This window comes from Pongo abelii, chromosome 10 (genome assembly GCF_028885655.2).
Source record: "Pongo abelii isolate AG06213 chromosome 10, NHGRI_mPonAbe1-v2.0_pri, whole genome shotgun sequence".
NCBI classification, from domain to species: Eukaryota; Metazoa; Chordata; class Mammalia; order Primates; family Hominidae; genus Pongo; species Pongo abelii.
In genome coordinates, this window is record NC_071995.2 from 38,789,565 (window position 1) to 39,366,280 (window position 576,716).

At 36.7% G+C, this 576,716-nt stretch overlaps 1 protein-coding gene across 2 annotated transcripts; it reads left to right on the plus strand.

Annotated features, from left to right (window-relative positions):
* The first annotated feature begins 272 nt into the window (after positions 1 to 272).
* Positions 273 to 392,246, plus strand: PDZRN4 (PDZ domain containing ring finger 4). 2 transcript variants are annotated; one of them, XM_002823105.5, is made up of 10 exons: positions 273 to 1,064; positions 3,387 to 3,473; positions 5,189 to 5,296; positions 323,659 to 323,915; positions 327,027 to 327,129; positions 370,333 to 370,431; positions 373,357 to 373,419; positions 381,237 to 381,338; positions 385,468 to 385,584; positions 390,023 to 392,246. In XM_002823105.5, exons 1-10 carry the CDS (start codon positions 417 to 419, stop codon positions 391,547 to 391,549), a joined length of 3,111 nt encoding a protein of 1,036 aa, XP_002823151.4. In that variant the 5' UTR covers positions 273 to 416; the 3' UTR covers positions 391,550 to 392,246. The 2 variants fall into 2 exon arrangements, with proteins under 2 accessions (XP_002823151.4, XP_009245893.3); XM_009247618.4 differs by lacking the exons at positions 273 to 1,064; positions 3,387 to 3,473; positions 5,189 to 5,296 and adding an exon at positions 254,711 to 255,031.
* Positions 392,247 to 576,716: the final 184,470 nt, after the last annotated feature.

Here is a 576,716-nt window from a genome sequence, read left to right on the forward strand (position 1 = left end):
TTAAAAGTTGCTTCTCAACATTAGCGCTGTACCCATCACCAGCCCTGCCCAGGGCGAGGCGCCTCGATGCTTGAAGTTCACTGTTCAGGCAAAGGAGAACACAGTGTCCCCAAGGACCATTGTAAGCTGGGCGGCCAAAATTTGAAAGAACATAAATCGCAGAGCAGCGAAGGAAGCGGGGGTCTCTGGAGGTTACTTCTATTAGCGTCAATACGGGCGAAGTCAGGGGACCTAGCAGGAGCCTGAAAACTTCAAGCCAAACAAACTCTGAGATCACACCTCCCACCCGCCACCTCCCTCCGACTAGCCACTGCCGCCGCCCAGAGACGGCTGCCCCGGGGGTGGCCCAGGAAAGGCAGGGGGGCTCGGAGAAGACGGACTCTGCTTTCGCTCCCCCTTTCTTCCCCATCCCTAACATGGGCTTTGCCCTGGAGCGCTTCGCAGAAGCCGTGGACCCGGCTCTAGAGTGCAAACTGTGCGGCCAGGTGTTTGAAGAGCCCCTGTGCACGCCGTGCGGGCACGTCTTCTGCGCCAGCTGCCTGCTGCCCTGGGCGGTGCGGCGGCGCCGGTGCCCGCTGCAGTGCCAGCCCTTGGCGCCCGGCGAGCTGTACCGGGTGCTGCCGCTGCGCAGCCTCATCCAGAAGCTGCGCGTCCAGTGCGACTACCAGGCCCGCGGCTGCGGCCACTCGGTCAGGCTGCACGAGCTGGAGGCGCACGTCGAGCACTGCGACTTCGGCCCTGCCGGCCGCCTCCGCAGCCGCCGGGGCTGCGCTTCGGGGCTGGGCGGTGGGGAGGTGCACGCGCGGGGGGGCTGCAGTCCGGCACCCAGGGCTGGCCGGGGCGGGGGCGCGCGCGGGGGGCTGCCGGGCGGCCGCTGTGGCCGCGGGCGGGGACCTGTGCCTCGGATCCTCGACTGGAGGCGGCGCGAGAAGGCGCTGCTGGCGCAGCTCTGGGCGCTGCAGGGCGAGGTGCAGCTCACGGCGCGCAGGTACCAGGAGAAGTTCACCCAATACATGGCTTACGTCCGCAACTTCGTCGGCGACCTGGGTGGCGGCCACCGCAGGGTAAGCAAAGGGGGGTGGGCACCGCGGGCATGGTCGATTGGGGTGGGAAGAGGAGCGATTCTTTCTGACGCTTCAGGATTCCTTTGGAATTGGGCATCCTTCCTCACTATGCAGCAGGAAGCATCCACACCGTGATCACACTTTCCTGTCATTATCTTACGAATGGATTGGCATCGAAGTTAAGGATTGTCCCTTTTCTAATTATATTACGATTGGAAAGAGTTAAACAGATTCGATTCTAACTTTCCCCCGGGAAAGTAGGAATTGGGAAAACTCATTTTCAATCCAGACTCTCGTTCTCCATCTTTCACCCTCCTGCCCACCGTCTCTGCCTATTTTTTGAACACTTGTCCCGTGCCTGAAGCAAATCCGAGAAGGAAAGACAGAAAGCAAAGACTTTCCCCGCCCAGCCTTTCCTCTCCCGCGGCCGCCAGCATCCCCGCGGCCCTGGCAGCCGCACACCTGGGACTGGTGTCAGTGTTGATGACACTTGCGCTGCCACTGCCTGAATCAACCGCTTTCTATTAAGTTGGGGACTGTGAGGCACGTCGGGGCCAGGACAGCCTCAGGAGTTGAGAGATGGGGTTTCTTAGACTTGCAGAGTTCTTTTCATCACTCTGACTTTCCCTAAATAAGCCTTCCTTGTCATTATTGGTGGAGAGAGAGAGAGACAGATTGAGATTGTGTGTGTGCGACCTGGGAAGTCCAGTCCGAGAACCTCCATCTGTGGTCAGACCGGCCCTGCGAGCCCCCAGGCAGCGGCTGTTTCCCTTCTTTGTCTAAGCTGCTGGCCCCGAACTGCGCTCCTGGTCCGCCCGCCCGCTTTCAGACCGAATAAACAAGCCTCTTTGCAGCACCCCGTGTGAAGAGGCTTGTTTATAAAGCTGTTACTTCTCTCCTGGAGGACTTCTGCATAGTGTTTGACATTGTTGGTCGCTGCCATGGTGAGCAGGGATTTAGCAGAATTTGCGCTCCATTCAAGGAGCTGTTTTCATTCTTCAGCACTCCCGGGGAGGAGCAACCCTGAAAGACTCCCATTTGGGACTGGCTGCTCCACACTGCCTCTAACTCAGGCACTGAGTTTAGAAGCGCCTGTCTTGAACCTAAAAGAGAAAATTGAAGTGAGAGGGACTAAAATGTTTCTACCTTGATGAATGGAAGCACACTGTGTATTAAACGACCGGTTTCAAGGATTATTTCTCTAGTTCATATATGCATATACATATACGCATATATACAGGTAAATTTACAAAATGGGAGGAACCAGGGAAAAGCACAGATAGAAGCTTTGTATTACCAGTCCAGGTTTCAAGGTTGTAGAAAACCAATGGTTGAAGGAAAGGAGCAACAGCTAGAATAATATTACAGAAAAGTCCATGCAACAAGTCAAGCTATGATTCTGAGAAGTGAGAAAAACTGCCCATGATTTGCAGACTAGCCAAAACCTTCTATGTGTTCCTCAGAAATGTTTTTCTACTACCAGTAGGGGCTGCTCTGCGCATTGCCTGGGAAAATATCTTGATGCTGATAGTAGTGATGATGATGCATATGGAATGTTATCATTCAGAAATAGTTTCCAAGTAAAGGTTAATAACATCTATAACCATGTATAAACCCACCTAGTCCAGCACTAATTCATCCTATGTTTAAGTTAGTCTTTACTAATAAACATTGTAGCTATAATTCATATTTATTTTACTATTATTTGGCCAGCAGGAAAAAATACATATTACTTTACCTAGCACAAACCCTTATTTTTTTATTCTGCAGGAATTATGCAAAACCAAATAGGAATATTATTTAAAATTAGGACTACAGTAGCCTAACAGATCCTGCATTACAACAGCAACATGAATATTATGACTAAAATTTATAAATAGTTCCAGTGTTTCTTAAATTCCTTAAGACTTTACAAAATTAAAATTTTACACTATTGATAATTTATATTTTACTTTTCTGTAATGGAGGGAAAAATAAAGATACTTCCAAGGTTTAACCAGAAATCTGTTTTCAATTACAGCGATATCAGATTTAGATACTGCATGAGGATAAAAGAGCTGCCTGTCTCAAAATGCAAAGCCATTTAGTAATTTTTGAAAATAGGGTTTTTTCCCCTCATATGGAAAGTTGTTCTTTTTCAAATACATACTTGCAACGTAAGTATAGGAAAATGTCAAACTTCTGCCACATTCAACCATCCTTAATTTTAAAGTTTTCCTCTTTTCACATGTCAGTTAACTTACGGTACATAAAAACTTATTGTAGGATTTATTTTTCTTTTATATTTTTACCTAGTTAGTCATTTTATACATTTTTTTCTAGGATGGAGAACATAAGCCATTCACTATTGTGTTAGAAAGAGAAAATGACACTTTGGGATTCAATATTGTAGGAGGTCGACCAAATCAGGTAAAACACCTTGTTAATGCATTACTCATTCCTTAAAATAAGCATTAATAAGCATTACTCGTTGCTTATAAAATAATAGAGGACTTAGCTTTATTTGTGGATTTTGAGTAAGAAAAACAAGTGGTTTAATCTTTAAAATTATGCTTGTGATCAAATATCAGATTTCTTAATGCAAATATTCCAGTACATACCCAGATTTTATTTATTTATTCATTTATTTATTTTGTTTGTTTGTTTGAGACAGAGTCTTGCTCTGTTGCTCAGGCTGGAGTGCAGTGGCATGCTCTCAGCTCACTGCAACCTCTGCCTCCTAGGTTCAAGCGATTCTCCTGCCTCAGCCTCCCAAATAGCTGGGATTACAGGCGCCTGCCACCACGCCCGGCTAATTTTTTGTATTTTTAGTAGAGACAGGGTTTCACCATGTTGGCCAGGCTGATTTTGAACTCCTCACCCCAAGTGATCCACCTGCCACTGTCTCCGAAAGTGCTAGGATTACAGATGTGAGCCTGGCCCTGATTTTATTATTTTTTAATTTTTTAATTTTCACCATGACTAGAAAAAGGTGGTTAAGTTTTAAAAAATGATGTTCTTTAATTTTTCTCAATAAACTGCCATGAAATTTTTGCATCCTGCATTGCAGATGTTGTCCAAGGAAACTGTCTTAGTATTGTTGGCCATATGCTCTGTTTAGGTAAGGATGGCAGTGACATATTTCTTCCTCGTGTTTAGTATTTTGAAAACCTAGCAACTAATGACTGCTGTGCTTCTCTTTTTAAAACAGTCCTCATTTATTAAGATGAAGGCCTTTTCATCATAGCATTTTCGTTATCATTTTCGCCAAGGAATATTTTTATAGATTCTATTTTGGTATTTGACATTTAGATGACATTGGGCCTTTTTAAAAAGTCTCTTAAAATTCATGATAAGGACAGCTAAAGAGATATAACTTTATTTAACCTGTCATGAAGTCAAATGACATTTAAAATTATATGATGTATTATTATAGGATGTTGGATATTTTTCCCTAAATAAGCTTTGGCTTCTTGTGACTGGCTAAAATGTCCTATTTCTACCATATTGGCTGTGTTTGAGGTTTAACTAATCATGAGTCACATTGCACCTGGAAATATGTAACAATGAGTTTGCATGAATTCCCTTTTGCATAGGTTCCCTTGCAGTTTAGATGTGATCTTTTGGGATTTTACACTTGAGTAAGCTACCAGTGTCTCCTGTGAATAGACACAACTAGAGCTATGTTTCTAAATCTGTCACATAAAAAAGCTAAATTACGTTTCAAAATGTTACCACATCTCAAACCAGTCATACAGTGGGAACCAGATACATGTTTTTTTCCTTCTTTAACCTTATCACCCTTTTACTTGCTGTATCTCTTTAGAAGTGAGATGTTTTATAAATAATACTTAAAAGCCAGTTTATTTCACCATGTACATGCCCTTTCCCATAGCTTTTTTATGTGAACTCAAAAATGTGAAGTAAATAGATAATCTTGTCAGAAACCCTGGACTCATTCATTAAAACTGCCACCTTGATTAATGACTAGTTGGTGTTAAGTAAGTTAAAATTCTGTGCCAAATCCCCAGCTAAGAGAGTTGCATGTTTACAGAGGATTGGTAATGTTACATTTGGTAAATTGTCCTTAATAATATTTAAATTTTGCTTACATCTTTCTTCTGCTAACGATTTTTTTTAAATAGAATAATCAGGAAGGAACATCGACTGAAGGAATTTATGTTTCAAAAATTTTAGAAAATGGACCTGCTGACAGAGCAGATGGCCTGGAAATTCATGACAAAATCATTGAGGTAAGACAATGATAAAACACGTATATGATCCATGCAAGAAAGATTTGGATATTTTAAGTTTCCAAATTTACCGCTTTACCTTGATGTGGTGCTTATTAGAATATACATTCTTAGTAGCAGTAAAGGCATTATCGTTTTTACTTTCTTACAAAAAATGTAAAAGTCACTGGGAGAGGTGGCTCATGCCTATAATCCCAGCACTTTTGGTGGCTGAGGCAGGAGCATCACTTGAGCTCAGGAGTTCGAGACCTGACTGGGCAACATTGTGAGACTTTATCTCTACCAAAAAAACAAAACAAAAAAATTAGCTGGGCATGGTGGCACATACCTATGGTCCCAGCTACTCAGGAGGCTGAAGTGGGCGGATCACTCGATGTTAAACCCAGGAGGCCAAGGCTGTGCTGAGCTGTGTGTAGGCCACTGCTCTCTAGCCTAGGCAACAGAGCAAGACGCTGCCTCCAAAAAGATGTAAAACTCTATTATGATTCTATATAATTCATTAGATATTGTCATGAAAGTATAAAATACCTGGAGTTTTCAAATGTGTTAATGAATACCTCTGTTTTAATTAATAACTTGTGTTTCCCATGAACTATGACATCACTTGCTTGATTATTAACAGATTAATTATTATAACATTTCAAAAAAGGATGATAAATCTCTGTTGAGGAACATTTCTGATGAGGAACTATGACCATATTTTAAATTTGTAATTAATATTTTATATGTAGAGTTTGGAATAAATTATACAATACCTTTAATATTTCTTAGTGTAATATGGCTACCTTGTTCCTGTCATTCTCTTTTATATGAAAGGAAAAGAGAAATACCTTTTTTTCTCTTTGTTGTGAAAACCTGGTGTGAACTCTTTGTATGTTGTAACCGTATTGTTGTATTTCGGGGTGATAAAGTGATAAAGTGATTCCGCCTATATGCTAGTAAAATTGGGTTATGATAATGAAATTTTATGTCCCTGCCATCTGCCATCTCTGTCCTTTTGACATTTTATTAACTGGTTAAGATAATATTACTTTTTGTTGCCAAAAATGATTAAGTTACTTTTATCAGTGAGTTTATTTCCAATGGATTAGTAAAGGTATAAATAGGAATTTGGAAGGTTTACTTGACTCCACTACTGTTTTTAAAAATTCTGTTCACTCTAGGCTACATAATCACTAGTGCTATCTTTCTGAATATTTATGTAAACTATCAGAATGGAGGCAGATTTTCTATATTAAATTTTGAATAAAGTTTTAGATTTTCATTCATCCTCTGTGCACTAACCAAAGTTGAATTTTTAATGACTTGACATAGAGTACGAGTGAAGAATATAGAGGAGCCAATAGTTAGTTTGCTGTTTTGGGAAAAAAGAACACAACATTTATAAATTAGCTGACTAGACAATTTAGAAAAAAAAGAAGAGTTATCTTTTGCCAAAAAAAACCTTGATTTATATCTAAAGAGGTCTCTTGTATCAAGATTTTATTCTTCCAGTTTTGTTGCCAAGAAAGTGCAGACCTACTTTCGCTGTTGCTATCCAGTTCATCTTGACAATTTGTCTAGTGGAAACATTCACATGCTGTAGCTTCTAAAGTTAGAATGTGCACGTATGATCTAAAGGGCAACATACTTTAAACAGAAGATTGTCCCTGTTACTTTCCGCATTATCTAAAAAACATATTAAGTTGTCCAGTTACCAATGGAAAATAAATTCCTACATTTGATATTATTAGAAGAACTGATGGAACTGAATACATATATTGTTACACACACACAAACACATAGACACAACAGAAATACGTATTGGAAATTTAAAAAATAACTTATTCTAGCTAGGTGACGTATTATATATGCTTCATTAATGTTACATTAGAAAAGAAAAAGAATTTTTTTATACTGTCATACAACAATTTGGTTACAAACCTATTGATTTTTTTAAAGAGGTAATTTTATAAAACTATGGTTGAAAAATCAAGTGCATCTAGACACCTATATAGTACTGTTACTAATATATGTCAAATTAACCTTATTTAAACCCTGTAAGATAAAAAGTAAGGGGATCAACCATAGAAATTCAAATGAAACTTAACTAGCTGCGGTATTATTATTCACTTTCATTTGCATGTATTAGCAGTTAATGACTAGAGCTTGAAGTTTGTCTCAGTGATATAGATTTTTCAATGTGTCTTTTACACCAGGGTACACTGATTTTATGTATATATGCTATAGTTCTAGAATGGATCAATGTGACCACATTTGCAGTTAAGAAATGGGTTAGATGATGTGCATATTTCTAGAATGTTGTGTGTTAAATAGCATGAAATATTTTAGAAAGAAGATTATTAGAAATTGCTCTTGCTTAGTTGTTCAGTGATGCTATCAGCTTTTTGAGTGAATAGATATTTGTGTGACTTTAATATCTAGTTAAACAAGAAATGTGTTTTTTCTTGTGCATATGTGTGTGTTGTAAAAGATCCCTATGTAATCATTAAAGTTAGAAATATTTGATGCTTATCCATTATTTTAGTTTCTCTGTCATTATGATATCAATCAACTTTAAGCAGTGTTTAGCTAATGGGAAATTGAGAAGAAATCTATCAATTTAAAATATGCAGATGCATATTTTAAAACAGATTTTTAAAGTAAAGATAATAATTTATTTTCTGTTTTGTGATCGATTTGTTCGTTGAAAAAATTTAATGGATCCATTTTTGAATTTCAAATGGTCGTGCCGATTTAAACCTGGTGCAACAAATAAGTTTGTTAACAGTGTAAAGGGTACAAACTAGTTCATATATTATAAAATTATCCATATGACTTATGCACAATCTGACACATTACTAAATGCTTTGAATTTACTGATATATAACTGAAATAAAAAATAAAAACAATAAGAGATTCTATGGTTTATATATAGTCAAGATATGCTCAAAAATACTTTGTGTAGCTAATTGCTTGATGCACACATACAAGTTTATGAATTGTCTTTAAAAAATAACAAAATTTTCCAAAGTTGTTCACTTGAAGAGGAAGTAGATATGTTAAAGGTTTTGTTCTGTTGATGGTTAAAAAGATTTTATAAACTCTAATAAATATATTAGTTATAATAGTTTTGCCACAGTTCAACAAAGGCTAGTAACATGTATTATTTTTTAATATTTGCATTCTATTGATAAAATTCAAGAATAATAAAGGAATAAAAAATTACTGTCATTAGGTAAATCTATGTCATATTTTTCACATAATATAAGGCAAGTTAATTTTTGGAGTCAGTCTCCACAAGCAACTATGTTAACCGGTTTCTAGCTATTTCCACATCCATATTTGTTAAACTATTTATGCTTGTAAATTTTAAAAAATCAGTTGTGATATTTGAGTTACACTAGGTGTCAAAATATCACTGGAGACTAAAAAGGCAGAAGATATTGTTGAAGGCATTTTGAAACATCACAGAAATTCACATATGCCAAGAATTCACCACAGTATACAGCTGAATAAAAGCATGCTGTTTTTCATTCTTTCAAGAATCAAAGGAATCACAGAAAATCCCTGATCCTATCGAAGGTTGGGCACAATTCTGGAAGAAGGCATGACCATTGCTGTAGTTATCATCATGTTAGGATGCCTAAGTGGTATGTGGGAGGGAGTTGAGAAACAAAGTTCACTGTTGCTTTTAGCATCGATTCCTCTATTCTTTCTTTCTTCTTCTTCTTCTTCTTCTTCTTTTTTTTTTTTTTTTTTTTTTTTGAGACAGGATCTTGCTCTGTCACCTGGGCTGGAATGCAGTGGCATGATCATAGCTCACTGCAGCCTCTACCTCTGGGACTCAAGGTATCCTCCAGCCTAAGCCTCCCAAGTAGCTGGGACTACAGGTGCACCCCACCACACCCGGCTAATTTTTTAAAAATTTTCTATAGAGATGGAGTTTCACCATGTTGCCCAGGCTGGTCTTGAACTCCTGGGCTCAAGTGACCTATCCACCTTGACCTCCTGAAATGCTGGGATTACAGGCATGAGCCATAGTGCCCAGTCTCCTCTCTTATTTCTATGATGCTGATAGCAGGCAAGGCAACCATAACTCCAGAGTGGGAAAGGGTGGATAATCATTCATGGCTCTTTGTTTACACTTTCTTCTCCCAGCACCCCCCTAACCCCTACAGCGCCAGGTCAATGTTGTTCGAAACAGTGCTGGAGGCACAGTGCTTCTCTCAACTTCTGGAGACCAGAGTGGGGCTGAAGGTCTGTGGAATCTTTGAGATGAATAGCTCAGAGCATAAAGCAGAGGATTTTTTTTAGTGTATATATTAAAATCTTTTTATTTTATTTTTTACCTTGAAATTCATAATGCAATGCAGCATAAAAGGCATTTTCCTTTTCTTTAGAAATAGTTCCCACATTGAAGTGTCAGTGTAGCACTTTCCATTAAGTGCTGTTTATTACCAGAAGAAAGAGTTTCACAAATCAGAAACTTTTTAACTATTGCCAGACTGCCAACTACACTTTCTTTTATTTCTGTAATGTTATACCTCTGCATTCTGTGTGGTCACTACCTGTACTACTAAAATGAAAATCTTTGGTAGTTGTCACGTTTATTTAGCTAACACTCTGCATAGTCAGACTGCAGCTGTTAAAGCAGGAAAATTAATTGCAGTTCAGAGCTAAACATTTAGGAATGTTATTGAATCAGATCTGCAAGGTGCTACCTCTGTATATACCTAATGAAACACTATACCTTACTATCTCACAAAGCAATGGTGCTAATTTTTTGATGCATAAGAAGCATTTACAAGTTTCTATAGGTCACCTGTAAATCTGCTGGGCAGTTCGTTTTTTGACAAATTTATGTCTAATTCAAACAGCTAAATATCACTAATCATAGAGAAATGCAAATTAAAATCACAATGAGATACCATCTTACACCAGTCAGAAAATGATTATTAATAAAAGTCAAAAAACAATAGATGTTGGTGAAAATGCAGAGAAAAGAGAACACTTATACACTATTGGTTGGAATGGAAATTCGTGTAACTCCTGTGGAAAACACTATGGCGATTTCCCAAAGGATTACAAATAAAACTACCATTTGATTTAGCAATCACACTACTGGGTATCTACCCAAAGGAACAAAATCATTATATAAAAAAGACACCTGCAGTTGTATGTTTATTGCAGCACCATTCACAATAGCAAAGTCACGGAATCAACCTATGTGTCTATCAGTGGATGATTGGATAAAGAAAACATGGTGTGCATATATACACCATAGAATACTGTGCCACCATAAAAAACAAGAATGAAATTGTGTGTTTTGCAGCAACATAGATGGAACTAGAGGCCATTACCTTAGGTGAAATCACTCAGACACTGAAAGTCAAATACCACATATTCTCATTTAAAAGTGGGAGCCAGACAATGTGCACACATGGACATAGACAGTGGAATAACAGACATTGAAGATGTGGAAGGGTGGGAGGAGGGAAGTGGATTGAGGGCTGATAATTACTTAGTGGGTACAATGCACCTTATTCAGGTCGTGTTTACCTAAAAGCCCAGACTTCACCATGATGCAATATATCCACATAAAAAAACTGCATTTGTACCCCCTAAATCTATAAAAATAACAAATACATTTTAAAAAGAGTGTAAATGGACATTACCACCTTGCCTTAGTGAAGTGACACTGTAGATTTATTCAGTGTACCTGTCCTCCTAGAAGTTAGTTTAATTCATGATTACAAATCATTAAACTGGGTAGGGTAACAGTAGAATCTGTGGATGCAGGCAGCCTCATAGTTTCAGGAAAGGATGCAGGCGTTAAACTGGATTTTGGCCCTGAATTTGTGTCACATTTTCACTCAAAGATTCTCAACTTTTCCATTTCTCAGTTTCTCTCCTGTAAGTATAAGTGTCACCATAGACAGTCCCTCAGATTTTCCAACTAGGTGGTCATCGTGGTTTTGCCACGTCACTGAGTTTTTATTATTAATAAACATTGTTTTATGTTAGCCTACAAAAAAAGACTGGAAAGATCCTTACACCGTTGAGCGTGTTAAGCACTGTTATATCCATTTTAAATTTCTAAGACTTGAACTTGTGTTTGACTTGTGAGTGCTAAACTCCTGAGAAGGGAAACAGGGCCACCTCTTTTTACTGTGCAGCTTGCACACGACACAGTTGGATTTGGTGTTCCTGTCTGAAGCTCTCAGTATGGTTCCCATTCTCCTCATCATTCTGTGCTATAAAAATCTCATCAGTAACACCTGTAACATTATTTTGATTCATTTTAATTTGTGATCCAAAGTTGCTTTTAGGTAAAATTCCAAATTGGGGCCTTAACGTACTGGTTTTTGCCCTTCTTTTCTTCCTTTCAATCATCCTGGGCACCTGGCAACTCCTTTCTGTCTTTCTTATTCCCCCGCAACATTTATTGTCAGGAAAGAATGTCCTTACATTCACTTGCACCATTTGAACCATATATGTTTGTTCCATCATAGTATCCGAAGTTTAACTAGAGATGATGCCTTAATGACACCTAAGCTTTTATCATTTTCACCTGGGCCTGCACTGTAGCTTCTTGAGAAAACTTTCCTTTCTTCCAGCCTCTGCTATCTATAACTCCACTTGTTTTCTACCCTCAGCAAAACTTGTCATTGTTTTGCTTCTTTTCTTAGGGGCCTTTATTGGCATTATATTTTCAATTGGTTAAATCCAGGTTTTCTTCATGAAGCAAAAATAGCCGTTTGAAACCCTTACTTTGTGCAATTTTTTTAAAAAAAACCCTCCACTATTGTTTTGTGAAACTCCTCCCTTTTCCTATAGACAGGCCTCTCTGCTTTTATTTGTTGTTTTCTGTCTAACTGGCATTCTGTGCCACAGCCTTCTGTAGCTGACAAACTCCTTTGTATCCTCAAATATCCTCTACTCCTGGAAGCCCTTTGCAATCCACTAAGCAATACTATCTTTTCTTCTCCATTGTCAATAGATCTTTATACCTCTCACTTTCATAGCATTTTCATGTATTATGATATATATTTATTCTTTGATATTCTTTTCCCCCAAAAAATGTTATGGGTTTCTTAGAAGTGGTTTTAGTATTTTATTGAACTTACTATCTTCAGCATCTCTTTTGCTCTCAGCATTGTGCCTGGGAAACTTCAGACATTCTGTGAATTTTCTTTGAATGATGGACTAAATGAATGGGTGAATCTCAAGATCAAGGTTTTAGGCATTATGGTATGGATCCAAGAGTTTTTCAACATCCCTGAAATTTTTCCAGGTGGGCAGTCCCCAAAGCCTCTCCCATAACAGCCGATTCCTTCTTGCCATATATTTATTATGAGATCAATCAGAAGTTGAAAGATTATTGTTTCTTAAGTTGTGAGATCTTGAAAATCTAGCCACAATGGATCAAAGCAATTGTATCTTTCTAGACTGTTTCTTATAGCCTATAAATCAAGAAAGAACCCAAGTCTACAAGGCAATGTTTGAAATTCTGTTCATGTAAATGCTTAAATCGGATCTGAAGACATGTGTGCTCACCTTCACCCTCCTGCAGAATGTTAGTTATTGAACTTGAACAACCCTGGTAAAGCTGCCTGAATTTACATGCTTGCCTGCAAAGCAGATGTGCAGAGAATGGCACTGGACCAATTATGAAATTGAACAAAAACATGATTGACTGCAGAGGAACTAAAAAGATGAAAGATATTTTCAATGTTTCCAAGCCTTGTAAATGATCTTGTGAAAAGACCAAAAGAGCTGGAAGCTTCCTAGAGCACTGGGGATGGCACCGGAGCCTCTTTGAAGTCGTCTTGGGGAGAGCTGCTTGGAATAATTACCAGTAGCCCCAGCTGTGAGGCATTCTGAAGAAGCTTAAGGCACAGCTCACTGAGCTTGATGCTGGGAGCTTTTCAAGGCAAGTTTAGAGAGGTTGTGCTTTCGTAAGTATATGCTGTTGTATTCCTGGCAGATTTTAGTGTTTCTATAAAGAGACAAGAATAAAAACTTTCCCAGTCTTTTCTAAAAATCATTATTCTTCCCAATGTCTTGAGAAAGTGTCACAAAGGATAGAAAGGCAACTGACATGGGTTGGGTGGATTTGGTGCCTGATCCTCTTAAGCCTATGAATTATTACAGCCACATCACAGTCCCATGGCTTTATAGACAGTACTTTTAATCAGCTTTGCTCTTCTTTCTTAAGCAGATAACAGTGTTCTTAAAAAGAATGTATCACTTCTTTTATAATCAGCAACTCAGAGGTGATTCATTGTTATCTTCATATCAAACACACCCCAAAGAATAAACATTATTCATTATGTGGTTTCAAATATTTTAAACAATTTTGTAATCTTGTAAAAGTAGAGCAATAAATCTTTAACTTATAAGATTAGATGAGCAATTGACTATGCTGCTTAGATAAGGAAATAAATATTTTTCATAGAGTATGATGCAATTTAGTATAGAATACCTGACAAAATATACAATGTTAAATGAAAATATTGTTATTTTTATGTAAAATTAGGTGATTTGATGTTTTATTTGCATAATCTATTGCATTGAAGCTAAGGGAAACAATAGATTTACTCTATGAAATCATATTTCAGAAAAAAATAGTTAACAAACATTTGTTAGTTGTAGAAAAGGTAGTTGTCACAGTGAAATTTGCTACAAATATGATTCATGAAGTACATAAACACATGTTTAAATGATAATAGGCTTTTGTTGATGAAGGTTGAAAAAAACCTGTTATTGACTGGAAGTACCTTAAAGAGCTTATAATCAAGATGGGAAGATAGTCATACATTAATTAAACAAGCAACAGCAAAACAAAACAACAACAACAAAAGGAACACAGAATGAGTGATTGGCATAGAATCGCTACTAAGAAGACTTCCTTGGTATTCTGGTAGCCTAACAGCTTTAAGCTTTAAGCGGGAATGGTACTTGAAAGGACTCTTACAGGAAAAGTCAGAGAGGGATTAGGAGGTGAGAGAGGGTAGAACAAGAGCTTTCCATATTTAGGAAGAATGCCATGAGTCAAATGACAAGGTAGGACTTGTGTGTCTTGCTTGGCAGCCATTTGGTCGATTAACCTGAAAAAATTATAGCTAATACGTATTGGTTATTATATGTCAAGAATTCTTTAGGTTTTTTACAGGTATTAATTCATTGTATCCCCACAACACTCTATGAGGTTGGTACTGGAGGTATTAATGGTGTCCCATTTTACAGATGAGAAGACTGAGGCACAGAGAGATCAACTAATTTGCCAAGGTCACACAGTAAGAGCTCCTGTATCTGTGCCTTCAACCATTGCTTAATACTACCTATTATTAAGAATTATATAAGTGATTCATGGTAGATAATCTATGAAAAGTCCGTTGAAGCCAGACTTTGAAGAAATTAGGGAAAGGCCTTGCATGTTTGTCTAAGGAGTTTGCTTTTTATGGTATAGGCAACAAGGAGTCAGTGATAAGGTTTGAACAGTGGAATGACATGGGCAAAGCAATAATTGAAAGATTAAATCCCAAAGTAAATTTCACTGGGGTATATAAATAACTTGAAAAGTGAAAGAACTTGAGATGGGATGCTAATGGTTGGGTATCACAGTTGTCCATAGATGAGGTAGTAAGGGCTTGTAGCAAATAAATGCAATAGAAAAGTACCAGAAGTATCTTGAACATTTTCCCTTGTCTTCACTTTCCAACAGTATGCTCATCATCATCGCATATCAAGAATGTAGTTCACTACCACAGAGGTTATGTATCCTTTCTTTTATTGTCTTCATTGCAGACTGTGTCATGGTGTTTAGTATAAATAGACTATGGAAATCCATCCCCTATGTCTGTTAGGAAGTCATTTGATGGTATTGGTTCAAAGAGGTCCTCTAAAAAGTCTTGAGAGAAAGATGGAGAGAGACAAAAGGCTTGATGGATTACCCTCTGGACAGGAGAGTTCCTTAAGAAGAACTAGGGTGTTCAAGCATTGTTTTCTACTGCAGGCTTGTTAGAAAAGATCTTGCAGTGATACAATGGGTGTTGGAAGTACTAGGCGAGTTTGGAGCCTGTATTAGTCCATTCTCACACTGCTATAAAGAACTGCCCTAGACTGGGGAGGTCTCAGGAAACTTACAACGATGACCAAAGGTAAAAGGGAAGGAAGGTACCTTCTTCACAAGGCAGCAGGAGGGAGAATAAATGCAGGAGGAACTACCAAACACTTATAAAACCATCGGATCTTGTGAGAACTCACTCACTATCACGAGAAAGCATGGGGGAACCACCCCCCTGATTCAGTTACCTTCACCTGCTCTCTCCCTTGACGTGGGGATTATGGGAATTACAATTCAGGATGAGATTTTGGGTGGGGACACAGCCAAACCATATCAGAGCCTGTTCACCTTTTAAACTTGATTTGATATAGTTAGAAGTACTATTGACACTGGAGTTTTTTCAGACAAAATTTTCTCTCAATCAAATATGTCATCTTCCCTCTCCTAGAATATTGCAATTTACTTCATATGATTTCTTATCCACCATTTCTGTGCTCTGTCAAATCTGTCTCTATGCCAGTACTACTGGAACTATCTTTGTTAAAAGACATTTAATTATTTTATTTTATTTTTGTGATTCATAGACTATAAGATAAAAATGGATTACTAGAAGAAAATGAAATAAAATGAGACAAAATGCTACCAGGACCATTTTTTATTATGTATTCATTATTATTAGGTTCATCAGACATACATTTATCCTACCAAGTTAACATAAATTATTCTAAATTCTTGCACTCTGTTTCTGTACTTATCCTGTCATAGATTAGTAACAAACTGTTCGTGACCTAGCACTGGTCTTTGGTCCTTAGTCCACTCTGAGTAGCACTGCCTCTCACAGCAGCCAGAGAGATCGTTTATGAATGCGAATTACATCTTATGACCCTTCTGTCTATAATTCCTGAAAACCTTCCCTGCGCATGGGATAAAATGTAAGGTTCTTAACCTATTCAATGAGGTCCTGCCTCCTCTGGCCCTCGTCTATAAATCCAACTCCTTTGTCCACCCTCCCTTTAGCTCATGTTGTTCAAGCTACACTGGCTTTCTCTTTCAGTTCCAGAATGCACCCAGCACTTTCCCGTCTCAAGGACTTCTCACTGGAATTCTCCTTCCTCTCCTTTAACCTCACTAACTTCTACTCATTCCTTCTACTCAGCTCAAATATCACCATTGCAGACAAGCCTTCTCTGACTTTCCTGTTTAAACTCTAATCCCATGTGATGCTCTTTCATATCGCCTTCTCCTGGCATATCATAATTAGAAATTACCTGTTTCTTTTTAGGTAAATGTTTATAGACGATCACAGATCATAAGTGTCTAGTGCAACAAAAGATCAGAAAGTGAAGTTATGCACGAGGCCAGCACCCAGATCAAGAAACAGAGCATAGCAGGCATCCCCAAAACCTTCCCTTCTTCTCCTGTTCCTTCATTACCTTCTTCTACATTTTGCCTATTTTTGACTTTTATGTAAATAGAATCACACAATAGCTATTCTTTAGAGTTCAACTTCTTTTATTTAACATTATGCTTGTGATGTCCACTCACATTGCTGCATGTAATTGTTCATTCTTAGAGCTGTGTAGTATTGTAGCATTTCACTATATGACTTTACCACAACTAATTATGAATTTTACCTTCAATGGAATGGTCAGTTCTAGGCCATTACAACAGCAGTGCTCTGAACATTCTTGTTTTGTGGACGTATGCATGTATTTATGATATACACACAAACACATTTACGGGTACATTTGCAGGGTCAGAGGACATATAAATGTTTAGCTTTAGTCATTACTTCCTAACAGATTTTTCAAATGGCTTTAGCAATTTAGATTCTCATCAGCAGTGTCTTAGAGTTTCCATTGGTCCACATACTTGCAAAGATTTGGTATTGTGTGTTTTTTTAATTTCTTCCATCTGGTGAAATGGTGTATGCTGATGACTCTGGCATTTCCTTGATGTCTAATGAAGTTAAATAAATCTTTGAATGTGTATTGGCCATTTCAGTCTCCTGTTTTATTAAGTACCATCATGAGCTTAGAAATCCTGCCTTTTGCTGTGCCTTTGACACCCAGTGGCACTCAGCAGGCACTCAGCTATTTAATGAATACATTAGTACTATTAACTACAAGGATAAAGCAAATCTAGCCCTGCTATTAAAACTCTGTGCTGATATCTATGAGGTGTGCAATAAATATGTACTAAATGCATAAATAAAAGTTTCCTAAGTTTCTTTCAAATACACATCTATCACAAAGCAATTAAATGCTTCCTATCTTACTTGGTTTTCTCTCGGAGAAAGAGAAGTAATTCTGTGTTTCTTTTGACATTATCGTGTTTGATCATCTTGGCATGCTCAATTTTTAATGTTATTCTTTTAGAAGGACCAGTATTACAACGTCTATTTTGCTTCACAATTCTTTGTTATAGTGTCACAAAGATTAATATGATCCCTAAACTGATACTTTTGGCCTAGATACACTGTGTTACAAATCCTTTCACTTTTTCTGAATGTGTGGGTGTTATTTTTTGAGAGACATAATTCTTTTCAACAGATAAGGATGATCAAAGAAGAAAAATTCTTTGTTTTTCTTCTTACCCAAACTTTCACTTAGAGGACATTTCTTTTTGTAACACAGAACTTTATAATGCATATCTTTTCTTAGACAGGTGTAATTTTTCTTTGGCTCCAAATTAAAATCCAGTAATGTCACATTCTACTGATTCAGAATTCTGTCATTGAGGCATACTTAGTTAACCCTAAGATAAAGTTAGATTCCCAGACATACAGCTGGCAAGATAGAATTTTAGAGTTGAAAAAGTTGGTTGGCTCAAAATTATCTAATAAACAATTGAAAAATAATTTTCATGTAATTTTTATATAAAAATGTTATATTTACACATTATGCTATTAATATTATTCTAGGCATATTTATATAATTAAATATCTTATAATGTGGGATCATGAACTGCCAAATAAATTGTCTTACTGTAATTCATAAATAAATATCTAATACAGGAAGTACTCACAAAATATATCTCAACACATAATATAAATTATATACCGAATGGCTGTTATATTCGATCAGAATGGTAAGGATGATGATGGCTATAAAATAGCTAACATTTATAAACTCCTTCTTGTGTGCCAAACACTAGGCAAACAGCTATGTGTAATAAACACATTGGTGCAATTAAAGGATTCCAGTGAATAGCAATAACTTAAACTTTGACATGGTCAATTTCATCAGAATAAACTTCATTATGTCTGAAGAGGAAATATGGCTGGTTAATATGAAGGAATAGTAAACATGCTGTAACATGTAGTGGAGACCTATGGAGCTGATGACTACGACTCTTCTTTAAGCCAGGCAGTGAATTCAAGTGAATTATAGTATTAGCCATGTTTACAGTTTACAAAAAAAAAAAAAATCAATGAAATATAGTGATCATTATGTGTTTTCTTGTGGCACTTGGAGTTTGTAATAGCTTTCATTATTTAAAGATCCTGAAACATTTTGTGGAGCAGAGTTACAGATACTTAGTCATCCTTAGCTCTGAGTGTCCTGTCTTTTGTTTTAAGCTTTGTAAACATTAATCTCTTGTCCACTATTGCTTCTATTCCCAGGATTCAACTGTTAAATCCCAGGATTCATAATCTATTGGAAATATCTGACCGCCAAAATAGAAGTCTTTAAGTGTAAGCTTTACAATTAAGACTTGACTATTTGGTTCAAGGGAAATATTTAAATCCAATTCTGGGAATAATTTGAAGACATTTTGCTGCTTTGAGAGTGATTCCCAAAGTTTAATATTTCGGGTGGTTTTCTACATGAAATATTTTCACTAAAGAAATCTTCATCTTCATGTATATTGTCTCCATCTCTTTGCTTCTAAGGGATTTTTCAGTAATATTTGCATCAGTTTAGGGATTTAACTTTTAATCTTTGTCAATTATTTTAATCTTTGTCAAGCTTTTAATCTTTGTCAGTATCAGCTGAAGAAACTTAACCTTTTAGAATGATCACAACCTAATGCATTTGCTTATCGTCTCTACCATATTCAGATTAATTCCTTACATGGAAGTGGTTTTTTAATATCAAAATCAAAGAAGAATATATATTTTTTGTTTAATAAAAGCTTGAACCTCTAATCTGTAGGATGCATGCTAGGTAGTACTTTCTCCTTCCTAAAAATAACTCAATAGTAAGAAGCCTGTTGTTTATTCTCTGGGTAGAAGGCATTATTAAGGAAACAAAGTGAAGATTGTTAATTTTAATGAACATTTTTTCTTGTTCTTTGTGTTTTATTCCTTTTCTTTCCTTTTTTTAAAAAAATATTGTTAGGAGGAAAAAAGATTTTCCCGAAGTTTTACACATAAAAGATAATGAATTTTCACTTTGTTCATGCTATAGGAATTTGGGATTGTGAAGGTTAAGTTACATGAAGTTAAGAAAGTGCTTAACATGGTTAATTTCTCTGTGTGTATTTGTGTGTGTCTGTGTATGCATGCATGTGTGTTTTCTTTTTCTTTGCCCTGTTTGCAAGTAATGCATCAATACTTTGTAAGATAATTTTTTAATTTTTAGTTTGGAAACAGCTGCTTGGATACTACCGGAGTGGCTAACTTCATAAATCATGAGAAGTGGTGGTTTATTTTGAATGGAAATGAGTTTTAAAATCAACAGTTACTTTGTTTAGCTTTCTAAGAGGTCATTTAGGCACAGATGAAGACATCTGAAAATTAGGCCTCATTTTCTTTATCCATAAGCACAATGTCAATGGCAAGTTTTCTTTTTTTCTTTTTCTTTTTTAATTTTATTTATTTATTTTTTATTATACTTTAAGTTTTAGGGTACATGTGCACAACGTGCAGGTTTGTTACATATGTATACATGTGCCATGTTGGTGTGCTGCACCCATTAACTCGTCACTTAACATTAGGTATATCTCCTAATGCTATCCCTCCCCTCTCCCCCAACCACACAACAGGCCCCGGTGTGTGATGTTCCCCTTCCTGTGTCCACGTGTTGTCATTGTTCAGTTCCCACCTAAAAGTGAGAACACGCGGTGTTTGGTTTTTTGTCCTTGCGATAGTTTGCTGAGAATGATGGTTTCCAGCTTCATCCATGCCCCTGCAAAGGACATGAACTCATCCTTGTTTATGGCTGCATAGCATTCCATGGTGTATATGTGACACATTTTCTTAATCCAGTCTATCATTGTTGGACATTTGGGTTGGTTCTAAGTCTTTGCTATGTGAATAGTGCTGCAATAAACATATGTGTGCATGTGTCTTTATAGCAGCATGATTTATAATCCTTTGGGTATACACCCAGTAATGGGATGGCTGGGTCAAATGGTATTTCTAGTTCTAGATCCCTGAGGAATCGCCACACTGACTTCCACAATGGTTGAACTAGTTTACAGTCCCACCAACAGTGTAAAAGTGTTCCTATTTCTCCACATCCTCTCCAGCACCTGTTGTTTCCTGACTTTTTAATGATCGCCATTCTAACTGGTGTGAGATGGTATCTCATTGCTGTTTTGTTTTGCATTTCTCTGATGGCCAGTGATGATGAGCATTTCTTCATGTGTCTTTTGGCTGCATAAATGTCTTCTTTTGAGAAATGTCTGTTCATATCCTTTGCCCACTTTTTTGATGGGGTTGTTTGTTTTTTTCTTGTAAATTTGTTTGAGTTCATTGTAGATTCTGGATATTAGCCCTTTGTCAGATGAGTAGATTGCAAAAATTTTCTCCCATTCTGTAGGTTGCCTTTTCACTCTGATGGTAGTTTCTTTTGCTGTGCAGAAGCTCTTTAGTTTAATTAGATCCCATTTGTCAGTTTTGGCTTTTGTTGGTCAATGGCGAGTTTTCTATAGAAAGTGTTCAAGAAACAATATAAGTGAATAATGTTAAATTATTATTGATATCTTTTGGAAGGGAAGTGTTAAAATATAATTAAAATTTTACAACTGTTTTAAAAATTGAAGAAAATATTATACTTTAGATGTACTCTTCATTTGTAGCAATTGATGAACATTTTTAAAATGTCAAAATATAAGAAATACTTTAATTATTTTACTTGTGTACAGTTATTGAAAAATGAAACCATGGTGAAAAGATGTTATTAAAACCCACTATTTCTTTTGGAGGAGAAATCTTGGAAATTTTGAAAGCCACATATAAATGTGAACTTACCTAGAGTCCAAAATATAACCTGTGGTTTTCCATATTTTTTGTGTATTTCCTGTCATGGATTGGTAGGTAAGGATTTTGCTAGAGGTTTAAAACCCCAGAATTGCTGAAACCATATCTAAGGTTTCAAATTAGTTTAGAACATTTTACCAACAGACACTAAAGTCCAAATACAGTTAACTCATTTTTATTCTAAATCATTGAAATCTATTTCTGTTAATTATTTATAGCTCTTCTCTCTAAGTCAAGCTGTTATTCAAATGTAATTTCTAAAACATTGTCAGTTTTATAGATAACTTATATCTACACAATGCCAGAGAATACAAATAAATCTTAAATTTAAAAAATCCCAAGACAGTATTTCATGCCCTCAGGAAATACCCGAAGTTGAAGATAAGTTATTTCATTGCCAATATTTCCAGCTGCCAGAGTTGCCACACCAGGGTACTTTATATATAATTACCTTATTGAAAGAATTGTCAATATCCCTTTTGTCCCTGAGGGCAAAAACAATCAGAAGATGTTGAAAGATGACTAGATTCTAGATTGGTATTTTAATTTTCAGAAGCCAACCCAGTCCTGGGATTGTTCTTAGAAGATAACTTCAGATTATATTGCTTTGGTTTATTTTAGGAGAAAATCTGTTGTAGAATATAAAGGAGGTTCTTATCTCTTTTATACTTGCCCATTACTTTTATTTATTTTCCTTTGTGGCACTTACAGAAAGCCTTGTGGATAGATCTGTTTTTTTTTCTAGTAATTCCTACACTGTTGAAGAAGCTTTTCTCTGAGGTGCTCATGTATTATCATTAGCATGATTAGTGTTAGTCACTTAAACAGAGAGATATGATCTTAATCAGAAAACTGTTATCCTGAAACTGCAAACCTAGTGAAATACAAGGAAATTCACGAAGAAGGCCACCTGTAGACACACTCTGCAGATTTGATAATTGGACTGTTTAGGCAGGAGGCACAGAAGCCTTTATGTATATAAATGCAATTTAATTTGATGAGCTATATGAAAATCAGTTTAGGCAAAATAAAAGCCACTTATACTAGCTAAAATAGAAATGAAAACATAGTTTCAGGATTATAGTTTTTAACGAGACCACAAATCCATCGCGAGGCATTTAATTGTGCATTGAACTGTAGATGTTTAACTGTCAGTGGCTTTTTATTGGTCCCTTTATATGATACCAGGTTTCTTTGTATATTATTTCTAAAACAGGTATATTTGCCTTAGTTTAGTTTTATGGAGAAACTCCCTTTGCATATTTTATTTTATATTCTTGCCTGTCACTGTACCCTGGAACAGAATCAACCTTTATCTGGGCCCTGTACCTGTCAGCCTAATGGTGAGAGGGCTCAATCTCATGTTAACTCAATCTTGCCTTATACCAGTACATGTACCAAAATCTCTGTGGGCCCTAATTAGATTATATTGTCATTAGAGGGACATAAACCTTCACATGGATATTTAAGCATTTGTTTTTCTCAGACCAAAGTATTGTTGTTATATATAGACATATTACAGTATCAATGCAATATTTTACTTTCATTTGTTTCTTAGTGTTTCTGCCTTTTCTGTTTGATTTGGTTTGTGAACTAGGAGTTAAGCAAGAAGCTTCTTGTTCAGAGGTAGATTTTTTTCCCTACTATTTTTATTTACATACATCATTCCAAGTGGAACACCCATATCCTCTAAATATGGAAAAGTTGACAGCCCCATCTTATTTTTGATGTGTTTTATATAAGAATACTTGTCTGGAATTAAATTGATAACTTCCATGAGGAGTACATATTCGCTAATTCTCTTTTTTAAAATATTAATTTTATCACAATAAATATTTGCCTAGCTTTTGCTATGAGCCAGCTACTGTGCTAATACTAGTTACACTACACCTAAGACACTGGAATTATGGTAAAGTAATAGAGACAAGTTAAATAATAATTTAGAAATTGTAGTAAATGTATGAGGGAAGTTCTAGCTGTTGTTTGGGGAAATAAGGGGTGTAGAGTGGGTGGTTTTTATCTGAGAGATCAAGGATTTTTTCTTTGAAGAGTGACATTTATAGCATAACTAGAAACATGACTAAGTGTTAGCTAGGCAAGGATTTGAGGACTAAGCTTTTTAAAGAGACAGATGAGTGTGTGTGGAAGCTCTGTGATAGGAAAAAGCTTAGTGTATTATAGGAATTGAAGGAAAGGTGATGGAAGAATGGCTCTCAGCAAGGATTGGAGAGTGGGAGGGGCTAATTATTGGAACGTCTCTTAAACAGGTTGACTACACATCTGGGGTGCCCTTAGCAGCCTTGTTGATCTGGCAAAATAATTACTAATACTCCTAGTTAGTCTCAAATGTGCCCCAATTTGATGTTAAATCATATCCTCCCCCATTTATAAATCGGGTTTTCTTTTTTCATTCCCAGAAAAAGAGGAACCCATTAAAGTATTTAAGCAGGGAAGTGACATGATCAAATTACCATTTTAAGAAATCATTCTGCTGTAATGTTGCAAGTGGATTTGAGGAATCCAGATGGAAGTGGGAGGCGGGCTAGTCAGCCAGTGCAGTAGTTCAGACGCCAGATGGCAGTGGTTTCGATGAGGGGTTTGGCAGTGGAGAGAAAACCCATGGCTTCAACATATATTTCAAGAACAGACTGGGAAGTCATAAGCAACAGGCATCCTCCTTTTGGTCTAACAATAATAATGCTACTCTTCTTCATTTTAATAAACAGTCGTGAGCACATGCAATGCCCACACTGACAGTTCACTTGTACTGCCATGGGTTTTTAGTTTCTGTTACTGGTTGGGCCAGTAAAGCCCTTTCCTCATCCCTCTTTCTGCTTATCACTAGAGACAGAAACTAAAAACTATGGCTTCAGGCTGCTGAAAGCCTAAAATAAAACAAAACAGAACAACAACAAAATAAGGCAGATTAGACAAGCTTGCTTTAAGTGACTTCCTGATGACACATAAGGGACTCAGTTTTTTCAGCATTTTGTGTTTTGATTAACCTGTAACAAGGTTTTGGAAAGCATCATTGCAAATAGTTGATCTAAGAAAATAGCACAGAGCATTGGTTTGGAGCCCAGTCTCTGGAGTTCAGTGGCCTGGATTGGAATTTCAGCCCTGCAACCAGCTGCTTCTAGTATAGAAGAGTCACTGACCCTCTGTGGTCCTCTATGTCCTAATCCCTAAAATAAGGATAATAACAGTGCCCACCTCAGAGTTGTTATCAAGATTAAACGAGTTAATATTTCAAAAAATTTAAAGCAATGCGTGACACATAGCCACCTGTGTAAAAATTTTGTTAAATTATTAAAACTGGGTGACTGTATGGTTTGTACTGCAGCTTGATCAGAGACGTAGTGGGATAATTCTTGACCTGACTATCTTATGTAAACTATTGATTATGTTATCTTCTGGATATATTGGCTTATGCCTCTAATCTCAGCACTTTGGAAGGCCAAAGCAGAAGACTGCTTGAGGCCAAGAGTTCAATACCCGCCTGAGCAACATAGTGAGACCCTGTACTTAAAAAAAGAAAAAAAGTTAGCCAGGCATGGTGGTACATGCCTGTAGTTCCAGCTACTTTGGAGGCTGAGGCAGGAGGATCACTTGTGCTCAGGAGTTTGAGGCTGCAGTGAGACATGACCACCCCACTGCACTCTAGCCTGGGCGATAGAAGGAGACCCTGTCCCCTAAAAAAAAAAAAAAAGTTATCTATTTGGGACTGTTGAGAAATTCCTGAAACATAAATAATAAATGATCATCTAGATCTGAACTTGAGTAGAATTCTGGCTAGAATAAATAGGTAAAAGATGAAAGAAAGGGTTATATTTTAAAAAGAAAAATGTGTGTAGGCTTAATTTCTTCAGCCTATTTAGCATATGATTTTCTGCCTAGACTAAAATTACAACTACATTTATGAAATGTTAGAGTTGAAAGCCATTATAAATGACTTTTTTTCACATTGTCTTACTGTGGAGATTAGGGCTTAGAGAAATTAAGCAATTTACCTAAGATCCTATGACACAGATCAAAGTTACTCAAAATAGTTATAACAGGTAATAATAAAAGATTTCAGAAGTCTGTGACTCACAAATTTGATCATACTTTGGTGATGCTATATAATATATCCGTTTGAGAGAAAAAAATGTCTGAAAAGCATTAAATGTTCAAAGAAGTGTTTTATAGCTGGTAAAGTCTAATACCCTTATTTTGTGGATGATTCTTATGAACTATAAAAATCTGTGAGATATAGTTGTGAAATTAAGAGACTCATGAGAGATGTATACGTTTTTCTAGGATGGAAAATAGCCTTCAAACACAGTTGCATGGTAGGCCACTTCTGTGATATGGAGAATAGTGAACTTGCTTTCCTGACCAAAATGTTCCACATCTCACCAATTACCTGGCTTGAATTTCCACAATTAGGGATGCATTTGTTTAAGTTTTGAGGATATCTTGGTATTAAGGAATGGCTTAGAAAAATGGAAATTGTTTACTGGGCTTTCTCAATCTCAGCATGTATTAACTAAGGACTTCTAGGGAAGAGGTTCTAAAACTATAGTATAGAAATTATATATGTCAGATTCTTGAGGTACTTGTTAAAAATGCAGATTCCAGAGTTCAATCCCAGACCTACTGAAATAATCTCTAAGGTCTAGACTACTCAGATCTATACATTGTTTGCTTGATGGTGTTCTTGAATGCCATTTGAATATCACTTTATAAATTATTACGAATGATATGTTGAAAGTTTGTAATAAACAAAAAGTATACAATTTTGTTTTCACTAGTAGAATAGTAAAGCAAGTACCTTTAGTTTTATTTGCATTCTGGCTGATAATTCACTGTCATTAGAATCTCAACAGATTGTCTGCCATGATGATTACATAGATACTGTAGGATTTTTTTTTTTTACAGGTAATTGTTATATCCACTTGAAGTATAACTTGCAAATTTTTCACCTTAGGCAAAGACTATCTGGGTTTATCATTTCACCTCTCATCCTAATACCAATTTTCTCCACTTTCTCTCATAGTGCTCTAAATACAGTGCTTTGAGTCTACCACTTGTCTTTGAAAAAGCCTCATAAACATGCTAAGCCTCCATAGTTTTTTTTTTTTAATCTGTCATTGAATTTAATTTGCTCTCCTAAATCTCAGGATAGTGCAAGGATTTAGTTAGGTAATTTACATGAAAGCATTTTGTAAATCATAAAGTGTTCTACAAATGTAATGTACTATTACTAGTTAAGGACCTAAGAAATACCTGTTACCCCTGTGATCCTGTCAAACTCATTCTATCAATTTCTTTTCTTTCTCAGAACTCTGGTCTCAGTGATACTAGTTAGTGAATTTAATTATGTTAAATAAAATTTTAACTCTGATACTAATAGGTGACATCCATTTCCATAGGCCAAATCCAGATTGAGTACAGTCAGTACAACGAGTACATTCAAAGTATTGTTCTGGACATTATAGAGAAATAATGAGTAATCTAAATGTTCTTGATAATGTTATATAGATTTTTAAAAAGAGGAAATAAGAAATGCAAGCAATAATTATGCAAATTCTTACATAATCAGTGTCATTAACAAGATAGAAGGTACTGGGGGTGAAAGTTGTTTGTTTAAGGGAAGAAGAATAAAATTAAGTTTTAGGGAATCAAGGATTCTATATAGACCTTGAACGATGGGTAGGATTTTAGAAGCTTGTGTTACAAAGAGTTTGACTTGAATACAAGACAGAAATCATTCCTAAAACAATTTTAGCTGTAAAATTTTGAGACTTAAAACCAGGAAAATCTTTGAGTATCTTTTAAATTAACTATTTTCATTTAAAAAACATATAGTTCATCAGATCTGAAAGCCTGCATATTCCAAACACTAAACTTACATCCTTTTTTGCATTGGATTATTCTATAGTAGGCAACAATTGAGTAAAGTATTCTGGGCCTGTTTATTTGATCTGCTCTGATCAATTCATCTAATTAATTCATTTGATTAATCATCTGATGAATTCATCTCAGAACACAGACCAGATATCTGTCATCCTTTCTTTTTTTTAGGAAATATGGAATCATCAAGCATTACATTAAAAAATAATCACCAAATCAACCTGCTGAGTTAAATTAATGTCCCTCTATTCTTCTTAAAAAGGAGGCACCTGCCTTACTAATGTTCATAATAAATTCCTTGTATAGAAGAGTTTTCTTCATGTAGAAATACATATTTGTCTCATGAAGAAATCAGCTCCCCAACATCATATCCTTCTCAAAACAAATAGGTGGATTTCAGCTCCTTCCCTTTGTTGTAAATGATCCTTTCATATCCCTTGTTTGCCTGGTCAAAACTGATAGGTTAGAAGCTAGTTTAAGCAGCAGATGAGGCAATAGTGTGCTTAAAGCTAGAGCGGTGTCTGGACTGGACTTTCAGTCTTCAGGTTCAAGCAGCTCCTGAAGTAGAGGCCAATGTTCCAAATAAGAGCAACTCAATGAACCATTTTGTCTTTGTTTGAAATCTCTAAGGCAGGGCTGGCTTCATGGATGAGTACTAAGCAGCTACAAAGGAATCAGGTTTAGAGGGGTCCTGTCCTTATTTTAATGCTCTGCTGTCACCATCTTGAAATTCTTAACGTTTTTGAACAATGATTTTCCTGTTGTGCTGGGCTCTGCAACCTGGTCCTGCTCTAAGGCTTTCATCCATTACTGCAGAGCCATCTCAAAACAAAATAAAAGCACCAAATGAGTGCTGTCATTTTTTAACATGAGAAAAAAAATAGCAGGTTTCAGAGATCCAATCAGATAGTAATGCCAAATTTTCCCCAGGACATTCCCATTAAAAGGACAAAGTTTATATTTGAAACAGTCAACAAAGACGTAGTTAGGTCTGATTGTTAAAAATCAGTTTAGCCTGAAGGAAGACTATTCTCTGGGTAAAACAGATCATTTTCTCTTCTCTACCACAGCCTCCTCTCCTTCTTCTTGCTTGTTTCCTTCCTTTAAAGGAAACATAGACACCTTCCATCCTTGGCCTGCTTACTGTGGGCTGCCAGCAAGATAGACAAGGCTACATTTTGGCCCTGTTTCCTTTCTAAATCCCATCCATAACTTCACTGAAGAAATACTGAAAAAAGATAACACATTATTCATATAAACTTCCCACAGAGCACTGCCTTCCCCACCAAAATGGAAAAGGACTTGGAATGTACAAGTCAGATAGCAGAAAGCCAAAAGGCTGTGGAAATGAATTCATTCACTGAACTGAAACTTTTGAGGGAGGCCAGTTTTCAAAAGCAGCCTTCCAAGTCTTTCCACCATTCAGGCTGCTCCCTCTGCATAATGAACCTATTAAAAGAAATAAGTCAATTTTTAAAAAGCAGTGATCTTTCTTTTGTCTGATTTGTGGCATAATTCAAGTAAAAGCCTCTTTTCCTTTTGTCTGTTATATGAATCTGTACTCCTCTCCTAGTTCATTGCTTTCTTTCATTTTCACTTCAATTGATACCTTGTCCCTTGGTGAGGGGAAGGCAGGATAAAGAAGATAGGGCACATGAGAGAGGTTCTCAGAGTGTTAAAGAAATACATCAAGGGCTGACAAATGCAATTCTGTTTCAGAGCAGGCCTGATCACTGATTATGAACATTTTAAAGGTGAAAACGTTCATTTTGTACTATTAATCTGCTATAGCAAATTCACTTCTGATTTGCATCTCATATTCCGGTGCTTCTGTTTCAAAAAAATTTTAATGTCTAGGAAAATGCTCATTGTATAAAACTTTTATCATATACTGACATACCCCCTGTAAAGAGTGTTCTTTCTAATAACAATTGTTGGGCATAATAAGTGACTCCTCAAGAAAGACTCTCAAATAATTCGGTTGTATCTGTTAAATAAAATAATATAAAACAAACTGTTAAAAATCATTAACTACAACTCACTTTCAGCAAATATATATCACAAAGATTAAAGTATATTCAAATATTTCCTATCCATTGCTCCTTGCACATTTTCAGTTCATTTCTGTTCCTTTATGGCAAGTTCAAATATTTGGCTACAAGTGAAGAAACTTTAACTGTAGAAGTGTTTCCAAATCCTTAAGCAGCTATTTATCTTTACACATAAGCCTCTACATTATTATTCCAATAGTTAGGAATATTATTTTTCCTAGAATATTCCTAGATATAGGAATATTATTTTACTAGGAATATTATTGTTCCTAGAATATTCCTAGATCTAGGAATATTATCTTACTAGGAATATTATTATTCTTAGGTAAAGGAATAATAACGTAGAGACTTAAGAGTAAAAATAAATGGTGTCTGATTTAACATACATTTAGAGAGGGTACCTTGTTTACAGAGATACAGATCCTGCCTTTCAGGGTTCAAGGTGATTAGAGAATTACAGCACTGGGTTTTTCACGCTGTGATGAAAGCTTAAAGAAGATACCCTAGTTCTAGCTGAGGATGGTAGGAAGAAGCCAGGGGAAGAAGACTGAGAAAGTTCACGGGGAGCATGATCTCTGACCTGAATTTTGATGATTGAGTAGGAGTTCAGTCAAGATTAGAGGTGAGAATGTTAGGGAGAAGAAAACTGCATAGTCTTAAACCTCAGATTATATTTACTGCAAATATTATCTTTTTGTAAATATTTTACTATTAAAAATGGAGATGAAGGAGAAAGAATAATCTAGCGATAATGCTCTAGAAGTTGAAATGAGGCACTTCTAACAGTGGGAGTAAGCTTCACTTCTTTGCTAATCAATTGCAGCCTTGGTAATGTTCTTAATAATCTGAATTTTAAACAGCACAAATATTTGAAAGAAATATGTGAGGTGAGGTATTAAAGCTGCCTCCCGAGAAACATGAGCTTGCCTTGAAGAGACACAAAGTTTACTGTTAGATTACACACAGTAATACTTCACGAAGTGTATGAAGAAGCAACCTTGATATGATCATTGAAAATTAGCTGTGGGTATTTGCTGGTTTTGCAGAAAACTGAATCTTTTTCTTTAAATGAATATCTCAAAGCTATGTTATGCATTCCACAAATTTTATTAGGAATTCCATATATTCAGCAACAATTTTAAGCTGCTGTAGCTTCTGCTACTGATATAACAAACAACATTAATTGGGAAAATTTTGGCGACTCTTCTGTGTCAGGTTAACCTCAAGATGTCTGACTCTGCTCACGGGGAGGGTAAATCCATGGGAGTGCTTTCTGTAAAGGCAGAAAATGCAAAGGAGACAAGACTAGTCAGAAAGGTCTGTGCCCAGCAATAAGGAGAACATAGAAGCCAAGCTCCAAGAGGGTATGAAGATTTTTATGTTGGTGGCTTTTCCCCCACCTGCCTCTGTAAAGTCTGTATTAGTTTGCTAGGGCTGCCATAACAAAGTCCCATAGACCGGGTAACTTAACAGAAATGTAATTTCTCACAGTTTTGGAGGCTAGAAGTCCAAGAACAAGTGTCGGCTGGGTTAGTTTCCCATGAGTCCTTTTTCCTTGGCATGTAGGTGGCCACCTTCTTGCTGTGTCTTCATGTGGCCTTTCCTCTTGTGTCTGTGCCCTAATCTCTTCTTAGAAGAACACCAGTCATATTGGATTACAGATCACCCTGATGGCCTCACAGAATCTTAATTACCTCTTTAAAGACCCTATGTCCAAATGCAGTCACATTTGGAGGTACTGAGGATTAAGGGTTTCAACATACAAAGTTGGCCAGGGAAGGGGATATAATTTAGCACAGAAGAGAATCCTCACTACTTAGAGGAAGGACCTGCCATCAAGTAGCACTCAGTAACATGATTTTAAAATAAGTGTTTGAAAGAACAAAGAAATGGCTCCAAGAGGAGCTGATGCCAGAAGCTGACTTGGATAGTGTATATAACTAGACTCTGGTAAGGAAAAACATAGTGAATTTGTAGTCAGTTCCATAGCCCTAAAAGGCTAAGTAAGTGGAATGAGGGAGAGGTTATGGAATAAACCAGGCAATTCAGAAAAATGTTAGGCATAAGTCAAGAAGGTAGATCCATAATAATGAAGTCTTAACCTTGACACTAGTTAAATGTGAGTACTTGTGGTTAGCCCAACCATAAGCTGGAAGCAAAATGAAATACTATAGAGAAAAGCATCTATTTTAGGCTCCATCTTTCTACATACACTGCCTATAACCCAGTTATGGCTGAGGCAACATTGTGCATTTCTACCTTGTTTCATTTTTCTGTGGACATAAAGGTGGGACCATATGACTGAGTTCTAGGCAAAGGAATACAAATGGAAGTAATATTGTTTCTAGGCCCTGAAGCATCCATGCAATTGGCCTTGCTCTCTCTCTTTCCTGCTCACATGTCAGGAAACAAAGGACACTGGAAGGAGGCCAGATTCCAGAGTCCTTGGAGAGGGGCTACCCAGGAGAGCTCTTGGACTGGGAACACCCACTTCAGACTTTATGTGATCAAGAAACAAACCTTTAAGGCTTGTTAAGTTAATGTTAAGTCCCTGAGATTTGAGGGTTTTTTGTTACAGCACTTACTCGTCCTAACACAGAAATTAGTACTGTGAAGTGGGTGTGCTATTGTAACCCAAATATATTGCATCAACTTATATGAGGCACATGGGGTAGAGGAAGCTGATAACCAAGGCTGAAGCAATGTTAATCCATATCCTTACAGGCAACACATTTGGTGGAGCATTATATGGAAGCTAGACAATATATCAACAGCTCTAAGGAAAAAGGTTGAAAAACAGAACCTTATTAGTGTGGGTTTTTTTTTATTACCTGTGTTTGGCAAAATTTCACAAAAAGGAAATGAACTCAGGAAAGAACTGGCTAGTTTATGAGCAGAACTGATAAGGAATTTTTAAAAGTGTAGTAATTGAAGGCTTTTCAGGCTTTGAAAAGCCAACTGCTTCTAGATCTCAAGCAGTTAGCGGTCAAATTACGGTGACTCAGGAGAAAAAATCTGATTAAGGGTGTGTGTGGCCTTCCTTTTCAAGTCTCATAGACTTGAGTTGTCCTCAAGAAAGTTAAGTGATGAGAAGGAGGCAACGGACAAGAAAGGAGAGAAAACTGGGCCCCTAACTTTCCTGGCACAACTGACAGCTTTTAAAGCTCCAGTCCCCTACAGGGGATACTCATCAAGACATATTTTTACCTTGGCCAAGAAAAAAATACTAGACAAGGAGAACCTTTTAGGGTTCAGAGCCAAGGCCATGGACAACAAAGAACAAAGTTTGTCTTCTAAGATATAATGTGGTAAAAGAAACAGAAGCAGCATTGCAATGCTCACAAATTATTCCTTCACGTGGAGTTGATGGTGGTGGTGGGTTAGCACCACCAGAGTTCCAGCATATGACCAGAGGCCCTCTGTGCTGCCTTTTCTGTATGGAGCACATAGTCTACCATGCAGACTATCATAAACTGTGTTTGCATCATAGGCCATGGGCCATATGGTATTTTTTGCTAGGCATGGACATTTGAACTGCAGCTCATTTCCTGATAATGGATACTTATTTAACTTTTTAAAAAAATGTTTGTGCACATTTTGGAATGTCCTTTTTGGCATTTTTTTTCCCTGTCCACCTCACCTATTTAGACTGCTATCTGCCCTTAGGCAGCTGTGATGTACAGATTGAGAGGGAACAGGTTGCTGCTGTACTCGGTCACACAGAAATGAGAAAACTCATTTCATATAAAATGAGTTTTATACTAAATTTCATGAGGTTTCTCTGTTAGAGTTTGTCTAAAATGTAATGTACTACTATTATTTCTCTTTTTTTTATTGAGATGGAGTCTCACTCTGTCGCCCAGGCTGGAGTGCAGTGGCGCAATCTCAGCTCACTGCAACCTCCACCTCCCGGGTTCAAGTGATTCTCCTGCCTCAGCCCCCCAAGTAGCTGGGATTACAGGTGCACACCACCACGCCCAGCTAGTTTTTGTATTTTTAGTAGAGATGGGGATTCATCATATTGGCCAGGGTGATCTTGAAATCCTGATCTCAACTGATCCACCTGCCTTGGCCTCCCAAAGTGCTGGGATTACAGGCATGAGCCACCACACCCAGCCTATAATGGATTATTTGTAGCTCTATAGAACTACTATAAGCTGTGTTTCTATAGTAAGAAACCTCTTAGATAGAACCCACGGTATCTATGGTGTATATCCTATAATTCTTATCTTGGCTAGAACTACTCATTTTTAGTAGCTTATGTTTGGTAACCAAATTACAGATTTAAGGTTCCATTTTTGCTTTATTATTAGCTTGGTGCAAAAGTAATTGCAGTTTTTGCCTTTTTTTTAAATGGCAAAGCTTACAATTACTTTTGCACCAGTCTAATATAAAGAATGGGTAAGGCTTGCACAATGGGTAGGTACTACAATATTTATTTGGCTCTTCTTAGACTCTATAAGAAGCAACACCTTGAAGGTACTCATTGTAAGCATGTGATAGGTTTATTTGTATCCAGAGCAGTATCATCAATATTTGGAATATAATAAGTAAATTACTTTTATGATGATTTGTGTATGTATACATAAAAGAAAAGATTAGTCTTGTCAGGTTCTCACTAAAATTTTCTAAATTCCATTCATCCCTATTTCTCCCTGTCTCTTCCTTCTCTTCTCTACTCCTCCCTCCTTCTCTACCCAGCCCATCTATATGTATTTAGTTCAGATAATCACACAAAGGAAACAAAGATGAATAACATGTACCTCTTGCTCTCAAATCCTGTAGACACAGAATACACTGATTGTGCTGTTTTATTTAAAAAGTGTAATCTTTTGCATTCCACATACAAAATTCCAATTCAGAGTAATTTTTGTTTTTAAAATGTTAAAAATAAGATAATAATATTGGTGCTAGGAGCTGTTGAGCCATTAGGTCTTGAAGTGGTCATTTAGGACAGTGAGCTGAAGTAGTACTCAAGCCTGTATTCACTTACTGCAGCAGAGCTAGCAAGAGGCGAAAAGAGCTGACAGCTCCTCAGCCCCATTTTCTCTGTGGAATGGCACTGGGCGATGGCCAGGTGGGTGCAGCACAGGCAGGGGGAATTGTCTCACTGCTGAGAAACCCAAAAAATAAGGCTCCAGCCCCTTTATGACCCTGTGGGTCCAGGGCAGGGTTAGAGGGAAGGGCTAGGAGTGGAAAGGTACAGAATCTCAGTGGAGAAAAGTGTTTCAGCCACGGCCTTCCGTTAAAGAGGCCTCTGACCAGAAGGGTCCTGGACACGGTAGGAGGGGACTAAGTTCTAGAATGCAACTCTCTGCAGAAAACTGCACCAAGTTTGGTGTGGCCAGAGCAGTTTGCCCTTGAGGCCTGCCAGGCAAAGCTTTCCAGTTGCCTATGGTTGCCTCTGAGAGGTCACACATAGGATTTTGTCCTGGAGCTGGGCTCTCCAGGAACTATCATTTAATGAAAGCTCACTACGTGCCAGTCTGTGGCATTCAATCCTCATGGAAGCACTTGAGTTGGGGACTTTATTAACCCCATTTTACAAAGGGGTAAACAATGCTCAGAGAGATTATGTTACTTGCCCCATATTGTGCCACGAATCTCTTAACCAAAGGCCAGCTAAAGTGTGACAGGTTATAAGCCATCTATTGATACATATTCATAACATCATTTTTTGTTGCAGTCTTGTACATTTATTGTATTAAATATTACTGCAAAAATTAATAGCTGAGGTATGAACAAGAGTGGAACTTTTCCTGTGCATGACACTTGATAAACTTACAGGTTCAAATGGCTTTCATGAGGAAGCGATCAAGTGATAGTGCTTTAAGTGGAGTTAAAGAACAAAGTAAAGAGAGAATCAAGAGAATTTCTGTTCTGGGAAGTAGACAATTGTGAATATTTTCTGATCATGGAGATAATTCCAATTTTATAGTATAGGTAAGAAAATCTGAGTTTGTGTCTTAGAGTAATTTATCTACTTTAATCCTAGAGATGGGACAAGAAGTCAAAATTCCTGACTCTTAGTTCAATACACCTTTTATTATATAACAACAAGAGCCGCAACAGCAGTGGCTATTGCTAATATTCCAATTGCACAGATGAGGAAATGAACACTTTAAGATCAGTAGTTTCATCAGAATTTGAATGCAGCCTGATTAACTCTAGTTCTCATTGCTTTAATCACTACATAATAATACCCTAACACTGCCCCATCCTACTTTAGTAATAGAGATCATATTTTCTTAAGCATAAATCATAATACCCGGCCTGAAAAATAAAAATAGAATACTTAAAGAAAAATAGGAACAAGTTTTACTTATTCAAATGATCATTATAACTATATACAGTTCTCCTGTCTCCAGAGTATAAAAAGTCATGCTATTCTGAGAAAAATATAATATAGATTTCATTTATTCACATTTTTATCAAGAAATAGTACATTATGAATTAATTATTGGACTTACGTTATCTTGTTGATGATTTTTCACTGCCAGAATTTGCAGTTATTTGCCACATTAAGTTTCAAAGCTAAATAAAGACAGCTGTAATTTCACTCTATAAACAGGAAGAATAATATCTTAATACTTTAAACTCTGGGTGGTTGCGTCTGATGTAATAAATTGAAAGGAAGAAAGCTAAAAATAAAGCTCTGAATCAATGATGTAATAATGTATTTTATCATTCATATTGGGAAGTATAATTCACTTTATATTACATTGTGTTTTTTTTTTCTGATCTCATCCGTCACCTGTATTACCTTTAAACCAAACACATATAATTGTGGAAAATTATCTTATAATTTAGTGCTTTATACTTAAATGCTTTTGTAGTAATTTTTTAATTTAGCTAAAGGAGCACAAATATTTTCAACAAATGTTTACAAAACACACCTATTTTAATTTCTCTCTATTTTCTTTCTGTATCAAAATGGATGATTCCAAGTGGTAAGATGTTAAGAGACAACTGAATATGGGTGTGGGGGATCTAGAAACTTTATCCCTTATCTCCAAGTCAGTAACCAATACAAGCCCCGGCCATTTCTGTCATCAATTGTGTCATATCCATTGTCTCAGCTTGTTTTGCATGTTAATTATAACAGCTATAAGGTGTGGTAGGAGTTGGCATCTCAGAATTTCATTTTCATCATGCCTTCTCCTACCCTTCTGAGCTGTTCTGGAGCCAGGCACCCCCCTGGAGTAGGTAACTCTTGTCAACAGCACACTCCTGTCTCCACTTGAATTTTTTTTCCTGCTATTCTTACCTCTCCAGGCATTCTTTCTGGTCAACAATTTACCCATTCTGAGTCTCTTTGTCCCACAATGTGGTTAAATGATGTCTTGAAAGGTTTGTACTAATCATTTGGTGTCTTTTTTTTTTTTTAACACAAAGTCCTTGAAATTGCCTGGAGAATGATGTGTGTCATATGTTGTCCTATATGTGTTACAAACTAAAGACCTCTCCCTGGCCCATTTGCTCACCAGCTTCATGGCTTTGCTCCAACATGAGGTCCGTGGCGAGCATCTGCCTGATCACCCTCTTTAATTTGCAGCTCTCCACCTCTAGCGCTTCCTGCCACCCTTCCCTATTCTGTTTTTCTCCATAGTACTAGCATCTTCTAACGTACTGCATTATGTACCTAGATTTTTTTTTTCCTATCTACTTCTCACTAGATCAGAAGCTCTTTGAGGTCATGGATTTTGGGGTTTTGGTTCACTGCAAAGAACTCCAGAGCCCAGAGCAAAGACTGGTACCTAGAAGCTGTTCAGTAACTTTTGTTGAAGGAATAAGGAATTACAGAGGAACGAAGCTTTGATTAGATTCCCAAAGGGGTCCATAATCTTAAAAAAAATGAAGGTAAGGAAACCCTGACTTAAGGTGTTCATTCATAGAGTCAAGCACGGAGCCTCCTGATTTTAAATGTAGCTCTGATGTATAAAGCAGTGAAGGTCATAAAAAATGTGTGTGGCTTAAATATTGGCCACATGATTCAAATTTGTAATCTATATTTCAAGGTATTGCACCTGCCATGCATTCTGGTATTTTAATAATGTTAAGGCTAGAAAAACTGTTAAGGCCTAAAGAAAATACCAAATAATCAGTGGCCAGATATCATAATATTGAGCTGTGACGACCCTCTGAAGACCTATGTATAGCATTCTTTCTGATTCTTTTTGTGTCAGTCAAACTGACTTTCTATTGACCAGACTGTACTTGCTGTTTTTACTATCTAATACACAGGTTTCTTGCCTGTTTGTGTCATGCAGTTGCAGGATATCCAAAATTGCAAATAGGCATATGCATCTTAAACGGATAACTTTTCCCTATCCAAATTGGTAGAGTTATTCAAAACTATAGACAAATACACATATTTAAAATGATAGCTAGGAGTTATGCTAATGTCAGATTATTTTTCACAGTAAGTAAAATAAGCATAATGGTGAATTAAAAAGATAGATGTGTGACATTTAGGGAATGAGAACTTTGTTCAGTCAAGTGGTATTCAGAAGTAATTCTGATTAAGTTTGAGGTTTGTTCTGTTTATCTTAAATCAAAGAACTAAAATCCACAGTGATTTTGAATAACCCCATTGCTTCTCTATGTCTTGTCAGGGCCAATATAGAATTTGCAAATGACATAACCAGCTGCAAACTGAGACATCAGGCCAGGTGCAGTGGCTCACACCTGTAATTCCAGCACTTTGGGAGGCCGAGGTGGGAGGATCACTTGAGCCCAGGAGTTCAAAACCAGGGCAACATGGCAAAACCCCATCTCTACCCAAAATACAAAAATTATCCAGGTGTGGTGGCACATACCTGTAGTCCCAGCTACTTGGGTGGCTGAGGTGGGAGGATGGTTTGAACCCAGGAGGCAGAGGTTGCAGTGTGCTAAGATCATGCCTTTGTACTCCAGCCTGGGCAACAGAGCCAGACCCTGTCTCAACAATAACAACAACAAACATTAAGACATTGATGCTACCAGGATCTCTAATGTGACCATATGCATATGAGATATATGCTGTTTGGTGTTTAATGAACCACAGCCTACTTCTCTCCTGTGTGAAGGGTGATAATGAAACAAAATGGCCAAAAGTAGAAATAGAAAGGAAAAGCAAAAGTCGTGTCTTAAGAAAACAAGCAAAAATCTACACACACACACACACACATATATACACCAAAAGGGTTGAAACTGTATATTACCATACTCTAAAAATATAATTACTTTCAGAGATGTTTACCAGTACTATTTAGTTGACTGATTATATTATAAAAGAAAAGGTCTTTGATGCCATCCACACTAGAAATAAAGTGTTACAAGAAATGACAAAATAAAATGGTACAGGAAAAGACAGTCATCTGAATGGAAGTGATATGGAGCCATAAAGACTGAACACCACATCTACTTATTACAGAAAGTTATGAACAATTCTCCTCCGAATCTGCCAGAGCCCAGTGAAGATGTTTTCAACTGTTTCTCCAATCACTTGAACAGTGGCAGCCATTCATCAGTACATCACCATTTATGTCATCATAATTATCTTAAAGCACAGAAGGGAAATTCATAAGGGTTTCTTTAGGCTGGAGGTTAATTTTAATTAAGTATTGGGGCAGAAGTCAGACTTACTGACTACAGAATAATTTTTTGTGCTGCTCTGAGAATTTGTGAGCATTCAAGAAAGTTCACAACACCATTAGTATTATATGAACCATCTATTTAACTTGGATATAATAGGTCAAAAAGAAAAAAGACTGACTCTTGGATTTTGAAAGGCCTTTTGCCAAAAAAAGGAAGTGTACGGTGGCTTAAAGTGTTAATTGGGTTAAGGATCCCAGGAGAATGTTATCATCTTCCTAAATAAAAAGGCTACCTTTGTTCTGGGTATGCCACGCTCAGGAGGCTACCATGCTCTGAGTTTTATGAATCAGACAATTGTAATATCATTGCCAAGTATAAGCATGAGTTTTCTTAGAAAACAAAGTTCAGATTGACAGCTTCCTTTAAGTAGCTCAAGGAAACAATGTTCCTTAGTACTTCATTAGCTATTTCTATGAAATTCAATAGTATATGTAATGAACTGAGGTGATTTGATTTTCTCAAACTCTTTGTGTTTTTATATGTGAAATAAATGAATTGTTTCTACAGAGATAATCTCATAGAATTTAAAAATCAGACAGAAGAAGTGTTTATGCTGGAGTATCAGCCTGGATAGGATTTAATGCTTAGATTCTTAAAGAATTCTGAAGATATGATATCCTTCTTTCCAAAAATATAAATTTTCTCCCTGAAGTAAACCTATGACCTCAATCAAATTGTGCATGACGCAGTGCTTCATAATTTCCCCCATTCTTTTGCTAATTCATCTAATTGCACATTATTTCATCCAATGTTTACACTGATAACCTGAGACAGATGATCTGTCTCGGGCTATCAGTGTAAACATTGGATGAAATAATGTGCCTGTTTAACTTAGTAATGGACCACGCAAAATATGAACCTGAAGATGCTCACTATGGCACACGCCAGAATTGTTTCATGAAAGAATCTTCTAAAGTTCCCTATTCAAATAAAACAGAGTGCCAGACAGGATTCTTAAAAAGTCTTATAACCAAAAATTGCAGGTTCAAGATCACAACCAAAATTCCTTGTGCACTGTGATTTCTGTTAAATCTGCTTTCTCATTAAACAGCAGATTCTCTGCATTTCAAGTAAGCATGAGTAGCCTGTTACGATTGCACACTACATGAATACTGCTTGACCCAGACCCCACTCCCTCAGGCCGTGACCTTTTCCTTGTCTTACTCCCTATCTGCTATATCAAAGCATAGGAATAGATGCAGTTCTGGTATCTGCTTTCCTTGAGTTTCACATTATTCTTCAAAAGAACTCCACGACCTCTGGCACCATTGGATGTGGTGCCCTTGGATTTTTTCATTTGTAACCCTTCTTGTGCTGGCCTTCAGAAGTCTTGTGAATGAATGCTCAGGGCTTGGGGCCTGAGAGATTTCCCATTTTATTAACAGCCTTTCTCTACCTTCAGAGTCCAAGATGAGGTCAATGACATTCTCTACATTTCTTACTAGGAAAAGATTCTCTTTTGCCAGGCTGGAAGCTAAAGGATGATCCAACTGTACATTTTTTTTTTAAATACCATAATTTTTGTTACACATAAAGTTGGTGGACTTAGTGGTTTTTCCCAAGTTTCCACAAGTGGCTTTTGTCAGAGCTGGTTCATGACCTGATTTGTATTGCTGTGTTGGGGATTTCCCTATAATCCAACAGTAATCATTTTTCAAAACCATCTGTGTCTCTCCTGGAGACCAGAAATCACAAACCGGATAACATTTTTGAATATAGTGGACATTGCTGCTGGGGAGGGCACTATGTCAGCACAATTTAAAGTAAGCTACCCCCTCTCCAGCTTTAAGTTGATCAAGCAGAGTACATACGCTCTTTAAGTTCTGGGTAAGGGATAATGTGTTCCATGTGAAAGTAGGGAGGTTTTTGAAACTTTATATTAGAGGACACTTATACATCCATGATTGCCTCAATTGCAGATTTTTAGCCCTGACTGCCTTCCCAACCCCTCTACTTATCACTGGAATGTGTTCAGGCAGGAGAACTGTAATAACTATTCATTACTCTGAAGAAATAATAACTAGTAACTGCATCTTCTGTTAAAATACAAAACGAAAATCATACCACCCAATTAAAGGTCATATTTGTGATTTCTAGATTATTGCTTTGCTGGATTATCTTTATTTCTGCTTCTCTCCATTGGCATGTATCCCAAAGAATGTATCATTACTGATAAGTTATAAATGCAATCTGTTAGAAATAAGGATGGCCTGTTTTAATAGTAGTGTGGAATCAATAACATCCTATTCTTCCTTCCTTGGAAATGGTAGATACCACATAAAGTGTATTTCATCTATATCACTGCACTTGAAAATTTTTCATCTTTTTTGAAGTCATTTGTTATTCTTAGACAGTGTTTCAATTATTTTAGAAATTTTCAGAAAAAAATAGATTTTTGTCTTTCATTTCCAACTCTTATACTTGCTTTTATTTGTAATAGTCACATGCATGGTAGTTTTTTTATATTAACATACAGCTAATCTCTTTTTTTACCCAGAAAACAGGAAAATCTGTATTTCAGTCACATTCAAAAATAACAATATACTCTTTGTTTTGTCTCTGAGCTGCCTGAATCTGTCATGGCAGGATTAATTTTAAGTAATTCCCATCACTCCCCCTGTGGTTTAATGGAGTGTGTAGGTGTGTGTGTACACATGTGCATGTGTGTTTTCAAAAAGAAATATCAAGGATATATCAAACAGAAATTCATTCATGAACTCACATTGCCTCCTATAGTAACATGATGTATTGAATGAAAAACACTCATTAGGGCTAAACAGATACACGGAGTTAGGAGCTGATTTAGACTTGATAAGCCCTTGAGCAGTAAAACTGCTCTGTTGCCATTCCGGGTTTTATAAATTTCTCAATCGCTTTATTCAGGATTTTTATTAGAGAAAAATATATGTATGTTAACATGCCTTTGTGCCATCAGCATTAAAAACTCATTTGTTGGCATTTACATTGCTTAATTTTCCAGTGACACCATTCATTGCAGAAAGGATCAGATTTGGTCTGTTGTGACACACATAACAGCAAAAACACTGCAAGAGAACATAGCTAACTTGCCAATCTATTTGACTCCCATGTTGTTACAGTGATGGTGGCATGCAAATAGATTTCCCTGGAGGTAGATTATTCCAGAGTGATGGTTTTTCCTAATTATGTACTGAACGGCATGGCATCTTTTCTTAGACTTTATAAGAATTTACTTAGTCATTTTTGCCGTTTCAAAATTATATTAGTTTCATTTACTTTTACTAAATAGTGATGACAGAAAAACCTGAAGCTATTATTTTATAGGGCCCAGCCCTAACTTTGCTATATGACAGTGAATAATTCTCACATTTTCTGAACTGTGATTTCCTTATTTGTCAATTACAGTTACTAAACTACATCTTTAGTTGTGGTCAGTTCTAGTACCAAAAATTTATGGTTCCATGAAAACAGGCTGAAAATTCTTACTGTTGAAGTTATTCTGAAAAAGACAGGATCATTATACAGTAGCATTTTCAAACTACTATGGCACTGTTTATAACTAAATTTAAAGTATATTAAATTTAAAAATCATTGAAATTATAATTGTTTTAATAAGTGAATTATTTGAAGATTTACTTACATTAGTTCTTTGTTTCTAAACAAAGACGAGGTATATTAAAAAAAATTTTTGCCTATTTCTAAAAGGCCAGTTTTAGAAAATTACAAAGGTATGTTGTAGAACGCCATCTGAAGCAGCAGACCCACTGAGATTATAAATCAATTAGGGAACTGCATGCTAAAAAAGTAAGAGCTGAAATTTAAATCCCTAAGTTTTAATGAAGTGCTGTCTTCATATACTGTTGCAGAATATTTATTTTCATAATAAAGCAGGTGTAAAGTGATGCTCATATAGCCTCACCTGCCCTTCAGCAGAGGATGGTAAACAAGGAATGGCATTATTATGCTTTCCTTGGTTCACCATACACTGAATGTGCAATGAGAAAAAAAAATTCCTTTGCTATTTTTCCATATGCAGTTCCTGGATCTGTAAGCGGGTGTTCATCACCTGCATCCTCAAGGCCTAGAATTTGGCAGCTCATTGTGAAATTTATATGGTTCTAGATGAAGTTTCTCTTGTCCTTACATGTTTAGCACATCACGAGAGGGATAACAAAGAAATCTATTTCCAGGTGTAGCAGAGATGCACTCTCTGATTGGCCCCTGTCAGAAAGCCATATTGGCCCTTTGAGGAATATTCATTTTAGTGAATTTATTGCTCCTTGATTAATAGAAACCTCAAAAAAGCCAACCTTTGGAAAGCATCTGCTTGATAATATATGCTGATAGTTTTCCTTTAAACCCCCCAATTTATAGAGCTATTACTAAGATTGTCACTGTATTTTTCAAAATTATCTTGGCAAGTATTGAAACCTGTAATTTTCTTTACCTTCAAAACATGTACATAAAGAATACCTTGTCTGAATTCATACAGTTGGAATTCTCATGTAAATTAGGAATATGAGCAGCCAGGATTAAAATAAAAACTCAAGACCATTGGTCAGAAAATTTATCTTAGAAAAGTTCAAATCTACTTTTCAGAGCTTCAAAACAGAGAAATCTAGAACCTAGGCAGAGGGTATGGGTGAATTCCATTTATAAAAAGGGACTTCCATAATCACAACGTGAAATAATTTTTGTGGAAAATATAAGATTTTCATGTTATCACCGATAGAGATATCTAACTAGAAAGACAGACTGTTTAATGATGGTTTCTGGATTCCTGGGATAAGAGTTTGTAGTCACATTTGAGCACATAGGAAGTTTTTGCGGTTCATCTAAATGTACATATGTGTCATGTATGAGATGGAATAATCACATGCATAAAAACCCTAAAGGACAACGTTTTCTTTTCTCGGTTGCTCTTCAGTGGTTATACAAATGTGTCCTTTAAAAGTTGATTGGATGAGAGCTGTATTTTCTAGCTCATTGAATCTCCTGAAATTGGAGATGGTTATTTAACCCTACGACAGATGGAGACAGCCTGTCTCAGCCTTCAAAGATGAAATGTCAATGAGCACGAGTGAATAAATATGAGACTAATTGAAGTGGACCGGCTGAGAGACTGAGGAAGGATGCATTCCTGGCACTCCTCAGACCCCAGCTTTTGAAGCCAGCCAACAGTCTGTGTAAATGACCCCACTAACCTACACCGGAAGGGGTTAGAAGGTTACCTAAACACACAGTCCTTTAGAAACCTATTAGAAACACCTTTCAGAGCATTGAAATATGCTGAATTCCTAAATATGCCTGGTCTGTCTTATCAATTATAAAGTAAGAATTAAAGAATACTGGTTTTGAGATGAGCACTGTAATTTTATGTTGTTCAGATATAAACTTTTAATGTGGTACAATCAAATATGAACTCTTCAACTTGATAGCAATAGGTATGGCTCAAGCCCTAGGACGTTCTCACCTGATGTATTATTGTGCCATTGAGTTTCTTTTGCAACAATATATACCTTCTAGGAAAACAAGAAAAAGGCCAAAAAATGAAACAAAACTAAAAACAATATGGGTTTAAAATTTAGCTTTTCAATATTACAGTTTTTCATAGAAAATATTAAACTAACAAAGAAGAGAATCAATTATATTAACTAGGGCCACACATTCGAAAAGCCTAGAAGGACCAGGCAGATTTCACTCCATGAAGGATCAGGGAGTGAGTGCACACAGTGTGCTTCTGAATGGTGAGGATTTTGGGGAACTAGACACATAAGTTAATTTAAAAGCATGTGGGCCCAGAAATGCTAGACCTTATGTTTTTCAGAAAAAAATAGAAACCTAAATTTAGATGTAAAACATCTCAATTTTTAAATGCTGGTTTGAAAATTTTAAAAACCCTCTATGAAGAACCAAACCACATACACGCAGGCCTCAGGGGACATTTGGCATACAGGCAATCAGTTTACAACCTCTGATGAAATGCACAGATACACACAAACTTAAAGCTTTGTGTATCACAGGCACACCAAAAATATTTGTTTAACCAGCTTGAACATTACCAGGCATCAGCACTACATAATTTAATTTCCAAATGTCTAACACTCATTTTTTTCATTGTTGAACTTTAAGTTAAATTAAAGCTAAAGAGTTATATTTAACTGTGTAAGTTAGTAACTTAGCCATTTCGGGAATCAAATTAATCCAAGAGAAAATAAACTCTACATTTATTTGAAATGTTTTTTACAGTCTGATAACCCATGTTTACTGAGCACCTAGATTAAAAGACATTGAAGAGTGATTGAATACAGTTTCTAACCAAAGAAGTTTGCAATCTAGTGGATAAGAAAGACTACCTTTAATATAACACAGATAAAAGTAAATGTACAAATGTCATGAGGGACAGAAGAAAATTGTCTTATTTGTGCCTTCATAGCACAAAGGCAGGAAAGATTGATTCTTTGCAGGGATCAAAGATCAAAGAAAGCACCTTGAAGGAAGTGGCATTTCAGATGTGTATGACAGAGTGAGACATAGCAGAATTGGGGGCAGGGTGCTTCACAGTACTTGGACTGAGCATTGGGAAATCTGGCATGGCTGGAGCACACAGGAAACAAAGTGAAGGTGAGGCGGGAGGCTCATTTAGGGCAGGATTACAGAGAGCCTTGGGTGTCATGTTGGTGCCTGTTTTAGGATTTTACAGAAGGAGAAGAAGATAAGGCTGGTGCATTGCAAAACAAATTAGAGATGAAGGAAAAGAGACTAAGAGAGAAGAAAGATCAGTTAGGAGGCCATTTCAATAGTATGGGCAATAGATAATGAGGACTTGAATGGGAGTGGGGGAGTGGGACTCTGAAGAGGCGATAGATTTGGATGTCATAGCATATGACAGTCTGGGGATTGTTTTTTTGTTTCTTTTTGCCAATATGGCAAGTGAAACAATTAGACCTAGATCTTCATTTTTTTCTTCCCACTTTATTAGCTCATCATTCTGTCTGAATTTCAGCACAATCAATAGAATAAGGAAGGTGTGATAAGACCATAGATACTTGGATTTTCTTTCATAGCCCAACAGCAATTTATATTTTAAGCTTCTGCATCTATTTTATTTTATATATGGGGTTTATTGAAGAGGTGGCTCCAGAGAAGATAGAAAATGTCTTTTTCATAATATTATACTCTAAAAATGGAAGACTGATAACATTTCAAATGTATACACAGGAAACATTTAACATAAATAACAGATGGCAAAAAAGGCAAGAAGGACTAGAATTCACAAAACTAACTTGCATCTTTGGAAAAATAAAACATGAAAATAAAAACATAATTAGGTGATATTAACTTGTAATCATTATACCTTCTTGGTATTGGTGCCCCCTCATAGGCACTTCTTGGGAAAAATGGGAATCTAGAGTTTTCAAATGAACAGAGTACACAGTCCAGAAATACTTGATGAAATAAAGTAATTATTTCCTAATATTTTAAAAAGAAATGTATTTCCTAATTTTTTCTTATAAAATGGAAGTATAAAACACCTGACAAAATTAAGGTCACTAAATATGGACACATTTGTAGCAAATACCTTTATGGATCATATTGGCCATGTTATTGCTATAGATGTTTAAATAAATGTCTCAATTATAAGCTTTCATGATTTTATTGCTACTGTATTCCCAGTATGTGTTGCTTTGTAATGTATGGTAAAATAATGTAATTTAATACTTAAACATTTTTGTCATGAAATATTTGCCCATACCTATGTCCTGAAAGGTATTGCCTAGATTTTCTTCTCAGATTTTTATAATTTTGGGTTTTACAGTTCAGTCGTTAATCCATCTTGAGTTAATTTTTGTATAAGGTGTAAGGAAGGGGTCCAGTTTCTATTTTCTGCATATGGCTAGCCAGCTCTCCCAGCACCATTAATTAAATGTAGAGTCCTTTCTCCATTGCTTGTTTTTGTCAACTTTGTCAAAAATCACATAGTTGTAGCTGTGTGGTCTTATTTCTTAGATCTCTATTCAGTTCCATTGGTCTATGTGTCTATCTTTGTAGCAGTACCATGCTATTTTGGTTATTAAAGCCTTGTAGTACAGTTTGAAGTTGGGTAGCGTGATGCCTCCAGCTTAGTTCTTTTTGCTTAGGATTGTCTTGGCTACTCCGGGCTCTTTTTTCTTTCCATATGAATTTTAAAATAGCTTTTTTTTCTAATTCTGTGAAGAATGTCAATGGTAGTTTAACGGGAATAACACTGACTCTATAGATTACTTTGGGCAGTATGGCCATTTTCACAATGTTGATTCTTTCTAACCATGAGCATGGAATGTTTTTGCATCTGCTTGTGTCCTCTTTGATATCCTTGAGCAGTGGTTTGTAGTTCTCTTTGAAGAGGGCCTTCACTTTCCTTGTTAGCTGTATTCCTAGGTGTTTTATTCTCTTTGTGGAAATTGTAAATGGGAGTTCATTCATGATTTGGCTCTCTCTGCTTGCCTGCTGTTGACGTATAGGAATGCTAGTAATGTTTTGCACATCGATTTTGTATCCTGAGACTCTGCAGAAGTTGCTTATCAGGTTAAATTTGACAAATGGGATTTAATTAAACCACAGAGCTTCTGCACAGCAAAAGAATCTATCATCAGAGTGAACAGAAAACCTACAGAATGGGAGAAAATTTTTGCAACCTGTCCATCTGACAAAGGTCTAATATCCAGAGTCTACAAGGAACTTATACAAATTTAGAAGAAAACAAACAACCCCATTAAAAAGTGGGCAAAGAACATGGACAGACACCTCTCAAAAGAAGACATACATGCAGCCAAAAAGCACAAGAACAAAAGCTCAACATCACTGATCATTAGAGAAATTCCAATCAAAACCACAATGAGATACCATCTCATACCAGTCAGAATGGCTATTATTAAAAAATAAAATATAAAATAAAAAATCTCAGAATGGTTATTATTAAAAAATAAAAAATAAAATAAAAAAACAAATGCTGGCGAGGTTGTGAAGAAAAGGGAATGCTTTTACACTGTTGGCGAGAGTGTAAATTAGTTCAAACATTGTGAAAGACAGTGTGGTGATTCCTCAAAGACCTAGAGGCAGAAATACCATTTGACACAGCAATCTTATTACTGAGTAATATACCCAAGGGACTAGAGGTCATTCTATTGTAAAGATACCTACATGCATATATTCATTGCAGCACTATTCACAATAGCAAAGACATAGAATCAACCTGAATACCCATCAATGATAGACTGGATAAAGATAATGTGGTAAATATACACCACAGAATAGTGTGCAGCCATAAAAAGGAACAAGATTATGTCCTTTGCAGGGTCATGGATGGAGTTGGAAGTCATTATCCTCAGCAAACTAATGCAAGGACAGAAAACCAAACACCACATGTCCTCACTTATAAGTGGGAGCTGAATGATGAGAACACATGGACACATGGGGGCTGAACAATACACACTGGGGCCTGTTGGGTGGAGGAATGCTGTAGGGAGGGACAGCATCAGGAAGAATAGCTAGTAAATGCTTGCCTTAATACTTAGGTGATGGGTTGAACTGTGCAGCAAACCACCATAGCACATGTTTACCCATGTCACAAACATGCACATGTATCCCTGAACTTAAAATAAAAGTTGAAGGAAAAAATACTATAGGGCATAAATCTGCCACCTGTTCCGTTTTCCCAATTTGGAAATAGTGTGACAACATAGGGAAATTACATGCTTTACTGTGTTCAATTCATTTACCAAATATTAGCTGAGTGCTACCAGGTAAAAGGTGCCATATGCTATTGGGGGTAAGAAAGGTGACAAAAGACACATCAAATAAGTCATTTTCAAGAAATTGAATTTTATTTTACGATGCTTTAGAAAATCAAATTGTCCTTTCTTAAACAGCTTATATTTTCTGCTGATTCACTGGGCAGCATATATACTGGAGATGCTACAGGAGTAAACAGAGTTGTGTAATGTTGGATTTTGAGGAATATAAAAGCACATATTTAAAAAGACAAATGTTAAAAATGAAAACCTTGAAATGGATTGGGCTAAAATGTTTTCAGAGAAAAGATGTTTGATAGTATTTTAAACCCTGATATATCCATTATGAGAATCAGTTTTCCCTTTTTAGGGAGTTCTAATGTGTACATTTTTTTAAAGGCACATATTGCCCACTTGGGCAGCATGGAGTAAATCACTGAAGCAGGCAGCAGTTCATGTTGCTGAAAATGTGGCAAATTGTACTGCTTATTGTATTTTCTTTCTTCTCTTTGCTCACTGCTTTGAAAATTTGTCCTTGTAAGTATTGCTATTATAATTGAATTCACATTAATTGTAAGCATTTGACAAATTTCTAGCTAATGTTTGCCAGAAGTCTTTTTGAGGGTGATTATTCCTTAGTATTTGTTTCTTGATATCTCCATCAATGACATAATGAGATTCAATTCCCATATGTGCATCCAAGGACCACACAAGGCCCTGTCTCAAAACATAATGGGTGTAATAACTGTAGTTTTTCAGCATCATACTAAAAAGTAAAAGGCTAAAATCTAAATTTTAGAGGTGCATCTACTGGAAGTAGCTGAAGAGGCATTTAATGTATACTTTGTATCTGCTTTTGGCTGCCAGATATGTAGTTATAATGAAGACAGTGAACGCATCAATAAAATGACTCAAACTGGCTGCCACGTTGTCTTAGTCTGTTCAAGCTGCTATAACAAAATACCATAAACTAGGTGGCTTATAAACAATAGAAATTTATTTCCCACAGTTCTGGAGGCTGGGAAGTTCAAGGTCAAGGTGCTGGCAGATGCGGTGTCTGGTGGGGGTTCACTTCCTTGTAGACAGGGCCTTCGTGTTGTGTCCTCACATGGTGGACGGGGCTAGCTAACTCTCTGGGATCTCTTTGATATAAGGGCACTAATCCTATTCATAAGGGCAAAGCCCTTATGACCTAATCACCTCCCAAAGACCAACCTCCTAATACTATCATCTTGGGGGTTAGGATTTCAACATATGAATTTTGGGGGAACACAACATTCAGACCATAGCATATATAAACTACTTGTCTCTTGATCTACTAATTCTGTATTGATTATGGATTATGAAGTTTTAGAGTGGTGAAACTTCAGTGTCTATTTTACTCCTCCCGCCTTCTGACCCCCAGCTCTTTTAGCCCTTTCCTTATTCTTCCAAGTTGAGTATCCCTTATCCAAAATGCTCAAGACCAGAAGTGTTTCAGATTTGGGATTTTATATATATATTTTGGAATATACCTTTATCGGTACAGTATCCCTAATCCTAAAATTGAAAATTGCAAATTCTCCAGTGAACATTTCCTTTGAGTACTTTGCTGGTGCTCACAAGGTTTCAGATTTTGGATTTTTTGGATTATGAATGCTCAACTTGTACAGATAAAGGATACCAGGGATTAAGATCTGGAGCTATGATATACTGTGTTTGGTTGTTGATTTTGTTGTGCATCTAGATTTTTGGATTTGTTAAAAGGGGTTAGGCAAATTAATCCAAAAAGACATTAAAGTCAAACTGACTTAAAAATCAATCCTTAAGTGAAAGAGCATGGGCTTTTGTTTCCAGATTGTCTTGGCCTGACCCTTTGTTCTACCACATACTGGCCCAGTAGTTATGGCTGTTACTTATCTCCTCTGAATCTCAGTTCCCTCATCTATAAAATGGGGATACTAACAAATACATTGCAATATTGTTGTGAGAATTAAATAATACAGTAAATATTAAAACAATATAGTGCAAGGTCTATAATAGGAATTACAGACATTTTTTTCCTTTATAAACCATTGGTGGTTTGACCTGTGTTTCTTAAGATAACATTAAAACTTTATTAGTATTCATGCTTTTATTATGATCACTGAACGCTTTCCTGGGACCAGCCTAGATTGTTTATAGTCTCAGCCACTCTTAATATTTCACAACTCCACACTGTTTAGTTGAGTTAAGCTAGAACTAAGTCTGTTAGAACTCCTTTCCAGTATAGCTTTGGCCTAAGAAGAGCAACAAGAGAAATTTCTGCCAGATTTAGAAGATAGAATGAAGCAACAGCTATGTTTCACTCTTGGAAATTTGGTAGGGTCACTTGCAGTTGCAGCTCACACACAGTGTGAGAGATCTGCCTGCTCACGTTGTTGGCAGGAGGCAGCAAGCAAGTGGGTCCAGAGTTCCTCTAACTCCTGCAAGATTTTTCAGCTTCTCCAACTCGTGAGCCAGGTATGTGTTTAACTCTGTGATGAAAGTGTCAGCATCTCCCACACGTCATATGGAAATAAAATTTTTAAATACAAATCTTCAGGATTCCTTAAACCCTATTGAAAAGAAGATGTCATACTGATACCTACTTTCTAGTTCATTGTCCAAAACAGTTGATTGATATGCTAAAAATAAACTTCTCAAGGAGGGAAAGAGAATTTCAAATGTGATTTCAGAGACAGAGTTCTGCAGTCCATCATCTGATGATTTGAACATTTACAAAACGTATCTCAATAACTTAGGTTAATATGTATATCCATAAATGTTATATATTGGATGTGATGTTAAGAGTACTTCGCTGGTTGCACAACTATCCACATAATCTCTGATGGAAGCACTGGACAAGGGAGCTCTAAAACTGTTCAGGATCAACACAAAGCACTCTTGTTATTCCAAATTGTAACACAAAATTATTAAGAACTATTAAGATTGGGAAGCATTTTATTCTTGTTCTTATGGACACACACACACACACACACACACACACATACACACAAAGTTGATTGGATTTCAGATAGGGTTTTGCCATATTGCCCAGGCTGACTTCGATTTTTTTCTTGCTTCACCCAAAATGTCAGTTAGATAAAACTTCCGCTGCAAAACATGACTTTCCCTTAACACGTTCTTGAGGATGGAGAGCAGCTGTCACTTGCTGTAGGTCTCCACAGCTGTGGAGTTAATGCACTTAGCAAAAAATTGCAGTGCCCTTCTAAGCATAGCACTCAGCATAGCCACTGCCCAGTGGTAAATAGAGTTGGCAGAAGCATCTTTTTCTTAATAAACTTCTGACTCCTCTTTTTCACCTAATTGCAGTGTGTGTTGGTCCTAATGCTTTCGTCGTATCTGATTCTAGGTAAGATTCTTTTCAGTATTTTCCTTTGCTGTTATTTTCTTTGTCTGTTACTTCTGCCTTCTATATTTTTGGATCAAAAAGTTTTTCAGTGTAGAGGAAAGCAGAGTTTTCCCCTATGAAATGGAAGTTTTCCTTGTATCTCTTCATTTTGCCTGAAGAATGTTCTTGTTACTGTCAGCAGATTGCATATGGAGTGAAAAGCATAGCAAGATATAGGGAGACATAGTCGAGGTCAGACTTCTCTAAGTAATATTTTCAACTTTAACCTTTTACACAGACATTACCCCTTGGATTTGTTTTAATTTTTATTAGTTGGGGCAGCTTGGTTAATTGTTCTGGTATTACAATGAATAATTACAATTTAAAAAATTAATAAGTTCAGTCAGTTAAACAAGGAAAAATATTGATTTTAAAATACTTTAGGTTTATGACCAGATTTCATGAGTTGTGCCAAGGCAATGACAAGGCAACTAGCTGAGAAGCAGAAGTTATTATTCATGGAAGTGATATCACAGCATTTGAATACGTTAAAAATATTTTCAGTTAGTCCATATTTAAAGCCAGACAGATCTATTGGAGTCCCTTTCTGTTCACAACTACAATTAACATAAATATATTAACAACAAATAAAATAAATAAAATAAAACTATCTTTCAAACTTTAATTTGAGGTAATGATTTTTCTTAATATATGTTACAGATTCAGGACTTTTTCATTTCTCTATGGGATAGCACTGCCCGATAGCTAATTCACAGCAGTAGAATATCATTTCTATTTATAATATATTAGATGTAATATAGGACTTTATATGAAGACATGATATCCCTATAACTAATGTCCTATTTCATAAGCTTAGCTAAGATATTCACTCAAACATCATTCATTTCCCTCTCATATTCCCAGTCTCTCAATGTGCCTCCAGACTGAGTACTCTGATGGCTTTTATTTCCTACCTCTCAGATGATCTCAGCCAGATCCAAGGCTGGAGGAGCCTTTATGCCTCCTAATATTTTATGGGTAGGTCTGACCTTTATCCCAAACTCCATCTTCTTTCCCAGCATTTTCAATTGGACATCTAATAGACATCTCAATTTCCCCATGTCTCACACTTTTGATTTCCAATTCCTGCCCCCAAAATACTCCCCCAACTTGGTAAATGGCCATTCTGTTCTTCCAGTTGCTTAGGCCAAACCCTCAGAGTCACCCTTGCCTCCTGTTCCCACATCTTACCTGAGATTCCATCTCACCATCTACACTAAGCCATTGTGTCGCTCTCCTAGAATATTTCAATAGCCTTCTAACTGGTCTCTCTCCCTTCCTCTTTTGTGCCACTAAGGTGTATTCTCCATACCACAACCAGAGTGTTCCTGTGGATGTAAGTCAAATCATGTTACTCCTCTGCTCAAAGTTCTTCAACGAGTTCCCATTTTCCTCAGTAAAATCCGAAGTTCTTTCCTTGGCCATTGTTCTATATGATCTGCTCCACTGCTGCATCTCTGACCCTACCTCCTACACCTCTCTCCTTTGCTTACTCCACCCTTGCCAAACCAGAACCCTTCCTGTTCCTTCAGCAGGTCCAGCAGACTCCCACCTCAGAGTGTTGCCCATGCCAGGCTTGCCCCTGGAAGGCCTTCACCCAAGCATACCACTGTCTTGACACTCCCTTCACATTGATCTCTGGTCCAACAGCACCTTATCAGGGAGATTTTCCTCAATTATCCCACATAAGATAGCATTCCTAGTTACCACCCTGGGCACTGTCTAGCTAGCATCTTGGCAGTGTGTTATTGTATTTCATAGCATTCTCATCCTCTTGTGTATTATATATGTATTGGTTTATTGCACTTCCCCGAGCAGAAGATTTCTGAGCACAGGGACTTTGCCTGTTTTGTTCATGACATCTCTAGAACCCGGAACAGTGCAGCCTCCTGTTAGGCATTTAATACAAATTTGTTGAATGAATAAATGAACAAGTGAATTATTTTATCAACAAACACATATCGACTATATGCCTGATACTATTTCAATCCTTGGGGATTCAAATGTTAATAAAATAAGAGCTTTGCCTTCAAGCAGGAAAGGTGGACTAGTACTAAATTAATTAGAATATGATATGACAACCCCTCTAGTAGAGTCCTATAAAAAGTTTTGTATACACTGAAATATATATGGATAATATAATAGGATATCTAGGATTGGCTTCAAAATGATATGTGGTGGAGGGAATGATTTCTATACATGAACAATGTGTTCATAAATGTTGAATCTGGGTAATGGGAATATAGAGATTCATTCTTTCTGTGTTTTAAAATGTTCAAGATTTTCCATAACAAAAAGTGAAAAAAATCTATGGCAATATAATGGATGAAACAGTAACTGTTCCTATGCTGACGGGGAGTCTTTACAGAGGAAACAGTATTTAGACTGAGTCCTCAAGGAAATCAAAGCAAGAACTCATTAAAATGGAGAGCAAAAGAAGGGCAGCCCCACCCTTATGTCACATCGGCCCTGCAAAGAAACAGAACAATGCCTGGGCTACAAATTAGATGTGGCTCAGTCCAGTTGGGTGATAGAAGGTGAGTTAGAGGGGTAGTCTGGGGAAATAGCGAAGGATTTTGTTTGCAATGTGGAGGCATATGGAATTATTCTCTAGGGAGACAAAAGCCATCTGAGATTTTTAGTCTTCAAAATTTAGGATGGTAATTAATAGCATGCAGATTGAGGAGCTTTGGGTAGACAGGAGACATGTTCCAACTGCAGGGAGATTTCTCGGAAAAATAAAATGTCTTCTTGATAATTTGCTCTGATGTCATTTGATTACATAATTTCAATATTTAATATGAGCTCTGTCTGCATAGATTTTTTAAAATTTGTGTTTTATCAGCAATGAATATGATTTTGATTAGTCCAATATACTCATCAAGGTTTTAAAACAATTGTACAGTTAATTGACAGTGTATTTCAACTGTAAAGTTAATTGTACAGTTGATGGACAGTGTATTTCACTCTATATTGAAAAGCTGTCATTACAAGATAGTTAAATTTTTGGCAACAGATTATGCTGTGTGGATAGGTATGGATGGATATTAATCTAAATCCAATCCTCTTGAGGAAATTCTGTATAAAAATATTCTTTTTGTTATTGGGTTCTTTCATGTGCAGAGGAAGTTTTCATCCAAAACATTTGGAGCTTGTTGCCCTGTGACATTTTTGTGACACTATTACTATATCTAATTTTTTTCAGTTAACTTGTGGTGGTTTGTTGGAGCTATAGATGAGGTAACAAGTTCCTGGCATTTTGGTGAGATCAACTGCAGGGGCTTGACATCACAATCAATTTTCCTACAGCAACTGTTTCTGCTCTCATGTTCTTTATCTTATGAACCTTCCCATTCAGTGGGAATTGTAAAACAGCAAATTTGAGTTCAACTCTGTTATTTTTAATGCCTTGGGACCACTAATGAGTCCTGTTACGCCACCGAACATGAAATACAGTGAAGAAAATGACCTCTGCATTGCTTTGGAAGCTAGAAGCATTGCTCCATACAGATATTCTATACAATTAATTTTTTTTCTATTTACTCTGAAAGGTAAAGAGATCATTCTGTATTGAGTCTTCAGCTAGGATATTTTGCCTCACTTTGTTTTCAGGCCTTCAGGACTTTCTATGTCATTCATCCATCCCTTTCTTCCTTTTTCTTTCTTTCAAATTCAACAAATATATTGAGATCCAATATATCCAGTGTTCTGTGCTAGGCACTATGAGGACTATAATGCTGACGGAATCCCAGGGTCAAATAATTTAAAATTTAGTAAAGGAATTAATACCAAAATAATCATGGTCTAAGGTACAACGTAAGTAACAATGTTTGAGAGCACGGAGGAATGATGTATCACAGCTGGTGGAGAAGAGAACTCTGGAAGTAAGATGCTTATTGTATTGCCTACTACATTATCTCTTAATTAAGGTATGCAGACTGGCAGAACTAGCATTACCTGAGAAGTTGCTAGATAGGCAGATTTTCAGGCCCCAGTAAAACTCACTGAATCACAATCTTTGAAAGTGTGGCTTCAGAATCTGTGTTTTTTTTAACTTTATTATTATCATACATTAAGTTTTAGGGTACATGTGCACAATGTGCAGGTTAGTTACATATGTATACATGTGCCATGCTGGTGTGCTGCACCCATTAACTCATCATTCAGCATTAGGTATATCTCCTAATGCTATCCCGCCCCCCTCCCCCCACCCCACAACAGTCCCCAGAGTGTGATGTTCCCCTTCCTGTGTCCATGTGTTCTCATCGTTCAATTCCCACCTATGAGTGAGAACATGCGGTATTTGGGTTTTTGTCCTTGCAATAGTTTACTGAGAATGATGATTTCCAATTTCATCCATGTCCCTACAAAGGACATGAACTCATCATTTTTTATGGCTGCATAGTATTCCATGGTGTATTTGTGCCACATTTTCTTAATCCAGTCTATCGTTGTTAGATATTTTGATTGGTTCCAAGTCTTTGCTATTGTGAATAGTGCTGCAATAAACATACGTGTGCATGTGTCTTTATAGCAGCATGATTTATAGTCCTTTGGGTATATACCCAGGAATGGGATGGCTGGGTCAAATGGTATTTCTAGTTCTAGATCCCTGAGGAATCACCACACTGACTTCCACAATGGTTGAACTAGTTTACAGTCCCACCAACAGTGTAAAAGTGTTCCTATTTCTCCACATCCTCTCCAGCACCTGTTGTTTCCTGACTTTTTAATGATCACCATTCTAACTGGTGTGAGACGGTATCTCATTGTGGTTTTGATTTGCATTTCTCTGATGGCCAGTGATGATGAGCATTTTTTCATGTGTTTCTTGGCTGCATAAATGTCTTCTTTTGAGAAGTGTCTGTTCATGTCCTTTGCCCACTTTTTGATGGGGTTGTTTGTTTTTTTCTTGTAAATTTGTTGGAGTTCATTGTAGATTCTGGATATTAGCCCTTTGTCAGATGAGTAGGTTGCGAAAATTTTCTCCCATTTTGTAGGTTGTGTGTTCACTCTGATGGTAGTTTCTTTTGCTGTGCAGAAACTCTTTAGTTTAATTAGATCCCATTTGTCAATTTTGGCTTTTGTTGCCATTGCTTTTGGTGTTTTAGACATGAAGTCCTTGCCCATGCCTATGTCCTGAATAGTAATGCCTAGGTTTTCTTCTAGGGTTTTTATGGTTTTAGGTCTAACATTTAAGTCTTTAATCCATCTTGAATTAATTTTTGTATAAGGTGTAAGGAAGGGATCCAGTTTCAGCTTTCTACATATGGCTAGCCAGTTTTCCCAGCACCATTTATTAAATAGGGAATCCTTTCCCCATTGCTTGTTTTTCTCAGATTTGTCAAAGATCAGATAGTTGTAGATATGCGGTGTTATTTCTGAGGGCTCTGTTCTGTTCCATTGATCTATATCTCTGTTTTGGTACCAGTACCATGCTGTTTTGGTTACTGTAGCCTTGTAGTATAGTTTGAAGTCAGGTAGTGTGATGCCTCCAGCTTTGTTCTTTTGGCTTAGGATTGACTTGGCGATGCGGGCTCTTTTTTGGTTCCATATGAACTTTAAAGTAGTTTTTTCCAATTCTGTGAAGAAAGTCATTGGTAGCTTGATGGGGATGGCATTGAATCTATAAATTACCTTGGGCAGTATGGCCATTTGCATGATATTGATTCTTCCTACCCATGAGCATGGAATGTTCTTCCATTTGTTTGTATCCTCTTTTATTTCATTGAGCAGTGCTTTGTAGTTCTCCTTGAAGAGGTCCTTCACGTCCCTTGTAAGTTGGATTCCTAGGTATTTTATTGTCTTTGAAGCAATTGTGAACGGGAGTTCACTCATGATTTGGCTCTCTGTTTGTCCGTTATTGGTGTATAGGAATGCTTGTGATTTTTGTACATTGATTTTGTATCCTGAGACTTTGCTGAAGTTGCTTATCAGCTTAAGGAGATTTGGGGCTGAGACAATGGGGTTTTCTAGATATACAATCATGTCATCTGCAAACAGGGACAATTTGACTTCCTCTTTTCCTAATTGAATACCCTTGATTTCCTTCTCCTGCCTAATTGCCCTGGCCAGAACTTCCAACACTATGTTGAATAGGAGCGGTGAGAGAGGGCATCCCTGTCATGCCAGTTTTCAAAGGGAATGCTTCCAGTTTTTGCCCATTCAGTATGATATTGACTGTGGGTTTGTCATAGATAGCTCTTATTATTTTGAGATACATCCCATCAATACCTAATTTATTGAGAGCTTTTAGCATGAAGCGTTGTTGAATTTTGTCAAAGGCCTTTTCTGCATCTATTGAGATAATCATGTGGTTTTTGTCTTTGGTTCTGTTTATATGCTGGATTACATTTATTGATTTGTGTATATTGAACCAGCCTTGCATCCCAGGGATGAAGCCCACTTGATCATGGTGGATAAGCTTTTTGATGTGCTGCTGGATTCGGTTTGCCAGTATTTTATTGAGGATTTTTGCATCAATGTTCATCAAGGATATTGGTCTAAAATTCTCTTTTTTGGTTGTGTCTCTGCCAGGCTTCGGTATCAGGATGATGCTGGCCTCATAAAATGAGTTAGGGAGGATTCCCTCTTTTTCTATTGATTGGAATAGTTTCAGAAGGAATGGTACCAGTTCCTCCTTGTACCTGTGGTAGATTTCGGCTGTGAATCCATCTGGTCCTGGACTCTTTTTGGTTGGTAAGCTATTGATTATTGCCACAATTTCAGATCCTGTTCTTGGTCTATTCAGAGATTCAACTTCTTCCTTGTTTAGTCTTGGGAGGTTGTATGTGTCGAGGAATTTATCCATTTCTTCTAGATTTTCAGAATGTTTTAACAAGCTGATATTTACACATGCTGTACACTCCACTGACCACTGAAATTACCCAATACAAGTTGATTGATTGCTGATTTAATTTGGGGGGTTCCTTTAAAATGTTTTATGTGATGAGCAAATGTTCTTCCTCTGTGGTAAGGTTCATTGCCCTTTTGACTCCAGTTCCTGGGCTTGGCTTTACTTGTGACCAGCTTGGAGAAATACAATAAATCTCTAACATACTAATTATTATATGTTTCTTGGCATAGTAGGCTTGGATAGAAGATAGAATGTACCTTGATGTAACAATTTTTTTAAAGTGCCCATTTATGTCCCATCCTTTTAATAAATACTTATATTTCCAAAATATTTAAAGACTTTAAAAAAGAAAAATAGCATTTGTGCTTAGGGTAGCCAGTTTTGAACACGGGTATTTGGAAATTGATTTTAAAAGATCTATGCTCAAACTAAGATTTTAGAAGATCCTGATTTAAGTTAATATACTTGGGACATGAATACAATTATCAGGCATTTCAGCTACAGAAAGCAATGGCATTAATCCATGTGATGAAAGTTCACAGATGTGCAAGTTATTGGACTGTTGTTTTAGGCAGTCATGGTGAAATGAGAAATGACTTGCACAAAGCAGGCTGCAATGAACTGAAATGATGCTAGTTGTTGCAGGCTCACTTCACCACTTTGTTCTGATATTTAAACCAATGTTGCCCAGAGGGTTAGCAACTATATTTAGAAAATTATTATTTACCTATTTGTTTTGATTCAGCAAATAATAGTGTGTGAAAATTATAGATATGCCTCAGCTGGCATGTTGCTGAGTACTTTTAGAGTCATACAGCACAATACCCAAAGTGTTAGATGAAGCTTACAAACCTAAATCTTATGGGTTATCAAGGCTTTCTATAATGGAATCCAAAATTTTTTGGCTAAGAAACATTTCATCACCATGCACATGCACCATAGGTTTTATGAATTACACATGATATGCTGAAAACAGAGACTTACTGCAAATGACAAGAAAAGTAACATTTTAATTGCTTGAAAGGAAAATGTTTACTTAGAATTCAATGACTAAATCCAGTAAGTTAGCGTGTAATGGACAGTAATAGCCAAGATTTTACCCTCCTACTCAGGAAAGCCAGTGTGAAATTGTGAGTTTCGAATGGCTGTAATTAATCATTATGGTAGACTGTCAGAAAAAGAACTCAGGTCATTTATGTTAATGATTGCAGTGTGCAGTTTTTGACATATACTGTGGGCTCTGACATATTTCATATATAGCAATTAACCAAAAATGCAAACATCTGGAAAGCATTCTACCAGCATTCTTAGAAGTGAAATAAATTTTAAAATACATATTAAAAGATATCTTATTATAAATAATTGCATTGTGATGTAGCATTTTAAAAATAAACTAAAACACAGATTATTTGCTTGGCATAATGTAATTATCCCCAGAGTAATTTATATAATGTCCTTAGTAATTACAACCTGATTACAAAGTAATATTTGTCTGGTAATAACCAGAAAGCATTTAGATGTCATGGTTATTATATGAACCATACATGCATAGTACTTAGATAGATTTAGTGAACATTTATGATTTCCCAGTATTTATCTTAAATTACTCTGAAGTAAAAGCTTCTTGGTTATTACTAAACAAAAATGACCATGTTATACATGCATATGCACATGTGCATGTGTGTGTATACACACAGAGATAGAGAATCAGTTTCAAAAAGATAATTACAAGACTCAATGTCCGAACATGCAGGTAGGTATGAAAAAAGTAACGGGTTTGCCATTACTTTTAATGGCAAAAGTCGCAAGTACTTCTGCATTGACCCAATACCACAAAAAGTACATTGTTAGTATGAACTATTTTGCATGAAGAGGTATCTTGTCACTAATTAAGACAAATTCCTGTATTGAAGGTGACTCGTACAGATTGTATACAGCATGTCAAAAGAAGTTGTTTTGGAGAAAATAAATTCGTATATAGGAACTTGCACACCATTTGGATGCCAGACAATATGGCAATGTACTGCTGTAAAGCCTGTGGTCTAGCTTTGTTGCTGAATTGTGAGGATTTGGGGAAGAAGGGACCTGAATGAATGGCTTTGAGGCTGGAGAGAAGTTAGTAGTAGAGTGACAGGAACATAATTGTGATGCCTGGAATACACTACTCCCTTGCTATTGCAGTTTATTTTCAACCTTAATTATTTAAGAAGCATAACAATGGATTTATCATCATCCAAGAGTGCTTTGCTGATGACTTACTGGGGCCTGAAGTATTATGCAGCCTTCCTTTGATTTGAAGACTTTACACTTTGACATGTTCTGTTGACTTACTCTGCACTAAATTGCCAACTGTAGAAGCTAGTAGGAAGGTACAGAAGCAGAGTTCATTCGCATTCATAGGTATAGAGTTTGGATTTGGCAACTGAAGCCTTTCCTTCATTTATAGTGAAGGGGTATGTGTGTATGTTTAAATTTCCCCATGAAGTTTTATGGGAAATCAATCTAATTTATGCACACTTTTCTCCAGGAAGCATAGTCGTGAGACAGAAATCTCAATTAAGGGGACAATTCTTTTAGACTGATCCTTTGTAGATTTGTCTAGATGGTATAGACAACTGTGGAGAAAATGGGTATGGTAACTTGCATACTTGTTTGCCCTTGACTTAGGTGTTCAGACATATCATTGTAAATGCGTTACAAAAGTGTCTTCTGACCACTCCAGACTCTCAAAGTATTATTTTTTTGTAACTAGTCTGTACTTCTGGTTCATTCCATGATTTAGCAAAAGCGAACAACTAATTTTCAGAAAGAGTTCTGTGTTATAAGAAAAACAATTGTTATGAGTACAGTCTTGTTGATTTGCTCACCTCCAAAAACATTTTCAAGAAAGGCAAGAGTACTAACAAGAAATGCCTTGATTATTCCACCACTATCTTGCTGTCTTTTCATATGAGGGAACTTCAAATAGTTGTAGAAAAATGAAATTAAAATACAAAAATAAAAAATATAAACTATATTTCTCAAAATAAGCTCCACCAAGTTCAAGATACTTTTGTAAGCAATGATGCCAGCCTTTTAATCCATCCCTAAATAACTAAAAGTCCTGGGAATTTAACCATGCCAATGCTATCTTTTTTACATTATTAACTGAAGAAAAATGGGTGTGCTTGACAGATTTGTTAAGCTTGGAAAATGAAAATAAGTTTGGAGGAGCCAAATTAGGACTGGAAGGTAGATGCCTAATGATTTCCTATTGAAACTTTCACAAAGTTGCACTTATGTGTTGAGAGGAATGGGCAGGAGCATTGACATGGTGGAGAAAGACTAGTAAATCTTTCCTGGGCGTTTTTCTGCTAAAGTTGTGGCTTTCTCAAAATATCTTCATAATAAGTAGATGTTATTGTTTGTCAACCCTCCAGAAATTCAACAGGCAAAGTTCCTTGAGTATCACAAAGAACTGCTTTTGCTCTTGACTGGTCCACTTTTACTTTGACTGGACCACAGCCAACTCTTGGTGGTCATTGCTTTGATTGTACTTTGTTTTCAGGATTGTGCTGGTAAAGACATGTTTTACCTCCTGTTAGAATTATTTGAAAAACTGCTTCAAGATCTCGATCCCATTTGTTTAAAATTTCCATTAAAAGCTCTGTTCTTTTCTGCAGCTGATCTGGGTACAACAGTTTTGGTACCCATCAAGTGGAAAGTTTGCTCAACTTCAATTTTTCAGTCAGATGATGTAGGCTGAACCAATTGAGATGTCTGTGGTGTTTCTGCTTTTAATCATCAGTCCTCTTCAATTAAGGCATGAAAAAGATGAATTATTTTCCTCAAAAATTGATATGGTAATCTGCTGCCATGGGCTTCATCTTCAACATATCCTCATCTCTTCTTAAAATTTGTAAACTGCTTGTTTCTTTGGGGGCATTTTCCCTATAAACTTTTTGTAAAGCATCAATGATTTCACCATTCTTCCTCCCAAGATTCATTATAAATTTGGTATTTGTTCTTACTTCATTTTAGCAGAGTTAATATTGCTCTGATAGGGTCTCTTCAAACTGTCTTATCCTTCTTAGTTCTTCAAACTAGATTCTGTTCAGACATGTTATAAAAAGTTAGTTTATTTTTATGCAAACAAATTTGAAATCCATGCATAATTTTTTAAATAATACACATTTTCCATGAACTGTTTGAAGACCCTTTGTATATGATCTATGATAAATCATCCAACATCTCATTCCCCTCTTACCTGAGTCATTCACACTAGCCTTGTGTGGTCAGATTACAATACAGTCAACAAGTCATTAAACAAAAATTTACACAACAAACCAAATTATAAAAACATTATATTTAAAATAAGGCGAGGCATGGTGGCTGACGCCTGTAATCCCAACACTTTAGGAGGCTGACGCAGGCAGACTGCTAGAGGCCAGGGGTTCAAGACCAGCCTAAGCAACACACTGAAACCCTGTCTCTAAAAAAAATACAAAAATTAGGTGGGAATGGTAGTATGTGCCTATAGTCCCAGCTACTCAGGATGTTGAGGTGGGAGGACTGATTGAGCCCAGGAGATAGAGGACGCAGTAAGCCATGATCAAGCCACTGCACTCTAGATTGGATGACAAAGCAAGACCCTGTTTCAAATAAATAAATAAATAATAAAATGAAGTAAAATAAGCATTGCAATACAATGGAAACCTTTGGCAATGTCTTATAAATACTTTATGGTATGATCAGTAATTCTACTCCTAGGTATTTAATACAGAGAAATAAAAACACAAACATAGGAGGGTGCTCTTTTGATAATAGCAAATATCTTGAAGTAACCCAAATGCCACAAACAGGTAAATGTTTATACAATGAAGTACTACTCAACAACAAAATGGAATGACCACTGATAGAGGCAAATTGTAAATGTTATCCTGAGTGATAGCAGGCAGACACAAAAGTTTCATTCACAAGAAACACTTAAATTTTAGGCAAAACAGGCCAGGCGCAGTGGCTCATGCCTGTAATCCCAGCCTTTTGGGAGGCCGAAGCAAGGGGATCACAGGAGTTTGAGACCAGCCTGGCCAACATATTGAAACTCCATCTCTACTAAAACTACAAAAATTAGCTGGATTTGATGGCACGCACCTGTAATCCCAGCTACTAGGGAGGCTGAGGGAGGAGAATTGCTTAAACCCGGGAGGTGGAGGTTGCAGTGAGCTGAGATTTGGCCACTGGACTCCAGCCTGGGTGACACAGTAAGACTCTGCCTGGAAAAAAAAAAAAAAAAAAGGCAAAACAGTCTTAACAGAAAGCAGATCAATGATTGCCTGAGACTAGGGAGTAAGTAGGAAGAATTTACAATAAATGAACATTAGGAAATATTTTGAGGTGCTGAAAATGTTTTAGATCTTGAATTGTAGTGGTGGTTAGTTGGGTGTACATTTTCAAATTATCTACTTAAAATGGGTGTGTCTTATTGTATGTAAATTCTATCCCAACAAAGTTGATTTTGAAAGAAAAATATGAATATTGAGTGTGTAAGAACAAATGAATATGTAGTGAGATGAACATGTGGGAAAGAGCAACACTTGGAATTGTGTGGCATTAGTGTGGGTATTGAATTGAGATAAAACTGTAGAAATCCCATTCTATTGGTTGTCATTTTACTTTGTTGATTGTTTCCCTTGCTGTGCAGGAGCTTTTTAACTTGATGTCATCCCAGTTGTCTATTTTTGCTTTGGTTGCCTATGCTTCTGAAGTCTTACACAAAAAGTCTTTGCCTAGCTTAATATCCTGTAATGTTTCTCCCAATGTTTTCTTCTAGTAATTTCATAGTTTCAGGCTTAGAATTAATCTTTAATCCATTTTGATTTGATTTTTTGTGTATGGTAAGAGACAGGGGTCTAGTTTCATTCTTCTGCATACAGTTATCCAGTTTTATCAGTGCTATCTCTTGAAAAGACTCAAAACCAAATACAGTATCATCTCACTCCAGTTAAAATGGCTTGTATCAAAAAGACAGAAAATAACAGAGCCTGGTAAGGATGTGGAGAAAGGGGAACCCCCCTTACTGTTACTGGGAATGTAAATTAGTAAAGCCAATATGAAGAACAGGATGGAGGTTCCTCAAAAAACTAAAACTAAAACTTCCATATGATCCAGCAATTTCACTACTGGGCATATGGCCAAAAAGATGAAATTCAATATATCAAAGATATACCTGCACTCCCATGTTTATCACAGCACTATTCACAATAGCTAAAATATGGAACTGTGTGTCCATCAAAAGATAAATGGATAAAGAAAATGTGATACATATGCACAATGAGATATTATTCAGCCACAAAAAGAATGAAATTGTGTCATGTGCAGCAACATAGATGAAACTGCAGTCCATTTGCTAAGTGAAATAAGCCAAGCAGAGAAAGACAACTATTGCATGTTCTCACTCATATGGAGAAGCTAATAAAAGGGGACCTCATGAAGATAGAGGGTAGATTCCTGGCCACTAGAGGCCAGGAAGGGAAGAGGGAGAGGAGAGATAAAAGGAAATATATATATATGTGTGTGTGTGTGTGTGTGTGTGTGTGTGTGTTTATTACCTTTGAACTATACACTTAAAAATAGTAAAGGCAGTAAATTAAATATGTGTATTTTACCTTAGTGAATATATATATAAAGTAAAACTATTTCAAAGGAAAAAGGAAAAAAAAGTATACATCAGCATTTTCTTCTATACTGCCAGAGAGATCAGAAGCAGCCAAAGTTTGTTATTTAGCATAGTGAAGATATTACACTAAACACTTTATATGCATAATATTATTTAATCTTCCCCAAATACCCAATAGGTAGGCTTTAAAAAACAAAGCTTCAGAAGACTAAGTAAGATACTCAAAGTCACATGGCTAATAGGTGGCAGGGCTAGGATTTGAATGAGACTGACTCAAAACTATAAATGCTTAACAGTTACACCCAAATGAAATCTTTCTGAATAATAGTTTCTTATATAATTATGGGAATGTTGATATTTAGTGTTGTTTCAATAAGATACATGTAAAAGCCTGTTGCAAATTAGAAGTAGACCACTATACCCATGCTCATTTATGTAATAAATATTTCACCATTTCCTATGTGCCAGAAATTATGCTGAGTATGGGAGACAAGACAGACCCTCTGTAGTCCCAAGTCTGAAGATGCAGGCAGTAAAACAAAGAAATTAAAATGCTGTGTAATGAATGAGTCACAGTGCTGTAAGACCACATTGACTAGGCAGCCGTGCCCTTGGAAGTGGTGATGTCTAAGTGAGAACTGATAGATTAGTAAGAGGTTGCTCTGGCCAGGCATAGTAGCTCATGCCTGTAATTCCAACATTTTGGGAAGCAGGAGGATCACTTAGGCCAGGAGTTCTAGACTAGCCTAGGCAGCATAGGGAGACCCAGTCTGTACAAAAAATAAAAAATAAAAAAAATTAGCCAGGCATGCTGGTGCAGCTACCTGGGAGGCTGAAGTGGGAGGATTGCTTGAGCCAAGGACATTGAGGCTGAGCTGTAGTCACACAACTGCCCCCTGGCATAAAGAAAAGAAAAGAAAGAGAAAAAGAAAGGAAAATGAAAGAGTTGGCTCCCTGGGTGTGGGAAGGGGACTAATTGATGCAGGAGTGATTTATGGGAAATCTAGGGGACAGAGTTTAGTGAGACAGGTGTAGGGGGGCCAGAGTATAGAGTGCACAGTGGGGAAGTGGTGAGGGAGAAGGCTCAAGTGATCAGCAGGGTGGCCAGATCATGCAGGTCCTTTAGGTAAGACAGGTATGTTTGTCACACCAACCAGAATATGTAAAGATTAATACAGAGTTTGATAATTAGCCAAGGCAAGAGATCTAAATTGGGGCTGTTCATGGCCTGATGGTGACTCCATAAACCTTAACAGGAAGTTTTTATTTTTGTAAGGGTAGTAGGAATAATTGGAGAGTTTTAAGTAGGGAAGTAAAACGATTGGATTACATTCTGCCTTCTATCATGTCTACCAATATGCCTTGAGGAGGATGTTGAGGGAACCTGTTTTTATTACATTTTAACTTCCCGAAGTGTACGTACGAAGGCTTCTACATTAGTCAGTTTTTGTGTTGCTATAAAGAAATACCTCAGGCTGGTTAATTTAGAAAGAAAAGAGGTTTAATTGGCTCATGGTTTTGCGAGCTGTACAGGAAGCATGGCACCAGTATCTGCTTCTGGTGAGGCCTCAGGAAGCTTTTACTCATGGCAGAAGGTGACGGGGGAGTCAGCCCATCACATGGTGAGAGAGTGAGCAAAGAGAGAGAGCAAGGGGCAGAGCCAAGCTCCTTTGAACAACGAGCTCTCCTGTGAATTAACAGAGCAAGAATTCACTTACTGCCATGGGGTGGGTACAAAACCATTGGTGAGAAATTCACTCCCATGACCCAAACACCTCCCACCAAGCCCAATTTCCACATAATTGGGGATCAAATTTCAACATAAGATTTTGGAGGGGACACACATTAAATCATATCGGCTCTTGAGGATTCACATTCTCTGTGGAAATTATGGTCACTGAAAGACTATCAAGAAAAAAAATTTTTTTTAATGCATTGACAGGCAAGTGTGTAAAGATAATTTTCAAAATAAAACTATTTATTTCCTAGTCATATAAAAGTAATTTTATTGGTATTCTAAGTAAAAGGGTCTGTAAAAGGAAAAGGAAAACAATTTTCTGAACAGGATATTTTAAAATGAATAAAAATTTCTTGAATACTTTCTAAGGTCCAATTATCTCAGAGTCAAATTTTGATGATGTTGTATAATGTAAAAGAAAATATTTAAGATTGTTTGTTCATTAAAAAAAATTTAAGAAGTGTGGCAAAAAGGGAACACTTAAATACTTTTATGCTCTGAGATTATGTCTCCATTCAACTGAATATTCAATAAATAAGTATGGAATAGCTAAAATGTGTTATAGAAACCTGGAGCAACATATTGATACCCCTATACACAAGCCAACATTTACTTTCTCTTTTCTATCCTCTTGACGTAAGGCAAAGAAAAGTTGAATTTTTAGGGCTTCCAGAACTGTGAGGAATAAATTTATGTTGTTTACAAGATACTCACTTTATATAGTATTTTGTCATAGCTGACTGAACTAGGACACACATTCATTTGGCTGGATCATGACTGTCTCCAGACTTTCATATCCAAGTGTCTACCTGGCTACCTTCTTGTGTGTCTCCAGCCCTTTCTAACTCAAAAGGTCCATCTCAATCTTCTGTTTTTCTAACAAATCTGTCATCTGCTTATCTCAGGAAATGGTATGTCCATTTGTCCAATTGAATAAGTCATAAACCATCTCTAATTAATCAACTGGCTAGCCCCATCTCTCCATATTTATTGCTTATACATATCACCATATTTCTTTGTTATACATATCACCATATTTCATTGCTTTTCCCTTCTAAATATTTCTTGAACCTACTCACTTTTCTCCACATTCTCCAACCCAGCTTAGGCTACATTAATTTATCACCTGGACTGTGCCTCTTGCATCATCTACTTATACTCACTTCCTCTCAGTACCCCAACCAACCTATACTCCAAATTGCAGCCTAAGTAATGCTTTTCAAATGTAGATCTAAATATGCTCCTGAAAACCCCTGAATGAATTCTCTTTCTTCCTAAGATAAGCGTAACTACTTAGCATGGTTTTCTGGAAGCTGGGAAGTCCAAGATCATGGTACTAGCAGGTTAGATTCAGGTGATGGTCCTCTCCCAAGTTGCAGATTGCCGACTTTTCATTGTGTCCTCACATGGTGGAAGGGGCAAGGCAGCTCAGAGGCCTCTTTCATAAGGGCACTAATCCTGTTCATGAGGGTGCTTGCCCTCATCACCTAATCATCTCTCATAGGCCCTGCCTTCTAATACCATCGCCTTAGTGATTAGGATTCAACACAGATTTAGAACATAGCAATGGTGAGTCAACTGCATAGGAGAGGTAACTGAAGCCTTGGGTGTAAATGGGGTGCCCCTGGAATAGACCTTAGAGGAAGAAGAAAAGAGTCTCCAAGAAATTCAATATTTAATGGCCAGGAGAAGTGGAGAAAGCCTTTGGATACAAAGAAGAAATGGCTAGAGAGGAAAGAGTAAAACAGGGAAGTGTGGTATCATGAAATTCAGTAAGTGATTTGCCAGGAGATAGGGTCTTTCAATTGTGTTTATTTTGAATGAATTTCACTATTGCTCTAGTTGGAGGAAATATTCTCAAATGGAAATTGACGGTGATTTATTTGCCCCTTTCGCCTATTCACTCATTTTATTTGTCTTCCTATGAGTGGGACAAACCACAGGTGTCTTAAAATTTGCCTGTTTATAGATTTAACAGTAATATTAGAAGGTAACATTAATTCAGCACTTATGTACCTCTGATAATGCTTTTGATGTTATTTAACCTATTCAACAAACTTTAGAGTAAGTAATATTATTATCCTTTTTATAAACGAAGAAACAGTACCAGAACTTGAGTGATCTGGGCATGGTCACATAGCAAGTGATAGGGCCTGGATTTAGACACAGTGAGCTACTTCCCATGTAATAACTTCTAACTGAGGGTTACTCCATCACCATTTGTCCTATTAATGTGAAGCTGGCAGAGATTATACTGGACAGTTGGTATGCTCTAAGCCCAAATTGTTTTGTATTGTGTTGTAAATTGTAAATTCTATGTTTCTATTTTTTCTTCTAGTATCCAAAGGAAAATATTTGTATCTTGTTTAATTTTTAGCCATTTGAATGAATAAAACCTATAGCCTCAATGTTTTTATTTTGGTAAATAGAAGGAGGGAGGAAAGGAGAGAAAGAGAGAGAGAGGAGGTAGAAAGAGTGAGACAAAGACAAATACTAGAAATAAAATGCCTTATTTTACACATAATCTGGAGTAAGAGTCTGGTGATAGAAGTCATGTTTGTATAGATTAGCTTTAAGAAATCTTTTCTCTCCCCTATTAAAAGAAAAGGGGGTAAAAAACAACTATTCTGTCATAAATATCATTTTTAAGCCATAAAATACATGATGAAAATACAAAGACTAGTCTCTTAAAATTAAGTACCAAAAACATGAAACTACATATAATTTATGTATTCCACAAATATTTATTGAGTGCATACTATTTGCTTGTACACTATTCTAGTGCTAGGGATGTAGTGATGAACAAACACCAAATTCCTTGCTCTTACGGGGTTTATATTCTAGTAGGAGAGATGATCAATAAATAAATAAGCCCATGCAGAGGTTACTGCTGTCTTTTTGGAAGAATCAATATCGTGAAAATGGCCATCCTTCCCAAGGTAATTTACAGATTCAATGCCATCCCCATCAAGCTACCAATGACTTTCTTCACAGAATTGGAAAAAACTACTTTAAAGTTCATATGGAACCAAAAAAAAGCCCGCATCGCCAAGTCAATCCTAAGCCAAAAGAACAAAGCTGGAGGCATCACACTACCTGACTTCAAACTATACTACAAGGCTACAGTAACCAAAACAGCATGGTACTGGTACCAAAACAGAGATATAGATCAATGGAACAGAACAGAGCCGTCAGAAATAATGCCACATATCTACAAGTATCTGATCTTTGACAAACCTGACAAAAACAAGAAATGGGGAAAGGATTCCCTATTTAATAAATGGTGCTGGGAAAACTGGCTAGCCATATGTAGAAAGCTGAAACTGGATCCCTTCCTTACACCTTATACAAAAATCAATTCAAGATGGATTAAAGACTTAAATGTTAGACCTAAAACCATAAAAACCCTAGAAGAAACCCTAGGCATTACCATTCAGGACATAGGCATGGGCAAGGACTTCATGTCTAAAACACCAAAAACAATGGCAACAAAAGCCAAAATTGACAAATGGGATCTAATTAAACTCAAGAGCTTCTGCACAGCAAAAGAAACTACCATCAGAGTGAACAGGCAACCTACAAAATGGGAGAAAATTTTCGCAACCTACTCATCTGACAAAGGGCTAATATCCAGAATCTACAATGAACTCCAACAAATTTACAAGAAAAAAACAAACAACCCCATCAAAAAGTGGGCGAAGGACATGAACAGACACTTCTCAAAAGAAGACATTTATGCAGCCAAAAAACACATGAAAAAATGCTCACCATCACTGGCCATCAGAGAAATGCAAATCAAAACCACAATGAGATACCATCTCACACCAGTTAGAATGGCAATCATTAAAAAGTCAGGAAACAACAGGTGCTGGAGAGGATGTGGAGAAACAGGAACACTTTTACACTGTTGGTGGGACTGTAAACTAGTTCAGCCCTTGTGGAAGTCAGTGTGGCGATTCCTCAGGGATCTAGAACTAGAAATTCCATTCGACCCAGCCATCCCATTACTGGGTATATACCCAAAGGACTATAAATCATGCTGCTATAAAGACACATGCACACGTATGTTTATTGCGGCATTATTCACAATAGCAAAGACTTGGAACCAACCCAAATGTCCAACAATGATAGACTGGATTAAGAAAATGTGGCACATATACACCATGGAATACTATGCAGCCATAAAAAATGATGAGTTCACGTCCTTTGTAGGGACATGGATGAAATTGGAAATCATCATTCTCAGTAAACTATCGCAAGAACAAAAAACCAAACACCGCATATTCTCACTCATAGGTGGGAATTGAACAATGAGAACACACGGACACAGGAAGGGGAACATCACACTCTGGGGACTGTTGTGGGGTGGGGGGAGGGGGGAGGGATAGCATTGGAAGATATACCTAATGCTAGATGACGAGTTGGTGGGTGCAGCGCACCAGCATGGCACATGTATACATATGTAACTTACCTGCACATTGCGCACATGTACCATAAAACCTAAAGTATAATAATAATAATAATAATAATAATAAAATAACAAAAAAAAAAAAAAAAAATAAATAAATAAATAAGCTAAGAGATATGTCAGGTGGTAATACATACTGCAAGGATAAAGCAAGATAAGGGGAAAAGGGAATGATGGAGGTGCTGTCTGATTAATGTTATGAGTAGTGATGATGATGATGGAGATGGTAAATACAGACTTTAGCTCATTTTTTGGCTCTTATGTTGGTAAAGACACTAGTAAGTAGTACATGGAGGGGGGCACTGCAATTCATTAACACTCACTCTCCTTTATCATAGATTGAAGCATCAATTTTGAAAACAATTGCATACATTTAGAAATTAACCTGCATTTAAATACACACATAAAAGACACAGGAAGCAAACTGACCAAAAGTATAATGGATAATAATGGCTATCGTTGGCTGATTTTTATTTTCCTCTGTATATTATAAGCATTTTCAACTGGTCTTATGATGCATACTTTTATAGTAACAATAACATTAAATATGTTCATATTTAGCCTATTGAGGAGAAAAGACAGAGTGGAAAGGGAAAGACAGGAGAAAATAAAGAAGAGTCAGAGAGACACTCATAAAAACAGACATGAAAATACAAATACATAGAAACCGTTCATATTAAGAAAAAAATGCAGAGTGAGGGACATGCTTACGTATATGCTCACACAATATCACCGTGTTTATAGTCTTTTAAAAACAGTCACTGAATATTGTAATACTGCATTTTAACAAAACTAGCATGTCAACAAACACTGGCACTTGAAAGTGTTTATTTGTGTTGGATGAAATTAGACTGAGGGTTGGATCTGCTCCTGGTGGTAGAATTAAGTCAGTACCTGCTTAGGCTCTCAGATGACCTTTGTTGCAGACTCTAACCACATCTGTGGACAAAGACTTCAAGACACAAGAGAAACAAGTCTGAAAACTATGTTAAGCATTTAAAATAAAAAATAAAATCTTAAAAAAAATATGAGTATATTGGCCGGACTGATTACTTTGCATCATGTAATTAGTTCACAAATGAGTTTTGTCTAGAGGGCTACTTTTAAACTAATCAGCTTAGTTTTAGCTCTCTCTTTTAGATATCTTCATTGGTAACTATTTCACTTACTAGGATTATACATTCTATTTATTTTGCAAGCAAATCTATGGAAATCGAAGTGTCAGTTATAGATATCTTTTTCATCTATATTTCTGATAAGAGAGAATGCTGACCTGGAAGGAACAGCTTAGAATCATACTAGGACATTTCTACTTTATTGTAGAATACTGTTGGAAAACTTATTTGTTTGGAGTATCTGGAAGCAATCTTTGGAATTGTTTTGTATTAGGTTAATGAAAATAATCTAATGCATTTTCTATCAAAAATACTGAAAGCAATTAAATTCACATTTCAAAAGTAAGATCTTTCAGACTGTTCTTTCTTTTGGCCAATTCTTTGGATCATATTTTTAGAAAGATTTCCTTTTCATGTGTTTTATTTTTTATTTTTTGACTTATGTATTAGGATAGGAACAACAATACTTCATTCATCCTATTTTCTAGCAGCATTTTTGTATAGTTTCCCTAACATAACAGCAGAGATGTGTGGAGTGGGGAGTGTCCACTAAACAAAGGGTATGAGAAGTGCCATCTTTTGTGGGTGGTCTCTGATTAAACAAGCAGTGCAATTGAGTGGAATTGTGAAGGTTTATTTTATTTCAAAACTAAAATAAACTAAGGTCTTAAAGAAATTCAGAATGTAGCATATGTAAGTTATGACTCCAATTGTACATCAGTTAATATAAAATTATATTTTTTATATAACAGCATTGTGAAACTAAGGTTGTCTTATTTAAGTATTAGTAAAGACACATTTCTTGATATTAAAAATATTATTTGCTACATTTTCAGCAAATAAGAAGGAAAAGTTAATGTTTTGTTAGTTCCATCAAAATACTTAATCGATCGTCTGTTGTGTCCACTATGAGTCTAGACAAGGTGATGCTATTATATTTTTTAAAGTCAGTAATAAGAATCTTATATAAACTTATGTACAATTGAAGTTATAATTTGGATTTTCTATAGTCTGAACTTCCTTAGTTTCACCCACAGAGAAATATTAATATTTCTCACACTTGAAATATCTCTGACAGCAAATAACGAGCTTCTAACCCCATGGTTCTGCTGATTTTCTACAATATCACCCCCTGTAGTCAAGACAGTTTTAAATCTTGTGTTTTATGGAAATCAAATTCCATGATTTATCTCTCCTTTTTAATTAGAAAAAAAACATGTTTCTATTAATTGAGTTAAATTGGTGATGCAGAAAGATGCACTATATTTATTATGTTGCCTCATAAATTCCGTAGCACATCCCAGTTTTAAAAGACGTAAGATTCTCTGTCCTCTTGGTTTATTAGGGATGTGCAAATTTTCTAGGGGTTCAGGAATTCCCTAGAGTTTCTCATCCTAATTTATATCAATTTTTATTAGAAAAAAAAAAAGGACCTTTCGTTGCATTTCGAAAACGTATTCAGAATATTTGTGAAGAATGTAAATTGTAGTATTTAGTAGTGGGCAGTTACAAATTTCTTTAAAATATACCTAAGGGAAAATGTGTAAGCCCCATTCCATGTGGATTATTTGTTAGAAATCTAATAACTTGCGATAAATGAATTCTGCTTCATCAGAAGTTGAAGGCTTAGTCAAGATTTAGGAATTAAAGAAATTAGATTTCATTCTTCTACAAAGGCAAAGTAGTTCTATTTCTCTGTTTGTTTGTTTTCTTTTTTTTTTGAGATGGAGTCTCGCTCTGTTGCCCAGGCTGGACGGCAGTGGCGCGATCTCGGTTCACCGCAAGCTCTGCCTCCCGGATTCACGCCATTCTCCTGCTCCAGCCTCCCGAGTAGCTGGGATTACAGGCGTGCGCCACCTCACCCAGCTAATTTTTTGTAACAGGGTCTCACCGTGTTAGCCAGGATGGTCTCGATCTCCTGACCTCGTGATCCACCCGCCTCGGCCTCCCAAAGTGCTGGGATTACAGGCGTGAGCCACCGTGCCCGGCCTCAAGTAGTTCTATTTCTCTTTTTATTGTTTTGAAATCTCTTCAGTTCTACCAAATCCAATAATTTACAATGAAGTGTAATGTAAGAAAGAGGAACGCATTCTTATGCCGGCAGATCCATGCCAGAGAACACGGGATGGGGAGAATAGTATCTGTGGTGGTGGACAAGAATGGGAAGGGTACAGAATGGGCAGCCTGAAGTCCTGAAGATGGGCTTACTGGCTCCCCGTTAAACTCTGGACATTTGTCCAGTGATTGCAATTTCTCCTCCAGTCTTCATCCTTCCATTGCCTCCCCGTGATTCCATTTGTACTCCTTCATGCCTCCCAGATGACTGGTTCAGTTCCCTAAATTAGCGTCTTCTCCAAAACCAGGACTTCTGGAACTCTTTCTCCATTTCTCAGTGGTGCTGATTGATGATACAGTGCTGTAACATTCATTATAGTTTTGCCTGCTGAAAGACCATGACCACAATCTGTCTATGGCCATGCACTGAGATAAGCAGTCACCTATGTGTCCACAACGTTCACTTGCTGGCCCTTGTCTGATGTGTTATCATACATTTGGTTCTGTTTAAGAAGCTTCTGTTGAGTGTCTTCATAAAATGGAATGCCCGTGGCCTGAGTATACAAAAATGAGTAAGCCAAGGTTTGTGATTTTTAGAAACTTTCAAGTAAGTGATGGAGCTGGAAAAAAAATCAGTTATTTTGTAATGTATAATTCTTATAATAATTTCTTATGCAATAGCATCAGTATGGTTGTAGAGGTACAGACTAAAAGATACAAAGATACAACTTCCATTGAAGACATAGAATTTGAGATAATATTTGAAGGAAGATTGGATTTTGAAAGGGTGAAATTGCTATTGGTTAATAACCACCATTAAGTAAAACTATAGAAGTGATCACTGACAGAGAAAACTCAAGGGGAAACTAGTCATGGGCTGAATACTGTTTGTTTAGATATGCTAGATAATTTTAATAGTGAAATATCATTTTAGATGGATTCTATGTAAAATTATTAGAAGGTAAATGTAGATCACTAGAGCAAGATAAGATGTCGGCGTTTCTAGAATTAAATTGAAGACAAATCTTAAAGATTAATAGGTCAGTCAATTAAGTTACCATTTTTAGCCTGATTTTTGAAGTAGGGATAAAAACTACTGTATATATGTATATATATATAATATATCTCACTAATCTAAACCACATAGTATATACTATTTAATAAAATATACATGGTATAGAAGATTACCTCATGCTTAATATAACTTCAGTGATTCCTCGAAATTATTACTGATTCCTTTAGTGAAGTCTCAAAGCAAAAATAATGTGTGTGTGTGTACACACACGTACATGTATCAATGAGACATATAAAATGAAATAGTCATGCTGATATCGTTTTTTGGTGGTGGGGGGGGATGCATGGATAAAGCCTTTTTATCAAAATGTATCTTGTATTCACTTAAAGAAAATGAAAACAGTTGGGCACGGTTGCTCATGCCTGTAATCCCAGCACTTTGGGTGGCCGAGGTGGGTGGATTGCTTGAGGTCAGGAGTTCAAGACCAGCCTGGCCAACATGGTGAAACCCCGTCTCTACTAAAAATACAAAAATTAGCTGGCGTGGTGGTGCATGCCTGTAATCCCAGCACTTTGGGTGGCCAAGGCAGGCGGATCACTTGAGGTCAGGAGTTCAGGAACAGCCTGACCAACATGGTGAAACCCTGTCTCCACTAAAAATACAAAAATTAGCTGAGCATGGTGGCACTTGCCTGTAATCCCAGCTATTCAGGAGGCTGAGGCAGGAGAATCATTTGAACCTGGGAGGCGGAGGTTGCAGTGAGCTGAGATCGCACCACTGCACTCCAGCCTGGGCAACAGAGCAAAATTCAGTCTCAAAAGAAAATGAAAGTAGAGTCTATCAATAAGTTAAAAGCAAAATGTTGGTAGAAAATAAGAATTAGCAATCACATGAATTTTTGTGCTTATATTAAATTTAAAAGCAAGTTACTAGTACAAACTATACAATAAAATATTTATCATATATAATCCCACATCTTAAAATACAAGAAGGAGGCTCCTCCTTTCCCCTTGTATTGATAATAGGTTTACATTTATCCATCAACACGCTTTTACCTCTGTGATCAAAGGTAAAATCAAGCTGTGGTTAAAAACTGACTCCATGAAAAACACACCTTTGACTTAACCTTTTTGTCTTTTCAATTTCAGCAATATTTGAAAATATAAAAGTATAGTTAATAATATGTGCAGACTTATAAATTTACCAATTTAAGGAAAGAGAAAAAAACCCTATCGAAATTCTGTCATTCAGCTGCCATATAATTACTTAAGGCTGTAGGTACAATGAATACATTGTTTTTTATATGATAACAAAATAATGAAAACATTTTATTGGCAGAGCTAATTGTTCTCTAACTGCAAAGACTATCAAGTGACTTTGGCTTTATGAAAGTAAACTTCAACCTGAGTGTATACAACTTACAAAATGATGACATTGTTTTTTAAAATCATTATGAATAAAGTATCATACCAATAGTAGTTAGAACTGAACTTAGTTATAGCTCTTGGAAATTTGTTATCACCGTTGAAATATGTTCTTTTTCTTATTTTCTTTTTATCTACGTAGTGGTTTGTAGTGGTTCAAAAAATCCATTAGAGGGCAATATAATATTGCTCTGAAGCTGAGAAAATATACTAGTGAAAGAACAGAGTATTACTCTGCCTCTCTGTGTGAGTTTTGAAAACAGCCTTCTTAACAAAAGGTATTATTTAGTTCTATGTTTTTTTATTAGTGTTTTATTTTTCTGAAACACAAACCATCAGCTGAATTTTAATCTTTTATTTATATTTAGAGTTGTAAAAGAAATTATTCTAAATTTGAATTTAAATTTTAAAGGTGTATATTTAACTTGATAAATACAAATAGATGGTGCAGTAAATGTCCCTTCTACAATTGTATTGTAGAAAACCTTTTTCAGAATGAAATCATGTCATTTGAAGCAAACTGGATGCAGCTGGAGCCATTATCTTAAGTGAATTAACGCTGAAACAGAAAATCAAATACCACATGTTCTCACTTACAAGTGGGTACTCATGAACATAAAGATAGAAACACTAGACACTGGGGACTCCAAAAGTGAGGAGGGAAAGAAGGAGGAGAGAAAGGAATGAAAAACTATCTAGTGGGTACTATGTTCACTATTTGGGTGATGGGTTCAGTTGAAGCCCAGACCTCAGCATTGCACAACATATCCATGTAACAAACCTGCACATGTACCCCCCCGAATCTAGAATAGATTGTAAAACAACCTTTTTATCCACAATATAATGTAAAATGAGTTCTTAAAAGTGAATAACAAACTTGCTTGGAATTTAAAAATTTAGAGATCTACACGTATAAGTGAAGAAATCCTGGGCTTCTTTTCAAAGTTGATCATTTATATTAAAGAACATATATTTTACATGCATGGTTTATAAATGCAAGACTTCTACTGGATCATCAACCCAAGTTATATTCCTAAGTTTGAAAATACACCTGAACTCATGTAACCAGTTTATATAATTTAACATAGCTTTAAAGTTTTATTTAATTCAAATATAATTAAGAGTTAGTATGTTGTGGATATGGTTTTACTTTAAAAAACCATTGTATGTGACACCAGAAACATAGCAAGGACTGATCTCAAATCCTGTCTTAAATCCTGCAGGTTAGATTAAAATATATTGCATCAAAAAAAAATGAGCATTTAAGGAAAACACTAGGCATTAAAGAACTACATTAGGAGTGCTGCTTTCTTCAAAATCTATGAGTCAGTCCTCAGCTGTTTCTTAGTATAGGGGCAGCTGCTGACTGACCCAAGGATGGACTAGACAAAGGCCATTCACACTTTTTTCTTAGCCAGATCCATGTACCACTTGTTCTTAGTTATTTCATTGCATCATATTTTTAACTTAAATCAATGTATTGTAAATGATACTATTATCAATTGCAAACCAGAATGATGTGCCATAAATATCAGGGTACCATAAAAATAAACACAGGGGAAATAGTTTACATTTAAAAAAAGAAATTAAACAATAAAAATAAATTATGATGGCCCTAATATCTATGTAAAATGCATAGCTGAAAATAAGTTATTCAAATCAAATCCTTTTTCTTCTCGGTTCATAATAAAATGATTTGCTTTCACCCAGTGTTGCTTCATTCATGACTTAAAATGAGATATTAAAATCAATAAGTTAATTGCATTTTTTTCCTCTTGGCACTGATACTAACTGAAACTGAGAATCCCATTTTACCTGTGCACCTAGTTGGATATTGGGAGCTGGACTGCAATTTACATTTTCAATTACAGTCAGTGGTCCTCTGCGCAGTAGGAAGCAAATATGAAGCAGGAAGCTAGATCCCAGGCTACTCTTTGACCCAGGTCAGGAACTCACCTTAGGAAAAGATATTCTAAGAAATCTAAGAAATTATTAAAGAAGAATGGCACAAAGACCAATTCTGGCAAGAATGGAAGTGGGGGTAGTAGTTGGTTGTTCTAACATTTTAGCTTTTTAGTCCACTCATAATCTTAGACTGATCTGTTTTTTAAATCAGTGAAGGCTGTGTAAATATCCAGAATATGTTTGCTGGGAAAAAATATTTTTGTTCTAAAATAGTAAAATATTTCTTGTGAAAGTATTCAATTATTTTATAATTGATAAATAATGCTATCTTTTATAATAATACATCAGTTAATAGTTGACGAATAGTTCTTAAGATAATACCATAAAGCTAAATACTCTTTCCAATTTTTTCACAGATTTTGTAGTACATATTTCCAGAATTCTATCAGGTTGTCCATCCGTCTGTCCATCTATACAGTTAGACGACCAGCCCACCATCTCAGTGCATCAAAGCATTCTTTGCTCGTGAAACTCTTTGGTTCACGGGCTCTACAAACTGCTAGTTAAAAATAACTGTAGTGTTGGTCTATGGACTCTCGAAGACAAACCTATCCAGACTTTGGCTATCATCTTATATGGATAATGTGAAAACTGCTTAAGACTTTCAGTGTATAATGAAACAAAAATATACTGTAGTGGATTTGGATAAGATGGCAAATACTTGGCACACATAGTGTATTACCCCTCCTGTGCCTACGGCAGACATTGCTAATTGATCATTCCTACTGAAATTGCTCAGAACCCATCTCTAGACAGCTATTACCAATCAACTGGAGCTGGCATGTTACTTTAACCTGAATGCATTCCTATATCTGGAAGAAGAAAAAAAAAAAAGACAAAGGTAAGAATATGGAACAGAAAAAAACAGAAGAGAGAACCAGGGTTTTCCATTGAATCAGAGGTTAGAAATGTCCTTTCTCTATGATACTGATAAAAATTGGAGTTGCAATAAAAGGAAGAAGAAAGGGCCAGGTGCAGTGGATCATGCCTGTAATCCCAGCACTTTGGGAAGCCAAGGCAGGTGGATCACAGAGGTCAGGAGCTCGAGACCAGCCTCGCCAACATGATGAAACTCCATCTCTACTAAAAATACAAAAAAAAAAAAATTAACTGGGTATGGTGGTGGACGCCTGTAATCTCAGCTATTTGAGAGGCTGAGGTAGGAGAACTGCTTGAACCTGGGAGATGGAGGTTGCAGTGAGCTGAGATCTCACCACTGCACTCCAGTCTGGGCAACAGAGCAAAATCAGTCTCAAAATAAAACAAACAAACAAACAAAAAGGAAGAAGAAGGTGTGAGTAAGAAAGTTGCTCTGTTAATCCCTTTCACCAAAGAAAAAGAATCCTAACAAAGAAGCCTGTTACTAAGGCTGCCATTGCTTCCATGGTGCCCCAGGGGAAGCCAGAGACCTCTACTCTGAACTACTCTGATGTTATTAAATTAAATTCAACAAATATTTATTAAGCAACATGATGCATACTATGCATAGGTTTCTGCTATACTAGGTTCTGTGACAGATACAAAAGAGGAATTTTTTTTATTTTTAACTTGGCTCCTATGTTGTACAAGTCACATACCAGGTAATTAACATATTTTGTTTAAACCCCCAAACACCCCTAGGTCCAGGTAGTGTTGTGTCAACTTTACAGATGAGGAGACTTGAGAGAAGTTTAGCAAATTGCCAGTAATCAAACAGCTGCCAGATGAGGCCAGATCTCACACAAAAATTTATAGTCCTTCATATTGTGTTGCCTCACATGGGCAGAAAGATAGTTTCACTTGTGTTTTTACCTGTGTCTGGATTCACTGGAAATAACAAAAGAAGCAAGAGAACAGAGATGGCATAGTCTGCCTCCTGTTCACATGTGTTTTCTTGACCAAACAAGATAGGCTCCGAAGGATAAAGGTTAAAAAAATTAGAATTACCAGTGCTAGACTTTTTAACATGGTCTCATTATTTGGTTTTTAATTATTTCCAGATACAAAAAACTTGACTTTTTCCCGCTAAGACAGTTGTCTGTTAAACTTTACTGTAAATATAATTTTAGAAACTTAAAAAGAACCAGCACATTAGGAAATCACATCATAATTTCCAATTAAATACATCATTCTTTTCCAACGTAAAGAATTTTAGAGTCAGACTAATGAAATCTCCATTTTTTAGCAATGTTAATATTATTCTAATGGAGTACCTTTCATTTGAAGAGGTTGGTGTGTTTCTAAAAGTTCAAATTAAATTGGAGAAAGGACATTAGAGGGATACGAAGAACAAATCATTGAAGGATAAAAACATGGAAAATTGCATGATTGAAACTAAGGGATTTCATTTTGTGCCTTGCCTTATAAATTATCAACTGGATAATACAATTCTGTATAGTAACCCCCAATCATAAATTTTTCACTTGAAATTGTATTGTCTGCTACACCTAGCTCCTGCCTTGAGCTTGGAGAGCAAACAAGGATATTTAGGTTTAGCCTAGAGCAACGTAAAAGGAAATGGAATAAAATCTTCTCCAGATCTCTGTGTAGCTAGGGGCCTACAGCAAACAGAATTGAGGTTATAATGGTTCTGAAGCTAAGAACAGTATTGCTAGTGTCCATGAAAATGGAAAGCAACTATAAAAATGATTGACACATTCTATAAAGTAGACTTTCACTGTCAATCATCTAAATATGATTCATTAATCATACTATAAGCATTTGACAGCTGACTGATAATAACAAATTCTCCCTAGAGAAAGCTACATAGAAATTTGAGAGCAGCTTATAATTGTTGATACTATTTAAGCTGGATGTTATGTATCATACAGGAAGCAGATACCTTCTTGCAGCCCAACATAATTGATTCCAACAGAACCTTGTTACCACAGTCAGCATTTCATGGCTTCTGATGCATTCCCAATTACAAGGGAAAAAAAAGAGAGAAAACAACAGTTCTGATCTAAACTAAATAAATTGTTCAAAACAGACTTTTTGTAAAAAACAATTTTCAAATTATTTCAGCAATTTGAGAGCATTAGTATTACAGGGCATAAAGACATGGCCAGGCCTGGCGTCAGTTTCTCCATGTTTCTAACAGCCTGCCCAGATTCAAGACTCTATATGCCATATTTTGAAGTTTTCCACTGTATCAGACTGTGTTGTTTCTTGAGGTATTCCAAAGAAAGATGAAAAGCCAAACTTTAAATAAAGAACACGATGGAAAGATTAAGGATGTAATAATAAAGACTTGCTATGCACAGACCTGTGGGTTATCCTTGGGGAAGAAATGAAGTCAACATCAGGTTTTAAACCATAATAAGCATTCTGATACACACACACGATATGCTAAAATATTTCTATGAAGTCAATTAAATGCCATATAAGATGAAATGTCTCTCCCCCTACCTCTCTCTTCTGCTTTGTCTGTCTCTCTCTGGTTTTTTGAATAAATTCTAATGGGTCACTGTGGTAAAGTGGACTGAGGTAGTAGTCATATAAACCTGGGTTTGACTTTAATTTCACGTTTGCCCATTTAACAGCTATGGGTGAGTCAGTTACTCATTTCTAAAGCAGTGATAATTATTTTCCCATCACCACTTGTTATAAATTAAATGAGCTAATAGATGTAACAATAGATTTTACTCAATTAACTCTGCGATTATCTGGGATAATTTTTGGATTGTAACTATTGTGTCTGTGTGTGTGTGTGTGTGTGTGTGTGTGTATTTAGAATTAGATTGTTAATGCATGTAACCTGGCCATAATTTGAACAACTTATAGAAATAAAGATTAATAAATTTTGTAGCTAGAGAAAGTTGTTAGAGAAAATTGAATTCTATCACTTCATAGTAAGGGGAACTAAGTCATAAAACACATAGATGGCTTGTGTAACAAAAGGCTTATTTCTTTAAAAAATCACGTTTATAGAACATTTGGCTTTCTCAAAATTTCCACTTGCTTTCAGTGAAGATACAGAATTGGAATCTTTATTCCATCTTATCTTCACTGCAGTCAGAATTCACCATTTTAATCTAATTGATTAATCATATGATAAATGTACTTACTTTTGTAGTAACTATTTCTTGATATTTTTATATCCTAACAGGATAGAGATGCAGCCAATTGGAAGAAATGATGCAGATTACATGCAAAAATTATTCACTTTTTATTAATTTGTTAGTTATGTAGAAATCTCAAAATAATTATTGTATGTATACCATCATGAGAGTGTTAAAAACTCAGTATATGTAGTGGGGAAGTAATATTTTAATGACAAATACTCTTTCCTAAACTGATTTAGTGAAAAATTTGTTTAAAAATAATACAATATAGTAAAGTTGATTATTAAAATGTCAAAACTTCATTTTTACACAATGAAATTTTATTTTATAAATCTGAAATATAGTCTTTGTAGCATCGCATATATGACTAATTCTACTTGACTTACATAATTTCCTTTTATATTATTTTTCATTTTGTGTTTTATATTATCTAAACCTCAATGTATATAATATATTCTTATCTCATCAGCTTAAAACAATATAGCTATTATTTTTTCTTGAATGACTGTATCTAGAGATTTAAAAAAAACTAATTTAATAAATCCACTCCTCCAACACAAAGCACAAAATAGAAACAGGATACATTAAATATCCTCCAAGTTTATTGTTTTATGAATAGCTGATTCTCATTACACTTAGCTACTTTCCCTTAGGTACAAAAAATATGGGTCAAGTCCTATTTTCATGGCCCTATTAAATCACAATTGCAGGTACCATTTTTAGGCATCTATAGCATTGTTTTAAAGGTATCTTTCATGTGAAGGTAGTTTGAAAAGTCATTCTTCCCTGGATTTTGCATAATTATTTTCTCTTATTCCAAAACTCAGAATTTTTGGTCTAGTCTGTTTTAACCACCTTGAATCTTGCCAATTAAAATGCTAGCCTCCTGGCCCTAACTTCCTTTCCCTTGTTCCTAGCAAGCATCTGTTTTTCCACATTCTTGTATAGTTTAACTCAAAATGCCAATCAGTGATGATTGATCACATTTTTCAGACAACAGCCTGGACCCTGATTCTGCACTCCACATGCATTTGCCATTTTGATTAATGAACATAAATCAGGGGTGACAATTCACATTTGCAAGTGGATGGAAAGAATTATTAGAAATGCAGCACGTTAGTAAGCAAAAGCTTCCCTTCATTCTATTACAATTGCATTGAAAACAAATACACTCCCCTCAGAGGACCTTGTGGTTATCATTAGGGAATATCTGAAATATGGAAATAAAACACATGCTGCCAGGCCTGTTTTCATTATTTTGATCTCATAAAAGATCTTTATATTTCAATACTGCACAGGCAACAGATGATTTTGCAACATCATTTCTATGTTTATATAAGCCTCTACTATATAGAACATCTCAAAAAGCAATTCTTTTCTCTACCAAATAGATTACTTTTTTTGGAATGAAAGAATGGCAAAAAAAACATTTAACTTGTTTCCTTAATTCAATAAACAATAAAAATCAAAGATTTTGTCTATGTCCATTCAATGAATTACTTACTTTTTCCCCTCCACTAATATTTACTTTAGGAACATAAAATTCATAAATAAATAACCTCTTTTGGTTTTAAAGCCAAAGTGCCAATGATATGTGGTGAATCAGCCTAATGTCAACTGGTAAAAATATTGTTTTCTTTGGCTATGAAAATTTCTAACTCAGTTGAGACATACAGATCAGGATCTTCAAATAAAATATTCCTAAATGGAATAGGTATGAAATATACTTCACAGACCATATGCATTGATCCTAAAGTGACCTGTTTGACTTATTAATTTTAAAGCATCATTACTATAATGGCCCATTTATTGTATTAAATGAGTATTAAATCTTTGCAGCTACTTAAGACTGCTTTTAAGGGTCACAGATTTAATTGCCTCAATAAATATATACCTATACTATCAGTTATTTCTATCTTCTCAGGAGGCAAAGGCACTGGTGTGTTTAGTAAGTATAATTGACTCTTTTAGTAAGAAATGGATACACTTTTAAAGCACATGTATCAAGACTGCCAGAAAAAAATTTAAAACTTTATCGGCAGTTCAAAAGTTATAAAAATATTTACCATGCTTGAAAAACATTTCTATCTTTATTTTATAATAACATATTTACTTAGGAAGTGCTTTGCTTTCTTTCCCCTTTGTGGCATCAAATTGTCAATTAAAGGCCTCTAGAGTGACCATGGGATGAGTTGGTTAAGTTGCTGTCCAGGTGGGAGAACAGCAAAATAGATGCTGTTGGTTGTAACTCTGAATTTCCAGAAGTCACATTAAAGTCCTAATAATCAAAATATTTAGGAGAAAATTGAATTCTGAAATCAATTAGAACTATAGTCTTGGCAGTTCCTGAAAGGCGCATTTCCCTGATGTTTTGCTTAAGCTTGTCTGGGCTTCATTTAGTAGTCTGTTTATGTTAAATTTAAGCAATCATGGGTATGGAAAATGAATAAAGTGTTGACTATCCATTTGGATCAATTTTATTCATTCAAAAATGTACATTTTAATAAAGTAATGTTAGGCACTATGGATAGAAATATCAAAGAGGCTCAGTTTCTTCTTCCAAAGTGTTCCTAAAGAAGGAAATAGACATAGAAGGAAAGCAAGTTATAATCCAGTTTGATAAGTAGAGTAATGGAAGATTGCATGAGACAGTATCCTGGCAAGAGCAAGAATGATCAAACCTGGTTGTGGAGAGTGTCATGAAAGTCATTATAACCAAATCTGAAAATGCAGTTCCCCAGACACTTAAAGAAGAAAAATGTATTCTGAAAAGAAGAAACAGTGAATTCAGGACAGAGAATGAAACAGTATAGCATGATAGAAACTACAACTAGCCTTAACTGTAACTTACATATAGGACCTCTCCCAGAGATGGGAGAAGTGATAAAGGGTGAAGCTAGTAAGGAACTTGTATGCTCAGAAGTTTTGACACTACTCTATAAATGATGTAGAAGCCAATAAATGAAGTGTTTCACTAAAGAAAAAGTATATTCAGTCATAAATTAGCAATTTTAGGAATTTTTACAATACCTAAAAAATGACTGAACATAAAATCTTATTTTTAATTGATAAAATATGTTTTCAGGTTTACCTGCAAAAACTATGGTTGATTTGCAAACATGTCTTATTATAGTAGAAAATTACCAAACATATGCTATTTATCATTAAATGTACCTTCATGGCAGCAGATGCCAAAGAACTAGTTCAGCAATTATGTCTTAATATCATCCCATTATCATTTATCACTTTTCTTAACGCATCAAGATCTAAAGTCCTTGAAGGCAAGCTTGGTCAGCAACCATAGAAATATGGGGTTCATTTTGTCTTTGCTTTGTCATAAAAGGGGTCTTGCCTTCTTCTATGTGGGACATGGCATTTAAGTTAAGTTCATATAACCTTTTAAGTAAGGACATTATATATTTTTTTCATTTCGTACTGGGATAACTACCTCACCAATAAGTGGTAGAATAAATTGTAGCCGCATGTCAAAATGTAGGTCATCCTAATGAGTGTGTGTAAAGCTGGTATTTTCCTTTTGAAAATGTCAGGGTTTTTAAAAAGCAGAACAGAAATGTTTTATTAATAACCACTCTGTGTATTGTGTAGTTAAAATTGTTGACTATATAACTTCTTTCATACCGAGCATTATTTAAAATAATGAATCTTTCAAAATTTAAATAGATATGGCATAAAGGTGCAATTTGAAGGAATATATAGATTTGATCATTATAAATGGAAAACGCTTAAAATGCTGAGCTTGTTTCTGTGTTTAGCGAACACCTCCTAGTTTAAGCTAGAAAGAAGGATTGCCTGAATTAATGAAAGTTCTGAATTAGAAAATACTTTGGAAGCAAATACAGTACCATAGACGCTCAGGGACATTAGAGGCCTTTCTTTAAATACCAACTAAAGTCTATGTAACATTGACATTATCTCTACCTCTTGTATCCCTAGACACCATTGAAATACCTGAATCCATGGTGGAGAGCAGATCTCCCAAGACAGCCTGCTTCTTCTTCAGATGATTCCATTAGGAAAAGTTTTCTATATTTTGCCAAATCTATCATAGCTAGCATTCCCTGGCTCAAACTTTGCCTGGTGTGGTCATGAAGTATACACCCTTCAAATATCTGAAGATAGTTAAAAAATAATTCCCTTCCTGTTTACTGAATCACTGGACTCGCCATTAGGGAAATGTGGTAGGAAAAAAAATGCTCTGAAATCAGCCAAATATTTGCAAAGTCTCCCATTGAATAATTATAGACAGAACAATTTTGGCTGACAGTATAATTAGGCAGATTCAGGCCCAAGAGCTCATTGGTGGGTCAGTGTCGGACTAGGGACCTGATGCATCTATGTAGTCCAGATGCTACAGGGATCAGTGCTTTAGACTAACATGCTGAACATTTTAACTCATGAATAAGCTGAGAGGTTTGACTGGCATGGGATCAAACTGATGCCAGAAGCAACTCTAGAAGGGAGAGTGGATATGCCTAACGACAGTTATCCGAGGGAACTGTGTGGCTCATTTCCTCACTTAATTAAAGTCTCTGATAAAAAGTCCGTATTTCAGATAGCCTCTGTCTTACCATCTTATAAAATTAGCATTGTTCCCCATCATAACTCTCTAACTGGCTCATTTTTCTTCATAATGCTTACTACCACTTCTTGTATATTTATTTATCAGTTTACTTGAACTAACCCACTAGAATGTAAGTCCCAATATTTTATAGTTTTCACTGCCAAAAATTCAATCTTTCAGTTCTTTCCCATTAAATGACTTCAAGGCCAAGTTGTTGGCAGGATTTTTGCAGTGGCCTGAATAGCAAACTTAGAAGAAGTGAGCTCAGTGGAGTGACAGGGGAGGCAGGCAGGAAATAGATCCCCTCTGCTCCACATCTTTACACACTGCATGCTAGGGTCTGTGCTAGGCGGTTGGTGTAACTTTTATTTATCTCCCTTAAAATTTTATAAGAGTATACTGTGGAATTTTTTTAAAAAAATAATCATTTCTGAGGGATTATTACATATAAGGCTATAGATATATAGTAAGTAAGGGAGATAGGATTCAAACCCAAATATGGCCACAAGAGTAGGAAATAATTTTTAATATCTGACTACAAAGGTTTCAGTGATGAGTATAAAGCATTTCATTTTTTAAAATAAAAATGGAGACTCATTGAATCTAAGGAAATAATTTAGAGAAAATGTACAGGCTGGATGTGAAAAATGAAGGTGATTTTAAGGGATGTGAGACTAGAGAAGACTATGATAGTACTTGTGAGTTTCGGAGTTGGGTAAATGGTTACAGGCAGAGGAAACTCCAGATTTATATGCTTTTCTATCTTGGTAGATGTGGTTAACTAGCAGTAGTTTCATAGTTGTTAATGAGAAGGGTGAATGGTGTAGGAAGCCTAGGACATTCTTGATAGGGATGACAGCAATCCCAAGGGGCAAATATTGGTCCTTGGAGGGCAAGAAAGCTTACATATTACAATGGTTTGTGGCCCTCCAAAGAACGGCAGTATGTAAACAGATATACAGCATATTTGTGGTATTAAAATTTCATACGGAAGGTGGTGGGGAGATAATGGGAACCAAAAAGAAACAGGGACCTAATACAAGAAAGAAGAAACCATACAAGAAAATGATTTCTACAAATAAGCTGTTCTCTGGTGTTTCAAGAACTCTTTTTAGTATATTATAGTTTATTGTAGCAGTTTAAGGAGTAGACCTTGGCCTCAGATAGATTCAGATAGACCTGGGGATTATTTTATACATGTCATAGTTCATATATTTATATGAAATATGAATATATTCATGAAATATGAAAATATATATTTCATATATTCATACATCATATTTATACATGTCATTTCATATGTGTCATAAATTCTGCTAAGTGTTTCCCAGTATACATTCATTGATTAAAGCCTCGCAATAAATTTATGAGTTCTTTGAATAAAACTTGACCAAAGTCACACAGCTCTTAATGTTAGGGCCAGCAATCACTATGAGATTTATTTTTCTAATAAACTGGGAAAAGAAGGTAGTCATACTATTCTGCAGGTTGCAAGAATCACATCAGCTAATGTGTGTAAAGCACTAAGCACAGTGCCAGGCAGGAATGTTACCTAATCTTATTATCTATCTGTGGTCAGTACCCTCTATTTGTCTGGATAAACCAGAGTCAGCAGTATTTACCATTCTTAGAGACCCAGTTCTACTTTAATAATAATGTTATGCACATTGGTTAGCTAGTGTGACAAATGTACCACACTAATGCAAGATGGTAACAAGGGGGGAATCTGGATATATGGAAACTCTCTGTACTATATTTACCACTTTTCTCTAAATCTCAACGTATTCTAAAATATAACAATTCTTTAAAAGAGATTCACTTCTAGCAACAAATTGAGTATGTTCTTTTAAATTGCAACTTTAAAAATCAGTTTCATAAATTCAGCAGAACAATGAAAACGCAAAACAAGCAAACAAAAAACAGTAATGAGCGTGCACAGGAATTTTAAACATTCTATATATGAACCAGCAGATGGCAGAGTACGCAAGCGTCTGAACTTGGGTACTAAAACCCTGCTTCCCATCAAATGAAGCCTTTTCATTTTTCACATAGTTTTAGTTAATTTATAGGGCCAACGATATAAAATCCTGCTGCCCTTAACTACAAGGCTGTTGCTGAAAATAAAATGGGCGTGAGTTCTGGGTGGATTTTTTAGCTCACAGGCACTGCAGAGGTGAATTTCCCACTGAGGAAAGCGGCAGCTTTCATTCTGAGCGTTGTGAACTCAGCTTATGCACCAGTGCAGGTATGATGTCTGTAAACAGATGGCCGGCCTTCTTATCCCAATCTCTTTCTCACCTTATGCTCACTGTGGTGATATCTCACCTGGTCCAGGTGGGTGGATGATTGACTCTGTAGACCAGACTAGCTGGACTAATCAGTGATCCCCAGCTGTGCTGACACTAATCTAGAGTTACTGCTGGAACAAAAGTCTAACCTCCAACTGAAATAAGGTTGGTGAACAGCTCTTGTTGCAACGATTGAAGAGACTCTGCTGCTCTTTGGTGTGTAGGAAAAGTAATGTTTGTTAGAGGTAATCAATTTCTCTTTGGTAGATTAGCGGCTATAAATAGAATTCACATACAGAGGTTCCATATGGATAAAGATGATTTTCTTTTCTTATGTCTAGGGGAGAGGAAGATAATTTATGTGAGCAAGTGAAAGGTAATGTAGAATAAAAGCGATATTAGTTAGACATTTTAGTCCTCGGCAAAGAATTTAAGGCTAATGGCCTCCATCTGATCCAAAAGCCAATTATGCTAATGACGCTCTTAGATGTAAAAGCTGTAGCTATAAGTCAACACAGACCTTTGGCACTCAATATGTTTGCATGGACACTAAGATGATTCTTTTGCTCCTATTCCCTGGCTGTACTCAAAATTCAAATCCCTTTTACCTTTTGTTATACGCATGACTTATAAGATAATAAGACTGAATGAGAGGAGGCTTTTTATAAGGCCATGATTGGATATATCCTCCAAGCTGAGTCTTATGTTATATTCAGAAGCCATGGAAGAAAAACATAGACACAAGATACCATAAAAGGTTGTCATCTCCCTATCCAGGATAATGTTTTTCACCAAATTCAAGGAGACTTTTTAATTTCTTTTGTGCAGAAGGTTAATCACTGAGATGGGTTAATGTACACACATTAGTTAATCTTAGCAGTCCATTAAATGAACAGGTTTATTGACTTTACAAAAGATTACTTTCTGTAACGATTACACTGAAAGAGCAGAACTCAATATGGTACAATATAAAGCATTATTTTTCCTTCCACTGTCCCTAAAATCCTGCTAGAGGGGCCAGCTATTTCTGTGCTTCTGATGAAAAGTGAAAGCAGTCCCATAGCTTCAGTAACTTTTAACTACAAAAACAGTCTCTTAATAATCAAAATTCCCTACCTCATTCAAAGTTAAACCTTGTCCAGTAGTTCCCTTGAAAGTCCTTTTACTCAAGACAGAGATAAGGGAATAGTGGAAAATGCTACATCACTACAACTGTTCCTAAGGAAATTCTATTCCATACACTCCCATCCTTTGAACTTTCTAATTTCTAAATATCTTCTTAGTGCGGATTGAATGGAGGGTCTCAGTATTTGTTTTGGGATGCCATTTTAGCAAGCCCTGCATGGTGATGGAGCCCCTACTAAGGATGCATGGATAATGGCCCTTATCTCAGCCTTTCAGCCTTCAGCTAAAACAGAAAGAAAAAGTCCCAGTTAAATATCCTGCCATATTTGTAACTCCAGAAGAATTTTTGGGACACTAAAAATAAAGGCAGGGTGACATAAAAATAACAATGTTCTAGGATTCTTGTTAAGTGACTCTCAAAGGGCAGTGGGAAACCAGTTACAAGCAGGGTTTGGGTATACAGTGTTTTTCAAATGTTTGGGTTGGTAAAGTTTGAGAACCAATGCTCTTTTATACTTCAAACAAATCAATCATTCTTGACATAAGTCATTTATGAAATAAGAATGCTGAACTAGAGAGATTTATAAGATTCCCTTAAACTCAAAATTATTTAAGAACTTTCTTAAGCAATCAAAAAGAGAAAATAAAATTGTCAAAATATTATGTCTAGTCATCTCAGCTTTGATTTTGTTTACGTGAAGTAGGCAGGCAGTTTTTAAAACCTAAAAAGCTAAAACGTGTTGGCACAATTTATTAACTTAAATGAGAAGCAGCGTCTTCATTTTATAAAAAATGACAGTTGTGGTATTTAAAGATGGGTAGTGGTTTCCAGCAATAAGTAGGAGCCACTATTATTGAATAATTAGTTCCTATTTTCGTTTTTCTAGGAAAGCTTGTATTTATTTATTTATTAACCTAAATAAGTCTCTGTGTCCTCAGATAAGAATATTAATTGATCTGGCTCCAGTCTGTGGGAAATGTGAATTTCCTTAAAACTGAAAATGTAGAAATCAAACATATTACTATTTTAAGGAAGTACTAATGTTTTCAATAGAGGGAAAAAGACATGGGTTGAAACAAAGAACTGGAGTTGGAGATAATTATAGTAGTATTGAGGATAGCCTATTAAGAGACAATAATGATTAATAAAAGGCCACCTGCAAGGCATATAAGAAGATTTTTAAAACTTGAAGACTTCTTTTTTCCATCAGTCTATAGAACTGTAAGGTCGAAAACAGCAACATAGGAAATTCCTGGGCAAGACAGCCGAATAGGAACAGCTCTGGTCTGCAGCTCCCAGCAAGGCCCATGCAGAAAGTGGGTGATTTCTGCATTTCCAACAGAGGTACCCGGTTCTTCTCATTGGGACTGGTTAGACAGTGGGTGCAACCCATGGAGGGCGAGCAGAAGCAGGGTGGGGCATCGCCTCACCTGGGAAGCACAAGGGGTCGGAAAACTCCCTCCTTTTGCCAAGGGAAGCCCTGAGGGACCCTCCCGTGAGGGACGGTGCTATGCAGCCTAGATACTATGCTTTTCCCAGGGTCTTTGCAACCCACAGACCAGAAGATTCCCTTGGGTGCCTACACCAGCAGGGCCCTAGGTTTCTAGCACAAAATTGGGCAGCCATTTGGGCAGACACTGAGCTAGCTGTGGGAGTTTTTTTCCGTACCCCAGTGGTGCCTGGAATGCCAGCAAGACAGAACCACTTACTCCCCTGGAAAGGCAGCTGAAGTCAGGGAGCCAAGTGGTCTTCCTCAGCGGATCCCACCCCCATGGAGCCCAGCAAGCTACAATCCACTGGTTGAAATTCTCGCTGCCAGCACAGCAGTCTGAAGTCAACCTGGGACACTCGAGCTTGGTGCGGAGAGGGGCGTCCGCATTACTGAGGCTTGAGTAGACAGTATTCCCCTCACAGTGTAAACAAAGCTGCCAGGAAGCTCGAACTGGGTGGAGCCCACCGCAGCTCAGCAAAGCCACTGTAGCAAGACTGCCTCTCTAGATTCCTCCTCTCTGGGCAGGGCATCTCTGAAAGAAAGGCAGCAGCCCCAGTCAGGGGCTTATAGATAAAACTCCCATCTCCCTGGGACAGAGCACCAGGCAGAAGCGGTGGATGTGGGTGCAGCTTTAGCAGACTTAAACGTTCATGCCTGCAGGCTCTAAAGACAGCAGCGGATCTCCCAGCACAGCGTTCCAGCTCTGAGAACGGACAGACTGCCTCCTCAAGTAGGTCCCTGACCCTCGTGCCTCCTGACTAGGAGACACCTCCCAGCAGGGTTTGACAGACACTTCATACAGGAAAGCTCCAGCTGGCATCTGGCAGGTTCCCCTCTGGGACAAAGCTTCCAGAGGAAGGAGCAGGCAGCAATCTCTGCTGTTCTGCATCCTCTGCTGGTGAAACTCAGGTAAACAGGATCTGGAGTGGACCCACAGCAAACTCCAGCAGACCTGCAGAAGAGAGGCCTGACTGTTAGAAGGAAGACTAACAAACAGAAAACAATATCATCAACATCAACAAAAAGGACAACCATGCAAAAACTCCATCTGAAGGTCACCAACAGCAAAGACCAAAGGTAGATAAATCCACAAAGATGAGGAAAAACCAGTGCAAATAGGCTGAAGATTTCAAAAACCAGAATGCCTCTTCTACTCCAAAGGATCACAACTTCTCGCCAGCAAGGGAACAAAACTGGACAGCGAATGAGCTTGATGAATTGACAGAAGTAGGCTTCAGAAGGTGGGTAATAACAAACTCCTCCAAGCTAAAGGAGCATGTTCTAACCCAATGCAAGGAAGCTAAGAACCTTGATAAAAGGTTAGAGGAATTGCTAACTAGAATAACCGTTTAGAGAAGAACATAAATGACCTGATGGAGCTGAAAAACATAGCATGAGAACTTTGTGAAGCATATACAAGTATCAACAGCCAAATCGATCAAGTGGAAGAAAGGATATCAGAGGTTGAAGATCAACTCAATGAAATAAAGCATGAAGACAAGATCAGAGAAAAAAGAATGAAAAGGAACGAACAAAGCCTCCAAGAAATATGGGACTGTGTGAAAAGACCAAACCTATGTTTCTCTGGTGTACCTGAAAGTGACAGGGCGAATGGAACCAAGCTGGAAAACACAGTTCAGGATGCTTTCCTTGCCTGATTGCCCTGAGGGATTTTGTCACCACCAGGCCTGCCTTACAAGAGCTCCTAAAGGAAGCACTAAATATGGAAAGGAAAAACCACTACCAGCCACTGCAAAAACATACCGAAATGTAAAGACCATTGACAGTATGAAGAAAGTGCATCAACTAATGGGCAAAATAACTAGGTAGCATCAAAATGAGAAAATCAAATTCATACATAACAATATTAACCTTAAATGTAAACGTGATAAATGCCCCAATTAAGAGGCAAAGACTGGCAAATTCGATGAAGAGTCAAGACCCATTGGTGTGCTGTATTCAGGAGACCCATCTCATGTGCAATGACACACATAGGCTCAAAATAAAGGGATGGAGGAATATTTACCATGCAAATGGAAAGCAAAAAAAACAGGGGTTGCAATACTAGTCTCTGATAAAACAGACTTTAAACCAACAAAGATTTAAAAAGACAAAGAAGGGCATTACATAATGGTAAAGGGATCAATGCAACAAGAAGAGCTAACTATCCTAAATATATATGCACCCAATACAGGAGCACTCAGTTTCATAAAGCAAGTTATTAGAGACCTACAAAGAGACTTAGACTACCACACAATAATAGGGGGAGATTTTAACACCCCACTGTCAATATTAGACAGATCAATGAGACAGAAAATTAACAAGGATATTCAGGAGTTGAACTCAGCTCTGGACCAAGCAGACCTAATAGACATTTACAGAACTCTTCACCCCAAATCAACAGAATATGAATTCTTATCAGTACCACATTGCACGTATTCTAAAATCGACCACATAATTGGAAATAAAACAATCCTCAGCAAATGCAAAAGAACGGAAATCAAAACAGTCTCTCAGACCACAGTGCAATCAAACTAGAACTCAGGATTAAGAAACTCACTCAAAACCATACAACTACATGGAAACTGAACAACCTTCTCCTGAATGACTACTGGGTAAATAATGAAATGAGGGCAGAAATAAATAAGTTATTTGAAACCAATGAGATCAAAGACACAATGTACCAGAATCTCTGGGACACAGCTAAAGCAGTGTTTGGAGGGAAATTTATAGCACTAAATGCCCGCAGGAGAAAGTGGAAAAGATCTAAAATTAACACCCTAAAATCACAATTAAAACAACTAGAGAAGCAAGAGCAAACAAATTCAAAAGCTAGCAGAAGGCAAGAAATAACTAAAATGACAACTGAACTGAAGGAGATAGAGGCAGGAAGAACCTTTCAAAAAAATCAGTGAATCCAGGAGCTGTTTTTTTGAAAAGATTAACAAAATAGACCATTAGCCAGACTAATAAAGAAGAAAAGAGAGAAGAATCAAATAGACACAATAAAAAATGATAAAGGGGATATCACCACTGTTCCCACAGAAATACAAACTACCATCAGAGAATACTATAAACACTTCTATGCAAATAAAGTAGAAAATCTAGAAGAAATGGATAAATTCCTGGATGCATACACCCTCCCCAGACTAAACCAGGAAGAAGTCAAATCCCTGAATAGAACAAACACAAGTTCTGAAATTGAGGCAGTAATTAATAGCCTACTAGCTAAAAAAGCCCAGGACCAGACAGATTCACAGCCGAATTCTACCAGAGGTACAAAGTGGAGCTGGTCCCATTCCTTCTGAAACTATTCTGAACAACAGAAAAAGAGGGAGTCCTCCCTAACACATTTGATGAGGCCAGCATCATCCTGATACCAAAACCTGGCAGAGACACAACAACAACACAATTTCAGGCCAATATCCCTGATGAACATCAATGCAAAAATCCTCAATAAAATACTGGCAAACCGAATCCAGTAGCACATCAAAAAGCTTTTCCACCATGATCAAGTTGGCTTCATCCCTGGGATGCAAGGCTGGTTCAACATATGCAAATCAATAAATATGATCCATCACATAAACACAATCAATGACAAAAATCACGTGATTATTTCAATAGATGCAGAAAAGGCTTTCAATAAGATTCAACATGGCTTCACGCTAAAAACACTCAATAAACTAGGTACTGATGGAACATATCTCAAAATAATAAGAGCTATTTATGACAGGCCCACAGCCAATATCATAATGAATGGGCAAAAACTGGAAGCATTCCCTTTGAAAACCGGCACAAGACAAGGATGCCCTCTCTCACCACTCCTATTCGACGTGGTATTGGAAGTTCTGGCCAAAGCAATCAGGCAAGAGAAAGAAATAAAGGTCTTCAAATAGGAAGAGAGGAAGTCAAATTATCTCTGTTTGCAGATGACATGATTGTATATTTAGGAAACCCCATCATCTCAGCCCCAAAACTCCTTAAGCTGATAAGCAACTTCAGCAAAGTCTCAGGATACAAAATAAATGTGCAAAGAAATTACTAGCATTCCTATACACCAATAACAGACAAAGAGCCAAATCATGAGCAAACTCCCATTCACAATTGCTACAAAATAATAAAATACCTAGAAATACAACTTACAAGGGATGTGAAGGACCTCCTCAAGGAGAACTACAAACCACTGCTCAAGGAAATAAGAGAGGACACAAACAAATAGAAAAACATTCCATGCTGATGGATAGGAAGAATCAATATTGTGAAAATGGCCATACTGCCCAAAGTAATTTTGATTCAATGCTATTTCCAACAAGCTATTATTGACTTTCTTCACAGAATTAGAAAAAAACTACTTTAAATTTCAAATGGAACCAAAAAAAGAGCCCATATAGGCCAGACAATCCTAAATAAAGCTGGAGGCATCACGCAACCTGACTTCAAACTACATTTGAACCTGACTTCAAACTACATTACAAGGCTACAGTAACCAAAACATCATCGTATTGGTACCAAAACAGATACATAGACCAATGAAACAGAACAGAGGCCTCAGAAATAATGCCACACATCTAAAACCATCTGATCTTTGACAAACCTGACAAAAACAAGCATTGGGGAAAGGATTCCATATTTAATAAATGGTGTTGGGAAAGCTGGCTAGCCATATGCAGAAAACTGAAACTGGACCCCTTGCTTACACCTTATACAAAAATTTACTCAAGATGGATCAAAGACTTAAACATAAGACCTAAAACTTTAAAAACCCTAGAAGAAAACCAGGCAATACCATTCAGGACATAGACATGGGCAAGGACTTCATGACTGAAACACCAAAAGCAATGGCAAAAAAAGCCAAAATAGGCAAATGGGATCTAATTAAACTAAAGAGCTTCTGTACAGCAAAAGAAACTATCATCAGAGTGAACAGGCAACCTACAGAATGGGAGAAAATTTTTGCAATCTATCCATCTGACAAAGGGCTAATATCCAGAATCTACAAAGAACTTAAACAAATTTACAAGAAAAAAAACAAACAACCCCATCAAAAAGCGGGCAAAGAATATGAACAGACACTTCTCAAAAGAAGACATTTATGTGGCTAACAAACATATGAAAAAAAGGTCATCATCACTGGTCATTACAGAAATGCAAATCAAAACCACAATGAGATACCATCTCATTCCAGTTAGAATGGCAGTCATTAAAAAGTCAGGAAATAACAGATCCTGCAGAGGATGTGGAGAAATAGGAACACTTTTACACTGTTGATGAGAGTGTAAATTAGTTCAACCATTTTGGAAGACAGTGTGGCAATTCCTCAAGGATCTAGAGCCAGAAATACCAAATGGTATACCATTTAATTGCATTAAATGGTAATGGGTCAAATGACCCAGCAATCTCATTACTGGGTATATACCCTAAGGATTATAAATCATTCTACTATAAAGATACAAGCACATGTATGTTTATTGTAGCACTGTTCACAATAGCAAAGAGTTGGAACCAACCAAATGGCCATCAACGTTAGACTGGACAAAGAAAATGTGGCACATATACACCATGGAATACTATGCAGCCATAAAAAAGAATGAGTTCATGTCCTTTGCAGGGACATGGATGATGCTGGAAACCATCATTCTCAGCAAACTAACCCAAGAACAGAAAACCAAACATCGCATGTCTCACTCATAAGCAGGAGTTGAACAATGAGAACATATGGGCACAAGGAGGGGAACATCACACAGTGGGGCCTGTCAGGGGGTAGTGGGCAAGGGGAGGGAGAGCATCAGGAGAAAAACTTAATGTAGATGATGGGTTGATGGGTGCAGCAAACCACCATGGCACATGTATACCTATGTAACAAACATGCACTTTCTGCACATGTGTCCCAGAACTTAAAGTATAATTTAAAAAAGAGAAAAAAAATAAAATAAAATACCAAAGTGGTCAATAAGAAACAAAAATTGAACTCCCGATTGCTTGATGAATTGGGAATGTGACAGGAGGTAAGGCTGCCCTTCAGTATGGGCAGATCAAGAGCTGCCACGCTAAGGAGACTATTCTGCCTAAAATTCTGTGTTACTATTTTGTATTTAAGTATGCTGGTATATTAAAAGTGTACATATTTGAAAAAAAAAAGCAACATAAAATCTTTTAGGTTCTAAGATAGACACTAAAGAAGAAGGCTGATCTCTCAGAAAGTCCTATTTTTCCTTTACAGATCATTTTCCTTCTTCTTTTTTTTTTCTTGTTGTTGTTGTTGTTTTTGTTGGGAGCCTACTGCAGACTTTAGCAGACAAGGGAGAACTACGCCACTCTCCCAACCTCCTCAGAGACTCTATTTTTTAAAAAACATTCCCCAGCTAATCCCTGACCTGGTTTGCATGATCAACTGGGAACACATTATAAGGTCTGTGAGGAAGTTTGTGTACAATGGCTGTTTCACAATCCCATTTCATTAAAAGAAGGCAAGCTCTGTTTAAATAACATTTCTGGTCCACTCACTATTCTTGGAGGCACAAGTGGCTGTCTCAATGTGTGAATGGATGTGTCAACACCAGGAAGAGTAAATGTTTGGGTGTTCACTACAAGTCTTTGCTTTGGACATTGCTGTTGTTTGCAGAAGACCCGTAGGGCAGAGAGGCGCTGATTTCATAGTAGCAGCTTAGGATTTCACAGTGGCAAATGACTCTGATGATGTATTATGACACACCCCATACATGTGAAGTTATGACTGTTTACATTTTAAAATATATGGGATATTTTTCTATGTTAATCATTTAATTTTTCACACCTTCTTTTCATGGTCTTTATGTTACCTAGGCTTGGAAGTGATGTCACTTGTTTTTATTTTTTTAATCAGTATAGTTTTCTTCCTTAGACATAAAAACACATCAAGATAGCTTTTGTAGCCTTCTCATTCTAATTAATGTCCGCAGATGACCCCAGCCAGCAACACCTTTTGATGTAGTGATATGCAGAAATAGATCATTGTCTCCAAGCATTATTTAAATCATTCAAAAATCTTCTATATAAAACTGCAATTTAAACTCCAGAAGGTTCACTTGGAATAACAGAAAGACTAAGTTAGAAAGAGACAAACCCGAGTTCTAATCATCGTTCTGCTACAGCCATAGTTATGGTTCTGCTAGAGGCATAGCCTAGAGAAGACTTTTCATGAGCTCAGATTTCTAACTTGTAAAATGAACTGGCTAAACGGATGAACTCTAAGATCCTTTTTAGCTCAAAATTGTATCAAGTGAATTCTTGGTGTCTAAAAGAAACTTGCCCTTATTAAAAGTATCAATTCTACCCAAATTAGCTTTCATTCATTACATTTAAACTATTCCTTTGTATATGGAGTTAAAATAGGAAATTACTAAATTTGTTTGCAAAGATCCGAATATCATTTGTCTATGCAGTTTGACTACTTTAATGTGAAAATAACTTGCAGAACTGCAAACTGCAGAGGAAGTCAGAGTTCATAGAAAATCTCTCGCCTTCTTTTAGGACCTTCTGCTCAGAGTGTGTTTTTAGAGTTAGGCACTTCACCATCTGAGGCAAGAAAAGAAAGAGAAAGCAATCTAATCAAATAGAAAACTCTGAGAAGAACTCTCCTTTCATAAATTAGACTTCCTGTTCTTTACTTGAGGATCTACAGTTTCGACAGAAGCCTTAGTGTTTAGTGTAAACTCCCCAACCCCCTTCAGTGAATTTGGGTAGAAAATTAAACATATTTCCCAGGACTGTCACCAAAGTTTCTCCCTTATGTAGCACTGACATTTCTTCAAATCTCCTCTAAATATTATGAGAGAAGGAAGTGGCCTTTTGTTTGGAATGCTAGTTGTGACTTAGGATTATCAGTGAAGCCCCTTTGTTTGGGCTTTATTGAAGCATGTCAACAGCTGTCAGCAATAATACTTGCTCCGCCTGCTGCAACGTGATGTACTGATGTGTATACAACAATATATTATAAATTGAAATAAAATATGCATTTTTTCATAATTTATCAGCATTATGATGGCACAAAAAAGGCAGTCTTATGAATAATACAGAGCTCTTCAGCGGGCATTATGTACTGTAGGTAATAAATGCAGCCTCTCCCCTGGACTGCTGGGAGAGTTGTAAAGCAGAATGCTTTAGTTCAGCCCTGTGATAATAAATCATTTTAGTATGTCAGTAGGCCCTGGCTAACTTTTACTCCTGAGGTCTGAAAGAATAGTGTGCCATACGGCTCTGGATGGTTTCTGAAGTGTTTAGACTGGCTCCGATTCTCCTGGGTAATGTTTTGAGTGAGCGATATGGTTAGATAACAAGTGGCAGTATTTCTCAGGTATCAATATTGTGATGCCTCCTGTTGTTTTATTGCCTGGAGTGGCTGATTTTGTCCTAATTGGAACTGTAGTTCTCTTTGTATCTCTATTTGCAATATGGTGCAGTGTTTCTTTAAAAAAATAAAGTCATTCTGTAATACTGTGAAACTGCTCGAAATGGCTTCACCCTGACTCTTAGTTTATCTTTGCATGGATAAGAAATCAATAAATCCTCACTGTTGTTATTTTATCCTCTTAAAAATACGGATACCTTTCTAGGAACTGCTTTTCTTGGTACCACAGTGGCCATCGGTTCACCATGACCTCATTTATTTCAAATGGTAGCAAGCCAGCCTCATTAGTAGCGAATTTAAATTGATTGTGTAGGATTTAAAGAATTATGTTTATATAAACTTTGTTCAAATATCCAAGCCTTCTGTATGTATTAATTTTTCCTAGGATAACAGCAGGCATAATGGTTTATACATATGTTGACAAGGCCCATTTTAAATCACTCTTTTGGCTGAGAATATACACCTGAAATTTTAACACATTACAGTTTTCTCCTATGGTAACAAAGATCTGAAAAAAAGTTATCAGAAACACTAGATGGAAAACAACAGCTGCTCTGAAGGAGGTGAGACAGATATTTCATTTTGGCATTATTTTATTATGTTATGACTGTGTAAATGAATTCTGAACAAAACTTCAGCCGTTTCTTTTTGATGCATAAGATTGCTTCCCAACCCTCTGCTGTCTTGAACCAAGTATCCATATATTAAGTTCATGCTCATCCATGAACAGTTAAGAAAACAGTGATTTGATGCATCCACACAGTACTTTTTACTGCAATGTAATAGTATGACTTATAACTTAAGCTCATTTTAAACATTCAAACTAATTAGAGTCATAAAACTATAATAATAGTACATTTTAATCCACTGGTATATTAACCAATATGGGTGGAGACGTTTTCATACAAAAGACTCTGAACTAGTCCAGAAAAATATATGGATTGAAATAGGTGGGAAATAACAGTTCAGGCCCACTGCTCCTTCATGTCCCTGAAATATAAATGCAGGGACTATTAGCAGCACACCAGCTGAGCTGCATGAAGATGGTCAATTTCTAAGGAAACTAGAATTGATGTAATAGAGGGCCTTTTGGACCACATCAACTTGACTTCATTTTGAAGTAAATATGTAACCAGTGCAGCTTGCAAGGCACGGCATGGCTTTCACGCATTTCAAATGGTTTGTGTGTGGCCTCTGTTCTGCCCCAGCGGGTCCTCTGAGCTGGCCCCTACAGAAGAGATTGCTGCAGTCCAATATAGAGATTAGGAAAGCATGAAGCACTATGGTGACAGCAATTTTGAAGACAGATGCCTTCTGTTTGTCTCCAGATTGGGGATAGTGAAGAAAATAGCGGTGCAAAGTTCTTTGCCATTAACTTACCTCTTCCATTTGCTTTGTGAGTGTACCCTAAAGAAGAAAGTGGAATTCTGACTGCATAGTGGATCTCCAGTATTTGTTATGAAAACCTTGGAAATTTTGACAGCAAGTAGGGCATGCCATCAAATATTAAGCTTAAGGCTATCTATTGATTTGTGAGAAGCCACTGTGTATATAGGAAGTACTGGTGGTGGGCCTTTCCTTTAGGTTCATGTGTAGTTGGCGATTTATTCGATGCTTGAGATCCATTGTGCTTTGGAAGAGAATCCTCTTAGCATCCCTACCATAAGCTCAGATGAAAGATGATTTAAAGTTCTGTGGTTGGCTAACATGCATTGTTTCTACTTAGGGAAGACAGTTTTTTAGTAAAAAACTTTCAAAGCAAAATATCAAATATGCTTTAATAGGGAATTTTATACCTCATTGAGTGAAGGCTTTTAAAAAAGTCTTTGATTCAAAACATCTTTTGTTTGGAAAATAGAAATTCTGAAGCTGGTTGCTCTGTGGAATACACTTTAAAAGAAAAGTTAATAGGTCACTGATTTATCGCATTTTCCAGGAAATTCCTTTTTGCCATTTTATTTAGGAAAATGTAAAAGAAACAGAAAATTCCTTCACATATATGAAAAAAAATCACCCTTTGGGAAAATTATACACCTTCATACATAGGTGTTCTAGAGCACACACATTCTGATATATATATACAAACACTTTAACTTGGAAGAAAGATCTAGAAAAATACAAAATCTAGTATTGGTATTTCTTAATGAGCTTTCATAGAATAATAATTCTGAAATACACTATGACTAAATCTATGAGGTATGATTTCATATATTTACCCTAGTCTCAGAAAAATAGGTATTCAACAATCTTTTGGAGACGGAATAACCGGTCATTTTTCATGGTCTAATGAGGTATTTATTACCTTTCCTGGGTCTGCCATGAATAGCCCCTTTAGAAGTTTCAAATTTCTCATGTTCATTTACAAAAATTCACAATTTTCTATGTCTAAGTAATTTGATTCATTTCCTTAAACATTCTTTGAATCCTATATTTATCTCTTTCTAAATTGAACAAAACATACATTTAAATGAGAGAATGAAAGCCTCCTTTTTAAAGATGTGGGATCTATTTTGTTTGCTTCCAAAGTTGTTTTTTTTTTTTAAAAAAAGCTACAATTAATCTTGGGTAATGTAAATTCTAAGATGGAACTTATAAAACACTTTCAAGATGTCTGAATTATGTTATCCACTAGATTATATGTACTTTTTGCACAGATATAATAAAAAGATATAAAAATTTTATTTTACTTGGTTTCTAGGAACATTATGATCATTGAAAGTGTTGAATAATTTCTGAGATATTAGTGATCAGAAACACTATTATTTGTTCTAATAAAAAGTGTTTCTGAAGCATAAGATTTAAATGGAAGGGCCAGGAAAGTCATAACCTTACCTTAAATTTGCTTAGGTGAAGGCCTTTGTGAGCATTGTAGAATTTCTTGGATGTAGCCAGAATTCAGTTTTACCCCTAGTTTCTTATTTAGTGGCTATATAAACTTCTCTATATACTTAAACTCTCTGAATCTGTTTTATTATCTGCAAATTGGGAATAATGACTTTCAGAGTTTCTGGAAAATTTGAAAGTACTCAATAAATATTCTTTTTATTTATTTACATGTCATAAAATCATTATTCATCCTAAGCCTCCCAAAGCCAAGAGTAGCCCTTAAACACAGTAGGTAGCCCTTAAACACACTATAGACAGGTAATGTTTATAGTTATTGAGTGAGACCAGAACTACATGAGTCTTGGTTTGTACTCCTCATATGCTCAAGTTTTATGAACAGGGGTTGTGAAGAGAATAAGATTATGAAGGAAATAAGACAGCTCTGTAAACACCATGAGGAGGATGTATGGCAGGGTGGGCAAATCCTGCAGTTATTCTTCTCCATAGAGACCCCCTAATGTAGTCATTTCATTTCCAAGGAGGCACCCCATTACCTCAAACCTGGTACATGAGATGCAACCTTACTAGGAGTCTCAGCACAGGAACCCTGAGTACCAAACTGGGAGGAAGCCAGGACCAGGATAACTGGAAATCTGCTAGCATTGGGAAAACAGGCTAACGGATCTGCGTCCACCCAGGTTGTGTTTGGCAGTCTTCAGCAAAGGTGAATCAATTAATCAGCAGGCACACAAGCAACAAACAAAGCATGAGTAGCAGGCGTTAGAGAAAAAAGTGGGTCAGGCATAATAGTTCTTAGGCGAGAAAGAGATGTAATCCATATTTACAACTATGAAGTTATAAATTACAGTGAACAGAAGGACTGAGGAAAATGGGAAGAACAACAGGTTTAAGCAAACAGCTAGAGAGAGTCGTTCATTCCCATCACAAGGCTCAAAAATCTTTATGAAAGGGGAGAATACCGTTCCAGATCTTGGCCTTCTAAGGATCATCATTTGTAGGAAGAGCTGGTTTCATGTTGCTGGAGAGCACATGTGTGCAGGAAGTGCAGACCAAGAGAAAAAATGGCAAAGGTGCAGAGGTCAGAGAAGGAAGTAATAAGGCCCCTGTAAGAAACATTCACTTACAAATTTCATTGTGTTTTTGAAGTTACCATTTGAGGTTTTTTCTTGATTTGATTCTTACATTCCAGGACCCCCCTTTGACTGGGTTTGTGTTTCCTTTTGCCACTCGTTTGGGTAGAATTAGTGTCTGGAACCCCAGATAGCCCAGATATTTATTCACTTTTTAAGTACGCATGATATCACCTTGGCCATGCCTGGAAGCATGAGACTTCTTTTTAGTTCTTAAAATGACATTCTAAGTATGCTGAAGCATGCTGCTAATCTGTTGTCTTCATTCTTTAAGGAATTTGGAGAAGAATGTTCACTTTAGTAAGATTCAGCAAACTTGGAAAGTATGTCCCAGAGAGTTGCGCATCACACTATTATGAGTAATGTTTTAGACTCTATATTGACAAAATTGGCTAAGGGTTTTAATAAACAATTCCAAATCCTCACTATTATGAAAAGACCAATGTGAATGTTTCTGTTCAGGCAGCTCTCTTGGGAGGCTCTTTTCTGCGATACGGCTCGGAATTCCGGGGTCCTTGCATGCTATGGCTCCACTAACATCTTGGAGGCACACACACCTTGCTTCTGGCTGCTCACTCTGGGCAGGCTGGAAGTGAATGGGAGATAGGAGGGACACTGGAGAACAGGCCATTCAGGTTATTTTATGCAAGGTGGGGCTCCATGACTAACTTCTGACTGGTGGAATGTGGGTAGAGGACACGTAATTAATTGTCCTAGGCAATGTAATTTTCCTGGTGCTGATGAGGAAAAAATATGGACACACATGTAGCATCATATCTGCCATAGCCTCTATAAAGCTTAGCCCTCTCCACTCAAGTGACTGAGCTAGCTCCTTCCCCACTCCAACCTTCTCTGGCTCTCTCCTACTACGTGCGCTCCTGCTCTGTCAAGAGCCATCACCTAAACAGCCATAAAGCCAGTGGCCCCAACTCTCTCCGCCACTATTAAGAATGAATGTCAGAGCAAAGTGCCAGCAGTTTCGCAGATTTCCTTAGAATCTTTAACTGTTCTCCTCCTGTTTTGAAAAAGCAAACTCACCATTAATGCATATCCCTGGTACGTTGTACTCCAAGTAGAGGCAGAAATAACTCCTCCTGGCAAAAGGAAATCACCCTGGAAATTACCAGAGGATGTGACAGGGATTATTTAGTGTAATGGCTGAAGGTGTTTTCAGTAAAATGCAATGTATGCTGTGTTCCCTGATCCCATTTGTCCTCTTAAAATTAATTTCTGTAGTGTTTCACAGTTACCTGTTTAATTATTCATTCTAGATGTCATGGAGAATGATACAGTACTGCAAAATAAAGCCAATAAAACAAGTTTCTAATGCTAAATATCAAAGCTGGAAAATATGACCATTACACATAAGCAAGAATCTGTCTTCTCTTTTCATAAGTATTCTACAAAGACATGCCATTCAATAAACAATAGGGTTGCTTGGATTAATTTGAAGATGTTTGCATAAATAGGCTCAGAGTTTTATAGTTATGTTGTTGTGGGGTTTTTGTTTTTGTTTCTTTTTTTCCTCTACAGTTTGTTTGTTTGTATCACAAGAGTACGTGTCTCACAGGCAAAATATTCACCTTAAACTTTCATGCCATTGAAACTTCCCCTTCTCTTTGCAGTATAGTGTTATGGGAGATGCATGAACTTTCAAAGTCAGGCAGACCTGGGTGCAAGTCCTGCCTTTAACACACTTGTTGTGCAAGTCACTTGCCATCTCACAGACTGTTTCTCACCTGTAAAATACACTTCCCAATGTTATTATGTGTATGAAACTAAGTGCTGTAGAACAAAATCTGAATTTAGCATACTGACTTGCCTCTTTCTTAAGCAGAGATTAATTTCTACTAATAATTTTATATGAACTATAAATGGCAAGGTTGATTTCAATGGATAAAAATATAAGAACAGTGTGAAAACTGCGAGGACTTTATGAAGACTCTTAAATGAGGGAAGGGGATTCATTCATTTTAAATATTTAACATTTAAAATTATTTTACTTAAAATATTATAACAAAGAGAGTACTTTGAAACTAAGTTTCTTTATTAAAATAGAATAGATTACAACTCTATTACCTTAAATATTACCTCTTTTTATACCTGAGCTCAACGAATCACATTTCATCAATGAGAATACTTAGAAATTAAGGCAGAGCTTTGCATATTATAAACAGGATTACAAAAACAATTTTCTAAAGTCCTATTGTAAACCTGGAAGATAAGGTTTAAGAGATCTAAGAGATCTCTTCAACAGAAAAACTTAGAAGAACAACTCAGGAGGCTAAATATCCTTAACATAAATTCTAAAAGGAGAAAAATTAGAAAATGGAGGAAATTATCAAGTAAATGAACAAAGAAAATTTCATAGAGCTGAATAGAGACATGAATCTTCTTCAAAGAGCCTAAAGTCTTCTAGAAAGGGAAACGTGGTCATAGACATGTAAAAAAAAAAAAATCGCAGTAGCTCTGATTTCTCATCAGTACCACTGCAGAGACAATGGAGCAATCCTTTCAAATTTTGAGAGGTAATGTTTCAAACTGGAATTCCATACCCAGTCAAGATGTCTTTAAATGATAAGGTCAAAATAAAGACAATTTCAGAAATTCAAGAACTTCAGAAGTTTATCTTCTACTCACCTTTTGTGAAGAAGTCACCTGAAGGTGTACTCTGGCCAAACCATCATGAAAATTCAGAAAAGGATTCGAGATATAAGAAACACTGGAAACAATTCATTGAGGTCAATTACAAAGAGTTCCCATATTGTCATCAAATCAAAAATAGTCCCCAATTTCAGAAAATGTAAAACAAAGAAAGAATATAAATTGATTTAACTCAAAGATAAAATTACTAAGAAGCTAGAAATTGTTAATTGTGAAGGCTCTTTTTTTCTCTGCAGGACAAAAGAAAGGCAATTAGGAAAGTCAGAAAAAGAACAAATATACAGAAATGCACTATCCCTATACCACCTCCTCACCAAAATTAAACAGTCAAAAACTCCAAAAGAAAATAATGGCCTAAATATGAGAGGGGTATTCAAAAAGTTCTTGGAAAATCTGTATTATGAAAAAATTATTCATGGATTTCAAAATTTTTGGCCACAAAATAAGCTCATATGAATGTGTTATAACATGTCTGAACAGGATCTAGTTTGAGGCACCATGAAGGGTAAGACATCAGTTTCAAAAGAGACCCTATCAGAGCAGCACGAATTCTACTGAAATTGAAGCAAGAACAAACATCAAATGTATGGTGAAGCTTGGGTGGAAGAATGGTGAAACTATGGATGCTTTGCAAAAAGTTTATGGGGACAATGCCCCAAATAAATCAGCAGTTTACAAATGGATAACTTTTTTTAAAAACAGATGAGACAATGTTGAAGATGAAGCCTGCAGGCACAGACCATCCATTTCCTCAAAAATTAAATTTTTTGAGGAAAAATTTCATCTTGGTTGTGCCATAATTGAAAAGGATCTATGGTTAAAAGCAGAAACAATAGCCCATACCATAGACATCTCAACTGGGTCAGCTTACACAATTCTGGCTGACAAAAGTTGAGCGAATTTTCCACCTGATGAGTGTCAAAATTGTTGCACCCACATCAGCTGCAGACAAGAGCAGAGCTTTCAACAGAAATTTTAAACAAGTGGGATCAAGATCCTAAAGGATTTCTTCAAAGAACTGTAACAGGAGATGAAACATGGTTTTACCAATGCAATTCTGAAGACGAAGCACAATCAAAGCAATGGCTACCAAGAGGTGGCTGTGGTCCAGCCAAAGCAAAAGTAGACAGGTCAAGAACAAAGTTCTTGGCAACATTTTTGGGGGGATGCTCAAGGCATTTGGCTTGTTGACTTTATGAAGGGTCAAAGAACAGTAACATCTTCTTATTATAAAGGTACTTTGAGAAAGTTAGATGAAAGTTTAACAGAAAAATTCCCAAGAAAGCTTTCCTCTTTCCTAGAGAATCCTTCTCTACCATGACAATGTTCCTGCTCATTGCTTTCATCAACAAAGGGCAATTTTTCAAGAGTTTTGATAGGAAATCATTAGGCATCCACCTCACAGTCATGATTTGGCTCCTCTCTTTTTATTTTCTAATCTTAAAAAATCTGTAAGGCTGGGCATGGTGGCTTACACCTATAATCCCAGCAACCTGGGAGGCTGAGACAGGAGGATCACTTGAGCTCAGGAATTCAAAACCAGCCTGGGCAACATGGCAAGACCTCATCTCTACAAAAAATACAAAAATTAGCCAGTCATGTGGCATGTGCCTGTAGTCCTAGCTACCAGGAGGCTGAGGTGGGAGGATCACTTGAGCCCAGGAGGTTGACACTGCAGTGAGCCATGTCCAGCCTGGACAACAGAGCAAGACCCTGACTCAGAAAACAAAAACAAAAACAAAATCTGTAAAGGGCATCAATTTTTCTTCAGTTAATAGTGTAAAAAAGACTACACTGATGTGGTTGAATTCCCAGGATGCTCAGTTTCTTAGGGATGAACTAAATGGCTGGTAACATCACTTATAAATGTGTCTTGAACTTGATGGAGTTTATGTTGAGAAGTAAAGTTTCTGTTTTTTAATTTTCATCTTTCAATTCCATTTTCCACAAACTTTTTGAAGTCCCCTTGTATAACAAACCAAAATATATCATACTTTTGAGCAGTTGATGGAATGTAAGGAAAAAAAACATTTAATTATAATATTAGAATATTTGAATTTTAAATAGGACAGAGATAATAACATTGGACTAAAATAAATTTTTAAAAATCTGACAGAACAAACAAAATCTTTAAGCAAGGGGAAAGTGTATGTCAATGGCCCTAGTTCTGGCCCTGGTCCTGTCCTTGACCCCAGCTTCACTATGTGTCCACAAGAGTGCTTTCACTGGCGCTGTGACTTTTTACAAGCTAATGTGCAAACTAAGGCCTATTCTCTGAATCTTATTTTGGACTAGTTCTGACACCACTAAAATTGAGGGCAGACAGTAAACTAGTGCTGGCTGGCCTAAAAGGTGCTAGGACATTGAAAAAATGGTTTGTTAAAATGTAGCCTGTTTACCAAGTGCCACTGGTGGGACATATAAAATATTACTCTTCAGTGGAAAGGGGAGAATCTTTCCTTCCCCTTCATTCTCCAGCCAACCCCAGTGGAAAACAGCTACCCATAACTTGTGCCCTAAGCCCTTGTCCATGTGGTTCCCAAGCACTCAGTCATTTAGTTGGGGTAAAAGAATACAAAAAATTAACCAAACTGATTATTAGGCTAAAAAAGAAAATGTGATATTTAATTACAGTCATCCTCTAAGAGACACAGGAATCCAGAATGGAGAGGAAGATCGATTAAAACAATTTCTAAGCAACCTGGAGAATCCCGTTTTAGGCTTAGTGCTGTGTTAACACAGTGACAGCTTTGAAATCTCCGAAAGTAAATTTGTAACTGTTTTTCCATTATCCCTTTCCGATTCCATTCCTAGTCTGTCCTATAGAATACAGAAACCAATTTATATTTTCTAGTCCAAACCTATGTTTTAATCTTTAATGATCATTTTTATATTATAGAAACAATGTTGGAAATTAAAATTCCCAATAATCTTACCCCAGGGAAAACACTATTAACAGTTCTTAATATATATGTCAATATATATGTTAATATATAGGTCAAATATATTTTAAGAACTGAACTTCAAAATTGCTCCCAGTGATAATTTGTAGTGCTTGAAGATTATTTTTGTATATTCTCACATTTTGCTATTTGTATATTATACATTCTTTCCCTGTTTTCAGGCTAAGAATGTGCTATTCTGGTTGAATAATCCTGCATTAATAAATTTGAAGACTTAACAATACCAAAGCTGCACTGCCAGTCAAATTTGCTTTTTGTTTTTAGATATCTGCATATACTTCATCCCCTGTGATACTAGTGTACAGATTTTTAGGTTTTATTTTATTTGTTTTATGAATTTTTTTAAATGATATGCTTTCTGTGGTAAATTTCTTTATACATTACCTGATTTGGATTGGATGAGAAAAGCTGTCTAAAGGAGCTAGGATATCAATTAGAATGAAGTTCAATGTATAAACTAAGGCCTATTTGCTGAAGCTTATTTTAAATTAGTTCTGATACCATTTACATTTCCAATACCATTAAATGAGCCAAACAGGTGAAATAGAACAGTACAGTATCTCCTAGAAAGAAATATAAATGTTCTAGATTATAATTAACATTTGAATTTCTATTATCTATTGATTAATAAGATTTGGGGAGAATATTCTTTTTCTTTGAGAAAGCAATATATACCCCTTCTACACTTTAAAGTGGTTTAGTGGTGATCAGTTCTCTAAGGATTCACTCTCATTGCTGTTAGAGCCCCAACAATCTGTTGTGTGATCACTGCATCCCCCTTTGGCCTTGTTTTCTAATTCCTATTATTCTGCGGCCCTTTTTTTCTGATGTCATCCACAGAGTGCTGTCTCAGACGCCAATGCCAGAGTTGCTCCATACATGCTTCAGTTAGAGCAATAAGCAGGCAGTGAGCCTAGGTTCTTGGAGGAATTCTTCATTTTACAACATTCTAGGGCAAATAATTATTAAAAATAAAGAGAGCTAGCCATTTTCTCGAGCTGCTTTAAGCCCTAAAAATAATCAGTCAAAAACTTTCTCTGAAATGTTCTTGTTTTTGGTTTCAGAGAGTAAAATGAAAGAGAGAGAGAAATTGAAAGTTTCTGCAATTAAGCCTTGGTCTGGACACTCTTTCTCAATGAGTAGAGTTAGATTTTTCCTCTCTTTTGTAATCCAATGAAATCATCAAGATTTCTTGAATCTCAGAATGCTTCTGTTGGACACACAATTTGTGTGTAGTTTATGTTAATTATTGGTTCTGAGTTCACATCCAAGTTGATGCTAGCTATTTTCTTGCCTAGAATTCGTTTATTTTATAATCTCCTGTTTTTTTAGGCTTAGATGACATGCTTATAATCTTTCATTATAGTGACACTATCAGAGACAAAATTGCTATTCCCTTTTATCTGCTGGTTCTTCTAGAGTAAAACTTTCAGAGTAGTTGTTCAGGTAATAAAATTATTTTAATTTAATCTTATGGGAAACAACTGTAAATAATCCTTCTATGTTTTTACTTTATAAAATTGAGTTAGTTTTCAAAGCATATTTCACTGTGTATTTGTGTTTCACAAGAACAGACTCAGCAATTTCAGTCACTAAAAGCCATTTAAGTATATTTATATATTAAGATATCACACAAGTTATTTTTTATCTTTGTAGTGCAATAATAGTTGACAGACAATACTATTTTATGATGCTTTCATGAACAAAGCTTCTTTCAAAAATACATGCATGTCACCATTCCCTATTAAAAATAGACAGTGCATATATCTTTATTCAATTGTTTATCTATTTTTAACTCTGAGTATCTTCTACTGGTATTATTCCAAGATAAAGCTTATAATATTTATGAAGGTATAGATGTATTTATTTGTGTCATATTTTATATAATGTATATTGTTATCTCATCTTTAGGTATATATTACTGATAAGTACATTCTAAAACGGAAAATTCTATGTAACAATGATAGCAGTGTTACATTGTTTTTGCATAGCTCTTTCAGCTACTCTTTTAATATACATTTACTTTTGTCTTCCAAAAATCTTCTGAAATAAGTGTATTTATAATTATGCACCTTTGTTTTTGAAAACAAATGTACTATGTCAATAAGTGATATACCAAAGTCCCAACTCCTGATAAATTTAGTACTACAATTAACACGGTTTTCCTGAATCACAGTTCAATAATGTTTCAAATGCAGATATTAAATAACAGAGTTAAAATAACTCTTAATTATATTTTGAGATATATATGTATAACATTTTTATGTGAAACGGTTTAATAAACTGTCTGGCACACCCAGAAATGTGCCCAATTAAAATCAAACACATATTAGAAATATTTCATAATATGTAGGTTTTATTTTTTCCCTTGTGATCATTATCTCTTCTTTGAGAAATGACCTCTAATAAAGATATTAATTTGGCCTCAGGATATGTGTACATTAAGGAAATAAAAACCTCAAGCGTTCTCCCTATTATATCGATAAGATATTTGTCAAATATCCCTAGGGCCTTTCACATACTGGTCAGCTGTACCCAGAGATCATTATGAAAACTTCCTGTAGCTTTACAATATAACTTTGTGATTGTTCAGAGCTATTATATCTTCTAAGACTTCCTTGTGTTTTATGGAAAGCTTCAGGGAAAATAAATATGTCTTTCTAGACCCAGAACTTGAAATGACAGTGGACTCAAGAGATCAAGGTTATCAAAACAGGAGTTCTGTGTTATGGCTTCTGTTTATCTGCAGGAAAGCAGCCAAGGTGAAAGGAGTTGTTGTTATTTTTAAAGTACTGGATTATCTATAAGGGGAATTTCTTATCATTATAGATTATTTTTGTTTCCAATTCTAAATGTTGACCTTATTTTTGATATCATCTCTGTCCTCTGACAGTTATTAGCTTATAGATGATCGCTGGGAAATATCCCCAAACTCATACACTCTTTAGGTTATTTTGAATATTTGGCTTTTTGCTTTCAAAGGGGGATGGGGGAAGAGGCAGAAATGATGAGAAAGGAAACACAGACATCATGCCCATTTGAATATATTCTTTTCTTCCAGATACGCACTGTGAGGATCTCTAATGTTTTACATTTAATACATTTAGCTTTTCTCAAATTTTCAATATTTGAAAATTCCCTTTGTTATTCTGCAGAACAGAGGAATAACTGTATTATTGCCATGATGAGGACTGTTGTTTCTATTTCAGGTGTGTAGCAAATGAAATACGACTATGAACAGATTTCATGATCTTTACATAAGATATAAGGATATAAGGATAAGACATAAGGATATAATCCTTATAGAAGAATGAAGTCACATTATTGGGATTCTATGTCTTCCTGTACATAATTCAGAAGTTTTTAATATCTCACTAAATTCAAGAGCTTATTGCAGTTAATCATACTACATATTATAACCCCCAAAAAAAGATAATGCTAAATCTAACAGCTATTTTATAAGCAATGCTTTCCAAACAACTTGTTTTTTCCTTTTTCACTGCGGCATAGCAAGAGAAAACAAGGTTAGTTAGTGGCTGGCAGAATTTAGGTATCAGGATGCCTGGCACCAAAATGTGGATGGAAAGAGCCCGGGATTTGCTTGAGTCTCACAATTCTAGATTTGAGATAAAACCTTCATAATTTTAGCCATGTGGTCTCAGGCAAGTTATTTTGCCTTCTTGAGTCTCACATGGCTCATCTCTGAAAGTGACCTAGTATTAATTTTCAAATCTGTTGATGTCATTATTTGAGATAAGGCATTTTAAATATCCATCCCAAGTCCATAATATAGTATTGGTTAAATAAGCTTTTCTCCTCTGTTATCAATTATAACATTAATAGAATATTTCATATAACATTTGTGTATGTGTGTATGCTTGTGTGTATATGTGTCTGATTATATATGTGCGTATGCATACACGCATGTGTGTATATAGATGTTTATATGTGCGTATATTTTTGTATGTACATACATACAGAACTACTCAGAATATTTAGACTGACCTCAAATATAACATTTCTTTGAAGTTTGTTTAATCTTAAAAAATTGTGTACTTTTGTATTTCTACATTATTATATATTTTGTTATTAAAATCATATAGCCACAATCACCACTTGTTAAAATGAAATTGTCACTCCAAAAGATAATATTGATATTGTAGCTTCTTGTGCATTTTGTTCACCAAAGTATATCCAAGGGAAGGGGTGTACACCTCAGTTTTTAAAATACAACATCAAGTGATATTTCCAGGATGTTTTGTGTGCAGAATTTTTCTTAGGATATAATGATGTACAGGATTAAAGATGTAAGGATACTATTGAGAACCACGTGCTCTTTATATACCTCTCATAGACACTTAAATTGTTCTCTAGGGAATGGGTTATAGAATCAGATTCATAATCCGGAAAGGAAGTTAAATTGTTCCATTCATGCTGAATTTGCACAGTGCGTTTTGGGAAAAGAGTTTCTTTATATTGTTAAAAATTATTCATTTATTCAATGAGATGTCACAGCCTTGTAGAAATGTTTTCTGTATGTCATTTTTTATAACTCTTAGTTTATCAATTGTTAATTTTGCACTCCTCCCCCATCCATAATGGATGACATGAGATGTACCTAATCTAAGTGAACCTTAGAATCTAAGGGTATCCTAAAGAGTAAATCACATTATAAATTTTTCTGTCCAGGAGAATACTATTTTAGTCCTGGCCTGATTTCATATATATATATAAAATACACACACACACACACACACACACACACACAAACATACGCTACTCAGACACTCTTGTGTTGAAAATCTAAAAGCTACAAGTATTTAGTCCATAATACTGGCCCTAGTACTAATAGAGTGGAGTCAGTGAGCCGTGGCACACATGATCTGAAGAATTACCCACTAGAAGCACATGATCTCATGGCAGGATAAAGACGGTCTTCAGGGAGACTCCACAGTAGTTACAATGATTACTACAAGCCTTCTATTTTTATAATGTTGTCAGTGTTGGCCAGTAAATCAGTAAAACCACCAGTCAGACCATGCCCTCGGCAAAATATGATGTGGTGTAATTACAAAGGAGATTTTTAGAGAAAACCCTCCTGAGTCCTTTGTGCTAAGTGCCTAAGGGTGATTTCCAGCTGGCCTGTGGTTTGATCACAGTTATGTACGATCTCATGCCTGCGGGCTTCGCAGAAGTTTTCTCTATCTATGAACCATATTCTAAAACTTTTGCGTCTCTGCATAGGCCAAAGGCTACATACATCTAATTATAAAAGATGATGTTTAGAAATAAAAATACTGAAGAACTCGCCTCTTTCCTCTGGAAATCTCATATTCAGTTAGGTTTCCACAAGACTTCATCTAGCTAAGCACTCAATATATATTATGTTTTATTTAAATGTTGGAGGAGCTATGTCTGATTTGTCATCATCTTGCTTACTTGAAAATAATGCCAATACTGTCAGTATTCGAGCATGTGATTGAAAAGATTCTTGCAGACCTGTGGCATGCACCTAGGCTTCCACATGTCCACCAAAGGCTGGTTGCCTTCAATGATGTGCTTTTGCTTTTTCAGACTGGCTAAGATCTGAGTATGCTCAGAGTTCTGGATACATTAGGGGGCAGATTCTTTATTGTCACTCTGTGTGACTGGAGAACTGGGGAGGTTGTTTATCGCAGACACGCAAGTGCATGACCTCAGCTTTTATAATTCATTTGACTCTTGTTTTAGTACCTACTGTGAACAAGACACAAACTCTGGGCTCAAAAATCTCATGCTCTAGGTAAGGAACACAGACATATAAAGATATTATGAGACTAGAGCAGCTTTCCCTGAGGAGGTCAGAAAATCCTTCACAAAACCTGAAAAATTCTGTCTTGAGGGATAAATGGGAGTTTGCTGGGTAGAGAAGGTGAGGAAATGCATTCTGGTGGTGTATAGTCTCAAAGCATGGAAGAGTATGCTGTTTACATACTTTTTAGTTCACAAAGTGCTTTCCTATATGTCATATGCTTTAATCATTCACCAGCTTTGTATGATATCAGATCAAAAGGAGTTAAGCGATTACGCGGTCACCGGAATGATAGGTATCAGACTAGAGTTTGAATTAATCCATTTCTTCCTTGATTTAGTGCTTATCTAAATCTAAAAACTAAAAATAAACCTTGATTTAGTGCTTATCTAAAAGCAATGTTTCTCAAACTGTTTTTTAAATTATCTTCACCTACGAAGCTTTTTCCAAACTTTCCCCCACTCAGTGCTCTCTTCCCAGGAATTTCAATACCTCAGATATATCATACATTTGTTTTGTACTTCAGCCTTTTGGAGGGCCACAAATCATTATAAGAGCTAAGATTTCTTCAACCCCTTCTTAAGAAACAAGTTTTGCTACACTGAAGGTGATATCAACCCCAATGAGAATGCATGCTTTAGAGACATTCTGTCAAATGCTAGAGATATAAAAATGAATAGGATATGGTTCCCTTTCTAAGTAAACTCAATGACTAATGGATAAGAGATGCAAGCAAACAAATCATTTCAATAGAGAGTAGTGAATGCAACAATAGAAGAATGCAGCAAGCACAGAATGCATGACATTGCCTTCCACTTTGGCTGAGAGCAGTTAGAGGAGACATCACAAACTTCTTTCATAAACATACTACGTAACTGCATACTGCATAACATACTTCATAAACATACTACATGGTTGGGTCTTGCAGTATGGGAATATGACTATTAGGTGGGTTAAAAAGAGCACAGCATTGCAGACAGGCGAGAACAGCAGATTAAAAGGCAAAGGTGGTGTGGCAGCTGGGCCAGTTTTGGAGTCTGCAAAGAAGTTAGGAGGAGAGGAGAGGCTGGGATGTGTAGGGCTCATGACATAAACCGCAAGAACAGACTTGCAGTAGAGGGGTGACATTATCAGTTTTGTGTTAGAAAAATCATTTGGGTGTTTTGCTTCCTATTCAAAGTGGCTGAGGAAAGCCAACACGTTTCACTCTTTTCCCTCCTGCTAAAATACTGTTGAACTTACACACATACAACAAATCTACTGCATCTTTGGAAACCTGGATGGATGCCATCAATAAACCAGAAACAGTGAGAAAACATGGGAAGACTTGGGAAAACAAGTGGATTAAAACACTTAGAACAGTGCCAAACAGGCAATAAGTACTATTAAGTGTTAGTTATTTATCTCAATCAACTCGAGCGGCTATAATAAAATACCATAGACTGAGTAGATTAAACAACTGATGTGTATTTCTCACAATGCTGGAGGTAGGGAAATCCAAGATCAAACTGCCAGAAGATTTGGTATCTTGTGCGGGCTGCCTTGTAGGTGAGTCCTATATGGCAAAGGTAGTGAGGGAGAGAGGTCTCTTCATCTTCTTACAAGGGCACTAACCCCACCATGGTCACTCCATCCCCAGGACCTCATCTAAACCTAATTACCTCCCAAAGGCCCTACCTCCAAATACCATCACATTGAAGATTAGGTCTTCAGCATATACATTTGTTTGGCGGGGGGGGGGGGGGGACATGAGCATTGAACCAATAGCATTCTTCCCCTGGCCCCACAAAATTTGCGTCCTTCTCATATGTAAAATACATTTGTTCCATCTTGACAATGTTAAGACAAAGGTCTTACATTATTCCAGCATCAACTTTTAAGTCTAAAGTCCAGAGTCTCATCTAAATATCATCTAAGTCAGATATGGTTGAGGCTCAAGGTACAATTCCTCTGGAGGCAGAATTCCTCTCCAGCTATAAACCTGTGAAACTAGTAAGTCATGTGTTTAAAAAACACAATAGTGGGACAGGCATAGTACAGGCATTCTCATTCCAAAAGGGAAAAATCAAAAGGAAGAATGGGTCCCAGATAAACCTGAAACTTAACACAGCAAATTTCATGAGATCCTAAGGATTGAGAACAATCGTTATTGGTTTAATACTCAACCCTCCAGGCCCACTAGGGTGGCAACATTGTCTCCACAGCTCAGGGAGCCACCCCGCAAGCGGTGGCTCTCTGTGGTGGCCCTGGCTATACCATGGCTCTGCTGGGCAGGGATTACACCCTCATGGCTCCAGGCAGCCCTGCCCCATGGCTTTGACCAGAGACTGTTGGGTCTGTTGAAACTGAGGTGGTGGCCCTGATGATCTCTGAATTGTCTTTGGGGCCATTCTTTCCTTTTCTTGAAAAATAGCACAAATTTGTAGCTGAATATTTTTATTGCCGTGTCCTGTACAGTCAAAGAAGTCTGACAGCCATCCTTCCATTCCATCTCCCTCCATCCCCTTCAGTTCTAGCTGGCAATGTTTCGACTGGGGTGGGTGATTCTGTCCATAGTTTACAACTCTACTAATCTTTGTATCCAACGGTCAGTCAGTCACAACCTTACTGTTCTTTTCTGAACATGCTTTCTCATTTTTTGCGATACAGATAGGCCGAGAATTCTCCAAATGTTTAAGTTCTGGTTCCTTTTTGCTTAACAATTTCTTCTTCAATTCATTTCTTTCTTCTTGAGTTTTGCCAGAAGCAGTCAGGAGAAAACAAGCCACTCGTTCAACACTTTCACTCCCAAGTTCTGCCTTCCACAAAACACTAGAACACAAAAACAATTCAGCCATGTTCTTTGCCTCTATATGATGAGGATCACCTTTTCTTCATTGTCCACTAAGATGCTCCTCATTTCCATCTGAGACCTCCTCAGAACGGCTTTTACCATTTACATTTCTACCAACATTCTGTACATGATTATTTTCATATTCTCTAATAGATGAAAGCTTTCTCTCCAGCTCTCTCTTTCCTTTCTGAGTCCTCATCAGAATCACCTTTAAATCCCTTTATGGCAACCCTGACATTTTCTATCATGCACCTTGAAATGAACCTGTATTCATTACCTGGTTCCAAAGGTGCTTCAAAATTTTTTTCAGTATTTGTTATAGCAGCACTCTATTTCTCAGTACCAATTCCTATCTTATTCTGCTTGGGGTGCCACAGCAAATACCATAGACTAGGTAGCCTAAACCAAAGATACTTATTTCTCACAGTTCTGCATGCCGGGAAGTCTGAGATTAGGGTGACAGCATGGTTGAGTTCTGGTGAGGGCTCTCTTCCTGGCGTGCAGATGGCTGCCTTCTCATTATATATCTGTACACTACCTCTTCCCATGACCTTTCTTTGATGAGTGCTCAGGGCAAAAGAGCTGTCTCTCTCTCTTGTTCTTCTTAAAAGGGACTAATCCCATCACAAGGGCCCTACCTTCATGCCTCATTGAAACCTAATTACCTTCCATAGGCCCCACCTCTGAATACCATCACATTGGAGATTAGGGCTTCAACATAGGCATTTGAGAGGGACACAAATGTTCAGTCCATAGCACTATTATTTAATGGGCATAGTTAAGAGGCCATAAGTAAAGCAAAAGATGAGGAGATCCTTACATGAAGAAGGAACTTTGGAGAGCCAGACTTTTTTTTTTTTTTTGGTAAACATTTATTTGTATTATACCACAACAGCTTCACAAAATGTGCTATTTTTTTCTTACCACATTTCTTCCAGAACAATCTTTTCACTCTTGATTACATGTGAAATCCACTCTTGATTACATATGAAAACATATTTGGTCAATTTGAAATCATAATACTTTACACGTACTGATACCTTGCGATGTGTCAACCATTGGTATAATAGGTATGTTTTATAGATATTATTTCATCTAATCTATACATCACTTCTGTGAGATTATTGCTGTTATACTGCCCACTTTATATATGGAACAAAAAAAAACAACTTTATATATGGAAGAAAAAGCAAAAACTAAAGCTTAGGTTAAGTATTTTTCTCAAGCACCTGTAGTTATTAAGTGGTTGAATTTAAAATCATGACTCCATAACCATAGCCCTTCAATATCTGTAATGCTGATGTATATATATTATTATTTTCTAACATTCTAACATCAAAAATAATTTTTTACTTAAAAATTCATAACGTTTCTATATTATTTTTAGCTATTAACATTTTTCCCTTTACCTTTTATTAAGGTAAAACTAAAAAAATACTTCTGGCCTCATGGATAATATACGTGTTTTTGAGAAATGGAAAAGGTAAAAGCATTAATATTTATTGTCTGTCACTATGTACAAGACCCAACAGTGGACTCTTTCTTATATCCTCTCATTTAATTTGCACCTAGACTTGTGACGTGACATTAAGATCCTTAAATATCAGTTGAGGAACCTGAGATTTGAAGATGTATAGTTCTCACTTTTTTATATCACATTATTCATATGTGTAAAAAATGTTTACCTTAGCATTCTATGTTTGAAAAAAGTGAGTCAGTTGGAAACTAGATTATAATGTCAGAAGCAAGAAGTCTCAGGAGGCAATACCAAAGATGAAATCCTGAGACAATCTCAAATTCCAAACTGAGCACTAGAAATAAATCTCATATTGTCAACTTGATTGTCTTTATAAATAGGAGAAAACAGAAGTTTAGACAATGGCAAATGTCAAATAACCCAAGAATATATTTATATCTGATTTTAAAAGCTTTGGGGTATGTGTTTGTGTTCAAAAAGAGCATGTACTTATATTGGAATACTTAAGTGACAAATATTCTGGAAATTGTTTTTGAGGAAAAGAGTTTACCCAGTGAAGTTAGATTCATATTGTTTGTTTTTATACTTTACACAGTATTTTGGGAATAAAGAATTCTATTCATTATTTTCTTCCTAAGAAACCATTATGCAGAATGTGATTTATCACACTCATAAATATGTTTATAACAAATTACCTCAATATATTTTATGTTCACATTTCCATTTGGGAAAAAAAGCTTATATTCCTATTTAAAAGTATACATAAAATAACTTCCAGAAGGATTAAAGACCCAAAATGAGAGACCTAGATTAAAGACCTACAATACTCCCCTCAAAAACAATACTATAAAAGTACTAGAAGAAAATACAGGATCTGATGTTTCATATACTTTCAGTAGTGAAGGCCTTCCTAAGCACAAGAAACCTAACTTGAAACTTGAAAATTCTAAAAATAAAAGTAACCGTCTCAGTCAGTTTTGTGTTTGCTATAAACAGAATACCATAGACGGGCTAATTTGTAATGATCAGAAATTTATTGACTCACAGTTCTGGAGGCTGGATAGTCTAAAATCGAGGGGCCAGCATCTTGTGAGGCTTTCTTGCTGTGTCATTCCATGGCAGAAGGACTGAGAGGGAAAGAAAAAGAGACAGATAGAAAGAGAAGGGGGCTGAACTTGTCCTTTTATAAGAAACCCTTATAAAGTCTGAGATAACAGCATTAATCCATTCACTCTACCCTCATGGCCTAATCATCTCTCATTAGGCCCCACCCTCCCAACATTGTTGCACTGAGAATTAAGTTTTCAACACATGCTTTTTTGGGAGACATAGTCAAACCAGTAACTATAAGTAATATTAAAGTTAAAAATATGACTGTTAGAAACTATCTGCATGATAAATAACAGATAAAGTTAATGGCTGTAATATGTAAAGACTTGATATAAATAAATAAATAAGAAAAAGTTAAACGATCCAATAGAAAATGAGGCAAAGCTAGTAGCATCAGGTAATACTGAATAATGGTAAAAAATATTTTTAAAAAATACTTCACACTAATGATCAAATAAATGGAAATTATTGATTATCAGACTGACAAAAATGAACAGAATATATACAATATCCAACATGGTTGTAGAAAGAAAAAGCAAGCTATCTCTTTTCACTATTTGAGAGACTGTGTCTTCTTTTTTTATTTTTTTGAGACAGAGTCTTACTCTGTCACCCAGGCTGGAGTGCAGTGGTGTGATCTCGGCTCACTGCAACCTCTGTCTCCTGGCTTCAAGTGATTCTTTTGTCTCAGCCTCCCGAGTAGCTAGGACTACAGGCACATGCCACCACACCTGTCTAATTTTTGTATTTTTAGTAGAAACAGAGTTTTGCCTTGTTAGCCAGGCTGGTCTTGAACTACTGGCCTCAAGCGATCCACCCTCCTTGGCCTCCCAAAGTGCTGGGATTACAGGTGTGAGCCACTGCATCCAGCCTTGTGAGGAACTTTCATTTTTGTTTGTGTGTGTGTGTGTGTGCATGTGCATATATTTAAAGTGTTACTAAAATTTGCACATTATCAATGTCCATTGGGGATTAAAAATAATAAAGTGATAGGTTTTACATGTTAACAATCTGTAGAATTTTCTAAAGATCATATCTCACTCTTAACCTCATCCTCCATTTTTTTTCACCTTGTGACTTTCAGTATTAAAGAGCTCTATTCAGTTGCTCTTAACCCTTCCACACTTGCAAAGAGGATTTAGCCTGGATCACAGTTTCATTTGCAAGTGCTATCCTTAGGACCTAAGTACATTATAACTGCATTGAAGGTTCCATTATCACAGCTTGACCATGCCAGGCTTTATACTGTTGCTAAGTAATCAGGGTCAATTGTTGCTCTTGAGGATGAAGGACAAAATATTTCTTAAGATAAAAGGAAAGCTTTACAGAAAAGCAAAGGCTACTTTTTTCCCCCACGTTATCCTATTTCTAAAACACTACCATGTTGTAATATTTTATTCATGAGACAAATTCTTACAAATATTTTGTCACTTTCTTTAGTAACTTTACCTTAGAATCCATTTACATTTAGGGCAAGTGGTTCTAACAAACATAAAAGGGTTTTTTGTATGTTCGTAAAGTTCACATAGGATTAAGGGAAATACACAGATCTAAGAGTTAAATCTCATGAGCATATGAAAGTTCTACTATCAGCTTTCTCTGATCTAGAATGTAAATTAGGTCTGCTAATACTGCATTTACTTCAGCACAGATAACAACTATTAAAAAATCTTTTTTATATCTGCAAAACTCTTACTGTACCAAATCATCAAAAATAGATGAAAGCATTAAACAATTTGATTATCCTTGTCAACAATTTAGGACGCTATATAATTTTTCTCCAAAACTAACACTCTGGTACCACATCATTATATAGATTCATTTGGTTTTAATAAATTGTTTAAAAACCACACAGTCAATAAATATATATGTTGGGTATGATGTCTATGCTATACGCAATGAGAATTTTTTTTTAGAAAAAAAAAATCCCCGTTAAAGTCTTATGTGGGGGAAATTATGCCTTTGCCTATGAAAGTTAATCAGCAATACACAGTATAGGAGTTCAGAATGAGGCAGTGTGATGCCACATGCTTGAATTTTCAGGATGTAGAAATACCCGTTTCACATCAGTAAGTTCAGGTGGGCCTGAATATCTGTAATTTTAAAGGTCCACAAAGTGATTTTGCTGTGTATCCTGGGTTGAGAGCTACTGCATTCAATAATGTTAAGACTGAAATATCAGGATTCATTGTGATGAAATTAGAAATTATGTCATTAGTACTTCAGAGACTTGACTTCCCAAATTTCTGCCTACTCTTACAGAACACAAAATGTCCTCATACAATGTCAAACTTCAGTTGATTATATTCAAATTTGAAAATATGTATGAATCATTGACTGTTTTACTTGCTGTATGAGTTATTGATGCTCTGTAGAAACAGAAATACATTTATATCAGGTGTAAAAATGTGTGCATTTGACAGAGACTTGATAGGTATCATGTGACTTTTAAAAGAAAACATGTTAGAAAATTATTACATATATTACAAAAGAATGCTTAGCTTTATAAAAAAGTTATTGCAATTTCTTTTAAACATACTGCATATAAAAATATCTGACTTGAAAAAAACTTTTTTCTTTTTAAAAACGACATTCTTCGCTGCCAATGATTTGGCATAGTACTTTTTATAGCTACCAGGCAGCTGAGTGAGAGGAAAGCTTAGGTTGATCCTGCTGCTAAAATCACGTTTTTCTCAGTCAGTCTTAGGGTTCTTTTTCTACCATGCCCAAATACTAAAACTTAAATAGTATTACTTAAAATACATGTGCACAGTGCATTTCATTTTGTCCAAAGTGTCTTCATGATCATTATATTTCATTTAGGGTTTCTATTTTTTTTCTGAGTATTTTTATATTTATGAGCAGCTTTCCTTCTTTGCCAAACTGCTTTTATGGGGAAGAAAAAAAAAACACACATACACATTTCGAGTTTCTCTATAGCAAAAAGAGACTTCCAAAATCATTCCACTGAACTTAGAATGTGGCAAACGCTGGGTTTGTTCTTTTAATAAATCCAGGTCTTGTAGTATCTTCATTTGCTCACTTGACTTTGCCTATCTGTACATACACTGCTCCTGAGGCTGGGCGTGTGGCCTTCTGTATTAGTCTGTTCTCATGCTGGTAATAAAGACATATCCGAGACTGGGTAATTTATAAAGGAAAGACGTTTCATGGACTCACAGTTCCACGTGGCTGGGGAGGCTTCACAACTATGGCGGAAGATGAAGGAAGAGCAAACGGGCATCTAACATTGCAGCAGGCAAGAAAGAACATGTGCAAGGGAACTCCCCTTTATAAAACCATCAGATCTCGTGAGACTTATGCACTATCACGAGAACAGCATGGGAAAGTCCTGCCCCCGAGATTCTTTTACTTCCTAGCAGGTCCTTCTCATGGCACATGGGGATTATTACAATTCAAGGTGAGATTTGAGTGTGGGCACAGAGCCAAACCATATATCACCTTCTTTTCTTCTTTCTCTATATTCTATTCCCAGGCAATTTCATTCACTCCTGCAGCCCCTAGAGGCTGGCAACTCCAGTGTCCATTACGGCCAAATCACACTGCCCTTCTTAGTGTTATGCCCAGAAATTCCGACTGTCCACCAGACATCTCCATCTGGATGTCTCATAAGCAACATAAACTCAGGACACTTATTGCCTTATTTGCACACTCTTCATTCCCCCTGTATTATCCATCTATGTGAACTGGAGCGTTATTCATACCATCTTCCAAACCAGAAATACAAAAATTATCCTATTGATTTAGAACCCAAATCTTAAATACCTCTTAAATCACCCATCACATATTCAACACTTACTCCTAACCCTTTTGTAAATCTCTTTCCTCCTCCTTCCCACTGTGCTACCACATTAGTTCACTGCATCACCGTCCTTCATCTGTTACAAAAGATTTAAAATTTTCCTTTCCAACTCCACTTTTTCACCCTCCCCAATTTTCCTTTTGCTATTGTAAAATGCAAATATGCTTTTATTATTTATTTGCTCAAATTAAAGCATGCCTTACTGCTTTGAACAATGTTCGAACTCACAAGTTGCTCTTGCTGGCAAACCCAGATTATCTCCAGCGGACTAGTACTATTGGAAAGACCCATGTGGGTCATTCTGCTGTACCTCTGCTCATTTGTCCTGGTGCCGAGAAGGCCCCATCCCTTTCAGTCTCCCCAGCTTCCCTGAGAACTCCGCTTTTCAATATTCACTAATAGGCACCTCTGTTGAGATGCCTTTCTTGACTCTCCAAGAGAAGGAATTCTTCCTCCTCATTGAGCCCCATCCATGGACATCAGCCATAGCATCTGTCCATCACATTGCTGTGTGAACTTCTCATAAGTCTGTGCCTCCAATAGACCAGGTACAACTCAGAGGCAGGGCAGGAGGAAGTGTTACATCTACTTTTTATTGCCAGGTACAAAGTCAGCATTCAGTGATTTTTGACACAATGAATGATTTTGAACACCTTTAATTTCATTGTACCATCTGTATTCTCCAAATCTTGGTCAATTTTGAAGAGGAAATTGTTGAAGGCTGTGTTTTGTGTGTATCTGTGTGTATAAACTGAGAGTAATGGGCTTCTAATGCCTTTTGTCTTTATATCAGGAGATGTATGTTTATTCACTATGTGTTAGAAAACAAATCCTTTGAGACCGCCTATTACATCTTGCCTTGGAAATTACCACTTATTGTTAATAATTTGATGGCTCTATAATTAGACAAGCTCCAGAAATGAATTCAGGTTTTATTATTATAAGTATGAACAGCTTTTAGGTAAGGATAACCTGTAGTAAGTAATTGTGTTTTCTCAATACCCTCCTCTTCCAGCAGCCCAGATGCTGTCAAGTTCTTTTCATAGGTGATGCCTATAGAAGTTGAATTTGGTTTATCATCACAGCAAGTTAAGTTTCTGATCCTCCAACCCTATATTTTTCCCTCCTTTCCTTTCTCATTCATTGAGGATCAGCTAAGTATTAGGCACTCTCCTTAGTGCTCATGATATCAAGACTAGTTCACAGTCCCTATCATAGAGGTGGTCACAGAACAAAGACTTTGAAAATTACAATACATTGTAAGTAGTACAATTTAAAGATGTAGAATATGCTGTGGTAGCATAGTCCAAAAAGTGTCTATGGAGGAGTCTGGAGCCTTCACCAAAGAGGCTGAATTTTAACTGAGTCTTGAGTATTGAGTAGAAATATTCCAAAAGGAAGAAGGAAGAGGGCAATTTCATGCATGAATAAAAATGTAGACATCAGAAAGAATGTGGAACATTTGGGTAAGAGTGGAATGTTTGCGTGGCTGAAATGTGAAGGTCTAGTCGTTTGGGTTTGTCTTGTTTTGGTTATTTTTTTTCTTTCAGTAGGATTCTTTTTGCTTTAGTTTTTCCCATTCAGATATTCCCAATATGGAGATATGTAGACTGTTCACTATGATTTTTTTTCTTTTACACGTTTTTTTCAAGTTTCCCTATGGTACATGTCCATTGTAAGTCTTTTTAAACAGAATAAAGTGCTTCTTGAGATTTCAGAATTCAAATATCCATGTAAAAACTAGCTTTAAGTCATCAAGAATGATAACTCATGCAGACAGAGGTCACCTAGGAGAAATTGTGACTCTAGGTGATCTGTTTGCATGGTATACAGTGGTGTACACTAAGCCAAAACCATATTCCTAAATGTTCAGGGAAATTCATCTGTCTGCATTTCTTACTCTTTCTGAATTCCACTTGGTTATATTATCCATATTTTCAGTCTGAAAGCTTATGAAGCCAAACCTACAGGAAACAAGTGAGAAGATGTTTCATTGTGAAGTGACATTTTATGAACTCTACTTGTCCTTTTGCTTATGCATGCCTACTTCATAACAATGAAAAACCTCCTCTGCTGACCAGTATATAAAATTCAGTTTGGTTTATTATTTCTACTGTCATGATCACCATAGTGAAAAAGCCAACTGACATTTGATTTTTTTCCCACTCTTGTTTATTATATTATAAAGCTTTGATCCACACCACTGGCATTTGACCTTTGAATTAAATGAAGATGCATATGAAAGGTATGAGAGCACATAAACACTATAACCCCTTTTTTTGAGTAAAATATAAAAAATTAATATGAGCATAAAGATTCCAATATTATTTGTTACCATTATAGTTTGATTTTTAATCTTGGTTAGTATAAAGCTATAATTCTTGTGATTTTCTTTAATATATTGTAAATGCAGTTTTGATATAAATAAGCTTGTAACACTAGGAAAATGAGGAATGATCCAGTGATAGGATTTTAAACAGTATTATGCAGTACTTGTAAAGTACAGTGATTATTCTAGAACTACGTATAAGTACTATGTAGGTGAATTGCCCTGCCCTTGTCCTAATTTATTATACTCATTTAAATTGTATTGCAAGTTGTTTTTCTTTTTTTCTGTTGTTCTAGCTTTTTAAATTGGAAAGGTAGAAAGTCCTGGTCAGAACCTAAATTTGCAACCCAACATAAATCAAAGCTCCATTCTCCAGTCTGAAAGCTCCTGCCCCCACCTTCACTCTCAGTGACCCTGTGAATGTAACCTTTTCAGAGTGAACCTTGAAGCTGGTCTAGACAGCATGTGACTTATGAAGTGAGGTAGGGTGAAGTGTCCAGGGAGAGAGGCAAATCCTTCAGAAATAAGTCTTAAAATAATGTATTTTCTTTCTTGGAACCCTAAAACAGGTAGAAATGTAACGCATTTTCTTTTTTTAATAGGAAAGCTGTTGATTCCAACTTGAATGCTGCCTCTTTCTCCTGATATTCGTACCTAGTGATCATAATCTATTATTACAATGTTTCTGTTTTTCATGTATTGACCCCTCTAGTTTAGAAGACATCCCAGTATAAATAAATAATCCTGGGTAAGAGGAAAGCATATATTAAAATCAAGATAGGGAAGCAATGAGGAAGAGGATCTGCTTTTTCTTTCTTAATAGTTGGAATGGTGCTTTCATTGTATGATTAGTATTCACCATGAGCAAATAATCTAGGAAGCATTTCTAATGAGCAGCTCTGAGATCAGTATGATTACTAGAGGAAAAAGGCAAATGTGTGTGTGTGTGTGTGTGTGTGTGTGTGTGTATAAAATAAAAACTGTAGCCCAGAACAATGAATTTCCTACAAGTATAGACACAACTAAATATTTATTATAACCTATGAAAATAATACAAATGTCTATTTCAAGAGGATTCCAATACATGGCATCAATAGAAGTGGTTGTATCATGAGTACCCATGTTTGTATGGCTTATAAGATCACTAATAGTCTAGCTTGTTAGTACCTTTAAGCAATTTAATCCAATTACCTCCTATAAAAGAAACTGAAATCTTATTTCTTATGGCATTCATGAACCCACATTTGATAATATCATTTTAAATTCTGATACTTTCAGTCATGCATTGAGATTTGCCTAATATTTGCCAGAAAACCTGGCCTCCACCTCATTGACTCCCCTCAAGGTTTCTGTGAGTCTGTCTGTTTTCCTATCCATCACATAAGGGCTAAGGCAGGTATAGCAGCTTGCCCTGTAATGGTAGAAAAGCTTTTAATTATCAAGTACCCAATGTCATTTGCTCTTTTTGGGAGTAAGGGGGTGTTATATTAGAGTTCTCCAGAGAATCATAACTTACATAAAGTATACATATATATATGTAGTATATTTGTATAATATAGAGAGAATATATCTATGTAGTATACAAGCATGTATATTTGCATAATATTTAGAGAGAGAGAGAGATAAATAGGTAAACATCTATCTACCTAGAAACAGAGAAAGAGATAAAAAATTATTTTAAGGAATTGACTCACATGGTTGTGGGGCTGTCAAATTCAGTATCTGCAGAGCAGGCCAGCATGCTGGAGATGCAAGGAAGAGTTGATGTTGCTCAAGTTGGAAGTCAGTCTGAAGGTAGAGTTGTGTCTTCCTAAGGGAAGGTCAGTCTTTTTTCTCTTAAGATCTTCAACTGATTGGATGAGGTCCACCCACAGGATGGAGAATCTGCTTTACTCAGAGTCTACTGATTTAAGTGTTCAGCTCATCTAAAAAAATACCTTCAGAGATATCCAGACTGGTATAACCAAATATATGGGAACTGTGACTAGCCAAGTTGACCCATAAAATTAACCATCGTGAGATTGTTTTTTTCCTTTGTGAAGCAAAAGCAAAACAAAGAAAGAAACCCTGTGGAAATTATTTTAACTTAAATTTTGCTCATAGTGATATAATTAGTATGAATAATTATAAATTAGAATGAACAGTGCCCCTAGTGCACTAAGAATTTTTTTCTAGTATTTTCAATGTGACACTTTTGGACAGTTATACATGGACTCTGGGCTCCACCTTCTCCACTGTTCTCCACCTGCACACACTGGGAGAATTGAACATATTAACATCAGGGTAGTAACTCACTACAAGAGTGATTTTCAATCGCTTCCTGTTTTTAACCACTGATGTATCCAAATCTGGGAAAAGATAGTAGCAGGTGGTGTGAATGTTCAGGCAGGTTTTGTAAGTTGAAAAAACCACAGGCAGGTGATTTTGATGTTCCCCATGGAGGCATGTGTAGCCCTTCATTCTTCTCATTGTTGTATCCCTTAAACAATAGGTAGTTTACTCATTAATGTACTTTTCATGAAATTGCTTATTTATATTTATTGAATATCCCATTAAAAAACAACCCTAAAAGAGAACAGAGCTGCTGGAAAACTTTGTTGTTTAGATAGTTTATTATTACCTAGATTTGAGTCTTGGATCAGTTTTCAGAAGATAATCAAAATGACCTGGGATTTAGCATGTTTTCCTTCATTGTTTTTCCTAGAGACATTTTATTTAAGTACCTATATATAATTCTATTTGCTACCTTCTCACTATGACTACTCCATCAAAATCATTTCCATACTCTAATATGCATTAAACTTCAAAATTAACTGAACCCTTAGAAACTACTTTTATGTTTAGAAATGATGCATGCTTATTGTAGAAAATTGGGAAAACAAAGAAGAAAATAAGAATTAACTACAATCCCAACACCCAGAGACAAATAACAAGTTATTAATATATTGTGGTGTCTCACTGAGCTTCTGCATATGCCAGGTGCTTGTGGTAAGTCAACATGGTGAGATGTAGGGACCCCCTAGCCACATAACATCATCCACCATGCCTAACAGCCAAGAGCATTTGTATCACACTTTACTTTCTGCAGTTGTATAATGAAAACAGCAGATTTATTGGTTGTGCTTTTTAAAACTAAGCATACCAGATTCTAATGATTTTCTCCATCACCTCCCTTCCCTTCCCACTTCTGTTTGAGAAATTTAAGTGTAATGTGAGTGGGGACAGGGAAACAGGAGTAGGAAGTCTCTTCCTGTTCTGACTCTTTCACTTACAACTGTTTGATGATGGATAGATTATTACCTCTCTGAATCTTATTTCAGAGACATTAATAATTATCATTTAATAATTTGGAAAGTCACAAGGATTAGAAGGAAAGATCATGTAAAATTCCTTGTACCATGTTTCTGGAAGAAATAAGTAACTTCTTCATGCCGGGACCTACTTTAAACCCTATCATGTATGTTGCATAATTAATTTCTCAGAACATCTGTAACCTAAAACAAACATACAAATTTTCACATGCAACTTGAATGCTTCAGACCTCACTAGTTCAAATGAGATCGTGGTCACATTAATGCCTAAATTGTGACACTTATTTCAACAACAGAGACCTTAACCTCCCTTTGAAGTCTTCCTCAGCCTCCCTAAGATTTCACAGAGGGTTTTTGGAAGGTTTATTCATGTTCTGTTGCTCCAGTTGCCTTTGATGCACCCCGAAAACTGACTTAAGCCTCCAGTAGTGGCTGTAATGATGAATGCCCTGGGTACTGAAGCTGTGGGTGGACTGCTTCGCAGATGTTGAGAGAGAAACCTATGACCTGCTCTCACTCTGTCGTGAGCTAGGTCACTGGGGGCCTGGGTTCTCAGTGTTTGTGGCCACAGTCTCACAGCCTCCCATGAATACAGTCCCTTCCTCATCATTCTGCACAAACTGCTTGCTTCAGAGACCCTTAAAACCAGCCACCGCTCCTCCTCAATGCCACATCTGCTGTCTCTCCACAGCACCTTGGCACAAATCTCTTTCCTCCTCCTTTAACTGAAAGGCAAAAGCTCACAAGCACACAGGCCCTCTCATGAATAACCTGCCCACCAATTCCAAAATCAGCCAGGGTTTAAACTTTCTTTTCTTTTCCCAGATAAGACACCTTGTTTCTTTCAGATAATGTAACTGAGGTTGAAAGTCATTATTAAACGTTCCTAGAGGTAAAAAACAACAAAAACAAAAAACAAAAACTATATATCTCACCTGCAACCGTGTGGTTGCACCCCAGGTGCAATATACCTGCAACCTTTGCAGAAGTATATTGCCTGCCGCCTGTTTTTTAAACGTATGCTTGCCCTACCCTTTTCTACAACAAGAGCCACTCCATCTCTGCTGCTTGTCTTGGGTTGGCCACCTCCTATTGCTTCCCAGCAGCGGCAGCTGTGCAGTATGACTTTAGACTGTGCTTCTGCATGTCTTTAGGCATTTATCCTGCCACCACTGGGCCTTGCAGCCTCCCTGCTTGGCCTGTCTTACAGCTGCTGTCCCAGTGCCTGCTGTTATCCATCTTCTGCACAGTCCCACCTAGGGGCTGAGGTAGCGAGAACATCGTTTCGGCACTAAGGCCTTGGCTGTGTTCCAGGTAATTGCTGGTGGTCTCGCCATCCCACTTCACATTCCTTGGCTTGGAGGGGTTTCTGAGAATGCTATTGGACTCGCAGACCTGTGTGGGTGCTACCAGTTTCCTTAGATGTGCCCCAGGAGCAATATTAGATCCTGTGTTGACATTTCATCTTTCCTGTTGTGTGCTGACTAAATAGATTCCACTTGTTTTCATTTTGTCTATCAATAAATGTTTGGATTTCTTGCTGCTGAGAACTCAGTTATGGCCATCGGTTTTATATCTTAACAATTCAAGAAGAGCTTTGTTATCTGGGATATTGTTAGAACACAGGACAAAACCCTATTCACATTGCCTTGAGGTGTCCTCTTATCAGTTCCTCCTTTCTAGCAGTGGACCTATAACTGAATGGGGAGACCCTGGGCACCTGGTCAGAAGGGAGACACGCTTATTTCCAGTTGACCTCAGGCTGTCCTGCAATCAGAGACAAGCAGATGTCAACAGTGAAATAGTTGACTCAGCACGGTTTTAAAAGTCTTAACATGTGAACATTTCATTGAATGAAGTAGGAAGTGACAATAAAAGAAAAAATCTCATCTCTCCTTTTGAATGTCAATCTGTGAATTAAAATTCAGCAAAGTACATGAGTCAAGTTAATCAGAATAAATAATCTTATAACTATAAAAATTTCAAGAAGAAATCACACCACAGAATTAACACCAGTTATCTGTAGGTGGTAACAATTTTATGTAATTTTTATTTTGTTCTTTTTGTTTGCGTGCATCTTCTAGCATTTTCACAGTAAATATATATCATTTCTATAATAAAATATAATTATATATTACAACTTTTACAAGTTTGGATAATCATACCCCTGAAACATTTTAGTATAAAGTAAAATCTTCATTTTTCAGCATAAATTTCTAAAATTTTTCTCACATACTGGGAAACCCAGTAGTGAACTAAACAAAAACTTCTCATATGCACTTTTTAAAAATAAGGTGTCTGCTGTTTATGTCACAAAATCTGGATTATGCAGCCCTTTAGTGTTTGAGTTTTCCATCTGCTCTTTTATTAAATTAGATAGGTCATGGGAAAGTGGTATGCCTGGACCACACTGCCTCAATGGCACAGAAATGCCTTCACTGAGTTAAGATTTAGTGATATATTCCCTGCTTCTAATCTTAGGATCATTTGAACATTATTTCTGGGTCTGTTTTTAATGCTGTAATTTATAATATTGCCCAGATTTCATTGATCTTTACACACAGCCTGATGGAGAAATTTCCTTTGTGACATTATTCCTAGTAAACAGTGTGTTTCTATATGCAGATTTTGTGTGCTCTGTCATGGAAAAATAAAAACTAACCCAATATTATTTCAATTACCTCAGTTCCTAGAAATTCTAGTCAATATCACTGTTCATTTTGTTCATAACCTATTTATTCAGCTCACTTGTAGCATCTACTCCTTTGCTTTGTTTGTTTGTTTTGGTTTTGGATTTTTGGATGGAGTCCGATCAGTCTTAATCACTGTTTTTTAAATAAATATACTGTCTCATATTGCCTTAGGAAACAAAGACATAATAAGACGATGATTGCCTGTGTAAATGTGACAAACTAACTTTTAATTTCCTTGAACAGAGATGCTATCATCGAGGATATTTTGGAACTATTATAACTTTCTAATTTGAATAATTATATTGGGATTTATGGTTGGAAAACTTACTGTTTTCTCCTTCATTTAGGTGGATATGTTTATAAACCAATCAAACTACCTCTCCACCCAGAAAGCATATTAGAAATTATACATTTAAAACTGGTTCTTAACACACCTCTGGGCTGGTCCACCAATGTTAAGATTTCCTCAATTTTTGTTTTGTTTTGTTTTTTGAGACAGTCTTGCTCTTCACCCAGACTGCAGTGCAATGGCGTGATTTTGGCTTACTGCAACCTCTGCCCCCTGGGTTCAAGCGGTCTTCCTACCTCAGCCTCCCAAGTAGCTGGAATTACAGGCACGTGCCACCACACCCAGCTATTTTTTTGTTTTTACTAGAGGCAAGTTTTCACCATGTTGGCTAGGCTGGTCTCAAATTCCTGACCTCAATCCGTCCACCTTGGCCTCCCAATGCTTGGATTACAGGCTTGAACCACTGTGCCCAGCTCCTCAAAATTTTTGTAGGCAGACTTTGAGGATTCCTACTGGGTAATTTTGGATCTCATACTAGGAAAGTACTCCAAACTGTATAGCTAGATCTCATTTTATACAATGAGTGTATTATGAAATGTTGTATAAAACGAACTTTGGAAACTTAGATTTTCTTTCCTTTTTTTTTCTTTTTGAGACAGTGTCTTGCTCTGTCACCCAGGCTTGAGTGCAGTGGCAGGATCTCAGCTCACTGCAAGCTCTGCCTCCCGGGTTCACGCCACTCTCCTGCCGCAGCCTCCTGAGTAGCTGGGACTACAGGTGCCCACCACCATGCCTGGCTAATTATTGTTTTTTGTATTTTTGGTAGAGACGGGGTTTCACCGTGTTAGCCAGGATGGTCTCGATATCCTGACCTCGTGATCCTCCCACCTCAGCCTCCCAAAGTGTTGAGATTACAGGTGTGAGCCACTGCGCCCGGCCAGATTTTCTTAAAGTTATTGGAAACATCCTCATTTAAAGGAATCTGAATTCTGAATTATGATCTCTTTCTTGATTTCTTTCCTTTTTTCTTTTTTTTCTTTCTTTCATTTTATTTTCTTTCTCATACATCTTGAAAAAAAATCAGATTGTTTTAAAATCTTGAAAATGGTATCTACTGGATTGGTAGAGTAATTAAAAACATGGCAGAGGGCAAATAAGGCCAATCCAGTAAAGAAATGTGTTTCCCCATCCCACTCTGGCTGGCTGGTGATGAAGGTAGCTAGGTAGCTAGATTAGTGGTTGCATTACTTTTCTTTAGGACTTTCTGGATCTTATCAAAATATTGCATTTCCTTTACGCCCAGCAGGATAAAGTTCTCTGCTTTACTCCTAAGGTTAGCATCTCAGTTGCAGCTTCAAATTGACAGGACTATGCTGGAACAGTCTTCTATGGAGAGGACATGCCTTAAAGGAAATATCTAAATAAAGTAATTCTTCATTTGTATTGGAATGAAAGATCAAAGTCAGTTTTAAAAATACAAATAATTTAGCTTCTTAGTAATATATGAAAATATTGACCTCATTCTTACATTTACATAAGACCTTTAGTTGAATTTGATAGACATCTAAAAAAAAGATAAACAACAATAAAATAGAATAAAGCCCAAAAGCAATGAAGTTATTGAAATTGCTTCCAAGATAAACAGAAGATGAAAAAGTAATATTTTTGCCAGATGAAGAGATTGATCTTCTTATAGTATTGTTCAGGCAAATAAAAGCAAAAAATAATCATAACCAAGTTGTAGAATAAGAAGAGTATAATAAATTTTATATAATTTGAAATATATGCTTTAAAACAGTCATAAAATTATTTATATTATCCAAAAAGTATGTCACTAATACAGTAACAAATGCTATAGTTTGAACATTTAATTTTTTCCTTTCTAATAATGAATTATAAAATATCTAAATATTTTCTGCACATTTATATGGTAATACACATTAGTTTTATTTTATTAATAAGTACGGTTATAAAATTTCTTGTAGAGATGTGATTTATATTAATTTTTTAAAATGACAGGTTAACCTGAGTTAATATATTATTATTAAACTCAAATAGAAAGCAAGTTATAAACATATAATCCAAAACCTTAGCTGTGTGGCCCTTAAACATAAACAACTGTTTAGGTTTATTTCTTTTGAATTCTAGGTACTTAGCTGTTATAAGACATTCATATTCTTATAATTGAACTTTCAAAACCCCACTTGCAGTAATGTATGAAATAGGATGTTGTTTGTCACAGTTATTGTTTTCAATATGATGCTGTGATTCATTATGATATGGAGTGATTGCTTAAATAAAACATATCTAAATAAAAATGATCTGATTTTTCCTTCTTTCATTCCTCTGCATGAGATTTTGCAGATACCACCAGCAAGTTATTAAATGTCTCCTTAAACATCCCATTTATATCTTACTTTACAAAAAAAAAATCTGTGCAAATTTCTAGGTAAAACAAGTGTTTGAAGATTAGGCCATACTTTAAAATCAGGAAAGAGATTACTGTTTTAATCAGTAGTTCAGCTTGTTGAGCTATTGAAACAACTGCATATTCTAGTACTTTTTGAGAAACATTATGAAAGAGCAGAAATTATACAATTTATATGAAAAACACATTTTAATTGAAGAACTGTCTATCCATTAACTACATATTTTCTCTTGTGTCTTTGAGAAAATAGCAATATTTTTCCTTTACACACAGATCTCTACAATCCAGCAACTGGTTTGTCATACATGTGTCATCAATAATAAGTGACTTAAAAGAACATTATGGTGTGTATTTCTATAAATCCAGATAGGTGTTAGGTTGGTGCAAAACTAATTGTGGTATTTGTCATATATTCTAGATCTGTGTGCTTTCCAACTTAGTAGTCAATAGTCACAGATGGCTTTTGAACAATTAAAACATGACAATTGTGAATTGAAAAGTGCTGGATTTCAAAGACTTGGTATAAAAATATAAAAATACCTTATCAATTTTTATATTGAGTACATGTTGATGTGAGACTATTTGGAGTTAAATAAAATATATTAGAATTAACTCCAACTGTTCCCTGCTACTTTTTAAAAAGGTAGACACTAGGACATTTAACATTTGAAATTACATATGTGGCTCTCATCTGTGCTCACATTATATTGCTATTAGATAGCATGGGTCTAGATATCTCCAGTCTATCTATTTTATCAATTAATATAGTAGAGCAAATATCTCTCTTAAACTGTGGACCAACTATGGAGATATTTAAATGTATATAATTAATGTTTGTGAAATAATAAGTATTATACCATGATTATTACCTTTTTCTCTATAATATAGTATCCTTGATAATAAATATTCCAGTGTCCAGGGTTTTTATTTTAGGTCATATCATTATGTAATAATTCAGTGGCATTTGAATCCTTACTTCAAAAAATTAGCAAAACTCATGTTAGAAATTAACATTTCTATGAAAGTTGTTTGTACCAATGTGTTTAGATGGCATAATTTGAGGATTTTACTGAAAATGAAATGAACCAAGATTCATTTGTATGCATTAGTGATTACAGTATCTTCATGCTTATTGTCCTCTTTAACTGGATTATCAGAGATGGTATAATAATCAATTTTAAAAACATGTAACCAGCCATCTCCGAGGAAATAAGATAAGACGGGTTATACTAGGGAGGAGGATACCAAGTCTTGGAAACTCAACAAACTCAAGTCAACAGCAAGGAGGTTGACAGCTATGGGAAGCCAGTGAGGCCCTTCTAGAGAAGGTCAGCTAAGGGTTAGTTAAGAGCAACACTCAAGGCCCAGAATTTAGAGTTTCTGTCAAAAATCATTTACTAGAGAGTTTAACTATTGATCTGTCTCAGTTAATGTGATTTTCGAACCTTAGATACGGTGAAATTAAAAAGTCAGAGTGATTAAAAAAGACATTTATTTTAGCAAACAAGCATTATTCCCAACATGGGACATACACTATGATAAGAAATAAATAGGTTTAAAGTGCATGTCTTGGAAAAATTGAATACAATAAATATATTATCAAATAAATTGAAAAGGCCTTCCAGAATAATTCCATTGGGGATGTTTTTGACTCTTTAGTTTCAGGGATAAGTGCTCTTCCACAGCAGTGCTTTCGATGTTTCTCTTCTCTTTTTTTTTTTTTTTTTTTTTTTGAGACAAGGTCTCATTCTGTTGCCTTGGGAGTACAGTGGCATGATATGGCTCACAACAACCTCAACCTCCCAGGTTCAAGCAATCCTCCCACCTTGCCCTCCTGAATAGCTGGGACTATAAGCATGTGCCACCACACTTGGCTAATTTTTGTATTTTTTTGTAGAGATAGGGTTTCACCACATTGCCCAGGGTGGTCTCAAATTTCTGGGCTCGAGCGATCTGCCCACCTTGGCCTTCCACAGTGCTGGGATTACAGGCATGAGCCACCGTGCCCAGCCTCTTTCAATGTTTCTTGACCATAACCGGTAGCAACGCACTTACATGACAACATACACACACAGTTTACCTAACCATATTGCAGTGGTGGACTTTGATCGTTTCTGTCCTATTTGCTTTTATTTTCTGGTTATGATCCACTAAATGAGCTTCAAAATCCGTTAATTAAAAACACATCTTGATATTTTTAAAAATCACAAAAAATTGTTCTATGTGGATATCAGGTGGCAGGAGTCACAGAGCAAGGTTGAAGATTGAGCAGCAAAGGATTAAAAAGTGAGTAGAAAATTTGGCCCACTTGGGATCAGGATACCCTGACCTTAGCAAGGGCAAGAGGATCAGGAAGCTCTAAGCAACAAACAATGGTTATTAGCATCAAGCGTAATTCTGGTGCAGGCAGTTATCTTTGACCCAGTATATTTTCCTCCATGAAACCACAAGAGTCCTAACTAGATGCATATGATAAGGTAAAATTTATTCCTGCTTACAGTTGGAAAATGAGGAAGCAAACAATTCCCACAAGAGCAGAGTATAATTTAAACACCTAAAGAAAAAGTAAAATATCATTAGCTAAACTGAATATCATATATAACAGGTTATCCTGGTGTTAATAAAGTACATGGACAAATAAGTTCAATTAAAATAAAAGGAAATAATACTGAATGACATATTATTTGCTCCCGAATGTCTGAACTGAATTATTTCTCTCCCCATTTTTTTCAATCAGTTTCTCTCCAGGGCAATATAGTCATTGACAATCTCTATTTCTCTTGAAGATGCAATTCCTCTTTCTTTCTGTATTCCCTGGTTTTCTCCCATTAAGAAGGCTTTGTTTCTTTCTAATTTGAGTGCATATTCTCCATTGCTAACTTGGAGTGGTAAGTGCAGCCTCGAGCTTACATTGTTCAGGCCATTTTTTTTTTTATTTCTCTCTCCCCCAATAGCCCTTTCTTTCTTTCAGCTGTTAGCTATTGGCAGAAAGCTTGAGCATATCCTCCTGTGGGTTTGCTCCTTAGGGGACTTTCCTTTTGCAGTTAATCCACAGTGCTAAAGCACAAGCCTCTCTCTGTTCTTTTGATGTTACTTCTTTGCAAAATCTTTTCCATCTGTACCTAAGACACCTAAGCTATAGCACATTGTTTGGAATTTACAGGGCAACTGTTATCACTGCTAGAGTATGCACCTTGATTTCTGCTGCTTTAATTTTGGGAAAGTGGTTTTAGCTGTGAACATCTATCAAACGGAGAGGCCTGTTCAATTTGAATAAAACCTATGTGTAGCTTGTGAAGTAGAGGATAAACAGCAAAAAGCATGTGAGCTCTCAGCACACTCTTGAAAGTGCAGAAGGCCAGGGGCTTAAGGCTGAAATGGCTACTATCACTTTTAACTTTCTGTTGTTAAAGAACTCACAGTCACCAGTCACTACAATCTCTCCAGTGGTTCCTCTTTAAAAATGAACTCACATGGTATTTAACTGGGATATAAAATAATGTTAAACTGCTCTCTCTGTATGTTGGTATATGTATGTGCGTGTCTGTGTGTGTGTGTGTGTGTGTGTGTGTGTGTGTGTATAAGTATACAGATATACCTATAAATGTGAGATACTTTACATATCCACTCCTCTACACATACTTATGCATTCAAATATATTTGTTTTAGTCTTACTGAAGCAAGTAAAATATTTTTAATTTTTTGTTTATGCTGGGACACAGCTGATATTAGCAAAACTACACTAATGAAGTCAAATACGAAAAAAATATGGTATATATGATTAGGAATTCAAACTGTATTTAATGGGGCTCAGAAGACAAGAGGTAGTTTACCCAACTATTAACTATGCACTATAAAAGAACAGTGAAAGATAAAGCTGAAAACAAAATCTAAACTTTAATTGTAAATATACTTATTTTTAATCTTTGATCAGAGTCATTGACATTATACCAAAAGCAGATTAAGATTGTTTGGGGGTTCTTTGATATTTGATGGCTATGCACTAGATAAAACATGTCCAGAAAAATATATTGTGTATATAATACTGAAAAATATAGAACAATAGCCTGGGCAACATAGCCAGACCCCATCTCTACAAATAATAAAAAAGAAATAGAATAGCCCAGTTTGGTGTCACATGCCTATAATCCCAACTACATGAGAGGCTTAGGAAGCAAGACCGCGAGTTCATGGTTACAGTGAGCTATGATAATGCCACGGCACTCAAGCCTGGGCAGCAGAGTGACACCCTGTATCTAAAACAAATAGAATATTTATACAATTGCATATTTGGCAGGTTTGTTTATAGAACAGCTCAACTTTTTTTAAAAACGTTGGTTGTTAAAAATCTGTTTATATCTGTCTGGATCTCCCCTAAAAAAGAGGTGTCTAAGTTCTTTCTAAGAGCCCATCAGCATGGAGGATGGTGCTGCTTTCACTGATAGACTTAATATTTCCATACAGCAGTCTTCTTTCCAGAGAAGGATAACATGTATCTGTGACTCAAAACAAACAAGTCTTACCAGACTCAGGAAGATAGGAGACAGACATTTAAGCATAGTTGAGTGGATTCTATTTTGTGACTGGGAGTGAAGCTTTTCTGATTTGTTACTTTGTTTATTGGCCAGGAGGAGAAGATTTAGAGTACAGTATTATCAACAGTACTCCAGGAAGCAGCTTTCACAGAGTTCACTAATGCCTTTTGTAACTTAAACAAATTTGGGCACTATAAAACAGAATGGAAGCAAACTTGGGCCTGAGGTGATTGTCTTCTCTTTAGGGTTTGGACTTGTTCCTCACCTCTATTTCAACTTTAAAGTTCTTCCTCTGCAAGTGAATCTAGGGGTAAGGTTAGAATCGTATTGCATCTTCTTGACAGCATCCGCTGCTAGTTATTCGGTATTATAGCTTGATGTTCATTTGTTTGGGAAGCCTCAGAGATGAAAACCTCCTTTGAAGCATTCCCAGTTGCTTGTATTGCACATACCCATACTCCGAAAGTAGGTGAGACTGTATTTAATATAGGAATGTGTTTTCAATATGTTCTTCCATGGCTGAAACCAACTTTAATATCTACACGTCTAAGCTGATACTTTCCATATGTTAATGCACTATGTTTTCTCCATGTTATGTTTTTGAAAAGGAAAGTTCATCAAAGAGTAAATATTTGTCAAAGCATGTGTTTATAAATCCCATGGTAGCTGGTGAAATTTTCTTCTGCTTAGTTAATTCAGCCATCTTAGTCACTTTTAATCAGTCCCGTAATTATGTTTTCAAGTCGGTTCAGCATATTGTTTATGACAATAAATTTATCTGTTGTCATTTTTGGTGTGAGTGTATGTGTAGTAATGTAATGTTAATCTGCATTTTTTTCTTTAATATAATTGTAAAATAATGCTAAAATAATGACTACTAAGAACAGGCAAAATGAGATTCTTAATTGCTGATTAAATTCCTTTTCTAGGTTTTTTAATGAATGTTGTTTCATCTGACGTTGTTTATACAAATTCAACTCCATTAAATTTATGAGAAAATATATAAAATCATCATGCAAAGAAAATATTTCTGTAGAGTAAACCATCATTCAAGCCAAGTACTGTTTTTTTACTCAAGTTGATCAGACCTGACACCTAAGGATGAATCCTCAATCCTCCCCTATAATCTTTTATACCTGATTCTCTCATGATAGCCACTGGACATTCCTCGCCTGAAGGCTGGATTTTGATTAGTCTGAGAATTATAGCATACAGAGATAATGTGCTTTTTCATGTTTCCTCAAGAGAAAAGCTAAATCATTTAAAAATCCTTTGTTATGTGATTTTCCATAACAATGAATAATTTAGGATCATCATGTATTGTTTAAACAATTTTATGTTACTTTTATGCTTCCAGAATTAGCATAGTGAGTGCTACTCTGGAGGACAAAGTACAAAGTATTTTAATAAAATCTGAATGAGTTAAACCATTGATAACCCATGTTGCGGAACTCACGAGTTGTCATTGATCAAACTTCTCCAATAGAAAAAAGAGTTATCTTGACATTCCAAGTGTTGCTAAGACACCATTCTGGGTTTTAAGTCTTCCAGCTCTTGAACCACCTGACCTGGCTATGACACAAGTCTTGAGCAATCAACTTCACTTCTCTGTATCTCAGTATCCTCATCTGTAAAATGGGGATATTAGAATCAGTTTAAATCATATAACTTGCAGTTCTGTAGGTCTAATACGGTAAAAAACATACAATTTTCTATGATCTTCCCTAATAGTACCTATTCCATAAAGCTCATGAGAAAATTAAAACATCTAATGTGTCTAAGCTCTTAGCACAATATAAATATGCTAGAATAAGCTTCTATAAATTTTAGTTACTATTCTTACTGTTATTAAAATAAGAAAAGCCAAAAAGTATTAGGTCAATATGCAAGTGAAGAAATACATTCAAAATAATACTATCCAGCAGCCAAAGTAATTCAGAATAAGTTATTTTTTTTAAGTTTCTCAAAGTAAGAATAATTAGCATTTATTTGCCATTCTGGAAAAAAAATGTTGAAACAATATGCATGACTTTGTATGCATTCAATGCAATAATCTTTCAAGAAATCACCCCAGAAATATTTTGATACTGCATTTAGCTCATATCATTAAAAGGTTTTCAGTATCCAGCTTTAAATTATAACATTATACAGTTTTAATATAGTTCTTTTCTTCCATAACAATTGAGACCAAAAAGCTGAGAGAATTACTGAAGTGGATTCAAACTCAAAATATCTAAAATCTGAATCGACTTTGGGGAAGACTAGCTAACATCGCAAATTGCAAATTCATCCAATTGATTTTAGAAGTATAATCTATTCAATGAAGCAATCATAATAAATTCAGAGGATATTTAATCTCTGAGAACTTGAATTTTATGACTGTGAAAAGCTGAGAAGTAGCAGGTATATTTGGATAATATTTCACTTATTCTACTGCATTAAGACCTGTCTTATGGTTTTAAAGATGTTAAATATATTCTTAATCATTTTCTATATTTCGGTAGGTTTATCTGACCATTTACAGATGAGTATGCCTATATACAAATATGTCAATGACCACATAAACCTAGAAACAATTACATCTCTCAAAATGTTAATGGATATGAAGGACTAAAACTATTGGATTTAACTTAGAAATAGGAAAAAAGAGCTTGAAAGAGAAGCTGAAAAGGACCCTAAGCACCTGTCAAGAGATTGGCATTTACATTTCTTAGACGTGAAAGGAGGGAAAAAAAGAAGCTCTGTGGGTATATAAGTAAGTTTTAGATCTGGTTATAAGGAAGTTGGCATTCAGCAATTTCTATTTTCACAGTAAAATATAAGAATGGAACTGTATTAGTCCATTTTCACACTGCTGTGATGAAATATCTGAGACTAGGTAATTCATAAAGAAAAGAGATTTAATTGACTCACAGTTTCATATGGCTGGGGAGGCCTCAGGAAACTTACAATCATGGTGAAAGGCACCTCTTTATAGGGCGGCAGGAGAGAGAATGAGAACCGAGCAAAGCAAGAAAAGCCCCTTATAAAACCTACGATTCAATTACCTCCCATCCAGTCCCTCCCATGACACATGGGGATTATGGGAACTACAATTCAATGTGAGATTTGGGTAAGGACACAGCTGAATCTATCTGGAGCATTATCTAAGAATGAGTCAAAGAGCTAGGGTAGGAAATGAGCAAAAATAATATTTGAAATAGTCATCTGTGGTAGGAAGCGAGAGAGGTTAATACTTGAAGTAGTCATCTCAGATATCGGGAAGTAAGCTTAATTGAGAAACAGAATTTCTGGTTAGTATTGAGAGCCCATTTGACATATAAGGTCATGAAGTGAAAACAGTATGCCAGGTTGTACAATTTTCTCCAGTTACACTCAAGTACCTGGGAGGGAGCATTAAGACGGCAGATGGTTATGTTCACCTGGAATGTGTGTTTTTCAAGGAGAGTACAAAGGAGCAAGAAAGAAACTGTGTATCTGATATGATTCTAATAATGAACTTTTGCCTGTAAGTTGGAGAAGTAAAGTTAGGAGGAAGGTGAAAGAAGATAAAAACTCAATGGTTTAAATGTCTTTAGGACCATAATATTGTAAGGAAAGAACTTAATGGAATCAGGAAGAGAGAAGGAGAGGAAATGTGGTCCCAAGGCAGAATGTTTTCTTTCCAGATTTCGTGATGGTGCCGATTCTGATGATGATGAAGAGTGATCAGGTCATCAGGAGAAAGGATATGGGAGATATTGTGATGGGAAAGATCCTCTGAAACAAGAAGGTTAAGAACCTTGGGGTCTTGTGATTGCACGGATCAGCCTACTGGCTGAAGTTTGTATGGTAAGGAAGAGTGGGTCCAAAGCAGAACTCATTTGTGAATCAAGAGGAATGACCAAGAACTGAGTACAAACTACTCCAAAGGGGTAGTTTGGAGGGCAGTATAGCAAGTTTTACAAGAGGGAGATTAAAAAAAAAAGGAAAAGATCTGGAAGTGGCAATAAGTAGAAGGAGGGGGCATAGCAAAAACAGTTTCTCCCCCTCCTTATCTGAAGTGTGTGGAACCACAATGACAATAACAACAAAATAACTACTGCAAGTTCAGTGGGAGCCAAGTTACTATTTCAAATGCCTTGCATGGATCCACCCATTCCATCATTACAGTAACCTACTGAGAAGTAAGAACTACTGACACTATCCACAGTTTAGTAAACTAAGGCAACAAAATTTAAGAATCTTTGCCAAGGTCACACATGCTAGTGAGTGATGGAGCTAGGATTCAAACCTGGCAGCCTGACTTCAAAGCCTGCACCTGTACATCACTGTGCAGCACCTTAAACCTTAACTGGAAATTGAGAAAATCAATAACTCTGTAGGAGAGTATGTTCACTGAGTTTCAGATTGCTCTGGGACTATTTTGGTAGCAATGAGCTAAGGTTCTGAGACAGGTCATCGTGGGTCTCTGGGATTTATGCTGTAGACATGGAGAGGCAGTTCAGCTCTCCCTGTAAACCTTCTTTCTCAGCAGCTGTGTGGTCCAGCACAGCAGCTTCTCACTACCCTCACGACTGCCACCCCCAACTTGAACCTGGGTAAAGTCCTATCTGCTTTGCTTGGTGAAATTCAAAATGATGGAACAGACTGCTTGCTCCATGAATGGGGAGAGCTTGGCTCCTCAGTGGTCTGACAGCAGGTTCTGCCATGTGCTTCAGACCAGGGTCATTGCTTATTGCCTTTGTGTTAGATTCTGAGTTCCAGTCTCAAGTTCTACCTCCTGTCCAATCTTCAGCTAATCCAGGTCTTGGACCCTCCTTCATTCTGCTTTCACTCCATTCTCCATAGCAAATCCCCAGAATGACATGCAATTTGACAAAACAAACACACATTCTGGAATATCATTTTATGCCTAAGGCATTCCACCAGAAAATTTCCTCAGTTCTCATAGACTATTGAGCATTAACTGTTTCCAAATACTATCAAAGAGCACAATTTTGTGAAGAGCTATGCAAAGGCAAGCACATCATGATTTGTGGAGTTTATCATATTTAACTTTGCCTTTATCTGAGTATCAGAGTTTCTGAAGAATCTGTGTTAGCTCAACCAAGTTACTTTTCATACTTAGTTATTTTTGTGTGCGCAAACATACTGAGAATTTGAACAATTAAACATTCTACAATCCTGGGACAAAGCAAAATTTTCCTCTCTTTCTAATTCCACTGGGCTTTCAAGTTGCTGACAGGGATCCTTATTACCAGCTGACTACCACTCTATTGACAGTATTTTTGTTATTGTTTTTATTTATGCACACCTCTTGGGCAAAGGGCACCCTTCTGTCTGCAAGACTCCAGTAAACCTTTGCCTCTTCATTAGCATTTGAATCTCTGAGCTCCTATAACAAGGTCTTTGCCAGCCTCACACCAGTCTGAGTCCCTCAGAACAGAATTTTTCACAGGCCTGCTTGCTTCTGCCTTTCATTATTCTCAGATCTTTTTGGTGTTTTTGCTTAGCTTGGTTTTGTTTGCTCTTGAATACCAAGAGTCCATCTTTGGTAGCATACTAAATATAATGAAGCTTTAGAAGTATTCAGTGGGGGACATTAATGAAAAGTTAAAAAAAAAAGAAAGAAAGAAGCCAAATTGATGACTGTTGTTCTAAATGCAGATGGCACTGATTCGTTTGCTGAGATCCTGCTCTGAAATAAGCTCAGCACCATCACCTCCTTATCTCAAAATCAGCTTTCGTGCCAGACATGATGGCTAGGACAATGCAGATGGCTCTGGAGCAGGAGCTTCTCTCAGAACCCAGTCCTTATCACGGCTTTGACTGGCAAAGGCTGTCATTCATTCTGTCACTCACAGTGGGGACACAATGGATCATGTCTGCCTTGCACATCATAGATAACTAGACTAACTGGGGCTGGATTTAATTCCTTGGTTAAAATAGAGGAGAAGAGATAAATCATTGATTATAGAATATCTGATTTCCCTTTAATTCACTTGTCACTGAAACTGTAACCTTGTGTTCTAGATTGGTTAAATTTGTCAGCATCCCTAATAGAAACCACTATTGTAATAAGATTTTTTTTTCAAACTGCTATATATGTAAAAGTCAGACTGAAATATATGTGAGTCTTTCAACCCTGTCTGTGACAGTCTTTTCTTTGAAAAGCAGCAGTATGGTTTTGATGTGCTTTGGAATTCTTATCCTAACATTTTAAAGTAAAATGGGCATTAATTATCTTGATAGAGCATCCTTGAAAAAACAGGTTAGGTAAAAATGAAAATATAAACATATTAAGTATAAAGGTATTTTAGGTGAAAGTCTACTGTTTATGCAATATTCTGGATGGTGACAAGGGGGGATTCATTTACACATCTAAAGCAGCTTAGTATATTGACAAAGAAACTGTTTGAAACAGAACTATAATAATAATCACTATTTGCCTATTTGCTATCATTTTCTTTTTCCTTTTTATTTATTTATTTATTTTTATTATTATACTTTAAGTTCTAGGGTACATGTGCACAATGTTCAGGTTTGTTACATATGTATACATGTGCCATGTTGGTGTGCTGCGCCCATTAACTCGTCATTTACATTAGGTATTTGCTACCATTCTATGTTATTGCACATCACAAATGTTGTACTTTTTCTTATATATTAATATAATCAGATAGAAGGAGCAATAACTCTTATCTAGGTTAATTATTGAGTTTTTGAAAAACTAATTAATGATGTCAGACCTGATTTGCTTTGTTGTTGAAGGAAGGTTTTGAAGATATTAAGATATGCAAACACTCCGTAGTATACAATAAAACATATTTATAATGTTTGCCCAGGATATTAGTTTTTCACTGGGTTACAGCATTGAGAATGAAGAGGCTAATATTACTTTGTGGACCTTTGATCAGTAGTGGGAAAATAGTCACAATATTCAGGAAAAAACACATAGAGTTAACATGTCCAAGATGTATACTTATGAATTTTACTGGAGCAGCAAACTGTGAAATATAACTCTTGATTTCCTAAGAAAATCAACATGGTAGCTTTACCTCATTATTTAATTTTGTGTCATATTTTATGCTTTTGTTGTAATATAATTTATCCAAATAATTTTAACTATAAAAGGTCAGTGCACTAAAATGAGAGTTTCTTTAAGAAATAGCATTCTGGTGCACAGAACAACTCCTTTTAGGATAAGGCATATAAAAAAGTTTTCTTTCAGAAATAATCATAGCCCTTTCTAGGTTTATGTATCTATATGCAAATTAAGGAGGCATTCCTCCTCATTTAACAATTCTTATTCAAAAGTTTTTATTGCATGTGGAGGCAACACAATACATTATCCTTACTATTCAACAAATCTGGCCAATAATATGCCAAATCTTCAAAGTATCCTCTATAATAATGTATGTATCAATGAACGGCTAATTCATCCTGGCATATGTGATTCAAAGAGAAGGAATAAAGAGAGGTTGCTAAGTAGATGCTTTGGGAAAGGAGAATAATGCACTGCTTTTGTAGTGACAATTGTATGTCACTGGCTAGCTCAGTTGCTGAGCTAATTGCTGAAGTTGATTACTGCTGAGTCAGATACTCATCTCTCATCCAATCAGTGGCCAACTCCATGTAAACACCAGACTGACATTTCTTCCCAGAATATAGTTCTCCATATAAGGAAGTGTCAACCTAAAGGAGAATTTGAACGTGGTAGCCATGCGACTGATGTGTTCAGAACATCAACTTTCTCTGTACATGCAATGTCATAACCACCCAGTGGGTTCACCTTGCCCGCTGCCTAGACAGAGCCGATTTATCAGGACACGGGAATTGCAATGGAGAAAGAGTAATTCATGCAGAGTGGGCTGTGCGGGAGACCGGAGTTTTATTGTTACTCAGATCTGTCTCCCCGAGCATTCAGGGATCAAAGTTTTTAAAGATAATTTGGTGGGTTGGGGCTTGGGAAGTGGGGAGTGCTGATTGGTCAGGTTGAAGATGGAATCATGGCGGTTGCAGTGAGTTTTTCTTGCTGTCTTCTGTTTCTGAGTGAGATGGCAGAACTGGTTGAGCCAGATTACCAGTGTGTGTGGTATCAGCTGATCCATCCAGGGCAGGGTCTGCAAAATATCTCAAGCACTGATCTTAGGTTCTACAATAGTGATGTTATCCCAGGAGCAATTTGGGGCAGTTCAGACTCTTGGAGCCAGAGGCTGCATGACCCCTAAACTGTAATTTCTAATCTTGTAGCTAATTTGTTAGTCCTGCAAAGGCAAACTGGTCCCCAGGCAAGAAGGGAGTCTTTTTGGAAAAGGGCTGTTATCAATTTTGTTTCAGAGTCACACTATGAACTGAATCCCTTCTCAAAGTTAGTTCAGCCTACACCCAGGAATGAACAAGGACAGCTTAAAAGTTAGAAGCAAGATGGAATCGGTTAGGTCTGATTTTTTTCACTGTCGTAATTTCCTCAGTTATAATTGTGCAAAAGCGGTTTCAATGTGACTAGGGGGATTTGAGAATTTTAAACTTTTCTCCACTCGAGAAATGGGACCACTGCTCTGCTTTCCTATACCTGTCATGTCTTTCCAGTTTCTCAAATGGTACCCACAGGTACCATGTCCAGGTCAGAGCTGTGACCCTAAAAGAAGAAGAAGAGTACCACCAAAAAAGGGGAAGATAAATGGACAACCAGATGCGAAGAGGATGGGACCTCCAACCTTGCCCTGAACATTGCTCTCCACTGTGAATTTAGGGATGGGAAGTAAAATTCAGAATTCTGAGAGACAGACTGGAGGAGCAATGGAGCTTGCTCTTAGATTTTGATTTTATATGTATGTTGGTTCTTCAGAGAAGCCCAGTGGAATTTCATAGACTTCCAGTTTGTTATACAATAATTATCATCTGATCTCAGTTGTTATAATCCCTGCTGGTCTTTGTCTGAGCCATTCCTTTATTCTCACGAAAACTTATCAGATGACCTTGATCCCAGGGTTCAGCTTCCTTGATCACCTGCAAAGATGAGGATGAAGTCATTCCTTGGAATCTTGCAGAGATTAACCATCTTTGACACCAATCCTCTTCGTAAACGGACCAAAGCAATACTATAAAATGAAGGATGCTGGGCCATCAACATAGATGACCTCATAGAGGCCACAAGGTCCATTCTCTTCCTATGTGCTGTCTTTTTTTTTGTTTTTGTTTTAAGAGATGGGGTCTTACTATGTTGTCTAGGCTTGACTCAAACTGCTGGGCTCAAGCAATCCTCCTGCCTCAACCTTCCAAGCAGCTGGGACTACATGTGCATGCCACTGTGCCCAACCCCTATGTGCTGTCTTTGTAGTTGCTTGCTAATATGGTCTAGATGACTATTTATAGTTAGAAAATCAATGGAAGGAACGTTTTCTGTAACATGTCTATATCTAAGTATGTGACTATAGTATATAATTTTGTTATTTCAAAATGATTAATATCTATTCTGATCTTTTAGTGTTCTATTTCAGTAGTAAAATGTAACCTGAAAGTACAATTAATTCATTCATTCATATAGTATTTATCCAGTGCCAACTATTCCAATTCTTATACTTCTTCATATTAGTGAAATTTGTAAGCAATATATGAAGAATAGCATTATGAATTTTTAACAGAATGTCAATATTAAGGTAAAATGCTTATGGCCTTATTTTTCCATTTTGAATAGTATTCAAAAAATAAATCTCAGAGATGAAATAAATGAAAGAGAGATTTTTAAAAACAATTCAAAAGATCAACCAACCAAACAATTGGTTTTTTGAAAAGATAAAGAAAATCAACAAACCTTCAACTAGACTAAGAAAAAAAGAGAAGACCCAAATAAATAAAATCAGAGATGAAAATGGGACGTGATAACTAATATCACAGAAATACAAAGGATCATAAGAGATTATTAAGAACAACTATATGCCAACAAATTAGAGAACATAGAAGAAATTTGTAAATTCTTAAGACACATACAAGCTACCAAGATTAAAGCGTAAAGAAATAGAAACTCTGAACCAACCAATCACAAGTGAGAAAATTGAATTAGTAAACAACAACAAAAAAATCTTTCATCAAAAAATCCCAGGAAATATCCAGGACTAAACATAACAAAAGAAGTGAAAGATATCTACAATGAAAACTAAAACATTAATGTATGAAATCAAAGAAGGAACAAAAAAATGGAAAGACATTCTTGTTTATGGATTGGAAAACTCAATATTGGTAAAATGTCAATACTACCAAAAGCATTCTACAGATTCAATATAATCTCTATCAAAATACCAATGATGTTCTTCACAGAAATAGAAAAAAAATTCCTAAAATTTATATGGAACCACAAAAGATTAAAAGCAGCCAAAGTCATTCTGAGCAAAAAAAACAAAATGGGAGGAATCACATTACCTGACTTTAAATTATGCTACAGAGTTATGGTAACCAAAACAGCACAGCCCTAGCATTAAAAACAAACACATAGATCAGTGGAACAGAATAGAGAACACATAAATAAATATATCCATTTACAGTGAACTCAGTTTTGGCAAAGATGCCAAGAACACATGTTGGGGAAAGAATACTCTTTTCAATAAATGGTGCTGGGAAACTTGGATATCCATATGCAAAAGAATAAAGCTAGACTCTTCTCACAATATACAAACATCAAATCAAAATGAAGTAAAGATTTAAATCTGAGTCCTGAAACTAATGAAACGACTACAAGAAAACTTTAGAGAATCTCTCCAGGACATTGGACTGGGCAAAGATTTCTTGAGTAATACCCCAAAAGCATCAGCAACAAAGCAACAAAGCAAAATGGACAAATGGGACCATATCAAGTTAAAAAGCTTCTAAACTTTTTAGAAGCTTTTTAGCTTCTAAACTAAAGAAACTATCAACAAAGTGAACAGACAACCCACAGAATGGGGGTCGTGAACTCTCCATCTGACAAGGAATTAATAGCCAGAATATGTAATGCACTCAAACAACTCAATAGAAAAATATCTAATAATCCAATTTAAAAATGGGCAAAGGGGCTGAATACAGATTTCTCAAAAGAAGACATACAAATGGCAAACATGTATATGAAAAGAAGATCAACATCACAGATCATGAGAGAAATGCAAATCAAAACTAAGATGAGATATTATTTTACCCCAGTTAACATGGCTTGTCTCAAAAAGACGGGCAGTAATGAATGCTGGTAAGAATATGAAGAAAGAGGAACCCTTGTGCACTGTTGGTGGTTACACCATAAATTAGTACAGCCACTATGAAGAACATTATGAAAGTTCCTCAAAAAACTAAAAATAGACCTCCTATATGATCCAGCAATTTCACTGTTGAGTATATACCCAAAAGAAAGGAAATAAGTTTATCAAAGTAATATCTGCACTCCTGTGTTTACTGCAGCTCTGCTTACAATAGCCAAGATTTGGAAGCAACCTAAGTGACCATCAACAGATGAATGGATAAAGAAAATGCAGTACATGTATAGAATAGAGCACGATTCAGCCATGAAAAAGAATGAGATTCTGCCATTTGCAACAACATGAATGGAACTGGAGGACATTATATTAAGTGAAGTAAGCCAGGCACAGCCAGACAAACTTCACATGTCCTCTCTAATTTGTGGAATCTAAAACTGAAAGCAATTGAACTTATGGAGATGGAGAGTAGAATAATGGCTACCAGAAGCTGGGACGGGTAATGAGGTTGGGGGTGAGGAAGTAGGGATGGGTAATGGGAAGAAAAAATATAATTAGATGTAATGAATAAGATCTAGTATTTGATAGCACAACAGGGTTACTACAGTCAACATTAATTTACTGTACATTTTTAAATAACCAGAGTATAATCAGAATGTTCATTACACAAAGAAATGATAACTGCTTGAGATCAAGGATACCCCCTTTACCCTGATGTGAATATCATATATTGAATCCCTGTATCAAAATATCTCATGTACCCTAAAATATATGTTGCTACAACATACCCAGACATTTTTTAATGAAAATAAAAGCCCAGGACCCATTGGCTTCACTGCTGAATTCTTCCATACATTTAAAGAAGAACTAATACTAAGTCCCCTCAAACATTTCCAGAAAATTGAAAAGGGAGAAGCACTTCAAAACTCATGAGGCCGTATTACTCTTATTCCAAAACCAGACAAGGGCACAACAGAAAAATAAACTACAGGCCAATATTACTGATAAACATAGATACAAAATTCTCAACAAGATACTAGCAAACTAGCAAGCAGCACATTAAAAAGATAATTCAGTGTCACCAAGGGAGATATATCCAGGGATTCAAGGATTGTTTGACATGTAGAAATCAATAAATGCATTAAAACACATTAATAAAAAGACAAAAACATATGATCATTTCAATAGATGCAGAGAAAGCATTTGACAACGTTCAACATCCTTTCATGATAAAAAAAAAACTCTTAAAAAATTAGGTATGGAGAATACGCATCTCAACACAATGAAGGCCATGTATGACAAACCCATAGCTAACATCATACTGAATGGGGAAAAGCTGAAAACCTCTAAGATCAGAAACATTACAAAGGTGCCTACTTTTACCACTCCTATTCAGTGTAGTATTGAAAGTTCTAGCCAGAGCAATTAGGCAAAAAAAAGAAATAAAAGGCATCCCTATTAAAAATAAGAAGTTAAATTGTCCCTATTTGCAGGAAATGTGATCTTGCATATAAAGTATCCTAAAACACAGAAAAACTGTTTGGACTATGACATGAATCCAGTAGTTATAAGAAACAAAATCAACATATAAAAATCAGTAGCATTTCTATGCACTAATAGTGAACTACCTTAAGAGGAAATCAATGAAACAATTATATTTATAATAGCTACCAAAAAAAATAGCCAGGAACAAACTTAACCAAGGTGAAAAATCTCTTCTCTACATTGAAAACTATAAAACATTGATAAAAGAAATTGAAGAAAACACAAATAAATGAAAAGATAGATTTTGTTCATGGATTTAAGGAATTAACACTGTTAAAATAGCCATACTACCCAAAGTGATCTACAAGTTTAATGCAATCATTGTCAAAATACCAATGACATTTTTCACAGGAATAAAGACAAAAATTCTAAAATTCATATGGAAACACAAAAGACCCTGAACAGCCAAAGCAATCCTAAGCAAAAATTAAAAAGCTGAAGGTATCACACTACTTGACTCTAAAACATACTACAAAGCTACAGTAACCAAAACAGCATAGTACTGACATAAAAACAAACATATACACCAATGGAACACAATAAAAATCCCCCCAAAAAATTTACACACTTACAGCCAACTGATTTTTGACAAAAATGGCAAGAACATATATTGGGAAAAAGATAGTTTATTCAATAAATGGTGCTGGAGTAATTAGATATTCACATCCAGAAGCATGACACTCAACCCCTACGTCTCACCATATACAAAAATCAACTCAAAATGGGATTAAAGACTTAAATATAAACTCCAAAACTATGAAACTACTATAAAATAGCATAAGGGAAATGCTTTATAACACTGGGCTGGGTAAGGATTTTTAAAATAAGGCCCCAAAAGTGTGGGCAACAAAAGCAAAAATAGGCGTATGGGACTACATCAAACTAAAATGCTTTGCACAGCAAAGGAAACCCTTAACAGACAACCTACAGAATGGAAGAAAATATTTGCAAACTATAGCAAACTATACATCTGACAAGGAGTTAAAATCCAGAATATATAAAGAACTTAAACAACTCCACACAAAAAATATAATAATCAAATTTTTTAAATAAGCAAATGAACTTAATAGACATTTCCCAAAAGAAGACAAACAAATGACCAACAGGTATATGAAGAAAATGTTCAACATAACTAATCAGGAAAATGCAGATAAAAACCACAATGAGATATCACGTCAATCCTGTTAGAATGGCTACTATCAAAAAGACCAAAGAAAATATATATTGGCAAATATATGGAGAAAAGAGAACACTTACACACTGTTGGTGGGATTGTAAATTAGTACAGCCACTATGAAAAAGAGATGGAGTTTTCTCAAAAAATTAAAAAATAGAACTACCATATGCTCCAGCAATCCAACTACTAGATATTTATCCAATGAAAATGAAATTTGTACATAGAAGACACAACTACACTCCCCTGTTTATTGTGACACTATCTACAATAGTGAAAATATGGAATTTACCTAAGTATCCAACAATTAATGAATGGAAAAACAATAAATGGATAAAGAATATGTGGTTTAGATACACAGTGAAACCCTATTCAGCCATGAAAAAGAATAAAATACTATCATTTGTGACAACATAGATGGGCCTGGAGGATATAATGTTGTGAAATAAGCCAGACACAGAAAGACAAATACTATTCAGAGTTTCTATTTCTTTCTAATTTAATCTGGGAGGGTTGTATGTTTCCAGGAATTTATTCATTTCCTCTAGATTTTCTGGTTTGTGTGCATAAAGATTTTCATGGCAGCCTTAAATGATATTTTGTATTTCCATGGTATTGGTAGTAATATCTCCAGTTTCATTTCTAATTGAGCTTACTTGAAACTTCTCTCTTCTTTTCTTGGTTAATCTCACTAATGGCCTTTCAATTTTGCTTATCTTTTCAAGGAACCAGCTTTTTGTTTCATTTACATTTTGTATTTTTTTGTTTCAATTTCTTTTAGTTCTGCTCTGAATTCACCACTGAAGAACTCATCCATGTAACCAATAACTACCTGTACGCCCAAAACTATTACAATTTTAAAAAGTTTTTATCATGGAAGAAGAGAATAAAGCAGTGGTTACCAGAGACTGGAGAGGAGAAGTGGGGGAGGGGAGGATAGAGAGAGTTGTATACCAGGTACAACGTTGTAATTAGATAGGAGGAACAAGTTCTGGTGTTCTACTGCACAGTAGGGCAACCATTGTTATCAGTAAGTATTGTATATTACAAAAAGGCTAGGAGAGAGGCTTTTGAATGGTCTCACTACAAATGAATGATAAATGCACAAGGTGATGAGTATGTTAAGTACCCTGATTTGATCATTATACAACATATATATATATATATGAAAACATCAAATAGTACCCTATAAATATGTATAAGTACAATGTGCCAATAAAAACAAGAAAGTTAAAAAAAGCATCTCAATTTATGTAAAGATATCATAGATTTCGGCAGCCTTATGGTATATTAATCTCAAAATAATTTTATCATAAAATGTAATTATGTTAGGTCTAATAAAATGCAATGCATACTATAAAATTGTATACTTCAGGTTTCTACTCATTTTTAACACAGATATTTTATGTTTCTTTCTTCATGTTAAAGCAGCTTCCCTGAGTTAGAATCTGTACTGGTAATCAAATAAGTTGATTATATCATTCTGTTGCAGTAGAATAGTAGGCAGAGTTCAATGAGGCTTTTTATCTTAAATTATATTTTCAACTTGACCTCATTAAATTTTTTTTCTCTGTTTGTCATTGTTAGGCTTACTGTTTTTCGTATTTCCTCTCAGCCCCTTTACCATTTTAAAAGTGTCTTCGGAAATAACTCTTGCCTGGACAGTTCATTATTTCTAATACTGACAACATATCAAATGCCCTAGTGAACTGATTTCATTGTGCCTCATGACCCACTCTTAGACAAGCTCGGGTAGATTTCCTAGTTGCTGATTAGTTTTTAGAAAATCATTAAATGTCAAAAGCTATTTTCATGTTCATGTTTGTTTTCAAATGTATTCTTAAACTATCTCTAGGACAGAAAAACTACCACCGTCTAACAAATGAAAAAAAAAACAACTTTCTTGCCTAGGCTTTGTTTTTTAGAGTAGAGAGATAAATAGGAAACTGGGTGAAATGTTTTCCCTAACATAGGACCTACATCACTGTTGCAGTGAAGCTGATCTGTTTTTAAATACAATGCCTGTTTCTGTGCACTTTTATAATAATTAATTTTTCATCTTTTGATTTAAGATATATATATCATATATACAATATATGATATACATAATATATATATCATATATACGATATATGATATACATAATATATATATCATATATACGATATATGATATACATAATATATCAATCATATATACGATATATGACATACATAATATATCATATATACGATATATGACATACATATCATATATACGATATATGATATACATAATATATATACCATATATACGATATATGATATACATAATATATATACCATATATACGATATATGATATACATAATATATATACCATATATACGATATATGATATACATAATATATATATCATATATACGATATATGATATACATAATATATATATTTAAAATTTTACATAATTATCAATAGGGATATAATTTTGATTTAAAATAAAATAAAATTAGTTATTATAAAGTGCATCTTTTCAAACATGTTTCAAGAAAAAACTGTACTGAAATGTAATCAGATGAGCAATGCTATTAGACACAACCACTGGAGAGTCTAAAGCAACTCATAATGAATTAAAAGAAAAGGGCCATTAAACTGGAGAATCCCAACAATCAAGCAGAGACATTTCAGGCTCTTAGGCATCACTGCTGGAATAAATATGTTATCACACTAAGCTTTTATGAAAGGCTGTTACATTTTTACCAACTTTAATCTGTTTCATTTTTGTGTTTAAAGGATGGGAGTTGCATTAAAATAAAAATTCCATTTGGGTTATTATCTCCCCAGCTGTCTTTACAGACCATGGGGCTGGCCAGAGAATGTTCTCATTATGTGTGGCGAGCAGTTAGTCAGTGATTGATGCTGCATTAATGCACGGCACAGACGCGTTCCTTTTGTTACTGAATATTAGACAAATTAGTTCTTACAAATTCATGACCCACCCTCCCCCTCCTGTCGGTGTGTCTTCCTCCTCCCTCTTCTCACTTCTTTACTGACTCAACTACTGTGGATGGTTAATACTGCTAATAACTTTCAGTGAGAATGAACTAAGGCATCAGGAGGAGGAAACTGACAAAGGAAAGGGCTGAAAACAGACATTGATTCTTACAGGCAAACAATATACAAAGGGTTCTAGTCATTTTCTGGGATTCCTCAGTGCAGTAATGACAAATGAATGTTTTGTTGTCCCAGTCCCAAATTAATTTTTCCTCCCACTTTTGGTGAGGAATCATTTATCTTCTCAATTGCTTTAAATCTACTTCTGTTAGGATAGAGAGAGATGAGTTGCAAAATAATTTGATCTAGACAGTGTTTTTATCCAGGAAACAAAGCGTGGGGATGCATACACCTTTCTTCCTCTTGCCCCCAATTTTTGTATTGGAATTTTTCATTGAACTTTTGAAATTCCAGTACAAATATTAAAATTGAAAGATAAACTTCTGCAAATGATCACTGTTTTCCAATTGGATTGTGTGTCATATATATTTATTTTGAAAGGGTATGACAGTGAATATCTAGTATTTAGAGTTCTGATAATATATTACATGCATATTATTACCAATAATAATATTAGTTATTATTCTTATTAAAACTTGCATTTTTAGTGTTTACTGGAGGATATTCATTCTGTGTTAAACTTCATGTTTTCTCATTTAATCTTGAAATGGTCAATTTCCAATGGTACAGATGATGAAAGTGAACACGAGATTAAGCCCCTGGTCCAATGTTTCCTAGTTAATAAGCAGATCTTGTGCGCATCCCCTGAAAAGGTGCAGTATGAACTATATTTAGTTTATAAATTGGGCCGGGCATGGTGGCTCATGCCTGTAATCCCAGCACTTTGGGAGGCTGAGGCGGGCGGATCACGAGGTGAGGAAATCGAGACCATCCTGGCTAACACGGTGAAACCCCGTCTCTACTAAAAATACAAAAAATTAGCCGGGTGCGGTGGCGGGCGCCTGTAGTCCCAGCTATTCGGGAGGCTGAGGCAGGAGAATGGCGTGAAACCGGGAGGCAGAGCTAGCAGTGAGCCGAGATAGCGCCACTGCAGTCCGGCCTGGGCGAAAGAGCGGGACTCCGTCTCAAAACATAAAAATAAAATAAAATAAAATAAAATAAAAATAAAAATAAATTAAATTAAAATTGATTTTGTTTTCAAATTCTATAATATTAGACATCCTTGAAAGTTCCTTTAAACATTATTTTTTAGTTCTCTAAATTTTAATTTTTAATATAGTAAATACAGATTTATCAGTATTGCTGTATTTATTTGGCTTTGATATAAACAATGTAACCGAAAGCTTGATGATGGATGGTACTAAATAATTTTTTTAAGCATACAGTTCAGTGGTTTTGGATATGTTTGGTTTTTTGGTTTATTACAGCAATCTAGTTTTAGAACATTTTTGTCCTTCCTAAAGAAACCCCATACTATTAGCTGTCATTCTCTATTCCTCTAACCTCTCACTAATATACATTTTGTCTCTATAGATTTGCCTATTCTGGGCATTTCATATAAATAGAATCATACAGTATATGGTTGTTGGTGTCTGTTTTCTTTCACTTAGCATAATGTTTTAAAGGTGCATTGATTTTCTTGCGTATATTTGGTACTTCATTGGTTTTTATTGCTAAATAATATTACATTGCATGGATAAATGATATTTAGTTTATCTATCAGTTGATAGATATTTCCAGTTGTTTCCACATGTGGCTATTATGGATAATGCTGCTGTGAACATTCATGTATGAATTTTCGTGTGGATATTTGCTTTCATTTTCCGTGGGTATATACCTAGGAGTGGAATTGCTGGGTCATGAGGTTAAACTCTATGTTTAACCCTTTGAAAAACTGCCGAATTGTTTTACACAGCTCCATCATTTTACATTCCCACAAGCAATGTATTGGGATTCTAGTTTCACCATATTTTCTTCAGCACTTCCTATTGTGTTTTTTATTATAGCTATCTTTACGGGTATGAAGTGATATCTCATTGTGGATTTGATTTGCATTTTGCTAATGACTAATGACACTAATCGTCTTTGTCTGTGCTTATTTGCTAGTTGCATATCTTCTTTGGAGAAATGTCTACTCAAATCCTTAGCCTACTTTTAAATTGGGTTATTTGTCTTTTTGTTGTTGACATGTAAGAGTTCTTTAGATATTTTGGGTACAAGTTCCTTATCAGATATGTGCTTTGGCAAATACTTTTTCTTATCCTATGGGTTGCATTTTCAGTTTCTGATGATATTTTTAGCTTCACAAGTTTTTAAATTTTGACAGTCTAACTAATGTATATTTTCTTTTGTTACTTATGCTTTAAGTGTCATATCTAAGAAAGCATTTACTTATCTCAAGGTTACAAAGACTTACTCCTAGGTTTTCTTCTGAGAATTTTGTAGCTTCAGCTTTTAAATTTAAACATTTAAACATTTAAAACATCTGTAAAGTGCATCTTATGGCATAGACCTAATTCTTTCTGGTTTGGTCAGATATATTAGTTAAGTGAACAAAGTAAATATTTGTAAGTAACTATTATATAGTTATGATCCTTTCCTAAAACATGATGCGAAATTTGCCCCTGAGGAATTTTGCCTAATAAAGAGGAACAGACATGACACAAAGAACTAAGATGTCATATTTTACTTTAAGTAAAATATGAAAAGGACCACATGAAATGTAATGACCATGTGTATTGGAAATTCAAAGGAGAAAGATTATTCCTGGTTATAGGAAGTGGTATTATTCATGATTTTTATCTTAAATTAAAAATAAAGATAAAGTTTTGGGAGATTATCCCTTAAGTAGTAAAAATCAAATAAATCATTGACTAGTCCTACTTGTATTTAGGTTTCTGGAGTGTACAGCATTGCTGATCTTAACTATTCTGTGCTGTAGAGCAGCACTTCTAAAAGTTTGGCTAGCAAAACTCTGGGGGCCCCTGGGACTCTTACAGGGGATCTGCTAAGTCAAGATAATTTTCATAATAAGATTCAGGTATTATTTGCCTTTTTCATTGTATAAGTATTTTGCTGATTATGCGGAAGCAATGATGGATAAAACTGCTATGCCTTAGGTTGAATTAAGGCAGTGGCACCAAACTGTGCTAGTAGTCATATGTTCTTACTACTACAGATTTGCAGTAAAAGTTAAAAAAATAAAATGAATGAATGAAGAAATGCCAGTTTCATTTAAGAATGTTCTTGATGTAGTAGTAAAATTATTAATTTTATTAGATCTCAATCCTTGAATACATGTCTTTTTAATAGTTTGATTAAATGGGAAACATACAGAAAGCACTCTGCTGCATACTTAAGTGATAATGGTGGTCTCAAGGAAAAGCATCTGTGTGATCGAGTTGCAAGCTGAATTACTCCATTTTTTTTAAATGAAACACCATTTTTATATAAAAGAATGACAGACAAGCCATGGATATTGACAGAAAAGCTACTGGGTTCAGATTTCACATCATAGCTCGCTTTTAATAAATTTCTATTTGTCAAGTTTTGGTGTAGTATCAAAGAGGAATATCCACAGTTATCTGTAAAAGCTATTAAAATGTCCCTTTGTGTTCCACCTATGTACCTATATGAATCTAAATATTTTCCATATAAATATTTTATTCTTGTCATGATTTTCTGTTTGGTAACATATATTTATTTTTTGTTGAAATGTTATTTATGTTAGCCTGTTAAAAGGTTACTAGGGTCATTCAAATAAATATTTATAAATTTTAATTTTTTACACAATTTTTTACACAATTACTATCAAGAGGTATCACCTATATTAACAAAAAGCTCTTTGGAATCTTCAGTACCCTTTTAACTGTGTAAAGGATATTCTGTGAATAAAAGTTTGAGAGCCACTGTTGTAGATTAACTTCTTTTCACTGTATTATTTAAGAGTAGTCTTTCAGACTATAACAAGGGAAATTTCCACTACAATTTAGTCAAGTGAAATACTTTATATATACTAGATTAAGACATGTGAATTGAACAAAAGAGAAGACTGAATTTAGGATATTCTTTGTATTATCTATAGTTAAATTTTATAGTCAAATTTGAGATTATTATAGGCACCCATTTTACCATCCATGTTTATTTTTATCTGTATATTTTGTGCTGTCTTTCTATGTCTCCATTATAAAATAGGTTATTGAAATAAATAAGTATTAATTTATTAGGCTTTATGTAACTGAAAAGACTCACTATTTATTTGCCCTTGCATTTCTACCTCTTCTAATAATCCATGTGTCCTTCTTTTTTATTTATTTATTTATTTTATTTTTTTTATTATTATTATACTTTAAGTTTTAGGGTACATGTGCACAATGTGCAGGTTAGTTACATATGTATACATGTGCCATGCTGGTGCGCTGCACCCACTAACTCGTATAAACATTAATGAACTCTATATTCGACATCTATTGACTTCCTAGTTTGTACCCAGCACCGCAAGAGAATCTTGTAATATAATAATGAATAAGGAGCTTCCTTGCTTGGGAGGAGACTTATTGTATTTATGTATTAAATACATAATTACAATGAGGTGTTTCATAACAGAGGTATATATACATGGTATGGGGAAGCAATAACAAAAATGCAGTGGTCATTTCTTCCTGCAGAAGTAAAAAAGGGCCTCATATAGGGAGTGTCCTTGAGCTAATTATTGAAAAATTATATGAGGAATTATAATATAATATATATGAGGAATTGAAAATAACACCACATGGTTGGATTAAAGGGTACAGGAGCAACACAATAAAAAAATGAATAGTTTAGATTTTATCCTATCTGTAGTAGAAAGTTGTTGATAAGGCTTGAACAGATATAATTTATATTTTATTTAGGTGAGTCTTCCATCAGTTTGGTGAATGTATCATTCCTTCATTCTGTAAATATTTCTTTAATTTCTCCTATGTGACAGGTACTGTGTTCAATGCTGGGATTATAAAAACAAATAAGACATATCCCCTGCTATCAAATCGCTCTAATGTGCTGTTAGATTATCAAGTGTGCTCCCATGGCTTACTGATACAATTAATATTAGTTCCTAGTACTTTGGGCAAGTGAAGCAATTCCAGAGTTTAGTGTTTTTCATCAACCTGTAATGCTTGTGACTTTGTTGCCTAGACAAGATGGCACTGGGAGTTAACAACTGTTTGTATTAATCTTGATGAATGTCTATAGGAAACTAAATTTTAAAAGTCCTTAAAGCACTCAAGGTATCAAACAAAAAAGATGTCCTCAAGGATTCAAAATAACTTTATTATTTATGAAATCTCTCAAATTTGATACATGCTAGTGAAAGAATGCAAACAATGACAAAAATAATAGGAACAAATACAAACGCATTCTCAAGAGGGTTGTATTCTAGTATAAGTTGAATATGAGTGCCTGATTTTCAGCTTAATAAATTTCTGCCAAAATGAAATATAACACATAGTTTCTTGCAAAGCATGCAGGAAACAATAGATATAACTTTCAAAAATACAGTAATAGTAGCTTAGAAAGTTACATACATGTTTTGAATATATCCCCCCAGTCATGTTGGACATGTTCTTATATCCACTTTATGAATCTAGAAACTGAAGATGACATCAATCCAAAATTGGACTTGAGTTTGTCTGACCCAGAAGCAGCCTCCCTATCAGGGTAGAAACAGCAGTCAATACCTCCCTACCTTCATCTGCAACACACCTGAGAGGGACCTATGCATCACAGTGTAATTTGATTGGAAAGTATTGAAACTTTGATTCTAGATAGGCTTCAATATCTGACAAAAGTCTAATCAAAAGGAAGTGGAATACATGCATTTCTTCAGGAGTTTTGGGTTATGGACGCTATTCTGGTTGTTAGAAGCATCTTAAATTTTTAACCAAAAGTCAATGAAATATATGACTTGACTTTTACCTACAGAAATCTAGCATGAAGACATAGATTAGAGTCATTACCTTCTAGGTGATAATCACTTTAGACATGACATGATGTCAGAAATTCCAGAGGAATATTGTTACCCATTTTCTTAAAACTAAGCAAAGCAAAACCAAGCAGGAGTACTCTTTATTAGGTAGTAGTATGGTGTTGTAGGTAAAACAACTTCTTCTGTAAAGAGATTGAAAGTCAGTGGGGGATTCAGACATATAAATAGATGAAAAGGTAAGAGGAGTGTATGAGTTCATTCTTGCACTGCTATGAAGACACACTTGAGACTGGGTAATTTATAAAGAAAAGAGGTTTAATTGGCTTATGGTTCTATAGGCTGTACAGGTTTCTGCTTCTGGTGAGGCCTCAGGAAACTTATAGTCATGGTGGAAGGTGAAGGGGAAGCAAGCACATCTTCACATGGCCAGAAGGAGAGAGAGAGAGAAGGGGGAGGTGCTACACACTTTCAAACGACCAAATCTCATGAGAACTCTGTCACAAGATCAGCAAGGGGGAAGTTCACCCTCATAATTCAGTCACCTCCCACCAGGCCCCTCCTCCAAAACTAGAAATTACAATTTGACACGAGATTTGGGTGGGGACACAGAGCCAAACCACATCAAAGAGAATAAGGCTAAGGACAATAATTTGGAGAACACTCAATATCAAACAGGTGTATTGAAGTAGGAGAAGTATTTTTAAAAGTCTCAAGAGAATAAACTGGGCATGGTGATAAGTGCCTGTAATCCCAGTTACTCAAGAGGCTGAGATGGGAGGATTACTTGAGCCCAGGAGTGTGAGATCAGTCTGGGCAACAAAGAGAGACCATTGTCTCAAAATAAATAAATAAATAAATAAAATTTTCAAGGGAATAAAAATGAGAAAGTAGAGCTGGGAAATAAATAGCATGAAAACTAAGGAGGTGACTATTTGAAAAAAGTGGGAGTGTATTGGATTACACCTTGTGGTCATGTAAGATACTTTCTGACAAGGATGCACTGGATTTGGCAAATGAAAGTTACCTAGTGAACTCAGTATTAACAGATTAAATGGAGTGATGGTGCCAGCTTGGAAAGTGAGCATGGGCTACACTTTTAAGAAGCATGGCTGTGAGAGGAATGAGAGAAAAGGAGGGTGTCATCCTGCAAAGGACAGACTGTCAAGAAAGTGCTTTTGTTGATTTAGATGGAACAGACTTAAGCATGTCAGATGCTAACAGTATGAGCCAGTGGCAAGGGAGTAGTGGGTGATTTATTTGGGTGACTGGCAGTTCCTGTTCTACTCAGGATAAGAGACCTTGAGTTCTTTTCATTTATCATGGCATTTCTGCCCCTGGTAAACTTATTGTTGTCAATTCTTTCACTCTATGTATTCCAGAATTTCTGTTACGTGCTTTAAAGTGAAACAAAAAAATTATATGAGAGTATAAGTATTCTAGAAGCTTATTATGATAAGGCCTTGACTAATAGGAAATCAGCTCACTTATTAACCCAATTTTTTTCTGCACTTTTCCTTTTTGTATGAATGAGAAAGTACGTGGAGGTGGGTGATTCAGAATTTAATTTAAAACCAGCTTCCGGGCTGAACAGGCAATCAGTAAGCATTTCTTATGTGTTTGCTTCCCCAAAGATACAATGATAGGTGTGAGCATTGATACAAAGAATTATAGCACATAGTCTTTATTGTCATGAAGGTTGCAATCTGAGGATATAAAACTACACATGTGAAAAGGTAGCTAATAGTGTGACAATATAAATGACAAAGACCATAATGAATAATATGGATTAAATGCAATGGGAATTTAGAAGAGATGAATAACACTGAGTTAGAGTGTTCTAAGATAACTTCTTGGACAATAGAGTTGACAAGCAAATCCTTAGGTTGGGTAGATCTGGGAAAACGAAGAGAGAAAGGCATTTCATCTAAAATGGAAGAAATGTTTGTTAATTAGGCACTTATATTTGTTGGTGATATACTAGATATTTTAATATGCATATTCATAATTATTTTAATTATTTGTGAAGATGAGACAGAATAGGATTTTTTTTTTGCAATGACTGAATGCACCATAACTTAATGGGTTGATGGTTTCATTAGTTAATCCTAGAATTCCACTCTCTCACTTGCTCACCCATTCACTTTCTCTCTCTCTTTTTATTTTGATATATTTTCTGTTTTTCCCGGCATCTGAATTCCTTTCCAGTGTTTGCAGAATTTCCTCCTATATGAGCATTGGTAGGAGTCAGACCTTACTTACTGCTTTTGAACTTGTCAAGTCCAGATGCATGCTTATCCAGTGACTTTATAACAAAAGATAGGGCACAGACATAAGTTCAGCTAAAGTATATGACTTGTCTGGGAACTTGGAATCACAACCCAGTTGTAATGAGACATGAATTTGGAGAACAAGGGCACCTACATCCAGTCTGTGTAGTAGTGATGATAATGCATTTGGTGTCGACCTATAGCAAGCAGTATTGGTGAGGAGGTGTGGCAAGCTGTGGCAGTGGTGGAGGCAGAAGTGTTCTCTCTAGAATGGCTCAGGGGCTGCCTGGCCTCTCTTGTTTCATGTCCATTTTCTAAATCAATTCTCTTGCCTCCCTAACAACTCTGTAAGCAACCCAGTAATTCTTCCAACAAGTGGCTTTTCTACTTTAACCAGTTAGAATTTTCTGTTGTCTTCATTTAAGAATTATAACAAGTGCAAGAGTTTAGGATGAGATTATGAGGGCTTTTCATATCAGCCTAAGGAGTTTGAACTTTAATTTATAGGAATTATCCCAATATGAAAGTAGTCGTAGTAGTATTTTGAGTAGTAGGATGGCATTACCTAAGGGATACTTTATGAAGATGAACATCAGTGTTATGTAGGATAAATAATTTGAGAGACGGCAACTAGAATGATCATACAGGAGAAGTGGGCCATATTAACAAGGCAGCTGGCTTGCATGGGAAAAGGTTAGACAGGTTGAGTTTGAGTAGATGCAACAAATATATAATTAGGCGATAGCAATATGAGATTGAGCACAGATTAGAGAAGTGATAATCAAAACCTTAATAGTAATAAGGTATGTGTCAGGTACTTTTCTAAGCAAATGGGTTATTGCACTGATGAAGAATTGTAGAGTATTGATCCTCTCCATAATCTTTCCTGACATGCCTGAGGGCTAACATATAGACCACACATGGAGTCTCTGTTTTCAACCTTGCCTCACTTATAATATGTATTTGCATCAGAGGGAAGGAAGCAAGTGTCCATTGAGAACAACCCAAAGATTATTAAATAAGCCTCTCCCTCTTCAGTCCCATACTGAATTCATATGATTTTACCTATGAGTCTCTTTTTTTGGAAAGTGAAAAAAAAAGGACAGAAACAAATACTGGCTACATTTACATTATGGGCTGATAGAAAGAAATTGAATTTATAAAAGAAGGAGAACAAGAATTATCCAAGAAGTATCAGAATTGCCAGAACTCTTGGCAGCTGAATTTCACATCCCTGTTTTAATCTCTGGAGGCCTACCCAGAAGTGAGGAAGGCTATCATAAGAAGCAGAAAATACCAGGCTTAGATAAAATGATTCCTTTATTTTACATCTAAGATCCTCGCACTGCTGAGTAAGAGTTTTAACCCCATTCAATTAGATATTAAAGGTTGGTATTGCTCATACAGGACGCTCCTCTGTCACATTCCTGTAGAATAATTCAAAAATGTAACTTTCTGGACCTCCTGGAACAAAGGGCAAGTAATATCATACATACCATTACAAACATGACCGAAGAATTCAATGTATATTTCTATGTTACTGTAATGCAGTGGAATTGAGGCAAGGTAAATTCCATTTTAGTAGATGCAAAGCACAGAGAATAGTGGGGAAAGCCCCACACTATTTAATCAAGAGTCTTGTTTTGCCACCGACTAAGTGTTTGCTTTGAAGATATTCTTGCCCTCTGTTGGCCTTTGTTTTCTTATCTCTTAAGTGAAGAGATCACTGAGGGCCCTTGGGGAAAGGACTGAGAAATTGGAACTCTGGTTCAGGAAAATAAAATTGGCTACCAGAGGGAGGGAACAGATGATGCTGCAAGATGAAATTGCAGCCTTCATAGCAGAAGTTGAGAACAGTTGCTACTTTCCTTAAAGGTCATCGTTCATATTCCAATACGAGTGGGGCGGTGATGACACATTGAGAACCTGTTGTCTTTGTTAGGATGGGCCCTACCCTTTTCTAGCAGTTATCTGTTTACCTTTTAATATAATTAGGCAGAGCAGATTGGTATTTAGTCTTGTTCTGACAACAGCAAATTAGGCTTAACTCTTTAATTACAATGAGAAGGAAATCACCTTTCTGATATCCTTCAATTAGCTCAAGCAGCTGTTAAGTTATAATTAAAATTTCACATGGATCATTTGAGTTCTTGGAATGTTTCCATTTAATAACAAAACATTTGCATATATGCATTCAGTTTTTAACAACCTTTTCAAATCTGTCAATGGTAAACCAAGAACACTGATACTGTATTAAACAAAATCTTTGTAGTCTTGTAAGCAGACAGCTGGGTCCCACAACATGAAAAATGGAAATAGAAGAAGGTGATCAAAAAGTATTAGTGTCTCCAAGTTTTCTGGAGCTTGTTCAGAGAATTAAACTTTTGCTTCATGCGTAGTTATCCAAGAGGGAGGAAAAAAAAAAAAAAAAAAACACTAACCCGGAGAGAGTGGTTTTTTGGTGCTTGACAAATGAACGCATGTATTATGTGCATGCCCTTACCCAGTACAATGACAACCACCCCCACTGTGTCTTTACAAGTGGGTCTTGCCTCTATAGACTTTCAAAAGTATAAATGTGAAAGCAAAAATTATATGTGAACATTCAAAGATCCTCTTTTGTTTTTATTTAGTTCTGAGAATTGAACTGACTAAAAAATTTACTCTCTTTGAAGTTGCTCTGGCCATTATCTCTCTGATACAGCAATGGATTCAATGATCTATGTAGGACCAAGATGTAAGAATAAACATAAACTAAGCACACTTTCAATTTAGAAACTAAGAATCTTTGAAACACTACATGCTAGCTAAATTAAACTGCACTCAATTGAAGAATCATAAGAATATTTTTTAAATTATGTTTAAAATTTTGAATTAATGGCGATTGGATCCAACATTAGAAAACTGATTAAAACAAGGGGAAGTTAAATGATTGTTTCCTCTTTTTAGATATAATTTATGTTTTCTATTCTTTAACATTGGCAGGAGGAAGTGGTAAAAAACAACAATAACAATGTTGGAAGATGGCAGGTTTTAGAATCTATACTGAAGGCCTTAAGCAGGAGTGTATTCATGCTTATTCCTTGATAGTCTACATTGACAAGAACTCCATATTGACTAAGAACTTAATGATGTCTTCCCAACCATCAACCTGTATTGTATGTTATTGAATTTCAGCCACCAAGATAATTGTTGTCTCCTGGAATTAAAGAAGCACATAGAGAAAAGAGATGAAAGAACAATGTCTGATACCATAATTATACCAGTGTGCACACTTTTGGGGGCTACCAGCTGTTATCAGCACATTTTCCATCTGCCTTTCCTAATTTTACTATGACCTTTTAAAACTGATTTCATCTGGTAGAGACTTGGATCTGACACCATCACTGAGTCAATTTTATCTTTGAACAACTAAAGGGAAGAATGAGTAACAAGTGGCATTCTGTTCAGAAAAATGTTCCAAATTAGTATTTCATTATTCTTTTGTTGGGAGACCTCATTGTTGAGTGATTTTAAGATTCATTTCAAGTACTTAGGTTTACCAATCTGCAAGTCCACAGTTTACCTCAGGGAATCAGGGTTAGAACTAATAAACTCTCAAGCTGTTTTCAGAGGGGAATTATTTGGAATGCTTGTTTAAAGGTTTTTAATTTTTTTATGCAGATGAAAAACAGAACTCTAAAAGGGCAGTTTTATTAATTCTGGCTCCAAAATCTAGAAAGATTTACATTAATTTCCCCTCTCTCTGTCTCTTTCTCTCTCTGCCTCTGTCTCTTTCTCTCTCTGCCTCTGTCTCTTTCTCTCTCTCCTTCTCTCACACCCACACACACAAACACGAACACACACACACCCCTACATGAAGGCCATGCTCTAGAATATCAATATGTTTAGAACACTTACTCTGTGCCCTATACTACTTGCTATCAATAAATAATTTATTCATCCCAACAACCCAACAAGCCAGTTTATATTACTATATACATCTACGTAAGAGAAAACTGAAGCCATGGAAAGTTAAATAAATAGTGCTTGACCTATTCTAAGGCCCATTCTCTTCACCAGTATGGTATTATTTTCATTTATTCATTAATTAAATAACTTAGTACCTTCTAGGTCTCAGACTTATCTAGGAGCTAGGCATACAAAGATGAACTCAATGAACACGGTCCCTGGCCTCATGATGTTGACAGCATATGAGTAATTTTCTCCTTATAAGTTGATCTTACATCAATGAGTAATTCCTACATTCATAGGCTTTAGCTTAAGTATATACTGTACCTAGTATTTAATGAGGCTGCTGAGGCCTGCAATAATGCACACAACTTTTTGAATTTTGTGAGGCAATAGGTTTTGGCTCATCTCTGACGACCATGTTAGCCTTGGCTGGCTGTTTGAGTGGTAGCAACGGCTATGCAGCCACTAAAATGTTCCAGTACCCAGCTATTAGATACAAGATCAATCTCTGAATTGTTCCTGGATATCCCTCAGTTTTCTAACAACCTGTATCCCCTCTAGCCTCTCTCTAAGGGAGGAACACTCTCCCCAGTCCCTGATAAGTGAGAAACAGGCCATATGCAACCCAAGAGGAAATTTTCATGTCTTTCACTTCAGCCAAGACATTGGCTGATATTGTTACTCTGCCTCTTGCTTTGGAGACAATCGTAAGTGAGGAAGTGAGGATGTGAAACGTGGGGACAACTAGCAGGTCTGAAAAAATTCCATTTTGAACCATGTGAATTTGCAGATTTGTGATAATGCCTCAGAGAAGCTTGTTCCCTTAGTAGGAATTGATGTTCTTCTCAACACAGGAAGATTATGAGAGGTTGACAAAAAGCACAGCCTCAAAATTGTGGCCCTTTGCGTAACAGCAGCCACCCCAACTAGTTATGTATGCTGAAATGAAGAATTACATTTAGGTTTACCAGAACTCTCATATATATTTCCTCAGCATAGAAAGAGAATATTTTTATTAAACTCTATTTTCTTGTATTTAACCAATAAATTTCCCAGTTATTCATTTTATTAATAGCATCATTATTATTCTGCCTTTTCCTGAAATTTTCAATGTGTCAAGAAAAATGTCCTGGACAATTTCCATACTCTTACTTTCATATCTACTCACTTTTTTCCATTGTATAGATGAAACTAAAGCTGAAAAAAAGTTGATTTGCCCAATGTCACCAGCTAGTAAGTCACAGAGTTGGGGAAGAATTTGAGTCTGTCTGATTTCAAACCCACTTACCTTGAACTAATCTGAATGACAAGACTGTCCTGCCACAGCTGTAAATCACCCATATGTGAAACTTGAATATATTTAACAACTTTCAGTGCATCTTATAAAGGTTTTCCTTTGACTCTAAAGCACAGAGCCATGGATGATTTTATTTTGTGTATACACTTTCATCTTCCAGTTGCTTGAGTGATTTGCATGCTCATTTACATATTGTGAGCACATGTCAAAGCTAGGTTATGATTCTTTCTTTTAGCAAAGGCCACTCAGTAGAGATTTTATTTTTTCTACTGGGTTCCATTACTAACATTTCTAAAAAAATTGGCCTTTACTTATTAAATTTATTTAAATTATTTAATTTAATGATTAAAGGTCTGGGGTTGATTTGTCTAACAAATTTCAGAAAATTGTTTTAATGATACCACTTCAGCCCATTTCTATTTTATTTACATTATGTTGTTAACTGGGTGACTTACCGCAAGTCCTTCCTTCTCTCTGGCCTTTACATTTCTCTTTCAGAATTATTATTCCTGCTACTTTCTTCAAAGGCATTTTCAATCACCAAACCTCTAACATTTTTTTTATTCTTAGAAGGAAAGAGCTGATTAATTGTATTATGGTTGAGAAGAGTTTGGAATTGAAATGGAAAAAAACTAGAAATCTCTTCAATAGCTAATTTGGGCTAGAAAAGGGACACTTCTGTGTTCAAATTATTACATTAATATATCAACTGATTTGCCCACCTCTTAAATACTTTCAGTGCTGCATTCTGAAAAGCAATCTTCTGTAGGCAATCCTCATTTGGAGTTAAGAAACAGAACCTTTATTTGGCAAGCTAGGACTTACTGCACTGACATGGTTTGGTTGTGTCCCCACCCAAATCTCATTTTGAATTGTAACTCCTATACAAGTGGGAATTATAATTCCCAACTGTAATGGAATCATGGGGCAGGGGGGGTCTTTCCCATTATGTTCTTGTGATAGTAAATAAGGCTCATGAGATCTGATGGTTTTATAAATGGGAGTTCCCCTGCACATGCTCTCTTTTTGCCTGTCTCCGTGTATGACGTGGCTTTGCTCCTCCTTTACCTTCCACCATGATTGTGAGGCCTCCCCAACACTGTGGACCTGTGAATCAATTAAACCTCTTTCCTTTGTAAATTACCCAGTCTTGAGTATGTCTTTATTAGCAGCACGAGAATGGACTTATACATGTACAAAGCAAGGTACCTTATCTATTGTATTGTAACTGTTAGTCTGTTAGGTTTCTCCTAGAAGTTTTGTGTGACAATTTAAAAACTCATTTCTAAGAAGAAGCAGTGGATCTTGCTATTCATAGGAATACTAGGTGAAGTTTTCCATAGGGGGATAATCAACATATGCCTGCACACTCGTCCTTTCTAGTTCAGCTGCCTCTTTGACAATTATTTTAAGCATCATCCAATGTGACAATTATAATACATTTGGTTAAGATTGTTGTGTGTCTTTTTCCTAAGATGATTAGCTCCATGAACATAGAAACCATGAATTCTATTTCTTTTGTATTCCTCCATAATACCTAGCTATTAGCATAGCTATGCTATGCTATGTTCATAGAGCTATTATGTTCATAGAGCTGAACATACTGTAATCTTCTAAGAACTATTTATAGGATTGGATGAAATTGTGTCAGAAATGTTACTGATTTCTTTTGCTTAACTCAAGAAACATCCATAATCAATAAAATTATTATAATGGTGCTGGAAATTCAAATATAAAATAATTCTTAGGCAATGTTTAGGACACAAGTCTCCATCTCTCATGGTGCTTTAGCTATTGCCTGGAGAATCTTTCACAAAAGTCTAGGACCCACTCCCAGACATTCAGTTCCAGCATATTTGGGGTGAGTCACTGGCATCTTTACTTTCAAAAATACCACAAGTGATAGTAACATGCAGCTAAGGCAGAAACCTACTGGTTTAGAATGACCACAACCTATGCTATAGAAATGATCACAGAACACTGCATAGTGAGCTATATGGCTTATGTGGTGCAAAACAAATTAATGAATAATTGACTTGCATTTTATACATTTTTCATAAACTGAATAGACTAAAGGTGTAATTTTTATATTAGTAAACTACCTGAAAGAAGCTTGATTAAAAATTACCTTTTTTATATTATAGACCATAACCGACACAGGAAGAGCATGGAAAAGTTGCCATCTGAAATAACTAATGTCTATATGCCCATTGATGATTATCTGCCTTCTGTTGCATGAGGTTTTCTACCTTATTGCAGGGTTACCAAATTAGAGCAAAAAATATCCCAAAAAACCTATTTATCATTCCAAAGAATAAGTAAAGTGTGTCTATGTGTGTGTGCGTGTGTGTATGCTTTGGAACATATGCATGTACATATATGCATGTGCAATATATACAAATACATGCTTACACACACATATTTATACATCTTACACAGATTTTCCTTTGGCTTTACAGCATGGATTTCCTTATTTAGTTTGAGTATTTTTGTTTTCCATTTACATGAGAGATTAGTGTGCTAGTTTACAGATTACAGTTTTGTCTTTCAAGAATAATTGCTCAGTAGAGACAAAAGTATATAACAAAAGTACATAAACAAATAATTATAGAATTGGCTTTCAGTAACTTCTTTCTATTCCATTTAATTTTAAAAGAAAGTCATTGGAAATGCTAATGAAATATATTTGGAAGGTTTCCTCCTAATACAACACGGCAAAAGAACATAATTCCTGCCTAAACTCCACTTTTAATTTTTACTTAAAACATGCAGATAAAGATGCTTGTCCCTGAATTGGTATTGAGCTTGCTTGTTATGAGTTATGAATGTTTTAGCAATAAAATTTGGCTTTCTGGAACAAATTGATGTTCAAACTTGATTTTATTAGTGTGATTGAACATTGTGGAACTAAAACAGGGAAATTTCTGCATATTGCCACAATTTGAGGCCATATGGATCATAAACTTTTCTATTTATATTTCACTGGTAGACATAAATGACATTATCTCATCACAAAAAAAAAGAAGCAAGGAATACACAACTGAAGTTTAGAAACGTACGTCTTGCTACTGAATGTCAGATAAAGGTGAAGCTTTTAAATAGAAGGCCCCTTGATTTAGTACCTTTAATGTGCACAGGAAGGGATCTGCACAGCACATCATTAGTGTGACGGGGTGAAAGGGGCAACACGTTTCTTCTGTTACTGTGGAAAGAGGATGAATCTGGCACAGCTCTGATGTCAGAACCTCCATCACCTTTCTCACAGATGATGTAGATTTTAATTGTACTCGGGGCTGACTCGCATCGCACCAGCTCCTACGTGACATTGAGATGGATGAAGCCATTTGTTGGCATTATCAGAGCCAGCTGTGTGCTTGGCTGCAGCTACAGTAGGCATTTTATCTCATGCATAATCCTCTCATTGAGAGGGGATCACAAACATCTGAACCATATGGCAAATAATTTTATTATGATCAAAAAAGGACTCTTGAAGCTAGTTAAATAGAAGAGTCCTTGAAATTCAATCAGAAGAAGTTTTATTTTCATGTTGCACCATCATCCTAAATTAATTGTTAGTACTGCCACAATCATCAAGTAGAGCCCAGACTCCTCCACCCACCCTTGCTTGCAAAGTGAAAATAAACTTATAATTACTTTATTTTGCCTGGATTTTTTTTATACTTCTCAATGTGGGAGAATTTATTTTGATCCACATTAGAGAAGAGAATCTGGATTTCAAAGACTAAAGCTGGCTTCTGATTAAAAATAATAATTTAAAAAAAACTCTTCAAATATAAGAACCTTATATCAAATGGAATAAGCTTGAATTTTTGTCCTAATTGCAGCTCTCTTAAAAGCTACATAAGATGCAGGCTATATATATTTTTTTTCTTTAGGGAAGTAAAGTCTTAAAGAAAATCTATTCTTTCACAGGGTAGCCTAACGATCCTGCAAGTTTAGCATATATCTATCTTCAAAGGAAAGGAGCAAACTTGTCTTTTCCACATGGTGGACTTTCCTGCACACTGTCAAGGAGATACATAGGTCTCCATAGCAAAGGCATGTAATCCGCTGCCCTTCTGTCCAGGGAAGTGACGGGAAGCAGCTGCTATGGAACAAGATGTGATCTAGTTAGGAGGAATTGTGTGAGGCTGTGGCAAGCAGTTTAGTTACTGCCTCACACCAGAATGACTTCTAGCTATGATATTCCTATATTAATTATGACTTTTATTAATCACAAAGGATGTTCCAAAACTCAAGTTCAAATGTTACAAGGCCATAAAATAGCAACTTGCATAATCTTAGCTTGTCTATGATGTATATGTTCTGTTCCTTTATTATAATTTTTCTTTCCAGAGAAAAGTACACAAGATTTGGGCCTTAGGGCACCTGTTAGTGATATGAAGCTGTAATCAGCAACTTCCACCCCACAGTTTGAGAGCATGAAGTATCACAGGGTCCAAATGGCAACAGCTGTCTTATCTAGAGATTAGTCTTTTATTTGGTATTTTATTGACAAATAATAAAGCTAGTAATTGGACTGGGAGAGGAATATAGCCACCTAATTTAGAGGAAGTTTAATTTTCTACTACTAAATGCCTGAAACAGCTTTTTGTTCTTATTACCCCCTCATGACTGAAGCAGAGGAGCTGGCTGAATCCTTAAAATGGTTTCAAATGTGCATTTTTACCTTCATTATTTAAGAACATATTTGAAAAAATATGCTTACTATGAAATATGATAGTGATTCCTTAAGAAAAAATAAGCAAACAAACAAAATAAACAACACTGTGGAATCGTGATTGTAAAATCAAGATGCATTTATTCAGGCTGCATTTGTTCAGGATGCATTTATTCAAGTTGCATTTGTTCAGGTGCATTTGTTAAGGATGTATTTATTCAGGATGTAATTGTTTGGGATGCATCTGTTCCGGATGCATCTGTTCAGGATGCATTTGTTCAGGTTGCATTTGCTCAGGATGGATCTGTTAAGGATGCATTTATTCAGATTTCATTTGTTTGGGTTGCATTTGCTCAGAATGCATTTGTTTAGCAGGTCCCTGTCCCCAGCAAAGGCACATGGGGCAGGGCCATGTGTGCTGGTAGAAAGTGTGAGCAGAAAATGACGAGTACCTTCCAGCAACTGCCAGACACAGGCTTTCCACATTGAGAAAGTGGTTAAACGTGTATAATTCCTCATCTTTGGAACTTCTTCAACTTAGCAATTTAAAAAGAAAGAGGAGAGAATAAAGAAAGAAAATAATGGCACCGGGCCCTTCATTTGCTTGTCTATTACGGAAGTAGATGTTGTTGTAAGTTCAGTGTTGTAAGTTCACTTTATCATCTTTCCAGTTAATATAATAATACAAGGAAGAAGATCATGGAATTTGATTGCCCTCTGACAAAGAAAAGGCATTTGGTGGACTTATAGTGTCACTCAAGTCAGCTTTGTTAGTATGGAACATCCAGTGTATTGGCCAGCTAAATGAAATGTGTCGTGAAATGTGTCATGATTTTTTCTGGGATAATTCTGGTGCTTTTTAAATTTACCTTTCCCACAGTAATCATTTACACAGTGTTTCATAATTATTATCCAGTAAGCTTTCTCAAAGTTTTTTTCTGAGTGGCAGAACCTCAGTCTTCAATGCCATACTACATACCTCATAGGGATTTTGCTGGCAATGAAGGTTGTAGATAAATAATGGATGAAGTGGGGTGACAGGGCCTGAGCACTTGGGCTTGACAGATTATCTTTTGATGTATTACAATTAGATATGCATCAATGTCACCTCATTTATTCAACTAGTAAGAGTGCATAACTCTTTGAAAGTAGATTTATTAAGAGCTTTACTCATGTCTTTTCAAAATTTAGAATTGATTTTTGAGCATCTCTAACAGCTTTCTAAATCATCTATCCTTTACAGTTTTTAAGTTGAAATTTTATGAAAATCTCTACTGAACAGGTTCCATTTTTGGTTGTGTGTTTTATTTGTGCTCAAGGCAGTTGCTAGATGACAGATCATCTTGTCATCAGCTGGTCAACAGACTGAATTGGCCTTTGGGAAGGGGGAATATAGGATTCGTAGTATGGGAATCATAGGTACTGGTGGATAGCAAGTAGCAGACATTGTAATAAAGATTGGTTATTTCCATTAGCAATTTTGTACACATGCATTTCAAGTAGGGATTGTCTTATTCTTTTTGAAGAAAGAGATGCCAGTGGGGAGAAAAAAATAAATCCTGGATGTCAACATGCATTTTCTCTGTTTCTAGATTATACAAATGTAGTTTTTCTAGCCCCCTAGGGTGAGTTACATAAATTAGCAGTGACCCACATGCCTAGGACCTAAAACTGCTGGGGCAGTTGCACCTCATTGAATTTTGCAAAGTCTTACATATTATCTAAGTTTCAGATTTTTTTTCTCAAAAACTTAAATTTGTGTCAGGTTTTTCTGTTCTCTTAGAGTTCAGTAAAATGGGAAATAATAGAAGATATTGGGGATGGCCAAGAAGAGAAAAAATGCTATTCTTCTATGTGAATGAAGCCCATACTGATTTACTGTTATGGACCTAAAGTTTCTAGCAAACTGTTTTTCTAGCTTAGCCTCGATCATATTAAATCAAGTAACTGATTGTGCACATGAGCACATACACTGGTTCAGCTATTATAATGTGTGTTTTTTTTAATTGTATGTTCTATTTAAATAGATGTTTCTAAAATAACCCATGTGATTGCAAAAGACTCTCAACCTCTCAGGCCAGAGTAAACCTCACCTTACAGGAATTCAATTCTTAATTTGACGACCCTCTCTTGTATAATTAATCATTATGAAATAAATTATTTTGATGCCCTTTGAATGTTTTATTTTTAGCAAAAGAAAGGGTGTTGTGTTGATGGATAGCAAGTAGCTACAAAAGCAGAAGAAACCCAGAATTCTCAAGATTATCAACATATTCCCTTTCCCCTCTTTGAGCCCGAATCAGTCTCTCCAGGGGTCTGAATAAACAAACATGCTTGTCACTGTAGAACAACTTTTACATTCTTCAGATAAGGACTCAGCTCAGTTTGGGGTCAAATTATACTGGTAGCAAAGCTGATCAGAGCAAACAAGGTTTCAGAGGATTCACTCACTCTTGTAAAAGCTGATTATAATTGATGAATGACCAGCTTGCTAGACCCTGACAGACTGGTTGCCTGGCCTTTGCTCTCTGCCAGTTCAAGCCTTACAAGTGTGAAATAGCCAATTACTGAAATACCTATTGAAAGTAATAGGCCAATGAGCAAATTGCTACTGTGGGACATCGTGGCAGTAGAGATGGAAGGAGGCCAAGATAAAGTTCTGCTCTGAGCAGCTGCTCCCACCACAGATTGCTAATACTATTGGATGACCAAAAGATGAGAGCAAGGTATTTTCCTATTCAAACTGCAAGTGTCCTGCCTTGTATTGACTTAAAGTTTATGATGCATGATACCGTCTTGTTACCCTGGCCCTAATTTGCAGAAATAAATCCTCCTTTTAAAAGGTAGTTAAATAGGTAATAAGGATAGTCACGGCCATAGATTTTGTGCAAAAGCATTAAATACAATTTTTGCAGGGAATGAAAAGTCATATAGTGTGCAGAGTGTTAATACTTGCCAGCCATTTGCTATTGACAGAACAATTTATCTTGATAAAGGACAGTGAAAAATTCCAATCTATTCACTGACATCACATTATCAACAGTAATATATGACTGCATCTAAATATAAGGTTGAGCTCTGATACAGCTGAGAAGTTCCTGGTTATTTTCCTGTAAATATATTGTGTACTGGACAATGAACAAATGACACATTTACCATGTAATTGGATAACCTATTTTTATATGAAATTTAAAATTTTACTGTGTTTAATGGAATATACCATAATGTTTCCTTTTGGGGTAACCTGTTTCTTTAGTAAGACTTTAGCAATAAAATGGGTATTAATGGGTTTGACAGAGAAGAAAGGTTAGACAAAGAAAGGTAAATTCTAAAATTCTACATAAGGCAATAGATCCTCTCGGCATTTACTACCATAAGAAAATTGCCTTAATATTTACTATAAATTGTAATCACATTATAGTTATTATAATAGACTATATCTTTTTGTAAGATTAGGAAATTGCGAATTGCATTTTAATTGAAAATGTCTTTGCAAATTGCTCTAGCACAAGTCTGAATTATCTGAAATGTGCCTGAGTGGGCTACAATGCAGTTGGGGGATGAGAGGGTGCTGGGGTGGTGATACGGAGCATGGATAGTCCTATGAGACTGGTAAAGGAGATTAGACCTAGGGGGAGCTGTTTGAGCCCATTCCTCCCTAGGCTAGGGGGCATGCAACTTCAGCTCCATGAGATTACAAGAGGCAAAAATATAGACACACGAATCCCCTGATGTACAACACCTTTGTCCCTTACATTCCCTGGTACCTGTACTTATAAGGCCTCAAATAGGAATCAAGTCTATCATTGCTTAAGATCTGAAACTTGAGTTGATTGGTAGAAATGTTATGTTTCCAGCCAGGTGCGGTGGCTCACACCTGTAATCCCAGCACTTTGGGAGGCTGAGGTGGGTGGATCACATAAGGTCAGGATTTTGAGATCAGCCTGACTAATATGGTGAAACCTCGTCTCTACTAAAACTACAAAAATTAACCAGGCATGGTGGTGCTGTCTGGACTCCCAACTACTCAGGAGGCTGAGGCAGGAGAATTGCTTGAACCCAGGAGGCAGAGGTTGTAGTGAGTCGAGATTGCACCGTTGCACTCCAGCCTGGGTGACAGAGCAAGACTGTCTCAAAATAAATAAATAAATAAATAAGAAAGAAAGAAACGTTATGTTTCCTAGCAAATCTGTGTAGAAGCCTACAGTGTCTCATCGGTGCACATTCTTTCTTTCTATTTGTCCTTCATGAACACTTTCACAAGATGAGAGCTTCTTGTTATTGCCATAAAATAGCTTGGGGGTAATTTGTGTGTTCCATTTGGATTATAGCTATGAAAAAGTTGAAATAGTTTACTATTTTTAACATATTATTCTGCCTATTTTCAAGAAGATTTGAGGAATCTATGAATTAATTATAATATAAAATCTCATTATTTAGTTATTGAAAACAAAAACAAGGAAAAAAAATCCTAGAGCCATGTCCAAAAGGCAGAAGGATTCTTTGAGAGAAACATCTTGGAATCATTGGCACTGAGTTTAACAATCTGGTTTTGTGACTGCTGAGACAACAGCTGAAACCTGTATGCACCATAGTACAGAGTAGAAAATACGATGTCCTCTTTTTTGCAATACTTACAAAAACCACTTGAGTTACCTCCCTATCTAATTAGCAGGGCACTTGGCTTTCCTCTCTTTGTCTCCTCTTGGTCAAAAAGCCCAGTCCTACTTTTAAAATCAAAGTAGAGAAAGATGAAAAATAAGATCATTCCTCACCATTTGCCTGCCTTTACTTCTGTCTGCCACAGGGTGCCACTGTTGAAAATAGGACCTGTACAGTTTGTTGCCACTCTGTCCACAGCTGTGATTATGTCCTTGCTGGTCCAGATCTCTGTGCAGGACAGGATGGTTTCTCTAGAAAAGATAGTCCCACTCTGTTGAGCATTTCCAGTATTTTCTACTCTTGACTTTATGCTTCACTTTCAACCATTTCCCCCCAAGCACACCTAATAGTGCCAGAGAATAAATAGAAAGGTGCTTCAAACTCATGTACATGAGAGAGTCATATAGCTGTTCCTCATTGAGCTGTGGAAGAATGAGTATTTGGTGAGATTTAAAGGAATTATATACACACACATACACACACACTTAAAACAAGCTGTCAGCTGTTATTTCCCAAATAACTCTCAATCAAGACAACCCTGAGATTGAGCACAGAAGCCCCAGTCTAGTCTTCCCCGTTTTCTCACCTCTAAGTTTTTTGGGGTGGGGGCTTTTGTCATCTTTCTTTCCTGCAGATTTCAGTTGGCATTATCTCACTCCATGCAAAACATTATGATATTATTTGTTCTTTAAAGGAATGTTTAGATCTTTATCTATTCCATTAAGGTGCTCCTGTATACATTAGCTCATCTCCTCCCAAGTGAAGAGCAGTCTGGGGAGCCAAGGGGATGGTGGTCAGTGGCTGCTCCCAATGAAAATGTAAAGCTCTGGCTACACTTTTCTTATGGGTGTCTCCTAGGACAATGGAAGTGTACTGTATTATATTTACATAAGTAAGACAGTTACCCAAGATTGAACCAATCTTGAAGGTAACGTTCCATTTTCACTTTAAATAAATCACTTTTAAACTTTTCTTGCTAAAAAGTACTGCCCAGATTGTACTCATTTCCTGTTATGAAAAACTTTTTCATAAAGATAATTATTTTTGTGTGTTAAACTCAACTATTAAGTGGTCATATAAAAACAGTATTGAGTAATCTAATGACCCTGTCTTTATTATAGCTTATTAAATGAATTTTGTTGGGAAGGGAAGATAATGTTTCTAGGTACTATAAACAGCATCTCATTTTACCTGCACTACTTTTTTGTCTGTTTTCAGTTTCTCAGAATGGTATGATAAAATCTTACAGTACAATTGTGGATTTGCCAATTCTTCCTTGTAGTTCTCTTAATTTTTTTCTTTATGCCTTGTAAGAATATGTAGTTAAGTGGATATATGATCAATACAGTTACCTTTTCCTCTTGTACTGTTCATTTCATTTATAAGTAAAATTGTTCTTTGTTGCTAATAACCCTTTAAACCTATTTTGTTTGTGCTTAACATCGTATCAATTCTCTTTTTAATTTTCATTTCATTAATATTTTGTCATTTCCTTTTCTGTCAAACTTCTTATGACATTAAGTCTTTAAGTGTGTACATTTTCTTTTGTGTGTGTGTGTGTGTGTTTATTTATTTATTTATTTATTTATTTATTTATCATTATTATTATACTTTAGGTTTTAGGGTACATGTGTGCAATGTGCAGGTTAGTTACATATGTATACATGTGCCATGCTGGTGCGCTGCACCCACTAACTTGTCATTTAGCATTAGGTTTATCTCCTAATGCTATCCCGCCCCCCTCCGCCCACCCCACAACAGTCCCCAGAGTGTGATGTTCCCCTTCCTGTGTCCATGTGTTCTCATTGTTCAATTCCCACCTATGAGTGAAAATATGCGGTGTTTGGTTTTTTGTTCTTGCGATAGTTTACTGAGAATGATGATTTCCAATTTCATCCATGTCCCTACAAAGGACATGAACTCATCCTTTTTTATGGCTGCATAGTATTCCATGGTGTATATGTGCCACATTTTCTTAATCCAGTCTATCATTGTTGGACATTTGGGTTGGTTCCAAGTCTTTGCTATTGTGAATAATGCTGCAGTAAACATACATGTGCATGTGTCTTTATAGCAGCATGATTTATAATCCTTTGGGTATATACCCAGTAATGGGATGGCTGGGTCAAATGCTATTTCTAGTTCTAGATCCCTGAGGAATCGCCACGCTGACTTCCACAATGGTTGAACTAGTTTACAGTCCCACCAACAGTGTAAAAGTGTTCCTATTTCTCCACATCCTCTCCAGCACCTGTTGTTTCCTGACTTCTTAATGATTGCCATTCTAACTGGTGTGAGATGGTATCTCATTGTGGTTTTGATTTGCATTTCTCTGATGCACAGTGATGGTGAGCATTTTTTCATGTGTCTTTTGGCTGCATAAATGTCTTCTTTTGAGAAATGTCTGTTCATATCCTTTGCCCACTTTTTGATGGGGTTGTTTGTTTTTTTCTTGTAAATTTGTTTGAGTTCATTGTAGATTCTGGATATGAGCCCTTTGTCAGATGAGTAGGTTGCGAAAATTTTCTCCCATTTTGTAGGTTGTGTGTTCACTCTGATGGTAGTTTCTTTTGCTGTGCAGAAACTCTTTAGTTTAATTAGATCCCATTTGTCAATTTTGGCTTTTGTTGCCATTGCTTTTGGTGTTTTAGACATGAAGTCCTTGCCCATGCCTATGTCCTGAATGGTAATGCCTAGGTTTTCTTCTTGGGTTTTTATGGTTTTAGGTCTAAGGTTTAAGTCTTTAATCCATCTTGAATTGATTTTTGTATAAGGTGTAAGGAAGGGATCCAGTTTCAGCTTTCTACACATGTCTAGCCAGTTTTCCCAGCACCATTTATTAAATAGGGAATCCTTTCCCCATTGCTTGTTTTTCTCAGATTTGTCAAAGATCAGATAGTTGTAGATATGCGGCATTATGTCCAAGGGCTCTGTTCTGTTCCATTGATGTATATCTCTGTTTTGGTACCAGTACCATGCTGTTTTGGTTACTGTAGCCTAGTAGTATAGTTTGAAGTCAGGTAGTGTGATGCCTCCAGCTTTGTTCTTTTGGCTTAGGATTGACTTGGCGATGCGGGCTCTTTTTTGGTTCCATATGAACTTGAAAGTAGTTTTTTCCAATTCTGTGAAGAAAGTCATTGGTAGCTTGATGGGGATGGCATTGAATCTATAAATTATCTTGGGCAGTATGGCCATTTTCACGATATTGATTCTTCCTACCCATGAGCATGGAATGTTCTTCCATTTGTTTGTATCCTCTTTTATTTCCTTGAGCAGTGGTTTGTAGTTCTCCTTGAAGAGGTCCTTCACATCCCTTGTAAGTTGGATTCCTAGGTATTTTATTCTCTTTGAAGCAATTGTGAATGGGAGTTCACTCGTGATTTGGCTCTCTGTTTGTCTGTTGTTGGTGTATAAGAATGCTTGTGACTTTTGTACATTGATTTTGTATCCTGAGACTTTGCTGAAGTTGCTTATCAGCTTAAGGATATTTTGGGCTGAGACGATGGGGTTTTCTAGATATACAGTCATGTCGTCTGCAAACAGGGACAATTTGACTTCCTCTTTTCCTAATTGAGTACCCATTATTTCCTTCTCCTGCCTAATTGCCCTGGCCAGAACTTCCAACACTATGTTGAATAGGAGAGGTGAGAGAGGGCATCCCTGTCTTGTGCCAGATTTCAAAGGGAATGCTTCCAGTTTTTGCCCATTCAGTATGATATTGGCTGTGGGTTTGTCATAGATAGTTCTTATTATTTTGAGATACGTCCCATCAATACCTAATTTATCGAGAGTTTTTAGCATGAAATTGTTGAATTTTGTCAAAGGCCTTTTCTGCATCTATTGAGATAATCATGTGGTTTCTGTCTTTGGTTCTGTTTATATGCTGGATTACGTTTATTGATTTGCATATATTGAACCAGCCTTGCATCCCAGGGATGAAGCCCACTTGATCATGGTGGATAAGCTTTTTGATGTGCTGCTGGATTTGGTTTGCCAGTATTTTATTGAGGATTTTTGCATCAATGTTCATCAAGGATATTGGTCTAAAATTCTCTTTTTTGGTTGTGTGTCTGCCCGGCTTTGGTATCAGGATGATGCTGGCCTCATAAAATGAGTTAGGGAGGATTCCCTCTTTTTCTATTGATTGGAATAGTTTCAGAAGGAATGGTACCAGTTCCTCCTTGTACCTCTGGTAGAATTCGGCTGTGAATCCATCTGGTCCTGGACTCTTTTTGATTGGTAAGCTATTGATTATTGCCACAATTTCAGCTCCTGTTATTGGTCTATTCAGAGATTCAACTTCTTCCTGGTTTAGTCTTGGGAGAGTGTATGTGTCAAGGAATTTATCCATTTCTTCTAGATTTTCTAGTTTATTTGCATAGAGGTGTTTGTAGTATTCTCTGATGGTAGTTTGTATTTCTGTGGGATCGGTGGTGATATCCAAGTGTGTACATTTTCAACATTAGATTTTAATTGTTTTTAATTGGATTCTAACTTATTTTAAATTTAGTTTCAGAATCTCTGTCTTTATGCATTTATATCATTTTTAAATAAAGTATACATGTAAGTCATAGAATATATTTAATTCAAATTAAATACAAACCAGAATAATGTTTGCTCTTTAGAAAGTAGCAGTTAAATTATTAAAAGGAATTATTGTCTGAACTTAACTATACATCTTTTTATTTTTTATTTGCCATGTTCTGTCTTCCATTTCACCAACCCGTCAATTCTTCTATATCAGATTAATCAAAATGTTTTAATCCAGATCTACTCCCATGATTCAGATATTAAGCATCTCATTTTCATTACTTAGTAATTAGTCTTAAAACTTTTGTATCTGGAATAATTTGTGTATTTCTCTCAAAGGACCTTAGGATATTTTAATTCTTATCCACCATTTTAAATTACACATTATTTTTATCTATTAATTTCCCCTTGTTTAAAATGCCCCTAAACTAGTTATAATTGATGTTTTTACATTCAATGCTATTTGAAATCATCACCATGTTTACCAATTTGCACTTATTGTTGCTTCTTTTATCTCGATTCTATTCCTTCCTTCTAGAATCAATTTTCTTCTCAATGAATAAATATCATTAATTCTTTTCACCACATCTACATGAGGCAACTTCTTGCATTTTGTTTTTCATACTGAAAATTTATTTATCTGATCACTCTCTTATACAATAAATTAACCAATAATAAAATTTGTAGTTGACAGTTATTTTCCCTTGGTCCTTTAAAAATATTTGTCCATTATTTCTTATTTCTCACTTTGCTAATGAAAAGTCTTTTATCAGTCAAATAACTAATTCTGCCTTTTCTCTCTGTTGCTTAAGATTTTTCACTTTGTCTTTGATGTCTTACAGTTATACAGCACTATGTCTAAAGTGTGATTTCTTTTTGCTTATCTGCTCAGGGCTTGATATTTTTCTACAATGAGGAATCTTATGTGTATGTAAATCTGGTAAACTCATAGCTGTTATCATTCTCCTGCATTTTCCCAGTTTTCTTCTTCTGGAACTTCTTTTAGGTTTATACTAGATATTTTTAAACCATGCATATCTTGGTCTTCATAATTACCTGCTTTTAATCACTCTGTATTGCCTTCTCTTTAATTTCCTCATATCTATCTTCCAGTGTATGCATTCCTCACTTTAGCTATTTCTAATGTACTCAAAAAAATTTCATTGACTGTGTTCATTTTTATTATTCTATTTTAAATATTCCCTTTTATTTTTTAAGTTATTCTGCTTTTTTCTTATAATTCATGTTCAATCATTTACTTCTCTGATTGTTTTAATCATATTCTATACTGTTAGATTCCTCTATTATATGCACTTTCTGAAATTTTATTTTAGATGATTTACGGTATCAACTGGCTCTCCATAAAGTAATTCATCTCTCCATGTATATTTACAGTTTTTAGTGAGCTCTTATTGGATGATTTTTATGTATAATTCTAGAGTATGATTATATATTACATATAAATATATATCCTATATATATTAACTATTACTCTAGATTGATTTTTTTAAGTTGGCATATTTATATCCTAGGACCAATCTTTCACTACTTTTTATGTTAAATTTTTGGTTTGAGATTCTATAACTATTATATTAATATAAGGTTGACTTCAAATTACAAACTCTATATGGCACTGGCTTGGAATTTTGATTTATCAGAAGAAATTTTACATTATTTTTTCATTGTTTTCCTCTCAGAATTCCAGGAAAATAGCAGGCTTCTTTCTGCTATTCTGAGTCAGTGAGTGAATTTTTTCTGGTCTTTTTTCAGAAAGAAGACAGCCCTACAAATTTCTGGTTCACGTAAGATTTAAATCCAACTCCTTGTCTCATTTGAGACCAAAGCATTAAAATACTAGGTCCTAGATTCTGTAGCCAAACAAAAAAAGAAAGAAAAACTAAACAACAACAAATAACAGAGTCTGTAACTGCCTGAGCTATCATGGCATCCACTAGAGGGTTTAGCTTTTTTGGTTTTCACTTCATTTTTGCCAAATGTTTATTTGTTTGTTTGGTTGATTGGTTGATTTGGTTTGTTTTCTGAACTTGCTATGTACTTAAAAAAGTGTTTTCTTATACACTATCCAGCATTTTAATGTATGTGTTGTGAGAAGTGAGGTCTCATTGATGTAGCCCACCATATTTCTAGGAGACCTCCTTTGTTTTATGCATGATGAATGTGAGATATGCCGTTAATGTTCACCCAAATTAACCTAGCTAATTTATGTCTGGCGAGGTGGCAGGTCATCCAAATCTGGCTTCAGTACACTTTCCCTAGTTTATTCCCTTTATTCCCTGCAAATCTGTACTCCTACTAGATGTCGGCCTCCTGAGGTATGTATTCACCTTTGTATTTCCACTTGCTGTCTACAGTGTGGGACTTAGTATAAAATTTTATTGGTAGTCTTTTAAAAAATTTTCCATATAATTTTTCCCCTAAAGGAAAGATGTAAAGCTATGCCCTATAAGGGATTAAAGGGGGAAAAAAAAAGAAAGATAAGATCCTTAAAGTGCTTCACATTGAGTACAGATGGTAAAATAACCAGAAAATTACAGTGTGGCCCAGCCTTGTAATTATAAAACCTGGTATATAAAATGTGATTATTATGCATTCATTTAGAAACTATTCAGTGTATTTCTACTATGTGGTGGATGTTATGCTAGACTTTGGTAATATAATGTGAAAATGATAGTCTGGAAAAGCAAACAGTCTAGTCGGGTGGAAATGTAGATAATAATTAAATAGGCAATCATAAGACTTGGTGATAAATATTGCTATGGGAATAAGAACACAGTTCAATGTCAAAGTGTGGGGCAGTTGTTATTAAAGGAATTTAAGTAAAACTTCTCAGAGGAACTTACATATAATGGAAAACTGAAGGATGATAGGGATGAGCCAGATAGACGAAGAGTCAGGTATACCATAGATATAAACTTGGTTCATGTAGAGGGAATAGCATTTTTAATGGTAATAAAGGCATTTGCATAACTATTCACATAGGTAGCTAAAATGTTGACTGAGGAGTTGGGGGTTGAGGAGGTGTGATCACACTTAAGTCTAGAGAATAGGCTAAATCATGAAAGATCTCATAAGCCATTTAAGACAGTTTAGACTTTATCCTGAAGGTGCTGGAGAAACATGACAGGGATTAGAGAAAGGTTATGATGGGATATTTTAATTTGGAAAGAAGTCTATTCAGGATGAATTTAAAAAACTTTTACCCACCACAGATATCGGGTGAAATTCAGCCCCGATATTTCACGTAGGTTATTTTCTATTTTCCCTAAATATTGGCTGGTCTGAGAAATAAAGGGACAGAGTACAAAATAGAGAAATTTTAAACCTGGGTGTCCAGGGGAGACATCACATGTTGGCAGGTTCCGTGATGCCCCCCAAGCTGCAAAACCAGCAAGTTCTTATTAGTGATTTTCAAAAGGGGAGGGAGTGTACGAATAGGGTGTGGGTCACAGAGCTCACATGCTTCACAAGGTAATAGAATATCACAAGGCAAATGGAGGCAGGGCGAGATCACAGGACCACAGGACCGGGGCAAAATTAAAATTGCTAATGAAGTTTCAGGCACAGATTGTCATTGGTAACATCTTATCAGGGGACAGGTTTGAGAGCAGACAGCCAGTCTGACCAAAATTTATTAGTTGGGAATTTCCTCGTCCTAATAAGCCTGGGGGTGCTACAGAAGACTGGGGCTTATTTCATCCCTACAGCTGTGACCGTAAAAGACAGCCACCCCTGAAGCGGCCATTTCAGAGGCCTACCCTCAGGGACACATTCTCTTTCTCAGGGATGTTCCTTGCTGAGAAAAAGAATTCAGCAATATTTTTCCCATTTGCTTTTGAAAGAAGAGAAATATAGCCCTCTTCTGCCTGGCACACCAGCAGTCAGAGTTTAAGGTTCTCTCTTATTCCCTGAACATTGCTGTTATCCTGTTCTTTTTTCAAGGTGCCCAAATTTCATATTGTTCAAACACACATGCTCTACAAACAATTTGTGCAGTTAACGCAATCATCACAGGGTCCTGAGGTGACATACGTCCTCCTCAGCTCATGAAGATGACGGGATTAAGAGACTAAAGTAAAGACTGGCATAGGAAATCACAAGGGCATGGATTGGGGAAGTGATAAGTGTCCATGAAATCTTCACAATTTATGTTCAGCGATTGCAGTAAAGACAGGCATAAGAAATTATAAAACTATTAATTTGGGGAACTAATAAATGTCCATGAAATCTTCACAATTTATGTTCTTCTGCCATGGCTTTAGCCGGTGCCTCCATTTGGGGTCCCTGACTTCCCACAACACACAGGTTCTTGGGCTCCCATGAAGTAGAAATTGACATGAGGTCAAGCAAGTTCCCCAGACAGAGCATTATTAGGGACTTATGCTTGGACACAAGGAGACAGCGCTGGAGCGAGCATTCTCTGGCTACCTCCTTGAGGACAGGTCTTTGCAGTGTTTTAGGAAGGGTGATGTGAAAATGCCTGAGGTACATGAACAGTCATTACATGTGTGGGGTGGAGCTCAGAGTATGCAGGTACAGTGAGAAATCATGTTAGTACATACATGATGTGATCAAAAAATGGCAGATAAGCCCCTTCCTGGGAGGGGAGTTTAGTATTATAATGAAACATGGAATAAAGGTAAGTCATTTTTCTGGTCTTGTGTGCATGTGGGCAATGCAGGGATAGTGACAGTGCATGATCTGGTAATTGCTGGATATGGAAAAAAAATGTTAGTGGGGCTGGGGGCTAAATCCCTGTGAGGGCCGAGTCTTGTCCCACTCTGTCTCAGAACTCTACAGGGACAGTGACCTCACATGCTCTTGCAATAGATCAGCAAGGGTTTCAGAGAAGAGCTTATTCTAGGCTAAAAGGATAGCAGTAGATCTATAGAAAAGTGGGAATGTTCAAGAGATATTTAGGAATTACACTTGAAAAAACGTGAAGATTGGTTGAAATTAAACATGAATGGAGGGGATAAATTGAAGGCTGCCTTTGAGGTTTCCTTAGGGAAGTTGGCTACCATCTCTAGAGCTCAGGAGAAAGATCTGTCCTGAGAGTATCAGTTGGGAGGAAGGACATTGTAGTGGTTCTTAAAATATGTACACAAATTCTTTTACACTACTCTCTTTAAGAGGTGAAGTTGTAATTTATTTCCTTTTCCCCTAAGAATGGGCTAGACCTAGTGACTTTCTCCTAACAAATAGAACAGGGCAGAAATAATGTTATACCTCTTCTGAGATTAGGTTATAAAAAGACATTGGTTTTCATTTTGTGCTCTCTCTCTCTCTCACTCTCTCTCTCTCTTCAAGTCACTTGCTCTGGCAGAAGCTAGAGACCCTGTAGAACAGTTTCGTAGAAAGGCCCATGTGGGAAAGAATGAAGATCTCTAGCTAACAGCTGATAGGAGCCGAGGCTGTAAACAGTAAATTCTCCAGTCTCAGTAAAACTTTGAGATGACTACAGCCTCAGTCTACAACTTGATTACAACCTCTGTGAAAACCCTTAATTCAGAACACCCAGCTAAGCTGTTCTCAGACCCCTTACTCTCAGAAACTATACAAGATAATGTGAATTGTTTTAACCTATCAAGTTTCAGGGTAGTGTGCTATTCAATGAGAGCAAATACATACATTCAACTTATGGGAAGGATGATCACATACAATTTTGTAAGTAGAATGGCATTTGAGCTATAATTAGATGATTGATAGAATGAAATTTCAAGAGGAGGGGATCTTGAATAACATTATAATTTATTAAGAGCTCTCTATATCCAAAGCACTATTCTCAATGAATTGCATGTACTAACTCATTGAATATAGCAATCCAATAAGCTAGATATTATTATCCCTCCTTTACAAATGAGGCAATTAAAACCCTGAGAAGTTAACAAACATTCTTTCTAAATATTCTGTTTCATTTTCAAGCTTTATTGAGGTATAATTCACAAAATTGTATAAAGTATACAATATAATGTTTTGATATACCTATATATTATGAAAGGATTATCATAATCGAATTAGTTAAAAGATCTCTCACCTAACCTAGTTACCATTTGTGTGTTTGTGTGTGTGTGTGTATTTGTGAGGTGAGAACATTTAAGATCTACTCTGTTGGCAAATTTCAAATGTAAAAAAAGTATTGTTAACTTTAGTCAGCATGCTGTGCATTAGCTCCCCAGAGCTTCTGCTTATAATTTTGTATCCTTTGAACTTCTCATTTCCCCCAAGCCCCATCTCCTGGCAACACCCATTCTACTCTTAATTTCTGAGTGATATTTTTCAATTCCACATATAAGCAAGATTATACATCATTTGTATTTCTCTGTGTGACTTATTTTACTTAGCATAATGCCTTCAAGTTTCATCCATTTCATCACAAATGGCAGGATTTCCTTATTTTTTTCCTTGGATATGGCTGAATACAATTTGTGTGTATGTATTGTCTATGTATATCTCACAATTTTTTAGTTTGTCTTGGCTATTGTGAATAATGCCAACTGAACATGGGAGTGCTGGTATCTGTTCAACATACTGATTTTGTTTCCTTCAGATTTATACCCAGAAGCAAGATTGCTGGATCATATGGTAATTCTATTTTTAATTTTTCGAAAAGCTTCATACTGTTTTCCATAATGGTTGTACCAGTTTTTATTCCCATCAACAATGCACAAGGGTTCCCTTTTCTCCACTTCCTTATAAACATTTGTTATCTCTTGTTTTTTTTTTTTTTTTTTTTTTTAGATAATAGCCATCCTAACAGGTGTGGGGCGAGAGTTCATTGTGGTTTTCATTTGTATTTCCTTGATGGTCACTTATATTGAATATCTTTTCATGTATTTATTGGCCATCCATATGTCTTCTTTGGAAAAATGTCAGTTCAAGCCCTTTGCCTGTTTCTTTAATTGAATTATTTGCTTTTATTCTATTGAGTTGTATGAGTTTCTAATATAGTTTTATTTTAACCATTTGTCAGGTATATGGTTTGAAAATATTCTCTACCATTCCATTGGTTGCTTTTTTATTTTGTTGATGTTTTTCTTCGTTGTGCAGAATCATTTTAGTTTGATATTGTCCACTTACTTACTTTTGCTTTTGTGGTTTGTGCTTTTAGTTTCATCTCCAAAAAGTCATTGCCAAGACCAGCGTCAAGGAGTTTTTCCCCTGTGTTTTCTTAAAGGAGTTTTGTAGTTTTATGATTTATATTTAAGTTTTAAATCTATTTTGAGTTAAATTTTGTGAGTTGTGTAAGATAGAGGTTCAATTTCATTCTTCTGCATGTGCATATTCAGTTTTTCCAACACCGTTTGTTGAAGAGACTATCCTTTCCCCATTATGTATTCTTGGCACTCTTATCAAATATTAGTTGACTATATATGCCTGGGTTTATTTTTCAGCTCTTCTTTCTGTTCCATTGGTCTATGTATCTGTTTTTATGCCAGTATCATACTGTTTTGATTACAGATTTGTAATACAGTTTGAAATCAGGAAGTTTGATGTCTCCAACTTTGTTGCTCTTTCTCAAGATTACTTTTACTATTAGGTGTCTTCTGTGCTTCCATATGATAGGACTTTTTTTTCTATTTCTGTGAAAAATGTCATTAGGATTTTGATAAAGATTGCATTGAATCTATACATAGCTTTGGGTAGTGTATGACTATTTTTACAATATTAATTCTTTTGATCCATGAATAGAAGATAGGTTTCCAATTGTTTATGTTGTCTTCAATGTCTTTCTTAAAAATTGTAGTTTCCTTGGGAGGCCAAGGCGGACGGATCACAAGGTCAGGAGATCAAGACCTTCCTGGCTAACATGGTGAAACCCCATCTCTACTAAAAATACAAAAAAATTAGCCGGGCGTGGCAGCGTGCACCTGTAGTCCCAGCTACTCGGGAGGCTGAAGCAGGAGAATGGCGTGAACCTGGGAGGCGGAGCTTGCAGTGAGCTGAGATCATGCCACTGCACTCCAGCCTGGTCAACAGAGTGAGACTCCGCCTCAAAAAAATATATATATATAGTTTTCAGTATACAGATTGTTCACCTCTTTGATTAAATTTATTCCTAAGTATTATAGATTTGAGTCTATTGTAAATGGTGTTTTCTTAATTTCTTTTTCAGAAAGTTCATTGTTAGTATACAGAACTCTATTAATTTTCTATGTTATTTTGCATCTTGCAACTTTAATGAATTCATTTGTTAGTTCTCTCAGGTTTTTTTGGTGGAATCTTTAGGGTTTTCTACATATAAGATCATATTATATGCAAATAGAGATAACATAATTCTTCCTTTTCAATTTGGATGCCATGTATTTCTTCTTCTTGCTTGATGCTATCGCTAGAATTTCCAGTACTATATTGAGTAGAAGTGATGAGAGTGGGAATGCTTGTCACTTTCCTGATCTTAAAAGAAAAGATTTCAAGTTTTCATTGCGAAGATGATGTTAGCTGTGGATTTATCATCTATGACCATTATTATGTTGATGTACATTCATTCTATATCCAATTTGTTGAGGGTTTTTATCAACAAAGAATGTGGAATTATGCTATATGCTTTATGGGCATCTATTGAAATTATCATTACAGATTTTCATTCTTCTTCCTGTTAATGTGATGGGTTGTATTTATTGACTTGTTTATGCTGAACCGTCCTTACATTCCAGGGATAAATCAAAGCTGATTATGGTGTATGAGACTTTTAATGTGCTATTGAACTCAATTTGCTATATTTTGAGGATTTTCACATCTATGTTCATCAGAGATATTGGCTGGTAATTTTCTTTTCTTGTATTGTCTTTATCCAATTCATATCAGGGTAATAATGGGCTCATAAAATGAGTTTGGAAGTGCTCCTTCCCTCTTCAATTTTTTTTTTTTTTTTTTTTTGAGACAGAGTTTTGCCCTCACCACCTAGACTGGAGTACAATGGCATGATCTTGGCTCACTGCAACCTCTGCCTCCCAGGTTCAAGCAATTCTCTTGCCTCAGCCTCCCAAGTAGGTGGGATTACAGGTGCATGCCACCATGCCCAGCTAATTTTTCTATTTTTAGTAGAGATGGGGTTTCACCACATTAGCCAAGCTATTCTTGAACTCCTGACCTCAGGTGATCTGCCCGCCTCAGCCTCTGAAAGTGCTGGGATTACAGGCGTGAGCCACAGCGCCCAGCCTCTCTCTTCAATTTTTTTGGAGAAGCTTAAGAAGAATTGGCATTAATTATTATTTAAATGTTTGGTAGAATTCATCAGTGAATACTGGGGATACTGGGACTCTCAGGGAATAAATTATTTGGCAAAGTTCACATGTGTAGTAATCTATAGTCTATCCGTTTTTCAAAGGTGCTATGTGGTTTGGGCTTTTCTTTCTTGGGAGGCTTTTGATTACCAATTAAATTTCTTTATTCATCATTGTGCCTTTTTTTATGATTCAGTTTTCACAGGTTATATGTTTCCAGGAATTTATTCATTTTTTAGGTTGTCTAATTTGTTGATATTTGTTCATGGTAGATTTTGATGATTCTTTGTATTTCTGTAATATCAGTTATATCTCCTCTTTCACTTATAATTGCATTTATTTGAGTCTTTGCTCTCTCTTTTCTCTTTTTTTTTTTTGGTTGGTCTAGGTAAAGTTTCATCAATTTTGTTTAGCTTTTCAGAAAACCATCCCTTCATTTTGTTGACCTTTTCAATTGTTTTTCTATTCTCTATTTCATTTATTTAATAAATAATACTATGTTTTTTTTTATTCTGCCAAATGTGGGCTTTGGTTGTTCTTTTTCTAGTTTTGTAAGGTATAAAATTAGATTGTTTATTTTAGATCTTTCTGCTTTTCATATGGGCATTTATAGGTTTAAACTTTTCTTTTAGAACATTTTTGCTGCATTCCATAAATGTCATTTTTTTCCATTTTTGTTCATATCACAATTTTTTATTTCTTTTGATTTTTTATTTAAATATCTCTTGTTTAGGAGTGTGTTGTTTAACATCCATATGGTTGAGACATTTTCAATTTCCTTTTATTATTGATTTCCTATTTGATACCATTTTGGCCCAAAAAGTACTTGATTTTTTTTTAGTCTTCTTGCAATTATTAAGAGATGATTTGGGATCTAACATATGATCTTTCCTATGGAATATTTTATGTGTATTTGAGAAGAATGTGTATTTTGCTTCTGTTGGATGAAAAGTTTTTTTTATATCTGTTAGGTAATTTGGTCTATAGTGTTGTTAAAAACCACTGTTTCCTTATTGATTTTCATGTGATGATCTATTCCTTGTTTCCTACTATTAAAATTTCCTACTATTATAAAATTGCTATTTATGTCTCCTTTCAGTTCTGTTGGCATTTGCTTGATATATTTACATGTTCCAATGTTGGATGCATAAGTATTTCAATTGTTATATCTGCTTGATGAATTCACCTCTTTAATATTATATATTTACCTTCTTTGTCTCTTATGACCATTTTTCACTTCCACTCTGTCTTCTCTGATGTAAGTTTAGCCACCACTGCCCTCTTTTGATTTTCATTGCATGGAATATCTTTTTTTATTCCATCACTGTTAGACTATTTGTGTCCTCAAATCCAAAATGAGTCTTTTGTGGGCATCAAGGTTCCTGGATTTTGTTTTTTAATCCATTTAGCCACTCTGTCTTTTGATTTGAGAATTTAATTCATTTACATTGAGAGTAACAGATAAGGCCTTGCTATTGCCATTTTGTTGATTGTTTTCTGACTGTTGTTAGTTTCCTTGTTCCTTTCTTCCTCTTTTGTTGTCTTCCATTGTGACTTGATGACACAAAAAAGTATGCTTTTTTGTGGCAGCATACTTTGATTCCTTTCTGTTAAACCTTTCTTTATTTACTACAGATTTCCTTTATGGTTAGCATATGGCTTAAATAAAATATTTTATAGTTGTAACGTCCTACTTAAGCTATAAAAACTTAATTTTGATCATGTAGAAAACTCCATAGTTTTACTTATTTCCCCCTTGTCATTTTAAGTTGTTGCTGTTACAGCCTACATTTGTTTTATTGTGTGTTCAATAACAAATTATTATAATTATCGTTATTTTTAGTACATTTGTTTTTTACCTTTTATACCAAAGTTGAAAGTGATTTATGTATCACCATTACAGTATGAAAGAATTCTAAATCTAACTCTATATTTACCTTGTCTGGTGAGTGTTATATATTCATATGTTTTTACATTGTAATTAATGTTTTCATTTCAGCTTGAAGTAATCCATGTGACATTTCTTGTAAGGCAATTCTAGTAGTGAGGAACTTCCTCAGCTTTTGTTCATTTAGAAAAGCCTTTATCTCTGTCTTCATTTCTATAGAATAGCTTTGCTATGTGTAGTATGGTTGACTGGAAGAGTTTTTTCTTTCAATATTTTAAACATATCACCCCACTGTCTGCTGAGGTTTCTGCTGAGAAATACTCTAATAGTCTAATTGAGGCTCCTTTCTATGTGATGTCACTTTTCTCTTGTGCTTTCAAAATTCTCTCTTTGTCTTTCACTTTTGGCAATTTTATTACAATGTGTTTCAGTGTAAACCTTTTTGGATTAAACCTATTTAGGACTATTTAGGTCTCATGAATCTGGATGTCCATTTCTTACCCCAAATTTGGAGAATTTTCAGCTGTTATTTCTTTAAATAGACTTTCTGCACTTCCTGCAACTTTCTCTCTCTCTCTCTCCCCTCTTATTTCCATAATATATAGTTTTGCTTGATGGTGTGTCATAAGTCTTGTAGATTTTCTTCACTCCTTTTTGTTATTCTTTCTTTTTGCTCTTCTTCCTGGATAATTTCAAACAACCTGTCTTCAAGTTCACTGACTCTTTATTCCACTTGAGTGTGCTACCACGAGTCTCTTCAAAATTTCAGTTTAGTCATTGTGCCCTTCAGCTCTTAATTTTTTTCTCTCTATAGTTTAAAAATATTTATCTTTCTTTGTTGAACTTACAGTTTTGTTCATTTATTGTTTTTCTAATATTGCTTAATTTCCATGTTTTCTTGTAGTTCACTGAACTTCATTTAAAGGGTTTTTCTTGATTCTTTGTTAGTCAGTTCATACATCTCCATTTCTTTAGGGTCAGTTATTGGAGCTTTATTAATTTACTTAGTGGTATAATGTTTTCTTGATCCCTGCGTTGGTATGTGTACATTTGAGGAAATGGCCACCTCTTCCAGCCCTTGGACATTTACTTTAACAGGGAAAGTCCTTCTCTAGTCAGTTCAACCTGTGCTTCTGGATGGGCCAGCTGGTAACATTTACAGGCAGGTAGGGCTAACTGTCAAGATCTCTTGTTTGGTAGGGCCGCTGTCCATGCTCTCAGTTTAGGTTTGACCACTGGCTGACTCCATAGTCAGGCAGGGCTACTGGATGAACTCTGCATTCAGGCTTGGCTCCACAATCACCTTTGGTCAAATGGGGTCACAGTCTATACTCCCTGCCCATGTGGTGCTGCTAGTTGGACTCAGCAATTGGACTGAGCTTCAGAATGGGTTCCATTATCACGCCAAGTTAGCTGGGGCCCCAGGATGTGCTCCCCAGCCAAGTAGTGCTGCTGGCTTCTTGCTACATTTTCAGGAATGGGCTGCAGTCCGGGCTATATGATTGGTCAGAGCCTCAGACTGTGCTCTACAATTGGGTGAGACCACAGACTCTGCCCTGTGTTTGGGTATGGTCACTGACTAGTTTCCCTGCCCTGTGCATGTCCACTGGCTGACCAAGGTAACTGATTGCAAATTTAGGAAATTGAAGTTCATCAAGCTTTTCTAGAGTATAAGTTCTTTCATCCATCCCCTCATTAGTTGATTTATAAATATTTATTAAAGGCAAGTTCATATTCTTGCCACAATCTTGACTCTTAGGAATTACCTTGCAAAGTAGGCTTAGCCCTTATACAGAAGAGGGCCCTAGGACTCTCAGGGAATAAGTTACTTGGCAAAGTTTACATATGTACTAATAGCAATCTCTCTGCTTTTCCAAGATGCACCTTTTCCATTACACTATTCAGCAACTTTGTGGAAGGCTGGGTAAAGACATGGAGGGACTTAGGTGTAAATGCACTGATCTTTTTTCATTCATGTAATGTGTTTCTACAACTATTCTTTTAATTTATATCTCCATTTATAGCTGTATAGCACAAGAACATGATAAGAAAGGGCTACTACTAAAGAATACACAAAAGTACTTAGGTTATTTGCTAACAAATGCATTATACTGATATAGAATAAAGCTGGTCTTTTTTTGCCAGTTTTCATTTTGCAGACAAAAATAAAACGATTCATAACCTTTTCATATGTTTTTTTCTCTTTGGGGTTTTCCCTAGAAAGGTAGTAAATGAACACAATGTATTTATTTAAGTGCAACATAAGTGAATTCCATTTTTATGATATTATGATTTTGTAATGCATTGAGCCTCAGATATGACTGTTCAACACCTGATTATGCTTCTAGGTCCTCAGATGTGTGAGGCCAGTGAAATAGGACCTTCTGTGCCTTTTTGCTCTTTAGAGCACCGAAATGAGGACTTTGGCACCTAATTTGGAAATTTGGAGCACACTATTTCATCAGTTTTTGCCATGTAGATGCTCCAGAAATTTGCCTCCCTTCTGCCAGGGAAATGACTCCAGCAAAGCTGTTCTGTGGAGGTACTCTGAGAGAAAGAAGGCAGAAAATCTGAAAAGAAATATGAAAAGCAATGTAATGTGCTGAGCATTTTAAAGTTGTCAATAGAAATAAATACTTTCACATATTTATGGTAAAAGCACCAACTTATATTATGTATGTTTTAGGATACATTCATAAGCACCAAGTCATACTGAGTTTTCATGATTAGCAAAGATAAATGTTTCAAAGAACTTCAGAGCCCAGAAGGATCTGAGTAAACTCCTTCTCCTGCAGAATCAGTTAGAAAATCCCTCCTTTGTATGGCTTTCTCCTTTAACATGGATTCATAACTCTGTTATTAATGTTTGCTATTACTTTGTATGTTTGTATTATAATACTTACTATACCATATTATAGATAAATGTTTCCCCATAAGTTTTAATTTTGCCAAAACATAATGAGATATTTGTAGCTGATTTACATTAGTGCAAGTTTTAGAAGACTAATGCAGACACCAAAATGTTACTTTATTTATCAAAAAGTATTGGGGATATATGGGAAAACCTTTTCATGGAATGGAGTAGTCAATTTCTTGTCTTCAAAGTACCTCCTTGGAGGCTCCTGTAATAATCAGTTCATCATGATAAAGGAGGAATGAGAATTTTAACATGGTAATATCAGTTTCACTATGGAGATTTTTTTTTTTTTTTTTTTTTTTGAGACGGAATCTCTGTCTGTCGCCCAGGCTGGAGTGCAGTGGCGCGATCTCAGCTCACTGCAACCTTCGCCTCCCGGGTTCAAGCGATTCTATGGAGACTAATCTTTTCTGATTTTTTTTGAGACAGGGCCTCACTCCCATCACCTAAGTTGCTAATTCATTTATTAAATAACAACAAAAAGTCATTTGAATAATGTTTTTGCAAAAGGTAATCAGTTTATAAATCTTTTTCCATTCACTCTGGAGACTTTTTTACAGGCTGTTTCTTCCAGGTGCAGAAAAACATGGTAAACATTTCTGTACCACTCACAGTATAAGCAATGCTAGTAATATCCTCCTTACTCAGTGTTTTTCTTCTCTTTAACAACACTAGATTTAACACAGACAGAAACGTTCTTTTACGGGTTTCCTGTTTTTCGACTCAATATAGATTGAATTAATACTGTCTTGAAAGAGAATTCAATAGTGCTGGATTATTTTAAGTTGTTACAATCAGTTACTTTTCCAATAGAGTAGAATTGATCTTGGAGAGACCCAGATGTCCTCCGCTCTTGGAATGGGTTACTTCCTAGGACAGCACATCCTAGCTACTGTGAGTATACTATAACTGTTGACTCTCTCTTATTTCTTGGCTTGTGAGGCCCTTTTCTTAGCTCTCAAAAGGTTGTATAGTGTAAGACAAAAAGGACAGGCTCTGCCAAAGTCATCATATGTTGACTGGAATCATGCATCTCCTATTAACTCAACTGTGTGCCCTGGGTGAGACTCAATTTCACCCTGGAAAAGGGAAATAATAATACTAGAAGTAATAGCAATGCTCAACTCCAGGGGCTTTAAGATTAAAGGTGGTGTATGCTAAACACTTAGAATCCTGCCTGGTACTTGGCAGAAATTCAGTAAGTGAGGGCTTTCCTCTTACTACCACTTACAGATAAGATACACCTGATTGCATTAGAAAGCCTAATGATGAATCCTACATTCATCAATTTACTCATTCATTCAATAACCACTTAGCACCTACTTGATGCCAACTATGATTTACAACACTGATCCCCTACAGCATTTAAAAACTGGAAAGTATTTCTAGTGGGGAGAGACAGACCATGAACAAAATGTGTAAGGAAATAATATTCTATAGTAGAATATGATAAGTACCTTAAAGAAAAACAAAGCAAGCTTCAGGTGATAGGAAATTCCGGGGAGGAGTTGCACAATTAAAAAGGAAGATCAGATAAACAAGGCAACACTTGAGCCAAAGAATGAAGAAGGCAATGGACATGGCCTTGCAAATGTCACAGGGGAAAGGCATTCCAGACAGAAGGAACAGCCAAAGCGAAGTAAAGTGGGCATGCTATTAGCCTATTTGAAGGCCAATGTTCTAGAGCAGAATGAACAAGGAAAACACAGCAGAAAGTAAGGTTGAAGAAAAGGGAAGATTCAAATAAACATCATCAGAAACAACAAAGGGGATATTACCACTGGCCCCACAGAAATATAAACAACCATCAGGGAATATTATAAACACCTCTGTGCACATAAACTAGAAAATATAGAAGAAATTAGTAAATTCCTGGGCACATACACCCTTCCAAGACTGAACAAGGAAGAAACTGAATCGCTGAACAGAGCAACAATGAGCTCTGAAATTTAGTTAATAATAAATAGCCCACCAACCAAAAAAAGCCCAGGACCAGATGGAGTCATAGCTGAATTCTACCAGATGTACAAAGAAGAGTTGGTACCATCCCTGCTATTCCAAAAAATTGAGGAGGAAGGACTCCTCCCTAACTCATTCTATGAGGCTAGCATCATCCTGATACCAAAACCTGGCAGAGGTGCAACAAAAAAAGAAAACTTCAGGCCAATAACCTTGATGAACATACATACAAAAATCCTCAACAAAATACTGGCCAACCAAATCGAGCTGCACACCAAAAAGCTCATCTACCACAAGCAAGTAGGTTTTATCCCAGGGATGCAAGGTTTGTTCAACATACACAAATCAGTAAATGTGATTCCTCACATAAACAGAACTAAAGACAAAAACTGCATGATTGCCTCAATAGGTGCAGAAAAGTCTTCGATAAAATTCAATATCCATTCATGTTAGAAATTCTCAATAAACTAGGTATTCAGGAAATATACCTCAAAATAATAAGAGCCATCTATGACAAACCCAAACCAACATCACACTGAATGGGCAAAAGCAGGAAGCATTCCCCTTGAAAACCAACACAAGACAAAGATATTCGCTCTCACTACTCCTACTCAACAAAGTACTGGAAGTCCTGGCTAGGGCAATCAGGCAAGAGAAAAAAATAAATTGCATTCAAATACGAAGAGAAGTCAAACTTTGGCACAAATTGAATAAAATACCTAGTAATACAGATAACTAGGGAGGTGAAAGATCTCTACAATGAGAACTACAAACCACTGCTCAAAGAAATCAGAGATGACACAAACAAATTGAAAAACATTCCATGCTCATGGATAGGAAGAATCAATATTGTTATAATGGCCACACTTCCCAAAGCAATTTATAAGTTCAATGCTATGCCTATTAAACTACCATTTGCATTCTTTATAGAACTAGGAAAAACTATTTTAAAATACATATGGAATCAAAAAAGAGCCGGAATAGCCAAGGGCAATCCTAAGCAAAAAGAACAAAGCTGGAGACATCACAGTACCCGACTTGAAACTATACCACAGGGCTATAGTAACCAAAACAGCGTGATACTGGAACAAAAAGTGACACATAGACCAATGGAACAAAATAGAGAACCCAGAAGAAAGACTGCACACCTACAACTATCTGAACTTCAACAAACCTAACAAAAACAAGCAATGGGGAAAGGATTCCCTATTCAATAAATGATGCTGGGATAACTGGCTAGCCATATGCAGAAGACTGAAACTGGACCCCTTCTGTACAGCATTTACAAAAATTAACTCAAGACAGATTAAAGACTTAAATTTAAAATCCCAAACTATAAAAATCCTGGAAGACAACCTAGGCAATATCATTCAGACATAGGCATGAGCAATGATTTTATGATGAAGACACCAAAAACAATGGCAATAAAAGCAAAAATTCACAAATAGGATCTAATTAAACTAAAGAGATTCTGCACAACAAAATGAACTATCAACAGAGTAAATAACCTAAAGAATGGGAGAATATTTTTTCAAACTATTCCTCTAACAAAGGCTTACTGTCCGGCATCTATAAGGAACTTAAACAAATTTACAAGAAAAAAACAATCCCATTAAAAAGAGTGCATAGGCCGGTTGCAGTGGCTGATGCCTGTAATCCCAGCACTTTGGGAGACTGAGGCGGGTGAATTGCCTGAGCTCAGGGGTTTGCAACCAGCCTGGGAAAAATGGTGAAACCCCATCTGTACTAACATACAAAAAATTTAGCCAGGCGTGGCAGCGTGTGCCTGTAGTCCCAGCTACTCGGGAGGCTGAGGCAGGAGTATAGCTTGAACGCTGAATCCGCGAGGTGAAGGTTGCAGGAAGCTGAGATCGCACCACTGCACTCCAGCCTGGGTGACAGAGCAAGACTCCATCAAAAAAAAAAAAATGGGCATAGGCCATGAACAGACACTTTTCAAAGGAAGACATACAGCGGCCAACAATCATATGAAAAAAAGCACAACATCACTGATCATTAGAGAAATACAAATCAAAACCACAATGTGCTACCATCTCACACCAGTCAGAATGGCTATCATTAAAAAGTCAAAAAATAACAGATGCTGGTGAGGTTGTGGAGAAAAAGGAACACTTATACACTGTTGGTGTTAGTATAAATTAGTTAAATCATTGTGGAAGACAGTGTGATGGTTCCTCAAGGCCTAAAGACAGAAATACCATTTGACCCAGCAATCCCATTACTGGATATATTCCCAAAGGAGTATAACTCACTCTATTATAAAGACACATGCATATGTTCCTTGCAACACTATCCACAATAGCAAAGACATGGAACAAACTTAATTGCCTATCCATGTTAGACTGGATAAAGAAAATGTGGCACATATACGCCATGGAATATTATGCAGCCATAAAAAAATGAGGTAATGTCCTTTGCAGGGATATGGGTGGAGCTAGAGGACATTACCATTAGCAAACTAACACAAGAACAGAAAACCAAATACCACATGTAATGATGAGACCACATGGATCAATAGAGGGAACAACACACACTGGGGCCTATCAGAGCATGGAGGGTGGTTGGAAGGAGAGGGTCAGGAAAAATAACTAATGGATGCTAGGCTTAATACTTGGGTGATAAAATAATCTTACAAATTTACCTATGTAACAAACTACACATGTACCTCTGAGCTTAAAATAAAAGATACAAAAAAAAAAGGAAAGTTGGAGGAATTGCAAGAGCCAAATTTTGGAGCATTTTGTAGGCCACTGTCAAGACTTTGGCTTTTACTGTAATTGAAATGTAAGCTACTGGAGGATTTTGAGCAAACCTCTTGTGATATCTGCTTTACCTTTTTCTAATTTGATTGCTGTTTTGAGAATAGACTGTAAGGAACCAAAAGTGGAAGCAAGCATACATTTCAGAAACTATTGGAGTAGTATAGGTGAGAAACTGTCAAGTGGTAAAGAATGGAGATGGTGAGAAATGTTCAGAAACAGCATAATTTGGAAGACAGATTCAGAAGGATTGGATTATGTGTAGGAGAGAGAAAAAAAGTCAAGAGTGTCTATAAAGTTTTTGATTAAAGCAATTAAAAGGATGGAGCTTCCATTCACTGAGTTTATGGTATCTTTGGCAGTTACCTTCAAATATTAGGTATCTTTTTTGTGTATTCATCTTATTTGTAAAGCTATCGTGAGTTTTTAAGAGTAAGGACAGTGTACTATGTCTTCTTCATGTATACTCATGGTACTCTTCTCTCTGGATGGTAATAAGCAAATATCAATGACTAACTGATTGGCTTGTCAGTGACACTGATGAAACTTGTCATAAAGTTGGCTGTGATGGCTGAGATAATTTCACATGTCATAGGCAGAGATGGTTATGGTTGGATTGTTAAATGTCTCTGGAGGTACTTAAGATCATATGAAAAAGTAGGAGAAAATAAATGTTAGTTCAAACTAAGAATTTTGACTCCTTTTAAAATGCTTAGATCTAAAATGCAGTGTACTCGAAAGGCCCATGATAAGATATAAAAAATACTGTAAATGAGAATATTAATATTTTCCTAAGTGGAGCAACATCTAATTATAGTTAGTAAATTTAAATTAATATTTAAAACACTAAAAACACATCCTGTTTTATCACCAAAATCTTTTAAAGGCATTCTCTAGGCTTTTAAATGAAGCCAAAATTTGGAACAAAAGATGATCTGCAAATGTAAGCAAGTAGAGCATGCCATTCCAGAATTTATAAATGAAAGGGAATTTAGAAAGTAGCTAGTTAGTGGCTAAGGGAGATTTAAATCCATATTTACTTGTTCCTGGATGAGTCATCTACTATACCATGTTTATCTTGACTTTAGTCTGTCTTAATTTTCATGAGATTTAGAGATTATCTAGTGCAATCTACTCGGCAATCTGTCACTCCCTCAGCAATGTAGATGTAATATTAGAAATGAAGTCATTTGAATGTCTACTGAGATACTTGACAATCTCTATAGCATCATGTGGCCCCAGGTTTCCATACACTATTCCCTGTTTATGGACTATGACTTGTCAATTCTTAACCCCCCAGCTCTCCTTTGCTATTGCCCTTCGTGCTGGGCACAAAGAGGTCAAATGGAAGCTGGACTCACCTGGAAGTGTGATCAGACATTTCCACTTGTGGGTTCTGCTGGATTTTACCACCTTCTGCAAAACACTGAGTGTAATCATGACATTCAGCATTACACTTAGAGTACAAATAATCCAGTCTTAAGCACTTTGGGATTTCAGTAGGCTCTTAGGTAATGTCGAAAATGACAGATTATTCTTAAAATAAGATAAATTAATGGCTAAAAGCCAATAATTCAACAATTGGTATGTCAGTTGCAAAGTAAGGATGGTAAATCTTGTGTAGGTTCCTGAGATTAAAACCCTTTTTACAGTTGAGGGCCGTGATAATTTCAATAACATTAATTTACAATTGACAAATTGTGTACTCTTAACACTGATAATCTAGCCATTTATTAGATTTTAAGAGCAGGAGTAATTAAGTATTACTGCCCAGAAGAGTTGCTAGGGTGTTATTTATAAACACGATAAGTATAAAAAACAACTTTTTATGTTCAAATGAATATTAATTATTTCTTCATTAAATGCAGCCTGAGATATTTGCGTTAATGTTTTCCCTATACCATTTTATTTCCCAAGTTGATTGGGCTGCTCATTTGTCATTGTTGTTCTATTTTGTTTTGCTTCCCACCCCTAACCAACCCATATTACCTTCTAAGGGGTGAGAATGAGCTACAGGGTATTTTCTGAAAGAAAGAATTTTGCCCCATACTCTCTAAGTAAAATACTACTTTCACCTGGTAGTCTGGGGTTTGAGAACTCCTAAGCAAAAAAAAAAAAAAAAACTGAAAGCTTTTTTTATATTTCTAAGTTGATGATTTCTGGGGTTTAGATCATACATGTCCTTCTAATTGGGCTAAATAACATATTATCCCATCAATATTCAACATAGTCTTAAATTCCAGTGTGTTATTGGTAAGAATAATGTAACAGTGGTCTGCAGGAGGTAAGATTTTGCAAGTTCCTGTGGTGCAAGCAATTTCAAAAGCAAGTAAAACCAAATAACTAATGCAAACAACTTGGTAATAATATTTATTGTCATTTATTTTAAAACAAAGAAGGAAGACACTATGAATAGTCTTATTTTTTCTAATGCTAAGCATAAGTCCTAGATGTAGGAAGAAAATATGATTCTATCATGAACAATAAAACAAACTGTGCAAATTCTAGACTACAACTAGAATAATGGTATCTCCCCACTATTAGCCTATGGCTGGACATGCAATTTCAAATGTTCCCAGAGTATTACAACTTTCTTCCCCTCAGAAAGTCCCAAGACTTGGTTTCTTGTTAAAATTCTATACCTGCATGCTTTATGTTTCTTATGCTTCGCCTGTTATGTCACCCTCACTCTTAATAGAAACTTACTTGGATAATGTCTGGAAGCAAAGAATGCCCCCCTGAAGAAGGTTAGGGATGGAGGCACTCTGTCAATACCTGACAGGTGTAAATTTTTTAATGTATGAGTAGTAAATGAAAATACAAATCACCCCAGAGAGCCAGCCTAAAGCAGACTGAAAAGCTGTCATAAGCAATTTTCAAAAAGCATGAGTTATTTGGTTCCCTTCCAGGGAGGAACAACTCCATAGGCATAAATTTATGAATGGTACTTGACAATCTTAACAAGTCCTGCTCTCTCCAAGCTCACCATATAACCAACACATGACAAGGTGGACTTTCTGGTCACCCAGAATCTGTGGCCAAGAGAGAATTGACATAACTGAGAAGAGCTTGAGCCACCTTACTTACTGAGGCTCGTGTCAAGGAACAGATTAAATAATCTCACAATCAGAAACATTTTGAAATGATTATTTTTGGACCTTCTTCCAACCCACCATTTTCTTGGATGTCATAATATGAGGGAAAATGGAGTCTTTGAGATGTACTCCTCCCCCGATCACTAGTTTATATCCTTTAGCACTGTAAATTTCTTTTTTCCTTTTTGGCCCCAGGTTCATTGAAAAATCTTTACTAACTAAATAGTCTTCTCTCTGGTGTGAGAAAGCTGACTTTAGCGAAGAAGTGCATGATTGGTGAGTCAGTTCTAATTGAATAAGTGTCACAGTCAAAAATCAACAAGTGATGAAGATGAGGAAGCCCTGGAGTGGTGTTTGTTTCAAATCCTATTAAATCTTTCTTAGTAGCACAGGACTTTAAGGAGAATATGTAAAATTGAAAAAGACAAGAGGTTACAGGATAGCTTTATGCTATAGATGTTATATTCACTAAAATGGAGAAACTTGTCTTTTGTAGTTCTTAACAAAATTAGGTCACATAAAATATACTGATATCAGAATTCTGGTGAATTCAACACTTAGAGGTGAATTAAAGTATGAATCTGTCCTAAAGGCTTTGCTGTGGTAGAAGAATAAAATAAAGGCTTTGGTTCCCGCTATTCAAGATTCCCCAGTGGCTTCCACTGATGTTCCTCTAGGACAATGATTCTTATGTTTCTTTGATCATGACCCCAGAGAAAGAAGAACTTATTCACTGGGACTCAGTGTACATACAAACACATACACACATCAGAAATAAATATTATTTTTAAAAGACCTACTCCTATCTCATGTGATTAACTTCAATACTTTCTATTCTATAATATATATGTATATTATATTCTGTTTCAATATTTCATTTAAAAGGCTGGCTATATTTCACTAACTTGATGTCTTAGCTTGCCAATGGTTCACAACTGCTGATTGCAATACATTGCACTAGAAGGCTACATATTACCAGAGTATGATACGTGTATTCCTTCCTGTGGACTTGTGTTCATGCTATTATTCCTTTCAGAATGTCCGCCCCTTACTTACATCCTAGTTATGCCAGAAGTTATTAATAAAGTGAGCTATCACCTATTGAACCTATTGGAAATAGTTGGCATTATTTTATATTTGGAGATTGTAGGAGTACTGCAAACCTCTTCTTCACTAGTCATCTCTTTCATCAAGATTCCTGAGGAAACTACATGTATAGTAGAAAATGGCTGCCAAGAAACATTTTATTATTAGCTGTGTTTTGAACACCAAACCACAAGGCAAAGTAGCCCAGATAGTGGAGGAAAATATTCTAAGTTTATAATTAGCCTTGAGACAAGAATCAAAGCAATGCTCTTAGCCACTGCATTCAACTACCATATGCCATATTTATTTATTCAAATGTGTTATTCATTCAGGAAGATTTATTGGGTACCTGTTGTGCCCCAGGCATTATGGGTTAAGCATGATAACACTGTATAAGTGTTCTCACTATCGCCAGTGCCTATGGAATGAAAAGATTTTCTATTCCACTAAATTCTTCAATTCCTTTCTTTGTTTCCTTCATTGAGTGCTGATTTCAATCTATAGGATTTACCATGCAGTATTTAGAAGTAGTACTTTTTCCTCTTTTTAAATCATGCAGTAGTTGTATATACAGCTAGCACAAGAATTTGTTATATAACAATAATTTTCCTTTTCATCACTATAATTAGTCTGAGGCTAATAAATATTTGCTGGGTAAATGCACGAACATATTAGATTTATTTAAAAGGTTTGCATTGTTGCCATGGCTGTGTGTAGCTGCTGTGCAACCCAATTAGTTGTAGCAAGTACATATTTAAAAAACTGAATGGTAGGATGCTGATGCCTCACTCATATATATATGGCTTTGTATGACTTCTTAGGGTCTTATGAACTCAGGAAAGATCTAGAAACCCTTCTAAAATAAAAAAATGTAGCTTTTCTTATTATGCATTGCTGTGTAAAGAATGCTTTTCCTAGAATTAAAATGGTAACTGTACTAGATATCTATTATTGTATAACAGGTTCTCAACAACAGTTTAAAACAACAACTATTTTATTATGTCTCATGATTTTGTGGGCTAAGAATTTATGCAAGGCTTGCAGAGTGATTATTTTCTCTATGTGGGGCTGACTGAGATTACTTAATGATATTTGGCTGGAAGGGGAGCTAATCTGGAGGACCCAAGACCACTTCACTGCCATGCTTGGTGCCTTAGCAGGAGGCACATGCCTGGGACCTTGTCGGGATGGTTGTGCAGCTGGGCTCAACTGGAACTGATAACCAGAACATCTGTTGTTAAGTAGCCAGGTACAGGTAGCGTCTCTGCAATGACAATTATAGGGTAGAGGAATATCTTACACGGCAGATCAGAACATGTCTTAGTCAATTTGATCCACTATATAGCAAAATATCTTAGATTGAATGCTTTATAAATGGAAATGTATTTCCCTTGTTCAGAGGCTAGACGTCTGAGATCAGAGTGCGAACATGATCAGATTAAGTGAGGGCCTTGTTCTGGGTTGCAGACAGCTGTCTTCTCATTGCATCCTCACATGGTGGAAATATGGTGAGAGCGCTCTCTGGGGTTCCTATTATAAGGGCCCTAATCCCATTCATCAGGGGTTCTCCATCATGACCTAATTATCTACCAAAGCCCTGACTTCCCATCCAATCTCACTGGAGGTTAGGATTTCAGTATATGAATCTTGGAGGGATACATATATTCGGTCTATTGCAGGACACTCCCAAAGATGCTATTCCAAGAGTGACAGCATTCTAAGAGATACAGGTGAAATCTGTAAGGCTTTGTATGATAGCAGAATCTACAAAATGTACCTTCTAATTACAGTGTATTAAGTTTCAATTATTGCATAACAAATTGCTCCAAAAGGTAGCAGCTTAAAACACAAACATTGTTATCTCATGTTTCTGTGGGTCAGGAATCCAGCAACATCTTAGCTGGCTCAGGGTCACTCATGAGATTGACCAAGCTATTGGCCAAGGCTGCAATCTCATCTGAAGATTCTACTGGGGATATTTTGCTTCCACAGTCACTCATGTGGTTGTTAGAGGTCTTAGTTCCTCACTAACTGTTGACCAGAGACTTCAGTTCCTTGCCATGCAGGCACCACCACAGATTTTCTGAGTGTACTCATAACATGGAAACTGGCTTCTCTTAGAGTAAATGAGAGAGAGAGTGAGTGAATGAGAAATGAGAGAGAGAGAGAAAGAGAGGGCAAGAGAAAGAGAGAGAGAGAGTGTGCCAAACCAGAAGCCACAGTCTTTTTATAACCTAATTTGAGAGTGGCATACCATCACTTCTGCTATTTTTTTATTCATTAGAAGTGAATGTCCATACTACAAGCAAGGAAAGGTAAATTAAGCTCTACATCTTGAAGGAAAAAGTATGAAATAATTTTTTAAACCACTGTAGTTCACTTTCTTATCGCAAATTATTTATATTGCTCCCACTATGCTAAATACACCCACCCCTGCCAGGCTCCCAAAAGTCTCATTTCATTATAACATCAACTCTAAATCCAGAACTTCATCATCCATATCAAGTCTAGGTGTGGATGAGTCTCTTCTGCTATACATCCTTAAATACAACCTCTTGAGTATAGCCCCTCTTAATATGTAAACCTGTGAAACTAAAAAAGCAAAGTATCTGCTCCCCACACTCCCCAAATACAACAGTAAAACAGGTATATTGTAATTGATATAGACATTCCTGTTTAAAAATGGGAGAAATGGGAGACATAAAGGAGTCACTGGTCCATAGCAATTCTGAAATTATTTGATTGGGTCTCAGAGTCTGGAAATGATTTTCCATGGACCTTGGCTTCATCTTCTGGGCTTGAAATCAACCTCTGTTTTTCATGAAAGTTTTCACATGTTTACCGCTGAGTCATTTTCTTTGCTGCTTCCAGCGAGTTGAATTTTGGAAGTCCAAAAGTCATATTTCATTTTGTGTTATCTTTGCTTTTTTCAGTATAAGCTGATGATGTGTATACATTTATAATTCTTTTAAAATTTGGGTCTTTAGTGACTTATTGGTATCCACTGCATTTTACAAAAGTCACACTCAAAACTATCTTCAAAGTATACCTATCTTTACCTTAGGCATCAGCTGAGGAACAACACTTTAAATTTTTCTAGAAGTTTTATTGTTTATTTGGAAGACTGGACACACATTGATTTCATTAGAGGCCTTTTGTTTAGCTGAATAGTATATTAGAACACTACCTTAGATTTTTCTGAGATCTTAATTAAAGATTTTATAGGAATGCCCTTTACTTTATCTTTGAACCAAGTTTTCTTGGTAGTACCCTAAGTTTAATATTTTCTCATAAGGCATTTTTTAATTTTTTCATCATGTACCCCACAAAAAGAGTAAGAATTTTCAAAACCATCAACTTTCACCTCTGTTTGTTTACCAGTCATTCCTCCAGTTCATCTTTATTCTGCTGCATTTTACTATAAACAGCAAAAAGAACCCAGAAAGCGACTTTGATGATTTGCTTGGAAATGACCTTAATTAGGTCATCACATTTTACTAGCCAATTTATTAATTTTCATGTTACTGCAGGTAAAGGGGCTGTGAATGTTTTCTGCCACTTCATAATAAGGATTCCTTTTCCTCTAGTTTCCAATGATATTTACCTTACTTTCCTGAAAATTCTCCTCTACAGTCCTATCAAAGACCATAAGACAGTTTCTTCAAGGCATGCTGGCCTCTTACTAACACTCTCCCAAAAGCCCACTGCCTGATTCAAAAGCTACTCTTGCATTTTAGTGTTTGCTATTGTTGTTGTTGTTGTTGTTGTTATTGTTATGGCAGCACACAATTTCCGGATATCAAAATCTGTATTGGTCTTTCTATTATTGTGTAGCAAATTACCCAAAATTTTAGCAGCTAAAAACAAACATTATTAGCTCACAATTTATGTGAGTCAAAGGAGCAACATAGCTGGCTGTTTCAGGCTCAACGTCTCTTGTGAGGTTTTGATCAAGGTGTTGGCTGGGGCTGCAGTGTCATCAGAAAGCTGAACTGAGGGAAGATCCACTTCCAAGATCCACTTCCAATCACATTTGTGATTAAACTACATAGTTCTTTGTATCCATGGCTGTTTTCATTGTCTATTTGCATTATATTCTTTAACTAGAAGATCTAATATAAAGACTTTTTGATTTCTTCATATTGCTGAAGAATCATATTGAAAAGTATTTTTGAAGCAATGTGATTTCTTCATATTTTTGAGACATATTTGGAGAAAATGATAAAAGATTAGGTGTGTGCACAGTGAGAATGTCGGGTATTCAAGAGTGAATTTTAAAGTCACTCTTATTAGCTGTTACTTTATGATGAACCATTAGCTAAAAATCATTTTAGTGTAATGTAAAAAAAAAATTCCCAAATACAGTTTTTATAATACTTAGTTTTTATTCTCTTGCCCATAAAATACATTTTTAAGTGGCATGTCTAGTTTGGTGGATATATTCTACTTGTAAGCAATAAATGCTTAATTGTTTTAAAGATAACTCTATTTGTAAATTCTTTAAATTCTAAACTGATACTTGATTTGTTAAATGAATGACATTGTGTTAAAATAAAACACTAATAAAATACTGGAATTACTTCATTGACCTCTCTCTCCCTTCAAGCTACATGCAGTTGTGATTTCTAAGGATGTGTTTAGCTTTGTACTCTAGTAGATTTCCGTCTTATTTTCAATCCAAAAATAGGCACAACAAAGGATTCTTGCTTTGCCCTGTGCTTGTAAATGACTGGCAAAACTAGTATGTCTTTTGAAAGCAATTTCTACTATTATAACAAGCTGGAATAAAAATGGCCAATCAGTAATAATCCAACCCTTATTAACTTGCACTAAATTATTTTCATTTGGCAGATAAAATAACCACTTTTCCAGTCTTAATTAGAGTTTTGTCTAATAGGATTGACAAGGCAAGCTGGGCAAAAAAATGCTGTATTTAATTGCTTTTAGAATTCAGTCTTTTCTAGTACATTAAATCTTGGGAAAAATCCAGAGAAATTTTAAGAGCCCACATTTTGTTTTCTGGGTTACTCTTACCCTTACAAATCAAGAACAACTCTAGTCAATGGATGTTTTAAAGTTTTGCTGTTATGTATTGGTGTCTATGCCCTTGAAGAACTAATAATACTTTTATTAGAAAGTGATAGTTTACTTTTTAAGTCACTTATATTTTTTTCTCTATTACATGACTATATGTTATCCCATCCCTTGAGGCTGTGTCTTATGGTAAAAGATACACAGAATTGCCACTTATAGAGAAGAGAGGTAACATGGTTTAAAGAAAATAGGCATTAGAGTCACAAGAACTCAAGTTCAAATCTGAACTTTGCTGCCTACAGCCTGGGGGACCTTGGGAAGGTTATTAACCTGTTTGGGTCTCTGAGATGATGTGAAGAGTCAAGGTATAAAATACTTCCACTAAAGAAACTGAGCCATACGATATGTTCTGGAAATTTTGCCTGCTATTACTATTACTAACCTACTCTAAATGTGACAATACATTTTAAAATGCACCCCCATTTGCGGACCCCATATCCTCTTATTTCATTTCCTCCAAATCAGAAGACTGGCTGGCATTGGGAAAGAGTGGATTAAAAGCAGTCGTGAAACTAGAGTTTTAAATTAAGTTCAATATAATTTTTAATAACTGAAGGTGACTGGGAAACTATGGGATTTGCTGAAGATGTCACTAAGGAATGGGAAAGTGGGACAAAGTGTAGGTGAAGTCAGTGATTAGACAAAAAAAAAAGTAGTTCAAGTTAGAAAAGAAAGTGAAGGGAAAGAAGTAGGAAGGAAAAGACCTTGATCTGTTCTCCCTTTTCTAGGAAAATATTAGAACACTCTCCAGCAGAATGAACAGATCAAATCATAACCAAAAGATTCATGGTGATATATTTAGCTGTAATAATTTGAATCAAGAATTATAATGACTTACAAATGCTACAAGCTGTAACTTGTGTGCAACTTCCATTTAGTAAATTTTTTATGCTTTTGTTAAAAATCAAATGTTACACTTCTTTAATATATATCACAACTGAAGCCTCTTCAGTCACCCAGGGGGTAGAAATTCAAAGATGCAGCTTTCTCTTCTCATTTCTTTCATACCTGCTGTATGTAAATTATAATATAAGAGTTTTTATTCCAGAAATTATGACAGTGTCTAATGCACACTAGGTGCTCAGTATTTTTTTGGTTGCATGAATGATAATTAATCTGAAACTCTTCCCGTAGTGCTCTAATTCTAAGATTTTATTAGATTAAATTCAAATAAACTATTTTCATTTCATCTGTACAAATTCATCTGTAAAACACTCTCAGCTGTAAAACAAGCACTTGCAAAAGTTATCTTTCAATCCTTCCACTTATTTGAATTATTTTTTAAGGATTTGAGTTATTGGATCTTAGATAAAAAAATAGAAAACTAGAAAGGTCTAAAAATAAAGTATTTATTATATGTAGTAAAAAAGTATGCAATTCAAAAACACTAACTTGATTCATTAAAATTCATTATTTATTTTTAATTATACAAATAATACATATTGATTGCCAAAAATAACAGTGACCAAGGTATATAAAAAAGAAGAAAAAATCAGTCAACAGGCGTTATATGCATATATAAACACATATGCAAGCATAAGAGTATTAAAATTCAAATAGTAAATTGTGTCCCTATATTCTATTGCTTATTCTTTCTGCCTATTTTGCCAGCTTGCTAAAGATTTTTTTTTCTTTTCTTCCTCAATGGTACATACTTAAAAATGTACAAATTAATAGGGTTTTAAAAGTATATTGGCTGGGCGCAGTGGCTCCTGCCTGTAATCTCAGTACTTTGGGAGGCCAAGGCAGGTGGATCACCAGAGGTCTGGAGTTCAAGACCAGCCTGGGCAACATGGTGAAACCCCATCTCTACTAAAAATACCAAAAATTAGCTAGGCATGGTGGTGGGTGCCTGTAATGCCAGCTACGTGGGAGGCTGAGGCAGGAGAATTGCTTGAACCCAGGGGGCAGAGGTTGTAGTGAGTGAAGATTGTGCCATTGCACTCCAGCCTAGGCGACAAGAGTGAAACTTTGTCTCAAAAAAAAAAAAAGTGTTTCAACCTATAGTGGTATGTTAATATTGACATTAACACAAGGGAAAAAAAAATCCCCTTATATTCCTTCCTTAATTGTTCAATGGGTTTTTCGTTTTTAGGGTAGAACCCAATCACTTCTGTTTATGCAGAAGCTTCTTCTCTCTTGGCCTGGTAAAGGAGGCTCCATACATTCTGCAAAGGCCACAGTAAAAAGGAGGGCGGGGGGCTGGGGAAGAGAGAGAGAATGTTATGGCCCTCTGTACCGGCTTCATATGTAAAATGTTGATCTCTTTTAAACTTGGGCTATTGTGCAACTTTTCAAAAGGGATATTGGAGCAGCCTTCAGTTATGAAGCAGTCATCAGATAACTCAGGTGCTGGTTGCAAGAATATGAGAGCAATACACAAATACATCTCTTTGTTTCTTTATCCACGGAATCTGCAGTTTTCTAGCAGCTTTTTCTCCCTGTTGTGCATTTAACTTAAATCTGACAGAAACCACAGATGAATTTTGTAATAGACACTATTGGTACTTAAATCCTGGAAAGGCATTTTGGATAGGCTAATATCAGCAAAATTTTAGTGGGTAGTCAGGGAATGATATAGAAATCATATAATTGGGCTCCATGTGAAATAGTCCACTAATATTCTTCTGATGGGGCTTCAGATTCATCTAAATCTGAATAATTTGTGTTAAGTGATTTGCAACACTTTCGAGACACCATCAAGGGTGCATTTTGGGCAGAAGGCTTACTTTAGAAATTAGGACCTCGTGGGTTTGGGTTTTTTTTCTTCTTGTATGAAAATATACTACATATGTTCTGTTTTGCTCTGGGTCTATCACAAAGCCCTAAAATGTTTACAGCTTTCAGCTAGAGGGAGAAATATGGAGTGAGTGGGGGGATGTAGTCAGGGGAAGACAACTCCATAAAACTGCCCTAGTGCATTATTCGGTTCTTTCTTACAGTAGAATCTAAACTAGCCCTCAATGAAAAATAATTTCATTAAGACTTATCCTATAAAAGTGCCTTTAGGAACAGATGTTGCTTTACAAGTAACGTAAAACATCTTTTTATAAAAATGCTCAAGAAGCTAAATTCATTCCAGGGAAATATAGCCGACTTGTCCAAAATTAGCCCTCCTTTGCTTTACCTGCATTTATATCCTCTGCATTTTTGAGGTAGGCCTGAATCCTGACTGTTATTTGGCTTTGGATTGTATTCTTAAAATTCTGGATTTTATGATGTAGTTGGCATTCTCATTCATTTCATGTTGGAGCATTTTAAAAATTCTTTCTCATTACTTAAATGTTTACCTTTCAAAGAGGTGGCTAATCATAATGTACTTGGTGTACAGCAAAAATTCACTTACAGACAATTGAAATTTTCTGTGTGAATGTTACAAGTTTTGCCTAATAATTTATTCCCTTAATCTGCTTGCTAAGTAAGTTAAAAATACCCATGAAGATACAAATTGTCACCAACTTAACATTTTGCATGCCTATAGCCAAATGAATAAATTATAACATTTCCCTCATTCAGGAGACAATGAATGTCTACTGAGAACTAAGGAAAGCTATTTAAAACTGAAAGTTTCTCTCCAGTAGCTCATAAAAGTAACATCAATTTCTCTAACATATCTAATAAGCATGTTTCAGTTTTCTTTTAAAGTTGCACTTACATTGTGCTGTATACTAAATTTAATAGTTTACTATGAATGTGTAATTTATAAAATGCTCTCTTCACTTGCATTTATTATCCATTAATTATCAAGTCAGCAACCTCAGAATCTTCCTCAGGTTCTTCCTCCCTTGCCTCAACCTTTTACACCGAGCCTGACTGCTACCTTCATAGGGCTTCTTGAATCCATCTCTTCTTTGCCATTCTAGTCTTCACTTTTGTGCAAATGCTTCCATACTTTATCTACCTTATTATAATACGTTTTCTGATGGTCGTTCAGTCTAGCCTCTCTGGTATTGGCAGAATCTTTCCTTTCCAACATAAACACAACAACATTATCTGCAAGATGAAGTCCAAAGTCCGTAGAATGTCACAAAAAGACTGTAATCTGTCTCCAGTCTCCATCTTTAATCTCCTAGAGTTCCCAGACTATGCCAAAACAGCCAAAAATGATTCCCCCTCTTCATTGTGTGAAGCATTAAATTCCTTAGGGCCTTGTACATTCTGTGCCCCTCACCTACAAGACCCCACCCTCATTTCTCTCTCTTCATGTAAAAGATTCTGTGTATCCCTTGAGGTCTGCATAAAAGCACCCTACGGATGTGGCGCTCCCTCACCACACTTGTAATTTCTTCCCACTCCTCCCACCCCTGGAGCAGGAAAAGAAAAAAAAAAAAGTATATATATATATATATATATACACACACACTGAGTATATATATATATATATATATATACACACTGAGTATATATATATATATATATATATACACACTGAGTATATATATATATACACAGAGTATATATATATATATACACACACAGAGTATATATATATATATATACACAGAGTATATATATATATACACACACTGAGTATACATATATACATACACTGAGCATATATATATATACACACTGAGTATACATATATACATACACTGAGTGTATATATATATACACACTGAATATATATATATATACATACTGAGTATATATATACATACTGAGTATATATATATATATACACATACTGAGTATATATATATACACATACTGAGTATATATATATATATATATACACATACTGAGTATATATATATATACACATACAGAGTGCATATATATATATATATACACACACACTGAGTATATATATATATACACACACTGAGTATATATATATATACACATACTGAGTATATATATATACACACTGAGTGTATATATATATACACACTGAGTGTATATATATATACACACTGAGTGTATATATATATACACACTGAGTGTATATATATATATACACACTGAGTATATACACACTGAGTATATATATATATATGTGTACACTGAGTATATATATATATATATATACACTGAGTGTATATATATATATATATACACTGAGTACATATATATATATATACACTGAGTATATATATATATACACTGAGTATATATATATACACACTGAGTATATATAATATATATACACTAAACATATATATATATATACACTCAGTGTATATATATATACACTCAGTGTATATATATATATACACTGAGTGTGTATGTATATATATATATATACACTGAGTGTGTATGTATATATATATATATACACTGAGGGTGTATATATATATATACACTGAGTGTGTATATATATATATACACTGAGTGTGTATGTATATATATATATATATATACACTGAGTGTGTATGTATATATATATATATACACTGAGTGTGTGTATATATATATATATACACTGAGTATATATATATATATATATATACACTGAGTATATATATATATATACACTGAGTATATATATATATATATACACACTGAGTATATATATATATATATATACACACTGAGTGTATATATATATATATATACACACTGAGTATATATATATATATATATACACACTGAGTATATATATATATATATATATATATATATATACACTGAGTATATATATATATACTCTCTCAAAAGTCAGAATCACCAGTGATTTTTGCTTATGATTGAATAGAGGTAAAAAAAATTATTTTCTGTTTTATATAAGAAAACAATCCAAAACAAACAAATAAAAAACTAAGCTGTTTGAGGGCAGAGTCAGCGTCTTATGTCTTATTTGTCCACACAGCACCTGGCACAGTGTTTTGTGTGTAATGTGAGCTAAATTGCAAAGAGAAGCTAATATCGTGGTACCAGATTTAGGGAATTGATGTATTTCGTGATAACTTAGATCTCACTGTTGAGTGACTCATCACTTAATAATTCAAGCCAGATTTGTAATTGTTCCTGTTTCTAGAAGTCTAAAAAGGGAAGCCATAATAACTTTTAAAAATTCAGAATTGATGGAGTGTCTTCCTCCTGCTCATTCATTTGAATTAAACCCAGCTTCATAGCAATAGGCAGCATATTACCATCCAGCCATGTGATGAGAACTTGTGATCTCCCCACACATTTAATACTGAGCCGCAGGGGCTAAGAAACCTTAGGGTGAAAGTTTGGGAAAATATCTGCTCTTTTTTGTTTGGCTGGTTTTTTTGCCCTGATTTTCATGTCTACCCTCTCGTATCATAACTTCAATTGTAAAAATAGCTGTGAGCTGGAAAGACCATTTGTAACAGTAGAATTAGAAAAATGAATTTTGAAACTTCTTTTGCTCCCCCAAATACATGTTGAATATAAACTATTTCCATCTGGAACGTGAGAGATGGGGAAGGAAATATTTTGGCTGTTTTGAAAAAGTGTTGCAGGTAAATCACATATGCCCCTTACTCCAAGGTTTTGGATCCTAAGAGTTACAGAATGTTCTCTTTATATTATAAGCAAATAAATGTACTAGAAATACAGGGTTGGTTCTTGTGGGGGTTGGGATGACAGGAAAGAGTAATTATATTTCAGTCCTCACTGAAAAGTTTGGCTTTACATTTCAATTAGAACAATCATGAGATTGTTTTTCTGATAATAAGTGAGAATCTTTACTAGAGTCTCCTGAAATGTTAGGTAAATTTTATTCAATACTAGCATAAAATTTATTCATTCAAAATATTTGTTAATTACTTTTTGGTACCAGGCATATGAAATGCGATTCTAAAAATCACAAAAAATGCAATACCAAACAAAATATAAACCCAATAAATGGATAAGTAGAAAGATAATTTGCAGTAAGCCATATGTGATAAGAAGGGAGTACAGTTGTCCCTTGGTATCTATTGGGGTGTTAGCTGCAGGAACCCTCAGGGATACCAAAATGTGCTGATGCTGAAGTCCTTTATATAAAATGGCATAGTATTTGCATAAAACCAATGCACATCCTCCTACATAGTTTAAACCATCTCTAGAATACTTATAATACCTAATACAATGTAAATGATATATAAATAGTTGTTATGCTGTATCATTTTAATTTAAATTATTTTTAATTGTTGTATTGTTATTTTTTCAAATATTTTTGATCTGCGGTTGGTTGAATCCACAGATGTAAAACCCATGGATTTGGAAGACCAACTGTAATCACAGCCATAGAAATGTGAGTAGCATGGCATCTATGAGAGAGTGTGAAAGAAATTCCAAAGCCATTGGAGCGCAGAGATAAAAGTTCCCAGAGAGTTATACACCAATAACGTCCAGGTTGAGAGTCAATTCAAAAACACAATCTCCTTTACAATAGCCACAAAGGAAATGAAATGCCTAGGAATACAGCTAACCAAGGAGGTGAAAGCCCTATACAAGGAAAACTACAAAACACTGCTGAACGAAATCAGAGATGACACAAGTAAATGGAAAAACATTCCATGCTCATGGATTAGAGGAATCACTACTATTAAAATGGCCATACTGCCCAGAGCAATTTACAGATCCAACGTACTTCCTATCAAACTACCAATATCATTCTTCACAGAATTGGAAAAAAAAAAACTATTCTAAAATTCATACCAAACTGAAAAAGAGCATGAATAGCAATTCTAAGCTGGAGGCATCACACTACCCAATTTCAAGCTATACTAAAAAAAAAAGAGCATAGTACTGTTACAAAATCAGACACATAGACAAATGGAATAGAATAGAAAACTTAGAAATGAAGTCACATGCTTTCATCTAATCTTCAACAAGGCCAAAAAAACAAGCAATGGGGAAAGGACTCCCTATTCCACAAATGATGCTGGGATAGCTGGCTAGTCATTTGAAGAAGGATGAAACTGTACCCTTACTTTTTACCATATACAAGAAGTAATTAAAGATTTAAATGTAATACCTCAAACTATAAAAATCCTAGAAGAAAACCTAGGAAATACCCTTCTCAACACTGGACTTGGCAAATAATTTTTGGCTAAGTCCCCAAAAGCAATTGCAAAAAAAATAAGAATTGACAAGTGGGACCTAGTAACTAAAGAGCTTCTGCACAACAAACTATCAGTAAACAGACAACCTACAGAATGGAAGAAAATATTCACAAACTATGCATCCAACAAAACTCTAATAACCAGAATCGATAAGGAACTTAATTCAACAAGCAAAAAAACAACCATATTAAAAAATGGGCAAAGGACATGAATAGACACTTCTCAAAAGAAGACATACAAACAGCCAACAAACATATGAAAAAAGGCTTGTCATCACTAATTATCAGAGAAATGCAAATCAAAACCACAATGAGATGCCATCTCACTCGAGTCAGAATGGTTACTATTAAAAGGTCATAAAGCAACAGATGCTGGCAAGGCTGCAGAGAAAACGAAATGCTTACACACTACGGGTATGAATGTAAATTAGTTCAGCCACTGGGGAAAGCAGTTAAGAGATTTCTCAAAGAACTTAAAACAGAGCTACCATTTGACCCAGAAATTTCATTACTGGGTATATACCCAAAGGAAAATAGATCATTATGCCAAAAAGACACATGCGCTCATGTATTTATTGCCATGCTATTCACAATAGCAAAGACATGTAATCAACCTAAGTGCCCATCAGTAGTGAATTGGATAAAGAAAATGTGGTACATATACACCATGGAATACTACACAGCCACAAAGAAGAATGAAATCATGTCCTTCACAGCAACATGGATAGAGCTGGAGGCCATAGTCCTTAGCAAATTAATGCAGAAACAGAAAACCAAATACCACATGTTCTCACTTATAACTGGGAACTAAACATTGAACACATGTGAACATAAATGTTGGAACAATAGACACTGCAGAGTACTACAGCAGGGTGGGAGGCAGGGGGATCGTGGGTTGAAAAACTACCTGTTGAGTACTATGCTCACTACCTGGGTGGAATATACTCATGTAACAGACCAGCACATGTACCCTCTGTATCCAAAATAAATAAACAAATATTTAAAACTAAAAAAAAAAATTTAATAATAAAAAACATTAAATGTATCCAAAATTTAACCTAACTTCTGCTTTTTTTTTTTTTGAGTGATGATTCTGCCTAAAGACTAAAATACAAGTACTAGATAAGTCTAACAAGTAACAATATTAAAGCTCTTTAATTTCCACAGTGTTTATTAAGAGCAATGTTATATTTAGTGAGAAGAAAAGAAAATGAGGAAATGACACATTTAGTTGAAAAATAAAACAATTTGGTTGAAAACTAAAAAAAAATGTATAAAAGAAAAAAATCAACACCTACTGTTGTCAGGAGGATGGCTCCTTACATCATTAACAAGCTACTGTGATGTCCTCAATTTGTTGTTCTGATGTGAAATTACTGTTTTACAGTCATTCGGGACAACTCATCTTGATCAATCCAACTTATAACTTCTCATTTTCAATCTGTTGAATGTGAACCCAAAATTGAGGATGAGATCTATCAACTAGAAAAATTACCCTTAAAAATGCATTGCTTAAAAAGACAATTCAGGCCCCACACGGTGGCTCACGCCTGTAATCCCAGCACTTTGGGAGGCCGAGGCGGGCAGATCACCTGAGGTCAGCAATTCGAGACCAACTGGACCAACATGGCAAAACCTCGACTCTACTACTGTAATCCCAGCTACTCGGGAGGCTGAGGCAGGAGAATCGTTTGAACCTGGGAGGCGAAGATTGCAGTGAGCCAAAATCGCGCCATTGCCCTCCAGCCTGGGTAACAAGAGTGAAACTCCGTCTCAAAAAAAAAAAAAAAAAAAAAAGACAATTCTAATTTGAAAATGTTGTTTTATTTCCCTTGTGTGTGTGGCACCAACAAAAGAAAGAGAAAAATGCAATCCCAACCCATGTTCATAGTTTGAGTATTGCACTGACAAGAAATGCTACAACCTTTAGGTTTTCAAGAAATGCCTGATTGATGAGCATTGTTCCTCCTAATGAGCTGTGTGTTATGATGAAGAACTTATAGTCCCCATGGACCTTATGATCTCAGATCTATTCATTTATTTTCTGTGAATTAACACTGCCTTTATTAATAGTACGAGGTTCGGCCCTTGGCAAAGTCCTCATCCACTTGGGGATAATACTGACCTATAATACCTCACCGTCATTTTAGGCTAGTACTTTGGATAATGGAGTGGACTTAGCTAGCAAGAAAACCCTTCTTTCTTTATAAGAAAGCTTCTAAGTTCTGTGTTTTAACATGAGCCTGTAGTAAGCAGAGAGCTATTTGATGCTGAATTCTGAGCAAAGGGTTCTTTGTGGGAAGGTCTGTCAAACAGCATAGTTGCCATGGTAACCCTGGCTGGATAACCCATTTGGGAAAATACTTGTAGGACCTAACACTCTATCATCTGTCATTCAATAATTTCATGTTCATAATAACTAGGAAATCAATGGCGATCCTCTGAGACAGTTTGTGGAAAGGGCAGGCATGCTATTGGCAGCTCACAGCTTACATTTGCGTCTATTTGTTGTGATTCTCGTGCCAGGTTAGGAGTGTGAGAAAAAACTTGTTTGTTTGGACTGGCACAAAGATTAAAGGCAGGTTCAGTTTTGCAATCTAATTACAACTGCAGTGTTTACATGTACAAAAGAGAAAAAAAAACAAATGGCATATTAATCAAGCATTTGCTAGACTGTTAGGAAGTAAGGTTCACCTAATATTAACATTTCACATTTTAAAATTCTGCGAGAAAAGATGAGTCCAAGTTATCACGCAACTGGCATGAACAAATTTGGTAACGTTAAAGGCATTTTTCTTATCTAAGCTTTCTAATTAAACTGCTTATCATTGTAGAAGCTGTGTTACCTGGATGTTACGTACAGAATATAAAGTGATCATAGAAAAGTAATTAAAATTCTTAAACATGCAGCCCGTTGACTTAACATACAATTAGTTTTTAGAGTGTGATGTTTGATAATAAGGCGAGTTAGCTGAGTAGAGAAATATACACTTAATAATTACCTTGACAGTGTTTATCAACTAGAAAAAAATGTCAGAAATAATTTCAGGAAATGGATATTACAAATAAGAAAGCATGATAAACTAAGACCAAGAAAGTGAGTAGGAGAGAAAAATTAAGCATTTTGTATTCCGTAAAGAAAGGAATATTTCACCTCCGTGGAAACATTTAGAAGACACTGATTCATGCATTATGAAAAGCTTATTGTTTTTAATTTAGAAGTGTTCTAAAACAGAAAGATAAAGATGTTTGTAAATTGCTTTCCTTTTAGCACAACAGGTTTTTATTTTAAGCTGCTTTGGGTAAAGTACACATAGTGGAGCTCCCTTTCTGCAAGTTTCCAGAGTCCAAGTTTTCTCAAAGTGGAAGTGTGGGGGAGCTGATTGAAACATCATCTTTTTCAACATAAGAGATGAAGTCTTCTAAAGTGAAAATGGTATTTTATTCAAAGGAGGAATAGTTCCCTAAAGAGCTATGCTGAATATGAGCACATAAGATGGAAAGATTATATGGCTTCTCTTACAACCGGAGGTCTACTAAAGACTTTTGAAATCGGAATTTTATATATTTTTCCAAAAAACAATATGATGTTCTTGTAAAATTTTCAAAGATCTGGTTGAATAAATGAAGAAACTATTTGTTTTTCTATTTTTCTTCTTCCTTTCTCCTTCTTAAACATTTCTCTCTCCCTCTCTCTCTCTGTCTTCTCTCTCTCTCTCTCTCTCTTGCTCTCTCTCTCTCTCACTCTCTCGCACTCTCTTGCTCTCTTTCTCCCTCTTTTTCTTTCTCCTTATTACTCTTGGGGCCAGAAGATGTTCATTTTTATTATTAATGCTTGCTTGAATGAAAAATGAAAACTTCTGTTCTTTTCCTTTAAAAACATCTACACATTTTCCAAGCTACTCAGATATGTAAGTAGAATCCAAGTGGTATCATAGGCAAAACTATTACTGTTATGGAATGCATTTTAAAAGAGGAGATCGATTATATTTCTAAATGTAATAATAGAGATAAGAACTATGATAAGAGTTGAAGATGATAAAATGTCTCTTTAAAGTCATATTAATATAACCTGTAAATAAAGGGAATTTATCATACTTTTAGAAAACAAAAATACCTCTCATTTTAAATGCCTCTTATTTCTAGATTTTTTAAGGGTTAAAATCTATGCTATTTTATTATTCCTTCATTTATTCATTTAGGACATATAGTTATTGAGTCTTGACCAGATCCCCAGGCACTCTGGTAGGTGCAAAATTCCAAAAAAAAACCCAAGATATCTATCCTCAAGTTCTTCCCAGTCCATTGGGGAAAAAGATAAGTAGACAGAGGGATTCATAGGCTGTTACAGGAGCATTGAGGAGAAATATTTCATGTGTCATTCTTAGATGCATTTATTCCTTTACTATAGAACTTACTGATATGAGGTAATTTCTGACTGATTTTTTCTTTTGGGCATAAGTTATTTAACACTTTATAAATGAAGATTCAGAAATACCAACGTGTGAAAGTCTTCTTTGTATTCTCAATAAGATCCAGATATTTAAATATATATTTTTCAATATTCTCAATGAAACTCGGAGAAAACTAGTATTAGCATGTGCATTAATTTCATAGGGCTGTCTCTGGGTGGCTTAAAACAACAGAAATTCACCTCATCGCTTTGAAGGTCAGCCAACTGAAATCAATGTGTCAGATGTCATGTTCTCTCTGAAGCCTCTAGGGAGGAACTTCCTGTGCTTCTTCAAGCTTCTGGTAGCCCCAGGTATTCCTTAGCTTGGAGCAGCATGACTGCAGATTTTGCTTCCATCTCCATATTAGAATTCTCTCTGAGTCTGTGTCTTCACAGGGCCATCTTCTTATACGGACACCAGTCCTATTGGATCAGAAACCAGTATGACCTCATCTTGACTAATTACATCTGTAATAACCTTATTTTCAAAGAAGATCACATTCTGAGGTACTGGAGGTTAGGACTTCAACATATTTTTTGGAGGGACATAATTCAACCCATACCAGCATATACACCTCTATTTCAACATTTTATCTTTTTGAGAAAATGAAACATTTTAAAAATGTGAAAAATAGCATATATGATTTCTCCCAGAATAATTTCTAACACGATTTTTCATGTTCTATTTGGCATGGTCATGTCTTGCCTTCTTTAGTGTATTTGCTTAGAAAACATAAGCAATAAATATTTCCTAAAAGCTTTCATATTCTCATATGCTGGGAAATACACATACTCACAGATACATACATACATACATACACGTAAAATAATTACAACGATAAAGATGAATATTCTGAAACTTGTGCATAAGTCTGCCTTTAAATATAAGCTGCTACTAAGACTTCCTTATCATAGGCAATGCTATAATTAACATATCTACTGTGCAACCATTTTACTATTGAGCCTTCTGATATTGTTTTGGGCCAGGCTGAAGTGAAATGCTAAAATATTTTATTATATTCACAGTTTAGATGATGCAGTCTTTTCTTTAGCATTTAGAATCAAAAGTATATTTTGTTGAGTACCTCATCCAGGAGGAAGAATGCTGCATTGAAATGAAAAGAATGATTTAATTGGGAATCCCACTCTGGCTTAATGGCTCTAACTGTTAAGCCAGTCTCAGCCTTAATTTCCTCATCTTTAAAAGTGAAAGGGCTGTTGTCAGGATGAAATTACATAACATGACAAAATGCCTTTTCTCACCGTTGGGTGCAGAGATACCTGAGAAAGGGTTACTCAAATCTGCTTGGGAATTTGTAGCAAGTGAAGCGTAGGTTTTTGGGGATATTTTCTATTTTGAGACAGGGTTTTACTGTGTCACTCAGGCTGGATGGAGTACAGTGATGTGATCAAGGCTGACTGCAGCTCCTACCTCCAAGGTTCAACCAATCCTCCCATCTCAGGCTCCTGAATAGCTAGGACCGCAGGCACATGCCACCACACTGAGCTTTAAAAAATATATATATATATATTTTTTTTTTTTTTTGTAGATACAGGGTCCCATATGTTGTCAAGACTGGTCTCAAACTCCCGGGCTTAAGCAGTCCTCCTGCCTCAGCCTCCCAAAGTGCTAGGATTATAGGCATGAGCCACTGTGCCCAGCCTAGCATAAATTTTACAACCTAATGCCTAGAAGGTTAGAACAAATAAAACCAGTGTTACCCCCAGATATAAGTGCAGCTCTCCTATTTATAGTACTAGTCTTCATTTCTAGCCCCACTTCCTTCATCTTTCCATTTAAGAAAGGAAAAGTGAAAAGGAAGGAGAAAGATGGCAGTCCCATGTGCCACCTTAGAGACACACCACCTCCCCTTAGGTTTCTCTGCTTTAGTCATGGGTTAGATTAGTACAACTTGCACCTGTGAGTGAGAAATGTCATTGATCAGACTGACTTCTCTCACCAGCTGAAAGACAAAAAAATCAATTGATTCAGAGTTCTTTGTTTATTGGGCACTCATCAACAAAACACAGATATTGCATCCTGAGTTTGACTTTTTAGCATGCCAGAGAACTTGGAGGATAAGCAAATTCTGGCGTATATGATCCTACTGGGTTATTGCTTTTCTGGAGACTGCTTAATTGAAGCAAGAATGCTATTTCAAGTAAAATACATCAAAAGGCATTTCATTTAAACCTAGTTAATTCTTTACAAGGCCCTATAGTAAACAAAATAGAGCAGCTATGTTCTTCACTCTTCACTTTCTTCCGCTATTAATTTCAGTTCTCAATGTGATCAGCAACTTTTTCTTCCAGGTAGTTATAGCTAAGAAGAACTCTTCTTGTTGACAGAGGGAGATAAAGAAGTTGAGAAGAAAGGTTAGAGAAGAGGGCCAAGTCTGGTCTAGTCAAGTCAAGTCAGGTCTACTCCGGTGTCTGCTATACATTTATATATGATCTTAGTTAAGGCAAGGTATATGTCTAGGGCAGTTTCCTTACTTGTAAAATAAACAGATTGCATTACATAAACTTCAATTAATATTTTTAGAGTAAGGGTCAACTCATTGAAACTCTGATAATTCCCATAGATTTTTCCCACTATCTGGATATATGTAAGTACAATTTTATATGTAATGTAGCAGTCGTAGACCCCCTTAAACAATGTGTACAGACATACCTGGCTTCCTTTTCCAAGGTCACTTCATGGTCCAAATGACTGTTTCACATCCAGTCATGTCTGCTTTATTTCTGTTGGAAAGACAGCATGAAGGAGAAAAGGGTGATGATGAAAAACTAGCAAAGGGCATGAGCAAGAAGTGATTTCAGGAAGGCTCCTGGGAATTGCCACATGACATTTTACTTACATCTCATTGGTCAGAAACTTGGCCATGGCTGATATATGGAGTCTTCATTTTGGGTAATCACGTGCCAGGTTAAAAGTTGGGAGTTCTCTTTCTTTGGAAGGAGAGACGGGTGATAACAGGTGACATCTATCAGTCTCTGTTGCAAAGATGTATAGATAAATACTCAGTAAACAAACAAAAAGGAGGGTTAATATTAACTCCAGGGAAAACAAGACATTGTATAAGAAGTGAAATATAATCAGAATGTTTCACATAATGTGGCTGTGAATCATATATACATAGTTAAGATGATATAATTACTAAATATTGATTTAAATAAAAACTGTGATAGAACAATGAATACCAAATGTTGAAGGGGAAGTAAAATATCTAAATCCTCAAGATCTATTTTATAATAGCCATAACTAGGCCAGGCATGGTGGCTCACGCCTGTAATCCCAGCACTTTGGGAGGCCAAGGTGGGCAGATCAGTTGAGGTCAGGAGTTAGAGACCAGCCTTGACAACCTGGTGAAACCCCATCTTTACTAAAAACACAAAAATTAGTCAGATGTGGTGGCATGTGCCTGTAATCCCAGCTACTCAGGAGGCTGAGGCACAAGAATTACTTAAACCTGGGAGGTGGAGGCTGCAGTGAGCCAAGATCATGCCACTGCACTCCAGCCTGGACAACAGAGTGAGACTCCATCTGAAAAAAAAAACAGAATAGTCATAACTAGGTGTCCAACAATAGGTGAATGGATAAGGAAAATGTGGTATACATACATAATGGGATGCTATTCAGCCATAAAAAAGAACAAAATCTTGTCATTCACAGCAACATGGATAGAACTGGAAGACATGATATTGAGTGAAATAAGCCAGGAATAGAAAGTTAAACATCTTATGTTCTCACTCATATGTGGGAGCTAAAAGAATATTTTCATATAATTAAAAAGTAAAACAGAAGGTACTAGAGGCTGAGAACGATAGGGAGAAACAGGGGATAGGGAGGGATTTGTTAAAGTATATAAGAGATATAGCTAGATAGAAGGAATAAGTTCTAGTGTTCTATACCACTATAAGATGACTGTAGTTAACAATACTATACTATATAGTTTCAAATCGCTAGAAGGAGGATTGAATGTTCCCCATACAAAGAAATGATCAATGTTTAAGATGATGGACATGCTAATTACCCTGATATGATCCCTATACATTATATGTGTTGCAACACATATAATGTTTATTCATTATGTACTGAATAAATATGTACAATTATTATGTGTCAATTTAAATTTTTTAAATTACAAATGAGTCTATGGGTGCCCTTATATGTGAGATGAGCCTTTGAAGACAGCAGATAGATATGTCTTGATTTTTAAATCCAACTTGTCACTCTCTGACTTTTAAGTGGGGTGTTAAGACCGTTTACATTCAAGGTTAATATTGATATATGAGGTTTTGATCCTACCATGAAGTTGTTAGCTGGTAGTTTCATAGTTTCTATTGTGTGGTTACTTTACAGAATCTGTGGGCTATGTACTTAGGTGTGGTTTTGTAGTAGCAGATATAATTCTTTCATCTCCGTGTTTAGAACTCCCTTAAGATTCTCTTGTAAGACTGGTCTAGTGGTAATAATTTCCCTTAATGATTGCTTGTCTGAAAAAAAAAATTATTTCTCCACTTATGCACTTAGTTTGGCAGAGTATGAAATTCTTGGTTAGAATTTCTTTTCTTTGAGAATGCTGAAAATAGGCCCCCAGTCTCTTCCGGCTTGTAGGGTTTCTGCTGAGAATTCCGTTGTTAGCCTGACAGGGCTGCCTTTGCACATGACCTGACCTTTTTCTCTAGCTGCCTTTAAGATTTTTTTCTTTAGCATTAACCTTAGGCAGTCTGATGACTATATGCCTTGGTGATGCTCATTTTGTATATTACTTGGAATGTGTTCTCTGGATTTCTTGCATCTGGATGTCTACTTCTCTAGCAAGATTAGGGAACTTTTCTTGAATTGGTTCCTCAAATATGTCTTCCAGGCTGTTTACTTTTTCTCTTTATTTCTCAAGAATGCCAATAATTTGTAAGTTTTGTTACTTTACATAGTTACATAATCTCATATTTCTCAGCAATTTTGTTCATTTTTAAAAATTCTTTTCCCTTTATTTTTGTCTGAAAAAAATAAAAAGTATAAAAAGGAAAAGAAAGAAGAAAGGAAAACAAAGACGGATGTCTTCCAATAAATAATGTACAACCATCTTCAAATTTAAAAAATAATTAATATCTAAAACCTAAAACTAAAAAGAGCTTGCTTAGTGAAGCAGATAAGCATATATCAAATTTTTACAAAAATAATTAAAACTATGGTAACTACCATGATGGAAAAATATAAAATGCTACAGAGATGTGTAGCAAACAAATAATATCATTTTGAGCCAGAGGAAAGGTGTCCCAGAGGTGTCATTGTAAAATGAGTAGGCATTTACAAGACAAAGAGGGACTAGCAGAGCCAAAGGCCCTGAGATGGCAGGGTCAAGGGAAGAGCACATTTGAAGAACTGAATGAAAGCTGGTGACTGAAAATGAGCAGTATGAGCTCAGGCTGGAAAGAGAGGTTCTAATCATGCTGGACCTTGCAAATAGTGTTACGGATTCAGGTATTTGACCTTAAGATAGCCAGGAATTCAATGCAGATTTGAAGCAGGGATGTGGTACGATCCTGTTTGTATATTAAAATATACCTCCATCGAGATGAGCTATAGAGAACTTGTGGAAAGTGTTGGAAGGGGGCAGGATATATGAGACCAGTTTCGTGCTGTTCTGTTAAGAGATGACGCTAATTGCAGCCTAGTTGGATACAATAAAAAATGCAGACATATGGGTGGAATTGAAATATATTTAGGAGGAAAAGTCAATGGAAATTTATTATATATATGAAATAATATATATTACAAATATATGTGTAATATATAATATATGTAATAAATGTTATATATATATAACAAAGATATACATATCTTTGTAATATTCAGTTACTGGTTCAGAATTTACTTTTTCGTCCTAGAGTATAGCAGTATATACTACCCATATATAAATAAAAATTGAATGAACAAACATCTTGGCCTATGCATAGGAAAATATTGACTCTGTCAAATTTCTAAAAGCTAACAATCTTTGTTGTAAAGAATCCAACATTTTGGTGAAATTCAGACTTTGGGGAAGTATTGTAGTTAAGTATAGAAATGTTTTTCTTCCGTATCTAAAGGAAGAAATTGGTTACCTTATGGTAGATAAAACATAATTATTTGGAAATGAGAAATTGTGTCCAGAAGGCATGCTTTGCCATAGCAACCTTAACATTGAGTTACAGTATGTCTTTCAGTTTTTCAAAGGGTAATTTATCATGGGAGGAATGTGCTGAATATGTCACATTTTACTATCTGCTTATTTAGTTAGATAATCAAGATCTTGACTCTTGAAATAGAATTATTCTAAGTTTTGTCTTATTTTCATGCTTGCAAGTATAATATGTGTATACTTTAAATTCATTTTAAATTTTAAATAGAATGAAACAGACTTAAGTCTAGCTAGGACACGCAGGACCTAGAAGCAAAACCATATTTCAGTTTTCTTCCATGACTTTACAACTGTGTGATTGATAGAGACCCAAATATTTTCTCTGAGATTGACAAATATTTTTCCCAAATCATGCCATTAAAATTTGAGGACTTAAACATAGTATAAATTGAAAAGGAGGATTTGAATTAAAATGTGAGCAAATGTACAAAATTTATGTTCATATTTGTTCCTACTTTCTCTGTAGACATACATCCACTGTAGTTTAAAGTCTGGTAAGTAAATTTTTATTTTAGAGGTAACATTTCTCTTCGTTGTAAATAAGAATCTTTTTCCTCTTTCTGAAAGCAAAAAAATGGCAAAAGAAGGACTTTCTTTCTGACTAAAAACATTTGGTCTTGGCCATGCGCAGTGGCTCACGCCTGTAATCCCAGCACTTTGGAAGGCTGAAGCCGGTGGATCACCTGAGGTCAGGAGTTTGAGACCAGCCTGGCCAACATGGTGAAACCCTGTCTCTACTAAAAATACAAAAAAAAATTAGCCAGGTGTGGTGGCAGTCACCTGTAATCCTATTCAGGAGGCTACTTGGGAGGCTGAGGCAGGAGAATAGCTTGAACCCAGGAGGCGGAGGTTGCAGTGAGCAGAGATTGCACCAATGCACTCCAGCCTGGGCAACAACAGCGAAACTCCATCTAAAGAAAAAAAGAAAATGGTCTTTTACTTTTCTCAACATTTATTTTCATATACAGCTAGAAATTTGGACAGATTTAGCCACAGGCGATGGCTACAAGGAATGAATTGGTTTTCTTCCCTGGGTAGATGTTCTAGTTTTGTTCAAGTTGGTTCTGAAGTATGTGTAGGATTCAGTCTATTCTTAGATACTGCAGCAGGGTACTCCAGCTGAGTCCAAATATGTGTAAACTTTCCCCAGAACACTACCTTAATACTACTTACTTAAAATCATCTATGCCTTTATGTTTAAATTTAGTGATAAAATCATCTAAAGAATAGGTTCTTAGAGAAACTGGAATTTGACTTTCTGTATGATAGCCTTATTTTATGTTTATAATACAAGTAAAGAGGTAACCTCTGTTTATGGCTTTTAGATTTGGAATGTTCAGGAGAATTCCATAGCTTGGTCAATTATGATTTCCTGATATTCTTACTTGGAAAGGAAATTCCATATTTCCTCAAATCTAAAGAAACACATCTTTAGATATTTTTAACATTTTTGGAAATGTTTTTAAAAAGGCTTGTAATTCATATATGTCTTTAATGTCATAGTATTTCCTTTCCTCTCTTTCACCAAGCTGATATTAAATTGCCAGATGTTTTATAGGCAATGCCATCTTTGGCCAGAGAAAATTTGGTAAGTGCCATTGCTAACACAAACTGAATAGCATTACCTAATTTCAAGGAGGACAATTGTCAAAATCATTGACAATGCTAATAGTTTAGGAGATTTATATATGATGATGTTCTTCCTTCATTTAGCCACTATTTTAGTTTCACATTTCTCATTCAATCATCCATCAGTACTTACTGAATTTCTATTGTGTACCAGGCAGTATTCAAGACGCCAGGAACACAAAGATGATGCCTGTACTCCAAGATGTCGCAATACAGCAGGCCACTAAGGATGCAATGTCAGAACTCCTATTCTAGCAATAATTACAAAGTAGTGAGAAAGTATAGAGAGGAGGCACTTGATTCTGCCTCAGAAAGAAGAGAAAAGCTCACAGAACTGGTAAAGTTTGCATTCTCAGATAGGTGATGGTATTCAAGGTAGAGGAAATAATATGATCAGAAGTGCATGAGAATGTTGTAGAATGGCAAGACCATACAGTGTATGTTGGTTAAATAGAGAGAATTGAACTGTAAGGGAGAGACACATTGTGTGGGTCTCAAGATTTCACCACACTTTCATATATATATAGACAAACAGTCTAACATGTTAACTCCCTTGGTAGCCATATGACACAAACTCCAATTCATTGTCTTATTGTTTATCCTTGCAACAGATAATCGTCTTTGCCTTACATATGCAACATACCACTTGTGTAATTACAGGTTTGTATATTTTTATAAAAATACTGAACATTAAATGCAAAGTAGAATTTATGGAGTTCTAATAGGATTATTTTTTCTGCTTCTATGAGCATCTTTCTGCAGCAGATTATCATTTATTTGAATTTATAACTGACATTGACAAACAACAAAAGTATATTGATGTTGCATGTATTCACTTTTTTAAAATACTAACATGCTTTAAAATCTAAATTGAAAAACTTGGAAACATTGTTTTCATTCTACGGAACATTAATTGAAAGTAGAGTGTCATCCTAAATGAATCATTGTTATCAATTCTGCTGGTGCATTATCTGAAAAGCATAACTGGAAGAAATGTATTGTGATATACATTTTCAAACACTAACAAAGGCATTCCAGTTTACATCAAAACAAGGAAGTAATAGGAGGTAGTACCTACAGATACCACCCTTAAAAACGGCCCTAAAATAATTTTATTCCTAGTTTAAAAAGAAAATCTGAACTTAAAAAAAAATGTGTGATCATGTTTTATGCAAATCTAAAAGCAAGCTTCAGCTCTCTAAACAGTCATGACTTTGTCCTATTTTAAATGGTTAAACGGGTGAATCTGTGAGAGTCACTACATTTTGCCTGTGGCTACTTTTCTACCCTGAAATTTCAGAGTTTGTTGTTATGTAAAACAAAGCAATTTTCCTGCAGTCCTCCTTGGAGGAGAGCTCTGATGTATGAAGGAAGTGTTGATCTATTGCCATTTCCCTGAGCACATTCAGCAGCAGCCAAGGGAAAAGGGTTTGGCTGGAGAAGAATCGTTGGGTGACCAGTGTAGGGTGTAGGTGTCAGCTGCGGGGTAACTGCTGTCTCAGATCAGCATCTAGCTGACAACCCACAGCCTGAGAACTAGTCAAATGTGACAAATCTCCCCTTGCAATTTGATGGGATGCCCTGCTTGGCTTCTCGTAGCCAGAAGAAGAAAAGCAGATTTCAGATTAAGGCTATGTAACTCCATTCAGAGATAAAGTAGGATTTTCCTGTGCTAATTTGTATTATTTTCCATAGGAAATGAGAGTGAAAGAGAAATCCTTTGTTAAATGGACTTTAGCAATAACCCTGTATTAGGAGCCTTTCTCTTCTCCTGGGCTTCTTGTCTTGAATACCTGTTTCATATCTCGTGTTTTGGTTTTATGCCTGTTTAAAAAGTATGATGGCTTCTGTGAGAGCCACCATAAAGCTGGTTGGACAACAAAGTACTTGCTGCCAAATCATGTGCTGTAATCCTGTTAAGTACCTGTACAATAGTGTAACAGCTGGTGCAGGCTGCAGTTGGTGTGTTAGTGTGCTATGTGGGGACTTGGGATCCATGCAGACAATGAGCTGGGACGGCTTAGAACAGACCCAAGTACCCCTCAGACAGCTGGTCCAGTAACTATACACTAGCCAATCTTGGGAGAGAGACTCATCAAATAACATTGATTTTCTTCTCTACCAGACGGTAAGGTAACCAAAGCCAGGTTGGTTGTGGTGCCTTGGGATTTTTACCTAATGATCTTCTGGAAAGCAGGTGCATTGGCAGGGATTGTAAGCTTCTGAAAACCCAACTAGTATTACAGAGTAAACCTTTCTCACAATGGGGGTTTTACAGGAGTGGGGTACATTAGTGTTAGATCATTACAAAGCATTTTGCTGACTACTGCAGAATTAATGGCATTTTTATGGCTCTCGGTTAATGACTGTCAAGAAATAAGAGTCTATATCGGTTCAAATTGTAATTTTAAATCAAACTAGCCAGGTGTCAGATGCATCCAGCACATGCAGACTCCTTATTGGTAATATTTGGTGCTTCCCTTACATCCATCAGGTTGTAAGATCATTGCTTGGAACTGCAATTGTTTTGCATATGCTTGATGTAAATTTTATCATGACAAAAGCAAAACAAGTTGTCACTTCTAAGAGGCAGTTTCCATGTCCTTGAAGGAAACATGATTTTCTTCAGCATTAGAGTAACTGAAATTTCTGCTATTTATTGAGTACTTGATTTATTTATTTTTTGTTTTAATTTAAGCTTAAGAAAACTATAACCTCACTTCCTGCATTGCTGAGTGCAAGGACATCTGAAGTGAGTTCATTCAAATCTCTGTTCTTCTCACACTGCTAAATTGTCCATATCTTTACTCAGAATTGTCTTCTGCCTAAGAAAAGAAAATCTTCCTTCAATCAGTACCTAAATATTGCCTTTACTGTGCCTTTCCTCCTATCCCCTCTCACCTTTTCTAGATTTGTACTCTGTCTCCCTTCAGCATCTTCAGCCTCTTCTTTCTTGAACTCATTCCTATTAGAAAACAAGCAAACCAATCCTTCCTTTGATCCTACTTCTCCTAGAATTATCACATTAGCTCTCTCTTCTTGTCATTACAAACTTCTTGAAAGACTGGTTTTTGTCTGCTGCCTCCACCTCATTACTTGTCCCATTCCTCATTCAACTCGGTACATCCCCCTCTGCCTTACTCTTAAGTAGCTCTCTCAAAAATGACTGATACGTTCCAATCAACAAACCCACCTCTCCCCACATAGCTCCCCTGCCTGGACTTCTCAGTCTCTCTTGACCCTACTGACAATTCCCTCTGTTTGAAATTATATTTCTGCAGATTTGCAACTCCCTTAACTCTTATCTTTATTCTCTTGACCCTTCATCTTTTGATTTATTTTAAAATCTAGGGATATCCAAAAGCTCAGTTCTTGACCCTTTTTTAATTCTATCTTTTTCTTTGAATGCCCAACTCACTGCCTCAGTTTTAAATACGTATTAGTGATCTTCGCATCCGTATTATTATCTCTGACATCTCTATTCAAGATTTCAACTCCATGAAGAACATCTTTGTTCTGAGAAGCACCTCAATCTCATTATACTCAACTCATACCTGTTTATATTCGCTATTCGCAGTACGTCTTCCTCCTGACTTCATTATTTTTATTAATGATGTAGCCTTTAACCCAGACACTCAGTCTTGCAAATGCACTCGCCATTGATTTCTTCCTATCACTTGCCAATCATTTGGCAAAACCGCTTGTTCCTACCTCTGTAGCATTTCTCTCATTTATTGCATATACCTCTTTTCAATTCCCTGTTCAAGACTGTTTACACACTATTGTAAAACATCATTACTTTTTATAATTCCTAATGTTATTAGACTACTATTTGTTTCTTTTTTTTCTTTTGAGACAGAATCTTGCTTTGTCACCCAGGCTGGAGTGCAATGGCATGATCTTGGCTCACTGCAACCTCTGTCTCCCAGGTTCAAGTGATTCTCCTGCCTCAGCCTCCTGAGTAGCCGGGATTACCCACCACCACACCCATCTAATTTTTGTATTTTAAGTAGAGATGGGGATTCACCGTGTTGGACAGGCTGGTCTGAAATTCCTGACCTCAGATGATCCACCTGCCTTGGCCTCCCAAAATGCTGGGATTACAGGCATGAGCCACTGTGCCCAGCCTATTTGTATCTTTTTGTTTAGGACTCTTGGAATGATAAAATAAATGTTGGCACTCTCTTACATGGAAACCTTTAGTAGCTCTTCATTACCCACTACAGAAAGAACAAATATAGACCCTCAAAACTGTTCACCTCGTAGTCAGTTTCATCTCTCCTGAGGGATTCCACACTTTGCGCCAGACTAAATTAAGTGTCACCCCTTTAATGTTCCCATTATTTCTTAAGTATGTAACTTGTTTCTTCACTATTTCTTCTACTAACAATTTTTCTTTCTCAGCCCCTCCATTTCTGTCTGCTAAATATATCCCATCTTATTATATTTTTCTGAAAAATAGTAAAGTATTACCAACAATAAAATACATGTACATGTATCATATGTTTATAAGTAAACAATATATAAAATAGATCTCTTGACCAGCTAATATCCCGCAGTGATTAGTATGCTGGAGCTCTACTGATAATTCTGTTTTGATGATTTATTTATTTAATTATTTAAGATGAGCAGAATACCCACATGTATCAATAAATACTTGTTGAATAAGTAGATGAATTTAACGGATTGTTTTTAATTAGAGTCTCTTGGCTCATTATCTTGGTATTTCTTGAGCCTGACAGAGTTATCAATTTTGCTTTCATTTGTAATTTTATTCTCACTGATTTGCACACCATATCATATGCTATACCTAGGGAAATAGTTAAATGAATTTATGATTAAAGCATAAAAAGAAGTCAATGCACACATAACTTATCTTCATATTGCTAACTAATATTAGAAGAGAGTAGTGTGTATCTGTTCATTATATGGCAGAAATTGTGGAATATATCCTCAGTCAAATGAGCTGTGTGTCACAGGTACTGATCAGATTATCTGGCGCCCTTCAGTGAATTTGTGTTGGTTATCATTATTATAGTAAAACTCCACTAGAAACTGATATGTCCGTTTTCACACTGCTATAAAGATACTCCCTGAGACTGGGTAATTTATGAAGGAACAAGGTTTAATTGACTCACAGTTCCACATGACTGGGGAGGCCTCAGGAGACTTACAATCACGTTAGAAGGTGAAGTGGAAGCAAGGACCTTCTTCACATGGTGACAGGAGAGAGAGAGAGTGGATGAGAGGGAATGTGCCACACTTTGAAACCTTCAGCTCTCCTAAGAACTCACTTACTGTCAGAACAGCATGGGGGAAATGGCCCCCATGATCCAATCACCTTCCAACAGATCCCTCCCTCGACATGTGGGGATTGTAATTCAAGATGAGATTTGGGTGGGGACACAGAGCCAAATCATATCAAAAGCCATTACTAATGTCCCAAATTTCGTAAATATATACATACACATTAGTAATATGTGTGTGTGTACACACATATGCACACACAATGGAAATTTCTTTTGTCAATATGACATTTATCTAAGACACTTGCAAGATGATTAGCCAAACTTCTATCCTCCAGTATCTTCCTTCCTTTTACATATGCTGATTCTGGTTTTACATGGCTCTTACCTTCTGATATGCTCTGTTCAACAACTCCTCTTTGTTAGTTAAAAATTGGCAACAGACTCAACTATGGTTTTTGTTTCTTCAGTGTTAATTTTTTGTACTCCTCAGGAGTAATTTAAGTTAGATAAATCTTTTTTTATTTGCTGAAACTTTTTTCTTATTTACTTTAAGTTCTGGGGCACATGTGCAGAACATGCAGGTTTGTTACATGGGTATACATGTGCCATGGTGGTTTGCTGCACCCGTCAACCCATCATCTACATTAGGTATTTCTCCTAATGCTATCCCTCCCCTAGTCCCCCATCCCCTGACAGGCCCCAGTGTGTGATGTTCCCCTCCCTGTGTCCATGTATTCTCATTGTTCAGCTCCCACTTATGAGTGAGAACATGAAGTGTTTGGTTTTCTGTTCTTGCATTAGTTTTCTGAGAATGATGGTTTCCAGCTCCATCCACGTCCCCGCAAAGCACATTAACTCATCCTTTTTTATGGCTGCATATATCTTTAACCTTCATTCTACTAAGACAGTTTTCCCAAAATTTTGCCGCATCTCTGAAATCCCATACCTTTAGCCTTTTATGCATCACATTGTCCTATAACAGGCATACTGCCATAAAAATGCTGCCCAACTTCTGGTGTTAATTCCTTATTCCTGAGTCTTTCCCCAAAACAGAAGTTTTCTGTTTATTTTGCCATTGGACTCCTACATCCACTGGTTAAAAAGTTGATGTGAATTTCCATTATGATTTTGAACAGTTAGTGATTGTAACCTTTCCAAATCATTCAGAAAGTGATAAGACTATGGGGAGCTGGGGTAAGAAAAGATAGTTAATATATGAGGATCAGTCATTTCAGGTAATCAATCCTATCAGCAGCACCATGAGGAAGAAGCTATAAACTCCATCTCACAAATGGAGAAACAGACTCAGAGTTAAACATGGTCTTGTAGTTCATATTGTAGAGTTGGAATTTAAGCCCATGACTGTTGTATTCCAAAGCTCATATGGCTGCATTACTCTTGCCATGTTGGGAAGTTCCTCATGTTTTGGAAATGCCTGTTCTCTAAAAATTAATAAATGCTGTCCATTCTTTGTCTGGTTTCCTGCAAGCCCTACTCTGCTTTGTGAACAAATATTTATTGCTTGATAAGGAATTAGCTTAAACTACTTATGCAATATTTGTTTGCTATGCAGTTGCCATCTTAAGCCAGTTAAAATGCAAACTTCCTCTGAGAGTTCATATTTCTGAAACGGGCAGTGATTTTGCTTCAAGGGATCTTTAGCTCTATATGACACACCATGCATATACTTAATTTGATTATATAAAGCTTTCCTTATGTTGGATTTGTTCTTCCTTCGTTCCAAACAAATATTGCATATGTATGGTTAAACACATGATCTGATGAAAATTTGGATGGTGTGTAGACAAACTTAACAATTTTTATACTGACATTACTGAATAATCATTCAATCATGCTAGATAACGTTGCTATATGTCTTTACACAAAATTGGTCGCTAGAAGCTATTATGACCTGTTACTTAGTTCAATGGGTTGAATTTTTTCATGCTAACTATAATTTAAATATGTTTGTTTAATATATGAACTCAGAAGTATTTACTTTGAGTCTTAGTCATGCTAAGCTATGCTGGGGCAACAAACAGTCCTCAAATCCTTAGCAGTTTTATGAAAAAAAGGTGAATTTTTCCTTCATAAAGGGTTATGTGCAAGTCAGGAAGCTCTTCTGAATGCCTTTCCTCCACATAGTGAGTCAGGGATCTATTTCCTCTATGTGACTTTGTTACATTGGTGGCTTATGCTCACAAGCCTGGAGTGAGTGAAGAGAAAGACTGACAGCAGCAGATGTAAGAGGCCAGGCCTGACGATGCTCTTGCACTTCTGCCCATATCTAGTTGACCACAGCTTGTCATATCACCCCACTTAGATACAAAGACATTGGCAAACATTGTCTTCTGGGGCTGGGAAAAGAAAATAGGTCAGTTGATATACCACAAAGACTCTGACACAGTTAGGAAGATGGCATGGATCAAAACAGCATTCACAACATATGATTGAAAAATAAAATAATTTCAGTAACAGGCTTTTTAATAGATTAAAAGAGAAAAATAAAACGATCAATTTTAAATAAATTATTATACCAGGCAATGCAAATGATTCCATTGATTTGTTTTTAAAACTTAAAACATTATGTTGGTACACGAACACACACACTCAAACAAAATTAAAAATGAAAGGCCTAAAAATAAAGTTAACTTTCTAACACGTGTGAGGAAACAAGCTGGTAGGAAGGTAACCTAGAAGCTGGGCATTGTCTGGTATGGAAGGTGGAAGTATAGCCAAGGAGTAGGAGGAAAGCTCAGCCCTTCCTACACACTGGGGCAGAGAAAATTCAAATATATTGGTCCAGGAAAGAATCCAATGTCCCAGGAACAACTGGACAATTTTTTCTTACAAGCAATGTTCTGTTACATGCCAGATGGTGTTCCTGTACAGAATTTCCACACCAATGCATAAAGGAGAGGTCTTCAAACATAATTGTGTTTTTCTCCAAGCATCTATGAGAATAAGACACCAAATCTAAGGACTACTGTCTCCTGTGCTATAAAATAAAGCCAGAAAAAAAAATATGTCCACATTCACACTTGAGTCAGAGGATTCACTTTTCATTCAACTTAAGCAAACAACTAGAAAGCATTTCATCAGGAGTTATACAAATACTGTGTAGTTGATCTAATTCTGTCAATAGCAATTGCGAATTTTTAATGGGTCTTCTTTAACCTTCTAAAGCCTATGAAAATATAGTGGGTTCAGTATTAATGAGATGATTTCCCATACTGCACAACTTATCAAGCAAAAATATAAATCCATCTACTCTTCTAAAATATGTGATTTCTCTTTTGATTTCCACTATCTCTAGACACCAAGTTCAACCTGTCTGGAGCTTAGTTGCTTACGGTTGAAATCTGTTTCATGAGGAGCAGAAAGTAGTGATGATATAGGACTTAGGGCATTTGAGATGGAATTGTAGTTTCAGGTTAGAATTCCTAAAATTGTTTTTGTTTTTAAATCCATCAATGTATAATCCTTCTTAGTTAAGCTGAGGTGGGCCCTGAAATCTAATAACTAAATCCACTGGGAAAGGACCAGACATATCCAAGACAGATCCTGTTACCCAGTAAACAGCATTTAATTCTCTTTGCCTGTCACCAACAGCTGGGCCAATCGCTGTCCCTCCAGTAGATAGGGTGGTGGGGTGCTTCTTTATGCCCAACCCATAGCTGCTCCTAGAAGCTGAATCCCAGCCTGTCCCACAGGTCTAGTAAGAATTTACTCACCTTTACATCCCATAGGTAGGACATGTATGGTAAACTGCACAAGGAAACAATGACTGATTCAAAACCACCTCTACCACAGACTCTTCATTCATGGCATGCAGGACGAAAGACGCTATGCTAAATGAAGTGGGTCCTTATGGGAAGAGTATATCTTATTGAAAAATGCAGGATCTTAGAATCAATCATTTGGATTTGAATGCCAGTTTCTCCATTCAATTAACAGTGTGACTTTGATCAAATTGCACAATATTTTGAGCCTGAGTTTTTAAATGTGAAAATGACTGCACATATCTTATAGAATTTTTTTGAGATGTAAAAAACTTTAGATAAAATAGGTGTTTCTTAAATGTTAGTTTCCATTTCAAATTAGTAACAGATCCAGTAATCTTCATAATCACAAAAGTTAGCATATCAGAAATTATAATGATGTGAGGCATTCAAGAATTTGTCTAGTTTAATACCTTACATGTGGATTTAGAAGGGAGAAATGGATGCACACAAATGAGTTTTCTGTGGGATGTGTAAAAATGCATATTCCCAGGCCCACCTCAGATTTGCTACGAATAACTCAGAAGCCCTAGGAATCGAGCTTGTACACTTGCAACTTGAAAAAGGTTCCCAGCTGATTCCTACACACACTCCTAGTTAAGTACCATGGATCTAGAAGCCAGCATAAGGTATGGTGAATAGGAGGTTCTCAGCAAACATTTGCAGAACTTGGATGGTCTGTGTCTTAGCCCAGTTTCTACCTCCCATAACCATATAGCTGTTTTCTGCTTCTCCCTGGCTGCCAGTCACTATGACATCAACCATTTTTATCTTAAAGGAATTTAACTGCTCCTGGAGAAAAATTGATGCTCCAAAGTATCCATCTAGTGTCTATGTTCGCCAAAACATAGACAAAGGAATAATATGGCTGCCTGTTTTTCGGAATATTTTCACAATACTAGAATTTAGACACTTTGGCAAGGCTATATTATAAGCTATAACATATTAACTAATATTTATTGAACACGTACATGCAGCAGGCACTGGGTAAAGTTCATGTTCGTAAGACCCCTTTGTGGTAGGTACTTTGAATATCCCTATTTCACAGTGAGGAACTGAGGCGTTTCAGCACGACTCAATGTGTAACTTGATCAACTTCATATAACAAGTTTTTTAGAGTGAGGCTCAAATATACTTCTAGATTACTTCAAAGTCTAAAAAGCATCCGAATACATGCTCATTCTGATGATAATGTGTCCTGGGCCAGAATGTGTATGCAATTAAACATTCTGTATTATCAGTTTCACAGAAATTAATGGATATTAACATGTCAATTTTTTAGTGCTAATGTTTTAGACAACCATATGAGGACCATTTTCATGATGGAAAAAAGTTGGAATTGAATGATTTAGGTCTGAAAAAGCAAGGAACACAACAGAGAAGGGATTTTCCAGGATCCTGAAGGTTGAGAAAACTTCAGGTCCTGACCACCTGGCGCAGGCCTATAATCCCAGCAATTTGGAAGGCTGGTGGGCAGATCACCCGAGGTCAGGAGTTCCAGACCCACCTGGCCAACATGGTGAAACCCTGTCTCTACTAAAAATACAAAAATTAGCTGGGCATGGTGGCAGGTGCTTGTAATCCCAGCTACTTAGGAGGCTGAGGCAGGAGAATCGGTTGAACCCGGGAGACAGAGGTTGTGGTGAGCCGAGATGACGCCATTGCACTTCAGCCTGGGCAATAGAGCAAGACTCTATCTCAAAAAGCAACAACAAAAACAAAGCAAAACTCGTCTCTTTACTTCCTATCCCACTACCTGCCTACTTTTTTTGATTTATCTGTACTTGGTTATATATATGCATGCATATAAGCAGGCAGGGAATAAAGCAGACAGGAAAGCACATTCCAGGCTCTAGAATATCTAAGAAGGATGATCTAGTTACTCCCTATTATACCACCTTGTGTTAATTTCCCGTGTTGACCCTGTTATTGTCTGGAAATGTTATATAAACATAGCTTGTGTTTACTTATGCTTTCTTCTCACAATAACGTTTGCTCCATGAGATCTGAGACCTTTATATATCTTGACTACCATTACAATGACTGAATATTTGAGCAGAATCCAACATTGAGAGAGGAACGAACATGTATTACAGTACCAGACAGAATTGTCCACACTCTAAAAAAAGAGAGAAATATACCAAAAAGACAGTCATGTTAGCAGAGTTGTAACCTTCACTCTTAAAGCAGAAATTTCTGTTTTATGTTCTCTTTTGTGTACATGCACGTGTGTGTGCACGTGTATATGTATGTGTGTATGATAGCAAGAGTGAGCAAGAGTGAGCAAGAGTGAGAGGAGTTGCGACCAGGGAATCAGGGGCAAGATGGGCTTACAAATGTGTGTGTGTAGGCAGAGAAGAGCAAGAAATCAACAACTTGCTCCTCACACCATTAGAAACTCCAGATGCTCATGAGCGAATGCAGGACCTGGCTGAGAGAAGATGATATCCTGAATCTAGGAAAGCGGCATAGGAGAGGATGAAATAAGGAAGGAGAGACTGCACAGTTCAGATTAATGGGGCCTTGTCACTAGATGTAGGGAGAGGGAAGAGCCAAGGCAATGCTCAAACCTCAAACTTGAGTGCCTGAGAATAGTCAGGCCATTCTGTGATATGGAGAACATGTGGAGAAGCAGTTATGGGGGAAAAGAACCATGAGTTAAGTTTTGCTAAGTAGAATTTAATATGTTTTGAATAGTCCCAATGGAAACGTCAGTGGTCAATGAATTGATGAGTCTGAAATTAAGAGGGAAATTAAGTCTGGAGATGTATATTTAGAGTCATCGGTAAATCTCTACCTTTACTTTTCTTAAAACCTCCAAATTTACCTGCCTTAAGTAGCTGTTGATTATTCCTTAAAACAGAGATGTAAAATGACTGCCCTAGTATCAGCCCATATATTGCCTACCATAATAACTACCAAGAAGGAAAAATATTCTACAGTTATCAGTACATATTCAATGCAGCAGTACCCCATCACCAGTGGAGTGGAGTAAGGTTATGAAACTGCTTAGGTTTTATTCAATCTCTTTTATGTAGCCATGCTTGAGGACACAACAGGGAACCTGGAAGTTAATTTTAGACTGCGATTCCAGTCCTCAGGGAAATCCTTACATCTCAGCGTGCTGTGAGCATCACCACAATTCCTTCTTCTGGCCCTCTAGAAATTTGTCATAATGATGATTGTCTCTGAGTGACAGGCAATGGAAAGTACTGGTTAAGTAGTAGATGCAGATTGTTTGGGTTTGAATCGTGGCTCCCTCATTTACTACTCATGTGACCTATTTACTGCCCATGCAGAGAGGAGACATTAAGAGTGCACATCTCAGAGTGTTAATGTGGGAATTAAATACAATTAATACCATATAGTGCTGGGACAATGGCATACAAAATGTACTAAATAAGTGTTAGCTCTTATTTTTTAAAATGTCTACATATTATCACTGTGCTGTACTTATAGTACTATTCAATAAATACTGGTTGAATGAAAGTTTGTACTGAGCTTTACTAGACCACTTTTGCAGAACTAAAAATAGTGATAGTAGCATTCAGTGGAAACCCTACATAATACCTGTGATGTTGCTGAATGGTGTGACATTATCCAAACATGGTACCTCAGCCTTTATGTGATCAAATAAAGAAAGCCAACTTTATACTGGGCTAGATTAGTAGTCGTGAATAGACCTAAAAGAAATGTCACTGGACTCCCTGTTTTATGATTGCAAGAAATCTTACTTCAGATGCCTTTATTGGTTTCTAGTACACTTATGTCTGCCTTATTTACACATTGTGCATTAAAAGAAACAAATAGGCCAGGAGCGGTGTCTCACGCCTGTAATCCCAGCACTTTGGGAGGCCGAGGTGGGTGGATCATGAGGTCAAGTGATCGAGACCATCCTGGCCAACATGGTGAAATCCCTGTCTCTACTAAAAATACAAAAATTAGCTGGGTGTGGTGGCGTGCGCCTGTAGTCCCAGTTACTTGGGAGGCTTAGGCAGGAGAATCACTTGAACCCAGGAGGCAGAGGTTGCAGTGAGCCAAGATTGTGCCACTGCACTCCAGCCTGGTGACAGAGCAAGACTCCATCTAAAAAAAAAAAAAAAAAAAAAAAGAAAGAAAGAAATAGAATATCAGAATTATTACTCTGTATGTATTACATTCTTTACATAGAAAAGAAATAGAGGGGTGTGTGTGTGTGCATGCATCACATTTACACAATGAGTACTTCTGTGCAACTATTTCTGTTATATAAAGAACTAGGAAACAAAAAGCCTTTTAGAAGTTGTTTCACAGGGTACAATGGCAAACAAGGTGGACAGAAGTATAAAATTTCAAACAATGTAATAGAGATTTAACATGACAAAAATTGTAAAGATAAATTATGTATTAGTCTGTTCTCACATTGCTATAAATAAATACTTGAGACTGGGCAGTTTATGAAGAAAAGAGGTTTAATTGGCTCACAGTTGTGCAGGCTGTACAGGAAGCGTAGAGGCATCTGCTTCTGTGAAGGCTGCAGGTAACTTTCAACCATGAATGAAAGCAAAGGGGGAACGAGGCATCTTACATGGTGAGAGCAGGAGCAAGATGGGAGTGGTGCTACAGACTTTTAAACAACCAGATCTTGTGAGGACTCTCTCAGGAGAACAGTACCAAGGGGATGGTGGTAAACCATTCATGAAGGATCTGCCCCCATGATCTAATCACCTCGCACTAGGCCCCACCTCCAACACTGGGAATTACAATTTGACGTGAGATTTGGGTGGGGATGCAGATCCAAACCGTATCAACTTGGAAATTGAAAATGAAAGTCATCATTATCATTATACTTGTCCTGTGATTACTAATGGCCAACAAGTATTGGGCACGTATGTACTCTGTGCCAGGTATACTTGACACATATTATCATCACAGCAACTTCATCTCTTGCAATAACTGTATAGTGGGTGCTATTATTATCCCTGTTTTAGAGATGAGAAGCCAAGAAACAGAGAAGATTGAAAAAACAATAATGATTTGCCCCACATTACATCAATAGAGATCAGAGAAACTGAGACTTGACCCAGGGCACACTGACTCCAGAAACCATGCTTAACCAACACGCCAGTAGGACAGAATACTTCATAGTTCATGAATCCCCCTCAGGTCTGTTACCTTATTTCATCTTCACAGTCAGCCTGTAGGGTAAGTGTTATCGCAGAGCATGTAAGTTGTACAAGCCCACACAGGTGACAGTGACAAGGCTCAGATGAGAAGTCTAGTCTTCTTCTTTGAAATCTCATGCTCTTTCTTTCCATTGGAGTCTAGTCTAACAATGTTTGTGACAACTCTTAGGAGTTCATAAGTTGGTGTGGCACTCTTCATTCTGCAAGCAATAACTGTAAATGCAAATTGAAGATGTTCAACTAGTGAACACAGTGCAGAAAGGATGCTTGCTTACACATTGATCTGTTGAGCTATAACCAAGGAGGGGATGACGCATGGGAACTATTAGCAGAAGCATCTTTCTAAATTCATGATGTTAGTTAATGCTGCACAGTGCTGTTAAAAATAAAACTAGATTAGAATCAAAAGGCAAAAGTTCTAGGTTTTCCAGCATTAGAAATCTCAACATCTAATGATTTCTGTATTAATAAAGGACAATATCTGACATATTTACCTCAGAGATATAGTGAAAATTAGATGATATACAACTACAAAAATCTGGCATTCATATACCAGCAGACATATGATAAGCACACAGTAAATATTTGTGAAATAAATAAATGAATAATTTGCTGATATATAGAGCAGAATGTGAATTTAAACGTACAGATAGTATATACACATAAATACACAACTGACAAAGCACATTTGAATCATACAGTACTCATTTATATACCTGTCACAGATGTTTTTCTTTCATAGACTTTCAAATTTGTGTTTATGGATTTGAATCAAATTAAAAATGGTTTATGTTCATGGCCTTTCAGTCTTTTAACTTAATATTCTTGAATATTAAGAATATTCTTTAATATTCTTGAATATTAAGAATATTCTTTAATATTCTTGAAGCAATCCTATGGGGGAAAATGTCGTATAGCAATTAGTCATTGCTAATGTGTGTTACAAACAAAAATTTATGTCTCTTTGCCCAACTTAGGTATGCTGTCATCTCTCAATTACACTCATTAATTCAATACATGTTTATTAAAGGCACAGAATGTGAAAGGTACAATTCTACAAGTTTTGGGGGCTCAAAGATAATTAAATGTTAATGTTGCTCTTACATGTCTTATAGTCCAATAAGAGAGGTAAAGCATGCATCTAAAAATGATGTGAAGGAGAAGTAATTTGTACCTTCAAATAGGTAGGGATAAAATGCACCAAGAATTCAGAAGTTGAAGAAGTTACTGCGAGCTGATGGGATCAAGGAAGAAGGAGCCTTTAAACTGGACGATTGGGTGGATAGTTTAATTTGTGGGGTTTCCAAAGAATAAGGAGAATGAGGTAACATCTGGAGCACAGGTAGGGAGATGTAGACGTGTATAGAGCAGTTCAGCTTTGCTGGAGCCTGAAAAAAGAATCATGTATTCAAATGACCAGTTTGTGCAGAACTAAGGAATTCAGGATTTAAAACTTTCAGTGCCAAGGTCATTCTAGTGTGTGTTCAGGTACAGCTCCTAATTACTGATTATTGTGGGACATTAGCTGATTAAAGATATTTAGCTGTGACATTCAAAAAATTTCAGCACTTTAATACATAAAGTTTACATTTTTAACCACAAGCCACTCCCCTTATTTTAAGCTATGTCTGTCTTTGAAAATTTATTCTCTTTTATTTTCTTTAATTTCAGCACTTTCAAATGCTATCCTCCGTTTCCTCAATCATCAAATAAAGACATGTTGGTGTAGCTCTAGCTTCCTCTGCAAGAGAGACAGCTCAGGATGTTAGAGATTGAATTCCACCACAGAATTTGTCATTGGAAAACTGAGTTCAGATTTCTTTACTCAGGTTGACCTTCCACAAGTCACGGTCTCTCTGGGCCTCAGGTTCTTTGTCTTTACGATTACATATAAGGTATTTAACTGCAGAAAATGTTAGGCAGCTACGTGTCTACTAATATTCAAAAGCACATAAGTATCTCCTGAAATGAATGCAGAATTGGAACTAGAAATTTGTAAGCCACATGTCAAGGTGGGTGGCAGGCAGAGTTGGAAGGTCTGCATGTGATAGTGGCAAGGGTAAAGAGAGGGTAATCAAGCGGAGTTACGTACGGAACTTCCACACTGGCACAGGAAAAGAACACTGGAGTCATTGCAAAAGGCATAAGCAAGCCATCATCTGAAGTGTATATGACAGCTGTCACAGGCTCAATGGGATTGGTGATTCAGAATAGGCTCACTTGGCTTTTCTATTCCTCTCTTGATAAGCGGCACAATTATGTACTACATTGGCAGCCAGGGATGAGACATAGGCACAGCCTCTTTCTTTTGTAAATTAGTCTTTTTTAAGTCTTATTGTTAAATATAGCAAAAATATAAAAAACACCAATAACAGATGTCACTTTAATGAATCCTAATGTGACCACCTAGGAAAACTACTGCCCCTATCAGGAGTTAGAACTTTGCTGGCCATGATGAAACTTTCTGGTGTCCCTTCCTAAAGAGTAACCACCATCCTGACTTTTTTGGTAATCATTTTCCTACTTTTATTTAGAATTTTATCAACCAAATGATATGTATATGTGAAAATATAGAGTAATGACTTTCTATTGTTATTAAAATCTTTTTAAATCTATAGACTTCCTCTTCGTCTTCTCTCTCTCTTTCTCTTTTTCTCTCTGAAACTGGAATATGCACCTGTCTATGTAGTGTTGCTCACAGTCTGAATTTAGCTGATTGCATCCCCGTGGTTTAGTTTAATATGCTCCTCTGTTCTCGGCATTCACTGACATTTGCTCACATTTGAAAAGGCTAATTTAAGGGCCGTGTAATTTTTCTGTCTCAGGTGGCACATAATGTACACTTATCTCATGTGTGTGTGAGTGTGTCATTCTAGACACCATTCATTCACAGTACTTAGATCCTTGAATGAATTAAGGACTGCTGGCATGACAGTCTATCATTTAATCTTCAATTATTAGTCAGAATAATTCTATAAAGAGAAACTCCCTCTCATCTACTCTTTCGCTACTCAGCAGTACAGTTTATATGGAAAAAGCAAGAAAAATGTTGGATTCCTTCCTTTCACTTGCCAGTTTAGCCTCTTATACGTCAGTCTAGATCTTGACAAATGTGTCCTATTTTGAATGCCAATGCATTTGTGTGGAGTAAACTCACACAAATTAAAGGCATTTAAAATAAGTAACTATATCTTGAAATACACATACGACGTATGTTTTTACATTTTGATGAGTTTATTTTCTAAGGATACTTGGAAAGATAGTCCTTCATTCCCTACTTATTTTTTATCCCATATTATTATTGCCGAAGACAGATAATATCTGCTCTATTTGCATTTTCAGGGCAGTGTTCAAATGAATGCTTTTGTCCCTGTCTACTTCAAACTTTATGCTCCAATGCAAGATTTAGTTATTGGAAAACTTAACCATCATATTGTAATGAAATTTAGAGAACTCTGGAATTATGAATCTCCCTTTTCCAAGTCACTCTTCAGTTCTATAGGATGAGTCCGTTAGAAGCAGAAGGTGGAATCTCTCCAGGGTAAATGGGCCAAGGGCAGCATTTGATACATGATTGGAAAAGCTGCTCTTGCTTCCTGAGATAGACACTCAAGAATAGAGGGATTAGGAATGAATAAAAGAAACAGACAGGAGGAGCTGCTGAAGGATGAGCTTCTATTTGAACTTGCTTACTTCCCTAGAATGTTCATTCTTTACTTTTTGATAAATAAGAAAATATTTTTAAAGCTATGATTGTTTCATTGTTCTTTAAATGCAAACTGCATTTACAGAGAAGAAAGCTCCAATAAGAAACAGCTTTGATAATTAAATTTCTTACTTGGCTTTCAAAACCTATCACACAAGAGAGTTTTATCAGTGGAAAAAGCAAACATTTTCATTGATAGAAGGGTGAGCCATCTTTGCCTTACTGCACTCTAATTCCTTAATCTGACTTTTTAAAAAATACAGAGTATGGGCTGGGTGCGTTGGCTCACGCCTGTAATCCCAGCACTTTGGGAGGCTGAAGCAGGCAGATCATGAGGTCAGGAGATCAAGACCATCCTGGCTAACATGGTGAAACCCCGCCTCTACTAAAAATACAAAAAATTAGCCAGGCATGGTGGCACACACCTGTAATCCCAGCTACTCAGGAGGGTCAGGCAGGAGAATCACTTGAACCTGGGAGGCAGAGGTTCCAGTGAGCCAAAATGGCACCACTGCACTCCACCCTGGGCAACAGAGCAAGACTCTGTCTCAATAAAATAAAATAAAATACAGAGTATGAACATCTGAGAATCAATAATTCTTTCACAACTCAGCAATTTAGAGTCCTTCAAAGAAACAGTCAATGTTTGCTTTGAGGATGTGAACTCTAGCATGAGAATACTTCATGGGAAGTGATATAGAGGCTTAGAGAAGTTAAAACTTTCAAAAGTATCAGACATTTATGTTTTACAGCTGCACCTGAGAAGAAGGAGATTGCTTATGTTTGTGGCCACCACTAATTTTTATAAAGGCCACTTCAAATACCTTTTTGAAAACATTCTTTCCACAGAGGAATCAAGTCCTAAAATTAATATCTCCTACAAGTGGTTTCTAATTTGCCAGAAGTCCTAGAGAACTTTTTTCACACACACTGTTCCCAATTATGATGCCACTTTCATGTAGGTCTCTCAGCTTGGCTTTCATCCAGGCTGTTAGGTGAAATTAGGCCCAGAAAATCGGATTATTACATCCCAAGGGAAATGACTGATAAGCAGCAGATGATTGTTCATCTCCTTGCTACTTGCTGGTGTTGAGGTGTTGCTAGTTGCAAAGCCAATTTGTTAACAATTAGTGCTCATTAGAATCATTTCCTGTTATTGATTCTAAACATGTGACAAAGCACTTTTAGGAAATTGGACCTCAAAAAGTAGCTATTCGTCAGTGATGAGCAATTAAAACTCTCAAGATCCAGTGTAATTCCTAACCAGAGTCATCAGTTTCCAAGTAATTATTTTTGCTTTGGAACCCACCTGCTATCCTGTCCAGTTTAAAGATGTGCTGGAACAAGGACATACTTCTTAATTAGCAGAGGGTGTGGATAAATCAGTGTGGGAACAAAAGGAATTTTCTTTTATTATCTGCTTTAGCTGTTTGTAGTATATCTTTAAGGGACAAAAACTGCCAGCTTGCAATACAACACATGTATTTGCAAGAGTGTGAAATGAAATGCATTACTTTTGTTATCTAAACATCTAAGCTTAGTTTTTAAGTCTCTGTTCACCTTTGATCATTATGAACTCTAAATATAGAATCATAAATGGAGTCATTGTGCATTACATTCAAGTTTAACTATTGCCAGTATCGGCTTTGTAAAATATTATATATGACTTTAATAATATTAGCATAAATACTATAAGCATTTGAAATTTTTCTTAGAAAAGGCATTGTATTGATCTACTTTTTGAATATAAATCTACATGCATTATATGCTACAAATATATACTCAATAGATGGGCCTTCGTTATCTAATGAAAATATTAATTATCTGTACAAGTATCATCTGCTAATGCTTGCTAAATGTTCTTTAGAATTAAGAGAATATCCCTTATTTCCTCCTTAGTAAGTAATGGTCTTTACATATGAACTATTCAGTTATTTTTGTAGTATCAGAATTAAAACTGAATGATGCCCCTGCCTTCTCTTCCTTTTCCATGTCACCCCCCAAAATTTCCTTTGCTTCTGTGTTTATTTTATAAATGTAAATAATTATCCCTACTCATTTTCCCCTAGGTTTAATAATGCTAAAAATATTTCTTCTTCTTGTTGCAGAGCATGGATATGTAAACTAAGTATATTTCTGTTTCTGAATTTCTTATTCCCATATTAAAACTTATATCAATGGAGAAATTAAGTGTATTTTTTTTTAAATGCCCTATATGCAACCCCTCTATCCGTAATAAACAGAGATGGTATTGACACAAGTGAATTTTGTTTAACCACACTACATTTGCTTCTTAATTAGTGAATATTCATCTGTCATCAGCAGCAGCTATGACACCCCTCCCTGCTAACATGTTCTGTCATAAATAATCAATGAAGCACTATTAATATTCATGAGCTGGAATCTGTGTAGTCATGTGCACTGATGCAGAGACGGGGGAGTGTTGCCATGAACTGACTGGAAACTCTGTGTGTGTATCCGTGAGTGCAAGATACTTAGGGAAAGCGAAGAAGAGCATGCTGCCACACACCACTCTGGCTTACGCTTCCAACTAACAGCGGTTTGTCTGTGTTTCTGGACTGAAGTGACTGATGAAAAACAGTAGTCAAGTCTGGAGGGTGATTCCCTTTCAGTTCACTTGCCTTTCAGTTCTGGGGAAATTAGAAGACTTGCTCTCTCTCTCTGCTTCTTAGAATGGGCTGCAATTTGTGCACTTTTCAGAAAAGAGAGGAACACTACAAACTGCTGTATGAAGTTGCCCAGGTGAGTGCAGGGTCTGATACCAGCAACTAAGAGCCAGGCTTTGTGTTTGTCTGAAAGATGGTAAATGAATTCTGGCTAGCTTTATTTTTTCTTTCAGTACATTTCAGAATTGAGGGCAGACTTGCTGGTTTGGGGCTTTTAATTTTGGTTTTGGGTGGCAGTTTTCAGCTTCCTTGCCACTCCCCCTTCAGATGACTTCCTGTGGGATTCTTTTTAACATTTTGTGTATCTACTGCCAAGATGTCAGTCACATAACAGGAGTAGGACTGAGATCCATGTCTGTAATATTTTGAGATACCTCTTTCATTTTGGAATACTGTTGACATTTGAAAATCAATTGTATCATTGTCTGCATAAATATTGGGGTTTAATAGGTCTATGATCTCAGTTATTTTCAATAGACAGTAGAAGTTTCCTGCCAAATCTTGTTAGCCAGGGGAAATTATTAGATGAATTGAGAATTTGTGCTTTGGTTTAAGAGGAAGACCTAGTAACTTTGTATTACATGAGAAAAAAATATATGCTATGTCCTGGCTGAAACAGGAGATAAAGAAATTCTCTTACCACTTGTTCTTGGATCCTTTTTATAAGGTTTTTGTTTGTTTACCACTAGAAATTAATTTTGAGAGCTTATTACAACAACTGTAGGTGACCTAGAAAAAAGTGTATAAATTTAGATGTCTCTTTTATGTGTATCTGAGGGCTTTTCGGAATACAAATAAGAAAACTAGATCCTGAGCCTTTATAGTTTTAGCAGAATTTTCTTAACTTACCGTTTTATTGGGGGAGGTTCCCCTGGGAGTGTATGCTCAAGTTTGAATTTCTTATCTAGCAAAATAAAGTTTATTTCTCCCTTCTTCCAGTTTGTCCCAAAGGTGACACAGTGCTACATTTGTTCTTAGACAAGATTGCTGATGAAAGACGATGCTTGGGATGTTGGTGGCCCGTGGCACAGCAGTAGCCAAGTGCCCACTGACAACTGGCCTCCCTCAGATTTCCCCCTGACGTGATTCATTTCACAGTGGGCTAATTACAAAGTGGATTTGCTACACATGAAACAGCCTCCTCAGTTGCAATGTTAATGCACATTTTCATGGTAATGTGATCAGAGGCTCATTAGCCAGTTTCCAAAATGATCCTCTGCATTAATTAAATATAAAAATGACTGCTTTATCACCATAGAGAGGAAAAAGAAGATTAACATTGTTAATTACACCAGGGGCAATACCTTTTGCTTCATTTTTTAGTACAAACTTGCAAGGATAGGCTAAAATAATATTCGTTTCCTAGATGAGCTCTCATCCACTTTGACTCATGAAAACAGTCTCTAGGTGGAACACTTTCCTTTATTTTGGTTGTTAGAGTTTGAGTTCTAGTATTGTTTCTCTTTGGGTGGTGGAGGAGCAGAGGAGTGGATTCATCAATCTTTTTTTTCCTCTGAATTACTAAATTTATATAAAAGTATTATATGGAGAGAGTGGTAGGTGGCATCCTCCCTGATTATGCCTAGGTTAAGCTGTTTATATTCTACTAAGAAATCCAGCAGGATTACTGCAGCCAGAAAGGACCACTGTATTTGCTAAGAAGCAGGAGCCTTTGTTATGGATTTTTAAAATGCTTGTCTGTGAGTTTTGCCTTCAAGTGCTTCCTAAATCTTGAGAAAATAGATAAGCCATGCTCTTTATTGCCTCTACCTGTACTCCTCCATATATTTATTTTATTTTCTCTACTCCTGAGTTGCAGTACTTATGATCTTTAATAAAGGGGGTGAAAAATGAAGTATTAGCTTCCATTTAACTGGCTTTTATTAGATAAGCTAAAGCCCCAGCTTAAAGGTCTTGCATGTGTTTTCCAAGGGGAGCCCTCCTACAGTTTGTCCCCAGCTTTGCCTTCTATTTTATTGAGTTAATGGAATAGATAATATATCAAAGGACACCAGTGATAGGCTCATATAATACGCTGGAGCCCCGTATGGTGCTGCAAACTAGTTTCTATTTTTATTTGGAGGAAAGGCAGCTCAGAGCACACATGAAAGTGAACATGTTCTTAACCAGGTGTTCAGGAGGGCACATAGCTTCCCCCATAAGAGAGGATACTATTTACAAAAGTGGCTTGTGATTGGAAGCCTATTTCTAGCTGTATATTAAAATAAACTTGCTGGCACATAGAGTAACACCTGATTGCCCAAATCATATTTATTTAAAGAATTGTAATTCTCAGATCATTTGCCTTTTTGTTTCTTTTGTTACTATTCCTTATGAGCTAAGGCAAAGTAAAGTTTACCAGGAGATGTGAAAATTTAAGATTAGCAGCGATCACGAAACATATGATCAACAGCAAAAATGTTTAATTCTTCATAATAGAATCATTATGATATTGAGCTTTTCCATGTTTTCTTTCTAGATTTAGTGACCTGATAACACAGGACACATAGAATACAGTTTCTGGTTTATAACTGCAGTAAACAAACCAAATGTGCTCACTGAGGAGTCTAGTAAAACAATCAGAATGGTGCGCTTAGGTGTGAAATGAGGTCAAGTTTATATTTTGATGATATTTTTTGCTCCTCTGGAGGAGCTAAGACTTTCAATTGGCACAAGAGGTGGAATGTCACCTCAAGAAAATTATTTTCAACTGGAGTTGGGCCAATCAGGCTCCAGTATGCACACAGATACAAGAATCTAGGGTTTGGGTGGATCCTGTAACCTTCACACCATGCGGTTTCCATGCATCTTTACACACCTATTAACTTATATATGTGCCAGGGTCACAGTTTTTATCTGCAGTGATTTATTTTATTCAAAGTAAGTTATTTATTAACCTCTTATGAATTAATAAAGGAGTAATGGGAACAATGTCCTTCTATTGACACAAACTGAACTGGCTGTTTCTTATTAATTTGATTAAATACCCATCTGGACCAAGAGAGCTACAATAGCTTGTTAGGTATTTCTGACCTAATAACAGATTTATTTCTGAGTAAGATTATATAATAATACTTAAATCTAATGACATTTAAGCTTGATTTTTTCACACATGAATCCAGTGTAACTTTTTGATTGATTACGTGATGGTGATTATTGATGGGATATTCATTGGTGTCCAATAATGTGTTAAAATTGGGAGCAAATATTTAGAAGACCATACTGTTAACAAGAAGCTGTTTATAGGATTTCATTTAAATCTTATATTGTGATATGCAAGATTCTATTCTTATTCACTTCCCACATCAGGGTAAAGAAATTAATTTGCCTTCAATCTCAGGAAAACCAGAAGTAGAATAGCACTAGTTCTTAGGCAATGTCACTGCTGTGACTGCTCTTCTCTTCTAAGTGGGTACTGTAGCACAACAGAGAATTCATTTATTAATTTGAATGGTTTGGCACAGCTAAGAGGTCTCCCCACCACCTGCATCTGTGAATTAGTAACATAAACTGAAACAGAACCTGCATTGAAAGTAACAATATTGGCAGCAGCTGACAGTGAGAACTTAGAATATTCTAGACACTGTGCTAAGCACTTTTCCCTAAGCATCATCTTATTTAATCATCAGAATATACCATGAAATAGTTACAGGATCCCTTCCCATAGCTTTTAAATATGCTAAAGTCTCCTCTATTCTAGAATGTTTCTTGGATCTCATATAATCTCCCTTCTCTGGGTGCTGTCCTAGATCTTTCAGAAATTTATTTTGTCTCATACTATGTAACCCCTACTCATAGTCTCTTAACCTTTTCCCCCAAACTTTATCCCTTTCCCATGTTCCTTAGCACCAGTGAAGGTCTCACCCTCCCTTTTGCTTTCAACAAAACTCAAAACCACTGAATGAAAAGGGCCACTTCTGTCTTCTCCACTCACACAGCGGCTCCCCTGGCTCTCTTATTTGTGCACATTCCTAGCATCAATTCCTGCCTTCCCACAATCACAACTCCTTTTATTAACTCTCTCTGATACCGTAAGAATTTTCCCTCTTAGAATTTGTCATTGTGTCACTCCACTCTGATGGCTGCTGCTGGAATAATTTTCTAGAAAATGTTTAATGGCTCCCAATTACTGTAAAATGAAGTAAACATTTCTTATTCCAGTATTCAAGGCCCTCTGGAGCTGCTTCTAGGTTTCTTTCCAATTGTCTCTCTTCCTATTCTTCCTCTAATGCAATTTGTAATTGCTCCAGACTCTATTTTTTGCTTTTCTCTTAAGGCAGGCCTCCCAATTTGGACCCTTGTAACTTACTTCCACTTTTCTTCAGCCTCTGTGGAATACATCTTATAATCATCTTTGCCACTATTTTCTTCTATCACTGGTTATTCAAATGTCTCCTTGTGCAGAGAAATTTCTGCAATTATTGTTCTTTTTTAAAAACAATTAATCTCTCCCACCTTGGGACTCCTTTTCATGTTTGCCTGCCTGGTATTATAGTCAATTCTGTACGAGTGAATTATAAGCATCTGGAGGGCAGGCCAGGTGCTTGTTTGTCCTTTCACCTTCACTCTCACAGCAGATCCTCATTAGGACTCACCAGGATGCCCTGCTCATCTGCAGCCTGTTTAGAATTAAACTACCCCATCCACAGCTGCTGGCGAAGGACCTTATCACTCTGTCTTCCTCTCTACTTTATATCTAACAGCTGATTAAACCAGGGACAAGCACCTTGTGCATAAAGTTGAGGATTCAGTTAGGTTTTTTCAGTCTCAGAAATTTATATTGGGAAGTAGGATACTAGTAATGGGGCAAGGGTACAAAGGAATGTTGGTGGGGGAGCTTGGGGGTTTGTGTTCCACCATATCTATGAGGATCTGACCTACCAAGAGAATCAGAGACATCTAAGAAATGAAACAGATGGGTCATGAGAAAGGCTAAGAAATAAATAGCAAGTCCTCAGAATGGCTTTATTTCCACAGTTCCAATACCTTCCTATGATAAACCTCCATTTTATTTGCTAGAATGAGGTGTCTGTTCCTTAAAATCAGAATAACAGGTGAGGATGCACTATAGTAACGGCTTGCTTTTATCAACCACCCAGCAGATGTCTTAAACTCTAGACATGTGGTTCAGTTCAAAAACTTTGGGTAAGCTCTGATTGCTTAATATGTGCCAAGCCCTGGACTTTGCCATGTGATAGTCCTTGCTTTTGAGAAATGCACAGTCTGGTAGCATAAGAGAGGCATAAGCAGAGAATGTTCAATTTAACCTGGTAAATATTGAATCAACAGAGATATTGACAGACAGCTATGGAAATGCAAAGGTGCTGCTCAGCATGATGGGAGCTTGGGGAGTGGGGGAGAAGAAGGGAGGAGAAACTAAAATGATGAAAGAGTTTTTAAAAAGCTGGTGGAGGTGGTAAACAGGCAGTAGATGTCAATGGATTGGGAATTGGAAACTATAAGCAATAGGTATTGCTAAATGCTAAAGTAAGAGGCAGACTCCCTGGATGTGGCCTGAGAGTGCTCAAGACAGACCCTAAAGAATTTCCCATCTTCCAATTTTCTGTTCATTTTTTTAAGAGAAAGAGAACTGTGATAAGAGTTCAATTGTGGATTTGGTTATGGTGTGTGTTTGGGGCCAACTGGGCTTGATTTGGGGATGGTTTACTACAGCAAGTCTACAACAAGTGAAACCAACCAGGAGGCTGCTGAAAAGGCTAAGTTAGTGGTCAAAAGAATGTAAAAGGAGAACAAAAGTGAGGCCTACTAGGAGGTAATTTCAATAGGTATCTGGCTCTTGAGACTGGGTTGATGTCATGAAGTTTACAGAGAGAAGAAATAAAAGAAGGGAAGTGTGTTCTGAAAAGAAAGAGGAGATTGTTGATTTCATTTGCAGGATATCTAAGCAATGTCCAAGGACAGTGGAATAGTGAATATTCAAAACTAAAACTTGGCGCATATGTGTCTGTTGGATGAGATCACCCAGGCAGATGTGATAAGTAAGGAGAACCAAAAAGTGAGGAGAGGTATAAGCATTGAGAAACAGGCCAATAAGAAGAAAGAAAAGGAAAAGACTGATATTGTTACAGAGTGGGAAGGAAAATAAGCAGAAAGTTATGGAAGTCAAGAGGAGAGAGATTTAAAATCGGAGTGGCCAGTGTGGTCAATTGCATTAGAGTGTGTAATAAGGACTGAGTGTCTTTGGATTTGAAAATATGCTATGTGCTACTCAGATGCCTCTTTAGAACAGACTTGCTCCAGCTGCTGGGCATGCTATCAGCAAAAGTCTTTAACTGTTGGCTCCACTTTAACTGTCTTAGCTGCAGAAAGTCCTTCACCCAACGTCATTCCCCTTCCTGGGAGGCAAATATCCAAGTATATACAGGTCTGGCCATCTTCTGCCCCAAGCCTGACTTGGGACACTCTGAAAGGCAATTTGAGCTCAAGAGCTTCCTGTAGCTAGTATTGGGCCTCACAGTTCACTCCTTCTGCCCAATCCTGGTTCCTTCCTGTCCCTTCCACAAAGGGAACACTCCTTAGTAAACATCTTGCACACTACATTATAATCACTATATTCTCAGCATTGGCTTACTGGAGAGCTTAACCTGGTGATGATCACAGAGCATTTCAGTGCAGAAATGTGGAAAAATAATCCAAAAAGTGTTGGATTAAAAGAAGAGATTGAACTTTCAAGAACTTTAGATACGACAGATTGTCAAAAATGAAGTTACTGCTATCACTGGAGTAAAGCTTTTCTTGTCCCTTTTTGTTAAATGCAAAATTACTTAAAATTGTGAATATGAAAAATGAAAGTTATCACTACCTTTCCTTTAAAAAGTAAGATAAGTTGATTTTACATCTTGAGCTATGATGTTCAGAGAGTGATGATAATATAGTGATTAAAAAATAAAACATGTACATTTAGCTAGAATGTTCCTTATTTAAGACATTTGAAGAAAATCTTAAATGTCAGAGTGGTTTTGATATGCAAAAGACCTTTTATAAAAATAAATATTTTAATGATTATAATTAATTTAGGTAGGTTTAATAAGTGAAGTGCCCTTCCATCATAGAACGATCAAAATATCATATATTTTATTAAAAATATATAACTTCTTTATATTTTCACTGTTTAATTGACACAGACCTAAGAGAAAGGCAGCCATTTCTAATTGCATATTTATTTAGATGGAATACTGCAGGAAAACATTTTCACTGTTTCCAAATTATACACAAGGGAGGCACATTACTAAAATCTTAGCTAGAAAATATGCGTAGATATTTGACTCTTCGACTCACCTGAATTTGTTGGTGAAGTAAGATAATCTCATTAGAAAATTATTTAATTTCAATTTTGGTTACAAATTTTCCAAAACACATGATCTTATTTACATAATTATTTAACCTGCACATTTGTTATTCATTTCCAATCATGTTAGTAACAAATGAACTGCATATCTTTGGCAAACAGTGGTTTCTTTATAAGTGTTAAGTAATTAAGAATAAAGATTAATTGATAGTGCAAAAATCCTCCCACAACAGTCAATCACTGTCCAGTACATTCATTTTATATATGTAGATTTTCATATATTGAATTTTCGCAAGTCATTTAATAGGTATGCAATCAATCTGATTAAATGATTAAGAAAGACACAAGAATTAAATCACTAGGTAGTCAGTCAAAAGAGGTCCCCAGCTTGTGGTTTTATATATGAAGATTCTATACTCTTGACATGTTTATAATTCATGGGGAGAAAGTGAGCACATTGCCCAAAACAGGATCTGCCTCAATCATTCAATCTTTTCCAGGCACTGTTTTCTCTCATTATCCATCCTAGGGCATGCACCTTGAGAATTTTAGGTATTATTCTTAAAAAACTTCTTCTTCTTGTGACTCATGTGAATTTAGAGTAGCACTGGGTAGCAATCATGTCTTCAGATTTAGAATTATAGATAATTCAAATGCAGCTGTGTTTTCTATATCTAAATGCAACGTTTCCAAAGTCATCAATATAACCTGTCCCATCTCTATCTCCCTTCCAGCTGTATTCATTTCTTCTTTCTTAATTCTACCACTTTCAAAGTGGAATACTAGCCTTAAAAGGGTTATTATGAATATTTTATTGTTTCCCTCAACAAAAAGCTTAAAAGGTAGCAGCCCCATATTCTCCTGTATTTCGACATGTAACATCTAATTGCTAATTTGTGCCATTCTGTAGCAAGTTGTAAATCTTGCTTTATGGTTGTTTAGGTCCTCTGAAGCTTTGCTTTTCCCCCTCCCTTCTGTTTTATGTAGCTTTATAGAAACAGTGTAGGGCTTTATTTATTTAATTATTTATTTATTTATTTATTTATTTTGGAAACTTGCTCTCATCTCAGTGGAAATTAGATTTTTTTTTTTTTTTTTTCTGAACTAACCTCTCACTCCTAGGCCTCTTAAGGGTCTGTTTCAGATATCTTTATTAACAACGAAAAAGACTCTCCCAAGAGTATAGGAACAAAGAGAATTTCTAAACTACTTAGTATGATTTAAAAAATAATAAACCTGCAGATGAAAGACCACTATTGTAATCAGTGACACTTAATGTTTTTCTATAACTGAATCACGGTAGAATTTAGGTGTTTTTTTTTTAGGTAAAGCAAAGTTTGAGAAAGAGCATTTCTCACTGAATACCAAAAATAATAATTCTGCACATGGTTTGTGCTCAGGACTCTGCTAGATAGTAACACAGGACACAAAAGAAGCATAAGGAAAAAAAGAAGCCAATCTTCCAGGAGTGTATCATGAATGAATTAGAAGAAAATATGGAAAGGTATGACCTTAGTACAGTGGACATGGCAGAGAAAAGATAGTTCTCTATGAGCGAGGGGCATCTAAGAAACTTCATGGAACAGCCAGACAGTGGATATTATTCCAAATGGCCTAGTTTAGGAGCCAAGGGCAATTTTTTTTTTGCTTCAGTATAATCATTGCATACCATTTAGTCAAAGGTAATGTGTTTGATGTCCAGGATGTATTGTAAAAGCCAAATCACAGAAAGATGACTTATAGGACATATTTTGGGGAAATGGGAACAGCTGGACTAAAGCAGGATATGGGACGACTACAGTTATTGAGGTTCTTGATCTCCACACAAAAGTGAAGGGACTTAGTGCCGTCTTCCCCATGGGACACAAAACAACCTGAGGATGCAATCAAATAGAGTCTTCAGCCAACTTTAATCATAGAATATGTATAAATATTGTTTGCTTGGTATTTTAGTTAAAAGAGCTCAGCCATGCTAACTTGACCTACAATAGGTAGATGTTGCCATTTGCTCAAGTATGCTCTTTGTTTCCTTATTGAGTCATGTTTATAATGTTTGAAGTTGACTTTGCCTATGGAGTTGTGAGCCTCAGTGTTAAGACAACATGGAAAGTAATAAAAATGTTTTACTAAGATGGCACATGGTAGTGTTACTGTCTTTGGTGATTGCATACTAAATATCAAGCATAGCATGGGAGAAACACTGCATAGAAGAAAGAATAGAGACTTTTGAATCAAGCAGTCTTCTCCCTGACTGTGAGTTACTTAACTTCATTGAGCCTCTGTTTAATTGACTAGTCTCAACCTGTAAGTGTTTTTTTGAGGATTAAATGACATAATATGTTTAAAGGGTATAACACATTACAGGCGTGACATAAATGGTAATTTTTATAGTTAGGATATCATTTCAGTCTAACGATGACCCTGTGAGATATGTAATACTGTCCCCATTTTACAAATGAGAAAACTGAAGCGCAAAGTAGTCATGTAACAAATTCATATTGTCAGCATGCAGGACACCTGGAGTTCAAACCAGGATCTGCCTAATGTTAGGGTACATGTTCATTTTATTGTAAATACCAAATGTCCCATTTCACATTTATCCACTGAACTTATCCATAAATTTTGAATATCTGACATATAGTAGGCACTCAATAAGTATCTCATAAAGAAAAAAATGGAAGAAGGAATGGAGGAGAGGAAGGGAAGAAAGAAGTAAGAAAATCAATAAAAGATGCTTTTTAAATTGTTTTCCCTTGAAAGGGTCTATGGAAGATGCTCTTTTTGGCATAGGAAGAGAAGTCCTCACGACTACTTCTTTCCCCATCATTTTAGTAACTTCGGTGAAATTATCTCACCTATGAGAGCTCATCAGTGTGGGAAAGTGACTTGTCACTCCCCACTTTTGAGGGCTTGAAAGCCTTTCCCCACTTTTCCATAAATCCATGTCTGCCATGAAAGTTTCCTCGCAATCTGTTTTGTTTCCTCATTCTCTCCTAACAGCTAAAATTTTAACCAAAGAAAACTATAACTTTCTATTTAAGACAATGTGATTTTTCCCGTCTCTTTGTCTTTCAACACAAAGTCCCTTAAGCCTACAGTGCCTTTCCCATCTCTCCTTCCTCACCCCTATTTTGGTAAAAGCCCTAATACCTTATGGCTCAATCCAAAGTTTGCCACTTGTGGAGTTTTCACTGAGTCCAGGACAGAGTTAGTTCACTCTTCTCAATGATTCTCTTCCATCATGCTTCACAACTTAAAGTATAGTCAGATGCTTCTGTATGTGTATTTAGTTCTGCTGCGCCTATGCAGTTCTACCATCCCATGCAGTGTATGGCCCAGAGCAGCTATTTAATACAAATTGAATCAAAGAATAGGAGTGCAGACATAGTGAAAACTGCATTCACCAAGGAAATATTTTGTTATTGTCTCCAGTATTCACTGAGTTCTGTTTGAAAATAAAATCATTAAAGAAACTACATATGCTATGTTTTCTTGATTTCGAAGGTGCCACCTATTTTAAGACACATATTAATTATAAGGTTCATCATCAAATTTAAGAACAGTTGGGGGAGCGGGATTGACAAACATATTTTAATATGCATATTGACTGCAAGCTATATCCCAATTTCAGAAACAATAAGATATTGGGAAGAACTTGCCCCTTAGAACTGAGGAAACGGTCATAGCTTTTCTCCAAAAACAAAACATTATTGGCCCTTCCTTCACCCCATCTGGGCTCCTCTTCCTGTCTCTCTTATCCCAGACCAAGCATTTCATTACCTCGCTTTATGCAGACCCAACACATTAGGACCTTATCTTAAGATCTCCAGTCATGACAAAAAATGATAGAATTTTTATTATTCAACTGTCAAACCAACCAACACACTAAGCTGTTCTATCTTTCCAGAATCCTCCCATTTTTCTTCATCTGAATAAGTTGTAGTACTCCTCAAAGTGTGGTTCAGACACTGTTTTTTTCCAGGAAATCTTCCTAGAGTCCTTGGACTTAAGTAGGTCCTTTCTTTTCTCTTTCCAAGGTACCCAGTGCATATCTCTGTCATAATATGTACCAAATGCGATTGTTTTCTCAGTTTACTTGCAGCTTCACTGATCTCCGAATCTCTGGAGGTCAAAAACCCTGTCTTCAATCTCTGCATCCTCAGCCTCTACCTTAGTACCTCTACAGATGTTTCTCAAGTAAAGGTGCATGACTAAATACTAAATGAATCCTGTCTCCAGAGTCAGATGATGAAGATGACACAATAGCATAATAAGATGGGATCCCTGCCCTCAAGGGGGTTACTATCCAGCAGACATGGGTAATGGATGTGCACACAAATAACTATGATGCAAAGAGCAATATTAGTTCTGTGTGTGAGAGAAAGAGAGGGAGGAACAAAGTGTCATGAGATGTCATAGTGATGATAATTGTCTGTAGAGTAGATGAAAATTGAAATTAAAAGTAAAAATTTAAAATAAGGCATCTAAAATAGGATATATCTGTGTAAAGTTAAATGAATCAATTATTGACTTAGTAATTGTGATGTGTCTCCTTTTGCTGCCTTCTGTGCTGTAAAATTGAATTCATTATTTTGTTTAAAAATACTTTAATATATTTGTTTTTATTTTACATGGCTTTTGTCCATCATTGAAATAGTCAAGTATAGCTAAATTGTCAAATTATTTGTTTTATATACACTCCTCTTTAGTATAAAAAGAATGTAGGATGATAGTTATAAAATATACTGGAAATTGCCTCAATTTTATTTAATGATGATGCCTTTGGGCTTCATAATTATGATAGTACTAAAATGAGAATTTCTTCAACTGCAAATATCCAAATTAAAATCATATAAAACAAAGAGTAGCCTAAGAAAACCATGAGAATCATTTTTAAAACTTTAAGCTTTAAATAAAACCTAATCCAATTTAATAATGTACTAAACATATATTGTCAAATAACTCAAAACCATATTTCTTTTACTTGTATTTACAAGTAATTTACAAGTAATTACAAATTAAAAAGTAATTTGTTATTACTTTTACATCTAGGATATTGTTTGAACCATGAAAAATATATGAAAGTAAAGATAATCTCCCGTCATATACCCAATATCAGTTAAGCTTTTCAAGAAACTAATTCAGTGGCCCACATATAACCTTAGATAGACAACTCAGAGAAGGTGGAAGTTAAGTTACTGCTTTTAAAAATTCATTTTAACCAAGATTAATTTTCCATTCCGCAAAAATTAGCTTTAAACTGTGACCAAAATGCTAACCATATTTCCCATGTGAGACTAGAATCTTACTCAGATACTGGGAAATCTGAAGGAGGAGGGAGGGAGGAAAGATACCTTTACTGTCTTGCTTATGTTAGCCATTTTAAGAACTATATACAAAAGTGATGTTTCTACCTGAGGATAAATTTACTCAAACTTCAAGAATTCATTGAGACCAAGTGCAGTGGCTCATGCCTGTAATCCCAGCACTTTTGGGAGGCTGAGGTGGGGGGATCACTTGAGGCCAGAAGTTTGAGACCAGCCTGGCCAACATAATAAAACCATGTCTACTAAAAGAAAGAATAAAAGAAATTAGCCGAGCTTGGTGGTTCATGCCTTTAGTTTCAGCTACGTGGGAGGCTAAGACAGGAGGATTGCTTGAGGCTGGGATATCCAGGCTGCAGTGAGCTATAATTGTGCCACTGCACTCCTGCCTGTGTGACAGAGCAAGACCCTGTCCCAATACAAACTACGTATATATATATATATATATATATATGTGTATATATATATATATATATGTGTATATATATATATGTGTATATATATATATATCTGTGTATATATTACTATATATATATATACAATGTAAAATTTTTTTAAGTTTTTTGGGGACAAAATTTCACATCCAAGGAGATAGTATTATACTGAATGGAAGACTGTTATAGTCTAACTTTCTCTTTAATACAGTTAATAGAATTGAGAGAAAGTCAGACCGTAACAGTCTTCCATTCAATATAATACTATTTCCTTGGATGTGCAATTTAGATTTAAAAAAATCTTGGAAAATATCTCCTCCTAAATTGGCATAGACTAAATGGCTTAATTTAATCTTTTTCATTTCTACCTTCTGAATAAAAATGTCACCAATAAATACTAGTAACCTCAGCAAAGGTATAAATATTACCAATTTATTTGTATGATGTGGATATACATAGTTGGTTATTAACAGGTATTAAATAGAGTCTGTGACTGTACATTTTTGTTCAGGTTTATGGGCTCCATTTGGATACTATTACAAAAAGTTGGTGAAAGTAAGTTAAATATAAATTTACAAAGAAGTTGCCTTACAGATCTTTTATAGTGTCACTCCAGTCTCTTGAAAGCAAAGTAAGTAGGTCTTAAATTTCAGGAAGATGAAATTATGGTTTTGTAACTGATCAATGACAAAAATAAAACAAAAGATCAAACAAAAGAGTGACAAAAGCATTTAGAGCAAATGGTGTATATAATTGCTTTCTCACAGTTTCTAAGATCATCTCATTGATGAAATGATCTTCTCTGATGGACTGCCGTTTTCTGGCTGAGTAATGGACACCTTGTCTGTGCTGACGAACATGATCACCAGGTCCCCTCTGGTGTCCTGGAGCACAACTAGTAACAATATTATCAATGTGCTAATGACTGCTCTGGGGTGCTTTCGTCTTCTTCCTCACACCAAAAATACCTCATTCTCATCTTCTACTACAACCAGAAAATCATTTTAAACCTGGCTTCTCACTTTGAAGTTTGCTTTGGCAGGTTTGAAGTATTTGCAGCTTTCTGGCCAGTATTATCTGTGTTTCACAGATCACAGAAAATTCTAAAAGAGGGAAAAGCACTTATTAATTTGAGATGTAGAATCTTTTGTTGATATGTTTCATATAGGGTTGGTTTCATTTCTTTAATGTCCTGTAATAAGTTATTGCTTTTAGAAGGTGAACAAGAGACAAAAAAAAAAAAAAAAAAAAAAGTGGCTAATAGGACCTTAGGGAACTATCTGTGGCTCACGTCTGTAATCCCAGCACTTTGGGAGGCTGAGGCAGGCGAATCACAAGGTCAGGAGATTGAGACCATTCTGGCTAACACGGTGAAACCCCGTCTTTACTAAAAAATACAAAAAAAAAAAAATTAGCTGGACGTGGTGGCGGGTGCCTGTGGTCCCAGCTACATGGGAGGCTGAGGCAGGAGAATGGTGTGAACCTGGGAGGTGGCGCTTGCAGCGAGCTGAGATTGTGCCACTGCACTCCAGCCTGGGCGACAAAGCGAGCCTCTGTCTAAAAAAAAAAAAAAAAAAAAAAAAAGAAAGAAAGAAAGAAAAATTATAGTAGTCAGAGGTGGGAACCAAAGAGTGGTCTTATGATGCCTAATATTACCTTCAGGGCTCCAAATAAGAAGCCATCATGCATAGAAAATGGTACCCCCGCTCCTGAATATGTTGCTACATTTTAATTAATTACTGGGTTACTTAGGGATATAGAGACCCACAGAGTCAAACTCTTTAGTTAAAGTGTTAAATGCAATACATTTAAATTTTTTTAATTTAGATTTTTAAATAAGCTAAATAGAAAACACCTAGTCTGTGTAAGTCCAAATGAAGAAATAGTATGTAACTAATTGTGAACCTGAATGTCCATAGTTGTTAATATTTCATTTAGTCCAACATTTCAGTTACCTTAATTTGCTGCAACGAAAAAGTGTTTTAATTATGTATACTGTCTTAGGTTAAGTGGCCCCAGAAACAGGCTCTGAGGCAGAGATTTGCGTGTGAAAAGCCTGGAGAGTTGTACCAGGAACAACACCTGGGAGGAAATGAAGGTAGTAGGGCTGGGTAGAGGAAAATGTAGAACTATGATGCAATCTTAACAGAGACCCCTGCTGATCTGATGGCAGAGAGAGCTCTGAAACTGGAATGGCCTGTCAGAGTTGTCCGGAGCCAGGCAAAAGAGCCATGCCGTTATCCCTGGAGGAGTGAGCATAGCTTTGAATAAGGCAACTCCCTTTGACTGAATTCAGTTTCCAGAGTAGGAAGAAGCTGCAGCAGCCCATGCCCCCCGCCCCTGGGGGAGTGAGTCCCTGGATCCTCAAGATGGGATCTCAGTCTTCAGCACCCACTGTGTACACCAATTCATCTTGTAATATGTGGACACAATTTCTAAGCCATAATAAAATTTTCCTTCCCAAGTAATTTTAATCACTTATGAGACAAGGTCGGGCTCCTTAAGGTTACATTGTGCTTCTCCTTTTTACCCACTTTGTTGCTTGTTTAAATCATTTCTGGAATTAAGAGTGTGTCATTGGAGCATATTCTGAGAATGTGACTTTGAAAGTCTGACCTGCGGACATGTGATAAATTGTGTCTGGAGATTGATTTTGCTGAGTGCTAATACCAAATCATGTAGCAACATAGTTTCACCTACTAAATATTGCCCAGACCATATTGTTGAAGTCTGCACTGCCACAGTCACCTCATCAGGTTGTTTTCTGTCCTGTGACTAGTGGCTTCAAATGTACTCATCCATCTTCTTGTCCCATTACATTTGGTGTGACTGATGTTCTGTACCCATTAAAATTGATGGGAAAGAACAAAGAGAAGAAAAATGTGCCCTTCGATTATTTCTCTGAAAGCGTAAATGAAAATTCTCCAGTACCAACAAGAGATTTAGAGTGGGGGGGTTCCCCCATTTATTAAGTGCTTTAATTAGCAGGTTTACTAAACAGAGTTTCCTGTTTATAAGGGTGTGTTTTTCCGCCCACTTTAAAATTTAATCTCCTTCTGAAATGTTTGATCTTTATAAAATGAATTTAATAGCTGTAACATTGTTTATAGTCAGGGGTTGTTTTGGTGAATTCTCAGTACCAGAACCAATTAAATCAGCTGCCTTCGTGTCAGGTTTTTTTTCTTCTGATGAGCTATCATAATGGCTCATTTTAAGCTCTGTGATAGCCAATAATTAAATTGACCATTATTGTAAGCTGAAGCCAAAACCAAAGTGATTTTGGAAGGCCCAATCTTCCTAGTTTTTTCTTGGATCTATTGAATGTTATCTTTGTATTCAACAAATTGCAGAACAGCAAGATATCTCTGCAATACTCACAAAACATTTGTTTAATTACATTATTGAATGTGTTAGGGGAAAAATAAAGCCTGCCCACTGGCAGAGATCAGGCTTCGGTCTCAACACCTCTTTCCTCCTGAGGTTCCTGCGTTTGAGTTAGAGGAAACAGTGTGGACTTGTTTCTTAGGAGACATGATAGAGTCACATTTTTAAAAGATGTATTTTTTCTTTTCTTACAAAATTCAAAATGAAATAAATGTGGCCAAATAATAAATAAAAAATATGAGACTAGTTACTTTGGTCTGTATTCCCTTGGGGGAGATTGAATATCCAGGGATCTGTGGGGTAATTTGAGTGGTATGGATAGCATGGTCCCTTGAGGGAGACAGGAAAGTAAGAAACATTCTTCCGGTGTGACCCTGGTCACAAGGATGGCAGGAGCTATTCTAGGACTTTGACCATAGGAATATATCTGTGAACAGCTGTCAAGTTGGCTGTGGCCAAGCTGGTCCACATTTTCAGCAATATTAATGATCGTGTGCTATACAAATACTTGACCAACTGTGGGACAAATGGAACTAAGGAGACTACAGTTAGATCCTTTCCCTTATGTAAAAAATGGCCTGAACCAGCACTTTCCAATAGAAATATCTGCGATAATGGAAATATTCTGTATCTGTTCCATCAAGTACAATAGCCACTAGCCACATACGACTGTTGAACAGTTGAAATATGGCTGGTGTAACTGAGGAATTGAACTTCTACATTTGGTCATTTTAGCTAATTTAAATTTCAGTTCCACATGTGGCTAGACTATTGTATTGGACAGTGCAGGGTCTAGAAATTGTTAAGGAATCATATGCAGTTCTATAGAAATGATGTCTTAAAACCTTGAAGTCTACAGTTCAATTTATATTCTATCCTAGCATTTAAAAATTCTCTCTATGGATTTTTTTAGGGGGATGAATTTTGTTTAAATGTATAGTGCTTTTTTAAGAACTGAAATGAAATATAAATTACAAAAGCAAGTATAAAATATGAATCCCATGGAATAGCCTACAAAGAGGAGGCTTAGAAACTAGAATACTAAAATAACTCCCTTAGATAGCAGCATTTAGTAAATAATCTTGACACTAAAATCTCATGAAAAAGATAGTCTTATCATTTTACATTTACAAATCTTGACAGCCTGAAATCTAGGTCATTGTATTAGCAGTGGGAATAAAGAATGAATTAATTTAATTCAAATACAAAGAGTTGCACTTCCAGAACTCAAAAAAATTATCATCAACTGGGGCGTTCTGAGAAAATCAGTTCCCCTTTCAACTATTGCAGCAAAAATAAATAATAAAATAACAATATTAATAACAGTTTAATTGGAGTAGCATCTTGTACTGAACCTTCTTTCAAACTCTTCCCCGATCTTAGGATTCTGTACCATAAATCTTGTACATTAATCTGAGAAGTCCTTACGAAATGCTGTTTCTTCAAACCCCTTACTGCATTTTGGCTGCAATAATACTTCCTGTTATGTCAGTATTTCATAAATATTCAGTACTGACCATAAGATGTGTGTACTTCAGTCTCACCATTCAAAATTAAACCCATCTTGGTTGAATAGAAATTTGTTCTTTCCCAGTAGGGATATTACAGACCATTCTGTCACTGTAAATCCTAATTAGGGAACCATTGTCTACATTGTCTACTCACGTGTGTCCCTCACCCTGTCCCCTCAACCACCACATATCCAAGTTGCCAAATTCTAATGTTCTTCCTCTTCAACATTTCTTTTATCTGTATTTCTTTCAGCATTATCTCTCCTTTCCTTTACACCAACCTTCTGGATTTATTAAGCCCACATTTTCTCTCAACTTCTGATCTCTCTCTTTGCTTCCAGTCTCTAAGCTTCAAGCTATCGTCCACCCTGCTGCCAGTACATTGTTCTTCTAGCTTCTTTGACAGATTCCCCAGTGGTTGCAGGACAAAGTCCAGGTATCCCAGTTATGCCTCACTCAGAGAACACTGCATCCTGATAGCCTTCTGCAGACACTTCAGTTGGAACCAATTTCCCTCCTGCTTAAGTTACTTGAATGTACTTCTCCCCAAGATAACTCAAAAATTTATAAAGGAATGAATGGTTGTTTATTCTTTTAGAGATTGTAAACATTTTTCACTGCCCTACCTCATGTTTAAGTTTTCCAGAAATCCAGTGACCTAAATAGGGCAGGCAAGATGTTTTCCCATTTTGTAAATGAGAAAACCTGCTGAATTAGGCAAGGGAATAACCCAAGAAGACATAACCAGGTCCTTCCTATATTAATAAAATTACTGTTTCAATAAAAATGATATCCCCAGTGCCTGGAATAGTGCTTGGCCTAAAACAAGTGTTAGGGAATAAGTGTTGACTTAATGAATGAGTAAATGAATGAATGAAGACATACTGCCAAGGGCCTTATAAATATCATGACTGGTGTTTGAACTGGCTTAACCACATAATGAGTGGTCACTGGATCACCTGAGCAGGCCAAATGGTGTGGTCACACGCACGTGCAGATAAATCTGAAGGAAAGAACGAGAAAGTTAATACAGAAATGAGGAGATTCTGCAATTGAGTATGACAATGGAAGCCAAAGTTAAAATAGGAGACTGAGAGAAATTTTAAAGAAAGGGCTTAGAACTATTACTTCTTGACACTAACTGAATGGAAGGACCAATGGAGAAGGCAGAACCAAACATCATGCCTAAGTTTGCAGCTGTAGTGTGTGGGCAAAGGGTGATGGCCATACCAGGAAGACAGGATTGTTTCCCTTGAATACAGATGAGCCTTTGTCTGCGCTAAATCCTTTAGCATCTCATTATACTATAGATTTTCTCATACTCCTTACTGGATCTCTGACTAATTATTCACACATGAAAATACTGTATTTCTCAATCTTTTAATTCTTTATTGTTCCCAGGGCACCAAGTCCACTTCTCAGCAAATGGTAGACCTTCCAAGAAGTGTGGAAATTGATTAATTTTAATATGATATAAACAGTACTATATTGGAGTATATCATATCCTCCATGAAAGTTTAACTTAGGTGCAATTTGTATAAACAAAAATATTATTTTTCAGAAAAACAGCTGTTCTCAAAAGTAGTAGCTGCCTTTTTCTGAAATGCATTTTGCTATCAGGTGCTTTGTAAAGTGGGATGGGAATGCAATGAATAATCCGAACTAAATTTTTCACAGAGGAAAAGTTGCTGGAATTTTAAAGACGATTTTCTTTTAGGTTTTCTAGCAAATACTAAAATAAGCATTTACATTTTTTTCAAGCTTCATAACAAACTTCACAGCCATGAAGCAATGAGTTATTTTTCTCTTCCTTTTTTTAGCTATAGCAGAATAAAATGAGGGATTATTGTGTCCATTTGAGTCATGTGGTTATACCTACGTTTTCTAGGGGACCAAGATCTTTTCCGTCAATGCTTATTTTCCTTGTACCAATGTCAGAAACATGGCATTTGTTTTAAAATAAAGTAATTTAATTTGCAAGTTTAAAATGTAGCTATTATAAGTAACTGAAAGCATTAGTAACTTTTTGGTGATAGAAGTAGTAAATTAACCCAGGGGTTGATAGTGACCATCCAATTAAATCCAACAAATATTTACTGAGTGTGAATGATTCTAGGTGCAAGGCATTGCAGTAGCAAAGTGAGGTTCCAGAGGTGTGTAAGACAGGACCTTGACCCTGTAGGGGCTTTATATCTTTCAGGCAAATCATTATATAGTGAGACAAAATACAATTGATGAGAAGAGCAGGGAAAAAGGGAGGGGGAATTGGACTAAGGGGACCACCAGAAAACTTCATGAAGAACATGCAATTCAAACTATTCCTTGACAGATGAGGGTGTAGCATTCTGGCTGTAAAGATGTTAAAAGCAGAGAGTCTGAATCTGGGAAATCTAGAAGGTGTTAGTCTGAAGAGAGTGACTTTTGTGTGTGTGTTTGTGTGAGATGGAGTTTCGCTCTTGTTGCCCAAGCTGGAGTGCAATGGCACAATCTCGACTCACTGCAATCTCCACTTTCCAGGTTCAAGTGATTCTCCTGTCTCAGCCTCCTGAGTAGCTGGGATTATAGACATGCACCACCATGCCCAGCTAATTTTGTATTTTTGGTAGAGACAGGGTTTCACCACATCAGCCAGGCTGGTCTTGAACTACTGACCTCAGGTGATCTGCCCGCCTTGGCCTGCCAAAGTGCTGGCATGAGCCAGCATGAGCCACCACGCCCAGCTGAGAGTGACTTTTATAGGTAGTTAGAAATCTTCAAATTCTTTCAGAAAAAGAAGTGGCAAGATCAGATCTATGCTCAGCTATAATAAGGGAGGGTAACTATTAGCTAAGTAGGGCAGGAAATTTTCACACTGGTTTTTAGGAGTATAGCCATTTTTTTCCCAGATGAAGTAACGAGCTTTGCATGGCTAAATTCTGGGAGTTGAGGAGGATGGACTGAGTACTGTGTACCCCACAGTGGCCCTGGAGGCTCCTATAGGTGGACTGAGAAGGGTGGTATGTAAGAGAGACTAGAGATCAATAGAAAATCCCAATCTCTGGGCAAGAGTAGTGAGAATAGGGGCAGAGAGCTGGCTTGGAAGACATGGCTGTGAAGGGAAGCCAGGCCAGAGCAGCACAGTTTGGTGACTGATTTCCATGAGGGGGTTAGGGAGAGAAAGAAGTCACAGAAGTTTCCGATGTTTCAGATTGCAGCAACTGAGAGGAGGACGGACATTGGCACTGAGACAGGAAACATAGAAGGGCAGATCTTTGGGAGTAGATGAGGAATTAGGTTTGAGATCAGAGTTCAAAGGATTTGTAGACTAGTAGAAGAATGGGTGCCAAAATTCAGACAAATACCGGCAGCTTTATCCTATGGTTTAGATGTGCTAAATATCTGTCCAAAATAATGTCAGCACATTCCAGGTTGATGGGAAGGTGATTTGTCTGTATTTATTACTTTTTTTTCTTTGGTATATCCCGTAGATTTGTTAATCTGACCTTTTATACCAACATTTCAAAACAACTTAAGGAAGTGCTGCTAGAAGAGAGTTTTGAGACCTGATATATGATCCAAGGTGATGTAACAAATTTTAAAATGTGTTTTCATGTGGAAGTTAAAAATGTGCAGCTTAAAGAGTAGTTGAAACTCCATATGCCTCTTTTGGCCAACCCAGTAATGCAGCTTGCAGAAATATAAATGAACATTCAGAAATTGGAAGCATGCCTTTGTCTAAAATCTGGGCCATATTTAAGCCTTCTTACCCACTGCAACCTTTCAATTAGCCATTACCAGACTTAGCCATAGCAGCATTTGCTGGTGCTTGATTCTTCATCCTGTCTATAACTGAATTAGATTCCACAGCTAAATAAATGCAATGTTTTTAATAGCCTTTATAAACAGACTTATATACCCCAAGATTCTGTTATTTCAGGAAGCTGTTATGAACAACAGGCTCTAAATTGTGAATGCTTATTAGACACTATAAATCATTTTGCCTTGCAATAAACATCAATTAAATGTAGTTCACATGTCACAATGCATGGAACAGATTGATTTTTGAAGACAGCATAGCCCTGCATCATGCACATTCAGGGGTATTGGGAGAAAATAACCATTAAATTAACATTAGTTTTTTAAAAAATGAAAACTTCTAGAACAATTACAGCTTTACTGTTTTGACTGAAGGAGAAAAAATGACCTTTGTTTCAGGAGCTGTGACTTGAGCAATGCTATTCTGCCTGAAATTGAGAAATTGCCAATGTTCCCAACCTGACGGATAGTATGTATGGGATCTTAGTTCTGCTTCATTAAGCTCTTGTGAATGAGTGGTAAATTTTCCCTATTTATATATTTTCTGTCAGGGGATCATAAACATAGCCTGCCTACCACATGTTTTTACTGTTACCTTTTTATGTATATATTGGTTGCACCTTTAACAAGAGTTTATTCCTATATTGAATATCCTAGTTAGGTAGGTTTTAGGAATAGGCAAAATCATACACTTGCTACTTTCTTATAGTATTGCATATTAAATGTAGAGTGATTAAAACCTGTAATTTTTCAATGAATGAAAATAAGCTTATATTTAATTAGTTCAAACTTTCTAGTGCATAATTTTTAACATGCTGGAAATGAGGCTTAATAGAGAAGCATTTCCTGAACGAAACTTTCTTTTCATATTCAACTTATAAACTGAGTCTGGAAAGAAATAAATTGTTTCCAGATGCATTCACTTGGATTTTATTTTGAGAAAATCTTAGGAGCAGATTCCTGTACCAATCTTCTAAGAGCCTTCTTGAAGGCAGAAGGATGGAGAAATAACTGGCTTAGTCTCCTTCCAATTGTGTCAATATATTTTTGAAATATTCAAATGTGTCTTAGAAGTTGTGAAGTATTTTGCAAACAATATGTTACTAATAATTGTATAAAAGTACTCAATGTTCACAAACCATATATATGTAGATGTAACTATAGGAGGAGGAGGAGAGAGGTCCTCTAATCCCCAGTGTTACTCAATTCTGCTATACTTTCTTGAGTGGGAAAGAAAAGGGTAGAGTTATGTCTTGCTGTAAAATGCACATATAACTCTAGATGAATAAGTTCATGGGGAATGTGTGTGTCATGAGTAGAGCACTTTCATGTTGCTAGTCTAAGGGACAGCAAAGTGGATAGCAAAAGTTCATTGGAGTTTCAAATTGTTCCATCTGATCCCTGCATATACAAGGGGTCTTTTCTACTGCTGTGGCTGTCCTCAGACACAGCTTTAGCTTTTCCACTGCACTGAGTGATGTTCTCTAGAGTTTCCCTGTGTAAAAAGTGTGGCAGTTTCCCTGGGTCTTGGCCTTTAGAGAGACCTGAGTCATTTGACGAGTACTGCAGGGACTCCACATGATTCTACCAACCAAACAAATGACAAGCACAAAAGCAACAGCACAAAACAACCATTGTGCTGCATGAGTATTACTTTCCTTTTTTTTTTCAACTTTCATTTTAAATTTCAGATATACAAGTGCAGGTTTGTTACATAGGTAAATGTGCATCATGGGGGTTTGTTGTACAGATTATTTCATCACCCAGGTATTAAGCCTAGTACCCATTAGTTAATTTTCCTGATCATCTCCATCCTCAAATTCTCCACTCTGGGACCAAAAGGCCCCAGGGTATGTTGTTCTCCTCTATGTGTCCATGTGTTCTCATCATTACATGTGGTATTTGGTTTTCTACTCCTGTGTTAGTTTGCTAAGGATAATAGCCTACAGTGTTGCTTTCCTAGCGAGAGTAACAGACAAGGGTCCCAACAACCACACCTCCACATGTTATTCCCTAGGGATAGCTTACTGCTCCAGTGTGTCTTTGATATTCATATATATTAACCAGATTTACCCAAATACAAATATTGAAATTTTGGGATCAAGATTGATACGATTCTTCCCATATTTCCTTATATTTAGAAATCCCATATCACCTTTAGACCCAATTGAAATGGTATCTACTTTATGATGTCCTCTCAGAGCCCTAAATAGAATAAATGGATTCACCTCCAAAAATCCATAATATTGTTTGAACCTCTCTTATTGAACTTTCAGCAGATGCTTTATATTTTAATTGAGTGCATGCCTGTCTTTCTCCTCTAGGACAAAACCCACTTCTCATATTTGCTTCACTCTCTCACCCAACCCCCCACACCCCTAGAATAATGCTTGCACATAGCAGGTGTTCAGGAAAATGTGACTCATGTTCACATTTATAATTAACCTCACACTGTGCTCCCAAGGGTTAGACTTTGATAATAGCTCTGATTACATTCGCTCTGATATGACTATGCGATATCTATCTCTTCTGCCAACCAGTAGTTCAGCTTGCTTTCTAAACTTGATTTTCAGATCTTTTCAAGATTAAACACAAGAAAATTAACTTACATTTTAAAAGGTCCTTCAGGAAAATATCCATTTCATATACAATTTTTGTATTTCGCAGAATTGCTTAATATAGTGCTTTTACAAAATAGATATGCAGTGTTTGTGGAACGAAATTGTTAAGTCAGGAATACCTATAAAACTCAGATGGAGTCACTCAAGTGCTGAGCATGCATTTCTTATGTATATTTCTCATAGAAAGTTAATGTACCAGGAAGCCTTCATTAAGTTTTCATTATGCTTTAACTCTAAAAAGGTATTGACATGGTTTAAAAGTCATTGATCATTAGTCACAAGATGCTGCTAATCTCTCTACCTGAGTAAAACAAATGAAACTATCCAGGTAAAAAATTGCTCACCAGTTAGTCATTCCTTTAGAAGAGTTCCTAGACTATGTTTAAGGATATACAGGCACATCTTTAGGAAGACCTAGGAAGTGTCTCCTGCCTGGATTCTGAAATCTTTTCTAGCCAACCTCTGAGAAAAAGGCAGAGAACATTGATTAATGTCAGATTTTGGCAAATCAAGTTTAAAAAATGTGAATTTTAGATAAGGGGGACACTCCTTTGCTATAGAGAGAATATATTATAAAAAATTGATGAACACAATTATGTATCAGTAATTCTGTGATTTTTTTTCAGAAAATGGTCTTATAAAAAACACAAGAATTACAATAATTCAACAGTAATATTAGCAAGAACAATTGGCCAGATGTAAAAGGATTTTAGATGTGTAAAAGGAATTGTGGTCTGTCCACTGTCAAACTCTGGGTGCATCTTGGCTTCCTCAAGGATCAGAAGGAGGGATGGAATATCTGACCGCTGAGATTGCTTCTGTCCATGATAGGCACAGCCTTGCCACCCTGCTGCCAGATATGTATTCTTAAAGAATATCAAACTACAGCATTCTCTTTCTCAGAAATCTTCGGTAGCTTCCAACTATCTATAAAATCACCAAATCAGTTGTGATTAGCAAGTATTTTAAGACTGCAAAGCTGTGATCAAACCCACCTTTCTCTCAAGCCATATTTTCCTGTGCTCTGAAATGTACAAATGCCAAACTGGACAAATGGCTGATTTGTAACTTTCTTTTGAAGTTGGCCCATTCCAAGGTTTCTGCTGGAAACATTTTCTCCACTTCAGGGATGCCTACCCAGCCCCAAAGCTTTTCCTGACTTCCTCAACTATACTTTCTTTAAATCTGTAGTACTCCTAATTTATATGTCTTGGAATTAGTTCTTCATACTCTGGATTAGAATTACTCAGATTTTGAGGATTTCATCCTTAGGTTATAATCTTCTTGGAATAAGAGAAGGAACCCTAAGACTCTTCTTTCCCTCTACAGTATCTAGCAGAATGTCTTATTCATTGGGGATATAAAATAATATAATCTTTAAATAAACAAATGAGAACTCACACCATCCTCATAGGGCACAGTGCACAGTGCTTTACAGATGTAAAGCACCATAAAATAGAATACTACAGGGTGATCACCACATCTATATTTAGCATGTAACTCTTGCTAGTTCACATACAAGGGTGCCCTGTGATACATTTAAGTCTAAACAGAAATTGTAGGTTACTCACACCCACTTTGTTTGTAAGTACATTTTTGTTTTCTATTCCTGTTGAATTTATTATCAGAAAACAACTGGAACTTAGATACAGCCTCTGATAAAATGGAGGACAATACACATTCCCTTCAGTAGTTAAAGATCTAGTCTCAATGAGATACGGATTAGCCATTTCCATATAACAAAAGGCTCCAATCTGGCCAAACATATGGGTGGTTCTGGGAACCAGCTTACCCCGACAGGAGGTACAACAGCTCTGGGGCACACAGGATGACCAGAACTCTCATGGCTTCCACCGTGAGTCTATTGAGAAGGTTGGATTTGCATTTCCAAGCACGCCAGGAGAATAGAATTCAGTTACCTCCAGAAGTGGCTGCTTTGTCCTCCACACTCTATAACACCAGCCATGTTCAACCAGAATAGTCAAGCAATCATGTGCCAGCCTAGTCCTGAACGAACACAGGGGCAAAACACATTCCACAGATGATACAACTGGCTCTCTTCAGAAATCCAGCTGAATGCCAAGAGAATTAGCCCAGTTCTAGCCTCCCACTGTACTAGCTTCCAGGAAAAAAAAAAAAAAAAACAGAATACAGCTCTTATATATTGATCAATTCTAAAACGGAAGAGTTCAAGTTCAAGTGAACAGAATAGCCATCTGTCCTGCTTATCATTTCCATTCTGATGCCATTCACTGGAGTCAGTCATTCATTCAACAGTGTCTAGGGAGGAGCCAGTCTAGACATAAGATCTGAATATTTAGAAAATTACAAGCACAATTAATATGCATTCTGAAATTGTAGTTGATGTATTTTTTTCTTATTCTTTTTGGCATAAAATTTTAGTTTTCTAAATTGGAGACATGTTTTGCAACAGGGTTTACATATGAGAATTTGTAAATAAAAACAGCCGAATACTAACTTACACCTTTTTCTCTTTAATTCATTCATCTGGGTAATTTAGTCATCACTCTTAGAAAAAGCAAAGACATCATGTGACAATGAAGACATTATGTGATAACTAGAGCCTGTTTAGAACCATTGGGTTAAATTTCACTGTTAAATGAGTGAATAAATGTTATAGTGCCTGTCGTACTTTTTTTTTTTTTTTTTTTTGAGACAGAGTCTTGCTCTTGTCGCTCAGGCTGGAGTGTAGTGGCCTGATCTCAGCTCACTGCAAACCCCTCCTCCCAGGTTCAAGCGATTCTCCTGCCTCAGCCTCCCTAGTAGCTGGGATTACGAGTGCCTGCCACCACGCCTGGCTAATTTTTGCATTTTTAATAGAGACAGGGTTTCCCTATGTTGGCCAGGCTGGTCTCAAACTCCTGACCTCCAGTGATCTGCCCACCTCGGCCTCCCAAAATACTGGGATTACAAGCATGAGCCACTGCGCCCCGGCTGCCTTTTGTACTTTTTATCCCCTAAGACGGTGAATATGAATAGCCAACTGTCATGCCCCTAACTCTACTCCTTTCTCTAAGGGCGTAAGAATCACCTACCAATGCCCTTCTACTTACATGGTTTGCCCTTTGTGTTGCAGGGAGAGGAGGAACTTTATATTGGACCAATATGGAAGAGAAAAATGTGCTCACATTTTGATATCCAAACACATCAGTGAACAACCACAGAGATTTCACTTGTAATTGCTTCACACATCTAACAACTGAAGTTATTTTTTTTCTAAACTCTTTTTTTCTAAATCAAGAAACTTAAGAAAATATGCATGTTTCTGAAAAATTGGTTGGCCAAAGAAAAGCTAAGCGAAATGCTATGTTAAAACATTATAAATGGAAAGATTATGTATTGAAACAATAGTAAATGCCCTTCTTTGCTTATAGATAGGTTAATATAATAACATCATTTATAGTCTCTTTGGTGTTCTAGCAGTTGTTAGTCTTTAACATAGCTTTTGTTCTTCCCCTTTCTTTATCCCCACTGCCATAGTCTTGTGTTATATCTGGACAGTTGGGAACTAACCAGTCTCTCTCCCTTCCTCCGGTTCACTGTGGCAGTGGAGATGAAGAAGAGCAGGATGTGACAAATTTTTACTTAAGGCTGTTTTAGTTTCCTGCCAACCGTTTATTTATAGAGTTTCAGCCAGTGATGCTTACATAAGTTAAGTTATAATGCCACAGTACTTTCACAGAATATACGCATTACTGTTTCAGTGGGTTTTTTTTAATAGTCTTGGTTTCAATGCCATTATCAGTTCATTATCAGTGTATTGTTTGCTTCCTTGTCCAGTACCACTGTCTGATAAAATCCTTAATTATTAAGTATCTGATAATACTATCCAAACTGCTTTAATTACAGAACATTTCGTGCCTTGTTTTTATTACATTTCATGCCAGAATGAACCTAGCCAGGATCTTTAATAAGGCCGTATTAAATCCAGGCTAGAGGTTAAAACTCATGAGGCTGCCTTGATTCTCTGCCTATTGTGTAGGGAATCTCATCAGAAAAGCTCCAAACTTCATTAAAGACGGCTGGATGTGGGCCCGCCTATATTGCCATTTACTTTAAGGGCTATCACTCAGGGGCAATTATTGGTGTGCTCCTCATGATCCCTGTTATATTAAGGCAATTTCTACACCTAGGTTAGGCATTAATACCGCCATTATCTCCAACACAAATCCCCTGACAGTTAGAAAAGCAGGAGAAATTACAGGAGGATTAATCTCTAGTGCCCATCCAAAAAGAAAACCTTTCCCCAGAGGAGGGAGGAAGGTATGTTGAACTCAGTTAAGCTGTGTTAGTTGTAATGAAAAAGAGCCCCCTGTGCCTGCCTCTGTCAGAGACGTTAGATGACCCTTTCTCAACTTGTCAATATCCCTTTGGGCTTTCCTTCTCTCCACTCTTACTAAGCTTCTCGGAGTTTTATGACATCTTTAAATAATTATGTTTGCATTAAAAACATGGAGAGGGGGACACCTAAGCTTTCCATGTAGAAGGATTGGACAAAGTAATTCATTTTGCACGAAAAGAAGAAAAAAAGAACCTGGTGTTTTCACAAATCCTTTATATTTCCAGTGTTTTTTTTTTTTTTTGGTTTTGTTTTGTTTTGTTTCCAGATGTGTTTATGGGTCTTGCACCATGAACCATGCTGAGAAAAGCAGATCATAGAATAAGGACAAAGAATCCCACTATGCACAAAAGAGTAGGAAGACAAGAGCCTGCAGTGACTTGGCAGGTCATTCCCAGTGCACGCTGCTTCGCCTGATAAGGATACCTTTGACAGTGGCTGCTGCTGCTGCTGCTGATGCACCTCTGCTTGCTGCAGAATGGCTGGGGTTTGGGAATGGAATGATAAGGAACACAATGAATAACTAACAAAGCTCCTTTGATGAATGCAGTCATTTGCATTACAGCGCAAAATAGCTTCGCTCCTGATGGGAGCATGGCATACCTAACCACAAATATTGTTCATATCTTTCAATGACATATAAGGGCAACAGTAGACACAGTGAGAGTTTGGTGGGTGGAGAGTTTCAACTCATTACATGGTAATGGCATAGAAAACATCGGCCCAGAAAAAAATTTGTTTAATAGTATTGGTCTCAAAAACGAATGAGAATTTTGGTTTTGACTGAAAATATGTGTAATAATAGTACATTCTTTCACAATCCATCGTCGTTGGAATTAATACCCCAGGTGTCTTTTATAGGTGTTAAGGAACGATTCACAATTGAACTGTTTGTCTCAGTGCTACAGAAATGCTATTTCACCTCACTTTATTCCTATCCTACTCAATAGAGCAAAATGAAAGGAGGTTTTGAGTGTGTCAGGTTGAATGTGAGGGACTTTCTGGGTTCTATACTTGTTCAGAGGAAGCAACCGAATGTATTTGTCACTATGATGGGGCTTAGCCATTTGCCCAGAACACAGCAGTGATTTGCAGGTTGAACATATCCACTCTTACCTTACCACAAACCAGAAATATAAAACTGTGACCCAGAGCCAGCCATGGACTCTAGCTTCCCTGCTAATTTTGATCTACTGCCTGATGATACTGGTGACTCCCAACTCATAATGCAGAAAGTCCCACGGGACTCTGTACTTTCTGGCCAAGTAAAAGCTAATATAAAGTGAGAAACCACTTATTCCATGAATCATTCATAATTCATGGTGTATTCCCCTTTTTTTTGGTAAACTAGTTGCTATTCTTACTGAAAGACTCTTTTCCCCCTGTAAATTACTTATTGCATTCCTGCTGTAACTTTTGATAGTCTTACATTCACTCAACAAACAAGTATTGAACACCTACTTAGTGACAGGCATTGCATTTTGTTGGTAGAAAGTAAAGATGACAAAAAGAAACCCCATGGTCTTACATTTCTCCTCAAATGAAGCAGGAAACAGCATACAAATATTTACATCCCAATGTGAGAGATGTTGTAATAGGAGTGTGGGCAAAGTACTGGCTGTGCATAGGGAAGAAAGGGATGATTTGAGAGAATATGCATCTGACCCTCAGAATATGGAAACTGAACATGAGCCAGTGAATATTTAGAATGACCTCCCAATTTAATTCTCTATCCCTTAGTTTGAGCTACTGGATCATTGAAAATATTTAGAAAAATCTCCCATAGACTTATATGGTCTTAAGAAAACTCTTTCTCACCCATACATAGGAGTGAATGTTTTCCCTTTAAAAGACTACAGAGTATGTTTGCCCTCTGTATACCAAAGCCCAAAACTAAGTGGACAATGAAATAACATAATATCAAAGACAGATATTCCTGACTGTAGTTTAACCAAAACGGAAACCACCAGAAAGACTGAAATGTCAATTTCCTTTTCTAAAAATGTGCTTTTTTTGCTTACTCACATTCACCCACTAAAAATATATGTTCTTAGCTAATAGCCACACTTTCCCAAGTAAATTCCCTGCCTGCTTCTTTCTTTTGAGTTGTAGAAACTATGATTAATTTTTTTAACTTTATGGGTCTTTCTCCATACAAAAGTAACTTACACTTGTTAGAATAACTTTTGCATACATTCATAATTTACAAAATTAAATGTCCTTTGTAATCTCTTCCCCTCATCTAGAGTGACCAAAAATAATCAGAATTGATTCTAATAAGCCTTTTTTACTCTTTTGTTTTTTTTCTTTAATTTTTAATTGTTACTCAAATCAGTCAGGCATGGTGGCTCACGCCTGTAATCCCAGCTCCTCAGGAGGCTGAGGCACAAGAATCGCTTGAACCCAGTAGGTGAAGGTTGCAGTGAGCCAAGATTGTGCCACTGCACTCCAGCCTGGGTGACAGAGCAAGATTCTGTCTCAAAAAAAAAAAAAAATGTTACTCAAATCATCAGACCTTGCACCTCTTAGCCCTCCTTTTCTCAGGAGGTTACTGTGTGGTACTAGGTTTCCTGAATGCTACAGTGAGATACTAGGCAAAGAAATATTTCCTATTCAGAATTGGAGAAAGTGTTTAGAATGCCAACTTTTTTTCTAAGTATGTAAGTGACATCATTTTGCTTGAATAGCCGGCTGAAGATTTATGTGTGAAAAATGGCATACTAAAAATGATTGAGAAGTTGTAAAAGGAATACTGTAATTAGTGAAATAATTGGATAATTTGATATTAACCAAATGTGTGGAATCAAAGAATTTCAACTGACCTTGTTGCTAGTAGCTTACCCTATGTGAATCTTACCTTGTATGTATATAATTATTTTCTAAATTCAGACTGCTGTAAATGAAAATGAACACCGAGTTAAGTTAAACACAGTGACTTGTACTGCTGTGTTCCTTCTACTACGTAGATTCTGTCATAGTTTTTGAGGTTTTCTTCTAATTTTTTGAGATTTTTTTCTTTTTTCTGCACATTAATCAATGTAGTTCTGTTTCTTGCTAGTATTAGTGTGTCTGCTAATTCTGCATGGCATAGACTGGAAACCCCAATGAAATGCTTCTTGCCGGGTGTGGTGGCTCAAGCCTGTAATCCCAGCACTTTGGGAGGCCGAGGGGGGCCGATCACGAGGTCAGGAGATCGAGACCATTCTGGCTAATATGGTGAAACCCCATCTCTACTAAAAATACAAAAATTAGCCGGGCGTGGTGGCAGGCGCCTGTAGTCTCAGCTACTTGAGAGGCTGAGGCAGGAGAATGGTGTGATCCCGGGAGGCAGAGCTTGCAGTGAGCAGAGATCACGCCACTGCACTCCAGCCTGGGCGACAGAGCGAGACTCCGTCTCAAAAATAAAAAATAAAAAATAAAAAATAAAGAAATAAAAAAATAAATGCTTCATAAAATTGTCTGTAAAATAAGTATAAAGAGCTCAGAGTGAGGTCCTATGGAGTCTCCCTGTGGAAGGTCCTGTCATTTGGCACTAGGAGTGTATGGCATTCATTTATTTTGACTACTTGAAGGCCTTTAAAATCTTATTTCTGGGTCTCTACTGTGTTTTTCGAGATGGGTTTGTCAGAAAATTTACAAAACCTTTTAGATTTGTGGCTACAATTGAGATTTCTACCTGTAACCTTTCATCCAGTGACACAATTAAACAAATCACCCTCATGCTTAATAAGTTTGCGATGGTAGTGACAAGGAAGCTCAGACTTATTTTGGCAAAAATCTCCTCCAGGAGAGAAAAAAAAAAGTTAACTTGGCATTGGATACTCTTTTGTTTTGTTTTGCTTGGGTTTTTTTGTGTGTGTTTTTGTGTTGTTTGTTTGTTTTTGTTTGTTGGTGGGAGACCTTCCTCCATATGATTCAGAGACCCAGGTTCCTTCCATCTACCTCTGTCATTCCCTGTGGCTTCAGAATCCTCTGCTTCCAGCCAGCAGAAGGGGAAAACAGGACAGTAGAAATTCCCACCCACTTCTTTTTTTTTTTTAATTTTATTATTATTATACTTTAAGTTTTAGGGTACATGTGCACAACGTGCAGGTTTGTTACATATGTATACATGTGCCATGTTGGTGTGCTGCACCCATTAACTCGTCATTTAGCATTAGGTATATCTCCTAATGCTATCCCTCCCCGCTCTCCCCACCCCACAACAGTCCTCGGTGTGTGATGTTCCCCTTCCCGTGTCCATGTGTTCTCATTGTTCAATTCCCACTCACTTCTTTAAAGTCCTGACCAGAAATGATACAGATTGCTTCTGCTTTTACTCTATTGGAAAGAACGAGCCTCATGGCCAAAACCCACACAATGGGGGAGCCAGGAGGTACAGTCCCTGGCTCAGGAGCACCCTCCGCCACAGCCCCATACCAGCACAGCATGAATTTCTGGTAGAGAACTAGCCATAGCAGCCATAGGCAATAAACAGCCTAGAAGTTCTGGAAAATAAGGGAAAATGTACAATACAAATATGTAATAACACACATAAACACATAAAATCATCTAGCTCCACCAATATGCAAATCCTCTACTTAGCAACACTGCTGACTGAGGGAATCATAAACTATGAACACAGTGGTGGTTGGAAATGACCTCTTTAAGAAACTTGTGGGTGCAGAGCTACAGTGACAAACCTTCCTATGACAAAGCACACCCCTATGGCAGCCTCCCTTAAGCAACTTAAATATTATGAAAGTATGCATATGGAGAAAGAGTAATTTCTGTTAACCAACATCATGTTCTTTTTCTTCTCACTCTTGCTGAAGGTCTTTATGTTTATTGGTTTATTTTGTTTGCTATTTATTGTCACATATAACAGGTGAAGTCAAGGAGAAATGTGAAATGCAGTCAATTCCAGAGTAAATTGTTTCTGTTGCCACATTTGAAAATACATTAGGATAGTGAACTTAGCTTTAAAAAGGATTTATTCTTTACTTTGGCAGAGAGGATGATTCTATCTATTGGTTTGCCTTTAAAATATTGCCTTCTACAAGGTAGAAATTATTTATGTGATATTTAGAATTTATTTATATATTTTCTATAATAAATAGTAATTATTTATTCTATAAATTTGAATACACCATTTGATGATGTTAATGATGATGATTGTGATGATTTTTATACAGAAACTCAGAGATAGTTGTATGAATAAATGAATGCACGTTGAAATTACTTTAGCTCTTATGATGAACTATGTAATAATAATAATCATTATAATAATTATTAGGTGATGATTATAAACATGAATCGTTGAAAAGTATGCTGAGAATAATGTTCCATTTAAAATAAAATGTGCTACTTTTATAAAAATTTCTTTATAGAAGTCAATTTGCTTTTTTAAAAATACATTTTCATACACTAAGTTTTCTGTTAGCCTAAGTAATTATATTTCTAATTAACTTCAAAGTAATTGATAGGTGGCAAATGATATCAATCAAAACCAGTCCAAGTAAAAAATGTACATGAATTTAATAACAATATTATTCTATATTACTTTTTTTTTTCTTTTTTTTTGAGACAGCAGTTTCACTCTTCTTGCCCAGGTTGGAGTGCAGTGGCACGATCTCAGCTCACCGCAACCTCCACACCTCCCAGGTTCAAGCGATTCTCCTGCCTCAGCCTCCCGAGTAGCTGGGATTACATGCATGTGCCACCACGCCCAGCTAATTTTGTATTTTTAGCAGAGATGGGGTTTCTCCATGTTGGTCAAGCTGGCCTCGAACTCCTGACCTCAGGTGATCCACCCACCTTGGCCTCCCAAAGTGCTGGGATTACAGGCATAAGCCACTGCGCCTGGCCCTGTATTACTTATTAGAAAGACCAATTCCATTTGAAATATTTCATATCACACAATACTGTTTATTAATCCACTGTGACAAAAGAACTAGATACACTTTTATAGATATATATTCTTGTTAGGACACATTTTACCTCTTCAGATACATTAAAAAGTAATTAATTTTTTCTGACAGTGTTTTTAATTTTTTTGGTGCTCAAATGATTTTTTATTAATTTAATTTTAATTGACAGTAATTGTGTATGCTAATGGAGAACAGTCTGATGTTTGATCTATGTATATAATGTAGAAAAGTTCAATGTTTTTAAAAAGAGGTATCCTAGGCTCATCACATCCCTTTTTACCATGATTGCATGTTAAAATCATAATAGTACCAGGTGTCACTCTAAGAGGCTTATGTATGTTAATTCATGTGGTTTTCTTGATAAACATATGAGATGGTAGTAATACCATTTCCACTTGAACAGTTAGAAAACTGAGGCATAGAATAGTTAAATAACTTTCCCATAGGCATTGCACTGCTAACTAGTGGAATCATATGTGAAACTAAGAAATTGAACATCACATCCCTTGCTCTGGAGCTTACTAGTCTAAAGTTCTTTTTACTAGGAACAACCAAAATGTTAAAGTATTAAGTTTTTACATAATAGTCTTTGCAATGTAGCTAAGTAAGCATGGCATTATTGAGCAGCCAATAAGTGGATAGAATGCAAATACACTTTATTTCAGAACAGAAAAGACAAAAGAAGTTGGGAGTTACTTTAGCCTCTTAAGTTGGGTAAGATATTACAGTTTTTTTTTTAAGTAAAGCCTTATGGAATAGATAAAATATATTTAACTGACCCTATGAAATCACCATTTTTAGAGGTCAAAAAGTGATCACAAATTGGCAATTCCATATGATTCAGCCTGCTACCAACATGATACCACAATTATTTCTTTTTAAGAGTAGGTCATAAATTATAAAGGGGGAGATGCAAGGATTCAAAAAGAGTAATGCATGGTCCTTGTCATAAGAGAGTTTACAATATGATTATAGGAACAAACCATACATACCTGTAAATTTAAATATACCACTCAGGAAATCTTAGAATGAGATTGTGCTCAGATGCTGGGGCTCCAACAGCCTTTCCTATAAAACCAATAGAAGTTCAAGGGCAGGAATAAGCTCTCAGGATTTCAGGAAGAGCCATGGCATCCCCACTGTACCTCCCAAGAACACTTCTGAGTGTTCCTGCCAGATTTCTCTAACTTCTGGCCATGGGCCCCATGGAAACTGCACACACTGCGTGTTTCATGCTGATTCAAGCTTGCACTCCTGTTGATTATCTCTTGTTATGTATTTATCTCTCCAGCTGTGGCCCTGGTGACCTGCTTACTAAGCACCTGTCTTCATCCCCACCCACTGCCTGCTATCTCTAATATCTGATCTTTGTCTCTACCTCTTATATCCAGTGGAGCTGTCCCCAGTGCTCCTCCTGATATCCAATAAAACTCAACCTACTAAGTGACCAAGTTATAAATATTGTGTAATAAAGTCTTTGAAAGCAACCAAAATACTTAGTATTGTAATTTTTAGGAAAGTCTTTGAGAATCAGAGTTTTTAGGAAAAGCCTTCACTGAAAATGGGTAAGCCTTGAATGGAGATTTGAACACCTGGTAGAATTTGGATGAATGGCAAAATAAAAGTTAAGATACTCAGGCTGGAGAAACAGTGGAACTAAAAGAACAGCACAGAGGTGCCCATGGCCTGTGAAGAGGATAAGAAATTGTCCAGCCAAAGTGAAGATTAAATGCAGTGGGGGATAAATGAGAAAGATAAAGTAGTTTCTGTCTAGTCCTCAATGTTAGGCTGAGGGCTTTGCATCACAACCAGTAATAGCCACCATATACTGAGTATCTACTACATGTCAGACACTGACATATGGCTTCTCAGTTTTACCCAGCTGAAGAAATTAATTATCAATTGCACAGATGAGAAACTGAAATCCAGAGAGGTTAAGTGTCTTATCAAAGGCTATATTTTAAAATTATTTTTAATCTCTTATAAAGCATTTATTATACAACAGGCTCAGATCTAAGCACTTGGCAAAAATGAATGCATTTAAACTACACAACAACCCAATGAGTGTGCTATTATTATTCTCACTTTCTATTAGAGCTAAATGAAGTACCCAGGGGTTTCCTAACTTGCTCAAAGTCTTACAGTTTGTAAATGATGGAGTTGATATTCAAACACAGGAGGCTTTGCCCTAGGGTCTGTGTTTTTATGCACTCTTCTAATAGCTGTGAAACTGGGGATCTCAGGGACAGTAAAGGTTTTGAGCAGAGTAATTATCTGTGCAAAATGGCTTGCAAGTATTATTAAATACTTCAATGGGAAGTCAGGTGGAGGATTATGGCTATCATTTTAATCTGAGATGACTGAGGCCTGGATTAGGGCAGAATTGGTGAGGACACAGAGAAAAAAAACTGTGGGAAATCCTACAAAGGAAGAATAAAGCAGATGTGAGAACTAATTAAATATGAAACATAGGTGTGAAAGAAAAATATTTGATTCTGAGGATGCCCAATTGATTCTGACTGGCTGGAATTAAAATAAAACTATCTGATATAAAAGAAATTTGCAAGGAATATTTTGAGGCAGATTTTGTACCCAGGCTGGAAAATACAAGTAAGACTATCTAGAGAATTACTGGACATAGATACCTGAATTTCCCATTGTACATTGGATGTACTTATATTCAATAGTGTGGTTATAATATATCATAATAATGTGTCTGTGTTTCTGTTTCTCCTACCTAGAAGTGATTTCTAGGTTCTCTCATCCCTTTGAATCCTCATTGCCTAACACAGCACCCAGTAACATAATAGATGCTCAATAAATATGATTGAATGAATAAGAATTATCTAGATAGTTAATAATAGCTATGCTCTTGAGTCTATAAGGAAAATTGTAGAAAAATGAGGACCAGGTATCATATTTCTCTTTTTTCTGGAGATTATGGTCTCAGCTCTATCTTTTCCTAATAAAATCTGAAATTTGCAGCCTGTAAAATTGTAGGGTAAAATAAATCACCAGATGTTTAACAAAATATTACCTTAGAATTGTCTTAATGGTTTAGTAGTTAGAATCAATATATGACTATTGCTTTCATGGCATTAATTATGTTTATCTAGAGCACTTGATTGCTAGGCTATAAGTGATGTGGAGAAACATTCTTTGCAGCTTTGAATGGTATTGTAGAAAATTCTCATAAGAACATTCATGTACTGAAAGTGACTTTTATTTCTTGATTATAAATAGCAAAGTATTTTGGCCCTGCGTTCTCCTGGATTTAAACCACTCTGAAAGAGCAAGTCAATGGCATAATATTAGCGCTCAAATTTTGTTTATTTCTTTTATATGTAATTTCATGAAAATCATAATTCCTTTTGTATGCATGTAGTATTTGAGATGTGTTAGAAATGTTCAATGCCTGGATGATATCTTGAACACAATATTTACAGATCCCTTTCTACTTATCTCCTTTGCTGTCCTCTCCTTTGTTTTCTTCTTTTGACCTCCAGGAGTAAATGTTGTCTGTACCATTTTTTGGCACTTGCTACTTGGTGTTTTAAGCTATAGTTCCACATGTAAAGAATTTCAGCTCCTTCAGGATATTGTGTCTCCGACATCCAAAAATCCTCCTTAGCACCCAGCAAACCTCCATTCATACCACACTTGTGCGCACACACACACACACACACACACACACACACACACACACACAGGGAGCATATCCCAATGCCATTTGTTGACTGACAGCCTTTTGAGATCCCAAAGTACCTTGAAGTTAGTCTTTTAGTATCCCTGTAAGTACATGATTATGATTTTGAAAACTTTGTATATAAAGAAAGAAACAAGGTATTGAAATGAAAATTACCTCCCTGATTTGTTTCCCTTCGTTAGGTTGACTTTATATGTGTGATAATAGTTGTTTCTGCAAAATTGACTGACACTACTCATTTCCATGCTATGTATGCATTGCTAAAGAAACAGCATAGCAAACTAGGGGTAGAATCACAATTAGAGATTAAAATTAGGAGGTTTGTATCTCATTTTTATTGTAAATTGTTAAATGAGACCTAAAATGAAGTAGTGTTTAAATGCCATTCTTTACAAAAGCTGAATTAGGTGACCACTCAAAACTGAAACAGATGACCTTTTTGTTTGATACTGCTTCACCCACTTAGCCCTCTTCTAATATTTGTTTTTGCCAGGCAGAAAGGCCTATAGAGCCTCCCCTTCCCAATGCTCCTACCCGAGGAACACCTGAAACCTTTGGTCTACTCTAAGAGCTTTGTTTGTTGTATTTATGAAAAGCTCCTCTTATCCAGGTGTTTCACTCTTTCAGAAAAGTAACACATTGTTGACAGCTCTGATAGTGAAAGGAAATTGACAAGCCTGAGCACCTAACGTCCTCAAACCACCTGATAATGATGGTGGTTCCCATGCCTGCCTAGCGGCCTCGATCTCCAATTAAGCATCTGTGGAAGCTGGAAAGTAGGCCTCTTAATTGGGAAGCTGCAGATGCAAGGCAGGTTACAATTTCTGCCAAGACATTTATCAGTCAAGCCAAGCTTCCTCCCCTCTTCCTCACGCTTGCATTTGTGTTTTGTTATTCTGCAGTCCCCCACACTGTAAGACAAGGAGGCTATTTAGTGAAGATCTGAATATACAAAAGTCATTTTGCATAAGCAACTTTCAGCTCCATAAATAACCTCCCACTGAAGCAGGATCCATGACGAATTTAGTCCTAATTACACCTTACTCTCACCCTTCCTCTACACCTCCCATTAAGATATATTGTCTAGGACACATGCAGGGGATCTGTTTGCAGCTATCTTTTACATAGAACTGATTGTTTAATTGCAGATTAAAGATTAATACAAGTATAATGATTCCATAAGGACACTTCAGACAAAAGCATCCTACATCAGGCTGCCTGCCTCCATTTTTCAATTTGACCATAAATTTGGCTGGGAATTAAATAGTAAGTAACTGTGATTGCAACTCTGGTCTCTGAAGGCACTCACGGGAATGAAAATAAATGAACAGGCTCTCACACAAAGCATGTTTCATTATGGTCATTAGTGGGCAGATTCTCAGCAGTATTGAAGGTGAAATTGTCTAGAAAAGAGGTTGGCACATGTCTGTTAAGGACAGCCGAAAAGGATGGTGAAAAGGATGGATGTGGTTTGGGTTGGGGACAATTGTGGCATAGTTTGAGTATTTTAATTCCTTCTGTTTATTTCCATTGTTTAGAAGGTAGCAGCCATCAGCAAAAGGTTCTTTTTACTACAGAACCACAAAAACATAAGCTTTTTTTAGTATGGGGTTTCAAAACTGGCATGATGTACAATATGAATATAAATATAAATGATGGTTATTTGGTAAACAAACCAACTCCACACAAAACAGCCAAATAAAAATATCCTAGAATAAACATGACAGTATGAAAAGCCCACAGGCACCTTTACCATGTATGCGGTAATGATTTTGATTATGAAATGCTTATCTTTGGATTTCTCTTTCGTTTTTCAGGTAAGAGACAATTTTTCCTTAAACCTTTGGCATTGTTGACCTGTTGACCACCCACTGTAAGTATGGCATTAAATTTATTTCGTCATATTATTCTCTTGCTTATCAGTGAGCAAATTGATCTACATGATACAGATAAGAGGACAAATGTGGCTGCTTTGGTCTTTTCTTTGTGACCACTGGTTCTGTGTCCCCCAATAATATATTTTATCTCATAGGTACCTTAAATGTTATTACACTAATAATGCATTAAATTTTTTTGTTTTTTTGGAGATGAAGACTCACTCTGTCACCCAGGCTGGAGTGCAGTGGTGCAATCTCAGCTCACTGCAACCTCCGCCTCCTGTGTTCAAGCGATTCTCGTGCCTCAGCCACCCGAGTAGCTGGGATTACAGGCATGCACCACCATATCCGCTCATTTTTGTATTTTTAGTAGAGACGAGGTTTCCGCATGTTGGCCAGGCTGGTCTCCAGCTCCTGACCTCAGGTGATCCGCCTGTCTTAGCCTCCCAAAGTGCTGGGATTACAAGCATGAGCCACTGCGCCCAGCCTGTTAATTTAAATATACTTACATATATACATTAGTTTGAGTTATGCTGGTATTTGAGAAGCTGGTTTTCATTTGTTACAAATAAATAAAAGACCAGAGACTATTCCTATTATAATATGTAAATATGTTCAAAAACATTTTCACCTGTTGTCAATTTAAATGAAGCCAAGACACAAACTAAAATCTGACAAGACACAAACTTTTCCTCACATTCTCTACAGTTTTATAAAAGTCCTTTTATATGGAGGAACAAATACAACTGTGATGACAACATGACCTAATAATGATATTTAGAAAGAAAATCCTACGATGTTTTATAATCATAATGAGTTTGGGCCCTTCACATACACACACCACATACACACAACACAACACACACTGTTCCTGATATCCAGGGAGTTCTCCTAGGAAAAATTGATGAAGCTATGCTAATGCTTGATAAACTCTGTTAAAACCATATTACCTCAGAAACACACATAAAATGACAGAGCTTCAGCAGTTGTAGAGATTTTCCAAATCAAAATTCTAAGGGAAAATAATAGTGTTTTTAGTTTTTCATGAGTTAAGAAAATAAAGACCAAAGCAATCTTTTCCTCCCTTCCCAAAATAAATTCAAGTAGTTGCGAAAAAAAGTAAGTTTTTTTCCTGTTAATGAAATCCATCCAAATAATATCACAATTGACAGGAAGAGTCCAGGATTAGGAATAATGACTTTTACCAGTGACATATTAATGAGATACAGTAGGGGACAGATAAAAGAATGTAATCATATCCTGACTTGGATGTGGGTATCTGTTTTTGATTGATAGACAGAAAGAAAAGCTGACTTCCTCTTGAGATTGGAATAGCCTTGATTTGTCAGGAAACGAAAGTAGATAACACAGTATTTTTTCTTTTTTTTACAGTCCAATAGATCAGTGAATATAGTTATGATAGTATTATACTATGTATCCATTCACTTTTACTTGGTTCCATTATTACTTCAAAATTCTTCTATGGCTGAGAGAATGATTGAATAACTCCTCATGTGCATGGGATTATTTTATGAAAGAGGTTAACCAGCTGCTCACTATTTTCACTGAAGAGTGAGCAAGAAGAAATAGTTTAAATTGAAGTAGCAGTTCTCTAAGTTGCATGGGAATCATGATCACTGCCATTATCATCAGTACAAAGCCTCCCTACACATGAGTTCCTGCTGTGCACAGAGAAGAGAGCTTCCTCTTTGGAAAGACGGTTAGATGCAAGAAAGTATTCACAAGAGAAATTCCAGAATACCCATGTGTATAGATCTCTTTATAGAAACATGTGGACACGTCTCTTTGTTCAAGATATCAATAACAAATTTGCACTGAAGAATATGAGAGCCCAGAAAATGTAAGAAATGTGGGATTTAATTAATATATGCACATATTAAAATACTTTTTATCCTTAAAACCACTCGTTTGATCCACCTGACTGTTTCATCTACTCTGAATAGCTATTATATTAAATGTGAATGAACATCGTTGGTCCATAACTTTATAAAACTAAATCAAATGAATTAATGTAATTTTCATGAAACAAGATGGTTCAACTCTTGTAAAGAGATGTAATTCTTTGCATATTTTAAGTCTGTATAATGCTCATGAAACATTGGTGTAGAATTCTTCCTCTGTAAATTAGCTATTATAATTAAAAGTTCATGGGCATCATTTGGGAATATTAGCGATTTCTTCTCTCATGCACGATAACCATCTTCTTTCACCTGCCACCTGTTGAGAGAGCAGCTGGCCTGTTTATTGTCTCTGTAGCCTGGAGTCCTTTCTAAGTGAAGCTAGCTTGTCACCTCATTCTAGTTTTGATCACAATACATGCAAATCTCACATTAGTTCATTGCTCAGTCACCAAGTGGCTGGAATATTATGCATAGTCAAGTTGATATTTGAAATAAAATGTATTCCCCACCTCTTTGTTCTATATCTATTTATTATATTAAGAATATAGATGTTCAATGGAGTAAGAGATCTTTCTGAGGCTTTGATCTTTTAGAGACTGATTCTGGACTGGACATCAAAACATAACATGCTATGAGGATATAAAGCTAATAGTAGTGGGTTTTATTTCATATCCCAAATGCCTGGTGGGACAGTTTCTACAATGTATTTACTTCTACATGAATGAAGCTTGAAGGAATATAATAAACAAAAACATATAAAGAAATCAACATTGCTATTAATTTTTTCCCAATATCAGGCTCAGTTACCAAATACAGATTTTCATATAAATATCTTATAATTTCTTACCTTCTCTTCTGGAAGATTTTTTTTCAGATTGTCAACAGAAAGCAAGATAGGGGAGTAGGAATAGAAAGAGACATTCTATTCAACTCAAATGTGAGTCTAGGTGAATATGCTGATACTCTGTAGAATTAAGAATAAATAAGATTTCAGCAGCTGCTACAGAATATAATTTCAAAACATGACTAAATCAAAATTATTTTGTTTGATAAACTAAAACACTACTTGTCAGATAAATTAAGTATAAAAGCCAAAACAAAGCCTTAAATTACAGGGTTTTTTTTCTAATAGGCTATATTTTAGACATCTTCATCACCCCCCCCCCCTTATAAATGAATTAAGTTGCAGATGAGGAAAGTGTGGTGTAAGGATTTCTCCAAATGCATGAACCCCAAAATATATCCATCCCACCATTTTCCATAATGCCTCATATTTCTCTTGTAGGGGTTGCTGCCTGTGAGCTACGTCATGATCTATCTATTTGTACCAACCTATCAATGATAGGAACCTATCACCCATCATAACAGGAGCAGCTCGTAGTCATCTCTATTTTTTCTCTTCCCAGTCTGACCGCCCATATTTAGACACTCACCTCATTTGCCCTCCATTCCTTAGTTTCTCTTCCTTCCAACCTAGCCTAAAGAATATTACCAAATTACTCTTTCTCAAGAATGAAGCTACATATACTTCTTTGCTCAAAACCCTCCTGCCTATACAACCAAGTCCAGCTTATTAACTTGGCATTTAAACCCCCACAATCTGCCCCTTACTCCCTCTCCCTGTTTTTCCACATGAGAATTTGAATTTGGTAAATTAGTCTTATCATACCAAAAGTCTTCCTTCTTGTATGTGATTGATCCAGCTATCTTTCTCTGGCTTTCTCTTTATTTTCCATTTGAAAATATGTTCTTTAAACCTCCCTTCAAAACAAGCTCAAATCCAAGTCTTCTGTAAAGTTTTCCCTGATCCTCAGTAATCTTGAGAGTTTTTTCAGCCCACACTGATTGTTTGCACTAGTAATTTCTCACTTAGTATAGGCTATATTACATTATTGTTTATCTTTTTTACGTACATGCCCAATCTCTACAACTAAATCGACAGCCTCTCCAGACAGAAACTAAATCTTATATTTATTTGCCAGTGTAGTATATATTACATTTCTCTATGTAGAGTAAGCATTTACTAGACGTTTGTAGATAATCATGATCAATTTACCAGATTAAGAAGAATAATTTAATTATAACAATACTTTTTAAAGACTTTCTTTAGTTTTGGCATTTTTAATGCTTTTTGGCAATAACTACCATACCCCACCAAAAATGGATTAAATAGAGGACTTCAAATTCATTTTGATCATATCAAAACATTCCAGAAATAACTGTTTCTAGCTTGGATCAGTGAATCACTGATGTCTGAGCATTGGGTTACCTTCTCTGTCTTTCTTTTAGACTTTTCCTCATTGTCACAAAGGGGCCGCCACAGCTGTAAGCATCACATCTTCACACAGCCAAACCTAAGGTGGAAAGAAAGAGAAGGTGTTTTCCTTGTCACCTCTCTCTGATATCAAAATGAAAAATCCTAGATATGCCTCAGCAGATTCCCACAGAAATACTTTGGACCAGTGTCGGATTTATATGCTTATAGCATCAAGGAAGTTGGAAAAGAAAAATCTGAAATATTTAGTTTAGGATGAGAACTTGGATTCTACAACAAGGAAAAAAAGGAAGAGGGAAATAACTGTTGGCTAGCCAACCAATAGTATTTGTCACCAGGTAAGATTCACATTCAATTAACAATCATTAAGTACTTAAAGTGGCAGGATCCATATCAGCTTCTGTCATATATGTTGAGTTATTTGTTTCTCATAACAGTCCTGTAAGATTAATATTATTCTCCCATTTTACAGATGAAGAAACAGGCTCAGAGACATTAGGGCATTATCAAATTTAAGTAAATAAGAGAGATGAGATTTAAGTCCATTTTATAAGGCTAAGATCAGTATATTTCCTACTGTACCTCAGCTGAGTCTCAGAGAAGAACATTTTAATGATACACTGTAGAAGAAGAAAACCAGCTAGGATGGGATAGGAGAGTATACCTAGTGTATAGTGAGAAAGGTAGGAAGGATGGCACAAGTGTATTGGCCTTCTGATGAGTGAAGCTGGGTATGAGGGAATGGGGGAAGCAGGGCACCCATCAGAGGTTAGCCCAGGATCAACTCTCAGAGTTTCAAGAACATTTTTAATATTATGCAGTTATTTGTATTTATATAAACAAAAATATTTAACTTTTTGAGAAAATTCATATTGACATTAAAAATTATATATATAATATATATTATATATGGCATTTGAGAAGCAGTCATGAAGTGGAATTTTTCAGGAGACATAATTTACATGAGATCTAAAGCACAGCCTGTATTCCAGCTCAGCCTTTAAATATTCTTACCCTTTTATATTTTTCCCTCTTTATCAAAGAATAGATAGTAGGTGACCTCCACAACCAAAGTTGATGATTTCTTCTTCGTTTTTCAATTTCCTTTTTTAAGGTTATCAAAAAGTAGCAATTCATTTTCATTCTCTCTATGAACTTACACAAGATCCTACACAGTAAGCTTACTAAAAGAGAAGGATATCAAGAAGAGTGAAAAATAATATATCTCTTTGGAAATTTCTTAGGATTCTTATGGTGCCACAGGGCTTGAACAGGATCCTAAATCTGTCTTTATGCAGGGTGGGAGAGGAAGCAGTCAGGAAGCAGAAAAGAGACAGTGACTGAGATTCCCAACCCTTCCCCACCCCATGTAGGGAGCTTCAGAGCAATGTGTAGAATTGATGTAAGACACGCTATTCCTTTGTAAAAGCATCAAAAGTATTAAAATACTCCTATTATTTGTGCTTAGCCTCCAGCTTCTTTTAATGATCTTCCCAGATCTCACAAGAACATAGACTAAATCGATTTTATGAGTTCAAATGATAGCAACACAGTGACAATTAATGGTTCTTGTCAGAAACCATAAATTATGGCATCTTACTGCTAGTCTTTTTTAAAAGATTTTAGGCAGCTTATTAAAGCATCTAGCCTTCGCTCCAATGTGGCTTTGAAAAGGAAAGAAATAAACAACCAATCAAGTAGAAATTCTCTTTGGCTTAATGCATAGTCCAGTAGTACACACATTGCATTTATGAGAAAAGAGCCGTCTTCATCTGACATGTGAACTTACATTCTTTTAATCTAAATTTGTTGTGCTCTTCTTTTATCTTTGTTAAATTTAACCTGGATTCCACTCTGAAAAAAATCATACATTTTTCAAATAGCTAAATAGATGAAAATATCTCGAGTTTGTGTATAAGATTATCAACTTGTTTTTAAGTTAAAGAGAATAATGATCTCTATTACACAGAGAACTTATTAGTGTCCTATAGCAAAATTGAGGGAGGATTTTTCCTCACAAGTTGAGGGACAGGGTGAAATTGAGAAAAGATATCTGTAAATACTCAAATAATCATAAGAGATCAAAGTACTTCTATGTGAATTTTTGAACTTGAAACCTACCTTTCTCAAAATTGCAGGATTGAAAAAATTATTTGTGTGTTGGCTTCTTCTTACTGCAACCAACCAACTAACTTGATATTGTTAACCTTAGTGCCTTTTGACATGTTAGTAAAGTAATTAAGAGTTTTTGTTCAAATCCTGACTGTTCCTGAGCTAGATATGTGAGTTTAGGTAAGTCACTTAAAATCATTGCATCTGTTTCTCACCTGCCCCAAAAACGTAATAGGAGCATCCCACCACAATGAGGTTTTTCACTTACCAAATGCTGAATGCATACAGGATATTTAACGCTTGTGAATAGTAAGTGCTTTATAAATGTTAGTTGTTAGAAACATTGTTTTCTATATTTCCATCTCACCTCATGTAATCCTGACCAAACCAAGGAGTCCAAAGACCAGATAGATCTCTGTTGCCCAGATTTGCTGTAAACTTAACAGTGTATCTTTGGGCTATTTACGTAACCCTTATGATTCTGTCTCCTTAACCCACAGATGAAGCTTCTTGTCCTAATAGTCTTTGTGGACGTGTTGACATTTTCCCTCATTACAGGACATCAGACACCAAAGAATATCAGGTAGTAGGTCGGGGTTGCCTACAATCCTCACCACAAAGTGACTTGTGTCTTTGAGATTGTAACCTCCCTCTGGCTGTCCAAGGCTGGTCCTCACCATGTTTCCCAGGTCTGACTCCCTAATCATCCATCCCATGCCTCACAATCTGCGCCTTTTCTCCAACCTCAACCTCCTCAGGGAAAAACATACTTGCTCTGGACCCAGGTTTCTGAGTACCAGAGTTTTGATATTAGTTGATCTGACAAACACATCCATAGTAAGTTGCAGTAAATGCTAATACTATGTGCTGCTATTTCCAGAAAAGATATGCTTGTTTGTTTTCTAATTGAGGGATAAAGTAGAGGGAAAGGGAGGACTTTCAGGCACTGTGGCAGAGGAGGTCATTGAGCGAACAAGAAGAAGGCTATCCCTGGGCAGGCAAAATGCATTATTCTGTATTTGGTGCGAGGCAAGTCAGACAGTGTGTACCCCTATACCTATCCTGAGATGACTAGAATTTAGAGACTAGCTATTCCTGTGGTTCAGTTCTGGTACGGAAATGACAAGTCAGGAAACTCCCAGCATGCCAGGACTCACCGGAGGCATTGCTATTCTTACTGTCACATATCTGAGACCACTATTAACCACTGAAATCTAGAATTGCTCATAATCTTTCTTTCTCTCTCTCTCTCTCTTTCTCTTTCTTTCTCTCTCTTTTTCTTTCTTTCTCTCTCTCTCTTCAGAATCCTGCTCTTTTCTATATGAGGTTATATGGAAAAAAGAAAACAAAAATAGCTTATTACCTGGAATATAATTGAATCAGCATTTTGGATTTAAAAATCTGTGATAATTATAGTGAACTATTTTAAATAAATAAACTATGAGTCATTCTTCTTCTCTGACATGATTAAAATCCAGAAATCATTTCTTGGTTCTTAATTTACTATTTGTGTTTGTTTTGAAATAGAAATAAAGGCAAGACAGTTTGCCATTTCCTGTATGTGTCTTTGCTACAACTTAGTCTCAAAAAACAATTTAACCAGAAATAAACCTAAAGGTATGCTGTTAAATTAGTTAAAAAATTTAACACTCACTGAGATAGACTAAGACAACATACTGTTTAGAAAAGAATAAAAAATGGAAAGGTGACAGTAGCTTTTCAATATTATTATGTGAAAAATCACAATCAATCGTTTCCAGTTTTATGTAAGGCGGAACAATGGAATATCATGGACCTATGTTATATCATAGTTCTACATATTTTTAATAACATTATTTCAGCCTTTTGTTGCTAGGAGTTTTTGTGTACAGGCTGGATGACCACTTGACAGAGAAATTGTAAAAGACATTAAAATATTGAGGGCAGGTTAAATCTAACACTGAAAAAATAAATGTGGGAGTCCCATTTTGTTAAATCCAATGTTTGAGATACTTTTTGAATTGAGTTGAGGATACAAAAACACAGGAAACAATGTAACTTGGTGTTATCTTGTGTATGGAGCCAGCCTAACTGGGGTTCAAACCTCATTGCTTTTATACAACATAAACCGAGATATTTAAACTTCATCTCTGTCGTGCAAAAAATAGGTGAAGTAATAATGCCCAACATAAGGCAGTTATTGCAAAAATGGAATCAAACAAGATTCTATATAATGCATCATGCTGGGCACAGAGTAAGAACTCAGTGGATGAGAGTTTATGATTTCTGTGGACGGTCTACCTGAAGATTGCAAGAGAAATAGCAATAATATGAGAAGGTAGCAGCTGGGAAAGTGCAGGCAATGGCAGAGGGAAAGAGGCAGATTGACCAAATGGGAATGTGAATGATGAAAATAGAGAAAAAAAAATCAGAGTAAGAAAAGGGGGGAAAGCTTTCTTGGAAAGTTGTGGGTCATGGGAAAACAACTCAAGGTAAAAGTCCCTGTTCACAGAGTGGCCTAGGTGTCCGATTCCTGTGAGCTCATCTCTTACTCCTCTCCCCTGCTCACTCTCCGCTGCACTCTCTTCCTCCCTGGGGTACACAAATGTGTCAGGAATGCTTCCACCCTTGGACTTTTGCCATGGCTTCTTCTCTCCTTAGGTTCCAGCTAGGGGCAGGAGCATTCCTTACCTCTTAATTAAATCTTCATTCCAATGTCTAGCACCGTCTCAGTGAGACCTACACTGACCACAAAAGAAATACTACAACTCCCCTCCTCCTGCCCCAATTCTTCTCATTGTTTTATATTTTTTTCATAACAGTTGACACATAATCAACTTTCCATATGCTTCAAATTAATTGAAGTATTTTTACATTGATTGTCTGCCTAACTAAAATGTAAACACTCTGAGGTCAGAGATTTTGTCTGACTTGTTCATTGACATTATCTCAGTGCCTAGAACAAGGTCTGGCACACGGCTGGTGCCCAGTAATTTTTTTTTTTTAATTCATGATGAAAACGGAAGGGAAAAAAAGGAGGAAGAAACTAATCCCGGACTCAGGAAAAATATTTTCTAATTTTCCATTTTAATTAGCATTCCCAGTGCTTTGACAGGAGCATAACATTGCACACTAGAAAGGTCTCAACATCTAATTATATTTAAATTATAACTGTTAGCTTTGAGTTTTAATAACATCATTTGCCTTCGATTCTACTGTAACCAGCTCTAAATAGAATAGAAGTTGAAACACTATAAACAGAAAACCTCAAATATGTGTATTAAAAAGTGTTCAATATTAAGAACTCTAAAAATATGTTGGTTTCTAAAAATTCGCTAATTATGCAAAGTGTCTATTTACATGTTTGGTTATATACCAACAATATTCTTTAATTCATAAGGCTTGTCTCTTGACAACTAGTTGAAGTATCTGAAGCCCTGATATCTAGCAATTAAAATTATAGTGGAAGCAACTGGTATAGACAAAGCACAGATTCTGTCACACTTGATCACCTCTTTCCATATCATGCTCAGCCACCCTTAATGAGGAAAGATGGAAAATGTCTACTGCTTCTTAAAGTAAGAATTTTCCCAAATTGGAGTTCTAAACTTAAGAAAGTAGTTCTTCATTGGGTAAACATAGTAATTGACTTTTATAGCCTTTTTGAAAATACATATGTATGTATCCTTTTTAAATCTAGAAAGAAATGCATTATATATGAATGAATGAATAAGCAATGAGTCTGCTGTGTTTCTTTCCATAGGCATCCAAAATAACAGTATGCAGTCATGTCAGGAGCACCAAATAGTCAAGTACTATTTTCAGAACAAATGTTACAAAGTATTATTTTAATCCGGCAATGTTTCACTGCCTTTTAACCGTGCAAAACTATACTCTGCCATCTCCTCCACATTCCATTATCCAGCATCCTAAATCCTGACCCAAGTCAGTGAAGTGTACGGATAATCAACATGAAGCAGAGCATTTCTAGAAGAGCATATGGAATCTCGAACAGTTTTCAGTGCATATTAACGGTGTTTACGTTATTATTTATTAGGGTGTGCATTAGAGTCAAACGTTATACTTGAGGTTATCACTACTTGAGAAGGATTTGGAAAACTTAAGTTTAGAGGAAATTACAATGTTAAGTAAGAGATAGAAAATAAGATCTATAAGGAAAATTTATTGAAACACACTACTGTTGAAATAACTAAATGACAACCCTCTGGAATCCAGGGATCCTTGTCTTCTCAATCCTTGTCATATGGCCACTGCCATCAAAGAATAATTTTATCTCATTAATGGCAGCTCAAGAAACCTGGCATGCACTCACTGATAGACAGTGACAGCTTCTGAAGCTGTACAGCAGGACGATGCCATAGTGGAAGAACCACAACATCACAGTTAACTTTTCCTGGCTGGAAGGAAAAAAAAAAAAAAGAAGCTCTGTTAAGTAATATTCCTTGCTATTTTATTCAGATATAATCCAAGTCAATTTTTTCCTTTAAAATATAAAATGAAAACAATAATCCATGAAACAGAGGTGAAGCTCTATCCTTCAACTTCTGTGTTACAGTGTTTTATCTCTCTTGTAGCAAAGCCAGGTCCTGATTAGATCCAGCATTCTTCAATCTTAATGGAGTAAATTGTGACTCAAAGGAAGCCTAAAGTAAATGTTCTCAAGTGGATGTGATGTCACCCTCCAGGGCAAGTTTGTCTAACCCACAGCCCAGGGGCTGCATACAGCCCAGGACAGCTTTGAAAGTGGCCCATCACAAATGCATAAACTTTCTTAAAACGAATTTGTAAACTTTCTTAAATTATGAAGTTATTTTTTGAGTTTTTTTTAGCTCATCAGCTATTGTTAGTGGTAGTGTATTTCATGTGTGGCCCAAGACAATTCTTCTTCTCCCAATGTAGCCCAGGGAAGCCAAAAGGTTGGACACCTCTGCTAGTCTAGGGGATATTTGGCGATCTCTGGAGACATTTTTGGAGATGTTTTGGGTGGGGGCAGAGGTGTGCTTCTGACATCTAGTGGATACAGGCCAGGGATGCTGCTAAACATCCTTAATGCAGAAGACAGCCTCCTACAACAAGGAATTATCCAGCCCAAAATGCCAACAGTACTGCAGTTGAGAAATCCCAGACTACAGGTTCTAGCCCTTATATTCAACAAGAAGTTCAGTCACTTAGGAAATAATTCCCACAGCTCCTACTCTCTGTGCATCTTGTATTAGAGTAATCATGAGGGTAATGGAGCAGTAGATGAACTTACCTCTATGTTTGGAATCTCAGCACTTTACATGCATTGTTTAGTATAAGCAATGAGGGGCAGTCAACTCGCCCTTCTCTAAACTAAATTTATTATTTTATTTTGAAAGATTTAGACTTCATAAAGCTTAAATATTTTACTGAGATTTCCCAGTTTTTTTTTTTTCCAAAAGAGAACTCTTACCTTGTGAAGTTGTCATTTGATAAGACTAGGGCATCAGTAAAACTTTAATGTTGACACCAATTAGCCATAACCTGCAAATTGAGTATTTCACAAGGGCCAAGTTCAGCCAATAGTTCTGGGCTCTGGTGTCTACTAATACTCAAATCAAATATAGTCATTAGAGCTTGAGAATCAATAATAGATTCTGGCTTCTTGTTATCATTGACTTCTTTGATAAGTAATTTTGCTGAGAACATATTTGAGTTTAAATTAACAACCATTTCCTATATACTGTACAGTGATTAATTAACTAATCTGGGCATTAAAAGTCAAGACTTTTAATCTCAGCTTTACCACTTGTTTTGTGACCTTGGTAAAAAAAAATCAATTAAACCAATATTTGCCTCTTATTTAAGATGTGGATAATACTTAAAACTCCTGTGAGCAGTGAGATAAATATTGGTGTGATAATTAATGTATAAATTGCCAAATAGATTGCAGTTATCAAGACTAACGCCCCTCATCTGTGATGACTTCACATGTGTTTGAAACTTACCATGGACTGAAGTTTCCAGAGCTTAAGAAAGTTTTCTCCAGGTCTACATTGGTAGCAAGTAGTGAAACTAGAAAGACTGTTTAAGTCTTCTGACCATGAATCCAAGGCTTTTTGTGTATAGTATTCTGCTCCTTCAAATCTATACCATCCAAAAATTTGCAAGCATGCTTTCTCAGCGTGTCTATATGTGTCATAATTATTTGCAGACAAACATTGAAAGAAAATTATTTGGAATGCCATGTCGATTACAAAGTATTAGAAATAATTTGTGTATTTTGTTGATTTCCTACTCTATCTCACATATTAATTACTCTTTATATATGTGCATATATTATATATTATAATATGTTTTATATTTATTATTGCATTTATTATATGTTATCTCCCCCACAGGAGCACCTCCTCATGAGTTCCTCAGAGTCCCAATACTCTCTTGTCTTGAGGCTGGTTGCTCTTCAACATCCTTTGTTTTATTTATTTATTAATTTATTGGCTTATTGATTTTAGAGAGGGGATCTCACTTTGTCACCCAGGCTGGAACAAGGTCCTCTACTTTGAGCTTCTACTGTGCAATTCTCCCCACGCATTTCAAGAAATTCCCATCTTCTAACTATTGGTGCAATCTCACCCTTCAAAGTCCATCTTCTCAGCCCTGGAAGTACATAACTCAGATTCACATCTGAGTCATTAGAATAATCTTTTGTGGCTTCCGACAAGACAGAGCAGAGGAGGCTTCCATACTCTAAGTAGCACAGAACATTTCAAGGCGAGCATGAGCACTGCCAGGCTCTCTGAGGGTTCCCTACAGTGTAGTAGCACATCTGCCACATTACTCTTCTGAGTGTCCAGTGGGGTAGCTGTTAAATTACACGCACATCCTGCATGCCCATTTTATCCCAATATATGAGTCCTCAGAGAAAGTTGTCTAAACTGTCAGTCGAGTCCAATCAGTAAGTGAAAAATTCTGTTAAAATTGGGACAAATAAGGTAACCAGGAATCCTGGCCGGGCACGGTGGCTCACACCTGTAATTCCAGCACTTTGGGAGGCCGAGGTGGGTGGATCATGAGGTCAGGAGATTGAGACCATCCTGGCTAACACAGTGAAACCCTGTCTCTACTAAAAATACAAAAAAATAGCCTGGTGTGGTGGCGCAGCCCTGTAGACCCAGCTACTTAGGAGGCTGAGGCAGGAGAATCACTTGAACCTGTGAGGTGGAGGTTGCAGTGAGCCAAGATCGTGCCACTGCACTCCGGCCTGGGCCACAGAGTGAGACTCCATCTCAAAAACAAACAAACAAATAAAAAACAAAAACCATGAATACTGGCTTTCCCTGTCAGGGTGAATGTTTTTTGCCTGTGCCTTCATAGATAACTTTAGTGGATCACTGGAAGAGCCTGTGTCAAGAGTGGCCAACTAAGGCACAATTCTAAAAAAGACAAGACTATCTTCTGCAGTTTTTAGGATCATTGTCTTTAATACTTTTGTTGTCATTGGAAATTGCACATTATATTATAAACTGATTAAGCACTGAATACATTATCATGTATTTAATAAGAGCTACTTCTGATCATATGTCATTACTGGTGGCCTTTGTGAAACCTGCAAATTTTTGCCTCTGTGTTTTATTCTATTCTGTATCTGGTTCCTAGACCTTTATTAACACCCAGTATAGACCGAATAAAAATATTTTCACTTGATATAATTTTAATAACCTAATTTATACTTGTTTCTTTCATACATATTCATATGAAGACCACATAACCCCCAGAAAAATGGAATTTATGCTATGAATTGATTAGCGTATCAAGCACTTGCATCAGATGCATACAAAATGCATGTTCTTTAATATGTACAACTTCTAAATCCCACCTGTTACTGTAACAGTCTCAAAAAATAAAACAGCAATGGCAATATGATAGTTCATTTTTAAGTTTTACACATTAAAACATCTGTAAAAAGTAAGGAAAACTTATCATCTAAGATTAACTTATTATCTTATTTCTTTTATATGTAAAACCCTTGAATTTAAATCTTGCTTTCAAGAAGACAAGGAGAAGAAAGAACTATTAGATAATATGAAAAGCACGTGACTACCTCCCATTAGAGAGTTTCTTTCATAAAAATTAAGAAAAGGGTCAGAAGAGCAAAATTATGCTATTCTTATCATGGATAGCATACCTTAAGAGCAGAGAAGATTAGGAGGGGACGAGTGTTTACTATTCATAGTAAAAGCCACCATGTTGCTGCAAGGAAGAGCGTGTTTTAACTTTGCTTTGTGATTTGAGCATTTTACCAGGTTGTAAGAGTTGAAAAGCTCTGAGTCTCATTCAGTCATTTAAAAGGAAGTGAAGGGAAGAAAGTGTTTAACGCCAAGTCTAGCTGTCCTAGTGTTTGTATTAAGATGGAGCTACCCAAAGTTCTCTAAAGTATGAGATCTTGGTGATGTAAGAAAAAAATCAGACTTCATTTTGCATTCTACTAGTCTCTCCTTTTGGATTATTCTTTACACCTTTGAAATGTCCAAGTCACTCAGGGATAGCTATTTGTAAGCTGCCACTATGAGATGACATTTAAAATGAATGGAAAAGATATAGACAACATCCTCTCTAAATCAACAAAATCAACCTTGGCTTGAAAGCTGGTGTGGAAAAGCTCATTTTCTGTCCCATTCTTCTGTGCATATGACATTCTGGAAATTATACATTCTGTTTTACAGAACTAAATATTTATTACCAGAGGAAAATAGGTTATTAATTACAGCCAAAGGCTGCTTTGATTAAATATACAATTAATTAGCTATGCTAAGCTCATCCATCCCAGAGCTCCTAATATTTTCAGCCCAATGATTCTTCTAGTACTTTTAATTAAAATTGTTCTAAAAAGCCACAAGTTAGCTGCATGTGCACTTAAACTGAAGTTATCTCTGCAGTGTTTCACTGGTTTCCGTATGCCATGTAATTAATCTTTAGTGATTAAATGTACATAAAATCATCGGAGATGCAAAGTAATTTGTGCAGACATGGAACAATGAAGAGCTTTTACTGGGCCTTGGCAGGATTGTTTTATCTGCTGAAAATTATTTCAAAAGCATACAGATGTTAATTGTTTGAAGGAAGTAAATGTACAAAACTGTGCCCTTCTCCCCCACTCTTCCAAATGAAGCTAAATAAAATCAACAGTATTAGTATAGAAAAATGTTATGGCAATTTGAATTTAAGGATGTGATGACTCTATTTGGTGGAGATGCATCCACTTTTTTGCCCTGTCTTGTTTGCTTGCTGAGGCAACCATAGTGTCATGTAAAACATGGTTTTCAGAAAGTGCCGCCCCAAATATTATTGCCTTGTTGTACACGCATGCTCTCAGATAGACCTGAAACCTTCAGTTGGTTACAACTCTCCATGCACTCCAGCTGCGGTCTTAGGGAAATCCTGTTTGAATCACTCATAGTGATTGTGTCCACGAAGGTAAAAGCAGGTAAGAACCCAGGTGGTCTTTTTCACTTGGAACTTTGTCCTATCTTATCTCAGTGGGCTGCTGAATTTCTGTAAGGCAGCAACAGCTTTATCTCAAAGGTGGCCTAGGCTGGAAAATTGGCAGACACTAAGTCACCTCCTTTCTGAGCTTTTCCTGATTCACTTATATTAAAAAAATAATGTGGGGGGGGATTCTCTTTACCAAAGTTTTAAGCTGCATCAAGAATAGCACTTATTCATGCATCTGCATACATCATTGTACATTTTTGGAACTGAGGTAATCCTTGGAGAGCATTTTGTCTAACCTGTTCTTTTCACAGAAACATTTTTTTTTCACTTTGCAACTGGAGTTTCCTTGTCCTGGGAACATAAGTTAGAACAGTTATCCACACAGTTATGAATGGGGATCAGGCAGTTGATTCACCACTTAATTGTAATCTTATGAACTACTTACTGTATTTACTAAAAGGAAATAGGAGAATAAACTTCCCACCAATCATCTTGTTCAAGTTTTAGAGCTTCTATGCTAAATATTTTATTGATGTTTAAAAATAACTAATATGAATATATAGAAAAATCCTGGGTATTTTTTCACATAGTGTCATCTTCAGCAAGTTGCTTAACTTATTTAGTTTCTTAACCTATAGGATGAATATAATAATTTCTGCACCTCTAGTGGCAGATAGTACTAAGCAGCATGTGTGACACAAATAGTAAGCATTCGACAAATTTTTGTTACTGTTGTTGTTATTATTATCTATTTCAGGGTGCACATAGAGACGACCATGTCGATGAAATTACTGGGGCAAATTCCAACTATTCTATAGAAAATAGTATCAGTTGCTATTTTAAATGCATTTACTTTATTTTTTTTTTGCCTTAGGCATCAATCTATGTTTCATTAATATAGAACAAAATATTTCTTTTCTAAATCCATGAATTTGAGAAAGTTAAGGGCATGGTATTGGGAAGGTTATGGGCACACATTCAGGTGGTTTTACTTGCGGATGTAAAAGCTTGTGAATTTCCCTTAGGGCTTGGCCTTTCTGCTGTGATTTCATGTCATCGACTGAACTCAACAAGTGTCAGGCTGCATTCAAATGGCAGAATTGATTGTTGAAAGTGATTTAAGCCTCCTGCTTCTCCTAGGAAACTGGTTGCTTGTTCAAATTTTGTCCTGTCCTTTCAAACTGATGTGAAATACCATTCATTGCATAGGCACTAAGTTAAAAATGCTGGTATTGAAAGGGACAAGTTGTATGTCATGCAAGTTCTACTTTCTTATATTAATGTCCATGTTGCACAACTTCTATATATTCTCTTTGGTAACATACCTTTCTAAGTTTATATCCTACACAAAGGTATAATGATGCAGGTAAAGGACCTTAAAAAGTATAAGCATGTGTGTTTGTGCATGTGTGTGTGTGTGTGAAAGAGAGAAAGAGAAACAGAGAGAGAGAGATTGAATGTGTTTATGGTGGAACAGTTACCCAGTTGGCTAGGTGGGTAATAACTAGAAAAGTTGAGTTTCAGAATATTGGAAGAAGTGAATTTTGATTTCTAAAATAACCTCTGAAAATGTAAGTCTTCAAGGGATGGGCAACATCTACTTGGAATGCCTTTATATACTTAAAATTCAACCTCTACAGCTTGTATTTCTGCACAGTGTGGATTAATTGATGGGAATAGATACCAAGGGTAGGTTGTTACAGAAAATCTGCCAATCTGAATCCATGGGGCCCACTGAAATCCATGTGAATGGCAGCATCAGGATACCATTTTACAGCTCTCTTCATCCTCTTCCAATTGGACTATCCACACTGTCCCTGTCTTGACCCAAGTACCCATCATTTTTCCCACTAATTTCCTAAATGGTTTCCCTGCTTCCATTCAGTTATGTCTCACCACAGCCTTCCAAGTTTTATACCCCTAAACCTAAATGAGGCCACGCTACTTTTCAGATGAAAGGTATTTTTTAAAAATCCTTTACCATGACCCATGGAGGACATTAGGATCTATGTTAAAGCTGTCTTTCTCTACAACCTCTTCCCCAAGACTCAGTCACCCCAGACCTCTCACGGTCCCCAGAGGACTTACTCTTTCATGCCTCAACACTGGGGTTCCTCTCCTTTCTCCTATCTGTGCAGTTTATAAAGTTCTTCATCTCATCAGACCCACCTCAAACGTCAAAGTCCTGGAGTCACATCCCAATAGCACAGGCACAGTTAGCCCTTTGTGCTCTTGCAGAGCTGTTAATACCTTCCTTTCAGCTTTTTATGAGTTTGGTTACAATTATAGATGTATATGTTGTTTTTCCCAGATTGTAAGAGCAGGTGCCTTTCCTTGCTCAGCCTGTTACACTCATTTACACTCAGCTTCCACAACTTTCAAATGGGGATAACATACTTACCTCCCATGACTCTTCTTGGATGTGATTGAGATAATATAGGCCAAGGGCTTGGCTCAGCTCCTGGCACTCTGTGAGTGCTCACTCAGTGCAAACTAGTATTACTGTCATTGTCACTGCCAGGAATGTAACGTGTATCCCCAGAGAGTAGCCTCATCTCTGTCACTCAAGAGTTACCCAGGAAGGAAGGAGGGAGGGAAGGAAGTGTTATGGATCACCACCGTAGCACTGTGCCGGCTGCCCTAGCTTTGTTTTTATTTGATCCTATCTGCAACTCTGAGTGGATATTATTATCCCCTTTTCCACATGAAGAAGTAGAGGCTCAGAGAGTTTCAGTAACTTACTCAAAGTCACAGAGCTAGTCCCCAAAACTGTGTTTAGGCCCAGTTCTGTGTGATTCCCACATCGATGCTCTTTTCTGCTACAACAGTGAATGGCAGGGCATTGAGGGGTTTAAGAGCAGAGCATCCCTGACCTTTGCTTGCCACTCAGAGATCATTTGTACAATACATTTAAGTCAAAGGAATAATGTGGACAACTGGGCTACAGAATGGAGCTGGGAAGTGAATGTAATGCAGTTTGCATTGTGAACACAGGTGATTTTAGTGACAAGTGCAATCATATTTGTTTAAACATGGTTCTTGATAAAGAAATATATGAAAATGTATTTAACACATAATTATTTTCAAGTATGTGCCAGGCACATTTTTAGGCCCTGAAACTACAGCACTAAACACAATTTCCAGTTTCTTATCATTCAGTGCGTTTTGTACAGAAGCATTTAAATAGTGAAGCGGTTGGTTGCTGTCATAGACAGGGTATAATGAACCTCTGGTGAAGACACTTTACCATCTTCTTTCTTGTTATGACAGATGCCCTGTTGCTGTAATTCACTGTCTCCTATTCCTTTATGTGGTACAATTTGTTTCTTTTATTTAACAAATCGGTATTTTCTAGCTCGTGCTAGTGTGGCTAAGTTGCAAGGTAGATTTCTACATCCTTTTATGCTGTCATCATAAAGATGGGACAAAAAAGATCTTGTCCAAGGGCTAAGAGCACATTTCCTCTTGTTCAATGGATATGAAAGATGAATAGCTCTGTCCAAATCCTCAGTTGTTGATGTTGTTTGCAGGATTTTTTTAAAGAAACCTGAGTTGTTTAATGACAATGACATTTTTTCCCAATGAAATAATTTGAGTTTATTTCAAGTGTTTATTGTATATATGTCTTATGCCTTTATATCCTCAGACCTGTTACAGAAAATTTTGTCTCCATCTGAATTCCTTGTTATGTTTTAAATACTTGGGTCTGATATGTCAGAACTCAGTGAATAGATTTATTAATAATCACCTACATCATTTTAGTATTACGTTAGGAAGTAAAAGGTCAGTAAGTAGTTGTTATCCAACCATTTCATCAGTGGGATCTTCTCCAAAGATTTGAGTCATTTTTCACTGCATATAGAGTCATTTGAGATATAAAAAGTCTTTTTGTAGTAATGAAAGAACTCCCACAATTAGCCAGGAGGCAGCCATCTATCTTTTTAAATAGCTCAGCTTGGAGAGCAGGATATCAGGTGATATTCAGTAGATGAATTGTTATGACAAAGATAAAGTTGGTGACACAAATCTGTGTTTTTTGCTTGTAGGGATATGTGTGTGTGTGTGCATGTGCACACAGAGAAAAAAAGACATTCATAGTAGAGTAAGAATTTGTTTTTCTAGAGATATGCAACAGATACAAACTCTACAGGAAGCTATTCATCTATCAATTCCTTATAATTATTTGTGAACTCTAAATGATTACAGCATGAATCTATTTTTAACTAATAATAAATATAACAATATTTTGAAACTTTTTTTCAGTTTCAGACATCAAAAAATTATGAGAATAAAAAATAATTTTAAGTTCCAAGAATAGTATAAAAATTCTCAAATATCATTCACCTAGGCTCCTCAAATTTTAAGATTAATTAACAGTTTACATTTGCTTTAGATTCTCAATCTCTCTCTCTCTCTCTCTCTCATCAAGTCATAAATGTTAACATCACCAGTAATAGACAAATAAACATTACATGCCTCCTGAAAAGTTAAGCTGAAAAGGACACACCACCACTTCTGGACATTCCTGCTCAAAATACATAAATATATAACCTGAGTCTAATCAAGACAAACATTAGACAAACCCAAATGGAGGGATTGTCATAGTTTATTTTCTGCTGCTGTAACAGAATACCACAGACTGGGCAATTTATAATTTTAAAAAATGCGTTTCTCACGGTTCTTGAGGGTGTTAAGTTCAATATCAAGGTGCCAGCATCTGGCAAAGGCCTTCTTTCCATGTCATAACATGGTGGAAGGCACCACATGGCAAGAGAGAATGCCAGAGAGCAAAAGGGATGGGAAGGAGAGCAAACACATTGTTTTATCAGGAACCCACTCGTGATAATAGCATTAATCCATCCATGAGTGCAGAGCTCTTATAAACTAATCACCTCTTAATGTTTTCATGTCTCAACACTGTTGCATTGGGGATTAAGTTTCTAACATGTGAACTTTGAGGGACACATTCAAACCATAGCAGGGATATTCTACAAAATAACTGTACACATCAAACAACTATATAAATACTTTAAATGTGTTCTATGATCTCAATAAAAGTTATATTTTAAAATCTCCCTTAAAAATGTGTAAATTTGCTAAATCTGACAAACTCATAATCTCATTTTAGATTCAACTACTTTTGATAGTAAAGTTAATTTGCAAAGATAGCAAATTTCAGCTCTTGCCACATTTTTGTTAAAGTCAGAAGAGTTTCATGCTTAGGGTCCCAGAAGAAAACAAATAGCGTAATCAAAGCATTTAATTGAAGAAAGTTTAATGATGGAACAACTTACAAACACATGAGCAGAGTTAAGATAAAGAACCTAGGGAATAGCAAGAGAGGGACGTTCTTACTACCTATAGACCTGGAGAGGGAAGGTGAGTCAGGATTGTGAGCAGAGCCAAGCAAGAGCTAGAGTCTTGGGGACTGGATAAAGACCTGTAATACTCTCTAACCATTGACTTAACCAAACCAAAAACAGTAGAGATCCTGGGTGAGGCAGGGGTGCCAAGACACAGAGCTGGGTAAAAAGAGCAGATTGCGGATCTGAAAGACAAACCAAAGACAACCAACTCATGTGCCAAAAAGCAGAAACTTCCATTTCTTTCATTAAGGTGAGGGGAAATAAACTTATTTATAAAGAGGTTAATAAAACTATGTTGTGTGCATTTTAGTTTGTTTTCCTCAGTAAGAATCAGAACATATCTTATCACGTTTCTTAATTATAAGAATAATTCATATAAATATGCACTCTTCAAAGGTGTTAAATGCTTTGATGGGAAAGCTTAAAAGAGAAGTGTGACAGTGGGAACAAGGAAAGGAAGAGAAAATACAGAAGGAGGGATACAAAAAAAGCAAGACAAGGAAAAGATAAAGAAAGGAAAAAGCAATTGTGACAGATACATCCTCAAGATTACCTATAACCAAAATTATTCATTGGTTCAGGAACAGTTTGGATAAGTTCACAAATAATGGATCCATAACCTCTTCATATGAAAAATTAAAAATGAGTCCTGCTTGCATTTGAGAATGCCTTACCATCAAAGTGCTCTGTAGAAGGGATCAGAAGCAACATACTGGACTATTGTTGTGACCTCAGTGTCACAATCTATTAACTAAATGTAATAATAGGCTTTTAAAATAGCTCATTGGGGTGCTGGGAGTCCTCAATTCAGTGCTGTTACATATGTAAGCATTTTCAATGCATTCAGTATCTTAGGTTGCAAATGGGTGTTATGTTAAATCAGATTAGTAGGGGCAAATCCCAAAATGTCACAAGTTATAGGTTAGGCAACAGTCTTTATTAAGGAAACACACAAGTCAGGAATCAGCAATACACAGTCAAGCAAGGGACCAGAAACTGTGGGCATGCGGTGGGTCTGTATTTCAACAGAGGGATCCCAGCCTATTGTTGCTCTCTCTTATAGGGAACATTGTCAGTAAGGGAACAGACTACTGGAGGTTCAGGCTGCCTGGGTTAGATATCACTTATTTTCATTTGCCTGAGAAAGCCAGCTGCCTGGCAAAGTCCCTGGGGATTTTGGAGCTAAGGGAAGCTGCAACACCCCATACCCAGGGAAATGAAGCTCCCAGTCTCTTGTTGTCCAGATAGACAAGAAGAAGAAGCCCCAGGATCACTTTAGGATAAGTCTGCTCATTGTGTCACATGGAATAGTCGCCATATTCTCTTCCAAAAATCCAATTATAGCACTGTCCAAAGCGGAACACTGGACTAAATAGACTTTGGGGTTGATGCAATCTAACATTTCCTATGTATTTAGGTTCTGAAATTATATGAAGAACACAAACCTACATATCAGTGATTGTTTTGTTCATTGATAACCTTTTTTTAAAGGTCAAAGTTAATTTTAGTCAGGTTTCCTTCATACAATTTTGCAGATTCCTATTATGTGACTTCTTTTTATTATAAATATGTTCTACACTATGCTATATTCCATTAATATAACAATGTTCAAATAGAGTCAATCATACCAAAGTTTAGGAAAAAAGAAGAGTGAGCTGAAATGTCTTAAAATTAATTTGAAGATTGTATATGACAAGTGCTTTGATGAATACAGGGTTCAGATTATCTGAAATTCCTTCTCTATCAAACATTTTAGCAGCAATTTAAATATTGTTTCTTCCTTCTGTAAAATGTTACTAGATTGCGCTTTGGCAACACCTCCCTAATTATCAAATAGAGAATTTACTCTGCGTCACTTAGGGACTTCAGTCAAAATTAATTCCACAGTTACTAGTGAGGGTGGGAGATTTTGTAGACTAACCAGGTACAGGATCATGTCCAAACAGAATTATAATACGCAAGTATTTTATACTTATCCTCAATTTCAAATTCAGTTATATCAATTGTCCATAATCCTTAGAATTCTATGCTTCTTTTATGGCGCATTCTTAAATTTATTCTCCCTTGAAAGCCATAGATGCTTAGAAGGCCTTATTTCTCATAAGAGGCATGGAGGTTTGGAAACCCTCGTCATTCTCAAACAGCTGACTCTAGAAATGGCTTCTCACTAGAGTGAACTGAGTTATTCATTCACTTGTTAGCACTTCAAAAGAAAATCAAAAAAGGCTGCTTGTTTTCTGATATCCAAGAAAATTTTGCATGTGGTTGGATGTGGAGGAATAATCAAAGTGAAACAGCTCAAATCCAAGCTGAGGCCACTAGGCACTCTGGGGAAGTTATTGAAGAGTGGCCCAGATTTTGCAGTATATCCAAAAGGGTAGATTATTCATTAAACAGAAGCTTCATCAAACATTACTATGATATGGTTTACATATGAAAAGCCCTCTTCTTTACTTAACATTCGCAAGTTGCTTATGGATTAATTAGCCCATCTGCCACAAGAAATGTATTCGCACGTCTTTTACATTGATCACTGAAAAGTGATTGCTTTTTCTTTATCCACTTAAGATTATGCTATCAATATAATGGGAAATAATAACTTTTTAGAAACAGGATAATTATTTTTGTATCTAAAAATTTACATGTGTTTATTACAAGCCATCACTTGAATATATAATCTTTAAGGATATTCGTCTGTGCTGATCTGAATTGATAAGTGCAGGGATGAGGTGAAGACCTTCTCAGAAAATGGTTTCCTATGATCAATTTTTCTTCTAGCTTCCTATCATCTGTTTACTTGTTAATTCATTTGAATATATACCTTATAACTGCTTCAAGTTTCATATGATTAAGACTACTCTCTCCACTTTTTTTCTAATCCTACATTTAGTTTGTCTCAGGACAACCACATGTCACTATTTATCCTAGAATTTCTCTTATTGGCATCATCCTTTCCTCTTTTTTTGCTGTTGCCAATTCTGATAACCTCTTGTTGCATAATGTGTCTGCTTTTTCATTTATCTCAAGTCCAGTGGCTTAATCATCATTTCAGAATCCAATCTTCCCACCCTGGGACTACTAGCCTCTTATCAAATATCAATCGCACGAATCTTTTCAGTTGTATGCTAGTTGCCCGGTTACAATGGAACCAAATCAGTCTGGGCCACAGCTATCGAAATGCCAGAAGTTATGGCAATAGAGGAAATTATTGCATATACTACTCCTGTTTGTTATGACACCCTATCCTCTCAATCATTCGATTTAACAACCCTTTTGGAAAAAGGCTCTTTTCCTTTGGTATGCTTAAATCAAATTGCTCTTTCTTAAAATCCTTCTGCATGCAAACTCAAACCCCATAACACGTGGGTATTTTTTTCAGTAATCAAGTTACCTTGCACCCTCTTCCCTCGGTTTTGCTCCTAACCATATTCATATTTTCTCCTGAAAATCAACTCATCTGTATTCCTCTAGCAAAAGATCTTCCCACCTTTTACTGGACACCCAGAAATATTGGGTATCTACCCTTAACTACCTATTTTAAATGGGACTCCTTTAATGGATAGTTTCTTCATCTTTAGTCTCATCTCACAAAACAATTAAAAACTATATGTCATCCGTACAAGACTAAATTTAAGATTGAGACAAAGGAGTAAGAGGGAAGAGGAAAAAAGGGAAGGTGGAATGGAGGGAGAGAATATAGTGTTAAAGAAATAGAATAATAAGTAAAGATATGGCAATATGAAACACCAAATATCTGTTATTGGTTTAAAAACTAATTACTTGATAAAAAAGGAAGTTTTGCTGTTGTTAACAAACTTCTGAGGATTAACTGTAGATATTCTTCCCATATAATTCTTCTCTCTAGCTGCAACTGATGATAACTGAGCAGAGCAATTGCCAGAAAATCCCAATTAAGCTTTTCTTTTCTTTTTTTTCTTTTCTTGTGAAAGGCATAATATGTAAAATGGTGACTTTTGATGGGCTAACAGTATGTTGATGAACTTCAAGTGAAGTGAAAAAAAATGTGTTTAGTATCATCAATGCTTGCATTTTCTAAGGGATCATGTGTAGCAGTGGAGCATTTAAAGGTCATAGACTTCTTTACTTTGAGAGATATTAAATAGCTTATGAAAATAGAGGTCAGCTGCATGACAACTGGAAGAAAAGAGCATTCCCCAATAGGGAAGTAAGATCTTGAGATTACATTGACTGTCCTTTTTTTAAGATTGTATTTGATTGTTCTTAGAGAAAAGAATGAAATTTGCATATAAATTTCATGATAATAAATAAATGAATATATAGGTCATATAATAAATAGCCATTGATCTTGACATATGAGCGCTAATATTGTTTGCATATACTAAGCATTACAATAATGATTTCACAGCCTAAAATACTTTGCAATAATTTTTATATTTCCTCAATAAAAACTATACTCCTCTGGATTTTGCAAAACAATCCTACTTAGCTTATAGTAACACAGATAAATAATCATTATCAGTAGGAATCTCACTTTTTAAAAATCTTTGTTGCTTCAAAGATCACTAAAGCAAATAAACATTCTGAACACCAGGACTAGATTAACATGTAAGGCTGAGGAAAAATGAGCCTTGTCTTGTCTTGGGGAAAAAATAGATGAATGGCATTTAACTGTCTACTACCTATTGACACACTTTGTGCATTAGTAGAATTTAATGTATGACTGGAAGAAACCCTGGTCACGAATTTTTCACTTTACCTTCAGATATTGCATAAAGTTGCCTCAAAAAAGTGGTCTTATTTCACTCTACCACTATTAGGGATTCCTCTTGATGCAAGGCTTATAGGAAAAGATAACATGTTGACACAGTTCCTGTAGATATATTAAATAGTTAATAAGGCCAGGAGTGGTGGCTCATGCCTGCAATCCCAGCACTTTGGGAGGCTGAGGTGGGTAGATCATGAGGTCAGGAGTTAGAGACCATCCTGGGCAACATAGTGAAACCCCGTCTCTACTAAAAATACAAAAATTAGCCTGGCATGGTGGCATGTGCCTGTAATCCCAGCTACTTCGGAGGCTGAGGCAGGAGAATCATTGAACCTAGGAGGCGGAGGTTATGGTGAGCTGAGATCACGCCACTGTACTCCAGCCTGGGCAACAGAGAAGACTCCATCTCAAAAAATAAAAAATAAAAATAAATAAATAAATAGTTGATAACAGACTGTGTGACTGAGATTTCTTTTCAGAGAGGGAAGGGTGTGGGATCCTGCAGGAACAGATCTTCACTAAACTGAGGGTACATCCTGAAGCAGGAAGGCTGAGGACAAAAGAGCAATTTTTACCTACTGCATCAATTCTCACAGAGCAGTCTTACCTGCCACTTGATTATCTTCCACAATCTGGAATGTATAAATACTGACCACAATATGAAACATAGAGGATGATATTATTCAATGAAAGGGGCTAGATTTTATGTTGTGCTTTTTCATTCTGGGATTTCTTATATCATCTGCTGTCTACATGTCCTCAGGGGAGACAGTAGTGGCCCCGGCCTGAGCACCTGTCATACAGCAGAAGCTAAAGGAATGAGTGTGATCATGTCCATAGGTGTCTCATGTCCACATACCCTCACGTGCCCCAAGTCAGATATTCCAAGGTGTATCAATGAAAACTCAGTGATAATTTTTCAAGTTTAGTTCATGGAAAAAAGAATCAGACAGAGAATGCATAGATTAGTGAATGTGTTCACACTGGTAAACACCCAGTCAAATCTCCACCTGGGGTTTCTTGCTAGTGATTCAAGTGCAAGAACTGAATTGGGACGTATTTTGCTGGTGAAGAAGCTTAATTGCTCATTTTTTGAAGGCACATTAACTCTTTCAGGGTCCATTGAGTAAATTAGCTACTCCAGGTCATTAAGCCTGTCTCTACATGACATGATGATTTCTACCTGGCATTGTGTCATTTACCCCAAAACGCCCCACGCTTGCTCTGAGCACACACATATTCCTCATCTACTCAGGGAGAGAGAATGTGCTCATTTGAATGTCAGCAGTTTCTCTACAGCTGCAACTCAGTGACTTCTTTTGCTTCCTTTTTAGGCACCCAGGGATCTCTAAGGGTTTGCTGGTGCGTAAGTTATCAGTGGCTCACCAACAGGCGGGTGGCTTAGTTAGCTGTCTAGAAATGGTATAGTTTCAGGGATATTGGGCACAGTATTGTGCCACCAGATAGCTCTTCATATCTGCAAAAACCAGCATTATTGATTCATCTGGGGCGAGAGTCATAAAGCTTTTTCAGGATTCTAGAGTCCTTTATTAAAACACAACTTCCGCTAAAAGGCTGTGTTATCAGGACTCATTTTAGGGGAATAAATTGACAACTATTTGAGAGTGGTCTGTTTTGCCTCCCACAAGGTTTTTAGGGAAAGTGTGTAGGTGTTTTGGGAGCCACAGAGGTTGGGAAACATTCCTGGCCCTTGGTAAGCTGGCATAGGAGAGTCCCACAAAAAGAATAATTTTTCTCTCCCAAATGCCAATGGTTTCTGCCCCTGTTGAGAAGCAATGACTGAGGACAAAGGGAGACTTCACCTCTTTCTCTGTAATGTCCAGGGCTACCTTGGAGAGTCATGAATTGGTATAAATTAAAACAAGTGAGTATCCAGAAGGACATAATATACCCATTCAGAGGAATTTTAGAGCATTGCTTCTTTCAGTGAATATAAATATAAAGCCGGAATCTTGTAAGTATGCCAATTCTGATTCAGTAGGTCCAGGGTAGTGCCAGGGATTCTGTATTTCTAATCATCTTTCATGTGATGCTGATGCTGCTGGTTCACAGACCACACTTCAAACAGTGATGATTTAGGATAAAATACACATGGGCAATAACATGGTCTTGGATTAAAACATTATGAATATGGAGGAAATTTGACAATATCTTAAAAAATTAGATTTTAGGCAAGTAAGACCTTGATTAAATATTGAAAATCTCACCAAGAGATTGATAGATCATGAAAAAGTAGGATATACTTAACATTTCTATCTATCTGAAGACTTCGGTGACCCTTTTCTGAAACAGATGTGTTACTTAAATCTTTAAATCTTTGCTAATAGTTCTGCTGTTTTACTAGTTAACCAACTCCAGATACTTTATAAAGATACAGAAGTAATTGTTATTGTAATCTCAGGTACTTCATCATGTTGGTAAAGACTTCAGTAAATATTAATATCTGATTAAATATTCCATTACAAAATTCATATCAGGGCTGGTTGAAACCTTTCTCTCTATCTTTTATTAATCTATCACGACGGCCTCTCTGATCTTTCCTCTGAGATGAACGATGTCCTTATATGTTTGTAGGTCAATGGGAAGGATCTTTCGAAGGCCACCCATGAAGAGGCAGTGGAAGCTTTTCGCAATGCTAAGGAGCCCATTGTGGTGCAGGTGTTAAGGCGAACACCTCTTAGTAGACCAGCCTATGGGATGGCTCCAGAAGTGCAGCTCATGAATGCCAGCACTCAGACGGACATCACCTTCGAACACATCATGGCTCTGGCCAAGCTTCAGCCACCTACCCCTCCAGTGCCAGACATCTGTCCATTCCTGCTCTCAGACAGGTATTTTTCTGTCATTTCTTCCAAAGCCCTGTTTGTTTCCATTTGTCACGTAAAGCAGATGTTGGAAAGAAGCAGTTCCACTAGCAGGTTGACAGTTACGGAGACAGGCTTCCCAGCTCTGTTTGGAAAATGTCTCCCCTGTTTTGATATGTGCAATTAGTTCTCAGTGGTCCCTGCTAGCTACTCTCCCTGACCCACATGGTTGCTCCACCTGGGTAATCATACTTGCTAGCTGCTATGAAAAATTCTGGCTCTGATTAGTTCATCTTCATATTACTAGCTGTCAAAAGCCTCATGCTACTCATGAACACTGGTCAGGGAAATCACTTTTCTCACCAAAGCTGCCAAAAACCTTATTAAGACTCATGTGGAAGTGGCATCTTGGCACCACATTCTCCTGTGTGGGCCACCTCTCTCTCTTCCTTGCATTTCTCTTCTTTAAAGAGAAGCTAGGAAATTGATTTAATTAAAGTGCAATTCTCTGAAGAAAGCAATTACCCAATATATTGAGATATAAACAAAGTATCTTGGCTGTCAGAGAGTAAGTATAGTGCTATCAAATAAAGATCTATTCAAGGAATACTTCCTCCTGATTTTTGCCTAATTTAAAGGAAGTCAGAGAGATTTTATTCAAATAATCCTACTTGAACAGTTTCAGAAGTATGCTTGCCCAACTCATTGTGTTCTGTGAGCTTTCTAGCAAATATTCAAACATTGAGAGTTTGTAAGAGCAATAGTCTCCTTAGCCTGCATTTTCATCACCTACTCCAATCCACTCTCTTCTTTGTAAAACATAGATCTGAGTCATGCCACTTTCCTGCCCTTTGATGGCTGGCTCCCATAAGCCTGTTTCAGTGGGTCACAGATGTACAATAGAATCACCTGGGAACTTTTAGAAGCTGTATCAGTACCTGAATCACCCCTTAGGCCAATTAAATGAGAATTCTTAGAGTAAGGCTTAGGCATCGGAATTGTTCAAAAGTCTCCCTAGGAAATCCTAATGTGCAGCCAAGTTTTGAAAACACTCCTTGAGACTTCAAGTTCCAGGAAGGCAGGGGATCTGTTTGTCTTGGGTATCTCTTTATTCATTCATCCATTACCTTTTAAATAGCCCTTTGTATCACACAAATTGGATGTGTCAGGCATTGGAACTAGATGCTGGGCATAAAACTATGAACAAAAATAAAGTCACTGCCTTCTAGAGTTTATATTCTACAGGGGGAGTTGAACAAAAAGCAAAGAAACAAATATGTAATATTCATTAATACAGCCTAAAACATAGTAGCCATCCAATAAATACTTCCTTGAATGAATAATAATAGCTAGCCTGTATTAGCTAACTTAACATGCTTTCAGTATTATTCCAAACGTTTTGCATTTATTGACTCATTTAGTTCTCACAATAATCTTAGGAGGGAGTACATTATATTATCAACATTCTATGTCTAAGATGAGGGAACAGATATTAAGTAACATGGCCAAGATCACATAGCAAAAAAGTGAGAGGTCCAGGTTTCTAGGCCTAAGAGGTCTGACCCCAAAGCCTACCCCCTTAGCCAGGGCATCTTGCTGCTCTTCCTAGGTCCTGCAGACCTTAGCTTAGAGACAACCTCCTCTAGAAAACTTCCTAGGGCTGCAGTGGGTCCACCCCTACCATGTGCTCCCAAGGCTCCTGAATTTTTCCCTTAATTATTGCACTGTATTAAAATTCCCACTTTGCTGCTTTCCCCAATTAATAGGGCAGAATTGGATTTTGTACACCAACATATTTCCAGCACTTGGCCTGGCATCTAGCAGCCACTGAATAAACATTGAATGAATAAAGTGTTCCTCACAGCAGGGCTCCCTTCTTACTATCTGAAAGACAGCGGAAACACATCAGATGTCCAAAGCAGCACGCTTCGATGTTCCAACAGCCCAAAAGGGCTATGCGGACCCAGTCCAGCTATAAGCAAGGAGATTTATCTGGTAGACACAAGGCAAGGCTGCCTGTATTACTTTTACCAGTTTGACCTACGCTAGTTAGACCTGTGTGGAGCTGACAGCCATAGATAGTAGTGAGGAGAGGCTGGTAGAATATTTAGGCTGATCATAGTATGAGGGCATGAGGATGGGACTCTTGCCTTTCAGCAAGGAAGAAGGGAACTAATTGATACTGCTATCTCCAATTTTTCAAAAAGGTCCACCCTGGCAGGAGTTAGAGGTCTCATCTGCAACCAACTTGTCAATTGTATTTAGGCTTTTTCAGTGTCTTTTAGAAATAGAAAAGGCCTTATGCTCTTTGCTGTTAAACTATGCTTAGTCTTCATATGGTATGATGTGTAGTCTTTATATCAGAACATACCAAATTGAATAACATGTTTATAAACTATTTACAAATTTCCTAAAAGTTGAAATACATAAAAGCCATATCCTCTCATTTCCTTAATGTAATCTGCTCTCTCTGTTACTGAGAATTTTCTAAAGGTATTTTGAAACCTTGCGGCTTATAGGAGTTTCCACTGATTGATCGCCATGAATGTTCTTTAATATTTGTGTATATGTCTTTGATCAAAGAGGGGAAAATGTGCATTATGAGGGAGAGTGAGAAAGGGGGATCTTAAGAAAGAGAGGAGGGGACAATGTGAGCACATTTTAGAGTCTGAAAAAATATGTGCTTTTGAAAATGGTTTTCAAAAAATAGTCTGCATCTGTGGATCATGAAATTGGTAGTGCTTTATGACAAAATACCCCTCTTTGAGTAGACTGCAATCTCAAATGCCACACACCCACGTGTGGAGCTTGTCACATTCAGTGGAATGGAAGCAGGCCAGAAAGTATCAATAAAGCACCATGGACTGTCAGACATTTCACATCAGTCTTTCCACAGAATACAACTCTGACCACAGGCCCTTATTCCTAGCATTCTCTCAGAAATTGCAAATTGATGGACTTCACATAGAGGGAGAAAGAAAAGCTATTGCTTTTCCTGAGCTGTAGTTTGTTTAAAGACTAGATCACTACAGGTCTTATTTCAAAGCAGAGCAAACTAAAGTGAAATTCTAAAATCAGTTTTAATCTTGAAAACAACCCTTTTAATCTATTCCTATCATATTGCTACATTCCCCATAGCTGCCATTCTCTGCATCCAATGGAGCATGAATTTTATGAGGACAATGAGTATATTTCCAGCTTGCCTGCTGATGCAGACAGAACAGAAGACTTTGAATATGAGGTAAGATCATTTTCACACCACTTCACATTTCTTCATGAAGTTATGGTTGAGGGGTTTTGTATAACAAAGAAATTAATTTTTAACAGTGAGAAATGTCTTGTCTATTACATATCCAGTGTAAGATCTTTCTTTTTTTTTCTTTTATTGTTATTATTATTATTATTATTATTATTATACTTTCAAATACTATTTGTTTTAGCTATGTGGCTCTAGTGTTTTAAGTATATTGGAAAATATTTTTATAGTATAAGGTTAAATATAATTTGCTCTCATTTTGTTGCTTTTTAATAAATAATATTGCAGCAGCTACATTTTTAAAATCTATTCTATAATATATGTGGATTTCCAATTAGAGTTTGAAAAATATATTTAAAACAAAGATTGTGTTTACTACTTTCATTTGTTGTATAATATTCTAATTTTCATTGATTAACGAAATTTTATTATATTGTATTCTTCGGAAATGCAATATTCTCTTTGTGCCTCTGGTCTGTACTCTAAAGAGCCATTTCACAGACTTCCCAGAAATAGAGATGGCCTCATACCCTTTGTTGTTAAACTATATTTATTCTTCACATGGTTTAATGTTAGAATATTTGTACTGTGATATATAACAATTCAAAAAGTCCGTCCATTAATTATTTAAAAGCTCTCACAAAAGTTAAAGAATGTATCCTAATATTTCCTCTGCTTCTGCAGCCTGAATATCTTTGAAAGGTTTTAGACTACTCTGACATTTAAAAATAAAATAGATTGAGGAAGTAAAGAAGCTTTGGTAAACAGGCAGAGAACCCATGATCACCTGCCCTTTTAATGCTTCAGGTGATGTCATACAAGTTCAGCAAAGTGTTCTCTTCCACTCTACAACCAGGAAATCCTGAAATCTCTTCCCTTAGGAGGATCTGAAATCAAATAAGGAAGCTCATCTAAAGCAAATGGCCGTTTGTTTGAAATCTTCTCCCCACAAAAGTCATTCCTGGGGATTACAGAAATCATTATTTCTTTGCAGCCAAAATTTAGAAGGATGTGAAATGACAACTGGTAACTGAGTAGATGGTTTTGTCATTCTTGTGTTGTTCATGTTCAATTTTTATCTCGTCTTTATTAAGTTGATTGAAAAGTTTTATTTTCTAAATCTACTCAAGCACTGACATGTATTACAATATCCATTGCTTTGTCTATTCATGTAAAATAAATTATAAAATTGAATTACTTATCCAAATAATTCAAGATTCTTATGTTTTCCTTTTAGTTAATGAATACTTTGGGTTTGGGGACCGGAATTATGTAGATTATTTCAACTTTTTATTTGGATGCCTTAAAGCTTTATTAAAATAAGCCAGTGTGCTGAGGGAGGGCATAGGGGAAGATTGTTTAGGCTAAGCAAGTTAACAGTCAAAGCCCTTTAAATGAATCAGCATGTCATTGAAATATTACAATACAGACAGATTTCCTTCCACTTCTATGGAGCTTACTGTAACTGAACCACATCCTCTTTTTTGACGAATATTAATCCCCAGAAGAAGCCAGCATCAGGATGATGTCAGTGGTGAATTCTCAGACAAGCTCTCTGTAGCCTGTAATCTCAACTAATCACAGCATCATAGTCATTAATTTGCTGTCAGCTGTGATTCCATTGCCAAAGGCTCCTTTCTGAGTGATTGAAATAAAGAATGTTCCTGTGAAATTCAAATAAGGAAGGAGTTGCTATGACAGTTTTCAATCATTAGAAAGGGTGCGTTTGAGAACAACATGCATGGTTAAAGGTGGGAGTGGAGGTATGGGAGAATACCTCCAGAGAAATTTACCAGATTCAAGAGAGAATAATGGTTCTGCCCAGTACTCCTCAGTCTGTTACCATTATGTGACACACACATAGAGTGGCAGGTGCCGTCCCTTGTGGCTGCATCAAACTGCAAAATCTAGTCAGTCCACTGCCATCATTGGAGCCTATGGTGGACATCATTAGGCTCATTCAGTGAAGAGACTTAGAAATGCTAATTCTATGTGTTGCACTTTTACTGTTGCACCTAGAAGCAGACTGATCTGATGTTTCTGTGACCAGCTGAGATGACCCTAGCTCCTCTAGGAGCTTCATTATAACCCTATAGCTCTAGGAATGGAATGGATGAGCACCTTAAGGAAGTACCAGTTTTGTGCCACTGAGAGAATATTACAGGAAAGTGAGGTTTAATGGCCAAGAAGAAGGCTTCAGCTCAGAAAGAGATATGCATTCCTCTTCAACCTAAACATGAGCACAACCAGGCAATCAAGGAAGTAGAAAGAAGACTCCTTTTTCATCTGCTTTCATTCATTTGTACCATAAATATTTAATGAGAACTTAAAATGTACCAGGCAGTTAGCTAAGTATGGGATTAGGAAGCTCCTGCGCCAGTGGAAGGAGCTTCTAGGAGAGGGAGGTCAACAATAAACAAAGAAGTAAAGACATATTCTTTTCAATGGTGAGAAGTACTAATGGAAAATAATAAGAGTGGTGTTGGACAGGATGTTGCTGTCTTATACGGAGTTGTCATGGAAGACTTCTCTCATAAGAGAACTAAAGAATATAAGAGATCTAGCCATGTGAAAGGAGATTTTCAGAAAGAAGGAAGGGCAGGTGCAAAGGACCTGAAGCAGAAGCACGCTGGGGTGTACAAGGAGTAGCAAAGAGACCAATGAGAGAGTGGAAGGGGTGAATTCAGAGAAAAGAGGGCATATTTTGTGGAGCCTTTGGCTTTGACCGTGATATAGGAAGTTGCTTTGACTCTGAGATGGGAAGTTGCTGGAACATAGGAAGGCCATAACAGGATTACTCCAGCTGCTGGGCTGAGACTGACAGGAAGGAAGCAAAGTCAGCTGAGACGGAGTGGGGTATTGGACCTGGACGGTGCTAGCGGATGGAGTACGTATAACATAATCTAGGACAGCATCCACCCCAGCCTGGAGGGCTGTGCCTCAGAGCTTCAATATAGTTTGGGCTATGGCAATTTTCTTCTGACGTTTTAAGGGCAAAATATTACAGGTTAGAGTGAAGCACACGTTTTGGCATCCCCTGGAACAAGAACAATACATCCACACTTTAAAAGAAATAGCTTATAGTATATAGACTGCATTTCTGAACTTGCTAAAATACAAACTATGTGGCTATTTAGGTGCCTTTTTAAAGACCTACTTACTATTAACTCAGTGAACCAAAGCTGATCCGATTATATTTTGTGAGTACATATATACAGACAGTGCATGGATTATTAACCCAGTAGACCAAAACAGATCTGACTATCTTGTAAATACATATTTAGGGACTTTTAACATGCAGATTATTTCACTGATGGACTGTAACAGGTCCCTTCAGAGCCACGGCAGACAAGCAAATGCTTCTTTGGAGATATTATAGTCAGTGTCCATGTTATGGTGACTCTGGTGTGTTAGGAACCTCTATGAAAATTTAATGACACCCATATCTCACCATGGCCTATCACCAATTTCCTAAGAAAAATATTTGACTGGGTTTAAAATTTCCCCATTGTGCTTCAGAAAAGTCTCAGAGGACCAGTCTACATTAAAAGACTCACAGCTTGAAACTTGTTCTCTTTAAAAAATGATGGCACTTGTTCTCTAATTAAAAATGATAAATGAGTTTAATTTTATTTTTGAGAAAAAATAAACGTATAAAAATTTAACAATGCACCCATCATAAGAGTCAGGGTGTTCCATGCCACTGGAATTTCACTAAGGATTAAGCTTCTCCTCCTTTTAGTTTCACCTTTGTTCATTTTTCTGCCTAGAGCCAGCTAAAGGTTGAAATAAATCATAAATAGCCCTTAGCAAGTCAGAGGCAGATCTCAAATCCAACCTCTACTAGAAATAATTTAAAGGGAAAGGTTTTAAGAAACATAGAGCTCTTTTTGCCCAACTCCTAATAAAGATATGTTTGCAACTGCCTGAGTGCAAGGAAAATGTTGAACTGTCTACAGCATTTGCCATTAACTCTCAAAAGTCAATGCTAATGCTGATAGAGGGGTCAGAAACCAATACATGCAAAATTTAGATAGTATAAAACATCATGTTAGTCAAGACAAGCAACAGTTCTGTACCTGCAGATTTTTATCACTTAGAAATATCACTTGAAATCATTTTTACTTCTCCCTCAATGATCAGGCAAAGAAACATACACAAAAGACTGAAATAAGTACCCTTTATGCGTCCAATATCATAAAAATGTAAGCCAAAAAAATTTAGAACTTTGTTTGAAGAGGTATTAAAAGTGGAAAATAGAGGATAAATATGTGTCAGAGTTCTATGTACATGTTAACCGAAAACCAAACTTGGACCAGTGTCTATAAATAGGAGTGAGCACTTAGCATATTAATTAGCTTCCTCTTGGCAGTCCTTATGCAAAGCATAAGTAAACCCTTGTGCTGTGCTGAGAAGTGTCATTTTGCAAAATGTATTTCCTGGAGCTGGATCCCTGCAAATATGTGCTGAATATTTGTGAGACATTAAGTATATAATCTCTCTCTTACATAAAGAAAAGAGAATCATGAATCAGGGAGATTTTCATTCAAAAAATAACAAGAGGATAATTATTAACTAGATTCCATCATATTTTTGGAGCAACTTCATGATTTGTGAAGTCAGTATTGAAAAAAAAAAAACAAGTCCCTAGCATGATGCATGTATAGAGCTATATGGATCTTAAGGTTCTGAGGGCAGCAGCTTTATCTGCCTTGCTTATCATTGCATCGCATGGTCTGTTACACAGTGGGTGCTCAATGCATATTTCATGAAGGAATAACTGAGGGTTCCCATTGCTGTCTGCGTGGACCAACTTCTGAGCCACTCAGTCCTTTTCCTCTTTTCCATACAAAGGGAAGTGGAAAAGAACTTGGGACCACTGTCCAGTTATAACAAATGCCCTCTTGCTTTCCAGCAGGTATTTGTTCTTGGAGTCGGGAGTTTTAATCCTAATGCCATTTTTGTCTCAAACACTTGTAAGGAAAAGGCAAAGAGGGTGAAAAATAGGGAGACATAATTAATGTAGTAGAAAGCTAATGGTCTCCATGAAAATTTATCTTTACTGGCCACCTGATAAAATCATAGAACCTCATATTTGGTATAAATTTGGCGTGTTTTCTAATAAACAATTGTACCCCCTTTACTACTTGTTGAGCAAGGGCTCAATCAGCATATGTGAGAAACACTGCAACAGACGGGGAAATAAGTGCCTCCCCCACTAGCCAGCGGGGGCTGTCTCTGTCCATCCAGAGATGGCTCTGTCCATCTCTGATCTTGAGAGAAGCCAACCTGTCAAAGAGTTTGAAAGCCAATGATGGAAGAAACATGATGGGTATGAAACATAATTGATAAAGAGACCATATGTTATCTGTATGTTGAAGTAGATAAATGAGAAAATAGTGTATAGAGTGTAAAAGAGTAGCATATTTAGATTTGTTTAACTCACTGAATGTCTTCCACTTAGTCCCTTTTCTTCTGCTTGTTAGTCACATTTTAGAATTATTAATGAAATAGCTAAAATAATTTTATGCCACTTACTACTGGGGCAGTAAAATCATCCATTATAAAAAATCACCTTCATAAGTGCCGTTCCTTTGGGAAATTTACTGAATTGAAAACTGATCTGGATGAAGTGTGAAAATATTTCTATTACCTGAGCATTAAAGATAAGATGGTATTCTGTCAGTCTGGAGTTGGTTCACTGAGGAGCCTATTAATGTCACCACCACTTTCTCAAATATTTCAGATGAGAATCTTAATCATGTAGCCCAAACCAATAAGTTATCATATATCAGAAATAGTATTTCCAGATGTTCTGTGGCATGTTTCTCCTTATCACTGCTGCCTTCCCTTTGTTTCCAACATTGTTCTACCTTTAGGCTAGTTTTTGGTATCTTGTAGCCAGTCCCTAGTCTTTGCAGGCTATCCTATTCACCACTGCCAGATCAAACGTTCTCAAGTGTGACTCTCATTGGTTTACTCCTTTGTTTATCATCTTGTATGACTCTGTTCCTTGAATTAACTCTAAAATCCTCTGCCTGGCATTGAGGGTCCTTGGAACTCTCTCACCACTTCACCTTTCCAGCACCTTGGGGTCAAACTCCACAGCACAACAATACTCAGAGGAAGCTGTGTGCTTTCCTTTCTTTGTGCCTTTGCTCATGGGCTGCTGTGCCTCTAGAATGCTTTTCTGATAATCTCTGCTATCATTCAAAGACAGAGTCAAGCATCACTCCATCAGAAGCATTCCGTGATGTCCTCCTGCCATGTACCACAATCTTTCCCACCACTGAACTCCCACACCCCGTTCTGTAAATATTTTCTGTCGTTTAGATTATGCCCCAGGCTATAGTCATTTATGTACTTGTCTATTCTTCTAAATGGATAGTCTTTCATTTCTTTAATTACAAGTGGTAATTGTAATTATCTGCACATCACCAGGAGGGCCCAGCACATGCCCTGGCACACAGTGAGTCCTCAGTAGTATTTGTGTGATGAGTGAATAAACATTGCTGCTACTATTCTTATTTTATAAGTCCCCAAAACAAGTACAAAGCTCTAAATTGGGGGAGAGGAGAAGAAGGCTGATGGAGAATAACAATTTGAAATAAAGTGAGAAACTCTTTTTTCATAGGACATCAATTTCTCTAGTAATTAGAGGAAATGGATTTAAGTGTACACCTGAGCCAGTTTGTAAAGGAAGAAAATTGGGATTTTTATTGTTTCTATTTCACCAAGGAACATATGCGTGTTTTACCACAAATGCGTAAACTGGTGAATCCTGGTAAATACACATGCTAATTTATGTAGTTAAAGAATGACGGAGGTTCTGGTCTGTTAGGGTACCTATACATCCTGGTTTGCCCTAAACAGTCTTGATGTATGGCTCATTATGAATAGCAGCTTTTTTTTTTTTTTACTTTCGAAAGTATCCTAGTTAGACAGTACATTGTGTGGTTGTCCTGTTTTTATAGTTGTTGAACTTTAGTTTAGACTGATACTTCATAATCACCTGTTGTATAATCCTAACATTCCAAGCAGAATTTCTCAAATTGAATACCTAAGTTTATTAAATTGCATGATTTCCCTAAATTGAGATTATTTTTTATTTTCTTGTAGTCTTGCATAGTGACTAGAAAGAAAAATGCCACAAAATTGGCAAGTTACCAAAGTATTATAATTCTTTCAGATTTCTTACTGAACGAAACAAGATTAGTATTGCTATTAATTTATTCATGTAATTTCATAAAACAAATGAGCAAATCTGTCTTTCGCCTCACTGATTGTGACAACACTAAACCTTATTTCCTGAGAAAACAATGAAAAGCAAATTGAACCTTCCAAGTTGGTTATCAAACCAGGTAACCATGGGCACATTTATTTTACCAGGGATCTAGATATAAAATAAAGTTTCCTTATGCTACATATATGACTTTTATCAAAATGCTGACATTCAATTTTTGTTTGAAGATACTTATGATACACATTCAAAGGATTTCCTTGCATTACTTAAAGGCTTTTGTGAAAGGTTGTGTTTAAGGTGCATATTTGCATATCAAATCGTATTTTCCAGTGACTTCTATTCTGCTTTCAAAAACTGTTTTCATAGTGGCAGAAAAAGGAGAGCTGTCTTTTACAATATAAAGCAAAATTCATGTTAAAGATTCTAATATTCTTTTCAGAGGCAACAAAATAGAGTGGAAGGAAACACACTAGGAGTCTGGCCCCAGTTCTAGATCTGTCTCTTGAATGAATCATATTCCACCTGTGTGCTCCACGGGAACAACCAGTGTTGGCTGTGGAGTGATTGGTCTGCATCTATTTCTAGAATGTAACTCACATAAGCAAAGTGAGACAAATTCATGGTCAAATCCTTAAAAATTTTTACGAGTTTTCTAACAGTTTAAACATATCAACCCACATTTTTTTTAGTTGTTACAGAGAAAGCCCACACACTCACATGGCCTCACGCTGGTCTATGTGTAGTACCATATATCTCAATTGGTATCAAGTAGCACACCTCTCCGTATTATCTCTGACTTTAGCTTTCGCATTCAGAGCAAGTTAGCTCATATACAATTACCAATTTGAAATGGAAGATGCAGTCTGTAAAAACTAGAAAATAAATTACTTTATTTACATATAATACATATTTGTTAATTTAAAAATACAGAAAATAATCCTAGTTTGAATTTTTTCTTCACTATATCACATTGTCTCTGAAATGAATCAATGGAATCCTAAAGATGATGTGTTTTATATTAGGATTACAGTTCTCCTTCTCCTTCAAGGGCATAAGCTATTGATAATACTCTGGTTTCTGGTTACATGCTGCATCTACCAATATTCACTGTCTATTAAATAATCCAATTCAATGTAATTGAATATAAATAAAAGAGAACCAGTAAATCCAATCTGTGCATTTCAGATCCAAAATACAATTTTTAAATATGATGGGAATTGTACCACCTAAAATAACCACAGTTTATATTTTGTGTGTGTTTTCCTCTTCTATGTACACTGTATGAATGCAATTTTGCCATTTTGAGGGGGTTTTAGCATTTTTTCCAGGTTTTATTTAAATCATTAAGAGCTATAATTAACTGCTTTATGCATAAGTCTTTGTCTGCATTTCAGAGTTATCGCCCTGAGAAAATTTTCCCAACATAAAATTATTGTATCAATGCACAAGAATAGTTTATAATACTTCAGATAAATATTTATTGAAAAATTGCTTTCCAAGAAAAGATGTGTTAAATTATTCTTACAAGCAATATATGAGAGTAGATCATTAGTATTAAGTGGGCTTATTTCCTTTATTATTACATAAGCTTTATTTAAAGCTCATTTTAAAAGGAGCATGGCTTGAGGCCAGGAGTTTGAGACCAGTCTGGCCTATGTAGTGAGACCCCGTATCTACAAAAAAAAAAAAAACAATTAACTGGGCATGGTGGCATGCATCTGTGGTCCCAGCTAGTCAAGAGACTAGCTGGGAGGATTATTGATCCCGGGAGTTAGAGGCTGCAGTGAGCTCTGATCGCACCACTGTGCTCCAGCCTGGGTGACAAAGCAAGACCCCCAACTCTATATAAATAAATAAAAGGTGCTTGGAATAAATATCCAGTTTATGGAAATAATATAGTTTCATCAACATAGTAAATGGGCTTAACATTATAGTTAGTATGTAATGTATACCTACTTCCATGTCCACTGTATATTCAAATATAGGTCCATAAGCATAAGGTTGAAAAAAAACAGATAAATTTTAAGAGATTTGAATTTTCAAAGTTGAAGGACATTTTAAATGAAATCAGGAGATGGTATCTCATTGTGGTTTTGATTTGCATTTCTCTGATGGCCAGTGATGGTGAGCATTTTTTCATGTGTTTTTTGGCTGCATAAATGTCTTCTTTTGAGAAGTGTCTGTTCATGTCCTTTGCCCACTTTTTGATGGGGTTGTTTGTTTTTTTCTTGTAAATTTGTTGGAGTTCATTGTAGATTCTGGATATTAGCCCTTTGTCAGATGAGCAGGTTGCGAAAATTTTCTCCCATTTTGTAGGTTGCCTGTTCACTCTGATGGTAGTTTCCTTTGCTGTGCAGAAGCTCTTTAGTTTAATTAGATCCCATTTGTCAATTTTGGCTTTTGTTGCCATTGCTTTTGGTGTTTTAGACATGAAGTCCTTGCCCATGCCTATGTCCTGAATGGTAATGCCTACCAGCATGGCACATGTATACATATGTAACTTACCTGCACATTGCGCACATGTACCATAAAACCTAAAGTATAATAATAATAATAATAATAATAATAAAGAAAAAAATAAAAAAATTAAAAAAAAATGAAATCAGGAAATGCCTCCTAAATTAAGCATGTTCTGCCCCAAATCTGCTTGTTCTTCTATCCTGTCTTGTTTAACAGCCTCATCAGCTGCACAATTCTAAGAGTTACTGTGTTCTGAGCATTTACTGTGTTGCCGGTCTCTCAACTACATGCTTTAGAGATCACCTCTAATCCTTAAAACAAACTTGCTTCCTAGGTAAAGTGGCACAGACCAGAAAGCTGACAGCAGCCCTGATTCCTTCCTACTTCTCACCTCCAACATCCACAAAATGTTCTCAGTTGAGCCTGGTGCATCTTCACAGCCAAGCCCTATCCCCAGTTCCTCTGAAGCAGTAGCCTCCTCACGTCTTCCTGATCTTAGTCTCTGCCACCTCCATCTCTTTTTTACTACGAATGATCGTGTCACTCCTCTGCTGAAAATTCTTCAGTGATTTTTTTTTTATTGCTTCTACCAATGCTCTTCAGTGCTTTTTCATAGAGGAAAAATGAGGAACGTGAGGGATCTTAGCCCACCAAGTCTGGGTGTAGGGCCTAAAGAACAATTTCATGCCGGTTTTGTGCTTCATTTTCTTTTGAAATTTGCGTTTTACCTCTTAGTAGATATATTGTGGTTTCCCCACACCCACTTTCACAAATTGATACTCCAGGAAGATGCAAAGTGCTTAAATTGCGGTTTTCTGGCTCCCCTGACATTCCAGTTTGGAAAACTCAGGCCTATATAATGAAATGTAAACTCCATAGCACATGAGGCACTTCCCATCTGCCTCTCCGTGCTCACCTCACACTAATCCAAGTGTGATGTGGGAATGCTGTGCTTCTGCACACACAAACTGCCTGCAGTTCCCCAAGGATGACATTTTCTTGGTTTTTTGTTTCTGTTTTTGCTTTCCTCTGCCTGGAATATCCCCTCTTCTCTTCCTCCACACTGTTCTTTACCATTGGTTTCATGACGGAGGTAGAAATAAGAACACAAAAGCAAAAATGTTTTTTGAACTATTAAATATTTGACAAACAGAATATATGGTTACAGTTTTTCACTTAAAGAAGTACTGAATTCTTCTTAAAAAATGCTTAGATTCTGGCCTCTGCCCTCTCTTCCATTTGCCTTATGTGCCATTATTGTTTTTTCTTACTTTGGGTTCCGCCAAAAGTCTCTAACCTTCTTCAGTATGGTTGACCTTGTTTTACGCATCCCTCTCTTCCAAGTACTCTGCACATGGTAGAATGATTGAAGCAATGACTAAATCTTAAAGACACTTGCAGGCTAGCAAAGCTAAAGCATAACTCTCGAAAAGGGTTTAGAACTGAGACTCTTTGGATATACATCTCACTTTTTCAAAAAGTTGTTTTGTTCTTCAAATTAAATATGAGAGAAAATATGATCATATTTTTGTAGTTTAAATTTGAAATTATTATTTACTATTCCAGTAAACATGCTTAAATACAGACACACACACACACACACAGAGCCTCTAACTCAGCCTCATTATTGGCTGGTAGCATGTTTAAAATGTGTTGATGGAGCAAATAAATCTTTTGGCTCATTTCAAACCCAGAGAAAGATGTCAGCAATAATAATGATGTTTACAGATGAAGCACTGGATGGTAATATTTTTAAATACAACAACAAATAATCTACGCCTATAGTCATCATAAATGAAAAAGATTAGGAGAATGTGAAGATGAAGGCACAAAGCTGATAACCACTTGGCTTGAATTGAGATACAGCACTTCTAGACATCGTTGAATTTCAAATGTCCAGATTTCATTACTTAAAATAAGACATTTAAGGCAACATATGTTTGTATTTGGTGTTGATGCAAGCTATTATAGAAGCCACAATTTTGGAACCGAAATCTAATTGTAAGTTGGAGCTCTGCAGTAGAAGTTATTCACCAGCCAAAGTTAAAATTGACCAGTCTCTCAAATACTCTTTGGCCTGTGCTTTTGTTTCATTGTTCTTGCCCTCTTACAGATATTCTCTTTTCATATTTCTATTTGTTAGCAAAACATTTCAATAGTAGCAAAATGTTAGAAGTTAAATCTGAGACTTTTTCTTCATTCTGTAAAATACATTGACACCATTTGCTCTTTTTGCTCTCTTGAGAATACCAGGTTTTTAAAGTCCCAGATTCTTCTCAGTAGGAATGAAGGATTCTATAAGAAGCAGTTACCAAATAGGAATTTGCTGTAGAAAGCTTGTTAGGGGAAAAAAAGTTATACATTGTATAAGATGAATAGAGTTCTTTAGTAATCAAGACACCATAAGAGATATTAGAGATAGAAATTTGAAATAATGGAAAAACACATATGGATTAAAAACGATTACATCACATTTGGACAAAAGAGAGTTAAAATGAAGAGAACTTTGACATGGTGCATATGAACTGGAAGAAGGCTATAGAAGCACATCAGATGTACTTGACAGAGGAAACTGAAGCCTGTGAAGGTTAAATATTCACCTGTCACAGCTAGTTAATGGCAAGCTCTGGGCAAAAATTTCTTCTTTCTCTTAAGAAATGATTTTTTATTATTGTGAAAGGACTGTATGCTTGTTATTGGTATTTCATTGTTCAGTTTCCCCTTTGGCATGTAATTGAGCATGTGTTCTTTCCTAGATCGTGTAATTGTCAAGAGGATATAGTATTTCACTTTGTTTTTATAAACGAATTAAAACTAATACATCCTACATATTATGTGATTACCTGTGGTTTATCTTATGAGAGAGGTCTAAGAATCCTAAATAGCCGTTGGAAGGATGGTGTTTTTCCAAGGGAATGTTTATGAGGAACTAGAGGATCCACTGACAGCTGTTGAGCCTTTTTTGCAGCCAGGAAGTTCATAATCCTTAAAGAATTTTTCCTTCCTTTGACTTGTACATGGCTATCTGCCAAGTAAAGACAGTTACAAATCCTTTTAAGCAAAGGTTGTAAATATGTTTTAAGAGCATGTGAGCAATGCAGTTGGGAAATTCAAAAGAAAACTGATTCCCTGTGTGGAGACATCACTAAGTGTTTTTAGTTAATAATGATTTAATCACTTCCTGTCTGATAGACAAAGAAATTAACAAAATCTCTCTCTCCAAAATGAAAGTGAAAGGGACTCCAAACTTCTCTTTGTCTCCCTCAGATAATTTGCATGACCAACAGACTTTCCATGACTTACTTTTTTCTGGGTTAACTTGAAGGTCTAAGTCTCCCAAATGACGTGCTTTTAGATTTATTCACCTTAAAATATTTTTTTGGAATGCATTCTCATGCAATATAACCAAGTGTAGGATGGGTAAACTAATTCACAGACATAGATTAATTCATATAGGTGGCAGCACATGTGAATATTCAATTAGTTTTACTATCTGATTCTCACAGAAGGAAATGAATTAACATTATCACCACTTCAAAACTGGACTGGCCATTTTATATGCAGGTTCTATTCTTTATGTCTGCCAAAAGAAAAGAAAGCCATACGTTCTCTCAGGTGTTGGGAAATTAGCTTTAGGGTCATTTCCTGTCACTTTCCTTAATGGTCTTAAACACGTGCATAGCTGTATGGTAATAAAGTATAGACGTTCATAATATTATAATTCAAAATGATCAATAGCTGATTAGTATCAGATCAATCATGTGAAAAGGATTCTAGAAGACTTTCTATTCCCCAAATTATTTTGCTCATATTCCAACTATAGGAAATAAATTCCCCTCGTTAAGTCCTCATTCACTCTTCCCTATAAATAACCTGCCCATTAATTTACAAGTCATTCCTTCAAAAACTTTTATTCCCAAGATACTAGACATCTAATTGTATCACTCTTATTGGAGGAAAAGTTGTATTTAGGTATGTTTGGAATCAGCCTGAAGTGCACTCAAATCAGACTCCAGTGCTTAGTCCTGCGTGACCTCTCTGAGCCTCGGGTTCCTTATCTGTGAAAAGAAGATAGTATTAATAATACGTATTTGTTAATATTAAATGTGATAATATATGAGAACATGCAGTCCTGACTGGCTCATACATGGTAGATATGTATATATTCAGATATATGCCATCTTTTCGTGGCCCTGAGAGAAAAATGGCTGCCAGGTTTCCCAATTAGCTGAAAGGTCCCTCTCATGTAGATGCTGTTGACTGAGGAAGAAAATACTGGAGAAGGAGCATAGCTATACGTTTGCTTGCGGACAATTTGAGACATGGGAACGTTCATGTGGAAATGTCTAGAAAGTAGATGGACACATGGAGTTACAGCCAAACATGGTGAGCTCAGTGGAGTTCAGAGCTAAGAATGTCAGCCTTTAAGTGTTAGTTGGAGTCTGTGACTTCACACATTGCTCAGCAAATATTTATTAACTACCTAGTTCATATTAGAGACTGTCTCAGGTACTGGGAACATAGGGGGCAACAACACGGTGCCACTGCTCTCCTGGAGTTTGTATTCAAAATGGGAAGAAGCAATAAAAATTAAGAGAAGTAAGAAAATCTCAGATGAAGATAGTGTTAGGAAGAAAATAGTGTGAAATTCCGGTATGGGACAAGTACAGACAGAATAGCCAAAGAAGGCCTCTCTGAAAGCTGAAAACTGAAAGAAAGAACCACCCACACAAAGATCAAAAGGAATAATAATCTTCACCAATAACAACAACAACTATCCCTTGCTGGAAAGTACTAGTGTATATTGACTCATGTACACATTTTTAAGCCACTTTATAGAGGTAAGAACGTATAAAATCTGTGCATGTTTAATGTATACAGCTTGATGAGCTTGGAGATAAGTATATACTTAAGAAATCATCACCACAACCTATGCCATAAACATATTTAGTAAAGTTGCAGGATACAAAATCAACATACAAGAATTAGTTGCACTTCTATACACTAACAAGGAACTATCTGAAAAGGAAATTAAGAAAACAATTTCATTCACAACAGCATTAAAGATAAAATACTTAGGAATAAGTATAGCCAAGGAGGCAAATAACTTGTACCCTGAAGTGTATAAAACAATATTGAAATAAATTAAAGCAGACACAGACAAATGGAAAGACATCTCATGTTCCTGGACTGGAAGAATTAATATTGTTAGAATGTCTGTACTACCCAAAAGTGATCTACAGATTCAATGCAATTCCTATCAAAATCCCAATGGCATATTAACTCATTTAAACTTTACTACAACAGTATGAGATAGGTATTATAACTATTCCCATTTTACATATGAAGGAACTGAGGCAGAAAAAAGGTCAAGAAGTGTTCATAGGGGGTTAGTGGAAGAGCTGGTATCCATATTGTGGTAGCCTGGCTCCAGAGCAGATGCTCGTCTACACAAAGGGAAAGTATAGATTTCAGAGTCCCTTAGGAAAGAAGGAGCTCAATGTACTACACAAAGAAAAAGGCCAGAGTTGTTGGAATGGTGTTTATAGAAGACAGGGGAGAATTATAGGCCCGATAATTCAGGACCTTGCAAATCATAAGGCTTCTGGATTTTATTATAAGTGAAATAAAAGGATATTAGAGGGATTTAAGAAGGAAACAGCATGATTTCTATTTTTATATTTTATTTTATTTTAATTTCTATTTTAAAAATATAACTTTAGCTGCCTTTTGGTGAATACACTGTCAAGTTTGGTAAGGACACAGAGAAAGGTGGTAGGTAGGAGGTGATTGTGCTAATTCAGGTGACAGCGGATGGTGATTTGGTCACTCAGTAGAAGGGAAGAGAAGCCAGTGAATATTTCCGAAACATGACAGACATTGTTGCTGATTGACTAATTATGGGAATAAGGAAAACAAAGGAGTTGAAAGCAGCTTCTTCATTTTTGAAGTTGAGCTGTTAGATAGCTATTTCCTAAAAGGAGGAAAACTGAGGGAGGGAAAGTGTGGTGTGGGGAATTAGGAGGCAAAAATCAGGAGTTTTAGGGCACATTAGGTTTTCAGAGGCCTCTTAGACATGCATATAAAGATGCTGAGTGGGCCGCTATTGCAATACAGCACTCAGGGAGATATCAGGTCTGGATGAGAGAGTACCGGGGGAGAGAAAAAGGCCAAAGACAGACTTTCAAAATTGTATTACCAACAAACTAGAGGTCTAATTGTATCTCTGATTTCAGGAGAAATTATATTTCACTATTTTTGGAATCAGCCTGAAGTGAACTCGAATCAAGCTTTGCTGCTTAGTACTTGTGAGACGTCTCTGACACTCAGGTTCTTTACCTGTGAAAAGATATTAATAATACATGCTTCACAGGGTTATATGAGATAATATATAAGAACATATAATATCATGGCTGACACATATATGAAATATATGTAAATATATATGTATGTACATGTAAACTCATAGTGTAAGTATATGCCACATATACACATATGAAACCATATAAATGATGGAATACAGACATGTAAGATAGATATAGGTATGGATAGATCTACGTAGATTTGATATATATCTCTATTCCATCATTTAACCATTGTAGTCTCAATTTCATCACCTATAGTAGAGAATATTTAAGAAGAAAGGAAAAAATGGAAAAGAAACTCCATACCTTGTGGATGATAGGGTCCGAGTACAAGCACTTGAAACATGATTCGGAGCTGTGCACAAGGAAGAATGCTCTGAGAAGCATAGTCGGTCTGAATATATTCAAGTGTCCTTCATTAAAAAAAAAAAAAAACTTCAAATTAAGCCCATTTGTATATTTGACTTTCATATTCTGTATTGTTCCTTTTCCCAAACATCGTAAAATAGTACTTTGATTCTCTGCCATTTTTTAAAAATCTCATTTATTTCTCAACCCATTGAAATCTGACTTGAGGATGATAAGTAATAGTTGAAAGACCAAATCCAGTCCTACCTTCCACTACCTTATAATCTCAATAACACCTGGTGCAGTTGGCCATCTGCATGTTCCTGAGAGGCTCTTTCTCCTTTGCCTACATAATACCGCACTGCCCTTCCTTCCAATTCTAGGACAGCGCTACCTGGACTAAAGCTAGTTTCCTGTATCTAAATGTGGGGCTACTAAAACCATATGTCTTAGGGCTATGGGGAGGCTTAAGAGAGCTGACCTGTGGCTCTTGGCATTCTGAGCCGGCAGGGAGACAGGGCTGGAGGAATCCTCAGTGTGCATGGCACTCCTTCATCCCATTTGTCTGGAATCTCCAAGCTCAGAGACTCTCTGGTTCACTAGTGCTGGAGAATAAACCTCTTGGTTCTCATTTGATCTTGCCTTAGCTTAAGGCTTTAACATAATCCCTTCTGCTTTTCATTTTCCAAGGATTTCTCATAATTTCCAATGCACGAAGAGTTGCCTTGCTTATTTTAAAACATGATGGTAATTGTTGGAATGTGGAGCATAAGGAAAGTCCTGACAAAATAAATTAATGTTCTTATTAAACATAAACACAAATTGAAGAAATTTTTGCAAAATATTTATAAAATATTTGTTTTTCACTGCTTTTTAAGTTTCACACACCCTACTATCAGACATTTGTCTCAGTTCTTAGTTTTACAACTTTATGCACGTAAGTAGTCAAAGATATAAAATTGTGCTACTTCACAGTCTAATTCTTATGCATGCAAACACAGATTATGGTATTCCCATAATATGTAATTAAATACACAGTGTTAAATTTTTTTATATTTTACTAAATTTTGCTTTTACATCCAAAGATTTTGAAATGACTTCCACTTCTACTGTAATATACCGATGCTTTCCTTTTAGCTATCTGAAAGCCATAGTGACCCAATTAAGTTCAGAAATAAATATTTTTGAGCAATACAGTGTTTCAGCTTCAATGCTGAAAGTTGGTAAGCCAAAATAAATAAAGGACTGTCTTCTGTTAGATGTAGACATGGAAACGGGAAGACATATATAATTACACTACCGTGAGACATTCACAGTAATAAAATACAGATGTGGTACAGAGAAGCCAGTGGCTGACTCTTTGGGAAATGGGCAGTGAGGAAATGATACCTGAGCAGAATTTTGAACAGGCAGACATTTAAGGTAGACATTTAATTTAAGTCAAGAGCAAGTGGAAAGGTGAAGGCACTGACAAGCACAGGAGGTTCCAGGAAATGCAAATAGGTCAGTCTAACAGGAGAATTATGTTACAAGAAGTGAAGAAAGACATGACTGGACCATGGGCAGGACCATATAAGGAAAAGCCTTTTCATAATGAGAAACTTGGACCTTACGCTACAGATAATGGGATGACAATTCCATATTAGAAGAAGTGTGATGGAGGTCAGATTAGCATTCCAGACAGACCCATTTTTGTAGGAATTTGGAGGAACAAAACCCAAAGAAAAGCAACAAATGAGGGGCCAATTTTTATAGACCAGGTGGGATATGAAAATAACTAGAACTAAGGTGTTGAGAATAGAAGAGGATCGAGTCAAATAAGTTAATAGGGGCCTTTTAAAACAAGCACACATTATTTAGGTCAACTGTTATCTTTCCCATGCGTGACAAGTGGTTATGAGCCAAATTGTCTTTATAGCCAATCACTGACCAAAGTCATTTGGGCAAGCTTGACATTCAGCACAATGTGTCCTCCTTAATAAATGTTCTAAGGAGCCAAGACAGTCACCTGTCAAAATTGATAAGTGAGACGACAGTGGGGAATGCAGGCTTATTTGTAACGGCACAGCTGCCAGCATTTGCAGCCTGTTTACCTCTAGACTGGTTCTGTCTCACTCTGAGATTTTTCTATTTCCACCTAAAAAGCCCCCAAACACATTGAGGCTTTGCCTACCTATGTGAGATATTCATTCCAGACCAGTCTGCAAGTGCAGGAAGAGGATAAAGAGGCTACTTTCATTAGGCTATTTTCACAACTGAAGAGTTTCAATAGTTTTAAAAGAGAAGGCATGAACTTCACCAATTCTCTGTAGCCATTTAGCAAAAAGGGTAGTAAATTCTGTGAGATAGAAAGGCCCACGAGATTACGGTAGCGCCTACTTCTAAAATCCTAAAATGTTCATCACCTCATGCATGGATGGTGTCTGACGAATAAGGAGCTGTTTTTTGGGGGTTTTTTTTTGTTTGTTTGTTTGTTTTTTAGGACTTAGTTCTGAACAATAGAGTGGCTGGTATTTTTAAATTAAATACACAAGAAGGCACTTAAACTTCATCTTCTGCTTTTGTGAAAGAAAGAAATGAAAGTCTCAGAGGACCCCCCAGGGCTTATGTGAAGTCCACAGTGCACTCTGTACATAAACTTTTTCTTCATTTTCTCTTTACAAATGAGATTGTGGTTATTTATGTACATGAACACATTGCTTCTAAAACCTAGAAAGGAAAGAGCCAAATTCTTAATAGAGCAACAGCAGGACCTAGGTCTGTCCACTGTGTGGTCATCAGCAAAACTTCCATTCATGGTGGAAACTCAAAAATTCTTGAATTGTTTTTAAAAACATGAGATATTAGACAAACTCTAATTATGGCAGACTCACATCCACTGCTTTTTAGTTCCAGACCATCCTGCCTCGCATTGTTTATGTTGAGAAAACATATTTTTGAAGATTAAACTGATTTTTTTATAGAAAGAAAACAGTTCTTTGAAACTACAATTTCCTTTACTTTCCAGCACACAGCAGTGAATTGTAAGGTTTTTTTCTTTAACACAAAAATTTTCAAAAAGTGTTATAACCCTGGTAATGTTCTGAAGGTCCTGCCTTTTGTCTGCTGCAGACATTTGCCCTATTGACAGTTTAAATCAAAATTTTTATTGCAGTTTTTTAAGTCCTTTTTTTGATACAGCCTTCACATTCTCCTGCTGAGATTATTTCAAGACCTAATAGACTCCATCATTAGAAAACATTTTATAGTACTCAAATTGGCTTTTCCTATGTTGAATTTCATCCACTTTTTCCTCTCCATTGCCCATTACAGAAGTAATTTGCAGAATCTCTGCATTTTAGCCAGGAGCATTCAGAGAGAGTGACTTCCTGGGGAGCTGGATACCAGTGGCATTGCCAAGCTGAAAAGGACTGAGCTTTCTAGGGCTGGTATATACTCAAGAGGAGTGTGCATGCATGTGCACGTGTGTGTGTGTTTGTGTGTGTGTGTGTGAATTTCTGGATTTCCAAGTGCACCTAAATCACTGTCTCTATTACACTCATTTCTCATTCCCTTTATAAGCTGAAGGAAATGTGTTTGCACAGGCCTCTTTCCACGACCATATTTGTCCTAGATTAGATATTGAGTTAAATTTGGTTACACCAAATAGTATTAGGAGACTAATTCGAGAGCACTTTAGTGCTACAATAATCATGCAACTTCCTTTTTTTAAAAAATGATATCCCTAATATCCAGCATCAGACACACACATTTATGCATTTATGCAAAAAGTGTTTATGCATTATGCAAAAAGTTCTTTTACATGTTGTAAGGTACTACTAGGATAAAAGATATATGCACTTTCTGACCACAGCAAATTAATATCTATTATTCATTATAAGTACACAAATAACAGTTGCCCAGTTATCTTAGAAAATGCCAACCTTAGGCAGTTATAAAACTATTTTCTTGACTCCACTCTTTCCATGTTTTTGTGGGAGTTCCTCAAGTCACTCCTCAAAATCCTTCCAGAAGCTTCTGAGTGTCCTCAGGGTATGTGTCATATGTGATCTCAAACTCTTTTGTTGCTATTCCATGAAATCTGACATTTTCCTTCTCTCTGGCTTCAACTGTGCTGATCATATCCTTTTCTGGACCTAATGTTCTGATGCTCACTGTCTTTCCTTCTCTCCACTTCTGACTGGTTCAGATGGGTTGCCCAGATGATGGTGTAATGCCATGCCATGTTCCAACAATTACCTCAAGGAGAAGAAGCAACCTGTGCCTGTCTTTATGCTTTTGGTGTTATCAAGAGCTGAAATGGGTCTTTCATTTTCACTATTTCTCTATTATACTTTTAGAACAACGGCATAAGACTTCAATGGCAGATCTACAATACTCTGAGTGATAAACACTATGCTACAATATCAACTTGCCTTTGAACAAAGATTCAGTGAATGCTGTCTACCCAACACTCACGTTTAGAAAAAGAACATGATCATGACATTGCAGTTCTGTGCATGCCTGAACCACTATTTTGAATTTTATGTTTATTATTATCTTGGTTATCTTTATAATTGTGCCACATAAATTTGTAGCTCTAAATAATGTGTTATTTAACTTTGCATGTTTATATACGTGGAAAAATATTGAATACAGTATGGTTCTTCTGAAACCTGTATTTTTTTCCGAAAATTCTGAACCAAGTTCCTAGTTCATCCAACTTGTAATGTGTAGCTGGAAATCACTCGTGTTCACTGCTATATAGGATTAACGTTTTTTAAAATGGTGCAGTTTATGTATTCACTTGGTGGACGTTTGGGTGTTTTAGTTTTGTAATATTACAACGTGCTGTGAACATTCTTTTATGCATAGACTGGTGCATATTAATAGGGTTCTCTGGGGGAACTCCTGGGCATAGGACATGCAGATCTTTATAATATATTTACTAAGAAGTTAGTGCTTGAGCAATTCTGACTCATACTAATTATGTGGAGGTGCTCCCAGAGCACCACATTCTCACAAACACTGGGTGGGCATGATTGGACTTATGATTTCCCTGACTTTTAATTTTCTCCAGTTGGTTTAAAATCTTCCTTCTGGTGGTATTGAATGACGTTGAGGATCCTTTTGAAATGGGAAAAGTTCCCTTGTCCTTCTGGCAGAGTGCGATGGGGATATGGCTTGCTTATTCAGTGCCCTGCTGCTCAAACCCTAGGGTAGCATACAGACGGGCAGGCTGTGGGACTTCGACCCCACAGCAGTGTCTAGGGGTAGATATTTACAGCTCCTGAAGCCCCAGTGGGCATGTGTTACAGGGTGCTCTATTTTAATTTTGCCATCTATAGGCTGCTTGTGTTAACTAGCTCAATTAGACCCTCTATTTTGTTGCAAGGACAGAGGGCTTTCTGTATCCCGGGTTCTTGCCTTGGTGTACCTGAAGAATCGGATCACACCTGGGCTTGGAGAATGAGTGCAAGGTTTTATTGAGTGGAAGTAGCTCTCAGCAGATGAGGGAGCCAGAAGGGAGATGATTTTCCCTCGGAGTAGGGCCAGTCAGCTGCCTGGGCTTTCCTCTAACTGCCCCAACCAAACTCCATGTCATTCCACCAGTGGATGGCCTGCCGAAATTCCAATGCTTAGGTGCTTACAACGTCCTCTCCACGTCCAGCTGCTTGTGTGTTCCTCCTCCGATGTGTTTCTGTCAACATGCAGGTGCTTGTTATCTTCTTCAGCCAATTTGCTGCTCTTGAGGTCCAGCCTCTTGTGTGTCTGCCTGCTAGGGTCTTGGGTTTTTACAGGCCCAGGATGGGGCCATGGCAGGCCAGGGTGATCTTGGGAAATGCAACATTTGGGCAGGAAAAGAAAAATGCCTGTTCTCACCTAGGTCCGTGGGGGTGGAACCCTAGCTAGGGACCACCTTTCCTCCCCAGCATTTCCCTTCCCCACTTCCTTATCATTTAAGGGGACCATGCTGTTTTCTAGGCAGCACTCCCGCATCACTTCAATATGTTTATTGGCCAGTTCTTTTTTCTTCTTTCTTATAATGCTAATTTCTATATGGACTGTTTTTTGTTTATTTACTTTTTAGCTCTTTATATATTTTAACATCAATCCTTCATGTGCTGCAATTACAAACACTGTTTCCCAGTGTGTGACTTGCTTTTTGCTTTTTTATGGTATTTATGATAAAAGTTCCTAATTTTAATGCAGTAAAATATATTAATTTTTTATGGTTCATGATTCTGCTGTCTAGTCTAAAAAATCCTTCTTTCCCAAAGAAAAAGTAGTTTCTATTTGTATTCTAAATTTTTAAAAACAATTTGGCCTTTACTTTAATTTTTAATCCACAGAGATTATTTTTTATTGTGGTAAGAATTGGGGGCCCAAATTTATTTTTCTGATATGTACAACATATTCTCTTAGTACTACTAATTGAAAGTCCATTTTTTACCTGATATCTAGTTGTAACTCCATCATAAATCAAGTTTCTGTATATGTGTGAGTCCATTTCTGGTCTCTCCAATCTGTCCCATTAGTCATTTTATCAAACTCTGTGTCATACTACACTGTCTTAAATTGTTTTATACCTTTATAAGAAGTCTTGATAGCTGGCTGACTAATCCTGTTACTTTATTCTTACAAATATCTTCACTATTCTTTGTCGTTTGGTAGTTCATATACATTTTTGAATTAACTTTGCATGTCTACAACAATGTTATAGATTTTGAATCTATACATCCATTTAGGAAGAACTGACTCTTTTTGCCATTGATTCTTCCAAATCATGAACATGAGCTCTTCTTTTCTCTAGGTCTTCTTTAATATTTGTCAACAGATTTTATAATTTTCTCTGTAAGATTACACATATTTTTATTGGCTTAATTCCCAAGTAGTGCAATTTTTCTGCAATATTACATAGTAGGTAAGAGTACAGACTTTGGAAATCCCAGCTTTTCCATTTTTGGATTGTATGACCTTGGAAAAATCACTTAACCTCTTTGTGCCTCAGGGTTCTCATATATAAAAAGGGAATATTTACATACGAAACCCTTAGAATTGTTGTGAGGACTAAATGTATTCTAAATTGCTTACAACACTGCCTAGTACAAATTAAATGTAATGTGTTTGCTATTATGTTGAGGAGAATATTTTTCATGAAAGATTAATTCATGCTTGAAAAATATATATATTTTTTGCATTTATTGGGGATAATGGTCTATAACTATACATTAGATCAACCTGTTAATCACATTGTTCAAATCATCTACACACTAAAGTGTGTTGACTAATTGATCTATCAATTACCATTATGTTAATAGATTTGTCAAAGTCTACTTCTAATTCTGTCATTTTTGTTTTCTACAATTCGGGATCATGAGTTGAGGTGTATCCAAGTTCAGAAATGTTTATTTCTTCCTGGTCAGCTTAACTTTTTGTTGTTGTTGTTGTTGAGACAGAATCTCGCTCTGTCCCCCAGGCTGGAGTGCAGTGGCGCGATCTTGGCTCACTGCAACCTCCCCCTCCCGAGTTCAAGCGACTCTCCTGCCTCAGCCTCCTGAGTAGCTGGGATTACAGGTGCGTGCCACCACACCTGGCTAATTTTTGTATTTTTAGTAGAAACAGGGTTTCACCATGTTGGTCAGACTGGTCTTGAACTCCTGACCTCGTGATCCACCTGTCTCAGCCTCCCAGAGTGCTGGGATTACAGGTGTGAGCCACTGAGCCTGGCCTCAGTTTAACTTTTGAAAAAAATTTAGTAACCCTTGTTATTTATTGTGAGGCTGTTTGTCCAAAAATATTTTTTATTTGAAAATATAGCTATACTAGCTTTCTCTAAGTATTTTGTGGCATATCTTTTACCAATCTTTTACTTTCAACTTTTCTGAATTATGTTGTAGATGTTTTTCTTCTAACTTCCTGAAGCTTCTAATTATAGGTGTTTCCTATACATTTTTTGTATAGCTGGATTATTATTGCTTTGCAAGTGGTGGTGGTTCTTGTTCACATTTCCATTTTGTCATTTTCTATCTTTTGTTGTATTTACACTTATAATTATTTACTTATAATTATTTATAAATTTGTATTTAATTACATTACATCATACTATGCCTCTCTTGTTTTGCCTTTTCTGTTTCTTCTTCCCTTTTAAAAATCTTTTATGTGAATTGATTGACTATTTTTCTCATCCAATTTTTTTCTTCTCTGTTGAATTAGAAGTAATATATACTATTTCTATTCTTTTAGTGCTTATCTTAGAAATTTGAGTTTAACCATTTTAAAATTAATTAATTCTTTTACTTTTCTTAAACAATAAAAGGACTCAGGAACACTTAAATTGTATCCACTCTCTGGCTGATTTATATGTTACCTTCATAAGCATTTAAATTCCTTCTGGCATTATGTTAACTTTTTAAGCCATTATACTCATTGTAAGTTGCTATATACATTCCAGATTTGGTTAGATTTTCTTTGCTTTTCATTCCTTTTTAAACCACAGACCTTCCATCTGAGTTTACCTTCTGAATTTGCACATCTCTTTTTAACTTTTTTTTTTTATTTTAAGTTCCGGGATACATGTGCAGGGTGTAGAGGTCTGTTACATAGGTAACGTGTGTCATGGTGGTTTGCTGCACCTATCAACCCAATACCTAGGTATTAAGCCCAGGATGGATTAGCTATTTTTCCTGATGCTCTCCCTTCCCCCTTCCCCTCACTCCTCACAGGCTCTAGTGTGTGTTGTTCCCCTCCCTGTGTCCACGTGTTTTCATTGTTCAGCTCCACTTATAAGCGAGAACATGCATTGTTTGGTTTTCTGTTCCTGCATTAGTTTGCTGAGGCTAATGGCTTCCAGCTCCATCCATGTACATCTTTTAAAGTTTCCTTTAGTAACAATCTGCTATTGGCAAAATACTTAGGTTTTTTGTTTGTCTGAAAATATCTTTACTTTACCCTAGTTCCAAAAAGATCTTTTCCTAGGTATAGAACTCTAGGTTTGCAGATGTTTTGTCTCAGCACAATAAAGATACCTTTCTGCCATGTATTTACTGATCCATAATAATAAATACAATACATAGCGAAGAAGGTTATTTCTGCATCTGTGGATTAGCACTTTTCATCCGTTCCATAATATTCTGTCTTTATCTCCATATTTCGTAACTACTATCTTCTAGTTTTTATTTCTTTGTGTCTTCGTGTACATTCTAGATAATTCTGTCTAATCTATGTTCTAGTTCACTAATTTCCAGTTGAGTAATTTCCCTCCTCAGGTATGTCCAACCTGTGGTTAAATGCATCCATTAAATTTTCATTTCAGTTATTACAGTTCTCATGTTTATAAGTTCTCCTTTCTTCATGTTGGTTATTTTTATACTAACTCTTTACTTATATTTGCAATCCCTTCTCATATTTCTTCTATTATGTTAAATCTCTGTATATTTCTAATGGCTTTGCAATTATGCAACTACTTTTTTCTGTTGCTGGATCTCACTCATGATGCATTGTTTCTTTGTATGTTTTGTGAAATTTGACTCTAAGCTCATTTTAACTTTATCTCTGGGACCCTTTGAGACCTGGGTTTCTGCAGTTAGAAAGTGTGTTTGTTTCTGCCAGACTTCTGAGGATATTACCCTCTTAGGAGTCTTTTAAGCTTAATTATCAGCTTGAACTATTTCAGACACAGTTCACAGTTAGTGTGAATTTGAACTGCAAACTTCTGTAAGGTTTGCATAAGGGCCAGTTTATTATTGGTACATTCTCAAGTGAGACTTTTTTCCTTTTCACTCAGGCCAAAATGTATAACAGGCAACTGTTACTGTTTGAATGTGTCCCCCAAAAAGCATGTGTTGGAAACTTAATCTCCCATACAGCAGTATTGGGAGGTGGACCTAATGAGAGGCTATTGGACCATGAGGCCTGTGTTCTCACAAATGCATTAATGCTCTTACCATGGGAGTGGGTTTGTTATTATAGCAGTGGGTTCATTATAAAATGGTGAGTTTGGTCCCTTTTTCTCTGTCTCTCTTTTGCCCTCTCTTTGCCCTTCCACCATGGGATGATGCAGCAAGAGGTTCTTCACCAGATGCTGGCCCCTCCACCTTACACTTCCCAGCCTCCAGAACCATGAGGCAAATAAACTTCTTTTAAGTTGTATTATAAATTACCCAGTCTTGATATTCTGTCCTAGCTGTGTAAATGGACTAAGGCAACAATTTTCTTTACAATCCCTTGGGAGGGGTCTGGTGTGTTTCTTGTTCACTAAGAGTATAGCCGTCGGGTTCCCAGCTTCATTCTCATGGTCTCCTATTAGACTCTACACCTTGGGCTTTGTCTCCTGTCCTTCATGCCATATGAAACTGTCAACACTGAGGCTTAGGTTCACTTAAATCAGTAAATACACTCAAGGTTAAAATCTACTTCCTTAACTGCTAAAACAGGAAAGCAACCAAGATGTCTTTCAGTAGGTGAATAGATAAATGCACTAGGTTTGCCTCTAGACAATGGAATATCATTCAGTGCTGAAAGAAATAAGCTGTCAAGCCATGAAAAAACATAGAGCCAAACATAAATACACATTACTAAGTGAAAGAAGCCAGTCTAAAAAGACTACATACTGTATGATTCCAACTACGTGGAAAGGCAAAACTACGGAGAAAATAAAAAGATCAGTAGTTTTCAGAGGATATTGTGGCAGAAGGGATGAAAAAGTGGAACATAGAGGGTTTTTAGGGCAGTGAAACTATTCCATATGATACTATAATGGTAGATACATGCCATTATACATTTGTCCAAACCCACAGAATGTACAATACCAAGAGTGAACCCTAATGTCAACTATGGACTTTGAGAGATGATGATGTGTTAATATAGTTTTACCAACTATTACAAATACACTACTCTGGTGGGGGATGTTGATAATAGAAAAGGCTATGTATGTGTGAAAGAAGGATGGAAAATCTCTATACTTTCTGCTAAATTTTTCTGTGAACTTAAAACTGCCTGAAAAAAAATAACATCTACTGAAAAGTAAAAAAAAAAAAAAAAAAAAAAACCTTCTTGATTTTTCTTCTTCTTCAAATTCTTACTTTCACTCATTTGTTTTGTCCTCTTAGTATTTATTGTTATTTTGTCACCTTGTTAGTATGTTTAACAAAAAGAAGCATCGTTAGCTGTTTTTAGCAGGCATGTTTTTCATAGTACCTAGCAATACCTACCAGCAAATATGAAACTTCTATGTTTTTGAGTCATACTCCTTGAATCTTTGTTTCCTGAGTATCAGTATTATTTTCCACAAAAAGACTCTTAAACCCTCTTTCATATGGGTCCTAGCAGGCCCTTATACTGGTCTTCTAGACATGTCCTGATGTAACTGAATACTGGTCTGACCATAGTATAGGGCCTTAAGCTGGGATTGTCCCTGTCTTCCATTAAAACACTATAAGCTCAAGTATGATATGTGTTGAGATAGAGATGCAGAGATCTCTGCATACTCAGAGGGTGGAAGAGCACTTCTGGGTGATAAAAGAAGACTGTGATAAACACGTGGTTTGAAATGTGTGCATTTATGTGGCAAATGGGCAATGAGCACTTCTTACTTGCAAAGTTCTATAATCAACAATGAGATACAAAGCTGAATACATTTGCTCTATCCTTTGGAATTTCATAGTTCACTAAATCTTGAATCATAGGTAGAATTTTAATTAGGATAGTAAACGAAGTGGCATACATTTTTTGTGAGAAGGAAGAGGAATCTCTACAACAGAGTTGGTGAGTGGTTCCTACTTCAGTTTGGCTAGGTAGTCAGATGTGTGAGTGGAATAGTAAGAGATTTGGGGGAAATGTTGTTTGAGATCAGATTACAGAGGGCCTATAGTGTCAATCTGAGGAGTTTGGACTTCAGTAGTGCTGTAAGGATGTAATGATGTGTTTAAGGACTTATATTAAGAATACTCATCAGGCAGTAATGTACCAGATGAATTCAAGGAGATAGAACAGTTAGGAAAGAGATTACGTCATCCTGAACTGTAGCAGCAACAGAAGGAGTAGAAAGTAAGGGGGAAAAGATAACCCTGAAGAGAAGACCCAAACCTGGATGACTGGCAAAATGATAAGGTCATTAACCAGCTTAGGAAGAAGATCAGATCTGTAAAGAGTCACTAAGACCAACCTGCTCATGTGGAAATCTGGTTCTGGTGCCAACAGAAAGAACTTCAGGCACTAAACTTGGCAGCTGAAAAGCTTGGCTGCACTCCCCTCAATCAATCAAATTCCACTTTTTTCTTGATTCTTAATTAATATTTTCCAGTAAACAAGTTGATCAGGTAGGAGAGAAAGAAAAGAGATGAGCACATTTTATGGTGTATCCATTATTTATTTTATTAAGGATAAATATTTGTATTTTAAAATAATGCTTATTTTTCTAATCTTAAGTAACTATATGGTCACAGCAAAAATGTTTGGAAATACAAAGGTATATTAAAAAGAAAGTAACCATCCTCATAATAACAGCAACTAGCGCTAACTACTATTTCCATCTAGAAATTTTTCTTTGAATACAAGACTTTGAAGAATGAGGTTATGTTATACAAATTTGTGATCATTTCGCTTTTTATAAAAGTTCTTCAGAGTCATAAAATTCATTGTTTAGCTATTTCCTTATTTATTTAAGAAATGTCATATTGTGGACATGGAGGATATTCATGATACTTTGCTATTATAAATTATGCACTAGTGAACAGATGCTGATATACTCAGGTTAATTTTGATGATCCATGTTTTTGCATGTAGCTACTAAACCAGAATGAAGAATAGATAATGCAGTGATTGAAATTAATTTCAGATGGCCAAATGATCCGATTAATCCATTGACAACAAATGGAGAAACATGTCTACTCTTTAAAGGCCCAAGGAAAAAGCAATTGATATAATTGTTGGGCAAAAAAAAATTAAACATTTTTAATAAATAAATATGTTAAATAAATTAAACACTAAAATTAATTTGATGAGTAATTTAATCATATATTCAAATGTTATAAAATACTACTCAAATTTCTTTAAAATGACACAAATTGTCATCATCATTATACAAACATACAATTATACAGCTATGCACCAGTCACTGGAAGAATTGTACTACCTAGAATAAATCATCGATATATATGTGCGATGGTATATACATTCTTACGAAAATTCAACTGTGCACAAAAGTCTATGCCATCATTTATTTTGCATTTTGTGAAATAGATGATAACACAATGTCAGTGTTAAACATTACAGTCCGCTGTTAGTTATAAATCCAGGAGGTACAGGCAACTAGTTATAATCAAACTTAGAAGGTATGTGCACATGCAATTATGCCAATAAGTGATATATGTGTGTGTATATATATCATGTGTAAATATAATATATATATTTTGTGGGAGCTCCTCTAATTCTCCTCCTCCAGAATGGATATATCTCCTCAAAATGACTTTTTCTCTTCTAAGAGTATATATATTAAAATGCGTATCTTCCTGCTTGTTTAAAAAACTCAAATATCCTGAGTTTTTTGGAAAAAAAAGGTTTAAAATGTGAATAAAACACTAAAGTTTAGCATCAATATTTTATGATCTTTTGTTATATTTTTTAGTAAATCTATTTTACAGTTTAATTTATTTAGTTAGATCAGAAATGTCTGAACATATTTAATTATATTAAAATATTACCTTACCTAACAAGAAAAAGAACAGAGAAAAGCAATTTGGGAACAATTATTATTACATTCATAGGATCTTGACAGCTTTAAGTCTTGTACCTTTTCCTGTTATGATGACCACAGGAAAAATTCCCTCTCCCCGGTATAAAATAGCTTAGAAACATTGCAGGAATAGCCCACTGCCTCATTAGAAAAGCCTCTGTTTCCTGCTTCAGTAACCAGCTGATAGAAATGAAGTTCATCTTATCAACAGGGTTATTTATTTTCTATTCTTCTTCTTCTTTGTTAATCTTCCTTTTATGTTTTCTTAATAACACATGCTGGAAAAGTTCCTGAATGCTTTTCAAATAAAGAGAAGTTCTGAGGAGGATTGACAAATCTCTGTTGTGTCAACATAGACACGGGCATCTCCCAGTCTGGAATTCAATGTATAATATCTGAAATAGATAAATGTAGACCCTCCTTTTCTCATTCATCAGATCAGGAGATATTCAGGTCTACTAATTGGTTTTAACGCATGTTACTAGAATTTTATTGCCAGTACAGTAAAGATGTAATGCATTTCATGTATCATAATAGACTGGCATTAAAAAATAACTAGGAGAGCTGGCTCTAAAAAGAAGGAATAGAAAAGGAAAAATCTAGAATTTGTGCTATTAAATGAGTTTTTTAAATGCTTTGGAATTATGACCACTGACAAAATGTAGAACCTACGAAATTGGAAATCATACATCAATTCAGGATCAGCCCATTATTTATGATTAATCATTATGTATTTACAATGACATTTTTTGTTATTATACACTGTGGTACTAATCTGAAGATGAGAAACTCCAAGCATTTTTTAATAATTAATCTTGTAGATCAAATTTCTCACTGACCATCAGACCTTAGAAGAAAATACTGTATTTTAGGGCTGTTATAGTAGGGCACGGAAGAGATTTAATTCATCATTATGTCATATTCTCAACGAATGTCTGAGCATTGGGTATAAAAATATGATAATATAAAAAGATTTCTTTCTTTGATCTACCTTCAGGAACATGTTCATTCTATGTAATGTTTTCTATGTAAAACCTTTGTCATTTCTATGTAACACAAACAATCTGATCCACCTATGAAGAAAACAGTAGATTTGCACTATTTTTTTTGCAAATAATTGTCATTGCTCATCAGCATATAGGTCCATCATAAAGCATGATAAATGGAATATCATTTGATAAATTTAAATTAACATCTCTATGCAAGTTCAAAAATTAGTTTTTGTTAACATGCCCCAGATTCTTTTCTTTCATTAACTTCTAGCTCAATTTTACAGTAAATCTAGCCTCTCTATTAACTCTGTGTGCTTTGGACCAGTCCTTCAGCTTTAGCAAACCTAAATAGACTCTCCTACTTGCCTTTTTCTTGGACTGCAGCCCTACAACTCTTTTTTTTTTTGAGACGGAGTCTCACTCTGTCACCCAGCCTGGAGTGCAGTGGTGTGATCTTGGCTCACTGCAAGCTCCGCCTCCTGGGTTCACGCCATTCTCCTGCCTCAGCCTCCCGAGTAGCTGGGACTACAGGCACCCGCCACCACGCCCAGCTAATTTGTTCTTTTTGTATTTTTAGTAGCAACAGGGTTTCACCATGCTAGCCAGGATGGTCTCAATCTCCTGACCTCATGATCCGCCCGCCTCGGTCTCCCAACGTGCTGGGATTACAGGTGTGAGCCACCATGCCCAGCCAGCCCTACAACTCTTAATTCTGCCTCCTTTGTCCTTACCCATCTATCCTACCTCTCAAGGGCTAGGCAGTGTCTCAACTCTTGTGCCAAATATTTAACAGGGCTTACAATATTCCAAAATGTTGGCTGCCAATGACATTGATTCCCACTTCTTCTTGTCCTATTTTTTTTTTTTTTTTTTTTTTTTGAGACGGAGTCTTGCTCTGTCGCCCAGGCTGGAGTGGACTGCAGTGGCTCAATCTCGGCTCACTGCAAGCTCCACCTCCTGGGTTCACGCCATTCTCCAGCCTCAGCCTCCCGAGTAGCTGGGACTACAGGCACCCACCACCACGCCAGGCTAATTTTTTGCATTTTTAGTAGAAACGGGGTTTCACCATGTTAGCCAGGATGGTCTCGACCTCCTGACCTCATGATCCGCCTGCCTCGGCCTCCCAAAGTGCTGGGATTACAGGCATGAGCCACCACACCCAGCCCTTCTAGTCCTATTTTTAAAAATTCCCTTGAAGGCACTCTTGTGGATCATTTTGCAAATGTTTAGACTTTGCTTTTATCCCTGACAATCCTCTTTCTGGCACCCAAAGTAGCTGTCTATTGTCTGTATCTGCTCTTATATTTAGGCAAAAGGTATTTTGCCTTTCTGAAGTGAATACCTCTTCAAAGTGACTTTTTAAACTATAAAACGGTATCCCAAACAGTAGATGGTATCTCTTTAGCTGACTTCCTTTGCTGAAAACATAGCCAACTCAAGAGCATGATAGTAGATGTAACCAAGAAGTGCAGTCATCAAATCAGAGACAACCACAGCACAAAGGGTCACCCAGTCCTTATGGATTGCTTACTTTGCAGAGTGCACATAGCTAATGTCAAAAGAAGGTTGTTAACACTCTCTTTTGAAAAGCTATTTTCAGTAATTCAAAGGAAAGACAGCTTACAAATGCTGAGAGTGGAGATGCAATAAAGACCGCAGGGCCAGGTGAAAGCAGCACTATAGACATTACAATGGGGATTTGAGCCTCTCCGAGAATGGACAGTACCTTTCTATAAAAGTGAAGTCTGCTCTTTCTTCTTTTTAAATTTGCTATAGACACTAAGGGTTGAAAGAATAGTAAGGATCTTTTCAACTCAAGCTTTGCTTTCCTAAGAATTCTATGCTCTCCATCCTCATTCAGTTGACGTCACAACAAACGAAGCTCTCCACCTTGTTCCTGCCTCCACACATTTCATCTGGATAATACACTTCATTCAGCATCTCTCTCCCATTCAGTGATTCTGCCATCCCCAGCACACACCTTTCCATGAACCCCCAGACCTCAGTCCCAGGTCAGAATGACTTGATTGAAGAATAGTATCAGCATGGTAACAATAAAGAAGAGCAATTGAATGAAAGTCAGGAGGCCTGGTTTCTACTCTTAGCTCTGCCACTAAATTGTCAGACGAATGTGGGTAAGTCATTTCAATTTAGAAAAGATAGAAGGCAAGTTAGATTATGTCTAAAATTCCCTCCCAAATAATTCTAGGAAGTAAATTATAATTTTTTTTTTCTAAAAAATCTAATCAATACTAAAGATAAAATAGAAGAAATGTATGCTTCTGCTTGGGTTAAATACCAGAAAATCAAGTTCTTGCTTTCTCTCAATAGTCCTAATTTTATAATTGCTTGTGTTTTATATAAGATGGAAGCCACAGATTATGCATATTGGCCTCCCTCTCCCTTTTCTGCCCAGGACTTTGGTTATGAGACCTGTTAGAAATCAGTCTTAATCCACCTCTCTAGTGTCCCCTCTTAATACATCCCTAAACCCTCTCCATGGTAGCCAACACTGAACTTCTCACCCTCCATGTAAACAGTAGCTTCTCTCTGGAGCATCCCCTCTTGTGGCTCATCTTGCCTCTTGATTCAGTTCATCTATCTTTTACCACGTATCCCATTGCACTATAGTGAATTCTTTATGTGCTTAAGCCTCCATCTATAGACAATGACCTCTTAAATGACCATTGGACTATAAGAATGCATCTCTTGAAAAAGCAATCTTCAGAGTTAAAAAGTGTGTGTGTGTGAGACAGAGAGAGAGATCTGTGTTCAATTTCTGATTCTGATGAGTAGTTGCTGAGTGACCTTAAATAAATTACTTAATGCTGGCTCTGAATTTCTTCATTTATAACATAAAATTTGTAGATAATATCTACCAAAAGCAATTGGGACTATAGTCCAAGAAACAGAAGACCTAAAACAAATGCTTAAGGGAAAAAGGAGTTTTATTGGTTCTCCTTGCTAAAAATTCCAAAGGTTTATTGTTTTAGATATAACTTGTTGCAGGGGCTCAAATAGTGGCACTAAATTTCAATCTTTCTCCATCTTTGGCTTTTATTCCCTTTTTTGAATCCATCCTCAGGGTCTATATATTGTGGCATGATAAAGCTTTGAGCTACTCCTGATCTACATTTTTGTGGTTCAAATACAATAGAAAAGACAAGTGTTCTTTTCCTAATAGTTTCAACAAAAGTCATGAACCTGATTTTGATGGGCTTGAACTAAATCCTCATTTTTGAAATTATCACTATACCCAGTGAACTAAATAAAATGCACTCATTAACTAATCCCTAGGTCACAAGCCCAGTCCTGGAGCTGGAATCAGCCCTTAACAAACACATGGACTAGAAAGAAAAAGGTGTAATTCTGCAAAATAAATTAGGGTCATATTTCCAAAAAAACAGTGAATAAATGCTAGATAGGACCAGAAATAACTACTGTGCGCTGTATTATCCTATCAGATTCTTAACAATTAAATGAAACACTATTCACAAATCATTTAGAGCAATGTTTGGTACATAAGAAGTTTCCAAGTGTAATCCATTGCATGTAGCAGGTGCTAGGAAAATGTCCAGTGAGTAAAGTGAATAAGTAAAAACTGAACATGCTAGAGGAATTCTTAGAATGAGAAACTTCATAGATAATTTTGTTTTAATTTTACAGTTCATTTTTTGATTACTTTTCTTGTTGGCAGAGATAAGAGACTAGGTCACACCTATTGTTTGTACAGCTTTCGGAACATATTCTGCTAAACCTAATACAATTATGCTGCTGTACAAATACAGTAAAAGCAATTACACCCTATACCCAACTTCGCTTTAGCAGTTAACTAATTCAACAAACGCATATGGGGCTTCTCATAAGCTCTCAGTCCTCTGCTGGTACTAAAAATGCAAAGAAAAAGAAGGCAAGGTGCCATCCTCAAAGAAACAAATTTCTTTTTGTTTCATATCTAACGCTGTGGGATATAATAACAGACCTAACAGGTAAGGACCTTCTTAGAGAACAATAAACAGGTAATTTTAAAACTAAGCATCTTAATGAAGTACACATTTTCTAATTAAAAAAAGAAAGAAAAATAAGTGCTCATAATTGCCAAGAAGCTACTAAGCATCAGTGAAATTTTGATAGAGGACTTCAGGACCCCTATTTCAGAAAGAGTGGTGGACAAGGGTACCATCTGGCAATTAAGCTGAGAGCTGAAAAATGAGAAAGAGCAATATACTATGAAGTCAGAGGAAGGTGCTGTTTAGAATTCAGACCAGGTCCCTTAGCTAGAATGTGAATCCCAGCTCCACTTTCGACTTGCTGTGTGACTTTGGGCCCAAGTTCTCTCTGTGGCTTCTTTTTTCATCTATGAAATGGAAATAATGATAACTGTGTTTAAGAACCGATAGGACAATGACACTGCTTGCATTCAAGCCCTTAGCTTCTCTTGCATGAACTGGTAACATTCGCTTAATCCCTCCAACTCACCCACTATGCTAGTGCTGAAGTCATCTTTCTAAACTACAAATAGGATAGTTTTCTTTCTTTTATAATAGCCCCCTTTACTTTTTGCAAAGAGCCCAAATTATTTAATAGGGTGTGGTCATCCTTTCATGATCTGGCCCTTGCCTACCTCTGCAGTTTTAGTGTTCACCATGACCCCTCACCCAGCCCAATCTTAAACTCTTAGCTTCACACACATTAACTACGTAAAGTTCCTCTAACATGAAATACTGTTTCCTACCTCTGTGCCTCTGCATGGTCAATGTTTCTCTGTTTGGAAATTTGGTCTCCTTGGTAAACACCAAGACTAATTTTAAGATCTCTTCAAAGTTTGCTGGATTCTTCCAGTAGCCCCCAACCTAGAGCTGACCACCATGTTCACAAGATTTCCCTCTGCCCCAGCCCATATTGATGATATTAATGTGTGCATGTGTGTGTGTATGTGTGACAATGAGAGTGATCTAATGAGGATACTGAAATAAGTAATACAGGATAAGAAGAATAATTCCATGAGATAAATTCTTGAAAAATAATAAAGGAATGGTTTACAGAGCATGAATGGAGGCACTCACCTTTGGTAGGATTGGGGATTTTTCTTTCGCTGTGTAGAAAGGCAGCCCAGAGAGTCTTTCTATGTACAAATGCATGTGGATTGACAAGTGGAGGGAAAACACAGAGGTTTCCATTCCATGGTTTCTTTTTCCTCCATGAAGTCTAGAACAAGATGACCAGCCAAACATGAAGAGAGAGAAGGGCACGGTAGCAGAACTGCAGACAGAAGAGGTACGAGATACCAGACTGGGAGAGCAGAAAGTTGAGGTCATAATAATCCACTAAGATCCAGTGAACTATCAGATAAGGTCATCAACTAAGAGTGGGTGGTTTTTGTTGGAAATTTGAAAAAAGAGGAGGAATTATGGCACTAGTTCCTTTAGCATGTGAAACAGCAACTTGGCAAGGAAAGTAGAGTGTAATTGTCGGGCAGCATGGATTGCCCATTTGCAAATTGTGGTAATGAACACACAGGGAAAGCAATCACTATGGTCGTCATGGTGCGCATCCCCTCTGGGACCATGTCACTGCTCAGCTGGGGAAGCAGGGAGGTGAATACTTGGTCTTAACCACAATTGACCTTCTTCTGGATGATACAGTGGACAAAGAGAACAGGGGAGTTGAGGATTTTGGAACTCTGCCAATGCTTTTTATCTAGAGTCGTGTTGCCATTTTTGTCCCAAGAAAGGCAGGATTACATTATTTTTTAACAGATTGAGTTGGTGTAGTGTGTTCTTCGTTATCAAAATACTTGTATAGCTTTGGGATTTTGAATTGGTAAATATTCATGATGTGTGAAAAATCATGATACATACCGTACGATCTCAGTCCCATAAAATTGAATGTTGTGCCTACACGTCACATGCACAGGACCTAGAAGAACATGTCAAACTATAAACTGCTTGTGATTGTGAATGACTTTGCTCTTTGCTTCTTGTGTTTTTCAGTTTCCTGTAATGCACATATTAACTTTTTAAAAATAAAGGTTACTTTAAAAGCCAAAAAAAAAAAAAATACTACATCTAACTGTGAATTTCAAGCTGCATCAGGAGACAGGAGTGAGCCTGAGGGAATTATTGACATTGAGAAAGGGAAGGGTCAACAGGTTCAAGCTCTAGCGAGAGAACAAAAGTGCTGGAGTGGGAATGCAAGAGCATTTGAGCTGACCAGGAAGTGAAGTGCTTAACATTGCTATTTTTAAAATAAGGCAACTATGAAAATGACATTTTATGAATGGTCTCTTCTACACATTGCTTATAGCATGTTAAACTATTTTGATGGAGATCTCCCAAAAATTGACATATGAGTCAGGAAATCAAATCAGAAATGGCCGTGGATAGTTAGCAATACCTTTAGGAAGCTAATAAGTGATCATTTTAATATCTGCTAAAAACTCAACATTCAACTATGAAAAACCTTGGATTCTGGATTCTTGCAAAGGTAAACCACATGACACTAACAAATAACAAAGTAATTGCAATTTCCTCAAAAGATACAACAAACAAAATAGAGAAGGGGGAAATAAACCTTCCTGATGTAAACAGAAGCGTCTTCCTGGTTTCCTTCTATACCTTTGTTCTTTGTTTTAGACAGATTGCTTTTGGGTGGAAGCCCATTCTAGGAAAGGTTTCAATGCAGTCTGCCTGGTTCCCTAGGTGTCACAGCAGAAGTAATGACACAAAATTTATGGATCATGGCCAGGCACGGTGGCTCATGCTTCTAATCCCAGCACTTTGGAAGGCCAAGGCTGGCAGATCACTTGAGGTCAGGAGTTCGAGGCCAACCTGGCTAACACGGTGAAACCCCATTTCTACTAAAAATACAAAAATTAGCCAGGCGTGGTGGCAGACACCTGTAATCCCAGCTACTAAGGAGGCTGAGACAGGAGACTCGCTTGAACCTGGGAGTGGAGGTTGCAGTCAGCTGAGATCATACCACTGCATTCCAGCCTGGGCGACAGAGTGAGACTCTGTCTCAAAAAAAAGAATTAAAAAATAAAATAAAAACAAAATGTATGAATCACTTCTCACCTACTTCAATTTATGTTTCTCTTTTCTATTCCTTGTCCAGATTTCCTGACATCGACTGTTGTTTGCCAGCATCATGAATTCATTTCCTCCCCCATTAACAGTAGAGGCAAAAATAATGTTTCTTTCTTTGTTAAGGTGTAAAATCTACTCCAGATAGGTCATTGATGACTTTTTAAGGGGATTCACAGTCTACAGTGCGAAGCAGCCAACCTGCGCCTAGAGAAATGTGACTGCTTTCTTTCCCAAAGAATCCAGAATGTCTCTGATTCTAAGAATGGGAAATTGGAGGTTAAAAGCTGCCCATATTTCAGAAGACCATTGAAAAAGAAGTAGTCAAATAAAGAGGCGGGGTTAAGGATGTTAGAGAAAAGACATGACCATAAGCTTTAGCTTTTACCCTTATGTCTCTACAGAAATGTGATTTAATTATTAGTTGCAGCAACTTGTTATGAATAATTTGGAGTTGGAGGGTGCAAACCTGAAATGTTTTGTCACAGGGATTTGATATTCCAGGAGTTTTGTGATTTATTTTTCACTAAGTATTATCCCTAGATTCCATTATGCAGGAGATAATGATACTGAAGCAATATTTTTATAATAGACTATCTAGCTTTCTCTTAGCTGTGGGGATTAAAGTTTTCATATTTCTCATTTGATTCATTTTTTGAAATAAGTGTTTTATTGGAACAACAAAGCATGATATTTCAGTAGTTACTAATCAACATTAAAAAATGTAAGATGATATATGATTAACACTGAGATTGAGTAAAAGTGCATGTATTGTCTAATAAATGAAAACCAGGAAAATAAATAAAGATATGGACATAAAAGACCCTACATTCCCCTGTTGTCAACTGATATAAATGGCTAGCCTGTCTAGCCCTAGCTCTTCTTCAAACTTGAATAGTGCTGACTGCATTTGAATTTTCTTACGAAGAGGAAAATCTTTATGGCATGCATGGGCCTAAGTGTTCTTTAAAGTTTGAGAACAATGCTGCTTAAAAAGCCAATGCTTTTTAAGCAGTGTCAACCCTTGTTTCTTCCCCCGGTAAGAGAGAGTTCTATCTAGAAAGCATTTTTTTTCTTTTTAAGTTTCTCATTTCTCCCTAGACTCAATCACAAAAAAATATAAAAATTTCACACCACTGGAGTACAACCAAAGTATGTAAAAATCCTATTCGTGTCATTCTATGATTAGAAAGATGTTTCACAGCAAGCTTTAATAACAAACTCTAATCTTCTACACCACCTTCAACCTATATATAATCAATTTCTTACAATATTAGATGCTGAAGTTTGATTTTTTTTAGAGAGACTTTAGATGCGTCCCCACAATAGCACATCTTGAAGTACATTTAAGTCAAAATAAATGTAGTTTCACCAGGTGTGTGAAGTGATTCTTTCACTCTAGTGACAAATGACTTATGGATGGTTAGCGCTGCCATCCATGCAGGCTTGGCTTTGATTTGTATACGCTCATGAATTGTCTCCATGGAGAAAATGTACAGAGGTAGCATTTCACTTTTATGTGTTTCATCAAACAGCTTCCAAGTGACAGAAGGAAAGGTATGAAAGTTGTTAGGGAAAACATTCTCTATTACCAGGAGGTTGTTTCTTCAGAAGTCAGAGGCTTGTGTGTCCTGTGAAGGGAATACTTAATTAAACCTGTGCTGCAGAATTCCTTTCAGATAATCAGAGTCTTTATAAAGCCACCTTTGCCTCCTACAAACAAAATTGTCTACAGGTAGCTGCTTATAAGTTATTTTGACATAGAATTAAGGGAACTTTGATTCTAAAATGCATGTTTCTGTGTTTTAATATAAACTATGTAGTATCTGAGACATTCTCAACCAAGAAATACAACTTCACACTTGGGACTGGTGTGAGGTGGTTTGCGGGATCCAGAAAAATCTCAATTGGGTCTCTTACGGTGCCTGAAGGCTTTCTGCCAAGGGTTTAGTCCCTTGCATTAAGGCTTTGTATTTTCAGCCTTTATTAATATTCACTAAAGCCTGATGGGGTCACATGTTAAGTAATTGTTAATGATGATTCCTTTGAGAGATATTTCTGTATCAATTATTTTTATGTCTCAAGAGTTATCTGTGAGAGAATGGAAAATCACACTGAATGCCAGGTTTTGTTAGGGGACAAGCAAAATGGCAAATCTATAATACTCATACCTCAGAGATTCCAAGCAGCTGAAAGGAAATAGGAGGGTGTTGAGTGTCTTACAAAGGGGAATATTGGAAGCAAAGACCATGGAGATAACTTTGAGACCTGTTTCACAGTTTTGGTTTGGTCCAAGGCAATGAAAATATTGAAAAGTTACTTTGACCTGAGGACCTTAGTCTCCTTTCCTCTGAGATTCTTGGGTAAGTGCTTTGATTTGTCGTGTTGAAGAATTATAGGCAGATTGTGCCCTTTTTGTTTTAATACATTCACTCAATTTTATTGCCAAACAGTTGTTCTAAGCAAACACCAAAGTCAAGGTACACCATTGAGAATGTGGAGAAAACATTCAAAAAAGAATGTTCCCCCCCAAAAATGTCTTCTCACAATACTGAGAGTTGCTTCCATGCTTTGTTAGGGCATTGAAAGTCGGTGGATTTCAGCTTTGGCTACAGCTCCTCATTTGTGTTGATTTAAAGGTCCCAATCTCAGCTCATTATGGAGTGTGTAGGTTTCCTTATTGGCCTCTTAGGAATCACTAAGAGATGCTCCTCCACTGTATACCTTGTTGCTGTAATTGAAGCTGTTTTGTTGCTATAATTCCTTCCTAATGTTGCAGTTTTAGTCAAGTATTCTTTCCCTCTGGAGGCATTAATTATTACCAGTTTTGAAAAGACCTTTGCTTGGTGTGTACATTTTTGCTTCTGGTGCTAAATCATTTCACTGTTTCCTAGTCTACATCTAGGAAAAATGATGTTTCACCTTTTCTCTTTACTGTTCAGCCTACACTATAACCTTTTTAAGCACTATAATATAGAGTATCTTTGTCCACCAGTCAGAAAGTCGGCATTCTTCTTAGTTTCATGCATTTCACTAATTTGCAGTACCTATCTCAGAATAGAGGATTTAAATTTAGTTTTATTTGCTATTATCTGTGAAATTATTGGTCACTGGAGTTTATGAGAGCAAATCCCCTTGCTAAGGATTTACCCATGGTGTACAGCACATCATTTTTAAACAGGTTATTATCCACTGACAAGGACTTCATTCAAATACAAAATTGAAAAGGAGGCTATATACTCAAATGTAACAGAGTGTTCTGGGAAGTATTCTCTTGTTTGAAATTAAGTAAGTTTTCCTTCATTTTGTACTGATAACTATTTCAGATTTTAGACAATTAAATGAATACTTTTTGTCTTTGTACATTTGGGCTGCTATAACAAAATACCATGAACAGGGTGGCTTCTAAACAACAGAAACAAATTTATCGCAGTTCTAGAGTTTAGGAAGTAGAAGATCAAGGTACCAGCAGTTTTAGTGTCTGGTGAGGGCCTGTTCCTCATAGAGGGCACCTTCTCACTGTGTCTGTCCTTACATGGTGGAAGAGGCAAGATAGCTTTCTGGGGCCTCTTTATAAGGGCACTAATCCTTTTCATGAGGGCTCAGCAGCCCTTACAACCTACCAAAGTTGATTACCTTTGGTAATCACCTACCAAAGGCCCCACCTCCTTGGTAGGTAAAATATGTTGAAACCCTAACACAAATTGTAGGGAACACAAACATTTAGACCTTAGCACTCTATTCTTTTTTTTTTTTTTCATAATCTTTACACACACACACACCTCACCTCTATTTCCAATCAAAGAGGAAAGACTACCTACTTATGGTTTTACAAAAATCTGTGTGCACCTGGAAAGATTTTTGAAATAAAATTAGTCACCCTTCAGCTACTTGTTACTGAGTGCCCACACTGAAATATCCCGTTCTAGGCAATGGAGAAAGAGTATTAAGCAAGACAGACAAATTCAGAGCTCCCACAGAGCCTGAGTGCTAGAAATTGATCCAGACTTCACTTCTAATTTAAATAGACATTGTTCTTCTTCATCCAATTATTTACTAATGGGTCTTATATTCTACATCCAATAGGAATAAATTCTCCATAATTAGTGTGCTAATTTGTGTTTTAATCCTTGGAATTATGTAATTTATCCTGAAGTCATCTGCTTCTGAAAGTAGTACAAGCCCATTTCATTATATAAAACTGAAATACACTGAAATTTATTATTATTTTACTGAACCTAAATCAGGAAATAAATTCAATATACATTACCTGAGGACTGACATTTCAAGCCCTTAGCCGTGTGTTTCAGTAAATGTATTTTCTTGTTCATTTACTGCTTCATTTTGAATCATTGCCTCTGCCCCAAATGGCTTTTGATGTCTCTCCCTTCAGCCTGGATGAACCCATTTCTTTCCAAGAATGAGAGTTTCTACAAAATAATAGAAAACCTTGGCCTGACCTATACAAAACACTTGCTTATTATCATATTGTATAGAACTTCAGAGCAGAATTGATGGAAACAGCTTGGTATAGTCTTTTTTTTTATTATTTGAACTTATGTTGTTTTCTTACAATACAAATAAAAACATGTAATAGTAACTCCTCATGTTTTTATGAACATTTTGCCACTAACTTTGACATTCTCAAATATTTTATTGATTCCAGTGTATTCATGTATACATGTATTTGATTTATACATTATTGTGTAATTTTTAAGGAGTTTTGCATTGACAGCTTGATGCAAACAACTGTGTATCTCCAACCTTACAATAAAAATATAAAGCACTGGCTTCCCTACATAGAAATCCATGCTGAAAGAACATTTGAATAATACTGGTTAAAAAAAAAAAGTTAATTTCCAATGTTGGGCAACAATTATTAATACTTGCCAGAGTGACCCAAAGAATATCAGTGAGTTCTCCATTCTGCTGCAGATTTTCTCTCTGACATAAATGTCATCTGTGTGTGTTGTTCTCTCAGGAGGTCGAGTTGTGTCGTGTTAGCAGTCAAGAGAAGCTGGGCCTGACAGTCTGTTACCGAACAGATGATGAAGAAGACACCGGCATTTATGTCAGCGAGGTAAGAAACGCCATGGAGGGGAAATTCGAGGAGGGAAACTAGGAAGAACAGAGCAAAATGACTCACAATGAGAAAACCCTTCCTTCAGAGGCTTGAATGTGAAGAATTGGAATTGGCCATGTTCCAAAACTTGTCACTTTCAATTAGGAAAGTAAATTATGCTGCCCAAGTAATGTAATTATTATCAGCTTGTTTAATGTGAATACTTTCACCCCAGAATCCCAGCAAGGAAAAGTGCAAAAGTGGTAACATTGTCCAAATTTGAATAAATTCCCATAAGAATGCAGCAAGTCCAGCAAAGTTTTTGATCCTCAAACATCTGTCCTTCCATTCTACTGTGTCTTTTATGAATTCCATTAACAGCAGCACTGGCTAATTGTTTTAAATTACTACTCACAATAGTCACATCTTTTACTCTGCTGATGGCATTGATACATTTGAATACCCAATGAGTGCATCTATTAGTTTGTTTTATTCAACCCCGCAAGTGAGATTCTACACTTGATCTTAGGCCAAAGGCCAAGAAGCAATGCACAAGTGAGAGTCTAAAATGTGAGATACTGTTAATGTTCATTCCTTTTAAAGACTGTGAAGCAAATTTTATTACAATAGATGATTTTTTTTAATTCACAAAAAGCATTATTTTATGTGAAGTGGGAAGGAATGTTTTTAAAAATTAAGGCTGGGCACAGTGGCTTATGCCTATAAACCCTGCACTTTGAGAAGTTGAGAGAGGAAGATTGCCTATGGCCAGGAGTTTGACCCTGTCTCTACAAAAAAAAAAAATTAATTAGTCAGTCAGGGTGACATATGCCTGTAGTCCTAACTACTCAGGAGGCTTTGGCAATAGGATTGCTTGAGCACAGTAATTCGATGTTACGGTGAGCTATGACTGTGCCACTGCACTCCAGTGCAGTGACACAATGAGTGACAGAATGAGACCCTGTCTCTAAATATAAATAAATTAAAATTAAATATGCTTATGATAAAAAATTACATACTTATATGTACAAAACATATGTGTATATATGTTTATATATAAATGCAGAAGTTAGACAAACTAGATACTAATTGCTGCTCTATGCTGTTCCGAGTTTTCTTGGCCATAATCTTGAAAATATTACCTAATATACTGAGCTTCAGCTTTCTCAACTAGAAGGTGAGTACAACAGTGCTTATCTTATTGTTTTGATAGACCTGCTTAGAATGTGGAAGAGATAATGTAATTAATGCATTTAGAAAACAACACAACTCTGTAAGTGTAAAATATTACTCTTTATCCCTCTGCCAAAAAATTTACTGACTGGCTTCTGCGATGGAAAAATCTCCAGACAATATTCAACTTATGTACTTCTTTTAAATATGCAATTAGGATAATTCCTCTGATTAGGGTGAGGAAGTATAAGGAAACACCTGTGGCATTATCTCTTGTAATATGTACAGAGGTAGGAAGGTAGAAGTTTAATATTAGTTTGATTACAGTTCTAAAGATGAGGCTTTAGATTGTGAGTGGTTTTTAAATGGGATACAGTTCATGAATCACCCTTCACTTCCTTCTAGTAAGTCTCTATTTACTATTTAAATATGTCAGAATTGGAGCTGCACTTTTCAGGGAAGGGAAAGAAGCCACAGGATCTGAACATAGGTACTTGGAAGGAACGTTTTCCTCTTACCTCTTACATGTAATTATAGTGTCACTTATTCTTGATTGATGATTTAAGACTCAATTATTAGGTGGCACCCCTAATAAGAAAGTAATATCTAACATATGGATAGGATGGATCAACCTTATGCTACACTTGAAACAGTTTGCTTAAAAAAAAAGCTGCAATGCAACAAGCCTAAATAAAGTTTGAAGCCATCACATGAAATCTGATAGATGAAATTACCCCCAGTAAACTGTAAGTCATCACTCAAGTTTAGCCCATTAAAATGCTGATAAGCTCCTAATACAGCCGTAAATATCTATACATTCTAAAATAGTTTATAGTTAATATACTTTACCCCACATGTAAAGTAGTCCTGAGTAATTAAATGCATGGATCAGATGTGTGTGTGTGTGTGTGTGTTTCTTGAGCAATATAGGTTGTAAATGTCTTTATATATCAATTAATGTGCCCATGAGACATAATTCTCTTTAATAAGTATGGTCTTGGGCCGGGCGCGGTGGCTCACGCCTGTAATCCCAGCAATTTGGGAGGCGGATCACGAGGTCAGGAGATCGAGACCATCCTGGCTAACACAGTGAAACCCCATCTCTACTAAAAATACAAAAAAAAAAAAACAAAAAAAATTAGCCAGGCGTGGTGGCAGGCATCTGTAGTCGCAGCTACTCGGGAGGCTGAGGCAGGAGAATGGCAGGAACCCGGGAGGCGGAGCTTGCACTGAGCGGAGATGGCGCCACTGCACTCCAGCCTGAGAGACAGAGCGAGACTCCGTCTCAAAAAAAAAAAAAAACAAAACAAAAAAAACAAACAAAAAAAGGATGGACGTACACTATAGCTATCAGCTTTGCTAAGACAAAAAGTAAATTTCCTGGGTCCAGAGAGTCCTAGCATTACCATCACCTCATGTCAACTGAAGATCAGGTGTGACAGTTGGGATACAGAAATGAGTGAATGAGTGTGAAAAAAAGAAAAAAGAATGAAGGGAAAAAGGAAAGAAGAAATAGAGGAAAGGTGGAAAACTGGTCTTCAGATTAAGTTCTACTCTAGTCCTCACAATTTTATTCATGTTCATTCTAAAACAGCTCATTTACATTTTTAGAATCAATAAGTTTTGATGGAGAGAAATATGACATGTACTGTCACAAATCAACAGAGAATTTTGAAACAGCTTTTGCAAAACATATTTTAAAGCCATATTTTTAAGTTCTTGAGGGAATGTTTCATACCCAGTTGAAGATGTATGTCCTCTTTATTACAGGTTGACCCAAATAGCATTGCTGCCAAAGATGGCCGGATTCGACAAGGGGATCGGATTTTGCAAGTAGGTGGTATAGTAATTTCCTTTAGTTTCCCATGATCTGTCCAAAGTTACTATTTTACTTTGTTTCTTGTAAACTGTTGAGAAAAGAATTTGTCTTTGCTTTTAGATATTAACATCTACAAAACCAAAAAAAAAAGTACTGTCATTTAAAACTAATTTAGGATGGTGCGATTTATTAAGAGTGATTAGCTAATAATTAGTAGTTCAAATACCATCTCTGGAGTCAAATTTGACTTCTCTTCCCGCTTCACAATTTGCTTGGCACACTGCATAACCTCCTCTCATCCTAAGCTTTATTTCCTCATCTTAAAAAAAACGGTAATAATAACCTATTGTTGTGAAGGTGAAATGAGATTATGCATGCAATATGCTTAACACAGTGCATAAGTACTTAATAAATATTAATGGCTATTATTACTAGCAGTGGCAGTTATTGCTGCCTTTTCCAGAATAAATTAGGTGAACATGGATCTAGATGTTCCTTTGCTATATGAAAGTCTAGAACTTTGAAGCAGTGTCAACTACAGTCATGAGTCACTTAATATGTTTTGAGAAATGTCATTAGATGATTTCCCGGTTGTGCAAACATTGGAGAGTGTACTTACACAGACCTAGATGGTACAGCCTACTACATACACACTTAGGCTAGCTGGCATAGCCTACTGCTCCTAGGTTACAAACCTGTACAGCATTTTACTGCACTAAATACTGTAGGTAATTGTGACACAGTGGTAAGTCTTTATGTATCTAAACATAGAAAAGGTATAGTAAAAGCATGGTATTATAATCTTATGGGCCCATTGATGTATCTGCTGTCCATTGTTGACTGAAAAGCTGTTGTGTAGTGCACTACTGTATTTACTAATGAGTTGCTGGGAGATGAAGGAGAATGTGTTTTATTCCCCACATGCAAATGTGAAAACATAGAGACTGATTACATTTCAGCTTTATGCAAGAGATAGTAAGCAGACTGTAGGAGGGATGTGAGGCTGGAAAGAGTTTTAGGCCAAATCAGGAATAGCTGAAAGCCAGTTTCTATCCTAAACCTGCCTTCACCTGCTTGCTACCTCCTTTCTGAGTCCTCTCCCATAAAGAATGGCTGCAGGGGCCAGGCCCGGTGGCTCACGCCTGTAATCCCAGCACTTTGGAAGGCCGAGGCAGGCAGATCACCTGAGGTCAAGAGTTTGAGATCAGCCTGGCCAACATGGTGAAACCCTGTCTCTACTAAACAATACAAAAATTAGCCAGGCATGATGGCAGCCCCCTGTAATCCCACCTACTTGGGAGGCTGAGGCAGGAGAATCGCTTGAACCCGGGAGACGGAGGTTGCAGTGAGCCGAGATGGCACCACTGTACTCCAGCCTGGATGACAGAGTGAGACACTTTCAAAAAAAAAAAAAAAAAAAGAATGGCTGCAGGGAGACACACAAACTCCTCAGCTCTTGTGAACAGATCAACCCCAAGATAAGACCAGAGGTCCTTTGGGATGGAATTTCACTGCTGATCACAACTGTGAAACAGAGAGGAGGACTTGAATGATAAACCCAGGGAGCGATAAGCTGTTAAAACATCACTGCCACTGTTTCAGAGCTACTATTTCTCCTTGTTGGATACAGACCCTTGGAGAGTGTTTTTTTGGATTCCACACTTTTGGAATCCGAAAACCAGGGTTTCAAAAGTAGACAAGATGTTGTCCCAGCATTTGGAGCACGCCGTCTCTGTTTAGGTAGACAGCAGCATACACAGATGATTACAGTGCAGCGTACACAGATGATTACAGTACAGCATGACACTGTCATGGTAACACTCTGCCTGCGTTGCCTGGGCACATGTCCTGCCCAACTTTCTGCAGTTCTCTCCCTTGTTCAGGACAACACTCATGGAATCACACCACCTCCTCACTGCCTGTTCTTCCTCTAGCTAGATAGCGCAGAGCTCCTTTTTTTTTTTACCATGGACCTTCTGTTAAGGCTCTAAACAGGAAAGAATACAAAGTGTGAATTAATGATCGTTTGGGGTCCCACTAGTTTTCAGGAAATCTCGAGTATATAATTTCTCCTTCAGTGAGCTCCCTAAATAGTGATCTATAGTAAACAAAATGGAACTACATCTGTCATATATAGGGGAATGAAAAGTGGACCAGGAAGCCAAGACATAGTCTTGGTGACCACCACATTTCTGTCATCTTTAACACATGCACATGAATAAATCAATGAATGAAACCAGTGTATTCAGTGGAGAGAATGACAGGATAGATGAGTAACATCTGTTGAAAGGCTTTGCTTGTATGGCTTTGTTAAGAAATTAAAGGGACCATTTTCGTGTATCATCCAGATAACAAAAGCTTCAAAAGTGTTTTACTATTTTTTAAATTTTGAAATAATTTTAAATGTACTGTTCACTTTGTTAACATCTCCAGTAAAATATACTGAAAATAATGTAATCTTTTGATGCTCAGAGTCATGTTACATCCAGCATTCATTCCACAATACTATAATAGAGTAAAATGCTCAGTGATTGGAAAGTCTGGAAGATCTGTGCCCCAACATGAAATGACCTTATTTGGATACATTTGCAGATGCATTAGGTCTATATTGTGTCATTTTTCTTACTCCTCCCTTGCTGTTACCAGCTGGCACTTCTTCCTCTTGCCATCTACTTCACATCCCATACCTCCTGCTGTGCCTGGCACCCTTCCTAGTTCCCAGCTAACCACTCTTCCATAGGATAGATACACAAATACAGTTATTAAAATTTCATTCATTTGTTCTGTGGGTATAGTTGGATAGAAATAAAGTGCATGTGTTTCCATACATGCATACTGTATGTTATGACACTTCCAAATCCTTAGGGATATTGTGGGCAGATAAGTTTTTAGAGAAAATGCCTGCTAGATAATAAAGCATTTCTTAATGGTCTAGATTCACTAAGGAAACAATAGCAGGATGTTAAAGTGCTGTTTTCTGCCTGATTACTTTATATTCTGTGACAAATATGTCACACTTAATACATGTCCCAGTAAAAAAACCTGGAATACAATTCTGTTTGCACACATAGGAAATGAAGAGTCTTAAGGGTGATTATGAAATTATATTAAGTAAAACTCTGACAAAATTGTACCCAGAGACAAATAGCTCCCTTATGGTTGATGAGGAGATTATGGGATACCCTGTAATGAGCAGTTAATGACTCCTTTCCCAGAGAGATGAGAGTGGGAAAACAGAGGATTTACTTCTTATCCTTAAAGTTTCTTGGATGGCTTTTATTTAAATGAATCCCTTTAGAGCAATTGTGATTTTAATTTTCTGTTCATTTGACCTAAGTAAACTATGTCAATGGCCCTGCCCTCATTGTGTAGCCAAACTTTTCTTAATGTAGCACACCATGGGCCTGTAGGTGACCTCACCCAATGACATTTCACTCACACACACATATACACACACACACACACACGTGCTCTCACACAAAGGGGATTGTTATACAATAGGGATTGTGCAGAAGAGAAACCAGGAACCAACTTCCTAAGAATAGTTGTGGTTCTCCTGTGTTTTTAGTCTGCAAAGAAAGTTCTTCCTTTTCATTCCTTCACAGTTCTGTCTGCTGTGTCATTGCCAGGAATTTATATCAAATGTCTCCAGGAATTAATCTGGGGACATTCTCTCACAAAATTGCAGTGCTGAATATGGCATTTCTGAATCAGATAACAAGAGTAAAAGACCACATATGTGACCAGCTTTCCAAGGAGTTTCCAAGGAGAGAATGCTATAGTCTCCTTTTCTCTTTGGGATGGCAAACCAGTAATCTTCCATGTAAGCCTCCTAATCTCATGTTGGCCAAAAGCTCAATAATGTTCCTAAGGATGACTTCCTGACAAAACTTTACAAGAACTCAAACAGTGAAACAACAGGACTTCTAATGAGCTCTCTCTTCATTTCTCTGTTCTACACATAAACTGGTTGATATGGTTTGACTATGTCCCCACCCAAATCTCATCTTGAATTGTAGTTCCCATAATCCCTATGTGTGGTGGGAGGGACCCAGTGGTAGGTAATTGAATCATGGGGGCAGTTGCTCCCATGCTGTTCGCGTGATAGTGAGTGAGTTCTTGTAAGATCTGATGGTTTTATAAGGGGTTTTTTCCCTTTGCTCGGCACTAATTCTCTCTCCTGCCGCCCTGTGAAGAGGTGCCTTCTTCCATGATTGTAAGTTTCCTGAGGCCTCTCCAGCCATGCAGAACTGTGAACCAATAAACCCTCTTTTCTTTATAAATTACCCAGTCTCACGTATTTCTTTATAGCAGCATGAGAACAAACTAATACCCCAGTTCTCATATTCTTTTATTTTCTTCCCTTTGGATATTTCCTCCTTATTTCTGTTTTTTCCACATCTATGTCTCTAGACTTTGATCACCTCCTTTGTCTCCCTACTAAAATACAAACACATTTGAAATAAATCTTTTCTTATTGCCTAAGATTCTTGAGTTTTCCTAAGAAATTCCACTGATGGTTGGATGTCAAGAATTTGAGTTGCCCACCTACCTCTGGTACAATAATAGAAAAAATCTAGATATTGGTATATGGAAGAGAAAAGCTATATTACTTCTCATTTCTAAGCTTTTAGGGCTTTACACACACACATACAAAACACACTCATACACACATACAGGAGATTGGACCTAAAGTGAGATTTTGACAGATCTATCCATATAAGTACCACAGATCTCTTCTTAGCCAAGGCAATATCCATTTTGAAACTAACATTTACATATGGCCATGTACAGAAAATGAGACAGTTATGTTAACAAAACTTACCTGCTGTCTTTCTCTTGGTTCTCTTTCTCTCTGTTTTCCTAAAGTGGAAGTCCTCCATTAAGCTATGTGACGTGACTACTCATCTTTCTCCCTCCCTTATTGCTGGGTCCTCCACTTTCATGTCTGCCTGGTATTTTCCTGGCACAGCAGGCTGCATTCCCACAAACAATCCTGTAACTGTAAACCATTATTTCAGGACCAAGAGCAACCGAAGGTTGAAAGCTCTATCAGATTCTGTTCTTCAATTCTTTTCATTCCTTGAGAGGTATCTTTGCTGAAACCCATGGCTAAATTTCTTGCCCCAGTATCAGTTTGGGTGTAAAACTAATGTCCTGAGTGCAATAGCATCTACCAACTGGTTGGCTAAAATGTGGCACTTATCTTTGAAAAGAAACAATAAATTACATTTTAATGACAGATTTCTGTGTCAGTGATTTCATCCCAGGTGCGATCCTGAAGGTAGAAGTGCTTCTGCAAGAAATGATCTGTTGCCCCAAAATAAGAACTAATTGTTGCCAGGACCAGAGACCATAGCTCTGGTCATAATGAGTTCTCAGGGGAGAGAGATGAATATCAACTATAAAGAAACTAAAAGGCAAAAAACCACATTGTTTCCTGATGGTCCTCTAAGAGTTAGAAATACATATGAGGTAGATATCTTTTAAAATAAAACCATGTTTACTACTATGCATTTAATTACTTTCCATAAATTTCACTCTATTTGCTTTATTTAGCACGAAAGAGTCTTGTCTTTACTAAGGATTAAAATATATATGATGATAGTAATAACAACAATAACAATAGCATCAACAGTAATATGTGCCAGCATTGAAGATGTTCTAGGTACCAGGCACTATTTAAGATTTTTACCTGTATCGACTCATGTAATCCTTATAAAGACCCTCTGAGAAAGGCACTATTATTATATGCATTTTAAGATAGCAAACTTAATAGCGGCATTAGACTAACGTGAATAAGTATTTAGATTAATGGTAAGTGCAATTTAGATAAAGAATGAGGAAATATATATACTTTCATGTATTATATATATTAAGTTACATATGTATATATTAAGACTATATATAGTCAAGTGGATACCAGGAAAAAAAAGAAGTGAGAAGTATATTTCAAACAGAAAAGATGAAGATAAGCTGTGTAAGATCACCCAATTCAATTCTGTTAGGATCAGATGTGCCTGTAGTAGAGAGGAGATGAATAAACAGGTCCATGTTTGACAGACAAATAGATGCATTGCAAATGTATTACTAAGAATTACCATGAAACAGACATAAGCCCTCAAAGTGCAAATAGAGTAAATACTGCAAAGTCATTATTTTAAAACTACACTTAATAGAGGGTAGGGGAGGTATAGTGGAATCCACCACTGCCAATTTATCTTTATTTGAGAAAAAAGGCCTTGGAGTCAGTACACACATACTTTTCCAGAGGTATTTATGACAAATCACAACATATCCTTCCCGGTCATTAGTTCCCATTGTGGAATCATAGCTTCTGTTTCCTAATTTGATGAATTTTATTTGTGAATTGCAAAAACAAATAGGGAATGCGTGTGAAACTTATAACCACTGAATTTCCTTTCTGTGTATACTAGTGAGAAATGACAGTGATTGGAGTAAGAAAATACAACTTGTGCCCATATATATATTTTTTACTATTATTGCCTGCTTTCCTTGCACTAAATACATATAAGAGTATAGGAATAAGGATTATTTATTGTGGTTCAAAGTTGAAATTCATGGGCTTGTTTTCAGATAATTACGTCTGTCCTCATGCATCAGCCAGAAACCCAGAGACCTACGAGGAGAAAAACCTCAATAGTCTACTCCATGCTTTTAAGCAGAAGTCCTTAGTGAAAGACATTAGATTAATTGTTGAAAAAAGAATGGTCAGTGCTGCCACATTTTCCATCTGCTTCATTTATTAAAGTAATTAATACTATTTTAGACAGAATTACTTGATCTCTTTAATTGGAATTTCTTTCCCATTATTTGATTACATATAATTATAAATCAAAAATCTTATTGTCTCTATGGAGTTGAGTAATCAATAAAAGAAAATAATTATTAAATATCCAAAGGAAAAAGTTTTATTAATTAAGACCTAAATATATTTGCACGTGAAAATGTAGTTTAAAAAAAGAAACTTTACAAATCTTATTTACTCTTTCTTTAGAACTTAGAAAAAGTAAAAAGATATATTTCTAATGCCACTGGAATCTTTTCCATGAGAAATCTAAAGTTTAGTCAAGCTTGGTTTCTTTCACTCATCATTATTTTAAAAATTCAATTTTACTCTATGTTAATTTTTTTTAATTTTTAAATTTAAGAGATGAGTCTGAAGATATTTCATTAGTTTTATTGCCTTAGGAAATGGGTAGATATTAGAAGGGAAATGGAGTATTGATGAGAATGTTATTTTACTTTGATCAGTTAAACACTGAGATATATCCTGACAATGATGTTTGGGCAACTGAGTCAGACCCACACACAAATATGAAATGATTAAATAAAAATGCAATCAGCAGTGGCCTGGGAGCGTTGCCTGGTGAGAGATAATACTGCAGCTCTCTAATTGGCTCGCGGCAAGCGTGCAGGATGACGGATTTCAGTTGTGGTATTGCCAGTCCTTCTTCCCGCAGCACTATTATCTCAGAGTGACACTTCCATTACTCTGAGCGAAGAAAGATGAACGTCACCTGTCAGGAGCTGGTTAATTGTGTTGCTAGATGTATGTTGCCAGGGCGCAGGTTGGACATTTATGAACATAACTGCTTCCTCTGATGTCCGCCATCCTTCAGGGATCGATATGGCTCTTACAGTAAGCGCGTAATTGAGTGAAGGCACTTTGTGCTGAGGGGCTGAAGATGAGCCCATTGTGTGAGCTTCATTGTCCATACATTTACCATAAATGAGCTGATATTTGCCATTTATTGTGTGCAGCACTGTGGAAATGGAAACTAATGTGCCACTCTCATTTGTTTTCTAGATAAATGGGGAAGATGTCCAGAATCGAGAAGAAGCAGTGGCCTTGCTGTCTAACGATGAGTGTAAGAGAATCGTGCTGCTTGTTGCAAGGCCAGAGATTCAGGTCAGAACAGAGATCGAAAGTCTTGAGACTGAACTTTATATTCATTGAATTCACTGAATGTAAATTCGTGAATGAATTTATATTCATTATCTGCTATTCTCTATCAAATCATTATCATGGTTATCTCTCTCCACATAACCCACCAGATGGCCTATGTGGGAGTGAATTTTAAAAATACATATGAAAGCAATTAAGGTATACAAAATACAATAAAGACTGATCTTTCCTAACTTATCAAAAATATTACACATTAAAGACTTCCTTATATTGCTCCATAGAATGGCAGCTAAATATCCCTTTTAAGGGGGGAAAAGCATACCAAATTGAATTGTGATTCTCTCCTTCAGTTTGCCAGTTACTTAAATAAATACTCAAATGAAAAATGGCTGTGTGGATCCTTTTAATTCTGTGTGGATCCTTGCTTTAAGTTTCCATCTGAAAATACTTAAATGGCATATGAAGGTATCTTGGAAGAAGCTCCACGAGAGAAACACTAGCCTATCTAGCCATCAACTTAAATCTTTTTAAAATAACTTTATCAATTAGAATGTCTTGTATAGCATGGTCTAGTTCCATGTATAGTAAATGAATTGTTTCCAAGTTTAGTGTGACCAAAACAATTGTCCAGCCAAAAACAAACTGATAGCTTCTAAATGAATTTTTTAGATCTTTATGGAAGAAGATGTCATGAAAGTAGAGTAAAGGTAATGGAAAAAAAGTACTATTGGGGCTTCCTTTTATATCCTTTTTATCTCCCACCACAAGGCAGAAGGGACAAAACATTGTCACCAGTCTATCCATCTGTCAGTAGTTTGAGTAAAGTTAGTTATATCGCCATTTGTCTCCTCGGTTATTGATCTGATATTTTTCAAACTCAGTAACTACATACTATCTATAAATTACATTGAGTAAGTGTATTTCAGTATCAGACTAAATCCTGACTTGAATATAGTGGTTATAAAAGATCATCCTTTCCGCATATATTTCGTTTATGCCCTTGCCCATTCTAAATGGTTCTCATAAAGTCTGCCATAGCCTGGGGCAGAGTAAAGTTATACACCTGAGGTCTTAGGAGTGGGGAAACAAGCCCACAAAACCCCCACACTTCCTTTGTGGGAGTGAATTTTTAAATACATATGAAATTATACCAATTATCTGGAAATTTCTCAACCCAGTTATCTCACTGCTCCCATTTTCTTCAAAAAAGAATATAATAAAGGGGCTAAATGCATATTAGTGAAATTTATGATAAATTGAAGTTGCCATCTCTATTGTAGAGAAGATATTTTTATGTTATAATGTGGTTTCCCTGCCCTTTCCATGTAACTGCTAGAGAACCTCATTAATTTAGAACTAAAGCATTTCCTTAAACTATGCCACATAGTGGCCATAATGGGCTGTAGAAATAATAGAAATTAATAACATAGACCAGATCCTGTTAATCTTTGATGGAATACATATGCTGGGTAGAACCAGTGGAAAATGTGAATATCTGGCTACACTTCTGACCTTTTTCTCCAAAAGAGTCAATGCTGAAGGATGAATTTTCAAATGAGACTTCCTTTTCCACATTTGATGAAAGATGGTTGTCTGACTCCATAGGATGCTGTCCTGCCTGTCAAAATTATGATCTGCATTATCCCCTTGATCCTGAAGAAACCTTCATGACACTGGAAGGAAGCTAATTGCCTACAGAAAAAAAAAAACAGATTTCCAGAGAAATCAGGAAAAGAAATACATTTTAATACAATACTTTAAAAATGTAATGTGATCAGTACATGCTATGAAGTGGCAAAAAAAAAACACTAAAAAAAATCTTGTCTTTATATCACCCATATTTTTCCATTGAACTCAATTTATCTCGTATTTTTCTTTTTTGCATGTGTATTTTACGCAGGGAGAATGTGGAAGCTTTTGTGTGCTTTTTCTAGCTTTTTTAAAAAAATTTTTTTAATGTTTCAAATACTCTCTAGATTCTTGGAAATGATCTACAGAGTTGCTGGGGGCAATATTGTACATCTGTGCAATATTTTTAAATAACTCATTTTCCTCATTTCCTGTCAACTCTCTTTCATTTTCTGCCCATTTTCTTCCTGAGACCATTAAAGATATTGCTTTTCTGTCCTATTTCCCTCAGGACACTGGGGCAGAGAGGATTCTCATAAGAACTTTAGCCACTACCTTTGAGATAGTGTAGGTTGTTCCTTTCTCTGAGATGCCACATGTGGCCCCCTTTGGTGCAGATGGATCCCCACTCTTAATAATGACAATCCCTCTTTTCCTGTAGCTCAGCTCAAGGGAGATGTCTGTCTCTGCCGTTACATTAGACTCAGACCGTAGTGAATGCACATCTAGGTAGAAAGGGGGAAATAAGACAGAAGAAGGAAGTGAGCAAGAAGAATCTCCCTTTGCTAATTGTGCTGTGTGCCCCTCCAGTCTAGAAGAAAGCCTTATCAAAATAGACATATAATGATTATGGCTGGAACTCAGGTATCTACTGGATTACTCAATAAGAAAAGAGTTATGGGGAATCGTTAATTTTGACCATTTTCTCTTTATTTTCCCCACTACTTCATTGAATCTTCAAAGGACTCTGTTACATCATTCACTATATCAGTGTTAGAAAATACTTTATTTTGACCTGATTAAAGAAAAATTCCTTGATGTGTTTGTGAATAGTAAGCACTCCCCATTTTAAGTAATTTTTTATAAGGTCTGGCATTTGTAGCTTTATGATACTTGAAAAAGATTAAAGAATGTAAAATTTGAACAACTATAAATTGAGCTGAATTTACATTTTTACTTGGCATAATTATCATAACTCATCTGCATATCAAAGTCACAGGAATTTGATCAACTTATTCAGGCCACATTAAGATAAATGAGGATGAACAAATGTGCCAGCACTTTGGGCCCCAGTTAAGTTTGAGGTCATTTAAGTACTACATGGCCTTTAATAGGTGTCATGAAATCTGTGATTTGCCTGCATATTAATTAAGATGATACATATATGCTAACGCCTCTTTCGGTGCAGCTTAATGTCCTTTCCAGTTTGTTTTTAAGTTGTAGAAGTTCAGTTATGTTTAAAAGCTTATTCTGCCAGTTCATTGGTGGTGAAAATATCTCAAATTATTATCCATGTTTGCTCACTAGAATGCTATTTCTTTGTACAGGGTGATGCAGAGTTTTGACAATAATCCAGTTAATTTAATCAGCATAGACAGCTAATTTATGTAATCCAGCTCCAAAAATCCACTTTGAGGCAAATTATCTGTACTAACTGTCAAGATTGATCCTATTAGATCATATTAGCCAGGTAACCACCAGTTTTCCACTTCACTTTGTATTGAAAAGCCGAAGGGATTTGTTCAGTTTAATTTGCATTAAGAGTCCTGCAAGAACACTTGTTTTCAACACCCACAAACAAAACCCTGCATGCCCCACACCACTCCACCACCCTTAAAAGTCACATCCACTGAGGTGTTTTTCCTATAAAATTGGGCCTGAAGACGATTTAAAATAGACATGGAGTAATACTGCTTTTTTTCCTTTCCTTGAGAAGAATAACTTAGAATTTTCCTTTCTTCACAGAAAAAATAAATGTTGTCTGTAGATTCTTTTGTGGCAAGCAACCATCTTGTTAACATGGGAACCCACCTAAAAAGAAAAAAGCAGGATGAGGATAGCATGAGCGTGTGGGGGGCACTTTGTGTGCAGTCTCGTTGGGGGTTGTTGTTAAAGAAAACAGCCCAATTGTCTCATAGCCCAATTAGTAGCATGGCAGTCCTTTTAACACGGGACTGTTGGAGGTAATGAGCATGACAGCTGTGGATTATGCAGGATGCTTTTCATACATTTTGAAAGAAGGTAATGTTCTGTGCTGTGAGATTTACTTGGTTATGAGAGAAAATCTGTAACCGTGTTTCAGGAAAGGATAAAAGGCATAAGAGTCCAATTTTTTTTTTTACCACCTTTTCTTCTTTCTGAGAAGTGAACTGTGGGAGGCTGGTATTCTGAAGAGAATCATTATGATAAAAGGAACTCATCGGGCACCGGCCATTTAAGTTTACTCTATTTTAGCATGAGTTCTCACTAACATAATATAATGTACTAATGTATTCTTTTGCAGCTGGATGAAGGCTGGCTGGAAGATGAAAGGAATGAATTCTTAGAGGAGTTAAACTTGGAGATGTTGGAAGAAGAGCATAATGAAGCAATGCAGCCCACTGCCAATGAGGTGGAGCAGGTAGGGCCAACAATTTTAACTACATCATTTGAGATGTTGCTTGTTCTTTTTTTAATGGGTAACCATAAATGGAGATGAAAACAAAATCAAAGGGTTTAATCAAACATCTCTATCATGGTAATTTTTTAGAGCAAATGATCATCTCAAATGAAGCAGAGGGAATAAATAAAATGTTTTTACATTAAGAATATTTCCAGTTTGGGAAGCTTGGGGACCATTGTTAATACAGTACAGTAGTATTCAAATGTTGACCCAGGCACTACTTCAAACTAATTGCAGAAATTTAAGAGTAAAAAATGTGTGTTGCTTATCAATATGCCAGCTGAAAAGAAACTGAGGTAGCCTCCCCAACAAGTAATTTTTTTATTCTAAAATATTAATGTATCTATTTGAATACTTAGGCTATCACTATAGGATGAAGATGACATGATGTAAGCCATCAGTTTTATTTGCATACTGGATGGCGTGATTACACCTGTATATTCTGAATAATCGTAGAGCTTATCCTTGGTCTTACGGCTGCTGTTGACACATTTCCCATAGCATAACTTGTGCAACATTTCTCACAGCATAGTTTGAGATTATTAACATAATTTTGCCTTGAAGTCACATATTCATTCAACTAAAAACTTTGAACTCTTAATATGTTCCAAGCACCCCACTTGAAACTGAGAATAAAAAGAAAAATGAGCAGAACTGCTGTCCTTAATGGATTCATAACTAGTAAAAGATCATAGTGTGATTAGTATATTATTTTTATTGTCGTTTTCCCATTTTACAAAAACAAGTTCAATGTATTCTAGATTTTCTATGTTATACTCATGTCATTTATCTGCCTGATATAATTTTGTTTTCAGTTTACTGATTTGTTTAATTATCTTCCTATTCTCAACATATTATATGTATTTTATATATATACACGGAATCTTGCTCTGTCTCTCAGGCTGGAGTGCAGTGGCACAATCTTGGCTCACTGGAACCTCTGCCTCCCCGGTTCAATTGATTCTCCTGCCTCAGCCTCCTGAGTAGCTGGGATTACAGATGCCCACCACCACGCCCAGCTAACTTTTGTATTTTTAATAGAGACAGGGTTTCACCATGTTGGTCAGACTGGTCTCAAACTCTGACCTCGTGATCCACCTGCCTCAGCCTCCCAAAGTGCTGGGATTACAGGCGTGAGCCACCGTGCCCAGTCTATAATTATCACTATTTTTTTAAGGTAGAGTCTCACTCTGTCGCCCAGGCTGGAGTGCAGTGACACAATCTCAGCTCACTGCAACCTCTGCCTCCTGGGCTCAAGCGATTCTCCTGCCTCAGCCTCCTGAGTAGCTGGGACTACAAGTGCACACCATCATGCTCAGCTAATTTTTGTATTTTTAGTACAGATGAAGTTTCACCAAGTTGATCAGGCCGGTCTCGAACTCCTGATCTCAAGTGCTCCGCCAGCCTCAGCTTCTTAAAGTGCTGGGATTACAGGGGTCCGCCACCACACGCACCTAATTTTTGTATTTTTAGTAGAGATGTGGTTTCACCATGTTGACCAGGCTGGTCTCAAACTCCTGACCTCAAGTGCTCCGCCAGCCTCGGCCTCCTAAAGTGTTGGGATTACAGGCATGAGCCACTGCACCTGGCCTCAACATTAATTCTTAACACATCTTAAAAGATGATAATTTTTCTGAAAATCTTGACAGGCTTAGAAACATGCAGCACAAACATTCTATCACTTTACCATGTTGAATAATGAAATATTCAGCTTGCTAACATCCCATAACAGAAATGTGTATGTGTGTGCACATGTCCACATATTAAATAAATAATTAGATTGCACACTATAGCATCAACATAGTCATATGTGATATACTCATGTGCTCATTATGTGGAGTTTGGCCACTCCACAAACAGAATTTCATGCTCACAAGTAATATCGCTACTGTGGTGACTGTCTTTCAATATAGGTAGGGCAGATTAAAATTTTTATGTATAACTTCAACACTGGCCAAAAATAAAGATATTTTTGGTGGCAGCTGCTGGTTACAAGCAAGAAAGTCCTTGCTCCAGGCTTTTATTTTTCTTACATAAAAAATGTGACCTGATACTGAATTGACAGGAGGATGTTGGAATAAGGAAAGCAGGGAAAAATCCTGTCCAGGTAAAGTGATATGGTGTCAAACGCTGCCTACTCATCAGAGGTAATACAAATGTTAGGTCTTGTGAGGTAACACTAGATGTCCCTGAGGTTAGATTCTCATTGTGTGGAAATTTTTCTTCACCATGAGACTAAAAAATGATGAGAAGTACAGAAACCTTTAAAAGTCCTTTGCCCTTATAAACAATAATACTACATTAGAAACGTCTAGGTAGAAACATTTCCTGTGACTATAATAATTCCACAGGGAAATGATAAATGATAGGGTAGCATTGCATTAGAAACTAGGAATTCTAGGTTTGAGAATAGAAAACTCTTTTATTTTCACGGTTGTTCATAGACCAATAACAAGGGAAAGGGGATATTCAATTGAAAAAATAAAATACATACCCATATGTGAACCTACTTTATGGAAAGTTTCATTTTACATAGTATGCTTGGTCTTATGATGCCGTTACATTGTGCAACATCTCCCATAGCATAATTTGTCATTATTATTTCATCTGCATGTAAAATAAAAAAAAAACTACTAGTCTTCTTGTATTTTTCAGCTCATGACAAGATATTAGAAAAATATAATTATAAATAACACGATATATAAATTCAAATGCCCAGTATCAATAACATCCTTTGAGAGTTATATGGTGTAGTATACAGACATTGCCATATTAAATACTATCATCACCTTATAAGTCACAGCCTAGGGATGCAGGAAGCTTTCCATTGTTAGTTACAGTTACTTATTATAATTTTTTTAATCAACAAGACATTTAAGATAAATCTCAGTATATTTTCAACAAATGAAAGAACATGTTCCAGGGAAAGATTGAGAGTCATAGAATAAGCTGATACATGGTATGTTCTCTCCTCTTCATATTATGTTACTTTTTTTTCTGCCATTACTTTTGTGGAACAAAATAACAATTATTTAGAGAGACCTTTTTAGACTTCTTTTAGAATACCTTTTATCACCCGTTCCATCCTTCTTTAGCACTAGCTGCTGGCTTGGTTATATTTAATTACGTAATTACATCTGCTAGAGGGATGGAGCTATATCTATACCTATCTATCTATCTATCTATCTATCTATCTATCTATCTATATATATATAGTAAATAAACATAGGCATAAGGCAAATATAAGCTAGAAACTGCCTTATAGATTATCATATGATGACTGATAGAGGTGAAAGTAACTTTACCATATTCACAGAGAAGAACTACACATGCATCTTATTAGGACAGTTACAGTTAATTGTTTTACATGAAAGCCAGAAATTACCAGAGTCTCTCTCTCTCTCTGTCTCACACACACACACACACACACACATGCACTACATAAACATACATGCATACCTATATACATATATGTGACATAAGTGTCAAAAATTTTTTGATATTATGCCCATGTCTGGCAATCAGTGCTGTTCAAATTTTCATGGGACTGAATTTTGATTCTCAATAGACTAAAATTTATCTTTGAAAAAAATCCCTGGTTAAAGAGTAGGAGAATCTTATACAACCCAAATGAGTCCTAAAACATTGTTGTTGCTTTTGAGAAACATGATTTAGAGTGCACTGAGGTCAGAGCACATGTATTCAGGAATATGGCATCCTGGACATATAAGAAATTCTGGCACTGGAAGATGAAGCTTTGCCTCATCTGTCATTAATAACCTGAATCTGCCACTTATAATAACCTGAATCCTTTTGGAATTGAGCATCCTCACCTATAGATAGCAATGTCCTAGGCTCCAGTACATAATGCTAACTTAGTCCTAAAACTCTGTAATGTTTGGCTTACCCATTGTCAGCATATTACTAAGCCAATGAAGTTTCCTCTGTACTTAAGGGAAAAAACATAAGTTGATTGTGGCTTCTGAACGTCAGGTCTCCATATTGCTGAAGACCATTTAGACATTCTGTCTTATTCTTTTGCATATTATCACCTCAGAAATTCACACAGTCACTTTGTTTATACACCTTCACCCCCGAGTTTCCCAAGTAAGAGAAAACCTAAAGAATCACTTATTTGAATGCATCCTGTCTTATTTATATCCAAGTGAATATCATAGCCATATTCAAGCAGCTTTTGTTTTCTTCATTTCATTGTATAAAAAGCTGCCATAAGCTAATTTCCTTTATTTCTAAAATTGTGATGGACCCTAAATTAGAGCAACTATCTAGGAGATGCAACTTTGCCAGGAAACATTGGTTTTCAAACAAGATTTTTAACAACCAATGTCTTCCAAAATAATTAATTTTCTTTGTTCTTTCAACATCATTTTCTTAGCCAAAAAAGCAAGAAGAAGAAGAAGGCACAACAGACACTGCAACATCCTCATCCAACAACCATGAGAAGGACAGTGGAGTAGGACGTACCGATGAAAGCTTGCGAAATGATGAGAGCTCAGAGCAGGAGAATGCAGCTGAGGACCCCAATAGCACATCTTTGAAGAGCAAGAGAGACCTGGGGCAGAGCCAAGACACTCTAGGAAGTGTTGAACTTCAGTACAATGAGAGTCTCGTGTCTGGTGAATACATTGACTCAGACTGCATTGGCAACCAAGATGAGGACTGTGAAAGATTCAGGCAGCTCTTGGAGCTCAAATGCAAGATTCGAAATCATGGAGAGTATGACCTGTATTACTCAAGCAGCACAATTGAATGCAATCAAGGGGAGCAAGAGGGAGTGGAGCATGAGCTACAGTTGCTTAATGAAGAGCTGAGAAACATTGAGCTTGAGTGTCAGAATATCATGCAGGCTCACAGGCTCCAGAAAGTGACAGACCAGTATGGAGACATCTGGACATTGCATGATGGAGGATTCCGGAATTATAACACCAGCATAGATATGCAAAGGGGAAAGCTAGATGACATCATGGAGCATCCAGAAAAGTCTGACAAGGACAGTTCTAGTGCTTACAACACAGCTGAGAGCTGCAGAAGTACTCCGCTCACTGTAGACCGTTCCCCTGACAGTTCTCTTCCAAGGATGATCAATCTCACCAATAAGAAAAACCTGAGAAGCACAATGGCAGCCACCCAGTCCTCTTCCGGACAAAGCAGTAAAGAGTTGACCTCCACCAAAGCCAAAACCACTGAGCAAGGTTGTAGCGCTGAAAGCAAGGAGAAGATTTTAGAAGGCAGCAAGCTTCCTGATCAAGAGAAGGCAGTCAGTGAACACATCCCTTACCTCTCTCCTTACCACAGCTCCTCATATAGATATGCAAACATCCCAGCACATGCCCGGCATTATCAAAGCTACATGCAGTTAATTCAACAGAAATCTGCAGTCGAGTATGCTCAGAGTCAGCTCAGCTTGGTGAGCATGTGCAAGGAGTCTCAGAAGTGTTCAGAGCCCAAGATGGAATGGAAGGTGAAAATTAGGAGCGACGGGACACGGTACATCACAAAGAGACCCGTGCGAGACCGCATCCTGAAGGAACGTGCCTTAAAGATCAAGGAAGAGCGGAGTGGCATGACCACAGACGATGACACCATGAGCGAGATGAAAATGGGGCGCTACTGGAGCAAAGAGGAGAGAAAGCAGCACCTGGTTAGGGCCAAAGAGCAGCGCCGTCGCCGTGAGTTCATGATGCGAAGCCGGTTAGAGTGTCTCAAGGAGAGCCCTCAGAGCGGCAGTGAGGGCAAGAAGGAGATCAATATCATTGAACTGAGTCACAAAAAGATGATGAAAAAGAGAAACAAGAAAATTTTGGACAACTGGATGACAATACAAGAGCTGATGACCCATGGGGCCAAGTCTCCCGATGGCACGAGAGTCCATAATGCCTTCTTGTCGGTGACCACAGTATGACCGAATGAATGGAATGCATGCGACTGATTTTAAGAGGATGCTACCAGTTTCGGTAGAGTATGATTGCCTCGTTCAATGTGGCGTTTTTATATATATTTTGTGACTCTTTATAGTTTAAATTTTTTGTAAGCAAAAAATACCTGGTAATTTTTCATTTGTTTTTCATATACTGGTACCTTCTTTTTGGCTGAGATCTTTCTTTTACTTGTGATATATTCATATTACTGGTTTATAAAAAAAATCAAAAACAAAAGGAAAGAAAACAAAAAAACTTGCACAAAAATACTGAGGAGCCAATTAATTTCCTTCTTCAATGTATCTAATGTAAGTGAAAATCTGGATTTATTTCTCTAGTTTACTTATTTTCTACTTTAATAATAACTCAATGCCAAAACATTTCTATGCTTGTTTCTTGGCATAATACATTTTAAATCAAACCTGTTCATAATAAATCATGTGCCACATCTTGTCTTACACGTAAAAGCCACTGCTTTTAACATCCCATTGTACACTTAACACATAAATGGTGTTAACATCCCATTGTACATTTAACACATAAATGGCCATTGTCTTTGTCTCAGTAAAGTGTAGGTGGACAATCTTCCTGTGATATGTAGTGACATTGGTCATGTAGCTAGATAACTATGGTAATTGTGACAATTAAAGAGAAATAAATTATTGATTATCCTTCAGAAAAGTTATCAAGGAGTGTTTTATTTTCCTTGTCCACTGTGGTTGACAGTTATAAAGTAGTTATATGTGTATACTATTTAGATGACACCTAATTGTGGATTATAAAATGTGCACATTTTCTATCACTTGTTTCCAATAAAGTTGTATTGAAACATTCCCTATAGACCACTGTGTCACATATGCCTACAAGGATTAAATTCGATAATATATGTACAGCATCTAACAGATGCTAACTAAACATTCAGTAGCCATTAGTTCATGTTCCCCTTGCCTGCTACCCACTTTTAAGGTAAAACCAAGAAAAATTTAGAGAATGCCATGGAGAGAGAATATCAGTGAAGTGTCTGAGATTGTTTATAATGCTGCAATGTATGTTAGTCTGCTCTGGCTATCATAACATAATGCCATACTTAAACAACAGGAATTTATTTCTCATAGTTTTTTTGTTTTTGTTTTTTTTTTTTGAAATGGGGGTCTCACTTTGTTGCCAGGCTAGTCTTGAACTCCTAGATTCAAGCGATCCTCCCACTGAGGCCTTCCAAAGTGCTGAGATTACAGGTGTGAATCACTGTGCTGGGCATCAATTTCTCATAGTTCTGAAGACTGAAAGAGTCAAGGTCAAATACACTAGGGGTTAGGGTTTCAACATATGAATTTTGGAGGAACACAATTCAGTCCATAGTGCTATGTGTATTTAGTTGATAAATAACTTTTAATACTTTATAAATAATTTTAGGGAACCATATTTGCAAAAACTTCAGCATAGTCAAGTATAAATGCTTCATATGTCAGTTGATTAAAAGGTAAGATTATTAGACGACTAGATAAATTTTTTAAATCTAACTTTTCACCATATAAACATATGAACTATATTGCATATCCATCATCATACCTCCAGAGTGAAAGGCCAGATCAAACTAGGTACATGCAAACATGAGTTTGATCAAATTTCTATTCAACTCAGCAGATTGTTTTAACGTAATTGATACACAATATCTGCTTATTTCTGAAGCTACTTTCCCATTTAAAAACCTACAGTGTCTTCCTAGGAGCTCCAGAATCAGAATCCTATGGCCCTCCATTAATTTGTGGGCCTTGCCTATTGCTCTTTCTCTTTAGATCTTCTCTGAGTTACTCCTGACTCCTTAGCAGCCTAATCATTTCCACTCAGGTTATCCTATGCTATCGTCTTGTCTGGGGTTTCTGTGACAAATCCTACACCTCCCTTGGCATGGGATCACATATATTTCCTTTTTGGAGCCTCTTTTAATGACATCAGACTTTCTCAGCTATTTGGCATATACTATCATGCCTATTGCTTCACCTTGGAAATTGTATTCTTTTGTTATTGAATCACATACACGCATAGAACTTATTGCCTCCCTGCATAGATTTGAAGTTCCTAGAGGAAAGCCCGCATGACCCCCCTCTGTCTTTGTAAGCTGGTAGGATGCCATTTGAATAATAATGAATTTTAGTTGAGCTAAATTATTTTATGCATTTGTCTCTCTCCTCCACATATTGGTCCTTTTGTTACTGTTTTCCTTGCTCTTCTACCCTTTCAAGTTCTTGTCTTTTGAAGGGCTATCACACAGATGAAAAGAAACTAGTCTTATTTATATATAATGAAAAGCTGGACTCAAAAACTTTAAGACAGTGATAGTAATAGCAACCTAAGGCAACTGAAAATTTCATCACTTCTAATATGAGCTATTGTTAATCCAATGAATAAGACTGCTCCCAGAGCACCTAGAGAGTTAACTTTTGAGCACCTAGAGTTAACTTTTGAATCAGATAAGAATGCCTGTCTATGTTAAGTGCTCAGTTCTTTCCAGATCTAATGCCTGTCATTATTGGTTCTCCTCTTGACACAACTAGGTTGAAATATTCATTGCCTTTGAATTACTCCAATAGATAATCTTCATTTGGAACCAACATGTAGATTTTTCCAGAAGAAACATGTACACATCTCACAGTATGTAGTTTCCAAAATTACCAGTTTAATTTTATTTTTATTAAGGCCCAATGTGCTTTCCAATTGTTTAAAAATGTGATGCTGGTGTCTTTCATGTCTGTGTTTATATAGTTCTACAAGTTGAGAAACGTCTCTTTTTCAAAAATCATTGAAAATATAAAAAGCGTCATGCTTTATCTTTCTACATAACATATCTTTTTGCTAAACTTTTTTCAAGTAAATGAATAATAAATCTGTTGCTCGGCAAAGAAAAATAATTGGTTATATGAGGGATATTTTATTCCAGTTCAGAAGAAATACGTGAATGTAAAGAGGAGAAATATTTTACTTGGGCTTATGAAATTTCATATTTATTATTGCTTTTTATACTCAAGATGTGACAGAAATTGGTGTTAGGATCTGATGAAGGAAAATGACAACAGGTTAATCAAAGAATCTAAAATGGAGCCAGGAGGCCATTTTAGCTTGAACCTCAGGCAGGCCTTGGATGGAGGTCACAACTTCCTGGCTGAACAATGGCCAAAGCATCTGCTGACTGCTTCCTGCTGAGCTCTGGAAGGTCCCTTACCACAAGCAGCCTTTTTAACTGTTAAAACCATTCCCTTTAGATACAATCACACCAATTGTAGCAGTTGAAAAACAACTTTTGTAATCTCCCTTTCTCCTGATTCATCCTTTTTTCTTTAAAAGCTCCAGCATCTCTTTTGTTCTCCAGGGCACTTTGCAAAGTAACTTGGAAGCATTTTCTGGGCTTCAGTGATTCAAATTTGGCTCAAATAAATTCTTTGTTGTTTAAGACATACCTCAGTTTTTTCTAGGTCCACAGATCCATATGTGAAGGACATAAGGGGACAGAAAGCAATGTATGTTCAATGGGTATTTCTTCATTGTGTGCCACGAAGAAGCCTATCGTTGGCATCATACTTTGTGTAGACTGTCTCTTTATGAACACATATTGCGGGTGAGGGAAAGCCTCCTCTCACATAGTCTTTCCACCTACATATTGAATTAATCCGTGTCTTGTTGCTGTGTCTCAATCTGCCACCTAAACTCGTCTGTCTATCCCTGCAGTGAGCATCTCCTCTAAGCTTCAAATTCCTCATTTTGTCATGGCATCACTGTTCCCCTAGTCTCTCATGCTTATCACCTGAGCTCTGTTGGATTTCTCATTTAGCTGGTCAGTTATAATGAAAAGCATTGTTAATTTCTCTTCAAAGTGTGTTAGATTGTTTCTAATAGGCTTCAATCACCCATAGGCTAGACTGTCACTGTCTCATGCGTAATTACTTCAGCAGGTCCTTAACTGTTCTCCCTGTACCCCTTTCCAGTCTACCTATATATAGCCACAACACTTGCCCTTCTAAACATCACCTTCCTCATTGTGCTCAAGTACCTTCAGAGGTCTTTTCCTAAATATCAGACAAAAGCTGAGAATCTGAGATGGTCATTTTAGAATTTCCGTCATTTAAACTCAACCAATTTTTCCATCTGACATCACACTTCTCTTCGAGAGGACTTCCAACTCAGACATTGAGAAACCTGCCTTGAGTAGATGACTAATTTGGTGCTCCTTCAAACTAACATTTTTGTATTCATTTTTCAGAGACAGGGTCTCACTCTTTTGCCCAGGCTGGAGTGCAGTGGTGTAATCATAGCTCACTGCAACCTCAGACTCTTAGGCTTACATGATCTTTCTGACTCAACACCCTGAGTAGTTAGGAATACAGGCATGTGCCACCATACCTAACTAATTTTTTTTTTTATTTTTTGTAGAGTTATGGCTCTCACTGTATTGCCCAGGCTGGTCTTGAACCAATTTGATTGGCCTCACACAATCCTCCCACCTGGGCCTCCCAAAGTGCTGATATTACTGGCATAAGCCACCATGCCCAGCCAGCATTCTTTAAATTTTCATTAAAAGTTAATTAAATGTTCCATTCTATTAATTTATTTTCTATCATTAATTTCCACTACATTTTTATTTCTATTAATATACTGTTAATATTATATACATATTATCAAATAATTTCTATTAATTTTCTAAGTTGAACACTGCAACAGGCTCATCAATTAATTCACTTTTTTTTCAGAAAAAAGTTTTTTCTGAATGTTTAAGAAAAAACATTTTCCCAGCAAATTATTTCCCTTTTATCTGAAGTTTTCATCTTCTCTTGAGTATTATTTTATTATTTTCTGAAATGTATGTCTTTGGAAGTAGTCCAAAGTCTTTGAATATCCTCTAAAGAACATAAAATTTAGATAAAACAAATCATTCATTCCTGTAACTATGCAAGCCATGGTTTCAAAATTTCCGTGAACAGTAACTACAGGAAGCTACTGACAAAAGTAACTGACCGAGATAGGTCGCCTATTAAGGAGTGTTTCAGGATATTTTAGTAAAATCCGAAGAGAAACCAGACTGTTGCTTCGAGAGGTTTTTGTTGATGTTTTTTGTCTCTGGTATTTTGTTTATTGTTTTGCTGTTTCCACTCAAGTTGTGCTGCTCTTTTTAGCCAGAAGAGGACCAGTTTACACTGTAAGTTTTGTAAAGTCTCCTTATAGAATTGAGTAAATGATACCATAATGCTGATTATTTGGGGGACATTTTTGTGCTACTTCTAGGTCCCACTGTGCCTCTGCTCTGGACTCCCTGCAGTTTTTCGAACATGACATTCTCATTTCTGGCACCACTCTTTGCTCTTGGTGCTTTGCGTGCTAAAGAAACCCTTCTCCTGTCTCTGTGTCCATCCTTCCCTTGATGTTCATCTCATGCTTTCTCATCCCTCCAGGAGATTTTCCCTAAGTCTTGCCAACAGCCACTCATTTCTGAACACTTATATGTGGTATTTTCCTATCACTCACTTGGCTTTCCACCCAGTAGTGCCTAATATATTTTTTCTATAGTGTCTAGCATGAGTACAGCGTGTTGCACAGTAGTACCACTGCTACATTTGTCCTTCTGGCATTTCTTCCGTTTTACCAAACAGCAGCTGTTTTGTAAACAGCTGGATTTGGGGAGTCATGCATCTTTCGCATACCCCAGCCAACAGTGTTGTCTTCCAACAAACATTGCTCCTGGGTTCAGGGGATATCTATAAACTAGGGTCCTGCTTGTTATTCAGTATCGTACTACATGCTTTTAACTTATTAATATCCACTACTTAATTATCCCTTTCCAGCTCTGTCACTAAGCTTGCATTCTTAGGCATGTGGCTTAACTGATGCTCAGTACAGTGGAGATAATTATAGCCTTTTTCATAGTCTGAGAATTAAATGGGTTAATCTATGTAAAGAAGCTAGATAAGTATTCGCACAGGGTGGGCACTCAATATATGTTAGCTATTGTTTTTATGTACAGAGGAGCAAAACATGTCTAATATAATTTTTGTAATCTGCCACGAATTCGACAGCTACTAAGCAATGGATTCTGGATTCAGGTTCACTACGGTGTGCCTCAAAATTTTTCTTCTTTCCACAACTCACTGCCTCCACATGAATTAAGAATGAACATCAGCAGCTTGTCTGCTTGTCATCAGCTCTGCTTCAAACAGAAGTCCAGGCACACAGAAATCCAGGCACTAATCCCATTTTCCCTGTGTCATCAAACATGTGCTGACCATCTTCATTTGCTCCTACTTTATCAGTCGTCCTATTTTTTGAATTGTATGTTGCTTATGGTGGGGAATGATGATGCTAGATTTTGTTATTGATCAGTCATTGAGCCTATGATAGTTTTTCTAGACCTAACCAGTACATAATGGCATTCTGCTTCCATTTATTATGGCTCCATTCTATTGTGCTGCCTGTCATGCCCCTGAGCAGAAATGTGACATTGTAAAGAACCTCTGGGATGTACATTTTCAGGACTCTCTAGGATCCTCAAAGTTTTAATGGGGGGGGAGGGGGAGAGTCAATGCTGGATATTCAATCCCCAATCATATCTAAACAAGAAGTTTAATAAAATGAGACGTTTACTCAACTTCACCTTTCTGATGGTGGCGAGAATAGATTGAATGGGATGCAACTTCTCAACATATGCCAGAATATTTGTGAGGTGCTCTGGGAAGCGAAGTCTACTCAAATGTGTCAAGAAACCAGCCCTAGCCTGGTGTTCTCATTATGGTAGGGTCAGTGAGTAGAGCAGCTTTGTGTCCATTTAACTTAGTCTGACTTCGTTTTTGAAACAGAACAGTAATCAGGAAATCAATAAGTATTGAAATGTGCTGTGTGAAATACACAAAGCAATAGAAATAGTACAAAACAGTTAAGACAAGGAAATGTGAAAGTCTGTGATGCTTAATGTGTTAGATGCTTTACATGGGTCATTAATAAACTTGTTATCTTGGGGAGATGAATGATGGGCACATGAAAAGAAGTCTAACTGTAGAAAGCAGAGTGTATAAAGTGCAGCATGACAGAGCCCCTGAGGAGCTCAGGAGGGTTGAGAGGAGTGAAGGCTTGGCATGGGCTCTCATCTCTGGGAAGCTTTCCTTGGCTTCACAGCCTTCAGTAATGACTCACTGAACTGACAAGTTCCTGTCAATTCTACAGTCTGTATAATCAGTTCTACAATTTGTTGCACAAAGTCTGACTGAAATTTAAGTTACGAGGAGACTGGGAGAGGTAGGCAGAAGCCAGGTCATGAAGGGTGTCATATGCAAAAAAGCAGGGAGTGAATGTGATCAAATTTATGTTGGACACAGATCAGTCTATCAGCAATTTAGACCTTGTTTTGGGTGGGAAAACAAATTTAGAAGGACAACATCCAGTTAGGAGGAGGTAGTTTTGGTGATCCAGAAGAGAATAGTGAAGGGCCTGAACAAGGGACTGATGGGTGCAGAGGGGGGAACAGATTTGACAGGTATTAAGGACTAAGGTAGAAGATTGAGTACATAAAATTACAAGATGACCAGTTAAATTTGAATCTCAGAACAACTGAATATGTTTCTAATGTAAACGCATATTGGGGACATATTTAATAATACAGTTAATTTTTGTTTATTTGGAGTTGGTGTTATGTATTTTATCTGGCAACTTTATTAAGGAAGTAGAATAGTCAGGTCCTGGGGACTGACTGGATATAGAATGGGAGATAGCAGATGGAGGAAGGTTTTGAGGATGATTTCAAGGCTACTGGTTGGGGATCTGAGTGAATGATGTTACCACAAGCAGAATGAACTTAGCAAGAGAAGGTGAACTGTTCAGTCTTAGGCATGTTGTTTTAAAGATGCCAATAGGACAATCCACGTAGAGATGTCTAATGAGCAATTAAAAGATACAGAGATCAGAATAGGAGACAGGGCTTGGAGGAATACCTGTAAAGGGCACCAGTAGTACCATCCACTGGTGTTCTCTTTCAACTACGCTCCTCCATGGCCATAAAGGCCAGGCCACCAGGAGCGAAGCAGTGAACAGAAAGCTGCTGAGTGTCAAGGAGGTAAAGAGTGCATCAAATTGTCATGGTCCTTCAGTGTCCTGGGCCCCACCCTGCTTCTATGAGGTATCTGGTTTTCAAAGTCACCTCTCTGCTTTGTTAAGAGGAGAAGGCAAGAGCATCCCTGTCAAATGTCCTCCCAGCTCTTCTGAAGCCACTGTCAAGTCTAGAGGATGAGTTTTAGAAACATTCTCAGTAGCATCTGGGGAAGCACTCAATAATAAAATAGATAAATATTTCTTCTGTAAAACATATGAATACTTAAAGTATAAATAGCCCTATGTAAGTTCGGGCCATGTTTTGCAATCCAATTATTTATGAAAAAAATTGCTTTCAGAGATTTATGAATTTTAGAATCTCAGCTGAGTGATTAAGATCCTTGTTTATACCAATGGTAGAAAAACCAAACAACCCTTTTTTACTCAATATCATCCCACATTTTTCCATAAAGAATCTCCCCGTTCATTTTTCCTTCTTTTTAAAGGAAATAGGATTCCATTGTATTGATGTGCCATAAAGGTATTAATCTATCACCAATTTAGGGATATTCTGATTGTCTCTACCATTTAGCTATTGCTTTTACAGTATCCATCATCCAAATAATGTACATTGTACCCATTAATTTCTCATCCCTCCCTATCCGCACCCTTCTGAGTTTTCATCGTCTGTCATTCTACACCCTGTGTCCATGGGTACACATTGTTTAGTGCCCACTTATAAGTGAGGACACGTGGTATTTGTCTTTCTGTGTCTGAGTTGTTTCACTTAAGATAATGGCCTCCAGATTCAAGGCTTCAATGAATAACCTTATATGTATGTCCTTTCACCTATGAGTATATCTCAGATAAGTTTCCAGTGGTAGAACTGCAGGGTCCAAGCACGTGCACATTTGTGATTTTGATGATTACTATCATAAATATGACTCTCCACAGAGGTGGCATGATTTCAACTCCCACCAGCAGAGAATGGAAAGACCTTTTTCTCCTATTTCCTTCCTGGGACATTTTCGGCTTGTTTGCTCTCTGCTGCATCTTTCTTCCTCTGCTAGGCTTATTCCTCTGATCTGTGTCCCAATCTCTCATAACAGCTGAACTCACTCAATAGGTGTCAATGAAAAGAGAATGGGGAACAAGAGGAAGGGAAAGCCATGGCATTTGTACCTGTAGCTAGGTTTCGTCAGATCTGTGGCTTAAACACTTGGGAGTCCTAATAGAGAAAAATTCATTTAAAAATTATGAATTCAAAATTAGGCACAAAAGTAAATAGTTATTTAGCAAACACCTACCTGTACATTTTGACTAGCTTACAAATATCAACTGAGAAAACTTTTAAATTACTATTTTTATTAATTTCCTACCAAGCATACATTTTTAATATCTATTCCTCCTGGGTTTTTGACTGCCTACTCTTTGATCATCTCTTTATATGACAATTATTTTGTGATCTTTGTATAAAGAGAATGTGAAAATATAATTCAGTCTTTCCTTTATCATTGTTCATAAAAGTGTATCTGATTACTGACAGTTTAAAATATTTCATCTTCTCAACTCATTATTCATAATGTCAAGTAAATTTGTAGGATTGTATAAATTTGGGGAGAGCCTCTTCGAGTTTCTTCTTTACATGAGCTGAAAAACTGAAGAAAACCTACCCCAGATTAGTTTCTAACTCTGTACATTTTAAACCTTGTTTCTTCTCCATCACTTATAACTATCACTGCCAGCTCTAACTCTTCTCTTCTGTATAATGTCTTCAGATAAGTTAGAGAAGAGGGGGATTCCTAAAAACCATTTATATGAATATTCCAGGAAAGCTAGAAATAAACTAATTCTATACATAAGTAACTATAAAACACATAATATTACTCAATAAGCCAAAAATAAATCCATACTCAACTCATCTTCTGTTTAATTTGTGCCTCAAAATGTCCATGGCCACCCCATCAACAGCTGGCAAGGGGAAAAATGAAAAAGGAAGTCAAGTAGAAACAGGCAGCAGTCTTAACTGATTACAGTTGCAATGTCTTAATTTAACACATTTTATAAAATCATATGAACATGTGAACACATTGACCAGCCCCTCCCAGGGCCTTAGTGGATGGGCAGCGAGCTCGACCTTCACTGAATCCACTGTCAGTCTGCCTCCTGCCCCTCCCCTCCTTGTCTGGGCAACATCTCCTGCAGAAGCTGCATCTCCCTCAGGCTGCAGCTCCCACCAGACAGGTAGACCATGCTCCCAGATTCCACCAGGTAATCGTGGCCCCCGAATGCCTGTAACACTGCCTAAGGATGGAAATGGCTTCCCACTATTTCTAACTTCTGTGTTATCTCATTCTCAGATTCTTCATTATTCTTGATGGATTTCCTGCATTACACTTTCTATTTTATTTAAAGCATTTTTTGTTCTTCTGCTAAGCCTCTAACCAATACTTTTGTTGATACTAGAAGGGGTCCCAGTAAACAGACTCCCAAATAAGATTCTAGAATGAAATTACTCTCTTGTTTGTGTGTGAACACATCATGACCTCCTTGAAGATAGAAAATGAGACCTTAGTAATGCGGGCATGCAGCGCATCACCTGTGGTTGCTTGGGGCTAAATATATGTTAAAATAAAAATTTTAGGGAACCAAATAGCTTCCAACTTGTTACACTTGTCCAGTAAGGAAGTAATGATGATTACAAAGAATATGGAGTGTAATAACTATTTTTGATGGCACTGTAAAGTTTATGAGGAAAAATATTTTAGGAAAAAAGTCTTGTGTTTTTAGAGACCCATCTATGAGCATCAGAAATAAACACTGGCAATCTAAGAGTGTGTCTATGCTGGACAAGCTAAGCTTCAAAATGCCTAAAGCATGCTTACTTCTTTTCTAAGCACAGTAGTTTTTTTCATAGGTCACCATATGCTATCATCAACCATAGTTGATTGGACCAAAGGGTGAGCACCTAACCCAAGGTTATCTGAACTTCAGGCCAGCCATCTTCTTAAGAAGTGGCTTAGAATTAAAGCATTGCCCAAACAAATAATGACATACAGAAGCAATCAAATTTACTAGATATTGCACAACATGGTAACTATAGTTAAGAACAATGTGTTGTATTTGGGAAAATTGCTAAAAGTAGATTTTAAGTGTTCTTACCACACACAAAAGATAAGTATGTGCAGTAATGCATATGTTAATCAGCTTGATTTAGTAATTCCACAGTGTATACATACTTCAAAATAACCTATTGTATATAATAAACATATATAATTTTTGTCAATTTAACATTAAAAATGCTAAAAACATAATAAAAAACTCTGCTAGCAATTTTTTTTGTAGCTTTTGGTGTACAAGTGGCTTTTGGTTACTGGATGAATTGTACAATGGTGAATTTTGAGATTTGAGTGCACCAGTCACCCAAGCAGTATACACTGTAACCAATATGTAGTCTTTTATCCCTCACCTCCTCCCACTCCCCCACTGCCCAAGTCCCCAAAGACCATTAAATCACTCTGCGTATCTCTGCATCCTTATTCTGCTAGGAATTTGAACTGGAGCTTTGGGGAGATAATCAGTTAGTTATTAGCTGAGGCTTAAACCAAAAGATACTCAGAAAAAGAGAGTCCCCATAATAATGAAAAACTAGAGTTGGGATTCATACACTCTCAAAACAGTAGAACTAGTCGCTAGCTCATGAGTGACTGTCTACTTTCTCTTTCCATAAAACTTGATCATTGCAAGTTCATGCTTTTTTGGTAATAACTCGTAATGAAATTTCTTCTGATTTCACACGTGGAGTAGCTGAGTGTTGGATCCCTTATCTTCATTTGCATGGGCCACCATTCTTATAGTAACCTGGGGAAGTCTCCATTCACTACAACCAGAAGAATCCACCTAAAACAATGTCCCATTAAACCTTTTCTATGTACTTTTATGATTTTTACTACAAAATCAAATCGTATGACACAAATGATATCCCAATTGTTGGATTTAACAATACATTTTAAATATCTTTCTATAACAATAAATGTGTATATGCAGCAACATTTTCAGTGTTTAGAATATCCACTATATGGATCCATGCCTTATTTAACAACTTCCTTTTTTCCCTTTTCTTTTGTTGTTTGCTGTTGGTATAATAAATAATGATGAAATAAAGACACTTGTGTACGTATCTATATATATTAATCTGAGTACTCCCTTTGGATAAATAACCAGGAGTAAGCCAGCTGGATCGAAGAATATGATAATTTATAAGACTTTTGAATTGTATTGCTAAAATATCCTCCAGAAAGTTACTAACAATTGCATTCCCAATAGCATCACACAAGAATGTCCATTTCTATGAAAACAATAAATATGTGCCTTTTTAAAGCCTAAAACCTCACTGTCCTTGAGGAGTGTCCTCAGTTGCAGTATAAACATCAAGGGAGCCCTATTATTGAGGGAGCAATTTGGAAGCGAATGGAACTGTTGACCATGAACAGTTGTCAAATTTTGCAATAATTTGGTGGATGAAACTTGCTGGAGACCCTGCTTTCCAGACACTTTCTAGGAAAAAAAAAAAACAGAGTACACACTTCCCAGAGTAATCAGAATTTTTGTGGGTTTTGCTTTCCTACATAGTTTGAAAGTTCTAGCAAATATTTACTTTCTTTCCAAGGTATATTTCTAAGTGGACTAAGAAACAAAATGAGAAACTGTTAATATATGGATATTTCAATAGTGTGAGGATGCATACACCATATATATGAAAACATACATATACATTTTTATAAATAGTATATGTGTGTATGTATAGTATAAATACAGTAAATCTAAGAGGCAGTATGATAAGGGAAGAATGCTGAACTGGCAATCAAAAAAACTAGACCCAGCTCTTTACTAACTCTGTAAACTTTCAAAAATTACTTTATCTTTAGGGATTAGTAAAATAAAGCAGTCAAGTAATAGGACACTTTCTAGCTTTTAATAAGAAATTAATCAGACAATGCATTTTAGAAGGTGATTAGAGCTAGGAATTTCTCAAGAGGACACAAAAAGTTCCAATTATTTAATCCATGATCTTTGAAAATTATGTCTTAAGAAATTGTCACTTCTAGGTGAGCTGACACAAGCCATATGTGATGGCTGACAAGGAGCAAGAACACTGGATTCAACTCTGTGGTCCCACAGTATTGGCCTTACCCAGTCATGGCTGAAAACTCTTCCTAGTGAGAATCTTGCTGGGAAGACTGCATGAATTCTCAAATCTCCTGTTTGAATTTAGTCCTGAAAATGTTAAAAACATGTAAAGAAAGACCCATTCATCTTCCTAAATGAGGAGTCATATGCTGGGAATTAAATTTTTATGCTAAAAGACAAAAAGGTTGACACCATATTTATGATGGCTGGACCATCTTTGGCAGAAACTGTGGAAAAAAATGAAGTAGGAAGTTGAGCAGTCAACAAGCTCATGAAATTCACTAGAGATCAAAACAGTCCTTTTTGGCACTTTAAAGGCTTTCCGCTTACTTTCTGAGGTTATTTAACCCTGCTGCCAATCTCAACTGTGCATAAATATTTTTGTGCCTTTGAAATCACCAGCTTAATGGCATATAGATGCTATACAGCGAGAAATATGAAGTGTATAAATATTCATATCAGTCAAGATGCTGTCACACCTTAGACAGGATGGGATCTCCAAAATTAAAATATAAAAAGGATATTAAGTTTTCCCTCCCCTTTTGCTTTGGCTTCGTGCTTAAATGAATGGTGAAGATAAAGAAGTGGACCCTGAAATTTATATCAAGGTTCAGGTGTAAGAAATTAAAACTAAAGACCAGTTCAACCCTGGCAGTTTAATTTACTTCTCTTAAGATCTTTAATACCAAACTTATCAGTTCTCTCTGTTAGGCATTAACTTGTTAAATGAGTCTTAATTATACATAAGCAGATGGAGATTTGAATTAAAATTACCTTACACTCGAGTGGCTTTAGTTCATTATAACATATCTTCCTCTTAATCATTTAGGCAGTCTCATCATCTTTCATATAGAAAGTTATTAAAATATTCCAATTTCCATATTTCTTCAGATACAGCCACTATTAAGTGGCAAGTAATGCACATTAGTAGGTGACTTATACCATCCGAGAATTGGTGAATTATTCACATCAGGAACAATTTTTGCACTTTTCTGTCATCTGTAGCATTTTCTTTTAAATACTTTATGTTTACTTGATATGTGGAACCTCACCTCATTTAATTTTAAGTACCAATTTTAATTCCATTTCATTTCCAAAGGGATAGAAACAGAGTATCATCAACTTTATTCTGTACTTTGGTTGATCAGAGTCCAGAAAGTAGAGGTGTAGACTCCTATTCCTTGAAGGCATTCAGTGATGAAAGCTAAGTACTTCTTAATCACATCAGCCTTCAAAAAGACTGCCGCAACACTTAAAATGAACTATAATTTTGCTAAATATTGAGACATGGTAGCAATTTTACTTTTGGCAACTAATATTTCTGGGCCTAACAACTCAATCCTCAATCCAGGGTTTATTCTTCTCCAAAGTTGCTAAGAAAATCCAACAAGGGTACACCTGGATATTGTTCTAAGGCCAATAACTCCAGGGTACAACAAGGTTAACTTAGGACAAGTAGTAGCATTTTAGTATTCCTGAAAGTGAGAAATTTACGGCTATCCCTATAAGAACCCTCCTGAGAAAATTTCAAAGCCCGACACTGCCATGCCTTCCTTTAGAAGCAGAAGCCCCCTTGGGCTGTTATTTTACCCAAGTAGTCAATCAGTATCCAATAATGTTCTGTTCCAGAGGTGTCACTGGATTTACAGGCAGCAATGAGAGTGGCAGCAGAATCAAACTAGACAGCTGACAAGAGCGGAGAGTCCTGAATCTTGGCTGAGTCATCAAGACAAAAGTTCAGTCAGTCTTGCCAAGCATTGTCATATTTTATTTATAAAATGAAGCAGAATATCATCCTTTATGTTTGACAAAACCCAATATTCAGCACAACTCTTTCTGCACTGTTTAGCCTGTGTGAGTGAAGACATGAGTCCCAAACCCACGTGTAATTTGAAAAGTACAGTAAATTGGGCCTGAGTTACTCAGTGAGTTGTAGTAGCTGCAAATGGGATCTTGGAAATACTGCATGAAAGAAGAGTGATTCTAAGAAATTACTTCTTTTAATGCAAGGAAACTTTTCTCCAACCAGTAGGTGAAAGTTACCTTAATTTTTAATTACACAGTATATTAGCACTTTGATATTGTAGCCTGCTAATGCATGTTTTTATAGAAATGTAAAGTAAAAAGTATAATCACATCTACACCTTGAAAGCAAACATTGAGAACGTAAGATGTGATAGAAACATTACAACCATTCTGCTTTGTTGTTTTCTTGAATTTATAAATGCATTTGTGTGTATATACCTTCTGCTAATCCTTGTGGAAATAGAGATACGCATTTATTTTCTTCTTTTATTTGTTTATTTCACCTACTGCCAAATACTAGTGAGTTACTTGAGAAAAGAATATATAAATATAATTTGCCCTCAAAAGCAATTTAAATTGATTAATAATATTTGGAGGCTTTGAAAAATGTCCAACCAGCCTCCCGGTCTTGGCTGGTAGATTTAAACATGGTCTCTTCTCTGCTGAAAGCACATACACTATTTGGAATCCTCCAGCCAGCACATCCTCTGGACTCCAACTAATTAAGTTTTCAGCTTGCTGCCATTGAAAGTGTCAGTCAGGTGCAATTAAAACTGAGCCAATGACAGCAGTGGCATTTGTCAGAATCATCCGGTGGTTCAAATACCAGTTCTGACAGAAATGTCAAACTGATAGCACTCCCACCTTCCCAGTGCATGTTAGGGAAAAGCAGGGAAGACTTTTATTATAAATGCTTGGCTGATAACCTTTTTGAATCCCAGAACACCAAATGCCTCACATGAAATTTCATTATTCTAGAAAAGAATTCGGCTCATAGATGCTTCCTTCCCATGAAGTAAAGCTCAACCTAGCTCAATGGTCTTTACTTCTGTTAGGTCTTTCAGGGAATTTTGAAATAAACAAAGAAAATAACAGACAATCAGATGGAAAGAAATATTCTAGTTATAGAGGCATGCAACTCTTAAATGAAAATGTTCTCAGAGTTAAAACTGTTGTTATCAATCAAATTTTCTGGATACATTGGTAGATTTGAGCTTTATCTTCTGTTTTAGTGACAAATACAGTCAAAAACAAGTAAAGACACCATTGTGAAGGAAGAGAGGTCACAAACTCTGGACTCAGATTCTAACCTTCTCTAATTTTGTGATTTATTACCTAGCATAGCTCCTGATTGGACTAAGTATATTACTCAGCATATGTTTGATAAGTTAAAGAGCAAATGAATGAGTGAATATCACATTACTTTCATTTCTAATTCATGAAATTTCATTTCTAATTCATGAAATTTCTAACTCATGAAATTTCATTTCTAATTCATGAAATGAAAGTAGTCATAGAATTTTAGAGTGAAAGATAACTTTGTGATTACGTATTTTAGGGATGAAAAAGATGAAAAATGGAAAGAAGTTATTTGTACCCCTTCTCTTTCTATATGCATGCATGACAGTGAAGACTGGGTAAAGTAACAAATACAGAACACTTTCATCAATCTTATGGCCTAGAAAAAAATTAAAATGTTCATGGGCCAAACGATAGCAGATATGAAGTGGTTAGGGTCAAATATGCTTGAGCTATTGCATCTTAAAGATTTAATATCTACACAAGAAATGTTATGACTGTATAATTCTGTCTACCTTTTAACATATTTTCTATTTATATCCCCAAATACAATGTTGTATCCCATGGAAAACATTTTTAAATGCGTACCTTTGCACGTGCATGTAAAATATTCCCTACAGAGGTGGGAAACAGAGAACACAGCAGCCTGGAAGGGCACAGAGCTATGACTCAGATAAAAAGTCAAACTAATACCAACAAACCTGGCACTTGGGAGATGCTCAGTAAATACTCGTTGACTAATGAGGAAGAAAAATAAAAACAGTAAACAGGAATTGATTTATAACAAGGCTCAGTAAAACCCTTTAGTGTAGAAAGTGAGATCCTAGTTTATAAATGGAAAGAGACAAGTGATGACTAAACTACTCTTCATAGTATAAAAACAGAAAATGTGGAACAGAGAGAGGTTCTGAGTAAAAGGGAGTAGGAAGGGAGACAATGGTCAGAATTATGTGGTAGAAAACAGGGGCCTCTGGCAGAAGCGGGCCAGTGAGAAGATTCTTAGTGACAAACAGGTTGGATTACTTTTGAGAACAAGGATCTCTAATAAATAATTTTTCAGACTTTTTGCATTTCTATGCCTGAAACCCCTCAGTCAACCCAAATATCAGTATGTTCTACCGTACACACTAATAGGAGACATAAAACAAGGGGCCTCATCTAGTTTTGAATAGAACAGAGGAATACTCTCAGGAGGTGAAACATGAATAAGATTGAGAGTTCGGTAGAGGAAGAAGCCCAGACCCAGAAATGTGCATGAAAACATAAACCTCTGGGAACTTATGGAAACATTAGGGCAAGGATGGGTTTCTTAAAAATACAGAAGAGTATTGAGTCAATTGTGCATAAACAAGAGCTGGGTGATTTCATCTAATACTTGATTTTTTTGTTCTCAACAGTTTAATTAATGAATTGAGTAATCATGTAATTCTTTTATGTATTTTTCACATGGTCTTTCATTTAATAGCCCCACACCAAGAATTATTGTATATCCATGCTTTTCAAAATATTTTGCAAAAAAAAAAACAGTCTTTTAGGATATCAAATATGTTTTTACAAAAACAGTTGAGGAAATGAAATTCTAATTCCTTTTTCAGATTAGTTTGTGGACACTAAGATAACCAAAATAACACAGGCTGACCTTCGCCAATCCAAAAATCCAAAAATCAAAATGCTCCTAAATATGAAACTTTTTGAGTGCTAATATGATGCTCAAAGGAAATACTCATTGGAGACTTGAATTTTCAGATTTGAGATGCTCAACTGGTATAATGCAAATACCCAACGTCTGAAAAAACCCAAAATCTGAAAAAAATCCAAAATCTGAAACACTTTTGGTTGCAAGCATTTTGGATAAGAAGTACTCAACCTGTATGTACCAGAGTCTTCACAGCAGTGTCCCTATAAAAGCCTTAAGTATACTAATTACCGAAAGAAGAGTTATGTTTAACAGTGTTTCCTAAACATATTGGAGTCCGGAACATCTTTAAAAAACTCAACAGTCTTCTCTGAAAAACACTGGTGAGTGTTAACTGGATCAGCCCATGAGAAAGAAGTTAGCCCACTTGGGGCCATGAATGCCTCTGAGAACACCTTGAAAGCTTTAGATCCCCCAAAGGCATTCCATTCATACACAAAGAAATACATATACAACTTTAAAGTAGGAGTAGGGAGTAGGTAACCTTGAAATTCAAAAGATTTTTAATAGTCAGAGGATATTCATTATATGTGTATGAGTATTTATCCAATCTGCCACGGATTAACGTTTGGATTGTTCTTAGTTTTTATTTATTAAGAATAATACTGTTAAAAACACACTTGTACACATCTTTTGGTGCAGATATATATATATATATATATTTCTGTTGCAAAAACTAGAAGAGAATTACTGGTTTATAGAGTGTGCATATGTTCAACTTTACTAGATACTGCCAAATACTTTTTCAAAGTTGTTGAACACATGCATACTCCCACCAACAGTGACCAGTGTTTCATTATATTCTCCTTGTCAATATCCTGACAACACTTCAATCCCATTTGGCAATGCTAATTTTTGTGATTTTAGCCATTCTGGTAGGTGTATAGAAGTGTATCATGATGGATTTAAGTTTTTTCTTAATGAATAATAAAATTGAGTACTTTTCATATGGTAGATCTTCTTTAATGAGGAGCTTGTTCATTAGTTTTTCCTATGTTTCTGTTGAGTTGCCTGTAATTATTTTATTAATCTGTAGAAGTTTTTATATACAATGATAGGAAAATTTTGTTGATATATGTGATTGCACGTATCTTTTAGTTATGGATTACCTTTATTCTCTTTCAACAGTGTCTCTTGATGAATAGGCCATATTTATGTAGGCTCTATAAGTAAAATAGGTTCTATTTATATGTAATCTAATTTATCAATATTTTTCTTCATGGTTTGTGTTTATCAGTACTGTTTAAGAAACTTTTTCATTTCCTGTGGTCACGAAGATATTAATCTATGTCATATTCCAGAACTTTATATTTTTACCTTTCACATTGAGATCTACAATCTGGTATTAATTGTTCTGTGTAGTGTGAGCTGGGACCAACTTTAATATTTTTCTATAATCATATTAAACTGAATGATAATATTTATTGAAAAGTATAAACTTTCTCACTTTGAAATCTCACACTTTTATATATGGGTCAGTTTCAGAACTTTTGTTTCATTGGTCTACTTGTTCATTCTTGTGCCAAGATCATATTATCTTGATAATGTAGCTTTGTGGGTTTTGATATCTAATATATCTAGTAATGTAATGTTGCTTTCATTCTTCAGGGTACCTATGGCTTAATTTTCATTTTCATAACGATGTTATAATCGCTCGTCAACTTCCACCAAAAGAAAAAAATCAACCAGGATTTAATTAATATAATGTAATGTAATAATCCTTATATAATATAATAATTATATCATTATATAATCATTTACTATAATAATCCTTAATATAATAAGACCTCTTTATAATATCAAACTTTCCAATTCATAAACATGATATATGTAGGTATTTTCAAAAGCTTTTACTGGATTTATTCTGAAATATTTCTTATTTTCAGTGCCTTTTTATAAGATATCATTCTTTACATTTCGCTTTTTAATGGCAAAACTAACGTATTTTTGTATATTGGCCTTATATCCAGTGACCTTGCTAAATTTATTTATTAAGTATAATAGTTTAATCACAGATTCTTGTGGATTTTTTATGTACATAATCATGATGCTTGCAAATAATGCTAGTTTAATTTCTTACTTTCTATTTACTATCTTTTTTATTACTTTCCTGCTTTTTGCACCAGATAAAACCACTGGTACAATGTTGAACAGAAATAAAAGTCATCTCATTTTGTTCCCAGCCTAAAGGAAAAGCTTTTAATTACTCGCTAAGCAATATGTTTGCTATTGGTTTGTTTTTGTAGGTAACGTTTATCAGATTAGAAGACTTCATTTCCTTTTGTATTTTACTAAGATTTCAAAATTATAAATCAGCATTTGATTTCATCAAATGTTTTTTCTGTATATATGGAAATGATAACATCATCTTTCTCATTTTTCTGTTAGCATATTACATTAAGTGACTTTCAAATGTCAAATGAACCTTGCATTCCTGAAATAATATCAGCTTGGTCTTGGGTATTATCACATTTATGTATTTCTGGTTTTGGTTTTGTAATATCTCACTAGAAATTTTACATCTATATTTATTTTAAAAGATTGCTCTGTAATTGTCACTTCTTACAATGTTCTTGACAGGATTTGGTATGAAAGTTAACTGCTTTCATAAAATGAGTTGAGAAATGTCACCACTTTTTTTATTCTCTGGAATATTTTTGTCTAAAACTAATATTATTTATTTCTCAAATGTCTCATAGAATTCAATCGTGAATACATTTGGCTTTGGAGTTTTCATTGTAGGAAGACTTTTAGTTATGGATTTAATTACTTTGATAAATTTAATATTACTTTTTCTCGAGTATGTGTTAACTGTTTTTCTAGGAATTGGTCTACTTCATTTAAATTTTCAAGTGCATTGGTTAAAATGACTTCAAAACATCTTATCTTTTTAATGTTCATAAGATCTGTAGCAATATCCCCTTTCATGTTTCTGATATTGACAATTGGGCTTTCTTTAATTTTTTTTATTTATCAGTCTTGACATAGATTTATCAATTTTATCATTCTTTTCAAGAAACCAAGCATTTATTTCATGCTGCTATAACAGAATACCACAGACTGGATAATTAATAATAAACAGAAATTTATTGATTCACAGTTCTGGAGGCTGAGAAGTCCAATATCAAGGTGCAGGCATTTGGCAATGGCCTTCTTGTTGTGTCTTCACATAGCAGAGAAGAGGAGAAAAAGTCTATGCCTGAAAGCCCCTGTGTAAAGACTTCATGACCTAACCATCTCCTAAAGTTTCCCTTTTTAATACTGTTACAATGACAATTAAATTTCAACATGAGTTTTGCAGGAGGCAAACATTCAAACCATGGCATTCCACCCCTGGCCCAAAAACTCATGTCCTTCTCACGTACAAAAATACATTCGTTCCATCCCAAGGTCCAAAAATCTTAGGTCGTTCAAGCACCAACTCTTAAGTCCAAAGTTCAGAGTCTCATCTAAATCAGATATGCATGAGACTCACGGTACAACTCATCTTGAGGCAAATTCCTCTGCAGCTGTCAGCCTGTAAAATCAAATAAGTTACCTACTTCCAAATCACAATAGTGGAACAAGCCTATGATAGACATTCCCATTCCAAAACAGACAGGAAGGCAAAGCAAAGAAAAGGTTGAGGGAGAGTAACTGATCCCAAGCAAGTTTCCAACCCAACAGGGTACACAATATTAAATCTTAAGCCTCCAGAATTATCTTCCTTGACTCCATGTCCCATCTTCCGGACACACTAAAGCAGCGGTAGAGCCCCAAAGGCCTCGAATAGCTTCCCCCACCCATGGATCTGCCAGACTCAGCCCACAGCGCCCGTCTCACAGGTTGTAGTCTAATGCCTCATCATCTTTTAAAGGCCCCACCTCTTACTACTGTTACAATGGCAATTAAACATCAACATGAGTTTTGAAGATGTCAAACATTTACACCATAGCACTAAGTTTGACATTATTGATAACCTCTAATATACATTGATTCCCTTTTCCCTCTTCTTCTTTTGTTATATAACAACCATTTTATTATGATCACAGATTATCTGAGTCAGGAATTCAGAGAGGGCACAATGGGGATGGCATCTCTTTGCTGCACAACGTATGGAGTTCCACTGGGAAGACTCAAAGGATGGGAGGATGAAATAATTTGAATGCTGCTGCACTCAGAAGTGTAGAAATTGATGTATGCTGTCATTGGGACCCCTACTACAGCTGTCAGTTGTAACACCTACACGTGGCCTCTTTAAATAGCTAGTTTGGACTTCCTTGCAATGTGGCAGCTGGATATCTAGAGCAAGTGTCTCATAAGAACTACACAGAAACTGTATTACCTTAAAAAAACAGCTTTGTGGAGATAGAATTCACATACCAAACAGTGATCCATTTAAAGTATACAATGTAATGATTTGCAGTGTAGTCACAGAGTTGTGCAACCACCACCACGATTAATTTTTGAACATTTTTGTCTCTGCAGATAAAGAAAATAATTCCCCATTTTCCCTAATGCTCCCAGCCCTAGGCAACAACTTATCTTTCTGTATGAATTTGCCTATTCTGGAAATTTCATAAAAACAAAATTATACGCTATCTGGTCTTTTAAGTGTGATTTCTTTCACTTAGAATAACTTTCTTTAAGCTCTGTTCATGTAATATGTATCAGTACTTAATTTCTTTTTATGGCCATGATATTTATGATATTCCATTGTAATTTTATTTGTTCATTGATTAGTTGATGGACATTTGAGTTGTTTCCAATTTGGGGCTATTTTGAATCACGTTAGTATGGGAGTGGAATTGATGGGCCATATGGCAAATTTGTGTGTAACCTTTTGAGGAACTGCATATCATTTTCTAAAGTGCTTACACCATTTTATTTCTGAACTCTCAATTTTACTCCATTGGTTTCTTTATTTATCTTTATGTCAATATCACGCTCTTCATTATTATAGCTTTGTTTCAGTTTGGAAATCAGTAAATGTGAGTCTTCCAACTTTGCTTCCAGTATACTGTTTAATTTCCACATATTTGTGAGTTTCCCAAATTTCTTTCTGTTACTGATTTCTAATTACACTCCATTATGACTGGAGGACATATACTGTATGATTTACATATACTGTATGTCTTTTAAATTTATTGACATTTGCTTTACATCCTAGCATGTGGTCTACCCTGGAGAATAGTCTGTGTGCACTTGAGAAGAATGTGTATTCGGTTGTTGGGTGGAGTGTCCTATAGATGTCTGTTTAGATCTAATTGGTTTATAGTGCTTTTCAAGCCCTCTATTTTCCTCCTGTACATTGGTTTTCTATTTTACTAATTTTTGCTACTTTCTATGATTATTTCTGTCCTACGTTTCTTTGTGTTTAATTTGCTTTTCTTCTTGAAATTTCTTAACATGCATGTTTTAAAAAGTGTTTCTCAAGTTATTTTTATTATTGCCCCCTAAGAAACTCTTTAGACATGCTTTTCTTAATTGGCTTCCTTTTCAACTTTAAATACTAAGGATATATTTTATATATACGTACTGTACATCTGCCTGTGCTTCATGTCTGAAAAGAATACGATTTTTTTCACTAATTTGTGTCCCCAGATGAAATTACACCAGTTGAAAATCCATGTCTTAGGTTTTACCCATCTTCTTTTACAATATATGTATTTAAGACAATAAACTTTCTTCCTTTTTTTTTTTTTCTCTGAGACAGAGTCTCGCTCTGTTGCCCAGGCCGGAGTGCAGTGGTGTGATCTCAGCTCACTGCCACCTCTGCCTCCTGGGTTCAAGTGACTTTCCTGCCTCAGCCTCCTGAGTAGTTGGGGCTACAGGCTCCCACCACCACACCCAGCTAATCTTTGTATTTTTTAGTAAAACAGGGTTTCACCATGTTGGCCAAACTGGTCTCGAACTCCTGATCTCAGGTGATCTACCCACTTCAGCCTCCCAAAGTGCTGGAATTACAGGCATAATAAACTTTCTTCTAAATATAGCTTTGGCTAGCTGCATTTCACAATTTTTAAAACACCTATTTTCATCATTATTTAGTCAAAATATTTTCTAATTTCTACTGTAATTTCTTCTTTATCAATTTCTTAGAAGTGTGTTACTTAATTTTCAAATATAAAGGGATTTTCTATCTTTGTTCTTGTTGATTTTTAATCTAATTCCACCGTTTCCAAAAAACATACTCTTTATGATTTTAATCCTTTAAAATTTTTTTGAAACTTACTTTGTTGCCCAGCATGTGGTCAGTTTTTAATATTTGCCCCTGTTCGTTGAAAACATGTTGTTGGGTATAATTTATAATTTTTCTATGTATGTCAATTAGCTCAAATTTGTTAAATATGTGTTCAAGTTTATTATATACTCATCAAACATTTGTGGTCTTGTCCTATCAATTATTGAAAGAAGTGTGTTAAATTTTCCCTCTATGATTGTTATTTTCTTATGACAAACACTACGTTAATATCTTTAATATATACCAAGCTCATACAAATTTATCAGACCCCAGAAGATAGAGCAAAGGATATGGACAATCCACAAAAGAGGAAATATAGTCGCTTTACATGAAAGATGCTCAACCATGCTAGAAATCAATGAAATGCCAATGCTATTTTTTTATTATCAAATTAGCAAATATTTAGCCAGACGATAATTCCAAATACTGGCAAAATGGCCATGTTTATCCTTGCTGGTGGCAGTGTAAGTGGATACAAATGCTTCCGGAAACTATTTTGTCAATATGTAGTAAAAGCCTCAAAGGTTTCAATCTTCTTTAATTCAAGAATCCCACCTCTGAGAGTCTATCCTAAGAAAATAACTTGACATTGGGAAACAGCCTTGTGCACAAAGATATTCATCAATTTATAACTAAAAACTTAGTAACAGCATTATTAGTGATCAGCAACTGGCACAACAGTCCTTCTAGTCGATGGGAGAGTACACAGCCACTCCAAAATAAAATTAGTAATAACATGGGGAGAGGCCCACGATATGCTCAGTGAAAACAGCTGCAGAAAACTGAATCATTACAGAAGACAGCAGAATAACTATGTTAAAACATAATGCAACGAAACTATAGTTGGGGGAAAAAGCCTGAGAGACACCAAAATGTGATATTTTACTTCTTTCTTTCCTCTACTTTCAAAAACGTATCTAACATGTGATTTACATGGATAATGAGAAGACCTAGCATGTCTGGTGCTTGTGTATGGAAGATTATTAATTTTTCTACTTTTACTTCCATCAATTTTGGTTTTACATATCTTGAAGCTAAATTATCGGATCCATACTAATATAGAATTGTTCTGTGTTTTGGGTGGAATGACACCTTTATGTTCTTCTTATCTACAGTATTTCTAACCTAGGTGTTTACTTTGCTTTATATTACTATAATAATACAAGCCTTCTTTAGTTGCTGGGTAAAAGGTATATCTTTTTCCATCCCTTTACTTTCAGTGTTTACATAAACCGAATGTAGCTAGATTTCGTTGCTCTATATAGCCTGTTTTATCCAGTTTTGTCTTTGATTTTTAATTGAAGTATTACTGATCTATCTGGTTTCAAGTATACAATTTTAATACTTGTTTTCTGTTTGCTGCATTTGTTCTATGTCTCATTTTCACTCTTTCTTGCTTTCATTGGAATAATTTATTATTGTTGTTGTTTTTTTCTTCTCATGTCATACGATTATATTTACTATTTTATTCCATATTGTCTTAAAAAGTACAATATACATCACTAACTTATTAACTCTACTATAATTTACCACTTCCCAAACAATGAAAGGAACTTAGTACTTTTTAACTTCATTTACTCTCTCCCATCTTTGACTTATTGTTTATCTGTATTGTTATGGATATCTTAAATGGCCTAAGATATTATTTTACTGTTTTAATCATTACTCATTTAGATTTCTCCATGTATTTACCCTCTTCATTATTCTTCATTCTTTCTTACATCTCTCTGTTCCATTCTAAGTTAATTTTCCATTTCCTTTTGTGTTTTCTTTAGTTCAGGTGTGCTGATAAAGAATTCTCTCATTATTATTATTTTAATGTGTCTTTATTTTGGCTTCATTTTATAACAGCTTAAAATATAGTGGATTAAAAAAAGCTGAACATGTTCAGTTTATAGTGTGCAATTTGATAAGTTTTGACTTATGTAATACACGTGTGAAACTATACCGTAATCAAGAGAGTGAATATATCCATCAACCTCAAAAGTTTTCTTGAGCCTCAATGGTAATCTCTCCCTCCTGAAACTCCCAAGCAATTATTATCTATTCTCTGTCACAATAGTTTACATTTTCTTAAATTTTATGTGCATGGAATTATATAGTATGTAATATTGTTTTTGTTTTGGTCTGGCCTCTCAGTCAATATAATTACTTTAAGACCACCCATTTTGTCATAGTTTACTGTATAGCTACATTACAAAGTACCCACTTACCTTTTGATAGACATTTGAGTTGTTTACAGTTTAGAGCTAATACAAATAAAACTGCTTTGAACATTTGTGTTTACATCTTTATATAGGCACATGCTTTCACTTTTCTTATGTAATTAGCTGGAAATAGAATGGTTGATTCATATGGGAGGTATACTTTAACTATTTAAAAAACTGTCCAACTTTTCCACAGTGGTTACATCATTTTACTTTTCCACCAGCAGTGTATGAGAGTTCCAATCCCTCCATGTCTTTGCCAACACTTGGTATGGTCAGCTGGTTTAGTTTTAGCTATTCTAGTAGGTTTGTAGAAATATACAATCGTGGTTTTAATGATTACTTCCTAAAAATTAATTGTATTGAGTACATTTTTATGCAGTGGTCCCCAACCTTCTGGCACCAGGAATCAATTTTGTGGAAGACAGTTTTTCCACGGATTCATGAGGGGGGGTTGCACAGAGTGCAGAGTAGGAGGGAGATGGTTTCAGGATGATTCAAGCCCATTACATTTATTGTGCACTTATTTCTATTATTATTATATTGTAATATATAATGAAACAATTATTCAACTCACCAAAATGCAGATTCAGTGGGAGCCCTGAGCTTGTTTTCCTGCAACTAGACACTCCCATCTGGGAGTGATGGGAGACACTGACAGATCATCAGGCATTAGATTCTCATAAGAAATGTACAACCCACATCTCTCACATGTGCAGTTCACAATAGGATTCACTCCTGTGAGAATCTAATGCTGCTGCTGGTCTGACAGGAGGTGGAGCTCGGGTGGTAATGCAGTGATGGAGAGTGGCTGTAAATACAGATGAGGCTTCACTCATTTGCCCACCACACACCTCCTGTTGTGTGGCCTGATACCTAACAGGCCATGGACCAGCCTTGTTGGGGAACTCTGTTTTTATGTTTTTATTTGTAGTTCATTTATCTTCTTTGGTGAAGAATCTGTTCAAATATTTTGCCCATTCTTTGCTGGATAGTTTGTTTTCTTCTCATTAAGTTTTGAGCATCTCCTCTCTCTGCACTGTGGGCTGGAAAGTCTCTCAAGGCATTAAGTTGGGGTAATTGCAATGCTTACCATATCTGCTTCAAATCTCTCAGACATCATTTTGATTGCCTTCATGGCCAGTGCCTTCAAACTTTTGATTCCTTTATTTTTTCCTATTTTGTGTTTGCTTTAGGTAGGAGGGTAAATCCGGTTCCTATTACTCCATATTGTCTGGAAGCAGAAGTTCATATCTGCTCTGCCCTTTTTTAATGCTGCTTTTGCTGAACATAGAAATCTTTGGCACTTTGAAGATAATATGCATTGTTGTCTGTCTTGCATCATTTCTTTTGATGAGTCATCTCTCAGCCTTATTGTTGCTCCTTTAAAGGTATTATAATATTCTCTGACTTCCTTAAACATTTTTAACACTTTTCTCTTAGCCTTTTGTATTTAGCAGTATTATTATCATGTATCTGTGTGTGGTCTCTCTGTATTTATTCTGTGTTGGGATCACATCACCTCTTGAACCTGTTGCTTCATATCTTTCATTTATTTGGAAATTTTTCTGACATTATTCCTTCAAATAATAAATATTTCTTCTCTCTCTCTCTGCCTCTTTCTTTCTCCCCTCCCTCCCTTTCTTCTGTAATTCCAATTACACATATGTTAAGACTTCTTGGCATTCCATATGCCTCTAATGCTCTTCCCTGACATTTCTAATCTATTGTCTTTCTGTGCTTTAGTCAGGATATTTTCTTTTGATCTGTATTTCAGTTCAACAGTACTTTCTCCAACTAAATCTAATCTGTAGTTAAATATACCCACAAATCTGTTAATTTTAGGTATTTGTCAGTTCTAGAAATTCCATTTGAGTCTGAGGAGTGTATTTCTACTCTCTTCTGAAATTCTATATCTTACCATGTAATTTCATGAATGTATATTAATCACACTCACTCTAAGTCTAACTACACAGGGATATGTTTTGAGAAATGTGCCATTAGGTGATTTTGTCACATAAATCTCATGGAGTGTACTTATACAAACCTAGCTGGTATAACCTACTACACACCCAGGCTACATAGCATAGCTTATTTCTCCTAAGCTACAAACCTATATAGCATGTGACTGCACTGATTATTATAGGCAATTATAAAACAATGGTAAGTATTTTTGTATCTAAACATAGAAAAGGTACAGTAAAAATGCAATATAAAATATGTAAAAAATAGTATACCTGTATAGGTCATTTACCATGAATGGAGCTTGCAGGACTGAAAATTACTCTAGGTGAGTCAAGGAGTCAGTGGTCAGTGAATGTGAAGGCCCAGAACACTACTGTATACTACCGTTGATTTTATCAACACTGTCTACTTAGGATACACTAAATTTATTTTAAAAATTACCCTATGATGCTACAACATTATGATGGCTACAACATCACGAGGTAATAGAAATTTTTCAGCTCCATTTTAATCCTATGGGATCAACATCATATATGCTGTCCATTGTTGATTGAAATATTGTTATGCGGTGCATGAATGTACTCCAATAGTTGCATTAACTGTGGACCTGTTTCCATTTTATTCCTCTTGGTTCTGGGTGAATTTTTATCTTCTCTACCTTGTTATTTTTTATTCTGAGTACTAGTCTTTTTTGTCAGAAAATATTGAAAGAACTTGAGGCTCTGGATGATGTTATAATCCTCCAGAGAACATTTACTTTTGCTTCTTGAAGAAAGTTAGTTTGGGGGAAGATCACAATTCAATCATGAATTGAGTTGATTCAAAGCTGGGTACCTAATCCCTATTTTCCTCTCATTCTATACATTCTCATCAGAAATATTTATTAATTTTTTGAATTAATTCCATGAATTCTAAAAATCTGATAAGGTGGTTCAGATGCTGGGCACTTAAAAAGAATGACAAGTGTCCACCTAGTTTGCGACCTAAAAAATGTAATGTCTAGGAAAGTATCAGTTCTATCAAATTTCATGCACATGTCTATTTAAATTTCTAGAAAACTAATTTGACCTGTTCAGAAATAGCTGAACAATGATAGTCTTAACAACCTGGCACATTTATCAAATGTATGATTCTAGATTTTATGCCATAGGTGTGATGAATGAGCTCCTTGTCATTTTTTTCTAATTGTGGCCTTCAGGTGATACAGTTGAAACAAATAAAATATACATTGTTTTCTGAACAAAAAGTGAAAGACTATCAATAAAACCTAGAGCACTGGATACTAATATTTGAGGAGAGATATGAACTCACTTTTGGAGCCAATGAAAGCTACAGAGTCCCTCCCAAATGGAATTGTAGAGAACTCATTTACATGCAAAATTTTGTGTACAGTTTTAGCACACTTGGATCCCAGCTGAAGCTCATGACTGAATCCATTGCTAAGAATTCCTTCTCTAGAACAAAAAAAAAATTTTCATTTTTTAAGCAAAAAGAAAAATGTGTAACATTGACATTTCAAGAAACGCTTTCTCATTCAACACTTTTCAATCATGTAGGTCATAGAAACCATATGGCATATGTTTACCTTTTTTTTCTTTATCAGAGAAATGAGAGTCACTAATAAGAAAGGGAAAAACTTATTTAACCTTTAAATCACAAAATATACTAAGAGCAAACACTAAATCTGTGAACACACATAAGAAGAGGTGCCTCTCTCCAGCAAGCAGATTTCAGAGAAGAACTGGAGGCCAGCAGCCCATGCCATAAGCCACAGTGACAAACAATGAACATATATATGGCTGTGTCACACTCATAGTCAGATTTGTTAGGTCCACACAGTAATTAAAACATTTATATTAGTTGTCAACACTTAGAAATTGGGAGATTTCTTTTTTTTCTTCTCCTTTTTTTTTGAGACAGAGTCTCTCTCTGTCACCCTGGCTAGAGTGCAGTGGCACGATCTTTGCTCACTACAACCTCCACCTCCTGGGTTCAAACAATCCTCGTGCCTCTGCTTCCCAAGTAGCTGGGATTACAAGCACGTGCCAACATGCTCAGCTAATTTTCTTTTATTTTCTTTTTTCTTTCTTTTTTTATGGAGGGGGGGGCGGGTATTTTTAGTAGAGACTGGGTTTCATCATGTTGGCTAGGCTGGTCTCAAATTCCTGGCCTCAAGCGATCCACCTGCCTCGGTCTCCCAAAGTGCTGGGATTACAGGCGTAAGCCACTGCCTGGCCAGGAGATTTCATATTAAAGTATTTTTTTCTGTCCCCTCTTTAAAAGTCAAGAGATACAGACACAGTTGGCCCATATCTCTATGTTGCAATAATCAGCCTGGGATGAGTAGCCACTTCCTGTTTTCCCAGTTCATTACAATCCTCAGAAGCACCCACTTCTCTGTTTCACTGATTTCTAGTACATGGTTGACTTTTGTAGGCATTAGAGCTTGTGATTCATGGTGGTCAGCCCTCAAATAAATGAATGTTGACCCAGTGTCGTGGAACGCTCCCTGCTGAGTGAGCCTGTTTTCCCCATTTCCTTCTATCTTAGAAAATTACACCTGGCTTCTCAAGGGGAGATTCCAAACTCATCCCATTCTCTCTGAATGCATCTCCACTCAATTTTTTCCAGATAACTTCCAGCTGACCTCTTCCCACACTCTTCTAAGGAACAAAGTTTCTTGAAAGGATGAAGGAGGAAGGACTGTGCCTGGAATTCTAACCTCACAGTTAACAACCTCTGTGGCATTCCCATTTCCCCACACCACTTTTTCTTTTCTGGTTTTCTCTTGGGGTTTTTTGTTTTGTTTTGCTTTTTTAATTTTGACCTTCATTAGAAAGGTCATTGAGATATTTAGTGCTGAAAGCTATATCTGAAAAGACTATATTTCTTAGTGAAAATGTCTTAGAGATCATGGTTAGTATTTGTGGCAGAGCTAGGTCAAAATTAACATATTACAACAGCTTGTGTCAGTCTGGGTTATGAACTTTCCATAAGAAAGGGTAGGCCGAAAGGTCACACTCATTAGCTCATACCACAGAAAACTGCAGAATCCTAAAAGACAATTTCTTCTCTTTATAAATAAACAAGACTGATTTCCTCTTGCTCCAACCAGCACCCCTTCTTACCCATAAGCATGACTTGCAAGCACACTACTCACCTACACTTCACAGCTATAATTTCTCTGTCATCCGTTTCTGTAAATTTGGTTTCCTTGAGTCAGTTCCCAGGTTGCTTATATATGTATTACATCATTCTACTTTTTCAGTTGCCTAATTACTCTTGTGAAAATGCATATTTAAATCCTTAATGAGCCACTAGCCCAGACCCCAACAATGACTGCAATTAATAACAGAGTTCTTGCTCGCAATTCTTCTTGTGTGACCTGTGCCAGTGGTATGATTTGTTAGCCATGAAACTTCTTTAACCTACCTCCATTATGCAAATACAACAGGAAACGTGCTTTTCTGTTTCAGTTGCTGAAGTGTAGGCTGTGATCCTGTGTTGTACACTCCAGCTCACAGCCCACGGAAGGGACGCCAGAGTGTGGTAGGCACCAGTTGCTGCAGAGAGAGATGCTCAATGGACTCTGTACTCAGAATGACAAGCCTGATGTGGCCATGAATTCAGCATGACGTCAAAATGACAGGTTATGTGGTTACGTGTCCGCTGGTATTGGCTGTATTGATCCTGAGGTTGGTGAATGAAAGATGCCCTCACTTTACCACCAACGCTGATTGCACTAACCTTGCACTAATCCTTCTAGGTGAGAGTGCAGATTCTCTGAGAGTCAAGCTGTATCCTCAGAGAAAAAAAAGATAAGGAGAATTTAAAGCACTTGGCCAAGGGCCTGGGTTTTTCCTCTTCTCCGCTAACCCCAACATCACCAACATAGAACACGTCAGCACCTTCAGTTATAAGACAGCCAGCAATGAAAGGTGCAGAAACTAAAAAGCGTTTCTAACTATAGGAGTCTCAGAGTATTTCAGAGCTTCATGTCACCAGAAACACTATTTGCTTAGGCTACCCCAAGGAGAGCCACTTGATTTTGCAAGAGGCTATCTTTTTCAATGGGTCCTGTCCTTTCTATACCCTTTGTCACAAACCACCATCAATTCCTATATTACAATTCCTGTGTCTCTAATTCAATTTCTATCTCTCTTTCTCCCTCCCTCCTTCTCTTTCTGCCTCCTTCTTTACAAAGCATGCTGTCTTTCAATTAACATAGTGATGACCTATTGTCACCTGTTACCATGCTAATCCTGAGCTGGTGTGAAATTACTTTATAATAAACACTATGGAGTTGTGACTTTCAATTAATTTTTCACATGCTGCACTAAATCAGATTAACGCTCCCCACCACCACCACCCTTTGACCACAGACGTAATTCCTTCTTTATAATGAAATGGAGGATTAATTTATATGAAGCATATCTGTACACATTTGCAAACAAATGTAAGGATAGACTTTGTGCCATATTTGCATTGTGCACAGTCTCAGGTTTAATACAGACTCTCTGAGATGATTAATTTTTTGTGTTCACTGAGGTGGGGAAAGATATTTCCAGTTGTTGTTGTGTCTCTGTTAAATTCTAACTAAATGCCTCCACAAAGTGGGGTGGGGGGAGGGGGGAGGGATAGCATTGGGAGATATACCTAATGCTAGATGACGAGTTGGTGGGTGCAGCGCACCAGCATGGCACATGTATACATATGTAACTTACCTGCACATTGCGCACATGTACCATAAAACCTAAAGTATAATAATAATAATAATAAAAAAATAAATAAATAAATAAATAAAAGAATAAGCAAAGAAATGCTCACATATGCCACAATGCTGAGAGAGTGGTGACTTCTTTCGTAAATCTCACAATGCCGCATTAGGAGAAGCTTAAGGAAAATGTAAACACTCTGAAATGGAAACAATGAGCATTAACTGCTAAATTGATTGTTGCTTTCCCTGGATGTGCACCTTCACATTCATCCTGAATAAATGGAGGGGAGGGGGTAGAGTAGCTTTTTAAATGACCATTAAATGGAAGGAATTTGATGACAATTTCAAGCGAACGATGGCTCATGCCTTTTTAAAACTCATATAGGCCCTGCACTAAATTATCTTTTTGGTGAAATAATTATTTTCATCTTTGAAACTCATTATTAGAGTGGAGTGATGGAAGATGGATGTAGGTACACACTAAATGAATAAATTTGTGTTTAAAAAAGTTAATCATATGACTCAGATGCTAGGCTGTATATTTTTTTCTGTCAGTCTCCAGTGTATTTCATTCAGCTTCTTTTATCACTACAAAATATTGACAGAAAAATTTCTCCAACACATAATTCCTTTATGACACGAAATAAGAAAAACTGCCGGGAGAACTAAAGACATGGTGCATATAAAAGATAAATATGTACTCATCAAGTCCTTAAAAGCAATCTTTTATTAACAATAGAAGAAATGAAATCTTGCTCAATGTTGCAATAATGAAAACGTTGTACTATGAGTTATTTTAAGGAACACTAAGCAAATTATGCTTGGTGAACACTGGAAATTTATTGATTCATTCATTCAACAGATATTTATTTAATGGCTGCTGTATTCTAACCACTACTCTAAGTACAACTGATAAAACAGCCCAGAAAGGTAGACTCTTCCTCCCACATGGAGATTCCCATCTAGGGGGATGTGCATTTGAAACGGTAAAGGCAGTTCATCACCATCTTCATTTAAGAATTTCTTACTAGAGACCACCACTGTACCAAATGCCTTCTATGTATAATCATATATTTCAATCCTCCTGTTTAATACCTTCCCGCTAAGTTATTATCACACACATTTAAACATGAATAACTAAAGCTTAGAATAACCTAAGTAATTTGTCCAAGGTCCCGCTGAGATAAAGTGGCAGAGCTAGAATTCAAAATTCAGCTTTCGGGACTAAAAATCCTGTGCTCTTATTCACTATGCTATACTGCTGATGTTGTTCATTCTCTCAAAAGCATGCATATCAAAGGGAAATAAGTCAGAAACAAGGTCAAATAACATATTCTCACTTTAAGTAGGAGCTAAACAATGCTTACTCATGGATATAGACAGTGGAATAATAAACATTGGAGACTCCAAAAGGTGGGAGGATGGTGGGGGTGAGTGATGAAAAATTACCTATTGGGTGCAATGTACACTATTCAGGTGATGGTAAGACTAAAAACATTAACTTTATCACCACGCAATATATCCATATAAAAAAACTGCACTTTACACCCACTGAAAAGCATATATCATCATCTTCTATTTGGCCAAATTTTATTTTTTACACAATGGTGGGCAAAATAGAAGCAGAAGGCACAATCCATGACCTAAGAAGATTTCTGGTCTATTGGGAGAAATGTATGCATTTGTAAAACAACTATTATTTAAATTTCTTTTGTGCAGATAAGTTTATAGGCCATAGACATGCAATGTGCATGTCATGGGGGAAGGGGACAGAATTATTTTCTGACATTAATCTCTGTTGAATAATATATTCAACATCTATGACTTTATGTATTATAAAGTGCATTATTAATTTAACAGAAAATTTTAAAGAAATATTGAAATAATAACACATTAAATGTGTCCATTATATGCTATACAATGTGTCCTAATGTCGGTTTCATGGAATTGTGAAAAGACTAAATTTTTACAATATTACATACAATAGTGTAAGAAGAATTTGTTCCTTAAAGGTTTAAAAGACTTCACTTTGAAACTATATGGACACTAAGGCACAATTTAAAAGAGAATCTTTTGGACCACTGATAATTTCTGTCATGGTATTATTATTTTTTGTTATTTATATTTTCCTAGATATTCATCCAATTCATCTAAGTTTTGAAATATTATCATAAATGCAATAAAAAAACTTTATAAATTTATTTAATCCTGATATCTGCAGTTATTTCTAATTTAAAATGCCTTTTTTTTCCATTTTTATTTCCTCTCTTTTCACTTGATTGGACTCCCTTTATCTCCCTGCTTATTTTTTCTATTTTTCTTCTTTATGGTTCCCTAAAGAATCATTTTATTCAAACAGCAAATACTTACATTTGTTTCTCAATGCTATTTATTAATTCATTTATTTTTGCTTTTATGCTCATTAATTCCAACTGCTTTGCATAGGTATATTTTTCTTTCTTTTATAATTTCTTGAGTTGAATAATAATGTATAATTTGTCCTTTCTAAAATACTGTGAATTTTCCTTCAATACAGCTTGCTTGATCTCATCATTATTTTCCCAAATATTCCATATTTAAGAAATTTTGAGTTTTTCTTATACCTAAGAATTTTTTAGAATGTTTTCCAAATAATTCAGCTTTTCTCTCTTTATACTTTCAGTATCAATTTCCAATTTTAATGTAATGCACTTCAGAATGTTGTCTAATAGCTGGCCAAGAAGATACTTGCAATAAAATGCATTTGCTGTTTGTGTAGTATAAAATTTCATTATCTATTAAAACAAGATTAGTTATTTTGTCAGTCTATTTCCATTGCTGTAAAGGAATACTTGAGAGTGGGCAATTTATAAAGAGAAGAGGTTTAATTGGATCACAGTCTGCAGGCTGTACAAGCATCCGAGCAGCTTCTAGAGAGGCCCTCAGGAAGCTTACAATCATAGCAGAAAGCTGTGAGGGGCCAGCATGTCACACGGCAAGAGTGGGAGCAAGAGAGAATGGGGAGACACCACACTCCTCTAAACAACTAGATTTCACATGAACTCACTGAATGAGAACTCACTCAACACCAAGACGATGGCACTAAGCCATTCATAAGGGATCTGCCCCCATAATCCAATACCTCCCACAGGCCCCATTTCCAACACTGGAGGTCACATTTCAACATGAGATTTGGAGGGGACTAACATCCAAACCATATCAATTGTCATTCAGATTATCCATGCTCTAGTTAGTCCTTGAACGTTTTATCTGAAAGTAACTGAGAAAATTGTATAAGATCTTCTAATGTCATTATAGTTCTGTTAATTACTTTTGTTGTAGTTTCTGCTTTTAAATTTCAATGATATTATTCAGGATTTAAATGTTTGTGGTAGTGTGTCTTTGGCAGTAAAACTGACTCTTTGGTCTTATTTAGTAAGTCAACATAATGGAATATTGAATGTGATATTGTTTGTAACAGAAATAAATTTGAGGCAAACTGAAGGTCCATCAATAAGGGGCTAGTTAAATTATATATATATATATCTCCATTAATTCATATAATGGATATATTATTATCCATTCATATTAATGGATATATATATATATCCATTAATTCAACCAAGTATTTATATTGAAAATAATGAAGAAACCCTGCGTGTACTTACATATAACAATCTCAAAAAACTTTTTCTACATGAATAAGCAAGGTGCAGAATAATGTGTAGATTCTGTTATCATACATTATCAGGTCCACAGAAGGCAGTTTGTCACAGTAGTAAGAACCCAGGTTCTAAAGTGAGTGTGATTGAACCAAATTTGTTTCCAATTTCCAGTAACTCTGACCTAGGACAAGTTATTTAATGTCTCTGTATCCTCGCTTGTGAAATGGGAGTAAGAAGTAAGTATCTATCTGAAGTTTGGGGGAGTATTAAATTAACTAGTACAAGAAAAGTATCTAAAACACTGCTTTACACCAGTAGTCAATACATGTTAGTTGATTAACATTTATAGCAAAAAAAAAAAAAAAGAACAAGAAAAGGAAAAAGTTCATATACGAATGAGTAGATAGATAGATATAGATAGATAGATACGGTTTGGCTCTGTGTCCCCACCCAAATCTCATGTCAACTTGTAATTCCTAGTGTTGGAGGAGGGGCCTGGTGGCAGGTGCTTAGATCGTGGGGGTGGATTTTCCCCTTACTGTTCTCATGATCGTGAGTGAGTTCTCACAAGCTCTGGTTGTTTAAAAGTGTGTAGCACTTCCCCCTTCACTCTCTCTCTTCCTCCTGCTCTGCCATGTGAAGAAGGTGCCCTTACTTGCTTCCCCTCCACCCTTCCACCATGATGGTGACTTTCCTGAGGCCTCCCCAACTATGCTCCCTGTATAGCCTGTGGAACTGTGAGTCAAATAAACCTCTTTCTTCATAAATTACCCAGTTTCAGATAGATCTTTATAGCAGTGTGATAATGGACTAATACAAAGAATTGGTACTAGGAAAGTGGGGCATTGTGATAAACATACCTGAAAATATTGGGAGCAGCCTTGGAACTGGGCAATGAGCAGAGGTTGGGACAGTTTGGAGGGCTCAGAAGCAGACAGGAAGATGAGGGAAGGTTTAGAACTTCCTAGAGACTTGTTGAACAGTTTTGACCAAAATGTTGATAGTGATATGTACAGAAAAGTCCAGGCTGAGATAGTCTCAAATGGAAATGAGTAAATCAAAGGCTTCAGGTGGCAATACATGTGTGTGCATGTTACTTAAAAGCACACATGTATGTGTCTACTCCTAATACTTAAATGCATACATGCATATAAATATCTTGATATGTGCTTCCATTTAAGGATAAGTCATTTACCTCACCCAACGGTCCACTAGACTCAATTTTTTGATATCTGAAACCCCATACTTTTCAGCAACTGTCCTGATGGATGGTACACAGTAGGTACTCAAGAAATGTTTCTTGAATGAATGAATGAATGGACACTGTAGAATAGGTGTTAAAACCCTGATGCTCAAGATGTGGCTCTCCCAGTATCAAGGAGTTAGTAAAATATATTTCTGATGGGATTTTCTTCTTCCTTTCCTTTTTATTCAAAGTCCTCCTTGGACCAGAAGTATCAATATCACTTGGGAGTCTATTAGAGATGCAGAATCTCTGGCCCTACCCCACATATACTGATACTGAATCTTCATTTTAACCAGATCCCCAGATGAAGTGTATGTAGCTGAAAGTTGGAGAAGCACTGTGCTATTGTGCCCTATGTCTTAGAAAAATAAGAAGGTAAGCTAGAGCGTTCTGGAGGTTTGTGAAGGAAAAATGAAGAATTAAGGTGGAGACATGAGTGGGAAGCACTTTGGGGAAGGCTGTGAATACAAGGCTGAGGAATTCATCTTAAAAACCAGGGTTTCCAAAGGAGAAATCTTTGGATTCCAAGGGGGAAAATAGGCAAGCAATCCACTGGGCTATGAGGAAAAAATTTTCAGACTCATTAATATGTAATTTGTATCTAAAAACAAGAAAGAGAATTGACTTTACTAATAGTTGTTCTATTTAATGTTCAGCCACACCCATTCCTACACCGCTCAGTAGGTTACAATTCAGATAGGCAGCATAGGAAACACAATTCCAGCAGCCCACAGTGGCATCCCTCCCTCTCCCTAACTCGTCCTCACACCCTGTGCACACTACTGGGTATCAAACTATAGCTAGACTTACTTATAAAAACCCTTGTCTTAATCATGTTGTTTTAATTAAAATAGCCTTCACAAAATGAACAAGTGGTCTTAAATTATTCCTGAGCAAGAGCATGCTTATGTACATATATGTGTGTACACATGTGCTCTCACACACATTGGACACAGGGTTGAAAATGCAAGCACATGTGAACAAGAAAATGGTAGAGATAATTCTTCTCTTGCATCTGATAAAAGATGTTAGCCGCATTGCAAGGGAAAAACAATGACAGTCTCACCAAATCTGACAAGAAGGCAGCCAACAAGTGAAAAATGTAAATGCTTTTCAAAAGAGGCTTATGTTATGAAGTCAGCATGTCAAAAATGGATGTCTGGAAATATTTCCATGGATTGTGTTTTTGTTGACAATAATAATGTAAGTATATATTCTATAAAAAATGCTTGCATATCTGCATATTTAAAACTGCTGGAGAAAAATGTATAACCTTAAAAAAATCTTCTAAATAGAATTACATTGAGTTTAAACAAATATAAAAATGCAACACCTTCTGTTTAGTTTGCAAAAACAACTGACTGACATAAGGGAAGATGCAAATGTACGAGCTGGCTTTAAGCAAAAACCTTGGCTTCACTGTTGGTTGGGATTGAATAATGAGTATTGTGATTTAGTAAGTGTAACCCATCTTGAACTTCAGTTTCGGGGTAAATATCTTTGTGAGGTATCTTTCTCAGATGTGACATGTAATAACACCAAGTACTTAAATAAGCTGAATTTAGAAATCACCATGACTCATAAATAAACCAAAAATTTTAAAAATAATAAAATCTATCCAACCATATTGTTCTCACCAAATATTTGCAAGGGCTAATAAGTTTTATACCATTAATAAATGTTAACTTAATGTATTTAAATATTTACTTTTTCTACATCAGCATGTCCTCATATTTGTTTTTGTGTATAGTTTATAATGCTTGGTGTTATAACTTACAATATGTCACCTTATTTTATCAAATATAAGTTGTAATCAATTGAAATAGGTAATATAATTGTATGTTCCACTAAGAAAGACAAGAATACTATAATTATAATGCCACTAATTGTTTAAAGGCATCAGGTTTCATAGAGGTTAAAATCTGGTGGAGGGGTAGTACAACTAGAATAATTATGATTAAGTTTGACTGCTAATAAAACAAAAACAGCAGTGGCCTTAGCAACTTCAGAGTCTTTCTGTCTCCTATAAAACTCTGGAGATATGCAGTTCAGGCCTGGTAGGGGGATTCTACTTTGCAAAGATGTCAGTGAACCAAGTTTTTCCATCTCTCTGCTCTGCCATCTCTACAGTGTGGTACAAAGTGAAATCTAAAAATATGAGAAGTGAAAGATAAATGCCAGTTCTTTCTTAAGGAAGGAAGGTTGCAGAATTTCCCTTACACTTCCATTTACATCCCATTGGCCAGAATCTGGCTGTACAACCAGGCACAAGTGCAAAGGAGGCAGAGGAGTGTGGTATTTCTCTAGGTGGTCATGGTGCCAACTACACTAGCTTAGGATAGGAAAATATCAGGTATTGGAAGATGTCCATATGACTATCCATGATACATAATAACTAGCACAGGAATGCACATGTTATGGTTTGGCTGTGTCCCCACCCAAATCTTATCTTGAATTGTAACTCCCATAATTCCCATGTGTTGTGGGAGGAACCTGGTGGGAGTTGAATCATGGGGGTGGGTCTTTCCCATGCTGTTCCTGTGATAGTGAATAAGTCTCATGACATCTGATGGTTTTAAAAATGGGAGTTTCCCTGCACAAGCCATCCATGTAAGATGTCACTTGTTTCTCCTTGCCTTCCACCATGATTGTGAGGCTTCCTCAGCCACTCGGAACTGTAAGTCTATTAAACCTCTTTCTTTTGTAAATTGTCCAGTCTTGGGTAGGTCTTTATCAGCAGCATGAAAATGGACTAATACAGTAAATTGGTACCAGTAGAGGGGGGTGTTGCTGAAAATACACCCAAAAATGTGGAAGGGACTTTGGAACTGGGTAACAGGCAGAGATTGGAACAGTTTAGAGGACTCAGAAGAAGACAGGAAAATGTGGGAAAGTTTGGAACTTCTAGAAACTTGTTGAATGGCCAAAAGCCTGATAGTGATATGGCTTTTTTTTTTTTTTTTTTTGAGACTGGCTGAAGTGGTCTCAAATGGGGATGAGGAACTTGTTGGGAACTAGAGGAAAGGTGACTCTTGTTATGTTTTAGCAAAGAAACTGGAGGCATTTTGACCCTGCCCTAGAGATTTGTGGAACTTTGAACTTTAGAGAGATGATTTAGGGTATCTGGCAGAAGAAATTTCTAAGCAGCAAAGCACTCAGGATGTGACTTGAGTGCTGTTAAAAGCATTCAGTTTTAAAAGAGATACAGCACATAAAACTTTGGAAAATTTGCAGCCTGACAATGTGATAGGAAAGAAAACACCATTTTCTGAGGAGAAATTCAAGCCAGCTGCAGAAATTTGCATAAGTAACGAGGAGCTGAATGTTAATCACCAAGACAATGGGGAAAATGTCTCCAGGGCTTGTTAGAGACTTTTGTGGCAGCCCCTCCCACCACAGGCCCTGAGGTTTAGAAAGAAAATATGGTTGTATGGGCTGGGCCCAGGGTCCTTCTGCTGCGTGCAGAGGGACTTGGTGCCCTGCATCCCATCTGCTCCAGTCATGATTAAAAGGGGCCAACTGTATGCTCAGGCTGTTGCTTCAGAGGGTGGAAGCCCCAAGCCTTGGCAGCTTTCATGTGGTGTTGAGCCTGAGGGTGCACAGAAGTCAAGAATTTGGGTTTAGGATCCTCCGCCTAGATTTCAGAGGTTGTATGGAAACGCCCGGCTGCCCAGGCAGAAGTTTGCTACACGAGCGGGGCCCTCATGGAGAACCTCTGCTAAGGCAGTGCATAAGGGAAATGTGGGGTTGAGCCCCCACCCAGAGTCCCTACTGGGGCACCACCTAGTGGAGCTGTGAGAAGAGGGCCACTGTCCTCCAGACCCCAAAATTGTAGATGTGCCAACAGCTTGCACCGTGCACCTGGAAAAGCTGCAGACACTCAACACTAGCCTGTGAAAGCAGCCAGGAGAGGGGCTGTACCCTGCAAAGCCAAAGGGGCAGAGCTGCCCAAGGCCATGGGAGCCCACCTCTTGCATCAGCATGACCTGGATGTGAGACATGGAGATTATTTTGGAGCTTTAAGATTTGACTGCCCTGCTGGATTTCAGACTTGCGTGGAGCCTGTAACCCCTTTGTTTTGGCCAATTTCTCCCATTTGAAATGGCTGTATTTACCCAATGCATGTACCCCCATTGTATCTAGGAAGTAATTAACTTGCTTTTGATTTTACAGGCTTATAGGCAGAAGGGACTTGCCTTGTCTCAGATGAGACCTTGGACTGTGGACTTTTAGGTTAATGCTGAATTGAGTTAAGAATCTGGGGGACTGTTGGGAAGGCATGATCAGTTTTGAAATGTAAAAATGACATGAGATTTTGGAGGGGCCAGGGATAAAATGATATGGTTTTATTGTATCCCCACCCAAATAACATCTTGAATTGTAACTCCCACAATTCCCACATGACATGAGAGGAAGCTGGCAGGAGGTAATTGAATCATGGGAGTGGGTCTTTCTCGTGCTGTTCTCATGATAGTGAATAAGTCTCACAAGATCTGATGGTTTTAAAAATGGGAGTTTCCCTGCACACGTGTTCTCTTTGCCTGCCACCAACCATGTAAAACGTGACTTGCTTCTCCTTGCCTTCCATGATGACTGTGAGACCTCCCCAGCCATGTGGAACTGTAAGTCCACTAAACCTCTTTTTCTTCCCAGTCTCGGGTATGTCTTTATTAGCAGCATGAAAACAGGCTAATATGGCACGTATATAGTTTACTCATAAATAAATACAGAGAAGGTGCATGCATATAATTTATTTTGTGGATGCAAGTTTGGAGATAGCTACTGTTAGAAAATCATTCTTAAGACCAATGTGTATCTTACTTTGGGTTCCCTGGAAGCAGGGCCTGAGATGGGAATTTTTGTTCAAGTGACTTACTGAGAGAGATTGCTCTCAGAAGAAAGGATGTGAGAAGCATGATGGAGCATGGAGAAAAAGCCAAGCAAAGATATGGGGTCAAATGGAGTCTAGCAAGAGTCTGATCCCCCAGGAACCACTGGAAACAGATTCCACCAGCATTGTCCCCATCTGGAGAAAAGGAGAAGGTGTTTTGTGTACCTGATGGATCTCTTATTGGGCAAAGAATAAGGGGCATTAATCTCTGAGGCCTGTCAGCTCCTATTTGGCCCAAAGGGCTTCTCTAGAGAGGGGCAGTATGAGCTGTTTGCAGCAGACATTCCCAACAGCTGAGGGATGTCCACTGGTTTCATTGACCCCATCAACTGATGATCTTCCTTTAATCAAATACATAATACTGTGTATTGCCTTCCTCATTCATTCGCTTTGTTTATTAATTTCATCATTCACTCATAATTCATTAAGAATCTGCTATGAGCTGGGTGCTAAAAATATAAGAATTGTCTAAGCTGGCTAAGCATTATTCACAGCCTCCTCCTACACAGGGACAAAGCTGCAGGTGCTCTATCAAATGGTCCTGTTGTTAAGTGTCAGTCCTCTGGGGAACCTTTTGCACCTCTGTTACCTGCTCACTTTATCTCATTTGAAATTCTTGGTCCCAAACTACGGTTTTCCCCTCTCTACCAACAATCAAGAAAAGGTGAGCAGTACCACATGCCGGCTGGATATTGTGCCTGTGCCTCAAAGCCTAACGAATCTGTGTTTGAATCATGGCTTTGTGATTCAGATTCATCTGCAAAGTGGGATTAATAAAATATTAGGTTATTTGTTTGTGTGGAGAATTAAATTAAATTATATATATGATTTATAAAATATATTATATATGTATATTATATATTTTTGAGACTGGCTTTCACTCTGCTGCCCAGGCTGAAGTGCAGTGGCATGATTATGGCTCACTGCAGCCTCAAACTCTTAGGCTCAAGTGATCCTCTGGCCTCAGCTTCCTGAGTAGCTGGGATTACAAGTGCATGTAACCACACTCTGCCTTTTTTTTTTTCTAGAGACAGGGTCTCACTATGTTGCCCAGGCTGGTCTTGAGCTCTTAGCCTCAAATGATCCTCTTCCTTTGGCCTCCGAAAGTGCTGGGGTTACAGGCATGAGCCACTACACGCAGCTGATATTATGGAATGCTTATATAAGCATTTTTCTCGATTCATCCTCTGAAAGATTGCTCAAATCCATCTACTTTTCCATCACCAGTGCCACTGCAGGAGTCAAACTACCAATGCTTGCCTTAACCACTACAGTAGTTCTTAATTCCTTCCTTTAATGCATTTTTTTGCACATAACATGGGTTAAGGCACTGCCTGCTTACAGGCTTTTAATGGCCTCCCATTGCACTGAAGACAAAAGCACACACTGTTGCTTGGTCTGCAGGCTCCACGTGATCTGTCCTGTGTCTCCATCTGTCTCTTTCCTACCCTCGTTATGCTTCTGCTACATTGGCTCCTTCCTCATTCTCTTTGAATACACCACTCTCTTTCCTGCTTTGGGGTTTCCACACATTCACCCCTGTTCCTTTTCTCTATGGAACCTCCCATGCCTCACCTACTGTGGATTAATTTCTTCCCAACCTTCAGGTACCAGTTTAAATATTACTCTTCAACAATGCCTTCCTTGACTCAAAATCCAAGTCAGGTCCTGCTCGTTATTACTTCTCATGTGCTTTCTCTTCCTGGCCCTCATCACAATTCATCATTATCCTTATGCATGTGTGTTAGCTTAACATCTGTAACCCTCGCTCCCCCTAGAAGGCAAAGATTGTAAACGTTTCTTTGCTTCATTCTCATATTCAGTGTCCACCACTGTGCCTGGCAGGAAGTGCCTGCGCAATAGACAGTTTCTGGATAGCTACACAGCTGACAATTAATTTTTGGACTCTTGCTCTTAGCCAGACACCATTCTAAGGTTGACATTCTCATTTAATGCTCAAATTCCACTAGGTAATTATTAGTGTTAGCCTTATTTTATGGATGAGGAAACCAAGGGAAAGACACTAAGTTTCAGCCCGAGCTGACAGCTCATTCATTAAATGTTCATCAAGGCCAGTCGTGATGGCTCACACCTGCAATCCCAGCACTTTGGGAGGCCGAGGCAGGTAGATCACCAGAGGTCAGGAGTTCGAGACCAGCCTGGACAACATGGTGAAAACCGTCCTACTAAAAATACAACAAGTAGCCAGGAATGGTGGTGGGCACCTGTAATCACAGCTACTCGGGAAGCTGAGGCAGGAGAATCACTTGAACCCGGGAGGCGGAGGTCGTAGTGAGCCAAGATCATGCCATTGCACTCCAACCTGGGCAACAAGAGCAAAATTCCATCTCAAAAAAAAAAAAAAAAAAAAGTTCATCCATATTTTTTAACACCTACTCTTTCAGGCACTTAGGTTGTATCAATGAAACAAAACAGACAAAACCCCCTATCCTCATGAATCTTACTCTCTTGCACATAGTAAAGGATCAAGTTTGAATTTGGACCCAGCAGTGTGACTCTGGAGCATAAGGCTTTATTTCTCCTCCACACTCTGACCCTCAAACAGAATGAACGTTGTGGAGAGACTATAACAGACGTTTCATTTTGAAAACTACACCTACCTAACTTCAGGTTATTCATTCATACCACTTTTGATTTGTTTGGTATTAAGTTTCTCCTGAGTTCTCAAGGAAAAATGAAATGCAAAACAAATCATAATCCCCCTTAGAACTTTATTCCTCTTTATATCCCCAGCACCTGACATCTGCTAAGCACACAGTGAGAACAAAATACACATTTATTTTGAAAGAATGATTGAGGTCCAATTAATTGTTCTCTCCTATGTGCATTACCACTTGGCTGTTAGTGTGCAAAGCTTCTCTTATTATTTGCTTTGTTTTTTTTAGGCAATAGACTCAGGACTTAACTTACGAAGACTATGTCTTATCAAGCACATGAATATTTAGAGTGAAAATTGGTGAGGTTTTCACCCCTGCAGGGAAGGCAAGAGCATTGTGGAGAGGCTCAGAGGGAGGACAGAGGCATTAATCTGCAGCTGTATTTGACAACAGGAAGGAGGCACTGGCAGTGGGGAGTGGAAAGAATTGGAAAACAAGAAAGAAAGACAGAAAGAAAAGAGGGAGATGGATACAGAAAATAAAGGCACTAGTGAGACTGAACACTTTTAATACTATGCAGTAATTTTTAATAAAAGAAAAAATTGATTTAGAATATATTCTTCCTCTCTCTCCTTTCTCTTGATCTTTTTACACTAATAGACATAATTATTTACATGTAATTTCTTGCTGGTTCAATGTTTAATTTCTGCACCTAAGGAAGTATTACCATTTGAATAAATAATATTTAATACTTACAAATACTCAAAAAGCATAAGCCATTCACTTGCTTAATAGAATATTTTTTCATCATATGAAGAAAGCTATCATTTAAAAGGGCTTCACATCTTGACCATATTCTCGTCATATGCAATATGTCTGGTTATTGCTACATTGCAGAAAAATGTCCTGGAAAATCTCTCAAGTAGTTTAAAAGGTAGAAAAGAGGGAAGGTGAAAGGAAGTGATCTCGCATCCTTGGAATTTCTTCTAGCCACATAATTTCATCACCTTCACACCCAGAGGTTTAACCTGAATGATAGAGTTATATAAAATATAAAAAGTAATAAGAAACCAGCGCTTTCACTCTTTCCTGATATTTCCTTCATTGTGCTACATGTGAAATGAGCTAATCTGTTATCAACTCCTAGAAAAATGGAAAAGAACTGTGCACTGATAAAACATAATTCCTTCTATTAAGAATTTTGCCACCTGATCTTGAACATTAATTTAATTGGCATATAACATGCAAGCTGTAAATACATATTGGTGACTGTTGATTGAAAGCAAGGTTCTGGAATGCTGTTGTTATCTGCAAAATTCTAAAGCAGAGTTTTAGAGCACTGTCCTAGTGAATCCTTCACCCTTGGTCACACATTCAGGTAATACCCACTTCTGCCCTTAGACACTAAAAACAATTATAACACCAAGATGTATAATTTAGGCTGCAAATCTCAGAAAACAAAAATGAGTTCACTTTTTCCTGCATACCCTTCCCCATTCTTCAGTGAACATCAGAGAACCAGGGAGATAATCAAATATAGGAGAATCTCGCATCACAATAATTGCAATTATTTAGCAGCCACCAGAACCCACAAAGGCCGTTCTTCTTAAATACAACCCTTGAATTCAACGCTTTCTTGAAAACAAAAAACGTACTCAATAAAAAGAAGCAAGGTAGTTCTGGCTTTTCCATATTACCATACTTCCTAAGAAACCATAACAGAATTACCTAGCTTTGATAAGATGGCAATAAATGCATGTAACAACCTTCCACAAGGGGAGGTCAAGCCCTTTTTCCTGAACAAGAGGCCTTCAAAACTAGGAATAAAGCTGTAGCCTTAAATATTTCAGAATAAAACCTGTAACCTTCACAGGGATTTTTATTCCAGCTGTGTTCACATTCATTATAATGACTCTGGAGAAAAGAACTGACTCATTTTAGATGATGACTACATAACTATTCATTTATACTTAATGAGTTTATTCCACCAGGTATATGATGATCTCTAAACAAATAGTGTCATCGAATCACACATGTCAATAGACTTGAGTACTAAACTGATTCCACCTAGCAAAGGTAATGATAAACTAGGAGGAAAAAGAGCTGTGTCCAATTAATGAAAATGCCCTTTGTATTTTCTAACGGTTGAAACATTAACTTGAAAATGGCTTTGCCTGCAATAATTTACAAACAAGCAGTCTTTAATGGGAAAACAATTCAAATTTATGTGCAATTGAACTATAATTATTTGATTAACATTATTAAATTCTTGTTGATTCTACAGTCTGGATGAAGTGTGTCATTTTTTATAAGTTTCATATGTTGCAGTTTTACGTTTTTCAACCTCAGGATTCAATTGATCCTGAAAATGTCCTTAGGAACCTCCTTTTGAGCCTGATGAATAAAACCTAGGTGGCTGAGATTCATTTCACTTGTCTCTTTTCATAATGATAATTTTATTTTTATGTTCAAGAAGCACTTGAATAAATCTAGTAGAAGAATTCACGGGATTCTCTGCTGATTTGTGTGTAATTGAAATGATGGGAATCACCTGACTGAAGGAAGCTCCCTTCAATGAAATGAAATCCATATCTATATATTTAGGTTTAACTAGGTAGTACTGACAACTCAAAGTATTCTCATAGAGCACGAAAGACTTATATTAAAAAGAGCTGGGCTCAGTGGCTCACACCTGTAATCCCAGAACTTTGGGAGGCCGAGGAGGGTGGATCACCTGAGGTCAGGAGTTTGAGACCAACTTGGCCAACATGGCGAAACCCTGTCTCTACTAAAAATACAAAAATTAGCCGGGTGTGGTAGCGCTTGCCTGTAATCCCAGCTACTAGGGAAGCTGAGGCAGGAGAATTGTTTGACCCAGGGAGCGGAGGTTGCAGTGAGCTGAGATTGCATCACTGCACTCTGCCCTGGGTGACAGAGCAAAACTCTGTCTAAAACAAAACAAAACAAAACAAAAAAACATATTAAAAAGGAAAACGAGAGAGAGAGATAGAGAGAAACATCCTAAATCAATAATCTAAACTTACACATCAAGAAACTAGGGGAAAAAAGGAGCAAATTAAACTCAAAGCCAGCAGAAGAAAGGAAATAATAAAGGGAGAAGCTAAAAATAATAAAAACTAAATACAGAAAAACAATAGAGAAATAAAACTAAAAGGTAGTTCTTTGTAAAGGTCAATAAAATTTATAAATCTCTATCTGGAGTGGCAAAGACAAAAAGAGAAAATACAAAAGTTACCAGTATCAGGAATTAAAGAGAATATATATTTACAGATATAAGTACTAAAATATTGAAAGGATAATTTAAAAATATGAATAATTTTATGCCCATAACTTCAACAACCTAGATAAAATCGACAAACTCTTTGAAAGACACAAGCCATTAAAACTCACTCAAGAAGAATTAGACAAGTTGCATAGTCCTAAATCTATTAAATAAATTGAGTTTGTGGTTAAAAAACCTTCCAACAAAAAAAATTCCAGGCCCAGATGATTTCATTGGAAAATTCTATCAAATATGTAAAGAGAAATTAATACAAACTTGACACAATCTTTCCCAGAAAATAGAAGAAAATACTTCTCACTAATCTTGTGAGGCCAGGATTACCTTCATAATAAAACCACACAAAGACATTACAAGAAAAGGAAACTACAGACTAATATCCCTCAGGAAAATAGGTGTGAAAATCTTTTTAAAGAATGTCTAAAAACTGAGTTCACCAACATGTAAAACTACAACATTTTATGACAATGTGGGTTTATTTTTAGAATGCAAGGCTGGTTCAACATTCAAAAGTCAATGTAATTCAGGATATTAACATTAAAGAAGAAAAGCTAAATGATTATCTCAGTATATGCAATAAAAACATTTGACCAAAAATGCAGCATTCATTTATGATTTTTGAAAAAAGAAAAGAACTCTTATCAAACTCAAAATAGCAGAAAGCTTCCTTATTCTGATAAACAGTATCTACATAAAATCTACATCTGACATTATACTAAATGGTGAAAACCAAAATGCCTTCTCTCTAAGATTGGGACAAAGTAAGGATGTTTATTCTTATAATTTCTATTCAATACCATACTAGAAGTTCTAGCCAGTACAATAAGACAAGAAAAAGAAATTAAAATGTGTATTGAAAAGAAAAAAAAACTCTCTCAATTGCAGATGGCATGATTGTCTATGTACAAAATTAGAAAGAATCTATAAAGAGTCTCCTAGAATTAATAAGTGAGTTTAGCAAGGTTATAGAACACATGCCCAATATAAACAAAGTCAAGTGTATTTCTATCTGCTACCATATAGCAATAAACAGTTGGAAATCAAAATTATGAAACAGTACCCTTTAACATAGAACCAAAAAATGAAATTCATAGATATAAATCTAACAAAAATATATTCAGATTGTCTGGTGAAAACTATAAAACATCCGTGAAATAAATAAATGGAAATATGTACTGTGTTTGTTTATGAATTGGAAGAGTCAATATTGTTAAAATGTCAATTCTCTCATAATTGTCCTATAAATTCAATGTAATCTCATTCAGACCCCCAGGAGATTTTATTGTAGTTATATTGACAAGTTATTTCTAAAATTTTTCTTAAAATGCAAAGAACCCAAAGTGGGCAAAACAACTTGGAAAGTAGGAGGACTCACAGTACCTAATTTCAAGACTTATTATAAAGCTATAGTAATCACAACAGCATGGTATTGATGAAAAGATATAGACATAGATCAACAGAAAATAATAGAGTTCAGAAATACATCCACACAGATATGGTCAATGATTTTTGACAAATATGCAAAGGCATATTCTCTTATCAATGGATAAGAGAATAATCTTTTAAACAAGTGATGCTAGAACGTACGCAAAAAAGAAATCTCAACCTACACTTCACATCTCACACAAAAATTAATTTCAAATGGATCATAGACCTAAATGTGAAATGCAAAACTTCGGACCTTTTAAAAAGAAAATTTAGGTAAAAATCTTTATTATCATGAGTTGAGCTAAGAGTTTTTAAATATGACTTGAAATCATGATCCATAAAATACAAAAATTGATAAATCAGTCATCATAAAACTTAAAACTTGGCTTCTCTCAGTTCACTTGGACAGCTATAACAAAATACTGTAAACTGGGCAGATTTTAAACAATAGAAATTTATTTCTCACAGTTCTGGGGTCTGTGTTCACACGGCAAAAGTGTTAAGGAAGCTCTCTGGGGCCTCTTTTACAAGATTACTAATCCCATTCATGAGGAATTAGTGACTCAATCACCTCCCAAAGGAGCCACGTCTTAACACCATGACATTGGTGACTAGGTTTCAACATGAATTTAGGGGGACCATAGCAGGCTCTGAGTAAGATACTATTATGGGAATAAAAAGACAGGCTTTGGACTGAGAGAAAATTTTGCAATTCACATATCAGACAAAGGATTTATTAGCCAAATGTATAAAGAATTCTCAAAACTCAACAATAAGAAAGTAAACAATGCAATTTTTAAAGATGGAAATTTTTGAGCAGGTAGGTCACCAAACAAGATAGAGGGATGACAATTAAGCACACGAAAAGATGATTAACATAATTAGTCATTAGAAAAAAGCAAATTAAAGTCACAATAAAATAGATACTACTACACAACTATTTGAATGTTTAACAGAAACAGAATATACAATTCCAAATACTGACAAGAATGCAAAGCAATTGGAACACTCATAGATTGCTGGTGGAAATGTAAGATGGTATGGTCACTATGCAATTTGATGATATCTTGTAAAATTAAACATTCACTACCATACGGCCCAGAAATTCCACTCCTAGGTATTTATACCAGAGAGAAGACAACTATGTTCACACAAAAACCTGTATGCAAATGTTTATAACAGCTTTATTTACAATCATTTAAAACTGAAAACAACTCAGAAATCTTTCAACTGGTGAATGGATAAACAAACCATTCAGCAATAATAAGGAATGAAATAATGTTACACACAATAATGTGGATAAATCTCAAATGCCATATGCACAATGGAAGAAGCCAGACTCCCAAGGCAACCTATTGCAGGTTTCCATTTTGAAAAGGCAAAACAATATGGACTGGCAACCACTCAGTTTTCGCCAGAGGTTAGGAGTGAGGACGTATGTTGACTGCAGAGGGGCAGCATGAGAAAATGTTGGGCGGTGAGATTGTGATAATGGCTACATGACTATGCAATATCAAAACTCATGGAACAGTACACCAAAAAGAGTAAACTTTACTGTGTGCAAATTACAAATAATATAAATCCGTGAAGATTTAGATTGGCTGAATTTCACCTTTACCTTATACTTCCGTTTGCATTATTAATCAGTCCATGGCTGTCAGTGGTACTATGTTGCCTCCAATCTTTGAATATCATTATCTCCCTACCTTTGACTTTTTTTTTTTTTTTACATTCTCCTCAACACCACGTTATTTCCACTGGGTCACCACTTTCTTCTAGTTCTTACTACATCATATCTTTCATGTTTGCCTTCTTTTTCTCATTATTTAACCACTCTCTTCCCTTTCCGCTAATCTATAACTGCATCCCACTAGCTAATTTGCTTGCCTAAAGGAATTATTTTTTGTCTTTTTGTAACATTGTCTTTAAAAATTTTCTTTTCTCAGCCAGGTGTGGTGACTCAGGCCTGTAATCCCAGTACTTTGGGAGGCTGAGGCGGGCAGATCACGAGGTCAGGAGATTGAGACCATCCTGGCTAACACGGTGAAACCCCATCTCTACTGAAAAAAAAAAAAAAAAAAATTAGCCAGGTGTGGTGGTGGGCGCCTGTAGTCCCAGCTACTCAGGAGGCTGAGACAGGAGAATGGCGTGAACTGGGAGGCAGAGCTTGCAGAGCTTGCAGAGCTTGCAGTGAGCCGAGACCGTGCCACTGCACTCCAGCCTGGGTGACAGAGCGAGACTCCATCTCAAAAAAAAAAAAATTTCTCTAATGGGAAATCTTCAGTGGTTTTTCATTTTCTAATATATATCTTCAATCCTACAAAATTAAAAGACCATTCTACACACCCTTTTCTGTATTCATGCCTTAAAAATATTTCTTCATTCCAGATAAACCAATAATACTAATTTTAAAATACCTGTTTATTGAGTGTTTATTATATTCTAGGCACAGCGCTAAGTTATCTCTTATTATTTCTATCTAATCCTGACAGCAATCCTATGAGGTAGACTTATCCCCACTTCACAAAGGAGAAAACTGAGGCCCAAAGAAGTAACGAAGTTTCATTACATAAAACATCAAGTAAAGGACTAAACTGGAATCCAATTCCAGTCTCTCTCACTCCAGATCCTGTACTCTTAACCTCTAAATCCTTCAAAGTCCTTCAAATTTACTTCATTTGATCCTCAACAACATCCCTTTGCAAATCATTTATTCACCTTAAAGATTATCTTCTTCCCAGCAAATCCTTGCCAAATTCTTTAAGAAGCGTTCCCTGACTACCTCGCCCCACCATTTAATTACCCTCAGCAGATGTTTTCTTGTCACAAACCGTATACTGCTCCACAATTATTTTCCAAGATGTTTTAGATGAAAATTCTTTATCTTCCCCCACCCCACAGTCTTATTCATTCATTCACAAGCTAAAGGAACACAGATTTAATGAGCACTTATTATATGCCCAGCAATTAGCAAGATGGGTCACTACTTTAAGGAGCTCACAGCAAATTCCCTGAGAGCAGAAATGTCTTTTCTCTTTTCTTGCTTTTACCCCTTCCCCCAGTCATCCCAAGCATCTATTATGCTGCATTCTGTAAGCTTTCAGGATGGACGAGTGAATGTGCTGGTTTGCCATAATCACAAATACACAATATCTGAGAGTCAGGAAGGGCTACCACAGCCCTGTGAAATTTGATATTGAAAAACTGCTAATGATGCCATCAGGCCCAGTGTCCTTCAGGAAAGAAAATGAGTGCTTGAGGCAAACATGTGGAAGCTGAAAACCATTTGTAATCAGAAAGTGAAGTATGCAACAAGGGAAACGTGCCAAGCTCAAGGACTCGGTGGCTTTAATGAAGGGCTGGTATTACCAGTGGAAATCTAACTTGCCTACCAGCTGGGTGATCTCATCTTCACAATGAGCTTCGCTGGCTGATAACCACAGGGTCCTGAGAAATTAAGCAGACCCACAAATTCCCTACATAACATTCTGGCTAGATATTCGAAAGTTGAATTAATTGCCTGAAAATAAATGAATGGGTAGGGCCAAGAATTGCCTCATTAGAATTCAGCAACAGTGCTGTCTTTTGAAGAAAAGGAGAAAAGGTGGGGGAGGAAGGCAAAACAATGGGAAATAGGGAAGGGAGGGAAATGGAGAATAATGAGAGAAATCATTATTTTACAAGTGCATTATGGGTTCCCTGTTTATCTGACTAATTACAAATTTCCTGGTCTGGCCCAATTCACCACGCCTAGGTAGACTACACCTGTGCTTTCTGACATAGCCGACACACTCAGGAGCCCAGCAATTGATACATGTACAAAATACAAACTGATTAACTATGTGGACACTTTCCCTTTATTTCCCAAATGAGAGTCAGCAGCATTCACGTGTTTTTCTTTGGCAAGAAAGGGGAAACTGGAGAGAAACAGTGCCCAACAGGTGCACAACTCAGACACATTCATCAATGGCTTTATTCCAGCAAGCACTACAGCTAAAGCCTGCATCCTCCAGGCATGATTACACTTTTTCATACAGCACATTTAATTTCTTCAGTTAATAATTCTGTTCAATCTTAAAAACCACCATTGCAAAGCCATGCCATGTGATGCTTATGTGTAGAGACAGTTTCTCCAAAGCTTGCAACTAGAGGATTGGAACTTCTCAGCAGTCCCTTGAAAAAATCCATGCAAGGATCATGACATGAAAGGGATGTTGAGGACACATGGCCAGACACTGTGTTATGGGCTGAATGCTTATATTCTCCCCAAATTCATGTGCTGAAATCCTAACCTTGAACAAGCTGGTATTAGGAGGTGGAGGCTTTGGGAGGTGATTAGGTCATGAGGGTGGGGTCCTCATGAAGTAGATTAGTGCCCCTATAAGAAGATACAGGGCAAGAACTGCCCTGTACCACATGCTGTCTACCACATGAAAATACAATGAGAGGAGCCATCTGCAAACGACGGGTGGGCCCTCACCAAAAGCAGATCTGCCAACACCTTGATTCTGGACTTCCAGCCTCCAGACTGTGAGAAACAAATGTTTGTTACTTAAGCCACCTAATCTACATTATTCTGTTACAGTAGCCCAAACTGACTAAGACACAGTGCCAGATACTGAGAATGGCAAGCAGCTCCCAGAAAGAGTCACCAATAATTTATCATTTATCTCTTTCTGAAAACCTGTGGAACCTTCTGTTTGATCTTTTATTCCAATTGCTTCCTAAAGTCAGTTTTCATTCTTATCAGGGTTGCTGACATCCTTTCAACTTTTCAAAGCCTTTCTGCACTGATTTCATCTAAAACCTCTAAGATGTACCCCAAAGCCTAAAGGTAAAATGGGTACAAATTAGCTTAATTCATTTGTGGCCTGCTTACTTTTGTTGTGCTTCTGACAGGGGTGGTCAGGGACAGTATCTCTTTTTGTGCTTTGAGTAACTTCCAACTAAAAGGTTTTTCTTCATTCTGAGTACTGAGAATATGCCTGTCCAGGAGACTTAGACCTGCATAATTGAATTATTTGCATTTCAAGAAAGATTTCATCTAATTATTCTCACTGCAGCTTTTTGTTACAGAATTAGACCTTATAGCACCATAAGATTACGAAAACAATTCCCATTATTTTAATGTTTCCTTTAGGTTCCTTTGTCTTTCAAATATCAAGTTGGCTCTTATTTCGCTCATACTATTTCTACATCCCCAAAATACAGCCATATGCTGGTAGTAATCTTAAAAAGCAAAATGTTCTCTGTGACCCATGATTTATCTTGGGTAAGAATATCTGCTTTACTTACTTGATAACCAGTAACATAAAAGCGAATATGTCTTTTTAATCATATACAGAGAAAACATTTTCAACCTCACGTCAAGAAACAAAAATTTTAAAGTAAGAAATAAATTATGACCAAATATACATTGAGAATCTACTTTGGGCACTGGTCTTTGCACTCTGGAGTATGTAATTACATAAAAGAACTGGAAACCCAACTTGTGTCATAGATGTTTTCCTATTTTGCATATCCAAAGAAGTTGGGTGTAAACGATTATGCCAGTGATTCAGAAGCTGCCATGTGTTGTATTTTTTTCCCAAGTAGCAATCTGTTCTGACTCTATGTATATTTCACTTGTCTTAGGTTCAGCTTAAAAATTCTCATTTTAGGAAAAGTGTGTCAGCCCCAGGAGATGTACATATGCTTTCATGCTTGCCCTTGTTTTATTTTATTTTATTTTTTACTTTTTATTTTAGGCTTGCTGAACTCCTGTATTAGAATGCTTTCGGCTGTAAATATAAGAAAATCCATCCCATATCAGCTTACACAGGTGTTTTGTGTTGACCTGTGTCCCCTCCCAAATTCATATGTGGAAGTCCTAACCTAGTACCTCAGAATGTGGCTGTATTTAAAGATAGGACTCTCACAGGGGTGAGAAAGTGAGGCCATTAGGATGGGCCCTAATTCAATACGACTGGTGTCCTTAATAAAAGGGAAAGTTGGAGACAGACTCACCCACAAAGAGAATATCCTGTGAGGATGAAGGCAAAGATCAGAGCGATGCTCCTATAAGCCAAGGAATGCCAGAGATCACCAGCAAACCACCAGAAGCTAGAAGAGAGGCATGGAAGAGATTTTCTTTCATGGGCCTCAGGAGGAACCAACTCTATTGACACCTCGATCTCAGACTTCCAGCCTCCAGAACTGTGAGACAATACATTTGTGTTGTGTAAGCCACTCAGTTTTTGGTACTTTGTTACAGGAGCCCTAGCAAATGAATATACATGGGAAGATAATAGTGTCCACTACCATGCTATAAATTTCCCTATCTGGTAAGTGGTCTCATAGGCCACCAGAAACACTTTTCTTGAACCCATTAATATATGTGAATGACTTCATGGTTACCATAGCCTAGTGAAACCATGATAGCAAAGAATGCATGTCAGCCGGAAAGGATGCAGCGTAGGAAAGAGCAACACATAGGCAGATGAAGAACATACCTTCAGAATAAAATAAAGAGGTATGAGAAGACTCCCTGTCCAGTGGATGCCTCCAGTTGCCTTCTCAATAACCTCTGGGCTCTGTCAGCTTTCTTCACGGTCTTTATCCACACCTTCTAGAACCACCAATCAGAGATTCTTGTAGATATAAAACACTCTTTTAACACAAAAATCCTAGGAGGGTTTCTATCCATTACTACTCAGACTGTTGGCATGGAAAAAGAAGAATTTGAGGTTTAAGAGTGAGAAGGAGTTAAAGTCAATAAGAAAACAAAATATTATTTCTATATTGCAGACTTGAGTTAAGGAAAAAAAAAAAACTACCAAGCCCTTAATGCTGTAGCCCTTGAGATTTATTTATTCCATCACTCATTCAACATGTTATGGCATTCCTCTAGCCAAAAACATAGCAGTAAACAAAACAAATATGGTGTCTGTCCTCACTGAGCTTAGATTTTGGTGGAGTAGAAGAGTACAGAAAATAAACAGAAAATTTTAATGTGGCAAGTGCTAGAATAGAGGACATTTAGGATTCTACATGTACAAATAAGATGTATATCATCTACAATCTGGTTTAGAGTGAGTCAGGGGAAGTTTCCTAGAAAAAGATTTGTCTAAGCTCAAACTTAACAAATAAGTAGGAAATATTCATGTCAAAAGAAGTGTATGGGGGAGGACAGAGGAGCTCATGGCTACTGGTAGAAGCCATCTTAATGGAAGTCCTAGCTAGAGCAATCAGGCAAGAAAAAGAAATAAAAGGCATCTAAATAGGAAAAGAAGAAGTCATATATTTCTTCATGGACAGCATGATTCTATACCTAGAAAACCCTAATGCCTTCATCAAAAGGCTCCCAGAAATTATAAATGACTTCAGTAAAGTATCAGCACACAAAGTCAATGAACAAAAACCAGTAGCATTTCTATACAGCAGAATATTTGGGTTGACACAGATCAACCCAAAACACCTGTGTAAGCTGATGTGGGATAGATTTTCTTATATTTAAAGCCCAAAGCATTTTAACTAGTAAAGGAGTTCAGCAAGTCCAAAATAAAAATTAAAAAAAAAAACAAGGGCAAGCATGAAAGCATATTCAAGGCAAATCAAGAATGCAATTCCATTTGCAATTGCCACACAGAAAATCAAATACCTAGGAATACATTTAACCGAAGAGGTGAATAATTATTACAAGGAGAACTAAAAATACTGCCAATAGAAATCACAGATGACACAAACAAATGGAAAAATATTCCATGCTTGCAGATTGCAACAATCAATATTGTTAAAATGGTCATGCTGCCCAGAGCAATCTACAGATTCAACACTACTCCTATCAAACTACTAATATCATTTTTCGCAGAATTAGAAAAAACTATTATAAAATTCTAAATGGAACTAAAAAAGAGCCTCAATAGTCAAAGCAATCCTAAGCAAAAATAACAAAGCTGGAGGTATCATATTACTTGACTTCAAACTATACTATAAGGCTACAGTAATCAAAACAGCATGGTGCTGGTACAAAAACAGACACATAGACCAATGGAACAGAATAGAGAACCCAGAAATAAAGCCACCCACATACAGCTATCTTCAGCAAAGCCGACAAAAATAAGCAATGGAAAAGGGACTACCTGTTCAATAAATGGTGCTGAGATAGCTGGCTAGTCATATACAAAAGAATAAAATTGGACCCCTACCTTTCACCACACACAAAAATTAACTCAAACTGGGTTAAAGGTTTAAATGTAAGACTTCAAACAATAAAAATTCTAGAAGAAAACCTGGGAAATACCATTCTGGACATCAGCCTTGGAAAATAATTTTTGCCTAAGTCCTCAAAAGCAATTGCAACTAAAACAAAAATTGACAAGTAGGACTTAATTCAACAAAAGAGCTTCTGCACAGAAAGGAAACTATTAGCAGAGTAAACTGACAAACTACAGAATGGGAGAAAATATTCACAAACTATGCATCTGACAAAGGGCTACTATCCAGGATCTATAAGAAACTTAAATAATTCAACATATAAAAAACAAATAACCTCTTTAAAAAGTGGGCAAAGGACATGAACAGACACTTCTCAAAAAAAAATGACATACAGCCAACAGGCATACAAAAAAATGCTCAACATCACTGATCATCTGAGAAATGCAAATCAAAACCACAATGAGATACTATCTCACACCAGTAACAATGGCTATTATTAAAAAGTCCAAAAAAACAACAGATGCTAAGTGAGGCTGTGGAGAAAATGAAATGTTTATGCACTATTGGTGGGAATGTAAATTAGTTCAGCCACTTTGAAAAGTAGTTTGGAGATTTCTCAAAGAACTTAAAACAGAACTACCATTTGACCCATCGGTTCCATTACTGGGTAGAGTATATATCCAAAAGAAAATAAATTGTTCTGCCAAAAGACACATGCACTTGCATGTTCATTGCAGCACTAATCACAATAGCAAAAACATGCAATCAACCTAGGTGCCTATTAGCACGGATTAGATAAAGAAAATACAGTACATATATACTATGGAATACTATGTGGCCATTAAAAATAACCTGAAATTATCTCCTTTGCAGCAACATGGATGAAGCTGGAGGCCATTATCCTGAACAAACTAATGCAGGAACAGAAAACCAAATACTGCATGTGCTCACTTATAAGTGGGAGCCAAACACTGGGTCCTCATGGATACAAACATGTGAATAATAGACCCTGGAGCCTACTAGAGACGGGAGGAAGGAAGGGAGATAAGAGCTGAAAAATTAACTATTGGTACTATGCTTGCTACCTGGGTGATGGGAACATTCGTACCCCAAACCTCAGCATCACTCAATATGCTCATGTGACAAACCCTCACATGTATTCCATAAATCCAAAATAAAAGTTGGGGAAAAAAGAGAAAGGCATCTCAATAATTGCATGTTTGATCCTGGAGAAAATGGGGAAGCATGAGAAATAATACTATAAGATATGTAGTTGAAAAAGTTTACTCTAAATTACCCAAAACTTCACCCATCTAAAATAATCAAGTTACCAGTCATTTTTAGACAAATCGACAAGACCATCGTAATGTGAGAAAGTATTGAAAAGACATTTTCATGAATGAAAATACCGTGACACAACCTCTAGGCAAAATAATATAACCTTGTCAGTGATCATCATTTTTAAAAATATAACTTTAAAATACGATTTTAGAAGTAGAGAGCACCACATATAGAAGGTCTAGATACTAAGCTAGCAGATGTTTTCTAAGTTTACCGAGGTAGTCAGTTATATTGGTGGCCCATAATTAACCACACTTTCCACGTTCACAGCCTTGAATAGCTTCCTCCCCTTGAATCTGAGAGGAACTGAGGCTTGCTTTAACCAAAAGAACACAGCAGACGTGAGGCTCAAATTCTGGGCCTAAGCCTTAAGAGGGCCTGGCACAGGTAGCCTCTGCTTTTGCAGTCTTAGGAGTCTTGAGGCACTTAATAAGATGTCCAGCCGCTCCGCTTAAGAGATCGTGTGCATGGACCACGTGGAGGGGCCACGTGGAGCAGAGGCCCTGAGATTACAGGAAGACAAAGTCCCAGCTGCTCTCCTGTCCTAGCTAAGCCTCACCCCAGATGGCTCACAACTGAATGCAGCCACAGGAATTAACACTGAAGGACTAGCTGAAGCACTACTAACCTGAGCCCAGTATGGATTGCAGAATTGTCACAAATGGTAGTTATTTGTGACAATATTGCACAGTTCTGTGAAGGCACAAAGTAATAATAAAAATTTATTTATTATTCTGTTTGACTCCTTTATGTCATAGAAGGAACCTGAGAAACAGAGAAGTTAGGTGACTTGTTCAGAGTTCCATAGCATCTTCCCATTCAACATACAACCTAGCCTCAGTTTTCTAGTGTAAAAGGGGAGAGAGGAATGGAATAGAATGTAGGAGGAAAATAGAAAAGATCTGGAATACAAAAGGCAATCATAAATCTTCTAACAAACTGAGAACACTCATCAGAAAGTTGAGCATTCGGCCTTGGGTTAAATAGAGAGCTCTTGCTTTTTTAATATATTGCCTTGTACAGATATTGTGTGTGTACTCATAGGACCAAGAAATCTGGGAACTTTGAGTACAATGCATGACTGGTGAGGACTAAAAATCATTTCTACTATTCACATGTCCCTCTTATTACCTCATTTCACACTCTGTTTCTGAGATATTCTTTAAGTCTTAAAGGAGCTGATGAGCTTACAGTCATTTGACAGCAGCAGGCACCCAATTGACTCCCAACCTGCTTGCACAAAAAGATAACACTTCGGGATTCTAAAGTGGATTCGTTTTCCCAGGTGAGGCTTTACTCAAGATGTCAAATAAAAAGATCTCTCAGGTCCTTTCCCATTGGCCCAGGAGCTAGTGCCTTCTGAGGCATTTTATAAATAAGTAAGTTACCCTATTCTCAAAATACTCCAGATGGAAACACTTTAATAAGGCCGACCTAATTTTTCAATCTCACCTTTTGTAACTGGGTATGAATGAGCTATTCTTCATGTTCTTGTAGCTTGACAGGAACAAGAAAGTGTACCAAATCATTAATTCTCTAATTTGCCCACATAACATAAAACCAGCTGGCTTTTAATATTTAATTAAATTAGTGTGCTCCCCAACTGAGTTCTAATATTCCAATTTCAATCTTCAGCACAAAGCTAATATAAAATCCAAAAGCACTGAGTGATGTGGAAAGGGAAAATGTGACCTTGGTAGGATAATGTGAAGGCGTCCACAGATGAAAAGGGTCCTTTTTTTTTTCTTGCGCATTATAAGACGTCCAAAGTTAACATTCTGACTAAATATATTGCATTCTCTTTTAAGAAGTAGCATCATGTAGTAAAAGTACATGTGGGAGCAGTCCTTTTTTTTCATTACTTAACTCATTTTTTTACTCATTCATTTCTCCTACCTGTTGTGTGCCAGATATTATACTAGGTGCTCAGGCATGAGAATGAAATACATTGTCCCTACCCTTGTAGGAGCACATTGTCTCTGCTTACTACAGACCTTGTAGCCAAGTGTGTATGTGAGATCTTGGACAAGTTTAACCTTTGAGCTTTAGTCCACTGTCTAGAAAATGATTATGTTAACAACTCTTAGCTCTCAGATCTTTGTGAGGATTAAATGAGACCTTGTTTTGCAAAAGAGCTTTGCACATTGCAGAGTGGTAATTGAATGATGAAAAGAAATTATGAAGTATTTTGTGCAGGCTTTTTACTGTTGCTGTCTGTGTGCATTTGTGATTACGGGAGGCAGTAGGGAAACGATCCTGTCATGACTGCCTGTTTTCTAATTGTTCCCTTCTCAGTCACAGGCAGTAAAATGTGCTTAAGTCTGGCCTCAAGAAATTCAATCTTGGGCCTTTTATCTACAATTCTTATGAAGCATCTGCTGTCCTGAATATCAGATTCAGCATTCAGGGCCAGTTTGTTTCTTGTTTGTTTTCATTGGATTGCATTATGGCAAATTTAGGCAAAAGGTTTTTCTTAGCTTTTTATGGTGATTTTAGACCTGGGTGTGAATGTTTATTACAGCTGTTGATTTTTTGTTTCCCTCTATAACACTGGGCTTATTTTCTTGCTTTTTATGAGAGTTATAGAGCACCATGGTACAAAGCTGGCTGGTGCAAGTCATTGGTGAACATATCTGAAAAATGCCCGGTGAGGAAGTATAAAGGCAGGCTGTGAGTGTTACTCTATGGTGTGTCTGAATCCATGCGGCACTCACAGGACAGGCCTAGACTAACATTCAGGGTCAAGGTCAATAAATATATATTGAATGTGTACCATGGGCCAGAGATGAGGCTTTTAGAGCTGTAAGCAGATAGATTCATACAGTACCCAACCCTCTACTTCTTTCCTGCGCTTTTATTTTGGATTATGATATGACTATTCACACGGTTTTCCCAACAAGGACTTAAGAAGAATCCTTGATTCATTCATGCTCCTACTCCCTCATCCCATGGATAAACTTCTAGTCTTATCTCAGAAACCACTTGACTTCTGTTCCCTCCTTTTTATTCTACTGTCACTATCTCAAGCTTGGCCTTCATTATGTCAACAATATTCTACAAACCGGCCTACTTATGATGTAATGCCAATAGGATAATGTACAATGCCTTAGAATGGAATTCAGCAGTCCTTATTGAATCCCCAATCTGTCTTTCTCATTTATCTCCTCCAACCACAACCCCCAACTCCAGGTACCAAACTGAAGCTGCTTCAAAGCTGTGTCTTTGCTGGTGGGGTTGTCTGCTTGGAATGTCATTTCCACTGCCACTCATTCAACCCAGCACACCCCCACTTATCCTCCAAAGATAAGTTCAAGTGCTGCCACTTCTCTGTAGTTTTTCATGACCCTCCAAGGCAGAATTAATTGTTCCTGTCTCTTTGTCCCCATGTCCACATACATACAAAAGAAATTTTAAATTTATGCATCAATCTTTTCAACTAAATAGTGAGATATGGAAGAATAGGAATGCTTTCTTGAAAAATAGCTTTATCTCCAATGTCTAGAAATATGGCCTGTTGCCTACCCATCAAGATCCTCAACACATTCTTCAACTGAATTGTTAAATCGTCTATCTTTTAAAAGTACTGTCGGGTAGCCACAGTCATGCGTTGCATGTGCCATTTCTAAACCATTCAGTATTATGATTTATTTTTAAAGTAACATTTGTTATTTTTCTGATTATAATAATAAAGTTACCTCATTGTAAAGTTTGGAAAATATAGAAAAAATGTAAAGAAAATAAAAATCACACGTTAGACCCACCATCAAAGATAGCTGACACTAATAAGTTGATGAATTCCCTTTCAGTATACTTATGATGCACGTAAATTTTATGCTAATTTTATAATAACACCTTTTTCATTTTTTAGGATAGCAAATTTGCTCCCCTTGAAATGACAATACCTGTGTCACTACCCGTTGCCAATTGATTTCAGCTCTACAGGTCAAATAATTAGTGTAAATCCTCAATGTCCAAATATTGACAGAGACTAAGTCACAGATGTTATCCTAAACAGAAGCTTATTTCAATATACATTATTTTCTATAAGTTTAATATTGTGCTATATAAATGATTTTTAACTTAACTTTTTCCCCCTTCGTATGATACCATCACCCTTTCCCTATGCTAGAGTCTTCCCAACACGATCTTTAGTACCATGTGTTTTAGGCTAAATCGTGTCCTCTCAAAATGTGTATGTTGATGCCCTAACCTCCCAATACTTCAAAATATGACTGGGTTTGGAGATAAGGCATACAAAGAGGTGACTAAGTTACAATGAGGCCATCAGGATGAGCCCTAGCCAAATCTGATTGGTATCCTTATAAGAGGAAATTTAGACACACAATGAGAGACACCAGGGGGTGAGTGTGCATAGAGGAAAGACCATGTGGAGAGACAGCAAGAAGGCGGCCCTCTGCAAGCCAAGGAAACAGACATCAGCAGAAATCAGACCTGCCTTCATCCTGATCTTGCACTTCTAGCCTCCAGAACTGGGAGAAAATAAATTTCTATTCCTAAGCCACTCAGTCTATAGTATCTGTTACCACGGTCTAGCAAACTAATACACTGCTTTATACAATTTATGTAGTCACTCATCTACTACTAAATGCCAATTTCTCTTTTTTAAAAACAATGTTAGGATGTACATCTCTGTAAAGAAATTCTTATTGGATTATTGACTATTTTCTCAGAAGAATCTTTAAAATATTTCCCATTACAAAAATAACATACATTTATTTATGAAAATCAGAAAATAGAGCAAAAAAAGGTAACGTAATGTCATTATTCGAACACAAAGATGGTCATATTTATTGTATTTCTTTCTAATGTTGCTTTTTCTTATTTAGACACTGTGATGGTTAATTTTATATGTCAACTTGACTGGGCCATGGGATGCTGAGTTATTTGATTCAACATCCTTTCTGGGTGCATCTCTGAGGGAGGTTTCTGAAAGGGGACCAGCATTAGAACTGGTGGCCTGAGTAAAGCAGATGGGCCTCCCTAGTGTGGGTGGGCATCCTCTAAGCCTCTGAGGGTCTGAATACAACAGAAATGTGGAGGAAGGTTGAATTCACACTCTGTCTGACTGCCTGAGCTGGGACAGCAGTCTTCTCCTGTCCTGCACACTCCTGGTTCTCAGGCCTTCAGACTTGAACTGGAATCTATACTATCAGCCCTCCAGCTCTTAGGTCTTCAAACTAAGCCACCAGCTTTCTTGAGTCTCCAGCTTGCAGATGGCAGATTATGGGACTTCTCAGCCTCTATAATTACATGAATAATAAATCTTATATATATACATTATATATATACACATGGATATCTAAGTTTAAATATATAAATTTAAATATATAAATAATAAACATTATATATATATATAAAGATTTATATATATACTTTGTTTCTCTGAGAAACCCTGACTAACACAGGTACTTAAAACAATTATGGTAATCATGTTTACGATTTTTCATTTTGCTTTATAAATTTGACATAACATCATCAGCATTACTTCATATTATTGCTATCCTTGCACACTCTTAATTAGTATTTTAATGGCTCCATGGTAAGTAAATTCATTAAGAAAGTAAAACTAAGCCTTCTCTCACCATAATTTTCTTTCTATGTGGTGTTTAGACTTTTACTAGAGTACAGCTCAAGCTACAGATGTGAAAGAAATAATAGAATAAAGAAAAGAGAGAAAGAATGGAAGAAAGAGAAAGAAAGAAAGAAAGAAAGAAAGAAAGAAAGAAAGAAAGAAAGAAAGAAAGAAAGAAAGAAAATGGATGGAAGGGAGGAAGGAAGGGAGGGAGGAAGGGAGGGAGGGAAGGAGGAGGGAGGGAAAGGGAGAGAGAGAGAAAGAGAGAGAGAGAAGGGAGGGAGGAAGGAAGGAAAGAAGGGAGGGAGGGAGGGAAAGGGAGAGAGAGAGGAAGAAAGAAAGAAAAAAGAGAGAGAGAAGGGAGGGAGGAAGGAAGGGAGGGAGGGAAAGGGAGAGAGAGAGAAAGAAAGAGAAAGAAAGAAAGAAAGAGAGAGAGAGAAAGAAAGAAAGAGAGAGAGAGAGAGAAAGAAAGAAAGAAAGAAAGAGAAAGAAAGGGAGGGAGGGAGAGAGAAGGAAGGGAAGGGAAGGGAAAGGAAAGAGAGAAAGAAAGAAAGGAAACAAAGAAAGAGAGAAAGAGAAAGAAAGAGAGGAGGGAGAGAGGGAAGAAAGAAAGGAAGGAAGGAAGAGAGGGATGGAAGGAGAGAGGGAGGAAAGGGAAAAGAAAAGGAGAAGAAGGAAAGGAGAAAAAAAAAGAAAGGGAAAGACAGCAGCTTGAACTGATGGCAGTTCATTTCTCTGTCACACAACAGTCCATGGCAGCCAAGGGTTCAGGCCTTCCTCACCCTGGCCCCCCGTTGTGTGCCCATGTTGGCTACCCTAGGTCTTATTATCTCCCAGCCACCAGGATGTGGAGAAAGGACCAGGAGAGTGCCCTCACATTCCTTTTAATGGCAAGACCCAGGAGTGGCACACATCTCTTCTACCATGTATCATTGACCTTAACTTAACCTTATGGCCACGTCAGCAATAATGGAGGGCTGGATCCTATACTTCCCACAAAAATAAAAAATATATTGAATCAATTGACATTTATTGCACAAACTTCATGTGATCGAGACTTTCAGCAGTTACTTCATTTAATATTCTCTGACTAGATATCATCAGCTTGGTAGCTGGGGGTCACCAAGCCACTGGAGAGGTTAAATAACCTTACCAAGGTCTCAGCATCTCTTTTATTCAGACAGAACTAATTCCAAGTCTGTTTGATTCCAAAACTACTGTTCTTCCTGGTACATTATTATTTTGTTTCTTTATTAAATTCCTAAAGATTAAACTTTAACACTGTAAAGCATTTACTTCCAAGACTTCTGAATTTTTAAAAATAATTCTTAGTGAAATAAATAATCTCTGTTATACCTCCAAATACAGGTTTAGTAGAAAATATTGTCAGGTAGTTTTAGAATAAGTTCTGTCTCTGGACTTCTGGGACTAGTTAAGTAAATAACCAGTATTTATAATGCTTCCATTTGTTCCCACATAAATTATGACAGCAATAGTTATTGTTTTTCAAACATTTCTAGATCTTAGAGAATAGACCTTTTTGTGACAGGAAACTGGAAAAAATATCCCCCAGACTATTCACACAGAAAGTGGTGATATTGTTTTGCTAGGGGCGAGGTCAAAAGGAAGAATTCTACCCTTTATTCATATGATGAGAAAATAAATGGCAACATGACAAGAAAACTTTTCATGAAGTTTTTAGGAAAACTTTTTAGGAAAACTAATGAGGCAATCAATTGCATGGCTTTCTGCTGGGAAGATTGAACCAGAATTGGAGCACCAGGGTTCACTGTCACACACAGGATTGAAGCCTTCACATCTGACACTCAACTTTGCAGGACATAAGGGACCAAAAGGGAGGAATTTCTCCCTGTGGGGCATCAAGGAGTTTTGTAAAAGGGGTATGGGGTGTTTCAACTGAGAGACATGAAAGAGGGCCGCAGAGAGGGGACATTTGTAATGGTCTCTTTTTGGAAAACCGAAGCCATAAACAAACCCTTCCCTTCTTTGGTTAAGAGTATGAGTAGATTAGATTCAGTGACAGCCTTTGTTCTCTCTCATACTATATTGCTTTTTTGAGAGTTACTGCAGCTTAAGAAAATAACTTTGTATATTTCCATTATAGAGGGTTTAGTCTGGGGAAGACAGTCAGGACAGTAAGTACACAAGGAAAGGATGGCGGCTGCTCTCCAAACATCTTTCCAGGGCTACAGAGCAGGGGGTGGGTGGAGGTGGAGCTGGAGGTCAATTCTTTGGATGAAATCCTCCAGCCCCGCTTTGCCCTCCACCCTCCCACCATCACCCATGATAAGCATGGAGCATTGTTCAGGACAGAAAAGAAGAAACTCCTTCATGCCAGGCTATATGCATGTGGTAAGCCCAGCTAAAAGTAATGGACACATGAGCAAAATGTTGAGGATTTAGAATTCCACGTGCCTCTCAGTGAAAGTGGCAATGGTTAACTGAATAGAATACATAATCAAATAGTACAAGTAGGCCCGGTGCGGTGGATCACGCCTGTAATCCCAGCACTTTGGGAGACCAAGGTGGGTGATCACGAGGTCAAGAGATCGAGACCATCCTGGCCAACATGGTGAAACCCTGTCTCTACTAAAAATACAAAAATTACCTGGGCATGGTGGCATGTGCCTGTAGTCCCAGCTACTCAGGAGGCTGAGGCGGGAGAATCGCCTGAACCTGGGAGGCGGAGGTTGCAGTGAGCCGAGATCGCGCCACTGCATTTCAGCCTGGCAACAGAGTGAGACTCCATGTCAAAAAAAAAAAAAAAAAAAAAGTGCAAGTAGTTTTTTTTCTTTAGAATTCAACATCAGCTAAAAGGCTTCTGCTGATTATGTTTTATTACCTGGTTTGTTACGCATCTATTGTAAAGTGCTATTAAATTATAATGAATTAGTTTTCCCTCCCCAGAAGTGTCACCTGAACATACTTAGCTGGCTCATCAGTGCCACAAATATGTAATTATTTATCTTATTAAGCAGTTTTGTTACCTTTTACACATTGCATAGTGCTTTTTCATTAGCTTTACCTGAAAAAAAAAAAAAAAAGAAGTAAACTATTGTAAAGTGAGAAGTTCTTAGCCATGGTTATATACTCACAAAATTCTAAAGTTTCTTGAGCCTCTGGGTCCCACTAAGAATTTTGCCTTTGATCTACAGATCAAAGACCACAGCAAGAATCTCATTAAAGCTATGAAACTTCTCTCTAGAAAATGAATGTAAACAGAGAATGCTATATAAAATTTCAGGGGTTTTATGGATCCCCAAAAAGCCATTCAGTGGAACCCCAGATTAAGAAACTCTGGTTTTTAAAAGGATTTTGAAAATTCTTGATAAATTATATACAACAATAAATTTTCTGATACTCTACACTTCACTTTTTCAGGTATTTATGCATAAGGCAAATATCTATCACTGTAATGGTAAAGATGACAGGGTTAATTTTAATGTGGATTTTGTTGGTTAAAAAAATAAATAATATCCTATCTCTTCAATCTTTCTACATCAACCAAAGATACATTGTTCAGTCCCTTCCCCCAGGGACTGAAAATTCCCATTCCCCCAGTAATGAAAAAAGAAATTACTTTGGCCATTGCAGCAATGTCAAACCCTAAAGAATTGAGAAAGCATGCCATGTTCTGAGATATATTGGGTGCTTATTCTTTGCTAGACATTGTGCTAAGCACTTTACATGCATTTTTGCATTAATTCTCAGAATAAGCATGTGAGAAAGTTACTAGTGTATTTTTTAAATCTCTATCTTACAAAATAAGGAAATTGAGAGGAACTCAGTAATTTGGCTGAGGTCACATTGTTGGTAAGTGATGATGCCAGAACTCAGTTTTTCTTTTGCAATTTGGCAACCAGGCAAAAGTCATCAGAAACAGGTGTCTTTTACCTAAAGTTCTGTGAAGGAGGAGCAGTTTCATTTTATTTCAAAGAAACAAATGACATAAATAAATTTGCACCTGCCCTTGATGTTGTGCAAATTTATTTATAAAATAAATTTGCGAAGAAAGGGGAAGTAGCCCTAAATTCAGAAAATTTTAAATAATCTTAAATCAGGTATGTAACATGCAATCCCATTTGTCCAGAAAAGAGGCCAAAGGCAGAACAGTAAATATTTTCCACAGCAAAATTATCACAAGGTTGCATGGAGTCTTCCAATCTCGAGGACTCTTCCCGTTTAAATGGAAACTGCAAATCACCAGGTTATCATGTGGTATAAGTCATGAGTCTATCAATCTCTTTCACTCTTCATTTGCCTTAAATTGATTTGACTTTGTGATAATGCATCGTTCTGATCACACTGTGCCATTGTTGATACAGAGTCTCCAGAGAAAACTACAAACAGACAAAGAAGGCTGGCAGCTCAATTTTAATAGTCTTAGGATGAAGAACAGTAATATTGGGGAGCATTACCAACATAATAGTGGTGCCCAAGAGAACTTTCAAGATATGAGCCAGCAGTAAAATATGTGTAGAAGTGAATGGTAAGGCAGAAACTGAAAACGAATTATTATAACCACTCCAATTCATCGCAAAGTTTTGCTCCTAAGAATATAATACTCAGATGCTTACTGAGCATTTAAATATGCAGCTAAATATGCACCACAGTGGTTAATCAAGTTGAAATACAGGGTTGGGGTTTGTATACGTGAGAAGCTGAAGTCCAGAACAGTTGAATTACTTGAGGTCTCACTGAAAATTGGTGATGGTCGGGCTTATTCCAATGTCTGTTCACTATACCTCATTCCTATTCCAGTCTATTCTAGACCAAGTGTCAGCAGGCATTCATTTTCTTTAAAAGTCAGATCGCAAATATTTTAAGATTTCAGTTCATTTTGTCTCTGTAGCAACTACTGGGGTCTGCCATTGTATCACGGAGCCAGCCATAGACAATAATAATGAATAGGCATGTCTTCCAATAAAACTTTATTTATAAAAGAGACAGCTGGCTGGATTTTGCTGGCAGATAGTAATTTGCAACCCCTGCTCTAGACTACAAATTTCAGCTCTGCCATTCATTAATTATAGGTTTTGAGTTAGTGAGTAGTCTCTTTCAACCTCAGTTTTATCCCCCAATGAAGTACACTATTTTCCCAATAGTGGAAGTAATTTTTCTCAGGTAAATTGATGAAAATGGTTTTCGATAGAATATAGTTTGGGGAATATTAGTCTTTAGATTTATAAAATCATATACAAATATCTGGGTGTATGTGTGTAAATGTACACATATAATTTATTGAATACCTATAATGTGCTACATACCCTAGCAAACACTTTACAAATAACAAATTTGATCCTAAAAACTATCTTTCAGTGTAGATGCCAGGTGGTTGAAAGACATTAGTGAGCTTGCCAAAGCTGCATAGCACCCAAGTTTGGAACTGAGATCAGTTGCTCCCTAAAAGCTTCACTCAGGCCCCTACACTGTACTGTCTTTCCACTGTCTTGATGAGGACAAACTACTGATTTTCTTGGGGTTTCATGTATATGGAATAGAAGGTATTTTTTGTGGCAGACAACCTTCTGCCCATACTCAAACATGCACTGGGCCATGTTTTACCAGTGAGTGAAGCAACAGCACTAAAATGTAGTGTTCATGGCTAGTGTGTGCTCCCATTCTAATCCAGCTTCCTTTTATACTTTTAGTTGCAATGACTGTTAAGAGGACCCTGGTCTTAGAAATTTTCCCTCTACCTAAAAGATTTGGGGATCTCTGAAGAATAGAAACACCTGGGGGCTCCGACTGAGGAACAGGAATGCAAGAGCAAAAATGCATATCATCAAGACATCATGCAAGAGAAATAGCCAGGGAGGGACACCACTGGGGCTGGGTTGGGAGAGGGCTCCTGGGGAGCTGGTACCCAAAGAATGCACTGAAGACCATCTGGAGTCCAGTGTTGCAAGGGAAGCCCTCATTGTTTTCCTCATGGCTATTATATCCCGGGAAGAGAAGGGCAATACTAAAAAGCACCACTTCATTCCCCAATAAAGTAAATGCAGCAGAGACTAGGAATTTATTTTGCTTACAGTTTGATTTCCTGGCCTGTTAATTTCTCAGAAAGAAGAAAAGGAATTTGAAAGTGAGAAATATTTACTTATGTGGGAATAAATATGCATGAAAATGCTAAACAAAAGTGCAAAAGCAGTATTTATGCCCGTTTGCATGAATTTTAAAGCAATATGAATCAAGAAAGCTCTAACATTATCATTCTGACTCTTTATAATGGGACAGAGAATACAGTTATATATATATATATATATACTTAAATTTTATTCTATGTATGAATAGATGCATATTATGTCAATGAATTTCTTGATGAAATAACTATTTTTTCTTGTAAATCTCATAAAAACAGTTTGAGATTATCAAAATTAAGGGATCAAGCTAGTGCATAACAAAGTAAAACATTCTAATCTGTATATGTAAATGAGGTAACAGCAACACATTCAACATCTGTTAAATTCACAAAATATAATATTCATTTCATAAGGTTTAAAATATAGGCATGAGTATTATAAAGAGGAATATAACTGCACAGAGAGAACTCTATGTGACATTTTATCATTTCATATTTACACTCGGCTATATGTGTAAACAAACAGGTATTTTAATATCTGTACCAAATGAAAAAATATATATTGCTCTAGCCTGAACTTGGATGCCCATGTTGTATATATGTAGTTTAATTTCAAAAAGAAAATGATGGAGAGCCTGGAGATTATCAAAGTTATACCTAGAGAAATGAGAAATTATCACCTTAGCCACTTCCCCTGTTGAATAGAAGTCTGGAAATGCATTCATTTTATGTCAGCAGAAAACACACCCTTGCCTTGTAAATTGTTACATATTGTAAAATATAGATTGTCTCTAATTAACAAAAAGAAAGACATTGCCTTTCCAAGTCTGGGAATGTTATCTTATAATTTTGTCACAACTGATCTTTATTTAATTGTTCCATTTTAAAGATTATTTATCTTGTTTTTGCCTCTTTGATTGCCTCCTTCTACTGTATTATAAATTGAAACCACTATTAGCAACATCACTAATTTCCCCTAAAGATCATCTGAGCTTTCAAGCTGAAACATTGCACTCAGTTTTATTTTTCATAGAACTGAAATGGTTTTAGATGGCTAATTTTTATCATGTTTAATGCAAGCCTCAAAGGTAGCCTGTTTTTTAACAAATAAGTAATTGCTTGGACTGAAATTTTTAACTGCCATATTTCAAAGGGAAGATAATGCTAAAAGGGTGTTAGTTATAATAATTAAGCCCTTTGTTCAATCAAAAATAGACTCTAGCTAAAGGCCACTAAACTTCACAAGGTATATAACAAATCATATTTCAATTTAATGAACACAAATTTTTTTCTTCTGTGTTTAGTATTTGTCATTTAGATTCATAAATAGAGAACTAGATTAGGAATAAATTAAGCATACAGATAATTTGTGGCAGCTCTGATCAATCATATCTATATGCACTGTGATTACATGAAATGAAAGGGCCATTCGCATATAAGGCTGATAAATGGCTCTAAGTCCAGAAAGAGTTTGATCTGCAGACCAGCTGTCTTTCTTTTTTCACCCAGGCAAAAAAAAAAAAAAGAAAGAAAGAAAGAAAAAGAAAGATCAACTGTTTAACTAGAAAACCTTTACCTAATATTTCAAATGAAATGTAAAATATTACAGTACTAGGTGATGTTCAATCATTAGGATTAAACACAACAGGATAATAAATATTATTCAAAACACAGAACTAAAAACTAAAGGCATGTGACACAGTTCATTGATGGGGAGGATACTTTCCTTGCTGATGTAGAGAAGAAATGATATGGTGCAGAGGATGATAAAATTGAAACTGAAAGCTACAACTACTCGACGAAAGGGTGAGAATGGAGTATTTACTCTGCTGGCAGTGGGGAGCCATTGTGGATCTCGACAGGGATTTACGTGAAGCAGGCAACATTTCTGAAGAGTGATCTGGCAGCTGTTGGCAGGAGAGACTGAACAGAGAAGGGTTTGAACATAGGGTTGCAAGGGAAGAATAATCGTAGTAACTAAAAAGCACTAATGAGAAGTTGCTGAACATTGGCGGCAGTCTAATACACCTGATCAGGTGTATTAGTCTGTTTTCACACTGCTATAAAGATAATACCTGAGACTGGATAATTTATAAACAAAAGAGGTTTAATTGACTCACAGTTCCACATGGCTGAGAAGGCCTCAGGAAACTTATGATCATGGCGGAAGGTGAAGGGGAAGCAAGACATATCTTACAGTGGCAGCAGGAGAGAGAGAGAGAGAAAGGGGGAAGCGCCAGACACTTATCAAACAACCAGATCTCATGAGAATTCAGTCACTATCACGAGAACAGCATGGGGGAAACTGTCCCCATGATCCAATCATCTTCTACCAGGTCCCTCCCTCAGCACGTGGGGATTACAATTTGGATTACAATTCGGGATTAGATTTGGGTGGGGACACAGCCAAACCATGTTGCTAGAAAAGGATGTTTTGAGAGATATTGTCATTGCCTCCATGGTCACATTGTCTTCTCATCTTCAGTGTAAATTCTCCCTCTGCCTCTTTCTCATAAGGACTTACTATATTTGGGCCCATACTGATAACCCAACATAACTGCCCCATCTCAAAATCCTTTATCTTTCCACATATGCAAAATCATTTTTGCCATTCACAGGTTCCCAGGATTAGGACCTCCTTATCCTTGGGGGCCATTATCCAGCCTATGGCACTCATCAGGGAATTACTTCTGTGGCTTCCACAGTGTTTAGATAAGCACAGGATATAAAATCAACCAATGCATCATTAACATAGACCTATGTTCAAAAATATCAGCCATACAAAGGCTCTAAAAGAATGTTCTAATATAAGGAAAGAAGGCATCATTTTGTTTAAGGTTAGGAGGAAAGGTCAACTAAATTTCATCTAGCTTTAAAAATAGTTGGTCAAGGACGATTCTTCTTGTTGTTGTCAACTTTCTCAAAATCATTGAATTTATTTGTTCAGAAATTTTTTAAGTTTTAAAAAATTTTTTTAATAATGTCAACTTTTATTTTAGATTCAGGGAGTACATGTTTATGTTTGTTACATGAGTAAGTTGCATGATGCTGGGTTTGGGGGTACAATCGATCCTAGTGAGCACAGCACCCAACAGTCAGTTTTTCAACCCTTATTCCCCTCCCTCCCTCCCCCGTCTAGTAGTCCCCAGTGTCTGTTGCTGCCAAGAGATGATTCTTGAAAGAAGGGGGGTGTTGCTCCTGCAGGTTGGCAGCCATCTTTCACATAGTATGGATATTTATCCAGATGAATGAACAACAGTTTGAGGCTAAGATTATGTGCAAGGTCAGCTCGCAGGTAAAGAACATGCACAGGTAAAGAGGACAGTTATGACAATCTAATGCAAAATTCTCAGGTTTTCAGCATCTCTTTTAAAAAATCTGTTTCTATTCAGAATTCCAATTGTAGAAGAGCCATTATCTAAGGAATGGAGTAACTTCTGCTATCCTTGAAGTTTCTGTGTAAGTTTGACTCTGCTCTTGAACCTGTTGTTCTAATGATCTAAGGAGAATAGAATGAAACTAAGAAAAGTCTGACATGTATACATTAGAAAAGAGAAAAAGCTTTCTGCACAAAAAAAATAGATCTAGAAAGGCAGAAAATGAAGGAAGGGGATAAAAGTTATGCCAGACTAAAGAACAAATGGGGAAAATGGGGAAAAATAAATCATTTTTCTTGCTATTAGGAATATAATTTTTATTTGCCCCTCTTCTAAAGACTTCAAAAAATACATATATATATTTTCTGCAATAAACAAAAATGACATCAGTTTTCTGAGCACTTTTTTTTGCAGAAAATACATACATACATATATATATATATATATATATATCTCCATGGCTAGACACAAATCCCTTACAGAGAAACTTCCACTAATTATCTAAATTTTACACTAAAATCAGTGACATAATGTAAGTTCCAAATTTCTGCAACTCTTCTCTTGAATATTTTTATGTAACATATTGGAGGTGGTAGTTTTTCTCATTGGGTAGGTGTTTCCCAATTATAATCTTACTTTAAATTTTCTTTAAGTGTAAAAATGATTTTAGTTGATTGTGCATAAAACAATTTTGGGTAATTAAACATACCTGAATGACAGTAGATCATATTGATTGGTCAGCAATTAACCATAATTAGAAACAAAACAAAATGAAGCAAAAGATAAAATGATCAACTTGTTAATATAAATAGACATACCTTAAGATTTCATTTGTTCTTGAAAATCCTATCTGTCCTGAATTCAAAGGATGTTGTCAAATATTATAATCATATCCTAAACAATCTCTAGCATTCTCCCTAAATTATCACATAAATTATTGTGTATGGAGTAAAGACAACCAGGCTCTGTCTAGGTTTAATGGAAAAGTCCATTCTGAGAGGTAGCTGGATCAATGGAATCTTCAACTATAAATAACATATATTATCCTTCTGAATTTTTCTACCAATTGGTTTATAACCGTTCATATTCATTATCTTGTTTCGAGCTCACAAAATCCCCAGCATTAGTCAGAATAGCCATTGCGTCCTGTTTTGTTCAAAAAAAAAAAGAAAGAAAAAGAAAAAGTGCTCAGAAAACTGGTGTTATTTTTGTTTATTGCAGAGGAAAGTCTAGAACCCAGGTGTTCTGCTGCTCCCACATTGCCTTGTACCTTAATTCTCTAAAAAATACACATTGCCTTTTTTGGCTAGCAAATAGCTCATACTTCAAAAATTCCAAGGGCATATTTTTCTTTCAAAATCCTTAACAATTGAAAAATCCATCTGGTCTCTGAAAATTGGTCTCTGAATATAAGGACAGTGCTGGTCAGAAGTATATTCTGGGCTGGTGGGCCGCAAAAATCTAGCCTCATGTCCTATGCAGAAGACACTTGTGCTATCTAGTCTGATTTTCCATGCAACCCAAGTGCACAGTTTCCAGTCAGCTTGGAACCCAAATAAAACCTAAGAAAAATGTTCAAGTAAGCCTTTCCCAATGGTTACTTCTAAGCAGCCTGCTCATATGCCACTGCCATCCTTTAGCACATTGTTCTAACTTCATTAAACACTTTTAGGGATATATATGTATATATATATATATATGAAAAGTCTTTAATAAAACCTTATACTTTAGGCATTATGTTATATTTCCAAGAACTTTAGTCATTTTTCACATTAAAGTCTTGAACTTTCCTAATTAAACTGTGAATATTAAAATAACTCTGTGTAAATAGCAAATAACTGGGAGTGAGTGACATTCAGTGGACATTCGTAATCGGTTATTGACCACCCCCTTAAATACACACACCACAAAGATAATCTCCATAATGTTCCCTACTCTATCGTTCAATACATTTAATGCATTGATTATTACATACTAATGGGCTGTGTAATATCCTTTCCAGATTTCATTGTAGGTATTTTATTAAAATGAATAGATTCAATTATAGAAAAAAAATTAAGTCCTTTCCTACTGCTGTTCATTTTAATTGTAAGTAGTTAAGCATTTATATTTTGCACTCTTTGGTTTGCTACATGTGTGATCTGATTCCCATTGGTAACTCTTTGCATATTACCTTTATATTATAGGTAGTCCAGGTTGTGAATTTCTGAGGTTATGTTGTACACATTCCATTCTTAGCACATAAATAAACATTTGCCATCTTCAGAGTTTGCAACAGGAGAAAATAATTTCATTCTTTCATTCATTTATGCCACAAATATTTATTGTTTGCCTACTATGTATCAGGCACTGTCTTAGTCACTGATGATAGATTAGTGGAGGAAAAAAGAGAGAGATAAATATCCTTGCAGTGATGAAGTTCTAATTCGGGAAGACAGACTATAAATTAAAACGTAAAATGTACAATATGACAGATGGTGATACATACTAAGAGAAAACTAAAACACAAAAAAAGATTGGAGAATTCCAAGGGTAGGCAGATTTTAAATAGATTGTTTGCCATTCCAGGATGGTATCCTTTCTGAAAAGACCTAAGGAAGATGAGAAAACAAGCCATACAGATATCTTGAAAACACCACATGCAAAGCAAACAGTAAGTGCAAAGGCCTTGAGGCAGAAATGTGCACAGTGTCCTAAGATTAACCCAGAGGCAGGTATGCCAGGAGCAGAGTAAACTAAGGGGAGAGTAAAACGAGATAAGAGCAGTGTTGATGGCCATATCACCCTAAGCATGCCTGATCTTGTCTGATCTCAGAAGCTAAGGAGGGTCTGGCCTGGTTGGTACTTGAGTAGGAGATTTTAAGATCAACACACAAAAATTAATTATATTTCTATATACTAACAATAAACATGCAGAAACTTAAACACATAATATCATTTATAATCACTCCTAAGAAAATAAAATACTTAGGATAAAAGGGCAGGGAGGTCATGATAAAAATTGGATAGGGCCTGAACGCTACTCTAAGGACCTTGATTTTTACTCTAAGTCAGATAGGAAGCCATGACTTGATATACTTTCTTTCTAAATAAATGTTAAGTCCAGTGAGGCTCTAGACAGAGCATCCCTGCATGGTGAGTAGCCCTGTAGAGTTCCCTGCATGGTGACTCAGTGACCCAGGTGGCCTCTAGTTGTGGCTCTACTATTTCAACACTCAGTTGGCATATTTACTGAGAAGGGGAAAATGAACTGGAAGGTCCACAGGGGAATTTTTCTTCTTCTTCTTTTTCTTTTCTTTTCCTTTTTTTTTTTTTTTTTTTTTTTTTGAGACAGAGTCTTGCTCTGTCACCCAGGCTGGAGTGCAGAGACCGATCTCGGCTCACTGCAACCTCCGTCTCCCAGGTTCAAGCGATTCTCCTGCCTCAGCCTCCCAAGTAGCTGGGATTACAGGCGCCCACCACCACGCCCGGCTAATTTTTGTATTTTTAGTAGAGACGGGGTTTCATCATGTTGGTCAGGCTGGTCTCGAACTCCTGACCTTGTGATCCGCCCACCTCGGCCTCCCAAAGTGCTGGGATTATAGGCTTGAGCCACCTCGCCCAGCCGAGACTTTTTCTTCTACTCACAATCCATTGCCAACAACTAAACAGAAGCCCCAGAAAATATATTTCTCCCAGGAGAAATGGAAAACTAAATTTCATTGAGCACCAGTAATGTTTACTATTTGGGGCAAAGGTAGAAGCAGTGAGGCCAGGTAAGAGAAAATTGCAGTTAGCCAGAAAAGATGATGACAACTGCTTGAACCATGTTGGTAGCTGAAGACGTATTCTGAATATATTTGGAAGGTAGGAGCAATAGGATTTACTGATCAATTTTGAATGGGGGATTTTTAGAGAGGAGATAAGTTCGAAGGATGGAGTTTCCCATTTACTGAGCAGAGAAGACTTCAGAAGTAGTGCATTTAATGGGAATATCAAGAGTTTGGTTTTGAAACACTGAATCTAAAATTTCCATGGAATGCCCAACTTGAGATGTTGGGTAGTTAGTTGGGTATATGAGCGTGGAGTTCAAAAGACAGATAAATGTATGTATCATCCACATAGTGATAGTATTTATAGCCATGTAACACAGAGAGATACCTAAAAAGCAGGTGGAGATTTTAAAAAAAAAAAGAAAGAAAGAAAAAGTTCAAGGACTAAGGGCTGAGATCTGGGGCATTTAAATGTTTACAATTTTGGTAAACGAATAGGACAAGAAAAGGTCTTAAGATAAAGCAACTATGAATCAGGAGAAAAAAAAAACAGCAATGTGCAGTGTTGCATAAATGAAGTGTAAATAATGTATAAAGGAGAGAGTAATCAACATGGCCCAATCCTCCTAATAAACCAAGTTAGATGAGGACTGATAATTGGCCACTGAATTTAGCAACATGGAGGTCATTACTAACCTCAACAGAAGCTATCTTGTGGAATGGCAGAGAGGAAAGCCAATTAGAGTTCTTCAGGAGCAGAAAAATGGGTGGTAATTGGAGCAGGATGTGGAGAAATTTAGTATGTCTGTGTGCTGATGAGACCAATCCAACAGAGAGAGAATCAAGGAATACACAGGCAAGGCAGGGGATATTCCTGGGGTGATATGTTTAGTAAAGGACAAGAAATGGGTTCTGACACTTTGGTGGGGGGTTTCTCTCTGAGAAGAGCATAATAGTTTCATCCATTGAAATGGAGAGAAGTCAAAATATGTGGGCACAAATGCGAGTAGGTGGGAAACCGTGATGATAGGAACCAGGGGGACATCCTTCTGACAGCTTCTGTTTTCTCAGTGAAATAGAATCAAAGTCACCATCTAGAATTAGAATGAAAGAGGCTTGAGAAGAGAGAGGCAAGCTTGTTTTCTAGCGTGTTGTAGGAGAGTGAATGAACTAGGGGATGGAACACAATTTCCAGACTGCTCTGGGGGACACTTGTTAGTGATCATGAACTTGAAGTTAGGCCAATCAGCATTGGATGTTTTTCTCCAGCCATGGTCGACAGCGTAGGTACAGGGGCAGGTGTGAAATGGCCAAAAAGTTGGATTTTAAGAAGTCTCATTTACATTGATTATGATCTTGCCACTAAAATTCTTGATTATGTTAATCATCTCCTTTCCCACAGATGCCCCAAGACTGGGGAATCACTGTAGAGTCTGCCTTCTACATTCCAGTCTAAATCTACTCGCTCTTTGGTTCCAAACCCATTATCTATACCTAGTTTCCTCGTAGTGCCCACTGCCTCTGCCAGGACTGTTTATCTTATTCCTACTTGACTGTGAAGGATATGGCTCCAATTTTTCTCAAGTGCTCAGCAGCCTCTGGGCCAGTTTCTCACATCTCCATCTCTCCCTTCATGTTAAGGCCTGTCTGCAGCTCCCAGCCTGGATCAGCACCCTGAGTCAGGGTGTTCAGAATGTGGATTGGAGTGAAGAGTCCTATCACAGAGACCTGTTCTCTGATAAAATAAGAATGAACTGAACACCACTGAGAGAAGAAGCAAGAGATCTCGGGCCCTGTCTTACCACTCTGAGCCCCATCTGCTTTTCTGCTTCATCCAGGAGCCAATCCAGAGACAGTTTGGATTGCGAGTGACATGGGGTGACAGATTGCATCATAGAGCCTTTGCTCCTTACCTCAAATTAGACCAATTCTTTCATAGTCCAGATGGTTAATGCTGCTGCGAAGACCTCAGCAACATGTTGAGCTTACCACCCGAATAACTTGCTCCTGGGGAAATTTTAGAAACTATTATCTAAAAAAATGGGAGGTCAGCTTATTTAGCTGGAAAAAAAAGAGTCTCTACAGAAACATTTGGGCAGGTTTCAGTTTGGGCAAAAAGTATTTCATTCATTTCATTTTAACGGTCTCTGTTGAATAAGCATGAAAAATGTTTTTCATTAGTCCTTCTTCCATATTATACCTGACATGCAGAGGAAAACATGAATTTTTCCTGTGCTTAACAAATATTCTGTAGTGATATGGAGCAGCAGGAGAGATGCAAAAGGAATGGTAATTTCACAAAATGAAAAGGCTTGGGCTAAAGCAGCTCATTTATTCCCAGGAAGGAGCAAGACCATGCTAGCACATGATAAAAATAAACTGATGAAATTTCTAATACTGGAGATTATGATTAAAGACAATTTATAATTGGTCTGAAAATGAAATGGGGAGGAATGCTTCATTTTTGTTATTTGCTTCAACCTAATTTATTTTCTCACACCCCATTCATTCAACAGGGGACCCCCAACAGTCTCTCCATAGGTGGAACTTTTTGCCTCATGCCCTGACCGATGCTTATAACCACACAAATAGCTTATTTTGCCAGCTTATTTTATTGCTATGTCTAGGATTTTAACACTAATGTGATTTTCCTTTATTTTTAATGTTCTGAAATTAATCGTACATGTGTAATATCTAGTTTTGAAATGTAAATGCCTTTGACATTTTGCTTTAATTCCAATGTGAATGGGAATTTAAGGGTTTTATAATAAAGATGAACCAACCTATACAATGAATACATAAACAGGGAACAGCAATATACAAAAGTAAAAGAACGTTTTTGTAATGTGTTCTCTGTAGATTCCACTGGAGTGGGAGACTAGTGTGTGTTCATTTGTAATGCTTCATCACAAAATTAAAGATCGAAAAGACCTAGTTCAGAATGTTACCTGTTTAAATAACTTATTTTAGGCTGGTTAGTGGTTGTGAATACCAGTAATAGTAAGTAGAAAAAAAGAAAATGGTGGTTACTTTGACGAAAGAATGAGAAAAGCAAACAAGTAATTGACATCTAAAAGGAATACTTCCCGGACGGGCGCGGTGGCTCTCGCCCGTAATCCCAGCACTTTGGGAGGCCGAGGCGGGCGGATCACGAGGTCAGGAGATGGAGACTATCCTGGCTAACACGGTGAAACCCCGTCTCTACTAAAAATACAAAAAAGTAGCCGGGCGTGGTGGCGGGCGCCTGTAGTCCCAGCTACTCGGGAGGCTGAGGCAGGAGAATGGCGTGAACACAGGAGGCAGAGGTTGCGGTGAGCCGAGATGGCACCACTGCACTCCAGCCTGGGCGACTGAGCGAGACTCCATCTCAAAAATAAATAAATAAATAAATAAAATTTTAAAAAAAGGAATGCTTGCCTTAAGCTGACGTAAGCAAAAACTTGCTGAAGTGTAACATGGAATTTGCATTGAGCACTAACTATGAGCCCGGGAATGTGCTACATACTTTACCTGAATTATCTGATTTATCCTCATACAGCTGTATAAGGGCTCCCATTATTTTTTCTTTATTTGCAGATGAAGAGACTAAAGTTCAGAGAAGTGAAATAACTTGCACAAGGTCACACAACTAGTAAATGGCAGGGGCATGATTTAAACTCAAGTCAGTCTGACTCCAGACTTATTTTATACAAAGATAATTTCTTAAAATACATATTTTTCATAAAAATCTTCTTAAAATGTATAAATAGCAAACAACTTTTAAAATGTATAGAATATCTTCTTAAAATGTACAGAAGAAAAAGAATCTTCTTAAAATATATAGAATAGCAAAAAGTCTGATAATAAAAGTGCATACCCATTAAAAGTTAAATGACATCTGATGTTAATTTTTTTTTAGTACAGAATGTGACACAAAATAGCACTTATTTTTCTCCATGAGCTTTGCAGTATGTCCTGATCAACCTTCAAAGGAATCCTCCTGAGTTTACTTGAGTTGGAAAATGTGTTTTCCTGGCTCGTTAAAGTGGAACGAATCTCCTCCGTGTGGTAGAGAGAGGCAGTACATTATTCCCTAAGTATTTACCCTGAGGTTGAAATAGCGTTCCTACAATTTACTTCGTTCCTCTTAACTTACACCTCTCAGAAGCTCACTGGAAGCATTGGAAAAGGTTACTACCTTACTTCTAAGTCTGCAATTTTGTTCCAAGAACTGGAAGATCCACTCCGGACTGAATCCTGTGAGGTGCACAAAGGAAAATGATCTCATCTTCTCACTGTGGAGACATCCATTCTCCAACTCTTTGGGGATAATCTGGTAGAATGCATTCCTTAGGTTGTTCTGGTGAAGGAGAATTAGAGTAATAGTTTCAGCTAACACAGTCAAATTGCATTTTCTTCACATGAACTGATGTATCAGCAAAAGACTGACAGTCTTTTTTTTAGCAAAACAGGAAATATAAAGTTATTTTTAAAAGAAACTCGGAACATAAATAGGGAAAATAAGTACATAATAGGTTATAAAGTATTAATAAGCTTTTGACAGTTTATACAATTCTTTCAGATAAAATTTCATTTATTTTGATAATGATCCCTTGAGTTGAGTAGGTCAGATATTATTATATTCATTAAACAGAAAAGACAATGGAAGCTCAAAAAGGTCAAGCCGCTCATCCGGGGTTACATGGATTGAAATGAATACTTCTGAGCTCCAGCACAGGTCTTTTGACTGTCAAGATTTAATATTGATCAAATGTTTATTATAATATCTGGAAGCTTTTTTGGACAATTATTTCATTAAACAGAAAGCTCTCCTGGGGTTTTTCCTGCAGATTAATACTTCTCACTGCATGTCTACCCACGCCACAATATTTCACAGTATAAAATTCCAATGATAAGACATCATCACCCTTCTTGTCCCTAGGATCACAACAAACATCAGTCAGTGCCTATGATGTGTTACTCTGTATCTGATATTTTCATATATTAACTGTTTCAATAATCAGGAAAATGCTAATGAGGTACATATCATTGTTCTTTTTTGTACAGAAGAATCTAGGAGAGGAAGCAATTATCCTAACAATGCTATTAAGTAACTATATCAATCAGGCAGATAGCCGAGCACCCATGCTGTGGTTAGTAACAAAAACAAAGACCTCAGTGAGTTACAATCTCAAAGGTATATTTAGAGCCAAGAAGTACTAATGTACTAAGGAGATTCTGCACAGCAAAAGAAACCATCATCAGAGTGAACAGGCAACCTACGGAATGGGAGAAAATTTTTTCAATCTAACCATATGACAAAGGCCTAATATCCAGAATTTACAAGGAACTTGAACAAATTTACAACAAAAACCAAACAACCCCATCAAAAGTGGGCAAAGGATATGAATAGACCACTTCTCAAAAGAAGACATTTACATGGCCAACAAACATATGAAAAAAACGCTCAACATCACTGATCGTTAAGAAATGCAAATCAAAACTACAATGAGATACCGTCTCATGCAAGTCAGAATAGTGATTATTAAAAAGTCAAGAAACAATAGTTGCTGGCGAAGCTGTGTAGAAATAGGACTGCTTTTACACTGTTGATGGGAATGTAAATTAATTCAACCATTGTGGAAGATGGTGTGGCAATTCCTCAAGGATCTAGAACCAGAAATACCATTTGACCCAGGAATCCTATTACTGGGTATACACCCAAATGAATAGAAATCATTCTACTAGAAAGACACATGCACATGTATGTTTATTGCAGCACTATTTACAATAGCAAAGACATGGAACCAACCTGAATGCCCATCAATGCTAGACTGCATAAAGAAAATGTGGTACAGATACAACATGGAATACTATGCAGCCATAAAAAGGAATGAGATCACGTCCTTTGCAGGGACATGGATGGAGCTGGAAGCCATTATCCTCACCAAACTAATTCAGGAACAGAAAACCTAATATTGCATGTTCTCACTTATAAGTGGGAGTTGAACAATGAGAACACACGGACACCAGAAGGGGAATAACACACACCAGGGCCTGTGGGAGGGTGGGGGCCATGGGGAGGGAACTTAGAGGACAGGTCAATAGGTGCAGCAAACCACCATAGCACACTTACACCTATGTAACAAACCTGCATGTTCTGCACATGTATCCCAGAACTTAAAGGAAAATATAAAATAATAAAATAAAATAATGGAATCATTCTTATCTACAACAATGTATAAATTATAATTAACTAATTACTGACATATTTTATACAAATGGGCAATAAATATTTTGAACTTGATATCTCAATAGGTTAAGTCCTAAGTTTCGTACATTTAGATCATAGATTATAATAGTTTATTAGCCGGAAACAAGATATATGAGGGAACAATTAGAAGTTCTGAAGGTTATTCTCTGGAAAATATATTCTCCCTTAAAAGTCCTCTCTTAGTAACATTTTAATTAGTCTAAGCTTGGGTATTTTAACTGAATTCAGGGGACCATGTTTTATATTTTTCCTAGATGAGCAATTCACAATGAATTAACACTTCTGCTTTTTTGGCTTATACATAAGTTTATTATGAAGTAAAGTCAAGATCTGAGGTAATTATCCAGAAATTTAGAGCCTTAGCTTTCTTAGACATATTCTAATAACAAAATTTTCTGGTATGAAAATCACTAGCATAAAAAGTAACTGAAAAATGTAATCAGTTATATTTTCATCATGTGGAAACATTAAACGTGCTGGCCTCACAAATCCTTGACCTCTTGATTTTTCAATAAGTTCCAACTGTGTTTTTAAATATTGTTTCCGTCATCCTTTTCACTGGCCGCATCATCACTTGATTTTATTTATTTTGCTATCTCAAAAGGGGAAATACTCTTTTCCGACCACAGCCTCTTATCTTTCCATTTCTTCCTTTCATTACCGAACACTTGGGCCTTCCCTTTCCTCGTTATAGTTTCCCAGTGTCCAGTTCGAATTGGATGGTCATTTCTTTCTAGTTTAATTTCAATGGCACCTCAAATTGCTCTCCCTTCTTTCGCCGAAACTGCAGCACAAAATGTGTCAGGCTGAGATAACTTGTTGGCCAAGTTGTTTGGGTGGTGGCAGAATGAATGGCAATAATGCATTCTGTACAAGATCCAAAGCTCTCACCAGGGGAGAAAGCATACAGTAGGGGAGATTTAAAAGCTACGGCTTGAAGTATGTATGTTCTGAAGACTTTGATAGGGAGGGGAAGAGAGATACTATTTGGGATCCTATTCATTGGCTTGAATAAGGAATAAATAAAACCAGGAGGAACAGACTGGGACACCATCAAGCAGACGTGGACAAATATGGATCTGTAGCAGTAGATCACAATACTAGATAGTGACTTTATTGAAACCAAAATGCCTTGGCTCTTCAGTCTTCATTTCACAAATAAAAGGATTCCCAAGGGTGAAGTGGAGGATCTAATACACCACTCCAGAGGTTGTTGATCTAGTATTTTGAGGAGCATACTAGGTTGCATTACAATACCTCACCTTAAATGTATAGAATGGAGTAACATCTCTTGATGGGATCTTCTTCAGCTGATTGTCTCCAGCACCTCTGAGTCAGATCTGGTGAGATGTGCAGCTATTATAGAGTATGTATGTGTACAGATGCACCACAGAGCAGGACACAAAAGACCCATACATGAGGGGAATGTCCTTGTTCACAATGAGGGATTACCAGATCCTCTTCCCCAGTTTATAGCCAGGAATGTTGCCTTCCATTGGATCTTCCACACACTTCTGTTTCCACAGATCTATTTGTTCTTAAACCAATCACGACAGTTCAGTTGTATTAAAGCTTCATCATTTAAGTAAAGAGTATGTATACTAATAAAATGTGAATGTGGAAAGAAATAAAACTGTTTTTATGAGTAGTTAAATGCTTTGAAAATACAGGTTGGTAAAAAATAATTCCTGATAAATTAGACATTTGTATTAGAGTTCTCCAGAGAAACAGAACTAATAGAACGTGTTGTAAAGAATTGTCTCATGCTGTTATGAAGAATGAGGCCCAAAATCTTCACTCAACAAGCTAGAGACCCAGGAGAGCTGATCTAGTTTGGATATTTGTCCCGGCCCAAATCTCATGTTGAAATGCAATCCCCAGTGTTGGAGGTGGGGCCTGGTGGGAGGTTTTTGGATCGTGGGGGTGGATCCCTCATGGATGGCTTGGGCAATACTCTTGGTGATAAGTGAGCTCACGCTCTGAGTTCACATAAAATCTGGTCATTTAGAAGCGTGTATGTTTAACAGCTCCTCTCTTTCTCTTTCTCTCTCTCTCTCTCTCTCTCTCTCACTCTTGCTCTTGCTTTTACCATGTGATGTGCCTGTGCCCACTTCGCCTTCTGCTGGGATTGTAAGCCTCCTGAGGCCTCCCCAGAAGCAGATGCTGCTATGCTTCCTGCACAGCCTGCAAAACTGTAAACCAATTAAACGTCTATTTTTATAAATCACCCAGTCTCCGGTATTTCTTTATAGCGATGCAAAAATGGACGGATACAAGATCTAATGGTGGCGTTTCACTCTGAAAGTCAGCAGGCTAAAGGTCCAAGGTAATCCAGTGTTTCAGCCTGAGTCAAAAGGCCAGAAAAGATCAATGCCCCAGCACAGTCAGGCAGACTGAGTTCCCTCTTACTCAGCCTTTTGGTTCTATTCAGATCTCTATCTGGAAGATTGAATCAGGCCCCCTTACATTACCGGGTTTGGGGGGAGTGCTGGGGGAGGGGGGCAATCTGCTTTACTCAGTCTATAATTCAAATGTGAATCTTATCTGGAAACATCCACCCAGACAAACCCAGAATAATATTTAGCTAAATGTCTGAACACCATATTGCCCAGTCAAATTGCCACATAAAATTAACCTACTGCTGAAGCATTTCTTTTAAAAATTTTTAATAATTCCTAACTCAGATTCAGTGCATGAAAATTATAGATGATGTATTATTATATGTGCAATTTATGTGAAAGGGAGGATAAAAGATCTTTTGAATATGGTTAGATTTATATCCACCTAAAAACATGTCTGTGTTCTGCATTCAAAATAATGGAGAAGTGAACATGTTTTAAGGTAAAATAAAATGATGTTTGCATACTTCAATTTTTTAATGATTCCACACTTTAATAGATTTTTTCAATTAATCCACTAAATAGTTGTCTCAGATAATATAAGTAAACAGTGATTCTAGTGTATAAAACCATAAAATTGCCAAGTACAGTCAAGGAAATGAGATACATGAAAGTCAGAACTACTTATGAGGACAGTTTAATTTTGCCTCAAGGCATCTTTTTTCCCTGTGCACTCTATATAGCGCCAATTCTGCTATTTGGTGTTTTAAAGGTCACTCAGAACCTGGAACTATGCATCGTGGCCATTCCGGCCTTTAGTAATGTCAATTATCATATCACTTCTCTCTTACTATTGACTGCTGAACATGTTAGAAAAAGTCATGCAGTGATGGCAGCTGGAATGACAGCCAATCCATGTTATCTAACATCAGCTGCCCATCAAGACTCCTGGGCAATCATTTATCTGCAGTTGACTCTCACTTCATGCAATTTGTGTTATAAATGTTTCCTGTGTTTCCAACTCCTACAAAACCCTCAAATCCATGTGTATCTTCTTCACTTTCAGCCAATGAGAATCTCACCTCCTATATACTTGAGAAAGTAAAGACCATATGATAGGAATTGTCTCCATTTGACCACAATGTATCTGCGATAACCCTCTTGCTTTCCTCTTGCCTCAGAGTTTTCTCCTCTCTCTCTCAGAGATGTCATTCGTTTACACAATGCGACAACACATAGGTCTCACTTCTGCATCTTCCCCTACATTGTCATTCAACTAACTACTGAATGTCCTCAACTAGATTTCCTGCAAATGCTTTAAACATAGTACCTTTAAATTCTTCAGGATTTCCTTCAATCCTTTAAAATTTTGTGGATCTGTAAAATTATCTGGATAGTTGTCTTTATTCTCCAATTCATTTATTCAGGTCAAGATAGGTGAATGATTTTTTTTCTCTCTCTAGCACTAAAATTCCATAATCTTTTTACTGTGTCGAGTTTAACACCCTATCAAATTCTTCCTCCAGGATTTAATCCCATAATGCATTCACTTTGGCCATCTTAATCATGAGCTTATTCCTGTAGTAAAATGAACTTGCATTTTCCTGCTTCGTCAAGTGATAAGCTAATGAAAGATCCTTGCCAACAGAGTTTTTAAATGATAACTGGAAGTTGCCAAAATACTCCCCTGACAGTCTCCCTTCATTTGGACAGAATCTAAGTTCAACCAGCAGGGGCTCCCTGAAGGCCAGACCTGCCAGCTGGCACCAAGGGCTTCCAAGTGGTCATCTCAACTAATTGACAACGCCACCAGAGAGATTGCCAACTACACTGACTCATAGAAAAGAAGGTTTACCTTTCTTTCAGGAATGAAAAGACAAAATGCCAAATGCAGCAGGTTGCATATCTTTGCTCATAAGATGTATAATTTGTCAGAATCATTTTTCTTTAACTGCTTTAATGGAAATCCTTGGCAGGCACATACACTAATGATTCCCATATTAATTCAGTCCTCAGTCGTTCCATTTTATCCTTAAACTCTTTGCACCTCTTAGGTAGTGCTATTATTTTTTTGATTATGAATCACATGACGAGGCCATTTTCCTAAAGAAAAGGATATCTCTGCTACATTTGAAAGTGCTCTGTGACTCTTCTTAGATGGCCTGTGCTGAAATTAGTAATAACAGGTGGGATTGACTGTGGAACAATATATAATGTCTTCGTGCAATGTTAAATTTTACAGCCCCAGAATAATTGTAGAGAAACATTACAAAGCAAAGAGAGTAGAGTTTTCAAAGCTGAGAAATCTCTTTTGTCAAATTTATCTTATTAAGAGTGGTTTTCTGATTTGAAAGATATTAGAATATCATTTATTTTACTGCCAACTTTGATTCTCATTAGATAGTTCAAAAATTTTCCTCAAATAAAATTTTGAAGTTTTACCTCACCCCCTAAGGGCAGGGTTAATTTGGCTGCCAAATTTATACAAGAATAGAGAAGAAAAAGATATGTGCTTCAAGAGGGAAAAAAAATCACATTCTATTATAATAATGTAGACAAGGAGTGTAGGTTTTGGGTTCTGAAGTCTGTGTGAACTCCAGGAGTGGTCGTATTAAAATTCATATCACATCGCAAGTTTGTTTCTACTGAAAACTGCTCTGCTTAACCTGATATCCTATCAGTCAGATTTTAAGCACTTCTCTTACCTTTAAGAATGTGATAAAATGTCCTACTGAGCCATCAAACTGCTTTCGTTTTGTTTAATCCCTCAAAATGCTGTTGCTAAGGGAGAAGGGAGCCTAGGTGAAGCCATTCTGTTCACACAGGTGCTGGCTGCCCAACACCACCCCTATGCCAGATGTGCAAAGCCCTTCATATTTTCCTTTCCAAAGGTAGGCTATTCAAATTTCATAGGCTTAGCAGTTTTACTTCTCCTTTTCTCTCTTTGCCCTCAAGATATTCTCAGAGGGGTTTTATTCAACACCATACCGTGCTGAAGTTGTATGGGTGACACAGTAATTGCATGTAAGATACAGTTAAGGCCTAATGAACATTATATTTATGAAGAATGTAGCTCTGATTTCTAAAAGCACTTTGGTAAATTATACAAATTAAATATTCATTACCTTGTACTTCATTAGTTCACACTTGGAACACTTTTTCTTCATTATGGTAGCCTGGAGTAAAAGCTTTTTTTCTTTTAACACATTTTATCCTGCTACTTTTCAAAAACCCTTTATTTACAGTATTTGGGGAAAACTGTATTTTTTCTATGGGGGCCATAATATTTATCATTTTCTTTTTTTAAAAAAACTACATCTTTATCTCACACAAAGAAAGCAAATATCTGTTTCAAGTTCTTATTTCAATAGTCAGCATAAAAATGTGCAAACTTTTACCTCTGGTTTTCACTCATCGCATGCTTCCTGCTCTTATTCCTATAAAAGAAAGTTATTTCATTAGGGAGAAACCTTGGCACTAAGCTAGAGGTACTGCAGAGTTATAAAGATGTGTATTTTCCATACTGGAATAACCTTACAGTGATTTATTAGTCATCAGGCTCTGAGAAGTTAAAAATCCTTTAAGTGGTAAGGTTGTTTGTCTGAGGTAGGTGATTAATAGACAGCCTTCCTCGGCACGTGCAAATTAAAATAGAAGAAGGAATTATGACTGGAGCTCTCCTTTTCCACTTCTAAACACGCTAGTCAGCTAAGATGTATTCTTTCTTTGATGTATTCAGCAAATGTGTGTGTGAAATACTGAAAATGAGTCACCCTCCTAGGAGTTTATCAGTTGAATGTCTGTTGCACGTGGTCATACAGTCGCAAACAACTGAAAACAGGTGACTTAAAAATGTGCTTGTAGACAAAATAAATGTCTCCAAATTTAAAGCTCTTCGGATTTTTTTCTCTTAAGATGTACACAAATGGCAATTAATGATGGGTTTTTACTAAAGGATGTCAGGGAGAGATCGGAATTGTAAAAGCATTTTAAAATCAGGTTTGAAAAGATAAAATGGTCTCCTTAAATTTTAAAGGGCACTTGACTAGAAAACAGGAGACTTGAATTTGAGGTCTGGATGCATCATGTAGTCTTACAATCTTCATAAAAATCCCTTACTCTATTTAAGCATCAGTGATCTAATCTGGTAAATGGGAATAAGAATATTCACTTTGCCCATTCCTCTGATTTGTAGTGAAGATACAGTGAGATTATAAAACGTTTTTAAAAAACCAAATGTGAAAGCTTTTACAAAGTAAAGTAGGTTAATGATATTAAACATTCAAATCATGTGCTCCATAATTTCCATACACTAAAATATCAGTCAAGACCTGAAACCGTAAAACTTCTAAAAGATAACATTGGAAAAACTCTTCTAGACATTGGCTTAGGCAAAGAGTTTATGACCAAGAACCCAAAAGCAAATGCAACAAAAACAGAAAATAAATAGATGGAAACTAATCACACTAAAAAGCTTCTGCACAGCAAAAGAAATAATCAGCAGAGTAAAAAGCCCACAGAGTGGGAAAAAGTATTTATAAACTATGCATCCAACAAAGGACTAATATCCAGAATCTACAAGAAACTCAAACAAATCAGCAAGAGAAAAACAAACAATCCCATCAAACAATGGGCAAAGGACATGAATAGACAATACTCAAAAGAAGATACACAAATGGCCAACAAACATATGAAAAATGCCCAATATCACTAATTATCAGGGAAATGTAAATTAAAATCACAATGAGATACCACCTTACTCCTGCAAGAATGGCCATAATTTTAAAAATCAAAAAATAACAGATATTGGCATGGATGTGGTGAAGAGGGAACACTTTTACACTGCTGGTGGGGATGTAAACTAGTACAACCACTAGGGAGAGTCCTTAAAGAACTAAAAGTAGCAGCATCATTTGATCCAGCAATCCTGCTACTGGGTATCTACCCAAAGGAAAAGAAGTCATTCTATGAAAAGCACACTTGTACACACATATTTATAGCAGCACAATTCGCAATTGCAAAAATATGGAGCCAGCCTAAATGCCCATCAACCAATGAATGGATAAAGAAAATTTGGTGTATATATATGATGGCATACTACTCAGCCATAAAAAGGAACAAAATAATGGCATTTGCACAACCTGGGTGGAGTTAGAGACCATTATTCTAAGTGAAGTAACTCAGGAATGGAAAACCAAATATTGTATGTTCTCACTTACAAGTGGGAGCTGAGCTATGAGGATGCAAAGGCATAAGAATGATACAACTGACTTTGGGGCTTCAGGGGGAAGGGGAAAGGGTGAAAGGTGGGTGAGGGATAAAAAACTACATATTAGATACAGTGTACACTGCTCTAGTGATAGATACACCAGAATCTCAGAATTCACCACTGAAGAGCTTATCCACATAATAAAAAACCACTTGTTCCCCAAAAACTATTGAAATAAAATAAAATTAAAATTAAAAATAAATATTTTTATACTGTAACAGTATAGTAAAAAATAAAATAAAATATGGACTCCATTTTAAAGCATGCAAAGTGAAGAAAGAATAGTTGTCCAGCCAATCATCTTTCTTGAGTGCTAACATGTATTCTATCAGCATGCTTTGGCAGGCTGGTCATTGTATCACTTGGGTGAGAGCTTATCCATGATTCTTTTTGCTTCTAGTGTCTATTCTAACTAACTTCTCTTCCAAAGGTAACTTAAAAAAAATAATACAGTTATAGGAATAAGCTTTCAGCAGGAACTTGAAAGAAATGACAATAAGTGGCTTTGTAGATATTAAATCTACTTATGTCAAAACTGAAAGAGTCCAGAGAATATAAGGGAGACATGGGGAAAGGAGGAACGTGGTGACACACGTAGCTTAGAGAGCAAAATAGAAAATAGAACAGAGACTATGAAAAAGGTGTTGGCAAATTGTTTTGTTCGCATGTTATGTTGGAAAAGAAGCTCTTGAAAGCAACCGAGAAAAAAGGTAAAAGTAAAAAATCTGCTTCAGAAAACTGTGTAAAGATTTGACTGGGGTAGCAGTATTTTCCATGCATCAAAAAAAAAAGTGAGTAAAAGAAAGTCCTAGAAGCCAGAAAAACAACCTGCAAATTGACTCTGACATTCTGAGAATAGGAAAAACAAAAACCCAAAGCATTATTTTTCCTAACCTCTACTCTCTATTCAACACTGAATGTTTCTGTGTCCCTAGATGTGTGGAGGGTTTTCCTCATACACTAACCAAGCAATTCTGCAGTGGACACCAGCTGGGTGTCCTCTAATTCAATTCATTCTGACACTATCTACCTGGAAACCGTGTAAGGTCCCATAGGTTGAGAGCTTGGTCCCACAAGATTGCCCCCCACTCCAGATGCCTATTGCAAGCTCCAGGTTGACCAACGAGCTGAAAATAGAGGTTGCCATAGTGCCTTCCTTGGGTTCAATGTATTTGCAACAGTGCTTCTCTTAACTCAGAGAAACACTTTACTCACATTGAGCCACTTATTATAAAGAATATTACAGGCCAGGTGCTGTGGCTCATATCTGTAATCCCAGCACTTTGGGAGACCAAGGCAGGCTGATCACCTGAGGTCAAGAGTTCAAGATCAGCCTGACCAACATGGTGAAACCCAGTCTCTACTAAAAATACAAAAAAATTAGCTGGGCAAGGTGCCGAGTGCCTGTAATCTCAGCTACTCGGGAGGCTGAAGCAGAAGAATCACTTGAACCCAGGAAGTGGATGTTGCAGTGAGCCAAGATCGCGTCACTGCACTCCAGCCTGGGCAACAGAGTGAGACTCCATCTCAAAAATAAATAAGTAAATAAATAAATAATTTTTAAAAAAGAATATTACAAAAAATAAAGCTAAACAGTCAATGGAAAAGACGTTTCGGGCTAGGCATGTGGGAAGAAGGGCTGCAGAGCTTCCATGCCATCCTCCAGGAACCACCATGTCCAGCTATCTGGAAGTTTTTCAAACCCAGTCCCTTCGGCATAATTGATTAAATTATTGGCCGTTGGTGATCAACTTAACCTTCAACCTCTCTTCCTCCCTAGAAGTTGTGGGGTTGGGACTGAAAATCATCACCCTCTAATCATGCCTTGGTCTTTCTTGCTACCAGCCTCCACCCTGAAGCAATCTAGGGACCCCCAGCCACAGGTCATCCTATTAGCATCCTCCAGCGAGTCCAAGGATTTTAGGAGCCGTATGCCAGAAGGAAATTGGGACTGTACCAAATATATATTTCACAATATCACTGACATGTTAAAAAGAAATATCTACATTTGTCAGCCAGATTCATTTGCAGAGAGAATGGTAATTGCAAGGAATCAAAGATAATGGGAAAATTGCAAGTTAAATTAATGGGATTTATAAGGGGTTTCCTACAGGATAAGAATGACAGATTAGAATAAATATTAGGACAAACTCAAAGTTAAGCAAAAATGCCTATTCCTGTTCCCTATTGATCTGTGTTCATTCCTGACATTAAAATTTGTTTAAAATTCACTTTATTCAATAAGCCTCTTCAGAAAAATCAGAGAATCATGACAGCTAGATATTTCAGATAATTCATCCAGCCATTCACATCTTGAATCACTTCAACAGCATCCCAGCCAACTGGGTGCCTGGCTTATGTGTAAAATGCCTCCAGAGATATTCACTGTGTCCTGAAGCAACATATGCCACATTTGGTGAATTTCATACATTAGAAAAGCCTTCTTTATATTAAGCTGAAATGGATCTTCTATAGCTACTTCCCACTGAGCCTATTCTACCCTCTTATGGTATCAAGGCTTATGCACGCCTGTTCTGCTCAGTTCTGTATGCCTTACTTTCTCATACTACTGTATTAAACAAATTTTGACACTAACATTATATACTGTGCTATTATAAATTCATCTCCCCTTTCATCCTCACAGTGGTAACAGAGGCCTCCCCACCAAGCCCCATGTATTGACGTTACCACAGGCCCAAGGTTCTGTGACAAACACACCCCTTCCCAATTTTCCAAGAGGAAGGGGACTTATACTTGATGAACCCTGTGATGTGCCAGAGATTTGAGATAGCTTCCATTATTCCATTCTCTTATCAACCCTACAAAACAAGTTGCTATTGACCTCTTCAAAGAGACAGTTTTATTCTTTTATACTTAAGACTGACCATCTACATTATTACTTTCCCAGGTACTGATTTTCTATGTATACTCTTACATTCTCTAATATATATTAATATATATAACATTTATTATATATAATACAATATATACTAGTGTTTGTATTTTTATTATTTTTTATATTTGCTCTTTTAGAAGTGTTTTCCAATGCTTTCTTGAATGAGGCAAGATATAAATAAAATAAATGGTATTTTAAATTGACATTTCACAGATGGACTGCCGAAGCTCAAAGAGGGTGAGTAACTTGACCAAGAGATGTTCAGAGTCTGGAAAATGGATTCTTGGTAACTGAACTCTCAAGAATCTGATTTATGAACCCGAAGTCTCATTTACTACTTTTAATGGAAGGTCGATGTGGAAGAATAACTGATGCCCATCATTGCACAAAGTGCTCAAAGATCAAGTCACAAATCAAACTGCATATGAGAAGATTGCTTAGTTAAAAGCTCTGAAAAGAAGTGTCTTTTATGCCGAAATGATACCTGCATAAATACAAAATAATGGACTGTTAATCTTCTTTGTCTAGGGATGTTTTAAACTTAGGGGTTCTTCAAAATAATCATTAAAATTATAGCACCAGGTCTTTTAGACATTTTTAAAGCTAGTCCAGATTTTCCAGACTTCTTATCTCAATGTTACTGACTAGCTACTTACATTTTCAGGCACAGGGCTTACTATATAATTTCAAAACTTATTTTTAATTGATTATACCTTAAATATGGTTTTTTTTGTTTGTTTAAGGCCAAAATTTTGCCAAATAAAAATACCAGAAAGATATTATCACATCTATTTAGGTAGAACCTTATGGGTTTCCATTTCAAGGGATGATAGTTTATGATTTCATTCCTAAATACTATAGCTATGCTTTGTCTTTCACAGGTACACCCTGTGAAAGTGGTGAGATATTTCCCTTGAAGAAAATGGTTGTTCACTGTGTGATGGGAAAAGTTCTGGGACCAGGAAAAATGGGACCCTGGTGTCCAAAGAGGAGGACTTGCTCACAGAGACCAAGTCCAAGGAAGTTAAGTAGGCTGTTGTAACGAGGGCACAGTCCTGGGACCAAGAAGGAGCTGATCAGTGGAGCCCATTAAAATGAGAAGGGCCAGGGGCTTCCAGTTTCCCATCCCGCATGGAAGGAGCTTAGAAGTTGCCACTCTCTTCACAAGTAACAAGCTGAACTTCAAACTACAAACTGAAAAATCAACTCTTCTAAGGTCTGTCAGAGATGTGAAGTCACAGGGAAAACCTCTGCCCCTAAAATTGGAAGGAAAGGCAGATACAGGAAATCACAGCTTACCAGAACAGAAAACCATGAGTGGAAACCTCTGTGGACACAATTGCTGGGATAGGAAAACCTAAGATGAAATTCACAAATTGCTGGAGGCTCAGTGTGAACAAGCCTGGAAGTTAAAAATAAGGGAGAGAGACAGTTCTGGTTGGTGGGCTGGGGGTTGGGGGGAGGACCAGACAGGCTAGGTCTTTTTTTGAGTTTTTGAGTTCACCCTACAGTGACTCTGTCAGCCCATGGTGAGGTTCATAGTCCAGGGCACAAGCTCACCAAGAGGCTGAGACCTTGGACTTCGGAGACTCAGAGGAGTGAAGATGTGCAGGATACGGGATAAAAAACTATATATTGTGTACAACGTGAACTATTTGGGTGATGGTACACTAAAATCTCAGACTTCATGACTATATAATTCATCCATGTAACCAAAAACCACTTGTACCCAAAAGGCTACTGAAATTTTAAAAAAATAAACTTTAAAAAAAACTACGACCTAATCAGAGGACTATACAATGCTTTCATTCTCCCCACCCCTTACCACTGCACCACTAAAGTCCTATTTGCTGCAGTTCTTTTTACTTAGTACATCATGTCCTCCTTTCAGCAAGAAATTACAAGGCAAAAAAAAAAAAACCCCTAGTTTGAAGAAATTGAACAAGTATGAGAATCAGAGTCAGATATAGCAGGAATGTTGGCGTTATCAGACCAAAAATTTTAAAAACTGTGACTAATATGCTAAGGGCTTCTAGGGAAGTATGCAAGAACAGATGGGTAAACATAAGCAGAAAGGTGAAAATTCTACAAAAGAATAAAAAAGAAATGCTAAAGATCAAAAACACTGTAACAGAAATGAAGAACACCTTTGATGGGCTCATTGAGTAGATTAAACACAGCTGAGGAAAGCATCGCTGAAATTGAGGATATGACAATAGAAACTTCCAAAACTGAAAAAGCAAAAGTTAAAACACAAAACAGAATATATGAGAATTGTGGGGCCACTACAGATGTGTGGCATATATATATAGCATATATATATAATGGATATACTGGAAGGGAAATAAGGGAAGAAACAGAGAAAAATTTCAAGCAATAATGACTGACTTACCCCAGATTAATGTCAGGCACAGATCCAGGAAGCTCAGGGAACACCAAACAGAATGCCAAAAAAAAAAAACTACACCCAGGTATATTAGATTCAAACCTCAGAAGATCAAAGTTTTTTGAAAATCTTAATAGTAGAGGAGCCAGGGTTGATAAGCTCTAGGAGCACCAATTTCTCTCAAAACTCTTAAGTTTTCATTTTCTGTTGTGTAACTCTATTATGGAACTTCTTAGTGATGTATTTGGTTGATTTAAGGGAGAGTTCCTTAGGAAGAAAGAAAGAGATCATGAAAACTGTATAAGCAACTAACAGTATCTGTCTCAGAAACTGAACCACAGAAACAACTGGATAAAACAACAAACTAGTGTTTCTCCTGGCGGTTTCTATAAATATTGTTTTGAATTTCAAGTTTTGACAGTCCCCAATGAATTTTTCAAATTATGATCATAATAAGCCAAGCTCCCAAATGGATATGTTATCAGCTATGTAAAATCAGAAACATAATCTCAGAAAGAAATTTCAGAAAGAGAGATAAGTGTGGCAATTTGTTACACTTACACTGATAAAACAATGGGACTAATAGAAAATATACTTCTCTTTCTGTTTCATAATTGTGCAAATGAATAATAAATGAGCATAAAATAGTCCTTATAGCCATTTTAAATTTATTATAAAACTGTTACATGTTTTGAAATTTTTTTAAACTAAGGCATGTTTTATATTTAAGATCAGGTTTTCTAGACTCTCAAAAATCAAAGAAAATTTCACATGTCTAAAATATGATTACTAAAACTGATTTGAAATTTTAAAAAATCTTCAACCATTAGACTTCAGAAACATAATAAATTATATTGGCTTATATATCCTCTTTAACTTATAGGAATTGGAAAATTTAAATTTTAAGTCAATTCAGTTACATCAGAAAACTAATCAGTGCTTTCAACTCTTTCTTTCTTAGTCCTGTCAAAAAACACATATTATCAAAAGTATTAAGGTCCTGGAGATAAAATTATAAAATGAATACAGATTTCTCAACTATGAACTCAAATGTGCAAATAATGTCAATTTGTTTTCTATAATTGTGCTTATTTTTATCTTGAACTTCTGATATGGTTTGGCTCTGTGTCCCCACCCAAATCTCGTGTTTAATTGTAATTCTCATATGTTGAAGGAGGGACCTGGTAGGAGGTAATTGGATTATAGGGGTGGATTTCCCCCCACACTGTTCTTGTGATAGTGAGTGAGTTGTTATGAGATCTGCTGGTTTAAAAGTGTGGCACGTCTCCCCTCGCTCACTCTCTTTCTCTCCTGCTCCAACATGTGAAGACTGTGCCTGTCTCCCCTTTGCCTTCCACCACAACTGTAAGTTTCCTAAGGCCTCCCAGCCATGTGGAACTGTGAGTCAATTAAACCTCTTTTCTTCATAAATTATCCAGTCTCAGATAGTTCTTTATAGCAGTGAGAGAATGAACTAATACAACCTCCATTCTACCTGATGGCATAGCTTACTCTTTGTAAATTCAGAGCAAAAAATAATAATAATAATTCAGGGTTTTCTGTCAATTGACACTTTTTCTGAGTAAACTTATACTTCCCTTCCAGTCCCTGCGGTTATGTACAAGTTTGGGGAAATTTACACAATGGCCCTTACATACTCATGTCAGCTCTGTCAGCTCCTCCAACTGTCCTTGTGTCTGGTTAGTCTCCAGATATTGGAATCTGGAATATATCTCATTCTTCCTCCAGCCTCCATTCACAGATTGCAGGCGGATTTGCTGCTGCCTTATTCTAATAAATGCAGTGCTACTTCTGGTCTGCAAGGATCTTCTCTGCTACTGCTGTGTCCCTCTTTGGAGCACAGAAAATATTCAGATGCTCTCCAAAACCCCCTCTGGGCCCAAGGAAAAACAATGAGCTATCTCCATCCTTCTCTGACCATCATATGGAGGTTAACCCCTGTGACCTAGGTTAGGGCTCTTAGTGGTCTCTAAGATATCTGGATAATTGACCCTTGAACTTACCCAACTGAGTGGGGTTCAGGAATGTGCTCACAGCAGGCTGCAACTAGGTGGGGGGGCTGAGTCCTCAGGTTCCTCTGTACTGTTCTCCAGTAACCATAATGTGCTAATGAGAGCACACCTGGGAGATTCTGGTGGCACAGGCCCAGATGAATGGTTAATTTCTTACACCTAAGAAAAAAATGAAGCCCTTCTTACATATTCACTAGCATCTCAGCTTCCTCTTGCTCAGGACTTGTTCCATAGTCCCCCTCTGTGGAATCTTTATCTTCTTGAGGGTAGGGGGAGAAACTGCTTTGAAAACATCATGCACTTCTCTCACATAGATGTTTTTGGAAAAATTTCTTGGCCGTAAATCCTCCAGGGCCATGGATTTTGAGACCAAAAAGGAAAGGCATTCAGACTCAAAATATTGTCTGTCAAACTTTGGTCTCTGCCATGAATTTCAAAATTCACTAGATGATTCAAGGAGTTATTGGATTTTTAAAAATACTCTGAAATTCAAAAGACTACAATTTATATAATTTTTCATATTTTGACTTTTAAACATTTCAATCCAGTCAATGTCATTATGAAATAAACTCTTAGCTTAATAACCAGCAATTGTGTAGATAATTTCCTCTTAATTGTCGGTAACTTCAGTTTATATTTGACATTGTGCTTACTTGATTAGAGAAAGTACACTCTTGTTAAAAAAATATTTAAGTCAATCTTCTAACTCTTTTTAGCATAAGCTCTTTGCCAGTATTTAGAATAAATCTTTCCAAACCAATGGAGTTTTAACAATAGAAATCAGTTTCATAATACAGCTTGAAAAATACTCCATTGAATCTAATTTTTAGACAATATTCTTGTAATTTTCAGGTTCTTACAAATTAAACTTGTACTCTCACTCCCACTAGTGTATTATTTCTAGTATTTTTGGATTACCTATGCTCTTACTCCTTTAAAGGATTTGTTTCATTTTATTTCAGACTAACTAACGTATATACAGAAGGACTGAGCCCTGCTTTTCCTGTTTAATAAGACTAGGAGTTAGGATTCCTGTACCACAATATAAAGATGACTTTCCTAGTCACTTTATGAGACGTTAATCTCAAAGTACTCTTAACACAAATACACTCTTCCTGAAAAAGAAAAAACATGCCATGCTTACATATGTCATCAAAAAGATTACATGACCATGAACAGTAAATAGTTTCTAGGTGAAAATCACTGCTGATAAGGAAAACAAATGGTAACTTTAGTAAGTAATTCAGCAGCATCTAGGAAAATAGAAAATGTATTTACCCTAAGACTCAGCAAACCCATATCTAGGTAAATATCTCAAAGAGAAGAGACTTAAATATGCACACGGTAGATAGACCCCTGTAAGTATGGCATTGCAGCATTATGCCAGTAGTGAAAATGTGATTCATTCTCAATGACTTTCAATAGAGGAATAAGTAAATACAATATCAATATCATAAAGCAGCTAAAATGAATTTTATCAACATTAGTAGATCTCAAAAACACAATGTTGAATGGAAAAAGCAAGCTGTAGTTTCAGATTAACATATACAGTATGATGCATATTATATGTATTTTAAAAACCATAGTATTCAAAACAGTGTGGTATTAGCATAAAGACAGATGTATAGACCAAAGAAATAGAAGAGAGAGCCCAGAAGTAAACCCCCACATATATGGTCCGATGATTTTTTATAAAGGTGCCAAGACCATTTAGTGGGTAAATGGACCGTCTCTTCAACAAATGGTGCTGAGTAAACTGGATATCCACATATGAAAGATTAAAGTTGGGCCCTTACCTATCACCATATATGAAAATTTATTCAAAAGGGATCAAAGACCTAGAAGTATAAAACTCATAGAAGAAAATATAGGAAAAACGTCTCATGATATCGGATTTGGCAATGATTTTTTGGATATGAAAACAAAGGCACAGGCAACAACAAAAAATGGACACATTGGACTTCATGAATATCTTAATAATCTGTGCATCCAAAGACACTATCAATGGGCAACCCATAGAATGGAAGAAAATATTTGCAAACTATGTATATGATAAGACAGGGGACCCCCAACTCCTGATACTGGTCCATAGCCTGTTAGAAACTGGGCCACAAAGCAGGAGGTCAGCATGGGCCAGTGAGTGAAGCTGAGCTCCACCTTCTGTCAGATCAGCGACAGCATTAGATTCTCATAGGAGCATGAACCATAGTGTGAACTGCGCACACGAGGGATCAAGGTTGCATGCTCCTTATGAGAATCTAATGCCTGATGATCTGTCACTGTCTCCCATCACCCACAGATGGGACCATCTAGTTGCAGGAAAACAAGCTCAGGGCTCCCAGTGATTCTACATTATGATGAGTTTTATAATTATTTCATTATATATTGCAATGTAATGATAATAGAAATAAAGTGCACAATAAATGTAATATACCTGAATCATTTTGAAATCATTCCCCCTCCCCATCCATGAAAAAAATTGTCTTCCACAAAATTGGTCCCTCATACCAAAAAAGTTGGTGACCACTGTAATAAAGGATTAACATCTGGAATATATCCTAAATCTCAACAACATGAAAATAATCCAATTGAAAACTGGGCAAAGGACTTAAATAGATATTTCTTTAAAGAAGATATACAAATATCCAATAAGCACATAAAAATAATCCTTAACATCACTAATAATTAGGGAAATGCAAATCAAAGTACAATGAGATATTACCTCACACCCATTAGTATGACTACAATCAAAAAAAAAAAATAGAAAATAAGTGTTGGTTGGCCAGGCACAGTGACTCACATCTGTAATCCCAGCATTTTGGAAGGCCAAGGCAAGTGGATCACCTGAGGTCAGAAGTTCAAGACCAGCCTGGCCAACATGGTGAAACCCTGTCTCTACTAAAAATACAAAATTAGCCAAGCATGGTGGCACACACCTCTAGTCCCAGCTTCTTGGGAGGCTGAGGCAGGAGAATCGCTTGAACTCAGGAGGTAGAGGTTGCAATGAGCCAAGATAGCACCACTGCAGTCCAGCCTGGGTGACAGAGCGAGATTCCATCTCCAAAAAAAAAAAAAGTGTTGGTGAGGGCAATGATATGGAGACATTGGAACACTTATACACAGTAAGTAGAATGTAAAATGGTACATTACAGCCACTGTGAAAAACAGTATGGTAGTCCCTCAAAAAATTATAAATAGAGTTACCATATTATACAACAATTCTAATTCTGGATATATATCCAAAAGAATTGAAAGATGGGTCTCTAAGAGATATTTGTACACCCATGTTCACAGCAGCATCATTCACAATAGCTAAAATGTGGAAGCAATCTACCTTCCATCAGCATATGAATGGATAAACAAAATATGGCATATGCATACTATGAATATTATTCAGCCTTAAAAGGGGAGAAAATGCTGACATATGCTACAACATGGATGAATCTTGAGGACATTATGCTAAGTGAAATAAGCCAATCACAAAAGGATAAATACTGTATGATTCCACATATATGAAGTATTTAGTGTAGTCAAAATCATATAGACAGAAATAGTGGAGGTTGTTGCTAAGGGATGGGTCAAGGGGAAAATGGGGAGTTATTATTTAATGGGTACAGAGTTTCAGTTTTACAAGACAAAAAGAGTTTTGGAGATGGATGGTGGTAATGACTGCACAACATGATGAATGTATTTAATGCCACTCAACTGTACGTTAAAAACAGTTAAGGTGGTATATTTTATGTGTATTTTACCACAATGAAGAAAATGGGAAAAAGCATACAGAAATAACATATTATTCATGTGTATAGATATATATAGGCATGAATATTAAAAATGAATACTTATCAAATTCCTGCTCTAAACTGTAAAATATTCTTGGTTAAGAATATTTTTATTGATGTATTTCGAGCACCTAGAACTCTGCCTGGCATATAGTATGGACTCACTAAATATTTGGTTAAAAATGCATTTGTGACAGTGACTGGCTAGGATAGGGTCTGGGAGGAAAATGAAGCTAGAAATGAGGAAGAAGAGCAACAACTTTATCTGTAATGTGATATTCCTCTGGTTTAGAGAAAGAAGGAGAAAGAGACTTAAAGCAAAAAGGAAAAAAAGTTACTTTTCAGTTGTTAATTTGTACATGAATGTCTTTTACAACCGTCTCTATACTTTCCTGCATTGTTTAACTTTAAAAACAAAGCACGTCTCACAAACTGTAGCTCACATTTTTAGAAAACATACACCTTAAAAATTAATAAGAAATTTTAAAGGAAATTTAGTGAGAACACTCTCATCCTTAATTCCAAACTCTCACCCTCTATAATTACGTTCTACTTGTTTCATGTGTATTTATTTTGTTTTCTACTTTATATTGTGAGCAACTCATATAGAAACTCTCTAGCTTTAATATTTGTCATGTTTCTCCTAATCTCTTGACTCAGAAATTAGAATATTTGGTTTTAGACTTAGTTCCACATTTAACTAGCTGTGTGACTTTCACCACATTACTCAATCCATATGGAACTTTGCTTTCTCATTTGAAAACTGGAGATATTGCAAAAGAAGACCCTTAGAGTCCCTCCCATATTTTAGATTTTAGGACTTGATGAGAGTCTTGTCTTTGAAAAAATCATGAAAAACGCATATAATAAAAAAATCTATGCAAGTTTTCAAAAATTTTCTGCACCAAAATAATTTCTTAGTAACTTGTTATAACATGGCTAAACAGAATCCAGCTTGAGGCACTAAGAAAAATAAGACATCAGTTTGAAAACAGCCCCCTGGCCAGGCGCGGTGGCTCACCCCTGTAATCCCAGCACTTTGGGAGGCCAAGGCGGGCAGATCACGATGTCAGGAGATCGAGACCATCCTGGCTAACATGGTGAAACCCTGTCTCTACCAAAAATACAAAAAATTAGCCGGGCATGGTGGCGGGCGCCTGTAGTCCCAGCTATTCAGGAGGCTGAGGTAGGAGAATCATTTGAACCCAGGAGGCAGAGGTTGCAGTGAGCCGAGATCATGCCAGTGCACTCCAGCCTGGGTGACAGAGCAAGACTCCATCTCAAAAAAAAAAAAAAAAAAGAAAAGAAAAGAAAAGAGTCCCTATCAGAGCAACATGCATTTTGCTAACATTAAACCAAGAACAAATATCATAATTAAGGTGAAGTTTAGATGGAAGAATGGTGAAGTCATTGATGCTTTATGAAAAGTTTGTGGAGACAATGCCCCCCAAAAATCCATTTCCAAGTCGATAGCTTGTTTTAAGAAGGGATGAGATGTTTTAAGGAGGGATAAAGGCTATAGTGGCAGACCATGCACATCCACTTGCAAGGAGAAAATTAATCTTGTCCCACCCAAACAGTTTTGATGGAGAATCATTAGGCATCCACCTTACAGTCCTGATTCGGCTTCTTCTAACTTCTTCTTGCTTCCTAATATTTAAATAGCCATAAGGGCACCCATTTTTCCTTAGTTAATAATATGAAAAGGACTGCAGTGACATAATTAAATTCCCAGGACCCTCAGTTATTTAGGGATGGACTAAATGGCTGATAGTATTGCTTACAAAAGTATCTTGACCTTGATGGAGCTTATGTTGACAAATAAGGCATGCGATAGCAATAGACTTGTAGTGCTTATGCTTGCATTAAATATTATAAATATAGCTACTGTCAAGACAAGATAGATAATTAGGGTTTGGATAGTAATGTTTGGGTTATATGTTAAGATTGCAATCATTCAGCCCATGTGAGCAATTGATGAACAGGCTAAGATTTTTTGCAGTTGCATTTGTTTGAGTCCTCAGCCCCCTACTAGAATAATGTCGCAATTGCTACTAAAATGTTTAGGTCCATTGAGAAGAAAATTTGAAATATAATGGAGATAGGGGCTAGTTTTTGTCGTGTAAGAAGACATGTAAGAAGGATTATACCAGATGTTAGTAAAATTCCCTGGGTTACTTCTGGGACTAAAAAGTGGAAGGGAGATATGCCTAATTTTATTGTTAAGGCTATTACTATTATTAAAGATGCTACTTGATTGATTGAGTTTATGATTATTCATTGTCTGGAGCACAGTATATCAGTAATAACACCTGTTATGAGGATTATGGATGCAGTCGCTTGTGTAAGAAAATATTTGGTAGCTGCTTCTGTGGAGTGAGGGCTTGCTTTTTTATAGAATCGGGATAATGGTTAATATATTTATTTCTATGCCCATTCAGTTGAGAAGTCAGTGTAAAGCTTATTATTGTGATGACAGTTCCTGTAAAGATAGTGAAAGAGATGATAAGTTGGGTTACAGGGTTGATTAGTGTGAGAAAGTGTATAAACCAAGATTTTTGGGATATGGACCCTATAGCTTATTTAGCTGACCTAACTATAGGATATGATGTATTAGGTAGCATGGAGAATTTTTGATTCTCAGGAATAGATTCAACTCCTATAATTCTAGAAATAAGAGAGTTTAAACCTCTATTATTTACTCTATCAGAGTAACTCTCTTATCAGACTTTTTTTATGTTTGAGGTGGAATACTAGATATTATGATGGGCATAGAGATATGTTATTTGCAAAGTGCTAGTGTGAGTGGTGAGAAGTTTTTTCACAATATATGAGCTGATCATAATGAAATAGAGGGTATGATGCTGGAATTCATAAAAAGAGGGTCGTTAAAAGGAAGGTTTTGCTTACAACATTTATGGTGTACAGTTCTGGCATATGAATATCATGTACTGCTCCTAGGAAGATACTAGTGATTAGGACATTCATTATAATGATATTTATGTATTTTGCTATAAAGAAAAGGGCAAATGGACCTGAGGCATATTCAACATGAAATCCCAAGACTAATTCCCCTTCTGTTAGGTCAAATGGGGCTTGGTTAGTCTCTGCTAGGGTGGAGGTGTATCATATTATAGCTAGAGGTCATGACGGTAGGAGGAGCCAAATAAACTCTTATGTTTTGATGAATGTGGGTAAATTAAATGAGCCACTTATCAAAAGAACTGACAGGAGGATAATAGCTAGGGTAAGGACATATGAAGTTTTTTGGGCTACTGCTGGTAGTGCACCAAATAGCGCATATTTTGAATTGAATGCGCATCCTGATCCTAAGATAGACAGCTAGGCTTGATGTAGCTAGTATAAATAAGGGACCTATATTAAGATTAAATATGGGGTATGGTATGGGGAGGGGGATTCACACAAAGAGTACAATACATTGGAGTAATAATATATGGGGAATGACAGATGCTAATGGTCATAGTGGTTCTTTAATAAAAAGTTTTATTGCATCTGCAAAGGGTTGAAGTAGTCCGTACTGACCTACACTATTAGGTCCTTTGCAGAGTTGTATACAACCTAAAATTTTTCTTTCAATTTATTTGAATGAAATAAATAAATTATTTCAATTTCATTTTCCAAGAACTTTTTGAAATCCCTTTATATAATCTACATTTTCTTTCAGTTCTGAAATTTGATGTGGATTTTCCCATGAAATTTCCATTACATTTGTTTTGTACGTTTACTACAGTGTCAAGCACACTCTCTCCCCCAAGAATTACAAAGTACAAAAAAAAAAAACACAATAAATGTTTGCTGTTTTATCGTGAATAACTTCACTTTAGGGTGAATAGCTTCTAGAATGCCAATTAAGGTTCTTAAAAGAATCATGTCTAATATCACTTCTGTGTATTCATAAATGTTGCATTTATTTAAGCCACAAAATTATGAGAGAAGAAACTTCATTGGTTTGTTCGTTTATAGCAGGTTGATAGTGAAATACATAGTTCTGTCTTAATGTTGCAACATATCGATATGAACACACATATTGCCTATCACTTCACCCATGCCTTTGAGCAATCATAGATCAAATGGCATCTAATCCATGAATCGTTCTCCCTCTTCCCTACACAGTCCTTTTGAAGCCAGTGCAAGGTAGACCTGTTTCTGCATGACTTTTGAGTTCCATTTCAACAGCCCTGCTTGAAAATCCAGTTACTATGGTGATATGTACCACTGCAAATAATCTCCTCCTCAACAACTGAAGTTATACCCTACTCAGTAAAAGTGGTATCTACGGCTTAATGGTTTAGCAAAAGGCCGACAGATCTATGGTCTTATTTCCAACTGAGACGTTTTTAATAAGTAGTTTGAGCTCCTGGAATCTGAGAAGACTAAACAGCCTCTGTCTAAATTTAGCAGGGTCAATCTTAAAGGACATTTCCTGGACAGATCAAATACTATATTCATCGGAATATGCTGTATCAGCATGCCACCATTTGACCCTTTTCTGAGGCAGGAGACAAAAACAGACTGTCCCCTGAGTCTTTCAAAAGAAAACAAAACTGACATCCAGGGAATAGACACCTCTCCCCAGTGTGATTCTCCTGTCAAAGGCCCCCATCAGTCCAGCCCCAACTCAGCCAGGTGCTCCCCCAGCAGGACTCCCACCAGCACTTCGAGGCTGTGGTTTTAGCTCTTACTCTCTAAAAAGGTAGGGCCAGTGGCAGGAGGGAAGGTTTTCTATCACTGCTGAGATGTGATCTTCTTGGCATTCTGGTGGCATTTCCAAATGTATTTTCCTTAAATAAATATTGTTCTAGACAAAGATTAGGTTCAGTAACAGCATGTGTCAGGGGCTATATAAGATTGGAGTTGACTTGCACATTAATACCCTCTATGTCCTATTTATATGACAAAACCATAATGCATTCTCAGTTCTGGACAACTGTCTTAAAGTAGAACTTTTGTAAAACAAATTGTTATATTATATAACTTTGTAAACTGCTAAAATATGAAAACTTCAAAGGATAGAAATGGCCTCCTTCTTCATATGCATCCAGCCTTCCTAGCATAATAACAGGCATGGTGCTTAGTAGTGTTTTGGGTGGTGAATGAGTGGGTAAGACATTAATAAATTTAATTCAAAAGTCTTCTGTATGGGAACATTTTAAAATATGTGACATGTATTTATCACAGTTCATCTTCAGCTGTTTTTGGGAGAGATGTTCCCAAAGCCTAGGTGTAACCACTAGTCAAGCCCTCCCATAAAGGCACTAACAAATAAGGAAAACAAGAAAGCTATGTGTTAATAAAGTGAACCAGTAAAAATTTTTGTTACAATCTCAGACTGCAAATTAACAGGGTCACAGTCTGTAAATAAGAACATCTGATGACATAAGCAGTAACATCCTAAATTAATATCTGCTCTGGGGTAAGTACACAGCTTGAGGCAAAATGCAGCCTGCTGGCAATTCTCCTGTGTGCACTGTTGGTGATAAGGCTGAATCAGCAAATATTTTTATCATTAGATGATCCTTCTACCTTGGAGACTATAGTTTTAATTGTGATCTCTATTTGTAATTACTAATCAAAATGTTATGAACCAAATCATTATCTCTTAATAATATGGCACTATATTTTTCACTCTGATAAAAGATTTAGTCCTTTGCTCTGTGGGTGTGTGTGGTTGTGTGTGTGTGTCTGTGTCTTTGTGTCTGTGTGTGTTTGAGGTTGGCTACAAAGTCTCAGTTAACCATGAGTCATTGTTTATTTGAAACCCTTCCTTGATTGCTAAGTTGTAAATAACTCCAGATCAAAATGCTGAGAAACTCATTACCTAAGCTCAGTGGCCATTTTCCTGCCTCATTTAGAGATGATCACAGTTTCTTTTAATCTAACTTTAAAAAAACGCTACTGAATATCAAATTCATGAATTGTATTGTTTTCCATCAAATCATTTTGCAAAGCATATTAAAAATAGGGTTCTAAAGCATAGAGTTAACTTGAGTTTTCTCCTTCCTTAGATCCCCAAGGACCCTACCGTTCTAGTTTTCTTTCCTTTTTCTCTTTGCTGTCTCTTGCTGTGGTTGCTTTTCCTCTAGTTTCCTAAATATAAGTGTTACTTAATGCTCTGTCATATAGCTCAGTTCTCCCCATTTTTCCCTGTGTGATCTCAACAACTTCTCACCTCCTTCCACCATAGTGCTGTGGACATGACCCCCCAAATCTTCATCTCTCACCCTACGTTCTCTTCTAAGCTCCAGGCCTGCCAGCTATAAATCTTTATTAAAACACTATAAGCAATATGTATCTGTTTAATAAAATACTCTGAACAATATGTGTCTGTTTCTCCCGTCTTGCCCTCAAACAATCTCCTCCTGACATTTCTTTACATTATAAATACCTCTTTTAGGTGCCATAGCCCCAAATCTCAGAATTATTTTTCATTCCTTTCCCCTCCTTGTATCCCACATCAAATTATTTCCATCATTCAGGTTATTTCTAGAGTTTCCTATTTTTTTCTTCCTGGTCTTTTCTAGTCCAGTTGTCATAATTTTAATTCCCATCACCTTCCACTTGTTATATTAATGTGACTGGTCACCGAATTCCTTACTCCAGTTAACCAAACTAGCACTTCCTAAAGTGACGGATGCGCTTAATATACAACATCATATACAGCATTGAATTTTTAAGTTTTTCCACCGGTTGTAAATGTGTGTGTGTGTATATGTACATCTCTATTTAAACCATCTGGCCATTTAAAGTTTTCATGTCATTTATTCCAATAACTGGAACTTTCATATATTGCTGGTGGGAATGTAAAATAGTATAACCAGTCTGAAAAACTGCTTCACAGTTTCTTATAAAGTTAGATGTATAACCTACCATATGTCTCTGCCATCCCATTCCTGCTATTTACTCAGGAGAAATGTTTTAAGTCATTTTGCTAGTCACTGTAAAGCATCAAATTAACCAGTCATTAAACCAGTGTTTTTCAACATATAACAAAGATGCATGCATGCACTTTTGTAATGTTTCATAGCTTTTGAAATCAAGCATTTTAAAGTTCTTGGAAGAAAAACAGAACTCAGAGAATGGTATGTTTGAGGAAAACAGATCCCATCCCCTCTAATTACATTAAAGAGGCAGGACAATTTTTTAAGTGTACAATACATACAGATTGCTAACCACAGGCACACTGCACGACTGATCTCTAGAACTTATTTTGTATAACTTTATACCCATTGAACAGCAACTGCCTCTTTCCCCTTACATCATCCCTTGACAAGCACCATTCTACTTTCCATTTCTATGAGATTGACTATTTTAGATACCGCATATAAGCAGAATCAATCATTGTTTTTCCTTCTGTGACTGGCTTATTTCACTTAGCATGATGTCCTTCATGTTCATCCATGTCATAGCATATGGATGGATTTCATCCATGTTGTAGCATAGGAAAGATTTTCTTGTCTTTTAAGACTGAATAACATTCCATATTGTCTTTATCCATTTATCCATTGATGGACTTTTAGGTTGTTCCCATACCTTGGCTATTGTGAGTAATGCTACAATGAGCACGGGAGTCAAATATCTCTTTGAGATCTTGATTTCAAGACTTTTAGATATATAACTCGAAGTGGAAGTGCTGGATCATAAGATAATTCTATTTTTAATTTTGCTGTTTCCCATAAGAACTGCTGCATTTTACCTTCTTTCCAATAGCACATACAAGGTTCCCAATTTCCCTGCAGCCTTGCCGAAACTCATCTTTTTTTTGGGTGGGGGGGTAATAGCCATCCTAATATCACCTTCATTTTCTAAACAGTTTTATCGAGGTATAATTTACATACCATAAAATTCAACCATTATAAAAATAAAATTCAATAATTTTAGTAAATTTATGTAATTGTGCAACCATTCTAAAATCCGGTTTTGAACATTTCCATCACTCCAAAAGTGCTATCATTCTTTATTACAATTAATCCGTGTCGTCCTAGGCAACAACTGATCTGCTTTCTTTATAAATTTGCCCTTTCTCTGCAGCTTATAAAAATGAATTTCCACAATATATAACCTTTTGTATCTGCCTTCTTTCACAGAGCATAACGTTTTTGAGAGTATTCCATATTGAAGTGTATAAATGTAGTTCATGCCCTGTGCCCTTTAACTTCAGGATATTATTTCTTTCTTTCTTTTTTTTTTTTTTTTTTTTTGAGACAGAGTCTTACTCTGTCACCCAAGCTGGAGTGCAATGGTGTGATCTCAGCTCACTGCAAACTTCGCCCCCCAGGTTCAAGCAATTTTCCCTGCCTCAGCCTCCAGAGTAGCTGGGATTACAGGTGCCCACCACCACCATGCCTGGCTAATTGTATTTTTGGTAGAGATGGGGTTTTGGCATGTTGGCCAGGCTGGTCTCGAACTCCTGACCTCAGGTGATCCACCTCCCTCAGCCTCCCAAAGTGCTGGGATTACAGGCGTGAGCCACTGCACCCAGCCGCAGAATATTATTTCATCATAATATTTTCTGATTTTCTCAGTCACTAGTTAATAAACATTTGGGTTGTTTACAGTCTTCAGTTATTGTAAAGAATGTTCCCATGAACATTTCTGTACAGGTCTCTGTGCAGATGTATGTTTTATTTCTCTTGTGCCTATTCTTAAGAGTGGTTGCCTTCATTTTTGATAAATATTTTTACTAAATAGAAAATTCTAGTTTGACAGGTTTTTCTTTTCTTTATTTTAATGATGTACTGCAGTCTTCTAGCTTGTGCCCTTTCACAGGAAAACTCCGCTGCCATTGTTTCTGTCTACATAAAGTGCCTTTTTTCCTCTGGCTGTTTCTAAGATTCTCTCACTATAATTAGTTTTAAATTATTTGATTAAGAAGTATCAGTGTAGTTTTCTTCATGATCCTTGTGCTTCAGGTTTGGTGACCTTCCTTAAACAGTCAGTTTACCTTTTTATCAAATTTGAACGTTTTTGGCCATTATTCTTCAAAATTTTTTGGCCACATCTGTCTCTTGCATCTCCTCCATGTACTCAAAATACATGTGTATGTGACTGCTTAAGGTTCTCTCAAGCTCATCACTAATGGTCTGTTCAATTTATTTATTTATTTATTTATTTATTTATTTATTTATTTATTTTCAGACAGAGCCTCACTCTGTCACCAGGCTGGAGTGCAATGTCACGATCTTGGCCCACTACAACCTCTGCCTCCCAGGTTCAAGCAATTATCCTGCCTCAGCCTCCCAAGTAGCTGGGACTACAAACATGCGCCACCACACCCAGCTAATTTTTGTATTTTTAGTATTTTTGTATTTTAGTATTTTTTGTATTTAGTAATTTTTGTATTTTAGTATTTTTAGTAGAGATGGGGTTTCACCATGTTGGCCAGGATGGTCTCAATCTCGACCTGGTGATCCACCCGCCTCGGCCTCCCAAAGCTGGGATTTACAGGTGTGAGCCGCCGTGCTCAGACAGTCCGTTCAATTTTTTTTAGTCCTTTTTCTCTCTGTGTTTTATTTTGTATAGTTTCTGTTGCCATTTCTTAAAGTTCACTAATATTTCCTTCTTGAAGGTTTAATCCGCCTCTTATTCCATCCATGTATATTTCGTCTCAGGCATAGCTTTCATCTATAAAATGTTGAGCCTGTTTTTTATGTCCCATGTCTCAACATGTATTAAATCTTTCTGTTAGTTTCTTGAATGTATGAAACACAGAATTCTTTTTAATACCTTCAGCCACAGATTCATTCATATCTTTCATTTCTGGAACAGATTGATTGACTGATTTTTCACCTAATTATGGGCTATATATTTCTGGTTCTTTGCAACCCTGGCAACTTTTAATTGCATGCTAGTCCTTGTAAATTTTACCTTTTAGAATATTCCATGCTGTCAGGGAATACGTTTTTCCTATTTTCCATCTTTGCATCTAGCATAGTTGCTGACTCAGCAAAGACTAAAACATTTGTTGAATAAGGATCCTAAAAGAAAAGAATGAAACTCAGTTATCTATTTTCCTTCTATTTCTACTGGGGCAAAAATTAGTATTTTTTAATATAATTTTAACTTTTATTTTAAATTAAGGAGATACATGTGCAGGTTTGCTACATCGGTATGTTGCATAATGTTGAGGTTTGAAGCATAAATGATCCATCCTATCACCCAGGTAGTAAGCATAGTACACAATAAGCAGTTTTTCAGTCCTTCTCACCTCCCACCCTCCCCACTCTAGCAGTCTCCAGTGTCTGTTATTCCTATCTTTCTGTCCATGAGTACCCAGTGTTTAGTTCCCATTTATAAGTGAGAACATGCAGTATCTGGTTTTATGTTCCTGCATTAATTCACTTAGGATAATGGCCTCCAGCTGCATCCATGTTGCTGCAAAAGACATTCCTTTCTTCTATGGCTGTGTAGTATACCATGGTGTATATGTACATTTTCTTTATCCAATCCACCACCAGTGGGCACCTGGGTTGACTTCAGGTCTTTGCTATTGTGAACAGCGCTATGAAGAACATAAGAGTGCATCTGTCCTTTTGGTAGAACAATTTATTTTCCTTTGTGTATATACCCACTAATGGGATTGTGGATGGAATGGTAGTTCTGTTTCAAGTTCTTTAAAAAATGTCCAAACTGCTTTCTGCGGGGACCGAACTACTTTGCATTCCCACCAACAGAGCATAAGCATTCGCCTAACTCCACAGTCTCACCAGCATCTGTTAGTTTTGTTTTGAGACAGGGCCTAGCTCTATTGCCCAGGCTGGAGTGCAGTGGCGCGATCTCAGCTCACTGAAATCTTTGCCTCCTGAGTTCAAGCAATTTTCCTGCCTCAGCCTCTCGAGTAGCTGGGATTACAGGCGTGTGCCACCACACCTGGCTAATTTTTGTATTTTTTAGTACAGAAGGGGATTCGCCATATTGGCCAGGCTGGTCTTGAACTCCTGGCCTCAAGTGATCCACCTGCCTCAGCCTCCCAAAGTGTTGGGATTACAGGCATGAGCCACTGCACCCAGCCACTCTGTTAGATTTTGACTTTTTACTAATAGCCATTCTGACTGATGTGAGATGGTATCTCATCGTGGTTTTGATTTGCATTTCTCTAATGATCAGTGATGTTGAGCTTTTATTCACATGATTGTTGGCCACATGTATGTCTTCTTTTGAGAAGTGTCTGTGTCCTTTGCCCACTTTTTAATGAGGTTGTTTTTTTCTTATAAATTTGTTTAAGTTCCTTATAGATGCGGGATATTAGACCTTTGTCAGATGCATAGCTGGGAAAAATTTTCTCTCATTTTGTAGGTTGTCTGTTTACTCTGCTGGTAGTTTCTTTTGCTGTGCAGAAGCTCTTTAAAGAGCCAGTGTCCAGAATGGCATTCTCTAGATTTCTTTTTTATTTTTAAGAGATAGTATCCTGCTCTGTCCCCCAAGCTGGAGTGCAGTGGGATGATTTAGCTCACTGCAACCTTAAACTTCTAGGCTCAAGTGATCCTCCTGCTTCAGCTTCTCTAGTAGCTGGGAATAGGTGCATACCACTACACCTGGCTATTTTTTTTCTTTAATTTTTTGTAGAGATGGGGTTTTGCTTTGTTGCCCACATTGTTCTCACAAACTCCTGGCTTCAAGCAATCTTCCCACCTCAGTCTCCCAAAGCGTTGGGATTAAAGACATGACCCACCACACCCAGCTTAAATTAATATTTTTATAATGGTAGTGCTAGAATTCATTTTAGAGAGGAACTATCTTTGTTAGCCTTAAGGATAGAAATTGAGACTCACAAAGCATGAGTTAACAGTAAACAAAGCAATAATGGACACAGCTAAATTTATTTTCATGATAAATAATCAGGGAATTTGAGGGTAGATTTTGAATGAAGAAAAAATAGAAGAGGGGAGAAAGAAGAGATAAACAATTAAAAATGCAGTAGAGAGTCTGAATGACATTTAAGATCAGGAATGATTAACATTTAAAGTTCTTTGCATTGCTAAGAAGTAAATCTGACACCTCTCTGAAACTTCAGTAAAGTCTGATGCTTGCATGTCTCCTGAAAGTGTTGTTGGTTGTTGTTGTTTTTGCCAAAGAAATAAATGAAGAACTAAGTCCTATATTTGACCTATTGACAAAGCAGGAATAAAGAAACATCCAGAAGGCATACGAGAAAACAAGGATTCAGTGGAGACCAATAATGAAAGCCAAACGGATCATGAGAATAAACTTTTCCTTGCCTCAATATTTGTCAGGAATTTGAGGGAAAGGCATGGAAATTTTCTCGGGGCATGAATTACGGGTTCAATTCAATTTTATTACCACTTAAACAGCTAAAAAGACCTTGCTGTGCGTAGATTTCTAGATGGCATAGATCTCTCTACCAGGCAACACCTTCTCATTTTCATTCACCAAACAGAGGCGTTTACTTTTACTATCAGCATTAAAAGCACCCATAATCATTAATTTGTCCACAGTTTTACTTTTCAACAGTCCTAATGTACACGCTTTCCATTCCTCCTCCTTTTCAGATGCTGCGTCTGCTCACTACCATCTCATCACAGGCTTTTCTACCTACCAGATGGTGGTGTGTGCATTTCCTTCTTTGCAGTCACACTCCCTACAGTGAGCACTGCATAAACACCAAGTACAATGAACATTTCAGCTGCTCAAAAATTGTTCTAAAATTTATGGCAGAGTCCGTTCCATTTAGGAAAGGCAGCACACATGTATTAGTGTGACAAAAGACATAGTAAAATAACAATACCAATTAACAGGGCTAAAATTCGCAACATTCCTTCACATTTTGTTTTCTGCACCTCCCCCCACCTTCATATTAGTAGAAAAACCAAGGATGCTGGGAATGTAATAGGTCTGTTAACCATGCTGGTTGTCAAGAGATACTGAGCCTTGGTTAACCCTGATGACCTCTCCAAATGATAATGATTAACACCTTTGAAGAGAGAAAGTTAAGTACTCAAATAGAGTGCTTAACGTACCAGAATGAGTAACTCTGGACATGGAGTTGTGGAGGATTTTATTAGGGAAAGTCTCATAGATGAGGTGCCATATGAATTGCATCAAGAAGGAAAAGGAAAAGAGTTTGCCAGACAAATAAAAAGGGGAGAACTATTCTAGGCAGAGACAGTACTGCATTCAAAGACTCACAAACGAAAAGAAACTAAACGTCTTCAGTGGACAGCAGGAAGTTGAAAAATTCTGTAACATGAGGAGAGGTTATAAGGGCAAGTGGTTAAAGAAGCTACCCCAAAGATGACAGTTCTCGGAAATCCCCTTTAGAGAGTTTGTTCAGGCAGTGGTGTGAACCAAATATTAAACAAATAGACAAACAAAAATAAGCACTGTAGGCTTTGCACTTTCGTCTCTGGAATTTCTCCGAACTACAACCTCATTGCCCACTGAAGATAATTCCAGGACCCTGGAAAGTCCAGACATTACTGCCTCATTCTCTCAGGCTGCCCTTTGTAGCAACAACTTGCCTCATCTCATGACTCAGACCCCACACTGATCTCCTTGACTTTGGGCATATGCCTTCTGGTTCTGTTCACCATAGTCTCTGGAAAGAGCTTTATGCCCTCCTCTCACCACTCTCACCGTACACACACACACACACACACACACACACACACACACACACCCTACCTTAGGTTACAAAGCAGTTACCTTCTGTGTCTCCACTTCCCAAGCTGGCCTCATTACACACTAGAGTCAGATAATTAACAGTGAAAAATCAAAGGATGTTTTTAAGCAAAAGAACAATGTGCTAGAATTATCAAGTGTACTGACATTGGACACTTTTTCTTATTAAATATGAAAGCAATAGTCATTAAAAAGTTGGAGTTCAAAAAAAATAGCCAGATAAAATTTTAGCAAAAATTCTCAGATGATTGGCATATGAGTGGCAAGGTATTACAAACTACTTAAGGGTATAAGAACATACCCAAACGCAATAAAAATAGTAAGCTCTTCAGATTTTTCAGAATTAAATACTTGTCTAAAATCCATCTTATTCTCCCTACCATTCACCTATGTGAATTTTATTAACCAAAGTAACACATAAAATGGAGGGAAAGAGACAAAGAAGGAAGGGTGCAGAGCAAGATAACAAATGAGTACTCATTACAGGATTGCAATGCAAACTAATATTAAAACCTAAATCTCCATAGCATGAACTTTGGGAGATTTGCATGGTATCAAGAAATCATTTATTATTGGTTTTTCTGCACTTATAGATAAATGAAGCCAGGAAATTCTCCATTTTCCCAGCTGCAAATTTTCTGAGTATGGTGTAATATTCAGCTATTGCGTTGAAGAGTGTTGTTCACTGTAACTACTAGTTTTGAATATAATATGAATAATCAGCATGAAATAGTATTCTTGGACCCCTGGTTGTAATCAACATGTCATTGTTACAATATTATGGTACCCAAATAAAGTAGAGTGTCCTCATTCTAATTTTTGAATGTGTTTAAAGAATAAATTATAATAATTTCCAAAAGCATGAAGGACAGCTTTGTGAGATTGCATCTTTCTCCTAAAAATGATAAGAAATTCACTAATGAGTCCATTAGACAGAGTCCATTAAAGGTGACAGGACAAAGATCTCTTGGAGACTTCATCAAGTGGAGACAATATGCAAAATTAACTCAGTGTCCATTTGGCTTCCCTGTGCTCAAACAGGAAATGAGGTTTGAGTGACAACTTTATTTAGCGAGTCAAAGGTGGCTGAAAATTTTATGAAATGGTGCAACTCACATGCAAAACAGAGTAGATATTTATTAGAAGAATTTGATGTGATACAGTGAAAAATGTGAATAATTCTCATTAGATATCAGTTAATAAAGGGCATGAAATATACATCAGCTGCAAGCTTGATGTGCATGAAGTTGACTTTTGTTGGCAATAGTAGCCTTATCACTGTACGTTCATTAATATGGATCTCATTTATTGTCCTGTCTCCTTTTATAGTCAACTCATTTGAAATCATAATAGTTCCTATTAGTTAGGCTTCATTTAAAACTATCATTGATTGTTTAGACATCCATCCCTAGAAATTTATTTATAATTGCAATTCTTGTGGCGCAGATATTTTGTTTCAGTCAAGAACAAATTTTTAAAGAAAATGTGTCATATACACAGACATACAAAACAAAGGTTACTGATACTTGGACAACTCAGAAGATAGAATTCTACATTTTAAAAGGGTTAGGGGAAACATTTTCATGTGAAAAACCATGAAGGCATGTGGCCTAAAATCCACTGCGGATAATAAGGCACATGTATAAATTTTATGATAAAAATACAAACATTAATATTTTATATATATTGTTTCATTGTTATATAATATTATTAAAGAAGCTAAATTTTTAAGAAAGAATATAAAGACAAAGCCTAATTTTATTAAAGCCCTGCTATTGTAATGATGACAAGACTCAACATTCACAGAATAATAACCAAACATTTACTAAATGTTTTACATTTTTTCATATCTTACCAATACATAAATTCAACAGATATTTGTGTATATTTAGGTTGTTTTGACAAAATAATTATCCTTCTATAACCATATCTAAATTGTGAATATGTTAACCAAAATAGTACTTTTTAAAAAATAGGGTGTAGCTGGCAAATTCAGTATATTCTGGTTTCCATTATTTTAAAATTAAATGCTTAACGTGCTTAATGTGAGTTCCATTTTGGGGTACTTCCGTTATTTGACTATGGCAACCCATGTATCTCGTAAACTAGCATGTTACAGGAAACAAGCCCAGGATACATAAGCCTAGGAATTACAATGAATCACCTTCACAGTGGTATCCCCAATCATGAGACTCTGCTTCCCCAGCTGTTTAACCATCAAGAAGTTTAGATCAAATCAGTTATCTGATCAATGTCCCCCAGTCCAGACTTTTTCAGTTTTTTCCTGGTATCATTGTACTGCTTCCTCTAGCTCCAGTATTTTTTTGCAAATAGGTAGTGAATTCAAGTTAAACACATTTGGCAAGAATATTTTCTAAGGGATGCTGTATACTGCACATTACATCACATTAGGAGGCCCTTTGTGATTAGCAAGCCATCTACAGGTTGACTGGCATTACATGAAATCATTTGCCTAATGGATTAGCATCCATTGATAATGATTGCTTGAATCAAATCGTTTATTAGAGGGTTAACAATGATTTTTAAAGCTACATAATTCCTTCTGCATTTCAGGTGGCGTTCTTCTGTAAAGTTTCCTCATCAATAGATCTATTTGCTGACCCCCAACTATAGTCTTACGAAAAGGGAGGATAAATACTTAATTCTTTCCTTTTAATTACCAACTTCTAAAGACATTGATTTAATAGTACTTTCCAATGGTGGCAAGTGAAGGCTTATTCTTTTTTTTTTTTTTTTTTTTGAGATGGAGTCTCGCTCTGTCCCCCAGGCTGCAGTGCAGTGGCGCGATCTCGGCTCACTGCAAGCTCCGCCTCCCGGGTTCACGCCATTCTCCTGCCTCAGCCTCCCGAGTAGCTGGGACTACAGGCGCCCACCATCATGCCTGGCTTTTTTTTTTTTTTTTTTTTGTATTTTTAGTAGAGACGGGGTTTCCCCGTGTTAGCCAGGATGGTCTCGATCTCCTGACCTCGTGATCCACCCGCCTTGGTCTCCCAAAGTGCTGAGATTACAGGCGTGAGCCACCGCGCCCGGCCTGGTTTATTCTTTTGCTTTTTTGTTGTTGCTGTTAGTATCAATATGCACTTGTGAATTTTTATATATTCAATAACTTTCACTTCATTGCATTATTTATTATGATCAAACTTTTCAAATTCGGTCAGCTGCAGTCCTTTCAAATTGGTTCCCATGTTCTTTTAATATGCTTTGGTTGATTACTTTCTCACTTTCTGGTACAAAATATCCCAAACTTGGAAACAACTCTTTCTCCAAGAATTTTTTAGTATCAAAGGTATTTAGAAACCGAAATGTGGGCACTAAGAGCTTCAGTGTTCCTGAGGTATCAGTGATTCTAGGTTTCCATCAGTGGGCAAAGCTAAAAAATACATATTTTTCACATCATGGGTGCATATCAATATTTCCCATTAAAATTGATCATTTCAACGTTTTTATTTCATTTCTTTGATTTTTATACTTATGTTCCTTCTCTTACACTTCGAATTTTGTTTCCTAACATTATATTACTCTTGCTCTATACTACAACAGTAATAAACACAGTTTCAAAATAACTATGTCAATACTAATAGTAAAACTGACTGAAATTTAATATTTTTACTGTTTTGCTTCTTTATTTTTGTTCTTATATACCAATAAATGTATGCAGAGTTCTAAAATCGTTTGAAATTATTATTTTCTCTCTGTATGGTTACGATTCCAGTTTGGCATAGAGCTGGGTTCATTTGTTTCTGTTTGCATTCACTTCAAAGCTGTGCCTTAGCTACAGCGACATATGGTTCCACTGGGGGACATAGCATGGTTTGCCCAACTGCAACCCTGTCAATGTCCATCTGCATTGTTTCCAATTTTTTGTTATTATAAACAATTTGCCTTTAATTCAATTTTCACAATACATCTTTGGTATTATTGCCTCCATTTTAATATTATGAAACTGAGGCTCTGAGAAACTGAGAAATTTGTCCAAGTTTGCAAAGCTGTCTGAAGCGAAAATCTTGCTGTTAATTTCTAAGTACAGTGCCTCTTCAGCATTCCCCATTACCACACTCAGTGACCATTTTCTGCTATCCCTTTCTTCCACACATCTCTGTGTATAAGAACAAACCAATGGAAGGACAAAGGCAAGTCACCCCATGCATCTTTGGATCCAGCTGAATATTGAAGAGGGCCTGGGCAGGAGAAGGATTATCCAGTACTAGAGCTAGCTGAACCTCTGCTCCTACCTAGCCCCGTCCTGGTACAAAAAATAATTCATTCTACACCTAACTCATGTGCTTAATCAAAATGCCACATATAACTGCCAAAGAAGTGGGGTTTAATGTGCAAATCCTTTGTAAGAAAGGATAATGATCATATTTGCTTCGGTGTCAGTGTGCAGGGTGATATTAAATAATACAGTTTTATTAAAATTTTCATATATTCAACAGTGTGAGATCCACCAATAAAACACCTACTTTGGGTCTCAGTAAAATACATGAAAAGACAATAGATTATTAAGAGTTTGCCTTTGAAGCTCTAAAGAATTGTCTTGATCTTGGAGTATTTTTGCTCCACAACTTTGAAGTGACCACTCAAATGTCATTGTTTAGAATGTAGCAAGAAAAGCCCGCCCTGCTATATAGGAGTGGCTTGCTTCTCTGGAGAGGGAAACGTTGGATGGCTCCATGAAAGCATTCTGGGGGTTTGGGGGATAAGGGTAGGAAACTGATTCCTCCTCTGCATATAGAAAGAGAATGAAACTCTTTTCTGTTTGAATTTACATTTAATTTTCGTCAAGCTGACTTTGTCCTGGAAGCTGTAGATATTACAAGTTTTCACCTCTGGGACCCATGATGACAATCCATCTCTTTTCCCCCTATTTAAAGGCAGAATTGGCAGCATTCTCTTTATTTCATGAACTGCTTTTAAATGACATACAGGAGAAGAAAGACACCATAGTTAAATATATAAAAATAAATTTTCTTGGCTTACTGGGGTAGCAAACAAATATCTATGAGTAATGCCCCTATATTACCAGCTAGCAAGGCACTTAATAAAATCCAAACAACTGTCACACACAGGTTATAAGGTCATTTCTCACATATAAGATAAACTAGAAATCTATCCAAAGGATAGAATCAGGGAGAATGTTATGAAGTTTGCTGTAAAATAACAAACGAGTTTCACATGTTATTTCATTTCCCAAGGGCACTTTGATAAGCATACACACATATTGTCAATGCATGCTGGGACCTCAGTGCATGTGGGGGACACAGAAACAAGCAAGTTCAAAACCATAAATGTCATTTAGTAACAAATTAAATATTTGTCACGAGTGACAGCACAACAAATAAGTAAAACAATGCAGTATACTTTTTGGCTGCAAACAATGTGGAGAATGATGGAAACGCAAAATACGAAGACACTGTCCTTCATGAAGGTAATGATAAGGTTTCTATTTATAACACTTTTATAACATTTCCATTTAAAAGAGTCACAGAGGCTTGAACTTATCAGTATGGTGAATGAATGAATAAAATTAAATGCTGTAGGAAAGTGAGTGTGTATGGGTTGTGGAGAAGAAATGGGAATTCATAGACATGGTTTAAGAAGCAACTAACCAGGCCAGGCGCAGTGGCTCACACCTGTAATCCCAGCACTTTGGGAGGCTGAGGTGGGTGGATCATCTGAGGTCAGGAATTCGAGACCAGCCTGACCAATATGGTGAAACCCCGTCTCTACTAAAAATACAAAAATTAGCCGGGTGTGGTGGTGGGTGCCTGCAGTCCCAGCTACTTGGGAGGCTGAGACAGGAGAATTTCTTGAACCCGGGAAGTGGTGGTTGAAGTGAGCCAAGATAGTGCCACTATACTCCAGCCTGGGCAACAGAGCTCAAAAAAAACCTGGGCAACACTGTCTCAAAAAAAAAAAAGAAGCAACAACCATATTTCCAAATGAAGTCTAAAGCTAAAGAAACCACTCATTTTTAATACCTCTAAAACTGTCAGTATGTGCACAGACGCACAGAAGAAAAATCCTAGCCTAGTGGTATTTAAGCTTCAGTGTGCATTAAGATTCACCTGGAGTGTCTGCTAAAAATGTAGATTCTGATTCAGGCTCAGGAATTCCTATTTAAATGTCTTATGTGATCCTGAGAAAAAGTGGTACAAAGAGAATTTTGAGAAACACTGTTCCCTGCCAAGTGGCACGCCTGCGGAGAATGGTTTGGTTCCCCCCTCCTTTTCTCTATGAGCTTTCTTAGCTAGTAGTTTTTGTTGTTGTTGCTTTGTTTTTACTGTCAGTAACACACCTCACTGTCCTAACACCATAGCTGAGCTCATCCTTCTTATAGGGAAATATTATTTTTTACCTCAAAATTCAAATTTGAAGTATATTTCAAATTAGAGTCTTGGCCAAAAACACCGATATTTAAATAGAGGAAAGTAGTGGATCTGGGGTTTTTATTCTGTGATAATTACGTGGAACTTGTTGGGTAGGAAGAGCAGAGAGTAAGGACTAGAAAGATGAATTAAGACTTTACTTCAAATAAAGACACTGCAAAGATGCTGGAAAATATCAATACATAAAAATATTTCTCTGGGTATTAAAACTAATTAAAGGTAATTAAAATGCACATTAAGGTTGCTAGATAAAATATAGGATGGCCAGTTAATTTTGAATTTCAGATAATCAACAAATACATTTTTAGTATACATATCAAATTTAACTGGGCATCCTGGATTTTTATTTGTGAAATCTGGTAACTCTAATGCTTATTACACAAAGCAAGTGTTAAAAATTACTTTACTATGTGGCAGAGAATGAAAAGCATGGATCATGTAGCTTTGAGTGGATCATTGACATATTGAGGCCTGACTTCCGCTTGAAGAAAACCTTGCAAGATATTTCCCGTGCCCTGGGAACCACCATTTATATCAAACATCTGAGAAATTTCCCCAAAGACTATTTTACTCAATCAATATGTCAATTTGCTCCCAGCAAGAGCCTCTTAATACCCCACAGACCTTTTAAGTGAAAGATTGTAGAGGGCAGTTTATTGCACGTAACTACATTTGTTTTCTAAATGTATATGATTATCTAGTAACAACACTGTATATATTATTTCTCTTCTTTCCCATAGGAAACTCATTTGTGCCTTCTGGCTTTAAACATTAAGTTCTGAGTTTTGGGGTTTTTTTGTTGTTATATCTCTAGTTTTCTTAAGGCATTCTATTAGTTTAGTTCTTTACAAGGGATTTTTGTGGGGTTTTTGTTGTTGTTGTTTTTTCCCTAGTACTATTCACATTTTTAGCCAGATAATTATTTGTTGTCAGGGCTGTTCTGTGTATTGTAGGATGTTTAGCAGCATCTCTGACCTCTATTATCTAGATATCAGAAGCAGTCTTTAAGTTGTAACAACCAAAAATATCTCCAGACATTGCCAAATATCCTCTAGAGGACAAACCACTCCTAGCTGAGAATCACTACGTACAAGAATAGTTGGTAATTTGGTGCAACTTGTCTTTTTTTTCTTTTAAAAAAATATGGAAAAATATAATTAAGTTTGCTCTCTTTTTTTTTTTTTTTTTTTTAAGTAGAGACATGGTCTTAGTCTGTCACATAGGCTGGAGTACTATGGCACAATCATAGTTCACTGCAGCCTCAAACTCCTGGGGTCAAGTGACTCACCTGTCTCAGCCTCACAAGTAGCTAGGACTACAGGTGTCCAGCTAATTTTAAAATTTATTTTTATTTTTTGTAGAGACAAGGTCATGCTACGTTGCCCAGGCTGGTCTTGAACTCCTGGCCTCAAGCAATCAAAGTGCTCCCAAAAGGCGTGAGCCACCATACCCAGCCTACACATATTCTTAACAGAAAATTTGGTAAAAATTTTTATAGATTTAAAATTTTTAAAAATATGCAGTCAAGTATACCCAAAAATGCATTAGGAAAACAATCAATAAATGATATCAAAATAGACCAATAAGCAATTCTTAAAAATAGGTCACCAAATAAACTCTATATTTATTAAATAATAAAATTTCTTAAACTGAAATACATAAAAACTGTTGAGAACAATCGAGTATTTATCAATATTGCATATTAATAACTTAGTAAACTGAGGTAATAGAAATAAATCATAAAGGAAAAGACTGAAAGATTCAGCTCCATAGACATTAAATATCTACGTAATATAAATTAAAATAATAATGAAAATGAAAATACTTCAAAAATATATCTTACTAATATAAAGGATATATAGGGTGGAATAAAAAGGTATATAGCTATAATTTAGTATATAGTAGATGCCCTCCCAGCTGAGGCTATTGGGATAGCAGTTAGTGAGTTAATCAAAAACTTAAAATTCAAATTACTCCTAAGTACCTTAAATACTTTAACTTAAACCATGTAAATGCAAAGTTATTAGCAATCTTTGATATAGAATCAACCCTTTTATTTTGAATATTAGTTTATTGATAGGTGTTCCATATACACTTTCTTTCAGAGATCACACCCATAATGCATCTGCAATGATTTCCTGCACATTATTTTTTATTGAGAGTTTTTTCAATGCTTATGTCTTTCAATCTGTTGCAATTATCTACCCATCTTCAGTTCAACAGCATGATTCTGTCGTTAATTAATCTTTATTCCATCTTTCTGATGCATTCCACTTAGTTTCTATAGAAATGCATCTTTCCACACTCGTATTTCACTATTTTAAATAATATAAAATTGAACAATAACTTCACATTACAAATCAGTTTCAAGCAACATGAACAAGTGAGGGAAAAGTACAGCTGACTCTTGGTAAGCATACAACAAACATACTTTAAATAGAACTGAGGCAGGAGAATAGGATCTGGAGGCAGGGAACCTAAGGCAGATTCGCACTGACTTCTAGAACTAGATCAAAAGGAAAACTCCAACTTTTCACGCCCAAGTAACAAAAGAACAGAGGCTACTCCCTTTGCAATCCCCTCCTCCCCCGCCACACACACACACACACACACACACACAAACACACAACTTTCTGCATTGTAGATGAGAAATGGAAAGTACATCTGATTGGTCCACTCCCACAACCAAGCAGACATTTGCATGGGGTGTAACGTTGTAACTTTACTTTAGCCTCTGATTGGTTGCCTTCCACGACCAATCAGACTGGTTGCAGGCCACTACTTCATTTATATAGGGTATAAACCAAATAACCAATGGGAAACCTCTAGAGAGTATTTAAACTCTAGAAAATTCTGTAACTAGTGCTCTTGAGCCTCTATGCCTCAATCCTGTACCACTGTGTGGAGTGTACTTTCATTTCAATAAATCTATGCTTTCATTGCTTCATTCTTTTGTTGCTTTGTTTGTGCACTTTGTCCAGTTATTTGTTCAAAATGTCAAGAAACTGGATGACTTGTAGTCAAGACCCTCCAATGGTGACAGACTGCACACTGGATTTTTTTTTCTTCACAAATTACGCTTTTGATGTCAGATCTGTGAAATTTTTGTCTAATCTAAAGTCACAGTGATTTCGTCTTACAGTATCTTCTGGATGTTTTACAGTTTTTATCTTTACACTTAGGTCTATCATCCACTATGAGTTAATTTTTGTATATTGTACAAAGAATTAATGGAATTAAAAATTTCTGCTATTCAAAATCGCTAAGAGCATGAAAAGACAAGCTACAGACAGAATTTAATGTTCAGCTTCTTTCAGCAATTTGTGTGTGATTTTCATCCATGTTGTTGCATAAAGCTGTGGTTCACTCATTTTTATTGGTAAATAATGGCCTATTGTGTGACAAGACCACAGTTCATTTCTCCATTCTACTGATAGGCTTTTGGTTGTTTACAGTTTTGGGTGCTATGAACGTTATTTTACATGTCTTTTGGTGCGTAAGAGAACACTTTTTTGCTGTTGGATATGTTAACCAGGATCGAAATTGCTGGGCCATACATAGCGATGTGTTTGTAAACCAGCTCGCTGAATAAGAAAGCCTTGATTAGCATTTGCTAACATCTGTGATGTTAATACCCCTACCGTGGCCAATTTCCAGCTACCAATAATGTAATGACCCACTCACAGAAGCCCTTTTAACAATCGCTCTCATGAGCTGCTCGGAGCTGGCTCCAACAGTGCTGACTCAACCACCATACAACCCATACTTTACCTGTTCTTGACTTCAGCAGAAGATGTCAAACTGTTTGTCCAAATGATTGGATGAATTAATACTCCACCAAAAATATATGTGTTCCCCTCGTTCCATAGACTCACCAACCCTCCGTATTGTCAGTCTCTTCCATTTTGGCCTTTCTGTTGGGTCTGAATTGGCATCACTTTGTGGCTTAATTTGCTTTTCTGTGATGACTGATGAAGTTGAACAACTTTTCAGATGTATCACAATGGCATTTGGATATCCCCTTTTATGATATGCCTGCTCTTGCACATTTTTCTATTGGGCGTCTGTCTTCATTGATTCACATATTCTGGACATGAGCCCCTTGTCAGTTTTGTGTGTGTCAAATACCTTCTCCCACTCTTCTTTTATATTTTGACTGTCTCGTGTTTTCTAATAAACAAAAATTCAAATTTTAACTTTGAATTTTAAAATTTTTCTTTTTATGATTAGTACATTTTATGATTAATACATAAGCAATGCCATGTTTAAAAAGTATTTCTGGCCAGGCACAGTGGCTCATGCCTATAATCCCAGCACTTTGGGAGGCCATGACAGGAGGATCACATGAGCCCAGAAGTTTGAGACCAGCCTGGGCAACATAGTGAGACCTTGTCTCTACAGAAAAAAATTAAAAACTAGCCGAACATGGTGGCATACACTTGTGGTCACAGCTTCCCGGGGAGACGGAGGTGAAACTATTGCTTGATCCCGGGAAGCAGAATCTGCAGTGAGCCAAGATCACATCACTGCACTCCAGCCTGGGTGAAGGTCATAATGATATGCACCCAAATTATTTTCTAGAAGTTTTATTCTTTGTCCTTTACATTTGGTTTTATAATTTATGTGAAAATAATTATTGTATGTAGTATAAAAAGGGACCTTTGTATTTTTCCTAGATGAGTAACCAGTTGTCACAATACTGTTTGTTGATGAGCCCTTCATTCTCTCAGTTCTGTAGCTCTACCTTAGTCATAAATCAAGTGCCCATGTCTGTTTCTGGGTTTTCAGTTCTATTCTACATACTTGTTATTCTTAATTAAATACTACATTGTCATAATCACTGTAGCTTTGTAATATATCTGATATCAGCTAGATCAAGTTCTCCCATATTATTTTTCTTCATTACCATTGCCTAGTGCCAGGGCTCAGAACATGATACCCCCAACATATGGTGCCTTGGCATGCTGAGTACTTCAAAGTGAGGGAAATCAAAAGGGTCACAGTAGCAAGATCTTTCTGACCTTCTCCTATCCTTCTTTCTCCTGTGCTCCCATTTTCCCTAAGGCAGGCCATAGAAACTACAACTCTTCTTCCCCAAAGTCAACCATAAACAGAACCTGAACAGACGTTGCTGGGTGCCCTTGCCCCCCACCTAATGCCATTAAACCATACCCTTTTGTCCAATCACATTTCTACCCAGCTACGCATTCTTCATCAAACCTAAGCATAAAAATGGACAGTTTTCCCCGAATCTTTCGGTCTTCATTTCTGAAGTCTCCTGTGCCGTATAGAACTTTGATTAAATAAATGTGGATGTTTTCTCCTCTTAATCTGTCTTTGTCAGTTTCATTCAGACCTAGCCAGACACTCTAGGATGGTTTCACTCCCTTACCTTAGTCTTGCCTTTTACATTTTCATTTCATTTTAGAATCAGCTTGTCAAGTTCCACAAAGGAAAAAACAAAACAAAACAAAAAAAACAAAAAACAACAAAAAAAAAACATTTGATTTTGATTGGGATTTCATTGATTCCGTAGATCAATTTGAAAATAACTGACACCTCTAATATATTGAGTATTCTGAATACTAAATGCTCCACTTTTTAGATTCTTTATTTCTCTTAATAATTTTTTATAGCATCATACATGGAGGTCTTACAATATTTTATTAGATTTATGCATAGATATTCAACGTTTTTATTTTATTATAAATGTTACCTTTCAAATTCCTTTTTCTGCATGTTTCTATAATTCATATATAGTCTATATTTTTCTAGTATATAGAGATTAACCACTTATAAAATAATTTAAATTAGTTTAATTATAATCATTTATCCATATTTTCTTTTAGATTTTTAGTTATATAATTATCTTCAAATGATGATAGTTTTATTTCCTCTTTCCAATCTTTATGTCTTTTTTTTTAACCTTATTGCACTGGCTAGAACATTTAGAACAATATTGAACAGAAGTGATGACAGTGGAAACCCTTGTCTTGTTCTTGATCCCAAAGGGAAATTTTCAAATATTCTTCATTAATTATATTTTTGTAGATTTTTGAAGATATCCTTATTAGCATAAGAACATTTTCTTCCATTCCTAGTTTGTTAAGAGTTTTTATTGTTAGTATGTATTAAATGTTGCCAAATTATTTTGCTCTTTTCTTCTAATGTGGTAAATTACACTGATTTTTTTAAATGCTAAACTAAACTTACATTCCTATAATAAACCCAATTGGTCATTACATACTTTTATTACTTCTTATACTTTTTTATTACCTTTATTACATTTTTATTACTTTATATACTTTTCATTATATTATATTTACATTATATACTTTTGAAACCTAGTTTCAGTCTGACTATATATTGCTTAGAAATTTAACATCAATGTTTATTTTTAAAATTGGCCTGTAATTTTTTTCTTTTAATGTGATTTTTAGGCTTTGATACCAAAGCATATGCTAGTTTCATGAAATTATTGGGATTGTTTCTTCTATTATCTGCAAGAGTTTGTGTAAAATTGATGTTATTTCCTCTTTAATATTTATTAGAATTAGCCATTAAAACTATCTTGGCTTAAGTTCTCTTTCTGGTTTATAATCACAGAGTCAATATCTTTATTATAAATCTCTTCTAATTCTCTATTTCTTCTTGTACCAATTTTGGTAAGCTAAATTTTTTTAGGAATTTGTTTATTTCATGTAAATTTTCAAATTTATTGTCATAAAGTTGTTCATAGTATCCTACTAGAATATTGTGAATTTCTATAGTATCTGTAGTAGTGTCCTTTCTATTTTTTATTCCTATTACTGATTATTTGTTCTGCCATTATTCTTTACCTGAGTAGTACAGTGGGGGTTATAAATTTTATTAGTTTCTTAAAAAAGCTGCCATTGAGCTTAATTGATCCTTGCTGTTGTATGTACTGTCTATTCAAATTAATTTCTATATTTATCTTTTTTTCTTTTTCTACTTTCTTTGGACATAATTTGATGTTTTTTCCCTAATTTATTATTATGCATTCTTAACTCATCAATGTTTAGTCTATTTTCTTTTCTAACATACACATTTAGGGCTATACTTTTTTTGCCTCTAAGTTTAAATATGCAGCATTTTCTTTTTAATTTAGTTCAAAATATTTTCACATTTCCGTTGATTTGTGTTTTAACTCATGCATTACTTATAATTGTACTTCTTAATTTACAAAAAATGACAGTTTTAAATTTTTGTTTTATTATTTGCTTATTGTTTAATATCACTCTGGTGTTTAACAGTGTTTAATATATACACTATGTACTCTAGAGTACATAGAATGTACTCTATAAGTGTTTAAATATATTGAAATGTAATTTATAGCTCAGATTATAGTGATATATTATAAATATCCTTTGTACTTACTTTAAAAAGAATACGAAATCTCCAGATTTTGTGAACAATGTTCCACGTATGTCAACTTTTCTAATTATCTTATTCAGTTATGTACTTTCCTTGCTAATTTTCCATCTGATTGTTCTATTATTTAATGAGAGGAACTACTCATACAGCAGTCCCTCCCCTTATCTACAGTTTCTCATTCTGGGGTTTCAGTTATCCGTGGTCAAACATGGTCTGAAAATATTAAGTAGAAAATTCCATAACTAAGCAATGCATAAGTTTTAAACTGTGTGTGCTGTTCTGAACAGCATGTTGAAATCTCACACTCACCTCCCCACCTTCCCAACTTCCTCTTATCCAGGACCTAAATCATCCCTTTGTCCAGCAGATCCGCTCTCTATACACTCCCTGCCACTCAGTAACCAACTCGGTTATCAGATCTACTATTGCAGTATTGCAGTGCTTGTGTTCAAGTAACCTTTATTTTAATTAATAATGGCCCCAAAGCACAAGCAAAGTGGTGCTGGCATATTGTTATAATAGTTCTATTTTATTATTAATTATTGTTGTTTATCTCTTACTGTGCCTAATTTATAAATTAAACTTTATCATAGGTATGTACGTAGGTATAGGAAAAAACATAATCTATATAAAATTAGGTACTATCTGTGGTTTCAGACATCCACTGAGGGTCTTGGAATGTATCCCCCATGGATAAGGGGGGACTACTGTGTATACTATTTCCATTGTTTTTTGTTCTTTTCAACATTATAATAATCCTCTACCTACAATTTTTTGTCTTCAGCCTTAAGAACACTTTTTCTTACTTTCTTTAGTGTATATCTGCTGTCAAATAATTACTTTGTTTTTATTTATCTAAAAATGTATTTTGTCTTTTTTTGGAGTTGTTTTTGGAATTTTTGTTGCTTTCATTGTTACTGTCTGCTTTGCATATAGAATTCTTTCAGCACTTTGTAAATATTTTATTATCGCATGCTTTCCATCGGTTCTACTGAGACGACAACTATCAACCTAAATGTTGCTTTGCTGAAGGCAATCTGTTGCTTTGTTTTTCTTATCTGCTTTTAAGATTTTTGTATTTGTCAGTTGGGGGGGAAGTCTCATCTGTTATCTCTTTAAATATTGCTCTGTCTCATCACTTCTCTCTTTTCCCGCTGAGACTCCAATCACATAAACATGACACATTTTCACCCTCCTCTGTGTCTCCTAATCCTTTCTTCTGTATTTTCCATCCTTGTATTTCTCTTTGCTTTATTCTTGATATTCTTCTCATCTATATTCCTGTCCATTAAATCTCTCCTCAGTTACTTCTAGTCTGCTATTTCTCCATCTTTTGGCTCTTAATTTTGATTATTACATTTTGTAGTATTAGAATTGGCATTTAATTCTTTTCCGTGGCTTCCAATTCTCTAAAAAAAAAAAAAATTCTGTATTTTGTCATCAATTACAGGCATATGTATTTTAAAATACGCGTTTAATAAACTTAGTCCTCCAATATCTAAAGCCGATATTTATCTGTTTTTGTTGTTTGTTGTTTCTATTTAGTTCTTTCATGATTTATTGTCATCCTGCATGGCTGATTTTTTTCTGTTGTATACCAGATATTGTATTTGCAAAATTATTTATAAAATTCACTTGAGTCCAAAAATTTGGTGATTGTTCTTTAGAGAGAATATATGTTGCTACTGTTGATTGTTTGGGGGCTCTGGCAATCTGAGCCCACCTCTTTTTAGTTTAGAATTAGACAGGATTTGCAGAGAATCCAGGCTTTCTCAGGTTTAATTCTGATCTGTTTTTTATTCTTGGAATGCAACCCTATGGGATATGGGTCAGGATTTTCACTAGGGCCCTTTTACCTTTTTTCCAGGCCTGAATTCAAATTCTTGCTTTCTTTGAAGGCTATCCAGAGCAGCAGCCAAGCTCTCAGACTCTGATTTCCTTTTTCTAGAAACAGCAACTCAACTCCTTTCAAGGAAGGCAGCCTCAAACAGAGAACTCACTTCCCCGGGTCTTGGTCCTTCCTCCATTCTAGCCTGATTTAACTTTGTTCTCTTCATGGCTCTCTGACATCTTCACTGATAACATTGTATGTGCCCTTTGGAGTTTTTGAGCCCAGGGGAGGCTGGAGCCTGCTCCCCTCAACAGGTCATAAGCAGAAAGCATTATTGTAGCACCACTGACAGTGGGAACTGAAGATGAGTTCTTCCCCAATTTTCTTTGACCACGTAAAGCCATGTTTTCTCTTTGTCTTCAGTGGAAGAATTTCCTAAATTATTTGATATACCATTAACAGAAGTAGAAGCCAACTTCTTTATGGTTTATGCCTTTTTGGTTCCTTTTGTTACAACATTTAGGTTTCAGACTAAGGAAACAGTTACATATTTTACCCAATAATTATATTTCTGGAGAAAAAATGAAATGCTTCATAATATTTATTTAGCATTTTTACATGGTAGGACAATATACTGAGGTATGGATGTCAGCCTTATTCTCTGAGAACTTGAAAGAATAGCATTTTCTTTCTTTTCCTCTTTCACACAAAGGACATGCATGCCTGTATTTTATAAATTCTAATCTCTTCTCGGGGTGGAGCTCCACAGGGCTTAACAAGCTCTTTTTGGTCTTTTTATTTCAGAAGCTTCTCTAAAGTCATCCCCACCTAAGCCTTGGCTTGAGAGGTCTTGGTTTATACAAGAAATAAATTAAAATTTCTGACAGAGGATGGAAATGGAAGCTGGAATCACAAGGCAATGGAGTTAATCCTAGGAGACTTCCAGGGCAGGTTTGGATTTGAGGTTTTTTGGACAGGAAAACTAATTGAGTATAATGTGAAAACTATGCACATGGTTGAGTATAGTCCTCAAGAAGTGACAAAAACCTGGGGGGAAGCCGAAGGAAGGTAGTGATTACATGTCAGAGCTGCCACCAATGGGCAGGGATTTCATGAATGGGCTTTACTGCTGCCATTCGGAGCTACCATAACTACAAGACAGTGAGGACCAGCCCTCCACATTGGATTGTAAAGAAAAACAAAAGGAACAAAAGTGGGATGAAATTAAGGAGCTGGTTCTCCATTTTCTTGAGTCATATAGGCCCCAGGTTTCTGGTAAAACCAGTGAAAGAGACAGAAGCTGTTTGAAAAAGGGCTGAGATTGGATTTCTCATTAACCTTCACAGGTGGGAGCCCTAGCCATATTTAATTTGATTTAGAAAAATAAAGAAACATGACCTTTCTTGCACTGGAGTGTCATGAAACCATTCATTTAGGTTAGACTCATAATAGTAAAATACAGAAAACAACCTAAATGTCAGACAGCAGGGCAAAGAACAGTCATGATATATCAACTCCACAAAATTGTATGTGGCTATTAGAAACTGTAACTATTCAGAGTATTTAGCAGTAAAAGGAATGTTTGTGCAACATTTTCAATGTAAAGATAAAGCAAAATTTCATCTATTTAGAATAGCAATTTTTGAGAAATTGTGTAGAAATAAAGATGAAGTCTAGAATAAAATAGAAAAGAATGAAGATTTGACACTTTGGGTGACATATTTTGGGTACATGTATTTCTTTTATGCTTCATTATTTTTACTAATATTATTATAATATTTCTTAGCCCAAAGTTGAGTGATTTTTATTTTTTATTGATACAAGATCAATTCATTTGCAAAGATTCAGTACAGCTCAATTCTATTATATCGTTGATCATTAATCATTCATTTACTCAACAAATGTTTATCAAGCACTTACGAAGGCACCAAACACAATGCTAGGTGATATTATTACAGTGGCAAATAAAACAGAGCAAATCCCACATCAACCGCATGCTGAGAGAGAGGTAGACCTAAACAAAAGCACAAACATGTATTTAAATCAAACTTTTAACTTTCTTAATCAAATTACTCCTTGGTAAGAATGAGTGGTGCGTAACACTCTTCAGGTAACTTTGGAATTAATATTTAAGCTGAGCTTTGAAGAATGGGGAGCCAGGTGAATAGGAAAGGGAAAAGACAGCCTTAATGGAGATGCACCAGGAAGCATCAGGCCCTAAACATTGGAGATTCAGAAGGGTGGGCGGGTGGGAGTGGGGTGAGGGATGAGAAATCACTTAATGGGTACAATGTACACTATTCGAAGCCCAGACCTCACCATTCCACAAAATATCCATGTAACAAAATTGCACTTGTACTCCCTAAATATATAAATATATATACAAAAGAAAACTTTTTAAAGAAAGTGTCAAGCCCCATTTTGAAACTAGTAGAAGGAGCAGAGCACAATAAGAAAATGGGAGCTGCTTACTGGATAACATTTCAGTGGTATGCATCATGTTTTTGCCAATGAAATATTAATTGAAGTGCAACCTCCATGACCCTGCACTCAGATGATTCTACTTCCTTTCATCTATAAATTGGTAATTGAAAGAGAGTTTAATAACAGAACTATGTGTAGGGACTTATAAACACAGTAGACAGGGAGTCACAAGGGACAGTGCAGTACTCCAGGACAAGTAGCAGTAGAGGCTGTAGGTAACTCCAAGCCTGAAGGAGTCCGGGAAAGAACAGCTTCCAGAACCTGGAGCGAGTACCACGTGGAGAGGGCCACCTGAAAGGGGCTGTGTCCCTAGGGCCCTGGACACATCCAACTTGAAGCAACCCCAAAGGGAGGGAATAACTACTTTCACTTTCCACCCTTTCCTCCCTCTAATATCCTGTTGTCCTCCATTGGGTAAACCCAACCAACAGCCAGAAGACAAGAGACAACCAAGTTATATGCCAGGCAGGCCAGCCTCCATGGCACAAAGCAGTGGGGAGAAGGATAAAGAGTGGATCTAGAAAGGCAAATGGAAGATGCCCAGCATGGATAGTAAGTTGACTCAACTTGACTTCTTGGCTTTGCTGTTTGATAAAGAACCTGAAGAAAATGGCCCAGCAGCCATGAAGCCAAGCTCCAGAAGAGTCACTGTCATTGTATGCTTTGCTGGCCACATCCAATCCAAGGTCTAACTGGTCGCTACTGATTTCAGAGATGAAAGATCAGGAGAGAGGCGGTAGTTGTCACTTCTACTTTTTCTTTCCTCGGAACCCTTACATTGGTTTCCTTTCTGTGAACTAACTCTATTCAATTGGCCTGCATGATAGGTTGGGGAGAATTAGGATACACTGATGCCCTCAACTTATCCTTCCAACAGAGGGCTCACTGGAGCACTCCGAAGTTCTCTTTACTCCTAAACTTGGGGACATAAATATCTTTAGCTTTTGCTGTCTTCTTAACAGTCCTCCTCTCAACTATTATGGATGCATTTTCCCTTCATCTTTACTTACATAGATTCCAAAATGTTTTTACTGGTTCATACCAGGGTACAAAAAAAGCCCATTCAGCTTTGAATGTCAAAAATTAAATGATTATATCAGTTTATATTAAAAACGTATCTAATTTTAATATACTCAAATGAGTTGGCAATAAACATGATCCCTATACCCCTTGTGGAAAAAAACAAGAACAATCCCACAGCAACTGCCATTGTTCCCACAGAAAAAAAAAAAAGAAAAAAAACTTCTTCCCCATAACTAAAGGAAGAATTTGACTCCTTGAATAGAGTTTTCAGAATTAGTCAGACTGCTGGTTCCCTGAAGGGAATTTGCAAAATATTCACAGAGCCACATTCAAAAAAACAGGTCCCGTCTTATAATGGGCAATGATTTCTTAAATAGGACACAAAAAGCACTACCACAGAAAGAAAACATCAATAAATTTTATCTCATTAAATAACTTCCATTATTGACAGATTCTATTAAAAGACTGGAAAGACAGGCCATATAGACTAAGAAAACAATATTGGCAATCCACATAGCTGACAAAGGACTTGCATCTAGAATATACAAAGAACTTCACACATTAATACAAAGGAGATTAAACAATAAATTTTTTTCAAAACATGCTATAAAGATAATTTCCAAAAAAGCCTAAAATGACCAAAAAACATATGCAAAGGGGCTAAACAACAATACTTGTCAGGAAATGTTCCCTAAATAGAACTCAGGAATATACCACCAATTCCTCATCATAATGGCTACATTTTAAAAAGAATAACAGTACCAAATGTTGGTGAGGATGTGGAACGACTTGAACGCTTTCACAGTACTGGTGGGAATGTATACTGGAGCAATCACTTTGGAAAATTGGCAATATTCATGAAAGCTAACATATGTCTGCCCTATGATCCAACAGTCCCAGACCAAAGTATATATTCAAGAGAAATGACTGCGTATATCCATCAAAAGGCACATTCAATAATTTTCATAGCAGCTTTATTCATAGTAACCTCAAACTGAAAACAACTCAAATGTCCAACAAGAGAATGGATAAATGAGCTCTGGCATTTTCATATACCGGAATGCTACTCGGGAATAAAAGGAAATAAGCTGTTACATGCAACAACATGGATGGATGGCATAGACATTATATCAAGTGAAAGAAAACACAAAAGCTCATATAGCATAGGATTCATTTATATGAAGTCAAAGAAAAGGCAAAACTAGTCAATGACAACAGAAGTCAATATAGTGGTTATCTCTGGGGCTGAGAGTATTAACTGGAAAAAAACACAGGGAAACTTCTGGGATGCAGGAAATGTTCTCTATCTACGTGGACTGATCATGATGGTTGTATACATATGCAAAAATACATAGAGCTATATACTTAATATCAGAGCACTTTTTGTCTATTAATATGTGTATGTTACACTTCAATTTTAAAGAGTGAAACACAAGATCAGTTCCCACTCCCTGAATTTCCTCAATCGGGACAGCCTCATGTGGATACAGCAAAATTAAAATGAATGCACTTTGTAGTTCCCTGGGGTGAAACTCTAACATGACAGACCACCACAAATTCCAAGGGTAATTGAATTGACTCAATGCTCTCTCATAATGAAATTCTGCAAGTTTGGATTTAGCTGAGAGCACAGAGAGACTCCAAAGGAGCTGTTAAGAAGGATGGTTGAACAAGCTGTTATATTCCTTTTTGAACATATTTTTTAATGAAATAGGTGTTTTCATACCTATCTTTAAATGAAATAGGTATTTAAATACACCAGTTAGGTAGGTAAATGGAGATCCATTATTGTCTAATAAACTAAATCAAGGACTCCACAATGGGAAAGGATAAGAAAAAAATTTTTGAAGGTGCTTTGTGCTCATTTGCAGCCAAATTCAATAGCTTTCATGCAGAAACCCAGGGGAGTTTTTATTGAATTCAATTCTTGAATTGTTTCTAGCTAACAGGCTAACTTCTATTTACAGCATTATTTTCTATTAAAGGACAAGCCTGGAAAGTCAAAGAATTTAGAGCTACTGTTTTACTTGAATAATCAACACTTCCTAGGCTGCCTTTATCGTTCTGTTTTAAAAGGGTGAAAATCAAACAGACTGCTTTTCATCAGCTAAGCTGAAATCTTCCAGGAGCAGAGATTTACATAAATATATATAGATGGTAACTATAAAAATGTAATCAGCCATGAGAGGAAGCCAGTTATGGTCATATGATGGAAACTACTAGAATCAGGGGTTTCCTCATGCTGAAAGATGGTAAAAATGAAACTTGGTTATAAACTCAGCATCCTCCAAGAGAGTGGATCTCACTTGAAGACATTTTGACTTAATAACGCAATCAAAATATTGGACTTAACTTACTTCCTAAATACTGAAACAAGTTTAATTTAAATAAGCAAAACTCAAAGTAAACCACCTCTAGTCATTCACCAATCTAGAAAAAAAATTAAAGAAAAATTCAAACAAGATTTCATTTTTGCCAAAATCTGTCACCTTCCCACTGAAACCTAAAAGCTGTCAAAAATCTCATCCCTGAATATTTCCTTCGAGAGACTTACCTAGGTTTTTATATCAACACCTTCTTTTTATTTTTAAGGGAATTATGCCATTATAAAGTGCAATCAAACTCTGGGTTTAAGTGACATTTCAGAAGGAATACGCAAAATGCCAAAGTGGACATGTATCAGGACTTCAAATTCTGTTTTTAGAACATAGAATAGTTTTTACTTAACTGTCAAAGCTGGAACTAAAATATAGATCTAATAATTCTCAGACTATGGCTTTCTCTGCAACCACAATGACACTTCCCCCAAATGTCTCTACCATCGACCCTGAAATTTCTGCCATGTTGAAATGCAAAGAGTATCTGTGATAAGGAATTTATTGAGGCATTGCCCAATGTTATACCCTGATCAACTTCAGGAAAGCAAATGGTTCTTGAGGCATTAAAATCTATTGTCTTCCAAGAGTGGGTGTCTGACCCTGGACAGAATTGAGAGTAGCTGCCATTAGGAAGGTGAACAAGTAGCTCCATTGTCTGAGGAAGGAGGTGCAATCAGATATTTTTGTATTTTGAGGATCCAAAAAGAGATACCACCAGACCCTCATGGAAGAGAAAAGAAGAAGGAAAAGTAGCTGAGTTCTGGTGGATCCTGGCCTGTGCTCTGAAGCCAGAGTATGACTATGGTTCTGAAGGTTCTGTGTACATGAACAGAGACCTTGTGTAAATAGTCATTGAGTCTGCGACAGTAGCTATAATGGAAGGCCCAGCTTGATACTACACTGTACCCTGATTATGTTATTATTAAATACTATTGCAAGACTATCATTATCATTATTTTTACTATTGCTGCTTGTTCTAGAGTATCTTTCATCAGCACAGAATCACTACCATTTCTTCTCAGGAGAGCAAGCAAGAACTACATTTTCCAAAATCCCTTTCATATATGGTTTCAGGTTAGCATCTGCTAATGAGAGACACTTACATGGGACTTCAAAGGTGGAAAGAAGTCACTGTGCTCCAGAGATAGATACAAGCAGATGTGAGCTTCTTTTAAGCAGCTTCTAGAAAACCTTTTAAGAACTGCCCTTTTCTTTTTTTTTTTTTTTTTTTATTATACTTTAAGTTCTAGGGTACATGTGCACAACGTGCAGGTTGGTTACATATCTCTACATGTTGGTGTGCTGCACGCATTAACTCGTCATTTACATTAGGTATATCTCCTAATGCTATCCCTCCCCACTCCTCCCACCCCACAACAGGCTCTGGTGTGTGATGTTCCCCACCCTGTGCCCAAGTGTTCTCATTGTTCAATTCCCAACTATCAGTGAGAACATGCGATGTTTGGTTTTCTGTCCTTGCGATAGTTTGCTCAGAATGACGGTTTCCAGCTTCATCCATATCGCTACAAAGGACATGAACTCATCATTTTTTATGGCTGCGTAGTATTCTATGGTGTATATGTGCCACATTTTCTTAATCCAGTCTATCATTGTTGGACATTTGGGTTAGTTCCAAGTCTTTGCTATTGTGAATAGTGCCGCTATAAACATACATGTGCATGTGTCTTTATAGCAGCATGATTTATAATCCTTTGTGTATATACCCAGTAATGGGATGGCTGGGTGAAATGGTATTCCTAGTTCTAGATCCTTGAGGAATCACCACACTGTCTTCCACAATGGTTGAACTCATTTACACTCCCACCAACAGTGTAGAAGTGTTCCTATTTCTCCACATCCTTTCCAGCACCTGTTGTTTCCTGACTTTTTAATGATCGCCATTCTAACTGGTGTGAGATGGTATCTCATTGTAGTTTTGATTTGCATTTCTCTGATGGCCAGTGATGGTGAGCATTTTTTCATGTGTCTGTTGGCTGCATAAATGTCTTCTTTTGAGAAGTGTCTGTTCATATCCTTCGCTCACTTTTTGATGGGGTTGTTTGAATTTTTCTTGTAAATTTGTTTGAGTTCTTTGTAGATTCTGGATATTAGCCCTTTGTCAGATAAGTAGGTTGCAAAAATTTTCTCCCATTCTGTAGGTTGCCTGTTCACTCTGATGGTAATTTCTTTTGCTATGCAGAAGCTCTTTAGTTTAATTAGATCCCATTTGTCAATTTTGGCTTTTACTGTCATTATTTTTGGTGTTTTAGACATGAAGTCCTTGCCCATGCCTATGTCCTGAATGGTATTGCCTAGGTTTTCTTCTAGGTTTTTTATGGTTTTAGGTCTAACATTTAAGTCTTTAATCCATCTTGAATTAATTTCTGTATAAAGTGTAAGGAAGGGATCCAGTTTCAGCTTTCTATGTACTGCTAGCCAGTTTTCCCAGCACCATTTATTAAATAGGGAATCCTTTCCCCATTGCTTGTTTTTATCAGGTTTGTCAAAGATCAGATGGTTGTAGATGTGTGGTATTATTTCTGAGGGCTCTATTCTGTTCCATTGGTCTATATCTCTGTTTTGGTAACAGTACAATGCTGTTTTGGTTACTGCAGCCTTGTAGTATAGTTTGAAGTCAGATAGCTTGATGCCTCCAGCTTTGTTCTTTTGGCTTAGGATTGTTTTGGCAATGCGGGCTCTTTTATGGTTCCATATGAACTTTAAAGTAGTTTTTTCCAATTCTGTGAAGAAAGTCTTTGGTAGCTTGATGGGGATGGCATTGAATCTATAAATTACTTTGGGCAGTATGGCCATTTTCACTATATTGATTCTTCCTTACCATGAGCATGGAATGTTCTTCCATTTGTTTGTGTCCTCTTTTATTTCGTTGAGCAGTGGCTTGTAGTTCTCCTTGAAGAGGTCCTTCACATCCCTTGTAAGTTGGATTCCTAGGTATTTTATTCTCTTTGAAGCAGTTGTGAATGGGAGTTCACTCATGATTTGGCTCTCTGTTTGTCTGTTATTGGTGTATAGGAATGCTTGTGACTTTTGCACATTGATTTTGTATCCTGAGACTTTGCTGAAGTTGCTTATCAGCTTAAGGGGATTTTGGGCTGAGACGATGGGGTTTTTTAAGTATACAATCATGTCATCTGCAAACAGGGACAATCTGACTTCCTCTTTTCCTAATTGAATACCCTTTATTTCATTCTCCTGCCTGATTGCCTTGGCCAGAACTTCCAACACCATGTTGAATAGGAGTGGTGAGAGAGGGCATCCTTGTCTTGTGCCTGTTTTCAAAGGGAATGCTTCCAGTTTTTGCCCATTCAGTATGACATTGGCTGTGGGTTTGTCATAAATAGCTCTTATTATTTTGAGATACGTCCCATCAATACCTAGTTTATTGAGAATTTTTAGCATGAAGGGCTGTTGAATTTTGTCAAAGGCCTTTTCTGCATCTATTGAGATAATCATGTGGTTTTTGTCTTTGGTTCTGTTTATATGACGGATTACGTTTATTGATTTGCACATGTTGAACCAGCCTTGCATCCCAGGGATGAAGCCAACTTGATTGTGTGGGATAAGCTTTTTGATGTGCTGCTGGATTTGGTTTGCCAGTATTTTACTGAGTATTTTTGCCCTTTTCAATGCTTCAGGCTTTCTTGACCTTTGTCCTTAGAGCCTTTCTAAACATTGCATAAGACTTTACTTTCCTTATGAAAATCTTTTGTATTTGAATACATATAGTGTCTTATGTTTTATTTGACATTTCAAGGTTATGAGATGAACTTCTGTAACATCATGAGATGTCGATTTTTCTTTATGAAACAATTATACCTTTAAATTTCATCATTTGCAGTAGTTATGTTCTCTGAAGTCTCCATGAGCGTGGAGTTAGCAAATACTGAACTACTGCTCCTAGGAGAAAGACAGGATTAGGTTCCTTTGAGTCTCTGGTCACATGTGCATCAAGCAATCAATATATAAGCTCGTTTTATGTGTGTTTCTGTTTTAAAATATATTACTTAGTATATATCATTGTTCAATTAACATTTAAATCATGGCAACAGCACTATAACTCATGCCTAGATGAAACTTATCTAACACATATTTTCTCCAGAAGGCATATCACGGGCTTAGGAACACTAAACAGCACTTCAGCACTACAGAGGGGGCTGATAAACAGCAAAGTCACCAAAAAAAGTACAAAACTTCTACAAAAAAAAAAAAAAAGTAGTACTATAAAGATGACTTGTTTATAGTATGAGAGCTGAAACAAAAAGACAGAATGTCATCTTGTTCAGTCTCAGCTAGGAAGGCATGTTTCAGGTGGCTCACATTTTTTATTGCTCTGTGCATGCTCAGAAATAATTGTGAAAGCACCACAACTATTGATTTGGGTGTTACAAATAAATTTTAGCAATTAGGTGAACTGGCAACTATGGAATCTGCAAATAATCAGAATCAACTGTTTTTGAGAAATTAAATGACTTCCTTATTGACACATTCAAGCAGTGACAGAGTTAGGACCAGAATCGGTGCCTTCTGCTTCCAAATCTATGTGCACCCTAGGCAATTTTGACATGTATTTTTTCTTCTATTTTTATTTGCATCCTGCTGAGCCAAAAAGCAGTGCTTACTATGTTTCTAGCTTTAAGAAATGAATTCATAACAAAATTACTCTGGAAACAAACAAATAAAAGAAGGTCACTCAAGGCCACTCACTGGGAAAGCATGTGGACAGCAATCAGCAATGCCACAGATCTGAGGCAGCTTTTTTCACTGTTCAATCAAGGAATGAACAAGGAAATTACAAATTAGTAGGAGTAAGTTCATGCCAGTAATCCATTTATTGGCCCATAGTTTCATAGTTATCCAGTTTATTCTACTACTAAAAGATGTACATGCATAACCAGTTTCCCCAGCAAAAGGAGAGAGAGTAGGCCAGAAATTCCCCAAGCCCACCAAGAGAAAAGGCTGGTGGACTGTGGTTCTCCTTCATACCACATGTAATTAATCTATACATTATTCACTACAGCGCCTAAAGCAGGACCACAATGTCACTCACATTTTCTTCTAGTTCTTATCATCCATTCCCCTAAAATCAAAATAAAACTTCAGTGTTTTTTATCAACTAGTAACATGGTAGTTAAGAGCACATTTATTATTTTGTATCTCTATTCTGTGGAATTTCAGAGAGCTATTTTAATGCTTTGGGGTCAATTGCGCCTATAAAGTATTTAGAACCAGTTGCATTCCAGCTCTCTGATACTTGAATACTAAAGGAGATCCTGTCTATCCAGCTAAAAGCATTTAAAACCTGTGAAATGCAATGGGATGAATCTGTCTAGAACCAAAAGAAAACCTATATTTATAGCAGCTGATTTATTTGGTTGATATACAGTATGTACTGTGGTTTATAATTTTTAAGGCATGTGAACTGGGACACATTGGATATTACAGAAAGAGTGAGTTAATGATTTACAAGACTTCATATCAGGCCTATTGACCTTCTCAATAAGAAAGGTTGGTGGTCGTAACAGCACTGAAAAATGCAGCCCTCGGGAGTCAATTTAATGTAGAATAAACTCTTTAACAACCAGCAAGATGGCCGTATCAGCTGCTCCAACTGCAGATTATGCTGCTGCTGTAAAAAGCACTTTTTTAAGAAAAAATGCATAGGCTTTATTTTTTACAACATATGTTTCTCCCTTCAAACAAACCAGCACTTTCTCCCACATAGGCACTCTTGCACTATAAGAATATCAGGTTTCACAGCAACAACAAAAAGATGTGAGGAGGGAAAAGACCACACCCCACCATCAAAAGAATGCTTGCACCTATTTGCTTAATGTTCTTCTAAAAATTAATCATGCACCACAAAACAAAAATGTAACTGTGTGCCCTTTATTCTAATTAAATACATTTTTCTCATCCTCAATGCAAATGATATTAGTCCATGTACAAGCCAATACAATCAATCAATAGACTTAGCAATTGGTGATACTTCATGTTAACACCCTCCCTCTGAAACTGATCTTTTGAGAACCAGATGCTTCACTTAATTACCAGAGTCATATGTCAAGGGAATTCCAAAAATAGTCAAGCTAAGCATAGTAAGTCAAGTAACTCAAACATAGTAAGTCAAGGTAAAAAATAATAACAATAATAATAATTCTAAATGTGCTTTTCTATTAGCACAGATTTTCTGGTAAATTGTTTACCTCATACCACTGAAAATGAAAGAAAAACAGATACAACTTGCTTGATATTTGGCTCTGCTTTTTGGTTTTTTATTTTCTCTTAGTATTCCATAAGCAATTAGCTGAAATCACTCAGGGGAAAAAAAGCAGGATAAGACGCTATTGAAAAAGTCAAGCTTTAAAAATAAAAAATATTTGTGTTTATGAAACCTGATCTTACTCAGCAGTTGAGACTGAATCTATAAAACAGTAAAACAATGGGATGCAAAGTGAAAACCTTAAACAATAGATAGGGCAGTCTATTATCTGCCAGGCAATTAGTTTGATTGAGTCTTCCTACTGTGCCAATTGTTTTGATGATAAAAACAAAAAAAATAGAATTTTGTCTCAAAGTTTTTCTTTTATTTGTAAACCCTCCCAAATATAACTGTCTCGTAAAACCTAAGCCATTGTATAATGTCATCTATTTGTGTCACTGTCTCCCTATGACTTTGTGAAGTCTTTGACAGCATGACCATTTCTTAGTAATCTTTGCATTCTCCAAATCTGGTATAGTATCTGGCACATAATAATCATTCAATAAATACATTTTGAATTGAATTAACTGTAAATGTGCATGTCCTTTAAATACTAATAGTCTTCAATAGCCAAACGCTGATAGTCACCAAAGGGTTTCTGAAACCCAAGTGTCCTTTTAAAAGTATCCAGTAAGCAAAAATCGAACCAGTATTTAATCATTTGACGTATATTTATGGAGCAACTACTGTTTGAAATCATTCTAATTGGCCATGTGGAGGATTAAAAAAAACATTAAAATGTAGCTTTTGCTTTCAAAATTTATCCCTTCCTTGACTCAGAGCAGGGATATAAAGTTTAAAATCTAGTAAGGTAAAGAACACAAAGACTTGAAAGTCACACAGGAACGCATGAATCATGCCTGGTACAGAGTACAGGTAAGCATCACCAAGGTGCACAAAGAAGGCTTTTCCTTAAGCTGAAGACTGGGTGACTAGAAAAAAACAGGTAGTAAGTAGGATTTGATGTAAGTCATAAGGGGGAAATTTGCTATACTTACTAAAGAAAGGAAAGAGATGAGTCATTTGAAGGAATTTTATATCATCTCACCAACTTCCCTTTCCTCTTTGTGCCCATTTTTAATCAGGCCTGAAATGGAATGGCAGAAGGAGAGTATAACACTATGGTAAGGATGTAGGTGAAAAATGTATTCTGTGCTGGTTGTGTGGATTCTCCTTCGACCACCGCACTGGTATAAAATGTCCATCATGACACTGCCTTCATGGCAAGCTCTGCAGGGTTGGAGAAACTCTCTCTCTGTGCTTGCTGGAGCTGGGCTTCCTTCAGCATTGTCCTGTAGCTCCCTGAGGGGTCTTCTAAGGTCTACGTTTCTAACATGAATTCTGGTTACAAGTAAGCTTCCAGAAAGGCAAATAACATAAAATGTGACGTTTTGAAAGATAAAGTACATGCATTCTAAAAATGTTTTTTTATAGTTTGGACAAAAGCAGGCTGGCAAATACATCATAATACATCCTACAATACAACTTTACAGAACATTTTTTGAATTGGGCACAGAAAATATTTTCTTCCCAATTCAACTACCTTAAATCAATCTGTCTCTCTTCCCCTCTCTCTCTGTCTGCCCCCTCTCTCTCTTCCTCCCCCCTTACCTCCCTGTCCCCGCCCCCACCCCGCCCACACACACACACTCACAGTCATACAAACACATCCAGATTTCCTGGAATGAACATCCAAGGATTTCTACAAATTATTATGAATCCTTAATGACATAGTAATAAAAAAAAGACAGGAAAAGTGGAAAGGGCATTTGATTACTTTTTAGAATGGTAATCTCCAAAATATTTTAAGTCCTGTGCAAGTGCACTAACTGATATTTAAATAAATGTTTAAAAGCTCTTAACTCGGATTTCATCTAAGATGGCTCTTCTACCCAAAGAAGCCAGGTCAATTTTCATAATGCATGTTACTAGACATTCCTTCTGGGATAGTCTGACCTGATTTTACTTGATTACCTGATCCTGGGTTTGAAACGAAGTTATCTTAAAATAGCGCCTTGAAGTAGCCCTAATGACAGACGGTGAACCCATTCCAAAAGGGCCCTGAAAGCATGAACGGCTTTGAAGTCTCCTGTTTCATGAAGTCTCCTGTTTCACTCATTTCTTGCTTATTTTAATATAAAATCAATTTTCACTAGAACTTGGGGGAAAAATGTTCCTTAGGATGTGCTCTATTCTGCCTTGCATACTGAGATACCGTAGTGTTTTGTGGTCATCCCAAGAGCAAGATCAACCTTCCTCCCAAAATTGGCTAGGATGTTGAGAATGATGACACCACATCTCACTAATAGGGTGTGAAATGTTGATTATTCACATAAAAAGGCTTTCTGGGGAGAGCAGGGCAGCTGGTGGTCCAAAATGATTTTAACAAAGGAAAAGGTGAGTGGTTTGGGGTTTTATTGTGGTTAGGGAATGGGGCCAGGTGAAGGTTTCCACCTGAAGTCCAGGTCTTAGGTGGTGTGAACTTCTGGCCAATCCAAGAGAAGGAGAATAGGGGCTTTCTTATCATCTGCCAGATTTGGAGCAAGAGAGGAAGAAGGAATGTTGAGGCTTAAAGGATATCAACAGTCAAATATCAAAAAGGGAGTCAGATTCTTCATTAAAATTCACCCTGAAGTTTGATGGATGATGGAAATGTGTCACGTCTCATTTATTTGGATTGGAACTGGCTTAAGAAAGCCATTGTGGTGTTCTCTGAAGCCTGTGGCAGGAGGTCAGGAAAAGTCTAGCACTGCGTATTTTTAGAAGTGAAGTGACTGCCTTTGGGGATGAGTTTCCCACTACTGCTATAACCAATTGCCACAAACTTAATGGCTTTTAAAAATTCCACAAATGTATTACCTTATAGTTCTGGAGGTCAGAAGTCCAAAATCAGTCTCACTGGGCTAAAATCAAGATGTTAGCAGGGATAGTTCCTTTTGGAGGCTGTAAGGAAGTCAGTTTCCTTGCCTCTTCCAGCTTCTAGAGGCTGCCTCGGTTCCCTAGCCATGTCCCCTCCCTCCACCTTCAAAGCCAGCAGTGCAGCCCCAGCAAATCTCTCCCTGACTCTGACCTCCTCTTCCATCTCCACATTTCTTTCCCTAACTCTGACCTTCTCACTTCCCTCTTATAAGGACCCTTTTGATTATATTGGTTCCATGGGTAATTAAGGATAATCTTCCCATTGCAACATTTGAAAATTAATCACATCAATAAAGTCCCTTCTATCAGGTAACATATTCACAGATTCTGGGAATTAGAATGTGTACATTTGTAGAAGGCCATAATTCAGGCTAGTATACTTCATAACCATCAATCATGTCTTGAAACTTAAAGGGGCTAAAAAGTGTTTTGTTGAGGCTTTGTATTTTGGCTTTAGTATATGCAGACACATGTGTAACTTTAATTTATATTTGGGGTATCTGTAAGACAAGAAACTTTTAGAGGTTTGTTTTTTTTTTTTTTTACCTCAAAAGGGGAGGGCCTTGGATATGGAATTGTTGGTGGTGGTGCTTAGATTAGACAACCAGATTATTTTCAATTGTCCAAAAGTCTAAAATGATACATGTAGGGCCGATTGTTGGCCAGGGTATCCTCTAGTGCAGTGGTCCCCAACCTTTTTGGCACCAGGGACCAGTTTCATGGAAGAAAATTCTTCCACAGATGGGGGGAGGGGATGGTTTTGGGGTGATTCAAGCACATTACATTTATTGTGCACTTTATTTCTATTATTATTACATTGTAATATATAATGAAATAATTATACAACTCACCATAATGTGGAATCAGTGGGATCCCTGAGCTTGTTTTCCTGCAACTAGATGGTCCCATCTGGGGGTAATAGGAGATAGTGACAGATCATCAGGCATTAGATTCTCATAAGGAGCACGCAATCTAGATCCCTCACACGTGCAGTTCACAGTATGGTTCATGCTCCTATGAGAATCTAATGCCACTACTGATCTGATAGGAGGCGGAGCTCAGCTTCACTCACTGACCCGCTGGTCACCTCCTGCTGTGTGGCCTGATTCCTAACAGTTACCAGTCTATGGCCTGGGGGTTGGGATCACTTCTGTAGTACTAGGGTAATTTCCTGAAGTCAGGGCACTGTGCTGACCTTTGGGTCTTGTCCTTGAACAGGGAGGTCCCAGTTAGGGGGTGGACAGCAACAGGTGGCCAACAGGCTCCACTGTAAGTGATAGCATTGCTACTACTATCACTGGAAATACCATCCAGTGGCACAACCATCCAAAAGTGCACAAACTCCCTTTCTGATTATCCTTTTGGTCCCAAGGGCTTCCCAGGTAACCAGGGGGTCCAGGAGAGGAGTGACCTCCTTTTGTGACGTTGTACCTATCAAGGAACTGAAGATGGGGGAAGCTATTTACTCCTGTAAGTTGAATATGCCAGGAGGCCCAGAATTTACTCTACTCTGTAAATCTCATTTTTATTTCAATGAGAAGGGCTTTGTGGCCATGACAGCCTCCATGACCCAAGACATAATGGGCAGCTAGCTGCAAAGAGTCACAGGAACCATGGGAGCCTCCATTTCCAGAAGCGCCTAGTATGTGGCCAAGAGCTGTCATTCCAGCAGTGTGTTTTGTAGGCTGAAAGGGCAGTTTCTTGCACCCATGAACAACTTATGGCCTTCATGGTTGTCCAGAATCTCCAGGAGCCTTGAAAAAAGCTTACCAAAATATCTACAGGGAAAAAATCTCTGGGGGGCACTAGTGTATGTACTGCAATGTGGATAGATTTTAGAGCCTTTTGTTGTAGGGGATCCCAGTCAAAATGGGCTGATTTATAAGTAACAGTATAAAAGGGCGTAAGCAGAACTTGTAAATGAGAAATATACTGCCTCTAAAACCCTCAAAGACCTAAAAAATATTGGGCCTGTTTTCACACTGAAAATGCTGGGAGGGACAAGAATTTCCTCTTTGTTTAATTTTAATTAATTCAATATTATTTTTAAAGATGGGATCTCACTATGTGCCCAGGCTGGAGTGTGGTGACTATTCACAGGTGTGCCATCATAAAGCACTACAGCCTCCAGTCCTGGCCTCAAGTGACCCTCCTGCTTCAGCTTCCCAAGTAGCTGAGACAACAGACACACAGCACCATACCCAGCAAGAGTTGCTTCTTTTTTTTTTTTTTTTTTGAGACAAAGTCTTGCTCTGTCGCCCAGGCTGGAGTGCAGTGGCACAATCTCAGCTCAGTGCAAGCTCTGCCTCCTGGGTTCACACCATTCTCCTGCCTCAGCCTCCCAAGTAGCTGGGACTACAGGCACCCGCCACCACGCCCGGCTAATTTTTTTGTATTTTTAGTAGAGACAGGGTTTCACCATGTTAGCCAGGATAGTCTCGATCTCCTGATCTTGTGATCTGCCTGCCTCAGCCTCCCAAAGTGCTGGGATTACAGGCATGAGCCACCACACCCAGCCAAGAGTTGCTTCTTAACAGTGTTAGGGATAGAACATGGAGCATGTCAGGGGTGACCAATAATTAGTTGGAATTTTACTGAGCTGTCCAAATTCTGTACTTCGTGTGAATCAATGGCCCATCCCTTTTTATGAGAGATCCTTTGTGAGTATTTGTAGGTCTGGTATGAGTGTGCTAAATGATTCTCCTTGGAAGAGAATGTCATCAGTATGATGTCATACCTGCATTCCTGGAGAAAGTTGGATATGGTTGAACTCTTGCCAACGATGATTGTGCACAATGGAGGTCTGTTGATATGCCCTATTAGTAACCAGGTAAGGGCATATTGTGTCCCTTCAAAAGTGAAGACAATCTGTGGTGAAGAGGCTGTTCAAACAGGCACTAAATAGAGCAATATCAGCCAAATCTGCAATAGCAAAATATTTTTCAGTTGCTGATTGGATGGAGTCAGTAATTTTAGTAATATTAGTCTTTTTTTTTCCTTTTTTTTTTTTTTTTTTTGAGATGGAGTCTGGCTTTGTCACCCAGGCTGGAGTGCAGTGGCGCAATCTCGGCTCACTGCAAGCTCCGCCTGCCAGGTTCACGCCATTCTCCTGCCTCAGCCTCTCCGAGTAGCAGGGACTACAGGTGCCCGCCACCACTCCCGGCTAATTTTTTGTATTTTTAGTAGAGACGAGGTTTCGCCGTGGTCTCGATCTCCTGACCTCATGATCTGCCCACCTCGGCCTCCCAAAGTGCTGGGATTACAAGCGTGAGCCACCATGCCTGGCCTGGAAGTCTTAATCATGATAATAGCATTAAGGCTGTGGTTAACACTGTGAGTAACATTCATTTTACCCAATGTTACCTACTATTGGATAACATTCATTTTCATCAGATTTGAGCACTGGCCAAGTTGGACTATTAAAGAAGAAGAAAGTAGGAACGATGGCTTCTTCCTTTAGTAGGTCTTGTATGATGGGTCTTAATTCCTGCAGTTCTTGTTTGAACACATGGGTCATATTAACTATTTTAACTGAGACAGGAGACAACAAGGTTAGATATGTAGGGTTCCATTTTGTTAATTGTTAGTGCCAAAGACTTATTTTTATTTCAATTTGTTACTCAATGCATCAGATCATTCATGCCCAAATGCTCACCATGGGATATTTTAAGACAATAGACAAATGAAGCAAAATAATAGTTCCAGTGGCTAAGGTGAGGCATACCCGTTTGCCTTTGCTTTATGCCTTCTCTTTGAAGTCTGTACCGCCCCTGCAAGTATACGGAGTGCCTTGTTTAAAGCAATTTCCAGGTATAAATGTAATTTGATCCCTGATGTCAATTAAGGCCATGAAAGTTTGTCAATTGGCACATGTCAGCAGATGTTAAGGTTAATTTAAAACCATATTGTAGAGGTACAAAAACCAATTGGCATCCTTTTTATCTATTTTAGTTTTTGTTTCCTTCCCTTCTATCAAAGTTTTTGTTCTGTTTTATTCGAATGGTACTGGATATACTTTGCAAGAGAGGGAGGGTCCTTCCTACCCTACTCACATTTACAAATGTCTTCCTCCAGAGAGTCCCAAATTAGTGTCATCAGAGTTATGGGCTTTCCTCGTGGCAATTATTGCTTTCCTGGGTTTAGGGATCCTAACCTTAAGTTGGGTTTGAATTAACTCCTTGTCATGTTGACAAGTTGCAGCACTTGATTAAACCCAGTCTTTGTCAGTCCATTTTACAATTTCATAGCTGTTCAATAGGGCAGTGGTGTCTTCAGGCCTCTCAAAGGCACAGAGTGAAGCATTTGGAGCTACTTTTCATAAGAGTCTGTGCCAAGGGTGCATTCCCTTAAAACCCTGAGGATTACGACCTTTTTAAATGACAGGGACATAGGTAGCAACAGCGGAACCAGCATTTTGTAGAGTCCTCATAAACCACCAGCTTTTTGGAGAGTGGACCCCAGCACTCCACCTAGTGACTACTCTTCCTCGCATCAGTGATCACCTGTTGAGCCCATAGATTAGAGAAGGTGTAGTCATTCTCCTGAGCAGTCTGTAAAACAAGGGCCATGGACAAAGGAAGGGGAACATCACACTTCGGGGACTGTTGTGGGGTGGGGGGAGGGGGGAGAGATAGCATTGGGAGATATACCTAATGCTAGATGACGAGTTGGTGGGTGCAGCGCACCAGCATGGCACATGTATACATATGTAACTTACCTGCACATTGCGCACATGTACCATAAAACCTAAAGTATAATAATAATTAAAAAAAAAAGAAAAACAAGGGCCAATGCCTGCTTGAGACATGCAACCGATGATCATAGGCAAAGAGTCATTCCCAAATCTAGTGTTGGTCACTGCTTATGCTGAAATCCAGGCACACAATTCAATCCAAGACTCATGCAGAGATCTGAGCCACAAGGCATGGCCCAGAGTCACCTTAAGGAAGGTGCTCACCTCATACTCCTGTCCCTAAATGACAGTTATCAAAACTTCCAACTTAGGTCAGTGAAATCCATGACAGAGGCTTGGTTGGAGTTGGCAAATGTAGCATAATGTTACACAGCTCAAAGCTCATGCCAGCCAGCAAGCAACAGCTAAAAGTGCAAGCTCTCCAGTAGGCAGCAGAGCCAGTTAGAAAGCCAAAAGCAGGAGAAGACCCCCAGGTGGTAGCGGTCCAGATGGTGTGACCTAGGCCACCTACTCATAACACCAATAATATTGTGGTTGCCCTTAGACAGCAGGATCAATCCTCCACCCAAAATTGGCTCAGATGTTGAGACTGGTGATATAACACACACTCCAAGAGGGTATGAAAAAGGTTGATTATTCTCATAATGTGGTTTTTCTGGGGAGAGCAGGGCAAGCACTCAAGCTGCTCTGAAATGGCTTGGCTGGAGGGAAGGATGAGTAGCTTTGATTTTTATTATTGTTGGAGAATGGGGCCAGCATGAAGGTTGCCTCTCACAAGGGAGGGCTTGCATAGTTTAACTTCCTACTGGTGCCAAGGGAAGGAGCTCATGAATTTTCTTACTGGCTTGTCCAAATGTGGGGCAAGAAGAGAAGGGAAAGAAATGGGCCTCGAAAGCAGTCAGTAGCTGAAAAACAAAAAAGAAGTCAGACTCTATCAAACCTAGCTTAAGAACTATGATATTAAAATCTTTTCTTTGTTTATTAAGTAATAAAAATTTTTCCCCTCATTTCCCTGGAAAAGTAATGTCTAAGGGATCTATCCTTTGATTCCTGAATCTCCAGAAATATTCCTAGTGCCAGGAGCAGAGATTCAATCTCTACATGTGCAAAAGATAAATGGTTAGAAAAATACCTGAAGGCTTCAGCAGAGTGCAACTCAGTGATTTTAAATACCCCAAATTGATTTACCCCATGCTTAGGGCTAGAATCAGGAGTAATTAGGAATTGCTTTTGCACTTTTTCCCAATCAAGAGCGAATACATCTTTTTAATTTTAAAAGGAAAGTTAGAAACTTACTATTTTTTGTGATCCAGAATCTGGATGCAAAAGAATACAAAAACTTTCAGAGAAATAATACATTTTGTTGTCATTAAAGCGATTACCCTTCTCAGGGGGAAAAAAAAAAAACTTTCCAAATTAGATACCTCAATAAAGACAGAAAGTTGGTCTGTAAAGAACACAAGTCTTGTTTTTATTCCATCACTGACTCTGAGGGTTTCCAGCCTAATTGTTTTTGATTTTTTTCTTCCCAGCCAACTTAAAAGATTTCTTCACGATCAATGAGATCAACTATCCGGTCAATTCAATGTAGTTATTATGAAGGCAAAAACAATGAATTGACTACATTTTCAATCCAGTTTTGTTATGGGAGATATTTCAGTCAGAGAGACATGCTTATAAATTTTCTTTGAGAGGAAATATGGGTGGGAAAAGAAACGACGGTGTTAGCCAATAAATGTTGCTTTTCAAACCTGCTAAGGCTCTCAGATGATTTATCACTGTTTGAAAGCTTTGGGCTATTTTATAAAGGAAATGTATTTTCACTTGCAGTTGTGTAAAAATTTTTCAAAGTCACATTTATAAAACTCATACCACCTGAAACTAGAAAACTACAGTACTCTGGCCAATCAATAGCTAATGGCCTTCACCAACAAGGAAGCCCTGAAGGATCTTCTGCTTGTCTCATTTCAAAATGTTGAATTTCACATATCAGAGATCTCCAGATGTTCGCTTCACATTTGCCTTTCTGAAAGGAGTCCAGCTGAGGGTGGGTATTTGAATGGTGTCCATAGAAGTCTCCCCAGTATTCCTGGAGTATTCACCCCTATCTGATGAGGGAAAGATGAAAAAATAGCCCTAGGAAATCAGCGACTTTGGAAGGCACTATTTTAAGAGTTTCTATGTCATGGCCTGTGTGGTTTGCAGATATAAAGTGGCTCTGATCACCCACAGCCCTGTTGAGTTAACAGGCCTGGTGAAGGGTGGAAGATACTGCAATGAGATACTCCATGGAAGGGCAAAGGAATGTAAACCAATACGTCACGCTTCATTTTTAAATCAATGGTGAGATTTTTAAGTGAGACAGTACAGCATTTAGCAAGCCTGGTTTCTAACAGTAGCTTCAGAGAAAACTTCAACCCCTTAAAATGAAGCAGTCCCTAATATTGATCAACCACTGACAGTTCACTGATATTCCATGGCTTACCCTTACTAGACTTACCCCAGGTAAAATCTATCGAAAATCTTCTTGACCTCCAGAATTTGTGTAAAGAGGCCACTCCTTCTGGTTAAAAAAGGAAAAGCCTCCAGCCAGAAAATTTAAAATGACATGTGAAAAATGCCTGAAGTGAGATTTTTAAGCAGATAAGCTTCCTCAGTATTTCCTCTGCAAGTCCAAGTTTAGAAATCCCCTTCTTATTCAGTAATAAATAATTATTGAGCACCTACTATGTGAATAATGTGAGGCCAGGCTCCATGGAGATACACAGATGAAGAAAACATAAAGGCAGAAGATGGTGAGTCAAAGTGGGGAGAGGAAAGAGATGTGCTCTTTTGATTCTTTTATTCAGTTCATTAGAAATAATGACTCATGAACTCATGGCTATTTTAAAAAAAATTATTTACTTAATTCTATGGATTAAGGCTTAACACTGTTATTATTTATTTTGTTGCTAAAATTATTTCAGCTTTGGCCATTACAGGTTCCCTTAGGTTGGTTCCTGTGTTCTTTCAACAAGCACCCTTCCATCCCGCACTCCTCTTTTTGGGTGTGAGCATTTCCTTATTTTCTGGCACCACAAGACGTTCCAGCCTCATCTTATATTTTTCTTGCACCAGCCCTGGAACAAATCACTTCTTTAAGGAGCCCATTGTTCAGGTTTTATTTTCAATTGAGAGATAATAATATTCATGGAGTAAAATGTGATGTTTTGATACATGTATACATGTGATATATATACATACATACATTTTGATACATATATACAATGATCAAATCTGGGTAATTAGCACACTCATCACCTCAAGTATTTATTATTTCTTTGTGAGAACATTTACAATCCTCTCTTTTAGACATACATTTTCAAATAGACATTATTATGAAGTATATTCACCTTGCTGTGCAGTAGAGCATCAGATCTTATTCCTCCTAACTGTAACTTTGTAGTCATTGACCCATGTGCTCTCCTTTCCCTTTCCATCTCCTGCCCCCACTCTCCCAGCCTCTGCTACCTACCATTCTATTCTCTACTCCTACAAGTTTGACTTTTTCAGATTCCATATATAAGGAGAACATACAATATTTGGTCTCTGTGCCTATCTTATTTCACTCAACATAATGTCCTCTAGGTTCATCCATGTCATCACAAATGACAGAGCTTCCTATTTTCTTGAGGCTAAATAGTGTTCCATTGTGTACTAATGCCACATTTTTGAAATCCATTCATCTATTGATGAACACTTAGGTTATTTTCGTGTCTTCACTATTGTGAATAATATTGCAATAAACTTGGGAGTGCTGATATCTCATTGATTGGCATATTGATTTCAATTCCTTTGGGTATATATCCAGTAGTGGAATTGCTGGATCACACAATAATTCTACTTTTACTTTTTTGAGGAACCTCCATACTGTTTTCCACAATGGTTGTACCATTTTATATTCATACCAATAGTACAGAAGGATTCTAATTTCTCCACATCCTCACCAACACTTATTTTTTCTGTTTTATTGATAGTAACCAACCTAATGAGTGTGAGGTGTTATCTCATTGTAGTTTTGATTTGTATTTCCTTAATGATTAGTGAGTATCTTCAGTATTTTTTGAGTTACTAAAAAGGTTGAGTATCTTTTCATGGGCTTATTGGCCAGTTTTTTTACCTTCTTCAGAAAAATGTCTATTTAAGTACTTTGCTCATTTTTGAATCAGGTTACTTTTGTCATTGCTGTTGAGTTTTAGGAGTTCTCTATATATTTTGGTAATTAATCCTTGTATTAGTCTATTTTCATGCTGCTAATAAAGACATGCCCAAGACTGGGCAATTTACAAAAGAAAGAGGTTTATTGGACTTACAGCTCCACATGGCTGAGGAGGCCTCACAATTGTGGCAGAAAACAAGGAGGAGGAGCGAGTCACATCTTAAATGGGTGGCAGCAGGCAAAAAGAGAGCTTGTGCAGGGCAACTCCCATTTCTAAAACCATCGGATCTCTCGAGACCCATTCACTATCACAAGAACAGCACAGGAAAGATCCACCCCCATAATTCAATCATCTCCCCCTGAGTCCCTCCCATGACACACAGGAATTGTGAAAGTTACAATTCAAGATGATCTATGGGTAGGGACACAGCCAAACCATATCAATCCCTTATCAGAAATATAATTTCAGGCTGGGTGTGGTGGCTTACGCCTGTAATCCCAGTATCTTGGGAGGCCAAGGTGGGCAGATCACCTGAGGTCAGAGTTCGAGACCAGCCTGACCAACATGGAGAAACCCCATCTCTACTAAAAATAGAAAAAATTAGCCAGGCATAGTGGCACATGCCTGTAATCACAGCTACTCAGGAGGCTGAGGCAGGAGAATCACTTGAACCCAGGAGGCAGGGGTTGCAGTGAGCTGAGATCACACCATTGCCCTCTAGCCTAGGCAACAAGAGTGAAACTCTGTCTTAAAAAAAAAAAAGAAATATAATTTGAAAATATTTTCTCCCAATCTGTGGGTTGCCTTTCTAGTCTGTTGATAGTGACTTTCAATGCACAAACTTTTTTAATTTTCATGAAATTCAATTAATCTATTTTGTTGTTGTTGCCTGTGCCTTTGGTGTCATATTCAAAAAAATATTGCTAAATTCAATGTCATGAAGCTTTTGTCTTATTTTTTTTCTAAGAGTTTTATAATTTTAGGTCTTATATTTAGGTGTTTGATCCATTTTTAATTGCTCTTTTTATATGGTGTTAGGGGCCAAGATCATTCTTTTGCATGTGGATATCCAGTTTTCCCAGCACCATTTGTTGAAAAGACTATCCTTTTCCCATTGAATGATGCAGGCACCCTTGTCAAAAATCATATGATCATATACACAAGGGTTTATTTCTGGACTTTCTATTCTATTTCATGGTCTATATGTTTGTCTTTATGTCAGGACCACACTGTTTTGATCATTGTAGCTTTGTAGTAAGTTTTGAAATCAGAAAGTGTGATTGCCTCAGCTTTGTTCTTCTTTTCTAAGATCAGCTTTGCTATTGTGGGTCCCTTGGGATTCCACATAAACTTTAAGATGGGTTTTTCTATGTCTCCAAAAAAAAAAAAGGTCTTTTTTATTTTGATAGGAATTGCATTAAATCTGTAGATAGATTGCTTTGAATAGTATTGAGATCTTAACACAATTAAATCTTCCAATCTGTGAATGTGAGAGTGTTTTTCCATTTATTTATGTTTTCTTTAAATTTGTTCAGCAATGTTTTACCATTTTCATTATACAAGCCTTTCCCTCTTTGGTTAATTACTAAGTATCTTGTTTTTAGATGCTATTGTAAGTTGAGCTGTTTTCATAATTTTCATTTCAGATTGTTCACTGTTACTCTATAGAAATGCAACTGATTTTTGTATATTGACTTTATATCCTGCTACTTTTCCAAATTCATTTATTATCTCTAATTTTCCTTTTGTGAACTCTTTAGAGTTTTCTACATATAAGATCATATCACTTGCAAACAGAGATAATTGTACTTTTTCCTTCCCTAGTTGGATTTTTTAAATTTCTTTGTCTTGCCTATTTGCTCTAAATAAAACTTCCAGTACTATTCTAGAAGTCGCAAAAGTGGGCATACTTGTTCCTGATTGCAGAAGAAAAGCTTTCAGTCTGTCACCATAGAAGATGATGTTCGCTATGAGTCTTTCATGTATGGTTTTTATCATATTGAGGTAGTTTCCTTCTACTTCTAGTTTGTTGAGTGTTTTTATCTTAAACGGATCTTGAATTTTGTCAAATGAATTTTCTGCATCAATTAAGATATTCAAGGCTTTTTTCACCTCTAATCTGTTAATATGGTGTACTATATTGATCAATGTTTGTCTATTGAACTATCCTTGCATTCTACAAATTAATCCCATTTGGTCATGGTATATAATCCTTTTAATGTGTTGCTGAATTCACTTTGCTACTATTTTGTTGAGGATTTTTACATCAATGCTCATAAGAGATATTGGTTTGTAGTTTTGTTTTGTAGAGTTTTTGGCTGGCTTGGTATCAGGGTAATGCTGGCCTCATAGAATGAGTTGGAAAGTCTCCCTCCTCTTCAATTTTTTGGAAAAGTTTGAGAAGGATTGATATTCTTTAAACGTTTTGTAGAATTCACTAGTGAAGCTGTCAGCTGCAGGGCTTTTCTTTGTTGGCAACTATTTGATTACTGATTCAATCTCCTTAAATTTATAGTTCTACTTATATTTTCTATGTCTTCATAATTTCGTCTTCATACATTTTGTATTTCTAACAATTTGTCCATTTCATCTAGTTTATCCAACTTGTTGGCATACATTTGTGCATAGTGCCCTCTTATAATCCTTTTTATTTCTGTAGAATAGGTAGTAATGTGTCCACTTTCATCTCTGATTTTAGTAATTTGAGTCTTCCCTTTGTTTTCTTATTCCATCCAGCTAAAGATTTGTCAATTTTGCTGATCTTTTCAAAGAACCAACTTTTAGCCTTATTAATCTTCTCTATTGCTTTTCCTATATTTTATCTCTTCTTTAATTTCCATTATTTCCTTCCTTCTGCTAGCTTTGGGTAGTTTGTTCTTTTTTTCTAGTTCCTTAAGTTGTAAAGGTAGGTTGTTGATTTGATGTCTGTCTTGTTTTTATAACATAAGTATTTACAGCTATAAATTTTCCCATCAGCACTGCTTTCACTGCATCCTATAAGTTTTGGTATATCGTGATTTCATTTTCATTCACCTTTAAGAATTTTCTAATTTATCTTCTAATTTCTTCTTCAATCTATTTATTATCTAAGAGTGTGTTGATTAATTTTCATAAATTTATGAATTTTCCACTTTTACTTCTATTATTGATTTCTAACTTCATCCCATTATGGTCAGAGCAGATAATTTTTATGATATCCAAGACAATTTGTGGCCTAATGTGTGGTTTATCCTGGAAAATGTCCCATGTGCGCTTGAGAAGAATGTGTATGCTGTTGCTGTTGGGTAGAGTGTCCTACATATGTCTGTTAAATCTAGTTGATTTATCATGTTGTTTAAATTTTCTATTTCCTTAATGGTCTTCTGTCTCGTTGTTCTAGCCATCATTGAGAGTGGGGTATTGAAATCTGCAACTATTATTGTAGAAGTGTCTATTTCTCTCTTCAATTTTTTCAGTTTTTGCTTCATACCTTTGACTGATCTATCATGAGGTACATAAATGTTTATAATTGTTGTATCTTCTTGATGTATAGAGCCTGTTATTAAGACATAATGTCTTACTTTGCCTCTTGTAAAAAATGTTTTTGAGACAGTGTGTGGCTCTGTCACCCAGACTGTAGTGTGGTGGTATAATCTCAGCTCACTGCAACCTCTGCCTCCAGGATCAAGCCATCCTCTCATCTCAGCCTTCTGAGTAACTGGGACTACAGGCACATGTCACCATGCCGGCAAATTTTTGTTTTGTTTTGTTTTTTGGTAGAGACAGGGTTTCACCATGTTGCCTAGGCTGGTCTCAAATGCCTCAGCTCAAGCAATCTGTCTGCCTCAGCCTCTCAGAGTGCTGGGACTAATTTTTTTTGGTTACTATTTGCATGGAATATCTTTTTTTTATCTTTCACTCTCAGTTATCTGTATCTTTTCATCTAAAGTGAGTCTCATATAGAAATCATATAGTTGTATCATGTATTTTCATACATTCTTCTCATTTCTGTCTTTTAATTGAAGAGTGCTATGGTTTGGAAATTTATATCCCTCCAAGATTCATGTTGAAAGTTAGTCCTCAGTGCAATCATATTAAGAGGTACATCCTTTAGGGTGTGATTAGGTCATGAGGGCTCCACCCTCATGGATGGAATTAGTACCTTTATAAAAGGGCTTGAGGAAGAGAGTTCATTCCTTTTGCCCTTTCTGCCATATGAGGATGCAGCAAGAAGGTGCAGCTCCTCACCAGGCACTGAATCTTCTGGTGCCTTGATCTTGGACTTCCCAGCCTCTAGAATACTGAAAAATAAATTTATATTATTTATAAACTAAAAATGTCACCAGTATGTGACATTTTGTTATAGCAGCAGGAATGGACTAAGAGAGAAAGTTTCATCCATTTACATTTAAAGTAATTATGGATAAGGAGAGACTTCTGTCATTTTGCTATTTGCTTTTTATATGGCTTATAGCTTTTTTTGTACCTCGTTTCCTGCATTACTGTCTTCTTTTGTGTTTAGTTGTTTTTTCATAGTAAAATGTCTACATTCCTGTCTCATTTCCTTCTACGTATATTTTATAGCTATTTTCTTTGTGGTTACCATGGGGATTACATTTAACTTCTTAAAGTTGTAGCACTCTAATTTGAATGTATACCAGCTTAATTTTAATAATGTATGAAAACACCACTCCTTTACAACTCCAGTCCCACCTCTTTCAGTTGTTGATGTCACAAAATTACATCTTTATACCTTCTGTGCTCCAAAATAAAAATTAGTTTTCTAAATGTATTAGCTTCTTAAATTATGTGGAAAACAAAATGATGTGGAGTTACAAATCAGATTTACAATAATAACATCTTTTAGGATAATTTTTGAACAGATTAGTTTCTTAAATTACATATAAAGAGTGGAGTTAGAAACTATTATTACAATAATACTAGCTTTTATAATTGCACATGTATTTAGCTTTATTTACTGAGATCTTTATTTCTTCATACATCTTCAAATTACTTTCTAGTAATTGCAACTGTTCCTTTCATTTCACCCCGCATAACTTGCTTAATCATTTCTTGCAGGGCAGATCTAGTGGTAACAACATCTCTCAGCTTTCATTTATCTGGGAATGTCTTACCTTCTTCACTTTGGAAAACAGTTTTGCCGGATATAGGATTCTAGATTGACAGTTATATTCTTCTAGCACTTTTAGTATATCAGCATACTGCCTTCTGGCCTCCAAAGTGTCTGATGAGAAATCTGCTGATAATATTGTGAATCTCTTTTATGTAACAAGTCGGTTCTCTCTTGCTGTTTGCAAGACTCCCTTTTGTCTTTGTCTTTCGACAGTTTGATTACAATGTGTCTCAGTGTAGGTCTCTTTAAGTTAATCTTTCTTGGTATTTATTGAAATTCTTGGATGTTTATATTTGTGTTTTTCATCAAACTTGAGAAGTTTTCAGTCATTATTTCTTCAAATATTCTCTTTGCCCTATTCTCTCTCTTCTCCTTCTGAGAGGACAGGGTCTTTTTTGCCCACTCTGACTTCTGCAAACAGTGTGCAAGCTGCTTCAGGAACATGTGGGGATGGGTAGCTGCCATTATGCTAAGGGCTGAAATTAAGCACCATTTGCCTACTATTCAAGCCTTCCCCAGGAAGTTGCAAGCCTTCAATAGGTTTCAGAGTTCCAAAACAGTTGCATCAGCCAGATTCTGTCAATGAAACTGCTGTCTAGATGGGGAGACAGATTCCTGGTGCTTCCTACACCACTGTCTTCCCAGAATCCTATCACCATGGCTCCTTTTATTAAAGATTTGTTTTTAGAAACCAATATCTGGCAGCTAAACATTAGAGTTTCTTGGTTGTCTCGATAGATAGAGCTAGAATATGAATGTATATATTCTAGCCCACTGTATTAGCCTGTTCTCATACTGCTATAAAGATACAATCCGAGACTGGGTAATTCATAAACAAAAAAGGTTTAATTGACTCACAGTTCTGTATGGCTGGAGAGGCCTCAGGAAACTTACAATCATGGTGGAAGGTGAAGAGGAAGCAAGGCACATCTTACATGGCAGCAGGAAAAGAGATAGAGTGCACTGGGGAAACTGCCACTTTTAAAATCATCAGATCTTGTGAGAACTCCCCCATTATCATGAGAACAGCATGGGGGAACTGCTCACATAATTCAATCTCCTCCTGCCAGGTCCCTCTCTCAACACATGGGGATTATAATGGGAGATGAGATTTGGGTGGACACACAGAGCCAAATCATATTATTTTGCCCCGGTCTCTCCTAAATATTATGTCCTTTTTACTTTTCAAAACCAATCATACCTTCCCAACAGTCCACCATAGTCTCAACTCATTCCAACATGAACTCAACAGTCCAACTCCAAAGTCTCATCGGAAACAAAGAAACTCCCTTCTGCCTATGAACCCATAAAATCAAAAACAAGTTAGTTACTTCCAAGATACAAAGTGGGTACAGGCATTGGATAAATGTTCCCATTTCAAATGGGAAAAAAATGGCCAAAACAAAGAGGCCACAGTCCCTATGCAAGCTCAAAACCCAGCCCAGCAGTCATTAAATCTTAAACTTCCAAAATCTCCTTTGATTTTATGTCTCACATCCAAGGCATGCTGATGCAAGGGTGGGCTCCCATGGCCTTGGGCAACTCCACCCCTGTGGCTCTGTAGGGTACACCCCATGCAGCTGGCACTGAGTGGCTGTGGCTTTTCTAGGTTCAGAGGGCAAGCTGTCAGTGGATCTACTACTCTGGGGTCTGGAGGACAGTAGCCTTTTCTCACAGCTTTACTAGGCAGAGCCCCAGTGGGGACTCTGCGAGGGGGCCCCAACTCTACATTTCCCCTCCACATTGCGCTAATAGAGGTTCTCCATGAGAGCTCCACCCCTGCAGCAGACTTCTTCTTGGACATCCGGGCATTTCCATACATCCTTTGAAATCTAGGCTGAGGCTCCTAAAGCTCAACTCTTGTCTTCTCTATACCCCAGGCCCAACGCCACATGGAAGCTGCCAAGGTTTGTGGCTTGCATCCTCTGAAGCAACAGCTTGAGCTGTATATTGGTCCTTTTTTAGCCACAGCTGGAGCTGGAGTGGCTGGGATGCAGGGCACCAAGTCCTGAGGCTTCACAGGGCAGCAGGGCCCTGGGCCCTGGGCCCAGCCCACAAAGCCATTTTTCCCTCCTAAGCCTCTGGGCCTGTGATGAGAGGTCTTTGATATGCCCCGGAGACATTTTCTCCATTGTCTTGACTATTAACATTCGGCTCCTCATTACTTATGCAAATTTCTCCCCCCCCAAAATATTTTTTTCTATCACATGCTCAGGCTGCAAATTTTCTGAAACTTTATGCTCTGCTTCCCTTTCAAACATAAGTTCCAATTTCAAACCCTCTCTTTGTGAACATTTTTAACTGAACACTTTCAAAATAAGCCAGGTCACACCTTGAATGCTTTGCTGCTTAGAAATTTCTTCTGCCAGATACCCTAAATTATCTCTCTCAAGTTCAAAGTTCCACAGATCTCTAGGGTAGGGGCAAAGTGCCACCAGTTGCTAAAGCATAGCATGAATGATCTTTACTCCAGTTCCCAATAAGTTCCTTATCTCCATCTAAGACCACCTCAACCTGGACTTCATTGTCCATATCACTATCAGTATTTTGGTAAAAACCATTCAACAAGTCTCCAGGAAGTTCCAAACTTGCCCACATCTTTCTATCTTCTTCTGAGTCCTCCACACTGTTCCAACCTCTGCCTGTTACCCAGTTCCAAAGTCACTTCCATATTTTCAGGTAGTATCTTTAAAGCAATACCCCACTCTGCAGTACCAATTCTCTGTATTAGTCCATTCTCATACTGCTATAAAGATACTACCTGGGACTGGGTAATTCATAAACAAAAGAGGTTTAATTGACATAGTTCTGCATTGCTGGAGAGGCCTCAGGAAACTTACAATCATGATGGAAGGTAAAGGGGAAGCAAGGCACATCTTACATGGTGGCAGGAGAGAGCATGCAGGGGAAACTGCCACTTTTGAAACCATCAGATCACGTGAGAACTCCCTCACTATCGTGAGAACAACATGGGGGAACCGCTCCCATGGTTCAATCTCCTCCCACCAGGTCCCCTCCCTAAACACATGGGGATTATAATTGGAGATGAGATTTGGGTAGGGACACAGAGCCAAACCATATCACCCACCCATCCACATATATTTATATTTATATTTTCATCTGTGTGTGTGTATAGTAAATTTCATTAGTTTGTATGATAACTAATTTTAATCAAACACCACAGGATTTATTTTAGCCTTCCCTTTTTCTTATTGATAACTTCTTATTTTCTAACAGAGTAAAACCTAATTTTCATCATTTATAATCTATTTACTTATTTAGTCAATTCTAATATAGGTATAAAGAAGTTTCAGGATTGCTGGTTCATAACTTTTTGAAAAGGAACCTACCTACTTTTGCTAACAAGATTACAGCATTCACATATAGTTTTTTCTTTTTTTTTCCTTTAGTCTGAGTGTCCAATCAACATTATGTCTTCCACAGTTGCTAGAGTTTAGTTTTTTTTTCTTTTACACCCACCTCATTGTGGTTATGTTGTTTATTTTCAATAGCCTTGTTAGTATTTGTATTCCAGTTTGGGTTCCCCGCACATCCTGGTTGGTTTTCATTGTTGTTTATTTTTAGGTATATGAAATATTCCTATGACTCTAAGTCAAAGCTATTCAAAAGTACATAATCACAGAGGTTTCATTCCCTTGTCAACCCAACTGCTCTTCCCCTGCTTTACACCTCTTTCTACCCCACCCCTGTAGAGAACCAGTCTTTTCCATTCTAGTTTCTCTTTCCTGATTTCTCTTTGGCACATATAAGCAAATGATAAAAATAAAGATTCTTATTAAAACAAAATTTCCTGACAAAATCAAAGCTACTCATGGAGTAATTCCCTCTACATGCAAGACACTATACAAAGAACTTAAAGGACAAGAGATACATAGAAAATATAAATAGGCCATACCTTAGAGGTTTACATTCTTGATAATAGATAATATGTACTTATGTTCTTGATGGGAGGTAATGTGCACATTCATGAAAAATACAACGTGATTTATATTAAGTTCCAAACGACAAGCACTAATTTCTTTCTTCTTTCTCTTTTTTTTTCCAACTTATATTTTAAGTTCAGGGATACATGTGCAGATATACAGGTTTATTATAGTTTAACATGTACCATGGTGGTTTGCTGCACAGATCATCCCATCACCTAGGTATTAAGCTCATCACTCATGGGCTATCCTTCTTGATGCTCTTCCTTTTCCAAACCCCAACCCTCTGACATGCCCCAGTGTGTGTTGTTCCCCCAAAGTGTAAATGTGTTCTCATCATTCAGCTCCCACTTATAAGTCAGAACATACAGTATTTGGTTTTCTGTTCATGTGTTAGTTTGCTGAGGATAATGGCTTCCAGCTCCATCCATGTCCCTGCAAAGGACATGATCTCATTCTTTTTATGGCTGTATGGTATTCCATGATGTATATATATATATATGTACCATATTTTCTTTATCCAGTCTATCATTGATGGGCATTTAGGTTGGTTCCAACCTACTACTGTGAATAGTACTGTATGTGTGCATGTGTCTTTATAATAGAATGATTTATATTCCTTTTGGTATATACGGAGTAATGAGATTTCTGAGTCAAATTGTATTTCTGCCTCTAGGTCTTCAAGGACCACACTGTCTTCCACAACAGTTGAGCTAATTTACACTCCCACCAACAGTGTAAAAGCATTCCTTTTTCTTCACAACCTTGCCAGCATGCTCATGGATAAGAAGAATCAACATCATGAAAATGGCCATACTCCCCAAAGCAATTTACAGATTCAATGCTATTCTCATTAAACTACCCCTGACATTCTTCACAGAATTAGAAAGAGCTATTTTAAAATTCATATGGAACCAAAAAAGAGTCCAAATAGCCAAGACAATACAAAACAAAACAAAACAAAACAAAACGAAAAAACAAAGCTGGAGGCATCATGCTACCTGACTTCAAACTATACTACAAGGCTACAGTAACCAAAACAGCATGGTACTGGTACAAGAATAGACACACAGACCAATGGAACAGAATAAAGAACCCAGAAACAAGACCACACACCTACAATTATCTGATCTTCAATAAACCTGACAGAAACAAGTAATGAGGAAAAGATTCCCTATTTAATAAATGGTGCTGGGAGAACTGGCAGCCATATGCAGAAAAATGAATGCTGATCCCTTCCTTACACTATATACAAAAATCAACTCAAGATGGAATAAAGACTTAAATGTAAAACCCAAAACTATAAAAACCCTAGAAGAAAATCTAGGCAATACCATTCAGGACTAGGCATGGGCAAAGATTTCATGATGAAGATGCCAAAAGCAGTAGCAAAAATTGACAAATGGGATCTAATTAAACTAAAGAATTTCTGCATAGCAAAAGAAACTATCATCAGAGTGAACAGAAAATCTACACAATGGGAGAAAAATTTTGAAATATATCCATCTGACAAAAGTCATCTAGCATCTACAAAGAACTTAAATTTACAAGAAAAAAAGAAACAACTCCATTAAAAAATAGGCAAAGGACATGAACAGACACTTCTGAAAAGAAGACATACATATATGACCAACAAACATATCAGAAAAAGCTCAACATCACTGATCATTGGAGAAATTCAAATCAAAGCCACAATGAGATACTGCCTCACCCCAGTCTCCTTTCTCTTAAACACTTGTGGAGCACCTACTATGTGGCAGACACTGTTCCACTGTCTAGGGATACAGCAGCGAAGAGGAAAAAACTCTGCTTTCAAGGAGCTTACAGTTTTGTGGCAAGAGAAAGACCATCAATCAATCAAAAAATAAAAAGTCAAAACACATTAGCTATCAGATAAAGATAACTGCTTTGAAGGAAAATAAGCAGGACAGAGGGATAGAGGTGTTTGGATAAAAATACAGTTGCAAAGTCTCAGAAAGTTCTTTTGGAAAAGCAAACACCTGAAAAATGTAAAGACTGAGCCATCTGGGCGAAAGCACCAGGCGGAGGGAGCAGTCTGGAAGAATTTGGAAGAAAAGAAAATCACTTACAGATTTGTTTCCAGGGAAACTTCACACAGAAGGTGGGGTTTAGCTAGGCTTAGAAATATGGCAGGACTCTGGGACATGGAGAGAACAGGAAGGGAATTCTAGATGAGCAGTAATAGAGCACAGGCAGGGAGGGCCAAATAAGTCAACCCATCCATCTGTGAAAGAGTTTGGATAACGCTAGTAAAGCAATTGGAGAAGGTTATGAGGGTTTTGAGTGCTGGACTAGAGTAGTCCTTTCTCCAAAGGCATTGGGGAAATCATTAAAGGAGCCTAAAAGCAGAATACACAGAAGTGTATATAGTTTGAGCCCATACCCTTTTATTTTTAGAAGAAAATCACACATATGTATACACAGATATGTAAGACCACAGGAATACACCCAATGGTAACACCCGTTATTTCTGGATGATGAAACGGTGAGTGATATTTTTCTTTCTGTTTTTTTATTGTTGTTGTTGTTGTTGTTTTTGAGGCAGAGTCTCCCTCTGTCGTCAGGCTGGAGTACAGTGGCACGAACTTGGCTCACTGCAACCTCTGCCTCCCAGGTTCAAGCGATTCTGCAGCCTCAGCCTTCCGAGTAGCTGGGACTACAGGCACATAGCACCACCCCCAGCTCATATTTGTATTTTTAGTAGAGACGGGGTTTCACCATGTTGGCCAAGATGGTCTCAGTCTCCTGACCGCATGATCCACCTGCCTCAGCCTCCCAAAGTGCTGGGATTACATGTGCGAGCCACCGCGCCTGGCCTCTTTATGCTTTTCTGTATTTTCCAAATCTTCTGTAAATTATCATTGTTACTTTTATAAGCAGAAAAAAGTGAAAGAATAAGCACTGTTATCATCAGAAAGGAAAAATTTAACATGGGAATGGCCCAAGAGAGTGTTTGGAAAAAATTAAGTGAACAGTGGATACCGATGGACAAGAAAAAGAAGGAGGAGTTTACTCAGTAGCCTTTGAGCCACAGAATACAAACTCTTTTCTCTTGTAAGGTCAGCCCCAGTTCTGTATTTGAGAGTAAGCAATAGAGACAGCTGTGTGTATGGGTGACATTTCTCTACATTTTGCTCAGCTGTTGGCAGCAGCCCTACTTTCTCTCTCCCCAAGCAGAGAGAGGGAAACTGCTAAATTGCAAAAAGAAGAAAATCCAAAATCCAAGATGCATTAAGATACAGTTTGTATGTTTATTTCTTCTACATATTTGGGTGTCGCAGCTCAAATTCCAACCTAAAAATAACAAAAGAAGCAGCATTTTTTTGCGAAGTGAGATACAAGCTCCACTTTGTGAAATTATTCCTCTGGGAATGTCCACAGAAGCTATCATCTTCTTTCACATAATCCCAGGAAATGAGATGGCATGGGAGAAGATGTCTTTCAAGGGATCTGTCCAGGAATGAAGGGCACTGAATTAGCAAGTCTTTGTTTCCAAACCTAAATCAGCGGTGCCCAAAACTTACCTTCTGTTATGGACTGAATTGTGTCTTCTGTTCCCACCCCCCAAATTTATTTGTTAAAGCTCTAACCCCCAGTGTCATAGAATATGGAGATGAGGCCTTTGAGAGATAATTAGGTTTAGATGAGGTCACCAGGGTGGTGCCCTTCTGATGGAATTATGCCCTTCTAAGAAGAGAAACCAGAGAACTTGCCCCTTCTCTGCCATTAAGGACACAGATAGAAGGCAGAAGTTTTTAAGTCTGGAAGAGAGCCCTCACCAGAAATCAACCACGCTGGCACTCTGATCCCAGACTTCCAGACTCCAGAGCTGTGAGAAATAAATATCTGTTGTTTAAGCTACCTCAGTCTATGGTGTTTTGTTATGGCAGCCCAAGCAGACAAAGACAATTTCTCTCCCTCTGAGTTCCTCGTGGACTCACTGTCTGCACCATTACTTTAACTGCATCATAGTCTGTCTTACAGTCTTGTGTGTTTTAGGGGTAGATCTAGAGTCTCTGCTATGTTAGTGTTTTGAAATCAGGAACTATGTCCTTAAGTTCTGCTACCTTCTGTATTGGCCCCCAAAGTATTATATGCACATTCATCACTCAGTCAAAAAGTATGTATCAAGTAACTACCATATACCAACCACATTGATAAACTCTGACGAATAGAGAGATGACAAAAAAGTTTTTAAGCATTGAGCAGCAGAGCAGACAAAACAGGTACATACATAAACAAACCTAACAAATGCAATAAGCACAATTCTAATGGCAAGTGAAATGCATGGGCACACAAAGGAAGGAGTGACATTTTACCCGGTGTCAACTAAAGAGAAAAAAAAATCAGACTATTTTTCCTTTGTTTGTTTGTAGAGATGGGGTCTTACATATTGTCCAGGCTGGTCTCAAACTCCTGGCCTCAAGTGATTCTCCCACCTCAGCCTCCCAAAGTGCTGCAATTACAGGTATGGGCCACCATGGACTGATAAAAAAATCAAGCTTTTAAAGATTTAAAGTTAATTTTATTTAAAAGTCTTACTAAGGACTATAGACTGAGGCCTATAGCCCAGAAGCAACCCTTTAGAGAGGTTGTATCAGAGGTTCTATCAAACTGCACCAGTCCAGTATTTTAGCAGTGGGCTATATAGATAATGAAGGTTTAGTATGTGTAAAATCATATCAAACTTGTTCAGAAGTTATAGTAAAGAGGAATCACATCAAGGGTGTAAGAGTATATCTGGTTGTAGATATATACATTTGGGTGTAAGAGTATATCCGGTTATAGATTATAGAGGCATAATCACTAACCTTGTCAGACATTATCTTATGTGTAGGAAAAGGCAAGAACTAGGGTCATTTATCTTTTAAGAAACATAGTAACTCAGGCAAGAGATGTGGGGCACCGTGTGCTCTATCCTGTTTGGTTTGCAAAGCATCTCTCCAGAGAACCGCATGTGGTCACAGAGTCAGAGCCTTTGTGAAATCACACTGGCAAGCAGAAATGAGCAAATATGACTTCTTACCTATGCTACTTTGTCTCATACTGGGAAGTGCAGATGACTCCCCAGGTGAGACGGCATTTGATTGAGAGCTTAAAACAAGAGTTCCACAGATAAGGAGAAGAAAGAAGCTTTCACTCCAGGCACGAGGAACAGTGTGAGGGTGAATACAGAGTATGGTAGTGGAAAACAGAATGTTCTGGTGTAGTGTATGGGAGTGGGGAATGGGAGGAGGGGTTAGAAACGTGGAGAAATCAGACTAGGCAAGTAGGTTAGATGCAAATCATCAAGGACCCTGATTCCTGAATGAAACCGTAAAGAGTTTCTACCTAATGTTCTAAATCTTAGTCTGCTCTCAGGGATTTTTAAGCAGGGAATGAGTGATGATCTAATCTGCAATTTGGAAAAGAATCCCTAGAAAAAAAAAAATAACATAACATCAGAAATAGAGACTCTAAAGGAGAATAGTGAAGAGACTGTTGTAATGGTCTAGCCAAGAGATAACAAAAGAGGAACAAGGGGAGGGACAGAGAGAATGGAGAGGAGGGCAGCATCATGGAGCCAGCTGAGTGTGGAAACCATGTCTGGAATTCAAGCAATTACCACTGTTACTTGATTTTCCTCTAACACATCCTGTAGCCCTGAGCAAGAAAGGGTAACAAACCAGCCAACAAATGGGAGGTTTTTCCTGAGTGCAGGATGAGAAAGGCAGGTGCCACTGGAAATCACCGGGTCATTGGGATTAAGAACATTGGTGAGCGTGTTGGATGGGTGATTTTTCACAAATCCAGATGGGAAGAAAGGAAGAATCTAAAGGAATAGCAAGGACTCACAAGAACAGATGTCCAATGAGGCTAAAGAATAGGTTACAAAAAGAAAAAGAAAAAGAAAGCAGAAAAAGGATTTCAAAATTCAGGATTTCAAAGATTGAGTCATTTTATGTGTGACAAGGCTCCAGGTGTAGCTACTTGTGATTAAATTAATTCATTAATGTAAAAAAAAACCCAGAAAGTTCTTAGATGAAATAATTTTAAGGAACTGAGAGATTCAGTTGTTAAATAGGTAATCAGAAAGGACATTGAAGTCAACCAGGGTAATGACATGGGCTGGAGAGAAGCGGCAGACTGCAGGAAAACTGCTGCAGTCCTCAGAGAATGGATGGGAAGGCTTAGGAGGCATATAGATGAAGTTCCGTATGAGTAAACGAATTCTAATTTAAACAGTTTCAGAACTGCCAGGAAAGCTGCAGAACAAAGGTCTGAAAACATAAGAGAAGCCAGGAAAATGCAAGTTCTTCCTCCTGACCCTAGAAAATCTCTGCTGCCAAAGCAGGGGACTCTGCTGCCAACTTCAGGCCTGGGAAAACCAGGACTCCAGGAGCTCTACCTCCAGGATTCTTCCAAACATCTCACCATGTCCTCTGATAACTCTGTAGTCATCTGCCACAACCTATTCTTATTAAATCCTACATTCCACCTTTCTGTTCCTGTACCCAAGAAGCCAAATGTTGATGGAGAAAACCACAAAGGTAGTTAACTGGTCAGTACTGCCAAAAACAAACAAAAAACCAGGCAAACAAAAACCAACCACATTTCTTTAGTAGACTCATATTGCCCTCCACTACGCAAACATTTTATGTCTCACTCACTCTCTTCAAATTTATCATAGCCCAACTTGACAGTCACACACTGCTCATGACCTTGCTTATACTCTAAGGAAAAAGAAGACATCACATCTGAACACATCTGCCAACCCCAAAACTACCAACTTAAAAACACATGTACTCATCCTCTTTCTCCTATTGCAATGGGGGGAATATCCCCGCTTCCATTAAAGGGCAGCTACACACATCCCTTTTTTTCTTCTCAGAAACTTGGCTTCTTCCATTTCCCCCGTCATTAATTTTCCGTAATCTGTATTGGTATATGTATCACTCATTTTTAAAAAGGGTATGTAACACACACACACATACACACACACGCACATTCCCATATCCATTGCCATCCAGTGGCCCGTTTCTCCACTTCATAGCCAAATTTTGGGGGGGAAAACTGTCTACTGAGGCTCTCCCTATTTCACCTCCCATGCACTCTCCAAGCCATCATGTACCAACCTCTATCCCAGTCCCACTGAAACCCACTTTGTCAAGGTCATCAAAGATCTTCATGTTGTAAAGCCAATGGAAGCTTCCCTTTAGGCCAGACATTTAAACCCCAGCAAAGACATTTAAACCCCAGCCCAGAGTAACTGCTCAATAAATATTTGTGTAGCCCTTAGCACAATGAATGTCTTTAGTAATTCTGAGAAAATCTTTCTAATACTGCAACTGATGTGTCAAAATTAAAGTTGCATGGTTCTAGGTGGCCACGTAAACTCACCTTTTAAAAAATCAGCAACTAAAATTTTTGCTTTGAATGATTAACAATACTTGGTTTTCCATTTTTTTTATGCTGATAATATTTCATCAAGCTACAACTTAAATACAGCCATATGCACATCCTTGGTGTACAGCTCCATGAATGCTAACATATGAATACACTGCCCAGCTCAAGAGGACAAAGCAATACTAATACCTCCATTGGCTTCAAGCTGAGAAACAAAAAATCCTTGTGCTAGATAATGCCCATTATCAGTGCCCCCTCCACCCTCAGTCTAAGGGAGCCAAGGTAATTTTGGTGTGGTTGAGTTAATGGCTGGAATACAAAAGCCATTTCTACTAAAGTTATCTTTACAATGTCAAAAACACAAGTGATATGTATTGCTTCATTCTTTTCCAAAAGAAGTGTCAGCCATGAGAGTTCTATATTGGAGAGTAACTTGTGACCCTGCTTCTCTGAAAGGTATTTTCCTTGGTTAGTCTGTTCCTGAAAACCACTAATAACCCAATTCTCCCGATTTGCTTTACTCCTGTGTCCCCCCGGGGGAACACACATACAGTCCCGTAAGGTATGAAATCAGAGGGACCAGAGCCTCAAAAAAATCTGTTCTCACACTGCTTTTGCTTTCGTGCCTCTAACTCTCATGGGATGGTCTATGGTTTCCATGGCAATGATACCTGGCAACAATGCTGGGCAGCCTTCCAGGAGCTGTGTTTGGAAGCGATTGGGCTAAAATGCATTTGTCAGAGGTAATAAAGAGTTCTCTGTGTGAACATTTCTGTCTGACTGCTCCACTCAGACACCTGCGCAGGTTCAGAAGGTAATGAGCATGGAGCAGGGTGGGAATCTGGGGTGGGGTGGGCCTATCATACGGACAGTCTCTAGCACATGTCATGATGGGGCCACGATCCTCACCCAAATGGGTGGCTTTGACCAGATAATAAGTTAAAAGCTGACACTGTGTCTGACCTCTGAAGTCTTTACTAAAGACTACATCGATTCTCAGACTCACCTTTAAAAGTTGAATTTCTCATATTTTTGCTCTCTGCCATCTCTAATAATTTCCTTTTGATGAATTTCCCATTTCTGTTAATGCTGTCACCATCTTCCTCAGCACGCAAAGCTTCAGGTTGAGGCTTCAATCCATTCTTCAAATTGAATAAAAAAAAATCCTCTTCGTTTTTCATTCTCATTTTTTTCTTACATCTATCCTTTTATATCCATTCATTCATTCACGTATCCATTCATTCAAAACATACTTACGAGCCCTTACTATTGACTGAGGATGCAACAAAGAACAGAATGGAAAAAAAAGTTCAGTATTTTTGGATGGGCTTAGAGCACAGAACCGAATGAGAGGTTATGACTTCCTATTGTGACAACTCAAGTCAGATTTCTATCCACTACACTAGGAATTTTTCCAGTTATAAAGATCAAGTAATACTCTGGTAGGCTGCCAATCTCTTTCATTTCTATGGACAGGTGATTGATTAGCCACCACCAAAGACCTTGTAGATCTAAGTATCCTATCAATATATCCCTGTTGCTATTAACTACTTCTACTTTGATGATACCTTTTTACTGGCAATTAAATGCTAGTGCTTGTGCTCTGCCCCCGCAGGATCCCTTCATCCTCATCACAACGGCAACATCTCCCACTATCACCCCAGCTTAGAGGAGCAGCCACTGCTGAGTTTTTATAGTATGCTGGTGCTCCAATCACTGCTTTATTTATGATTTCATGAAATGAGGGTGTCATGGGGTCATCAGGGAATATCTGCTACAGAAGAGACTCTCAATATTCGGATATCCCAGGTGACACGTTCTGTGGCAGGAAGTCACTTTCCCCAGCCATCCAGAGTGGCAGACAGAGAGTGTGGAGGAGCTTGGCAGCAGGGAATCACACTTTCCAAGGCTGAACTGACAATTGCTACTACTGAGTGTCTAAACTGCCAAGAGCAGAGACCAAAGGGAGCCATTAATATACTATCATTTTTCCAGGAAACCAGAGAGCCACTTGGTAGCTGATTACTCATATTGAAACTCTTCATCATAAGGGACAGACAGCCACGTGTGCTCATTAGAAAGTATATGTATTATAGTACAGATTTCTCTTTCCTGTTATGTTTCTGCCATCTCATTATCCTTGGACTTATATTACATCTTATTCATCATCATGGCATACCCAGACAATATTTGCTTCTAAACAAGGAATTTATTCCATGGCAAAAGAAGTATAGCAATGGGCCCATGTATGTGGTCTTACCATGTGCCACATCTCCCAGAAGCAGCTGCTCTGATCAAACGGTAGAATGGCCAATTAGAGGCCAGCTGGAAGAGAAAACCCTGAAAGGTTGGGGTTCTATCCAATAGGGTGAAATACATGCTTTGAACCAGTGATCAATGCGTGGTGCAATTTATCCCACAGCCAGAATCAAGGGGTAGAACTTGGGAATGGATTCTCCTACAGCTACACTAGCAATCCACTGAGATAACGTTTGTTACCTGTCTCTACACCTTTGAGCTCTGTTGATTTAGGAATCTTCATTCACAAAGAGAAAGTATTCCACGTAGGCGTAGATGACCATTTGAAGCTTCTAATGCTACTAAACCAAAAGGCTAAAAAGGAATTTTATACTGGCTGGGAAAATTGGGTTCTGCTACTCAAGAAGACAGAGAAGACTAGTTACAGAGCCTGTGGTCTTCTAAGGGTGTCTCTTAGTACTCCTCGGTGGAACATTTTGGAAAACCATATCAACTTGATAAATGCAAGACCTCTGGGAATTCAGGCCCCTTAAAGAATGAAGGCTTTCAGGTAAGAAGTCTCGGCCAGGTGCAGTGGCTCACACCTGTAATCCCAGCACTTTGGGAAGCTGAGGTAGAGGAGAGCTTGAGCCCTGGAGTTTGAGATCAGCCTGGGAAACACAGGGAGACCCCATCTCTAAAAAAATGAAATTTTTAAAAATCTATCAGCTGGATATGGTGTGTGCACATGGGCAACAGAGCAAAAGCCTGTGTCTTAAAAAACAAGAGAGAGAGAGAGACTCTACAAGCTGAAATGCTAGCTTACAATGAATGTAACATCAAATAGACAAATAGACAGTGGAAGAGGAATTGATATCAGTGATGACCTCATGAATAATTATAGAAATGTGACTCTTATGAATGTCTACCTTTGCTTAATTTGTGTGTGTTTATCTATATATATACACACACATATATATATAATGTTAATTTGTTTCTTCCCCCTCCTTCTTTCCCCTATTATTTTACTTAAGTTCTACTGTTGATGATTAAGTTTATAACTTCATCTTTAGTTTACAGAGTATTCAGATAGATATGCAGATATGCATATGATTGTTACAGGAAATCTCTTTTGGTTAGAAGGCAATACAGTCTTCATTTGTATGAGGGATAATTGCATCTTATTAGGCAGAGCACGGAGCTCTTATAATTGGTTAGAAGGATGGGGACTGATGCTGACTAACCAAGAGGATAGACAAGACTAGTTATTTGCCTACTTTCTCTGAGCTCCAAGTCCTGCTATACTCTGCAATGTTGAGCCTAGGCTAGCTTGCCAGCTGGCCCTCTATTAGGTTCTGCTAATGAGAGGTACCAGAGGGAGTGGAAGGTGGGAAGAGGAGAAAGGGACATCCCTTCTGTTTCTAGTCCCTTCTGGCAATGCTCCAGCAGCCACAGATGGCTGGCTCAGCCTCTGGCTTCTTCAATACTCCCAGTGCCAGCTTTTCCATGCCCCTGCAGAGGCACCTGCATGCATGAGGCCCAGCACTTTTGGTAGTTCAGTGCTAGCCATGCCATCCTTCCTCACCCACGGAGCCAGGCCCCTCCATGGTCTGCATTCACCAGATCATGCCCTCTCCTCAGAGGCATAAGCATCCATTAGGCCACACTCCTCTGGAGGTCCAGCACTCACCTGACCTTGCCCCTTCTTGGGATTCTGATCGCCAACACTGAGGGGTCCCCAGGTTCTGCTAACCCACCTCTTCCTTTCTCTTTCCTAGTCCTAGATTAGTAACTGATTCCTGTGGTTACTCACGTCAGTCACCTCAGCACTTCTTCCAATGGTGTGCAGTTAATGACGTCTATTCCCCTTTGCTTTAAATATCTAGTTTGTCAGGTTTTTTGTTTATGGTATTTTTTTCCCCTAACTGGACCTTGTTTGATACAGAGAAGAGCAGGTTTGGAGGGAAAACTGATTAACACCACTATTCATGCATTGTCGCTCCGTTCATTCATCCATTCACTCTTCCACCTATTAAATATTTCTTGAATTCTTACTGGGCACTCCACTAGGCTTTGAGATAAAAAGGTGAATAGGCATGGTTTGTCCCAGCCAGCAAAGATTTCCTTTAAAGCCTAGGGGAGGAAGCAGGCCATCCAACCAGCAGTAACCAGGGAGTGACACGGTGGGAGAGGAGCACTGACCTCAGTCAGGGGTTGAGGCAGGCTCAGAAACAATTCCAGAAGCAGTGGCATCTGCACACACAATGCATAAAGGGAGGAGATGCTCCAGGCAGAGAGAACAACAGGGTTAAAGAAAACAGGTTTGAGGTAAGGTGGCAGGTTTAGTCCTCTGATTGTGATGGAGCTCAGATTGCAGAGCATATGACGAGGAGAGGAAGACAGATGAGAAAGCGGAAGCGGGGAAGACAGCCGAATGAGAGCCTGGCAGCTCCTGTAAGCCACAGCGCCTTTCCCTTTCCTGTCTCCTCTCTTGTTCCATTCGGTGATCAGTGTTGGGCACACATTGCTCCTCTGACCTGTGGAAAGGAATGGAGTGTGGAGAGTGTCAACTCCTCAGCCTCAATCCAAAAGCCCCAATAACAACTGTTTCCTAGTCAATCATCTCACCTCTAGGTTGCATGCTTTCTTGCAAATTTGGCTCTGCACTCCAATTTCCTTCCAGATCTTTCTCTCCTTTGTCTTATCTGGGCTCTTTTCCTCTCAGTCTCCCCACCTTCTTAATGAATAGCAATTTTGGTCTCTCAGCTTTTTTGAACCCATCTCATCACCCCCATCAAATTCACCCACGCAGTTACCATGGCCCACTCTGCTTAGCGGGCACCAGATTATATGCAGCAGAATCTTTTCTTGTCATGGGATGAATACAGTGAATAAGATGAGTAGGTGTCAGAAGTGTGAGTGAAAGAGCTGCCCCTGCTTGCTAGGGCCACATTGAGGTTGGAGGTGGGAGGAGATGCTCTTGATGACCTGGCCTGTATTCTCAGTGCCAGGAGGAATGTGCACCCATCCAATCATTATTTAGTAAAAATATTTTTGTAAATAAAATACAGCCTAAGTACCTTGAACAATTTTAAATTCATATCAGATGCAGCTTTTGAACTTATAAGATTCTTTGACTTATGCAAACAATGTAACCCATGTGTAATTAAAAATTTTTAATGGACTTGTATCTCCCACTGATTGCCATGTTTATGCTCTCTGCATATTCCCACACAAACTACACACTGGCACCAATATCTGAGCACTGTCATAGCGTCAAAATGTGTAGCCATCATTCTATCACCTCAAATCCAGAACACATGCAAAACTACACAACTATCCTGTCAATGTTATAAAGAGAATCACCAAAGTAAAACGCAAAATTATGTGTGTACAAAAAAAAAATCTATTCATCTCACATGATCTCACGTTTAGTTTCCCTCTCTCCACACACTGTATATTATCATGTAATGGGATAATGAGTGCATTTTTGAATTTTCCAAATTTTCTACAATGCAACTGTATGCCTTTTATAGTTATGTGTTAGAGCTTTTACATGAGTTATTCAGATACCTGGGAATATCTGGCAAACCAATGGAGTCAGCCTTTCTGATGTGTATTTGCACAAAAAATTGAGAAGACCTCTTAGAGCCAAGAATGATAGTTTTGATCCAGTACACAAGCCTTGGTCATCAGAAAGGAGGGATGATCCTGATCACATTCTGAAGTGGGTCTCTTGGGTATGTCTGCGACTTTGGTTTCATATCTACATTCTCTGGAGAAAGAGAGGTAAGGTAAAGGCTAACATTTCTGTATGACTAAACATTCTTTATAACATCGGGGCTCAGGTATCACACAAGACAAACATTCTTCTCCTATTCACGACAGAACTGCTTTGACACCTGGAAGAATCTGGTGGGAGATGGTGGTGCCCAGCAAAAGGATGTTGATTCTAAAAGTCCCAAAAATGCTCACCTGCAAAGAGAAATTATTCTCTGCAGAAGAAGCAGTATTGCACCATGGTTCTTGCAAAAGAGGCAAGAGTGCCCACTGGGCAGAAAGTGGTGCCAGTTGGACCCAGAAGTGGCATCCAAAAAAAAAATTCAGGCACAAGGTTAAGCCTGGCAGACACGGTAAACCTGAGGGAGGAAGACAGTGACAGAGGAAGATGAATAAAACCCCCAAGCCATCTGGCAATATGTGAGACACTGTGGGGATGCCCAGGATAAAACCGAAAGAATTTTGAAGAAGTTGGAGCAAGAGTTAGAGGTGAGAAAAATACATCTCAGGGTGTCTCACACAGGGTAGGCAATCAAGATTTTCCTTTTAGAAAGGTGGGTTTAAATGCCAGGAGAGAAGGTATAGAGTAGAATAGAATAGAATAGAATAGAATAGAATAGAATAGAATAGAATAGAATAGAATAGAATAGAATAGAATAGAATGGAATGGAATGGAATGGAATGGAATGGAATGGAATGGAATGGAATGGAATGGAACGGAACGGAACGGAACGGAACGGAACGGAACGGAACGGAACGGAACGGAATAATGATTCAGTTATAAATGTATTCTCTCCATAGCATTACAATCTGTCTTGAGTAAATTTCTATCTGCTGGTCCTTGCTCTGTCCTCTATAGCAAGCGACTCACTTGTCACTCTATAGCAGGGACTTACTGAACTATGTTTTATGGATTCCTGGGATTCAATCAGAGGCGCCTCAGAGACAAAGTGGGGATTTGGGGGAGGGGCTCTGGTGTGGTTCCATCCATGATTGTGCTTGGGGGAAAAAAAGGATTTCTCAACTTAAAACAAAGTCACTGCTCTACGGCAATATCATATAAGACAACTTATCCTTCAAAACAATAACCCTTCAAATATTTGGAGACAGCTGTCCCATCTCTGCTTATTCGTTTCTCCTGAGGCTAAACATGTCAGTCACCTGTTCCTCAGCTAAGGCGCTCCAGGTCCTTCATCCTCCCAGCTGCTTTCTCACACTGCCTTCTGCTTAGTACCTGTCCTTTTGAATATGTGTGTGGCTGGATAGAAATTTATGGACTTTGACCCAGATATGCTTTTTTAAAAATCGTTATTATCATGATCATGTGAGAAAAATTAAACTTTCCAGATAAATTAAACTTCCAATTTAAAGTACACACTGTTCTGCTAGAACACCTGTTTCTATAACACCAATCAATCACACACAATTGATTGACAGAAAGATGATGTCAGTATAATGCAGAAGTTGCTTTGGTTTATATGTGGTTTTCACTGACAAGGGAAGAGGAATTAGCAGGAACAGCATTATATCCATCAGCAGGAAAGGACAATGCCTCAGTTTGACACTTGTACAGGCAGGAGTGTTTTAATCTGCATTTTAAGAAAATAAAAAACGAGCACCTAGTAAAGAATTGTGGGTTTTTTTAAATAAGCATCTTCCTAACGGGAAACAGTAGCTCATGCCTGTGATCACAGCACTTCGGGAGGCCGAGACGGGCAGATCACTTGAGGTCAGGAGTTCAAGACCAGCCTGGTCAACATGATGAAACTCCGTCTCTCCTAAAAATACAAAAAAATTGGCCAGGCGTGGTAGCATGCGCCTGTAATCCCAGCTACTCAGGAGACCGAGGCACGAGAATCACTTGAACCTGGGAGGCAGAGGCTACAGTGAGCCAAGATCGCACCACTGCACTCCAGCCTGGGTGACAGAGCAAGACTCTGTCTCTAAATAAATACATAAATAAATAAATAAACCAGCATCTTCCCCAAGCTCAGAACTCCCCTTCCACCTGCCTTGTCTCAAACAGCAACCTCATGTGTTTTCACTCCTGTTTCTCAGATGTGTTATGCCCTGAAGCAACCCAAAGCCACTGGTTTGCCTGCCTGCCCAACAGTCTGTGTTAGCCCTGAGATACACATGATTGCTTGGTTAGTGCTCTCGTTACCCAGTCATAGCGATTTTTGAATAGTTTGCCCCTAATCTTATTTTGCTACACAGCTTGCTACTCTTCCTGAGCAGTTTCACAGATAGCAAAGTTTTTTGCATGGAGTTATAACAGAAAGGCCTATAGTTTCCTTCAGGCCAATATTCAATCAGTTCAAAATTTAAACTCTTCATAAGAGTGTTTCTCCACTCTCAACCCCCTTCCCCGATACTTCCCAAAATGGTTGGTAAATTCAGAGGCAGCTTATGTATCCTAATGGCAGTGGGAATGCAAAAGGGCCTCTAATCTCATTCGGTACCCTGAGTCTTCCCTGTCCTCTCTTGAGATGTCGCCATCCATCTAGTCTCAGGTCCTCTGGGGTGGTACTGGGCTTCCCCCACCTTCCCTGGCATCTCTAGAGATTGTGCAATCACCTACTGCTAAAAAAAAAAAAAAAAAAAAAAGAAGTTTTTTTTTTTCCTACAGCTTCCGGTTGCAAAGTCCTGGCCGTGTTCTCTCCTCCACCTGAACTCTGAACCTGCCTAATGCATGGGCTTCCCAGCCCTTCTCCACTCCCCCAGGGAACGAGGCAGGGTTCTCTGTTTACATGATTCAGCCTGTGACAGGAAGAAGGCAATGAAGGGCACTATTTTAGGCCCATCAATCTAGCCACCTCCCCACCAATGCTGCTCTTCTGCTCTGCACTGTATAAATAAGAGCATGGCAGGGACTTTTGCTCTGTCTTATCCTCCACCTCCCAAGGTTTGGCGTCTCCTATAGCTCTGTGTGCAGACTGCCATGCCTGACACTTAATACGTAAGGGGAACTTTAGAAAATGGGAAATCCCTCTGTGTCTCAACACAGCCTGGTTTTCAAGATTATTATCTCTTTATAATTTCAAGAAAAATCAAATTTGAGTCTCAAAATCGAAAAATATTTCTCTCACTATTGTAGGCTGTTATTTTCTCTTCAGCTGAAGCAATGATTATCAGTGATTTGGAGCAAAGAAGCTGTGGTTCAAGAGGGAAACTGGGAATGTTGAAAATCAAGATAACTTTGGTTTACCATTTTTAACAATTTCATCAAGGTTTCATGTGATGTCCAGAATTAAACATGTAGGCTGACCAGCAAAGAGTTCAGTGGGACTAGAACTGGGAATAAGTCAACCTCTACAAAGGAAATTCCTTTTTTATTAGCCTTATCATGGGTTTGAATCATGAAACTGAGTTAAAAGGCTGTTGGAAAAGAGGAGATGGGATCCATCCTTGGTTCCCCAAGGTCACACAGTGGCAGTTTCTGCACCAAGGATGCTGTTGGGAGAGTCCCGTCTGCTCTTTTCATCTCTGTGAGGGTCTGCCTCTGCCCCAGCTGTGGCCCTAGTAATGTCTCTGTTGCTTTTACTTATCCTATTACCTTATGCCTCTAAGATTTTTTGCTCAAAGGAGTTCCCTGCAACTACCAAGCACAGGAAATAAATGGCGCCATCTTCCTCGACAGATGGCTGGGCCCCAAGCCTCACCACACTGGACACCTTGACCAAGGAGGTCCTGCTCCTGTCATTAGGAAGGCTGACTCACACCGCTGAAGTCATCCTGACAGGCTGCACTGCCCCCACAGAGCACCTTCTAGTGCCTTGCCCTCTCCATTCCTACGCAATGTGATAAAATGCTCCTGCTCTTTCTTCTCTGTAGTCAATTAATACACTTCTGGAAGAGGGTTTCATCTCCAGAAAGGGATACACCAAGTGGCAAACATACCAAATTTCTCTGCCCTGTGTGCACATTTCATCATTTCTACTACATCTAGAGTCTTATGTACCGATGGTAAACAGAGAAATCAAGAGAAGAGGGTGGCAAGGATGTGGCAAAGATTTATCCAGGCCTCTGAGCAAGTCCGGAGCCAATGTATTCTACTTTTGTAAATCAGCTTCCCATAGACAGTTCTCCAACCTACAGCCAGTTGTTCATTTGAAAGTGCAAATCCTGTCACATATCACTCCTCTCCTCAATGCTGTCCAAGGCTTCTCTTCAATCTCACAACACAATTAAGTTCCTTACTCTGGCCTGTGAGGCTGTACATCATCCAAATCTGCTTCTATCCCTGAACTCATCTTCTACTCAGTACACCTCGCCACACCGGCCTTTTACTGCTCTGGGATTCCAGATGTTTGTTCCTGCCTCAGGGCCTTTGCCCTTGATTTTGCCTCTTCCTGGAACACACTGCCCTCAAAACAACTCACTGCTCACTCTCTCACAGTAAGGAAGAATTTCCAAAACTTCTTTGGTTCATGCAATGAAAGTTCAGGAGTATTTTCATGTCTATTGTTGGGCAAAAGAAATACCGAACAGTTCCGTGTATTAAGGAGTTCAATCCACACAACATAGTAAGCATTTATGGCCATTTAAAAAATGATATGCATAAACTGAAATTTAAAATAATATTTTAGCCTGGGCATGGTGGCTCACTCCTGTAATCCCAGCACTTTGGGAGGCCGAGGCAGGCAGATCAGCTGAGGTAAAGAGTTAAAGAACAGCCTGGTCAACATGGCGAGACCCTGTCTCTACAAATATACAAAAAATTAGCCTGGCATGGTGGTGTGTGCCTTTAGACCCAGCTACTCAGGAAGCTGAGGCAGGAGAATCTCTTGAACCAAGGAGGCAGAGGTTGCAGTGAGCCAAGATCATGACAATTCACTCCACCCTGGGGGAGGGAGTGAGACTCTGTCTCAAAAATAACTAAATAAATAAATAATATTTTAATTTTCTTTATAAATGATGTAATCACTTACTGCATTAGTTTCCTAAGACTACTTCCTAGCCTATTCGTATGGTAACAAATTACCATAAACTTGATGGTTTTAAATAACAGAAATGTATTATCTCATAGTTCTAGAGACCAGAAGTCTGAAATTGAGGTGTCATCAAGGGCCCGCTCACTTCAGAGGCTCTAGAGAGTAAATCCATTTCATACCTCTGCAGCTTCTGACGGTTGCAGCAATTATTGGCATTCCTTAGCTTGTAGCCAGATCACTCCAATCTCTGCCTTCATACCACTTTGTCTGCTGTGTGTGTCTGGGTCTAATCTCTCTCTGTCTCTTATAAGGACACATGTGATTCCATTTAGGACCCATTCAGATAAGCCAGGATAAATGCATTCTCTCAAGAGCCTTAACTTAATTACATCTTTTGCCATATAAGTTAATATTCACTTTTTCACCATATGAGGTAACATTCACAGGTTCTGGGAATTAGGAAGTAAATGTATTTGTCTCTACACATACTAATCTCCACATTTTTTCTGTCTCTACATGTACTAGTGGGTTGTATGCACCTGTTAGGCACTGCACAATTCCTCAAACTTTGAAATCACGTTAGACCCTGCCACCTTCATCTCTTTCTCTTGGCTTTCACTGTGTGCTCACTCATTACCACAGCAACAACAAAAACTCAGCTTTGCAAAGATAAATCATCATTGAAAGGAAAGTAGCATAACCTCACGTGAAACTGTGAGAATCACCCGAAGCTAGTAGTTTGTGCAGTATCTAACAGATGTTGAATAATATTGTGTTTCCCTCAAAACTTTGAAATATCTGGTAGCAACCCTGTGAGTTCCTCAGAAGACAGTTCGGAAACTGTAGGGTTAA

Excerpts from the sequence above, each read along its gene's own strand:
- PDZRN4 (XM_002823105.5), top strand. The coding sequence starts at position 417 with ATGGGCTTTGCCCTGGAGCGCTTCGCAGAAGCCGTGGACCCGGCTCTA. Across the intron at positions 5,297-323,658 it reads TTCATGACAAAATCATTGAG|GTCAATGGGAAGGATCTTTC; the intron begins GTAAGACAATGA and ends ATATGTTTGTAG. Across the intron at positions 327,130-370,332 it reads CAGAAGACTTTGAATATGAG|GAGGTCGAGTTGTGTCGTGT; the intron begins GTAAGATCATTT and ends TTGTTCTCTCAG.